This window comes from Cheilinus undulatus, linkage group 15 (assembly GCF_018320785.1).
Source record: "Cheilinus undulatus linkage group 15, ASM1832078v1, whole genome shotgun sequence".
NCBI classification, from domain to species: domain Eukaryota; kingdom Metazoa; phylum Chordata; class Actinopteri; order Labriformes; family Labridae; genus Cheilinus; species Cheilinus undulatus.
In genome coordinates, this window is record NC_054879.1 from 21,676,292 (window position 1) to 22,226,814 (window position 550,523).

Below are 550,523 nucleotides of genomic sequence, written 5' to 3' on the forward strand. Positions count from 1 at the left end.
AACCTATGGTGCTTCATTGCTTTGGTCACTCCATGTCCTGCTACAGTCATAAAAATTAAGTATTTCTCCCTCTTGAAAACTTTATGGAATTTTTGAGATACTATAGGACCTCAATGAGAAATGTATACAATACAGGCTTTTTAAATGACTGTAGATATATTTTAGTGCAAATTCTACTGCATCTTTTTAAATGCTTTAATCTATGATTTAAACCTGGAGGATGGAAAATCACTTCATAATAACATCTGATGACAATTACAGGCTATAACATCTGCATCATGACTGGATTTTAATTTCAACTGCACAAGTCCAGTCTCTCAGACTGCCTGTGTCTCACCAAGATCTAAAGAACAGAGGACTCGCCTTTTTGGAATGCTGCGTGGCTCAGTTGTTTCCTACTAAGCACTGGTGGTGTAGGGCAGGGTATACGCAGGTTTATTGAGTTTGTCCACTTATTTCTTTTCGTCTTCATAGAGTATACCAACTTCTAAATATAGCTTGTACCCAGTAAACAATAAATAAATGAAGACTAAACCCATTTCTGAGGGCACCACTACACCACTGCTGAGTACATGTGTGCTGTGTTGTCTGTGTCACCCTGCTGTCACAGTCCTGTCTTCATTCATCAGTTTTACCTCAGTAAATCTCCCTACAAGAGACCTTATTTGTAATAGAAGCAAGCAGGAAAAAATTCATAATAATATTATCCTGAGAAGAGTTTCTGCCCCTCATCTGTAAGACTTATGCATGAAACAGAAACCTGGAGTGGTGCGTCACTTTGCAGCTTGGACACGTTCACTGAGGCCGGACTGTCAAACAGTTGTCTCAAGATGGTGACAACGCCACAGTCGTCCCACAGCAAACAAACAAACACCCTGAGACAGGCTTAAGCACCCAAATATGTGAGTTGATGAAATTGTCCATCTATGAATATTGTCTGCATTTTCTCCAACTGTTTAACCCATGAAGATTCAGAAATTCAACACAACAGAAAATAAATGTTCATTTTACATTAAAACTAACTCTGTTACGGTGGAGACGTGCTGATGACCATGTGAGTTTCAATCATTTTAAATGTCTGACAGAATAATTTATGTTCTGCTGAGGGAAGTTCGCATGGAGCATATCAAACTTTAATTCAAGCTCCACAGAGACTCAGAAATTAGAAACTTTATCTCCATGATGTGGAAATATATCCTTTATTCTGGTGTGATTTCATGTTTACTAAAATACTTCATACTGGCTATAACTGAGATTAATGTCAATAATATTTACCACAAGTGGCTTAGTAATGCTGGCCACACAATACATGATCTTAAACCTGCTTTAATCCAGATTCACCTGGTCTGATAACACAAAGATAACCTGATAACAAGGAGAAAGAAACAGGCTCAACTACCACTGACTCCCCCACACTGCACCAGAGTATGTAGATCAATGATCGACTTCTACAGCCATCCAAAGACCAATAAGACAACAAGACATCATGGAGGATGGTCAAACCTGCCTTCAGTGACCCCTGATGATGGGGGAGGGCCCCTACTGGGTCTTTCAGGGGCCTGGTCATTTCTGTGGTCAGACTGTACCAAATCTAAGGTGAATATATTTGTTCATCATTCTTGTATGACTGATTAATTAGCTAACGCACGGTCATTATGACGCCTTCCAGTCAGATTGATGAATGAAATGTTGGATATGTTAAGGCTGATGGAGGCTCCTGTCAGTAATAAATCAGTCTGAGTTCATTTCAGGCTCTGACAGACGAACCTGCCCGTCTAAACAGCTAAATGACATCACAGACGGCTAATATACAGAGCCGACAAATCACTTTATATTTCAGAGCCCTGAAGGTACGGGAGCGTCAGTCTCACACATAGAGGAGAGATAGAAACAGATGTCGAATAAAAATCTGTTCATTTACATTCAGAGGAAAGAATCAGTGTGATAAAACATTTCAGCAGACCAGGAGAGACAGATTCAGCCTCGCAGGCAGACTGAAGATAGATTACAAATACATCAAATAATATTTCAGAATATATGTGTTCACCCGTGAAACTACTGGAGCCTTTATTGCAGAATATTCTAGCATGTCATGTAGATCCTATAAACCTGCAGCTCCAGGCGAACAGATGAAGGACTCTGGGAAGTCTGAGTGAGGGTGGATGTTAGACGTCCATCTACATTTGACATTTAGGCTGTCAACGTTTTTAACATTTTTGACACCACATGCTTTACAACCACACTGCCTCTGTCATTTAAATCATTAAAAAAGAATCAAACAGTAATGAAGTTTTCATAAAAATACAACTTCAATTATACTTTTATCCAAGAGCTGCAGTGACATGGATATGTAGAGCAGCCGTAGTCCATTCAAAGCTACAGATCAGCAAATACAGATAGTACTCAGTCCTGTTTGCTGTTCAGCTATCTTATGAACTCTGAAAGCTACATCACCCTCATCTTCATGCGCAGTTTAAAAAACTGTGCACACAAATGTAGATATCTGTACGTAGAGTTTGGAAAAGGGGTTAGGAGGCATATGGGTTGTGCATCAATCCACAGGTCCATCCATACCATTGTGAATGAAGGACTTTCCAGCTGTCAACTGACAGTGCACTATTGCAGATTAACAATGCATTTTGCATTACAATACAAAGTGATGCCAGTTAAGTCCATGCATTCATACTCTGCATTAATAATCTGTCTTCAGTGACAACTTGGTAACATAACTCACTGTCCCTTCACTGATTCATACAACAGCCTACAAATCATTTCTGTGGCTCTCTCACTGTGGCTTAGTATCCTTACAGGCTGATAAGAATGAACAGGGGACAATTAGCCACCTGCTAAGAGGCTAGGGCTGCCTCTAACCGCTTTTCTCTCTCATGTTGCGGTTAGCATGCTTTTAAAGGATTCGCTGATGTACTATTTAGACAGTAAATCTGGTAAGGTACTGGTTGGACTGAATTGAGAACAGGGGCCTAGACTGGCCTGCCTGCAAAAGGCTAGAATGTTTTATAATCTTCAAAGGTTGACATCTTAAAATGCAGAGGACAGAATGTTGGTGAAGCTGAGAATGTTGGGAGCTTTCTTCCTCCCTGTCATAGTGTAGTGCAGTGTTTCCCAACCATTTTTCCTTGGAGCCCCTCCTACACGCTCCTCAGAAAAGCAGAGCCCCCCTAGGACCCAGGAGAGAAGAAAAAGTGACACATTGCTGCCAAAAATCAACATAGATTTTAATTGTTCCACTGATAAAACCCTAAAAAGGTCCATGCATACTTTTATTAACAAAATACCTTTGTATGAACTACTTTATAACTGCTTTATCATGGTTTTAATCAATATTTGCAAACCTATTTTTGGCAGCCTCAGAGCAGACAAAGCCTCCCTGGGGGGTCCCGGACCCCAGGTTGGGAACCAAGGGTGTAGTGCATAGCATAAATGGGTGTCTGAATAAAGAAGCAACTGATAAGATTTTAGAGGCAGTAGGTAAAAGGTCAATCTCATTAGGTCTCATGCTCATCCTTTGCTTTTAAATATGATATCTCAAGAATGCTGTGAGGGATTTTCTTCAAACTTAGACCATTAGTCCACAAGACCATCCCGAAACTAAAAAGGTAAATCTTTAAAGATCCCAGCTGCATATTGACCTGGTCATTTGCAAAGACATTGTGAACTTAAACAATGACAAATTTTCATTTACACCTTAACAGCGGTGGAAGCAACACAAAGACACACTGTCTGTTTTGTTGGCTGTGTCAAAGAGTAGATTTCCTAGCTTTGATTTTTGAATCAATAATGTTGTATGTGGCCCAAAGTAAACCCTTTTTTTCACAGTCAGCTCTAAATCTGATAGAAACCCAGCCCAGGAGGCAAATGATAGCCAAGAGGCTAGCACTAACGCTGCTGATCTAACATGGATGTGTTATTAGGTGATCGGATAACACATTGTGGGAGGGCCAGTTTACTCAGCTTTTAAAGGATCTAGCTATTTCTCAAGGTTAAGGTGAAAAACTACCTCAGCCCAGTCTACCTTCTCAGCCCACCACTGCTTGTGTAATAATTGTAAGCCTATAATGGTTACTGTTGATAACTGGGAACATTAAAGTTCCCAGTACTGAGTGTTCAGGACTTCTGCCTGTGTTCTTTTAGTATCAAACCCTCTGAGACTGTCTGACTTTTATTACCAGAATGATACTGAGGTTTTAAACTCTGTTATTCTGACAGCCATAAGCTGAACGAGGCTGGCATCACCGTTATCTAACAGTACGTTCTAGTGCCGGTACAAACCTACTGCCTGTCTCCATAAGAACATGAAGCCAGCCGAGTTACTGAAGTCTGACTCAGCGCTGGGGTTTGTCAGCTCCAGCTGTTTCTCTAAAAGAAAAGCTGGAAGTCCCAAACAAAGAAAGGAACACAAACCTCCGAGAAACCACGGACAAAAGCACTGTTTCCTCAACTTCCTCTGAACACAGGAGCTTTATCTCCCTGCTCTTTAAAAGACAAGTTTAACATTCGTCCATCTTTGTTAAATTGTGACTAAACAGAAATCAAACAATGGTTCTGCAAATACAAACAAGCTGCTGTGTCATTGGTACATATTTACTCTGAGATTAACTCGCTGGTAAACATTGTGCTGATGGATGAGTGTGTTTGTGTTTGCACATTGTCACATCCTGCCTCAATATTAAGTGTTGCTAATTTTATATGGTCACCATGACAACCAACTGTACTCCAGTGAAGGGGGAGGGTCCAGCGACATGAAGAACCATAGTTTGTAGTGATGCATCATTCAAGAGCAAGCCAGTCATATGAGCATGAAAGACTGGATCAGGATCCTGAGTGAGAGCAGGTTTTTCTTGTTCTTGTTGTTGATTTTATTTGATTGACAGAGTAGTCATGATTTTACCTCCACACCACTCTATAACAGGAACACCAGCACTACAGACTGGTGCTTTAAGGTTTAACCTTAATGATTATTTCGGAGGTGACATATTGCCCAGCCAGAGAATATTTCAGATACCAATCATATGACATATTCATTACAGAAAAATGTGGAATATAGACCACAGTTTGTTTTTAAAATCTCCCAATGGGCAAAAAGGTTTAAACCATCCTCCTGCAATGATTTCCACTTCATATGGTAAAGTCCACAACAGTCAGTTTCTATGCAGCAGTGTCCCAGTTTTAATACCGTCTGGTTTCATTATATATGGAGTTTGCAAACCTACAAGCTATAAGAGCTGATCTACTAACAATGATATGGCAGTTGAGATCATTTACTAAGTACAGTATAGTAGTTGAGCTAATCTGCTAACTATGATACAGTAGTTGAGCTCCTCTACTGGCCATATGGTAATATATCTCATCCTCCAGGTTTTATACTGGATTTTAGCTCATCTACCAGCTAAAATACAATGGTTGAGCACATCTACCAGCTATGATCCAATAGTTGAGTTCATCTACCAGCTTTAATACAATAGTTGTGCTCATCTACTAACTAGAATATGGTAGCTGAGCTCATCTTCCATCTATCATACAGTAGTTGAGCACATCTGCTAACTATAAAACTGTAGTTAAGATCATCTACTATCTAGAATATGGCAGTTGAGCTCATCTACCAGCTAAAATACAGTAGACCTCATCTACAAACTATAATACCGTTGTGAACTAATCTGCTAACGGTAAGATGGTAGCTAGGCTCATCTTCTTGCTGCATTGTGGAAGTTGAGCTCATCTACTTAGTCTGATATAGTAGTTGAGCTAATCTGCTAACTATGTTACAGTAGTTGAGCTCATCTACAGGCTATAATGTGGTAGTTGAGTTAATCTGCTGTTACAGTAGTTGAGCTAACTATGACACAGTAGTTTAGCTAATCTGCTAGCTATGATAGGGTAGCTGAGTTAATCTGCTAACTAAAATACAGTAGTTGAGTTGCTCTGCTAATTATGATACAGTAGTTGAGATAGTTGCTAACTTCAATAAGGTAGTTGAGTTAATCTGCTATGATACAGTAGTTGAGTTTATCTAACAGCTATACAGTTGAGCCCATCTACTTACTAGGATATGGTAGTTGAGCTCATCTACTTACTATAATACCATAGCGAGCTCATTTACTAACTATAAGATGGTAGCTAGGGTCATCTTCATGCTATTATGTGGAAGTTGAGCTCATTAGCTATGATACTGTAGTTGAGTCACTGACAGTTTCAAAAACAACACATGCACTTTTAACCAGCATATCTTTGATTCTCTACTATGACTAGCATGAGGGGACTGTCCAGGCAGATGAATTGATGGATGGATTGGTGAATGGATGTGCAGACAGACAGAGATTATTTGAAGGTGTTCTCACTGAGTAATGAAAACCCATCAGCTTCAGTTTAGTCATTTGTGTTGTTATAAAGCAGACAGTGGCAGCTGCAGCACAGATGCAGTAAATTTCTGATCAAAGCTCTAATTCCTGGATGGAAAAACTCAGACTTTAATAACACCGTGGTTTGGAGGCACTGTGGTTGGGAGGCGGAGTAAAAACCTAAACTGACACATCAGTCCATCAGAGAGCAGCTGCAGAGTGCATGAAAGGAAATGTGCTGAAAACAAGTTTTAATATTTAACCATAAATCCCTCTGCAATCAGCAGCAGTGTGGTTGGAAAACAGAGAGTAAACACCCAGAGAGTCTCCGGATGGTTCTCTGCTCAAACAACATTAATACCCAGTCTCCAATCAGCCTGACAGTAATGACTGGGATTAGACTCATTATAGGATGGAAAATGAGTTGTAAATGCTGTAAAAGGAAGGACTGTTATCGTCAGACACAGGTGTACCATCCAGGTAATTATCATAGTGTGTTTGTCTTCCTTTAAATGTGAAATGCACCTGCAGGAAATGTTCATAATCATCTGTATTCTTAAATTTGGAATCACTCAGAAAGGCAGGACACACCTTTATTTAAATGAGTCATTAAAATTATCATCTCTCCATACAGGAGCATGAAGTCAGGCTGGCTGCATGATTTTCTGGTTTAAACAGTCTGATGAAGCACAATTAAGACCTTAAAAACATGCTGTTCATCCGTCTACTGGCTCTTTCACTTCCACTGAGGGAAAGGTTGACTCAGAGACCTGCTGCTTTCTCTCTGTCAGTGTTTTTAAATCCTCCACTCTGTCCTTATCTCTGACTCTCCCACCATTCAGCAGTGCATTCCTAATTGTTGTTTTTGATGTCACACTGAGCCCTGAAAGTGTTTTATTAAAGACACAGTCATCTTTAAAGACAGAGGACCTTCAGTTAATAAAAGCACCACATCTTGCTTTACATCAGAGAGACACACAGCCCGACCTTTAATAACACCTGATTATAATCTGTCATAATGTGAGGGTGTAATGTAACGCTTGCAGCCATGAACGACAGGTAACGTCTGATGTTAGCTGTGTGAAATCATGCAATAGCAACTCCAACATGAAAGTAGCATGTAAATAACAGGTCCCTTTTCCTTTCTGTTGACTTTTCCATGGGTGAGTGCACTGGGAAGTTGAGGGGTTATGCTAAAAGATGTGTGGTGTCAAATAAAATCTAAGACTAACTTCTCTTCATCCATTGCACTGTGTAACCTCTGTGCCCAAATGCTCTGTGTGTTCTTGTTTCTCTTCAGGATGATCTTCTCTACATGGATTCATGCATTTTACCAGAGGCCTCCACTGGAAATAGATGTGGCATGAACATTATATTGCCAAAAGTATTCACTCACCCATCCAAATAGTTGAAATCAGGTGTTCTAATCACTTCCATGGCCACAGGTGTATAAAATCAAGCACCTAGGCATGCAGACTGTTTCTACAAACATTTGTGAAAGAATGGGTCGCTCTCAGGAGCTCAGTGAATTCCAGCGTGGTACTGTGATAGGATGCCACCTGTGCAACAAGTCCAGTCGTGAAATTTCCTTGCTCCTTAATATTCCACAGTCAACTGTCAGTGGTATTATAACAAAGTGGAAGAGATTAGGAATGACTGCAACTCAGCCACGAAGTGGTAGGCCACGTAAAATGACTGAGCGGGGTGCTCTCAACTTTATGGGAACAGTTTGGGGATGGCCCCTTCCTGTTCCAACATGGCTGTGCACCAGTGCATAAAGCAAGGTCCATAATGACATGGATGAGAGAGCTTGGAGTGGATGAGCTTGACTGGCCTGCACAGAGTCCTGACCTCAACCCGATAGAACACCTTTGAGGTAACTTAGAGCGGAGACTGAGAGCCAGGCCTTCTCGTCCAACATCAGTGTGTGACATCACAAATGCGCTTCAAGAAGAATAGTCAAAAATTCCCATAAACACACTCCTTAACCTTGTGGAAAGCCTCCCCAGAATAGTTGAAGCTGTTATAGCTGCAAATGGTGGACCAATGTCATATTAAACCCTATAGATTAAGAATGGGATGTCACTTAAGTTCATATGCAATTCAAGGCAGGTGAGCGAATACTTTTGGCAATATAGTGTATCTTAAGCAGAGCATTTTGAATTTGATGGCAGCAATGCATCTCAAAAAACTAGAAAAGCACTCGGAGAGCGCAGACCTCCGCCATTAGCCCTATCTCCCAATAGTACAGAGTCCTTTAAAAAATTCCTGGATCCAGATGGTGATCCAGATCACTCCCAAAATCTAATCAGTTCTTCCTTATGCTGTTTCTGACATTTCCCGAAAATTTCATCAAAATCCATCCATAACTTTTTGAGTTATGTTGCTAACAAACTAACTAACTAACAAACCCTGCCGATCACATAACCTCCTTGGCGGAGGTAAGAGGTAGGGACAAGGCCATGTTTACCATTGTGCAGCATCCCCTCTTCTTTTAACAACAGTCTGTAAACAGCTGGGAAGTGAGGAGACCAACTGATAGAGTTTTGGGGGAGAAATGTTGTCCTATTCTTGTCTGATGTAGGATTCTAGCTGCTCAACACTCCTGGGTCTCCTTTGCTGGATTTTTTCTTTTCTGATGATCCAAATGTTTTCTACTAGTGAACTGTCTGGACTTCAGGCAGGCCAATTCCAGACTCTTCTACAGTAAAGCCATGCTGTTGTGATGGATGTGGTTTGGCATTTTCTTGCTGAAATAGTCAAGGCCTTCTCCAGAGGGACAGTGTCCGGATGGGAGAATATTGCTCTTAAACCTCTCTCTACTTTTCAGCAGTGATAGTTCCTTTCCAGATATGTAAGCTGCCATGCCATAGGCATTAATGCAACTCCATACCATCAGAGATGCAGGCTTTAGAACTGTGCTAGGATAACAAGCTGGATGGTCCCCATCTTTACATAATATTTCAACACTGGATTAATCTGACCACAGAACAGTTTTCCATGTAGCCTCAGTCCATTAGAAATGAGCTTTGGTCTAGAGAAGATGGCTGTAAGAGGCCTTTAATCCACATCTCAAAAGGACTCAAAAGTAGCTCAAGATCTTTTTATCCAAGTTGACCAGCTGGCACAGCAGTAAACAGAATGAAACTCTGGTGTTTTGACAGGCCCCTCAAAGCAGATGGGACATCATCTATCCAACCTTCTGCAGACTTTACAATCTCTGCCTGAGCTGCACATGATCTAAATCCAATCAGCCCTGATTGTTTCTCTCCACCTCTGCTGGGAGAGAATGATAATAAATATGTGATAAACCAGGAAATAATGAGAAAATCCATCCTGTTCTGGAATAAAACAGTTAGAGGTGTTTTAATGTCGTAATGATGAGCTGTCAGAGGGGACTGTAGTATAAAATCTCATCTGCTGTAGAATTAGGTGCTTTAACATTTTTTCTGTATCAGTCACAGCCCACCTCTCCATTCTCTACATCATGGTGAGTGATGATAAGACGCTCGTCTGGGAGTGTTTGAGGCTGTGAAACATTAAAATTCAGCTCACAGGTGAAGCTCAAGAACAGCGGAAAACCTCAGAGGAAGACTGACTTTCAGGGTTTTTATTAGGGATAGAGAAAGAATCTTTATTACACTCCAACAGACAGAAACATTCACTGACATGCACTCACACATTTGTCATTGTTAGTCTGCTCAGGAGCATGTAAAGTCTCCTAGAAACATAGTCACAGTTAGTACAAATTTTACTGTGTAACACACAGCCGACTGTTCATGAGCCTGACTAGTTTTACACCTGAAGGTGTCAGTTTTATGAGGAAGGGCTCGTTCAGGAAGATCCATCCTGCAGAGCTTCAAGCTGATTCACTTGTTCCTGTTCAGAGTATGACCGGGCCATTCAGCATTATTAGAGGAGAAAGGGGTAGCGGCTACAGGCGTGGTTTAGCTGTAGTGACTGTAATCCTGTAAACAATGGTGGTCAGTGAAGAGATCAGCATGAATGCAGCTATAGCAGCATTTTGATCAGAGCTGGATAACATTTCTTTAGGGCTGAAACCACTCTTCGTGTTATTTGAGAGATCCAATTGCAAAAATCACTTGTGTAGAAGGAGAAGAGAGAAGATGAAGCAGTGATGCTGAAAGGTACTTGCCCTGTGTCTTTCATGCATCCACAGAGAAAGACAAATAGGTCAGAGGTCATTCCCATTCAGGAGTCAACAGGTCACAGAAGCAGCATTACACTTTAAAGTGTCAGATCTGTGCATTAGAGTTAATGACGAATAAATGAAGATGTCTGTGATGACATGAGCTAATTTTGAAGCAGTTTACAAGCTTTTATTTTCTTCTCTCTCTGCTCTCCTTCACTGAAACAATCAGTCCCTTACAGTCATAAACCAACTGGTCCTACTTTAAAATTGGTCCTTCATTTCTATTCATTAAACCCTTCACGACCGAGCCTCTGTCTGTGGAGTTTTTTAAACAATGGAGTCTCATTGACGCCTGAGGGGAATTATAGTCTCCTCTAATGTAGTAAACATGCTCCTAAACATTATTAAAAATGAACTTTAATGATGCTCTGGTCTTCAGATCATTATCAGAGTCCCAGAAAAAATGGCTGCCTGCCACTGGTTGGTCTGTTCTGATATTTAAATGAAGTGTCTGTCTCATCGTGTCTGCTCTTTATTTGGGTCGACGGTGTGACAAATGCCATCACACCGAGCAGGAGGAAGAGGTCCCTGCACGCTGAGGATTAGAGTAATTGGATTGAGAAAATGTTTAGTTTGCTGCTGAATGGAAACGCAATGAACTGTTTGTGTCATCATTAAAAATAAATCTGCAGCTGAAAAGCAACCAGAATATTAAAATGATCCCCACAGCAGAGGGAGAGAGGAGGGAACAACGCTGGATATGATAGGTGGTAAGTTCATTAATATGAAAAATACTGCATTCAGAAGACAAAACACTTTGGCCTTGTCCATACTTAGGTAGGGGAAAACAGAGGCTTCTCTCCTCTCTTTTCAAAAACAACCCCATCCTCAAAACTACAATAAACTCTAACACAGCTCTCTCACAGACACCAGGGATGTACTTTATGTGAATATTTCCTTCCTCTGTAAAGACCATTTCATCCCACTGGCCTGAACCCAGTCTGCTCCCTAACTGCTGACATTGTGGTCGGGGTTTGTCTCTGTAATCATGTCACAGTGACCTCTGTAGTCCAATCTGGTGTCTCTGTTCTGATGATGTCACACATCAGTGACACCAAACATTAGAGAAACCAGCGCACTGTTACGAGCCAAAAACGCTCGTACACTTAAACACTGTCAACAGAGTCTCTATAAAGTTTTCAGCCTGGAAGGAGTTTAACAAAAGGAACATTTAAAGTGACCTAAAACACGATTTCTGTGTGTACAAACAGTGTGTCTCTCGGCCAAAATAGTCATGAAAATGACAGAGAGCTATTTTCAGAAGGGGGGGATATACAGTACGATTACACTTTTAGTTTGTGCTTTTAAAAGTAAAAGCCCAGTTTAGCATTTCTCACCTCCTTTGTCCAGAATGCTTTTATTCTGAATCGTTCCCTGCTCAGTTCTACAGTGTTTAAACTATCTTGTAGGGAGATCTACTGAGGTGAAACTGACCTTTAGAAACAGAGCTGTGACAGCAGAAGTCACAGACAACGTGGTATAAAAGCTGTGACAGTGTGAGGCAAACAGAGCGTGATCCACCCACAGCGGTTGAAGAATTGGTCTGATTATTTTAAAAGAACATGACAATTTCTCCAGAGTTTTAAACTGAGCTGCATGTGTGAATGCAAACAGCCTCTCTTCCAAATTTCATTTTTTTCAATCAAAGAGGCTTTTCAATGAAATCCTGCTGTGCGCCTCCAGTGTGGCGTTCCTGGAGTCTGAGCATGCAGATGAAAGTCAGTCTTTGGGTCTTTGATACTCCTGGGCTTATACTCTTATACTCTGTTGACTGATAGTTAGAGGCACCAGCTGGACTCCCTTGTGATGACTTCTCTTCATTCATCTTTGGGTATTGTTGTTAGACCGCGTGTCTAATGCTGACATGGTCAGGGGAGCAGGGATGGGAAGGGTCAGCTGTCTGATACAGGAATGGCAGCTGTGCTTTTACAGGCACCTGGCACACTTTCCCTGGCCTGATCCAGCTCACTGTGCACTGGCTGCCCAAATCATGGTCAATTGTAAAGTTCTGCTGTGCTAACCGTATTTTATTTTAAACCTGAATGATAACCACTCTGATCAAAACAATTAAAAATTAACTTTCTTTTTGTTGTAGTACAATATAGCCTATTTAGAAATGCAAACCCATTTTCCTAAATCAAAATGAACTTTTTTGTGAATGTTAGCTATGTGAATGGGCAAACTGACCAAAACATTAGGAAAGTAAAATCCGCCATCATAGCTAAGCCATGATGTGCACCAATGTCAGGTTTCCGGGGAATAAAGAAGAGGATACTAAGGTAATTTTAAAGGGGATATATTGTGCAAAGATCACTTTTTCAGGCTTTTCTAATCTTCCTCTCAGCTGCCAGCTGAGATGCTGGAAAGCTCAGTGGGTTACCCTGCTGACTTTAATCTATGAGATTGATGGATCAAATCCCAGCCTGGTCCTTAACTTTGGATAAAAGTGTCTGTAACATCAGGAGTGCCACATCTATTTCCTGAGAGGGGTGTGGTCAGGGGCGGAGTCAGGCAGCTCATTAACATTTAAAGCCACAGACACAGAAACAGCTCATTCTGAGCAGGGCTGAAACAGAGGGGTTTTTAGACATGCAAAAATCCAACACTGGAGTGTTTTTTCAGCAACAAACTTCACAGGCATGTTTTGGGGACCTCTGAGAATGATATTAACTTGTCTTAAAAGGGTAAAATAATGGAAAAATAATGGAATGGGTGGGGTTAAAGGGCAAAAATGGTTATAAAAGAGGCAAAATAGGTCAAGAAAGGCAAAAAGGGGCAAAATTGATGGGGAAAGGATGGGAAGTGGTTAAAAAGTGACAAATAGTAGAAAGAGGTAAAAATAGGTGAAGAATGGCAAATGATGGGAGGGAAAATGGTGAAAAGCAGGTAAAAAGTGGCAAATGGATTAAAAGTGGCTAAAATGAGTCAAGAAAGGCAAATAGGGCAAAAATGGGAGGTAAAATAGTGAAAAGTGGCAAAAATATTTGAATATGCAAAATGGGTCAACAAAGGCAAAAACGGGGCAAAAAGAGATGGGTAATAGTGGCAAAATGGGTTAAAAGAGGCAAAAATGGGTAAAGAGGTAAAGATGAATGGGAAAATGGGGAAAAATGTTAAAAAGTGGCAAAAATGGGTCAAGGAAGTGGGTGAAATGCTTCTCCTTCTGTGTGTTAAGTTAGTATTTGAAATGATAAGTGTTTTGTAAATAGACTTTATTGAGTGTAGTTTTCATTAAAAAGACTGATCAATTAAAAAAAAGACAGTATGTGATTCAGTAAAAAGTTAGCAGCAGAGATAGGTAGAGAGTGATGCTTCAGGAAAAGTGAGTCTGGCTCTGACAACAACATCTTGACTTATGGTGTAACATCAGTGGACGATCACAAGAGATGGACAGAAGAGAAATGTAGGTAATAAAAAGCTGATGAACTTCAACAGTACAGTGACTGACTGTTAGCCTGGGCTCAAATCTTGAATGCTTCCTCATGTCACTCCAGCTTTTTCTCTGATTCCCTTAGTGCCCTATCAAATAAAGGCCCTCAATACTTTCTTTTTTTTTTTCTTTAATTATGAGGCCCTGCCATTCCAAACTCCAGTATTTGACTTTTCTCCAGTGAGCAGAAAAGTCAAATAAATGTTCTCCAACATCTTCAAAGCTGGGCAGAATCACTCAAGTGCTGACCAGCTTTTGTCGCTTTTCCCTTCTCTGGGTGGGTAGATGAAATTGCAGATGCCAGACGTTGGTGGACACTCAAAGAAAAAGCATTTAAAAGAGCATAAAGCATATGCAAAGGTGGCCCTTCTCAGACTTTTATAACATTCAGTTCTGCAAAAACATTTCCCTTGAACACGACTCTGGCTGATATTTGGAGGAGATCACGTCCTCTCTCTTTGTGCTGCCGTGTCTTCACAGCTCTCATCTAAATTAAAGGATTCCCTGTTGACAAAAGGCTTTTCAAACCTGGCTCAGGCCTTTGGCTCTCAGAAGAGAGAGGGAGACTCTTTTCAGACCAGAGATGTTTGATCGCTGAGGCTGAACGAGGTGATACAGCCTCCAGTCGATACTCTGGACATTTCTCTCTGAATCTGACCCTCTGTCAGACCTTTCCTGATTTAATCTCAATGTGTTTAAACTTTAGGACTGCAGAGGTCTTTTATTTGGACCAGATTTCACTTCTCACAGCACTGGTTTTAAACACGATCAAATGGTGAAAACGACACGGACGACTTCATGGTCTTCACTGATGAAATACAACAGAGGAGAAAATGTTAAAGTGCTTCAGGGCTGGGACTCAAGGAATATCTGTTCACACAAGTTTTGGAGAGGCTGCTTTATCAACATTTATTTCACTTAAATGGAGTCAGTGCAGTCTTCTAAGGATAGGTAAACAAGTTCACACAGGTTCGTAATAACCACTGGCAGAGACGGTTTTAGTTTTAACAAGAGAAAGTCATTTTATTTAACAAAGCAAATTAATGACAGTTATATCAACAATAGCAATAATCCCAAAAAATCAACCCAAACCTTTAATCAAACTAAATAACTGTTCAAAATGGTAAACTGGTGCATCTTTCATACGATTTAAAAACCAGCACTTGGCACAGGGAGGTTTTAAAACAGGGCTGAGGCTTACTATGTGGCAGGAGGGAGTCTAATAGGGGAAGGGATCCTCAAACTAATCACCTATGACACTGCACACCTACAAAAAGGGGAATCTTGAAACACACCACCACCAGGGAACTGAACTGCCGCTATGGGTCCTCAGCACCCAGTTACTAACTAAACAAACCCAAAGAACAAAATTAAACAATAATAATTCCCACAAAATATCAAAACAGGAATTGACAATTATACTGTCTAAATCAATTTGCACATTTATATTATAATATTAATACACAGCATCCTCCAAAGCTAGATAATACACAGCTCGTTAACTCTCCTGCATGTTACAGGAGGCCAGTGTCCAAAACAAAGTACACCAGATGGGAGCCAAAGGTGAGCCACAACCGAATTAAGCAGAACCAAAACCCAAGTAAGGAAGAGCCAGAACAGAACCAAACAGATGAGGAAAAAGAGCCAAAAAGAAGATGTAGATGTAGAGGTAGAAGAAGATGATGGAGAATGTGTAGAGAAACCAAAACAGCAGTGGTTGTTTCTAGGCGATGGCTGACCCAATTACCAGTGGCTCTAAAAGAAAATGCATTTATATAAACCAATATTTAATGAATCAAACTATCATTAAATTGTGTTACCAGAGCTAAATCAATTACATTTAGGCACAGATGGTCTTTATCAGTCTAGGTATTCAACTAAACCTGACTGACAAAAGGCACTCCGGCACAAATTAAAACAATCTTGTATTTTTGTGATAATAAATTTGAAAAGAAAACACTCCCCGTCTCTGTAGTTTTTGTGATGAATCCTCCTCTTGTCATTGACCATTCAGGGCAGTCTGCAAATTTAAAAATGAAACAGAGTTGTATCAGAGTTGCTGAAGCAATATTTAATTTATTTCCCCAAAAACATTCCATCATAGTCCATTCAGAAATGCAGTTAAAAAGCAAAGTCAGAGAAGAGTATGAAGGCAGAGGGGGCCAAAGGGACATGGCATACAAGAGCAAGATAATGATGGTGAAAACTGCTGGCTAAAGAAAGCACTGGGCAGCCTAAAATCCCATATATGCCAAGGCTGCAAAATTGTTTGAATTTATTCAATAAAAATCAATCATTAAAAATGTTGACAATGTTGACACATAGTGGAAACTTGATGCTTCTCATTGGTCAATGAAAAGCACTGCACGTTCAAAGCAGAGAGACAGCAGCAGCTGAGACTATATCATTAGAATGAAACCTCTCAAGACATTGATTTCAGAAACAGGTAATAAATAAGGAAGAAAATGTGTTCCTTATCAATTCAGTAAGGAGCATGCATTTTTCAGCAATTCCTCTTTCCAAGAGGCTAAAATCAGCTGTCACTGATGACATTAAAAATAGTCCTACCAGTATGTCGATGTCATAAATTGTGCTGTCATTGCTGTTCATTTTGGAATTTCTTGATTTGGAAAATACACATATATCTTTCTGTCACTGATCTTGAAAAAGTGCTTCTTTCAGAAACAGTAGACTAGGTTTTCTTTATCCATGCTGCATGTATGTGTTCTTTCCCATGCCTTGTTCCTGCTGCGGTATGCTCATGACCACATAAATCAACTGGTCAGACGTGTGTTGTGTCCACCACTGGGTGGCATAGTTACTACAGAAACAGACTCTCCAGGGACAGGTCAATAAGAACAGATAGGGAGAGAGATTTACACTGAGACCTATGAAAGAGGAACTGCTAATGTTGATGTCTAACAATAAAGCCGGTGGAACTATATTACTGTGTCCGTACCTTCTTCTATTCAACTCCAAGAAATACAAAAATGTGCTTGTGCCAGAGAAAAGAGAAAATAAAATATATGTTTAAAGTGTTTGGAGTCTCAGCTTTCGATCACGGCCGTGTCACTTTGAAATAATTAAGTTGGCAGAGGTGAAGCGTTTCTTCTGCTGCTGACACAGTTCTGACTGCAGAAAAAACACTGTCAGTCAAATAAAACCCTTTATTATAATGAGACTGGCAGGAAGTCAGAATTCATCAGCGGCTATCACTAACAGACTCTGCTGAAATCTGCATCAGGATGGCCAGAACACTCAGATTTAATTCTAGAAAAATTAAATTATATTAATCTTCTAACTTATTCCAAACAACAGAAAAAAATGAAATAAATACAAATCAAAGGCACCGAAAACTGGTGATCAACCCCCCAACCCCCTGATTCCACCACCATCTCAAAATATTTAGGTAGTATGGTACTTTAAGTAAAAGTAGATAAAAAAACAGAAAAACACTCAGCTATGGAGAGTAATCATGATGTCATATTTATTGGATTATTAATAAATAAATAGAAACAACTTTTGACATTACCTGTTAAATATCAGGATTTTTCGAGATGGTATGATTTCTGTGATGTTTCTGCTTCTGTAACAGAATGAGGAACCAGGAAGTTATCCTCACTAGTTTGATCACACTGCCTCCTACAGGCACAGAAACAACACTGCATCAGATGTGTAGGTGGATTGGTACATGTGCATGTGTTCTTAAAATGTTCATCTGCCTGACTTTAAAAAAATAAAAAATAAAAATATTATTGTTCCAGAGAGAATGTTTGGCTCCATTTATTTATTTATTTATTTATTTTTCAAAATAAAAACTGAAATATCACACTGACTTAGTCAAAGTACCTTTGGCAGTAAGTACAGCCTTGAGTCTTTGATTGGGGGATTTTTTGCTGTTCGTCTCTCCGGCACAGTCAGCTTGGATGGGGACTTTTAGATCCCTCCAGAGATGTTGGATAGGGGTCAGGTCAGAGCTTTGGCTGAGCCCCTCATTCACAGAGTTGTCCGTAAGTCACTACTGTGTGGTCTTAGGGTCATTGCCATGTTGAAAGGTGAACCATTTGGGTCTGAGGTCCTTTTCATTGAGGATATCTGTACTTTGCTCCATTCAGCTTTCCCTCAACCCTGACCAGTATCCCAGTCCTTGCTGCTGAGAAACACCTCCACAGCATGATGCTGCCACCACCATGCTTCATTGTTGGGATGGTATTGGACAGGGGATAAGTGGTGCCTGGTTTTATCCAGATTTGGATTAAGGAGAAGAAGAGATGAACCCAGGTTTAAAAAGTCAGCGGACAAAATGATGAGCAGAGACTGCAGTCGTCAGTGTTTAATACAATAATACAGAAAACAGCTGTACAGTAAACAGAACTCTCTCTCTCTCTCTCTCTCTCTCTCTCTCTCTCTCTCTCCCTCACACACACACAGGGCCAAAGAGCACACAATGACTTTAGCACACGTTGCATTAACAAACACAGTCCTCGTAGGATCTAAAGAGTGTCCATTTTCTGCCATATTGGCGCCACTCCTTCTAAATCCCGAGTCTCTGTTGCCCTTGTTGCCATGGTGATGTAGAGCACTTCATATCAACAGTCAGAAGAACAGAAACAGAAGCTGTCTGATCCTTTATGAATGATAACTCTGCTATTTTATGACAAGCTCCTCATAGTAAACGTGTTTTCTTTTAATAGAGCATCTGGAGTTTCTACAAAGATGGTGGAGAGTAAATGTCACGCTAACCTATGATTACATCGGCCAACAGCACAATGAGACCAGCTGTGTCGTAGAAAAAGCTTCCATGTAAACTCACTAATCCACGGCTACTGCTCTGCTCTCTGTGGACCCAATAATTATCAGACATGTTTGACCTTATGCCACGCCCCTGATAGTGATGTCACAGCAGGAATACGTCACATTTAAAACATTACATTTAAACTTTAAACTTTGATTTAACCCTCCTTTATTAAATTCTCAGTTATTAGCCAGCTGCCAGTGTTAAACATCTAAGCTACTGCATAAGTGCAAAAAGCTGCAGTTCTTCTAGTGTCCACTTGAGGCTGGCTCTAAAAGTGAGTCAATCCCCATAGAGCCCCATGATAAAACGTCCAACTTCATTGCAGAGAATAACATGTTTGAATCTTGGTATGAAAAAAAAAAAGTTTGGTCTTAAATCTCTTTTAGTAACACTTCACAAAATGATAAATAAAAACCAGCACAGAAGCAGGTAGCAAACTGTTTTAGCTCTATTGTCCATTTGACACATTTTTAATGTTTGTCTGAGTGTTCATTTTTAATTTAAGAGGGTCATTCAAACACAAAATAAGGATTCTTTTGGCTTCTCCTGCATATTTTAACCATGGTTTCACGTCTGTCTTCAGGAAGATCCATCTGTCAAAGCTTCAAGCTGATTGGCTTGTTCCTGGTCAGAGAATGACTGGACCAATCAGCATCATCTTTGGAGAAAGAGTTGGCATCTACAGGTGTGGTTTAGTTAAAATTACTCCAATCCTGTGAACAATGGAGGCTGGTGAGGGGATTAGTGTAGATGCACCTATAGCAGTAGTTTGATCAGAACATTTTTGGATCACTTCTGCTGCTAGCGACTCATGCTCTCCGACATATTGCCCAATGGTATCCCACAATGCATTGTGACAGGCCGTTACATACAATGGCAGGCTGTTCTGTCATTGCATCATTCTTTGTCAAACTTTGCAGGTCATTACACTGAAGATTGTATGTTTAGCTCTTAATGGAGAGAAAGAGAGACAGAGAGTCTGTAATGTGGCCCTCTGTGTCTCTGCAGACAGCAACTGCTTTGAATAATGGCTCAAACAGAGCTAACACAGAGAAGCCTGAGTCCACACCCAGGGCTTTTAGTTATGGCAGTGCTAAACCAGTGTAGTCTAATGTTTCAGAAATAGAAAAGAACTGCTAGTAACCATGAGGTCACATGTTGTTGACACATTTTTTCTTGTTTTTACAATACAGAGGTTAGCAAGATAAGAGTATGCCAACCTACAGTCGCTCCCTGATAAGAAAAATAAATATGAGTCCCTTCAAGTATTTAACATCTTCTCTAGTTAAAATTGTCTAATGGAAAAAAAATCTCATTTTCATAATTCACAGAGGTCGTGGATTGGTTCCTATCCCACATTTGGGGTCATGGTTCTTTTGGTTGTCTTTAGTAGCCAATCAGGTGAGAGAGGGACAATAAATTTTTTTCCATCCAGCTTAACTGCTTTTATAAGACCATATCCAAACCAAGGACAGTCTTTATAATAGTGGTGTTAGAGAAATATAGACAGATATATGATTTGGGGTTATGACATCACATTTTGGGGGCGTGGCCAGATGAGCAACAGTTTTGATAATTTGAGCCCCAACCAAAGAAATGAGCAGAAATCCTCCTCACTCTGCTGACATGTTACAGAGTTTTGTTTTGTTCATAAATCTGTGATCAAAGCTTCTTAACAGCTTCACGCCTCAGTCCCAGAGAAAATAAAAATAAAACCGCTTCAAACATGAACAGTCCGGTTTTACACGCCTGTATTTATTTATATATTTAATATTTATTTTTTATTTTACATTCTTTTCTTCTAATTCTCTGTTTAATTCATAAAGATGCTCAGCGCTGTGGTTGGACCATGAAGCTGCTAAGTAGGTGATCTCTGACGATCAGCGTCTCTTTAAATGGTGTATTTTCATGGACGGTTGTAAACATAAGGTCTGAGGGCCCTTTGGGGTCCACCGAGGAGGCCGCTGGGTCCACATCTGAGTTCAAACAGGAGAGAGTGAACGCTCACTGTGGGCCATCCTCAGTCGTTTTCAGGCACTTCATCCTCCTGCTCTTGCTCCTTCTCCTCCACTGACCCCGCCCCTGAAACCGTTACCATAGCAACATGTGAGCGCATTCAGAGTCACACTGAAGGAAATGTAAAAATTCAATGCTGTGTTTAATAATACAAAGATACATTTTCTGCTGCATTCCGGCATCTGATAGGAAGCCGCCATGTTGGAGGGGGGTAGCTATGCTAAAATGACTGTATGTCTATGACAGAGAGAGGTCTATCCATGATTAAAATATTCACTGAAATGGAGTTTTAAAGCTGTTAATTTTGCCACAAACATCCGACATGTATTAATGACCCAGGATACATCCGTGGCTAACCCTCTCCAAGATGGCAGCCCCCTTCCTACGTGTTTATGATAGTACCATTCCAGGTGAGGTGATCTTCGGGCAAGTGGTCAGCTGAGTTTTCTTCTTCTTGTGTTTCTTCGGGAAGGGAATCGTCACAGTTCTGTGATTGGTTGGAGGCATGTCCATCAGGGATGCTGTGACTGGCTGAGACATGTGATTGGTTGTCAGAGTTGGCATTACAGGCCACACCTTCTTTTTCCTCTTTCTCCTTGGTGGCCAGCTCTAAGTGAAACAGACACATATGGGGACATTTAAGCAACACAAAGTAAATACAGATGTTTTTTTCATATTCACAAGAGAAAATGTGTGCAATTAGGAACTTTTATATGTGAATAAAACCTGTTTGATTCCACAGCAACAAAAATCCGATGTCCTGGGCAGAAAATACTGGGCCATTACTTTATTGTGATAATCAGAATTCACAAACTCTTGAACACTGTCTCCACTGTAGTAAAAAAAAAAGAAAAGTCTGCCATTTATGATTGATTAATTTCTCTCCTAGGCACTAGTTTCAGGTTGGCTACACGCTTGTTGATTTTAGACCTGGTCAAAGGTCAAAGTGAAATTCTTCTTCATTTTCAGCTTTCAGGGTTCTGAGCCTAAACTAACTGGTATGAGTAACTGCCCATAATTCGCCCCACCTTTACTACAAATCCAGTTCTAGAAAGTGTCAAAGACCCACAATGAAGCATGGTGCTGCCCCCACCAGGCTTCACACTGACACTGTTAAAATACAGGGATGTGGAGGCTTTGAGTTTGATTATTCCTCATATAAAAGATGATGAGTCAGTGCTGTTCTCTACATGTGAATATTCTCCAGCAGAGAACATAGAAGGGCCCCATATTGCTCTTTTCCTGGGGCCTCTAAATCACTAAAATAGCCCCTGAGTCTTGTGTGTTCACCATGCACAGAGAGCTCTTTCCATCGATCCTTGTTGCTGGTGATGACATCTGACAGGTGAGTCCTCAGAGCGGGCAGGTCAATGGCAGTGAGGGAGAAGTCCATGTGTCCATCATCACTGTTTCCATGGAGACCACAGCTGTGTCTCTGCACTGACTCCACGGTAACCGAGCCGCTGCCTGTTAGACTGCAGCAGAGCGTGAGAGAAACGGTGTAAAGCAAGGAACATTTGGTCATCAAGAGTAAAGACAGGATCTATGCTGATCGATACAGGGCGGAGTTGTGTTTGTGTTCATGCAGAGAGGAAAAATAAACCTGAAGAAGAAATGTGGTAAATTTAACCAAATTTTGATTAAAAAAATAAAGATTATACAGTAGGTCACATCACCATTCAGTTATGATTTTTTACTGGGTAGAGATATAAGCATCCGCTTTTCGGTTTCTGGCATGCAGGTGGCATCTTGGAGGGGGGACAGCATGTCAAAATGAGTTTAAGGAGGTTTATCCATTATCAATTTATCTATAAGCCACTTACATGGGAATCTATAAGTCAGATTCAATTTCAAAACATGAATTTTATTTTGCCTCTTTTCAGACAGATGGAAAAAATCATGATGTCAAATTTTTTAGAAATAAATCAGCAACCTGATGTTTACATTTCAGCATCCTTTCAGCCTGTTTATTGCTGTTAAATCAGAGTAAAATCAGCTTATTGTTGACTTCACATATCAGGTTTTTGTGGAAGTTCAGAATTACAGAATTTTTGACATGAAATTTTTACATAGAATGGAGAAACTAGGATTGTTTTTTAAACTGATTTGAACAGAGATAAATATCTAGTCGTAAAAGGAGATGTCAGACTTTGGTACACTGGGGAAAAAAGAAAAAAAGGCAACAGCCATCATGTCTTTATATGCAAAGAAAGTAAAAGAAACTTTTCTGCAACATTTTCAAATGCTGAAAATTTTGCAGTATAAAGCCTGACAATTCAGATTCTTCTTTAACCTTAGTCCTTAGCTAACAGAAAGAAAGAATGTGATATTTCTGTTCTGTTCTGCTAACACTTCCTGTAGAAGTACTAGTACCTGGACCTTCTGTTTCCTGTCTCTCTGGCCTTCCTGTCCTCCTCGATCAGAGGACCAATCACCTTCTCTGTCGTGTCGATCAGACCGCTGAATGTCGGCTCCACGATGAAGTCAATAAAACCTGAGAGCCAAGAGAGAAAGAAGATGTTGAGACTGAAGACAACAGACATATACTGTCCTTTCTTCCATTTTAATATTCAGAATGGGTGCAGTTCTTTGATCTACCAGGAGATGTCATTGTTTAACCAAACATGGACAGGAGGGTTCATTTAAGGCAGCCAATCTGAACCATATCTGTCCTCAGGACCACCACTGTATCCTATCTTCAAGACTACCACTGTACCTGTCCTCAGGACCATTACCGCATCTGTCCTCAGGACCATGACTGTATCTATCTTCAGGACCATCACCATCTTTATCCTCAGGACCTCCAGGGGTTAGACATCCAAATGTCTAAACATCTTTTCAACCAGTCATTTACAATGAAATTGTAATAGTATGGACCTTTGATGGAATAAAACTCACAGCTGAACTAAGATCTCCTTCTATTTGTTGGTATTCAAAACAAGACTTCCATTTGAAATTCCCATCTACCTGCTGTTTGTGATTTGCTGAACTAAATCCCAGACAACATCATGGGACGGCCTGATTCCAGCTGTGGAGGCTCAGTTCAGACAGCTGAGACTGTCACCACTGGGCCTTAGTCTCACATGTTAAACAAATCATCATTTCTTATCCCCCTTAGCTAATCCTGGCATTTAACTGGCTGGTGTCTGTTCTTACCAATTTGTGATTGGGCAATCATCGTGGCTTTACGGTCACAGAGAGGAGAGAAAGGAAGGCCGAGCTCTACCTCTTTATCTCCCTGGAAGAGAAACAAAGACCACAGAAACATTAGAATCCAACATTACATTAACTTCCTCAGAGGTTCCTTGCATGTACATAAGAGGACATTACATTTTGGCTTTCCTACAACATAATGTTTATTTTTGCCTGTAGAATTTTTGCTCTTAATTTTTTGGGAATCTGTTTGGATTTTGAGGAATTTTTTTAGGCATTTTCATGGAATTTTGTGTGACTTACAAGTTTATTTTGGCGAGCCTCATTGGATGTCTTAGGGGGAAGTTGCTTTGAAGTTTTTGGTGATTTTCATGGGAATCTGGAAAAATTTGGGGGGAATTTAAGGTATTTGTAATTTTTTGGAATTTGATCAGAAATTTGAAGAGGAATTTATTTTAAATTTTTGGAGAATTTGCTAAAATTTTTCTTGGGAGGAGTATTTGGAATTTCAGGGGGAGATTATTATTAAAGTGTTTTTATAGGATACTTTATAAATATTTTTTAAAGAAAATATGTTTAAGAATTTGGGGTAATTTCTTTTAAATTTTAGGAAAAGTGTGGATTTTGGAAAGGAAAATTGTGAAAACTTTGAACTTTTAGTGGATTTTCAAAATAAGACAAAAAATGATTCCACCATGCCTCTCTCAGTGACTGACAGCATTTCTCACTGAATAAATGTCCGGCACACAGCCAAAAAAAAGGTCAGGTCCAAATTATTCCAAATACTGTAAGTGAGAGAATCTAAAAGATGCATTCCAAACCAAAGGTTCCCGCTCTGAGGCTGTCAGAGTAAGTTGTTCACATATTTAGTATCATGATGATCAAACAGTTTATCCAGAAGTCTCCTAGGGGAAAATGTAGCCTTGTTCCTTTAGTGTTAATCAATGAAACAAAAAAAATCTATGTTGACTTTGACAGCACTGTATCACTTTTTCATTCATATGGGTCTGCATTAAGTTTTCATTCTGCAAAAAAAAAACCATCACATCCCAGACCATGGGATTCAAACAGGAGGAGGGGTTGGTTTGCAGCTACGCAGATGATGGCATGGTTTATTGAAATATTTGAATGAGCATCTTTGTGCACCAGGGTGGGAAATTTGAACCTGTTACCCACCAAATGCAGGTATTTTTGAGACCAGACTCATGCTGTCCAAATGCAGAGGTGTCAGGAATGAATGGGGACACAGGAGATGCAGATATAGAGAAAACAAAGTCATGCAGGAAAGGAGCCATAGACCTGGACCACCTGCCTCCAGGACTACATTTGTCACTTACCTGCCTGAAGAACTCCTCCATTAGACTGTGGGTCCAGCGATAATGCAGCGGCCAGGCTTTAGCAGGATGACTGATGTCTGCAGCGTGAAGCATCAGAGACAAAACCTTCACTTTGTCTATACTGGAGAGAGAAAAAGGAGAGAAATGGCTTAAAATGGCTAAAATAATTAAAACATCCATTGAAGCAGGATGGAAACAATTCTGAACAGAGAAACACATGTCTACCCCAGTGGTTCCCCTCTTCTTCTCTGTGATTTTTCAAACCAAATACATGCATACCTCCACCTATTGTATCAGACTGTGAAAACTGTTGCTAATCTAAAAGCAGACTAACAGGGGTGAGGAGGGGGATAACAAATGTGGCCGTGCATACTTCAAAATAATTGTGCCTAACATGTCTTAAGAAAGTTTGTTGGGGGGGGGCTCAAGACGCTAACGCTGTATGTAAAATTTTGGAACCCCTGAAATCACATATTGTGCCTTTTTTTTTAAACCTTCTGGTGGTGAATTCACAGAATGAATCCCAGGAAACCCCATCAGCACAATCTGATCTGTCCTGAAACAGTTTCGTTCACAGCTGCTACTGTCCCAGTAACAGTCTAAAACAGTCTAAGCGTGGTGCAATCTTTGGTCTGAACCAGGCTTTAGGGTAACAAGACTAGGTTAAAACCTAGTACTAGTATATGGCTGACCACGACTATCTGCCTGTTGAAATGCCTGGCTTAGTTGTGTGTTCTTGCAGAGTGATTATTTGGGGTATGTATTAAATGTGCTGTCCCTTATGTCTGTGGGTTAAGAAACGTGTTCCAGTCCTAGTAAAACAGGTGCAATGCTAAAGCTAAATCTGAGGTTGTTGCCGCAGTGGAGGCAGCCATTACCAACAGCTTTCAGTACAACTAAACCCAGTCCATAGAGCAACTGTATGTATGGCTCTGAAAGTATAGTCACTTCATCAGTCAGTCTGTTGAAAGAAATGTTTTTATTTAACCCTAATGAGTTTAACAGGATACACAGTTAATACTGTCATTTAGCCAAAAATCACTACCAAAAACGATTCAAACAGAGCAGATTAAAAGAGGCAGGATAACTGAGGGAATCCTCCGGTGTGTTTGATGGACAGTGTGGAGGTTTTTTCTTGTATTTTGGTCACAGTGAGCAGAGAACAGTCGTCCTCACAGCTGCTGCTGCACGAACGCGAGCAGAACGGCCTGTTGACAGGATGGTGACAGCAAACTCCCAAAAATCTCATCCAAGCATGACAGGACACACACAGACATGCACAGGCGCGTGCGTGACATCCAGACCTGGATGTCTGCTTCAGCAGGCTGCAGAAACATACGAACGCCTGCAGATCGACCAAACAGACTCCTACTGAGGATCTGCTCTTCTTCATCACATGGACACACAGGGCAGCCAGAATCACTCTTCACTTATCAGAGGATCACTCAAATATTTTAGCTTGTATTTGAACTTTTACTGATGTGAAATATTTTCACATGCCACTGGATTTTCTCAGCATCATTAAAACCAAAGGATTCCATCTGGGATCCCCTTTGTGAGAAATTTCATCCTCCATTTAAAGCCATATGTCTTCTTCTGTTTATATCTATGTCTGCAAGTATATAAATATATTCTTTTGATATATATATACAAATATATATATACCTAAAATATATTTTTTAAACCCTTCACACAGTCATTGTCCATAGTTTATGTCTTCACCCTGCAAGGTCTGATGGTCGGCCTTGACCAGAGTGCTCATATTGTACAGTGTGACAAATGTTAATGGAGTTTCATTTAAAAAGTCTCGCAGTCAGAGGTTTAAGTTTGAACTATTGTCCTGTTTTCATGCTTAAGTACCCACAAACAGCAACAAGACCGCTCTAACCATCTCTCTATCACACACATATAAACAGCATCATCAGCAAACACAACTAGCAAATAAGTAATAAATATTCAGTTTTAAGTCTGCAGGTAAGCTCATTACCTGTCCGTTTTTCCTTGATAACACTCAGGAAAGGCACTCTGTTGTATAGCTGGTCACACTCTGGGAGTGTGGCCAACCAAAATACCAAAAGTGTCAGAAATCCATCTGATCAATAAAGAGCAGCTGACGCTCTCATGTTCCCCCATATGCTGATGACAAAATACACACAATAATGCAACTCAAACTGTTGTCAGGATCAGCTGGAAATGACAGTGCACATTCAACTTTAGGGTCAGGATAAAGGTTAGGGTTGGGGCTTTTACTCTTCTTTACTAATGCATCATTAAAGCTGTGCCTATTAATGAAATGCACTACTTATCAAAACTCTAAATGACGATTAAACATTTACAACAGTGCTTTACTCATGACAAAAGTCCGTAGTTATTATGAAATATGACCAAAAAAAAAAAACAAAACAAAACATAAGTCTGAAAGTCAGCTGACTTCCAGGTCAGTCATGTAGCTCTAACTTCTGATTCTGCTGAAAATCCAGCATTGGCTTTAAGCTGACACTAAAATATTCAAGCCCACCATTTTGGAGGGCTCTCAAGTTGTGATGCATGTTGCAAATGTTTATTTTTCCAAATAATCCTCAAGTGTTTGGTATCTATGAATCTAAGTTGTAATGCCTCCGATAGAAAACCCAATGAGAGAAAGCAGAAAAGGAAGGATCACCACCTTCTGAATCTATTGAACTCTTTTCCAGCTTATAGAGATGAAAAAACTAAACCATCATCTCAGACGGGACTTCACCCTCTATCTTAAAATCAATTTTACCTGTGTGTTTGTGTCAGAGCGTTCCTCATCGTCTTTATCTGCTGGAAATGACACGACATGTCTGTTGACATCACCATCTCAATCACCAGAGACCGCAGCTCCCTGTGGAGAAACCAACAAACATGATCAATAACCAATCACCAGAGACCGCAGCTCCCTGTGGAGAAACCAAAAAACATGATCAATAACCAATCACCAGAGACTGCAGCTCCCTGTGGAGAAACCAACAAACATGATCAATAACCAATAACAAGAGACCACAGCTCTCTGTGGAGAAATCAACAAACATGATCAATAACAAATCACCAGAGACTGCAGCTCCCTGTGGAGAAATCAACATACATGATGAATACCCAATCACCAGAGACCACAGCTCCCTGTGGAGAAACCAAAAAACATGATCAATAACCAATCACCAGAGACTGCAGCTCCCTGTGGAGAAACCAACAAACATGATCAATAACCAATAACCAGAGACCACAGGTCTCTGTGGAGAAATCAACAAACATGATCAATAACCAATCACCAGAGACCGCAGCTCCCTGTGGAGAAATCAACAAACATGAACAATAACCAATCACCAGAGACAACAGCTCCCTGTGGAGAAATCAACCAACAAACATGATCAATAACCAATAACCAGAGACTGCAGCTCCCTGTGGAGAAATCAACAAACATGATCAATAACCAATAACCAGAGACCACAGGTCCCTGTGGAGAAATCAACAAACATGAACAATAACCAATCACCAGAGACCGCAGCTCCCTGTGGAGAAATCAACAAACATGAACAATAACCAATCACCAGAGACAACAGCTCCCTGTGGAGAAATCAACCAACAAACATGATCAATAACCAATAACCAGAGACTGCAGCTCCCTGTGGAGAAATCAACAAACATGATCAATAACCAATAACCAGAGACTGCAGCTCCCTGTGGAGAAATCAACAAACATGATCAATAACCAATCACCAGAGACCGCAGCTCCCTGTGGAGAAATCAAAAAACATGATCAATAACCAATCACCAGAGACCGCAGCTCCCTGTGGAGAAATCAACAAACATGATCAATAACCAATAACCAGAGACTGCAGCTCCCTGTGGAGAAATCAACAAACATGATCAATAACCAATCACCAGAGACAACAGGTCTCTGTGGAGAAATCAACAAACATGATCAATAACCAATCACCAGAGACCGCAGCTCCCTGTGGAGAAATCAACAAACATGAACAATAATCAATCACCAGAGACCACAGCTTCCTGTGGAGAAATCAACAAGCATGATCAATAATCAATCATCAGAGACCACAGCTCTCTGTGGAGAAACCAACAAACATGGTCAATAATTAATTCCTAGAGACCACAGCTCCCTGTGGAGAAATCAACAAACATGATCAATAATCAATCAAAAGAGACCACAGCTCCCTGTGGAGAAATCAACAAAAACATGATCAATAATCAATCACCAGAGACAGCAGCTCTCTGTTAAGAAATCAACAAACATGATCAATAATCAATCAAAAAGACCACAGCTCCCTGTGGAGAAATCAACAAACATGATCAATAATCAATCACCAGAGACCACAGCTCCCTGTGGAGAAATCAACAAGCATGATCAATAATCAATCACCAGAGACCACAGCTCCCTGTGGAGAAATCAACTAACACCAGTGACTACACTTCATCAGTCTTCAGTAAAGTAAACTATCTGTCAATAATCTGTGCATATAGATGATCAATAATCAGAGCTACAGCTTGCTGTTCCAGTTCGATGATAAACAATCACACAAAATCAATGTCCACATGATTTATCAACACAAAAACAGATACCGATAACCTCATCTGTCTTTGGACTATGATGTATAAAGATAATCAATACCAGGAGATAATCAGTGATTGATAACTCTCTAATAGCTCTTGTCCTTACACCTTTAACTGTTGTATTGATTAGGTGATTGATGATTCTTTTGATCACCTCCAGTCGTCTTTGTTGAGGTTGACCAGGATGTTCATGTCCTCTTCTGCCATCAGCCTGTAGGCGGCGCTCACGTGATGATTCTCCAGCACTGAGCGATCGTTGTAGAGGATGGCTACCTCTGACCTGACGAACAGAAACAACAGCCAGTCACAGGCTGACCTTTCATGGATTATTGAATCATATTGATATTAAACTCTGTCAAATCCTAGACCACTGGCCTGGTGTGGATGTGGAAGTTGTTGGTGGTTCCTGTGTGCTCAAAGTCGTGAATCGCTGCAGCGAACACCATGGCGAGAATCTCCAGCTCACTCAGCCAGTGCTAAAACAAAGAAAATACAACAGTTAGAGGTTTCTTTGTGTGTTTCTTCATGTGTGTATTAGTGAGCGTGTGTTACCATGAGTCCTGTGTGTAACATGAGGAAGTGGGCGGTCTGTGTGACATCAGCGGCATGGATCAGGTTGTGGTACGGGTTCTTGTGTTTGCTGTAGCCGCTCTCCAGAGCTTCAACGAACTGAACCAGAGCCTGGACCGGGATCTACATGAACAAACCAACAGATACAGAGAGGACAATCATGTGATCCTGATGACACGGAAAAGTCAGACATGGGACAGGAAGTGAAGAGGGGCAGTTCTGAATCCAGTTCAATAATGACTCAGTCCTGCAGACCTCCAAAGATAGATCTAGATAATAAACCTGGTGGAGTACCGCTTAGACTGGAATGACCTCTGGTGGCCTAGACTGGCCTGCATGAAAAGGGCAAGGATGGAACATTTTATGAACGTTGGCATTATCACAGGCAGAGGTTGTAATGTTGGTGAAGCTGGGGATGTTGGGTTTTTTCTCCCTCCATTTTTGCCAGATAGAGGGCTATATTTAGAAACTTCTGGAGAAATGGGTTGAACTGACACGTTGCCAACCTAACTCAGAAAGTTGTCAGGACTTTACCTGTGAATTTCTGTTAATTGAAAACAAGACATTTTTCTAGTTCTTAGCTGAAATATTGTGTCAAACTTTGAGAGTGTCTTATATTCAAAAAGAGTTAATGAATAATGCACCTCTGTTTTGTCTGACCAATAGGAAAAGGAGACAGCTGAGAGGTTATGGTTAAATGGCAGCAGTATTACTCTCTGGTGGTATCAGTAGCTACAGTAGCTTCAGTTAGCATCATGTTAACTGTTCCCCCATGGTTCTAGTCTTTGTGCTTTGATCTCTTATGAAGTATTAATTATGACCAATAAAGAGATTAAACAAACACCTGCCCCAATATTAAGCCCCGCCCCCTCCTCTCAGTGTGAATGATACAAAGCTGCATGTACCCTGAACCTGCTGATGAGGTCATAACGGGTCAGAAGGTCGTAAACAAGGAACTTGAGGGCATGGTCTCCAGTCGCCTCGTGGAAGGCAAAAACATCAAATGACCACTGATCCACTTCCTGGAAAACAACCAATCAGATTCAGTGTCAGACACCATCAGTAAGAAAACATTTTAACATTCAGCATTCTATTTTTATATATGCTTAATCTCCATTTCATATTTATTACAGGATATATTTTTCTATTTCTCATTGTGTCTATTTTCTTTTGAAAAATCTTCATTTTATTTTCTTCAGTTGGATGTCATCAAACAAAAACTTACAGCTGCTGTAAATCTCTTTCACATGCTTCTACTCTACTTTTATATCTTCCTGGCTTTACAACAAATAAATCAGTGTATGTGTGCAAATAATAAAAAAAATGTTGACACTTCTAAAGACTGAGCAAAAACAATTACACCAGAAACGACAATATGGGCATTTGAAATGGCCTATGACAATGCAAATCCTATGTAGCAGACATGAAATGTTATAAAGTTAAGAGAGTCTGAGTAGAGAGTATGATCAAAATTTAAAATAATAAAATTCTGAATCTAATGTTATCATTAATGGAGGTTACAATGATCTGGATGTTCTCCTTAAGTATCCCAATTTTTAAAGTTTGATATTAATACATAACCATATGATTTTATTGCCTAGGAATAACATGAACAGTTCCCTAAAGCAGCCTTTATATGAACCCTTCATGATCAGCACTACTACGATCAATACATTTAGGCACCAGATGGAGTCATTATGGACCATGAAGAACAACAGTGTGATTATTTACTGGGGTTAAATTAAAATATAATATGGTTTGGTTGTGACCATCCATCATTGGAAAACCACATTTTAAATCACTCAAATATGTGTTTTTAAACTCATAAACTAAGAAAAATATTATTAAATTAAGACATATTAAGAATTATATGAAATAAATGTGTAGAACTTCCATGAATGAGACATCAGTCTTTTGTGTGAATGAGAGAAGAAACTGGTGATACTCTTTTGCTTTGATGCTTCAAAAACAGGGTCAAATTTATTTATTTATTTATTTATTTATTTAAAGCGACAGAACATGTTAATGAACATAAGCCCAAAAGACAAATGTAAACTTACTGGAGTTAGCAAAACTATTGCTCTGCATCTGTCGTCTCTTGTAAACACATAAAGAGACAGAAGAATGGTGCTAACAGTGTGCAAACAAGCAATAACAAGATGAATGTAAACTGTGCTGAATGTCTCACTGACATCTGTTTTGTGTTTTAATGTTCTGATGTTTGCTACTCTAATCAGACATATGTCGCTTCTGTAAAGGTCTAGTCTGAATGCTTTATCAATGCTTTCCTAACGTTGCTTCCTGTATGCATTGCACATTTAAGGTATTTTTTATGTTGCTGTAATAGCATCAGATCTGTGTTGCATATTTCATGTAATTTTTTTTCTTTTTTACATTTTGCTCAATGCTGCTTCATGATGTGTCCTGCATGCTGCATGCATTTTTTTTTACATTTAATATGCTGCTCTTGTTATTCATGCACGATTTATGTAATTTTGTGACTGTGGCTCCCCCACTCCAATGATGACATGTTAAATCTATACTTAGTTTAGTCGTTTTCACTCCAGGAAATTTTTTGCACTCTGTCTACTCTATTCTGGTTCGTTTGTTTTTCTTCCCTTATCTTTTCTTGTAATATTTTGTCTTTTTTAGGGAGCCAGATTTAACATCTGACCAGGGACTGCAGACAGAAACCAGCTTTCTGGCCAACTCTGGCATATTTACAGAAATAGTCTATTGATTAATATGCAGTCTCTCTGTAACTAAAAATAAATGAACAAATAAATAGAGTCCATGATTTGCCTACAGGGATAGAAAATGTGTAGACCAGATAAAGAAAAAACAGGGGTTAATAAAGCTCAATATTTAAAACAAAGTATAAGAAAAAAATCATACACTGCCTGGCCAAAAAAAAAAAGTCGCCACCAAAAAAAGGTCACACACTCTAATATTTCGTTGGACTGCCTTTAGCTTTGATTACAGCACGCATTCGCTGTGGCATTGTTTCGATAAGCTTCTGCAAGAAGATTTATTTACAAGATTTATTTCCATCCAGTGTTGCATTAATTTTAATATTGATGATGGGAGAGTCTGACCACTGTGCACAGCCTTCTCCAGCACATCCCAAAGATTCTCAGTGGGGTTAAGGTCTGGACTCTGTGGTGGCCAATCCATGTGTGAAAATGATGTCTCATGCTCCCTGAACCACTCTTTCACAATTTGATCCCGATGAATCCTGGCATTGTCTTCTTGGAATATGCCCGTGCCATTAGGGAAGAAAAAATCCATTGTTTAAGAGATGAGAAGTTACTCATTGCATCAGCTGGGGTTAAATAACTTGTTGCCAGCTGAAAGATAATCACCCATGCAGTAATTATCCAATAGGAGGCTCATACGTATTTGCTTAGTTAAATCCAGGTGGTGACTTTTTTTTTGGCTAGGCAGCATATTTTATTTGAATCCTGTTATTTCAGTGTAATGAAGGATTTCTGCCACTAGAGGGCGATGTCATAATTATATTTTCCCACAACAGGAGGAAGTGAAACAGAACAGCCAATTAGATTAATGCTAATGATTTTTGATTACTGCATTAGGAGTTTAACATTTTGATTTATGTTGTTGTTCTTTAAAGTTCTATATTTAATCTTTGGTGTTTTTATCCTGAGAGGAGCAGGAGAGTAATCTTATTTATGAAACCATTATAAATAAAAATGAATTATCTTACTGTTAATGAGGAAGTCCTGATGTCCTAGAACATCCTATATCACCTACTAGAGATGCTTTTTAAAGGTCTCTGTTTTTTTCCTTCTCTCTTTGCTCTCATGTTTTACCATCCTCCTTTGTTTCTTTCTTTCCTTTCTTCTTGTCCTAGTCTTTTTCCTTTTCTGTCCCCACAGTGTCCTCCTTTCCTTTCCTTCCTCCTCTCCTCTAACAGTCTTTATAATAGTTCTTTTTCTTTACTCTGTTAAGTTCCTCTCAGGAATGATCAGACTTGTTTACAAAGTTTTCTTATTAAGATGAATTATTTTATAGTTTTTATGATAAAAAGTAAACAGCGTGATGTCACTTCCTGCAGATGGTGGCTGAGTCCTGGATCATTTTTACCTTCAGAGCTGTCAGCGCTGTGGGCGGGTAGGTCAGACCGGCCATGTTGGACGTCCGTCTGTACATCCTGCAGCCACACAGAGACAGATATAAATATCAGAGCTCACACTTGGAGATACAGACAGCTGCGTGCAGATAAACATGCCGTCCTCTACACTTCCACAGAGGGATGGACTCTTTGTCGCCATGGTAACCCTGCTCTAAACACACAGACCCTCAGTGAGCAGCGTTGTCGTGGCTGGTGTCACGGTGCAGCAGATATTTTCTGATTTCATGCGTCATTAGTCTGCGGCAGATGAACTGATACTCTCTCATTGACACTCTAATGACAGCGGGGCTTGTCGTTTCCCTCGTCATCTTCATCTCCATCCACAGCCAGCACGCTAACGTGGTTACACACTGCGCCTCCGCCAATAATCACATCTGAGGAGAAGTTCAGCCGGATGTTTTCTCATGTTTCGAAGAAAGTGATTAATCTCCTGTGTCCTCAGGTGAAGGAAGTTTCTAACCCCAATGACAGAAAATAACTCCTCAGGCAGTCAAACTGTCCTTCATTTTCACAACAACAAAGTTTGGGGTAGTTTCCCGAGAGCATACTAAGTTAAAATTTCAGATTTCAGAAATTCAGGAGTAAAACCATGGCCTGGGAATCTGTTTTTAATCAATAAATTGCATTTTTGGAAAAATGAAAAAACTTAATATTTTCTTGAAGTTCTTCCTCTCAGGTTTTCCATGAATGAGTTCAGGAAAATTGTTCAGAATTGCCTCATCAGGAGGAAAATATTTGGATTATCTGTGCTGTGCAGTGAATGTGTCTCAGTGATAGTAGTATAAAGACGCCTGTGTCTGGAAGGTCCATTACACCATGAAGACAAAAGAACACCCCAAAGAAAAGATTGTGAAGTCAGGGGATGGATACAAAAACATTTCCAAGGCACTGAACATCCCCCAGAGTTCAGTTTAACCCATCATCAAGAAATGGAAGGAATATTGCACATGTGTATATCTGCCTAGATCAGGCTGTCCTCACAATCTTAGTGTGCAAGGAGGAGATTAGTGAGAGAGACCACCAAGACACCTATGACTGCTCTGAAGGAGCTTCAGCAGCTGAGATGAGGGAGATTCTGCATTCAACAACTATTGGCCAGGTTCTTCACCAGTCAAAGCTTTATGGGAGGGTGGCAAAGAGAAAGCCACTGTTGAAGAAAACTCATTAAATCTGGACCAGAGTTCACCAAAGGCATGTGGGACACTCCATGGTTAAGTGGAAGAAAGGTCTTTGGTCTGATGAGACCAAAATTGAGCGTTTTGGCCATCAGACAAGATGCCAAACACTTCACAACACCACAAACACACCATTCCCACTGTGAAGTAGGGTGGTGGCAGCATCATGATGTGGGGATGCTTCTCAGCAGCTGGCCCTGGAAGGCTTGTAAAGGTAGAGGGTAAAATGAATGCAACCAAATACAGGAAAATCTTCAGCCTGACAGAGAACTACAAACTGGGAGAAGATTTATTTTCCAGTAAGACGATGAGCCAAAGCATACAGAGAAAGCTACACAGAAATGGTTTAAAGACAACAAGGTGAATGTTCTGGAGTGGCCGAGCTAAAGCCCGGACCTCAGTGCAATAGAGAATTTGTGGCAAACTTGAAAAGTGCTGTTCACGCCCTATCCCTGTGCAACCTGGCAGAGGTTGAGCAGTTTAGCAAAGAAGAATGGAGTAAAATTGCAACGTCCAGATGTGTGAGCCAAGCTGCAGGTAAAACTTTAAGAAAGAGGCAGAAAATGTCCAGGAGTAAAGTAAGTGTTTTTGCATTCAGATTTGCAGCTTCTCCTGAAAATCTTCTGAAATTCCCTGGATGGTTTTGTGTGAAAAGATGAAAATGGAAACAGTCATTTACCTCTCCACAAATATCCCTGCCTGCACTGCGTGGACGATGCTCCTGAATCTTGGCTTCTCCTCAGGACGACGCTTGGCCACACCCATCTTCCTGCTGAAGGTGCATGCCAGCCAATCACGCACCTCACTGGGCACAGACTCCGCCTGCAGGTCGCTGAGCTCATCCTCAGTGTCTAACAGACGCCTGCAGACAGGCACAAACACACAAATACGGTTAGGTCAGAGCGGAGGAGAGGAAACGGGTTCACCTCCTGCTGAGTCTCACCTGGTCTCATCCGTGTAAACTGAGTCCAACATGGCAGCCGCCAGCTCCAGGTTCCTGCGGAGCTCCGGCAGGTCGACCACGCCACGGTCCATCTGCTCCAGGACCATCTTGAGCCTGAAAAACACAAATACGCAAACATTACAGCAGGGATGAATGAACACAGCATGCAGCCATGCCAACAAGAGGAATGAGAACATAACGCTGGGCACACTGCAGCCTAAATATCTTCTCTGTGCAGCATACGGTTTAAATATAGCTTTAAAATCACTGTATTCTGGTTTCATCCACATTTCATGTGTCCGTAGTGGGTTTTGTTCTTAGAATAGAATATATAGAGGGTCATCATAGTGCTGAGTCTGACTGTATGTCCATATGTAAAGAGAAAGACATGAAAACTTAGCTAAAGCAGGAATATAAAACCCTGTTCTGTTCCCTGTTAATGCATGGACCATTTTGAATGTAGGTGCGCTATCTGCAGTGAAACAGCACGTCCACTCTCGGCTCAAAGAAAAGCTTTTATTCTGTTTTTCAGTGTGATCAGGGCTGCAGAGAGCCGTCCACTCCTCCGTCAAGGGATCAGCAGGAAACACTTTGTACCAGCTGTTATCGTGCTCTTATCGTGCTCTGCTGCCTCGGCTCACTGTTTCCTGATTTCAATCAGACAATCACAGCCCTGAACTCGCCCACCCAAAAACTATTTTTACCGCCCACTTGAATAAAGAGCTGCCTGAGCCGTCTGAGCTGCTGCAGGTACACAGGAAACAACTTTTTTTTAATCTAATTTAAGCTCCTTAAGTCTGCTCAGAGCTGACAGCAGACAAACTTCAGTTCAGCTTCATCTGACAAGTTTCTAAAACACTGCTGGGCCCTAGTCTTCTACTGGGACACATGAAGTTTGACAGGAAGTAATATTTTACAGTTTAAAAATCTTATTTTTACAGTTTGCGGGATCAATCTATGTTCTTCCACTTATCCACGTCAGGTTGTAGTGGCACCTAACTGAACAAGTCAACCCAGACTTCACCTCTCACAGTGATGGTTTCCTGCTCCTCCTGAAGTTCTGAGGTGATCCCAGGCCTGCATTTTATTGAACTTATACTGATTTCAGATAAAACAAAATGTTCAACCTTCTTTTAGCTAAAACTAGGGATGCACAATATTATCACAATTTCAGCACATATGAACTATGAATTTCTGCTCATATTCACAGTAAAGTAAATATCAACCATTCACTGCAGTGTTGGACTTTAAGGCATGTTTGGGCCAAAAACTGGGGCTGCTGTAAGACATAGATGTCATGAGTAAACCATCTAAGGGCGCCACTCAGACTAGAGGGAGGATTGACACAACCCTGTCATGCTCTGGAAGTCCCTGCTACCAAGGGTGTAAATAATCTGTTAAAAGATATTTACACCCTTGGTAGTAGACCTTAAGAGTGGGGTACAGGTCAGATGTGGTGAGTAAGCATAGCCTAAGGTAGGGTCTGGACTGGAAGAAGGGTTGCCACAAACCCCTGGTCATACTGTGTGTTTTTGCAGGGACCCATTCTCTGGGTTTGTCAGGGTCCCATTCTCTGGGCTTATCAGGGGCCCATTTACTGGGTTTTTAAGGGACCCAATTTTGGGTTTGTCAGGGGCCGATTCTCTGGGTTTGTCAGGGTCCCATTCTCTGGGTTTATCAAGGGCCCATTCACTGGGTTTGTCACGAGCCAATTCACTGAGCTTATCAGGGGCCAATTCTCTGGGATGGTAGAACTCTCTGTAGCACCCGCGGGGCATGGCTGGGTTGTCGCGTTTTGTCAGGGTCCCATTCTCTGGGTATATCAGGGGCCCATTCACTGGGTTTATAAGGGACCATATTTTGCATTTGTCAGGGGCCCATTCTCTGGGTTTTCTCAGGGGGCCAATTCTCTGGGTTTATCAGGGGCCCATTTTTGGTTTCGTCAGGGACCAATTTTCAGGCTTTATCAGGGGCCCATTCTATGGGTCTATCAGGGGCCAATTCTCTGGGTTTATCAGGGGCCCATTCTCTGTGTTTGTCAGGGGTCCATTCTCTGGGTTTGTCAGGGGTCCATTCTCTGGGTTTATAAAGGGACCATTAACTGGGTTTATCAGGGGCCCATTTTCTGGGCTTATCAGGGGCCCATTCACTGGGTTTTTTCAAGGGACCCATTCTCTGGGCTAATCAGGAACCCATTCTCTGGGTTTGTCAGGGGCCCATTCTCTGGGTATATCAAGGGCCCATTCACTGGGTTTATTAGAGGCCAACTCACTGAGCTTCTCAGGGGCCCATTCTCTGGGTTTATCAGGGACCCATTCTCTGGGTTTATCAGGGGCCCCATTTTGCGTTTGTCAGGGGCCCTTTCTCTGCGTTTGTCGGGGGTCCATTCTCAAGGTGTATCAAGGGCCCATTATCTAGGTTTATCAGGGGCCCATTCACTAGGCTTATCAGGAGCCCATTCTCTGGGTTTGTCGGGGGCCCATTTTCAGGGTTTGTCAGGGACCCATTCTCTGGGTTTTTCAGGGGTCCAATTTTGGGTTTGACAGGGGCTGATTCTCTGGGTTTATCAGGGGCCCATTTTCTGGATTTATCAGGGGCCCATTCTCTGGGTTTGTCGGGGGTCCATTCTCTGGGTTTATCAGGGGCCTATTATTTGGGTTTATCAGGGGCCCATTCACTGGGTTTATAAGGGACCCATTCTCTGGGCTTATCAGGGGCTCATTCTCTGGGTTTGTCAGGGGCCCATTCTCTGGGTTTGTCAGGGACCCATTCTCTGGGTTTATCAGGGGCCCAATTTTGGGTCTGTCAGGGGCCCATTCTCTGGGTTTGTCAGGGGCCCATTCTCTGGGTTTATCAAGGGTCCATTCTCTGGGTTTGTCAGGGACCCATTCTCTGGGTGTATCAGGGGCCCAGTTTTGTGTTTGTCAGGGGCCCATTCTCTGGGTTTGTAAGGGGCCCATTTTCTGGATTTATCAAGGGCCCATTCACTGGGTGTATCGGGGCCAATCCTCAGGGTTTATCAGGGGCCAATTTTCAGGGTTTATCAGGGGCTCATTCTCTGGGTCTATCAGGGGCCAATTCACTGGGTTTATCAGGGGCCAATTCTCTGGGTTTGTCAAAGGGCCCTTTCTCTGGGTTTATCAGGGGCCCAATTTTGGGAATGTCTGGGGCCCATTCTTACGGTTTGCCAGGGGCCAATCCTCAGGGTTTATCAGGGGCCAATTTTCAGGCTTTATCAGGGGCCCATTCCATGGGTCCATCAGGGGCCCATTCTCTGGTTTTATCAGGGGTCCATTCTCTGGGTTTGTCAGGGGTCCAATTTTGGGTTTGTCAGGGGCTAATTCTCTGGGTTTATCAGGGGCCCATTTTCTGGGTTTATCAGGGGCCCATTCACTGGGCTTATCGAAGGTCCATTCACTGGGTTTATTAGGGGCCCATTCTCTGGGTTTGTCAGGGGCCCATTTTCTGGGTTTATCAAGGGTCCATTCTCTGGGTTTGTCAGGGACCCATTCTCTGGGTTTATCAGGGGCCCAGTTTTGTGTTTGTCAGGGGCCCATTCTCTGGGTTTGTCAGGGGCCCATTTTCTGGATTTATCAAGGACCCATTCTCTGGGTGTATCAGGGGCCAATCCTCAGGGTTTATCAGGGGACAATTTTCAGGGTTTATCTGGGGCCCATTCTATGGGTCTATCAGGGGCCAATTCTCTGGGTTTATCAGGGGCCAATTCTCTGGGTTTGTCAAAGGGCACATTCTCTGGGTTTGTCAGGGACCAATTCTCTGGGTGTATCAGGGGCCCATTCTCTGGGTTTGTAAGGGACCCAATTTTGGGTTTGTCAGGGGCCGATTCTCTGGGTTTATCAGGGGCCAATTTTCAGGGTTTATCAGGGGCCCATTCTATGGGTCTTTCAGGGGCCAATTCTCTGGGTTTATCAGGGGCCCATTCTCTTAGTCTATCAGGGGCCAATTCTCTGGGTTTATCAGGGACCCATGGCCTGGGTTTTGTCTGGGGCCCATTCTCTTGGTTTGTTAAAGATTACATTTTATTTCTGTAAACTAGCTCTCTTTTTCTTTTGTAGTTCTTTTTTGTCAAAATTTGACTGATAAACTTTTGTTCTTTTGAACTGGATCGATTATATCAGTTAAAAATGTTAATAACCTAAATCAAGTGTCTGCAGCGGGTAAACAGACTGCAATTTCTGCATTATAGAGGTTGATGGATCAGATTAAAATTTTTTCTTTTGTCAACGACAGGCTCCTACTGTCATAATCACTTTGGCCTGGGAGGCTGGCCTCTACTGATAAATCTTTTTTAAAATAAGAAGCCTAGGCCCATCAATTAGACTTCAGTCTGTTAAAATGATTACTTTAAATTCAGAGTTTTGATGTTGCTTTAATACATCATAATTAAGACCAAACATCCAGCAACCAACAGGGATTAATCATTAGTTCATGTTCAAATATATCAGAGCTATCATAGTTTCTCTTCAGTGATCTGCAGACTTCACACACCTGCTCGTCAACAGAAGGACGTAATGTCTTCATGCTTTGCCCCCACACAGCTGCCGTCCTCTTTCTCACCACGCTACCACAACATGAAAATCTGTTTCCACCACATGGTCCTATGACACCCTGCCTCCTGTCAATCATCAACACCCACAGAGAGCAGCGGGAGTCTCCTATAGAACGTAACCACCATTATAGACCATATACCCTTATATTATCACTGCTGGTCTGTTATCAAGGACGGAGGTTCATTTCAGTTTACAACCAAATCTTCAGCATCTTTGAGCCAACAAAGGCCTTTAAATTCTCATTATTTAGATGTTATTAGCCTCAGATGACACATTAGAGACTCTGCTGTGAGTGAGGATGCAGCGTTGTAAAAACTAGAGGAGCTCTGACATCTGACTTTGATTGTTAGGGGGCGCTGAGTGGGCAGGAAGCTGCAGTATGAACCCCATAAACCTTATTTGGACCAATCCCAAGGTCCTGATTTACACAGAGGATGGGTGGATGGATGGATGGATGGATGGATGGATGGATGGATGGATAGTGGATGGATAGGCAGATGGATGGATGGACAGATGGCTGGCTGGCTGGCTGGCTGGCTGGCTGGCTGGCTGGATGGATGGATGGATGGATGGATGGGCAGATGGATGGACAGATGGATGGATGGATGGATGGACAGATGTGTGTTTTGTGCTGCAGGCTGCCATCTCTCTGTCTTTTAAGGACAGTGGACAGACAGAGTGCCTGTCAGTGTGTACAGCAGAGGAGACATAAAGACTCTGCTGCGGCAGGGCATCGTGCCGTTACCACGGTAACAAAAACACCTCCCTGTAAACTGGTTGGAATCTGTTTCAGTTGCTATGGTAACAGCTGGAGTCAGAAATGGATGGAGAAATACGGAGAGAGGACAAAAAAGTTCAACACTGAAGACATCTGAGTGTTTTGAATTTCCTGACAGTGATTCATTTTATCATCGGAGGCAGCAAGTTTAAATAAATCAATCAAAGTTACTGATCATAAACTAATGAGCTATTGATTATTTATTTACTAAATCAATCAAAGTAATTTATAACAACCTAATAAGCTACTTGTAATTAATCAGCTAAATCAATCAAAGTTTTTAATAATAAACAAATAAACTATTGTTTACTAATTTAATAAATGAATTAAAGTTCTAAATAAATTAATACACTATTGGTTATTAATTCTTGAAACATCCAGATTTCTGATCAGTGCATTCATAAAGATTTGCTCACATTTTCAGACTCAGAAGACTGTCTCTCTCTGCTTCACTTTGGTTTGTATCAGTGGAAAAAAGTTCTTAAATGTCTACCTCTGAGAAGCCCAAACTTCTTCACTGAGGGCCACATTATGAAAATATCAGGCTGGCAGGGCCACTTTGATATCCCTCACCTATAGCATATTAAAGTTAGTAACACTTGCTTTCAAGTTGTCTTTTTTAAATTCAAAGCATGTGCATCAAATCAGCCTGTCAGTGCAAATCTTTGGCCTAAAATTAGTTACTTATTAGATTTTTAAACTGTCAGGAAAATAGGTCTGTTACCAAGCTGTTGCTGTGATCAAACAAATGAGCCAGCTCCTCTTTTTTATTTTCTTTTTGGCATCCAGACTTTTTTAAAGGTCCTGGCACAGAAGAGCAAAGTCCAAAATCACTGGTGTAACTGTAAGTGTGAAGCTCAAGGCCACCAACCACGTGGGGAGGATTACACTACATTTTTACTGAGGAGACATATAAATTCCCCACTTTTGCCACCCTGGTAATTGGTGAGAATGTAGGTTAAAAATACAATTTGGTGGCTTTAAAGTAGGATGGACCTCATTTTTGCTGACCTCCATGGGCCACAGCTCCAGATTTTTACTGATTATGGGTGACCTTTCTCATGGCTCATCTCCACATTCAAACACTAGACAAGAGTAAACTTCCTCCAGGTCTCTTCATCATCTGAGGCCCTCAGAGCCAGGAGACAGCCTGTCTTCTCTTGGACCTCTGCTGCTTTGCTTTTACATCCATGTTTGTTTTGCACCATCATCATCCTGCTGTCTGCTTCAAAGCTCCGTTGTTTAAACATGGCACTCTTCTGCAGATGGCACCATGTCACAGAGATAACTCCAGCGAGGGGGCAAGAAAAGAGTGCTGCATTAAGAAGTTCTATCAAAATTCCAAAGTGTTGTGCAGTCTTTGTTGTGCTAACCAGTAAAATTTTGAAAAAAGAAAAAAAAGAAAAGTAAGGAAAGAAAAAAGAAGCAATGCTGGGGCACAGGTACACAGTCGGCTAAGGTTCCAAATCCAGCCTGTGGCCCTTTCCTGCATGTCTCTCCCCAGATCTCTCAGCCCCGTTTCTGATTCTATCCACTATCTGCTGTCAGTAAAGGCATGATTTCAGGCTTCTATGGGATACGGATCATTTGAATCAAAAATGTGTTGCAGAAAGAAAGAAAGTAAATGAAATATATAGATGCATAACTGTTGGGCCAAGTAGGGATATTCATCCATGTGACCGAAGTCAGAGATTTATAACTGTGAGTTTCTATCATTACCAGGGTATTAATGAGTGTCTCTTACCTCTGTGATGTACTCTTGTATTTCTGCCTGTGAACAAAAACAGCAACAGAACAATCATTAAAATGCATCAATCACATGCTTCCTTCAAACATCATCTAGAGCTCAATGTAAACACAAACTACTGAAAATTTCAAGAGAATTCCAGTAATGCTACTCCTGAAATCTTCATGACCTTCTCTTTCACACATGACCGTCACAGCAGGAGATTTTCCCTCTAAAGGGACAGTCAGGAGGCAGACATGAGGACATTGGGAAAGTCAGCATGTTAACAGCTGTTTCAAACCAGATTCATGTTGGCCAATGACAACTGTCTGCTCAGGCTTACTGTCACAGCGTTCATACCAGGCATGTGTGCTGTGTCTCCCTGCTGTCACTGTCCTGTCTGTCTTCAAAGTTTTACCTCAACAAATCTCAAGTGACCTGAATCATCATAGATTAGCCAGTAAAATTCAGGATAAAAACACAAACATGGGGATTTTGTCCACAGAAATGCTAAACCAGACTTTATTTTGAAATGCATGAATGGGCAGTGTGTTTATCTTCCCTGTGACCTTCTGTATTCTATGGGAACATAAATACCTGCTGAAACAAGATAAACCTGACTCTCTTTTTGTAATATTTCTGTCAGTTTGAGAGTCATGCATGGCTTGCAGTAAAATAAGGACAGCGCCCTCTTCTCCAGATTCTCAGCAGATATGATGCAGCGATCACATTGGCAGTCTCTGGCCTGTTAACATGCCTGAAACAGTCTGAAATAAAAACTGAGCTGTCATGCCTTTTTGTGGTGAACATGCATCCAGTCTGAACAGCTGTACCATAGAGTTAGAAAAAGTCTAATTACTGTGCAACAAAAATTAGATTTTTAAAATCCACTTAGCCCAAGTGAAATCATAAGGCCAGGATTGTTCACTATGAGTGGAGGCAGTTGGTAAATTAAACTCTGACTGAAGCTGGTCAGGAGAAGAACAAAAACATCTTTACCACCAAGAAAAGCTTACATTGTGGTTGTTTGTTCTTCTTTTTATAAAGAAATTTTGTCCAGTTTTGATCAAACTGCTGCTATAGCTGCATCCATGCTAATCTCAGAAAGGGCCCTGAAACAGCTCAGCCTTGGTACGGTTCCACTCAGCTCAACTCTGACATGGCTCGGTTCTGCAGTTCTGACATGGCCTGGCATTGCTTGGCTCTAAAACCCACAGCAGGAAGCGTTTATTTCACGCTCCAGCAGTAATTGTAGCTCGGCCTGCGTGGGCGGATCAGAATTACAGAGAGGGGACAGAGGGGCGAGCAGCTACAAGCTGCTGCAGGAAAAACAACTGAAAACATTCTGCAGAGATGAAGACGGGTGAGGATGAGGGATGCACTATCAAAGAAATCTACTCTTCAAAAATCACAGCAATTACTCAAAGAAAATCCACATATTCTAGCAGAGTACATAGAGTTTGTGAGCTTGATGCTAACACATGATGGAAATCATCATTAAGAGGCTGACACATTGCTTTGTGTTTATTTTAACATGAGAAAGGACCTTTTGCCCTGACAATCCTAGAGTAGTGCAGTGCACCCTGCACAACTGATAGAGGAGGCAGGAGTGTTTGCAAGCTGAAGTTTCTGTGCAAAAAGTTTATTTTCTAATAAGTGAATGTCATAATGATCTAGCATGGCTGCATAGTTTAATCTAGAGAAATATTCAGATTTGAACAAAATACTTATTGGCATTTATAGCCTTTACAACAAGATTTTTGTTACCCGTTTATCTGTCTGCAAAGTCCTGAAATCAGCCCTGTCCAGTTGTTGAGTTGACAAACAGAATTACAGGTAACACTGTTAGCTGGTCCGATTCAAGCTGGATTTCACTTTTGAGTTCTGAGTCAATAATATTAAATAGCTTCAGTAAGCAGAAGAAACACCCTTTGTTTCAACATTAAAGTTTCTTCTTATTCTATCAGTAACCCGGCAGGTTCAAAGTCTGGTGCAACGGTTGTGAAAAACACGTCTGCAAGACTTCAAGCCACTGTGACCTCTCTGTAGCGAGTTTGGAGGCAGGGTGGGCTTGAGCCCGTCTCCAGAGCAGGACATGGATGGATAATTCTGGTACCGCAGCAAGTGTTGCATTCTTCTTGTGCAGACAGGAGCATTAGAGCCACCTGGATTGGGGTGTAGTGACCATGTGAGTTTGCCTTTTTTAGACATATTCTTTGTGTGGCTTTTATGGGCTAAACCAGGATGGGTATAAATACAGATACAGCCCTAGTTTAAGGTCACTTTTGCTGCTGTTGTATGAACACGAAGAAAAGTAAGTGAGGACATAAACAGAGACAGGTGAGGACAGAGATATTTTATTGATAATGATACACCACTCTGTCATTTTTCCTGACGCCTGCTCCGACACATTTACATCTTATCCTTTTATTCTCCTGTCCTCTGGCTGTTTTTCATTCTCACCTTGCACATTTTTTCTCTTTATGTTCTCCATCATAATGAGCTCTAAAGTGTCTGTTTAGTGTAAACTGCATTATTTCTCCCTGTGAGCCTGTTTCATGGCGTGTTTTTAACAGTAAACTCCATCTACACCGCCCACATCCACACCAACCGCCCTGCAGCAGCGCTCATAATGAACCAACGCTGGAACAGAAGACATAAAAACATAAATAAATGAAGCTATTGTTCTGGGCTGATACTTGAGATTACAAATATTAATGCAAATGCAATGTAGAGGGAAAATAGCATCCTGATGAATGCATTTTCTGTCCCTTTAGCAGAGGAATTTAATGCTTTTGCAGCGATAACTGAACTGTTTTTGTTATATTTTTGTTCCACTCATCTTCATTTTAATATTTCAGGTGACTGGACATCAGAAAGTGATTTTCTCTTGCAATGACTGAACCTCTTCAGCTGGTTTCTGTCCTATTTTACGCCTCACAAACCCGCCTGATGAACTCTTCACACATGCACAGTTTATCTCTCCTCCCTCCGTGTTTGTGCCAGATTTTTCATCACTATTCTGAGGCAGCTTATACATTTGAATACATCAGTCATGAAAAACTAAATAAAAGAAATACTGAGAAGAAATAACTGAAAATGAAGAAGCTGTCCTGATCCCTCCATTCCCCGCTCCTCAGCAGAGTTTTACTGCATCGAAATGCTCTGCTGTTACCATGGTAACAGGAGGATGACAAAAAAAAAAAACAGAAATAAAAGAATGAAACCCAAACACGCTCTCGATTGTTTTCCTGTCAAACAGAAACAGCAGATTATTTTGTTTGATCTGAAAGAATTACTGTGTTCAGTTGAGACGAGAGAGGCTCAAAGAGGTTCAAGCACTGAGGAGCAAACACACAAAAACACAATAACACACACCTACACACTTAAACACACTCTATAACACACAATAACACACAGTCACACGAAGAAAAACAATAACAGAGATAAAGAAGCAGATTGTGTGATCTGAATGATGTTTGGCTTTGTGCCTTTGAGCTCTTTGGTTGTTCCAGGGTTGAAAAAGTTGAATTCCTCCTTTTCATAGATTAAAATGTGGAACTATCCAATAAGAGGCTAAAGCTTTGTATTCCAATAATCCTGACATAAAAGTGTTAGAGAAGAACCATCAAGATGTTTGAGGGGTCAAACGGTGATTGTAATTGTCACAAACTGATCTTATGGATAGGGGATCACAGATAAGTGAGTGCATTCACATGGAATGAATGAAGAAAAAAAGCCTAAACTCAGTACAGCTGTTTTGTCCGTTTGGGCACCCCTGTCTCAGTTTCCATGTAAACAGGGAAAATGACACTTTCTGAAAACACTTATGCGCATTACGGCTGCAGTCAGTTGTCAAGTGTCAGTGTCGCAGCAGCTGGCAGCTCGACCAAAGCCATCTGGTGTAGTTACCTGTGATTCAGCTTGTCACAGACAGCTGGATTTAGAAAAGGGGACATATTACCAGGGACCGAGGGTCATCAACTACATTTTTACAGGGGCAGGTTTTTCCTTGATGGAGGGGGCCGGACTTTCAAATAATTGATAGACATTTTGGTTTAACATACTTTAAAAATTATGTTATTTTATTTCACTTGTTTGGAATTTACAGCCTCTAAAATTAAGATCAGTCCCTATACCGTAGCCACCCACAAGGGGGCGATTAAGAAATTTTAGCTGAATATCTCCAGGACTGTTATATTCTCCATCACTGAGTTCGATGCAATACGGTGTGCTAAGAAACACTTTCAGAAATCATTGTCTGTCAACACAGTTCACCATGCCATCCACAAATGACAGTTAAAGCTGGATCATGGAAAGAAAAAGCCATATGTGAATGAGATCCAGAAACCCTGCTGTCTTCTCGGGACCAAAACTCATTTAACATGGACTGAAGCTACATGGAAAACTGTTCTGTGGTCAGAGGAATCTAAATTTGAAATTCTTTTTGGAAATCCAGGACTCCATGACCTGTGGTCAGAAGAGGAGCAGTACCATCCAGTTTGTTATCCTTGTACAGTTTTGAAGCCTGCATCTCTGATGGTATGGGGTTGCAGCTGACACATCTGGAAAGGAACTATCAATGCTGAAAAGTAGATAGAGGTTTATGAGCAACACATGCTCCCATCCAGACAACGTCTCTCTCAGGGGAGGTCTTGACTATTTCAGCAAGACAATGCTAAACCACATACCACATCCATCACTACAGCATGGCCACACAGTAGAAGAGTACACCAATATGGTAATGATAATTTGGTACCAGATTTAGGCAAGAGAGCAAATGCTAAAAGTTAAGACTAAAATGTGGGAAGTTTTTATGGACTAAAACTAGACTGAAATGTTTTTTGAGTTTTCGTCGATAAAAATTAGACTGAAACTATAAAGGGTAGAAATAACTAAAGTGTGACTAAAACTAAAACACATTTAACCTAACGACTGGACCGAACCAGTCACTGTGGAGCTTTTGTCTCTTCGGGCCTACTCCCAATAAACCAGGATGGTTGGATTTACTGCTTTAGTGGAGGGCATGAGGACTGATATTGGACAGCTGACTGTAAGACTCATTTTTCATTTGAAATGCAGAGTTGTAACCTGGTGTCTAGTTAACAGAGCATTGGTCAGTTATATTTGTACATTCATTGTTGTCAGTACTGCATGGTGTTTGGCTGTTGTAGGCTGCTAAGTTATGGTAGCAGCTAATGCTACCAGGCTAACGGTGCTAATGTGGATCTAACTGTTGTTGTTTACGTGGTTAACCAAGGCGTGTATTTTGTGACTATGGTCATTTTGAACGGAGACAAAAGAGTCTAGTGCAAACTCTAGTACACTGTAATGTTTGCTACAGGATTTGTAAAAATATAAGCATTTAAAATCATTGTTATCTGGCTCTGATTGACTAAAGCCTCCAGGTTAACATGGACTGATTTAATGTCTGAGGCTGAATAGAGATCCACCACATCCACAGAACACTACAACAGCGTTGTAAAAACTTGCTCAGCACTTACACTGATGGATTTCCCCCTGAAGTTCCGATCTGCCTTATATAAGCCTTCAGCCTGTTGGAGTCTGTGTTTTTATTTTTGCACCTTCTCTGTTTCTCTCTTTGAATCACTGCTGACACTTCACACATTCCCTTGCCAATGTTTATTAACGGATCTGCCAAAATCAGACTTTTCTCTCAGCTTTAACAAACATAAACTTCTGCCGGTCAGTTCTTTTTTTTTTTTTTTTTTTACTCCTGTGATATTTATTTACCGGTTACGGAGACAAGCTGCTGTTGAAACGGAGCGAGATTCACCGGGGGACATGAATCTGTGTTAGTTTAATAAAAATGATGCTGCACATTTTTCATTTCAGGGATGTTACTGATGCAAAAACTTCCATTAAATCAAATACAGCTTCACGGTTTCTCCTCTGTGATGTGATGAATGAGACCGCATCGAGGTGAAGAATGACAAATTATCTCATTATGAGATGTAAATGTAAAAACAGGCCTGGGGAAATGCAGTCTTAAAAGAGCATGCTCATTTCTATTCATCTGATGTTTCTGACAGCAGACTCCCCAGGTTTTAGGAGTCCGTCTGTCCGTCTTTGGACGATGACTCACACATGGACTCGTGTGGACAAAACAGCAGCAGACCTAAAAGAGCCAAAGTTAAAGGGACAATATGTCTAATTTTGGAACCAACATTATTTGTTTTAAATGATCATTCCTGCATGATATATTTGTACTTGGGTTATTACATTATCTTAAATATTTCCAAAAGGTTTCAAAGCCCGAGAAATCTGAAAGTTTTTAAGTTGTAACGGTCAGTGCCTTTTCCACTAAGGCAGACATGTTTATCATGTAAACACTGGATCTTATGGCAAAGAATGCTGTATAACTGGACAGGACAATCCTGCTTTTTGGCTATTCATTGCAGCTTGCAAGGCACCTCATCTTGTTTAACTGGAAGTATAACATGCCACCTTTGTACAGCTGCTGGGTCAGAACAAAACAGAATTGTTTTTTTTTAAGGTTTATTTTGGGCATTTTTGTGTCTTTATTTTGATAGAGGAGGATAGTGGATAGAGTTGGAAACAGGGATGAGAGCGGTGGAGAGACATGCAGTGAAGGGCCTCAGGCCAGATTTGAACCCTGGCCGTCCACGTACATGGGGCGCACGCCTTGACCACTCGGCCACCTGCGCCCCACAAAACAGAATTGTGACCATGTTTATGCACACATACTCATATACAAATATGTATGCATCTTGAATATGACAAAAATACACAAAAGTATGCTAAATATACTGTGTATATTTAGCATACTTATGTGTATAAATATAAAAAGCAATAATACATGCATAAACACGTCTGTATGATCAAATTCTGTGTAACAGGACAAATGTGCAATCATAGCAGCATTTTAAATAAAAAAGGGAAGGGCAAACGTGCAATTTCCTTAAGCATATATATAACCATTTGCAATACTCATGAGAGTTGTATCATTTAAAAAAAAAAAAATCTACTCCTAGCAGAAGCTGCAGCTGTTAACCTTGCAAAGAATATAGATCGTCATCAGGAGGATCCATCTTGCAGAGCTCCAGTCTGAACTGTGCCTGGTCTGAAAAAGGATCTGACCAAAGAAGATCCTTTAAGGAGAACATACTGGTTGACATGTGAGGGGTTTAGTTGTGCTGGAAGCCAGTAGTAATGCCTGCAACCTGTTACCAATGAGCGCAGAGCCACACTGAAAGATTTTCTTCGTTTTCTTGTCATTATGATTAGCCCATAATGAATGTGAAGGACAGATAAACTTTCGGAATTTTTTTCAGTCTTGCCCTTCCCAAAACTGGGAAATGGAAGCTTTCCCAGATGAATGCCAAATATACCCTTGACATGGATATATAAAAGTCTGTGTCAGGTTATGCAGCAGCTGCTGGAGTGCAAAGCCTCCACCTGCAGTTTTCTCCATCAGTGGGCATGAACTATGAGGCATTTGTCATTATACGTCATTGACCATGAGCTCTGATTGGACACCCACACAGGCCCAGAAAATGCTGCAGGGACATCAGTTAGCATGTTCAAATACATGAGATGGGTCTGCAGGTGTTCTTTTTCAGGCAGGAGCGAGAGAAGAGACAAAAAGACAGAAAATCACTGGCTGTTCCCTGTTAGGAATAATTACTGAACACACAGCACCTGAAAGCACTTGAGGAGAACACGCCGACACTTTCATCAAGCCCTCAGCGCTAGAGTTCAGCAGCCTGACAGAACAAAAGAAGTTTACTTGAGGGAAAATGATGGATTTAATCATGGTTTTTATTCACTGCTTTAGAATTCTACAACAAAATGTAGGACAAGTGCAGGGCTGGATTTATCTGAGTTGTTTTTGTTTGCTGATTGGATTCATCATCGGAACATCATTATCGACATTCCAGCAGACGTGGCTCTATGCAGAAAAAATCCTGATTGGAAAGCAATCATAACTTGCAGTTCCTCTCACGTCCACTAGAGGCAGCTAATAGAAGTAGTATTAGCCTCATCCACCCCCATGTTAAAATGTCCATTTTTACCACAGAAATAAACTTGTTTATAGCCTGGTTCAAACACACATTTTGGTCAGAATAGTTCATGTCTCTAAAAACTAACAGTGGGGGGAATTTTTTATAACTCATCTGTTTCAGTTTAAAGGATACGAGTTCTGCAGAAATAAGGGCATGGTTAATACAACCACAAACCAGCGTGTTGTAGCTGAAGACCCACCTCAGCTCTGCTTCTCTGTCTGTTTATAGGTTAAGATGGTGTTTTCAAAGTGGCTATGGATTAGACTCAGACACCCAGTCAGTAACCAACTGGAGTTTGTTGCTCTCAGCTCTGTGATCACACTGATATGCTCGTTATTGTTCCACTTTGAGGGTCAAATATGTTTCAAATGTACTTTTTTTCACATACCCTCACTAGCCATCTGTCCTGACACTACATGCGGGAAGACAGATGGCGCTGTCCAGTCAGAGACACTTATAAGGGCCATGAATAAATTTTATGTTAACAAGGACTCCACATGTCCCCTAAGTTGGTTTGAAATAGTGGCTGTGCATGCCTCAAAAATCAATGCAACATGGATGTAAGATGCTGCATCCTTGAGCAGGTCAGAAGAGACAGCTACAGCAGAATGTAGCCCATTTAAAACAGATTACCCAAGTCTGCATATTTACAATCTCTGTTTCTCAAAGTCCAGGATATTTCCTCTGTAGTAAGGACCTTTCTGAGTAAGGTCTTACAGAGGCAAGGCCAGAGTCCTCCCTGGCAAGTGTTGAAGACTGTCATTGGAAGTAGCCTCTGCAAAATCATTTTTTAATTTATCCAATAAATCAATATTTTCTTAATTTGAGAAAATATCCCAAAGAAGGTATGAAAAAATGGCATTGGCCGTAGCTGTAGATCTGTAGGCTTGCCAGTCAAATCGGTTTCTCCACCAGCATTGTTGTTGACAAAGCTGGTGGAGAAATTTCTTGATTTTGATTGGCCAATGAGGGAGATGTGACAGTGACAATAAGCGTGGTGCTGTTCCAGAACTTTTTCAACAAAAAAAGAAAAGAAGTTGACGCAAAGGGTGTGTTTTACTCAGAATGTTGGGCACAAAAAATGCTGGACTACGTTGGTTTGGTGTTGAAATGAGCACTGCCAGGGCCCAAAACAGCGGCTATAAGTCGTGTTGCCTTTTGATTATTTCTCCCAGATGTATTTCTGTCTGCCACTGTTGAGATCCAGATTTCACTGATAGGTTCTAGTCTTAGTTCATCTTTACATCAGCAGTAAGAATAAATCTGTCTTCTACCAGCATCAGAAAGCTGCCAGTTTAGACATCAGCAGACTGTCATATTCTATAGAATTCATGCAAAATGTTTGAGATTGAGCTCTGACTTTCTCCTGTTTTTATCATATGAGAAACAGATAAGTAAACCAGTAGAGCATGGTGGTTGATATCCCATCAGTGTAAAGCAGCATGTTCAGCTGTTTGTTCCTCTGAGTGTCTAAAACAGATCAGTGATCACACATTCAGCCTCCACTCACACCTCCTCTAAAGACCATCTTATATTTCTATAAACGGCCCAAAGTAACCCTCTGTCTCTGAGACACGTCGTCCTCATGCTGTCTGCAGTTTACTGATCTGAGACATGCTTTCATGGCGTTTACATCATTTTATATAAAAGGCTTTTTTGTTGATCCAGAGGTGTGTTAGTAAAGACTGAGGGTAGAGGAAATATGTACTCCAAAGTCTATTTTGTTCCATAACATGCTCAAGTTCACTTTCCTGGCCCTGACATGAATGGAGGAGGTGGGCTTTAGCTCGGTATGGATGCCTCTGCATGAACACATGCAGGCATGATCAGTGTGGGTGAGAAATCCAGAGTTGCAGTAGCTATGCAGAAGTTCAATCTCAAGTTATGGCATAAAGTCTGAACTTAGCCCTACATTTAAGGTATTTTTAGTTGTGTCATTGTTTAGTTACCACAGAGATGTAGCCTAAGGTTCATCTTAACTAAGAGAACATAATGTCTAAACTAACCAAAATACTGTTGCAGATAAATTTTCACTGCCTCGCCTGTCAGCGGTGTGAGGAAACATCCACAGGAGCTGATCTGGCGTGAACCAGATGAATGGACTCAGTTCTCTGACCCTGACCTCCTCTAACACCTCTGAGGTGATCTGGAACACAAACTGTGAGTCACAGTTTATGACAAATATGGCTGTTAGACCTTAGAAAAACTCAAAAAAACCTGCAGCTGAGTCAACATCCGCTGGAAATCAACTGAAACAGTGAAGCTGTCTGTGCAGGACTTCTGTGGCTATTTATGAGAAATTCAGAGCAGATTTTTCGACCAAAACAAACACTGTCTCTGGACACACCTCCTTCATCTGTTAGCCCCTCCCTCCCTTTCACTAGACGGAGAGCGGCAGACAAGTGTCGATAAACAGAGCTCTCCTTTTTCTCCTTCATGGACGGATATCAGATAAATCCTTGTGATAAATCAGATCTAGATCAGGCAGCACTGAAATTTGTCTGAAAATGAAGAGGACCCACTGCTTATTCAAGATAAAGCTACAGGTGTGGTATAGCTGGAGCAACTGCAAGCCTGTAAACCAGCAGTACTTACCTCAACCTTATTCTACCCAAGAGCCACATTGCCTTAAAAATACTTCTGCAAAAGCAACATTCCAAAACTGGGGATGTGATAATCAATCTATCACTAGTTGAAATGAAATTGTGAATTGGTGGATTATTGTGTCGTTAAATGGGATGATATAGGCTACATAAAAATGTCTGTATAATGTCAGAAGAAAGGATATTTCATTGATAATAAGCACTTTTTTAACTTATATAACTTCCACCTGGGCTAAAGTCTTTTTAAAATATCAGAATGTGCCAACTTAGAGCCATGAGAAGCTTTTCAAAGAGCTGATGTATTATGGGTGTCTGTTTGGGTATTCATATTTCATATTTGGACATTTACTGTAGTTCTGTGACTCTGTTAACTTATAGGGATACTTTTTTTTTTGTTGCTTTCGTTTTTCTGTTTCTGCTCTTTTGTCAGTATTTATTATTAGTACATTTAAGATCAAATAAAACACCCACATTTTGGCAAGTTTTACACAATTTTACATTATTTAAAAATGTGATCCGTGTGTGTTTGGCTCGTTGATGATGCACATCGCAAAAATTATCATCAAATACGAGTATGGGAAAGCATTGACAGGAAGTGACTGAAGAAATTTGTTAAAACCAGGGCATTAGAAGCTTCAATTTGAACACAAGAGAGCACACCTCTATGAATGAACTTACTGAAGAGACGCACCATCAGCCGACTACCGCTGTGCTTTTTTATCCACATTCCTCAGATCTGACGGTAATAATATACAAGTTTTCATTTGAATTTGGTAGTTAAAGTCTGTATTCTTTGTGTGGAATTAGATTTATTGACATGACTTATTGCAAAGAGTCTCTTCTCACTGAGAGTTTTTACCTTTATAAAAGATTTCGAAGGATTTTTTTTTTTAAGTAACCCTTAAAGGAGCCGCATCTGGTCAATAAAGAGCCACATGCGGGTTAAGTATCACTGCTGCAAACAATGGCAGCCGGTGAAGAAATTAGCATGGATACAGCTATAGCAGCAGTTTGATCAGAACTGCAAAACATTCCTTTATTGAAAGAAGAGCACTGAAAGATTTTCTTTACCAGCTGGCTTCACTGATAGTGAACAAACCTGGACTGATATGACAACAGCTGACTGTAGAGATCACCTGATCATACTGAGGTGGTGCACGCCTACTACATCATTCGTTTGTTTATCTGATTGGACAGTAATGATTCAAACAGACAGAACATTCACCCAGGTACCATCTGAGTTTTATTTTGAAAGTTTAGTTCCTTCCCCAGAACATGCCTGTGAAGACTTTAGTCAAAAAAAGAAAACTCCAGTATAGGATTTATGTATGTCTAAAAAACCCTCTGTTTCAGCCCTGCTCAGAACGAGCTGTGTCTGTGGCACAGGGGAAAATTTGAGAATGGCTTGTTTTTGGCACATATTTTCTGAAAGGTGGAGAAAGAGAGGGGGTGGGTGGTTTTTTCTGGTATTTGAGGAGATTGTGGACAGGCCAGGGGCACATGTTTTTGTTGGAAAAGCTGGAAAAAGTGATTTTTGCATAATATGTCCCCTTTAACATGATTGCATTAACGGCTGCTATAACAGCATTCAGTAGTTCTGTAAATGCCAACAGAAACAACTTTGAGTGTTATTATGACGCTAAAATTTTCATTAAAGGAGAAACTTTTATTTTTTGAAAAATATTAAGATTTTTGAAAGAAGTACAGTAAAATGTTTTGTATTCTTTTTCTTTTTTCCTACTTTATATTAGTTTAGAAGTGTGTTTCCTAACTCAAAACATAATATCATTTTTCTCTGCATTTTTACTGATAATCAAACAAGATGCCATGATACCATGTATGTATTATATTTTTAATGATGATAAATCGCGTGCTCTATTGTTTCTTTCACCACACTTTGGTTAGTGCATGTCAGCGTCTCCCTGCAGTCACAGTGATGTGAAATACAGTGGTGTGAAAAAGTATTTGTCCCCTTTCTGATTCCTGAGTTTTTTGCGTATTTATGCCCCCTGAACCTAATGACTTGTTGTGCCACCCTTGGCAGCAATAACTAAAATCAAGCGTTTGCGATAAATTGATGAGTGTTTCTCATCACTGTGGAGGACTTTTGACCCACTCTTCTTCACAGAATTGCTTTAACTCAGCCATATTGGAGGGTTTTCCAGCATGAACTGCTGTTTAAGGTCACACCACAGCATCTCAGTTGGATTTAAGTCTGGACCCTGACTGGTCCACTCCAAAACCTTAATTTAGTTTTTCTTGAGCCATTGAGAGGTGGACTTGGAGGTGTATTTTGGGTCGTTGTCCTGCTGCATAACCCAAGAGCGCTTGAGCTTGAGGGCACATCCTGATGGCCGGATGTCCACCTTCAGAATTTTCTGGTAGACAGCAGAATCCATTGTTCCATCAATCACAGCAAGTAGTCCTGAAGCAAGTGGTCCTGAAGCAAGTGGTCCTGAAGCAGCAAAGCAGCCCCAGACCATCACACTGACACCACCATGTTTGACTGTTGGCATGATGTTCTTTTTATCAAATGCTGTGTTGTTTTTACGCCCAATGTAACGGGACTCAAACCTTCCAAAAAGTTCAACTTTTGTCTCATCAGTCCACAGAATAGTTCTCCAAAAGTCTTGGGGATCATCAAGATGTTTCTTGGAAAATGTGAGACAAGCCTTTGTACTCTTTTTGGTCAGCAGTGGTTTTGGCCTTGGAACTCTCCCATGGATGCCATTTTTGCCCAGTGTCTTTCTTATGGTTGAGTCATGAACTCTGACCTTAACTGAGGCCAGTGAGGCCTACAGGTCTTCGGATGTCGTTCTAGTTCCTTTTGTGACTTACTGGATGAGTTGTGGTTGCACTCTCAGAGTGATTTGGGTTGGCTGACCACTCCTGGGAAGGTTCACCACCGTTCCTTGTTTTCTCCATTTGTGGATAATGGCTCTGAATGTGGTTTGCTGGAGTCCCAAAGCCTTGAAAATGGCTTTGTAACCTTTTCCAGACTGATAGATTCCAATCACTTTGTTTTTTCATTTTTTCTTGAATTTCTTTGGCTCGTGGCATGATGTGTTTCTCTTTGAGATCTTGTTGCCTACTTCATTTTGTCTAACAGTTTCTATTTAAGTGATTTTTTTGATTCAACAAATCCTGCGGTAAACAGGCCTGGGTGTGGCCAGTGAAATTGAACTCAGCTTTCCAAAAACTGTGGTTAATCACAGTTAACTCATGATTTAACAAGGGGGACAATTATTTTTTCACACAGGGCCAGACAGGTTTGGATTTTTTCCCCTCTTAAAAAATTAAATAATCTTTCAAACACTGCATTTCCCATTTACTTGGGTTTCCTTGGTGAAATATAAAAATTGGTTTGATGATCCGAAACATTTAAGTGTGATAAATACGCAAAAAACTCAGGAATCAGAAAGGGGGTAAATACTTTGTCATACCACTGTAAGTCCACCTCAATGACTCATTTCACCTAAGACAAACCCACAGACAATCCAGGGGACAATCAGAAGGCATCTGAATCTGCTTAATATTCTGTTGATTCATTTTCAAGCCATAACAAGGTCCTTTTTCGACAGTTAAGTTTATGTTATAATCTTTGATCTAAAGGTATGTCTGTATAGAAATAGGAAATCATCTAGCCTTAGTTTAAGACAGTAGAAAAATAAAAAATGACAAAAGCTGTTCAAAATTTGTAATAGTCTGAATTTAAAATGTGATATAAAGGTGCAATTGATCATTGTTAACTACAGAAATTCTGGCAGGTGAACTTGATCAGGAGCATTAAAAAAATCGCCCTGACAACACACATGTCAGGTTTATGAGGACAGTTATTCAGCTGCGGCAGACTTGTGCTGAGCTGCAACCCCCTGATCATTGTCAGATGAGGGCATGACCTAATTTGAGGCTTGTTGTAACTGATTTTTCAATCCCAATAATCCTCATGTGTGGTGTTAATAAGATCATTTTCTGCTCAAAATCAAGACAGAGCCTCCTTGAGCTGGAGCAGGGTTAAGGTGGAGGGAAAATTTGGCCCAAAACAGTCTAGTTTAAGCCAACCTTATATTTGATCGAAGCAGTCTTTAAATGAAGCTTCAGATTTCTGACTGTCAGAAAGAAGGTAAACAAACCAAAAATGTCTGACTGCTCCTTTAATCCCCTCCTAAGTCGTTCTCATTAGACTCCATTAAAGTCACATTTGTTCTCAGTGTGAGCAGTGATGAGGCTCCAGTTCAAAACATCTCCTCTCTCTCCTCATCGCTCTGCAGAGAGTTTGCTGCATCGCAACGCTCTGTCGTTACCATGGCAACTATGGAGAACAAAAAAAAAAAAAGAGAAGGAGACGAAGCTGTTCTACATCTGTGGCCTCAAAAAGACAGACACATGTGCTGCTGATGTTTCCCGCTGCGGCGTTGGCTTTTTAGCGCCCAAAATATCTGATAGACAGACAGACCCCATCAAATAAGCGCTCTCTCTCTCTCTCTCTCTCTCTCTCTCTCTCTGCCATGCTCAGTGATGTTGCGCACCCACAGCTCTCTCTCCCTTGCCAGTCTCCACTCTGTCCTCGCCTTGTGCCTCCATCACCACAGCAACCACGCGACCGTGTTGATACCGACCCCGGTGTGTCGCTCCGATTCTCACAACATGATAACAATTATTACATCATCACCACGAACATGACATCATCACCACCAGCATGACATCATCACTGCCATCAGCTGAGCGTGTTTACTCACATCCCTCGGAGGCGGATAAGGACTTGCTGGTTGTGGTTCTGCTCCAAAGCGTCCTCCAGGTCATGCACCTCCTCGATCTGCAACTCCTGCTGCTGCTGCTCTCCACAATGTGACATCTCAGCAATCTGCACCTCCTCCTCCTGCTGCAGCTCCTCCTCCTCCCCCTCGGTCTGCAGGATCTCCTCTTCACTCTGCTGCACCTCCTCTATCTGCTCCTGCTCTTCTTCTGTCTGTTGCACCTCTTCATCAAGTTGCTCCTCCTCTTCTTTCCGGTTCATTTCCTCCTCCTTTAGTCCCTCAGACTCAGCCTCCTCATGCTCAGACTGCTGCGTCTCCTCCTCCTAATGAATCGATCAGCCAAACTTTATATACACACCACTTTAAGACAAAAATACTGAAGCACAAATAGGGCTGGGCAATATGCACCAAAATCATATCCTGAATTGTGATGCATGATCAAAAATTGGACATTTTCTGGAAGGAAAGGATGAATGATCGTCACAACACTGGATTTACAAACCATAAGGAAACTTGTTTGATACTATGGCAACAAAAACAGAAATCTTTGACACCCAATATTGGGCAGTTTTTCATTTTGAACATTTAAAGATTACAGACAAACTCTTTGACACTGCCCAAATTGTGCAAAACCTTGACAGCATTTTTGTAAACTGAGGTTGTCAAAATGTTCTGTTGTTTTACCCCAGAAAGCTCAAATACTCCACCTGCGCCATGATCAGCAGTGATCAGATGAGAAGGTGCACTGCACATGCTCTAATTTGAACTTCTGAGGTGGAAAACCACAGAATTTTACATGAAATCACACATCCTTTGGGGAAAACATAAACCTTTACTCTTCCTAACAAACTACTAGAAAGAAAAAGTAACCTCTGATCTCAAGTCTCCAGCTGCTCAGGGCAGAACTTTAGGAATGCTTGCATGGGCTATGGCATGCACCATCCGTCAGAGAAAGCACCTGCACTCCAAGAAAGCAGGTGGAGTATGTGGAATTTTTGGGTCACAGTGGTTCGCACTGGGGACACGAGCACGATCCAAATACGTATCACCCTAAAATCCACTTAAATTTTGTCAGAGTGAGTGCCACTCTACTGTATTTGAGTACCTAGCCCTAGTCTGCCTGAAGACATGGTCTTGAGTATGATTTATGTGGACTCAGGCACTTTACACTGGAGCCCAAGGACTGGCCACTCATCAGAGAGTGGAGCTGTGGAATCAGCTCTAAACTTCTAATACTAACGTCAGCGCAGGCGGTTTCTATGGCTGTCTCTTCTTTTTCATCCCTGGGGGATTTTCAAACCAACTACGTTCATACCTCCACTGCAGTATTAGACTGAGAATCAGATAAGTTTGCTCAGGCATGGAGCAATGTGAAAAACATGAAAGTAGACCAGATTGAAAGAGGGGAGCAAAATAAAATAAAACAAGTACATTGTAGGGTTATAAAGATGCCAGATTCTAAAACCTCAATAAAAATCAAACACTATGGACACCATTTTCAGTACCATTGCAACAAATATGATCTGGACAGCTGATACTGGAAAATTTCATTTTGTAGGACTTGTACTTTGGGTGCCATGGCATCAAACAGATTTCAATATGGTTTGACTTTAATCAGAACCATTTAAAAAGTTTCTTTTCTGTTATTGTGACAACCTTTAGTTTTTTTTGTTTTTTTTTGTTTTTTTTTGCAGACTATCATGCATCACCATTCACATTTAAGATATTAAGCCATGGTTTTTGGTCCTTATCGCCCAGCCCTACCAATAACTACCAATAACTACCAATAACTGTTGGTTGTCCTTCTCCTGCTCCTCCTCTCTCTGCGGCACCTCCTCAGACTCCTCCTGCTCGTCCTCCTGTTGCTGCAGCACCTCCTCGTCCTCCTCCGGCTGCTCCCCCTCTTGTTCCTGCAGTGACTTCTCCTCCTCCTGCTCGTCCTCCTGTTGCTCCTCAGCCTCCAGCACCTCTTCAGACAGCTGCGACTCCTCCGCCTCCTCGTTCATCTCTGCAGGCTGGAGGAGGAGGAGAGGGACGGTGGTGTTAGGAGCGTTCACAGTGGTGAGTTTCTCCGTCTCTCAGACTGATGGAGTCTAGAAAACATGGACCCAGGTCCTTGGTGAGGGCACTCAGGTTCAACAAAACTTCATCCAACTTCCTGTGATGTCACACAGTGGCCTGACCAATCACAAATTATAGAAGCTGAGGGGTTAAAGATCTCAGGACTGAGTGTGGTTTGTCTTCAGAAAGTTAAAACCAAAAATAGATGGGTGCCATCCTGCAGCACCAGCAAAGAGTGGCTGAGCTCTGTGCTCTGACACTGCGGCTGCAGAACGATCCTGCTGAATGTCCCAGAGCAACGGCGTGCAGCAACGGTGTGCAGCAACACAGCAATGCAACAAGCAAGACGACCAGCAGCAGTAAAGACAGGAGGGAGGGAGAGAAAGGGAGGAAGAGCGAGAGGGAGAGAGAGGACAAAGAAGAAGCAGAGAACATCGCAGAGCGTTTCCGTGGTAACTCAATAACGGTTGCTAAGAGTGATGGAATCCTCTCCTCCTCCTCCCAAATTGAAAAACAAAACTTTACACTCTGCTCAGACTGAAACAGCAAACATGCCCCTAAAATAACTTCCAACAGAAACATGGCATCAGTGAGTGGTTAGTGCTGAGTCGTGTGTTTGATCTGCATCAGAATCATCCTGACTGTGTGATATGTGTGTGATGAGTGTGTGGTTTTAGACAGCGATGATGTAATGGTCCTTAAATCAGAGTCAACCTCTCCACTTCAGCAGTAACACCAGAGACAGTCTTCAGTCCACCTGCTGCCCTCTACAGGCTGCAGGCATCATCACACCCACAGAGAGCTGAAGATCAGAACAGCTCTGTGGCTGAATCTCAGTCTCCCCCCTAAACCCTGAGCCCTGAACCCTTATTGACTTAACAAACTGCACCTGGGAAGTGACTGAGTGCATGATGCTGCAAGGAGTCGAACAGGTAGAAACAAGAATGGGACAGCCCTTTGTATTTTGTTGACAGTCAGCATCTTGCAGAGTTTATAAACAAAGATAAAAACAAGCGTGCCTCACCTATAGACCTATTTTCTCAGTGGATGAAGGCTGTTTTATAGAATATACTTACAGGAAAAATGCTTCTTTTATTGCAATGTCAACCCCTTTTGCACCCTCCATGATTTTTGTTCACAATTTTGCTCTTTTCCCTTCACTTTTGGGTTTGCTAGCTGGTGTCCCCCGGGAATCCCTGTCATACGTCACAATGCTATGAACTATGGTAGTTCCCTCACGTCTGCAGATATTGCCCACTCAAGGGAAGGGTGCATGGAGGGCTCAAAAAGTCTGCAAGAAGAGAGACAGTGGGATAGCCCTAAGCCCTCATGGACTTAGTGGGAGCGCATCCCGAAGTCAGTGAGTGTGTGAGTTTGGACATTGAGACTGGGCTCAACTGGCACTCAGAGATGTTCCACCTTCAGACAAATACAGAGAAAAAACAGGAAGTTTGAAGGCAGCGGATCACAGACCCATGGCACTATCAGTGTACAGGCCTTGCCTGGCACTGAGAGAAGTGTAATACCCACATAGTTGTTACACTCTCAAAAATCACCCTTTCACTTCCAGAGAGGTTCTTTGCAATTATGTGATCCAGAATGTCCGCTGGGGGTCAGGAAGTGGGGGACACCCATTAGAATTAATGGGAACAGAGGAAAGCTGGTAAATGGACCTGTACACTGCAGTTATCACTACATACATTGTGTATTAACCCTTTTACAAAACAGTTATTTTTTACCACTTTTAACTGATTTACCTGGAGAGGAGGTGATCAACATCACAATAACAGTCCTGCAGACCTCCTGGTGTCCTCTGTCCAGATGAAGGCAGACCAGAGTCAAGAGAAGTCTACTGAGCTAAGAGGCTAGCTGAGCCTCTTTAACATGCAAAAAAAATCCTCATTTAGTCACAAACATGCTTTTAATGTAAACGGTGATGTACTATCAATGGAATAAACCTTTAGGGTGAGAGACCTGTAGGGTGTCTCTGTGACTTTTTAAAAACTAAAATCTTTTTGCAGAAATAGCTTCTTGCCCCCTAAGGTGAGTTCTCTGCTGCGTGATGTCATCTGCATCTAGCATCAGAACTTATTGGAACAACAGTGCCCCTCTTCCAGTCAGTAGGGATGATGCCTGTTTTCATACAGAGCAGATGCAACCAGAAGGAAGGTTTTCCCCACCTTAATCATCTCAGCCTGTGACTAATGGCAAGACTGCCTGTGCTGGACTTTGATCATTCAGACATCCTTACATAAAACCATCCAATAAACACATTCTTACTTTATAGGTCACATATTATGCAAAATACACTTTTTCTGGCTTTCTAGCAAAAATATGTGCCCCTGGCCTGTCCTCTATCCCCCCAAGGAATCAGAACCCCCACCCCCCACCCCCCACCCACTTTCTCCAGCTTTCAGAAAATGTGTGCTGAAACAAGCCATTCTCAGATTTTCCCCTCATGATGTCATGTGGGGAGTCAGCCCTGCGCCCAGGCTTGCCTGGTCCTCCTCGCTTGGAAGAAAGTTCTGCCCTGCTTTCCTGACCTTCCTTTCAGCTCAGGAGAGCCACACCCATTAAGCCGCATTCATTTCCTGAGAGGGGAAGAGCCAGGGGCGGAGTTAGACAGCTCGTTTACATTTAAAGCCACGGACACAAACAGCTGGTTCTGAGCAGGGCTGAAACAGAGGGGTTTTTTAGACATGCAAAAATCCTATACTGGAGTGTTTTTTCAGCAACAAACTTCACAGGCATGTTTTGGGGACTTTCTGAGACCAATATAAACTTGTCTTAAAAGGGTAAAATTTGTGGCCTTTAAATGAGAAATCTGCTGTCCCCCTCTATATTAACAAACATTTAATGTCTACTTTCATGGGTTGATAAAGCCTCTCCATTGTGCTCTGAATATTCTTCCAGAAAAGAAATGGTTTAAACTAAACATGATCCTCCCAGAATCATTAAACAGAATCCCTAGTCTTTGTGTTACGAGATGTGTCCATCTCCATCCTGTGGTTAATAAAGTGCATCCTTCTGTAAGCTGGCTTAAACATTAAACTCATTTCCTCCTGTTTTTGACGGTATTATTTTATTCAGCATTCATAAATGTTGCTGATGCAGAAACATCCAGTGAACACGAGCCAAGCTTCCTTTGAACTTCAACCATTTCTGACTGTTTCTACAGTCATTTTTCTCTGTAGTCATTTTAACTCTCAGTCAGAGAAGGTCACACTACATCAAACACAAGAGCTGCTGCCATGGTTACCCACATCCATAGGAGAGCTTTGTTTTGTTTTCTTCATCTTCACAGCTTCACACTGCTAAACTATTGATTTATGAGCAGCTTATGATCCTGACAACACACCCGCTGTTTTACTGGAAAATAATTCTCTATATGGGCAGGAAGAGAAAGAAATACACATGGAATAAAGGTATGAACAGAACAGTTCAGGTTTTAAAGAGTTTAACCCATGTTGACCTGAGGCTGTCTCTGTATAACCTGCTGTAAATATTGTTAAAGATTGGTGTTAAGTCCCTTTTTGAATTGGATTAGAATTTGTGTCAGATGGATTGACCAGATCCCACATCTGCCATCAGGCAATTCCATCTTGCAATCTAAAATGATTACGCCAAATCTGAAAATGAATCTAACCAATCAGAGTCATTTAAGGATAACAGGGCCATAGCTACAGCTGGGTTTAGTTGTTCTGGGTGAGAACAGTAATGGCTGCTCAGATGTAGCTATAGAATAGTGGCTTTTTAATCAGAACTGGTCCACATTTCTTTACTAAAACAAGAGCAAAGAGCCACACTGAAATTTTCTCTTAGCACAAGTTTTATCCACAATTAGGCTCCACCACATGACAACTTTCTGTTGAGCTCAGGTTACAAGTGCAGCTGCACATGTCTCATTTTGTCTTGTTCATTGTAAAAACTGGAGTGTTGATATCTCTGTAATTCTATCTACATTCTGAATTAAATGGCTTTTAGTGTACTCTAGCAAAGGCTCTGTAGAGTCAATTGACCTGTATCTTTTTATGAGTTTATTAGCAGAGCCATCCTGACTGGTGCCGGGGTGTACATGGAGTGGTGTTTTTATGGATACAGCTTTACAGCTCTACTCCTCCTCAGCACGAGAATTTTCCTTTAGCAATTAATCATATTCCATCTTATTCAAAAAGCAGTTTAAAATTCAAACAAAATATCAAAAATCAGTTATGTAACCCAGAGCTCTCTGCATGTGCATTATTAATAAAGCCACCCAGCAGCTGAATGATTGTGTTGACAGAAAGGGAACATTTGATGATTTATTTTAGGGATTTTATGCTTTTATCTTGAAGGAGGACAGTGGAGAAGCAGGGATGACAGAGTGGGAAATGGCATGTGGGAAAATGCTGGACATAAACCTGTGCTTCTGAGAGGACAACAGCTTCGATACCCAGGGAGCACCCTTACTGGTCCACCCTCAACACCTGAGAGAGGAGAACGTTTATAAGAACTTTTAAAGATAAGAAGAGGCAAAGATTGGAATTTTCCTCCAATTCAAGATTACAGGAGAAAATCCTAACAAACCTGAGGAGTCCAGTCTTATCTAACCTCACCCTTTCTTGGCTCTGAATCCTTCAGCTCTTATCAATGTTTGTTGGCAGCAGACCATCCTCATGTCATCTTATGAACTAAACAACTCAGATTCCTCTCATGAAAACTAAAACAGACAAAGAGAAAGAAAAAGTACTTGACTTTCATCCTGATTAATTACAGGTGTGTTACACATCTGCAGGGAAATGTTTCCTCTTTTGGTCTACCTCTGCAACATCTTTTTGCAACTTTTTACCTATTTTAGCCACCATTTGACAATTTTTTACATGCCTTTGTCATTTTTTTCCCAATTTGACCATTTTATGCTGCTATTCACCCATTTTTGACACTTTTTGCCCAATTTTACCCATTTATGAAACCTTTTTATCATTGGTTGCCCATTTGTAATCTATTTTTTTGTTATGTTTTATGCAAGTTTTCACCCATTCTTACCGACTTTTGTGGAACTTTTTGAAACTTTCACCCCATTTCGGCCGCTCTTCACTAGGGGTGCACGATATTATCGGCAGTATATCAGTATCAGCCAATAACAAAATTTACGCCAATCTGTACAGCCGATAACGTGACGTCATTATTAAGCACACATGATGACACCGACGTGTGCTACCAACAAACTCAACATGTCGGCTGTGTGGAGGAATTCTGAGGTGTGGGAACAAGACAGCAAAGTAGCTGTTTGCATTGCTTGTAAAGTAAATGTGATGCGAGGAGGACTCGACAATACGCCTTTAACACCACCACTTTAATTCTGCATCTTAAAAACCGTCACCCCGATGTCTACAAGGACTTTCTTAAAATTAAGAATGACAAAACTTTGTGCCAGGGAAAACTCGTCAACAGCCTCTACTTAAGTCAGTCGACAAAGCTAAAAAATACAGCAGTGACCACTCAAAGATAAGGAGCTCCACAGGAAAATCGTTGAATTTACAGCTCTTGATAATCAGCCTTTCAGTGTGATAGAATAAACGATGCGTTTAAAGCCCCGCTACATTATACCTAACAGGCGCTTATAGCCTTACCTGAACTGAAAAACTTTGTTTCCAGTCACGTAGAGAAGCTCCCAGTTAAAGCTGAACATATTAGCTTCACCACGGATATATGGACATCAAGTGTTTGTCCTTTTAGCATGTTGAGTCTCACTGACTCAGTGGATAGATGAAGATTTCACTCTTAAAAATTCTGTCCTACTCACAGTTGTGCTCACTCAGCAGCCACAATTGCAGCCGCTTTTGAAAACATGTTTCTGTTATGGAAAATAGAGATAAAGAAAGTGCATGTCACGCTATGTGACAGTGCGTGAAACATGGCAAAAGCAATGACAGACTTCTGTGTGCCAAGTCTCCCGTGCATGGCACACACTCTGCAGGTGTCCTGTCTCCAGCATTGGAGATGTGGGTGTCACTGGGTTGTTACAGAGTGTTTATGGTGAAATGCCCATTAAACTTGGTTGCTTAGTTAGTTTGTGCTGTTTAAAGCAGAATTAGGAGAACTACTTCAGTTAAGGTTTATTTCTTTTGTTTATCTTGAGTCTCAAAAATTTTAAATCATATATAAGCTCTGAACTATAGCTTTTTAGATTTTTTGCATTTAATAATCAGTCTTTTTGTTGTTGTTGTTGTTGTTATTTAAAACCCTTTGTCAGGAGTATCTCAGGGAGTCATCCTGCAAACTGGCTGAGTAACAAGGAGAATCAATCTAAATTAAAAAACTATTTCTTTTTTGCACTGTGGAGCTCAGTGTCAGCAGGTTATTTTGCTGCTGTTTATTGCCCTCAAAGATGCAGATAACTTTGGCTGTGCTGTTAAAAATACATGCAAGCATGTAATACACATGTAACCCAAAGACATTACTGGAAGTGTTTCATTAGTGTGTGGCTGTACTTGAAAAAAAAAAAAAACACACAAAAAAACATCCTTCATTTCTGATAAAAATCGAATGTTTTGTCAGTTTCTACAAAAAACAGACTACCAATATTTAAAAATATATATTTGTAGTACAGGATGGAATTGGTGTTTCTTTACAATGGAAAAAAATGTAATTAAATATCAGTATGGGCCAAAATGAGTTTTAAAACATAGGTTTTTTTTTTTTTTTTTTGCTGCTGCTTTTTGTCAACCTGCTCAATTTTTACCAATTCATAACAACTTCTACAACTTCTTTTTGTCACTTTTCAACAATTTTTGCCACTTTTAGCCCATTATGCCATTTTTGACTATTTCAACCACTTTTTCACACTAATCACCATTTTTTGTCTCTTTACAATTTTCTGATTATTTTTCAAAAAAGTTGTCGGTTTCTTCTGCTTTATGCATCCTGACATTTATGCACATTATGGCTTAACTATGAAGTCTGACATTACTTTTCTAATCTAGGTGTGCTCATTGACATTGTTTTCATCAGCAATAAAAGTTCATTCTGGGGTTACATTCTGAAATAGACTATTGTACTACAGTACAAATAAATTAAATTCATTTTTGTTGCTTTGATAAGAGTGGTTATTGTTGAGGTTAAAAAAATAAATATTGTAATCACAGAATAACTTTAAAATGGACCGTGATTTTGCTGACCTCCATAGACCCCAGTTTGGCTGGACCTCAGAAAGTCCTGAACAGCCAATGTTTGGTCGCACATTTAAATTAAAACCCATGGAGAAGAGAAGAGAGTTTCAACATCATAAAGACGTGACACATCCACGTTTCACACTCTCACTGTCTGACAGAAGGAGCTACAGCGAGGAGTGAGAAACAGTATGGCTGTTGAACGTTCCCTCCTCTCACACCTGGACTTCACCACACAGTTCCTTTCTAAGATTAACCCTCTCCATCCCTCTGAGAGTTAGCTGAGCTCTTCTTTCATCCCCACACACAGAACAAGCTGAATCTGCTGCACAAGCATCACAAAAACCAAGACTACAGAGAGTCTTGCATAAACGCTGCCTGCAGAGTTACAATAGAGGAGAAGTTGGGATCACAGAATGCCAATCAGTGGAGGTGGCAGCTCAGAAATACTTCTGATTAAAATGCTGCAGAAGGCTCTAGAAGAGCTGTCAATCAGGCTAACGTTGCAGGAATACACGAAGCTTTTATGAGTTAAATATGTCTTATAAACAAGGAAACAATGCTTCATGTTTGCTGACAAAAACAGACTTTAACAGTTCTCTGAGCCAGCAACGACAGAACCTGTTATTATGTTTTCAGTCTGTTTATGTAAGTCTTATGAACACCATATTAAAAGAACGCTTTTGTATTCATGCTGCAGAAAATATTTGTGACTCAAGGATGACCTGATCACGTTTTGGTGTAATTTCACATTAAAGCAGGAATTTGTGAAAAAGAGGCTCAGACCAAGTACTGAGTAACAAATGAATAGAATTTTCAGAAGGTGGACTTTTCTATGTTATAAATATTTTTATTGGTGTTTTATAATATTCTAATATTTTAAGATGGTGGTTTTAATTTAACTTTTTCGTGATATTCTAATGTATTTAGATGCACTAGTATATGATTTCTTTGCCAAAAGCACACCTATTTTTTCATTCATTTATTATTTTAAGTTTTTTAGTGAAAACTTTATGAATGTAGTATTACTGTTAAGTGGCTTTTAACATTATTTCCCCCAGCCATTGTTGGTGCACAGAAAACATCACTGTCATAAAAGTAGTAAAAATAGTTGAGAAACTGCTACTTTTTTTTCCCCTTGTTTCTCAATTTCAAAATAAAACTCCATTGGCCATAAAATAAATTAAGGGTGAAGGTACCAAATCAAACTTAACATTACAAATTTACCAACTCCTTCATGTATAGTTGAATATAAACAGAAACATGCAGGAAAACATCTGATTGGTACCATGATTTCAAGTTTTTCATGCTGCAGTGGTTGGTTGATCCCAGGACACGCCTCCTGATGCTGAACCGATTTTTGATTGGATGCTGCTGCCAGCTCACAGCTTCTATTGGCTTTAGCGGGTCTCCTGAGGAAGAGAGAGGAAAAAGTGATAAAACCGTCAACACTATAACTATGGAAGGATACTGTTTAAGAAGAAAGACAAAGTACAACTGATATGGCTGATGGTGGTTTATTTGCCCCTTCAAGAATCACCAACTTATCAGGGTCAGGGTGGAGGGGTTTTTATCAACCTGGAGGCTGTGTTGTCAGGGGCCCTAGCCCCTGGTAGGGTCTCCCAAGGCAAACTAGTCCAAGGGGAGGGACTACACCAAGAGCAACTCAAAAAACCCTTATTAAGTGGAACTTGGGGAGCCCAGTCCAGAAGAGGGTGTTGGGGCTCAACCACCCAGATAGGGTGAAGAGCTCAAAGGAGAGCTGCTGCTCCTTCACCTGTGAAGGGGACATTCAAGGTGGTCCAGGAAGCATCTGATAAGAATCCTCCAGGACCCCTCCCTGGGGGTCTTCCAGGTATGTCCAACTAGGAGGAGACCACAGGGTAGACCCAGGACATGCTGGAAAGATCTGGCCTAGAAATGCCTCAGAATTCTCCTGGAAGTGCTGGAAAATGTTGCTGGGGAGAGGGATGTCGGGGCTGACCCACTGGCTAGCTGACTGGATGGATGGATGGATGGATGGATGGATGACTGGATGGAGAGGGAAATTCAAGTTGAGAATGTGCAAGATTTGCCTGCAATTTCCAGTCAACAAAAGAAGAGACTACCAAACTTTAACATTGCTGTGATGGTGTTAAAATAGGTGTCAAATGTTTTAAAAATGTTCTATCTAAATGATGTTCCCTTACATTGATTCACAGGGGCCTTGAGCCACCTCCATATGTAAATGAAAGCCAGCAGACATGAGTGTCTATGTGATGGGTCAGTGGATAAAGTGTAGTGTCACTGTGGGATGATTTTGGCCTTTTCTCTTCTCATTGCTCTCCTCCTCGCTCTTCAGAGTAATTTTCCACTCAAAATTGACTCTCGTAATTTCCCGGAGACGTCAAACCTAAAAATAGGCAAGTCAAAAAAAAAAAGATTGTGGCTAAAATTATAAAAGGATCCAAGGCTGTAGCCAAGCTGCAAATACAAAACTTTGTGCTTTCATTTGATGTTTGAGTCACTTTGTGTTTTTAATGCAGTGATTTTTTGGCATTTCAAAGACAATGGGAACTTTAATTTTCTGCTCTGTAGATTTAAATCTAATTCATGTTTAGGAGGTACTATAATTAGATTGAATGACACAGGAGTGAGTAGAAGTGATTAAAGAGATAGCTGCAGAAACAAAGACATCTACTGAAGAAACCATGCTTAAAAATGAAAGGAAAAACTAATCAGAGGAATACACAGAAAGAGAAAGAAGTTTTTATGTGAACGTGTCCCCCTCTGCTGGTCACTCAGTGGAGTAAACCTCTTTTACAGGACGTGTTTAGGTGATTCCTTTCTTTAAGACTGAAAAATGTAAATTTATTTTAATGTTATAAGACTGAAGGGTACTTTGTTGACTCTTAAAATGTTATAAATGAATGAATAGATGAATAAACACACAAATGATTATATTAAGAATGAATGACTAAATAAATAAATTAATTAACAAACAAACAAACAAACAAACAAATAAACTTTCACCAAAATCACTTTTTTGCTGTTCATCAACGACTTTGTCAGACAAAAAAAAAAACTTTTTTACTTTTAAAATTTTACAAATGTATAAAGTATTAATTTTACAGAAGAAAAATACTGATTTATACAGATTTTATGTCAGTTTTAAATGAGAGCATTTCTATCACTTAACACAACATTTGTTAAACTGTAAAGGGAAAAAAAGTGCATTTATGATGTTAGGCTTTCATTCTGGAGTCACTGCTTCAAATATGTAGTGTTTCCTGTTTGCCACTAAATGTCAGCTATGGATCATATTTGGCATGAGCATAAATTGCATGCTTTTTTATTGCTATCCTGTAGGGGCAAAAAAGAAACCTTTCAAATCACAAATGCTGCTCATTATTGACATATTCGAGGCAATGATAATCCCCTTCAAGTGAATCTAAAGTTTAAGTTCCTAAAAAAATTAAATCAATAAAGTGTCAATTATTTTGATTGCTTGATTGCTTGCTTGCTTGATTAATTGATTGATTGATTGATTGATTGATTGATTGATTGATTGATTGATTGAATATAGGAGACAGTGCACATTCATGAACATGGACATGTAGGCTAAATGTGCCAGATTGTAGTCATAGGTTACTTTCTATCCGTAATACCTGGCAGGTTGATGTATACATGCAAGAGTGTACATCAAGCATGTACTTAATGAAAACAAAGATAATTATATATATATATATATATATATATATATATATGGGGGGTATAAAATCCATTTTTTGGGTTTTACAGAATAAACATCAGGATTTTGTGCTTAAACTGTCATTGAAAGGTTTAAATTCCTAAAAAAGAAAAAAAAAGATTAGAATAGAAGAATAGATTAGATGCCATTTGCACAGGTACAGGACAGTACAGGTACATTGGAATTTTGTGCATTGCTTCTTGAGTCAGCTCTACAAAAACTAAGTATAAAAATATAAAAGACTAACTTAAAACAATATAAACAACAAGTTCTACTAACATATAGATATGAAACACACTTATAGATATGAAAAAAAATAATTAAATATATAAGTAAAGTTAACATAAATTAAGTAACACTGCTGTAAACGTTTTCAAGACTTCTATGTCTATCATTGTACCTGAGATTTCTTGCATTGTTTGTTGCACATTTATTAATATTAATATTTCATTTTTATGATCAGGTATGAACTTGATAGAAATATAGTGCCCAAAAATGTGCATATATTGTTTGTTTATTTATATTATTATTTTGTTATTCATGTATGCTTCTCTTGATGTTGGTCATGAACACCCTGAGTCTAACAATCTATTTTACGCCATCCGAGGGTTAACAAGATCTAACACAGACTTCAAAATTGCCAAAAAAAAAAAAAACTGGAACTCAGGAAGAAAGACTCTCTTCTGACAAAACTTTCATCAAAGAAAAGACAAAATATCTACAAAAAAATGAATAAATGTCGCCTTTTGGGGCGTTCTTTTGTTTACGTAGTTAAAAAAAAATTGCAGTTCTAACGCTAGGTGTCCCCCGCCATTCATCAAGAGGAAGTACATAAGGAAAAAGAAGAAGAAGTCGAAAGCCCGCTCCACCAATCACATCCACGCATTGGAAAACGTTACCATAGCAATACCCCCGGTTTAACGGCTGCGTCTCGAATGATCCAATCACAGTCGAGGACACTGGAGCGACGTCATGCTCGAAACGAATTTTAAATTTGTAAAGTGAAGAGACAGAAACGCTAGTTAAGGTCGCTGCTGTTTTCACAGAGAGGTAAGAAGAATGTCCGCTCTGTTATCGAAACGAGATGTTGTCTTTTTTTTAAACAAAGGAATAAAGAATTAACCTATCAATATTAACTTTAGCTCATTTTTATCAGTATTAAAGCGTTTCTTTGGATATTTGATGGCCACTTTAAGTCGACTAACAACGTAGTCTACTAGCATTCATTTGATTATTTTCTGGCAAATATTAAGGAGCAGAAATATTTCAAAAGTAAGCTTTTACTTACGCGAGCTAATAAAGCGCCCATTTATTGCAGTGATGGTCAATTTAATACATAGGTGTGATCATATACATGTAGCCTAGCAAGTGTCCTGACTGAATCGGTGACCGTGTTAACTGGGGACTTTTAAGGTTAGCTTACAGTCAGCAGATGTTTCGAACGGTAAAAGTCCAGATATTTTCTTAACGGTGACAACTAAATGTGTCCAGAATAAATGATTTTGTATTTAACACGTAGAAACGGATAGAATTTAGCGTGGAAACCTCTGTTAGACCTGTGGTAACAAACAATTTCGACTTAGGTCATCGGTTGATAGGTCACTCTTCACATCGTAACACCTAGCCTCTTTATTGATACTCGTTCAGACGGTAGTTTTAGCCCGTTTAAACACCTATTGTCCTACGATTTTCCCTGATGTACAGGTGGAGAGTAGACGTGAACAAAATGGCGCAGTTTGGATTTGAGAACGACATCCACAGCATCCTGAAGCTCGACATGCCCATAACTAACGCTCCCATGGCGAGGTGGCAGAGGAAGGCCAGCTCCTCTAACAGCTCCGCTCTGGGCGGCTTATCTCCGGGGAAATCGAGCAATACGTCCCTGAGCTCTTCCAAAACACCCAGTAAAACACCAGGTAATGTCTGAAGGCAGTTTTAAATCTAATTAAGATCTTTAGCAGGGATGTAGTATGAAATCAACTAACAATATACATCACGATACCAGGAACATGATTGTTTTATCACAATTTTTCTGGTTTTTATACATGCATACGATTGAAATCAGTTTTAGTAAAGATGTGATTATTATTTCAATAATTTGACTGGGCTGCATGGTTCTGGGTTTTTGTTCACATCCCAAACACATTTAGCTGTTGTATGCATCTATTTTTAATCTTTTTTTTTTCCATTATATTACTTACTGTCATTACATTTGTGTACTGTAGTTTTGTGAATGTTAACCTTTGTTTCTATTTTTGTTCACGGAACAGGTAAAAATAAAAAAGCAACCCCATCCAAAATGGGAGGCGACCGCTTCATCCCCATCAGAAACAGCAAACAGATGGATGTGGCCAGTTTTCTGCTCACAAAGGAGAACGAGCCAATGGACACCAGTAACTCAGCAGGAACAGCGGTGAGTTATTCTGATTAACAAAAAAAGGCTGGAAAATTTTGTTAAACTTTGCAGAAAAATTGTCTGTGAGGGCCACTCAGAAGGCAAAGGCCATGCTTGGCAACCCCAAGCACCCTCTGCATGTAGAGTTTAGAGTTCTGCCATCAGGTAGGAGGTTTACTGAGGCCAGGTTTGCCAAATCTAACAGATACCTGAGGTTATTGTTTCATCAGCTGTTGGGCTGAATCCATGGGTGTCATGTATTAAATGTATTTTTATGATGTGTATAGCTTGTGTGGACTTCTGTTGCAAATATCATTGCCCCTTAGGGACAATAAAGACAACTTTGAAGGCTGCATGTTTTCAGTCATATTTTTAACCTTAAGCTCCACTTTAAGTTGCAAAAAAAATGTTATTTTAGTATGTCAGTGTTGCTCATGTGCAGAAGTTTGCTGATTTGAAAGTATTTGTGCAGCTATGACTCCACAAACTAACAATTTGTGTGATGAATGTTTATTTTTAAAGGAAAGCCAGAAGGCCTGGTCGATGTCGCTGAATGGATTCAGCATGGAGGATGTAAAAATCCTGCACCTTGGAGGGAAACCACTGAATGCTCCTGAGGGTGAGATTATTTCTGTTCTGGCTCGAGAGTTTTCCAAAACCGTGCTTGTGAATTGAGGAGTTTGAAGTTAATTGTGTATTATTGTGTGTATTTTCAGGTTATCAGAACAACTTAAAAGTCCTCTACAGTCAAGGTACGACCCCCGCTTCTGTCAAAAAGACGAGATACATCTCTTCAACGCCCGACAGAATCCTAGATGCTCCAGAGCTCCGAAACGATTTCTGTGAGTTTACATCATCAGGATTTATCCAAAGTTTGTGTGTTTATGCAAAACTATATCTGACTTAAAAACATGAAAGTTTGTTGTTGAAGAAATGGACTCTAATTCCTTTTCTGAAATAAGATTTATTTTTCCAGCGCTTAGTTTAATGTTGTTTATTTGCACATGATATAAAAAATAAAAGGTAATCAAAGTTAAAGAGGGAGTACGGGAGGTTAGAAACCCCCAAAAGGAGCATAAAGATGCCTCTAGAATGGGTCACCTGAGGCGATCTGGACGATGTCTTTAAGCCCCTTGTCGTCAACAATGTTGATGGTCTGCAGTCTCTGGAGACCCATTACCGATTGCATTAGTTAGCTTAGAGTTGACGTTTTGTGGACAAATGCAGGTCTGCTGGACTCTGCTGGTGTAGCTTGAAGACCATAGCTTGATCCTGTGTTGTTGTTAGCATCTTTGTTAACGTTAGCAAAGATGTGCTTTGCCTGAAGGTGGTACTTCAGACTCGTTGTGCTTCAGTGTAAAGACAGTTCATCACTGCAGCATGTACCCACAACTTTGGTTTCATCTTAACTTTAATTCGCCGGTGTTTTAAAAAGAAAATTGCCATTAAGCAGACCTGGCTCTGTCTCCTCACTCATCACTGCTGGCTATGTCTGGCCTGCCTGTCACCCTCTTCACCTCCAAGCACGTAAACATCCACGCTGGAGGACTATGGGAGCACGCTGTGGTCAAACTTGGTCATATGATTGAATTGCATCATTATTCTTTTAACACGTTGTGGTTTTTAGATTAATCACGAGCGTTAACATTAACATCCCTAGATTTTTTTTTTTACTAGAATTATTTTCAAATTTGAAATGCCACTTCCTTCTTTATTTCTTTGTACACACCCACCTAACATCTCTCTCATCCCTTTGTTTCCAGATCTGAATCTGTTTGACTGGAGCAGTAGAAATCTTCTGGCTGTGGCTCTCCATAACAGTGTGTATCTGTGGGACGCCACTCAGGGAGACATCACTCTGCTCATGAAGCTGGAGAGCGATGAAGACTACATCTGCTCGCTGTCCTGGACTAAAGAGGGGAGCTACCTTGCCATTGGAACCAGCGACTGCAAAGTTCAGGTCAGTGTGGGGATCCACACAGCCAGACAGCACATAAAGAGCTGATATTCTTCTCTATGAATCTGTCTTAGAAAAAAGAAATGCAACATATTTTTTTACTGTTTTCTAAAGTAAAGTGTGAACAGTGCTGTTAGTAACATAAAGAAGACCTTTATCATTTCGAGACTCTTGAAAAGAGAAACTTTAATTTTGAGCAATGAGTTTGGACAACTGCAGCTGCTCTCTTCTGATTAAAAGTGTAAGTGAAAGGTTCAACCTTTCAGAGAATCAAACTCTCAAATGGCCATGAGCGGTGACTTTTTGCTTCCTCAGCTGTGGGATGTCGACCATCAGAAGCGTTTACGCAGCATGGCAAGCCACACTGCTCGAGTAGGAAGTCTGAGCTGGAACGAACACGTTCTCTCCAGGTAACACCCTCGTTGGATTTCTGCCATGAAACCACCGCCAGTCTCTGTTTGACTCAAACTGTAGTTCCTCTCCTCACAGTGGCTCCAGATCCGGACACATCCACCACCACGACGTACGGGTGGCGGAGCATCATATCTGCACGCTCACCGGTCACTCTCAGGAGGTCTGCGGGCTGACGTGGTCACCTGATGGCCGATACCTTGCCAGCGGAGGAAACGACAACCAGGTGTGTGTGTGGCCACGTGTGCAGGAGGGCGGGAACCCCAACCAACCGGTGCGCTGCTGGAGCGAGCATCAGGGAGCCGTCAAGGTGAGTGATGTCTCATCACATGATCAGTCCACTCATGAAACACTTCTCAACTATGGATGGGATCGATCCAATCCAATATCGGTATCGGGTCCAATATGGGCATAATTAACAGATCAGATATCTGACTGACAGCACCGATCCAAATCCATCCTACAGTTCATGGTAGACCATGAACGCACCGCAGTCTAACATGAGACAGTCTGTGTGTAACTGAGCTAGTATTAGTTAGGATGTTCTTAGCGGTATAATTACCTAGTAGATTAAACGTAAATCTATATTTAGAAAAGTCAAAACTAGTCTAAAGATAAGAGAACACAAAGAAGAGTGGGTGTGATGTTAGCCTGATATACTCTGTACAGCGTGGCTAGCATTGAAAGCTAGCGTGGCCCGCCTTCATTCCTCTTTGCAGATTGATATCATGTTTTGATATTTGGCCTCTTTTCACTTTGGGTGAGTAGTCATACCTGAGCTTAACCCTCAACAGCCCACATACCACTTTTATTTCATTTACTACTTTGGAAAACTGTCGTACTGCGGTCTTCCTACTATAAGCTAACAGCTTAGCCACCACTGAGCTTCTCATTGTTTACATCCGATGAAGGATCAGAAAAGACAGCTGTGGCCATTAACTGAAGCTACAGCGGTCTCTAGTGGCGGGAGGTTCATTAAAAAGCATTATAGACAGGGATTACAAGCCCATGTTCATAAAAATGATAGGTAATTAGTTTACTAATAAATATTATTTATTTTTTAGTAGTAGTTCAAATAAATTTGTTTTGGAATACATTCAAATTCTTTTTTTTTTTTTTTTTTTTGTTGTTGTTGCTTTTAAATAAGAGGAGCTCAGTGGTTTGCTACAGCCTCATGTAACCTCACACATTATACCAAAAACAATAATAATTGTTTAAATAAATAAATATATATATATATATATAATTTTTTTTTTTTCTTGGAATTTTCTAGTATTATTTAGAAGAGGTTGTACGCTAATTTTTCTGCTTTTTTCAACATTTAGTTTTAATCACTGTAAGATTCTGATGAACTTCACCAAATCGGATGTTCATCTGCACACTTGTTTCTGTTCTGGCCTGTTGAGCTATCATTGTGTCCTTAAAGCTCAGCTGAGGCAGGTTAACTCTGTAATGTGTTGCTGTTAATGAGAGGTTGTTGGAGGAGGTGTTTGAGCGGAGTCTGGGGCCAATACTTGTTCATGAGTATCAGCCTTTCTTTGAAATGTGATACTGGCATCTCAGTTAAAGCAAGCTTCTACACCAGCATCGTAATTCCACTGAGCGAAACTGCGGCTGTTATTTATTCAAACTGAGGTCGAATTTTTTCAGTTTCCCTCAGAGGAGCACGTACCTCACCAGTTAAGTTTTGATTTTAACTTCTTCTGTCCCAATATATGCAAATTCAACAGGGAACAGAAAACATACCATAGCCTTTGTGGCACAAATGTTTTTTATAGGATCTGCATTATTTATTTGTAAAGGTGATTAAAATTCGCCTCTGAATTATTTGCACTTTTAAACAGTCTATTCACTTCGTCCTTGATGTGTGAAAATTTTCAGACTGATAAAGTTTCTAAATCATTTTGTGTTGTTTTTTCAAGGCTTTGGCCTGGTGTCAGTGGCAACCAAATATCCTGGCATCAGGAGGCGGGACCAGCGACCGCCACATCAGGATCTGGAACGTGAACAGCGGCTCCTGCATCAGCTCACTGGACACCCAGTCGCAGGTAACCATAGAGTCCAGCAGGAAATATACACACCTGGTTTCAGTAACTGGGACTAAAATGATCTTTAGGGATGAATTTGATCATTCATTTGTACATCTCACTGTATGCTGCAGGGCCTCCATCCTCAGCTGCAGGTTTTTGTGGTGGCATCGCTCATTTTCAGTTCAAACAAGTGTAGTTTTAGTGTACAGCATCCTCAGCACAACAACCACAACAGCCCAGTCTACAGCACTCTGTTTCCCATCACTGATAAATCAAACTGAAGTAGAAGCAGCTCTTCTGACTGGCAAGGAGCAAGGGTTTCCCTCTGTAGAGTCTGAGAGATGCTGCCTGTCCTCAACCCTGTACTTTTTTGCTGGGACTACCTAAATCATAAATGTACATCTTTTTTTTTTTTTCCCAGATCTCATCTCTGATTTTTGCTCCAAACTACAAAGAACTCGTCTCTGCCCACGGCTACGCTCACAACAATGTTGTCATCTGGAAATACCCTTCTCTCACCAAGGTCGCAGAGCTCAACGGTAAGACACTGAAGGATTTTGGTCTACAGTATTTCAGTGTTTACATCCAGTAAACTTTATACAGACTGGCATAAAATCTTTCTCCCTTCTGTTCCAGGCCATGAGGACAGAGTCCTGAGTCTGACTATGAGCCCTGACTGCTCTACGATCGCAACGGTTGCTGGAGACGAGACGATCCGCCTGTGGAAGAGCTTTGAGGTGGATCCTGTGAAGAAGGCCAAAGGGAAGATGATGAAACCTACCAGCAGCGTCATCCATCAGTCCATCAGATAACTTCTGCTTCACTTTTAGGAGGATTTTATGTATTTTGAATCAATGAGCAATGTGCAAATGTTTGAATGAAATATGTGCAAATTTTTTATTATGTTCAATAAAGTTTAATCTCTGCTTGCTGATCAGCAAACCTGTTTTATAATCCTCTCGATCAGCACCCTCTCCCTCAAATAACCAAACCAGAGGACCTGCTATATTGACTTCAGGTCTAGCTTGAGCCTGGTTTTTGTTATTTTCAGCTGCTAGGTGTGTTTGCTGGTGGTGCTGTTTATGTCTGGGGAGATGGTGAGAGTGTTTTGTGGCTATTTGAAGATGAAAACTAGATAAGAGATCTGACTTTATTCCATTATGACTTTTCGGCTTGAAATTTCACCTGACTTAACAGAAGTGATTTTCACCCGTTAGTCAGTTCACAGATGGTCTAAAATAAGGGAGAGCACTATAACAATGCTAGTCACTGATTGGTCAGATGAAGTGAAACCAGATCTACAACAATAGATTGGCCTGTTAACATGGAAGGGGTTGGTTGGTTGTATGTCTGTCCTGCAACTGATAAGTGACCAGTCCATGGTGTAACCCCGCCTCTCACCCAATGATAGCTGGGAGGGTTCTCACTTCGCCCAGCCCTGAATGGAGTTAACAGTGCATTGCAAACACTATTTACACAGTGAGCAGAAGTTTGCCTTCAATGTTTGATGGATTCATTCTTTTCCTCTACATCTGTCTGATTAAATAGATGAAGTATTTAAAACTTGGGTACTTTTAAACAGAAATAGTTTGGTATAAGAATGTAGTGTTGATACCTGAATTTGTCTCCAGAGGAACTTAAATCATCAGAACAAAATAAGAAGGGTTTGTGTCTCTGTGTACATGTCGTCCTGTAGAACAATCAACAACCCCTCATGGCAACAGCGGGCTGTCTGATTGGTCAGCTGGCTGATTAACTGTTAATTTGTTCTTGATAATCAGCAGCGACACTGAAGAGACTATTAAAGAGGAGGCGTGGGCGGCTCTATGAGTGTTTGTGTTTCACTAATGAATTCAGCTCTTTGTTTGTCTAAAGGCTGGAAGCAGTCATGAGGATCAGACTCACTGAGGCTCCAAAACAACACCTTTGACATCATTTTTTATAACTACAGCTGTTTCTCTGCTTTAATTAATAATTACTGACACACAACTGTAAAATATTCTGAAATAAAACCTCTAGACAGAAAACTAAGTCCAACCATAAGTGTCACCCTTTCCTGGTTAATTAAAAAGCTCTATTAAATTGCAGTGTACGGTGGCCTGAGAAGGTCAATTTATTAGCATTTTATGATTTTGAAAAAATATAAATGTATTCACAAGACTCCAGAAATATTTCTCTCAGTACAAAAATGTGTGAATTTTGAATTTTTTTCATGAAAAAAATATCCCTTTCTGCACAAAAACATTTAAACCTCCATGAAAATGATGTAGAAACAGTTCAAACTTCCACAAAAAATTGCAAATTTCTGCAACATGTTTCACCCAGTTCAACAAATATTTCTGACATATTCTGCGAAGTATGTAAGAAAAAAAAAACCTGCAAAAACTATCGTCCACTTTATCTGTGTTCTTCGTTATCTGATAAAACAGTTTTGCCTTCCGCAAATATTTTGCATCCTTTGGAAATTTCTCTGCAAAAACCCTCAACATAAGTGTTTACACCCACTGCCAAAAATAAGCAAAACTCGGTACACAGACGGCCTGGGTTCGAATCCGGCCTGTGGCCCTTTGCCGCATGTCTCTCCTTACTCTCATCCCATTTTCAACTCCATCCACTGTCCTCCTCTGTCAAATAAAGGCACCAAAAAGCGTGAAAATAAATCTAAACAAAAGCCTGCAAAATATAAAGTACCCTCCACAAAAGTCTACCCTTTTCAGCAAATTTCTTTCACCTTCCTTGAAATTGTTTTAAAATAAATCCACACAAAGAAATATTTCAACTTTGACAAAAAAAAAACCTTTTACTTTCAAGAGAAATTTCATCTTCAAAAGAGGATAAAAACAGTCCCCAAATAATGGTGCATTTTCTGCACAATTATTCAGAAAACTCCCTCTAAAATGTTTTTCGACGATAATTCTTGTTTTCAGAAGTTTAAGTATTTTTGTTAAGCAATACTTAAAATAGATTCTGTGTTGCATGAAATATTTTGACATTTTTATGTAAAAGTTTATACATTGCATTAAACGTTTCTGTATTTTATGTGATGTTTTTGTGGTCAGGTGAAAGTTTTGAAGTTGACTCTGAAGTTCTCTGTAACATATGAGGGATACTTTCACATTTCAAGTTCTAAATTTAAAAAGTATGGATAGTTGGAGAGATAACGAAACTGTACATGATGATGAAGCCATGAAACAACTGTAAGCTTTTAAAATATAAAGTGATGGAAATAAACTTTCTGACCTGGCACAGTCTTAACTGGAGACTCTCCATGTGGTGTGATGGTGATCACGGCCATCTTCGTGTCCAGAGCTGAGCAGAAGGAGCCCATCGTCAGCAGGAGGAGGAGGAGGGCTCCAAACCAATCAATAAATCTTTGTATTTCAGTTTCCTCACATATTGAAGGGACATCTTCATCGTGCTGACATCCACATGCTGCTTCAAATAGCCTGATGGTCTGAGCATGCTCTCTCTCTCTCTCTTGCTCTCTCTCTCTGCCAGTGTGCAGAGGTCTCTCGTCCTTCAGATCAGGACTCTTCAGTATGTGATCTTGTTGTTTACCTTAACCCTTTAAAATCTAACATTGTGCAAGTCCGCCAGGACATATTCTTACATTTTTACAAACTGTAGTGCCATTTTGGGAGCATGTTTATTTGCTTTACATCAATATAACCCTTATATCCCAAGTTTTAATAATATGTATCGACTTATGTCTTAACTACTACAATAAATTGCTTAAAAGTGCAATAAACCTAAACAACAAATGAAAATCGTTTTTGTTTTTTTCACATATTTTAAAATACAGAAATTGCACAGCTGTATCCCTTAAATTCGTAAATGTAAAAAAGTTGCACAATATCCTTTGGAACCACAGGAAATTTATTTGGAGTCTGTACATAACTTGCTTTTTGAGATATAGTCAATTCTGTAACCTGTAAAAAAAACTGAGCCAGATGAGTAGTTGGACTCTTCATCCCCCTTCATCTTCAAATCTACTGCCAATCAAAAATGGATATGCTTATTGTAGCACTGGTGCTTTGCTGGGTTCTATAGGGTTAAAGCAGCATAATCAACATCCTTTATTCTTTCAAACATGCATTTCTGACATCACTAATATTTTCTGCTGCATTCAGATGGGACTGAAAATAATTTCGACTTCTTATCTCATAATTTTGACTTCGTACCTCATAATTATGGTTTAGTTTTTGGGGTTTTTTTTCAAGAATTGCCTTACTTTGACATTTTTCCATACAGCAGTGACCTCCATTATTGAAAACAGAAGCCAATACTGGAGTGCAAAATGTTGCAATTCCTCTTATGTCCACCAGAGGCTGTGTTTGAAGCAGCAGAGGTACCATCCATCCACATGTTTAAATGCCCATGTTTACAGCAGAGATAAACATGTTAAGAGTGTATACTTGAGGCTGGCTGCAGGAAAACCGGAAGTTCCGTCTGCACACATGTTAAACAGCTGGTTTTGAAACGCAAAATAAACTGGTTTACAGCCTGGTTAAAAACACCAAACGTGTCTCATTAGCTGGTGTCTTATTGTGCTCCCACTGTACGGGGGGTGAATTTTTTTTTTCCACGATTGTTTGGATTATATTTAGGATAAACCTCACTTCACGGTGATTGGCGCGTCTCATTCGATTGACAGATAGCTCGGCAGGCAGAGGCTCCGTTTCTGTCATCCAGAATGCTAGCTTGCAGGTTGACAGGAAGTCGTGCTTAGTGGGCGGGCTGTCAGGTTGATCTAAAGTTCAGTTGAGACTGCGATTTCAATATGGAAGCATCCACGAATGGGCTTCAAAAGCTGTTTGAGTCCGCCTGTTGTAAGCAGTCGACTGACGTCACACGGGGTTTGTCCAATTCTTTCTACAGACTATGGTTAAGAGCCTGGTTCAAACTATTTTGCCAGAATAGATCAAGTTTTTATGGACTCACTTTGGACAGGGAGATTGGGGCGGGGGGATGTTTTTATGGGCTTTGAAAAATGACATCATGACAGAATGCTGATGAAGCTGGGGATGTTGGGGCTTTTCCCTCTGTTTTGTGTGAATGGTAGAGAACCAAAATCATCACTCCTCGCCTCTTCCACCCACTAGAGGCCAAAAGTCCTATGAAGGGACCTACTGAGGTCAGCAAAAAGAAAAGAAAAAAACATGGTCCTTCGCAAAGACAAGTTTTATTTAGTAAAATTGTAGCCCACAAGCCCCCAGTCCTTAAAATGAACAGGGTTTTTGTTTGTAAAGTTAAAACCATACTCTGAGACCAGTGATTTTGGAATTTCTACTACCATGCCAAGACCTTTAAAAAAGCTGGCAGCTATTTTAGCTATTTTGCTAAGGGTCTATAAGGGGCCTTTCAGGGTGGACTTTGAGCATCTCCAAGTTTTGTTTTTATCATGAACAGGGTCTGAGCCACCCCAAAATCCCCCACAATGATTGGCTGTTTGCCTTGTCCATTGTTGCTGTAAACCTGTGGTAAAAGTTGTTTTTTTCTGTAATCATTCAGCAGATTTGAATCCCCATTAGATTGTCGTCCTAACTTTAATACAATAAGGGTGAGGGACATTAAAGGGGCTCCATCAGTCTGATGTTTCTTTCTAAGTGGCCCTCTGTGAAAATGTTTGGACCCCTTGCTTTAAATAGTGCATTACCATCTAATGCATTTATCTGCTTATTGCGGGCAATAGTGGATGTTATTTTCTAACTGGCTTCAAACCAAATCTACGGGTACATCTCAAAAAATCAGAATATCATGAAAAAGTGCATTATTTTATGTCACTCATTACAGAAAGTGAAACCCATATATTATATAGACTCATTACACATAGAGTGAAATATTTCAAGCCTTTCTTACTTGAAATTTTGATGATACAGCTTACAGATAGTGAAAACCCAAAACTCTGTGTCTCAGAAAATTGGAATATTTTGAAAAGTTTAGTATCGGAAAGTCATGATGTCACACCCTGATCAGCAAATTAACTCAAAACACCTGCAAAGGTTTCCTGAGCCTTTAAATTCTCTCAGTTTGGGTCAGTTGGCTGCACAATCATGGGGAAGACTGCAGACTTGACAGATGTCCAGAAGACAGTCATTGACACCCTCCACAAGGAGGGTAAGCCACAAAAGGTCATTACTAAAAAAAAAAAAAAAAAAAAAATCCTGACTAAAGCCAATTTGCATAATAATTTGGAACGTAATGTAAAAGGAAGGCACAGCTCATTGTCCTTCTGTTGTACAAAAGTGAAGTTTAGTTCTGCTGATGTCTGTTAACAAAAGAGAAGAGTCAAATGAGGGTTCATTCTCCCAAAAAGGTTTAATTAGACTTAATTTAACAAAACAGAAAACGACTGGAAACAACCTCACCAAATCACAGAGAAGACATCGTTGTTAACAGCACACTAACGTGGTGATGAAAGTTTTATTTCTAAATGTAGACAAACAAACACAGATCCAGAAGATGAAAAACTTCATTTCTAAACTTGATTGAAGACTCACTCAGCATTCAGAGCTTATATTTATGATGTGATCATTTTAAAAAGAGAAGGAAATGTGCAATATGTAATATCATTTTTATAGAGTCTTATTGTATAATTATTTTAGTCTCTTACGAAAATATTTCTAAGTATTTCAACCCTAGAATATTCTCTGGTTCTGGGTTTGACTTTTACAACATCCTATCCCAAAACATCCCAGTAAAATAAGATGATCTGTTCTTTATTTTTAAAATCTCTCTGTACATTTCTTTTTTCAGTGTTTGGATCCGTTCATCATCGGCATTGTGTACTTCCTCAGCTGTTCCAGGAAGCCGGGGTTTGGCGAGGAGGTGGGACGAGCTGATTTTACTGTGGAGAGAGCGGATTCAAAGGACTGGCCATCACATGTCATCAGGTAGCCCATGACCACGGCGGGTGCCCGAGAGACGCCAGCGTTACAGTGGACCAACACCACGCCTTTCTACAGAGGAGACACAAAAGGAATAATAAAGTTGGGGTTACTGTAGGATAAGGCAGCAAAGCAATTAAGAGATAAAACCCAGAAAAAAATCTAATGATATATTTATTTCAGCCACAGAAGCTAAATTTCTTTTTATAAATCTTATATTTGAGTTATAAAAGCAGAAAACAATCATAAAAATTGTTGGGATACAAGAAGTTGATGTCATTGAATAAATGAATAATCAAAGAGATTAGAATATTTTTCTTTCTAAATCTCTGGCAAATTATATTTTAATCCAAGCTTCATCATCATCATCATGAGATTGGTTAGTCATTATTATGGGAAAAATCAGTTTTGTCATCCTAAAACCATGAACTAAGAAGTCAAGAGTTATTAGAAAAGGAAAAACTGGAGTTTCACAAAAACATTAACACAAATATATGTTTCCTTTCAAGCCGTTTTCTATCTGCCCTCCAAGAGGCCTCTGCAGATTTAACTTTCGTAAATCCATATAGTTCAAGGCTTTTACCTCTGGATAGTATGGAATGGTTGTCCTGAAACAGAGGGGCATTGGCCCGGTTATTTGGGACAAGTGAATTCTATTACAGAACAAATAGTGAGCCAAGATCGCTTAAAAGAGGTCATCTCTGCTTGCTTTCAACTGAACCCTGATGCGCTTTGTTTGCAGTGAGACTGCAATTGAGCCAGCAACCAGAACAGAAACTGGTTGACTCTAAACACAAGTTTGATTACAACTCCTTAAATAACTGGAATGAAAATCATTTGGTGTTCAGTAGGATCTTTGCATCGCTTTCAGAGCTTAGGTATTTATAATCATAAAAATATCATCAGGCTAACGTTCCTCAATATCTGGTCTCAAGACTCGCTTTTGTCCTGACTTTTTTGCCCCTGTTTGTACGCCCAGAGAAGGCTGATGATTTTCAGGCCCTTGGGACATCCACAACACAGCCAGGGGCCCATGGCTAGATTTTCCAGATGGATGTATGAAACAAATCCATCTGGTGTTTCAGATTAAGGCATGGCTGATGATGCTCTCAGGCAGCTTGTTGCCATCACATCTAAGATTTCCTTGAGTATCAGTTTTGGTCCAAACTTCTGCACAGTACTGTATCTTAAATAGAGCTGATTAAGTTATTTAAAAGAGAATAACTAAACTGTAAGGACTTTTTTATTGACTAAAAATTGAGTAAAATGTATTTTGTGTTTATGCTGCCTTAATATTTTGAAAGCAGTGTTGGGTAGCATTACTTTTGAAACAAACTAATTAGATTATTGTGTTACATACTGAGAAAAGTAACTTGTTACGTGACTGCGTTACCTACTTCTGAAAAACTAACACGTTAGAGTACTTTTGCATCACTAAATATTAAAACCATTTAGCCAATCGTTCCGCTCGGAGGTTGTAAAAGCAACAAATAACAACCACATGTCTGCATTTGAATATGCAGACTCTTATGCCAATGTACAGCATAATTTACAGCCCATAATCTGTGTCTCTGTGGCCTGATAACACCACTGACAGGAAAACCTTTACAGCTCTTTAACATGCTCACAATCTGACAACAAGCTGAGCAGAGGCAGACAGAATCACTGTACGTAATAACAGCACGTAATTGGAACAGCTGCACAGCTGATTCAATGAAAGCAAATGGAACTTTTAAAATTACTGTCCACCAGGATGCCGTTCTTGTCCCTTTTATCCAAAAATCCATCATAATGTGGATAATTCCACAGTGTCTTGCTGTCCTCTGTCATCTCGCTGGGTCAACAAGCTAACAATGCGTGTGTAATAGCACAGAATGTCTACCTTCCGCTGGCATGGCGATACATGCCAACGTGACAACAGGAAGAAAGAAGGACAAACACAGCAGATGCTTCAAGGAGCTTCCCTTTTTTCTTTCTCTCTTTTTGGAGCCAAGGGAGATAGAGGAAATTCAGGATTTTTCTTTCAGAAACGGATTACTTTTATGAAAATGTAACTAATATCAGGATTACTTGAATCGTAAATCTAACGCATTTTGTTATTCATTACAACAAAAAAGTAATCTGAGTACTCTAACAGATTACTTTGTAACGCGTTACCCCCAACACTGTTTGAGAGCAGCTATAACTAAAGGGCATTTCAATTTTGAGACTAAGATTCAGACTAAATTCAAAGTATCTGAAAGAATTACCACTGGACACAGCCGTTGTTTGGTACACTTTAGAATATTTCGGTATGAAAACAAAACAAGCCAACAAATAAATACCACAATATATGCTTTTAACATAGGAATATTAACGAAGTTAATTAGCTTAAGGAGTGGAGCAGACCATGAAATACTAGATCTAAAATAACACTGCATCATTCTGGCGTTTTCGTAAAAACTGCAGGGGGCCAGTTCCGCTACATTTTCAAAACATATTTATATTGGTATTCCATTTCCTGATCATGGATTAAGTGTTTTGATCCAAAAAAAAATCCTTTATGGGTGCTATGACGGGCTGAGGAAATAAATCACAAAGCTGTGGGGTTTAAACAAGCTGCACTGACCACCAGAGGGCTCTACACACCATCACACAGAGCATCTCATGACTTGACAATCAGAAGAAGAGCTTCACCACAGACTGCTCTTTAGTTAATAGATATGTGGTTCATTAGAGTCTCATTAGTGTCTCCATTACAGCCTCTATTTTCCTTCACGTGGAAGATTTACGCCCTGGCAATGTCCCAATTAACACAATGAGCTCATTAATGTCAATCTCATTATCCCAACGTTCAGAGGACAAGGACAGGAGAGACGTCTCAGGGCTTCTTTAAACCAGGACATAAATAAATAGGATTCAGTTAGGAAATGCAAAAATGCAGCAGCAGATCTTGAAAGTTTTTTTCTGATTGGGAGGGACCATCCAGGTTGTTATCCTGGCTTAGTTCTACAGCCTGCATCTCTGATAGGCAGCTGGCGCATCCTGGAAGGCAGAACAAGATTTAGAGCAGCACATACTCCCATCCAGGCGTCTCTTTCAGGGAAGGCCTTGACTATTTCAGGAAGACTATGCCAAACCCCACATACCACCATCAGACAAGAATGGAACAACATTCCTCTCCCAAAACTCCTTCAACTGGTCTCCTCACATCCCAAATGACTGTTGTTCAAGAAAAGGGGAAACTACACAAAACTTACAGTAGAAACACAGAACATTACATTCGTCGTGCCCTCCGCTTTATGTATTTGTGCTCCAGCCCTTAAACGGGTCACATGATGCTGTTGTCATGGCAGCGTTCATGCCCGAGGGTCACTTCCAACCAGATGGCCTGCTGGGTAATGTGACCCGACTTTTCAAAGTAAAAGTATCAGTTTGATTATCAGGGCTGGAATTACCCCATACAGCCCTCAGAAACATATCATAATGAAAGCGCCCACTTCCTGTAATCAAACACCGCTAACGGCGGTCTGTGAGTGGTGTCATGTTAAGGTGAAGCGAAGGCCTCACTCGCCGCTAAAAGCTTGTATGACACTGAGATCTGATCTGTGTGAGTGTTAATAAAACATGAACAAAACTCCACATCTATAATTCACAGGGAGGACGGGGGAGGACCGAGCCGGGGAGGACGAAGGATGATAGGGGAGAACAAGGGAAGAATGGGAGGACGAGGGAAGACAGGGGAGGACTGTGAGGACAGAGGAGGACTGGGAAGGACAGACAGGACAAGGATTGACAGGGGAGGATGATGCAGGGTGGGAGAGGGCAGGGGAGGTTTGGGGAGAACAAACATGTCTGGCCTTGGATATCACCAGTGCATTGGCATAAAAAGCACTGATTGATTACAAAAAAAAATCAAAAATCTGGACAAAAATCCTTTTTAATCCTCCTACAGAGTGACCCTTCAGACCTGGAGCAATTTTTTTTACAGGAGTTTGACAATTAATGAAGCTGTTTCAGCTTTTTGTATCATATGCAGCACGTTTCCATTGCTGCATTTCAGCTCAGGTATGGCAGCATATTCCAGTTAAGCAGTTTGCCTAATCAACCTTGGTCCTGTACTACTCTGGCCTCCTGATAACCATGGGCCTGCTCCAGGACCATGCCCCATCACTCCAGATATCTTACAAGCTGACTCCTTCTGGACCAGCCCACCAGGTCCTGGGCACCAAGTATGCGGTGAGCTGGATCAGGCCTGGAAAAGCATATTCGGTGCATTAAAAGCACAGCTTCCACTCCCGTATCAGGCAGCTGATCCTTCCCATTCCCACTTCCTGAGCACGTCAGCATTAGACACACGGTTTAACAACAGTACCCAAAGATGAACCGAAAAGATGTCACAAAGGAGTCCAGCCTGCACCTCTGACCATCTGTTATGTCCAGGCTTAAGAGTATAGTAAGACCAGGGGGAGCAAGGACCCAAAGACTCTGTCTTTAGATACCAGGAGTGCCACAGTGCCTTGACCTTGATGGCTGCATTTGCATGTTAGTAAATTTGCTGCGCTGATCTGAGCTGCTGCAGGCTGGCTTACGTGATCCTTTTAGATCACCCATATCAGCGCAAACATATGGGTGCAAATGATTTAATGTAAAGTTTTGAGAGACACAGAAAGGACAGAAAGCTGTTGATTACTGCAATGATAAACCAAAAATAAGTGGGTATTATAAGTAGTAATGATAATGATGGATCACCTCGTTGCGAGCCTGTTGGATGAAGTCACAGCAGTCCTTCATGTGAAGAAGAATATCAGCATCTGGATGATCCATGATGCTGACGGTTTTATAGATGAAGAGGTCAGGAAAGACGTTCTCCACCCCGAAAGCCACGTTCAGGATGTGTGACACCTGCAGAAGAAGCCGAGGAGGAGGCTTTATCTTTGGTAGGTCCCAATGATGGAGATCAATAGTCAGAAAATCAGACAAATGAACTCATCTGTGATAGAAAATGTAAATTGGAAACATTTGCAAAAAGTCAAAATTTTCAGAAAACAATCAAAATGTACTCATTGTAAGGCCAAAAAGAAGTAAAAATCAACTATATGGATGGATGTCTCCTTCGGGCCTCTGTACATCATAGAATTTGTATTTCAAAGTAACAACTCGCAACCCTCTTCTGAGTCCCAACCCACCAGTTGAGAACCACTAGTCTGTACATAGGTCTTCATTAAGGACAGTATGTGTCGACCTCTTTTCTTTGGGTTTTGTCAGTAAAACAGTTAAAATGGAGGTTAATTTCTGACTGAACTATATCGCTCTTTTGATATCTGTGTGTCCTAGAGTGGGCCTCAGCTTTTCTCAGAGACAAGTAGGGAGGGCTTTAAGGAGAAAATATCAGTGTCCAATGCTCTATGGTAGGAATTCATCCTCCATTACAGAGGTAAAGTCCACATCATGACCCTAGGCCCTTTGCTGTTCCTCTCAGTCCAGCTGACGTTAAGACCACCTTCTTTATGACAAATCCTGACCCAAAGATTGTGAATTTTTTCAGTCATAATCAGATGTCTTCAATAAATATGGATCAGTTTTGTAACAAAAAATGTGTTAAATAAAGGGATGGAGAAATACCCTTCAAAATAAAAGCACAACACAGACTTTAAGTCACATGTTTATTTCCAGGCACAGACTAGACTTTACAACCCAATTTTTGGTCCAAACTACCAGATACAAGTCTAAATTTCTTTTCAAATCCATGAAGATTATTTGGCACTTAACCATCACCCAGAATAGATAATTGAGTGTGAGATGAGGGTCTTAAGGAAAATTCTGGATTATTTTAAAAAATCTATAATGTGACAACGTTCATCTGCATGGTTACTTAAATGAGTAAATTAATAAATTAGAAATGTAACAGAGGGCTTTGTAAGAAGGTTAAAGCTGATCAGAGGTTAAAAAGACTCACCTTGTGTTTCCTCAGAGTGCCAAAGTCATGGGCCGCATCCTGGGAACCTGCACACAGACACATTTATAATACTTCAGTATAGTTTGTTGGACACTACTCTTCTTCACTGATTTTTGGCCTTTGCCTATTTAAACACTCTTGCTTTCAAACCACCCAGCATGCACCTGTAAGCTCAGACAGGGTTAGGACTCTGTCTCATCACTCCTCTATTTCTGCATGTAGAATAAATCTGTGAGGAAGAAGGTAGAGCATGTAAGAAAAGAAACTAACATGTCTGCACAAGACAAGGAAGAAGAGAGAATGTAGGACGGGATTTTACAAACAAGAAACACCAGCTCAACTGCTTTACATATCTATGGTATGGGATATATTCACATCAGTCTGAACAAGACCCCATAGATAGTGTTTGGGAAAGGTTTAAACCTTCAAAATAAAACTCAGAGGGTGATTGGACAAGCACTCTGTGTGTTCCACTCATTACTGACCAATCAGACAACAGAATAGATGACATAGTAGGAATTTGCCACCGTCATCATGTCAGTTCAGGATTGTTCACTATCAGTGGAGCCAGTTGGTGAATTAAACTCTGTCTGAATGTGCTTAGGAGAAGAGCGAAAACATCCTCTTCAGTTCTGACCAAAGTGCAGCTACAGCTGCATCCATGCTTATCTCTTCACCAGCTGCCATTGTTTACAGGGTCACAGTCTCTGCATCCATGCTTATCTCTTCACCAGCTGCCATTGTTTACAGGGTCACAGTCTCTTTGAATAAACCACACTTGCAGCTACCACCTCTTTGGATCCACCTGATGACAGGCATAAATCTGGACCATCCATCTGTATCAGTACCATGCAGAGCGCTTACGCTTCTGCCCAGTAAGTTGGTACTATGATTTGTCTCATGGTTAATGGGTTCAGGAATCTGACAGCAGAGTGTACATCCCTATGGATATTATTGTAAGCAGATCAGAAACCCTGATCCACAATCAGGTTTTCTGCAGATCATCTAGCACCACGTGTGAAAGATAGATAGGAGAGGGGCAACCATCACCCAGCCTCACCCCAAACCCTGACGTGAATCTTCCTCCCCACTGATGGAGGGTGGTTATCCTAGACCAATCTAAGGTCCACGACATTGTGGTGTTGTTACATGTGAGAGGATTCATGAAGGATCACAGAAAAGACATGTTAAGTGGTTAAAAAGATGAAAAAACTCACTACTTTTAATTAGGTAGCTAGGTATGTAGATAGATAGGTAGTTAGGTAGATAAGTAGATAGGTGGTTAGGTAGTTATAAGTTAGATAGGTATTTAGGTAGATAAATAGATAGATAGGTGTGCAGCTAGATAAGTAGGTAGGTAAGTAGATAGGTAGGTAGGTAAGTAGAAAGGTAGATGGATGGTTGGGTAGGTACTTAGATAGGTATTAAGGTAAGTAAGTAGCTAAATAGGAAGATATGTAGGTCACTGTGTAGGTATTTGGATAGGTATGTAGATAGATGGTTTGGTGGGTATGTACTAAGATATGTATTTAGGTAAGTAGATAGATAGGTAGATACGTGTTTGGGTAGTTATGTAATTAGATAGGAATTGAGGTAAGTAGATAGGTAGATACGTGTTTGGGTAGTTATGTAGTTAGATAGGTATTTAGGAAGGTCAACAGATCCTTAGGTATGTAGTTGATAGATATAGGTGAGTAGATCGGTAGGTAGTTACGTAGATTGGTGGTTGTTACGTCTGGTTTTGAAAGAGGTCACCGTCTGTGGTGTTAAACCACACAGATAACTCGAGTTTCTCCTGCAGAGCATCTGCTGCAGGTCACAGGGTCATTTATGCTCAACCTGTGAACAGGTAGGTCACCCACCCCACCTTCACGTCTGGACTCAGGTTACTCTGGGCTGGACGTGTTGATGGAGAGAAGGTGACTTCCAGGGCAGGAGGGAGGGGGGAGGATCAGATCAAATTAACAGAGGTGGGAGCTGGTGGTGGAAGACTTAATCATTCTTCATGAAGAAAAAGGTTTAGATTTAAGAAGTCCCCTCTGAGTCTGACCCTGATTAGTAAATTAGAGTATAAAGGTCTCTGAGTCTGTTTTGTCTTTGGTGCTGTAGTTTACGTCAGTAATCATCTCCTTCACTCACCCAGCAGCAGGAAGGGCTTCACGATGCCGACCTGAACGTCCCAGGAAGTGTCAGGGATGTATCCCAGCATTGTCTCTGGAGGGACGGGGTCTTCCACCACCGTGATCGTAGATCCCTTCCAAGTCTCAATGATACGACGCCCGCTCAGTGATGTCACACGGGTGCACTGCTTCCTGAGCCGTGTCCGAGAGAAACTCTGGATCTCCTCAGTCAGGGACTGCATGACTGCGAAGAACTGGACCAGAACTGGGACCTGAGGAGAGTTTAAGGGTTCTCAGATGGTTTTAAATAACATAAATACGTTAGATATCTAAATCAGGCGGTCCTCTGTGGTGTCCCCCAGGGTTCATTCCTGGGTCCTTTTGTGTATATATTTTCTCCTTTGGTTAGGTTTTAAAGGAATATTAAACTAATTTAATGTATTTATGTGTCATCAATATCTACTTATAAACTCAAAATGCCATACAGTTGACTTTTTAATATAATTGAACTTTTCTGATTGCAGACAGGAAGTTTTGGGTGCAGATTCTTGTTGACTCTAGTTTGAATTTAATCTTTGAAGCTTGCTTTGTTGGGGCATCTTCTGTATTTGTGCATCAGGGCTCCATTATTTTCCAAGAAAGCTAAAAGAGTAAGTAAAATTAAATCATGGTTGACAAATAACCTTTAACTATCCTGCATCATCCAAATGTCTCAAGAGCACCAAATGTGCGTCAGAAAATAGTCCCAAAGATGTTCTTAAGAAACTTCTCAAGCACAGTGGCTCTCAGCCGCTGGGTCAGGCCCAAAGTTCCAGATAAGACCACATACTCAAAATTCTGAGTGGAGAGGAATTTGAGCTGGTGAATTAATGTAACTACCTCAGTGTCACTCTCTCACATTAGGTGATGTGGCCCCAGGCTTCTGTAACGATGGGCTTTACAATCTTAGTCCTGTCTCATTGTCCTGTCAGGTGTTTTGTTCCATCTACAGTAAGATCCAAACATTCAAGCTGTTTGACATTTTTGTAAACCTGGGTCATGATTTCTCATTTCTGAAGTGGTGGGTCCTGTAGATAGACGGGCTGAGAACCACTGCACTAAAACAAGATCAGGCTCCTTCAGGAACTAACCTGTTGTCTGCCTCTCCTCTTCATAAACGTAATTTATTTTTTTCTTTAGGGAAGCATCACGTGAAGTGCTTCCTTTGCAGAGTAAAGTTAGAGAGTGTTGCTAAATATAGACTGTCTTTTCACCTTCCCTGGATCGATTACACGTTCTCCTGAATGCAGCGAAGCTTTTAATCAGATTCTCCCTAAGGTCTCATGTGACATCCATCTTTGTGTTTTCTGGCTCTTTATCAAACTCAGGATGGAGACGGAGGACCTGCTGATGATCACCTCTGCAGGTATGAACACCTACAACCATCAGGGGTGGAACAAGACTAATTACATTTACTCAAATTACAGTAATTGAGTTAGTTTTAAGGGGGTACTTTTACATTTCTGAGTGTACTTTTTCACTAGAGTACTACACTCTTGTACTTTTTCCACCTCTGTTGACTGCGCAGTAGCACAAAGAGAAAATGGTTCCACATCATTATCCAAAACTCCCTACTTTTTCACCAAAAATGAAGCTATCCACTGAGTTAGAGTTCACACCTGTGGCTGCAGGTGCTTCTAAAGAACACATAGTGTGCATTCTTCATCAGTACCAATGCTTTGCGTTGGGGTTGACCCTCTGCTTTGTTCTTGCAGAGTTTCTGCAGCTCTGACAGACTGTCAAAAAATTAAAACTTTCAAACGTGTACTTTAACTGTATGAAATGTGGACAAATATAGACATTTATATAGTGTTAATTTCTCTCTACATGGGTTCGAGTAGCACTGTCATTTTTGTTTGATTTAACTCTATTATATAGGTGTGACTTTACCTGAACAACTTGATTGGAGATCTATTCTCTTGTTGTTCTTGCCAATAAAGAAAGAAGAGATTTGACTGTACTACCCCTCAGTATCTACTCAGCTCTCAGTAGTTAGAGTAAACTTAAATTTATTACTTTTTACTTTGACTTAAGTAGATTTATACACCAATACTTTTACTTTAAAATAAGTTAACCAGAGTAACTGGACTTTTACTGGAGTACAAAACAACTCAGCTCTGTCTACCTCTGCTGTTTACTTCTGGTTTTGAATTAAAAACTGTTCAATACAAACTCTCCAGACAGTGTATAAACTAAACAGTATACCACTGTTTTGTTTCATGAATGAATTTCACATAATAAAGGAGAAAAACTGTTAAAAGTAGCTGGGGCTTGCTAGTTTTTAAGGGTTATAAATGTACACAGCGTCTTATAGACCCATTAAAAAAGGGAAATCGGAATTTGAAATTTTATCAAGGACCAAACCTTCATAAAGATCCTACTGTTTGCAGTGACAGAGCCAAAATGATTCATGTGGACAAAAACATCCAGAATAATACCAGAGGGTTAAAGACTCATTTAGATTAACTTGTTTTTACTTGTTTTACCCCCATCTTTTCAGTAGTTTGCTTATACATGTGTCCTTATATCATTACTAAAGGCTGTGCTAAGGGTGGGGAATGCATCTTTGGAGGAACCAGAGAGTATGACCAACATTTAGATGGTATACAACAGGAGAAAACATCTATATATTTACCTGTAAACATGTGAACATTTTCTGTAGCTCATCCTAATTTCATTTATGTGCATAAGAATGATAAATCAGACACTGAGAGACTTATTTCTCCTCAGTTGAGAAAAACTACTGTAGAAATAGGCTGCTAGAAGTGATTAATGCAGTGTTTCAAAGTAGAGGTCCTGGCCCCCCAGCAGGGTCGCCACAGAGCTCTAGAAGGGTCGCTGTAACTTGGAAGGAAACTAACAAAATAAAACTCACCACTCCAGCCAATCAGAATCGAGCTATGGTGAATGGCATTATTAGATTTAAAAGCTGCGTACCTAAACTTCCCCTGTCTTTAACTGGACATTTAAGAAGGAAATTTAACTTAATATAGAAGCGATTTCAGAGATTATGCGAGGGGGGTCCTTGTTGTCCCTGGTCTAACATCAGTACTTTTAGACTATGATGATGATGATGTGCAATAAAAACCTCTCTCTGCAGGCGTGCGTCTTCAGTCCAGCTTCTCGGGACTGCTCTGGTTCAGCTGAAGGCAGATAATCCGGTCTAAACTCCACAAACCGAGCAGATGATCCTGTTCAGACAGAAGAGAAGAAACAAATATCTCCTTTCATCATCTTCTGATCGAAAGAGGAAGACAAGAATCAAAATTATGATTCAGCTCTGCAGACCAAACCAGGCCCAGAGTTGACCAGGTTTAGCTCCCTGTCGTTTTCTGGTTCGACCGTCCTCGCTGAGTTAAACTGAAGAGGCGTGAGTCTGCAGGAGAGGAGACTGAAGAGCTGCTGCAACATGAAACCTGCAGGCAGTCTCTCTCTCTCTCTCTCTCTCTCTCTCTATGGAGCTCTTTAACAGGAGAAAATATATCTTTCAATAGAAAATAAAAAACTGCATTAAAATGAGCCCTCTTCAGCATGTAACCGGCTTTACAGCCTGCTAGACAATATCTTTAAAGGTGAGGGGTTCCTTTGTTTTATTTTATGTGAAAAAAGAGACTACAGAAAAACAAAGTCAATCTAATCAATTTAACTATTTCAACTTCATTTGATAATTATAGAAACAGGCTAACAGTTTCAAAAAGATACAAAATATGAATACAGAAATGACAGAGGGTGTGGTTTCCAATGTTGGCCACAAGAGGGAGACAAATCCTTGCCATAAAAGCAGTAGGCTCTGGTTAATGATTACGTCTCTGAATTTTGCTTCAATAAAGAGCTGAATTACATTAGTGAATACAAACTTGATTCATAATAACAGTAAAATAACTACAGGGCTGCTTTAAGAGGCAGAAATATGCTGAATAATTATCCAAATAAATGTGTGTATTTAATGTGTGAGAATGTGCAACCACAAGAAAAGATTTAGGTCTGTCCTTGTCTGTTTGTCAATGTTTATTTTGAATGAGAGAAATTGCAGAACTGTGTCCCCTCTTCAGACAAATAACAAAAACGTTAAAGAAACAAGGCCAAAAAGTACTGTGGTATTAGTGCACATTATTTTTAAAAATCAGAGCCTTTTGGCTTGTTTTGCCAGCATGATGTTGTTTCTTGCTCCACTTCTGCAAGTATTCCTCCTCCAGTACGATGATCAGCTGTGTGGGTCTGCAGACTTTGAAAGAGACAACAAATACATCCAGGGATTGGAGTACAAAAAAGTAGGACTTGTAGAGATGGGGACTGAACGATCTTTGGGGAATCTTTTGTGGAAACTGGAGGAATAGCGACAGCCCCTGTTACCTGGTGATGCAGGTTTGTAAAGTGGGAGCTCATATACACAAACCCAGTAAGGCATAATTACTTAAAGGTAGGCTACGTCCTGGTACCTGACTCTCCAAGGGGCCTAAAGATGTAGACTGAGGTCCACCAAACATATAAAAAATGTTGTTAACCCTCAGTCGGTGTAAAAAAAAAAAAAAAGGTGCACTGATCGTTTTTTTAAAGTCTTTTTTAAGTGATTTTTAAGTGGACTCATTGTCTCTCCCTGTGCTACTGACTGTGATGGGTAGTCAAAGCTGAACTATCAGTCTGGGTTTGTCAGGGGCCCATTCACTGGGTCTTTCAGGGGCCCATTCTCTGGGTCCATCAGGAGTCCATTCATTGGGTCAATCAGGGGACCATTCATTGGATCTATCAGGGGCTCATTCTCTGGGTCTATCCGGGGCTCATTCTCAGGGTCTATCAGGGGCCTATTCTCTGGGTTTATCAGGGGCCTATTCTCCGGGTCTATCAGGGGTCCATTCATTGGGTCCATCAGGGGCTCATTCTCTGAGTCTATCAGGAGTCCATTCATTGGGTCCATTAGGGGCTCATTCTTTGGGTCTATCAGGGGTCCATTCATTGGGTTTATCAGGGGTCCATTCATTGGGTCTATCAGGGGTTCATTCTCTGGGTCCATCAGGGGCTCATTCTCTGAGTCTATCAGGGGTGCATTCATTGGGTCCATCAGGGGCCCATTCTCTGGATCTATCAGGGGCCTATTCTCTGGGTCAATCAGGAGTCAACTCAGTGGGTCCATCAGGGGCTCATTCTCTGAGTCTATCAGGGGTCCATTCATTGGGTCCATTAGGGGCTCATTCTTTGGGTCTATCAGGGGTCCATTCATTGGGTCTATCAGGGGTCCATTCATTGGGTCTATCAGGGGTCCATTCATTGGGTCCATTAGGGGCTCATTCTTTGGGTCTATCAGGGGTCCATTCATTGGGTCTATCAGGGGCCAATTTTCTGGGTCTATCAGGGGTCCATTCATTGGGTCTATCAGGGGTTCATTCTCTGGGTCCATCAGGGGGCTCATTCTCTGAGTCTATCAGGGGTCCATTCAAGGGACCATTCTCCGGGGCCCATTCTCTTTGTCTATCAGGGGCCTATTCTCTGGGTCAATCAGGGGTCAACTCAGTGGGTCCATCAGGGGCCCATTCTCTGGTCAAGGGACCATTCTCGGGGTATTTCAGGGCCCATCCTCTGGGCCCAGACAATTCTGTGGGAAGGCCTGCCTCCTTCTTGTTACATTCTTAATCCACCATAAACTATAGTAACTCACCGATAGTAACCTAGTTATCTTTAATTTAGTTAGTTGTCTTTAATACTGTTAGTTAAACATCATAAATAAGAATTATAAATTTCTGACATTATGTTGCCTTTTCCTAATATACTGAACGTATACAATACTGTTAGACTATCCAAAAACAAAGGGACAAACCAAACCTTGACCTCTGTGAACTGATAGTCCTAAAGATCACCATCTTTTCTCAGCATGTTTTTCTGTATTTCCATTTTGGACCAACTAACATCATTATTTCTTATAAACGTTTAGTCTTAGATTTATTCAAACTAACTCAGACATATTTTGCATTTCAGTTTAAGTCCCTTCCATTTTATTTTAATTAATTCATCAGCATTTATTTTAATTAATTCATCAGCATTTAATGTTCATGTAAAATCATTCATTTGCACACTTAAAACTTTTTAAAGTTTCTCTCATGTTTCTGGGATTAAAAAAAGAAAAAGGTAGACGATTCTCACCAGAGGGATCCAGTGGGGAAAAGGCAATCTGTTATCTAATACTCTAATTAACTGAATGACCTTATGTATTTTCCACTTCTTCATACTGTTAGAGAGGGCTGTATCTCCCCCTCCCTTCCTCGCTCCTCACCCATGCTCTGTTTTGTGGGCACTCGGAGGTCAGCATTGACGCAGCACTGCTCCATAAACCACTGGAACCACTTACTGTGCGTGCGTTCTATTGTTTCATGATGTGAAATGGAGCAGCAAGTTGGACCAACACTGGCTGAGGTATTGTGGGAACCAACCTGGAGTGTTTGGATCATGACGTCAGATTAAATGGCTCTGTGTGTTGGCCTGTTGGAGCTTTGGCTGTGCGTGTTTGAGTTGGAGCGAGTGCTGATCACAATGATTAACACACAAAGGAAATTCCCACCACGTCTGTGAACATTTCAACCGTTTTATCCCTGCAGAAATAAATCAGAAACAAAATTCTCTGCCTAAGGTCCCCTACTCTTCAGTGGAGTTCTGAGGAGCTAAACACTTTCTGAAATGTATGTAATTTTGCACGTATGTTGAGCCTTCTGGCATATTTTTGGGTCTCCAACACATCCATCCTACACTACCTCAAAAGTGCCCCCTTACAGTTCTAAAGTTTCCTCCTTTAACTTTGTAATAGATTGATGGAATTTTATGAGCAGATGCAGCTTAGGAAGAGCTGTGAAAACATGGTGGGATCATGTTTGTAACTCTAACAGAAAATCAACTCTTGTCAATGAATTAGCCAAAACAGGGTCATTTGGGGCCATTTCCAGGGGTCATTATTTTTCAAACTCCTCCTTGAATGTTTATCTGATCATCTTGCATTGTGGTATACTGCTAGAGTAGAGGTTTATCATGAACCTTTATTCAGGACTTTATCATCATTCCAAGGGCATGGCTGTGATGAGCCCTCATATTTGCAGAATTTTGAAGAAACATAAAGTTGATTATAAGTCTACAGTGCATGGTCTAACCTCATTTGAAGTTCCTTTGTTTATGGAGGGTCTATGCCTGAACATGTTCATATGGTTATATGTATCATAGGTCATAGCGCCTCCTAGTGGTGAGAAGAAATGTCAAGGTGTAACAGTTTCAGCCGCTTTAAGAAGGTTTTTTCAGAATATCCATGTCAAATTTGTGACAAAAGAAGCTGATTCAGCTCTGTGAGTCTCTGAATCTTTCGTTATACAGCGTGGCCTCACTATTTTAAGCAATATTGTATCTGAGAGAAAACAATATCCTTGATCATGGTTTTTCTGTAACACTCACAGTTTAACAGTGCAATGCATTAAGAAATAAGCAGGATTGCATGTGCAAATTGACTCACTGACATCCAGTGATCCACGGTTTATGTCAATCTGACATTCCAGTTAAATCTTTCACATATCCGTGACATTGGATTTATTTCACATCCATGTGGGCAACAGCTGCGGTGTTTGGGGACGGCAGAACCCTACACAATAAAACCCAGAGGGTGATTGGACGAACATTCTGTCAGTCAGAGCCACAAAACATATGACATAGCAGGCTAGCTCTGTTGCTAAAGGAGTAAACTCCATAACATAAGCTCAGCAGTCAGCTGTTGTCATGTCAGTCCAGGATTGTTCACTATCAGTGGAGCCAGTTGGTAAATTAAAATTTGTCTTTAGCCGGTCAGAAGAAGAGCAAAAACTTCTTTTACACCAAGAAAATCTTTCAGTGGGTGGTTCTGTGTTCTCTAATAAAGTCCAGTTCTGATCACACTGCTTCTACAGCTGCATCCATGCCAGTCTCTTCACTAGCTACCATTGTTTACAGGGTTGGAGTCATTTCAACAAAACCTCACCTGTAGATGCTGCTTCTTTCTCCTCCAATGATGCCTGATGATAGACATGGACTTGGGGTAATCCATCAGCCTTGCAGGGTTAGAAGTGACCCAGTATAGATAAGCAAACAAACTAAGACTAGATTAATTTCCTGTCTGTTGGACTATTTCTGTTGTGAAGCTGTTTCTGCTTCCTGTTAATGCAAAGTGTTTTCATTATGATAAGTGTTAGACTTCCCAGGAAAAAACAGCAGCAGTGGACATAAAGAGACAAAAACAGAACATTTTTAATGTGTTCACTTTGGAGCTTAAACTCATTGTGAGTTAAGCCTCACAGCTCTTGTTAAAATGCTTGTGAAAAGGTTAAGGACACGTCTAAATATTGCTCAAAACCCCTCAGAGTTTTATCCAGCAAACATGAAAAACATGTAGAGAAGTTGGACCAAAAAAGAGCTGAACTGGACTGAAATGTTTAACTTTGAACAGGGAAGAAATGTCAACAGAATGTCCCTAACTCTTGTTTTTGGTGATTTTTCCTCATTGTTTAATCCTGTAGAGCTCACTGAGATAAATATAGTCCAACCAGGCCTCTGTGTTTTTTTCCACTTCCTCTCCCAAGTGCTGAAAAATGACTGAATGCATCTTTAACTTCTTTCAGCGAGGTCAGTCAGTATGAAAATATCCACCGTGGGACTGTTTGCTGTGTCAGCACTCAGAACATGAATAGAAGCAGTGAGCCTGAAGGAACAGACTACACCTTATACCAACACCAGGTGTGTTTTCAGCCCGCCGTCAACTGAACGTCAACGTGGAGCGAGGGTGGGGTGGGGGGCGGAGGGGGATAAGGAGGTGTAATAACAGTAAATCTATAAAAACATTTTCTCTTCCCTCTCATGGAAAGTGCAGCTGAGAAAACACGGCTGGAAATTAGCAGGCAGGAACTACTGGAAGCCTACGCACACACCCAACACGCGCTAACGCACACGCTAACACACATGCTAACGCACACGCAGGCCGCCTTGAATGCTGCTGCTGCTCTGAACAAACATTACTCCATCAGGGAGATCTGAGTCCTGAGGACTCATTTTTACCTTTTCTTCTTCTTTAGTTTTATAGAAGTATCCAAAATTTAGATCTAACCCTGCTGATTTTACATCAGTGACTTTAAAACTCAAACAGTGAGCTGAGTGAATGTGCTCAACATATTAAAAACAAAGTTTCAAAAAAGTTGGGATGCTGTGTAAAATGTAAATTAAAAACAGAAGTCAGTGACTGTCAAATCTTAAAAACCCATATTTTATTCACAATAGAACATAAACAGCATATCAGATGTTGAAACTGAGACATTTTACCATTTCATGAAATCTTATTTAGAATTTGATAGCAGCAACACATCCAAAAAAAAGTCAACGAATCTCAACAAAAGGCTGGAAAAGTAAGTGGTGCTAATGAAAAACAGATGAAGGAGCATTTTGACACTAATTGGGCTAATTTTTAACAGGTCAACAACATGACCAGGTATAAAAGGACGATTTTAGAGAGGCAGAGTCTCTCAGAAGTAAAGATGGGCAGAGGTTTACCAATCTGTGAAAAACTAAGTCTAAAAATTGTGGAACAATTAGAAAAAAATGGTCCTCAATGTAAAATTGCAAATATGTTAAATATCTACACCACCACCACTACAGTTCATGGTATCATCAAAAAATACTGAGAATCCAAAGAAATCTCTGTGAGTAAGGACAAAGCCAATGGATGCTTGTGAAATGCCAACTGCATTAAAAACAGGCATGATTCTGTCCTGGAAATCACTGCGTGGGCTCAGGAACACTTCCAGAAATCATTGTCTGTCAACACAGTTGGCCGTGCCATTACAATTACTTTGGTCAGAGGAATCAAAATATTATATTATGTTTGGAAGCCACAGATGCTGTGTCCTGTGGACTAAAGAGGAGAGGGACCGTCCAGCTTGTTATCCTGGCACACTAAAGCCTGCATCTCTGATGGTGTGAGGTTGCATTAGTGTCTATGGTGTGGGCAGCTGACACATCTGGAAAGGAGCTATCAATGCTGAAAAGTGGATGTCCCTACTTTTTCAAGATGTGTTACTGCCATCAAATTCAAAACAAGCTATAATTTTTCAGTAAATGGTAAAATGTCTCATTTTCAACATCTGATACGTTGTTTATATTGTGACTCAAATATGAGTTTATGAGATTTGGCAATCATTGACTTCTGTTTTTATTCACATTTTACATATTGGCCCAACTTTTTTTGGAACTGGGGTTGTAAATTCCTGGGCTATGCCAAGTAGAAAATCTGTCTTTTAATCAACATTTTGTCTGACATAGAATTTGAGGGTGATATTGGTTTATTTCTACTGAAACACTGTTTTCTTTGGAGACAAGAGAAAAATGTGCTCAAGTAACATTTTTGTCATTAATTGATTACTAATCTGTAGATCTGGGCTACGCCCTCCTCTCCGGTGCTGTTGGACTCACTGTGCCATGCTACATCCTGATTTTTTTCTGGGTTTTCTCACACATCATCTGCGTGAGGAGGTTGGTTGGCCTTCATTAACACAAGGATCTCATCTTTCTTTGTGAGGACAATCTACATTTATCCTCTTCTTCCGTTCTTTCCAGACTCCTTAAACTGTTTGTAGCTCTAACCTTCATTTTCATCAATTCATCATGTCCGAAATTCCTTTAATGTGCTCTGTCTTTGGTAAAAGATCTTTTATAGTTCTGCTCCATCATCTTGGTCTAAACTACTCCCTAATTTGGAGTGTTTTAGTTTGGAAGATTTGAAAAAACCAGAATCAGTAAATGATTTGCTCTGACACAAGGTAGGTTGAAGCAGTAGTACTCCACGGGTGAGTGAAGACTCAAACTTTCACTTAAACTGCATGAGGATGTACTGACCATGTTAATTTATCATAACTATTAATATTATGATGAACATTTTAAATGTTGCCCTCCATCCAGTTTGGGACTGCAGGAGGCTGATCCAAGCAGTTTTTGGTGATAGGTGGCTGTAGGTGTGAATGTGAGTGTTCCTGGTTGTCTGTCTCTATATGTCAGCCCTGCAATTGACTGCCGACCAGTCCAGGGTGTACCCCGCCTCTCGCCCAATGACAGCTGGGATAGGCTCCAGGCCTCCGTGAAAACCAACGGAATAAGCGGTATAGAAAATGGACAGATGGATGTATAAGGTGGGGTTACACCCTAAACTGGTCACCAGTCAATCACAGAGCATCTACGAAAAAACTTTTAATCCAATTCAATTCCAGTTTGTTCCTGTTTCTTTTACCACAAATGCAGTGGAAACCTTTGGTCAAAATAGGATCTGTGACAGTTAAAAGACATATTTTCCCACTATAACACTTATAGTGCCTGATGTATGAGTTAAAATCATTAATACATTGGACATATGTTGTCCTGAATGTCCTGCTGACCAAACATATATAAACTCTCTTATAGGTAATGCTGAATTATGTCAAATTAGGATGTTATAATAATAATAATAAAAAAGCCACACATCAAACTTCAACGTTGTTATCTTAATTCTTGTTTAATGGTTCAACTGCAGTGAAGAGTCCAGATATCAGATATGAGAGTTAGTTCAAGAATATTGATTGTTAGTGCGTTTACATGGACAGAGTTACAGTGATTATTAGAGAACAGTCGGTGATCAGAGGCTTTGTTCACAGAGAAATTCTACTTTCTGAGGCTGCAAAAATACAATAAAAAAGGATTATTGCTAGGACTATTTTACAAATCACATCCAGACATGGGGAATGGTTAGGAGCTAAGATTAGGATTATTAAAGGAGCGATGGCTGTTTCATTGGCTGCTTCAGTTTGTTTGTTTAAGACTGAAAAGTCTCTCAGGAAGAGGCGAGGATGTTTAATTCTTTACTCAAACTCACAGGATCAATCAGGAAAACAGGGAGGATGATCATTTTGTTGTTTGTCTTGTATGAAACTCAGCTCCACTGGAAAGCTTTCAAACCCCTCAACAACAGACTGCTCAGCTCTTCACACCTCAACTGCTGACTAGATTCTTTTAACTAACTCAGTCTTTTCAACTAAACAGCATTCTATAATGAGTATTTACTAAGAAGTAAATCACTGTTTCTGTTTCATGGGTGAATTTCACATACTGAGGGAGAAAAGATGATTAAAAGTGGCAATGCCTTCCTGCCTCATGTGAGCCGCATGCTTCCAAAATGCTTTTTGTGCAACTCGCAGCCACTTGTGCAGCAAATCTGGAATGTGTCGCCAATTTAAAATAGCTTTTCTCCTACCAAGCTTAGCGTTAGTTCATGCAGGACACAGAACTCATATGCCAAGCCATGATCAGCTGACAGCCAGCTGATCTCAGTTCTCACCTCCCAGCTCCACAGCCAATCACAGTTCTTTCTCTCAACATAGCGGTCAATTTAGATGTGAATTCCTTTTCACAATCCCTGCTTGCATTAATGCTGATGCACCATACTGCTGCAGCTGGTAAAGTTTCACCTCCTCCACTCCAGCCTCTTCCTTTATAGTATAAAGCTTGTTGCACCCTCATTTAGATTCATGCTACTATGGATTAATTGCTTTTTAACTAGTGATGTATTCAATATGAATTGTCATGAATGTATCTATCTATATGAGAGTTTCTAGTTAAGCACTCCCTACCTCTACTAAATGTCTAGCAAGAGTGTTCCTGACTGGAATGATCACAATAGTTTACTCATTAATAAATACAAATGATCGAATGCAGTTTCCTCTAAAGACTCCTGAATTTAAAAAAATAAGTAAGCGGCGAGCAGTCTGTTGGTTTGGATGATTTGTGTGGGGCCACACGGTCAAAGTACACAACACCTGGTTGGTGAAACTTCCTAATTGGTTTACATCCTTCTCTCCACTGGAGGCAGCCTGATCTGGAATCATAAATATCAAACATTTTCTTTTTTTGTATCCAGATCAGAAAGACTACGACCGGATTGGGAGCAGTAAAATATTCATATTGACACCAATCACTTGCAAATTATTTGGACATATAATCAGCTTTGGTGAGCCTTAAATTAGGCTACATCTCCTAGATCAATGAGTGATAAATCAGGTCCAAAATTGTGGGCCTCTTACACTCAAAGACATTGCTGTTATAAAAACGCATATATATGAAAATGACTAGAACAGATGATTTCATTTCCAAACACGTTTTTAAGGGCGCTGGTTCAGCTCAGTTGGTAGAACAAGCACCCATATACAGATGCTCCAATCCTTGATGCACTGGTTTTAGGATCAGTTCCCAGCCCTGAGCTGTGGTGCATGTCTCTCCACATTCCTGTCTCTTTTTAGCCGTCCATCACAACAAAAGTAAAAAGCCAAAAAATACAATGTCTAAAAACATTCTTCTTACCCCTTCTTACCCCATTTATGTATTGTATTATGCATTTATCATTGCTGCAGATTTAAAATAAACCAGTGCATCACAAAGCTGGGTTTATTCTATACAGTCCACACTACAGTCCTGTTTCTTTTCTTTTTGTAAGGATTCATATTCTGATCAGTTTTGCTCTAGGGTTGAACAGAACACAACTAATGTATGTACTTTAAGTATGAAAAATGAAAATATCTGCCGTTTAAAGGCATTTTAAATAGTTTCCTTGTAATAATTATGAAAGTGAAAAATGATCTTCTTTCACTAAATCTCTACCTGATGCAGTTTAGATGCTACCTTATCCTAAAGCTTGTTCAAAACAAAGAAGTGTGTTAATTGTTGGCGAAAATCTTGGGTTTTTAATTCTTTTAATGCTGTCTGTGACTTTTGCTTCACTTATAAATGTTGGCAAAAAGCATAAAAAGTTATCATCATAAAACTTTTTTATTGTAGCCCCTCTTATGAAGGGAAATGTGACTGTCCTCAACCTTTTTAAGTCATTGCATACATTAACCAAACATGCAGTGTGTCCTAAAATTCATTTTCAACATCAACCTTTGCTCTTGAACTTGCAGAAACATGACTGATTACAGCTGATGATAGTTAGAAGATATATGTAAAAAAACAAGCCTACTAGTGTTATATTGTACTAATAACTGCTGTTTTTAAGCTGAAGGTCTGAGATGTACTCACTTATAAAAATGCATAAACGTGTGCACACAACAGCTGCCCAGCATCCCGTGTCTGTTTGGAGCATCAGCTCCAAAAATGAACGCTGCATAGTCACGATGCAGATGATCATGACCAGTAGGGGGCAGCATAAATGCAGAGAGACTGGGGCATTCAGACACCAGAAGATAATCCTTTATGTTTTATGTGGATGCACCTCAAAGCAGTTACATATCTGATTGCTCCGATTGATACAGTGGTGGTCTGGGTTTTAACCTGGACAGGACTGGTTGTGTAGTGGAAACGTATACTGGCGCATATTACCCATCAGCTGATGTGATTTGCTGTATTCTGCCAGTGAACAAAAGCATGGCTTCGTTTTTGTGGAAGACTATACACCCTTTGAGAAGTAGCTGCAATATATAAGTTATACCTTAAATATTAATGGAACTTACAGTCTCCAAAAAGAACCACATTCCCATCACTCTGAGTGAGGCTGGATGGACATATATAAAGCCTTTCCTCCTGTTTACCAACAGAATATAGCTGACAACATCAGCTGACAGGGTGGTCTTTAATGCTTGCTAATACATGTGTCTGCACAAAAGAAACCTCAGACCTCTGTCAGTCTGCAGTCTGGACTGTTTCAGTACCCTTTGAGATGCATCCACACAAAGCATTGAGGTTTCCCACATGCATGCCCAAATCAGATTTCTATCTCATCCAATGCATATTCTATCAAACCTTGCAAAGCAGATGGATACGCCTGTCTCCTTGTTTCTCACTGGGGAATCCATCTTGCAAAGCTCCCGTCTGAACCGTTTGGGCCCAGTTAGAAAGTGACAGGAAAAGTCAGGGACGAGGAGTTTATTCCTCGGTAGCTGTGCACGCGCACTTCCGTCGCGGCGACGACGCCACATGTTTTGTTGCTCTGATTGGCCCGTAAAGATGTGACAGACAGAATGTTCATCCAATCATCCTCTGAGTTTTTTTCAAAGGCTCTGCCTTCTCTCAAACACTGTATATCGAAGGTTTACCAGATGGATGTGTTTCACACATCCATCTGGCGTGTCAGGTTAGATTCTATCAGGGTCAGTGTGATTGTAAAGTGTAAACACATACTGAAGCGCAGTCAACTCGGTATCCAGTTATCCAAGCTTATAAACCCAATCTGCTCTCATCCACATGTGAACAATGCCTCATAGTGACTGCAGAGCGACAAACATATCTATCAGAATACTTGGGGCAGATCAGATGTGTTCATGATGCAGCTGGTTGTGCAAAAGTAAGGTTACAAAGTGAGAATATCTCAGGCCTTAGCTAAGTCAACAAAGACGTCTGAAAGCTAATGTCAACATAAAGTCTAGATGTGCCACTGCAAAATAATAAAACCTGCAATAAAATACGTTTTAAAAAGTAAAATCTAGTCCAGTATTCCTCTGTCTTCAACAATAGCCCCGATGATAAATGGATCATGTAGTTAACATCAGAAACTGATCAAACTCATTGATTTGCGTTGCTCTTATTGCTCCAGTTGCAGTTTCTCTTATTGCTCTTCTTGCTGCTTTAACAGAGAATCACTTCCCTTTATAGCACAGCTCTGTGGGTGAAGGCCATGCTTACAGATCCTTCATTGTCCTTCATGATCAAGTCAAAATGTCCTTCATCATCCAGGATTATTGCAGGCTGGGACCGCCAACATGGCCGCAACGGAATGGTTTGTTCCGTGTGGAGTAGATACGGTACGGCTGTGTTTCTAACTGCAGCTCTGACGCTCCATCACCTCGAGTGCTTTAGGTGAACAAACACATATCACACACACATCACACACATACACACACTCTAAACGCACACTATATAATGTTTGTGCAAAGAATATAAAAGACAAAAATCAGACTCCAGTCGGTCTGAATGATGAAGAGATGAACTACATTCAGCTACAACATCCTGTCATAGTGCAATATCTACAAACACACACACAGCCATGCACACACACTTCAACACACACTAACGCACACACAGTCAGGTCTTAGTGGCGATTCCGGCGCTGAGCTCCTCGTCCTTTCCCCTGCAGGATCTGATCCCATCTCTGCAAAAAGAACACAGAGAAACACAGTTAGGCTGACAGGCAATGGCCCAATTTATACCTCACATTAAAAACCATGTTGAGCATTAGGAAGGAAGGTTGCCTTCTTACTTTTTCTGAGCCAAACAGGGGGACAATATTAAATCAGGAGTTCTGCCATGCAGGTATGATGTGTGGATGCAGTGTACAAGTGAGAAATATGTATTTGACCTGAAGTTTAACTAAAACAATGTCAGTTTTATGTAAATAAAACTATTTTTATTATCCCATTTAAGACCTCTACACTGATTCTTTTTTTTTTTTTTTTTTTGCTGTTTTTTGGTGTCACTGATGCCACAAAAGTACACTGATATCGCTCTTACATTTGTTACTGTTGCCTTTTTGTGCATTTATTATGCAGTATGCTGTGTTCAGTCATGCTAACCTCTGAAGTCTTTTATAATCCAAGAGAGCAGACAGTGCTGCTGTGTCTCTCCTGGACCTTTTGTCTCAAAAAGCTTGTAAAACATGAATCCTGTGGTGCTCAGTCAAGCTCTAAACATCCTTTTCTTGAGGACAACATGGGATTCAAGAATATGTCTATTTAAAAGAGTTATGGGACTATAAAGATAAAAGAAAAAACTAATCGGAAATTAAAACTCACAAATTTTTACATATTAAACACAGTAAATAATACTGACTTAGGGTTTCTTTGCACAAACGTATTCACCCATCTTTTTGGGAATAAAGAAATAAAAAATAGTCATCCTGTGACAAAAGTCTTCAAAAATATTTAGATTTTTACAAAAAAAAGTCCTTGCTTTCTGACATTTTAATAATTATTTAAAGCAGTCCCTGTCTGCAGTGACCGTGAGGGACACGTCACAGCCTCTCTGTGTGTATTTATCTCCATTATAAGCAATTCAGGCTCTGTCCTTCACGTTCTAAGTCCGTGCACATGTGCTGTTCGGCAAAGTATGACACAGTGATGGAGACTGCTGGCGTTGTTGGATATGACAACGCCTGTCTCAGAGGCTGAACCCATGTTTGCTTCCAATTCCTGCTTATGGCAGTATTAACCTTATTTCAATGGATTCAGTGCCTTTGATACAGTAGGTAGCCTCTAGCTGATGTGTGTGAGATAGCTGTGATTGGATGACAGGTGTCATTTAATGGAAGTGATTAATGCATGATTGGCTACAGACTGCATCAGATGATCTGATGTAGGAGCAGTTAAAACTAGTGACATCAAGCTCTACAAAGATCTGAATCGTGGACTCTGTGAACTCTGTAATGCTTATACATTTATTAGCTTGTCTAGCCTTTAAAAGCATTTTTATGAAAAATGAGGGAGAAAAGCGGTTAAAGAGGCATAGCTAGGCTTTTTGCTTGTGCCTCTTTAACAGTTTTTCTCCCTCATGTTTTTATAGTCATGCTTTAATTGAAGAATGTTATACTCCATTTGGTAAATCGACCTTAGTGGGTGCAGACTGGAAATGAAAATTTCAAGACAGGGGTTTCACAGAAGTCATGTGACGACATGGCCAGAGGAAAATGACTGAGATGATGTATGGGCTGTTTAGACTGGTACTGAATGATGCACTTAACTCCAGTCAAACTTGCACTGAATTCATACAAACAGCAGCAGAAAACATAGTTCAGTATGAATCAGAATCAACTTTTAGAGCATGCACCTGTGCTACTGCAGGTGTGTTTACTCAGAAAATAACAGGAAAGGCCACTCTGGAACCATCAACATGTTATTTTTTTGTTTCTGCCAAGAAATCTGCGGTCTGTCTGTGAGTGTGAGCGTCTGAATTCACCTTGACCTTCCTGCCCAATTTCTCCTTCCACCTCTGAGCAATAGAGCCATCAATCAGCAGCAACCTGCAACCACAAACACAGAGGAAGGTTTATACTCCATCAACCACAGAGGAGGAGAAATTAAGTCTGTAAAGAGTCAGGGAAATAGGTAATAGCACTTAATCACAAGGTAAAAACACTATTTATCATGGCAACTGGTGAAGCTTCTCGTAAACTTAAGGAGGAGGTAATGAGATACAGAAGACAGAAGTTAGGATGGTCAAAGAGAAATTAAGACAGGTAAAGAGATTTAAACCAGTTGAACACATGTTTCTAACTTTAAACACTACCCCTGGATTTCCAGTGCCCACTCCCTCTTCAAACAGAGGTACTTGTGTAGTGGTGAAATCTGCTGCTGTAAAATGTGATGACCCTTCAAGTTCGTGAGTACTGGACTTTTCTACTACGGGAAATTCTTGAAATGCTTGTATGAAATAACGGTAAACTTCTTGAGCCAACATCTTCCGTCAGGTTTGATGTGCTGTGTGATGTGATGTTTGATGAGCTGAATGTGTATACGTTTGAATGGGCAGGTTTCCTGCAAATGCACTTTTAATCTGTTTTTATACTTGAACCCCTGAGAGCCCTGCACAAGAATTCCAATGTGTATGTACTTTTGTGTGTGCACGAATGGCAAATAAATTTCTTGAATCTTGAATCTTAAATCATGCCGATGATTTGCATGGCATTTCCCATAGCACTCAGTTTGGAGTGAGTCTCTGGAAAATGTCCAATTAATGGTCCATCTACAGTGCTGTGAAAAAATATCGTCTCCCTTCTTTATTATTGCATATTTGTCACATATTTGTAAATATTTTATTTGTGATAACTGCCAGTGAGTCTATCACATCACTGTGGAGGAATTTTGGCCCACTCTTCTTTGCAGAATTGTTTAAATTCAGCCACACTGGAGGGTTTTCTAGCATGAATGGCCTGTTTAAGGTAATGCCACAGCATCTCAATCAGATATAAGTTCAGACTTTGACTAGGCTACTCCAAAAACTTCATTTAGTTTTAGTCCATTCAGAGGTGGACTTGCTGGTGTTTGGGATCATTGTCCTGCTCCATAACCCAAGTGTGCCTGCGCTTGTTGAGTGTTAAATGTCCTTTGTTGGCAAACTTTTGAAGAGTGGATGGAACTGGTGAGGAGTGCAAGTTTCTCTTGCTCCTTCCAAAAGTTGCCAACTATGGCCTACTATTAGTTAAATATGTAGGGAAAAAGGCCCCAACATCCTCAGCCTCACAAACATTCTGTACATTGCCTTTGATGGTGATGTCATCAAAGCTTTCAAAATGTCCCATCCATACCCTTGTGGATCTTTAGATGTTGTTCTGGGTTCTTTTGGGACCTCCTGGATGAGCCGTCAATGTGCTCTTGGAGTCACTTTGGTTGGTCGACCACTCCTGAGAAGGTTCACTACCCATCACAGTTTTCTCCATTTGTGGATAATGGCTCTCAGCGTGGTTGGCCGGAGTCCCAAAGCCTAAGAAATGTCTGTGTAACCCTTTCCAGACGTCAGTGACTTTGTTTCTCATCTGTTCTTGAAAATATTGAGATGTCAGCATGATGCGTTGCTTTTTGAGATGTTTTAACCTACGTCACTTTGTCAGACAGGTTCTATGTAAGGGATTTCTGGGTTCAATGACTTTTCACATAAGGCCAGGTAGGTTTGGATGGCTTTTTCCCCTTAATAAATGAAATATTCTTTTTAAAACTGACTTTTGTCTGTACTCAAGTTACCTTTGTCTAATATTAAAATTATTTGATGAACTGAAACATTTCAGACAAATATGCAAAAAATAAGAATTATAGAAAGGGAACAGTACTTGTTCACAGCCCTGTAGCCCTAGCACATCTCCCTACCCTCAATTCAACAAGAATATGGACTCCCTCAACCCGCACGTGAACATGCAGAAATGGTGGTGGGCACAGTGGGAGGGGTAGGACTGTGTTGGGAGTGGGCCTTTAAAAGTCTTTCAGCTGTTATAGCTGCTGTAGAACATATGCCTCTGACCATAGTAATATGTGGAACAGTGACAACAGATTCTTATGGGATGTGATTTGAAAGTTCTGGTTCCTCAGAGTGTTTCTTACCGGGATGTCTCCTCATTCTCGTAGCCCATGATGAGGTACTCCTCCCCGGGGGACAGAGGAGGACACAGACAGGAGGAAGAGTAGTAGAGCGTCTGAGCCTCTTTGGGAATGTTGACCAGTGATGATTTCAGCACCTCCTTCACCTCCACCACCGCCGTGGGCTCCAGACCGCGGTTCCTGACCTCCCTGACCCTTGCTCTGATCACTGGAGGAGAGATTCATCAACAGAGAGAGACACTGGGGTTAAACATCCACTTAAAGCAACAAGGATCAGACACACGACAGGCTTTGTAAAGACCTAAAAAGTCATAAATCTGCAGATCTGGTCAACTTTTCACTCATGTGCTGCTATTTATTCTTCAAGACTTGTTTTTCGGGCTTTGTGCCTTTCTTCATAGAGGACAGGACAGCAAATGGTATCAGAAATCAAGGAGAGACAGGAGACTTGATACTAGTGGCCTGACTAAACCTTTTTGCTATATGTTTCAGAGATCCCATAAAGGGTCGCAGGGGGCTGGAGCCTATCCCAGCTATCATTAGGCGAGAAGCGGGGTACATCCTGGACAGGTTGCCAGTCAATCAAAGGGTTGACATATAGAGACAGACAACTAGGCATGCTCACACTCACAATCATGGGCAATTTGGAGTCACCAGTTAACCTAATGAGCATGTCTTTGATGGTGGGAGGAAGCTGGAGTACCCAGAGAGAATCCATGCATGCACAGAGAGAACATGCATTTTGTTATCAATTCATTAGCAATATAGCAGATTATTTTCTTTTCAAGGTCTCAAAAATGTCATATATGCACATATGCACCTTGAGGTAAAATCAGTTTTGAATGCAGTGTTGTAGTGGGCCTGCAGCAGTCAATACACTATTTTCATTCAGAGACTCATAGATAAATGGGCCGTCTTATAGACAGCTCCTGCATATTTAGTTTACCTAAATATCAGCTGTTTGTATTTGCACATCAACCACCAACCTCTGCAGCTTGACTTCAGGTAGTGAGGATCACATGCAGCCCCCCACTTCACTCCCTATGGCCCGCAAGTCACTTTCAAATTTAAGAGACTAGAACCAATGTGGCCCTCTTGGAAACCAAGGTCCCATCCCTGATCTAGGTGGTGCAAAAGTTTTCCTTAATGTGATGGCTATATCCATCCAGGATGCCCAACAAAAACAGGAAACTCAGACTGATTGCAGTTTAAAAGCATATTTGGATGTTCTTGCCCCCTAAAGCTCCCTGAATGTGGTTTTTATAATGAGCCTGCAGACTGCAGAGACAGAGGAGAGAATAATAAAAGGCCTGCGGTTAAATCATACAGACCACCTTGTTGTTCTCTCCATCGTGCCACCGTGCCTCACTAAATTAAATGTGAATATTTTCTAAGTGAGCTCTTGTTTTTATGATGACTGGAAAGAATCTGAAATCTTCTCCAAATGGATTCTGTGGCCAGCGGCATCAGCGAGCTCAAGAAGTCCTCATGGAAATCTCTGCTGGATTGGCCAAATCATGCCTGTGTGCAGAAATCATCTGGAAAAGCCTTTTTAGCATTAGCGTGTCTGATTTAATCTAAGTAAGCTAAACGCCTCCGAACCAGAATCTTTCCACAGCAGAAAGAGCTCAGAGAGAAAGAATCTGCTGCTGAGTGGAGTGATATTAAAAAGATTCTCATTGAGCAGCACAGTAAAGCCTCCAAACAAGTCAAATAAGGAGCATTTAGATGTGTTCAGGAGATCTGCAGTGATGTTATCTCACGTGTACATGCAGACTGATGGTTCTTAACAGGATCAGAACTAAAAAAAAACACTTGATTCAGCTCTCCAAGGACTTTAGACCGAATTGCCAGGGGGGGATGGAGGGGATTTCCCCCCTTCTGGTTCTGAACCACCCCCCCATGATAAATTTTCATCCCCGGGGGGGATACGTTTCATCCCTGCCTGTGCTCCGACTGAATGCTGGGCCATGGGCACTGTTACGCACCGCTGGTGCACCAACATTTTCCCATTGCAGCGCAGTGGCATGGGCATAGTTTGCACGTAAAATTATACATAGTAACTTATTACAGCTGTCCCCGCTTGGTACAGCTTGCCTCTTGTAAGCCCAATGAGTAGCTGACAGACATGTCAATCAATCAGCACTTACAGCCTCATCCAATCCCCATTTCCCGACTCTACTCTCACGAGCCAGTGACAGCCCAGTTTACTGACTCAAACTTACAGGTAGTTTGTTTACAAAGTTAGCTAAAACAGCAGCATGTCCAAATGACCAAAATTTTCTACATGCGAGCACAAAAAGGACATTACTAAAGCAGGAAGGACTTCTGAAGCGAAGAGAGACGTTTCTCAGATTTATTTTTACAGTGAATGTTTGTGGGAATCCTGATGGCTCAAACCCTGCAGCTGCAGGTGCTAACTAGTGATCGGGCAGGTGCTGCTATCAAACACGTCATGATCACGGACTGATAGACCATCAATCTCTTCCAAAATTCAGCGAGAAGAAACATCACCAGATCAGTAGCAAGATCATGCCCTGTTCTAAAGAGCGCAAATTTTCACCTTTTAGGCTGATTCAGAAATCACCATCAGTTTAATTGGGCTGGAGAGACTAACGGACTTCCTACGAGCTGTACAGAGGACTAAGTGGCTCAAAATACTGAAAAGATGCTCCGTGAGGGCGTGTAAGCTGGCTGAGTAAACATCTAAATTAAACATATAAAATTAAGCTTCAAAATCATGAAAAATGAGGCAGTAAAGTCAGCTCCAGGATGGTGTGGGGGAGTATGTTGAATGAGCTGAAGCCTCGCCCACTCAGGAGAAATAAGATCCTCTCAGATTTAAAAAAAATGTTACAATCTGAATGGAGGAAAACACTCAGGCAATAAGCCTGCCTCTTGACTTTTTGTCGACCTTAGAAGAAGAGACAAAGTCATTTTTCTGGCTAAAATCTCTGTTATGACGTTTTAAATGATCCATAGGCCACTGTAGCTGATAGATTTGGCAATAAAGTCTCTGAATATTTTAGCAGTTTAAGAAAATGTCATAAATCTGATAGAAGGCTCTGTTGGCAACTTTCTTAAGAACAAATTTAAGAAACAAAGGAGGAAGACATTGGTGAATGAGGCCCAGTGTAGATTATGTGTAATCACGACATCCTAAAAGCAGGGTACAGCCATGAATGGAATGAATGAGAATGCAGCAAAGTTGGTACTTTAGTCCTGCAGACCTCCTAGTGTTCTCTATCCAGATAAAGGGAGACCAGAGTCTAGAGGAGTCTAGTTTAATGTGAGCCTCTGTACCTAGCTCCTGTTTGAGTACCAGTTTCCTTTCCTCCATTCTTCTTCCTTATTTAATCCACATTTAAAAAGCCAAACTGATACCAAACGAAGAGCAACTAGCTCTACTGAGCTGAGTCAAATGATCTGGATCTCTAAAAAGAGACACATTTCCCACCACAATGAGAGACTGGACGGACAAAAGCTGAGGAGACACCGGTAAGACCAGAGTTTAATGAGCTAAACCAGGACAGACATGGACTGGACCAAACAGGACCATTTAGTGGAAACAGACCATACAGGAGTGCTGGTGACATCGCTGGTCCAGGCTTTAAATGGAGGATTTTTATTTCTTGCCTGCTGCTGTTATTTATTTATTTTTTCTTTTATTTGAGTTTTTTTTTTTTAGTTTTTTAATGCTTGGTATAGTCATAAACAGCCTTAAACATGACCTTTTGGTAGAGCTTCTCTGTGCTGAAATCAGTTCTCTGCTGTGTGACATCATCTGCAAAGAACCATTCATCCATTTTCTCCTCAGTATATCAGGATACATGCCTATAATTAGGGATGCATGATATTCGATTTCTGCCGTTATATGCCGATATTTTAATACTCATTTTGGCCGATACGATATTTAATTACATTTTTTTTCCACTGTAAAAAAACACCAATTCCATTCTGTACTACAATTTCTTTTTTAATACTGGTAGTCTATTTTTTAAAGAAACAGACAAAACAGTAGATTTTTATCAGAAATGAAGTATGTATTGTTTTTTTCAAATACAGCCATACACTAATGAAAAACTTACAGTAATGTCTTTGGGTTACATGTGCATTACATGCTACACGTATTTTTAAAAGCACAGCCAAAATCATCTTTGAGGTCAATAAAAAGCAGCAAAATGAGCTGCTGACACTGAGCTCCACAGTGCAAAAAAGGAAGAGCCTATACATTTAGATTGATTCCCCTTGTTACTCAGACAGTTTGCAGGATGGCTCCCTGACGTACTCCTGACAAAGTGCTTTAAATAACAACAACAAAAAAGACAGATTCTTAAATGCAAAAAATCTAGCTATAGTTCATCCCTACCTATAATCACTGATCCTGAGGAGACTCACCGTAGTTGAAGTTGTTCCTCAGGTAGGTTCTCAGGGCCATTTTGACGTTCTTACATCTGCAGCGATCTACGGATAAAAAACAAACCAATGATAACGGTCTGAAGAAGGACAGGGAGAGACTTAGGTCAAGATACCATCATTTCATAGTCACACCATTTTATATCAGTATGAAAGAGAGAGAACAGTTTGATGTTTGCAAGCTGATATGAACCCTAATTTAGGGCAGCGGGACTGGCAGTGTCCATCTCCTTCACCAAGCTGACACTGTCATGTTTTTCTCACTGAGCATCTTTGGCATAAAAACAACCTTGGCTTCAGCTGTTTTTGCTGCTGCTGTCACAGCACTCTCTGAGGAAGAGGAAGAAAACCTCTGTTTTCAAAAACACCTGTCTTAGACAGCTGATGTCAACCGTCTACCTCTACTCCTGGCAAAGAGAGCAAGAGGAGTATTTCCCAGAAAATATTCCCCCTAACTCTCAGTCAGTTAAAGATCAAATGTCTGGTATAAAGAGCCTAAGGTGTAGCAGACAGGTGAGCAGACAGGTTACCTCCATTAGGTCCTCTGCAGTGAAGGTTGTTGGAGTCCATCGGAAAGTCTGGACTGGATTCTGTCAGAGGATCAGACCCAGAAGAAATCATCTCTTTAGAACTGCTTTATGGGTTGTTTGAATTCATTTAAACTAACACAAGCCACTTCAGGTTGAGAGAAGGTCAAAGGTCAGTCTCACCTGGGTTACACCTGGCTGGATCTTGGTAGTATGGATCTACAGAGAGTGAGAGGACAGTGTTGGTAAATGGACTTGAGCTTGTATAGTGCTCTTCTAGTCATCAGACTACTCAGAGCACTTGTACATCTCAAGTCCTACCTACCCATTCACAACCTTTCATGCCTTTTACTCGGCATTCACACTCTGATGACAGAGGTTGCCATGGAGAGTTGGCCATCAGTATTAGCTAATCCATTCAATCGCATCCATACCCATTTACACGCCACCAGTGAAGCAGTGGGAGCAAACTGGGGTCAAGTGGCTTGCCCAAGAACAAATCGACATGTGACTGCAGGAGTTTGGGATTGAACCCATGACCTTCCGATTGCAGGACAACCAACTTATCATGGTTACTCATGTTTAAGTTCGGTTCAGTAATAAAAAGCAAAGATGTGAATTCTCCTGTAAATTTATGTCTGAATACGGTCGTGGGAGGATGGATCCTTTTGACTTCCACTGTTCCTGCAGAGCTACACAAGGCTCATTCTTGTGGCTTTGGTCCAGTTTGTCCACGTTATCAGAAGGAGTTAAAGGAGGACGATTTGGAAATGCATTTTATCAAGATACTACACCTTCAACCTTCTGTGAATACATCTGTCGTAAGCTTGAAATATTGTTGATAAACAATGGAACATTGCATGATGCGCACAGTAAATCTGACTGGACTCAGGATACAAAATTAATTACATTAGATGAACTTCAGTGTTTTCCCATTTCATCCAATCAGCAACTCCTTTAAGGTTTTTGGCAAATTGATAATAACAGTGTCATTAAGAAGTACAAAGGTACACAAATTCAAACTGAACGGTGCAGACAAATATGCAGAAAATACCCAACATTTTTACAGAACTGCTTTCAAAATAACTCATTATTTTCCAAAAAAAATTGAAATTTTTCAGTTTTTGAAAATAAAAGGTACCTCTGCAAAGTGCAATACTGGCACTACTGTAAACTAAAAGGCTTTTGCAGGCCTGCAATAATGGCAGCCTTTGCTGCGGTTATGTAATTGCACAGTCAGACATCAGGATTGGGGTTAATTGTGCAGCATGACTTTGAGCCTGAAATTTTTAAAATTAACATGTATTAAGTTTTACATTTGTTTCTCTTACAGTACCAAAAATGCACCAAAGCGTGACCTTAAAACCAAGGTACATACCAAACTGGACAGTTTCTGTGCTGTTATATCCCAGGATCAATGTTTTTAACAAAGATGGTGTTTTTAGCAGTGTTAAATGATAAAAGAGATAACAGACTGCACCAGAAAGTCACTTCTTTTTTTTTAATTATAACTTGCAATGGTGATGTTTGACTTTGTTTTTTGAAAATCAACACTTTTTGCTCCCGAAGGTCAAAAACTTTGATTGGCCCTAAATGGATCAATCAGGCCAACTTTGGCTGCTTTAGGTCTTGGTTCTACCTAGAAGCCAGACTTTTGAGCAAAAACTTACAGCCTGTCGTCTAACTGAAAACCAGTGGAACAGGCCGAGCACTCCACCCTGACTGAACCTCAGCAAATCAACAAATCACAGTGAGGGAAAATCCCCAGACCCTGCTGGGCCAAGCCGGGCCGGGCTGCTTGTAGATCCGTGGGTGTACGGATATGGAGGTCAGGGGGATTGAGATGGTCCAGGGCCGGCCTAAAGAAGCAGAGGACAGTAAGGGTTTTATGGAGTGTAAAGTGAGTGGGCCGCCTGTATCAAGGAGCTCTTTGAGAAAGTCAGTGGGAGTGAAGTCGGAGGGGAAATGAGTCACGCTATCTGTCGGAGAGGGAGCAGAAACAAACTGCTGAGAGTCCAAACATGAGAAAAGACACCTTGAGAGCTCTGCCAATGGGGGAAACAGCTTCTTCATGGTTTATAAGAGAAGTGAGGAGCAGGAGCAGCCTTCATACTGACACTCAAAACAGTGGAAAATACAGGGAAGAAGTTGTTGATATCTGACATAAATACATCACAGCCTCAGTGCTTCCACCTGTTGGCTCTCTATGAGCTTATACTTTAATGTTCCTATCAATAGACATATCTGGAGTAGATGCCACAGCAGTTTTTCATGCAACATGGTGTTAGAAAAACAGCAGAAACAAGAGTCCAGCTGTCTTTAGCTTAAAAAAGCTGCATCATTACTATAAATAAAACAATAGCATTAATTCAAAGGATGAATGCAAAGATACCTGGTCCCTCTGCCTTGACGATGGCTTCAGGTGAGATGCAGACTCCACGGTCATACAGCGGCAGCTCGCTGCAGGCAAGGCTGTCAGGCCAGCTATGGTTATAACGTTTCATCACTGGCTCACAGCCGTGCTTGGCTCGCTCGCAAACTGCCTTACAGGGTTTGATTGGCTCGTGCTGGAAGTCGATGGTGCAAATAGGAGCGTACATTGCACAGAGGAAGAAGAGCAGGTCTGGACTGCAGCCGGTACCTGGAAGCACACAGACGATGGGTATCACTGTGACTGATCAGAGAATCCTCATTGCAAACATCATCATCATCACCATCACTTTCCTCATTATCACCATCATCACCATTTTCTTTTGAATCACTGTCATCATCATCATCACCATCATTTTCATCATCATTGCTTTCATCATAATCACCATCATCACCATTTTCACTATTATCACTGCCATCATCAACATCACCATCACTATCATCATCACCATCACTTTCATCATCATCATCATCATCACCATTTTCACTATTATCACTGCCATCATTATCATCACCATCATCACCACCATCATCATCATCACCATTTTCATCATCACATCACTTTCATCATTATCACCATCATTACAATTTTCACTATTATCACCGCCATCAACATCATCATTAACATCATAATCACCATCACTTTCATCATTATCATCATCATCACTATCACCATTTTCACTATTATCACTGCCATCAACATCATCATTAACATCATAATCACCATCACTTTCACCATTATCATCATCATCATCATTATCACCATTTTCACTATTATCACTGCCATCATCACCATCATTAACATTATCATCACCATCACTTTCAGCATTATCACCACCATCACCATTTTCACTATTATCACCGCCATCATCACCATCATTAACATCATTATCACCATCTCTTTCATCATTATCACCCATTATTACTTTCATCAACAACCATTATCATCACCATCTTCATCACCACCATCACCACCACCACCATCATCATCATCACCACATCAACATCATGACCAACATCATCACCACCACTATCACTTACATCAACACCATCAAAATCATCACTATCAACATCACTTATATTAACATCACCACCATTATCACTTACATCAACACCATGAACATCATCACAATGAACATCACTTATATTAACATCACCACCATTATCACTTACATCAACACCACGAACATCATCACTATCAACATCACTTATATTAACATCACCACCATCAACACTATCATTATTACACCATCATCACATTCATCACCATCATCATTATCACCACCACAATAACAATCATCATCATCATCATCACCACCACCACTATCACTTTCATCACCACCATCACTATTACCACCAATATCACTTTCATCAACACTATCATCATTATCACCATCTCCATCGCAGCCATTGCCATCACCACCATCATCATCATCACCACCATCAACATCACCGCATCATCATCTTCACGGCCATCCTAATCATCATCACCATTAACACTATCATCATCACCACTTTAACATCGCTTTCATCAACACCATCATCATCATCACTACCAATGACACGATTATCATCACCATTGTTATCATCATCAACACCCTCCTCTTCATCATCATCATAATTGACTTCATCATCACTGTCATCATAAACCATCATTATCATTAATATTTTCAGCACCATCATCATCGACACCATCATCATCTTCCCGACTATCTGCATCAGCATCCTATCATCAGCATCAACATAATCCTCACCACCAGCATCATCCCCTTCGTCTTCATCAAGACATCATCAGTTTCACCATAACCATTTCTGTCATCATGAAATAATCAAAAGTGATTAAAGAATCATCGCCACATCAACACTTTCATCATAATCCCTCACCACATCACCATCATCATCACCACTATCATCATCACCAGTATTGTCATGATCATTGACATCAATCAATCTTTGCATATAAACCACCAATTTTAAACCGAAGTTCATTCAACACACTTTACAAAAGGGGCAGTTCTGGACCACACCCTCTGTTAATATAAGAATAAAGTCTATACCCTATTATAATAGACCAGTGTAAATCATCAACATAGTAACAAAGTCTATACCCTATTATAATAAACTAGTGTAAATCATCCAAAAAATAAAAAAGACTATACCCTATTATAATTGACCAGTGTAAATTATCCAAAAAATAAAAAAGACTATACCCTATTATAATAGACCAGTGTTAATCATCCAAATAATAATAAAGACTATACCCTATTATAATAGACCAGTGTTAATCATCCTAATAATAATAAAGACTATACCCTATTATAATAGACCAGTGTTAATCATCAACATAATAACAAGACTAGGTTAAAACCTATATGGCTAACCGCAACTATCTGGGATTCCTGTTGAAATGCCTGACTGGCAGAGTGATTTTGTCATTATTGTTATTTTTTGTGAGCTAAATTTATTGTGGCTACTTAAATGTAAAGCTTCATGCTGTCCTCTCTCTCTGTCTCTCCTCTTAATAAAGCTCTTCTCTGTGTACATATGAAACTCTACAGAGAAATGTGTCATACTTCACTGATAGAGACAGACAGTGAGACAATGGAGATTAATTGTTTAATTATTATTTCATTAATAATAAAGACTATACCCTATTAGACCAGTGTTAGTTATTTGAATAATAATAAAGACTGCACCCTTTAAAAATAAAAACCAGCTTTAATCACCTTGAGGACAGCCTTAGTAGACTGGTGACAAAGACCTTGCTCACCATTATCAACAACTTATAGCTTCTAAGGTTGTCTATTATTTTTAAGGTAAATTCTTTTCTCTTCCTGTGTTTTTAAAACGATTCAATTTCAGTTATTTTAATGATCGATAGTGTCAAAAGTTTTTAAAAAAAGTATACAAAAGATCCCCAGAGGAAAAATAATGAGCGTGGGGAATGGTGATGAAGATACTAAGACAGGGAGCAAATGCCCTCATATTGATCAGTATCAGGATCAGGGACAGACAGAAGCGTTAAATATCTGGAGCTTAGGCTAAATTCATGGGCATGCTTCCAAAAAGATGTACTGATCAGGCAGGCAATTAAATGCACTACTTTCAAGCAGTTTTGTATACGAATTAGTTTAAACTGCCAACTAATGCATTAATCATTTGGGTGAAAAAAGTTAAAAAGTCATTTGAGGCCAACATAATTTTTTGGAATCTAACATCCTAATAATTTTAAAATCCTGATCTAACAAGTTGAAGGTCAATAATTTTTACCACTTCCTCCAAAAGAAGGGTTGCAACCATCTAATTTATTTTTCATTTTTAAGTTAAAACAGCAGTAACATACTTTTTCACCAACCTGAAAGATCAGCTTCTGGGAGAATATTTGAGGTTCATGTCCTGTAAACCACCCCCTCGCGCCGCCTATGGTCAGGACACATGTTATAGACATCAGGTCAGCATGTCAAAGATGGAAGATGCCAGAAGAAATCTGGCATGTCAGTCGTGTCGAATCGTGGCTAAGGAATGGATTCAGTGTTGATTATGTCACAGTTCAAGAGCCTTTGTTTCCGACTTTAACAACGGGCTGCCACAACGCAATCAGGCAAAAATCAGACTAAATTCATGTAGTGTTATGTGGCCTCAAGACTAATGTGGAGGAGAGGGATGAGTCCAACAAAAATGGAAGGAACATTCATGCGCATTGTCTAAAATGTATTAAGCTATTTACAAATTTCACGGCATTATAACAAAATTGCAGTTTAGACAGAGTGGAGGACTTTGTCCGCAAGTTTTGATGACTGCAAACAATACATTTCTAACTAATGAAGCTCAGCATAAGTTCAAGTAGGAAGACTGTTTCAATTCCATTCATCCTTTTATTCATTAGTAATCACTCACTAACCTGTCCCCCTTTTCCCACTCTAATCAGCTGGTATGGGCATCCACTCACTTAAGCTTCAAGACAATCCCTTTCAGCCACAACCTCTCTAAATCCAATCATCCTGTATCTTTAAGTCTGTTCTCTGATCTCGGTCCTCCACGGTCAGTCCGTTTCATTGCAACAGCTGCAACCCCCTCCACCCCAGCCACCTCAATTAATTCTCATCAGTGTCCAGGTAAAGCTCCTCTGTGCTTCTTGCATCCCTTTACTGCTACTTCCAAGCATCTCATCAGTGTCTGGGTCAAGTCTTTTCCTCATCTTATCCTAGTTCTTCTATTAACACCACCAGTGTCTAGACTCCAAAGGGGGGTCTCCTATCCTGCTGTGGGCCTCACTACCCCTCCAAGTTCAGAAAGACACGATGAAGTCCATTCGCCAAAGACATTTTACAATTTCAAACATTGGCAAACATTTCCAAACTTGTCTAGGACTTCTGTTTTTGTTGCTGTGGTGACAGAAAGGTATGGATGTGGTCTGGTTTTTACTAGAATCTTACTGAGGTTTAAAAATGTAGTATGACTAAGTATCATGGGTAATTACTTTGAAACAAGAGCCAACTATGTCTCAGTATAGTTGATTGTCTCTCTAATGGAATGTTGAGGGTTTGAACCCCCTCCCAGTCCTGCAGCCACATGTGGATGTGTCCCACTGCTGCATCACAAGCATGAGACGGCAATCAGATGTGTATGAACGGGATGAGTTAATACTGAAGGCAGCTGTAAGATGTGTGAATGTGGAGTGAAAGTGTAAGGCTCAGTCCCATTTTTAACCTTTAACCCTACGAGTGCCCCTGTATTTGATGGAACTACAGGATCATTATTGTGTCAGTCTTTATTTCATGGCGAGCACAACCCAGACAGACTCCACCCTCCAGGACTCACACAGGATAAAACCAGAGGTTTCAGCCACAGTTAAAAGTGAACAGATCAGAGTTTTTCCTTCAGAGACAGGCTGAGGTTTGGCTGTAAACTTTCATAATAAAGTCATAGAAATACTCTGAACTTGTGACCTGAAGCTGCTTCCTGGTTTCTGGCCTGCTGCTCTTTCATTAGGACATTTTTCTGGTTAAAGCTCTTTGCCGCTGCATTTTCTCTGCCCGCTACTCAGACCTCAGCAGAGCTGCGAGTTCAGCCCAAACCCAAATGTATTTATTAAATACAGACATGTTTGCATCATGAAATATCATGGAAGGTGATGGAGTTATACATGTCCTTTCAGTTTGATTATTTCTTTAAACAGTAGCACTAAAAAATACATGATCCTTTAAGTATTATTTTATGATTTCAAAATTCTATTAAAAAACGTATCCCAAAGCACTTAAGAGAAAACACAGTGAGCACTGAATATCACCTACATCATGTTTAATCTCTTACTTCAATGCTCATTTTTATTCTCCCTTTAAACCTCATTCACCAAACTATTCAGATTTTTCTTTATTTTTTTCCCAAAGTGTCTCATAATGACCTCTGTCTAAGTCATGGCCTGTTCTTAAATTGTCAATTGTTCTCTCTGTGTCTCTGTGTCATATTCCTGTAATTTTCCCTAATTATCATAGAGACATGCCCCTTTAATGCCCATATAAGGGCATGAGACTGCAGAGCAGTGTGCAAACACAGAAGGCACACAGGAGTGAGAAGTAAGGAACCATCAGTAATATCTAAACTAAAATAAAAAAAATTCACACTAGACTCAGTAGTATCAGATATACTTCTATAGATTACTCAGAGCTTCTCCTAATCAAACTTAAAAAAAGACAACTTAATTAGATATTTATTTATCACCAGTGGTGGATAACAAACATACATACTATATCAATCAGATAATACCACTGGGTTGTTTTCACACCTGATAGTCCGTAACAAGGTCCGTACCAAGGTCCGTGTTTTTGTTACATTGTATACATTTGGTTGGGTCTGTTTGGGTTTCACACTGTCATTATTGCAACCGGACTATCAGACTTTACATGACGAACCTACGTGATAATGTCATCAACAACAGGGTTTGCATGTCTCTGTAGTTTAAATTGATTGGTCATTTGGCCGGCAGGCGTCTGACGTCAACACATTGAATAACGTGAATCTTTTTTTTCTTTTTTTTTAAGATTTATTTTTGGGCTTTTTCATGCCTTTATTTGACAGAGGAAGGACAGTGGATAGATTCTGAAACAGGGAAGAGAGTGGGGAGAGACATGCGGTAAAGGGCCACGGCCGGATTTCCTTCCTTGGACAACCTCCATTCAACATAATAACGGACTCTTCTACTCCTCGCGTAACGTAAAGTAGCTACCGTTAGCCCAACCTGTCCAGGCTGCTGTTTAATTTCAGTAGCGTGAGATTGTTGTGGGCTCTTCCGCAGCTCATTTTGTTATGGTGATGGATTTCCTTTGCCGGTAGTCATGTCGTAACTTCCGGACTTTGGTACGAAGGTCCGAACCATTCAAAATAATGCTTTCACACTGGGCATGAACCGGACCGCGGTTCCATTTGGTCCGGACCGAGACCACCTCTTTTGTTTGGATCAAGGTCCAGCTGTTTGGTCCGGACCACAGTCCAGGGGAGGTTTCACACCTTACATTTTGTTTCGGACCAAACGGAAAAGTCTGAAAGTCCGGACCAAACGACATAGGTGTGAAAGCCCCCTCAGACAGCACTGTTATCAGAAATTATGTATATTGTACCAGGATAAGAAAAGAATTAATTCAGGCTGAATTAACCATCATGTGCTGTTTGAGTCAAATTGACCGGTTTTAGATATTTACGACAAGAAAAATGTATTTATACAGAAATATCCTTCCCATATCTCATCTTTATCTCAAGCAGACAATGCAGATCACATTTGTGATCAGTGTTTTCCAGAACACATTTACAAACTACACATTTACCTTTCCATGCTTTTGTGTGATAACGTTCTAGTTTGCATACTCTGTTATTCTTTTTTACCTTCCTCAGCTCCACCTTCTTTTAAACCTCAATAATCCAACCCCAGCTGCACACAAGAGTCCAAAAGTTATCAGACAAGGGTTGAAAAAACAGTTAAATGGGAGGATTTAAATACCCTCGTTTAATTTATGTGACATCCTAGAATGCCTTGCGAGTGGCTTGCAGCATTAACCAGGAGGGCCATTATTAACAGCTTTTCTCCCTCATCCTGTTAAATTTATCCATATATTCTCTACAAAGCTTAATCCATTTGGGGTCACAACGTGCTGCGAGCCATTCCCAGCCGTCATGGGCGAGAGGCGGGGTCACACTCTGGGCTGGCTACCAGCCAATCATAGGGCTGACAGACACACAACCAGCCACACTCACACTCAAGGTTCTTGCACACCAGACATGGTTTTTCTTGTGAAAATGTAAAAGTATTTTTTTTAACATGCAGCAGATTAATGCAAGCTTTCACACCAGCAATGTGATTTCGCTGTGTGAGATGGCAGCTATTATTTTTGCAGAAAATGGTTAATTTTTCAAGATTTTCACTCCCAATGAGCACACATCTGACCAACTTATTATTGTCTAAAAGAAGAGTTTCAAGACCAACAGAAGAGCAAAACCTTCCTCACTTCATAACACTGCATGGTGCTGAGTGATTTTATGTCCATGTGAACATAAATGTGCTACAGTCCATATCTGGAGCTGTTTCCAATGAATCAGGACTTTACTCCAGTAATCCATCAGACATACAGCTGATCACGTATCAATCAGCTCTGCAAATTACTCCTCTGGACAGTCCCAACCATGTGAGCCTCATTATAATCATAATTACTATTTTATTATTGAATGACTGAAAAGTCACTCCCTCCCCTCAGCCAACTCTGTCAGAAAGGAAGCAGCACTGACCATGACACAGAGAAGTAAAAAAGCTCTGAGCTGCTTGTCTGTGAGATAAAAACATCATTTATCTTCAGCTCTGAGGACTCTCAGTTTACCAGATGCTTTAAAACACACTGCAGACTTTCAAATACGTGTAACATAGGTTCAGTAATTCTGAATTAATTTAGATGTTTCAGCGCAAAAACTCAACACACATTTAACCCAGTGGATGTTTGTAATGTTGACTCTGAGAGCAAGACCTGGAGATAAAAGAGGAAGCAGACTTTACACTATAAAAAATGTTCCTGGTTAAGATACAGAAGGTGTACAGAACGTGCTCCGCTGCTTTATTAGCTCCACTTATCAAAAACACACAGCGGTAGTGATGTTAAATATCAGAGGCATTTAGGAGTCAAGACCACCAGTTTCGCTGAACTACAGCTCCTCGGGGTGATTTAACTACTGGATGATTTGGAGAAGTTGTCCTGAAACTAAGGAGCAGTTCTTCCCTGGCCTAGTTCGTTCGGACAGATGTGAACATGACAGTCAAACTCTGGAAATAAGATGACAGGGCTGAGACTGCCTAAAAGAGGTGATCTCTGCTGGAGTGGTTAGCTGTTTGTTGGAGCAACCAGAATAAATCACTGGTTGTCTCATAGTGTCGTCAGCAGCAGCAGGTGCAGTAGTGATGGTGTATAGCTACTGGGGGATTTTGATTACATCTGACAACAAAATAATAACCATCATCTGTTACACAGTAGGGTCTTATAGCAGTGAGCTACCAGTCCTCAGCGTCTGTTCTCAGGACATGTAAACATGGACTGGTCCAACAATTGGTTTAGTTCCCAGATTTTGATCCAGCTGGTTGAACCAGAACCTCCACCTGCTCTCTACTCTGACATCCTGTCAGATCTTCTGATAATAAGGTTTAGCATTAAGCTCTGTCAGGAAGACTATAAATTCCACACTGGTTTAATATTTAATCTCCACACTATTTCATGCACTCCCTCACTCCTGCTCTCTCATAGTCACGTCATAAACAGCTGTTCACATCACCTGGTCACACCTATCCAATAGCGCTGCATGGTCCTGTGGCTCCCTTAGCGTGGATGCTGATAAAGCACCAGTTTTATCAGAACTAGGCAACATTTCCTTCACTTTTCAAAGACAACAAAAGTCGTGTACCGACATGTCTATAGTCGCCATGGTTCGCGTTATTCCTCGGTAGCTGCGCACACATACCTCGGTCGCGGCTATGTCACATGTTTTGTTGCTCTGATTGGCCCGTAAAGATGTGACAGACAGAACATTCATCCAATCACACTCCGAGTGTTTTTCAAATCCTCTACCCTTTCCCAAACGCTTAGTATTGAAGGTTTTCCAGATGGATGTGTGAAACAAATACATCTGGCATGTTAGGTTAGGTCCTCACAGGATCAGCAATCATCAGCCAACACCTCCACCACCAGTGTCTGGACTCTGAGCAGGGATGGATCTGGCTATGATCAGGTTAGAGACCATTCAATCATGCTATGTCCTTGTGAAGTTCAGTATCACCTATGTAAAAAAATGAAAGATTGTTCTTCAAATTCAACACTAGTCTACTCTGACTGAAATAACAGTTGTTATGCTACAAAGAGTCAGTGCGTTATCTGGTGACTTTTAGACACTTGGCTGTAGGAACAACAGATGATGAAACCAGCATGAGTACTCACAATAATACTGTTTATTAATTATTACATCACAGTAAGCTGATCAGATACATCTCTGATTTAAACTAAAGGAGTTAACATTCACTAAGACCACTGAACACCAGTTAACATGGTCACACATTAATCTGTAACACCGGCAGAGACTTGTAAGCCCTTCTTTTCCATGCACTTCTATATTTCTGTGAGTTTCTTTGATAAATCTGCTTATCCAGACGCTGAGGAGACATCTGACTTCTCTGCTCCACAACTCATTTAGTCTGCAGGTTGACCAGCTAACTTGTGCAGTGGTAAGATCAGGGTGTGATGCAGTGATCTTAGGACAGCCTGCTGATGGTGTGAATTTTGGTTTTAATTATGATATTTCATTATGATATTTCCGTGTGAGCACAAAATGAAAGGAGGGACAATACAAGACATCTTTCAATGGTCTGATTCAGACCAAAGCAAATGAGCTGCAGGTGTGAAAGTGTTTTGTATCCCGTCAGTTTATACACAGATTTTAACACTGGATTTATATTTTTATCTGGCAGGACTTAGTCCAAACTTTGAGGATCTTACTACGACTGTTTGCGTGGAGGATGACCAACCGGCAGCAGCAGACAAGTCAACAGGTTTTAAGCTGACAGTGGAAGGAACTGCAGTCTGGTTTAATTTGCATACTGACGTCCTTATTGTCTGCTGCTTCAATGAGCCCAGCACTACGGCACACACAGTGATCCTCACTGACACAGACTAGACAGCCTGAAGCTGTTATTCAGACCTACCAATCACATAGTTTTAAAAAGAGTGGCTGCTGCTGATGAAGCTGTGATCAAACTGTTAAAACTGAACTTTACTCCACAGCACACTGAAGTGATCTCCCTGTTTTAGAAGAAGGAGGAGGAGGAGGAGTAGCAGAAGATTAGAGACGATCAGCTGTGGGGGTTTTGGACTTGATTTAGGGCTGTTTTACTCTCCATGTTCCCACTGATTTAAAGCTGGACAGATACAAATCTTCCTGTTCCAGCAGCAGTGCATTTCATTTTAAAAGCACTGTAACTCTGACCAATCTTTAAAAATAAGAGAGCTCTATCACTGCCTGCTGCTGCAGGAGCCAAGTTTTCCCTTCTTAAGTAAACTTAATCAGGATGAACGTTTCCACAAAAATGTTTCCATGCTCTCTGAGTGAACCGATGGTTGCAGTGTCAGACAGAACCTGCTCTACTCCAACAAGACGACAAGAGAGGAGGAGGAGGAAGAGAAGCTGCAGTCATAATCTATAAAAGGCTGCGGGGTCAAGCCATTTCAACGCAAGCTTTAGTTCATTTTTGCAGCTGTTTATTCACATTGTTAAAATAACTTTTTGCTCCCTCAGTAGGATTGTGTTTTGTGGGGTCGTTTTTAGGCACATATTCATTAATCTCTGTGTCATTGGTCTGGGCGAGCTGTACAGCATTGTAAAATTGTTTCTCTATATGCTGATAAAAGAGGAAAATGAGGACCAAAAAATAATTTCAATCTTGAGTTCATCCATATTACGACAGAAAATGCAAAACTCCAAGTTTTTCCTCTGGATTTCTTTGTTTCTTCAGTTCCTCTCTTTGGTTTCATTTTCAGCTCTGACTAAATTCGGCTAAATTCATTTTGTTTTTGAGCCATAAAGAAAGGGAGCATCAGCAGCTGGACGACAGCCAGGTACTGCTGTTTTCTGAGCAGATGGCCCGACCTATGGCTCCTTTCCTCCAGGTCAGTCTCACACATGCATAAGGAGAACATGCAAATTCTGCATAGAAGGACCCTGTCTGACCAGAAACCAGGAACCTTCCTGTCTAACCTGTGGTGCTCCAGCCTTCATACTCGTTCATTCTGTTATTATTCTGTCTGTTATTCCTGCACATTCTCTCAAAGCTTATGGAGACGGACAGCAATCATCAAACATATCTGTGACACAGAGACACACAGGTAAAACAGCTGGAGGAGGACAGATGGAAGAGCTTAACATTATAATAATGCATCAGCTGTTCTTACTATATACAAAGACTCGTCTCACATTTGACTAAAAACATCCTGATGATCCCCGAGACTTTTGGGAAAGTATCCTGTTGACTCACCAGAGGAAGTCCCGTTCCATCTGGAGTAACCATGAACCATGAATTCTGCTGTCTACCAGAAAATCCCGAAGGAGAATGTCCGGCCATCAGTTCATGACCTCAAGCTGAAGCACTCTTGGGTTATGCAGCAGGACAATGATCCCAAACACACCAGCAAGTCCACCTCTGAATGGACTAAAAAACTAAATGAAGGCTCATGCTGGAAAACTCCTAAGTGGCCTAATTTAAACAATTCTGCAAAGAAGAGTGGGGCAAAATTCCTCCATAGAAATGCTGAAGACTCATTGACAGAAAAACACCGAGGATGAAACAACCAGTTATTAGGTTTAGGGAGCAATGACTTTTTCACATTGGCCAGGTAGGTTTTAATGTCTTTTTCCCTTAATAAATGAAATCATCATTTAAAAACTTACAATCTCTGTCTAAAATTAATTTATATTAAAATTAATGAGTTAACATTTAAGTGTGACATGTATGCACAAAAACTAGAAATCAGGGTAAAAGACTTTTTCACAGACATGTATGTTCTGGATGCTCCAAATAACATGTCCCCAAGATCTCTGTGAGCACAGACGCCCAATAAAACCAAAACATGCCTAGATTTTCCCTTTTTTTGAAAAAAAAAAAAAAAAAAAAAAAATCCTTGCAAGGTCCTGTTTTTCCATTTTAGCTTTACCTCAGTGACATATCTTCAATATAATATCATTTTCTAATAACTGTTTGAATTAAAGCAAATATTTTAAAATATTTCAAATAAAAAACAAATGCTTACAGAAGCCTCGATAACTGATGATACGTTTCTGTCCCAAACAACCAAATGTTACCAGCAAGTTTAGAAGTTTTGGGCCACTTTTTCTACTAAAATGTCTGTCAATCCTTCTACTTACATGATCAAACTACTTTTCCTAAATTGGACAGCCAACATCCTCATGGTTACAGAAATGTGTTCTGTGTTAAACTTTTTCTTAAATTTATGGCAAAAAAAATAGAAAGGAATACACGATTTTAAAAAGTGTCCTTACATCCAAAATCAGCCCACAGGAAACTGAAATAATAAAACCTCACTTCAAAATAAAACAGGTAAAACGAACTACAAATAAAACCGAGTATATGAATGAGAGCTGAAGTTTTAAAGAGTTTAATTGAAAATCAAAATAACTGGCAGACTTTAATGCTGACTACCTCCTGCGGGAACTCTGTGGTTTTAGTTCAATAAAAGTTTAAAGAGCTCATCAGTCCGTTTATTAGTTAATTAAGTAATTCATTAACGCTTTGATTAAGTAGCTAATGAGCTTAACTCACCCAGCAGACCCTCGAACTGCTCGATGGCCAGCACCGCGTTGTCCTGCGTGCTGTGGTGGAGGTGGTTCGGCATCTTGGTCATGTTCCACGGCATGGAGCGGCACAGCGGGATCCGAACGGACTCACAGGACGCGGCATGGACCGCGAGGGGACCCAGAGCGAGGGACGAGGCCAGGAGAGACACGAGGAGGCCCGGGGAGAGCATGACGGAAGAGCGGGGGAGTCACCGAGGAGGCACAGAGGAGCTAGATCCGCACCGGGACGCGTCTGTGCGGCGGAATGGTACCTCCGTGCTGTTCGGTCAGCAGACAGCTGGAGGAGGAGGAAGGAGGAGCTGCTTTCTTATTCACACTCTCACCTCCTCCTCTCCCTCCTCCTCCTGCCCGGCTTGATCCTCCGTGTATAAAGTTAGATTCCTTTTAGATGAAAAATAAACAGCAGAGAAAGCCGTCAAAGCTCGATCATTACCACTGCAGAAATCAGAGGATTTTAGACCATTTAGCCTCCTGTCAGCTGATAAAACTCAGAAAAGAGTGGATATGTTCATTACCACTGCAGAAATCAGAGGATTTTAGACCATTTAGCCTCCTGTCAGCTGATAAAACTCAGAAAAGAGTGGCTATATTCATCGCCACTGCAGAAATCAGAGGATTTTAGACCCTTTAGCCTCCTGTCAGCTGATAAAACACAGTAAGGATGGAGGAGGTCCTGATGGCCACTTCATGTCAAAGTAGGATCAATCTAAATCACGTTTAGTGACACTACATCCTGTATCTGGCTCTGTCTGCCATTTTGAGACTATTTAACGGCACAGTAAGCCCCTGATTAGCTGAACCAGAGAGAAATCTTTAAACTAGGGACACACAGATGAATCAGCCCTTATGATAAACATCAGCCATCTAGCTATAAAAAGGGGGTCCAAACAGATATCTGCACCAGGTCTTGATCTGGTCTCAGTCATTTGATTTAATGCTAATATTAAGCACAACAGTCCAAAAGCTGGGGGGGGGGTCAGGAGAATTTCCCTGATCTAAATCTGTGTATCTTAAGCTTTTGACACTATTATGACTGTTATTAGGGCCTGAGCACCGAGAGTGCAAGAGCCCTATTGTTATGGTAGGCATGTTGTTTTTCGTTCCCACTCTCAGTGCCCAGTTAGGGGGCATTGTCATGCATCAATTTGCATGGAAATTGGCAAACACCAAGACCTCTGAAAATATGAGAGGTTGAAATAGGTTTCAAAAATGGACCCCAGGAATTGCCTCAATAGCACCACCTTTTGTGCTTTTAAGAAACACTGTCAAGAGGAGTTTTACTGAGATTCCTGGAATTTGGTGCAGATGCGCCTTGGGGAGATCTACTAAAAACCAAGTGGGGCCAGGTTTGTATCTCTAACAGGAAATCTGCCATTTTGAATGAATTAGCCAAAATTGGAGCATTTTGGGCCTTTTCCGGGTGGCATACTAGATCTAACTATTCTGAGTGATTTAATCTGATCAATTTGTACTTTGGCACAGGGCAAGATGAGACATGGATGACAAAAAGTTCCTTTGGACGTTTTCATGGGTCAAAAGGCTTGGCCATGCATGGTGAGCTCCTAAACTTTGCATATTTTTTTGACAAACAGGAACTTATTTATAACTTGGATGTACAAAGTCCAATCAGACTCAACACTTCCTGTGTTGATGAAACGTCTGTGCCCGCATACATTTATATGTTCAGTTTTAGCGTACATTATAGCGCCTCCTAGTGTTGTCAGGGAATGTCAAGGTTTACGGTACAAGCTGCTGTTTCAAGATCATCGTATGTGAGACAAATTTTATGTACACAATAGCTAGGCCAGAACACATTCAAATTTGAAATTTGGATTATTTGCTTAGCACCACCCTCTGGCAACAGGAAGTCACTGCTCATAAATTTCATGTTACATGTCCTACAAGGTTGGCCAAACTATGCAGTAATTTGCTCAGGTAGTTCCGCAGGAATTAACCTTACACATATTCAAAGGTCAAAAATTTACATAAAAAGGTGTGGCCATGGTGGCTTTTTGTTCACCATGAAACAGGAAGTCAAGTTTTCAGGGGCTTGTGATGTGTGTAAAGCAATGAAACTTGGCAGAAAATTCCAAATGTTTTAATGATATCTAAAATTTTTCCAAAATTTTCTTCTGTCATTTTTCCATGATTTTTTTCATCATTAGTTTCTGGTCACTGACATTAACAATACACAGTAGTTTAAGTTATCAAAAAATTCCCTCTAATGTGTAAACTTTAAATGTGGGTTTTAACCATAAGGTGGCAAAGTCTCTGCAATAATTCAAGCACTTATTGTGACATAGTGGACCACAAACTAGCAGAAAAATATGTCTAAAATAATAATGGTTTGACGTCTCGTTGCAGGGAAAAGGACAATAAGCCTATTGTGATATAAATGTTCTTTCAAACAGGACACAGTAATTTGAATTTCAAAGTGCTGTTATCGATGAAGTGACATTTACTGTTTATGATGGTTTAATGAGAAAAACACTATAATTTTTCACATGGAAATTCACATAAAATGTCCCTTGCCTCTTACTGGCATGAAACTATCATTAACACATTTAGAAATAAGCAGAAATTTAGGAAACCCAACCACATAACACCCCTTTTCATACAGATGTGTAAGGGCAATTCTAACAGCTTTTTGGTGGGATTTTTTTCAATAAAAATGCTACTAAGATTTCGGTATCAAGTTTTTTTTAAGCAAACAGTTTTGGCATAAATGACCGTATTGAATAAGTAACATTTCCAATACCTAATAAATAACTATTCAAAGGTTTTTCAAGTGGCTGGAGTACTAATTAGTGCCTATCACAAAGAAATTAATGCTAAGTGTTATACAGGCTTTAAAATGTAAAGGAGTACCTTGTTGAATGATTTTGCCGTTCAGCGTTGACGTTTGTTAGAAGCAGTATTCAAATTGTTTTGAGTTTGTTTCTAAAACTCCTGATCAACTCCAAATTTATTTTAGTTTCTAATTTTGAGTGCTCCTTGGTATTCCTGGAGGTGATCATTTGCCTTTATCAGACAGAGAGGAGGGCTTGAAAAGTTTCCTGTTTGTTATGATCCAGCCTGTTTAAGGGATAAAGAAAGCAACACAAACACCAGATGAAAATTATAACTTCAATTTATTTATTAATAAAAGTAACATTTCTCAAAAAATAACAAAAGAGGAAAAAATTAAAGGGCCATCTAGTGCTGTTTGGATGAAAAATAAATAAATAAGATTACTATTAAACACCCCTGATCTACTGTGTCTACACAGCATTGGCCCAATCTTACAAGTGCCTCAAAACAGTTGTTACAATCGAAAAATCTAAAGCCACAGAGCACAGGCTTCTTAACTTTTCATTGATAAGTGCTCACTTCACTCATTGGCTGGTCAGGTTTGGAGGCTGCTCACAGATCAGCTGCTGAAGAGCAGGTGGACGAGATAAGCACCAGCCTAAGACAACTAACAGACATGCACACTCAAGTGCTCACAAACACAGAGCTCTCCAATGAGGACAGAAGAGGAAAAGAGAAGAGGCAGCAGCATAACAGTTCATTTAATTTAATACTTGCCAGGATTATTGACAGTTCATGTCTGCAAACACTTGTTAGGTTATATTTCATGCAGATCAAAGTGACCCCTTGTGGTGAAAGGAAATGTCAAGGGTCATTGTGCAAGCTGCTGTTTCAAGAAGATCTAAGATATCCATGTCATATTTGTGTCAGAAAAGCTAAAAGAGGTTCATTTTGCTCTGAGCAAAAGTCTGTGACTGTGACTCATCTGAAAAATGAAAGAAAGAAAGAAGAAAGAAGGGAGAAAAACCGAGGCAACTTTCTTAGGAATATTAGGAGCCGGCATTAACATAAAATATGTTTTGTTTTCATCCAGGAGGCCATCATCAACATGGCTGATATCTGCATGCATGCACTGAGATCTAGAAATCACATCAGTGTAGGGCCTGTTCTCTGGTCTATTTCTCTGAGCAGACCTGCTGAAAACCAACAAGGTGGCAGTGAGATTCTGAGGCTTCATTTACATAGGAGAGTGACGTCACGAAGGTTTTGTCCACGCTGACCCCGGCAGCTCTGCTGCATCAACAGCTCCTGTTATTGGTCCATTAAAGCTGAATATGATGCCGTCACAGCTCTAATGGATTTCAGATGTTGGAGGAGCTTCCATGGTAGTCACGGCCAACACTCAAAGATCTCTCTCTGGGTTTCTGAGTCATGGATCAACACACGGCGATCTGACTCAGCACTTCGCTTCCACTCCTCCTTCTGTTTTCCTTTCCGTCTCTCCTTCCGTCATTCGTTTTTCTTCTCTCCTTTCTCATGATTTCGTCTCTGCTGTGTCTCAGTGATGTAAACTTCCACGCACATGTCTGCTGTAAATCTTATCACGGAACCCCTCTCATGTACACACATACATATTAAATACACACAGCATACCTGCACATGTGTACAGTATGACAGCCTCCCACCAGCAGGGTCTGCTCTTCAGCTTTAGCTCTTTATTCTGTGACTGTCACAAGGACCTGGTGAGGCTCTGAGGTGAACTTTAGGCTGGCGACACTATTTTTAAATCTTTACTGACAATTTAACCTTTGGAGGCTGCAGACATGAGGACATTATAATCCTCTGAGCGCTCACATTAGATGATTCAGCTGTGAGAACCGTTCCACAGTGAGATTCCTCAGACATCAGATCTTACAGAAACTCACAGAATCAAGCGAGGAAAAACAAACATGGAGGACAACTGACATCACCTGCTTGGCTCTGGTATGTCTTCACTGACATTATGAAGCACTGTGTTCAGGCGTTTGCACACTGAGTCTGTTGTATTTGTCTAAAATTGGTCAAGTTAAAAAGTGAATAGGTCCTCGTGTTGTTTTAATCATGGCATTGTTAGTCCGTCCTTATTTTTGTGGAACAGGTTCAACTTCTGTTTGTTTTTCTGCATCCGTCCACATTATTTAATAACCTTGCAAAGCAGCTGGATTGTACAGATTCATGCCTGTCATCAGGCTGATCCATTGTGCAGAGCTTCAGTCTGAAACAACTGTGTCAGGTCTGAAAACAGATCTGACCAATCAGCATCATTTTCAGGAGAATGAGGCAGTAGCTAAGCATGGAGTTTGGTTGTACATGAAGCTAGCAGTGGCTGCTGGTGTAGTGTTAGCGCAGATGCAGCTATGGCAGCAGTTTGATCAGAATGGTCAGGGCGAAGCCAGATATAAACTCCTCTTCTTTTTGTCCTGTCATCTTTCTTCTTCCAGGGTGTTTCCTTCTTTGACTCCTCTTTTCTTTCTTCACCTTCACTCTGCTTGTTCTTTTCCTTGTTCTCCTCCTTTCCTTGCCTCTTTCCTCCTCTGTTTCCTCTCTTTCAGAACGCAAAATAAACGTTGGTGGAAACCCGAGCTTCCTGTGTTTGTAGGGAAGATGAAGAGTGATTTCAGCCAGAACTCTCTCTCTCTCTCTCTCTCTCTCTCTCGCTTGCTCACTCTCAAAATCTTGGAAACTACCAGAATCTGGTCCAACATAAATAAGAGCCCAGCTGTCCACACACACTCACAGAGGATTGAAGATAATCTAGTACAATTACTGATGTTGCTGCAGAGGCTCACACTCAACTTAAACAGTCGACTTTGTCCTGGAGGCGGAGCTTAAAGAGCATTCTCTGATGAACTTGCTGTTCTCAGTTTCTGACCACACAGGCAGAGAGGATGCCATATTTCACAGTTATAACAGTAAAACATGTATGATCATGTGATCTATACTGTTTAATACAGGAGTGTCCAAACTACGGTCTGTGGGCCATTTTTAATCAGCCACAGTAAGTAAAACACAGCCCACATTAGTTTGTGTTTGACTGTTTATGCTTCATAGTTTGGCCACTAGGTGGTGCTGCTGTGTTAATTCTGTAAACAAACATTTTGACCAGCAGAATTTGTAACGTGTTTTCAAGTGAAGTGAATTCCTGTAGTGGAATTATTTTGATGGTTTAATATTTTTATTTCTATTTCTTTACAGCATCTGTTTTTGGCCACTTATAACCTGAGTGTAACAACTTATTTTCTTAAAATTAAAAAAAGCACAAAAACCAAAGTTGTTGCTCATTATTATCATAATCAAAGCTGTGATATTACCATTTAAGGAAATTATTTTAATGTATTTTTCACATTACAAAATAACAGGGATTTTTGCACTTGAACTGACATTAAAAGGGTTAAATTCCCACAAATGAATCATTACTGGATATTTAGGATCTGATCTGATTTTGATCAGAAAATCAATGCAAAAGAAAATAAATTAACATATTACTGTGTGTTATATTTTTATTGTTATTTATGTATGCTGCTGTTTTCGGTCATGAACATCCTGAATGTAAAGATTTATTTTCCACCAACTGAGGCTGCCCAGCTGATGGAGGAGACAGGAGTGTTTACAGGCTGAGGTTTCTCTGTGAGGAGAATCAAACAGAAAGATGTTAGGCATCATCATGGTGATAAAAATGCAGGGGAAAACAGTGAAGATCAGAATGTCCCTCTAGGGATAGATTATTTGCACAGTAACTATGAAGTAAATCTCTTTAGACTACGTGACTATGAGAGTCATTCCAAGGAAAGTCTGTGTACCATTGATTTACATTCCCCCCCAAAAGTATTGGAACAGTTGGTTCAATTCCTTTATTACCTCTGCCTAGGAGGTTATGTGATTGGCAGGTTTGTTAGTTTGTTTGTTAGCAATATAACTCAAAAAGTTAAGGATGGATTTTGATGAAATTTTCAGGAAATGTCAGAAATGGCATAAGGAAGAACTGATTAGATTTTGGGAGTGATCCGGATCACCGTCTGGATCCAAGAATTTTTAAAGGATTCTTCACTATTGGGAGATAGGGCTAATGGCGGAGGTGTGTGCTCTCTGAGTGCTTTTCTAGTTTTTGCTGAAGACTAAAAACATTTTGGTTTGATATCAAAAGATGAAAATGAGATTATAGATAAACATTTCAGCTTTTATTTCCAGGTATTTATATCTGGATTTGAATTTTGAAGATATCATTATTGTTTGAACCCACACATTTTTCATGTGAGCAAAAGTATTGGAACATACCATATGACTGACAGGTGTGTTTTCTTGCCAAGGTGTGTCCAATGACATTGATTATTCAGACAACAGATAGCGCTGAATGTCTATGCTCAGTTTCAGATTTGGGTTTTGTCTGTGCAGGCTGTGTTTATAGTTAGAGTTGTAAACAATATAAAAACCAGAGAGATGTCTATGGGTAAAAAACAAGCGATTGTGAAGCTGAGAGAAGATGTAAAATCAATCAGAGCCATTTCACAAACATTGGTCATTAACCACTACAACCATTATGAATGTCCTGAAGAAGAAAGAAACCACTGGTGTAAGTAACAGTTGTGAATGGTTAGACCAAGGAAGGACCAGGAGGAGTTGATGACAGAAACAATGTGAGAGCTGTAAAGAAAGACCCTAAAACAACTGTTATAGACGGCAGGAGTGAAGGTATCACCATCTACTGTTCACAGAAGACGTCATGAACAAAAGTACAGAGGCTACACCAGAAGATGCTAACCATTCATTAGGAAGAAGAACAGAAAGGCCAGGCTGGAATTTGCCAAAAAAGCACAGAAACGAGCCTCAAAAATTCTGGGACAAAGTTTTATAGACTGATGAAACAAAGATGAACCTTTACTAAAGTGATGGAAAGGCTAAAGTTTGGAGAAAGAAAGGATCTGCTCATGATCCCAAACATACAAGCTCATCGGTGAAACACAGTGGAGGTAATGTCATGGCTTGGGCTTGCATGGCTTCTTCTGGGATGGGCTCATTAATCGTCGTTGATGATGTAACACATGATGGTAGCAGAAATGAACTCAGAAATCTACAAAAACATTTTGTCTGCCAATTTAAAGAAAGATGAAACCAAACTGATTGGGAGATCCTTCATCATGCAGCAAGATAATGACCCAAAACACACTGCCAAAACAACACAGGAGTTCATTCGGTGCAAGACCAGGAGGGTTTTAGACTTGCCAAGTCCATCTCCAGACCTAAACCCTATAGAGCATGCATTTTACCTGCTAAAGAGGAGACTGAAGGGAGTAACCCCCCAAAACAAACTACTGAAAGGGGCAGCAGTGAGCCTGGAAAAGCATCACAGAGGAAGAATGATAAGATTTGGTGATGTCAGCGGGTCAGAGGCTTGATGCAGTTACTGCAAGATAAGGATTTGCAACTAAATTAAGTCTTGTTCGCTTTAATCTATTTTAAGTCTCCCTGTTCCAATACTTTTGGTCACCTAAAAATTTGGTGTTCCGTTACAAATAATGCTATCTCCTGAGTTGTTTATCAGATCAAGACATAAATATCTGGAAATAAAAGCTGAGATGTTGATCTATTGTCTCATATTCATCTCCTGATGTCAAACCCAAATGTTTACAGTACACAGTGAAAATAAAGGAATTGGGCCCCCAGTTCCAATACTTCTGTAGGGGACTGTAGGTATTATTAGCCTCCTTAGATGTGAGGTTTATTCTGCATGTACTTTAGTTTCTCCCTCTTCTCTGGGATCTGTAGAACCTGATCATTTTAAAAACTCAGCCTTGTCTCTGAACAGGAAGTAGTTTAGATGTCCACAATTCTCCTGAAGGACCTGTTTCTGCAACATTTACAATAAAAGGGCTGAATTTATTGGAAATGTTCCTTTAAAATCCACTCAAATTTCAAAGAAATTAAATCTTTGTGAAAATTCTTAAAAATATTTTTAAAGTGCCCATAAGACTTCCCCAACTGTCTTCAAATATCCCCTAAATGTTTCAGTGAAAATCTCTCATGAAGCAATAACATTCCAGTAAAAAATTCTTCAAACATTCCACCTAAATTCCTGAAAAATTACAAACACCCAAAATTTCAAATTTAATTCCCACTGAAATATAATGATTGAAAAAATAATACAAATGTATTCTCCCAAACATCCACAGTAACTTCCTGAATTTTTTAATGTGAACAAAATAAATTTCCCAAATTTCCATGAAAATACAGAAAAAAAAATCAAGCATGCTCCCCAAAATTATTTATCTCAAATTTCTAAATGGCAGAAATTTTTGAAAGCAAATTTCCCCCGACTCTCCAAAATAATAAAACATATCCCTCAAACATTTTCGAGCAAATACTTCAACTCTGATGGACGGTCTGGAATAGCACATACAGCTGAATATCAACCAGTATCAGCTGACAGCTGTCTTTCAAAGTACATCCATCAATTAACATCACCTTTCTGTCAATAATACACACTCCCTTCAGCAGTTACAAGTCTGGAGCTTGGATAGGCAGTACCATCAGCACTCCACCAGGGTTGTCAGGTAGGAACCCTCCATCACTGCTGTTTGATCATCCCATGACAGCTCCAGGGGGCTGAACAGAGATCTCACTGCAGCCATGAAAAAGAGACATTCTTTATCTTACCTATCCTACCATTAGAGCCCAAACAAGGCTGAGTCAAAATCTACAATTACAAAGAGATTTAGTCTTAAGCCCTGCCTTTTATGCTCTCTGTACATGAAGACCACTGTATCCGCTTGAAGAGGACTGTTTGAGGCATCTGTGATTTTTGTCTCTCATGCGCCCCCTGGAGGAGATTAATTTAAACATCTGTTTTTTACTTTGTCAGAAACCAAAGCACACCTTTATATGAGCTGCTTCTCCTTGAACTGTGAATTAAAGACTGAAAAGAAGATTTTTATCTGAAATAATTAACCTGTTAATTTCATCTCTACATGATATTAACAACTATATTAAGCTCTAAAAGGAGTCAAAGTATAAAGATGGGAGAATAAGCATTCAATAAATGTACTGATGCAGCTTCACTCATTTAAAATAAACACCATTTTATTTAAAGTCTGAAACATCAATAAAATACAACACTATATCCACATCCGGAGTTTGTGGGGGGGCTCATTCATACCTTGCATTAACGTCTGTTTAGGCCATCCAGACACCAAGTTTAGGAAGTTTTCACACTTGGCATTTATAATACGTCTTTTGATATCAAAGCTGCTGGAAATGCAAAATGAATAAAGACAAATTAGCCACAACATAAAAGGCTAGCATGGCGTGTTTAACAGGATTTCTTCATCATTATAAATGTGCCTTTAGAGGGCACGGTGAGGCAATACTTAGCTGATAAATCTTTTTGCTTCTGATTAGACTGAGATGTGAATTCAGTTTAAAATGGCACCAAATGAGGGAGGGTGATGTGTCGTTCACAGACGAGCCAGGTCTACCAGCGGTCTCTTTTATGAGAATGACAGGAGCTGACTCCAGTTAAAAAGAAAATTTTCTTTCTTCGTTTTTGTTGTTTTAAAGACATAAAGAAGTAACCTGACACACCAAGCTTCAATAGGAAACGTTTGGGAAAAGGCAGCGGCTTTGAAAAAAACTTGGAGTATGAGTGGGTGATTGTTCTGTCTGTCACATCTCTACGGGCCAACCAGAGCAACAAAACACGTGACGTAGCAGCTATCAAGCTGCATGTGCGCAGCTACTGAGGAATAACGCAAAACATGGCGACTATAGACATGTAAGTACTCGACTTTTGTCGTTTTTGAAAAGAAAACAACTCACTGCTGTTCTTTGTTCTTCTTTTAACAAAGACATGTCATCAAGTTCTGATAAAACTGGCGCTTTAGCTGCATCCACGCTAAGCTTGTCCTCCATAACTGCACCAGCCTCTTGTTGCTGCTTGTTTACGTCACGACTCTGCCGCGCCTGAAAGTACTGCCCCTCGTTGCTGATTGGTCCTGTCACTTTCTAACCAAGCCCAAATGGTTCAGATGGGAGCTTTGCAAGATGGATTCGCCAGTGAAAAACAAGGAAATGGGCGTATCCATCTGCTTTGCAAGGTTAATATAAAAACCAGTAAGGTACCAAATGAAGAGCCGTTTTTGAGGAGGAAGACCAGCTCTCATTACTGAGCAGAGATAAAAACCAGATCTCTAAAAAGAGCCGTATATCCCATCACACTGAATGAGGCTGGGCAGACATAAACAAAGCCATGCTTTTGATTTTGTCGCTGAATACAGCAGATCAGGTCAGCTGACATAGGCGACTCTTGATGCATGCGTCTCTGGACAACAAATTCAATCCAGATAAGGACATCCCAGACCACCTCTGTATGCAGTCTGAGCTATAAGAGAGTGGTGAAGAGACATGCAGGGAGAGGCCACAGGCCAGACCTGAACCCAGGCTGCATAAACGGGGCAGGACCAAACCACCAGGCCATCTCCGCCCCAGATATCAAACCATTTATATTGAGGTGCGTCCACATAAAGCATGAAGGACTACCACTTGGTATCTGAATGCCTAAAATGTCGTTAATGTGAGCTATAAACATGTTGTGAGAGTGTTTGTGTGCAGTGTCCCACAGTTTTACTTCATAGAGTAAATACAAACAATGGAGACAAACATAAAAACAGATAAAAATAAAGGCTGAAAGTTGGCGTACAATCATCACAGCACAGTAACAGTCAGTGTACAGTCTGTCCCCGTCACAGCTGTGCGTTCAGAAAAAGGAGTGTTGATTGATCATCAAGCCGGACCAATCCCTTTCACTTCTGGCCCTCTCTGACCAATCAGATTACAGTTATCGACCCCAACGTCATTAGAGCTCATCCTGCAGAGAGAGGATAAAGAACGGGTCAGATCCCGGTCGACTGATCGTCTTCTTCTGAATGAACATCATGTGATCAATCGGTTACCTTTGGTTTGTTTTGTAACCGTGGTGACAGCTGCTGTAGCCTCTCTCTGACAATGCTCGCTATCATGGTAGCGTCCCGACTGTTGATGTGATCACCGCTCTGTTTGTGCTGCAAAAACAAAAAAGATCATACATCAGTCAAACATGAAATAGTTTAATTGATGAACGATTTTAAAATCATTTCTAGGGTGAAGATGATCTGAATTCTGTTTTTATTCATATTTAAGGTAGTGTCCCAACTTTTAAAAGGAGCTTTGTTCATCTGTATGAGTGTCCTCACCCTGGTTGCTCCCATGTATGGGGAGAATCTGATGGTGGGGTAGGAGGTGATTCCTGCTGACTGACAGAGCTGATAGTGAGCCTGGCAGTCGATCTTCCCCGCTCGAGCCTCGCCTTTAAGGATCTGATGTTCACACAGAGAATCATCACTTTAGCAGTCTACTTTAGAACATTTTACTTCAGTTTTCAGGTGGAGTTTTGGTTTAATTCGACTCTCATTAAAAAAAGGCCTCTTACCCGAGCTAAGACCTCAAACTCTGGGGCAAAGTGTTGGCACGGTCCACACCACGGAGCATAAAAATCCAGGACCCAGTGATCTTTACTGGCCAGAAACAAAGTCCTGAAGGTGTCTGGAGTCAAATCTACTGACGCCCGTGGTAAAGCGCTGAAAAGACAAAATATCAATCATGCACCTGTTCAAGTCTGCATTAACACGGTCATTTATCCTTAGGTGAAGTAAAGACGGAGATACGGAATGAAAACTAGCTTGTACTCACCTCAGAGCCCATGATCGCAGCGTGTGGGCGTCTCTGTGCCAGCCGTTATAACTCCTGAAGAGAAGGACAGATGGAGCGATGAGTGAACTGATCAACAAATACGAAGAGCTATGCTCTGATTCAGACTTTTATGTTAATGCATCTGAACAGATGAGGAGAAGAGAGATCCATGAGGAACTCCACTCCTAAACTAAAGCTGCAGTATCAGGCTTATCTAGTTAAATGTTGTCTTTGTGGTGGCAGTAAGGGGCCATGTGATAGGGTAGGTAGTACTGGTGGGGTCACTACCTGGAGCTGATATGAACAGAGCCTGGGTCTGAAGAAGTTGGGGATGCTGTGGCAGTGAAAGGTCCTTGTTTGTTTGGTGTAACTTATCAGCAGCCCAAAGAGGCATAATTGACATAAGCAGTCTCTTACTGAGCACTAATCCTTTTAGTAGAGCCCAAATATCTCATAGTTATATAAAAACACATGAAGTAAATAAAAAAACTGTTCTTATTATTCTGACCCATTAACTGAACATGAGTGCTTCTGCTAAGAACACCATTAATGCTGCACTCTGTGTTCATGTAAAGGTGGTACATACATGTAGCGGTCTGGCTGCCGGTAGTTATCGGGATACACTCGGATTTCTGGGTACGCCCTCACGTTCTGACTCTGACAGAACGACTGAAACATCTGACAGTCGACAGAACCAACCTGGATCTGACCCGACAGCATCTGAGGGTGAAGAGACACAAAGCATCCACAGATAAAACACAGATCACATGGTAGAGAGGCTGTGTAGTTGGTTAGTTAGTGGACGTCTGTGCTGGTTTCTCCACTCACTCCAGTTAGTTTTATATAAACGTGTGTGATGTTTAGTGTGTGTTGTACCCGAGCCATGCGTCTCCACTCCGGCTTCAGAGCCTGACATGGACCGCACCACGGAGCAAAGAAATCCACCGCCCACACCTCCCCTTCAGATCGACCTGGGACCAACCAAAAGGACAACAACACTAACACCATTAAATATCTAACAACTGCATGAGTACTTAAAAAAGGGTTGTCACAACACTGATATTTTTAAACTTTAACATAATTCTGGAGTACTCAAACAATACTGACACCTGTTTGGTTCTGCATTAACAAAAGTAAAAGTCCTTGACTCACAATAAGCAGCAAATTATCAATTTCAAAAATGAAATACTGCACAGACACCCTCTTATTATCTGAGGTCTAGTCCAGGCATAGGTTGGAGATTTTGAAAATGGAGGTCCAAAAATAATCTCATTGACACACTACGTTCTCTTAAAAAAACACATTGTAGCGTGCTACAGAGAGCACGCCATGTCAGCAGCAGAGGAACAGCATGAGCGTGTTTTAATGTGAACATTTTAGTGGAAGAACAAACATGTCGAAGTCTAAGCATGTCAAAATGACCAGTTTAGCTACAGCCACAGCTGCCGTACCAAACAGAGGAGAATCCGCTCCACAGCATGACATTATAATCCCTAGATGGCATGTTCCCTGTCTACACATGTACACAAAGCCAAAACACAAGAGAAAAAAACACTGTTTTCAAAAGAACCTGCCTTTGAGTGGAATAAACCTAAACTGCATTAAGAAGGCATTTTGTACCTTCCAAAACAAGAATTAAAAAGTCAACAAGAAGCAGAACTGATGATTTAAACTAAATCAGTAAAGTCAAAATAACACCCAAACCATGTTATACACATAATTATGGTTTGAACTCGACTGTGAGGTTTAGTAAAGATGTTTTAAAGCAATGTATCATTATTACCACAACCTCCTCCTTCCAGGACTCTGAGGCATGCAGGTAAAATTGAGGCTGATCTCTCAACCCTGACATGGATTTTCGGAGTCCCTCCCCTCTGGCAGGAGACTGAGGTCCATTAGGACCAAAACCTCCCACCACAACACTTTTTTTCTCCTCTGCTGTCAGCCTCATGAGCAGTACTCTGGCTTTCTCCTCCCACAGACTTTCACTGAACCCCAGAACCAGCGGACAGAAAAATGCATGTTTATACAGACTTATGTGTTACATTAACGCTCACTGAGTTTAACTGCACACTGTGTTAACTACTCCTTAAGAAAATTACACTCAAATCTTATCACCAGTAAACCTGCACATCTGCTCGGTTTCTCCTTTAGCACCTTTGCACATACTATGTGTATGTTTATGATTAATGTTTATGATGCATTTTATTTTTTCATTTTGCTACTATATTTTTCTATAATAATTTATTTACGTTTCCAGCCTCTTAATATATTTCACTGGCATCTTAATATTCTTTATTCTTCCTTCATGTTAATTATTTCTGCATCAAACATTACATCAAATTAATATGAAATTCGCAAAAAAAATAAATTCTGACTATTGCTGTGATTACTCTTGATATGGACATAACAAATTTTTAAATGAAATATCATAAAACTGTGAAAATATGATATATCTTAACATCCTTGCTCTGGCTGAACCACTAACTTTACCTTTTACTTTCTCTGCAAAGCTGGAAGGATCCAGAACCACCACAGACGGATTCACCAGATCCTGCAGGGACACAAAGAAACATTTCTAATCAAACATGCCGCTCTGCAGTGATCACAGTCACAAACACTGTCAAAATCCTCTCAGAGACACTGGTAGCTGAGAAGGAATTTATCAACATTTTAAGAGTAAGGAAGTCTTCTATCTTAACTGAAGATTAGACTGATTCCCGTATGACATAATTTTGATTTGAAGAAAAAGAGAAAAAAGCTGAAGTGCTCTTGGAAGGGTTAGAGTAGTGGGCCTAGAGACTGTATGATCAGATTTAATCATAAGAAGCATCTCTATGTACTAGAAAACTTTAATACAACCTTTGGTGTTGATCTGACCACTGTAAGATAAAGCCGTAGAGATTCAGGTGACCTCACACTAGACTGTTTTAAGCCCAACTTTAGGATGGATTTACTCCCTCTGACAATAAGGGAACTGTGTCCCAAGTTGAAGGTCCTAGCAAACCATCCTCAAGCGTGTGGTGTGAAAATGATTATTTTATTTTTCACAATCGAGTCACAGCCTGATTCTAGGCCAGAATGAACCAATGAGAGTGTGCAGACCAACCAGAGGTCACAAACTCTTATAGCTCACAAACATAAACAATTAAATCTACATCTCAGACACGATTCAACCACATTATTTTACTGTTTTCTCTATGCTTGTTTTATTTATTTATTCATTTAATGTTTATTTGTATAGGGACATGTATAAAACAAGTAAACTGTTGCCACACATTACAGCATTTGTAACTTGAGCTAATTTGCAATGTCCGTCCCTAGCCCTTTTATTACCGAAACCCCATTTGATCCTGTGAGTTTCTGTGAGATCTTGTCTCTGCAGCAGCTGTGTGGTCACCCAGACTGAGACAATCATCTAATGAATGCATTCAGAGGATTGCACAGAGCATGTCTGAGATATGACTTATCTTACAGCACGTGCGAAAAAAAAAAAGTTGTCCAACTTTGATCTTGGATAATAATCCCATCCAAAAGAACCCCCAGGATTCTAGATTCTAGATCTAGTATCACAGATCTAGTATTAAACCTGGAGTCAGTCAGATGAATCCTCTCAATAGAGGCTGTTAAACCGTGAAGAATTGGCCACAAACGTGTATTTTTTTTAACCTTTATTTGTAAATAACTAACTTCCTGTACATTAAAGACCATATACATTAGAGACTTTTTGTCTGTGTGGTCATGATACACATGTGTGCAAATTTTCATGCATGTACCTGTAGTTGTTACCCAGTCCTGGGACTGATTTTAGGGAGCACTGTGGGACCATTTTACAGTGCAAATGCACAAAACAACTATTAAATGTGAATTTCACTGAGGATGAATTTAGTGCAGAGTTGGTGAGTTTTTAAAACACATTAAACTCTCAAAAAAAGCATTCAAAATGTAATGATAATGTAACACTTTGTGCTTCAGTAGGGCTCTTACTCCTGTCGGTGCTTGAGCTGTAAAGAGTTGAAACAGTCCTCGTGTCTCCTATGTTATTAAGATCAATGATCATTTAAAACCGTCTAGTCTTTATTAGATAATTATACACAGAAAACTGTGGTGTATTGTTAGTACGCTATTTTACCTGAATGAACTCCAGGATGCCGTCAGCCGAGTGTTGTCCTTCATACTCGTGAACAAAGGAACCATTAAAGATCACCGTGGTGGGATAACTCTGAATATTATACTGAAAAACAAACAGAGAGACTCAGCTATCAGCCTTTGTCCCAGTAATACTGGTTCAGTCCAGGTCTGTTTTATCTTACCATGGAGCAGAGGTTGTGATGGATAGTGCAGTCCAGGGTGCCAAACTTCATCTGTCCAGCAAGCTGGATGGAAGCTTTCCTCAGTTCAGGAAGTAAGGCCCGACATGGAGGACACCACTGAAAACAAGACACTCATTTTAACAAAGCTGCTTTTGGACAAAAACCTCATAACTACAATTTTTATGATTTTCTTTTTTCATAAATCAGGTCTAGTGGCCACCCTGAATGTCTGCTAGTGGGTTTAATAAAGTTAAATTAAAAAAAAAAAAGCCTGTGATCCTTCTGGACAGGAGCTACTTATACAATGATGACACTGCAGTGCCCTTTTCCACACCTTGTTACCTCTACATTTTAGCTGTATTAGAGGCTTTTGACCCTGTTGAACAAACTATTTTACTGAGTAGGATGTCTTCATATGGTCCTGATGTTTTTGCTTGTAACTAGTGCAAAAATTACTCGACTAACAGGACTCAGTCAGTTATCACTAATGACATAAAATCACCTTTATGGCTAAATTAACACAGGAGTTCCTCTGGGATCCCATCCAGGGCCACTGCTATTTTCATTGTAAATTAACAAAATTGCTCAAACAAATGTAAAATTCCTCTTTATGCTGATGATATGACATTATAATCTTCTGTGCCATCATACAGTGGAGCTCTCTCACCGTTACAGCACGATTTTAACTCAATGTAATAAGCTCTGGTTAATCTAAAACCCCATTAAAACCAAATGCATGGCTTCCTAGATTATTTCCAGAATATAAGTGATTTAAGGGATAGGAGGCTTGCACACTACCAGGGACAGCTACATCAAAAGATTGACTTTAGTACAGGTTCATGACATTGTTCACCGCATCTCTAACAGCTCATTATTTGTGTTGTAGGATAACACATGAACCTTCAGTCCTGAAGGCAAACAGAGAGTCCTAACATGAACTATTAAAACTACCTGAGGTGAAGCCAAGTTTTAGTAATGATGTAGATTTTTTCTGCTGTAGATATATGGTCACGAGGATCTAACAATCAAACATTACTGTCAGTTCCTGCTTCAACAGTCAAATCTTATTTACAAGACGATCACTGATGCAATAAATGTTCCAGGCTGCTCATGTGTGCCTCTGTGTTAATATATCAGGAGCTGTTTTAGAGAAATGAAGGTCCTGAAGATGTATTTTTACTCCACAACAGCCCATGCTGAGAGGTACATTTTCTCCAAAAGAAAGGGAACTTTGTGGGTTAAGTGTTCAGTCATGTACATTTTGAAAACCTGTAATCCTGACGTAGCATGGCAATGTTTTTGGACACCTGAATTTCGCTGAATTAGGGTGGCTTCACATAGAGACCCCGGCATGGATCCAAGTACACTTGCAAGCATCCTTTACACAGGTAGTGTGCCTGAGTCCGTTTGAAGAGGTGGACTAGGGTATGAGGTATGTACACAGGTTCAGTATGCAGGGATGTGAACACAGCAGGGCATGAGTGCTTGGTTTTTGTCATTGGGTGGAGCTGTAAGGGCAAATTTAAAAGTGATGTCTTCTCAAAAACCATCCTATCAGCACTGGGAGTAAGAAATAAGAGAGGGTTGTTGTTGGTGACCAAAAAATAATAAAAACATCCATAACAGCCTGGAGGTCGGACAAGGTGGAGGAATTGCACTGGGACATGGTGAGAAACAAACGTGTCTGCACCAAATCAGCCTTTAAATTGCCGTTTTATGATACTGCAGACTTATCTTTGGCTGTTTTTTGGCCCTTGAAATCTCTGTTGTGTGAAAAATGTGATAAATAGAAAGAACTACCCACCTATTACAGCATCTTTACTGATATTTAGCCATTTTTTAGCGTCTGACAGAAGTTTCTGACACTCAAACTTGGGTACCATTGATGGAAATGTCTCAAGGTTATTAGTAACAGTTTGGGGTACTAAGGATGAAGAGTTAAACAATCGTAGTTTAAATAACAATATGTTCTACTGCAATTTTCAAATTGGAGGTGCACAATATCTTTAACCTGAAATGTATCAAAATAACAGTTTAAAAACTGTTATTGTAGAAGATGTTATGCTCTATACTTCATGCAAAAATTTAAGTGTCAACTTTTTCTAAAGTAGTTTGTAGAAAATCCTACTTCCTTATTTTTGTGTATGCTTTTCCTAATAACATAAAGATTATCATTCCCTTCAATACAACAATTCACATCCAATGTGAAATAAATGTGAGTTAAAATTAACGTTACATTTTCAATCATTCCTGAGTGGGTATAACAAACTAAGACAGACGGATACGAACTGGAGCGAAGAAGTCAACGAGCCAAGGCTCCTTCCTGTCTGAGGGGAAGTTATCAGGTCTCAGAGTCGTCACATGAGCACGGACGCTGTCTCTCGCAAAACCAATGATGTTGTACAGCACATCTTTACCTGCAGACAGCAACAAACACAGCGGTTAGACAAAGGGAAGGTAAGGAAAGAGCAACAACCGAGAATCTTGAGGAGTTAATAATATTGTCTAATTTCACCAAAAGAATTCAAACTTTTGGATTTTCAAATAAGACTATTTGTAATTTTCAAGATGAGCATCTTGCTGATTCTATCCATCCATGGAGTCTGTTCATTAAAAAAAATGGCATCATGAAGTACCAATGTATTATAATTTTGACAGCCTTGTGTTCTTGGAATATTTCAAATTGGTTTAACCTCCTACATCCCAGCATCCTCATATGAGGACATGATATTTTGGGTTCTCTGCATCATTATTCTTAATTTCACAGAACTGAGACCCGTTAGCCTCGTTTGTGGACATTTTGTCAGCCATCTGGTGGTCAAAAGCCGCATTACAGTAATCAGTGTCCATCAAATATGGCCGCCATTCTCACCAAAATGCTCTACAGCAAGTCTCAACACAAAACTAGTTAAGGTACAAAAACCTTCTAATTCAGTTTTTGAAATTCATTCTTTATGCTTTGTAACATCTGTGGTTCAATAAGGAAAAGTTGTACAAAAATCTTATAGAAAATAGATTTTTGCCTTTTACAAGAAAAAGTGATCACAAATAGAGAAACATCCCAAAATTCTTACTTAAAAAATTTCAGTCAGGAACACTCTCGTCATAGGTTTAAACCATTTATTGCCAAATGGAATACAGTCAGAGTTGGCGTTATAGCTCTGCTTTTCAGAGTACTCCCTGGGTTAGCCGAGCAGCCTGCTTAGGCTTTCCAGGGAGTGCATGCAAAATCCCCCACATGGGTAAATGCATACATAGAGATTTGATAGGATACAACATTCAGACTTAATAGGAGGAGGTTGGGGTGGAGGAGGCAATATTTCAGACAGCAGCGACGGGGTAGCATAGGAGTAGCAGGGACAAATGAGAGTGGAGACATCATTTAAATACACCGCCTTATTGCTAAACACGCGCTGTGATTAGTTGAGTGGGGTTGGGAATAGTGATTTGAGCATCAGCCTGTCAGCTGATAACGGCTGGTCATATGACTTCCGTGTCCTGCATGAACTTACGTAAACTTTATTTAATAAAAATATGGCAATTAATGAATAGCTTTTTAGAAAAATATATTCTGCATGTTGATTTAAACAAAATCTAAAAAGTTTAAGCGACCATTTTTTTTTTCTCATAGAACTTTTTGTTTCAGTTGTGAGGACTTTGGAAGATAAAAAAATATTTGGAAACTGTAAAAATACAAAGCAAGATTCAAGTGTAAAACAGTAAAAAATGTGTATCTGAAGTGTTTATCTAAAATGCAAGAATAAAAATTTTAGGGAATAAATCCTTTTTAACTCTCAGGATATTTCCAGCTTTGTTTTCCACTGATTTGGTGGAACTGCCAATAAAGAACCTCACAATGGTTTCTTTACTGTGTTTTACAGCAAAATAGACCGGCTGTCCTCATATGAGGACATTGTTTTTTTAAACTACTTGTTGATGAGTTACTGACCATGGTGGATCTCAAAGTCGTTGATTCCCAGTCCTTTAAAGACGGCCACGCAGGGTTTATGGATGTACAGAGACTCACACAACTCAGAGTCAGAGATACAATCCACTCTGCCCACCTGGAGAGACACAGACCAACAGACAGGTAAAAACAGAGACATATAGGGCTGAGAAACATGGACCAAACAACAGATCTCCATACTGTATTTTTAGCTACATAGTTAAATACACAACCTATATTGTGTATGTGGAGTCACTGATTAGTAGATCCAGACCCAGCTGCTGTCTTGTTCAGACTCATGTGCTCCTGTTAATCATATCACAACTGACATCTGATTGGAGGACAGAAAATAACGACCCTAGACACTGATATGATCAATGACACAGTCATTCTATGACCACTAATGTTCCCTGAGACTTGTTTTGGTTTTTAGTCATCGTATAAATCCTTCATGACGCCGGGGTCGTCTGACTTCAGCTCAGATTTGAACTTTTACAGGATGATCATTCCTCTGACTAATCATGAGAAAAGTGTAAGAGGAAAGAGGGAAAGATAAAGAAAAACATGTTATAGCTGTTCAATTTTTAATTTGTTGAAATATTATATGTAAAAACTGGTTATAAAATCAATAAACAAGAGAAGGGGAAACCTTTTTTCATTATCTTAAAATTAAACCTTTTCAGTTGAATTCTGCCCTTTTAAAAGAGCTGACTGTAGGTAGACAGATTATATAACCTACAAAGCTTCTTTCACATGCATTAAGAAAACTATTGATCAGGATACACTACTGTTGTTTTATTATAATAATTCATTATTAGCTCTGGTTCATAAAAATCTTGTTTTCAGTGTCTATCATGAATTAAACTGAATCACACCACAGGTAAAAGGTTATGATTTTACACATTTTAGCTTAACAAAGTTTTGTGAAACTGAACCATGATTTTAATAGATGACCTCGGCTGTATATGGATTTTTTTCTATAAAAGAATAAGAATAACAAAACAATTAATGTCAGATCTACTTTTATTAAAAGTCAGCGGCACGGCAACGACGTACATAAAAATTTACCATAAAATAAATAACCTGCCTGTTGAAATAAAATCTTTAGGTTGAAAAAAGAATGTTTATCTGTTGTTTTTGTCCAATCTTTGGTAATTTATGTGCTAACATAGAAATAACAGATTTTGTATCAGTTAAAGTACAGGGTATCAAAAAATTATCAAAATATTTAACATTGGCATTCTTACTGGTCGGGGAATTCCCTTACCAATACTTTACTGCCTCTGGCATCTCATTAAGATGCACACGTTAATTCGTTGGGGGTTTTTTGGGGTTCCTCAACCTTTTTATTCACGTCCCAACCTATAAACTTCACACAGATTCACAACACAACACCAACACTGACAGCCAAAAATGTCTTCAATAAGAAAAAACAGAGAAAGAAGGAGCAGAATCTCAGCAGACACTTCTCCTGGATTATCATCAGTCATTTAGAGGAATATTTGATTTGGGCATACCTGTGTCTAATATGACTGTGTCTCTTTCTTAAGTCCAAATCACTAAAAAAAATGTTTTCATATTATTTTTGTTGTAGTACTGAAAACAGGTATCCCACCTGGTTTATATTAGGACTCTACTGAGCATGAAGCCTGGCACTGACTTTTATTTTTCAAATCAAAATGAAGACGTACTATGGCAGTAGAAACCTTATAATCGTACCTTAATCCCATTTGAAATTATATAGTTTAACACTAAAAACTTTTCTATTTCCCAGCTCTGCACACATACAGAGATGCAGGTACCTGTATGTGGTCGTTTCGGAGAGCAGCTTTCAGCTTCTTGTACTCGTTGGAGGCGTGGCTTGTGTCTCCAAAAGTAAAACTGACCAGCCAGCGATGACGGGCCAGTTTATTCTGGAGGAAGGAAGTGAATACAGCTTTAAGTTAAATGCTACAGTTAAAAGCAGCAGTTGTCAATGTGCTGATCCTCATGAACAACTACCAACTCCTTAAGGAGAAATCAGATTTCTACCACTCACATTATTAACTACAAATTTTGCAGTTTGAACAAAACATGATCAAAAAACACAGGACAGAAAAAGCAATAAGAAGTAAATGATAACAGAAGTCATAGGAGGAAAGGCATGCAGACATTAGTTAAAGATTATTTTTGAGCGGAGAGCTGAAGAGGAACAGAGGTGCTTGGACCAGGAATAGATCCTCCGACCAGTACGTCAAGGACTGTAGCCTCTGGACTGTATATGGGAACATGCTCCGTCAACCTAGCCAAACCAGCACCCCAGACACTTTATTTTGCTAGACTTGCAGTGATAAAATGCACATTTTGGTGGTTTGTAGGAGCTCAGAAATTCAGATGTTATAAAGGGAGAACCAGCTTTATTATTCCAAGATAATCACAGGAAATCAAAATATCTGGAGGTATGTCTGCTTAGGGTTTATTTACACCACACTTTTGTCTGTGATTGACCATGACCCAGTTTTGGGTCCCTACCCACCAGCTGAAGAACACATCTCTGAACCCCTACCTTAAAGCTGTCACTGGTCAGCAGCTCCAGATCAGGAAGATGACTGATGACTTGATTATAAATCTCTCTGCTGTCCAACGTTTTTAACCACTGAAACACAAACACACAGAGTCAGTGCTGCAGAGATGCCTTGAATAAAACTGCTGACACTTCTGTGCTGGATTTAGACAGATAGTTGTGTTTTTCTTACCAGTACGCTGCCTTGTTGGTCCAAAGAACTTCCAGGTGGGAACAAACCAGTCGCTCCAGTAGTCACCTTAAATACAGCAAATACACAGATTACCCAAACCACGTCCAAAATGCAAGCAAGCTCCAAATATCATGTAGGACCGCACTGCATCACAAGTTATTCTCACATCAGCGTTTGAAATGAGAACCAGAAAATCTCTGCTGCAAAATATAGTTTTCATAATGGATCTTTGACCCAAGTTTCACTTTGCAGAGATTTTGCACCTCCTGTGATTTAAAACTGCAGGACACATTGGAATTCTTATAACATTTTGATTGACTGTTCAGTCCTACTGTATTGGCTGTTTTTATCAGTAAACCTTACCTGGAAACTTTCACAGAGCTGCTCCTGTGTGCTGCAGTCCATCCATCCCACCTTCACTAAACCATCCTACAAAAAACAGCAACCATCATCATAACTCTACGGTACAAACATTACTCTTATTTCACAGAACCTGATGGAGATGAGACGTTTTAGATGTGGTTACAAGAAGTAAAAAGAAGCCTGTATTTTTTTCTGTGTGCAATTTTGGGGTTTAGTTGTTTTAATGTAGAATCCTACAACAGTAAACTGTAGTGCAGCTGGTTTTTATCTCATTTAACACTTGGTAATAATGCATATTTTAGTCATTTGTCATCAGCCTTTTCTGGTAAATAATGAGTGTTATCATGGAGCATTTCAGCAACAGCAGTAAAACAGAGCTCTGCCACCAAAGCGCCTAAAGGCTGTATTAACCCCATTATGGTGTAATAACGGACCATTAATCTAAGTGCGGATTTAATATATTTCTTTCTGAAATAGCACTCAAGCTAGTTTAACAGTATGAAACTCAAATCAATTTATCCTTAGAGTGATATCAGCTGAGACTTACATCCCTGTGACGTCTCATCCTTTAATTTATACATAAAGAGGCATCCTGTTTTGACAAGTTATCTCCCCTCTGTGCCAGCTTTGAAGGGATTAACACTGGAGGTGAGATCAGGATTGGTGGAGCCAGAAAGGGAGTGCATAAATATGTGTGCATGTCTGACTGTTTGTCTCTGTGGGGCTCCTGCTGTGCTTTTGCACCAAAACACTCACACTGTTGCATAATCACTACAATATCTTCAGGTATGGTGATGGCGGAGCTTTGTTATAGCACCGTCATGGAAATGCAGTGTGAAAATAAGATGTTGTTAAATTTACTAATGTGCTCTCACCAACATCCCCGCCAGTTTCCGCCGCGTTCTTGACTCCAGGCAATCTAAGGGAGAGAGCAAGAGAGAGAGAGAGAGAGAGAGAGAGAGAGAGAGAGAGAGAGAGAGAGAGAGAGAGAGAGAAAGAGAGAAAGAGAGAGTGGGGCATTATTTTTTCTTCTTAGACTCTGAAACAAATTTAACGATGCTCTGTAATTGTATTCCCTGGTCCCTTATTCTGAGCGTTTATTTTTCCTATTAATAGATAAATGTTTTTTATTCGTAGTTGTGTCTGCTGTCTTGTTACATCTCTATCTTGTTAACTCTTATGTGACTTCCTGGTGAAATAAAAGTTGAGTAAATAATAAAAAACCAGTGAGGCAGGCTGACTGTGTAGTCAGCTGCGAAATGATGTGCAAACACAAAACAAAGTGAAGTAACAGGATCACTTCTAGTCTCGATCATGTATGTCTGAGATGAATTACCGCCAGTGTCAGAGCAGAAGGTGATCAACCAGCCGATGCCAGATGCAAACGCTGACTCGATTTCGCTGAACACATTTCCTGAAAGAAGTGAAACCAGACCCCACAGAGTGATAAAAACAAGACTGATAATCAGATTCAGTCTAAAATAACTGAAGGTAAATATAGTGTTATAAGCAGGAAATGATGCATGATGTGGAATGTTTACCCTGCCAGAGCTCGGTGACGGTCGTCGGGATGAACTGCATGGAGAAGCTGACCAGGTTGTTTTTGGTTCGCTCCTCAGTAAACTTCTCCGGTCTCTGGAGGGAAAAAAAAACAGAAATAGACAGGACGGCTGTAATGCTGAGCATGTGTCACTATACCTGAATTATTAACTTCAGTGTGATACTGGTAAGAGTTAAAATTATAATACTGGTTACTCTACCATGGAAAAACGCAGGCCGACTGATCAATTTTAAATAAATTTGACTAAACTTGGTCAGCTCCTTAACTTCATTTGGAGGTTTTGAATTCTGCTGATTGTTGAATTTTATCAAAATAAACATGCAGGTTTGTTTTTAGTGTAAACACATGAAGCAGAAGATTTGACAGACAGAGGTGAAGAACTATGTAAGAAAAATTACCGCAGCCTGACAGAATCACGGCAGCATTTATTGTTTAATTTCAGTGAAATTTAGTGACTGACTATGAAATAATCAATAAATCCTGAACAGACCTGTCCTGCTCTGAATATGAACAGGCTAGGGTAACTGCTGATGCCTTTCCTCCTGCAGAGATGGTTGTTATCTCCACAGTTCACTGCTCCAATCCGGATCACGCCATCCATCTCTTTGGCGAACTCCCTCCACTAACAGGTAGACGAGGAAATAGATGGATGTTTTCATTCTTGGTTATCGTGTCAATGACATTAATTAGAAATGGCTTAAAAGCAACATTTAAAAGCTAAATATCTTTGTGCTTGATCAGTATGTGGGTGTTGTGTTACCGTTGGAGCGAGAGTGTGGCAGTGAGAGCATCGTGGGAAATAGAAGTTGATGAACCAGATTTCTCCAGAGTTCACTGCTGCCTCTGAAACACAAACACAGCAGGTATGACCGCACTGTCTCCTGTTCCACACAAATATTTTAACGTCATGTTTGAATGTTCTGCAGATATTTCCCAGTCATGAAAGTCCACCCGTTGGTCCTTAAGAATTAAAGACATCCCATGTCTTAGCCACAATCCAACACTGTTAACTTTAAGAATGTAAAAACATTGACAAAGCTGCTTTACGGTAAGTTTTAATACCGTTAAACATTCCTAAAATGTTCCTTTGGTGTATGGTCATGTACTCTATCATTAGGTAAGAGCATTGGTGGCAACCCAATCTTACATCCTTACGTAGGGCTGTTCGAATATGGCAAAAATCTAGAGAAGTCTAGTACTGAGCAAGAGGATAGCTAAGCCCCTTTAACATATAAAAATCCTCATTTAGTCTCAAACATGCTTTTAATGTAAACGGTGATGTACTATCAACAGAATAAACCTTGTGGGGTGAGAGACCAAGTAATGATGAACTATTCATGAATGAGCCTGTCCTACTAAAGAGCTCTTTAATGTGAGCCACTGTTCCTTTCCGCCATCCTTTGACGTCATTTAATCCACATTTAAAAAGCCAAACTGGTAAAAATGAAGAGCCGTTTCAGAGCTAAACAGCCAGCTCTCTTGAGTTCTTGAGATATCACGTTCATAAACAAGGAATGTGCACAAGCTCCATGACCTTGAGCTTTGACCTATGACCTCCAAAATCTGATGAGTTCCTCCTCATGTGAAAATGAAAACTTGTGCAAAGTTTGGTGAAAATCTGTCGAGGTGTTTTTGAGAAGTTTTGTTCAAAAGAAAGGTCCATACAGACATATGTATGGACGGACAACCCAGAGACATAATGCCTTCGGCCTATCACCAGCGTGGTGACATGAGATTTGTCTGTAGGTGTAAATAATAAAGATGGTAGCTCTTACCAAAGTCACCACTGTCTAATGTGATGATCTCCAAATCATCATCATAGATACCTTAAGAAAAAAGAAACAAAATATCAATCAACAGCAGCCAAAATTAGATAAACAATTCATGAGATGTCCTATCATGTAGCATTTCTACAGTTCTGTATGTAAACAAAGACAAACCAAAATCGTATCTGTAGTAGCTCCAGCTCTCGTAGCGTCCACCCTGCTGCTGCTCGTCCAATCCCTTCTCTCCGTATTTGTCATATTTCTTCCTGAGATCCTCGTCCTTCAGAACCTCATAGGCTCGATTCACCTGCAGGAAATTCTCATGTGCTGACGGATCGCCCTACAAGACAAAATCTTATCAGTGGTTTTATAAAAATAAGTTTAATAGAAATAACTTCATTTACATCGCACCTTTAAAAACAGATGTTCACGCTGCCTCAACAGACATAGCAAAGGCATGAACTCAGGGATTCATTTTATTTAAGATGAGAAGAGTCAGAGCAGGGTTTGGGGGTTGAGTAAGAAGGAGGGGGTTCAATGCTTAAATAAAAGTGTAGGCATGGCAAAAACTGCAAAAACGCCAGGCAAATTTCTGCAAATTTTACAAAAACATTGGCAGTAGAATAATTTAGGGACCCAGGCCCAGACCCAAGTACACTTGACCCCTAAGTCTGGTTCAATGTCAGTACAGGAGCACCTTACTCAGCACCTTACTTAAAGAGGAGGTATTGGAGCTGTGAATGCAGCCATGCTCGAGTACTGGGTACTTCTCAGCAGGTAGAGTTGTAAAGAAAGAAAATATTTTCTGTCTCTTTAAAAACTGTCATATGCATGGAGCACTGGGCCCACTTCTTCCTCTGGGCTGCACAGTAGATGTGTAAAAAAGAGGGTCATAGCTGATGTCTCAAAAATAAAAATAAATAAATAAATTAAAAAAAAACACCCATAGTAGCAGGATGGACTCTACTATCTGCATGGATCACAACCAAATATTGACTTTAGTGGTTGCCATGGTTTAGTGGTTTCCTCTTTCTTCTTATTGGTGAAAGCAAGCCAGTGGGGAAGCACTCACACTCAGGCATGGTGCAAAAAAATTGTACCCAACGTGAAAATGCCCTTAGATATCGTGCACAAATTTGCAGTTTTTGACGGATTCATTACTCTTGTCCATATCCATTTTGTGAAGTAAGAGTAGTTTTTTAGGACATGGTCCCTTTGGATGATACTGATCATTAAATTGCAGAGATTGCATCATTTTAAAACATGCAAGATTGGAAAGTCTTAAAGTATTAACAACCTTACTTTCGTAGAGGATGTTGCTTGTCTGAGTAACTCACAGGGTTTTTGTCGGGGTGCATGGTAAGCGCCAGCTTCTTGAAGGCCTGGCGAATCTCCCTTGTCGATGCCTCCCGACTCACTCCCAGCAGTTTGTAAAAATCCCGGCCCTCCGCCCAAACAGCCACCAGCAGGGCAATGAGCAGCAGCAGCCGCAGCATGAGACGGACAGGACAATGCCCCATCACCAGTCCTCCCAGTGATGACCAGTAACTACAACACAAAGATACAGACATTACTGTCACTGTTGAGTTGATGTGATGATCTGATCCACCCCACCCTGGAGCTCTGTCAGGCAGGCATGCTGGTTTACAGCTCTTGTTGTAATTGTTCTGTTTGCTCCCTCTCTCTGTCTGATGTGTCTTTGGTGGATTGGCTAAGAGCACAGGAGTGTCTGGAGGAGTGTCTGGATGACATTAGGCTCCATCAACCTCACAAACTTCATGCCCTGGGGTCCTTCAGACTGAGTTAAGCTAATAGCAAGAGCTAAGTAGTGTCGAAACCAGTTTTCTTTACCTGCTCTATGAGTACAAAGTACTGTTCATATGTTTGATACAAGCTTAAAAAGGGCTTAACAGTCTGACTTAGACCAGGGATTCCCCAATCTTTTCGGACTGTGGTCCCTAAGATAACAGTGCCCCTGGCCCTGGAGGTAGTTAAAGCATATAAAGTTGCCACAGCTAAGCATTAACAGACCTTAAATGATGTTCAAAGTTAGGTTTAATCAGCATAATCAGCGCTGTGAGTGTCACCTCTGTTGAACTGAAAGCTTACATGTTCCGCTGCCGTGACTCTTCCACACTGCAGTGCGAACCTGCAGCTGTAATGTAAACAATCATCCAACACATCCCTGCAATTAGCGGACCATATATTTGGCTACAGCATTACCAAGCATCCACGATAAAGACAACGATGACCTGAGTAAATACAAAAATCCTTTTTTAAATGAGTATTTCATTTATTAAGGAAAACTAAATCATAATGAAACTTATAGTCTTCTAGGTCACTTCAAGCACTGTCTAAACTGCACAAATGCATTGGCAACATTTCAGTTTGGCCATTTCTGGTTGTAATTTTGACCGTATATGTGTTTTTTCCTCGCCTTCATGGAATAAATTGAAGTATGGACAATTTTACCGACCTCAGTAAAAACCTACAGGTCAGTAAAGTAGCTGAACATTTTGTTCAGTTACGACTTGCGTGTGTCATATATGTATTTATGAAAATAATAAATTAGACTGAAATAGTAATTTCTTGTTAAAACATCTACTTCAGGACAGTCGGAGTACACATTAAGTATAGATAAACAGAAGGTAAGCAGCTATAAAACAGGCTCAGAAATAAGCTTTATAACCCCTCTACAACAGTGAGAAACTACCGAGTCACACAGATATAAACGAACTCTTAGGTGACGTTGAGACTTACTTAATTCTCCTTTATAAAAGAACAGAAAGATTAAAAGACGCTAAACAAGGCTAAGCTAGGCTACTGCAGCTGTGTTAACACACTCAGCAGAACTGTTACAACTTGCTAGCTAATTAGCGGGTTAGCTTCACTGTCGCGTTAATGTTTATAGATTACGTTAAAAAATGATGAGGCTAAAGCAATTTTAGCATTTACTAAAGTTTAAACTGCAATAAAAGAAGAGCTCCTTTACCTTAGACGTGTCTAAACTTCGCAAAGTCTGAGGATCCGCATCAGGATCCGGCTGAGACCGGCATCAAGTACAACACGACAGCGCATACTACTTCCGTTGAGTGCCTTCAGAATAAAAGCATCCCATCAACAAAGACGGCGGTGCACAGGTCGTTTTTTTATTCTTAAAGAAATGAATAACGTTAACCTAAAAGTGTCTTGTTCGTTTGGGTAACTTGACTAAATTTAGAGCCCATTAGACGCATTCCGATGACGCAGCGTGGTGCGTTCAAGAATTCACCGTCAAAGGAGCCATAACGTTACTTAAATTTTGTACCCTGTATTGCTATTATTAAATTTTCTGATTAAATCCGTTCATTTAGGATTTATATGCAACGCCGGCTACAGCCTAAGATTACTGAAATATTGCCTGTGACAGTAGAATAAATTAAGTTTGGTATTTTTGTTGTTGATAGAAACTTGGAGGTTGTTCTTAATGTCCCTGTACAGTGATTAAAACATGTCTGTATTTTTGGTTTGTTGTATGTCAGCCCACTGTGTTATGAATAACCAGGCCAACTTTCAGTCATGCAAAATATCTCTAAGTGTATGAAAATTAAGCTTCAAAATCACGAAAAATAAGGCAGTAACATCTGCTCTCGTGTGGTGTTGGCGTGTCGGTTGAGTGAGCTGAAGTCACACCCACTCAGGAGAAATAAAATCCTCTCAGATTAAAAAAATAAATAAATAAATAAATAAAGCTTCTGATCAGAGGTCAGCTTCCTGGCTCTGTGTCAGAGCAGAGACAGAAATTGGGGATGATTTTTTTTTTTTTTTTTTTTTTTTGACACACATCTCTCTGTTATGATACTTTAATTGACCCATAGATTTGGTAAATTTTCTTCATAATATACAAAAACAGCATGTAACTGGCTGTTAATTTTTAAAAAAAGGCAGTATGATTTTATATCATTATGGCATTCAGGGGCGGGGTAAGTCCCCATCAATACCAATGCATTCATGGGCTCAGATTTTTTGTACTGCTGAAATTAAAACAAGCCAGGAAAGAGGGGAGCAACTTTCTAATGATCTTAATCAAAAATTCAGTCACACATAGATCTCAGTGTTTTCACATGTTTACAGCAATCTTATTCCAACATATCTAGGGCGGAAAGCCACAAAGGTTAGATTTAACTTTACAGGGACATTAATAGTGTTGTTTTACTGGGACAATCTTTATTCACAAGAGTCAATATTTTAAAACTAAACCCAATCTGAGTCACTGTAAGAATGAGTTAGAACTTTTAAGTAAAACTCTACAAGTTGTTTAAGACAAGAGAACCCTGACGTTGTCATTTATTAAATAATTGTTTTAATTTGGCACGAAATAGCTATATTCTTCTGAATAGCTATATTCTTCTGAATTATGTTTATTATTGTTATTTTTTTAAATTATCATTATGAATACACCTTATCTATTTATTTTGTTTTATTGCCCATACTCATTTACTGTCTGAAATTCTCATCTTTTCAAGTCTGTAATCACTCAATTTAAGTTGTATCTGATATGTGTTTATGTTTGAAAGTGCTTTCTTTGTTTGTATTTGCATATTGTTCACACACACACACACACACACATATATATATATATATATATATATATATATATAACCAAACCTTTCATTTTTTGTTTAATGTCTATTTTTTGTGGGTTTTCTTGGCCATATTGGGCAGAGCTGGGCAATTAATCAAGTTTTAGATTCAGTTACAATCCTAAATTGTCATTATATAAACAATCACAAAATAATCCAGATTAAACAGTAATTGTGCAACTTGCAATGTTATCCTCATTTTGTAAATGTTCTAAAGTTTATTGTATTATTTTGGCATTATAAGTAATTTTCTTCATTTATATATTGTTATTGCATGCCATCATTTATTACACTCATGTTTTTCTTTTTAAAATAATTGTTTTTAATTTCTTGTTTTTATTGCTTGTTCCTCAAAGGTGTTTAGAGTTTTTTAGTTTGATAAATACTTGTAGTGCTGATGTTGTAGAGTCAGTGAGTAATAGTGTTTTGTGATCATGATCTCACTATCATTTATAATGATTGGGCCAGTGATTTTTGCCAGGAGTAGCTCTACTCTTTGGATCCCTTAGTGCCATTGTTGTTATTTATTTTGCACATTTTTGTGTAATAGTTGTCATCAAAGGTTGGTAGAGAGAAATTTCATGAAGATTCATTTTCCAAAAAAAATAACACTCCAAAGATCATACTTACATATATTGACTTGGAGGGAAATAGTAAAATAGTTGATATAATTATTCAACAAAAACGCTCTGAAACTTTTTCATGCGCAACAAAAATCTTTTTTCTTCCTGTGTCATACTGCAAGAAAGTAAGGGATATTTCTTCTAACTTTTATTATTTCAGTGCAGTTTCTGGAACTGAAAATATCAGAAATGTCTGTGGTTTGGTTTAGAGTTTGTCCACTTTGATGTGTTTATTAGAAATGCACCCAACATTAAAGCAGCTGAACAAAGACAACAGTGTTCCTGTCCTTTACATTTCTTTTCAAAATATTTAAACATAGATATAGACTGAAAATCAGTCAGCTGATTGATTGTGTCAAATGCCTTGTAACAAACAAAGTAAACTGTTACCATATATATAATCATTCTGAACAATCATATGCAATATTAAACTTATACTATTAACAATGTTTCTGCCCTGGGAGAAAAACGACACATTTGAAATTTCCTTCCAGTGACGCTATCTAAAAGCACCGGAAGTTAGTCTATCAGTTAGCTTAGCTGCAATGGTACTCCGTACAGTCGGCCCTATTCATCAGCTCCTTTTGACTTTTAAAGAAACAAACCGCGGTCAGAGACATCTCGTTTAAGGTAGATAACTGTATTTAAATATATGATTTATCAAATTGTTTATCTAAACGAAACCAACTTTAACCCAGGAGTGAGATACCGGGATATTTCGGTTAGCTCTGCTAGCCGTGTTAGCTAGCTTTACGTCTCTTCACCTGACGTCACGTCCTACTTTTGAAAATCGCGGCCAGGGAGGATCGAGGCAGACATGGAGCTACAAGGTAACTATTTTTTTATTATTGAAGGTAACGCAACTATTATAACAGTTAAAAGTTTGACAGACTGTTGGTCAGTTCCTCCCCAAGAGTCAAACAAAAGCGCTATTTCCTGCATGTGTTTTTCACAGCGGTAGAAAAGTGCACCACTGTTTTACTCAAGTAAAAGTACAGCTACTTTGGCTATAATATGCCTAAGTAAAAGTTCTAGTCTATTAATCTACTGAAGTAAAAAGTATTTAGTTTTAGTACTGAGTAGATTGTTCAGTAAAATATTATTTTTCCTTAGTGGCAAGAACAACAAGAGAATATTGGTCTCCAGCCAGGTTTTCCAGGTAAAGGCACAGCTCTATCATAAAGTAAAATACACAATACAAAATTTACAGTGTTTAAACATATGCAGAGTTAAATTGAATACTTTAACAGTGTCTATACTAGTCCACACTAGTTAAGCTACACAGTATGACAGAACTGCAGTACTTTAAAACCTGTGGGAAAAGGAGTCTCTTCTGTCAAGAATAAAGGAGAGTCCATCTCATGGCATGACAATTCACACTGATGAAGAGTATGCTCTGTGCCCTCTTTAGGATCACCTTAAGTCACCTTAAGTCACAGACGGGATCTCTGTCTCAGTGGATAACTTCTCTCATAGTGCATATGTGTCTCACAAAAGAAAGCAACAAAGGAGCACACTCCCAACAATAATAATCAAGGAAAAAAAGACTTACTTAAACAAAGAAGTCAGAACTAAAAATGTCCTTTTAAGCAGTTTAGTAAGCAAGGCACAACAGACGCGTTTTAACTCGTGGTGTGCCTTGCTTAAACAAAACTGCTTTAAAGGACATTTTGAGTGCTGACTTCTCAGTTTAAGAAAATATGTCTTACACCAAAAACAACAATCCACCAGAAACATGAGCTAAAGGACCGCAGGGGGTTCACTGTTCAACAGGCAACATCCAAACACAACTAAACACATTACACACATCTTAACAATGTGCACAAGGGCGTGATGGAGAACTCTGCCCTCACATCCCCTCTGATTTGGAATTGCCGTAGACCAAGTTTAGATCAGCTGACACTTAACAGAGCTGAACTAACACTGGTGGAAATTTACCAGAGGCTTGTGGCAACCCTAAAAGCTGCCTGGTCTGTGCTTACTTACCACATTCACCCCTTACTCCACCCTAAAGGTGTGGAATTTGATATTTTTAAACAGATTATTTTCCCATGCCCCTTGTTGTGTCCATCAACCATCATCAAGCAGTATTACTTACCTTATCTACGCCTTACTTATGCCTAAATTTTTGGCCCACACATGCCCAAAAGTTCTGCACAGTACTGTATATAGCAGCAATCTTTCCTCTGACTGGTGATTCTGATCATTTTTTCTAAAGTTACCATCTATGGCCTAATGTTTGGCAAAAATGGAGTGGGGAAAAGCCCCCAATATCCAGTCTTCACAAACTCTCTGCCTTTAAAGATGTCATCATTTAAAGCTTATAAAACCTTCCATCCCTTCATTTTTTATTACACTGGCTTGTATCAGCCACCGCCCTAATTACACATAACTGATATCCTTCTAAAAACCAAAACTGACTAGTTATCAATCGGGCTTTAGACAGTGACAGTGATCAATGATCTCTAGTTAATAACCAGTTCAAACAAATCTTTTCTCTTCCTGTCTCTCAGTGGGCTCTGAACCGATGACCCTTGGGTCTCCCACGTCTCCAAAACCGGCCTCTGGAGCTCAGTTTCTACCTGGTTTTCTCATGGGTGACCTACCTGCCCCAGTTACGCCCCAGCCACGCCCCTTCAGCCTGACCGCGCCCCTCGCTGAGAGCACAGGTAGGTGCTGAGCTTCACATTAAGATCCTGAGTTCAGATCAGCTGATCTCTGTGTTCTCTTTAGATTCAGTATTTCCTTTTCTCTGTTATAGTCGGAGGTGGAGGAGGCTCCGCCCCTCAGCCCGTTGTCCCCACTCCCAAAGACAAGAGTGGAGCCCCACCTGTTCGCAGTATTCATGATGACCTGGTATCTGTGTCATCACCACTCAACGCACACAGGCAGGTGAGAGCACAGAGAGGACAATTTGGTTGATGTTTGATCTTTATATTAGATCTGAAAAAATTCTGATCATGGTTTAACCCTTCGTCTTTCTTCAGTCTTTTCCAGTGATGCAGTCTCCTCTGTCTGCACGTGGAGCCTCCACCCCAGGCACAGGTACTCACTCACACTGACACAGGTGTGACCACTGTTCTACAGGTGTTTACAGACCCTTTTCACACCGACAAAACAGTGACGTCATTGTTGAAGCTGAAAGCAAAAGAAAGCGAGACTGGAGGCGAATAGCAAACACAGAGTGTTTGCCATGTTGGAGACTTAAGATGTTGTTGTGCTGTTGCTAATTTTATGTCAGGGTGTTTCTGATTTTTATCTGTTTAATGTGCATCTTGCTGACCAAATCATTTCTTTAATTTTTCTATTCTGTCAGCATGAACAGTGTCATATCATACATATGGCTCAGCACAAATCAGCGCCTTCCTGTCCTGGGCCACTAGATTTCAGAGTTCTGTGCATATAACAAGCACTGTGTTGTTACTGTCATCAGTAATGTGATCAGAATGAGATCCAACATTTCACATTAAGTTTCTTTCATCATAGTTAAGTTACACTAAGCATATGGCAGTACAAAAGACATAATATATCTAAGAAAAATGAAAGTATAGCAAAAAACTGTTATCTAAAAAACCTCTTAGTTTAATCATCGATATTAACTGAATCACTTCTAAGCTGTCATACTGAGATGAAATATTCAGTAATATTTGCTAAAATACATTCTTGGATAAGGATTTATACTACATACTTGATCTTAAGCCCAAAACAAGCCGGAGCCTCCCAGTACTCATCCAAACGATCACCCCCATTATTTTCTGTGTTCAAACCCACACCAGCAGTGGCTGGATACAAAGTACCACACTTATTTATGCCTTTCCCGATGCAGTCAGCCACAGTAGGTAAAGTGTTTGCCTGACAGAGCAGCTGTTTTGTCCATCTCAGCTGCCATGGTAGCATCTCTGGTTGAGAGCACAGGAAAAGAAATTTAACCGCATCTTCCGTTCTTGGTGTAGAATAAATGTGAGGTCTCTGCTGCTGGTGAAATGCCACTGCTTTTATTGTTTCCTCACTTGTTGAGGCAGGGAGGCGAGCCCTGAGCTGGCTCTTGGCTCTGATATCAAGCTCCTGGCCAAGCAGGCTACCCACTCCTGACAGCCCAGTGGCTACTAACAGGATATAAGCTTTTCAAAATCAAAAATAAGCAACAAAAGCTGTCCTTTAAATTAAAAACCAATATTGTCATAATATTGGTTTTTAATTTAAAGGACAGTTTTTGATAATTATGTTATGGTAATTATGTATCTTTATTGTCATCTGTGTAATTTTTGTTGCTTGGAAAATGAAAATAAAATACTTTAAATAAATAAAAAACCAATAGTGATAAATAACCTTAATCTCAATATTGATCAAATAAATCTGCATTATCAGTTTGGCCAAAACTGTTTAGTCTCAACTCTAAGTCTACTTACCACATCACCCTGTCCACTTTGGTGCTGGAGATAAGACAGACCTAAGGTACGACCAGCCGGTGCAAGCATATGCATATATATATATATATATATATATATATATATATGTGTGTGTGTGTGTGTGTATACATATGTAAATATATGCATATTTGCAAGTTTGATGCTTGAAACTGAGATAAATGCATATGAAATTAATAATTCTGAATCACAAATAAATCTTGAATAAATAAAACTGCATGAGGACAACAAGTTATGAGGGAGTTGTGATGTATGTGGCCGATCTGGTTTTAAGTGCCAGTTCTCCTTTTGTGAACATTGGAGACTTGCTATATTTGACGTTTTTTTTAGACATTATTAAACAAATGGTACAGAAGAAGAGCCATTTGGCAGCCAAAAGACTGGCCCTTATTACTGAGACAAACAATTCAGATCTCAGTCAATCCAGTCTTGATGAAGACGTCCCAGACCACCCTTATATACAGTCTGAGCTATCAGACATATATTGAGGTGTGTCTTCACACAGCATTGAGGATTACCACTTGGTATCTGAAACCCCAAAAGGGCAAAACTAGTAGGAGTACATCTGTCTGTGTGGAGCTCCTAATATGCCATGCTTCCTCAAACTCCCACAAAGCTGTAGTTCAGTGTGAATTAACAGATCAGGGAAATGTTTAATATGAATATCTGAAGGTGTCATTCTGATGTCAGCTGTTTTCACTGTCTGCCTCTTTCCTGGCCCCCCATCTTTGTCTCCAGGTGTGCAGCAGGTGTGTCTATCTCCGGCTCAGGTTGATCCTTTCTACAGTCAGGGAGAATCTTTGTCGTCAGACGATCAACTCGACCAGACCTGGGTCACTGTTTTCGGGTAACTACACTCCTTAATCTTACCCTTCATTCCAGGCCAGAAATGATCAGACTCCTGAGATCCAGCAAGAGCCCACATAACATCTGATTTATTTATATTCATGTGCCTAATCTGTGGAAATGCATCTGTGGCTATTCAGGATTAGGCCACTTCAAACAAGTCACCTGCTGGTGTTTTTTAGGGATGGGTATCAAAGTCTGGTACAGACATGATAGCAGTATCAACATATCCAGTATCTATCAGACGGAATTACAACACAGATACCAATACTTCATTTCGATACCCTGCCAACCCCGTTGAAAGGCACGCTCTCCACTTTTCTTATCCCATGTTCTGCTGGCATCTTTTAAAGATAGTCCTTCGGATCATTTACAATACCCAGACAGCTTTTATTCTCCCATCAACTTTTAACTCAGTTTTTCTCTCAAAAGTATCAACTTAGGCACCTTTGAGGCACCAGCACTGTATTAAAGGTAGAAAAGGCACAGACAATACCCAACTCTACTGCTTTTACTGTGTTTTTTTTTCCTCTTCATAGCCAGTCTAATAGATACAGCTGTTTCAGAATGGGTGTGTGGTGGCTGTATAAAGAGAAAGCTGTGACGGCGTGAGCCGGAGTGGACTAGTTGCAGCCATCACACTGCAAACACGCACCCAGTCTGAAATAGATGTAGAGATCATATGTGGTCATGTGCTGCAAACCCACAATGTAGTTCATACATTTTGTTATCCCATGCATACAAAAGAATAGAAAAGGCTTTATCCTTTCTTATTTTGAAGCTGGCTGTTTGTAACAGTAACTGTTAATAAAGGAAGGAAGGAAATTGGTTTCAAGTTTCAATGAATGTTTTAGTTTTTTTTTGGATTGCTAGGATTTAGGATATAAAGTTACTGCTATGATATAATCGTGATATCTCCTTCAGATTTTCTAGACCATAATGTCTGCTTTTATTACACTGTTATACAAATGCATCAACTGCTTTTGTGTATCTGTTTGTGTTAGTTTTCCTCCAGCCTCGGCCTCCTACATTCTGCTGCAGTTTGCTCAGTATGGAAACATCCTCAAACACACGGTGAGATGCTAACTCAGCACTCCTTATTTTGATACTAAAAGTCAAATTTAATAGATTTTAAAATATGATTATAAGGAACTCAGGCTGGATGTTTTAACTTTTATATCTCATAATAAGATGTTATCTGGAATTTTCAAGCAACTGTAACTCATAAGATATTTATGACTAAAAATATACAAAAACACAAGCTGAGATTTGCGTTTTTTGCTTTGGAGCTAAAAGAAAATCAGAGGTAAAGTGACGCCGTTACTGACATTAATACTTCTTGACAGATGGCGTCTCCTGGTAACTGGATGCACCTTCAGTATCAGTCCAGACTTCAGGCCAGGAAGGCTCTGTCTAAAGATGGGAAAGTGTTTGGAGACGCCATCATGGTGGGAGTCAAACCGTGTATAGACAAGGTCAGTGCCTCTTTTAGCATCCTGCTGTCTAATTGGTCCTCTGTGTGAGTTTGAAGCCTGGATATAGTTGTGAAATTTTGACATACAGTTGTGATCAAAATTATTTAACCCCCATTGCAAATCAGGTTTACTGTAAAAATGTACAGACTGTCAGCTGTTTGCAATGAACAAATCAAACAAAAGCAATTGAAATAGCTCAACACAACAAACACTTCAAGTGGTTTCCCCAAATTCAAAGTGCAATTTATACTGACCTCTCCAGTCTCAAACTTATTCAACCCCTTAACAGAATCCCTCACAACAGCTCAAATATGCAGTGTTGTTTCAAGAACACATAACGCAACTAATCAAGGGCTTCGATAGCTGCAATAGTTTTGCGTGAGCTGGAACACATGAAATACCTGAACTGTGAGGGGTTTGTTGAGTGTCTTGTTTGACTGCATGATAGAAATATGGACAAGTCATAAAAAATGGTCCAAAAAAATGAAGAGATCATTGCCCTTCACAAACAAGGAGCAGGATACAAAAAGATAGCAAAGGTACTGAATGTTCCTAGAGACACAGCTGGAAGCATAGTTCACAAGTTCAAAGTTGCAGGAACAGTGATGACACTGCCTTGATGGGGCAGAAAAAAAAAGAAGCTATCAATGGCTGTAACCAGATATCTGAGAAGGCCGGTTGTGAAAAACCCTTGAGTGACTGCAAAAGACCTCAAGCAAAACTTGGTGGCAACAGGGTCTGAGGTTTTAGTGAGTACAGTAAGATGTGTACTGAATGTAGACGGTTTTCATGCCAGAACTCCTAGACATACACCACTATTGACCCAAAAGACCAAGAAAAAGTCAGCTCCAATGTGCTCAAAAAAATAGAAATAAGCCACAAAGATTTTGGGATTCTGTTCTGTGGAGCGATGAAACAAAATTGGAACTTTTTGGCCCGATGGATCAGCGGTATGTCTGGAGGAAGAAGAATGAAGCATACACTGAAAAGAACACTGTACCCACTGTTAAGCATGGCGGAGGCTCGGTGATGCTTTGGGGCTGCTTTGCATCCTCTGCAAGATGGATTCATGAAGTATCTTGAAATCTAGGAGGAAATGTGTCGTCTGTGAGGAAATTGTAGCTTGAGTATCATTGGACCTTCCAACAGGACCATGATCCCAAGCATATCTCAGATTCCACCAAGGCTTGGCTGCAGAAGAAGTCCTGAAAGATTCTACAATGGCCATCACAGTCCCCTGACTTGAACACCATAGAAAATCTCTGGTGGGATTTGAAGAAGGTGGTTGCAGCATGCTGACCTACAAACATTACTGAACTGGAGGCCATTGCACAGGAGGAATGCGATAAGATTCCTCTGGAATGCCTGTGTCTGGATATTCATCTTGTTCGCAGCAGGTCATAGAAGTAAAAGAGTGCTCTACTAAGTACTAAAGATGCTCGTCATGAAGGGGTTGAATAATTTTGAGACTGGAGTAGTCATTATAAGCTCCATTTTCAGTTGAATTTGGGAAAACCAATTGAAGCATTCATTGTGTTGAGCTATTTCAATTACTTTTCATCGCAAAAAGCAGATAGTCTGTAAATTTTTGCTATAAGCCTGATTTGCAATGGGGGTTTAATAATTTTGATTTCAACTGTACTTGTTGATACCATATGATTTTTTTAGATTTATGTTTTTAGATTTATTTAACCTGGAAAACCTCACAGAGATCAAAAAGTCTCATGTACAACAGTGTCCTGGCCGAGACGGGCAGCAGCATTCAGAGTTAGTCATAAAACAGAACAACTATGACAGATAGATCAACCAAATCCTGACTCACAGAGCACAAAATCATTAGCCTGATCAATTTTCCTCCAACACCTTTAACCTACTTTATAAAGGTTTAAAGAGAGCAGAACACTTAGTCATAGGCTGTGTCTGAAACCACACACTCATTCCCTACTCCCTATCCACTATATAGTGAGCAGCATACAGTGGACTCAACTGCAAAACACAGAAATGATTTTGAACACTACTCTGGCCCTGGACAATGACATCATTGCCATCTCACAATTAAAATTTTCGCAACAACAGCTCATAGATTTCCATGACAATGGCTGAGGATCGGAATTAACGGTAGAATTTCACAAAAAACTGATACTAAATGTAACGTATTTTCATAAAATATCGAAATAGGAATAGACAGGTTTTGTGACTTCAGTGGCAAAATAGATGATGGTCTCATGTCTTGTAATAATCATGGGGGAAAATAAAGTTACTTCCTTTTTAAATCCTTAGCATCTTCTTACAAACCAACTTAACAAAAAAGCCTAAAAATGTTTTTAGTTGTGTTCCTGTGCTCCTCTCGTTCATCCGTCTCGTTTGAGTAAAGCAATCACAATGTATGATGGTAAATATTGCTGGGTTAGTGACCATCGGTTGTTCACTACTTTTCATAATGCATTGTGGGATAGAATGAGTGCTCTATATAGTGAATAACAATGGTCACTCAGAATTTGGACATCACTACATAATGGTGTATTCATTATATAGTGCACTATAGAGTGAAAAGGGAGTGATTTGGGGCAGAGCCATAGTCTCCTGGAGCAGACTCCTCCTGCAGGAGCAGCATACCTGAAACTCCTTTAACCCAGTCACAGTTAGCACTGATGGCAAGTCTCATGACCATGTCAAAGAGTGAAGACTGAAGCTTCCAGAACTTTTCAGATAAACAGAATCACACAAGTATGATGGAAGCTGAAGCTTCAATTGAGTGTTTTAGTGTAAACGCAGTCTTCTTTGTGAAATTATTGATCAATGAAAACAAGAGTATCTCTTATTTGTATTCCAGGACTTGCTGTGGTATCAAACAGGCATCAGTAATGATGTTTTTAGTAGAATCATATCAAGCTTTAAAAGTCTGGTCTCGGTAATGTCCTGATCCTGAACTTGTGCTCCTCTCCTCTCCAGAGTGTGATGGACAGCTGCACCACTGTGTCTTCACCCCTCTCCACCTCCAGCTCGGCTCTCCCCTCCACACCTCGCTCTGCCATCAGACCGCTCAGCGCTGCCTACAGGAGCTCCAGCAGCGACTACCATGTAACGTCACATTTCGCTTCCTTCCTCACCTGAAAATCAGCGCTCTGCTTCATTTGATTGTGAAGATTAACGTGTTTCTGGTCCTGTAGGTGGTAGCAGACAGACAGACGCCCAGGAAGGATGACAGTTTTGTCTCGAAGGCAATGGAGTACATGTTTGGCTGGTGACATTTCTTAAAGCATCATGGGGAACTGTTGCATTGGAGGAGAAAGGCGAATGATTGGACAGATGTATGAACTGATTCACTACAGTGTGTGGAAGTGAGAGAGAGCGTGTGCTGAGGTGGAGGATTTTTCTGTCTTCTCTTCTTTTATAATCGGTCTTTTTAATGTTTTTGTCTCAATAAAGTTTTTTTCCCGGATGTAAAAAAAAAACAGTTGGAGTGATATTTTAAACCACATTTGAAGGGAAGTAACAGAGCATTTCCTAATGACTGAAGGACCTCTGAACATCTTACTGACTGTGTCAGTGTCTTTAGACCAGCCAAATGTTGACACAGGTCTGTGAAAAAGTATATCTCCCCCAATTTCTTATTTATTTGCATATTTGTCACACTTAAATGTTTCAGATTATCAAAATACTTTCAATATTAGACAAAGATAAGCTGCGTGAATACAAAAGTCAGTTTTTAAATGAGGATTTTGTTTATTAAGCGGATAAAAGTCATCCAAATCTGTCTGAACCTATGTGAAAGTCATTGCCCCCACAAAAAATAAGTATCTTCTGGAAAATTTTAGCTATATTCATTTAATTCATTCAACTGAAATGGCTTTTAAAAAGAAAAACTGAATGGCACACATGTCCCTAGGATCTCTTAAGGGTTAAACAAATGTATAAATAAAATAATAGATTTATAATCTAAAAACTAAATTAATAAGAAAACAAGTTTCTTTTATTATTTCTCTAATTCATAGTTGTCAAAGAGAGACATGGCTCTTTCAGCTAACAGCTAACTTTATCCTGCTCTGCTTTATCCCACTGTCCTCAAACAGCTACCTTTACACTTACAGTATTTCTTAATCTTACATTTGACTGACAATACTTAATGCATTTATAACAACCACCAAATTCATAGAACATCAGATCAGCAAACACTATGATTTCACAAAGACATTTCAAAGTTGATAACACTTCAACGACAAAGGTCTAAATGACAGAAATGAACAGTGTTGCAGGCATGAGTGTACTTATGACTGTACATAAAGCTAGATAATGTATAAAAACTATAAGTGTGTAAAAAGATTCATTTTTATGCATTTATTTAAGTATTAGATATGAAAGAATGCTTATGTAAATTGGAGAGATGTGTTTAGTGGTCCAACAGAGCTCCTTAAGTGATGGCCTATCAATCATGTTTTATCACCTGTTATACCATGGATCAATAATTTTCAATTATAAGTTATCATCTCTCAACTGTAAATTAACATCTTTGTCTTAATCTTAAATCAGTCATCCTCAGAAGAACTAGAGATCATATCTGTCTCCACATTTCAGTCATCAACATGACTACAATGTCATTTGTCATCAAAATTTTAAAGTTGATTCCTTTGTTCAGTGATGAAATTAAGATTCTGATGGAAAACCAGCATTGTTCAAATGTCCACTTGATATAGATATGAGTTTTTTCTATCCTTTCTATGATTTTCTTGTTTTAAATGTTATATTTTTCATTCTGTAAAGCTCCGAGTTTCTCTGTGAATGAACTCACCTGTGCCTCTGTGTTCCTGCTGTGAAGAAGCCCCGCCCCCTCACCTTTTTCACCTCAAAGAAACCAGGAAACAGGTTCAGATTTTTAAAATTCCATACACACCTGGGACAAAGCCCGCCTCCTCTCCTGCTTCTCCAGGAAACAGGTTGTTATTTTATTCATAAGAGACACACAGAGCGAGCGCCAGATCAAAACCAGCAGGACGTATACTGAGAGGAGAGCAGAAGGGATTACTGGGAGTTCTGGTTCTTCTGTGATACTGGGAGTACTTCCACTTTACCCAGGTACTGAATCCACCAACTGAAGCAGACTAAAAAAGAACTCAGAACCAAAGTAAAAGGAACTTTCAGAGACAGGGAGTGGCTTCCTGTTTGCTGCGTCTCCAGCTTCACTCCAGACAAAATGGCGTCTAAGTTAGAGGAGGATCTGAGCTGTCCAATCTGCCTGGATATCTTTAAAGATCCTGTCATTCTGTCCTGCACACACAGCTTCTGTAGAATGTGTGTGGACAAGAGCTGGAAGGGGAAGGAGAGCAAGGAGTGTCCTCTCTGTAAGAGGAGACACTCAAAGGATTACAATGCTAACTTTACATTAAAACATCTGTGTGAGACTTTTCTATGGGAGCGAGATCAGAGATCTTCAGAGGATCTCTGCAGTCTGCATCAGGAAAAGCTCAGACTCTTCTGTCTGGACCATAAGGAGCCGGTATGTGTCGTCTGCAGAGATTCAAAAAAACACAGCGAGCACCGATTCAGACCCGTCAATGAAGCTGCAGAAGAACACAAGAAGAACCTTGAGGAAACTCTGCAGCCCTTAAAGAAGAAGTTAAAGGCTTTTAAAGAAGTTAAAGTGAAGTTTGGTCTAACAAAAGCTCACATCGAGGTCCAGGCCCAACACACAGAGAGACAGATTAAGGAGCAGTTTAAGAAGCTTCATCAGTTTCTAGCAGAGGAAGAGGATGCCAGGCTGCGTGCACTGAGGGAGGAAGAGGAGCAGAAGAGACAGACAATGAAGGAGCAGATGGAGGCTCTGATTGCACTGATAGCAGATCTTTCACAGACAGTCAGAGCCACAGAGGACCAGCTGACGGCCCTAGACATCTCCCTCCTGAAAAACTACAAGGCTGCAGTGGAAAGAGTCCAGCAGCACCCTCTGCTGGAGGAGCCACGGCTGCCCTCAGGAGCTCTGATAGACCAGGCCAAACACCTGGGCAACCTGGGCTTCAACATCTGGACCAAGATGAAGGACCTGATCTCCTACACGCCCGTCATTCTGGACCCAAACACCACTAGATCAGACCTCATCCTCTCTGATGATCTGACCACTGTGAGAGGAGAAGAGAGACGACAACTTCCTGATAATCCAGAGAGGATTGAACATTTCTATGCTGTCCTGAGCTCTGAGGGCTTTAACTCAGGGACTCACAGCTGGGACATTGAGGTTGGAGACAGAATATCTTGGTTCCTGGGTGTATTAGCAGAGTCAGTCCAGAGGAAGGGAGACATTTGGTCTGGATTATGGAGAGTAGCTTATAATCGTGGTAAATACACAGCACTCTCACCCTCACACGGTCACACTGTTCTCTCAGTGCAGACACAGTCAATGAGGATCAGAGTGAATCTAGACTGTAACAGAGGAGAGCTGTCATTCTCTGATCCTGATACTAACACACTCATACACTCCTTCAGACACACTTTTACTGAGAGGTTGTTTCCATATTTCAATCCTGGTTCTGAACTGCCACTGAGGGTTTTACCAGAGAAGGTCTCTGTTACTGTGGAACCAAACTAAAACTTTACAAGACAACGATCCATCCAGAACAGAATCGTTTCTTTTTTTCAAAAAAGTTCCACATTCAGACGGTGACTTTTTAATACCATCCACCATGAACACAGATCAGCAAAAACGTCTAAAAATGCTGTAGTTAACATACCAGGACAGTAGGTGGTGCTGTGACCTTGTAATGAAACAACACATGCATGTCAATAAAACAGTGACAAAAACTTTATGTTGTATTAAAATAGTGTTGTATTTTCTTCGGAATAGCCCCAGATTATGCTAACATCTCTTCTAGTTCTCGTTGCTAATGATAAGTTATTCTGATTTAAAAATAACAAAAATTTTAAAACATTAAAACCCATAAGGTCTTGTGTCCACAGCCAGTGCATTTTGAACTGACAGCTCATACTCTGTTTCAGAGCATTTCTCATATGCGTTGATTGTGGCGTTTTTTAAAGGAAGTGTTAAAAAGAAAACATCAAAACAAAGTAAGAAAAAATCTTGAACTGTAGACCTAGAAAAAATTAGCCTTGAAAACACTTGTTAGATCGGTTTCTCCGCTATGTTCAGAAGTCCCACCCTTCTTGGTTTTGATTGGCTCTCACTGGCGAATCAAAGAATGTTACATTGAATAGCACAGCAAAGAAAACAACTGACTCTGAGGCTTTTTCACTCAGGACAGTGAGCGGTGAAAACTCTGAACTACATTAGCGTTGTATTAAAAATGAGTGCAATCAGCACAAAAAGTACCGGCTGTGGACACAGGTACTAATTTGAAAATCAGAATGTGTGTATATTTAAAAAAAAAAAAGTTTTATTAATCAGTTTGAACATTACAAATACTGTTTTGTTGGTTTATTTATTTTTGCTATTTTCAGTTTAATTCAGCTTGAAAAAGAATATAAATCACTGGATTCTGTTTTTAGAAAAATGCTCTGCCAGATCAGTCTTGTTATAATGAAGATATCCGCTGTGAAAAATTAATTTTTCCACGTACAAATATTTATCCTTCAACCTTTAATTTCTCATATATTTTCTCACAAAACGCAGCGCTTCCTGCTTATGGGAGCAGCTGGAAAAGGAGAGCCTTTTCAGAACCATATTTCTATTTCCCATTTTTTAAATAAATTATATCTGCCCCTTTTAAGTGATTACAACTATCTTTTATAATCATAACTAGGAAGCTTCAGTCCTATGGAGGAGACAGGAGTCTACAAGCTGAAGTTTCCATGTTAAAACTTAATAACAAAGATGGAGGCTTGTCTTGTTTGTTTTTCAGAAGAGACTCACCTAACCGCAAACTTTTTTTTTCTGGTGACCCACTTTTTACAAAGTACACGACCCAACAACTTCACTTTTCCATATGTTATTGCTTATCAAGCCTTCCTTTTGCACTGTCCTCAGCTTTTTGGTTGAGCTGATGGCTGGTGGATAATGTTAAATCTGGACTCAATATGATGCTGACCTGGTGCTTTCTGTTTTACAAGCCTGAAAGAAACTACTTCACTCTGTCATGTAGGCTTTCTTCGCAGGCTTGACCCCTTGGACCTTCAGTGGTCATCTGGTCTGGAACAATGTGTTTCATTTTCATTAGCCACCCCACTGAATATAATATGTACTGCAGACATACATTTTACATAAAAACTGAGGCAAAGAAATTCTGAAAACTCATTTGGTGACCCTAAAAAATCTCCAGAGATTTTGGGGGGGTGGGGGGTGGGGGGTGGGGGGGGGTGTGGGGGGGGGGGGGGTCTTTCTGCTATCTAAGACTGGGATGAAACACATGGATGGTTCATGCAAAAGTCTTATGGTGATAACTCTTGTGCTTTTGGCTATTTTGTTTGGCTTTAAATGATGAAAACAATTCAAATTGATGTGTATTTTTGACAGCAATAAGTCACTTTTGTGTGTGTGTGTGTGTGTGCCATGGGGGGTGTTGAAGAATAACTAACATGAAGCGTTGTAACAACAGAGAAATAATCCACCAAGTGTGATTTACTCACTTTTTGGTCTAAGTTTATATATGAAGGAGTTTTACTTCATTTTACTTTGAAAGCAGGACAATAAAAGTTTAGGTTTTGTGTTTTTTTTTAATCTTAGTTCATATTTGTGTGTTTGAGTTGAGAGATACTTCAAAACAACAATTATTCCCTACATTTTCATTGATACTAAAAGCAAATAGACTCATGATGCCATTTATGCATTATGGTAATCACAATGGAAAATTATAATATTGTTTTGCATAACTGCAATTGTCTACAGCACAATTAAAAAACTATTTTCTGAAAATAATCTTGATTAGTGTAGGTATTTTTACAGTAAAGTAGTGTGTTTTTTTTTTTAAATGAAATGTTTAAAGAGACTGCGTAAATGTGGGGTCAAAGATGTTAGAATAACCCTTCAGCCATAATAGCTTTCATGGATCCTTTCTGTTTTTTATCTGGTAAAATTTAAAAACTAAAAATGATCAGTTTGAGCAAACAGGCTCTAATAAATTGCCTTATTACAGACTTGAAGTACCAAGAAAATATTTATCTTTGTTAGATTTATCTGTTGTCCAGATCTGTCAGGTTTTGTTAAATGTATGTCAGAAATATTTGTGTTTCAGTGATCAGGCTTTAATGTTTGCAGTGTTTTACACTGAAGGAGCATGATGCTAGCAGAAGTTATGGGAAAGTTGTGAAGACATCGGGGTGATGATCCCTGTTTTCTTTTAAATACACAATAAAAAAATGTAGCTTTTTTTTTTAAGTGTTTGCAGATGTGTCACTGCTATACAATGGCATTAAAAGTTTTACAGTTGTCTTATACTGAGTTTAACACTGATCAATAACCACCTTTATTCATGAGGAATACGAAACTATGACGACAAAGAAAAACCTTTGATGATAAAACTTTGAGTCTGTTTAGTTTTCCTCACAGAGACAGGATCAGACCAGAGCTGGACTGCTGGCATTTTAAACCCATGTGTTGAGGTTTCTGATCATGTTTGTCCAGCAGAGGGAGCCACAAGTTCAGCTGCACAAATCTAAGAGAATAAGACAGAAACCAGATACCACACATTAGAAACTCCTCTTTTAATTAGAAATTATTTTAATAAAGCCTGAGCTCAAGTGTTACCAAAAAAAAAACAAAAAACAAAAAAAAAAAAAAACTGGTGAGGGGCCACAGATGGCCCTGAAAAAGGGGGTCCAAACGTATTTCACTGAGGGCCACACACAAAAAAAGACCAGTGGCCCCTTTAATATCCTTCTCTTTTAGTGTGTAAAAGTTAGTCAAACCAAACCAGTGGAGGTTAAGATTAGTATCAAAGAAAAATAGCCTACATCACTGCTTTCACTGATGAAGAGGCAAGCAGCCAATCAGTGTTCAGGATTTTGGAGTGGACAGTCAGATTCACTGGCTCTGACTCTGATCAGGATGAGAACACCACGGCATGCAGCAGAGAGGAGCCATGAAGACTGATATCGTTTTGATTGTGAGAATGCTTACCATTTAGGCCCTAGCTGGCCCAGGGGCCATAGTTTGGACCATATTTCCGTGTTTTACAAAATGTTTTTGCGTACCAGAAAAAAAAAAGGATTTCGCTTCGCTTTCATATCATGAAAAAAATTTCATTTTTATGAAATGTTTTTAAACTTTAAACAAATATTACATTCTGCATAGCATGGAAAAATCTAAAATGTTTCATTTAATATTCTTGCATTTCATATAAGTTTTGTTTCATTTAATACTATTGTGATTAATGATTTTGTTTTTTGTTTTTTAGTTGTTTTTTTTTTTGCTGTTGACCCTCATGACCACCATATCATCTATTTAGTTCTGTAATAAATTACAATATCATCTTCAATCATAATTTTACACCTTTAAGTGACTTTAACCAAATTACACATGAAGACGAGTGCATAAAAACTCTGGAATTATCTTTTCTTTCTTAGATGAATTTAGGGCTTTTTATGCTTTTTTTTTTTTTAGAGGAGGACAGTGGATAGAGTCGACACAGGGAGACGGTGTGGAGGAGAGGGTGGACATGAACAGCCCTTTTCAGGTCAAGCCACAATTTCTCAATAGATTGAGGTCTGGGCTTTGACTCGGCCACTCCAGAACATGCACCATGTTGTCTTTAAACCATTTCTGTGTAGCTTTCTCTGTGTGCTTTGGCTCATTATCTTACTAGAAAGTAAGTCTTCTCCCAGCTGTAGTTCTCTGTCAGACTGAATAAGATTGTCCTCCAGGATTTTCCTACGTTTTACCACATTCATTTTACCCTCTACCTTTACAAACCTTCCAGGGCCAGCTGATGAGAAGCATCCCCACAGCATGATGCTGCCACCACTGTGCTTCACAGTGGAGATGGTGTTTGTAGTGATGTGCAGCGTTTGATGTCTTGTCTGATGAAATTTCTTCCACTTGACCATGGATTCTTCCACATGCCTTTGGTGAACTCTGGTTCAAATTTAATCTGAGTTTTCTACAACAGTGGCTTTCTCTTTGCCACCCTCCCCTAAAGCTCTGACTGGTGAAGAACCTGGGCATCAGCTGTGAAATGGAAGGAATGTGTGCCACATTCCTTTTATTTTTGATGATGGAATTAACGGAACTCTGGGGGATGTTCAGAGCCTTGGAGATGTTTTTGTATCCATCCACTGACGTCCATGTGGACATTTGTGGCTTTTTTCTGATATTATAACAGCATGCAGATGAAGTGATTAATCCCACGAACGATCAATAATCATAATATTTTACTGTTTCCTAGCAGATAGATTATGAAAGTCACAAACTGCAGCATGTGATCTGGTTGTGGTGTTTCAGGTGAAAGGACTGCTGCTGCTTTTTGTGATTTCAATCAATCAAAGTGAGCGATTACACAATAATAAAGCAGGGTCTGAATGTTATTTCACTGTTACATAATCAGCATTAATGTTGGAAAAAAGAGCTGTAGCCTCTTCTAGAGAATGGATTTTAAATCTCAAAGGGATCTTTGAATCGATGAGCGATTTTAGAGCCATGTCAGCATACACGTGTTGGAACAAAATCTGAGAGCAGATTGTGAATTAAGAGTATTGTCCTCCTGAAATATTTATTATTTTACTTTACTGCATAACATGTTTTATTTTGATGGATGCAAAACAGCCAGCCCGGAATTATGAGGTTTGGAGAACCATTAAACTAAATGTAGACTCCAAGAACATTCACACAAGGACAGTTTTGATTTAAAGTCACAAAAATCCTTGAACTGTGAATTTCAGTGAAAATGAAGGATCAATAATGTGAAAAAATAGCTAATGGAGATTCAATTTACAGTTGTCACCAGCTGATTGGATCCATATTCTGATAGACATCACACATTCAAACCTTGCACACCAAGTTTGATGCTTTAATTTTATATTCATTGTGAAAATTTTCAGTACAGGGCAATGTGAGCTCAAACCTTCCTCTGAAGGCCTCTGTTTTGTTTTCTAAGATTTTGAGATTTCTATTATTTAAAGTGTAAAATAAATCCCAGTGAGTCAGTTTCTATGCAGTAACACCTCCGATGTGTCGCCTTTAGCCCAGATAAATTAAATACATTCTGAATATCCTGTGGATAAAAACAGCAGCGAGGGATCGATGGGATGTGAGAGGGGGGATGAGATGTCTTAGTCACGGCCTAATCCCACATTAAAGGGCCATCAAGAGGACAGCGTGCAGATTAACTGGTGGTTAACTGGTCGCCTCCACGCTGCAGGCTGGAACAAGTCACTCAGAAGGCAGAGGAAGGGTCCTACAGCACCTTTTTAGTTATTGGGTGCAAAAAATCATGTGATAAAGAATTATATACTGCCGCCATGAAAGTCAAATGCACAAATAAATAATTAATTGAAAATTTAATGCAACATGAAAATAATGGACATTTAAGGAACATAAAAAGCGTGTCATGACATGCTAAAATAAAATCTTTGATGAATATTTAATGGAACAACTTTTTCATATGAAACCAAAAAGTTCTAATAATCCTTAAAAATATTAATGGAATTAAGAGATACTGTCAAATGAAAAAGACATTTAATGAAATGCTTAAATATTTCATAAGATTCAGAAATATTTTCTCTAAAATGCAAAAAAAAGTGAAACATAAAGAAGACTAATGGAGTGAAGAACATTTCATGGAACCAAAAAAAAAAGGAAAAAAGTGTCATGAATCCTAAACCATGCAATGAAATGTAACACAGGATAAGAAGCAAAATTATTTTATGAAACACGCTTTATGAGACACAAAAAATGTTTAAAGAAAAAAACTTTTTTATATGAAGCACAAAAAAGATTTCATGAAGTGCAGATATGTTTTCAAGATAGTTTTTCATTGAACCACCCAAAAAAAGTTTTACCAAAATGCAAATTAAAAATCTTTTGAAGCGCATGTTTCAGAAAACTCTAAAACTTTAAAAAAGTGAGTGAAACCCATACATGACATGCCAACATTTAACAAAAACACTATTATTTCTACTACTACTATTTTAAAAATCACAAAAACATTTAATGAAACACAGAAAGGTTTAACTGTTTTTTTTTAAGATTTATTTTCTGTATTTTTGTGCCTTTATTTGATAGAGGACGATAGTGGATAGAGTCGGAAACAGGGATGAGAGCAGGGGAGAGACATGCAGCAAAGGGCCTCAGGCTGGATTCAAACCCGGGCCGTCTGTGCCTTAACCACCCGGCCTCCTGTGCCCCAGAAAGGTTTAACTGTTTTACCAAACATAAATAAAATAAACCACAAATCATTATACGGGAGGTAAAAACACAAAAGGGTTTAATGGAATGGATGAAAAAAAAATTGTGAAACGATGACAATATTCAACATTAAACCAAAGCATTTTAAGAAATGCAGAACCATGAAAAACATTCAGTGAATAAAAGCATATCATGAAATACACAAATAAAATCCTAAAAATGCAAAAACTTCAAAAAACAAAATCAAATTCAAGTAAAACCCAAAACATTCAGTGAAATGCTGGAACATTTTGTAAAATCCCAAAATATTTTTAAACACATAAGCATTTTATCAAGACAAAAAAATTGACCTAAGCACAAACATTGATTAGAGAAAAATAATTTTATGGAAAGCAAATTTATTTCATCAAACTCAAAAAGATTTCGTAAAATACTAAATGCACAAAAATGATAAATGCAAAACGTTTGATTAAAGAAAAAAAATGAAACAGAAATGTCCAATAAAAATTGCAAAAGTTTCATTGAGCATGGAAATAATTTGTGAAACACAAAAACATAGAAATAAATGTAAAAGAAAAAAAAACTTTCTGAAAACAAAATATGTTGTTTCCCTAAATGGTTTTGTGTTTTGTTCAGTGTTTTTGCTATTGACTCTCATGGTCACCATAGATTTGTTTAAGACGCATGAATGAAATGAGATCAACAAAGGCAAAAGAAAGCAGATTTGGTCTTAGAGAGGAGTTTATTTTTAATTTTTCACATAAATACTTAAATATATCCATATGAACTGCAGAATTACTTACAAACACAAACACACCTGGAAGCATTTCTCATATCTCAGAAACACAATTTGACACATTTCCCTCCAGTGTGTTCAGCCTGACATATGGCAACGACACCCCCCATACACAGAGAGGTCACGTCCATACGAAGTGAAATGTCCATGCATAGGAGAAAATCCGTCCATTACGCTGCAGCATGAAAACGAGCTGCATGCAATAAGAAGATTAATGCATCATTTATGGAAAAGCTGCAGAAGCTACATTTAGAGCTGAATGGCAAGCAGAGAGGACATCTGTTTAAGAGAACGCCCATCTCTGTTCACTGTACACATCCATGTGAATGAAAATACAATAAAAAGAAATAATACAGACCACGTAATGCTACCAAGATTACATAATATTAATTAAAATTGAGTGTTATGCAATAAAAGGTGGAGGTTCACATATACACTTTATCACAGTAATCCACAGTTGGAAATCAACACCAATCTTATTTACTGCAGAGATGACTCCTGCCGCTGTGCAGTGTCAGCATAGCTGTTAAACGGCATAACATGACATGCTGCAGTGGTTCCTCTTATGCAAATAGTTCACCTAAAAATAACATTTGTGATTGTTTATAAGCAGCCATATGAACATCTGTGTTGAGACAAGATAAAAATTTCCCCCCGAAAAAAGGAAAAAATTAGAAAATCCTACATTTGGCAGAGCAGAAACCACACTGAAGACAAAGCATATTCCTTGAATATCCTCTTTTATCTCAGTGGCAATTCAAAAAAACTACTTCTAACAAACTTCTGAAGTTCTCATGTTCCGACTAGGCAGAAAGTACCCTCTGATTGGTCCGTCAAACCAAAGATCAGCCCCAGCATGGCGATAAGGAGGACTGATGGGCTGCCATGCCCTCTCCGACCTCCTGCAGAGAGCTGTCCGTCCTCAGGCTCCAGCAGCGTCCCGTTGCGGAGGCTCTCCGTGCTGTTCCCCATCTCCTCTTTGAGCTCTTGCTGCAGCAGTTTGGAGATGAGGCTGTTGAAGCGGTTCTCCGTGGTGGAGACGATCTCAGAGGACACTGTGGTCAGATTCAGCTCCACAGGGTCCACACACGTGCCGTTCACTTTGGTGAAAACTACCTCGCCGAGATCCAGCCCAGCCACGGAGGAGGGTGAGGCGCAGGGGATGTCCCGCACCAGCTTGTAGCTCTCCATCCAGTCCTTGAGCCACTCCAGCAAGCAGTCGCACACCCACGGGTTCCTGAACAGGTAAAGACGGCCCAGGAAGTAGATGGGCTGGAAGACAGGAAAGGGCAGCGTGGTGAGGTTGTTGCTGTTCAGGTGCAGCGTAATCAGACTTGTCAGGTTCTCAAAGGTTCCTTCCTCGATGTAGAGGACCTGGTTCCTATCTAGGTACAGGACCTCCAACTCCACCAGGTCGCTGAACCACGTCTTGGACACGTTGGTCAGCTGGTTCCCGCCGAGGTTCAGCATCTTCAGACGGCTCAGACCTCGGAAGGCGAGCCGGGGCAGATCTGACAGCAGATTGTCATTGAGGTAGAAGTTCTCGAGCCGAACCAAGTCCTGAAACGCCTGGTCGTGGATCACATTTATCCGGTTCTCCTGGAGGTTCAGGTACCTGAGATTAGAGGATGGAGAGGTTAGAAGAAGGAACTTCAAGGAGAGACAGAGGGTAGTTTCAATCCCAGAGATCATTTGATCTAGTCTAAATCATGGATCTGTTTGTTATAGTGCTGCATGATTATGTTCACTTTGGTCCAAAAAAGTTGGGACGTAGTTTAAAACGTGAACTGAAACAGACTTTTTCAACAGTGAATGCAGCATAATAAGATGTTCAGTGTTTAATCTGATTAACTTTGTAGTTTTGTTGGGGAAATTCACACATTTTGAACTTCATGCCTGCAACATGTTCCAAAATAATTGGGACAGTGGCAAGAAAGGACTGGAAAGGTTGTGGAAAGCTGAAAAACACCTGGAACATTCCACGAGTATGTAGGAGCTTTTCTGAATGGCTTAGTCAAAACTATCATCAAAGAATGTGTGGGCAAATATTTCAACAGTTTATCCGCAAAGATTATCAACATGCAACTGAGATCTGACTGTCCACAGTCCATAATATCATCAACAGATTTAGAGAATCTGGAAAAATTGATGAACACACAGGAGCAAGGCTGAAAACCAACACTCATGGTCTGATGAGTCCACAATTCAGACAGATTTTGGAAATAATGACTGGGGAGTGATCTGGGCTAAGGTGGAAAAGGACCATCCAGACTGTTTTCAAAGTTTAACAGCCAGTACTGTGATAATGGGGGTTACATGGATCACCAGCACATCTATGAGTCAGCATTATTACTGAGAGGTGTGTACAGGTTTTGGAACAACCATATATCTTGTCAGAAGCGTCCCTGCAAATTTCAGTGACACAATACCAAGACACATTTTGCATAAGTTACAACAGCATGGCTTCACGGTGAAAGAGGGCACCTGCCTACCTTTCAGACCTGCCTACCACTGAAAATGTATAGTGGGGCTCTGGTGTAGCTCAGCTGCTAGAGCAGGCGCCCATGTGCTGAGGCTGTAGCCTTCAAAACCAGTCACACGATCCATTCCTGCACTGTCCAGCAACTTAGGATGAACACTGAGGAAGAATAGGAAATAATTCCACTTTAAATCCTCAACAGTCAGTGTCTTTAGTCCACTCTTACAGAGTGTTGCTAGAAGAAAAGATGATGGACCACAGTGGTAAACATGCTGCTGTTCCAACTTTTTTGGAATGTGTTGCAGGTATTTGATTAAGAATATGTAAACATCCTTCAAAAAAGTTTGAGTTTGAACAGAGAGTGTGTTTATTAATTAATTTTGGATTACACCCTCTTACATAAATCAATAACTGGCCATTCATATCCTACCTGCCCAGGTAAAGTCTGTGAGAGTAAAACTCTGGATTCCTATTTCTTTAGTAATAAATCCTGAACTAACAGCAAGAATAAAAACCTGTAGTGTAAATGTCTGTGAGGCTCCCTCACACCTATCTGTGGTTTTTACCATGCCACATGTTCTTCTAGCTGGTAGCTGGTTTAGTCAAAAAAAGCTCAGTGCTGAGTTAGGTCAGATCAAGGATGGTTGATGTTCTCACTAGAGACTCATCCAGTCTGAATAAAAGCAGTCAGAGACCCGCCTTTACAAGTAGTCCAGGTGCTGTGGCTCCACCCATACCACTGTTTAACTAATGGCTCTCACACCTGACCTCTTTGTTTTCTGCTGAAATGAACTCGAGTAGTTCTGAGTGGTTCGTTAAAGAAACAAGAATCATTCCAACTGACCCTTTGCTAGGCCACTCCATAAAGCGTCCATGATTCAATCCTAGGGCTGCACGGTGGCGCAGGGGTTAGCGCTGTTGCCTCACAGCAAGAAGGTCCCTAGTTCGCTTCCCGGACAGGGTCTTTCTGTGCGGAGTTGCATGTTCTCCCTGTGCATGCGTGGGTTCCTCCCACATGCTCATTAGATTAATTGGTGACTCTAAAATTGGCTGTGAGTGTGAGCGTGCCTGGTTGTCCCTGCGATTGACTAGTGACCAATACAGGGTGTACCCTGCCTCTTGCCCAAAGACAGCTGGGATAAGTTCCAGCCCCCCTGCGACCCTGAATAGGATAAGCGGTATAGAAAATGGGTGGATGGATGTATTCAAGTCAGGATGTTGAAGCAGTGAGCTTAGAGCAATCAGACAGCTGATACTCCTCATATTCAGAGTGGGGTGTTGAATTTTTTACTTTCCATAAGGTGTAAATCAAAAGGAGAGATGTGGGGGATATTAATATTACAGTGTGGATGACTGCTGGATGACAGCTGTATTTATCTAGATGTACAACCCTTATAAAAAAAATACATTGCTGTGTAAAATGTTAAGTAGAAGTCAATGATGGTCAAATCTCATAAACCCATATTTGATTCACAACATACCAGATGTTGAAACTGAGACATCTGACCATTTATTGACGAATACTTGCTCATTTTGAATTTGATGGCAGCAACACATTGCAAAAAAGTAGTGTTGTAGTCAAGACCAAAGTACCTCAGACCAAGACAAGACCAAGTTTTGGGTGTCAAGACCAAGGCCATACAGTATAAATCCATTTTAATAAGTAATTACAAGGTTAAACAGTAAAAGGCACTATGTCTTAAATTTTAGTTTGCTTTAAAATAAATTTTACCGTAAAAAAAACAGGTGTCTGCAGCTCTGCTTTTAAAGCACCACAATGTAAAAATCTCACATTTTAGCAAATTTGTTCAACTAGCTTCTTATCAAAAATAAATTCTTGTATGTATTCAAAAGCCATGGACAAGTCTGGAAATGTTTTAAATACCTGAAAATTAGATGTTTATCCAGATTAGTCAGGTGAATGAGGCCTAAAATAAATGTCAAGAGGTATTTCTGAATAGAAATAAGATAAGAAGACTGGTTTGTTCAGATCTGAGTTTCTGCAGGTGTCTGACACATAAGGCACCTGAATAGATTTTCAAGGAGGAAGAACAATCAGTGACCTAACAGCAGCTGATTTGAGTCAAACTACAACATTCATTAATCAGGAACTGTTCAACTGAAAATCACATCATATACCCAGTCAGAACAAATTCAGTAACAAAATACTGGAAAATCTAATCTCACCTCCAGGAAAATCCTGAGTCCAGCCAGTCTGAGACCAAGACAAGACCAGTAAATATGCTCTACAACATTACAAGAAAGCAGGGACAAGGCAACAAAAGGCTGGAAAGGTAAGTGGTACTAATGAAAAACAGCTGAAGGAGCATTTTACAACTAATTAGGTTAATTATCAACAGGTTAGTAACATGAGTGGGTATAAAATGAGATTAGAGGAGCAGAGTCTCTCAAGAGTGAAGATGGGCAGAGGTTCATCGATCTGCGTCTAAAAATTGCGGAACAATTTAAGAAAAATGTTCCTCAACGTAAATTAGCTCAGACTTTGAATCTCCCACCATCTACAGTCTTCACTATCATTAAAGATTCAGAGAACCTGGAAACATATTGGAAAAGGAGAATAAACAGATTGATGGATCCACACTGATGATAGCTGTTTTTAGTTTTAGCATAACCATATGTTCGAGCAAGAACCACTTCACCCCTCAGAGGTTTATGGACGACTATAGAGAAGCATCAGTTTATGCTCTGTGCAGACGATGGAGTCCATCCTGCTAGTACGGACATCTATATTATTGTAGAGATGCAAGCATCGGCTCTCCTCCTGTTTTCATGTCTATCTACAGCTCAGAGGATGGAATGGGCCTGTGCTGCATGGATATGGCGGTTATTGAAGAGACAGGAGACATTTAGAGTCGACTTTACTACTTAACTCAATGCCAAATACCCAGTACATAAGAAGAGTTGTGTTCACACCTCTCATACTGTGCTCTAGTATGGTATGCTTCTGTTCACTGACTAAATGAACCAGACTCTGGGGTCTTAATGTGAAACCACTAAGGTATGAACCTTTTACTATCTTACAATTTGATTCCAGGCTTTGGTGTCACGATTTGATCCAGAATTGATTTATGATTAAAAAGTGATTCCTGATTCATAACACAGTCCCCATTACTTATAAAGAAAGGCTTATATGAGGATCTTTGCCTCTGGCTGTGAACTATGCCTGTGCTTAGAAAACTCCATATAGCTATATATCGTCACATACTCCTTCCTGATAAGGTTTGCAGATACAGATTCTAAATAATGGATTTGGCCTCAAATGCTGAGACAGTATTTTCATAAATCCCCCATGGTACTGTTAACAAAAAAGGCAGCAGATGGTGGCAGCAGTAAAACATGATGCAGCAATGCCTTACTCAACCAAAATAAGTTGGTCCTCAGACCGGTAACATGGATCATAGTGCCTATCAGCAGCTAAAAGTAAAGATCCTGGATTATTTCAGGTTTCTTCAAACACCAGAGTCAGGAGTTGGACACGCATTCTGTGCAAAGACAAGGTAAAACACTGCAGCAACACCACTACTTATCAACACATGACACCAGCCTGATAAGTAGTTAGCAACAACAGAGAGGCTTACCAGGCTAGTCTGTGCCATTCCAAACAGCACTGAATGATGCTGTTAAGCTAAAATTTACTAAACTTCTAAACAGGATCAGGAGATCATAAAAAATACTTTATATTCTATTTGTAAAGACATGAGCCAAACAGCAGCGCTGATAACCAAGTCTTCAAGCAGCTGCTTCAGACAGAGTGTTTATTCCTCACTCGTCTGTTCTGTACAGAAACAGTGCCTCTGTTTTATGTAGATGTAAAGCAAAAATTAATTCTAACAAATGCAACTGGGCTGAGAGTAAAGTGACACCAGAATATTGGTGATATGAAAAGTGTGAAAAACAACAGCAAGAGAGACAACAGAGGGGTGCATTATAAGTTTTCAATGTTAAATACTACTGTATTTGTATTTATTAATAGCTAAAAAATTATAGACTTTTATCATTTACTCTGAAGATCTGAATTTAAGTGTTTTTAAGTGTAAGAACCTTTAATCTGCACCTCTTCTGTTAACCTCTACAATAAAGAACAGCTTCTGTAGTCAATTCAGTGTAGGACATGTTTGTCATCCCAAATCAACTTACATTGCTGTAAATATCGTATTGTGAGACTGTAGAAAATACCCAGCCCTACTGTGAACTAAGAAGCTCTAAATTTTCACAGTAGAAGGTGGTCAAGATGATGCAGCTTTTATATTTTCTATGTTTTAACCCATAAAATCTGAGGGCCTCAAGCAGGCCGGCAGACACTTTTGCAACTATTCAGTTATTTAAAAAATATTAATATAACATGATAAACATCACCAGAAAGCTCTGAATCTTGGGATGCTGAACATGTTAACAATTCCAGGATAAAACCACCACAGCAGAAACAATGAATGCATTTATCAGGCAACAAACAATAATAAAAGTGACACCACTGTTAGAAGCTCTCCTGTTCCCTACTGATCAGAATATTCATCTAAAACAGAAAGAGTCCCTGCAATCTAAATCCAGTCAGATATTTAGTCCAACAGCAGGATCAAATCCAGAAATGGGCAGGTGTTGTATAATTTCATATTTGCAGTTGATATTCTCAATAGTCGTCTGTATTTGCAGTAATAATGTCTTTTCCCAGGTGATTATTGGCACCATTAAAGAAAAAATGTCCGTCAACCACAATCCTTTTTGGAGCCTCTAGATTGAAAATACTTGGGCTTTTCCTGATAAAAACAGGTGATAAATCTTCATTTTCTGTTCTTTTGTTCTCATCTTCAAACCTGAACCAGCCAAGCCTTCATGCTTTGGTCCAGTTGAATTTCCCAGCTAATACCTCACAGCTACAGCCTTCTACAGACCTCTGATTTACAATACAAGCTCAGACAGAAAAGGAAGAAACTCTGAGTGTTACCTTCCTAAAGAACATTTGTGCTTCCCAAAATGGTTCAAACACAGGATTCAGTTTAATTTGGGGATTCCTGGATAGGCGTTTTCGACTGATTTTACCCAGAATTCTAGGGGGTTAATTGGCTGTACAAGACAAAGATTAAAACCTAAGACAAAGATAACACTTATTTGTGCTTACGTTGCACAGAAATTTTATATCAATCAAGTGTGAGGTTAAGCCAGATGACTAAATATTGATAAGAAATGTGATCATAAAAGAATTTACAGTTTTTGTTTTGGTAGGAGTTTTTAAAATGAAGTATTGAGTATTTTTGAAGACAACCCTGACAATACCAGAAAGCACCCCAGGCCGGAGCGGCACCCTGGTTGAGAAAGGTCGATATAAGCCATGGTTCTTATTATGACCTGAGCACCAGCCTTAGTCAAAAAGTCATGAAAACTTGCAGATGCATCAGGGCTTGCAAAAATTGCTGTATTTTGTGGGTTTTGATTTTTGGACATTCCGGACTGCCTCGATAGCGGCCCCCAAACAGTTTTAAGATAATGTCCCCCTTAACTTTGTCCTAGAATTACAAAGTTTGAAGGGTAGATTCAACTTAACATGATCTACAAAAAAATCCTCTTGGAGCAAAACCTTAGCTCTAAAAGGGAATAAACCATTTTAAATGAATGATTCAAAATCCAGCTGTTTTTGCCCACTTCAAAGGCTCCTTTGAGGATAAACTCTTCCTAAAAAGTTCATCCAATGCAGTTTAATTTGGGTCAATCAAAGTAGAGACCTTAGTTATGACAAATTATTCAGCTTATGCAAAAAAAATCCACAGCAAGCCCTTAAGATTATCATAATTGTAAATAAACAGGAAGTGGCTTAAAACTCAGCTGTGCATGGTCCAATCTGACTAAAATGTTTCATGTATCATGGAGAACGCATTCGTATTGTCATATTTTGTGCAGGCCAAAATTACCAACTCATCAGGAAGTTAACCATTGTTTTTTTTTTTTTGTTTTGTTTTGTTTTGTTTTTGTTGTTGTTCTTTTTTTGTTGTTTTGTTTTGTTTGTTTGTTTTTTGTAAATAAATTATAAGAGCAGTTAATAGCAGTTGTTTTAATAAGACTAAACTTTGGAGTAAACTTCTTCAAAATGAGTCCAAATCTATGTAAAATGTTTTGCTGGTGTAGAAAAAGACCTTTTCGAAAAGAAAATAATTAAATTCATTCATAAAACTTAAGGGGCATGGCTTTAGAAGCTCATCAAAGACTAAAGTCTCGCCATGTAACAGGGAGTTGCTGTTATTCAAACATGCAGGGTGAAAATGCTTCAGACTTTTCTCGTGTAATAGCAGACCACTTTAGCACATTTCATCTTTACAAATAAAGAGATAACATTTCCTGCAGCATCGTCAGCCTGTAAATCATCATCCTGTGCTTGTTTTTCTCTTTCACTTACTTCAGGCTCCCAAGGCCTAGCAGGGAGTTGTATGCCACGGCCTCAATCTTGTTCCTCTCCAGGTAGATGTGGGTCAGGTTCTCCATGCCTCGAATGGCTCCGGGGATCCTCCTGAAGTTGTTCTGGAAGCAGAGCAGCTCTCTCAGCGCCGTCTGCTCGATGAAGATCCGATCAGGGATGTTGAAGAGGTTACAGTCCGATAAATCCAGACGAACCAGCTTCTTTAATCCCGTGAACGTCCGTGTGTGGAGGTAACTGATGTACTCATTGTGTGCCATTTTCAGATCCACCAGGTTGGACAGGCCCTGCAGGAGGGAGAATCGGCTGTTAGATATGAGTTTGTGATGTACGTTTCTGTGAGATCTCATGTCTGTGGAACTGCCACTGCTACTGTTGAAACTGACCTCATGTCTGTCTCCTATGTTTTAAAAATCATTTCAAATGTGATAGTAACCTGACACACCAGATGGATTTGTTTACGCATCCAGCTGGAAAACCTTCAATACTAAGCATTTGGGAAAGGGCAGAGCCTTCAAAAAAACTCAGAGGGTGATTGGATGAACGTTCTGTGACATCTTTATGGGCCAGTCAGAGCAACGAAACACATAACATAGCCATGACCCAAGGAGCGCTGCACAGCTACCGAGGAATAATATGAACCATGGTGGCTACAGACATGTCAGTACATGACTTTTGTCGTTTTTAAAAGAAAACAACTCACTGCTGTTCTTTGTTCTTCTTTTAATGAAGAAATGTAATCAAGTTCTGATAAAACTGGTGCTTTAGCGGCATCCACACTAAGCTTTTTCTCCATAATTGCACCGGCCTCTTGTTGCTGCTTGCTTACGTTATGACTCTTGAAAGTACTGCCCCTCTAGAAAAGCTTCCTGGTTAACACTCTCAGCTGCTTGCAAGTAACGTGGAAGTTCACTTTTAACAGCTTTTCTCCCTCATCCTCCATGAAACCAACACAGTGGTTTACTAAATCCACCTGATGACGAGACAGATTTACATACTGTGCATTAAAACATTAAAGGATCACACCTTAAAAGCTCCAGGGGTGATGAAGCTGATGTTGTTGTGATCCAGAGACAGAGATTTGAGGGACGGCAGCGTGCCGAATGCTCGCTCAGACAGAAATTTCAGCCTGTTTTTGTCCAGGTTGATGGCCGACGCCTCGCAGGGAAACTCTTTTGGCAGCTCAGCCAGGCCGGAGTGGTCGCACAGCACGCTGCAGCTCTTCTCCTGCGTGCAGGAGCAGGACGCTGGACAGGCCCGAACACATGCCCACCGGGCTAGCACCGCCTGAGGCAGCAAGCACAGCACAGAGACTGGAGGAGAGAGAAGGCAGGATGTCAGAAAATCAACATTAGAACAGGGGGGATAAGGTCAGGAGAGCCAGAGGACCAGACACTGACTTTGTTATGAAGATTATTATAAACCAGAGGGGAAACACCAAACAGAGCACTGTAGGGGGACGTTTGTTTGAAGACCAATCAGGATGGTAACGTCTCGCTGGAGAAAAAGCTTCTGTTTTTTCCATGTACTTTTTAGTTACTGCCGTTTATCTCTCTTCTCCACATAAACCACCATGGTTGGGTTTTATGGTTTTAAGTGGACAGCAGCTGCAGTTAATGGTAAGACTCCAGTTCTATTAAAATGCTGAGTTTTCTGATGAAAACTTACTGCTGGTTAGCTGTTCGTTGTAACAGTTTGTTGGTGTTTTCTCTGGAGGGTGTTATTTGGCTAATGGGCTAACGTGAAGCTAAGTGCTAGTGTTATGTAGTAGCTAATGAGCTAACATGAAGCTAAGTGCTGGTGTTATTGTAGTAGCTGATGGGCTAACATGAAGCTAAGTACAGGACCTCCAATCCTTTACACCCCACTGTAAAGGTTTGGAGGTCCCCTATAAGCTAATTGCTTCAGTACACTAGCGTCTGCTGAAAACTTGTCAGGCCTCCCCAGATGTCAACCTAGGATTGGACAGTGTCTGTTTTATGGCGGGGCTTAATGAAGGGTGAAATTCAACATTAAATCTTACTTGATGACTTTTTAAACGCGGAATTTTAACTTGAATCATATTTATGAGTTTGATATAACTTTTATTTCATGTTTATGACCCCTTTTCTTCTAGTTACGACTTTTTATCTCAAATTTTCTTTTGTTCTTTATCAAGACTTCTTCTTTAAAAATGTCAATTTTTTAACTCATAATAAGGATTTTGTTCTCACAATTACTACTGTTATCACGGAATTATGACTTCTTATTTTATAACTTTTTAACTTTGAATTTTGCATCTTAATTTGGTCTTTTTCTCCAATCTAATCTAAATTAATTTCTTTTTTTCTCATAATTTCCACTTTTGCAGTAAAATATAACCTTTTATTTAGTTAAGCCCATCTCTGTTTCTCCTCTAAAATCTAAACCACTCCTCACAGCAGGATTTCAGAGGTCCTGAGGTCATAGCGGCACAGGTGGATAGCTGATTTGATGTCAGAGTCACGTTGATGGCCAGGTTTACGGCTGAACTCTCTCTGCCAGCTGCTGCTGCTGAATGATGATGATGATGTGATGAAGAATGAGCAGCTTACAGCAGAGATTAGCTCACAACAATAGGTACTGTCTGAGCATCGGATTTCTCCACCATCGCCACCACAGAGGCTCCAGTTTGACTCATCAACCGGGCTGGTTTTTACCTGGGGCTCGAGGGCGCATCATATGAGGTACACATCAAAAACAATCAGAGTAATTATGAGTATTTAGAATGTAAATGAAGTTCTCCAAGAGCATAAAACAACATCAAATAGAGCTGGATTTAACAGATAAACCCCTGGGGGAGACCCCTGACCCTGACTCGGAGCCCCGGGCCCCTTGCAACAGGCTATCTTTACCTCTCTAGACACTAGAACCGTGGTTCTCAACTGGCCTAGTTTCAGGACCATCTCCTGATCCAGCAACACACAAATTTCTGAAAATTGTCAACAAGCCAAATTTAACAGTGAGTACTGAAATTTGTCTCTTATTTGGAACAAAATGTGACCAAACAAAAGCACGTCATTATAGAAACCCTAAACTGATATGTTTAATTCCATGTCCCATGGTAAGCTTGATGCACTTTTGGTGGTTTTACAGAGATTTTGAGAAACTACAACATTAAAGTAAGAGACCAGTTTTATTTTTCTGAGAAAATAAGGTTTTTTAATATTATTTATTTATCAAGGGACAGTGTGCAATGACATTGATCATTTAAACAAAGTAAAAAAAAAACTTGGTTGCACTAGATTTAGCCAATTGCTAATTTTCTGTTGTCCCACATAAAGCTGACACAAAGCATACATAAAAATCCCCAAAACAAGGGCATACACCTCCATAAAATACACTGCTGATCATTATAGAGGACAATAAATAAGTCCTCCTACATACAAACTGTATAAAAGTAAAAAAGAATAGTCTGAAATTTTCAAGGATTTATTTTAAAGGCTAAGGCCACACTAGATAAATAAAACTATAAATAAATCCTATCCTCTGAGATGTGACTAAAATACAATAGCAGCAATATAGAAATACAGGAAGGCAATAGGCATGGCCAATACACAATAGCAGCATTAAGTAGTGCCTAAAATGCAACAACTAAATAAAAAAGTAACCGAAATTCATCAGTTGCATTATGAGTTACCAAGATTTTAAGCTACATTATAAAACAACTAAGATACAATAGCAGCCTTCATTCATTAAGCTATAATAACTGCATGACTAAGTAAGCAGAAGATGACAACTACATTATAAAGTGACCAAGATACTAATACAGATCCCCTGCCCTGCAGAAGAACCTGCACATGCACACATCGGAGGCTAAAAGAAACTAACAGGATCAATGCTGACATGACTGATTACTCAGAATCCAGTTTTTAAATGACATGGGTGAAACTTTGAAAGCTTGCTATACTTTTCAAGTCATGTTAAAGTTTAATCCATTCTTTAGCAGCCTTATAAAAGAAGGCTGACTGAAAGAGGGCAGAACTACAGTTTGGGATGTTACAGTCACCTCTAGCAGCATTTTGGATAATTTTATGTACTAATCTAATATCTGAAAACATGATGAAGTTATCAAAGCTAAAATATTTGTGTTTCCAAAGTAGATTGCAGTGATGATACTGACTTGGTTTCTCATTCAATATTTTCAAAGCTTCATTGTAAAGCTATCTTAGTGGCTTTAGAGCAGTCCTGTTAGCCTGTGACCAGAAGGTTATACAATATGAAATACGGGGAAAAAATCATGGCAGATATGGATTTAGCTGCTTTAATTTCTAATATGATGAAAATTTGAAAAATTACATTTCAAAACAGTTACCTTTTTGGTATGTTTTTAAAGGTCAAAGGAGTCAAAGAGGACACCTAAATATTTAAACTCTTCAAACTCTTCTTTTCTTTGTCTTGATAGAGAAAAACATGGTTACTGTTTTCTCTGTGTTTAGAGTGAGGAAGGAAAGGCCAAGCCACTCAGATACCTTCTCCATTATTGCTGATAGCTTTGCTGCTACATCTGCATCTTTTTAATGCGTAAAAATGACAGTGTCATCATAACAGCTTAAACCCCAGACTGGGGGTTTAAGCTGTTATCTTATCACGCCTCAAATTCTGTATGTAAAAATCAATGAGGAGTGATTAAGTCGGAGCCTGACGCCAAACATGTTAAGTTGCCATGATAAATGCTTAAACAAACTACAATATGAGATTATTGGCCGAAATACCGTACTGCAGCTCTGATACAATGGATTCCTTCTCACAGGAACATTTAAAGAAGAGGAAAGTTGAGCACCTAATGACTGATTGTTTGAACCTCGAACACACTACAAAGTAGAATTATTCTGTAAAACACAAATATTTTGTGAATAAAAACATTCAAAAAATAATGTCAGGAATACAAAAGCATTTGGAGAAACACAAAAAACTTAAACCCTGTTTATGAAACTGTTCTGCTTTTCCTACAAACACATAACTGAGTATCAGTGGACACAGATTTAAGGAGACTAACAAAAAACTGCACAATAGAAACAAGACATGAATGGGTGGTGGATTTCTGAAAGGTTGCAGGGGATTATGGTTCTAATTCTATCAAAATGATAGATGAACATCAAATCTGACCCTAAATAAGAAGAAATGGGAGTCACTAGACTAGTGGTAGATAAAGTGGAAAAAAGAAAGGTCACTAAAATATTCTTTCAAACCCAAAACAAAGAGTTTGTTTCCACTGAGCGGTCTAGTTCAGTTTGGTCATTTTATTAGGTGAGCATTTATTTGTGTTTTGATTATCTAAAGTTTTTAAGGGCCCCAAACAGCCAACCTGTATCATCCTACTTATTTTGCGCCCTTCTGTAAGCTTACCTATCTGTTTTTAAACAGTGGAGCTACACACCAGACACTCTTCAGTTCACGGATTGGTTAAAAGAATTTTCACTTCCCCGTGTGACAGCAGTAATAAACACAAATGTAGAACCTTCCATGTTCAAATATCCTGAGGATTTCTAAAGAATATAAGCAATATCTTAATCAACGATGTCAGCACTTTAGCCCAAACCGCACCAGCACCATCCAACGGTCGCTGAACGATCACCCCCATTATTTTCAATGACCAAATCCACACCGAAATCCATGAACTCGCTGCACCCCAGCACTGTACACCACTGCTCTATTCCTGATGTGGCGGGCCACAGCTGGAGAGTTTTCCTGAGGAATCAGCTGTTTTGTAAGTCTTGGCTACTGTAGTAGTTCAGTTTGAGAGCACAGAAACAGAAATGTAGTGCCATCTTTTTGTTGGAGGTGTAGAAGAAGTGAGGGGCCTCGGCTGCTGGTGCAGCTGGACCACTGCTCCTATCTTTTTACTTATCTGGTGAGACTGGGAGGCAAGCTTCCACTTGGCTCTCAGCTCTGGTATCAAGCTCCTGGCCCAGCAGTAGCTGGTGGCGAGCAAGGCTGTTGATGCGCTGGTGTGTGCTAGCGGCAGCAATTGAGGCGCATTAGTGTAGTTCTGGTGGGTTTTGGGCTAACTACCCCCTATGGACCACCTTGGTGGTGCAGACCTTCCTGGCAATTGTCAGTGATGAGGAGGTGCAGAGGGACTTGGACAGTACTGAGGAAGGAAATAAGTGTTCCAGCTGATGGCATAGCTTTGCCAGTATCAGTGTCTGTGGAAATGCAAACCACCGAACTATACTAAACTGTTCTCAATCAAACCACCTCAATCAACCTCCTCCCTATAAACCCTCTCAGTTTGATTCATTACCAACAGACATCAGCTGTTAGAATCTGTCTCAGGTGGACCAGATCATCCTGATAGACTGACAAAGTCCATTTATCAAAAAAAAAACATTTTCTGAATATTGCAAAGCTGATGGGTTGTCAAGATTCATGTCTGTCATCAGACGGCTCCATCTCTCAAAGCTTGAGGTCGATTCACCTGTTCATGGTCAGAGAATAACCGTACCAGTCAGCATCATCTGAGGAGAGAGAGGTGGTAGCTACAGGTGTGGTTTAGTTGAAGTGACTGCAAGCCTGTAAACAACGGTGGCCGGTGAAGAGTTTGGTGTGGCTGCAGCGTAGAGGTGATCATATATATTACTCAGTCCTGCAGATACTTCCAGCATCTAGCACCGTCTATCCAGATGAAATGAGACAAGTTTGTATATTATTAAACTCTTTTTAAGAAAAATATGGTTCACTCAGGATCTCAGGGTGAAGAAATACACGACCCACAATCCTAGAGCATGTGAGCGACATCTATAATATAGAGCATGCTGTTAACATGGAAATGTTCATTGCTGCTGCAAACTTGGCCTGTCAGCTGTTTGCGACTATACACATCATACTGTAGGCTGTTTGCAATCATGTGAGTGTTTGTCTGTTGGGGTTCAGGTAGTAGGACAGTCTTTAGGAATGAATGGGAACAGAGGAAAATTAGAACTTTACAGCTATAAATGGACCTGTACACTGCAGTTATCATCACAATATTTCTACTTCTATTTCTCCACACTGAGTACGATTCCTCTCTCTCTTCTGTGGCAGTGAACCGGTTCTGCTCTTCCTAAATACCATCTATGAGGAGTTGCCCACATGGATGTGAAATATACCACACCATGGAGATGTGCAACAGGTTAGCTGACATGTCAGGGTTAATGAAATACTAGAAAGACAAACATTTTGTGAAACAGCCCTGTTGCCCTTCATGACTGCTGTAGTGTAGTGGAGGAGGGCCTCGTATTGCTCTTTTCCACGGGCCTCAAACTGACTAAAACTGGCCCTTAATCAGCGACATTTAGAACACAGTCCAGAGAGTTTCAGGATGTTTAACCGTAAGAAATTATCTGTGTTAAAGGAACAAACCAAATGAGCTGGAGCATCATTGATTATTAGAAATGAAGGATTTAAACATGAGAACATTTTAACAGCATAGGAGGGGAGGAGGGGTTGAGACTGACCAGTGAAAGTGATGACAGTCATTACTGTAGTCTCTCATCTGGGACAGGCCAGGATTAACGGAGCTCTGAAACGGCACAAAAAGAGCACAGCAGCATTTAATAATGAACCAATGAGGGGTAGAATAAAGTATAATGAAGCTTCAAATGTGTCAGTTATCCTCTTTAAACAGCTGGAGCTCTACACAGAAGCATAAAGGGCTTTTATCGTCAGCTTTAATGGAGGATGTTTCATTCTGAAGGAGACATAAAGCTGCAGAAATAAAGGCAGACGTACCTGTAGAAGTTTCCGGACGGTTACATCCATGTATGTTGAAAGTCCCACTCCAAACATGTGTGTCCATGTTCTCCATCAGAGAACTCCTCCAACCGAGTCAGCCAGCTGCCGGACCAGGATCTGCTGCTGGACCAGGATCTACTGCTGAAGTGATGTTTTCACTCCTCATCATCCCCCCATCACTGAGTGTGTGCTTAGAAAACACAGCAAAAAGCCATCTACTAATGGCACTCAAATCCCCCTGGATGGATGGATGGATGGAGGGAGGGAGGAATGATGGAGGGATGGATGGATGGAGTGGTGGAGATGGAGATGTGAGTTTTGCAGGATTACTGAAGTAAAGCGAAGCTCTCAGATCCGAGCAGAGCCACACAGACAGAGCATGAAGACAGACATGAAACTTGACAGAAATACAGCTGTTAAAATGGATTATGGGATCAGCATGCCATCAGTGCTGTGATCTGATAAGAGGAGATCAATACGATTGGTTAAATAAGAACTGGACGAGATACACAGACCATCAATTCACTTAAATGGTTTTATGTAGAAGTTTTATCATGGTGTTGACTTTAATGAAGCTTTATTCATGTTTATATAACAGTTAGCTTCCACCGACTCATCTGATTGGACAAGATATTCAGAATATCAACACACAAAGAACACTCTGATACGGGAATTATGAATTATGGAGGCCCTGAAGAGAAACTGCAAAAACATGTAATGAAACACAAAATAATTTCATCTATCCATTTTCTACAACTTTTATCCTGTTCAGGGGGAATGGGGGCTGGAGCCAACCCTCACTGTCATTGGTTAAAGGAAGGTTTACACCAGTCAAAACTGGTCAAAAATGTACATTTCATTTAATAAATGAATGCAAAAGTGTTTCATGCAGTACACAACATTTCATGGTGCAAAAAAAGTTTCATAACATGCCAGAACATTTGAGAGATACCCTGCTGCAGACATCCATAAATGCACACCTGGACATCTGTAAGAGCACGCATCAACTATAAGGCCTGTCCTAACTAGAAAATTAAATGTAGAAATATAGGATATATTAAGCAATGTACAGCCGTTAAATGCATGTTTGTTTGTTTGTGTTTAGCAACACATCTCAAAAGGCTGGCTAAAAACAGCTGAAGGAGCATTTTGCAACTAATTAGGTTAATTTTTAACAGGTCAGTAACATGACTGGGTATAAAAGAAACATTTTATAGAGGGCAGAGTCTCTCAGAAGTAAAAGATGGGCAGAGGTTCACCAATCTGTGAAAAACTGAGTCTAAAAATTGTGGAACATTTTTAGCAAAATGTTCCTCTAGTAAAATAAAGAAGACTTTGAATTTCCCACCATCTACAGTCTTTAATGTCATCAAAAGTTCCAGATATATTCTGGAGAAATCTCTGTGAGCATGGGACAAAGCTGAAGGGGCCCTCGGGGTCACTGCATTAAAACAGACATGATTCTGTACTGGAAATCACTGCATGGGCTCAGGAACACTTCCAGAAATCATTGTCTGTCAACACAGTAGGCTGTGCCATCCACAAATGACAGTTAAAGCTGGATCCTGAAAAGAAGAAGCCATATGTGAACTGTATCCAGATATGCTGCCATCTTCTCTGGACCAAAGCTGATTTAAAATGGACTGGGGCTAAATGGAAAACTGTTTGGTGGTCAAATGAATCTGAATTTGAAATTCTTTTTGGAAACCACCGACGCCGTGTCCTGTGGACTAAAGAGGAGAAAGACCATACATGCAGCTTGTTATCAGTTACAGTTCTAAAGCCTGCATCTCTGATGGTATGGGGTTACATTAGTGCTCATGGTGAGGGCAGCTGACGCATCTGGAAAGGAACTATCAATGCTGAAAAGTAGAGAGAGGTTTTAGAGCAACATATGCTCCCATCCAGACGACGACTCTTTCAGGGAAGGCCTTGACTATTTCAGCAAGACAATGCTAAACCACATACCACATCCATCACAACAGCATGGCTTAACAAAAGAAGAGTCCGGGTCCTGAATTGGCCTGCCTGAAGTCCAGACCTTTCAACAAAAGAAAACATTTGGAGCATCACAAAAGGAAAAATCCAACAAAGAAGACACAGGAGTGTTGAGGAGCTAGAATCCTACATCAGACAAGAATGGGACAACATTCCTCTCCCAAAACTCCATCAACTGTTCTCCTCTCTTCCTAGATGTTTATAGACTGTTGTTAAAAGAAGGGGATGCTATACAATGGTAAACAATGAGATTTGACAATCATTGACTTCTGTTTTTATTTACATTTTACACAACAAACTAACTTTTTTGGAACCGAGGTTGTTCATTTCATGAAATATTTTTCTGTGTTATTGATTGTCTCTGAAGCTCCTGATAACTGAGATTATTGAGTATCTCTGTAAAACCGGTTATTGATCCACTGATTCCTCTCTGTGTTCTTATCCTGTTTTCTGTAAAATCAGAGTTTAACTGATGGATCTCTCTCTCCTCAACCTTGATGTCCTTTAAATCTTCTTTTTGAAATAAATGAAGTTATAAAACCAGGCTTTAAAGGGCACCAGGCTACGCCTCCTGCTGTTATAAAACCACATCAGAGCTCCATGAAATAAAAATTTAGCTTCGCAAACATCTGATCCTGAGAGTGACGACACGTTTTCAGACGGAGGATGAAACCAGGTCAGCTGTTTTTGTTTCATCATTTTAACCTCCATTTGGTGGAATGACTCATTACACCACGGTGTCTGGTTACCATAGAGACAGACGATGTCAACATGTTGACTGACAGTCTGACGGGATTTGGGTCATCAGAGAGATTCAGCAGAGTGACGGTAACACCTCAAAAAAAAAAGCCGGGACGCTGCATCAGACACATCCAGAAAATTCAGACACCACCTGAAGAAACCCAACAGCCAATCACAACCCAGGGTTTGATAACCTCAGACATCAACGAATTGCCTTAAACTGTATTCTGTCTCTTGTCCAGCAGGGGGTGAAAGACAACTGGATTCAATAGAAGTCTGATGAAATGCTCCTATTTGTTTGTTTTCATCATTTAACTTTGTCCTGATGACTTCATGATCTCAGTCTTTAGTTTTGAACTATTTTTCAGTGCAGCAGCATGTTCATCTTGTAAACTGGGGTGCATTTAGAGTCAAACAGTGGTTTCCAATTAGGGACCCTGACATGGATTTGAGTACTCATGACCCCAAAGTCCAGTAAATTGATTCCATGAGAAGACAATCAACCTGAACCTAGCCCTAGTCCTCTTGAAGGAGTTCTCTCAGGTACAATTTACATCTACTCAGGCAGTCAACATGCAGTGATTTCCAGTACAGAGTCATGTCTGTTTTTGATGCAGTGGCCCCTGAGGGCCCCTTCAGCCTTGTCTCTTGCTCACAGAGATTTCCCCAGATTCTCTGAATCTTTTGATGAAATTATGAACTGTGGATGGTGGGATATTTGAAGTCTTTATTATGTTGTGGAACATTTATCTAAAAATGTTCGAAAATTTTTAGACTCAGTTTTTTCTCAGATTGGTGAACCTCTGCCCATCTTTACTTCTGAGAAACTCTGCCCTCTAAAATGTTCATTAATACCCAGTCATATTACTGACCTGTTAAAAATTAACCTAGTTGTAAAATGCTCCTCCAGCTGTTTTTGATTCGTAACACTTACTTTTCCAGCCTTTCGTTGCCCCATCCTTACTTTTTAGATATGTTGCTGCCATCAAATTCAAAATGAGCTTACATTTTTCATGAAATGGTAAAAATGTCTCAGTTTCAGCATCTAATATTTGTTTGTTTATGTTCTATTGTGAATGAAATATGGATTTATGAGATATGACAATCATTGACTTCTGTTTTTATTTATACTTTAAAGCCTTCATCAGGACAAAAATCCTGTGTAAACAGAATGAACCAGAGGTGGAGGAAAAGACAGATTCATATCAGAATCACAAATATTAATTTCCATGATTCAGTATCAATAATGCTAAACATAGCTTACTTCCTCGTGAGTTCATTTTCAAGAGCAGACAGGTGGAGCACAGAAACCCCACAACTGGTATTTCCTCGGCCATCCTTTCTTACTTCTCTGATACAGAAATAGCAGGAGATGTGAGGCTCTATGGCTACATTTCTACTCCTTAGACTATCAGGCTTTGAAACACTCATCCTGTCCTGTTTTCACTAAAGAAAAGAGGTAGGACCAGAGGTAGAAGTACAATCATGGACGAAAGTATTGGCACCCCTGGAATTTTTCCAGAAAATTCACCATTTCTCCCAGAAATTGTTGCAATTACAAATGTTTTTGGTATACATGTTCATTTCCTTTATGTGCATTGGAACAACACAAAAAATCTGAAGAAAAAAGACAAAATTGACTTAATTTTACACAAAACTCAAAAATTTGGCCTAGACAAAATTCTTGGCACCCTCAACTTAATATTTGGTTGCACACCCTTGGGAAAAAATAACTGAAACCAATCGCTTCCTATAACCATCAACAAGCTTCTTACACCTCTCAACTGGAATTTTGAACCACTCTCCTTTTGCAAACTGCGCCAGGTCTCTTAGATTTGAAGGGTGTTTCTTACCACAGCAATTTTGAGGTTTCTCAAAAGTGTTCAATGGGATTTAGATCCGGACTCATTGCTGGCCACTTTAGAATTCTCCAGCCCTTTGTCTCCAACCATTTCTTGGTGCTTTTTGAGGTATGTTTGGGGTCGTTGTCCTGCTGGAACACCCATGACCTCTGACACAGACCCAGCTTCTGACACTAGGCCCTACATTGCGGCCCAAAATGTGTTGATAATCTCCAGATTTCATGATTCCTTGCACATAGTCAAGGCACCCAGTGCCGGAGGCAACAACATAATCCCAAAACATCTTTGAACCTCCACCATGTTTGACTGTAGGTACTGTGTTCTTTTCTTTGTAGGCCTCATTCTGTTTTCTGTAAACAGTAGAATGACATGCTTTTCTATAAAAGCTCTACCTTAGTCTCATCTGTCCACAAAATGAGGGGGCAAAGGAATCCCAAGATCTCTGGAGATGGTCTTTAACCTTGAGATTGTTCATATTTTTCCACAATTTTGCTTCTTAAGTCCTCAGATGCTTCTGGGCTCTTCTTTCTCTTCTCCATGCTTGGTGTGACACACACAGGCACACAACACAAAGGTTGAGTCAACTTTTATACATTCTAACTGGCTTCAGGTGTGATTTCTAGATTGCCAGCACCTGTTACTGCCACAGGTGAGTTTAAATGAGCATCACATGCTTGAAATAAACCAGTTTACCCACAGTTTTAAAAGGGTGCCAATAATGGGCTCTATGCACGAACTGCTTCTGCATTTGGCATTAGACCGCTCTCACACCTCCAGTCGGGAGAAGAGAATGGGGTATGATGGCAAAATCGTTGCGGTTTACTCGCTGTTTGCATGAGTTACCTGAGCAAACTGCCAATGACGAGTTAAATTTAGCTGAAGATGTACATTGCAGCACGCAGCAACGATGTCCAGAAGTGCTTTTAACCTGTTTTTGAAGCATCATTTTAGCATGTTTGGATGCCAAGCGATGATGGTAGAGTATACACAAACAACAATCGAAACAAAATAAAAACAACGAAACGGACAAATTAAGGCAGTATAGGAGGGTTTAGATTCTGTTTTGGCCTAGCACATATCGTTAGGCGGAAGTTGAGAACCGGTCTTATTTTCCACCGGAAATACGCCACCCCCTGCCATACATAGAGCCCATTTTGTCCAGCCCATTTTTTGAGTTTTGTGTAAAATTATGTCAATTTTGTCTTTTTCCTTCATTTTTTTGTGTCGTTGCAATGCACTTAAAGGACATAAACATGTGTATACCAAAAACATTTGTAATTGCAACAATTTCTGGGAGAAATGGTGTATTATCTGGAAAAATTCCAGGGGTACCAATACTTTCATCCATGACTGTAGATTTGGTTGTACTCCAACAAAAGCACAGTTATTTTGGTTAAAATTTACTGAAGAAGAAATAAAAGCACTGGTCCATGAATCTACTCAACAGAAACACAGAGACAACATGGATCTCCAGTCAGCTTACTCAGGTAAAGTCAAACCTTTATAATAGGGGGAAATGGGATGTGATGGAACGGTTCTCTGGCTTTGTGCTACTGAACCTCATACAGTATGTAGTCAAACAACTGGACAGTTTTATGTAGTTGACAGACCGCTAGAACATTCTCATTTAGGATTTTATGTTTTTGACCCAGTATTTGATGCTTTTAAAAACTTAGTGAAGTACAATACTTCCTCCAAAATATACTCAAGTAAAATGATTTAAAAATATTACTTTCCACCCTGGTTAAGACTTTGTGTGGATTCTATAATACTCTGGGAAACAGGATGCAATTTTTAGGCATCACTGAACTTACAAATCTGTAAATACTTTACATGAAAACCTTCAGTTTCAATCTGTAATTTGTAAAGTTAAGCCTAGATTGTTATATTGCAGTTATAAAACTTTTATCTCTTTTTTGTGATTTATTTGTACATTTCTTTAGCAAAGCAAACATATTCTCCATGCCAATAAAGCACACTGATTTGAAAGCCTGACCTGGCATGTATGCTAGTCAAAGACTGGTGTTATGGTTTAATGTGTGACCACTGTAACTGGTGACTTTGTCAAATGTACTTATGGTTGTCAAAACAAATTATAAAAACTCAGAGAGCCCCCTTGAATATTTTTCATGTATTTATAACGGCTACGTTTATCTTAGATATTAAGTTTGTTTACATAATTAATGTTGAAACTACTACAGCTTTAGCAGTCATCAGTTAACATGGTGCTGAATTAAAAACCCTGCTCATCTGCAGCACTGTGAACAGTGATGACTTGAGATGGCATTTCTTTTTTCAGCCCACACATTAATTTAAATTATTCTGCAATGTCAAGCCAAATTACATCATTTTGGGGTTACTTCTGTGTTTAATAACTGTTATCAGAAGATAAAAATGCAGAAAATATGCTTTCAACACATATACTCTGCTCATAATGTATAGCAAAAAATAAAAATAGGAAATGAGCTGAGGGATCACTATGGATTAAAAAAAAGAGATCTGAATCAGACTAAATCTACTGTAAGATCCTGAAAGACTCAAATCTCTAGTACAAGCATTGGACATTGAAAGTGAACTGAAAACACTAGTGCCCTACAGAAAGGTTAAAGGCTCAGTGAAGAATCTCTAAACCCAGGTAAGTCTCAACATCAGCTCCCTGCTGGTCAACCATCCAGAGTCAGACTGACAGATCTTAACTGTGACGCCCATCGAAACTCAGGTTATTCAAAATATTTTTGAGGGAATAAATCCACAGACACAGTTGAATTTACAAATGAAATCTTTATATTTTTTTTTCAAAAGAAATGAAGCCCATCCAATCTACAATACCAAATTGAATTTTGCCGCCCGCCCGCCCGCCTCGGCGCCAGGCTGCTTGCTACAGGTCTTCTCTGCACAACTACAGTAAACAAGTCTTCATGAAACATGCTTGATTTTTCCAGATACTTTTGCATTCAAACATTTTATTTTGGTAAAATCATACAATTGCACAGCTGAGTATTTCCCATGCAGTGCAGAGCCTATAAGCTAATACAGAAAGCAAATTCTACGTCTAAAGAGCTCCGGCGTTCTCTGCAGAATGTGGAACGAGTCTCCAACTGTGCAGAACCTCGGGCCTTTCCTACAGCCGCCGCGGCGCAGACCGGCTGCACATTGACAGAGAACTCCGGAGACATCATATATGCAAATACAACAATGAGAATAAACCACATGTTTGTTTCTTTAAGGATTGCCATGTGCCAGACATTCACTGGAGAAAAGAATCATCAGGTCAAATTAGAGAAAGAATCAAAAATGCACACAATTGGAGAATCTGAACACTTCTGCACTGATATGCTTAGGAAATTTATTTGCTCTTTTGACAGCTATAATCCAAACCTTGGCATGTTTGTTCATTTTCATTTTCAAATTTTGTCGACCAATTATCATAATCGTAAAGATGACTGGCCCTGAGGAGGCCTGAAACAGCTGTGGATAGATTATTAGTATTGACTGGTTCCAATGTATCTTTAACATTAAAAAGCTCACACTACCCCGAAATATATAAATTTCACGCATACAGGTGACATTCAACATTCAAGTGCTAGTGTTTTTTGTACTGTCTTTTGGTCAAGTTTCTGAAACTTTCAAAGAATCACTTTGAGGCTTACAAAAATAAATATTTGTCAAAAATGCTTAATAAATTACACAAAACTAGCAGCAAAAGTAGAATCTAGAAATCTGTGCAAATGGCTAAATTCCCCCGACTGCTAAATCCCCTGGTCCCAAATAAATCCTGGTTTAAACGTTGAGAACCCTTCCCCTTTGTAAACAAGCTGCGTTTGTCAACAATCTCCTCACACACAATATTTGGAAGCTTAAGGACACATATCCAAGACATCTATATAAAACTCTAGATGTGCAATAAAACAACTTTAGTAAAACTTGATGGGCACGACGTACAAGGGCCTACACACCTAAATCAAGTAGCACCATTCAATCTCAAGTTCTCGACGCTGTCAGTGCATCCGCTTTTAGTTCAATTTCTTAAAAAACAAAAAAGGTTTCAAGGCACAACACACCCGATGAGAAAAGTGGGGTGAAACCGCCCCGTCTCTCGTGCTCTCGACGGCGTCTCCTCTTTGAGAGGAGGAGCCTGCTCTGATTTTTACAAAGCAGATTAACCTGACAGTACTTTAATAAAGAGGTGGACCCGCTCCCCCCGCCCCTTCCCTCCCTGATCTTTGGCCACCTCCACAGTTTTACCACACAGCGATGGAGAAGCAACGCTGCGGACGACGGCGGTGCACTGAAGTCTGCGCCCCATGCCTCGCTACCCCCCCTCCCGCCCGCCCTGCCCCCGAGTGTTGGGAGTGCTGCCGAGCGCCCGGCTCCCGGCTGTTTGAACCTCAGTGATCATCAGAAATGCCCGTCTCTCCTTTAAGATGAACCGTGCCTCCAACGCAGCTTGAAAAGAGAAAACGTTTGGTAATTAAGTTAAGCCTGCGACTCAGTTCTCGTGTCTTTCCTTCCTTGACCAAAAAACAAAACACTTGCAGCGTAGAATACCATCTGGGCCTCATGGTTAAACACTAACACCACGCTGTGCCCCCCCGATGCTGTGGTCCTTTATGCAGCCATTTTGAACTTCACATCAAGATGGCAGGCATTTTTTGTTTGATACATATTTGTAGATAAACTACTCGGAAAAAAAAAAAATCGAAAAACCAACCCGGTTTTTCAATTTTGCACATGCCGGCACCAAAAATGTCTCAAGTAAAAAGAAACAAAAAACACCGCCCGCTTAGTGTAGCTAGCACTCGGTCACATACTAGCTGCCGTAACACTGTCGAGTCAATTGAAAAATGTGGAGTAACAAGTTTCCAGCAGGTTTAAACATCAGCGCTTGCTGGCGCCGAACTTTAACGACTTCCGTGTTTAAGATTTGGATAGGAATGACTGTCACACCCGTTTAAAGGAGCCTGTCCAGGATAGAGTGAGCAAAACAAAAGAAAAAAGAAACACAAATGTAACTTTGTCCCTTTGGAGGGCTCAAATACAGTTGCTTCGCAGAGTGGCCCAGTTTGATTCGATGGAGAAATGCTCCATTAGCTGTTCCACTACAAAAGGCTACATGATGTTCCTGCGATAAATTTGAAGTTCAAATGGAATCATGGCTCAGAGCCACAATACCTCAGTGTTTGCCAAGGTTTGTTCAAGTCCAAGCTTAGTTTAACTTCCTAATAGTTTCACCAAACAAAAGAATTGTCAAATCAAATTTTTAGAGCTCTTGGCCATGTTCGTCTGGTGAAATGAAAACATAGATTTCCTGTTTTAATCCAAAGGCACAGTACATTAACATACAAATGATCCTCAGGTTATTCGATTGGGTTTTTTCCACAAAAAGAACAAAAATACTTTGAACAATGAAAGTCCGAAGTTGCTATCGGACAATGCATGTCAGCATCCATGCTCACTCTGAGGTGTGCGAGTCTCTGCGCTCTCGGCGTGTGCGTGTGCACGTGCTGCTGCTGCCGCTGCTGCTGGTGGTGACTTTCCTTCGCGTCGTGCTGCACTTCTTGGAGAGAGAAGCGAATGGCAGAGAACCAGGGTTGGTAATGTACTGTGTGTCAGTGAAGCTACACAGGGAGGGTTTGGTATGGTCTGGCTTAAGTTAACATGTGGTTTCCATTGGGCTTGGTTGGCTGGGCAACCTATTCCTATGGTGACTAGTTGCCCCACCAATCCACACTACCAGAGTGGCTGTAGTTTCCTCCGTAGCCATCGTTGCTGTAGAAGTTGCCGCCAAAGCCACCTGTGGATGCAGAGGTCAGTGGTTAGAACAGGGAACGTTTCTCTCAAGGGTTTTTTTCTCTTAGGAAAACAGTTGAGTCATTGTTGTGGCTTTATTCAGGCGCTTCCTTCAAGTTCTGACAGCATGACTCATCAATTTTTAACTCAGATTTTTAAAAACTTGTCATTGAAATGCTTGCATGTCACTTGGACATTTTGCATGCTGGCATCTTGTGGATCTTGTGGATTTTGGAGCACTGACCAATAGGAAACAGATCAGGTCCACCAAATCCTTGCCTGATGTTGGTGCATTAGCTTTACTAGTCAGAGCATTTCATATGGGTGGTTACTGTGCCTTTTAGCCATATTCAGACCAAAGATTATAAGTCAGTTTCCGAACATTGCTGATGACAGACACAGTAGTCTGACTGAAGCCACTGCAGCTTAAATCAAACTGACAGAACATGTTTCTGGTGATTCAGCTTGTCCAGTCATAGACAGCTGGCTGCAGGCAGAAAAATGTGAAAAGGGAAACATAAATCTTGTTTTAAAGTCTATAAGCACTCATTCCATTAGATTAAATCAAGCTGTGAATTTTTGAGACAATTAAATCCGTTTTTTAATGTTTAAAAATAGAAACTTTAGCCCACGAACACTCCTGCTTCTTCTGTTGATGTTCTTCATACTTAAATGTACACAAATGTGACAGAAGCATTAATGGGCTGAAATTCTGTGTAAAAAAACAAACAAACAAAAAAAACCAAAACAAAATATAAACATATCCAAGCAGATAAATGTGAAAAAGACAAAGAAATATCGTTTTGAAAGGCTGCACATGTAAGCTGGACAAACACCAGTAAATACATATGAAATTCAAGGCTGCAGAACTAAATTAGTTGGTGGAAAAATCAATATTGTGGAGAAAATACTGGGAGAAAATAGAGAGCATCACTTGGAGAAGTAGCCTGAACGAGAGAACGCTCTGAGCATGAGCAGAAAACTTGAACAAGCCAATCAAGATCTGAGAGCCAGCCAACATTTGACTAAAATACAGCTAATCAAATCAAGGGAGGCGATCAGAGCACAAAATCAGGTTTTAATAGAAAGATTTTAGAAAATTACACAATTAAAAATCAATGAGCCCTGCTCTTAAAAACCTCACTCTTGGATAAGGCCACAAAAATAACTCCATAGAAAAACTCATCAACAAATTCACCAATATCATTCAATATAAAAAAAAAAAATCTTTAGTGCCTGAAGACAGATTTGATGGATTCCTACACCTTTGGTTAAATACCTGTGTATCTATGAATTTTGTTTTGTAAACCTTTTAATGAATCAGCTACTCAGTAGATTTGACCTCTTAAATGTCTACACCCCCTTACGGTCTCTGAGGCCTGCTGATCAGCTTCAACTTGCTTTTCCTAAAAACCAAAGGTGATGGAGTCTTTTCTGTGGTGGCTCCTAAATTGTGGAAACAATTTAGGAGCCACCACAAACAAACTCTCGAAATCAGAACAGTCTCCAATCCCACCAACTTTTCTGTTGTGTCTTAACCTATTTTTATTCTTTCAGTTTTAACTCACCATGAGAGTTATGTGATCTGTCCTCTTATTTTTTTATTTTCTTAATCCTTGTTTTTTCTAATGGCATTTGTATTTTTGCACATTCACATCTTGGATTTTAATCAGCAGTTTTATCCAATATTGATTACTTGGACATCAGCAGGATACCTGCAGGTATTTCAACCTCTATCATGATGCGATTTTGATTTGATTCAGGAGCCTGTGATCAATATTACCAAGTTTTATGTCCAAATTCATGCAAACAGTTACATCTATCTAATGATAGTGAAGCAAATTTGATGTTTGAAATGTTTCTGACGTTTAAATTTTAAATATATATATATGTTTTTAGGATGAAAACAAGGACTTCGGTCTCATGGTGAAGTGCCACTTTGTTCTTGCTTTTAATATTTAATGCATTTAACATTAAGGCCCCCTCATAACCTCTAAATTATGAAGATGATTTTACATTATTTATGTTAAAACACTTCTTTAGCACCGTGCATTCCTTCTCTTGTGTTCTATTTAATGCACTAGTTTGTGCCATTCCTGCACCGGTTAAGAATATGGATCCATTTTGTGACCTCAGTTTCATTTTAAAGGACAGGATGGCTAACCTGGAAAAGCTTCAACAGGAAACGTTTGAGAAAAGGCAGAGGCTTTGAAAAAAAAAGAGGAAAGAACACTTCTGTCCTGCTCAGATCACCTGGAGGAGATTAAATTTATCAGATTTATATAAAGAGTTCACAAGGGTAGGCATGTCAGTCTGAATCAGATGGGTACAATGAGGATTAAATTAACTTTTTTGCCCTAAAGGATCTTTCATGCCAATAGTAAACTGATAAAAAATAAATTCAACTTTTCCAGGGTTGCATATCTGCCGTCATGTTTAAAGGCTGCTTCTGGGTGGAAATGTGCTTGCAGTATGGATTTCAAAACAAAAGCATCTCCTACAACAGATTGATGAATTATTGCACCTTTATCAAATATCTGTATGGAAAGTACAAACTGGCTCGTATTTCAGTGGGGAGTATCTCTTCTAATAAAGGCTTTTTATATGAAGTAATTAAAATACTGCCAAATTAAAAAACTGTTTCACAAAGAAAGTAGCTTTTTATACATTTACAGTAAAGTGAATTCTAAGTGGATGTAAAACTTGTTTACTTACCTCCACCAAAGCCGCGGTTTCCTCCATGGCCTCCAGTGTTTCGTCCTCCACGGTTGCTGCTGAAGCTTCCTCCACCCCCGGACGTCTGACGGTAATCTCTGGCTCCGAATCCGCCAGAGAACCTGAATGAGATAGTTTTTAAAGTTTTGTAACTTTTCCTTACACTTCAGCAGATAAGACCAGTAGGTTTAGACTTAAGTTTACTTCAGATTGAGATGTTTTACAGAACAATTACATTTTTCACAAGCTTGTATGTGCAAGTTAACAAGCATTTAACTTATGGTTTGGATTTTTAGAGCTTTATTGACTTTGATACTTGCATAATTTCACTTCTAGGGCAAGCTCAGTGTGGCAACAGGCTCCAGTACAAACCCATTCAAACAAACATTTCATATCTAGATGCTAGTTGAATTATTATTTAGTTTAGAGTTTGTATTGATCAAACTGATCACTGCAGCTCAATGACATGATCATTTCTGCCGACATCTCATCAATAGACAAGTCATATCCTATGGCTGTAAAAGTAAACTTAACCTTTCTGTAAGTCACAAAGATCTTCAGGTACTTGTGTACCATCTGACATACTATTATTAGTAATATATTGATTGTCATTTACCTCTTGGAGCGTCCGCGGTTGCTGCTCTTGTGCTGGTGCTCATAGGCCAGGCTCTCAAGCCAGGAGGGAACCTCCTGCTTGGCCTCCACCAGGATGTCCAGCAAATCTTTGGTTATGTTGCTGTTTTTGTCGTTAAAGAACGACGTGGCCAAACCTGTATGAAACAGAGCATCAGTGAGATTAAACTTTGTCCAAACTTATGTATCAGAGAACGTTTGAAATGGTGTAGAAGTTCCTACCAAGGTTGCCCACACGCCCCGTACGGCCGATACGGTGAACGTACTCCTCAATGTCACTGGGCAGATCAAAGTTAATGACGTGCTTCACGTTGGAGATGTCCAGACCTCGAGCAGCCACCTGGGAAAAACGGTAAATGTTAGCAAGACCTCATTCAGAAAAACACACAAGCCTTCGTCATGACCAGCTGTGCAGATGTATATATCATAGGGCTTCTTTGCTTAGAAACGGATTGTCTAGCGACTATCTTGGTGCCTTCTTGTCCACTGGTACACCATGCTGAGGTATTTCTTTCAAATGTAAATGAAAAGCTAAAAAAGTGTGCAACCTTATGTTGCACCATTTATGGAACAGGAAATTAAAGAAGAATTAAAGATTAAAGAAGGTTTTTTCTCTCTGTGTTTAACTTGTAGACTGAGAACTGGATCGTACTAGAACCCCTAGGGTTTAATGAGTCCAAAAAATTTGCTAAAGGTGAAAATAAGGTGGCTATCTCAGCTATCTCCTCAAATGTCTTTTCTTCTTTGCAAAAACTGCAGTATAATCAACTGATGATCACATTTATCAGCTCCAACTCATACAGAATATACTCTGTTTCAGTCGCTGTAGTTTTCTGCACACAGACAAGCGGGAAATGTTTCAATGAAGCTGGAGCTGGCATAGAATTAGCACTGTTAAATTTCATTAGAGGAGTATTGCAGAGCGATGTGGACGCACCTATGTAGAGCTCATAATAACGTAGGCTTATCTACAGCATAGACTCCATGCAGGAGAATAAACGTGGCTTTGTCAGGGGATACATTTGCGCAAAGGTTGAAAATCAGATGATTTGCCCAAAAGTCCATCTGTCCATCCAGAACGACCAAAAACATAAAGCCTCTAGCTGTGGTAAGCACTGAGGTATTGATCTCTTCTGGCTCATGTTCACTCAGGACACTGCAAGTGCAAACTATACCCACTCCACCACCCTGACATAAACAAAGAACCCTCGTGGAGTTAAAGCATGCGCTCTACAGAAACCTCTCAAAAAATGAAGGAACAAATAAGCAAACCCAAAGTACTTCTACATTAACACAAAGTACAAAATAATCTGTTGATACTGTCTGAGGTAAAGGGTAAAAATATAGATATTGTATATACATATGGCAGAGGGATTAAGAAAGACTGTTACTTACAGCTGTGGCCACCAGGATGGGGCAGCGTCCAGACCTGAACTGGTGCAGAGCCTCCTCTCGGTCTCTCTGGGATCGGTCTCCGTGGATGCTGGTGCAGGCATAACCCTCGTGGTACAGGAAGTCCTCCAGAGCATCAGCTCCCTTCTTGGTTTCCACAAACACGAGAGTCAGCGAGTCTTTGCCTGTGAAACGAAGAGGGGACAAGAGGGAGGACAGCAGGATGAAGAGCGTGAAAGGAGGAGAAGAGAAGAGATAAATCATTGATAAAGGGGATCGGGGATATGGAACGATTGCATTTAACTCAAAGATGGGAGCAGGAACTTAAAGCTGTCAAATTAAAAAAAGATCAGCAACTGCAAATCATGAAGTAAAATAAAAATCAAAAAACAAAATGACAACTTAAACATGGAGACGAGGGTTGCAGAAGAAGCTTTACATTCACTGACAACCATTAATTGAACTTTGCTTTAATATCTGATCAGAAAGGTCTTAGGATGTTCACCTCAAATCATTTTTAGGGAGTCGGGTTTTAAATAACGGATTTCCTTGTCAAGTTTTTTTTTTTGCTCTGGTCTCAATTCTTCAAGATTTACCTACAGCTATATTTCATTTAATCACTTTCCAATTACAGACAAAATTAATCATTTGAAAAGTGTGCTGCTTTGAGGAGAAAGTCTTCCCCTCTGGCTTCATTTTCACTCTCCAGTGTCATATGGCATCACTTCCTGTTTCCTGTGTGGCTCTGTACAGTTCATGTGTACAGGGATGAGAAACTGCTCATTTAACTTTATTTTCTCAGACATAAAATCTTACTTTTGTCACATTTTGCTCGTCATAATCAAAAAAAAACCTGCTCCAAATATTGATCATCAGTCTCATGCACAACTAATAATCACCAGTATCGGCCCTGCAAAACCAGTGGACCCCGAGTTAAAACAGTTTAATTTAGGTATTAATGGCTTCCAGAGTTAAAGCTTGAGGTATTTAATGAGTTGGAGCTGATGGAGTGGGACAGACCAGAGTTGCATCATTCAAAGCTAATAAACTTTTCTCCCATGAACTCAGACGCAAGCAAAGATAATTAAATCTGCAGCCACCAGAGTTCGACTACATCTTGGACCACCTCTGTCTCCTTACTTTGGTCAAAAAAGCCAAATGTGAAGGACTGTATCAGCTGCACCATGGAAACATTTAAGGGGTGGCTTTAAGCTGCACTTGAACCTTTAATCTGTGGCTTAATAATGTTTCATTGTTCTTCCTTGACAGGATTTTGAGCCTAGCCCATGTCTCCTGTTCACTACTCTAACAGATGGCTGTGACAGCTTTAACAGCACCAACCTGCACGGTGTTAACAGAGCTCTTTCTATCACAAGCAGCCAATTTTTCCCAGCAGGGTTTTCAGGATAGAAGAGCTCTATCTACTGGTATGATATTAGTAAAAATCAAACATTACTGACAACCTTTAATAACACAGTTGCAAGAGTAAAGCTCAACAGGGACTGCAGCCTTTTTCAGCAGCTGATTCCAGAAGTAAATTCTGATCTCGATCATCTTTTGATACTTTACTAAACTCTTAAATCAATATTTTAATCCTAGAATCAAGACAACAAGTGACATGAATACACCTCTGGTTAAAACTTTTTGATTTGGAGAAATACAGGATCAGAAAATGCAATGGTACAAGACTGCATAAGTAATTTCTTACAGGAGTGAAGGAACTACACATCCCACAATCCATTGTGGGATCTGACTGTCTTGATTCATTGTGATTGATAGCTTTACTTTCTACATTTTAGCTTTATTTCAGTGTTAACATTGTTGATAGTGTACATAACGGTTTATGTGCATAGAGCTTCTTATACTTCTGTATAGCCAGCTGTTGAGCTTAAGTCCTGAACATTCAAAATTGGGACATTTCTTGGTTTATTAATCAAATTCGAAAGAAAACCCTGGACTCAGTCTCAATTACACAACAAACTAGAGGCACTTGTTTGCTGCTTCATTCCTCTGATTGACACCTATCCTATAATAGTTTCTTTTTTAGCTTTAGTACTCATCGGTACATTCAATCATAACACCCGTTTTAAAATCTATAGCGTATTGATGTAGTGACTAGAGCACAGGTGTTGACTATGGACTCCCCCTTATAGTTCAAAGGTTTTTGTTGCTGGCAAATGTTACAAAAAAAATGTCCTACAAGCTCTGACTGAAATGAAAGAAACAAACAGAAGTGAGGCAGCATGTCAGCCGGGGAGCGGAGGGACAGGATGAGCTGTGGGATGTGATGTTTCTGGCTTGTGGGTCAGAGTGAAGTTATGGTATACGTTCATACTTACCCGGCTTCTCCGGGGCCTCTGTCACATTTTCCTGAACCTCACTGGGAATAACTAAGATAAAACCAAACCGGCCAGTAAATGTGAGGCTGCTCAGCACACAGAAATCACAGCTTTAGATCATCATGAGAAGCTTTCACACGGCTGTCAGCGCCTGCTTCACCCCTGCATGTTTTGATTTTTTTTTCTTTTATTGACGTCTGGCTACAGTGATCAACATTTGTTAGCAGAGATGTAGCAAAGTCAATATTAGCTTGATATGAGGCAGACTGACAAACACAGGATGATGGGTTAGAGTCCAAAGTGGTCTTCATGAGAGGGGGGAGGGGTCTTTAACCATGCTTGTGCCTTGTCTCACCTGTGGCGTTCAGCAGATCAAGGAGGAAGGACCTCTTATCAGTCTCCTCCACCCACACCACCTTCTGGGTGATGTTCTCTGAGGTGGAACCGACACGGCCCACCGCCAGGAAAATGTAGTCCTCCAGGAAGTCACGAGCCAGAATCTATGCAAAAAAAAGAAAAATAAAATCAAAAAGAGGCCAGGAATTTACCACTGAGGGCAGGAATAATGTTTTGGTCCCTGTTTGATTTCATCATGATTTTTATGTTTCAGTTCAATTTCCATAACTGTTCTGTAAGCCTGGCTGTGTTTAAATTTAGATCAACAATGCCTTTTGGGCATTCATGTTTCAGATACTCTGCATTAACACTGTCTGATAAGATGCCAATAAGAACGAATGGGGGATAATCAGCCACCAGCAAGGAGGCTAGCAGTGCCTCTTTAACGGCTTTTCTCCCTTATGTTGTCACAAACATGCTTTAAAAGGACAGACTGATGAAATATATAGTACATTAGTCTGGTGGGGTACTGGTTAGATTGTAATGAGAACTGGGGGGTCTAGACTGGCCTGCATATGGCAAGGATAGAATGTTTTATAAGCTTTTCTAGGATGATGTCATGAAATACAGAAGACAGAATGTTTGTGAAGTTGGGACCTTTTTCCTCTCTATTTTTGACAAACGGTAGACTATATTTGGCAACTTTTGGAAAAATTGTGGGGTACTGGCAAGGAACAAGAGAAAACCTTGGGTGTCCTTTTATTAGTTTTGCTGTTTAAAGACAAAAGAAAATCATACCAAATCAAGAGCCATTTGGGAGCAGAAAGTCCAAAAAAAGACCTCTTAAGTCCATTCCTATCTGTGCTGGCTAATGAAGGACCCTCAGACAACCTCTATATGCATTTTGAGCTATCAGATATCCAGTCGTCTTTGGTACACATTGAGATGCTTCCACACAGAGCATTAAGAATTACCACTTGGTTCTGAATGCCAAAAACAGATAGATTTAAGTCCTTGATGATGCATTGTCCAAAGAGGGTAACTGTGATATGATGGAGTTAATCAGATGATTTGTGGAAGGAATAGAGACCTGAAACATAATTTCTATTCACACTGCACAGCTGTCATTCTAAATCCTGCATTTTATGTAACCCACTGACTTTTCTGTTTGAACCATGTTAGTCTTGTTAGTTTGCGGTGGACTCACTTAAGGAAATGTAGAGAAGGCATTTAAATTAGGCTGTTGACTTTTCAGCTTACCTGGATCTCCTTGGGGAAGGTGGCACTGAACATCATAGTCTGACGGATGCCTTTAGGTGGCATGGTGTCCTGCTCCACAATGCGTCGGATCTGGGGCTCAAAACCCATGTCCAACATACGATCAGCCTCATCCAGGACCAGGTAGCTGTAGAGACCCATTTCATATTTTATTGCCACACAAATCAATCCAAGTCATGCTCTGATATGTTCATTGATGAGACTACAAAAGGAACCATGTGGGATACTGACTTGCAATAGTCCAGGCCAATCTTGCCTCTTTCCATCATATCAACCAGACGTCCAGGCGTGGCAACCAGCAGGTGGCAGCCTCTCTCCAAGTCCCTGATCTGCTGTCCAATGTCAGCTCCTCCGTACACCACACAGGGACGCACCCGGGAGCGATAGGCAAACTAGGACAAGATGCCAATAATTAAGCTTAACAATGTACATAATATTCCAGCAAAAATGTACACCTTGCATTTATTTTTCAGTTTCAGACTAGGGTTGTAATGCTACCACAATTTTTAAACTTCATGATTCTTGTAAAAACTGAATATTGATAATTGTGACATGCCATAGCAAAAACAAAGAAGTCCTGGAACCCAATGCTTGTTAATTATTTGTTTTGTTTCACCAAAAATTGCAGGCAAACCCCAAATAATTTAGTCTTTACAGCACAACAAACATCAGCAACAATTTTGGAATGAAATTGACATTTATTGTGCAGTTTAGACACTGTGCTAGAGTTTTCCAGCAGTTTTTGATTTTGGTTGATATTCTCTTATCTCTTGTGAAGGTGTGTAGAACTTCTTAATGCTTTGGTACTTCTTCACTTCATCAGACGAGGATTAACCCATTTTGGAATATGCGGCAAAGCACTGAACATTTTGATAACCTAATTTCATATAGCTAGAATCTCTAAACTCACCTTTCTGGCTTCATCATAGATCTGCAGAGCCAGTTCTCTGGTTGGAGCCAGGACCAGAGAGATGGGGTACTGCTTACGGCGGCCATACCTTCCATTCTCCTATGGACATGAGATTTAGTTTAGAAAAACGAGTCAAACAGTAATGCGGCATATGTCTGATCTATTTTGGTTCTGTGGTACCTGTGCAGCGTTCTTGGGGCCCTGCAGAGCATCTCCTGGTCCGTCAGTATAGATCTGACTCAGCACTGGCAGGAGAAAGGCAGCAGTCTTACCAGAGCCTGAAACATAGCAAAGAGCATACAGTCACTTTTAGTGCTTGGATTAAAAATAAACCACAGCGGCAGTAAAACAAACAAACAAAAAAAACAATTATCCTTTGCTTTCATTGAAATACACAGTAAAAATTGTTTTAACCAGGACAAGGTTGGATTCTTTAACAACAAAAAAGGTTACACTCACCTGTCTGGGCACAGGCCATCAGATCTCTCTTGGACTTGATGATGGGGATCGCATGCTTCTGCACTGGAGTGGGGCGAGTGTAACGACTCAAAGTAATGTTCCCCATGATGATCTCCCCCATGTCCACGTCATGGAACTACAACACAACAGCACACGTTGGTGTGAGACAAATGGGTGAATCTAAGCATGCACAATTAAATCTTTTCATTTTATTACCACTTGGATCCATTTTGACTTACGCTTTCAATGTGGGGAGGGCAATTGCTTCCAGTGGCCTCCACGGGAATATCATCGTATTTCTCAAAGTTTATCCCAGTGTTGCTTCCAGAGAAAAGCTCGCTACAGAGGAGGTGTACAGTGGTTAATGGTGGAAAACAGGGTAACTATAAGGCTTTTATTTGGAGAGCAAAATCTGTCTTACTGTTCCAGACGCTCGTTGGGAGCAGTTGGCTTGGACCAGTCCTCTTCTCTGACGTCCTCCACCCAGCGAGTGTTTCCTCCACTAGAAAAGCCCCCACGCTCATATCTGCAACACGTGCAAAAGGTGTGTGTTAAGAGTGTTGAGGAAGACCCACTTTTAGTTTTCCTTTCAAAGTAGAATTCATACTAATTCAGACATTTTTACATTTTGTTTCTTTAAGACAGATTTTTGGACTTTTATGCCTTACTTATATACAGGAGTACAGTGGGTAGTGTTGGAAACAGTGAGTGAGGAATGAAACACCTGCATTGTTCATGTCTACATTGTGTTTCATCCTTGTTACATGTCTTATCAAATAAACAAATAGATGCACTAACTTGAGTGTTATTAATCTTCCTAGTTTTAAGGAAAATTTCAATGTTACTGACATTACTTCTGTCACAATTGTGCTTACAGCAGCTTCAAAGGGTTTCAGTTAATGATTTTCTTGTTTTCCGTCAGAGATGATTTAAAAAAAACTGGTCTATGGCTCTGATTACGGTCAAAGAAGCATCTGTTGACACTGCAACTCCAAACACTTGTTGCTATATGAAATGATAATGGTGCTGCACGATTAATCTAACTGCAAAAGTGAACGTTAGGTGGCGCAATTACTTATCTTTTAAAAGGCCACAATTCTGTTTGTATAATGTAGTGTGTAATAGATTGCTTTACATGTAAATAAAGTGAAATTTAGAATGATTTAAAGTGGCATTATTATTGTAAAGGTATCTTTGAAAGAGTTTCCTTTAAAATAAAATCATAGTTATCAAGGGAAATTTATGTTTTAACATGATTAAGTACACATTTGTGCATGATGCTTTCTGACACATATGTTTTAACCTTCTCCTGGGACAGTGGGGGTCCCCAAATGTGTTTAAATAAGTGATCTTTTTTTAAATGTTTTAATACCGTGGGTAAAAAAACGTTACCACAAAGAGCATAATGCAAAATAAAATAAACCAAATTTAAGGTTATAAAAATAAGAACAGAATAATAATGTCTGAAAGCATGCCTTGTTATGATATATGAATATACACACCTTCCCCTTGACCCTGCCCCACGGTCATTGAAGAAGCCGGTCTTGGACCGATCATTACGTCCTCCAAAGCTGTTGTAGGTAGCATCCCTGGGAGGGCCTCCCCAGTTGCCATCTTTGTTTTCATAATTACCAAACCCTGTAAAGAGCATGAGTCAGTCAGGTACAACTCAGAGAAAGATCTTTAATGGAATCAAAAATCAGAGGAATCACTTTTTTGATTAAACTCAAAGTTGTTCTTTCCCTTTGATCAAGTAAAATCACCATAAATTAGAGACACATCTAGTATAAAATAATCTACTTGCAGAGAATTACATCACTGAAATATTAACAAGGGTGGGGGGAGGGCTGAGTTTATCCTCTGAACTACTCATGAGGCTACATCTATGCCTATATTTAAAGGAACGACAGGATTTCCCCACCTGCATTCTGTAATGGTTGATTAAACGAGCCTCCACCCCTGTTACCACGGTAGGCGCCTCGCCCACCTCTATCATTGCGAGGGGGTCCTCGGCCTCCAAAGCCCCCATTTGTGCGGTTGTCATGGTAACCATTCACAAATCCATTGCTGCGTCCGGCGTCCCATCCAGGTGAATCTTCATTGGAAGACAAAAGAAAAGCGACACAGGGTTAGACGTTTATAAAGAGGAGTGAAGAGCACATGTTAAACACCTGACTGTGCTCACATATCATATAAGTTATCAGTCTGTAAGTGCTGAATTATTCTAACACCTAATTATTTGACCGGTGGGATGCAACTAACTAGAAAATGAACTAAAAGTTCTGATTCCGAGTTTCTCAGCTCAACAACATTTGTGTATCACAAATAATTTTCTAATTTAAAATGGCAGGATATGCAAAGCAAGTTCTACACGTGTGAAGGGAATACCTGCAGAGAAATCAACGTTTTTGGGAGATTTTACATTTCCTTTCTAACTTTACGTTTGAATATTTTTGGAGGTAGGATGGGAATAGTCAATACATTGAGCTCTTAAGACATATTTCCAAATGAGACACTGTGAAAGAATGTTTATAACAATATGGTTTTTACTGATTTTGATCTAAAGACAAGGCTGTCAGTCCTACTGCTCAGTAGATAGTGCACAGAAAATTATGCTTGTAAACCACAAGATAAGCCATTTTAAATCAAATCTAAATCAGGAACCATTACTTTGTTTAATTTAACAGAGTTTCATCACACATCAAATCAAACAGCACACCCAACTTCGACGTCTCCGTTCTTACTTGTGATGACTGCCCTCTGGCAAGACCATGTTTTTCATGGCATGTGGAAGTAAGGCATTGATAATGGAATCATTCAGATTAAATGTAAATGATGCTGATGGACTGAACTAACTGGAACTGGTTCTCAATTCCCATCCCTACAAATATATTTAAATATTAGCACTGCTATCTAAAATCAGAAACAATCCAATATTTTGCATCCATGATTTATTATAAAGGTGTTGGTTGGAGATCCATATTCTGGTGCTGTTACTGCCAATAAGGACAGATCATATTTTACTGCTACACTCCTCAGAAGCTACTACAGAAGTTACCTAGAACTCTGTACTTTAAGTAAATTTTAAATGAAATACTTTACTTTTACTTAAGGAGATTTATTGGCCAGTAATTTTATTTCCACCCAAGTAAATTTCGACCAATCACTGTACTTTTAATTGATTACCGTACAGCTTAAATAATAAAGGAACAATTTTTGTCCTTATGGCCCAGCCCTAGCGTAGTGAAATCTACTATTTGTGACATTTACCACAATGGTCTGCCCAGCTGCGTACGCTGGCTGTGTCATCGTTCCCATTGGTGGCCACACAGTTATCAGTGCAGGCAGAGGACGCGGCTGGTGGGGGCGACAACACGTTAGGGCTGCCAAATAGAGGTGGGGGAGGGGTCTAGGCCCCACTTGCATGAAAGGGAGCACAACAACCACACAGATCCAGCCTCTGATCAGTCTCGCTGAATTAATTCAGCATAAGGGGCTGATTGTAGATCTGTTTCGGTCTTATTTTAACATAGGGGCCAACGGTCAACACTTCCATTAAGTACACACAAGCAAAAAAGCCTTCAACACATCAAAACAGGCACACACCAATGTACAAATCCAGACAAGAAAAGACAGCCTCAAGTCCAGGCACTGGTGAAGGTCTGGTTAATAAAATACAAAGTACCAGGTTGTAAAATACTTTGCAGTTAAAAAGTTAAAACAGTACCCAGATTAGCATCTTAGTAAGCTCCTGCTTGGAACAGACATTTTCACCTGTTCTGTTTCTCATAGCTTTAATGCTTTAATTTATTGCAAGAATATGCATCAGGATTTGTAACTGGGGTTTCTCACTTTGACTTATGTTATATAGGGATGGTGTTTATGCAAACACTACCAGAAGAATTAACGTTCATGTTCATTTTAAACAAACCAACAAAAACACCAACAGCTTCTTGACAAACCATAACGAAGCAATAACTGTAACTGCACTCATTCTGGATATCCAAAACTTGTAAACAGAGATGCAAGTGCTCTAAAGGATGGAGAAAGACGCCAGAGAAAACTAATACTAACAATACTAAAATAAGTCCCCTTTCTTCTATAAATAACTGAATCCTTTTAGCACATCACCATCAGTAATATTTAATGAAGAGCTGTAGCTTCGATCAGAGGCTGAATATTTAAAATCTACCTTAACATGCAGCCGAGGGTTCTCAAAGCAAACAATACGTAATCTAACACTTGGGAGGCTGTCGATCAAAACACAGCCTGAAGATGACATCGAGGGTAGCGAGGACTTATGGGAAGGGCTATGCTTGAGTATCACCCTAAAAGAGGTACACAGAGGTAAAAATCTGCTGTGTAATGAAGCACTGAGTTTGAATGCTGCCTTTTAATATGTCCTGGGCCATAAAGTACAATAACACCTCGGATATGCTTTTGAAGTAAAAGCCTGATCAGTGTTTTTCTCTAAATGACCAGACAATGTTTTTAGTCTGAATTTGCTTCATTGGCGGTTATTTACATAGCAAAGTAGCTTGAAAAGTTGTTTCTGGCTTTGTCTCTGGGTCCTTAGCTTTCTTTGTTTATTTTCAATCTTTATCTTTGCAGGAGCTCCCTGTCATTTGCTCCCTCTATCTCTAACTTTTCTCTGCATGCAGTTGTTTTTGCACATCTATGTCAGTTATAAGTTTGTTTGTTTTTTTAAATGCATTTACTTAAAGGCAAATTTTGCCTTTTTTAAATAGAAAGCTGAAGAGAGCTGTGAAATGTTGGGAGGGAAACACGCAGCAAGGAGCTTTGGTCAAATTTGAACCAAAAGCTGCTGCAACAGGACTGAGGCCTCTGTACAGACCTGGCTCTCGATATAAAAGCTGGGCTATCTAGTAAACACGTGTTCATTGTCAGAATGACCGGACCAGTCAGTAATATTTGAGGAGAAAGAGGCAGTAGCTATCAGTGTGGTCTTGCTAAAGTGACTGCAAGCCAGTAAACAATGGCAGCCAGTGAAGAGATTGGCGGAGATGGAGCTAGTGGCAGTTTGATAAGAATTGGATGACATTTGTTTATTAAAAGAAGAGCAAAGAATCACACTGAAAGCTTTCCTTGGTGGTAAAGATGTTTTGCTCTTCTCTTGAATAGATTCAGCAGAGGTGATTTACCAACTGACTCTACTGGCAGTGAACAGTCCTGGATAGACTTGACAACAGCTTCATGTCGAGCTTACATCACATAATTTACTCCTCAGTGGTGCATGCCAACTATGTTGCGTTTCCTTTCTCTGATTGGCCTGTAATGAAAGGAATGGAAAGAACACTTGTCCAATCCCCCTCTGGCTTGTTTTTTTAAGGTGTTGTCCTTCCCAAACACCTCCTATGGGGTTTTGACTTGATGGATGTGAAATATATCCGGTGCCATGGAGGTGTAAACAGGCTGGGCATGTCAGAGTTAATGAGTTGCAGAGATAGCCACAGAACTGAAGCCTCTGTACAGCCTCTTTTAGCTCACGTTAACAGAAAATGATCCGCCTTTGATGTTTTTTAAAAGGATCAGAGAAAACAGGTCTATCATTTGATAAAAGTGTTGCTGCTTCCCTTTGCCTTGACAACAAGACTGCAAGTCCAGTAAATTTACAGCATAGTTCAAAAATCTTTTCCAAGACTCCTCAACTTCAAAGAAACAAAAGCTGACTGTTGATCTATGATGAGCTACACTTAGGGTACAAATTAGCTCAGAAAGACTGTTGCCATTAAAGAGGAGATGTCTGGTGCATCATTACTACCATAAGCCTAAAAAACAGTTTCTAAACAGAAATGATGAAGCCATGAAGAAGAAGTTCAACTAGCTTCCCTGTTCAAACCATCAGGATCCTTGTATCATGTGCCAATAAAGTGTTAGTGTGCAACATGTGCGTTTCTGTTCCAACACGAGTGCACAGAGATTTCAGTGGTTATTCCAAATTCACACCAAAGAAAAGCAACCAATCAAAGAAATCTCCTGGAACAAAAGCCTGCATGCACTCAGTGTTCTGTAATCTTTCACTGCTGCTCAAGGCATGCCACTAAAAGCTATATGGCTATAAAGACCTCAAAGAAGGAGAGCTTGTGATTAATAATGAGCTGGATTTTTCATGTCAGAGCAGAAATGTAAAGCTGCGACACTGATTTGCAAAGTAAAATCCCTGCTTTGATTTTCAGACTGAAGGGTTAAAGGTTTGTGATTACTGACAAAGCATTTAAAAGGGTCCTTGGTAAGTCTTTCACTGCTGATCTTTAGTGGTTATTAGTGCGGCAGTCATACTAATGATGCAATGCATACGCACCATCACCATGCATCACTTCACTTCCAAGCTTTGGCAAACGTGAGTTAGGCCCAGATTTCTGCTGCTTTTTTCAAGTGACCATGACAAAGCAAGGGCACGTTGGTTTTGCCCCAATTTTCAGCTAATTACACTAAAACTCTGCCAAAACGTAGATGATATGGCATGCAGGTAGAGGTCAAGGTATACCACTTCTGTTTCGCCAACCCCCATTGTAGGCATGGTAAAAGGCAAGCTCTTGAGAGGCCAGTCTTGGGTAACCTGAGCAAAGGTAGGGAAGCAGGCTATAAAAAGACTCTCCCATAATTACTGGCTCATGCAGTATGAGTGTTGGGCTTGACTTGACACTAATAGTTACCGATCGCACAGTCATCCCATCCTGAAGTATAGTTATTGCTTTGTCTTGGCTGACACTCTGCCTGCCATGGTTGTGGGTACTGTTTAGAAGAAACTTTGGGACATTGCAGGTGAAATATGGGCTGACATTACAGTAGAAAAACAAATCATTTTATAATCTATCTGCTAGATTAACCATTAAATCAAATAGCATTGATTCAACAAGGTTTGGCTGAAATTTAAGAAATTAAACGTCTCATTTGACTGCAAGCATCCCAGCAGAGAATTAACTTTTGTATTATCAGCTAAATGTTTAGCTCTAACTCATCCCTCTCCCCCTTTGCACTGGCTTTGCTGTTGTGTAAAAAATGGCTATTTCATGCATCTGAGAATGCAGATTGCCCTCAGCGAAAGCAGACAGAAGGGACTTACAGAGATTTACTGGTGCCACTGTATAACCGCACTGTCTAGCAGCGGAATAAGCATTTCCTGCTGTGGAACAAGAAAACAGTAAAAAAGGGAAAAGCGTCAAGTGTGCAATGACACAGTATCATGGTTCCAAAATGAATATTTGCACAAAAATGTTAAATCATCTGACTGCATATGCCAGGCACGTGTCTTCAAATAAAGCCTTTAAGAGGCTAAATAAGCACAAAAAAAAAACTCAAAGGAAAAAAATATCACCCTAGCTAAAAAAAAAAAAAAAAAAAAAAAAAAAAAACATTGAAAGCTGAGAGATGTCAATATTTGTGCAACCCCACCTCCTGCTACATTCCCCTTTATCAGAGCAGCCAACAGCTAGCACTCCTCTTTCCAAATGTGGGACTTTTAGACATTTCTTCTTAAAGTTGGTCCAAATAAAGTTTTAAATTTAAGAGCAGTCTGGGTTTAAAGTTCCAGGCTACAGTCATTTAGCAGAAATTCTTGCCCTACATGCCGAAATAAGCTTTCATGCACAGACAGAAAATTATTAGGCTTTTCTCCTTGTTCTGTGCACTGTTTTGACTTTGTGTGGTCTGAACATGCGAAGCACTGCAAAAGCAGCCGTCTTTATGTGGTCTGGTGAGTATCAATGTTTACCAAATCATGGCTTACCATTTTTTTTCTCAATTGTGCTTGCTTTTACCATGCTCTGATGGGTTTGAACAGTAAGAACATCACACTTTAAACTTGTGTGGATGCTCTGACCGTGACTCAGTGGATGGTTGGTAGATCTAACTCACCATTTTTAGAAGCATCCTTGTTTCTCAGATGTGGTGGAATGTAACGCCCTGTGAGGAATAAACAAACATTTCATTGACAAGTTTGAGACCAGATACAGATATTTACCAAGATTGCTATTGTTTTAAGAATATAGTGCAGATATACAAAATGATCAAATAGAACAATTTAGTTGTTATTTCACATGTCTTCACACCATTAAACTGTTCAAACACAAGTTTCCTTTAAAAAAAAAAAAAAAAAACAGATTGAAATTAACTATGTCTAATTAAATCACCCTCTGGAAAATATTTTACATTCACTGGAAGAAAACCAAAAGGTAGTCATAACAAAATGATAAGTATAAAAATAATGCACGATTTTTTTCATATTTAAATCAGTTTATTTCCTACTTACTGCCAGTTCCTCCGCCTTGTCCGTCAGCAGAGTTCAAGTCTAGGGCAGCAAGCTACAAAGGAAAAAAAGGAATAGGTAAATAAAACCAATGAATCAGTTTGTTAAACTTGATATTGATGATGTCAGAAAAAATCTGACACCATGCATCACTACTGAAAATGATGTACTTTTTTTGGGTGCACAGGACTTTAATTTTTGTTGTCATGTTGTAGAAACAGGTTTCAGTATTGGTTTTTTGTCAAAAGTAAACCGTATGCAAGACTTCCCTTTCAATTTGTAACGATTAAAACAAGTGTTTACACCATTTAATGCTATGGGTGGATTAGAAACTGTATTCTTTTTTTTAACTAGAATCAAACTGCACTCCACACAGAGACAGTATCTTCCCCCAGGTTATCACTCTCACTCACATATCAGAAAAATAAACAATTTGCACCAGTTCAATGTTAAATTCATGTGCACCTTTGCACTTTTCTAATATAAAATCTTATCTGCCTCATGTAAATCTGCCCCAACATTTCATATCTTATCCTTCTTGATCATGTTTACTCAGCATCCTTGCACTCCTTGAGACTGTTCTGTTATTTCATGAGGACTTGTATATATTCAGTTGAAATGTTTAGGGGGCTTTTACAGATTAAAAACTTGAAGTTTAAATTCTTACTTGTTATATTTGATGTTTAACTCCTGCACAGCAAGAGCTACACTAAGCTAACTGGAGTTGAATTCCATGTCTGTGCAAGCATACCTTACCTTTAACACCAATTCTAATTCTAAGATATGGTACCAAAAACATTGGGATTGGTTCTGTGCAAATTGGACAATAAGCAAGAGTCTGCCTGAAGATTCTGATGGATTTATGGATTGTAAAAAAAGGAAGAAAAAAAAAACATGCAAACACTGTCTGAATTACACAAATATTTCAGTATAAAAAGCTTTTGTTGAATATCCAAACTTCACAAACCTGAACATGTCCACATAAGGTTTGCCCAATTTAACCTCCCTTCTATACTAAGATGCTTGTTGCAGCAAAAACTTTGAAAAGAGAAAAACTTTCAACTTGATGCTTGTTGATATCACCCTTTATTAACTGCTCTGGATACTTAACAATATTAGCAATGTTTCAAGTCCTTAACAATGCCTATGTTTTGTGCAATTTATACAAGTGTGCAGGAGTTTCTAAGCAACATGTAAATGATTTGTTCCACTTGGATACATAATAAAAGTATTTGTCAGCAAACTTAAGTAATGAATAATTCTACATTACCACCAACACAATATAAAAGATTAAACTACGCCTGAACAATTTTGAAAAAATATCTAATTGTGATTTTTCTGACAGATGCACATTTGATATGAAGTTTTGAAATACCATTAAAAAAAACAGAACATTACGTTTTTCACTGTTTTGATTTACAAAACAACTTCTTCAGAAAATAAGTTTTCATATTTTGCAAATATGGATACTTTTACAACATGCAATAGTATCACTATTATACTTCAAGGCCTTTCTGTATACATGTCTGTAAAACCTTCACAGTACGACTGAATACTAAAGTATTGCAGTGCAGCCTTTTATGCAATTATGTTGATACACCAGCTGACATTAGGCTTGTGATTAAATTAATTAGGCAGCACAAGAAAATGGCACATTCTGCAGGCCATATTATAATCTAAATTTTGAGTTAGACGTATTGATAATTATCACCAGTACTGAATGGTTGCTTTTTGGTACTTAAAAAAATGTTGACAACAATGGCAATGTTCCGGCAAAGCAAACATTGCCATTGTTTTTGTGTGCAGAAGTGTGTCTGCAATATTGATTGATTCCTCACAGACATACTGACAAAGATTCAGATAAATTTAGACTATCACCATGACGTTTAGTGCAGAACATATCTGCTGCAAATAACAAGAGTCAAAATGGTATTTCAAAACATTTTGGTAGAAACATCTGGTGCAGCAAGATTTGGTAGTGTACAATTACACTGGACAACATTGCAATTATGATATAATACATGAATGTTGTCATGAGTCTACCTGCTTGATTACCAGTGAAATGCAAAGAATACAAGTTTAGGAGTATGTCTTTCTCAACTTAAAACATGCAAATGTCAAGTAGAATTAAAAGAATACAAAACATGCAGTTTTACAGTACTGCTTTCAAAATAACTTCATATATATTCATTTGAAAATATGGGTACTTTTACAATGTGCAATAGTGGCACGGTTGTAAACAAACCTTTCCATTTCTGCTCAATACAAAAATTGAAGCTTTTAATAGAATTATAATAATGCAGCGCCTGACACTGCGCCTGATTAGACTAACTGAGCAGCACTGGAAAATTGCACATTCTGCAGAAAGCCATCTTACCATTTGATCTAAATTTCAAGCTAGCCTTATCTATGATATCGCCAAAATTGGAAGATTGTTTTCTTAGATGCTAAAAAACACGCTGACATCACTGGCAACGTCTTGATACCAACACATTCCCCGTGTTTTTGTCCGATTAAGACAAGTGCGCAGAGTTTGTCTGCAATATTTGATCAATGTATTCCGCTCGGATGCATACTGACCAAGATTACGTTGGCAAATAAAATAACATAGACTGCATCGTCTTTAAAAGCAAGATATCGGTGAAGAATCTACTTATTGATCAGTTTCGCAACATGTCACGGCACAACCACGTTGTTAATCTTTAATACATCACCGGAAAATGCTGACAAATTTGAAAATAATTGGGGGAAAATACTGAAATAATTCTCTCCGAAACTTTTGTAACACGTAAAAAGAAAAAAAATAATTGATCTAGTTGTCAACTAAAAAGAGTCGACTTTAAAAATCAAGCCGTGTATTAAACTGGTGCCAACATTTTTTCCTGCGCCACGTTTCAGGCTGAGAAGGCCGAGCTTTAGCCGAACTAGCTCACAATACCGGCATATTCGTTCATGTTAGCAAACAGATTAAATATCAACTAATTAAAACATGATCAACAAAGAGTGGTTTGCAGTCCATTCCCAGTTCGATTAAACGATATTCTTCGATGTTTCATATGGAAACGAGGCGTAAATACGTTAGTTCATTGGGTAACTGGCACATCGTAGAGACGAGCTCCGCCATCACAATCTCCTCCATCAAACCTCCATTTTACCAGCCGCAGCGTTAGCTTAGCTCAATGCTAACAGCTCAGCTCCTCCACCGAACCTCCATTTTAACAGGCGCAGCGTTAGCCTAGCTCGATGCTAACTGCTCAGAAAGCTAATCAACCTCTTTCTCCGTCGAAACTACATGTGCGAAATGGAAAATTTCCTAATTTCTTCGAGTAAAAATACAAAAAATAAACAAATGAAAGTACTCACCTGCTGATCTAGACCGTGTGGATTATCAACGACCACATGACTCATAACTAAAGAGAGAAGTGGGGGATTATTTCTGAAGAGAAAGGATTTTCTTTGTTAGCTCGGCCCTGCTTTGCTCTTACGTTAACTTCCTTTTCTGTACAAATAACGACTTTCAGTGACGTATACAGACTTATAAAGACGATGACGTTTACTTTAAATAAATAAAACGACGGTGTTAGTTATAAATATAAATTCCGTTCAAGTTTCCAGATGAAATGCTTGCTGTGGAGCCGCTGAACAGATACCCCCTCCCGGCAGGCTTGATCGTGGTGGAATGAGACATCGAGTGCTCAGGTAGCGCGAGATATCATCGCCTCTGTAACCCGAGGCCAGCGATCTGCTTGCCAAGTATCGCGAGATCTTTCGGATTGGCATGGCCAGAGGTAAAAAAAACGCAGTTACAGACACATGAAACCAATCATTACGGTTGGTTGGAGTTTCTGATTGGCAAGGCGTCATTAGATTTATGTGTCTGTAAAAACCTGTACGTAGAATATCAGTACACGCTTGTTCTCTCTCCAAACAAGGATTAAATTAATTAATTTAGCTACATTTACTGTTTTTCTATAGCTCAGCTACTAAGATCAGTGATGGACTGTGGGGGGGGGGTCAGTGCTGAGAAAGTGTCCTCTTGGATGTCTTTGTGGTAGGACATGTGAAATGGTTTCTGTAGTGCCCTTGAAATTGTCTACATTTGACAAAGTTCCATTTTTGGTGCTCAGTAGGTGGACAAAATATAACAAAGTGACATCTAAGTGGACTAAATTTGACATAATACAATCCTGGGTGCCCAGTTGATAGACAACTTTGTCAAAGTGCCCTAATCGGTATGTGGTAAGAAGTCAAATTTGACAGAATGCCATCTAAATGGACAGAATTTGACAAAGTGCCCCTTTGGTGTTTTCTAAGAGTGGACAACATTTGACAAAGTGCTCTCTTTGGTCCCTTCTAAGTGGGAAATATTTTTTCAAAATTCCCTGTTTGGTGTCCTCTAAGAAGACAAAATTTGACAAAGTGACCCTTTGGTGCCCTGTGGTGGACAAAATTTATACAACATTTCTTTGTTAAAAGAAAAAAAAAGAACAGCAATGGGTTGTTTTCAAATTCGACAAAAGTCCTGTACTGACATGTCTATAGTCACCATGGTTCGCGTTATTCCTCGGTAGCTGCGCACGCTCACCTCAGTTGCGGCTACGTCACATGTTTTGTTGCTCTGATTGGCCCATAAAGATGTGACAGACAGAGCGTTCATCCAATCACACTCCGAGTTTTTATCAAAGCCTCTGCCTTTTCCCAATTGCGTAGTATTGAAGGTTTCCAAGATGGATGGGATATGTTTCGCACATTCATCTGATGTATCAGGTTACCTCTTTGGTGCCCAGTGGGAAGACAGCATATGGAACAAAGTCGAAGTGACTGGGAACGACAGCAACTCATCCACCAAGTGGTAGGCCACGTAAAATGACGGAGGGGGGTCAGCAGATGCTGAGGTGCATAGGTTGCCAACTTTCTGCAGAATCAATCGCTGCAGACCTCCAAACTTCATGTGGCCTTCAGATCAGATGCGTAGAGAGCTTCGTGGAATGGGTTTCCATGGACGAGCAGCTGCATCCAAGCCATACATGGAGTGTAATGCAAAGCACCAGATGCAGTGGTGTAAAGCACACCGCCACTAGACTCTAGAGCAGTGAAGACGCGTTCTCTGGAGACAAATTGTGCTTCTCCATCTGGCAATCTGATGGATAGGTCTGGGTTTGGCGGTTGCCAGGAGAACAGTACTTGTCTGACTGCATTGTGCTAAGTGTAAAGTTTGGTGGAGGGGGGATTATGTTGTGGGATTGTTTTTCAGAAGCTGGGCTTCGCCCCTTGGTTCCAGTGAAAGGAACTCTGAATGCTTCAGCATACCAAGAGCTTTTGGACAATTCCATTCTCCCAACTTTGTGGGAACAGTTTGGGGATGGCCCTTCCTGTTCCAACATGACTGTGCACCAGTGCATAAAGCAAGGTCCATAAAAACATGGATGAGAGAGTTTGGTATGGATGAACTTGACTGGTCTGCACAGAGTCCTGATCTCAACTTGACAGAACACTTTTGGGATGAATTAGAGCAGAGACTGAGAGCCAGGCCTTCTCGTCCAACAGCAGTGTGTGACCTCACAAATGCGCTTCTGGAAGAATGGTCAAAAATTCCCAGAAACACACTCCTTAACCTTGTGGAAAGCCTTCCCAGAAGAGTTGAAGCTGCAAAGGGTGGGCCAATGTCATATTAAACCCTATGGATTAAGAATGGGATGTCACTTTAGGTCATAAGTGAGTCAAGGCAGGTAAGCAAATACTTTTGGCAATATAGTGTACGATAAAGTCCCCTCTTTGGTGCACAGTAGGTGGCCATTATATGATGAAGTGCTGTCTTTGGTGCCCAATGGGTAGGCAAAGTATTATAAGGTTCCATCTTTGGTGCCCAGTGGGTGGACAAAATATTAGAAAGTGTTGTCTTTGGTGCTCAGTAGGTAGACAACATATGACAGAATGCCTTCTAAATGGACATACTTTGACAGAGAGTCCTTTGGTGCCCAGTTGGACAAAATATGATAAGGTGCCCTCTTTGGTTCCCAGTGGGTAGACAAGATAGAATAAGGTGCTGTCTTTAGTGCCCAATGGGTGTACAAAATATACTGAATTGCCCTGTAAGGTGCCCAGTGGGTAGCCAAAATATGATAAAGTGCCCTCTTTGGTGCCGAGAGGGTAGACAAAATATGATAAAGTGCTCTTTTTGGTGCCCAATAGGCAGGCAAAATATGATAAAGTGCTCTTTTTGGTGCCCAATAGGCAGGCAAAATATAATAAAGTGCCTCTATTCTTGAACAAGGTTTCTAGTATTTTACCATAAATCTGTGACTCCTTTTGTGTCCCACTTTTTATCATTTAACCCTAGGCCTTCAAACATCCTGACTCCACCACTGACTAAGAGTATTTGGTAATATGTTTAGACCAAACTTTTTTTTTTTTTTTTTTTTTACCAACGGCACACCTGCTATCAAGCCAAAATCTTAAGGCAGACCACATTCATATCTATACAAAATAGCCATTGTAATACATGTTACAGTATCTTTAGTTTTTTTTTAATATAGTTTTAGCAATAATGTTTGGTTATAAAAATTCCCAAGACACACCTAGACCTGCCTCAAGGCACACCATTAGAGAACAACTGGTTCACACTGCTTTAGAAATAGAAGTCATAGGCAATCAATAACAAAAACGTCTTGTTTGAATTTGCAAAAGTGCAAGCAAGCGCCTGCACAAAGTCCAGATTTCCCATTTAAGTTCATTCTGAAAAGTTTATTGTGCAATCAAGGCGATATGAAGGAATTTTCTGCATTTTTTGATGGAATAATCATTTTCCTAAGTACCTATCTAATAAAATGTATGTAGTTTTTTTTTTCACTTTTTGCAACTTTAGTGTTCATTATATATCTGCGCTTGTGTCTTTTTTAAACACACAACATCAAAACTATGGAAACACGGAAAAATAGCCATCAAACTTGGAAATCAGAGCATTATAAAGAACAAAATGTACACCTGAATCTAAGCTACAAACAGCCAGAGAGAGGAGTATATACAATCTTTAACATGTTTCTAAAAGTTGTTGAAATGGACTGATCGTTCTATAAAACAGGTTTCAATATCCTAGGCCAGGTCAGAAGGGTCAAACATAAGCCTGACCAAATCCTCCCCCATCTCCTCCTCTCACATCCCCCCTCTCTGCTTCCTCTCAGCCGTCTGTTGTTGGTACAGTTGCTGCAGCGTGCAAGGCCTGATTCAGTTGATCCCCCGCTGCACGCTGCAGCAGCAGAGCGAGGGCGGAGGAGACCATATGTCGCTGGGATCAGGTACACAGGGAGTAATTGGCTACCAGGAGAAAGGTCAGCTGCTGGGAGATCTCTGACATGACGGAGGCATCCCCCTCCCCACCTACTGTGTCTCCAAGACGTCACTAATCTTTACGATAGAACTGCAGGGGGAACTCAGTGATTTTGACGGTTAATTCAGTTGTTTATAGCTAAGATGCCACATAGTGATAACAACTGCCAACTCTCTTCATCCCATGAGTATTGATGGCATTTATAAGATATATAAATAAATATAGAGGCTGCTGTCCTTGACCTCCGACCTGGGCTCCAATCTGGACTGTGGCCCCTTTCCCTCATGTCATTCTCCACTTACTCTCCAGTGTCTAACTCTGTCCATAGTGAGGGAGAAAAGGTGTTAAAAGGTGAGCCTGATCCAGCTCATACTGGGTGCCCTGCTGGACCAAGTTGGGTTGGACCAGATCTCAGGGGATGGTTGCATGCATGGTTCAGAGGTCACCTGGAGAGATGGGGCATGGTGCTGGAGCAGATGGACAGAAGAGGCCAGAGCAGTACAGGACCAAGGTTGACACAGTGAAGTGCTGAACCAGCATATGCTCCCATACCTGACCTGAGCTGGTTCATGCTGCAGACTGCTTTGTAAGTAGCTTGAAGCATTAACTCGGAAGGCCACTTAAAACAACTTTTCTCCTTCATTATGTGAAATTCATCCATGAAACTAAAATAGTGGTTTACCATTTAGTAAATACACCTTATGGAGAGACATTTTTATTGAACATAGTCCTCAGTTCTAAACAAGAAGTCAGAAGAGAATTGCCTCATTATCTCAGAGTTCACCCTGTATGGCAGAGATGAGTCACAGTGGTTATATTTCAGTGGAGAAAACCTCACTGCATGTCTGTAAACGTGATTCATTCCAAAACCTGATGCTCCACATGTGTCAGCTGTTTTGGCATGTGAAGCCAGGAGGATCAGACATTATATCAGTAACTTTGTGAGCCATGATTATCCATTAGTCATCAGTGACGTGGAGTGAAGTCCCTACAGGTAGGGTGCACCTGCCTACTCAAAAAATGTTGCTCAACGTGAATCAAACCTGAAGGAGAGGGCGTGAGCCGGTAACGGTCTCCACACTCTCGTTTTCAACTGAACTCTGATTCTGGTTTGAATTCTGGTTGGACATGTTGATTCTTTAATGACGTCTGCTCCATAGGCTGAGGAGTCCCTAAGCTGCTTTGTGATCTTGATTCTGCGGGGTCATTAATAGATTTGTAGTGTTAGTCATAATACAAAATTTTTACACTTAAATTGATCCTGGTAAAACTCAAGTTGTATTTTCTGGTACCAGAGTGACAAAAACAGGAGTATTTGACACCCAATACTGATAGATGTAAGTTTAAAATCCTCAATTATTGTAAACAAACTGAATAATGAATAATGTAGACGGGCCCTGATTAACCTCTTTAGACCCTACGTGCAAACATGAGGACATTACATTTTGGCTTTCTTACAAGACATCATTGCATTCTGCTATTAGAAAATTTTAAATAGTTGTCCAGAATTTTCATAGAAGTTTAAATACTTTGCTATGAATGTTGGGGGTAATTGCTTTTAATTGGGGGGACATGTTTGTATATTTTGGAGTGTTTTATTTGAGGCATTGCTGGGGTTTGCTCTTAAAGTTTTAGGTATTTTCATTAGAAATTGGGGGATTTATTTGTAGATATTTGGGAATTTTATGAAAATTTTGGGGGAGGACATATCTTGACATTGTCCAAAAACCTTTTTCAATGTAAGGAACTTTATTTGTAAATTGTTGGCAAAGTGCTTTGAAATTTTGGGGAATTTTTATTTTATATTTCAGTCATTAGACTGTGTAAAATCGAGATTTTTTTTAGTTTTTGTTGAGTTAAAAGAAGTGTTAAAGATTTTTGACAAAAATATTTAGAATGTCTTGGAAATTTGGGGGGATTTTTATGTTTTGGAGAGCTCTTACAACTTTAAAGGAAACTTCCCAAGACCACAGAACTTTTAGTGGAAATTGAGTTCTTAGGTGCCTAAATACGTTCTTGTGGTCCATCATGAGAAAAATGACAACACATTTTTTTTGCATTTTAAAACATATTCTTTGTGAAAATGACTTCTTACAGGTAAATAAATAATACTTTTGCTTTGTTATACCTATCAGGTCCCACTTCTCCCAAATGAGTAAAAATGCATTCCAAGCAAAAGCTTGGCTCTCAGGAGGTTTATTATGAATGGATCATTATCAGCTGGTTCTCAATAAAATAGATTATATGATGGATTATAAACAATACACAGTCACTTAAAAATGATCAGCTGTGATTGATCCACTGATGTCCGCAGCTGTGAGAAGCACTGTGCGTGCTGGAGCCAGAGGATCCAGCATCTGGAATCAAATTAAACTAAAATAAATCCCCTTCTGTCAGCTCATCATCAATATTCTGTCATTACATGTGTTCATTTATGGGAATTAATTATTTAAATGATTATTGACAGGCTGAAAACATCAGAGTATATTCAAAAATAAGAAAACAGTCTAATCAATAAGAGGCAGCAAGTGAAAAACAACTCAGCTGTATTATGACACTGATGATGTTAATTTAAAATGCTAAAAATAAATTTCACCTCCAAACAACTGTATTAATTGAATCTATCACCTAAATGTCCTTATCTCGAATGAACATTGTCATGATAACATTTTACTGACCTTTGCCTGATAGTTGTTTTACCAACCAGACATTAAACACATCATAATATACTGCTACAATCGAAATTATTCAACCCCCACTTCAAATCAGGTTTATTTTGCAAGTTTTAAGTCTTTCAGCTCTTTGCAATGAACACATCAAACAAAAGGAGTTGAAATAGCTCAACACAACAACTGCTTCAAGTGGTTTCCCCCAATCCATCTAAAAATGCAATTTATACTGACTTCTCCAGAGTCAGAATGATTCAGTCCCCTGAACAGAATCCCTCACAACAGCTCAAATATGTAAACCAGTGATGTTTCAATCACAACTGATGAACCAATCATGGGCTTTGTTAATGTCAGCAGGTTTGCTTGAGCTGGAACACATAAAATACCTGAACTGTGAGGGGTTTGTTGTTAGAAATATGGCAAAGTCAGAAAGAATGGTCCAAAAAGTGAAGAGATCATTGGCCTTCACAAACAAGGAACAGGAAACAAAAAGATAGCAAAGGCACTGAATGTTCCTAGAGACAACACTGGAAGCATAGTTCACAAGTTCAAAGTTACAGGAACAGTGGTTACACTGCCTGGACGGGGCAGAAAAAAGAAGCTATCAATGGCTGTAACCAGATATCTGAGAAAGCCAGTTGTGAAAAACACTTGAGTGACTGCAGAAGACCTCAAGCAAAACTTGGTGGCAACAGGGTCTGAGGTTTTAGTGAGTACAGTAAGACATGTACTAAATGTAGACGGTTTTCATGCCAGAACTCCTAGACATACACCACTACTGACCAAAAAGACCAAGAAAAGACAGCTCCAATCTGGTCAAAATCATAGAAATAAGCTACATAGGTTTGGGGATTCTGTTCGTAATAGGAACTATTTGGCCCAATGGATCAGCGGTATGTCTGGAGGAAGAAGAATGAAGCATACGCTGAAAAGAACACTGTACCCACAGTTAAGCATGGTGGAGGCTTGGTGATACTCTGGGGCTGCTTTGCATCCTCTGGCACTTGAAACCTGCAGCGTGTGGAAGGACAGATGGATTCAGTAAAGTATCAGGAAATCCTAGGAAGAAATGTCATGCCGTCTGTGAGGAAACTGAAGTTTGGGCATCACTGGACCTTCCAACAGGACAATGATCCCAAGCATGCCTCAAATTCCACCAAGGCTTGGCTGCAGAATAAGTCCTGGAAGATTCTATGATGGCCATCACAGCTGACTGACTTGAATCCCATGGAAAATCTCTGGTGGGATTTGAAGGTGGTTGCAGCATGCTGACCTAAAAATATTACTGACCTGGAGGCCATTGCAGAGGAGGAATGGGATAAGATTCCTTAGGAACACTGCCAGAATCTGGTGTCTGGATATGCATCTGGTTTGCAGCAGGTCATAGAAGCAAAACGGTGCTCTACTAAGGACTAAAGATGCTTGCCATGAAGGGGTTGAATAATTTTGATGGCAACTGTAATATCTCAGCATCATGATGTTCTGAATGCAAAATGTCATTTGGATGCTGATGTCATTTACTGCTCCACTCCTATCAGATTCTGTCACTTACAACAATCCTGTGACTCTATACATTACTCTCTGTGTGAGTTAAAACTGGTTCTGAATCCTGACAAAACCAAACTCATGATGCTCTCAAACCCAAAGACAAAAATCTCTGATCTTTCCTTCTATCACTTCATCTCAGAGTGATCTGACTGAGTCTGCCTTCTTTTAAATACCTTGGTTTTTCTGAGTGATTATTCTCTGACATTAAGCTTCATGTTGAGCAACGTTGGTGTGACATCTTCTTTTTCCAAGTGTGGGACAAATCAAAAAAGAGAAAAATCAAGAACTTTATTTGATTTCATTTTTACAAACACATCTCACTACATGATCAGCTGTATTTCTTTCTTTTTTCTTTTTTTTCTTTTTTTTTTTTAGTAAATCTGTGGTTTAGAAATGTCACCCGAAATGCAAAGGATGTGCATAGGTGTCATGTCACTGCCCACTCCGGTGCTGCCCCCTCGTGCTTCCTCTGGCTGAGTTCAGGCTCCAAACAGCTGGAATGTTTTTTTCTTTTTCATATTTATTCATATTTTTGTCTTCTTTTCTTTGTTGGAGGTTCACAGAGGGACACAGGGAACACTGACTGACTGACAGCATGAAGCTTGCAAATGTCCACATGCAAGATAACCTCATTCAGATCTCTAAAAATGAATTGATTTATTATTTAGAAGAGACAGTACCCAGTACCCAGTGGGGAAGGCCAGGATGTTAGCCAGAGGCAGAAAAGAAGAAGGATAAACCAGGGCGGGGCGATACTTCGACTCCTTCAGATATATCCTCATATTTTCAAACCAGAGAAAGGGTCAGACAATATCACACAGATCCATACAGGATATGATATGACTCCTTAATTGCACAAATAAAATCCAGCAACTTTTTCTTGCCTAATAACTTGTAAAATATGTTGGCAACATTTGTAAAGTGGACAGAACGTGAAAGTGCGAAGTGGGGCTCCTTGCTAGTTCCACCCATTTCTGTCTTCTTAATTGCATTATAAATTGTTTAAATACATTCCAACCAGTTTGAATTTCCTTTGAAATTGCTCAAATACATTGGCAACATTGAAAAGTGGTATGAACTGGTGAGAAATAGGGGCTCCATGTCAGTTCCAACTACTTTTCCTTTCCTTTAAAACTGCCATCTTACCTTGTTAGTTGCCTTGTAAATTGAACAAATATGTTCCACCCATATCTCTTTGCCTTGAAATTATTCAGATACATTAGCAACATTGAAAAAGGCTTGAGAGTGGTAAGATGTGAAGGCTCTAAAGCAGTTCCAAACACTTTTTCTTTTGTTGTTAATTGCTTTCTTGCCTTGTGAATTGCACAAATAAATTCCAACCTCTTTTCATGCATTGTCAACCCACCTTTTTTGCAATCTCAGTTCCCTTCTTGCCTTTTCTTTGCCTTCTTCAATGCCTTCTTGCCTTGTAAATTGGACCATCTAAATGGTCCAATTCATCCCACCCACTCTTACCTGCATTCTAAATAGCCAAAATACATTGGCAACATTGGTGGTTGGAACTGACATGAAAAGAAGGGCTCCTCACAAGTTTTAATCACTCCTCAATGTTGCTTACATATTTGTGCAATTTAGACAGTGCTCTTTTTGTTTTGTTGTAGTTAAATGTTTGACAGTCATTTTGCTTCTGTACTTTTCATACCAAAAATCATTAAGGTAATGGATGATCTTTTAGAAATGCCATATTTAAGGGTCTGTCTTGTCATGCTAGCAGGGCAATTTGGTACACAGAGCTCTCGAGGGCTGAAAACATTGGACTTCTTTGGGTTTGCTTTGATAATGAGTGCTGCCACTGAAAAAACAGTGGCTGTGGACTCTGGTCCTAATAATACAGGAAATTTTGACGTTAATAGACTGAAATCCTGCAACTATTATTGCACAATTTAGTCAGTGTGAGGATGACATATTGCCCAATAAATGGTGGCTCTGACTTCTATTTTTGTTGCGGTGGTCTTAATTTGGTTTAATTTTTATTTCTTCACAGAAAAAAATATATCCATAGACATATCATGTACCAGTTAAAGAATATGGAGGTATATGATTGGTCGGTATTGCCCAGCCCTAGGATGAATAAATAATGATCTACCGGTGAGGAGACACTGCGGTGTGTTTGTGTGCTTTTCATTCAGAATACACACCGCTGCTGTCTTTAAGAACTACAACACCCAACAGGACTACAATGTAGGAACAGAAGATTGTGGGAGGACAGGACACAGTACTGTCTCTTTAAAACAAACATCTACAAAAATGTCGCCTCCTAGCTAGAACAGACACGACAATATTCACGTTTTTACTCTGTTTTTATACAACACTATGAGCAGGTCGTCTGTCCAGTCTGAGTTTTCTCCGTTGCACGATGTTGGTGCAGCGTTCAGGAGGATTTTCCGGGGGTCGTTCTTTTTTTAATCTGTGGAGGAGAAGATGTCCAAGGAGATGACACTGAGGAGGGGAGAGCAGGTTGAAGAAGAGATCAGTACACCCAGGACACAGGGACCCACTGAGAGGTGGTGCACACCAAGTCGATGGCCTCCTCCAGGAACCTGATGGTCTCGTCGATCTCGTTGTTGATGATGGTCTGGTCAAAATAATGGGCATAGGTTTTCTGCAGGATCTCCGACTCCTTCTGCAGTCGCTGAAGAGACTCGTCCTGCAGAGGAGGAGAAGGGATGCTCTTAGATAATCTTGAACACAGAGAGAATGAGGGAAACATGGACTGGGAGGATCTAAAGCCTCTACACACTAGCTGCTTTTACATGGACACTTCTAATCGGGTTAAACCTTCAACCTGATTAGAAATACTGCATGTAAACACCTAAATCAACCTGATAAAGCCCCATCCAATTAAAAATCTAATCAGTTGCAGAGGGGTGGTCTACACCTTTTCACGACCCGATCAGAGGGAAAATTCACCCTCACCCGATTGATCTGACATGTTCTTTCTGCGCATGCTCTTCGTCTTGACGTAACTGCGTGGCGACGTATTTTCTGCTTCATTAACAACAAGCCAAGCACTACAGTGAACAAACGCATATAATCCATCTTGATGCCTTCAGGTATGTTGTTATGTCCACAAAGGAACAGGAAGAATGCGGAAGATGGAGATTCACCAGAGATTGACCGCTTGAGCCTGAAAGTGACCGTGAATGAGGCATCAGGAGCCGTTCTCGCCAGCAGAAACGGGGCACTAGACTCAAATGCCGGTAGTGGAGAAGCCACGGCTCAGGGGATGTCGGCCTCAATTAGGGACGGAGAAATAACGGAGCAGTGGGACTATATACCACTGGAAACCAATAGCAACCATAAATCATGAGATCCGTGTGTCACATGATTTATCGTCGCTAGTGGTGACTGTTGACACAGTGGCCGCTATTCCGATTAAAAACAGGCCGATGTAAACACCTGATCGGATAGATCACACACAATGTAAACGTTTGACCCAAAACATTTAATCGGGTTGATTTCAATCAGATTGGAATAAAAGTGTCCGTGTAAACGTAACCACTGTGTCAGATCCCAGATAGGTGAAACATGAAGAAATGAAAAAGTCTGTATGGATCCCTCTTTTAGTTTCCATCAAAGAAATGAATGATCCAATGAGCATGTTTTGATATAACAAAGAAGAATAAAAGGCATTCATGACCAAGGTAAATACAGACTCTGGCAGCTTTTGGTCACCAGTTAACACGGTGACTCTTAAAACTGTAACACCTGTTAGCCTGGTCAGCAGAGAAACTTCTAAAGAAGCACAGAAAAATACAAAACCAGCTGATGTTCCTAGTGATGAGAGGGACAAATCTGGAAAATATTCAGTCACCTTATGAGGCAAATTTAAACAATGCTATTTATTTACATCCCCAATTCCCAAAAAGTTGGGTCGCTGTTTAAAATGTAAATCAAAACAGAAGTCAAACTTTTTTGGAATTGGCAGTTGTAGCTGCCTGCATTTGAAGCACTAGCCCCTGGTTACAATCCAAGACGTTCCTATCTTTATATTTTGACATCACCCCCAAATTCCACACACACCATTTGCACAGCGATCCATCACAGAGCACACTCCAGAAAATATCTCTCCTTTTTTAGACAATCTTTATAATTCCCCAGCATGCACTCTGATCCGTCTCTGGCATACGCCAAAAGTGCCTCTTCACTCTGCACAAGATACATGCCAGGTCTGTTTTCACTGAAGCCTGTAGATAAAATGCTCCTGAGGAGATCACTTCTCTTATTTTTTCCATGTCTTTTTGACTGTAGCTGCTCAGACTGCACTTCAGAAACTAATCGAGTAGACGAGGTTACATGCTGTTGGTCTGAGCTAAACCGCTGCTACTGTGGCAATGCAATCTACCAAAAACAGCAAAAAAATTCCCAAATGAAATGAAAAAGATGGCACTGAAAAAGTCATTTAAAGGTAAGTTTTTTAGAATCTAAAAATCAAAGCCTCACCATCATCAGCTCCAGTTACATCAAGACTTGTGTTTGAATGGAAACATCCTCCAAGCCGTCCTTGCTCACATACAAGGAGCCATCAAAAAGCCGCCATGCCATAAATTTCTTGAGAAATTTTCTAGTCGCTATTTTCCATACACCTGTGCACCCCCTTTGTTAATGATTACATACTTTACTCACACTATGATCTAACCCACAGGTGTGTAGAGGCCTTTAGTCAGCAGATTAGGGAGTGAACAGGAAAAAGCTACAACTAGAACTACATAAAGAAGCATATGGGGAGGAACACAGGCAAATATAAATAAAAACAACACGTCACCATCTCTTTCCTGTCAGATTATACTTACTGGCAGCGTTCGACACCACCTGGGCATCTGAGAGGAGAGCCAACAAACAAATGCATGCAGCATGCAGGAATAAATGAGAGCATAGACAAATGAGAGGTACAGAAACAAACACATAGAGCATGCAGAAGTAAATGAGAGCAGAGCGCAATGACAGAAAGAAACAAAGCATGCTGGAATACACGAGAGCAGAGAGGAATGAGAGAGAGAGAGAAAAATGCGTGCATGCAGGAATAAATGAAAGCAGAGGGGAATGAGAAAGGTTGAGACTGCAGGTCTTAATGCAGGCGCTAGGATGGTAGCACTCATGAAGACCTTTTGGTGGATGAACCATCTGTGTACCATGAGCAAACAAAGTCAGCGTTTTAAAATTTAAATTTTTGTGTGTTTTGTGGCAGATGAATGTGATTTTTCCATTTTTGCGCAAGAATGTCCATGTTGGACTGATCAAGAATAAATCAGAGTTTCAGTTCATGGAGATGAAATTTAAGGTGACTTTATGACAGCAGCAGAGCTCCAGAGCAGGGAGGAAGAAGATGAACCAGACACAAACACAGCGGTTACCAACCATGACCACTGGTAGCTGTGCATTTTATCTTCCTACCTCACTGATGCCTGGCGTGATGGTTGGTGCGGCAATAAAGACAACGTATGGAGCAAACTCTGCCGTCCTCAGGACCTTCAGGGCCTAAAAGTGAACAGGTGTAAGGGTTAAAATATCCTCAGCTACACAAACTCACATCTAGGGTCATCACCATGCCAGATTTCAAAACTGATATGATTTTAGTAAAATTAGTATGGATAGCTCATTGACACCACAGTAGCAATAAAATAGCCCTCGTCTCCCAGCACTGGGTATTAAGTTATTATTAATGACAAAAAACTCTCAGGCAAACTCCTGCATTAGTCTAACAGCATGCCTTCATCAGATATCACATCGCATTGTGCAATGAATGCTTACTATTTACACCGTGATTGTTAAATATTCAATTCTCTGCTCTGTAAATGTAATCATCTGTCTTCAACAGTATGATATCTAATGCTTTTATTTTGAAGGTGGAAACATGGAAGGGTAACAATCTGCATTAATGAGCACTGATGACAGTTCTGCCATGATGTTAACACAAGGTGGAGTATAACATTTCAAATATAAGATGGTCTAGTATTTTGACAAGTGCTTACAGATGTAACAATATTTAACTTGCATATGATTATCATGATGTAAAATACAGTTATTAGTTTATCATGGTGTTGGTATGATTTGCTAAAGAATCTAAAAACGTACAAATTCATCATTTCAAATCATTTAAACATGTTTGATATCAAAAACTCTATAATTATCTATTCATCTCTACAAGTGGACTTGAAACACATCAAAATTAGACACACCTGAGGTTCCACGTCTAGTATGGCAACGAGTCCCTGCTGGTGGATCTTGCGGATGGTCTCCAGCCGCGTCCCATACATGGCGTCCTCGTGGCTGCCGTACTCCAGGTACTCGTTGTTGCTGATGTCCTGCATCATCTGGTCATGGGATACAAAGTAGTAGTTCTTCCCGTTCTCCTCGTCTTTCTTCGGAGGTCTGGTCGTGTCTGTGGACCAGAGAAGGTTCAACCTTACGTGTCATGGCGTTGTACTTTTTGTTTCTTAAATGGAGTGTGCATCTTACGTGGGATGGGGTAGGCGAATCTGTCGGGGTGTTTGGTGATGAGCGTGTTCTTGATGTGCCGTCTTCCTACTCCGTGAGCTCCTGATGGAACCACACAAACACAGTTAGCTGGTGTCGTTATAAACAGAGATTGTATTTTAAAGCAACTGAACTCACCTAACAACACCAGCGTTTTCCTCTTGAAGGCAGGAAGCTTCACCACCTCTTCATACGTGACCAGGTCTAGTTGGTCGAACACTGGGAGGAGAAAACAGCAACTTAGAGGATGTAGAGAGCGGGCTGTGGGGACAAACGGCAGCTAAAGGGTTCTAACAGGTGAAGTGACGAGGAGAGTTGTACTAAATAGTCTCTAAGTGGAGAAGAAGAGAGGAAGCTGGGTCGTCCATCAAAATAAAAAAGAGTTTAAAACACAGCTAAACTAGAGGGAAGTGATGAAGACGTGCTTTACAGAAACCTCAAGGGTCCAGACAGTTTATACCGAGTCAGATGACACCTGATGTGTAGGAATGAAAGATACCTTGATATTGATTCACACAGGGTTCTGCCTAAGACTCCACAAACTAAACACTCATCTCATAAGCTAAAGTAGGGGACGATTTCATGTGACTATAAATTTAAATTTCTGTTCTTTCCATTGTTTTTACCAGTGCCTGGTTTTAATGAGGTATTACCGGCAGACAGACTTGTAGCAGATCTTAGAGATGTCTGCTATACGCCATTAAGGAGGAAGAATGAAGTAGTGACTAAATACATGACTGAGGTGCTGAGAAACTAACCCCAGTTCTCCTAACGTGAGGGGAGTGGGATACTAGCCGGCCCTTTTCAAACAATGCTCACTTAAAGGGGATCCTTAGGGGCACTTTGTAAAATCTGGCCCACTTATGGGGAAGCCAAGAGGAACTCATAGGCCTACTTATAGGTAACCCTGGAGGGGAATTTTTCACGTTCAGCCCATTCATAGGGAACCAAAGAGGGAAATTTGTCAACAATGGCCAACTTAGTAGGGACTCTGATGGGATTATTGTCTAATCGTTTCCACTTGTAGGGGACCAAAGATGGAACTTTGTCAAATTTTACAAACTAAAGGGGGACCCTAAAGGAAACGTCAAATTCTGTCCACTTGTCGGCATCCCAAGAGGGAAATTTTCAAATGAGTCACTTAAAGGGGCACCTAAACGGGAACTCAAATTTCACTTAGTTACAGAAGACCAAAGAGGGGAATTTTTTAAATTCTAGCCCACTTATAGGGGATCCAAAAGGAAACTTTGTCACTTACAGGGTACCCAAGATGCGGCTTTGTCAATATTTGATCGCTTATAAAAGACCCTAGGGGGAACTACATTAAATTTTATCCAGTTGGGAACCTAAGAGGGAACTTTATCATATTTTTGCCACTTAAAGAGGACCTAAGAGGGAACTGGGAACCCCAAAAGGAACTTTATCAAATTTTGTCCAGTGGGAGGGGGCCAATAGAGAATAATAGGGTCAAATTTGGCCCACTTAAAGGAACCCCTAGAGGGAATAGGGAACCTTGAGGGATTTTTTTGTCAAATCTGGCATACTTACAGGGGAACCTTTAGGGACTGTTTCAAAATTTGCCCACTTTAGGGGACCCCAGAGGAAAACTGGGGACCCAAGAGGAAACTTAATCAAATTTGTCCTACTTATAGTGGACCCCTATGGAACCTTGGTAAAAAATTTTGTCCACTTATAGTTCAAGGACAAGGACTGCAAATTAGCCAGTGCTAGAAGTCTTGTATTCAATGCATCAGTTGTACTGTAATTAAATGCAACAATGCCCATGTATTGCCCCTGACAAATAAACTAATAAATAAACAAATAAATAGAAGACTGTAAAGTGAACTTTGTCAGATTTTGTTCACTTACAGGAAACCCTAAAGGGAACTTTGTCTGAGTCCTTTGTCCTCCGTCTATTACAGTAAGTACAGTTTATTCGTTACAGTTGCCTATCTGGGGGGTCATATAGCTTGTCCTTCTGTCCATTGTCTTCCATGGCAACCAGTCTGATACCACCATGCATATACAGTAGTCTGCCTTTATTTAGGCCACGTGGACTTTAGGGTCATGTGTACTCTGACAGGGACCCAGGTCCCTCATGTGAAACCATTTAACAGGAACATCACAGCACACAAACGTCTGAATATGAACCGATCTGCTGTTTCAGTTTTGATCAAACTTCTGTTGTTTGTGATCAACAGAAAGAAAACTGAAACTGTCACAGTGACAGTTGGTTTAACCTAGGAGGTTAAAATAAAAACACAGAAGAAGAAAACAGCAGAAGAAGAAGAAGAGAGGAGTTTGTAGCTGTCACTGGTTGTTACTTACATGCAGAGAGGCCGATCAGGAGGAGAAGCAGAGAGATGAAGAGGAGGGGTCATAACACCATCAGTTACAACAGCAGAAATACAACAAACAGACAGCAGCAGACAACACGCTGTTGTTGGTGCTGTTAGAGGGTTTATTCACATGAACGGAGATATGTCAAAGTCTGAGACCAGCGAGGTGAAAACATGCACTGAGGTCACATTTAGGTTCTGTAATATCACAATACCGAAGACCTCCATCTGCAGAATAACACAGGATTTAACCTCTGATTTCAGGAGCAAATCAGCTCCATACTAAAGTTTTACTTAAATTATCTAGTAATAAATAATAGCATGACATCCTAACAGCATGTCTAATCTAATGCTTTTATTTTGAAAATCAGAGAAACAGACATTAACAGCCACAGACAATAACAGACACAACCTTCAGCAGCTTTGAGACGACAGTTTTAGCTCTGTTCTGACATAAATCAGACCACAATTCATTTCAGACACGGGCATGGATGTTTTTTTTTATTAAGACTGAGGAACTACATATTCCATAATCCATTGTGATTCCTTTTATTCCTTTTGAAGTTTAAAACCCTATATGTACCTTTCTGTATTCACTTTTATTCAGGGTTCCTACATGCTTTTAAAAATCCAAGTAAAGACTTTTTCCACACCTGACCTGAGAAATATTAATATATTATTCATCATAGATCATTATAATATCATAAAGGCATGAGATTTCTTAATACACTGAACCAGGAATGCATTTTGTCAATTGAACTGTATGAAATATTAAATGGAATAGGGCGAAAGGCATTTTTTAGGTCATAAAAACCCACATTGAATGATTTCTGGCACATTTAATGCCTCTATTTTAGCAATATAAAGCCAATGGATATTGATCATAACTATTTTTGGTGCTGAGCTGATTCTAAACAGTGTAACTATTAAAAAGTGGAGTAATACTTTTTGTCAGGAAGACCTGTTAAAATAAGGTTTCTGTGGTGTTGAATCACATACTGGGTGTTGTCTCACTTTTACAATGGAATTTTAAAAATTTGGTATCCTGACAACCCAAACTATGCAAGAGTATTGGGGCCACTGAAAAAAAAAATTTTGAGACGAAAATTTTTTTTTCACTTGTGAGAAAAAAGTCAGAATTCTGAGATTAAAGTTAGAATTCTGAGAAAAAAGTCAGAATTCTGAGATTAAAGTCAGAATTCTGAGATTAAAGTCAGAATTCTGACTTTATTCTTCAAATGAAAAAAAAGTCTCAATTTTTTTTTTCAGAATTCTGACTTTAATCTCAGAATTCTGACATTTTTCTCAGAATTCTGACTTTAATCTCAGAATTCTGTCTTTAAACTCAGAATTCTGAAATTGGCTAAAAAACTTATTTCTGAATTTATTTGGAAAATGAATTTGCTTTTAGACTTTGTGTTGCACAGAAGTAAAACCACACTGAAACAGGATCTGTACAAGAAGAAAGGAGAACTTCCTGGGAACACCAATGAACTGTGAAAAAAGTGGGGTTTATAAGAAGATGAAACGTCTGAGCTAAGGAGTGATTCTGTTTGCATTAAAGTGTGTGATAAAGGGAGATAAAGTATTGATCATTACAGTTTAAACACTGATGATAAAATGAGCACACAGTAGATCTGATCTCATGCACTCATGCAGAACTAAATTCAATGATGCATGCTTTTAAATATCATGTCTGCTCTGTTTAGACAGACGGTGTTTGTGTTTAAAGTTTAGCAGACATGACTGAGAACATGTATGAGGATGCAACACACAACACAGCATTACAGACACACATGCAGAGAAGTGACACGTTTGATCTGTCGCTGTAATCTGTAGTATCTGTCACGTTCCCACGAGTAGAGTTGAGTTTATGACCCCCATGCTCTGCTGACATGTAAGGCGGTATAGTAACAGTTAGGTGTGATACTGATATAAACAGGATGTTTGCTGCAGCGTCCACATGCACCGACACGCCCACACGGCTGCTCCGAACATGAGCTGCAGACACCGAACACCACAGACTCTGGGACGACGACACGCTAAACGTGTTACCTCCAGCCTGAACTCTTAGTTCCTAACTGTGACACCTTCAACCAGGGGTTCTCAAGCTGAGGTCTGAGCCCCCAGAAGGGTCATAGGATACATTTTACATTTGGTTTATGAGATTTTATCAGCTGCAGAAAAAGAAATAACCTTCAAATTATCTGATTACTAAACATTATTTAATCATTTTTGACTATCAAAGTGGACAAACCAGAATGTTTACAATGCAGTAAGGACCTTTAGCTAATTAAAGTACATACATTAATGGAATAATTCACTTTATTCTGTTTATCTATATCAAGGCCTGTAGGCAGCCCCAACACTGTTCCCCAGTGGGAAGGAATGGTTTTATACAGTCTAAATATATTTTCAGATTATTTTATTTAGTCTGAGCCTCTTATTCACAATCAAAAAACATGTCTTAATTATTAACAGTAATTCTAGATACATACCTCACATACCTTTAGGCCCCTTGGAGCATGAGGCCCCAGGCAACTCCCTGCCTTTGCCTTATGGTAAAACCTTTCATGTGTAGAGCTACTCAATCTCCCCACATTCATGCATTGCTGTGAAAAAGTATCAAAACTAATTTTAATATGAGACAAAGACAACCTGAGTTTAAAAAAAAAAAAAAGTTTTTTAATAAAAAATTAATTTATTAAGGGAAAAGGCCATCCAAACCTACCTTGCCCAACATGGAAAAAATCATTGCCCACTTGTTAAACCATGAATTAACTGTTTTAACCACATTTTTGTAAAGCTGAGTTTAGTTTGACTATCCACACTCAGGCCTGATTACTGCTAGAACTGCTGAATCCAGAAATCCCTTAAACAGAACTGGTCTGACAAAATGAAGTAGGCTACAAGATCTCCAAAAGCAGCACATCATGACACCATCTAAAGAAATTCAAGAGCAGATGAGAAACAAAGTCATCAACATCTATCAGTCTGGAAAGGGTTACAAAGACATTTCTAAGGCTTTGCGACTCCAGCAAACCACAGTCAGAGCCATTGTCCACAAATAGGGAAAATTGTGAACAGTTTGACCTTCCCTGGAGTCGGCGGCCTACCAAAATGACTCCAAGAGTGCATGGACGGCTCATCCAGGGGGTCACAAAAGAAACCCAAAACAACATTTAAAGACCACTACAAACTAAGGAAAAAACCCTGAAGCAGGACCCCAAACACTCCAGCAAGTCCACCTCTCAATGGACTAAAAAAACCTAAATTAAGATTTTGTAGTGGACTATTCAAAGTCTGGACTTAAATCTGATTAAGATGCGTGGCATGACCTTGAACAGGCCGTTCATGCTGGAAAACCATCCAATGTGTCTCAATTAAAACAATTCTGCAAAGAAGAGTGAGCAAAAATTCCTCCACAGTGATGTGTCAGACTTATTGACAGTTATCACAAACACCAAAGATGGAATAACTAGTTATTAGGTTTAGGGGGGCAATGACTTTTTCAAATAGGGCCAGGTAGATTTGGATGGCTTTTTACCTGAACAAATGAAATCATCATCTAAACACTGACTTAAGTTCTAGGTTATCTTTATCTAATGTTTAAATTAGTTTGATGATCAGGAACATTTAAGTTTGACAAATATGCAGAAAAATAAGTAATCAGGAAGTGGATGAACACTTTTTCACAGCAGTATAGATGTAAAACAGGCAGAGCAACAAATGCAACACTTCATAAACGGCATTGAAAAAGTAATATTATTTAAATGAAGGGGATTGATTTGCTCTGAGAAAACTAACTGCAGATTAAAGAACAGAAAAATGAATCATTTGAGAAGAAAAATGCTTGAAAAGATGCTGTGATAAAATCTGCTGACTCTGCTCTCAGCGATCTGTTGCTAACCTCCTCTACCATCTTCCTGTCTCAGCACTCCCTTCCTCCTCCTTCCCCGTGTTAACTCGCTATCACAGCTCTGGTCACCAGCACACGTGCAGAAGCTTTCACCCCCTTGGCCTGCTCACACAGCCTGACACATGGTGGTGATATCTGAGACTCCTCATCTGATGGTGCTAAACATATCAGCTGCTCACGCTCGCTCTGCAGCTCTGTGTTTGATACAGAACCTTTAAAAACGAGACAATGATATTCAGACGCACATATGCTCCTCCTCCTCCTATAGCCCTGTTATTTCAGACTTTGTCTTAAAAAATGAAGATCTGCTGCTTCAGTGAGGTGTCAATGTCCACATTCCTCCACAGGACCGTGGCTAGGGTTTCTGCCTCTGCAGCAGATTTTTCTCTGACTGCCTGAGATGAACACTGAAGATCCTCTTACATACAACTATCACCACACTGATGCTGTCAGCCTCTCTCACACTCATATAAACATTATGTAAAAAGCCAGCATGAATGTAAAGGCAGAGCATGGATGCTGTTACATCGGCAGCGTGTTGTGTTACATGCATGTAAAAGGTGAATACATGTGTGTTTTAGCCAGGTTACCTGCGTTGTGCTTTGCCAGGTACTTGTCTTTGTACTGTTTCTTCTTCTTTCCAAACCAGGTGCAGCTCGCCTGCTGCTCCTGCTTCGTCTTCTCCATTGCTATACACGCCACCCGCCTGGAAAAAAAGGCACAAATGTCAAATTTAGGGTTGTCCAGATGTCAGGATTTTAAGCATCGATATGATTCTAGTAAAAACAAAAACTCCAACACCACAACTACAAAATGTCCCAGACACTAGTGCTGCACGAGCTGGTAATAATGTGTTGTTTGTAATTGTGATTCTGATACAATCCATAAATTGTCTGTCACAGGGCAACCAGAGCAGTTGGCAGCAAGAAAGATGCACTCTTGTGTTATATCTTGGACTTGTAGTGTTTTTCACTATTTGAAAACTTATGTTGAAACCTATGAAAACAAAGAAGATGGATGTTCCAGGACACCTTTGAGAGAAAGAACAGGAAATTTCCATCAAGAAAAACCCCCAAAAGGTGAAAAAGAAGACCTCAGTCTCAACTACAACTCCTGGCTAGCTTAAAAGCTAACAACCAGTAGCCAGTAACTGCCTGATCAACAGGAAACTACTGAATGCTACCTATTGAGATAGCATGGGGCGGTGCGTATGAACACAGCGGCACAGCGCTCCATCACTAACGGCAAAACAAAGCCCTACACTTACACCAGAACTGACAGCGTGCCCTCGGAGTTTACATCTTTCCTGACGGAGATTATCCAGAGAGCGGGGCGCTCGGAGACTGAAAGGAGGAGGATGTGGAGCAGCACGACACCTACAGCCGGTGGGGAGGAGACAGAGACGGCGTTGTGCGAGAAGGCAGAAGCTGAGCAAACAAGTCAGGCTGCAGGCTAGGCTAAGAGCGGCCCCACACAAACCTGTCGCACTGAGCATCTTTCTCCCGGTTGCCCGCTCCCTTCCAAACCGCTCCAGGACTGGACTGCAGCCTCTCTCAGCCAACGCAGAGCCCAGAGCATCATTAGAGACCACTCACACTCAGCTCCTCATCACTTTGACCCCCTGCCATCGCCAAACATTCAGGTCAATTAGGGCTCAGTCCTCCAGGATGAGGCAGTTTCTTCTACAGTTTGGGTCCTGAACACAACTCCCCATGCTGCTGTCTCAGCCTGTCCTTTATAGGACCTCAGTAAACATGGACCATTTACACACATAACTGGTGACCACTTTTCACTTTTTTAGATTGTATTTATATCTATGTATTGCCTCTTTTACTGTTTTCATTTCATAATTAGCTGCTGAAGGAGATGCTCTAAATATTTTATTGTTTTCATGTTATGAAAATAAACTATCCATCTAGCCTCTGTACTACCAAAGGTAAACTGGTGCCCCAGTGTTGCGACTTTTAACACTCGATGTAAAAGAAATTCTTCCACAAAATTAAAACAGTGGATTCCTGTTTGGTTAACACACCTTATGAGGTGCTGTTTGATTGAAAAGATCCTAAAATTCAAAAAATGGCAAGCAGAGAAGGTAGGTGACTCTACATGGCTTGGACGGATGCCCTCAAAAGGACAGCTCAGACCAAAAATTCATGAAGGGATGAGTTGAAATAATGGATGTTATCATAGCATCTACCCATACCCATTCACTTGGTTTAAAGTGATTTATTTCTTAAAGTTACTGTGCAATAAATCTGTCTCTACAACACTGATGGTACTGAACATTCACATTTTTTTTGTCTCTTAATCATTAGTCTTCAGTCTTGTTTTACCCCTATCTGCTGAAATGCTACTTTCTCTACAGACAGCTTTAGCTCCTACAGCCTTGACCTTCTCATGTGTTAGCTTGTACAGCACATAGCTTCCTGCTTAAGTTGGCCAAGCACTACATGGTTTTAGACCTGACTCTAGAACAGATTAACCTTCACCAACAATAGAGTCGCTGGTCGAGGCTCGCTGCAAACAAGTATTTGTCCAAATAATCCTTCAAGAGTGTGGTGTCAGAACCATTATTTTTAGCTACCTATTGAGTTCAAGCCTCCCTGACCTTGAATCATAAGTATAATCAAGCATGTTTTATATTTATGCCTCTGACAGAACAACCAATCAAAAAAAGATAGATTCATTCATTTCCAGAAACTGCAGAATGATTTTATCTGATCAAATATCCTGCTTCGGCAACATTTGTCAGCGTTTAGTCTTTCAAAACAAGATTTATATGTCACATTATCTGCTTATAATGTCTAGAAACAAGCTGATGGTGAGTTGGCAACCTGAACATCAGGAGACACCATCAGCTGCCCTGATTGGCCCTGCAACAATCTGAAACAGTCTCATAGCTTAGTGAATCTTTGGTCTGAATTTGACTTATGTGTTGCATGTTTAAATTTCTCACCACTCCTGCAGCTCCGGTGACGGGATGAGGCCCGCTGTGCCGTTCTTTGTGTTCTCCAGCTTCCCCTGCCACCAGTTGTGGTCGTCTTTGGAGATGATCTGGATGATGTCCCCGACTCTGAAGCGAATGCCGGCTTCTTTGCAGGGAATGAGTTCGTCTTTGGAGGGGTCGTATTCAAACTGAGCTCTGACGTAGATCTGTGGAGGAGAAATGGAGACTTGATGAGTTCAGGAGGGTTGGAGAAGAGGGGGTTCATGTTGGAGTTTTACAGAGATGCATCAAGAAATGACTAAGTGAGGTGCAGACGAAGACAGAAGAGTTTTACCAGGGAGGAGAGCACCAGGGATTTTAGGTTTCTAAGTCTGAGACTAGTTTTTAAGGGTGAATTTCCTCCAGAGAGATAAACTGTGGCCCAGCTGGGCTGTTAATGAGCCTCTGGACACCCAGTAATTATGGCACAGGCATTGTTTATGAGTCCGTCTGATAAAAACAGCTGTTATTCTCCTCGCAGCTGCGTGCTGGGGGCTGGTATTCATACATCTGGGACAGAAGTGTTGCAGTACTCATGTACGGGGTTTTAGGTGGAGCTGTCTCTTACCTTCACAGACATTTTGTCCTTGATTGGAGGTCTCGATACGATCTAGGATGTGAAAGCATCACACATGTCATGCAGTAATAATGTCTGCTAATGTCTGAACAGGAGGATGGAGGCTGTGAAGGGTGGACAGGGAGGGTTTCTGATTGATGGAGGAGGTTAGAAACTTTTTAAAACATGAGTCAGTTTGGAGTTACTGGGATGAAGCCGTGGAGCTCCTCAGACTTTACAAATTCCTTATACAGTATACATCTCTGTCTTATATTTCTAATGTTAAATAATGTGTATTTAATTTTCCTATACTATATTTTGGCATGAGAACATGCTGCTTTTGCAGCTTGTACGGTGGCTTTGAGTTCTCAGATGAATGCATAACCAAACAGAAAAAAACAGCACAGCAACATGAGGCAAAGAACTATAACATGAACACAAACAGCTACAACACAAGAACATCGGACTGTAGCTGTGCTTGTTTTTGTTAATGTTGCATCTATTCTTGTTGCAATAGTGTTAAGTCTTTTTCCATTTGTGTTGATCCTTCAGTAATTTGCTTTGCATTGTGTTATGGTCATTTGTATTCTTTCTGTGTGCTGTGCTTCTCACTTTTGTGTTGTGTATAATTGTGTTCTTATTTTGGCTTCTTGAGTTCAAGTTGCATCTATTTACACATGCATAGTGGCTCCTTGCATTTGCATTGCCTCTGATGTCGTCGTTATTGCTAGTTCATGCATTTGTGTTGCGACCTTTTCCATTTGATTTACGGCTTGCAAGTTTTGTGTTTACTTAGTGACTTCTTATGTTTGTGTCGTGTCTATTTCCCCTAAGGTTTTGGCTTCATCAATCTTTTTGGGTCCATGTTATGGCTTTTGCATCCTTGTTGTGTCCATTTTCCTTCATGTTGTAGCTTCCTGCACATGTGTTATGTTAATTTGCATTCATATATTTGTACTCCTCTTGTGACTTTTTGCATTTCAATTGTCTTCTTATGTGTCTTGCCCTTGTGTTGCACCTATTTACCCTTGGATTGTGGCTTCTGTTGTTTTGTTGCCTTCATGTTGTAGCTTATATTGTTATGTTGCATTTATTTGCTGCAAGTTGTCGCTATTGCTTCTGTTTCTTGCCTTTTTCGATCATGTTGAGACTTCTTGCTCTTGTATTATATCATTTTATTAATTGTTTTGCATGTATTGCATCTATTTGTATTCTTCTTGTGGCTTCTTTGTTCTTTTGCATGTATTTACTCTCCTGTTCTTGCTCCTGTATTATGTTTTTTGTGTTGCTGCTGCAGCTTATTTTGTTGTTGTGTCTAACTGAATTATTACTGTTGCTCCTTGCATTTGTATTGGTTCTTTTGAGGTTCTTGTTGAGGGTCCTGTCCATTTTTGACTTTTTGCATTTATATTGCCTCCATCTAGATGATTTTAAAGTGTTTTTCTGCTCAGTTTGATGAACTCATGTAATGAAAAAGATGTTTATAAACTTCTGAGTGATCTCAAAAATATATATATGATACTGACACATGTTTCGATACAACAATAACATAAATGGAAGTCTTTGGGACAAAATAATGACAATTTCTTGTTCTAGTGACCAGAAATTGCAGTTAAATTCTTGCTCACCATCTAAATAACACAAAATATTGTTAGCATTTCCATATTGAAATATTGTTTTTGATGGATTCATTAATGCTTTTAACAATAACTACTTTTTATAGTTGCATTTAAACATCACAATTCACATATTACATGAATTTAAAACTTTCATATGATGCTAGTAAATGCAAACAATGCTGATACCTATTTGATACCACAGCAATAAAACTTCAGTAGTGGGTATTCTTACTTTTAATCCCAATAAACTGCAGACAAATTCCTGCACTTTGCTTTCATTGCATAAAAACACTAGGACTGTATACACGTTCAACTATTGCTTGCATTTTTGTGTGATTTAGACAGGGTTTGAAAGAGTTTTCTGCAGTATCTGATGCATTCATCCCTCTCTTATGCACTACTCTTGTGGTTCTCAGCTGCTTCTCTGCCTTTTCAGCAACCAACCATGAAAACCCAAGACTGTAAATTTTAAAACATGCAGTATCCTAAATGATCAAACAGTTTGCCAGCCTTTGTCTCTATCTATCCATCTATGCTGGCTGTGAATGGTTTAAGCTGGTCTGTTGTGGACTCTACTGCCCTCTGCTGGTAGGATCCATGCTCCTGCAGCATTAAAAGAGAGGTATGATGTGATGTTTGGGTGACTCATGTTTGATTATGTAAGGAGGAATGTGCGAGGAAGATGCACAAACATCAAACTCAGTGATGGGATGAAGTGATGGTATTATTGGGGATTTCTGCTCTGTAAAAACCTCCATTTATTTCTAAAGCGAGGATGGTTTAATAACATCTACGGGAAAAGTGGTTGAAAAAAAACAATGCCTGTGACGTTATTACTGTAAATACGGTTAAAGTGGAAATGGAGAGGAGTTAACCCAGAGGTGGATCTTGTCATTTCGCTCAAAATGAAAGCAAGAAAACCAAATCTTAAAAGAATCCATCATAATCAGGACTTGACCCGGTCAAAGTGTCAGTCTGGATCCAAACGTCGTAAATGTGGGTCGGCGTCCGGTCCTATTTGGTTTAAGTGATTGCTCAAAGTGTGTTGGTTTGATCTGACAGCAGTCAGACAGGCTGAGGAGATTTGGTGCTGATTAAATTAGACTCTTGGCCTGACTATGACCTTAAAACCCCAGAGAATTTACTCAGTTGTTTTGTATTCTGACGTCTAAATTATTGCAGTCTGGTGCAGAAAACTGACGGAAGATTATTGGGGAAAATAGTTTAGGGCTGGAGAAAGATTACGATTATTTCTGGAGAAGAAATATTGTTTGGTTTATGAGTAAAATCAAGAAGAGAACAGGCAGGAAGTGACCTTTCTGCATGCTTTGGATTAAAGAATAATTAAATAAAATTTCCATCCTTTTGATTTTACCATGCTCTACCTCCGAACCTTCACCTATGGTCATGAACTCAGGGTAAAGACTGAAAGAATGAGATCGCAGAATAAAGCTCAGTTTTCTCAGGAGGGTGTCTGAGCTCAGCCTTAGAGATATGGGTGAGAAGTTCAGCTGTCCAGAGTGAACTAAAAATGGAGCTGCTGCTCCATCACATTGAAAGGAGCTAGCTGTGGTGGTTTAGATATCTGATCGAGAGGCCTCCTGGACACCTCCACGTACCGCTGGGAGGAGACCCCAGAGAAAGCAGACAATGTGCTGGAGGGGTTCTATCTCCTGTCTGCTCTGGGAACACCTCGGGATCCCCCAGAAGGGGTTGGAAAGTGTTGCTGGGTAGAAGGATGTCTGGCTTGACTTCTCAGCATGCTTCCAACACACCCTAGCCCCGTATAAGCAGAAGAAGATGAATGGGTGAAATTTCCACTCTATCATCAAGCTGTTCTCTATCCTGTATTTTTAACTGTAGTGGAGAGAAGATGGGCCAAATGAGGCCTTTGGTCCAAGGGTAGTTCCAAGTTAGGACAAGGGGCCTGGACCAGAGCACACTTGAATCAAAAGTCCAGTTTCTTTTGGTCAGCGTGTTTTCTGGACATGTTTCTATGTTAAAGAGGAAGGATTATAAAGACATGTGTAAGTCTAAAGCAAATCAGTCTGTTTTCTGCCCTCACTGAAGCTTTATGTTCTTTAAATCAATAAAATCTCATTTCTTAAAACACTCTGGTGAACGTGAACTATAACGCCCTTATATCCTCACCGCTCTGCTGACAGCTGCACAACTTTCTGGACTCAATCACATCATTTAAATTCAAAGCATTCTGAATCAGGCTGAGAAAAATCCAACAGTTCTGATTTAAAAGTTGAAAATGAGGTTGGACTTCAAATGCTGCTGTCATGAAGTTCAGCGAGCAGTCAGTGTGAAAGATCCAGGAAATAAACCCAAAAACAGACCAAGGAGGCAGGAAACGCCTTAAAGAGAGAAACAGGGAGCAGAGCGGGAGGAGAGCTAGGGTCATGTAGGTGTTTTTGCTTTATTTACCTGTCGACCTTTGGGCTGGATGGTGGACGGCAGGTCCTGGGGAGAGAAACCATCAATAACAGAGAGGGAGACAGTCAAATCAGACAAAATATACAGTTCAACAGAAATCCTTTAGAGCAGCGCTTCTCAAGTGTAGATCTAATAATGACTTTGGTTTTCTTCCTCCTAGTGTTTCAAAAGCAGATCTGTATTGTTTATGCTCTATGTTTGAAATGTGCAGATGTAGATGGAGCTTTCTGTCCATCCTCTGCCTTCATTTTGTTCATATTTCATCACATTCTCCTGAAGGTTACAGACATGGACCAAACACTGCAATGCCACCAGTATTACTAGTATGTACCTCGCACCAGGGCAGCAAAACACAACGAAGAATATTTAAAAAACTGTACTGACCTTTGTGAAGAAACTTTAACAGAATATTGTGTTGGCTGTTAGTGGGGTAGTGGGTATTTCATACAGCCTCATGATATGATATGAGTGATAACTGTCAATGAGTCCATCAAATCACTGTGGAGAGACTTTTCTTTGCAGAATAGTTTTAATTCAGCCAAACTGAAGGGTTTTGCCACAGCATCTCAATCAGATTTAAGTCCAGACTTTGACTAGACCACTCAAAAACTTTCATTTATTTTTTTTTCGTCCATTCATAGGTGGACTTGCTGGTGTGTTTGGGATCATTGTCCTGCTCCATAACCCGAGTGTGCTTAATTGGAGGTCATGAACCGATGGCTGGACATTCTCCTTCAGGATTTTCTAGTAGAGTATGGAATTCATGGTTCCAGCAACTACAGGAAGTAGTCCAGGTCCTGGTCCAGACCATCACACTAGCACCACCATGTTTGACTGTTGGTAGGATGTTGTTTTGAAGAAATGCTGTGTTAGTTTTACTCCAGATAAAATGGGACGCACACCTTACAAAACTTTTGTCTGGTCAGTCCACAGAAAAATTTCCCAAAAGTCTTGGGGATCATCAGGATGTTTTTAGTCAAATGTGAGACAAGCCTTTGTGTTCTCTTTGGTCAGCAGTGGTTTTGGCCTTGAAACTCTCCCACTGATGCCGTATTTGCCCAGTCTCTTTCTTATTGTTGAATCATGAACACTGACCTTAACTGAGTCAAGTGAGGCCAGCAGGTCTTTAGATGTTGTTCTAGGTGCTTTAGGGGGCTCCTGAATGAGTTGTCCATGTGCTCTTGGAGTTATTTTGGTAGCTCGCCCACTCCTGGGAAGGTTCACCACTGTTCACAGTTTTTCCCATTTGTGGATAATGGCACTCACTGAGTCCTAAAGCCTTAGAAATGTCTTGGTAACATTTTCCAGACTGATATATGTCAAGGTCTTTGTTTCTCATCTATCCTTGAATTTCTTTAGATGGCACCATGATGCGTTGCTTTTTGAGATCTTCAGCATACTTTGCTTTGTCAGACAGGTTTTACTATAGAATCTAGCTCTAATAAGGCCTTATGACCTTGACCTTTAAGCTCTAAAATCCAATAATTTTATCTTTAAGTCATTCTTAGGTGGTCATTACTGTAAGTCTTGAAAAATCCTTTCCAATCCAAGACAGAGGAGACAGATCCTAGCTGCACTGTCATTAAGAGGGAGTTACTGAAATTTTTGGTGCTTTTTTTGCACTACTGTTCATTACAGTAACAGATTAAATTATCAAAAATAACAGCATTGACAAAATTGAATCACTGAACGTTTGGATGACCTCCCTGTACACCTGACCCAAGTTTTCTGAGAAGCACTGCTTTAAAGAAACCAGAAATGAGCATGCACATTAATCTGAACTGTACCTTTATGTATTTACATTAACTAAAAACACTTCAGTGTTTTTACATACAAAGAATAAAAAGAGTTAGTCTGATTTTTCATCAGTTAGAGCAGATCTGTTGAGCCACACAGCGAGCAGCGAGCAAAGCAGCGTTAGTGTCTGAAGGTAACCCTCCTCGATCAAAGTGTTTGTGTCAGCAGTGAGCATAGCACGCAGCTCTAAGAGGCACACCAATTTTTAACTGAGATATCGGACACGTGGGGGGCGGGGCTTCAGCTCCAAAAAACAGGAAGATGGATCAGTAAACCATATTCTAACGGCGGGAATGTTTCTATCACATTACACTCAGGTGTGGAAGCTCAAATGTTGCCATGTTGTTCTGTCCTATTTTAGGTTTGTTTGTCATGTAAACATAGGGAATCTGAGAACTTTTAAAAAAATGTGTTGTTTTCTGATTGAAAAACACCACAATGACTGAAAATCCAGAGATCAGACCAACTTTCAAGATAAAGCACGTTTGATAACCTGCTAGCGAACATCAGATGAAGTGAAATTAACATTCAGTTAATATAAATTAACTTTTACATTTGATTACCCCAAATATCACAGAAAAGCCTCATATTTTATAGGATAATGATTATTTTGACATTTCGATTTACGCCTGAGTGTTAACGCTACAAAGCTGATATTTTTTATATCTGCACCCACATGCCCCTTCTCTTGCAGTTGGCCTCGCCTTTTGATTTACAACACAATTTTTTACTTCATGGCAAATAAACAACTCTTGATAAACCAGAAGAGTGGCTAGACAGAAGCCTCTTTTTAGCGCAAAACATAAAAATCCACTTTGAGTCTGCAAAATATTCCCTGAAGGACCAAGACTGTGATAATCAAGATTATCTGGTCTGATAAAACCAAGCTTGAACTGTTTGGTCTCTATTCTAAATCTGGAGGAAACCAGGCACCACTCATCACCTGCCCGACACCATCCCAACAGTTAAGAATTCTGGTGGCAGCATCATGCTGTGGGGGTGTTTTCCAGCAGCAGGGACTAGGAGACTGGTCAGGGTTGAGGGAAAGCTGAATAGAGCAAAGTACAGAGATATCCTCAATGAAAACCTGTTTCACAGTGCCTCGGACCTCAGACTGTGCCGAAGATTCACCTTCAGTATGACAACGACCCTAAGACCACAGCCAAGACAACACAGGATTGGATTAGGGACGACTCTGTGAATGCCCTGGAGTGGCCCAGCCAGAGCCCTGACCTGAATGCTATCCAACATCTCTGAAGAGACCTGAAAATGGCTGTCCACAGCCGTCCCCATCCAACCTGACTGAGTTTTAGAATGGCAGAAAATCCTCCAATCCAGGTGTGCAAAGCTTGTTGGGTCATAGTCTGCCAAAGGTGCTTTCACTGAATGCTGAGTAAAGGGTTTGATTACTTATGTCAATGTGATATTTCCTGGTAAATAAAAGTTACATTAAAAAAAACATAAGATAACTTGAAACTCGACACTGAAGGTGAATAAAAAGTTCACAAACTTTTTTAAAACATGAAATGTGGTCTTATCTCTCTGGATTGTCAGAATCTGCTGTCTTTGTTTTTCACTGAGGAAATAAAACAAAGAAAGTCATAAGAAAAGACATTTAGAAGACAAACAAGCTGTAATAAAACTGAACGACATGATAATGACTTTGGCATTTCACACTCTGAGTGTGATGTTACAAAAACACGGCGGCCGTAGGAATATGTTGTTTTTCGAGGCATCTAATTCTAAAACTTCAATAAATAGAGAGAAACAGCTGATAAATGAACACCTGCATGGACAAACGGACAGGTAGCACGACACATGACATACACCGATCGGAGGGGGGAGAGGGGGTGTTGGTCTGACTGTGAGGTGGGGGTGGGGCGTCCTTACCAAGATAGAACTGTTAATGCTGGAGTGACCGTTGGCAGGTGACTGCCTGGAGGTGGTGGGGGACTCTTTCTGAAATAAGACACACAGGTCAGCAGCAGCAGCACGCACACTCTCACAAAGACATGCACTCACAACAACACTCATCGGTGGGCAGAGACCGAGGCCATGAAGAGGACGGGGGGCAACAGAAACTGAGCACAGTGCTGACGTCATGAAAATCATCGATAACACAGAAACATCAGCAGCAGAGCTTTGGCCTGCAGGTCTCAACATCACCACAGGAGGGCGCCACACTGATAGCAGATGGCTACATGGTCCAACAATACAGGATATATGAGAGAGAGTATGAAGCAGACGTGACGTTGTGGTTGGGTCTTAAGGCCTGGGCCAATTCGCTTGTGCAGCTGACCCACCCTGAATGATTATCAGATGACAGGCTTACCTTCCTTTTACTTTTATTCACTCATGTTTAAGACTGAAGAAGGTTTTCATGCTTAAAGTTCAGGTTAAATGAGAAATAATCACGTGTGCAGTCTTAACCAATCAGATCAGGCCATTTTTCTACAGCACAGCACAGGCTGTACAACACTAAATGATATTAGGCTACATTTTAGAATTGGAGGCTCATTGAAACTGATCATGACATTTTACTTATCTATATTCATGCAATTTAAACTTCAATTTTTTTGTATAAAAAACATTTTGTAAATGGAGAGATGATACATTTAGAGGACATTTAAAATAAATTATTTTACCTTTACTTAAGTTTATATTATAGTGAAAGTATAGTGTTGTACTTCACTACATGTTTAAAGGCATTCATTACTGAGTAAAACAAACAAACAAAAAAACTAGAAGTAAAACGAGGAGGTTCGGGTTTTCTTTCAACATCATTAACTGGCCAGTAATATGGTTTTGACCACTGGTGTACTCATAGGGGGCAGAGGGGGCAAATAGCCCCTTGGTACCACAATGTTTAAAATATGTTGAGGCCTCTTTGGAAAATACATATGATAAAGTCCACTATAGGATGCCCTCCAAGGGCAACATTTGATGAACTGCCCCTTTAATGCCCTCTAATAGAGGACAAAATCTGACAAGATGCCCTCTTTGATGCCCTTTAAAAGGGCAGAATTTAAAAAAAAATGCAAATAATTTGACAAATTCCTCCTAGATACCACTTATATGGGTAAAATATGACAAAGTGCCTTCTTTGATGCAATCTTAATGAGCAAGAATAAAAAATCCCTCTTTTCTTATGGGGAAAAATGCAACAAATTACCCTCTTTGATGCCCATAAAAAAGCCCTTTTTGATGCTCTCCTATGGGGCATAACTTGACAAATTGGTAAAATATGACAATGTATGACAAATCTTGTTCGCTGGTCTCCCTGAGCACAATGAATGAGATTTATAGACCTCTACTTTACCTCTGCTTCAGTATATTTTAACCAAAGTAACTTTAGTTTTACTAAGTTTTACCAGTCTGGTAGTTTTCCACCTCTGCTCTTCTGCAGTGAAACATTGCCAACATATCTATTCAGTTTAGACTGGTGGTTCTAAACTGGTAGGTCTGACCCAAAGTGGGTCACTGAGCTGTTTTCAGGGGGGAGCAGCAGACGGATCACACAGAGAGGTGTGGATCATTCTGGGGGCAGCAGGAGGAGGAGGTTGGGGGTTCCGGTATCTTGGTTGTGAAATTGGTGTGCTGAATATCTGACCCAGCCCCAGCGAAACACACAAACACACCCTCAAAACACACACACACACACTGAGTAAGAGGCGAGCAGTTAGTAATCAGATCAGAGCTCACGATCAGTGAAGAGGAGGGAGGATGAAGAGGAGGAGGAGGAGGCGTTACCTCACACGATGAGCCCTGTGTTCGATAACTTGGCACTATTTTAAAAGTGATGCTGCCACGCATCTCCCTCTGTGGAAATAAACATGTGAATATAGGGATTATCGTTTTATCCTCAGACCAATATGTGACCAATATATGAATATACATGATATTTTACAGATTAACTCAGAAACATGCTGGTTGAATTCACTGACCAGCATCTTCTGCAGCTGCTCCACCGTCTGGTTGGCCACACTGATGCCGTTGATCTCTCTGATCTCATCACCCACATGTAGAGTTCCTAGGAGAGGAAACAGGAGAAATGGGGTTAGAGGGACAAATATTCAACCAAATTGTCACATGAGACGATTTTTACATTTTTTTACATTTTACATTTAAAAGCAGGGGGGCCATGGACATTAGGATGTTTTTCCCATATTTTGAATGATTCAGGTGGTTCATCCAGACTGTTTGATGACACACCTGCTGTTTGTTGTAATAATTTCACAGTGGTGATTCACAGACACCAGATATGTTGTTGCTATAATTCTACCAGCTGCTCTTTTATTCAGTGAAATTCTGTGAAACATTGCAAAGCTGATGTAAAGACCAGATTCATGTCTGTCATCAGAAGAATTGGCCTCTCAAAGCTTCAGGCCGATACACCTGTCCCTGTTCAGAGAAGGACGGGGCCAATCAGCATCATCTGAGGAGATAGAGGCAGTAGCTACAGCTGTGGTTCTGTTGAATCGACTGTAAAAGTCGCACACTGAGTCTGTTATTTTTGGCTACGTTTTAGGCTCTGTAATCTGCGAAAAACTCACTTAATCAAACCATGCACACTGAGTCTGGTGCATTCATTTTTGGATTCACTGTGAAAACACGTTGAATGTGGCAAATGCTTTCATGCTGCGAAGGGAAAACAGCAGTCAAGCTGTTTCTGTGGCTTTTTAACTCCTTGAAAAAGGAGTGTATCAGAGATTTTCACCCATTTAAATGAGTTGGACAGATGTAAAAGAAAAAAAAAAAGCATGAATTAAACTTGTTCAAAATAATTCTGACTAATGACGGTTTCAGTATCAGTGTACAAAGACCTCAACTATATAAACAATGGGGGCCAGTGAGGAGATTAGCATGGATGCAGCTGTAGCAGCAGTTTGACCTAGGGCTGTCAAATTTTTAATCCCAATTAATCTCAGAATTTCTGAAGTTAATCACAATTAATCGCACCCTTTTTAATGCATTTTAAAATTCCACTATTTTACATTTCAAACTGTTTTTGTGTCATTTGGGATTTTTTCTGCTGTCTTAAACTGAGGGTAATTGACTTCCTGTTTGGGTACAGGCTTATGTTTAGAAGTAGATCGATGATCTAAGCATAGACTTAATCATGGAAAAAGGAGCTTGCTATGAATTGAAAATGAAATGAGAGAACATTAAAAAGGTGCAGATGATTGCTGACTTGTCAACTGAACGGTCTGCGAGTATTTTAAAGTGAAATGAGACATTAAGGAGCAATGGTGGACTTATTTGACATCACTGTGGCTGCAGCTGTCACAGCCTTAACCAAAGTGTGTTGAAAAGGGACAATGGAGCATGCAATTAATTGCAATTAAAAAATATTAGTGCATAATGTGGACCTTAATTAATTGCAATTAACTTGATTAATCTTGACAGCTGGAGTTTGGAACAAGAAATGAACAGTTTTAGGTGAGAAGGTATGTAAATCAAATCAAATTAGAACTAAAACGTGGAGCTCAACTTTATTTTATAGACAGTCAAAAGCTTAAGATATTTCCTGCCACTTTAGATGAAAATATGATAAAAGATCATATTGGTGTAAAGTGTAGAGTGGCTGCAATTTAGTAACTCCTGTCTCAAAAAAGGAGTCAGTCATGTATAAGCCTGTCTCTTATCTGTAGACATGAATATCACTGCAGAGGAGGTTACCTTGTCTGTGGATCATTCCCCCATGCATTATCCTGGCAACGATGCAGTGGTTTAACTCGTTCATCTTCAGCGTAATACCCTGAGGATCAGACGAGGAAACAAACATCAGCTCTGAGCTTTTAACCTGTGTTTAACAGTAAATACGTCAGAGAGCATGCTAGAATGTAAATATGCTAAAGTCATCACCATGGGCTCGTCTGTGTTCTTCTGGAACTGGACCAGGCGGACTCTGGTGACGTTCTCCAGGTCCATGTCCCCGTTGGCGCTCTCAGGTGAGTCTCCGTTCAGGTAGGGCGAGGTGGGTGGGGGGGTGACCCTCAGAGCCTCGTCACTGTAAACCTCGTGCGCAACCACGTCGTGGGCCTGCAGCAGGGCCTGAGGAGAAACACAGAGACACTAACTAGACACTTACAGACCGTTTTATACTGTTTCAAATGATGAAATCTGGTCATTCAGATTCAGATCCATCATCACACAGCTCAAGGGATGAAATGGACCCATGCTGCACAGATACGGTGGGTTTTGTAGAGACAAAAGAGTTGACTTTAAAACTTTGCAGTGCAGGGGCATCGTTGCATTCACATCTCCCATGTACTACTCCTAAGTCAATACTAACCACGCCTAAGACCACCTTTTTAAGTGGGCCTGAGCACTGTGCCTGTGTATGATACGCTTTTGTTCTTATTGAGCAAATGAAGCAGACTTTTGGATCAAGTGTTCTCAGTCCCTGATGTAAACCAGCCTTTATCTTAGTCTGGCACGTGTGGTTTCGGCTTTGCATATCTTGTGAAGCTGCAGAGCTTCTGCTGCCTTACACATACACAGCGTTTGACACATCTCCTCTGACAGCTGCAGACGCTCTGACTGACACCTGAACAAACTGGTGTAAGCCTCAGAGACAGAAATCAAACATCCACAAAGAGGAAATGTGTCAGTGACTTTCCCTGTATGACAAAAACACACATAACTACACAGCGTAGAGAATGAGGAGAATGGGTCTGAGCACCAGACATGAAGGCGATGGCAGTGTCTCGAACTCCCCCTTCAAAGCCAATCAGACACCAAGTAACGCTGATGCTTGACGACGCACAGGAAGGGAAGGATGGGTATGTGAATGTTTCCTAATGAGGATGAGGTGAAGGGTTAACTAATCCCTCCAGGAACAACCTGTGTGAAAGTGAGTGAGAAAGATGTTCAAAAAAAGCAGCAAATGAAAAAAATAAGATCATTATGGAAAAGTGGGAGGAAAGATAGGAAGGAGATTGTGATATTAACTAAAAGTCAAAACAATCACCATCAGAGAAAAGTTGACGCTGCAGCTCTCTGCAAACTAAATCTGACATTAAATCAAACACGATCTGTTCTTAATGCAGCATGAGAGCGGAAAATGTTGCCATATTAAATGGTAGCCACTTAAAAAATAAAGTTTTAAAGCCTCACCACGAGCAAACTCTCTGATAAGTCATCCTACAAAGAAGAGGATAATTTAAAATCTGCTGTCAGTGATTTTATCAAACAGTGGAATTAATCCTGATGCCTCTTTATGAGCTACAAAAATTATACATAATTAAAGTGTGCCGTTGCTGTAAGCAGGTCAGGAACAGACAGTTTGAAATGTTCAAACATCCACAGATCAATGAAAAATATATCAACAAGATCTAAAATGCTCTGATGCTGATTCACTGTGCAGAATGAAGGCCAACAATCCAGCCTTTTAAAAAAAATCCAGTTTGACTTTGCAAACTCTGACATAGAAATAGGTCAAGAATGTTGTTGTTTTTTCATAGAATACACAACCCCTATTCCACCTCTAAATAAAAACAGAAGTCAATGACTGTCAAATCTCTGGATGTGGTATGGGGTTTAGCATCATCATTCTGAAATGTCTGGATGGGACCATATTTTGCTCTAAAACCTCTATCTACTTTTCAGCATTGATAGTTCCTTTCCAGATGTGCCAGCTGCCCACGCCATAGACACTAATGCAACCCCATACCACCAGAGATGCAGGCTTTAGAACTGTGCCAGGATAACAAGCTGGATTGTCCCTCTCCTCTTAAGTCCACAGGACACGCAGTCTGTGGTTTCCAAAAAGAATTTCAAACGTTGATTCATCTGACCACAGAACAGTTTTCCATTTAGCCCCAGTCCATTTTGAATGAGCTTTGACCCAAGAACAACAGCTGTGTTTCTGCATCCTGTTCACATGTGGCTTCTTCTTTGCATGATTCAGCTTTAACTGTCATTGTGGAAGGCATAGCCAACTGTGTTGACAGACAATGATTCCTGGAAGTGTTCCTGAGCCCACGCAGTGATTCCCAGTACAGAATCATGCCTGTTTTTAATGCAATTGACCCTGAGGACCCCTTCAGCCTTGTCCCATGCTCACATAAGCTGACAACCTCTAATACACAGCGTTTAGGAAAGGGCAGAGCCTTTGTAAAAAAAACTAGGAGTGTGGTTGGATGAATATTCTGTCTGTCCCATCTTTACAGGCCAATCAGAGCAACCAAACATGTGACGTGGCCGCTAGCAAGGTGTGCCCCTACCGAGGAGTAATTTCCATATAGAGTTGCATAACAACCATGGCGACTGTAGACATGTCAGTACAGGACTTCGTCGTTTTTGAAAAGAAAACAACTCACTGCTGTTCTTTGTTCTTCTTTTAACGAAGAAATGTCGTCAAGTTCTGATAAAACTGGTGCTTTAGCAGCATCCATGCTAATGTCTTCTGCCATAATTGCACCAGCCTCTTGTTGCTGCTTGCATACGTCACGACTCCGTCGTGCCCGAAAGTACTGCCCTTGTTGCTGATTGGTCCTGTCACTTTTTAACTGGGCCCAGACGGTTCAGATGGGAGCTTGGCAAGATGGATTCTCCAGTGAGAAACAAGGAAACGGGCAAATCCATCTGCTTCGCAAGGTTAATGCTCACGGAGATTTCTCCAGATTCTCTGAATCTTTTGATGATTGTTTGAACTGTATATGGTGGGAGATTCAAAGTCTTTACAATTTTACACTGAGGAACATTTTTCTGAAATTATTCAAAAATTTTTAGACTCAGTTTTTGACAGATTGGTGAACCTCTTCTTTTAAACCAACTCATGTTGCTGACCTGTTGACAATTAACCTAACTGGTTACAAAATTTTTCATTAGTACCACTTACCAGCATTTGTTGCTTGTCCCTACTTTTTTGAGATGTGTTGCTACCATAAAATGCAAAATAAACTTATATTTTTATTATATTATTTTAATGGTAATATGTCTGACCTTCAACATCTGATATGTTGTTTATGTTCTATTGTGAATAAAATATGAGTTTATGAGATTTGACAATCATTGACTCCTGTTCCTTATATAGGTTACATTTTACACTGTGGCCTAACTTTTTTTGGAATTGGCCTTTAATCCCTATTTTTCATCTAAACATTTGGCTTATGTACCAGGAAGATTTATACTCCGGGTATTACGGTAAATGATCTGGTAAAACCAGGTCCAAAACCAGATCTAGGATCATCTAGTGGTGGGCGGTCAGTCTTAGATTTACTTTGAGAAAGATGACTATTAAGACATGTGAACCAGTGAGGACTACAACAATAAAGATATGTTACTCATCTCTTTCTTAAAATAACTTGATGAAAATCATGCCCTTATAAACAAACGCCCCCCTCTCAGGTCTCACTTTGACTTGAACTCACTGGAATGTGGCCCACGCTGTTGTCCCCCCACCCATTCTTTGTTTAGTCCTCTGACCCGACACAACACGTCTCATCAGACACGCCTTACTGACCTCCGTCAGCACCTCCCCTCCTCCTCTGCTCGTCCCTTTGCATCCATCCATCTTCATCGATAACATTTCCTCTCCCCTCATTAGTTAACAGAGGTAAACTTTTCCTCCCTCTTCCTCCCTCTCCCTCCCCTTCCTCTCTGTCTGAGCGATGCAGGACCGCCCTCTGATCAGAGACGCTTTAATGTGACAGGATTAACATGGAGGCTGCTGACAGCCTGGGACTGACTTTCTCCAAACTAGGTTAACCCTTTCCTCTTCATCACACACGTCTGTCTGCTGCAGCTGAATGAATGATGCACATATGAATGAAGTTTAAGCATGAAGTTTGCAGACATTTGTGGGAGAAGTATTTATCTCAAACCGATGCTCTGCTGCAGAAATACTCCCTCTGACTCATGCATTTCTCTTAAGCTTTTTCTAACACCACAGTCAGAAAATTCATTCAAGCATCTAAAGACAAGACAAAAAACCAGACAGGATGCTCTCTATCATGGGAAAACAGCACAATTATTTATACAGCTAGGATGGGCATGATTTTCTGAGTTGTTGGGATGTGACAAGATAATGTCCCACAAGGCTAAGAGAGGTTGAAACGTCATGAGATTTTTTATAGAGATAAAAACAGTGTTAATAAGATAAATAGGCTCTATAGACATAGCAGCAGTTATTGTGACAAACCAGTACTGTGCTGGAAAATACTGAGAAAGATGACACTGAAACTTTTCAAACATTTATGTGCAGCAAGAGGAAAACAGAGCAAAGCTCAAACTTGACCTGTTAGGATAAATCCCTCCTGTCTCATTTCATGAACCCAAACCTGATGCCATCTTGTAAACTTAAATCTGGTCTCAGCTGGTCTTGTTTTTTGGACTCAAATCTCATATGTCTCCTTCTGTCTCTTGAACCAAAGCCTCATCTTCTCTCGCCTTGCAAACCCAAATCTCATCCTACCTCATCTCATCTCGTTTCATTCTATTGGACTCAAATCTCATCTCGTGAACCCAAATCTTACAGTTTTATCTGCCTTGATCTCCTGAACCCAAAAGTCTTACAACATGACATCTTTTCAGGTCTCATGAACCCAAATCTCATCCTGTCCTGTCTTGTTAACTCAAATTTCATCTCATCTTGGTAACCCAAACCTCATCTCATGAACCCAAGTCTTATTTTATTCTTGTGAACCCAAATCTGTAGTGGGTAAGTTGTATTTCTAACTTGTGAATGTTTGCCCAGAGGCCTCCTGCAGACATCTGACAGGATAACACGGCACAGTGATAAAGTTTAAAAAGACAATTTAAGTTTGGCTCTGACAGTCTGATTGTGGGTTTTGACTCACCATGAAATGTGGCTGGGTCAGTATCCGTCTGAGTTCCTTTGCTTCGTGGTTCTCTGGGTAGCACGAGATTTCTTCCAGAACCTAAAGGAGAGAAAAGAAATAAAAACACAGTCATTAGACTGATTTAAATAGACTTTTTCCACTTCTTCTTTATGTTCAGATATTTCCTCGCTGTACCTGCTGCTCCTCAGGATAGAGTATGATTGAGCGAATGCCCAAAACCCTCAAAGCCCCCCCCCCCCCCCCCACACACACCCCAACCCGCCTCATTCACCTCCACAGCCAATGTGAGAGCAACTTCAAGAAGCTGCTGCCCCCGCCTCGGTTTGATGTCAGCTCCAGTTATGTATCGCCTCAATGGTGAATGTGGCATTGTAGAGGTGAGGCCTCTGGCTCTGTGTGTGAGCTGAAACACTGCAGAGTGATGACGATAGAACCAGACGCTCTGAAGCTCATGTTAGAGCTAAAACACTGCAGAGTTATGACGAAAGAATAAGATGCTGTATAGTTCATGTTAGAGCTGAAACATAACGGGGTTATTACAATAGAATCAGACGCTCTGTAGCTCATGTTAGAGTTAAAACACTGCAGAGTTATGACGATAGAATCAGATGCTCTAAAGCTCATATTAGAAATGAAACACTGCAGAGTTATGATGGTAGAATCAGATGCTCTGAAGCTCATGTTACAGCTGAAACACTGCAGAGTTATAACAATAGACTCAGATGCTCTGTAGCTCTATTAGACCTGAAACACTGCAGTGTTATGATGGAAGAATCAGATGCTGTGTAGTTCATTTTAGAGCTAAAACACTGCAGAGTTATGACGATAGAATAAGACGCTCTAAAGCTCATGTTAGAAATGAAACACTGCAGTGTTATGATGATAGAATCAGATTTTGTGTGGTTTAAATTAGAGCTGGAAGACTACAAAGATATGATGATAGAATCAGACGTTGTGTAGTTCATGTTAGAGCTGAAACACTGTTGAGTTATGACGATAAAATCAGATGCTCTGTAGCTCATGTTGAAGCTGTTTGAAGCTGTGTTTGTGTATGTGTTCGGCTGTATCACGAACACTCATGTAAATATACTTGCCTATACATTAAATTATTGCCTATACATTACCAATAAATTACTGGAGGAAGCCATTAGAAGCGTGCCTCCAAAAGTGCATATGACTTGTAATACAGCTGGGCTGTGAGAGGTTATTTGTGATTAAAAAGAAAAAAAAAAAAGAAAAGAAAAGAAAAGAAAAAAATGTTGTTGTTCTGACCTCCATGGGCCCCTAGTTTAGCAGGGCCCCAGAAAGCTCTCCCCTTTATCCCCAGTTATGGTTGGCCTTGCATCTGTATCAGGGTTTTATCAATTAGAAATGTAAAATTGCTGTTGATCTTTGACAGAAATATGTCCCTTTTTGATAGGTCATTGTAGGGCTCAGCTTTAATTAGATCCAAGTGCGCCATGTCTTCCTGATTACAGCATGAATAACTCTCATTTTCTCCTCTCTCTGCTCCATCTCAAGCTCTGATTTATAAATCTTATCACTCTTATCGTCTTGAGCACTCCAACAAAGGTTTGTCAGCTTCCTGCAGTTTGCTCTTGTTTTGTGTCTGAATGTGGAGATGAGCCTCTCTGCTGTACGGGGCAGAGTTTATCACAATTGTTTGGACACCCTTGTTCTATATAAATAAGTATATTCACTGTGATCTTATTCCTGAATCTGTCTTTATTTTGTTGACTGATCTGACTCCATACAGGAGCTGTAGGTTGTCACATATCCCTTAAGAATGCACGATATTATTGGAAGTATATCGGTATTGGCAGATAATAGCTTAAAAAATTAATTATCCGTATCGGCCGATAATAAAATTTACACTGATCTGTACGGCCAATAATGTGACATCATAATTAAGCACACACGATGACACCGGACGTGCCCCAACAACAACAAACTCAACATGTCAGCTGTGTGGGAGAAGTTTGAGGTGTGGGAACAAGACAGCAAAGTAGCTGTTTGCATTGCTTGTGAAGTACATGTGATGCGAGGAGGACTCGACAACACGCCAAAACTTGTCAGCAGCCTTTACTTAAGTCATTCGACAAAGCCAAAAAATACAGCAGTGACCATCCAAAGGTAAGGAGCTGAACAGGAAAATCATTGAATTTATAGCTCTTGATAATCAGCCTTTCAGCATGGTGGAATATACGGCTTCCGCGGGCTAATGATGCATTTAAAGCCCCGCTACATTATACCTAGCAGGCGCTTGTAGCCTTACCTGAACTGCAAAACTTCATTTCCAGTCACATAGAGAAGATCCTTGTTAAAGCTAAACATATTAGCTTCACCACGGATATATGGACATCAAGTGTTTGTCCTTTTAGCATGTTGAGCCTCTCTGCCTCAGTGGATAGATGAGGATTTTACTCTTAAAAATTCTGTCCAACACTCACAGTTGTGCTCACTAAGCAGCCGCAATTGCAGCCGCTTTTGATAACATGTTTCAGATATGGAAAATAGAGATAAAGAATGTGCATGTCGTGCCATGTGCGTGAAACATGGCAAAAGCAATGATGAACTTCTGTGTGCCAAGTCTCCTGTGCATGGCACACACTCTGCAGGTGTCCTGTCTCCAGCATTGGAGATGTGGGTGTAACTGGGTTGTTACAGAGTGTTTATGGTGAAATGCCCATTAAACTTGGTTGCTTGGTTAGTTTGTGCTGTTTAAAGCAGAATCAGGAGAACTACTTCAGTTGAGGTTTATTTCTTTTGTTCATCTTGAGTCTCAAAAATTTAAAATCATATTTAAGCTCTGAACTATAGCTAGTTTGTTTTGCATTTAGGACTCTGACTTGTTGTTGTTGTTTAAAGCCCTTTGTCAGGAGTATGTCAGGGAGCCATCCTGCAAACTGGCTGAGTATTAAGGAGAATCAATCTAAATGTATAATCTATTTCTTTTTTGCACTGTGGAGCTAAGTGTCAGCAGGTTAATTTGCTGCTGTTTATTGCCCTTAAAGATGCAGATAACTTTGGCTGTGCTTTTAAAAATAAATGTAGCATGTAATGCACATGTAACCCGAAGGCATTACTGTAAGTTTTTCATTAGTGTATGGCTGTATTTGAAAAAAACAACACAACCTTCATTTCTTATAAAAATCAAATGTTTTGTCAGTTTCTAAAAACATAGACTACCAATATTTCAAAAGAAATATTTGTAGTACAGGGTGGAATTGGTGTTTTTTACAGTGGAAAAAATGTAATTAAATATCGGTATTGTTATTGGCCAACATGAGTTTTAAAATATTGGCATATCGGATATCGTCAAAAATCCAGTATCATGCATCCCTAATAACCCTCAGTTGTATTTCCTTCTCTCCTACATCTCTGCTTTATCATTTGTCAGTCTGTGGACATGGTGTGTGTTGGACTCTTACATAATCCAGAAGTTTCAAAGCTCCGCCTGCTGCATCTCTGGATGATCTCTTTATTGGAGGAAGAGAGGAAGAAGGTTACACACTGACAGGTGTTTAAAGAGTCAGGGGAGTCAGGATCCATCCACACTGATAGGTTTTTAGTTTTAACCATAACAGTGAACATCCACATCCACTGAACCTCAACTTATGAGATTTTTGGACCTGCTGCTGACTTTATTCCAGTCTGAAGACAAGTCTACATGTAGGTGTTTGAAAACTGAAGTTTTTCGGTGTTTTTTACCTTTTGAACTCACACAAATGGTTTTATAGGTCACTGAAAACACCATGATGAAGATTTTAAAGTAAGTGTTTACAGCATTGGTGTGGACAAATATGGATGACTACTGATTTCTTTGCTGTTTGATCTCACTGGTTATCACTTGAATTTCCATTGCGACAGTGGATGTAGATGAGTGCTAGTGCTAATCGCTACCTGCAGTTTCTCCAATTTTAATATGGATGATCCAGCGAAAAACTGACTGGTAGATTCATGATATCCAGCTTTTTTTCCTGCAGGTTAATTATTGGAGCTAAATATGCATTTTATATGTGTTTCCCCAGATTTCAGCACAGTATGTCTTATAAGGCATCACAAGTGAACAGCACGGTATAAGAAGGCCATTGTTATTCAGTAAATCTCTCATTTAGGATGTTTGCAGTGACTTATAACACCGTTAGTATGAGTATGAAAGGTAAAAACACAGAAAAACTTTCAAATGGCTACATGCGGACTTGTCTTCAGACTAGAATAAAGTCAGCAGCAGGTTCAAAAATGTCCATTCTTCTGTTCAGAATAAAAGCATGGAATGGTTATGTCTAATGGGAAAATGCCTTTAGAAGGTTTGATACCATCTCCACCCTCAGACTGCTCAACAGGGGCAGCTGGTCTCTCCAAGTTTTTAGGATCTTAGCAATCCCTGGTAAAAGGTCTTTCTGTCATAAGTCCAAGACTTCCCCATGCATGTTGTTGGGATCCAAGACAAGCCCTCAAGGCATTTTAACATCTATAAATGTCTGCTCGTCATTCAGACCGTTTCAATCCCTTCACATTCTGAGATCTCTGATGTTCATTGAGCTGGATTATTTCTAAAACAATGCTGCATCCCTCATCAAGTGCTTTTGTTGTTTGTAATAAGAACATATCAGTGTGGATGGCTCCAGTGACTCCGCCCCTTTTTGTGATCAGTTATTGGGCTATGAATGAGTTCAGTTTGTTTGATTAGTATTTATAGCCACAGCAGATTCATACAGTCCAATCAGAGGAATAAACCAGGCGGTAAGTTTGGAGGTTAGAGAGAAGTGTTAGTGAAGCTTTGAAGCATCTGATCATTGATTAGTCAGACTAAAGCAACGAGAAGCTGCTCTGTGATTGGTTCAGAGCTTTACAGCATCATTCAGAGAGAGTCAGCAGAGACAGACATAAAGCAGAAGAGGAGGAGGTAGAAGAGGGTTTCTACAGTTCAGACATGATGTTTAATAAACAAGGCTTCACTTTCTAAATCATTGAATTTCTACACTTGAAGAGGTGTTTCTGAAATACCCACAATCTCATCAGCTTGGATAAATAAGAAACAGGTTTCTAGAGGCTGTATTCTCAGTAACGTCCAGCAGAGGGTGACAACATTTGTTTTCAAAGAGGTCCGATGGCATAATGGTACCAGCTCATCTGGTCTTGACTCTACTGTTTCAGCAGAATTTCCTCTAAGGATCAGACCTAGTCCTGTTTTTGATATCACCTCTGGGAAGGCTCAAAGTACACCAATTCTAAAAAAATAACATATCACTGATTGGTCAGGTTGATCCATAGTTGGAGGTTTGACAAAGGATTCAAACCCCCTTATTCATACTGATGTATGACCTCCCAAACTCCCTTGTACTTTCAACAGAATTTTGTAGAGATCCTACTGGATTTTTCTTGTACCTGACAGGGGAATATTTACATATTCATTTTCAAATATTGATTTCAATACCAATATGTACGTGTTCCTTCTTGAAACTCAGCAAACTTAATGCTAGCCTTACAAAGTGAAAGAAGGGATGACAATGACTTCTGAATATTCTTTGCTCTGTAAATAAATGGTTGGATCACTGTTATTTAAACCAATGGTTCCTCACCATTTTTCCTTAGAGCCCCCAAGAGAATCTAAGCCCCCCTCCAAGACCAACATGAAAAAAATAGCTACTATATTGTTGCCAAAAATCCACATCCATTTCACTGTTTAATTGATAGAACCCTAAGAAAACTCTACATCATTAACCAGAAGACCATTGTATAATCTGTCTACTAAGTGTCTTATCGTGATCTGAATTGATATGTGGACATCTAATTTTGACAACCTCAGAGCAGACTAAGCCTTGTGCCTACCCTAAGATCTTTGGCGCTACCCCAAGGGTTCTTGGCCCCAAGTTGGGAACCACTGATTTAAACCAACAGCCAAAACACTACAAAAATTACCATTTTCAGCTGTGATCAGCATGCTAGCCAACAGCAAAAATACAGCAAAGGTTACTAATGTTGGCTGGAACTCCTGTGTAAAAGAATGGTCAAAATACTACAAAAGGTACCATAGTCTGCTGAAATCCAAAAAATGCAACAAAAGGTTACAGTATCTGGCTAAAATTGCTGTCTTTTAACCCAACATGCAGAAACGCAACTACAGGTTACCTAAGAGGATGTATGATTTTGAATCTTTGCTGACATCAAATATGTATTGAGCATACAGCATTAGTTTAGGCAGGCCTAGTTAGTTCAGTTCAACCTTAAAATTGAAATCCGCTGATCTCACCCAAGCCCTCATCAGCTGATGGCTGACTCATTCGCTTCAAAGCACCCTACTGGCTAATCACACTCTGCTACTGGCTAATCATACACTGCTGCCTACTCTTTGCTGCTCCCTCTGCAAGCTGTTTTTTCAACCCTCCTCCACCCCAGCTCCTCCATTATCATGTATCTGGCTTAGTCAAAAGCTACTTTCACACTGCCTCTCTTCTCCGTGTCTGTTACGCCTTCGTTCCGCAACGCCATTCCGTATGAAAGCGACTGTTCCGCAATGGGGGGGTCGATCTCGCCCCACCTCTGATCCGGATTGAGAGGTAGTATCAGAGCCATAACAGACTTTTCTGCAACGAGTCTGAAAGGACGTCACGGCATTCCGCAAAGGTGAGTGTGCGCTACTGTGTCCATAAACAGGAGATTTAAAAACCAGCACAGTTTAATCGAGCGGCATTTCATCTGAGAAACAACAGGGGGATAAAACAAAGAATAATGTTGATTAACTGGAGAGACTGCGAGGTTAGAGAGCTGATCACACTCTGTACAGGAGAGGAGAGAGCAGACACATCTCTGCTCACAGCACTGTCTGAAAAGTTGCATCATGTGTTCAGGTGAGCTCGGTACTCTGAATCTTCTGACCTCTGACATAAATAGTGCGCTGTGACAATGCTTAAAGTCGGATCTCCAACTCAGAAACATGGAGGAAAAAAAGTCAACTGGATCTAATCGATCAAAATGAATGTTCATGTTATTTTCCCCCTATTCTATTTAGAAAATACAAAGTTTTGAACCGAGAAATCCAGAGTTTCGAGTTTCATTGAAAGCAGCAGCTCGGGCAGTGGCTGCCATCTGATTACGGGCCGTCAGTGTGTGTGTGTGTAATCTCGTGCGTGCACAGCTCTGTTACACCTTTGTGTGAATTGCTCGTTGCGGAACAGACACGGGCATTCCTTTTCACCTTTTTTTGCGGACTCTCTGTGTAAAAACGGCTAGAGTCATTTTGTTGTTGTTGATGCCTGCTCTGCTCTGCTGCTTCTCTCCCTGCCTCAGTAGACACAGGAAGGGCAGGAATGTGTGCTGTTCCTGCTTAAATGCTTTACACATAGGCTCTTGAAAGGGCAGGGGGCTCCCAGAACAGCCACACAGCCAATTATAAATAATGGCAATAAGTGCACATTAATAACTGCTAATAAAGAAAAGTATTATAACTGCTAATCATGTGTGTTTCAAGTGGTGATTCCTTTACTGATATTCAGATAGTTCAGATCTGACACTTAAATCCTTAAAATACACAAATGAAAATTTAAAGATGGACTAATTAACAAAATTCAGAGCTTAAAACACACTTTAGAGTTTAACAAAGTAAAAGACTGCAGCTAACTAAAACTCCACTAACTTATTTGTTTGTACTGTTACGATTCAAAACTGACATAGGCCGATAATAATAGCCAATATGTTGGTTGTTAAGGTGAACATTTTTGGCTGTAATCTTCATGTAAGCAAACAGCCAAAGCACAACTAAAGGTTAGCGTACTTTGCTGTCACTGTCCTGTTACTGTGGCCAAAAAAATCCTACCCAGGCCCTCTATGGTAATCTAGTGTTTTGATTCAGAGCAGTGTTTACAACTCTGCAGAAAATTCCAGAAACCACGAGATCTAAAAGTCTGCATGTATGACACTAAATGTTTTTACTCCCTCACACCCACACAGACCACGTCCATGACTTTAAATCATCAGTGGGTAAAAGATGGAAAATATGACCCCTAGTTTTCAGTCTTCTTCTGTTCTTTATTAAAACACATAAAACAGCTCAAAGCCTTCTCTGTCTGCAGGAACAACATAACAGTCTCTGTGTTGGCTTTAATGAGCCTCTAAGCAAAGAACTCAAACACATCCACAGAAACATTCACAGCACAAGCTCCGCCCCCTCACGCATAAAAACACACACACAGACACTGAGAGCTCCAGATCCAGTCTGCATCTGCTCCAACTCTCTGAGACGTCAACACATAAACTGAGACTGTGTTAGTTCATCTGTGGTCCGGACCTGACCCAGACCCAGACCCAGAATAAAGGTCTGTGGAGGACCGACTACACATCAGATGGTTTTAGAACAGAGTCTAGGACAGATGTGACCTCTACTCAAACAATTTAGGGAGAGGGGTCCTGATTTGACTTTTTATTTGTCCGAATATGTTTATTTAGAGGTCAGGCAACATTCAACACAATACCAACAACTATTAACATTGTCACTGAGGGGTTGGTATGCACTTTTAGAGCCCCCAACATCACCCATACCTTCTTAGGGGTGTTACAGTATTTGTATTTGTCCCAAAGATCAGGGCTTTTGTGCACGTACTCGACAAAACAAAGCATTTTAAAAAAGTAAACAAATATGAGAGTATCCACCCTCCAATCTAAGTGGCAGTAAAGCTCTTAATTGTTTGCTAACCACTATAACTAGGAAAAGGAAGATGCTGTCACACAAAAAACACAAAGAAGAAAAATTGCCTCTCAGTGAGCTACGCTGGCTTTGTTGTCCTCTCCTAATCTCTGACTGTGTTTAAAAAGACTCAAAAAGTGAAAGCTGAGGGTGCTAAAGACATTAATGATGCTTGTACATTTTTAAGACTGTGCATGGGCATGTAGAAGTAGAGAACAGCAGCTCCAAGTGTCTGTCTAAGTGCTCTGCTGCAATGGCCTGTCTTGTAACCACTGCACCGGCTGTTAAAGAACAACTTTGTAATGGTGTCACTGCACATTTAATGAAAAATACCTACAATACAGTTCCTTAAAGTGCACGTAATTTATGCTCATTTTATGCCCTATTTATTTTAGGATTTTAGACAAGCAGATATAAGGCTATTCATGTCTGTGTTGTTGGGGTTTTATGCATTTTTTCTCCTCTTTTCATTTCTTGTTTAATCCATCACAGTCTGTACCAGCTATTAAAGGTTCTTCTACATAACACTGGATGGAACTAACTGGGGAGCTGCACTACTGTCAGTTACAGGAAATAAATGGGAGGTGACTTATCAGATACTTTAAGTTTATTTTTGCCTGATGAACTAAACTCATACTTAACCATGACCCCAAACCTAGATATGAACTGAACCGTGACCTCTATGAACCTTTACTCCTCCATCTCAGCCAGGATTTACCCCGATTCTTTCCTTTGTATAATGCACAAAAAGATCACCAGCTGACGACGTTGACTGTCCTAAATATTTGTTTTTCTTCTAAAGAATGAACATATAACAGTCTGCCTATTTTTGATGAAAACTTGTATTTTCCTCCATCTTCTATTCATGATCATAGCATCTCTGCTGCCACTGACTGGCTCTGTTTTTACCACTGTAAACGTTCCTGTCTGCAGACTCCTCCTTAACTCAGTCTGGTCTGAGTAATCTGATTTGATTGGTTGAGTGGCATCACATGTGCGTTTTCTTCTGTAAAGTCAAAAAAAGTTGAGCTATGGAATGGAATCTGCATATTAACCCTTGATAATACCCTGGCTTGTAAAAGGTATCGGCCCTTTATGTTTTTGCTAACCACAATGCTGGCTGTAATACAGGGCTGGCCAACGACTGACTGTGGCTGGTGGATTAAAAAATCTACCAGCCACAAACATCTTTTACCAGCGACTCTGTTTTAACAGGAAGGACTATCCAATGAGGTATAATATAAAAATCAAGGCTTATATTATTCAAGTTACAGGCTATTTAATAAGAGGGAGTTATTGCACTGCATATTGCTGTAAATTCATAGGCTTTTTCCTGCATCATAAGTTTTAGATTTGCTAGAATTTAATATTTTCTGCACCTTTTCTGCAGTCTCATACAAAATTCAGGCTTTAACTTTTTGGCCTGAAGACTTTGCAAGACACTGGTTCAAACATTTCTTAAGCAGACATACTAGTTGCATAGAGGAACTACTCTTAAATCATTCTGAGTCAAACCATCCCAGCACACAGCAGCCTGTAAACACTGGACAGCACCTCTGACACAGGGAGGAGGAGGAGGGTTTTTGGTCGGTGAGCATGTAGGTCCACTCAGCTTCGCCCACAAAATCAGTAGGAACCAGGAGAAAAGAAGGTTTAATTTATGCAGTTTAACAAAATCTCTGTTTAAGGTTAGGCTACTTTTATTAACCCGTCCAATTGGCTGGTTATCGGAGCAAATTCACCTGACACTGCTCAAAAATACCTGCATTTGGCTGGTGCTAATTTCCAACTGTGTTGACTACTGGTCTTTCTTTGAGTATTTACTGTCTTCAGCATTAAGAACTTCTATTATTTATTTATTTATTTATTTGGTGCTACACGGCGGTGCAGTGGTTAGTGCTGTTGCCTCACAGCAAGAAGGTTCCTGATTCCTGGTCAAGGCCTTTCTGTGTGGTGTTTGCATGTTCTGCTCATGCATGCATTGGTTCTCTCTGGGTACTCCTGCTTCCTCCGAACACCAAAAACATGCTCGTTAGGCTAATTGGTGAATCTAAATTGGCCGTAGGTGTGAGCGTGAGCGTGCCTGGTTGGCCGACTGACTGGCAACCAGTCCAGGCTGAACCCCAACTCTTGTCTAATGACAGCTAGGATAGGCTCTAGCCCCCTGATACCCCAAACGAGGTAAGAGGTTTAGAAAATGGATGGATGGACTTATAGTTTTACTGCCATGGCATCAAACAGTTGATTGATATTATCAAAATATTGTTGATTTTATTAAAAACTAAAATTCTTGCATCTTTCCTATCCTAGAGTTTATGTAATTTTCAGTGGAGATGAAGGTCAGAGATGTGCATTAATCCTCTTTCTCTCTGTGTGAGAGGAGCACAGAGTCAAACACAGCTTCATCATCAGCAAACAATCATCAGTGAAGGTCAGTGAAGTCTGAAGTGAAGAGAAAACATGACTCCATAACTGTGAGCATCAATGATTAATAACTCAATCTCTCTCCCTGTGTTTGTTTGGAGTCAACATGATTTCATCTGAGCTCAAACACAAACAGAGGAGAAGAAATAATCAGGACTGAAGTCTCTGCAGCGTGTAGACAATGGAGTCCATCCTGCTACTGTGGATGTTTAATTTTTAAAATAAGCCTTTTTCCTACTTCCACATCTACCCCCAGCTCAGAGGATGAAATGGGCCTGTGCTGTACAGATACCATGGTTTTAAAGACACATGACATGTTAAGATCAGCTCTTCTCCCACTATGTGGAACAATTTCCAGTTGACAGCTAAGCTGCCCTCTCTTGTTTCTTATGATGGTTTTAAAGCGCTAGTGTCTGAACTTCTCAAGGAAAATGACTGTAACTGTTTTAAAATGTTTTTAACAGCAAAACTGGCAGTTTTTTTTATAAGTGCAAATGTGTCTTTATATGAGCTTGTTTGTAATTGATATTGTTGTTGCTGTGTTATTGCTTTCATTTGTTCTGTTTCTGTGTAACTGCAGGGCACCCCTGGAAAAGAGACATCGGTCTCAGTGGGTCCTCCCTGTTAAAATAAAGGATAAATAAAAATAAATAAATAAAATAAAATGAGTACCCTGTACTTGGGCCAGGTTGCATTCACACCATGCTTAATGTGCTGGAGTACCTATGAATCATGCCTGAGACCACATCTTAAAGTGTCTCAGTGGTCACATTGATGAAACGCTCCAGACAATGTGATCAGGAGTACTCAGACCTTAGCCTGAGTCTCTAATGTGAAACCAGCTTTAATCATTGCTTTACCCCTCTAAACAACATTTATCAAAAAGTGAAATTCTGCTTAAAGATAAATCCATACTTTGATAAAACTCCCTTTGCATACAGTTTAATCTGTCTTCATCCCTGCAGGGTTGTGTGCATGCTGTAACACTCCTCTGGTTCATCAATATTTCACAAACTGACAAAAAGAGCCAACTTCTCATTCTTATCACAATTGAAAGAAGCACATAAAACTCCTCTCTTGCTCCCTCTGGTTGTAAAACTTGCCCAAAAATCATGAATGACATTTCAGATCTCCTCCTTAGATAGATCAGGTTTTCTGTTGATGACTTGGGATCACAGTGATGGGAGAAAAACAGTCATATTAGATAAAAGACTCATTCAAATGTTTATTGTGCTTCTGCAGAAATACAACACAATACAGGAGATTTACAGCTCAAATATCTCAGAAAACTGACACATTTATACCCCATTTAGACGATGATTTAACACAGACTTCCTCCTCAGGGGAACAGATGGCCTAGTAATTAAGTCGCACCCCTTCTACACAGGCACCCTGGGTTCAAGTCCGGCCTATGGCTCCTTTGCTGCATGTCTCTTCCATAATATCTCATTCTTGTTTCTGACTCTATCAACGGCCCTCAGCTTATAAATGAAGGCATAAAAGCTCTAAAATCTTTTCATTTGTATGAGCTACTCTGTGTATGTGCTTCCATTTGGATTTAAATTTCCGTTAGCTGGTATTTACTGGTCTTTGGCCGGTTTGGGGCGGGGGGCTGAAAAATCTGCCAATTTACCAAATAAGTAAACAGTGAATTATTAAATAGTATATAATGTGTTACCTAGAAGATACCTCGTCAAAAATCCTCTGACATAAACTCAGGCCATTTTGCTACAACCTCCTTCCCATGTGGTGCTGTGGTTGTTTATTTATCTCAGACAGCACATGGCTAATTTAGCCCTTGAATATTCGCGTGATCAACTTGGCCAAGCCTATCTTTTTCGGGGATGGCAGACCTCCTGAGAACCATGCAGGGAACTCAACAGTATGGAAGGATTTTGAATTAGTCATCAATGCAGGTAATAAAGAAGCTGGAACAAAGGGAACTGTAGATAGCTGAGCAGTATAAACACCGATGCAGCAGCCGGGGCGAGGATGAGTCTGGGCTGAGCAGAGATGTAGTGTACTTTGATGAGTGGATAAATCTACGTAAGATCAGTTCTCAGATGAAGTGGATCTGCATTCAACACAGAAACATGCAGAACGGCATAGACCACTTGAGGCCGGTGGCGAGAGCTCCGTCTCACTTCCCCATAGAGGGGTGTACATGCTAAACTAGCCAATAGCAGCAGCAGTGTGGAAAGAGACATCGGTGGGAGGAGGACTGGACTGAACTATCCACAGTGGACACTTTTGTCTTTCTTCAGGACTACTTCAAATAAACCACGATGGTTGGAGTTACTGTTTTACCAGAAGGTTACAGCTGAGATCATCAGTATGAGGAGTAATATGGGACAACTGGTGGTAAGAGTCAGTTTTCATTTGTAATGCACAGTTTTAAGGTGACATCTAGTTCACGGAGCTCTGGTTAGTTGTTTGATGATTTGTTGGTGTTTTCAGTGTAGGATGATATTTAGCATTTCTTATCTGCTAAATTATGGTAGCAGCTAATGTGCTAACAGGCTAACTTGGATCTAATGTCACTAATGTGAAGCCAAGTGCTGTTGTCTCTCTCAGGTGAGATTACTGATGCTCATTGTTCTGATCTATCCCTGTGGTGGAAACTCTTAAATAAGAACTTTTCTCTAAAATTAAGAAGAGTGTCAGTATTTCCTATTTTTCCAGAGCACCCTAAACACACCTTTAGGTGTGTGTTTGAGCAGAAAAGGTGAGCAGAGTCAGAGCTTTAGAGGGATTAATGCAGGCAGAGGAGTTAGAGAGTCTAAGACAGAAATAAGGCAGCAGAGAGAGAGTCTGTTCATTTGAAGTGATTAGGTTTGTCATTATCACACAAAAAACAGAAAACACAGATGTGTTAATATACGTTTAATTGTTTCTGCAGAGTTAGAGGGGACAGGTGTGCTCACCTCTTTGGCTCTCTGAACGGCATCACTCGGAGGGTTCCTGATGCTTGGAGACGACTTGGTGTTGATCTTATCGTAGAGCTGAAACAAGAAATCAGACATGGCATCAGTTTAAGAGCGCAGGAGAGAGTAATTGAGTAGTTTAAGAGCACATCATGAATCTAAAGAATAAATGTAAGATAAACTTTAAAGAGATGTTGAATGAGGCCCAATGATCGTAATTTGGATGTTTGTTTCTCTATTCATAGACATGACTGTTGTGCAGCAGCTTAAAGGCTCACTCTTCTCCTTCTCTTCAAGAGTTTAGATTAACTTTATGGTCCTACAAATGGACTAATTTGACTCAGGCTCTCCACCCATGCAGCAGCTTTGATAAAGACAACATTTAACATTGGAAACGTAAAAAAAAAAACCACTTAAAATGAAGCAGCCAGGGTCACAGCAGAGCAGCGCCGCCGTGACGTTAAGTCAAACTCTGGTCTGTGATGTGGGTTTCAGGGTGTCTGCTGAAGGTTTTTGACATGAAGGGGTTTTAGATCAGTTATTTTTAGAAGACCTTTTAAGGGGGTATCTACTGAGGTTTTCATGACTGTTTTAATGTGGAAAAACTCCTTAGCTTTTGCAGTGACTGTGCAATAAAACAGGAGTGGTTTGTTTCTATAAACAGAGAGATTCTCTAAGAGTTAGTCTAGACAATGATTCTGGTTCAACCTGCAGACACACAGACGGAGAATGAACAACATCGTGGGTGCATGTATGAGAGGAACTGTAAGTTTCCTCGAGGAGGAGGATGATGCATCCACCCCCCCTGCCCGATGTGAAACCAGCAGAATAAAAACAGAGGAGTCCTGGGAACGATGTCATAGAAAACCCACGTCTGTGGTGTGCAGGATGAGCACAAAAACAAAGCCCTCAGAAAATCCTAAGAAGAATACAGAAATAAAGCAGAGAGTTAAGGGAGGAATCGGTACGTTTCCTCCCACATGCTGTCTGCAGAAACACACAGAGTGATTATCTGAATGCTGCTACTTTAAAGACAGCGCTGTCAACATCGATTAGTCCTTTAGAGGAGGAAAACCAACCTCTGAGAGATTTTATTTAAAACACAGTTGAACAAAGAATCAGAAGGAAACCAAGACAGAGGAGGAGCTTAACCTCATGCATAAAAGTAGCAACGATACTAAGAACCCAACAGGTTTTAGCTGAGCTGTTACTAGAATATCATGGGTGGGACTGGGAGGGACACACCTGCTCCTCTGAGCTGTCACCATCAGACACAACATCCAAATAAAGATCCAAATAAAGACCAGCTTACCAGGATTAGTTATCTGACACAGTCCTGCACAGGTCCAATTCTACAAACCTGCCCACATCCTTAGAGCTCAGGACTGAGACTCGACCCATTACCCGCCATTTTCTCCACTAAATACCCGGATCCACTCTAACTAATGAAAAATAAATAGATCCTGACCTGACCCGATCCCTGATGAACGAAGACCCTGGATGCACATATGAAGATGTTACATTCTGGCTGTCCTACAACCAGTGTCGCAGGTGAGTCACCAAACCTTGAGTCCGAGTTGAGTCCAAGTCCCCAAAAAAAAATTTGAGTTGAGTCTGAGTCGAGTCCCCTTTACCTGAGTCCGAGTCCAAGTCGAGTCCCCATTACCCATGTTTAAGTCCTAGTCGAGTCCTCAGTACCTAAAACCTCGAGCCAAATTAAATCAAATTATTAATCATTTTTAAGACAATCCAGCTTTACAGGGTTACGCCGATGTGTTTTTTTAATGTATGAATTTCTTCAACTTTTTATTTTAAGGAGCTTTTTACAGCAGTTGCGCATGAACAAAACCAGACATCTACGACCCTGTGGTAGACTAAGAGACAGGGTTAATTTTTGCAGCCATTTTTAGTTTTAGTCTTTAGACAAAAATACTTTTAGTTTTAGACACATTTTATTCCTGATCACCCTTCATAATTTCACTCCAGTTTTAGTCAATAAAAACCCAAAAAGATTCATCCAGGATGAGGGTCATTGATTTTTATTGAAATTGGCACTCTTATTAATACTCCTTAGTTATATTAGCAGGATTATTTCTGTATTTAGAGTGGAAAAATGTTTTAACTGAAGTCATACTTTACATCTTATACTAAATATTCCTCTTTTAAAATGACTGAATTTATTCAGATTTCGCACTACAAACTAAAATTAAATTATTTTCTGTGTGACATTTGAACACATCATTAAAGGTCTTAACTTCATCCCCCCTTACACTCGGAAGTCTGAGCTCTATTTAAACACATCATAATTTTACCATATGCCACCTTGTGTAGCTCACTAATCAGCGTTATCTTGTCGATGTTAAAGCAGATTTCAACATTGGATTTTTAACTAAAAAGAGTCATTACAAGGTTTAAGAGTTTTTATCACTCTGTCCAAGACTGAGGAGGATTACTGCACAGCAGCAACAGCTAATACGACAAGTATGAGCAGCTGATGGAGATTTTCAGTGGTTCAAAGGTAGGCTGGCTGCATTTTAGTTTAATGTCTTGTACAGATTACCACGGGACTACAGAGCCATAGGTTTAAACTACCTATCAACCTATCAGCTCCTCTCTGTGTCACCCTGGCTCCCCCGCTCCTCCTCCTCTCTCCTCTGGTTGTTTCACAGACAGCAGGTTAGACTCTCTCACACAAAAACAACAAACATTAAAGAATAAAATAGTCTTCAGCAAAAAAGGTTCAAGTCCAAAGCTCAAGTCCAAGTCCAAGTCATCAACGCTCAAGTCCAAATCAAGTCACGAGTCCTCCAAATCAGGGCGTGAGTCGAAGTCAGACTCAAGTACTACAAGACTGCCTACGACAATAATAATTTCTACTGACAGAATTTTTGAGGTAATAGTCTTGAATGTTCTTTGAAATTATAAGTAATTCACTGCAATGTCAGTGTCAAATTTTAAACTATACAGATCAATTTTATGAAAAATATGCACTTTTTTATTCATAGACTCCCTTTTAAATTGGCAACATGACAAAAGCACATCAAAAAATGCATAAAAACACAACAACAGAGCTGTATTTGAACATAACCTGAGGTTGTACAAATGTTTTTTCACTTGAATGAAAATAAAATCAATAGAATGAAAAAATAAAACGAAATTTTGTAAATTATAATTTTGGTCACATCTTACCAAGGCATATCTTAAAGTGCATAAAAACTAAATTTGCACAATTGTAAATACAGTTGAAAAGGACTTGTTTTATAATCTGTATCTTGGGGCTACTTCTGTCAGCATTGCTAGCCACGCTTCAAAACAATGCAGTGCATTGCAGGTAGACTGTTGCTAGGCTGGACTGTTGCATTCATGGTCTGAAATACTGTGGGAATTTATGAAAACTTCAGGTTATCCTCTGCATCTCTGGCATGACCACAGGATGGGCCACCTAGGGGTTGGTTCTGGGCCGCATGTGGCCCTTGGGCCGCTACTTGAATAGGCCTGGCCAAAGGTTTTCTGTTTTTTTTATTGATGTCATCCGACATCTGCCTGTGTTTTGTATATTTTTACCCATGTCCATACCTGCAAATAACAGAAATATATTTTCTACCTGTAGCTGAATGTTTTCAACATGCATGACTCTAATCTGACATGCTTGGACCCTTGTCATGATTTTACTTAAAGAGGTTTAGATAAAGATCTTCAAGTGATGCTGATTGGTCTGGTTGTTCTCTGACCAGGAACAAACAAATCAGACTGAAGCTTTGCAAGATGCATCCACCTGATGACAGACATGAATCTGGACAATCCATCAGCATCAAGTTTAAACTAGGCCTGTTAATATGAACGTGTTAACGCTTGTGATTAATATGGAAAGCTTAATGCGTTAAAAAAAATAATAACACAATTTAATCATATGACTAAATTTGACCACAACTTCCTACCGTAGTCCTCCTGCCCGGATGTTTACGTCCCTGGAGTGAAAAGGTTCAAGGCAGGTCAAACGCTGCAGTGATAAGTGAGGAGACAGACCCAGGTCTGCTTCACAGCAAATTTCAATTTTAAAAAGTTGCCTAATGGAAGTCTGGATGAAACAGAAGTTGTGTGTACATACTGCGGTGATGAACTGTCTTTACTCCGAGGTACGAGTCTGAAGTACCACCTCCAGGCAAAACGCATCTTTGCTAATGTTAGCAAAGACGCTAACAACACGGGATCGAGCCATGATAGCTAATGTTGCTAATGTTAGCAAAGAGGCTAACAACAACATGGGACCGAGCCATAACACCAAGCAACACCAGCGCAGTCCAGCAGACCCAGATTTGTCCCCAAAACGACAACATCTAAGCTAACTAAAGCGATCGCTCGTCGCCAGAGACTGAAGACCATTGACATCATTGATGACAAAGGGCTTCAAAAAAAAATCATCCAGGTCACCTCTGATGACCCATACCACAGGACACCTACGAGAAAGACTGTCACAAGAATCCGTGAACTGTATGACTGCTAAAAAGGCAACTAAAGTGGAGCAGCTGGCCCGAGCTACATTTATTACACTGACGAGAGACCACTGAACATCAGTCAGCAACTTCAGCTTTCTCGGGGTAACAACACACCTGATCATTCACTTTACAGCACAAGTTATTTTGTACCTGATGTGTTTGTCTGCTGGGCTCGTTTGTAGTTTATAAATATTATTACTCAGTGAATTAAGACACAATGATTTTTAAACCACGAATAAGTTTAAAAACTCTAGTTTGTTTAATATTTTTCCATTCAAACACCATACTTGTACTAATTTATCTCAGACAAAAATGCAAGTAGGTGGTAGTATTTTAAATCTTAATTTATAGATAATAATAATAATAACAACAATACATTTTTTAGTAATGAGCGCTCATAAAGTGCTGTACATAAAGTTAAAATAATGAAAATAAACACTTGATAATAAGAATGTTTAAAAATCTAAAAATTGCTAAAACTAAAGAAATGCTGTGATTAATCATGATTAATCACAGCATTAATTTTTTAAATAAGTTGACAGCACTAGTTTAAACGTATCAAAAACAGTATTAAATACCCACAGGTTTACTACAGCTCTACCCAACAGATGTATACACTGGTTATCAGCTAAAAAAGAGCCCCTAACAAATCTGACAGACACAAGCACGTTTGTATCACATCTTTGCAGCCATCAGCTACAACAAGCATGCTCTGTTTCCAAGCTGAGAAACAGTTTGATAACTTAATTCTCCGTCTAAGTGACGAGTAAATTCAGACGTCTTCTCCTTCAGGGTATCATATTAGTCTGCCTCCATCAGCCTGAGGAGCTCAGAGGGGAAACAGAAATACAAAGGCAGCTCATTATACACGTCAAACGCCAAAAACAACCACCGGGGGAAGACTTCACATTAGCTGGAGGCGTCTTTTGACGAAACGCTCTTCCTGCAAACACATCAGACAGAAAACTCTCAGACGCACTCACCCAGGAGACAGGAAGTGGTTTGTCAGAGAGAAGAAGGAGACGAAATGAGACGGGAGTTATCAGAGAGAGGAGGATCCATCCGCTTGCTGTCGACGGGATCTCTGCAGCCAGGACAGTGATGGAGGAGCATGCTGTTTGTGAACAGCACCGGGGCCCACAACAGCAGCCATTGTTGCTTAATGACCCCCCCCAACCCGTCAAGGCTGGCCGGGTGTGAAAGTGAGGCTGAGAAAGAGACATCTGCAGCCCCCAGCTCCTACTGACACTGATGCACACAAACAAACAAACAGATGACAGTCCTCTCCTGAAACAACCTCAGCGGCTCACAAATACTGGATCACACTGACATAAAGACTTTTCTACCCTTAAACCGAATTAAACGTCCTGTTAGCAGCTATGATGGTTTTATATCGGCCTCTGAAGACTTTTTAGCTTCATCTGTAGGCTAAACATTTCTGATTTTATCATCACTGCAGTGACTTTTTAATGATATGACCTTATGTTCGTGCTACAAATCAAAAGTCCACTATCTCAAAATATTACAATATTTAAAATTTCCCTACAGAGACATTAAAGTCTATCTTCTCTTATCTTAATGTCACAAACATCAGTCCAAAAAAAAGGATTCAAAATACAGAAATGTCTGCCATCTGTTAATTCTGCTCATTCAACCCTCAGTACTTGGTCAGAGCTCCTTTTTCATGAAATCCTGCATCTCTGTGATGTGTCTTGGAGCCAATCAGTCTTTTGTCCTTTGGACCACTGACACCACAACACTCCAGTTCTTTTTCTCATTAGCCCAGGTGAGACTCTGATGACGTCTGTGGTTCAGGATTGGATCCACACTAGGAACATCACACTTGTAGTCCATTTCCTGGACCTGACTGACACTGACTCCAGTCTCAGTCCACTCCTCTGAAGCGCCCTTAAATTCTTGAGTCTGCTTTGTTTGAAAATCCTCTGAAGGCTTAGCTCATCCCTGTTGGCTGGTCACCTTTTCCTTCTCCTCTGGTATCAAGTGTTTGGCCTAGCAGTGGCTGGAGGAGAGTTTGATTTGTGCTGCCAGTGTGTTAAGGCCAGCCTCAGACTGTGAAGTAGCCTGAGCCTGGCTCTGATCAGCTTTGGAGCTGACTGAAAAGTTGGTTGCAGGTTCTAGCATGGCTATAAACAAAAACAACAATACAGTGATGATAAAAACTGAATCAGGATGCAGATCTGTCCCTATTTGAACTCTGCAGGGACAATGTTTGGACAAAGCTTTAATGACAGAAACACTGCTAACCACATCATGCTCTTTAAGTACTCGACTTCACTGAAGAGCTGTGATCCTGAAATTTAAACACAGCAGGAGTCTACAGAGTATTACAGTACACCCTCATTGATGTGATCTCATCTCCAAAGTTCAAACAAGAGACTCTGCAGACACTTCAAACTGACATTAAAGAAGGAACAGCTACAAACGCTGGCTGATACATGGGCTAAAGAGTGTCTGGGACCAAAAAGGAAAAACAGCAGAAGGAAACACCCCAAGACCACAGCTGAGGATGTCCTGGTAGATCTCTAGGGAAAGACATAGGCTGTAAAAACCACAGCACTCTACTGCATTTAAACTTCTTCAGTTTTCTGCTTATACCATCAAAATCTTTTACCAAATTTGAGCAAAAAGTACAAAACCAGATAAATGGCTCATACCTGACTACACCCTGCATCTGCAAGAGAAAAAAATTACTCCATTCCAGATGGGGGCAATGTTCTCTGTTTACGCAAAAGAAAACACTGAATGGTGATGGGAAGGGAAATAAGAAACCAAGGATGCCTGGCTCTTCGTTTCTTTTGCTGTTAATACCAAAAACTGACCAATTATAAGTGTGTTTAGATGATACAGATCATATTTATGTCCTTTGTAAACCAAGGGTAACAGAAATAACTGGCTGCTTCTGCTTGTTAATGCTCTTGTCCTCTAAACATCTCATTTGTTGGATTATGTTCCTTTAATTTTCCACGTCCTGTAGTTAAACATTCAGGGACAGAGCAAAGAGAGGATTAAATAGAAAACAGAGACGCTGAAGAGCAACATGAAGACTAAATGGTCTTTAAGAGTTTAAACAAACTCATCAGAAACTCTCTCCTGCCTCTGTATGCTGATCAGACCCAATATGGAGCTACAGATATGAGAGACATAGAGGGTTTATTTAGACCTCGAGTTAATACAGAAATACAGAATCACATCTGATCATGGCATTCAGACACCAAGTGGTAATCTTTATTGCTTTGTGTGGAAAAGGATTTGATATCAGAGGAGGTCTGGGATGTCCTCATCTGGACTGGATTGGTTGTGTAGACGTATTACAGCAAGTCTCATATATGCTCTACATTTGAGACGTTTATACAGATACAGAGAGAGCGTTCTCACCTGTATGACTCACTTTTCCAAAGGTGTCCCACTATGGCCTACTATTGGACAAGAAAGGAGGGGAAAAAGCCCCCAACATCCCCAGCTTCACAGACATTCTGTCCTCTGCATTGGATGATGTCATCCTTTAGAGCACTTACTAGACTTTAGAGTCTGTAAAACATTCCATAACTGCTTTTAGAGATGACACCATCCTTTAATGTTTATAAAACATTCCATCCCTTCCTTTAAAGATGATGCCATCCTTCAATGATTATAAAAGATTCCAGCAATGCCTTAAACGAAAATGCCATCCTTTTATGTCTATGAAACATTGCATTCCGGCCTTCAACATTGATGCTCTCCTTTAATGTTTATAAAACATTCCATCCCTGTCTTAAATGATGATGCCATCCTTTAACGTTCATAAAACATTCCATCCCTGCCTTTTAAGATGACATCATTTCTGAAGCTTATGAACATCCCATTCTAGCCTTTCAAGTTGATGCCATTCTTTAACATTATGAAAACATTCCATCCTTGCCTTTAAAAACGACATCATTTTTAAAAGCTTATAAAACATTCCATCCCTGCCTGCAAAGATATCACCCTTTAAATTTTCATTCCATCATTATATTAGACATACAAGCGAGTGAAGGTCCCCAGCATTCATTCCAGTCTAACCAGTACCTCACAAGATTCACTGTCTACACAGTATTTCAGTGTGTCCTTTAAAAGCATTATTTTGAAGTCATGAGGGAGAAAAGCTGTTAAAGAGGCCCCACTAGCATCTTAGCTGGTGGCTAATTGGCCCCCATTAATTCTGAAGTCGGTTACACACTGCCGCAAGGTAACTACCTTGAAAACCGCCTCCCTGCTAGAGGAGTCCCCTGAAATGCTGAGCGTTTTTTAAAGCGGCTGCTGCTGCTGTGGTACGAGGCGGCAATGACATAGAGGTGCTTCAGTGAACGTCACAGCAGAGCCCGCCCACAAGTCCATCACAACCACCCCTCCCCAAAAACACGTAGAGTACCTCACAATTTCTGTATATTAACATATATAATGTACTATGAAATGGAGGGAAAAATACGGTGCCGTCATCAAAATAATTCCCCCTAGAAAATATGTTTCAGTGGTCGGTTCCACAATTTTTCTTCTGGTTGTCTTTGTACGACAGTAGGGCCATGTTGTAGAGCTCAGGATATTACGACACCAACATTACAAGCTCCTCCATTGTTTGCTTTGACCCACAAAGCCTGCTATTACGTTTCTCTCCCTCCTGTGATTGGCTGCTGCCAGGTGGCTGCCGCCAGAAAGTTCAACATGCTGAACTCCGAGCGGCAGGGCAAAATCTGTGTGCGTTCACATGGGCTGCAACCACTTCTGGGTCCTATCATCACGGTTAAAACCACTTCCCATCCCTTCCCTCGTTAAAATGACTGGAGGCGGTGAGTTACCGCACAGGGGTGTGAAAAGGACTTCATCAGCATATAGAGATACAAAGCCACAGTAAAAGTGCCACAGAGGATAGATGGGCCGTTGTTAGAAGACAGACTGATGCAGAGTATGGACACAAAAGAGCAATCACTTGGTATCTACAGTGCTATACAAATTTATTAGACCACCCTAACCCTAACCAAAGTAAGGTTTATGCCACAGCTGCCCTAAATTAACAGCATTGGTAATTACTAAAATCATTTTTTATGTTTCTGCAATGGTTAATACACCAATATGTAGAAGCTCTTTCACGGAAATGATATTTTTAATGCTAAAATTTAATTATTATTGTTATTCATGAATTTTCAAATTTACTGATTTAAAAAAAAACTGAAAAAAAAAATAGTAAAGCACATTACTATTTCTTGTTTAATATGCAAATTATAGTTATTTACTTGCATTCCTGAGCAGAAAAATTAGTTTTAGTGGTTGTATGTTACGCTTGATTGATTTCTGACTTCTCATAGAAGCCCAGTGAGACGGCTCAAATTTGGGTGAATTCAGTTTGAAATCCTTCATTTTTGTTCAAAATGGTAAAATATGGAGAGCTCACTGAAAATGAAAGAGTCTGCATTAAAGCACTTCATGATGCTGGATGGTCTTTGAGACAAATATGACAGGTGGTCTAATAAATGTGTTAAGCACTGTACAAAACAAATCACTAAAATGCAAGATGTAAACCCAGTGAGAGACCAGAGACAGTTCTATGCTCTCTGACATCTGAGTAAATGAAACCAGAAAAACAGCGCGGACACAGATGAATTCTTGGAGCGATTTAATACTACGTCTGAAAACAACCTGACCTTTCTCCATGGCCTGCGGAGGGACGAGCATCATCACCATCGTGTGAGATATTTATGACTTCACTGCATGAAATGCAAAATCTAGTTCAGGCTCGGGTTTAATCATGCAAACACATGGAAGCATAGACCGCATATCAATACCCAGACACATTCTAAATATGCTGCTGTTTATTAATAAGTAGGGCTGAAACTGTTCACCTAGGTCAGGAGTTGAAAAATATAAAAGGCTTTAAACTCACAAAGATAGAAACATTAAAAATACACCAGCATCTAAAGCCTTCCTGTGGGTGTAAAGGGGGCTGTAGAGGGATATACCAGAAGTTTTGTGCATGTGTAGGCACCTTAAGGTATTTTAAAACAAACTGTTTTGGATTTGTTCTAAATATCTATCACCTTTATGTTTCAGCTACAATAATATCTGATGAGTTCTGCTGACCTGACTCACCAGATAGACTGTTTCATATAGCCATTGCATGAAACTTTAAACAGTAAAATTATCGTGGTGTTCTTTTAATAATCAACTTAATGTACAAAGAAAACCAGAATTAAGTCAAAATAACTGGACTTTTATAAATGTAAACGTGTTTTAGTGTTGACACTCACATCCAGTAGCGTGTGTAGATGTTGATCCTGGAAAACGCTGTGGAGGAAATCCAGGTCTTTCTCGCTGCAGTCTGTGAGAGCGTGGATCTCCTCTAAACTGTCCAACACCTGAGACACAGCACCTGGAAAACACCAAATTACACGCAGACCCATCAGGAAACGTTGTTTTCTGTGGTTTGCAGTGAGCATGCTCAGAAACGTCTCTACATCATTCATTCTCTCTGTTCCTCTTCATGCTGCTGTAAACATGAAAAACGAGCTACTTTAACTCCTCTAATTCAGTCAATAACTGAACACTCGATCAGCCATCAGACTCAGATAGAGAAGGAGAGGATACGTACGTTCTGCTGCTAGAAGTCCTAACAGGATGGAAGCATTAACACAGACAGACAGTTTGTAAATGAATGCAGCTGTTATTAAAATGCATGGTAGAAAATTCACAACAGTACCCAAACACAGAATAAACAGGCTTAAACTCATCTGTGACCCCTCAATCTAAATTCAGATTAATTCAAAGGCTGTATGGGTTGGTCAGTACCATTGTTATATTCTTATCTTATTTAGTCTTGTATGTTTGTTGTATTTGATGTGGATTTGAACATTATGGGTAAAGGGAATATATGTTTCTGTATTTTTATGGTTTGTATTGGTTCTTGCTTTTCTGAAACATGTGCACATTCACCAACAGGATGCTAAAGACGTGCACTGACTGACCAATTTCCAGACTTGGAACAACCGGGACCAGAAGCCCTCCAGCTCCCAACCTAAGAGTTTTATAACTGTCAGAGGCAGCTGTGTGTTTTCATTTCTGCTTTTCAGATCGTCAGCATAAGTGCTGCGTCTTACACAGGTGATAAACCCATCTAACACACCAGAATCCTGAGAATAGAGGGCTCGCCTGTTTTTACCAAGATCTGTGTGTCTCTCTCCCAAAACAACCAATGATAAAGACAGACAAAGACATTTACAGTCATGGATGAAAATATTGGCACCCCTGGAATTTTTCCAGAAAATACACCATTTCTCCCAGAAATTGTTGCATTTACAAATGTTTTTGGTAGACACATGTTTATTTCCTTCATGTGCATTGGAACAACACAAAAAATCTGAAGAAAAAAGACAAATTGACATAATTTTACACAAAACTCAAAAAATGGGCCGTACAAAAATATTGGCACCCTTTCAAAACTGTGGGTAAATTATTTTATTTCAAGCATGTGATGCTCATTTAAACTCACCTGTGCCAAGTAACAGGTGCTGGCAATATAAAAATCACACCTGAAGCCAGTTAGAATGTATAAAAGTTGACTCAACCTTTGTGTTGTGTGCCTGTGTGTGTCACACCAAGCATGGAGAGGAGAAAGAGGAGCTGAGAGTTGTCTGAGGACTTAAGAAGCAAAATTGTGGAAAAATATAAACAATCTCAAGGTTTCAAGACCATCTCCAGAGATCTAGAAATTCCTTTGTCCACTGTGTGTAATATAATCAAGAAGTTTATAACCCATGGAACTGTGGCTAATCTCCCTGGATGTGGATGGAAGAGAAGAATTGACAAATAAATGCAACACAGGATAGTTGGAATGGTGGATAAACGTCCTCAGTCAACTTCAACACAAATTCAGGCTGTTCTGCAGACTCAGGGTGCAAAAGTGTCAGCTCAGACCATACGTCGTAATCTGAATGAGATGAAGCGCTATGGCAGGAGACCGAGGAGAACCCCACGGCTGACAAAGAGACATAAAGAAGCCAGACTGGTGTTTGCAAAAATGTACCTGAGTAAGCCTCAATCCTTCTGGAAGAACATTTTGTGGACAGATGAGACTAAGGTAGAGCTTTATGTAAAAGCATGTCATTCTACTGTTTACAGAAAATGGAATGTGGCCTACAAAGAAAAGAACACAGTACCTACAGTCAAACATGGTGGAGGCTCAAGAATGTTTTGGGGTTGTTTTGCTGCCTCTGGCACTGGGTGCCTTGACTGTGTGCAAGGAATCATGAAATCTGAGACGATCAAAAAATTTTGGGCCACAATGTAAGGCCTAGTGTCAGAAAGCTGGGTCTGCATCAGAGGTCATGGGTGTTCCAGCAGGACAATGACCCCAAACATACCTCAAAAAGCACCAAAAAATGGTTGGAGACAAGCGCTGGAGAGTTCTGAAGTGGCCAGCAATAAGTCTGGATCTAAATCCCATTGAACACCTATGAAGAGATCTCAAAACTGCTGTTGCAAGAAGCACCCTTCAAATCTGAGAGACCTGGAGCAGTTTGCAAAAGAAGAGTGGTCCAAAATTCCAGTTGAGAGGTGTAAGAAGCTTGTCGATGGTTATAGAAAGCGATTGGTTTTAATTATTTTTTTCCGAGGTTGTGCAACCAAATATTAAGTTGAGGGTGCCAATAATTTTGTCCGGCCCATATTTGGAATTTTGTGTAAAATTATGTCAATTTTGTCTTTTTTATTCAGATTTTTTGTGTTGTTCCAATGTACATAAAGGAAATAAACACATGTATACCAAAACATTTGTGGATTGCAACAATTTCTGGGAGAAATGATGTATTTTCTTGGAAAATTCCAGGGGTGCCAATATTTTCGTTCATTACTGTACCTTATTTTAGCAGATATGCATGTCTACATTGGTAAAATACATCACAGGGTTTTGTGCTTTTCAGAGTGAAGGCTGGTCCAGCATTTCTGTGGAGAGACTCACCTTATTTGTGCAGCATCATTTTGTTCTGGATTATTCCAAACTCAGTTCTATCAAGTCACTTACTGGGAGATTTACTGAGGTAAAACTGATGAAGACAGACAGGGCTGAGACAGCAGAGACACAGTCAACATGGAGCACACACCTGGTGTAAAGCTGTGATGGTGCAAGCTGGAGAAGACACGTGCTGCAGCTGTCATGCAACAAACACGTCCAGTCTGACACGTTTTTTACAGACACAGCTGCTGCAGATTAAGAAAGGTTTTTCTCAATATTTGATACATACTCCAAAGAGTTTCAAGGTTTTGTGTTAAGTACTTCAATATCTCACCTGCAGAAAGTTGAAGAAATGTTTGGTCAATCTTTATTTTAGAAGATATCCACTTCATTTTATTTTTCTAACCCATCAACAGCATGCCACTCACTTCTTTACAGAACTGCAAAGTTTCTGACTCGTGGTTAAAGGGAAACTGAGAAAGCAGAACTTCAAAAGAACAACCCGAGAGGAGGCCGGAAACGAGAGGAAGGAAGTGTGAGGATGATGAAAGTGTGCTAGATGTGAGCGAGTTTGTACCTGAGGAGGTGGGGTCTTCAGAGAAGTCGTGGATCTCTTCAGGGGGGTCACCATAAAACGAGTTAAATTTGTGACTGGACACTGCAGCAAGAACGGCGCCCTGAAACATAACACATTTATCTGTCAGTAAAACTGAGTGTTTTAAAATCTTAACACACAAACATGCCAGTGACGCATGTATTTGTGCAGGTTTTTATGTTGTTTTATGTATTTCTATGTTTATGTGCATGTAGCGGCAGACCTTGAGCTTCCTCCTGGAATTAAACTTCCTCAGTTGTTCCACAGTCTCTGGCAGGTGGATCTTGTAGGCGTACCGGTCTCTCTCCTGATAGATAATAAAAAACAGAGAATGTTTAACTGTTTACTCTAGACAAAGATTAAAGTGTACCATACGCAGATTTTCACAGGTAAAGATCAGTTAGTGAGCTAGTGATAGGATCAGGTGTCTCTCATCTATCTCTGATTTGATTTCAAAAGATCCTTATGTTTTAACTTCTTACTATAAAAATAGTCAAACTGTCCAGGAATACACAAAATAAACTGATATTTCAATGATCTGTAATACAAGGATAATACTGAGAGATTTTTTTAATCCGTATTTGGAACCAGAAAGACCATAATGCACTAAAACAACATTCAATCAAAATATTAGATTGTTGTCTTCATTTTCAAATCCTGCAAGGCATTCTTGGAGATTTCCCAAACCCTCAGTTTGGAGTTTACCTCTGTTAAACCTCTATTTGAAGGTCCATGTTGTTTATCAGCCCTTCACCCAGCCCCCTAAGGCTGGGTATCATCTGGGTTTTTCTGATACTGGTGATAAAACTGTACTTTTTTTTTTTTTAAGATGCCAGTACCTTAACAGTGCCTGAATCAATATTTCTAGAAAAAAAATGTGTTAAGGTGGGTGGCTTGATAAAAACTGTCTCAGTACCATAAATGATTCTGAAATAAAATGTCAGTAGAAAATATAAGTAAAGGACAAAGGGGTACTTTCTTCTATTTCATGCCTTTCCTTTGCAGTTGAGGGAGATCCTGTTGGGGTGAGGGGTTACTGAAATGAAGCACTGAAATCTGTCTTGTAATTTGGTATTGGAGGTATCAGATGTGTTAGAACTGGACTGTGATACTCATCTCTAAGTTGGGCAACACAGAAAAAACTGGAGTGCTGATATCTCAGGGTTAAACTTTTCAGCTGATTTTAACTCCCAAAGTGTCATTTTAACTCTATTTGGAGTGAAATGGTCTTTAGTGTTGGAGTTATTTGACAGTGTTGATCCAATCAGTGATAATCCAACTCTGCAGACAGTCAACTGATCTTAGCTCTGTCCACTGCCATTTCAAACCTAGTTTTTTTCCAATCGTGCCCTTGGGCAGAGTATAGCTGTGTTTTTGATGTGTTTGGATGCTGGTACAGTGATCCCTGCTGGGAATCCAGTGTTCATGTTTCTGGTGAATTATTGTAGTTGTTGAAGTCAACACTTCTGCACCATGACTGAAGTTATCCACTGAGGTGGCAATTTCCTGCCTGCAATAGGGGATAGAGGATAGCAACATATGACCTGCGGCAGATCATAATGTAGGTCTGTTTATGTCTCTGCTCCATTTTTGCCATGGTTGTTCAATTAGAGGTAGAAATCTTTCTTAAGTATGAGAAATGCTTTGCACTGTGTAAATCATTAACATTATAAAAATCTTGTTTTTTGCAATTGCATGAACTCAGAAAAAAGGTAAAATTGAACATCATGGTAGTTAAATCAACACTAATGATTTTGCTGCATACAGTGTTAAGTTAACTCTGGTTCAGTGTTAAAAAAAATCAACACTTTAAAAAGTGTTAAATTAACACTCAAAACAATGGACACACAAAATTTTGACACTTGTAGATTTGCTATCTAAATGGAAGGGGCAAAGAGGAATTGGGAGCCTAAGTCATGGTTTCAGACCACGCTGGTGTAGCAGTGCAGCACTCATCAAATACTTCTATTTCTTTTATTTCACTTCCCCTCTAGAGAGGAATTATTTGATATTAAAAAGAAATAAACATTTTGTGTGAAATGCACAACAATTACATTTTAATCATAAAATCAAAAATGTGATTAGAGAACTCATGAAAGTCAGGGATGATTTCTGTTTATAAAGTCATAAAAAAAATCTTGACATCCTCCAATGTGCATTAGGAAAAATCAGTGAATGCAAATAAATCTTTCCATAAACTTTAACACATTACTGCAGAATTCTCTATGCCTGATGGAGAATCGCTTCTGTCTTTAACATGTTTTTGCACGTTTAAAAGTTTAGAGTTGAAGCAATCATGCTGTGTCTCTTTGTGACCACTTCACTCTTCTTACTCTCACGATTCTTGAGCGGCTGCAGAGTGTCAGGAAACTGTTGAGGAAGTTTGGTTGCATGTGGCAACAAAAGCAAATATATATAAGTGTTTCATATTGCGTTGTGGTATGTATCAACAGATCAAAAACAAGATGCTGGGTCATAAGCAAAGAGGAAATGAGCTTCATGTGCTAGGTGCTTGTGTGCTTTTCAGTTTTGCTGCATGAAGGCGTTAATAAAGAAACACAACAAACACTCTAACGCGGAAAAAAAATCTAATTATGCAGATTCTCCTGGACAGTGCAAATAAAAACGTATTTCACTGTGAGTTCTCTTTCTAAAACGACACCAAACCACGTCAACAGTGTTGAATGATGTGTCACTCAGCCCCCAGACGAATCGCTCCTCTCTCTGTTGAATCGTCAAATATTTGTGTTTAAATGTCGCTCCATCACTGTCCACTGGAGACGGCACAATAAAAGCCTCTTCTGACAACATGACATGATCACACCTCAGAGTTGCCGTTCACTGTCACTGTTTCCTCTGTGGGTGTGTGGTTTAAATGTGCTGTGTCTCTAAAAGGCTTCAAACTCTGCACCCAAAACTTACAGTTGACCTACAATCCTGAGATTGATTTTATGAAATTCTCAGCTTTACCTTTAGCCAGGGATGGTTCAGAGCCTCATACACGGTGATCCTCTCTGCAGGGTCTAACATCAGCATACGTCTCACCAGGTCTTTGGCACTTTCTGAGATTTGGACCCACTGACGGGGATTCATCTGCACAGAGACATTGTATTATGATATATCAAGGCTATTTTGATACCCATCATTCTCATTGTATAACCTTTACATAAAAATAAATTAAAACTGCTTGGTGTGTAACAGAGGAGAGAGAGGAATGATCAGAGTAAATTTGGCCAAACATTCTTTTGATTCCCTTATGAAATTTTGAGTTTGATTTAATGTAAGTCTAATGGAACTGAATATCCCTATGAGGATTTTATGCCACTGTGATACAGAGCATTCAGAAAGTATTCAGACCCCCTTCATTATTCCAACTTTGACATATTGTAGGCCCTGACCGGTCTCCCAGTCCCTGCTGCTGAGAAACACCCCCACAACATGATGCTGCTACCACCATGCTTCACTGTTGGGTTGGTGTCGGGCAGGTGATGAGAGTCTTCATCTATCCACTCTGCCATAAAGCCCAGACCAGTGGAGGGCAGCAGTGATGGCTGTCCTAGAACTTTGTCCCATCTCCACACAGGACCTGTGGAGCTCAATCACGGTGACCATCAGGTTCTTGGTCTCCTCTCTTACTGAGGCCCTTCTTCCCCAAATGCTCAGTTTGGTTGGGCAACCAGCTCTTGGAAGAGTCCTGGTTGATCCATACTTCTTCTATGTGAGAATTCTGGAGGCAACTGTCCTCTTGGGAACCTTCAGTGCAGCAGAAATGTTTTTGTAGTCTTCCCCAGATCTGTGCCTGTCAACAATCTTGTCTCTGAGCTCTGCAGCTCTGCAGTTCCTTTGACCTCATGGCTTGGTTTTTGCTCTGATATCATTGTCAGCAGTGAGGCTTTCTATAGAGAGGTGTGTCTTTCCAGATCATGTCCAATCTGGTGAATTTACCACAGGTAGACTCCAATCACAGTGTAGAAACATCTCATGAATTTCACTGTTTTATTAGAATGTTTTCTCTGAAACATTTGGGAACAGTTGGAAGACATTTTGGGGTACTTTCTGGAGTAAATTTTTAAAATAATTTATATATTCAAGAATTTTTAAGTAAACTGTAGGGTTTTTTTTTCTAAATCAGGGAAAATAAACTTATTTTACATGCATATTTTCCCATACTGATCTGAACAGTAATTTGATCTGTAAACCTCATAAAAACCCATCTGAAGTATGCTTTGTTCTTCTAAAAAGGACATTGTGGTGCTGAATGTTTGTTACAACCTTCTACTGAGGAATGCAGGTCATCGGACGGCATCCTCACCTTGTACTTTCCTTTGCAGATGGCTTCAAACAGACGCTCCTTGGTGCCATAGAAGGGCAGACAGCCTGAGAGGAGGATGAAGAGGATGACCCCGCAGCCCCACACATCCACCGGTTTACCGTACGGCTCCCTCTTCACCACCTCAGGGGCCATGAAGTGAGGGGTTCCTACCCGGCCTGCAGGAACAGACAGACACTTAGACAACCTTATTCTTTACTTCACTCTGTTAATACACTTAAAACCTGTCACATATCTCTCACGTTTCCTTATTCCTTTGAAAGTTCAAATAAAATACAATGAATACACTTTTACACCATCAGTGAATATTTCCGTAGGGTTTGGTGTAATGAACTTTAAAGTCTAACGTCTGTATGTTGGCGTTGTTTTACCTCCTGCCACCAGTCCCGACTCCCCGAGCTGGATGGCGACCCCGAACCCGCCCAGCTTCACAGGAGCCGAGTTTTCTTTGGACGCCAGCAGCACACAGTGAGGCTGAGAAGCAGAGCAGACAGAGTCGCCATTTTAATGTTGGTTTTCTGTTAATTAAAGAGCGACACCCTCCTCGAAATAACGAGGATCACATGAGTTAGACACACCCAAACCCTGGAACCAACACCCACCACGACCACACACACAAAAACACATCAGTGTGGGAGGATCACAGCAGAGCGTGTGATATATGCCTGAGAACACATTAACATGCATGTAGAAGAGGAAGAACGGCAGCTTCTCAGGAGGAATATCTGATAATTACCTTCATTTCTGCTTTTCCCTATAATCAACATGTTTCAAACTCTAGCAAAAAACATTCTGATCTTGACTGAATTTATCAGCCTGAAAATCAGATTTTGTTAAAAAACACTCAGGATGGTACATGATATCAAAAACCTCCAAACATTCCTGATCAATTAACCAATATACTCTATTAACCCAACCTTACTGGTGGAAAAATATCTTTTATCCTCAAAAATAAATCAGTAAATAAAATAGACTATGTGCTGTGCTTATGGTTTTAAATATTTATTGAAGGAGGAGTTTTCTGATTATTGCAGGAATGTAAATGTTCAAACTTTATGTGTCTCATTGATGACAATTATGAGAAAACCTGACCCAAATCTACCGAACAATCTCAATTTCAAGACTGTTTTTAATGAGCAAGAGACAATCTCATACTTTTATTCAGCCTTCTCTAAACTTCAGAACCTCACAGCTAATTTTGAAAGCTGAAACTCTCCTGAGGCCACAGTACCTCTAAAACCATCACAACATGAGACTTAAGAGCATTTACCTCCATGTTTTTAATTCATCAACAGGAAATTTTGATATCAAAGCTTAGGTTCAAACATTAACATTATAGGGAAAGAACAGTTAACAAGCCACTGAGGTTTGTTTAGATAAGACATCTGCAAATGTATCATTCTTATAATGCCTAATAATTCATCCAATAAACTCCTACATGACCTTTGGCCTCCAAAATCTGGTCAGTTCATCCTTCAGCTGGAGTGAACATTTCTGCTAAACTTGGCCATTATACCTAAAATTGTTTCCGTTTTTTTCTGTTTTTTTTCTTTCCTTCTGTTTCATTTTTTTCTTTCTCTTTTTCCTTTCTTTTTTAAAGTTATTATTATTACTATTTTTTAAATTGCCTGTGTTATATTGGCTGCTTGCAAATTGTCAATGGAAAAACCAATAAAAACACACACACACACACATTAAAAAAAGTGTTTTTGACCTGTCACATTCGGATGTTAAGACAACCCAAAAACATAACACCTCCAGTCTTGGAGATCACAGAGCAGAGAGATTAAAAGTGCAGCCACATCAACTAAATCAGTGGTTCTCAACGAGGGAGTCTAGTCCCCCTTGATGGTCACGAGACTCTGAGAGGGGTTGGCCAGAGGCCTTAAAAAAACAATGAATATTTTAAAGTGATTCCGAATCATATTTACCAATTATTATGAAAGTATATGCATAAAATTAGTTAAATTATTTAAATCGCTTGATTGGATCAATGCAAGTGTGTTTTAACACGAGCATTGTTGCTAGCATCCTGGTTAACAGTTCTCATTTCCTGCCAAACTTTGCTACTATTATTTGCCACTTTTCTTTAATTTTCCGCAATTCGCACAAATTTTTGCATCTTTTTTTTCCAATTTTGCCAAATTTTAACCCATTTTCATCTCTTTTCTCACCATTTGTCACTTTTAACACATTTCTGCCATTTTTTAATCCCATTTCACCCCTTCACTCCCTTTCAGCACATTTCTTCCGCTGAAAAGCCGCTGTTGTCACCTTTAAACCCTTTCCACCACTTTTCAGCTCGTTTTTACCACCCACATAGCGTTGCCTCTGTCAACCCAATATTGTGACAATTAACCCCTTTTTCTTTTTATACCCAGTTTTGACCATTTCTACTGCCCTTCACTATTTCTAATGCCCCTTTAATGCCAGTTCAACCCATTTCTTCCACTTTCCCTCTATTTTTATGCCTCTATTAACCCGCTTTTTAATCCCATTTCAACACCTTTTCCACCCATTTTGCCATTTTTAATCCAATGTCAATGTCTTTTCTGCCTTTTTCTGCCACTTATAAGCCATTATTGCCACTGTAAACCCTTTTCACCACTTTTTATGCCAGCTTTTGCCACTTTAACTCAATTTAGCCATTTTAACCCATTTAAATGCTGTTTTTAAGAAAAGGGATTTACATTTTTCAGAAGGCTACACACTGCAGCACAGTAAATTAAACTTTTTATTTTTGCTTTGATCAGACTGGTTATTATTCTGGTTAAAAATAAAATATGGTTACTACAATGGATCATGGTTGTGCTGACCTCCATGGCCCCCAGTCTGTCTGGGCACCTGAAAGCTCTCCCCTTTCTCCCCCCTTATGGATAGCCTTATCTGCACATGACTCTTCTTGAATGTTCGTGGCTGTGTTTAACCACTTTCAGGTACAGTGGGGGTCCCGGGTCTTTGGCACCTCTATTTTGAGGATGCTGGCTGAAAGGTTTGAGAACCCCTGGACTAATTTGCAAATTTGTTGGCAACGTTTAGGTAGCAGAGAACGTTTTAGACCATGTCGAGGTTTGTCTGACAGTTTTGATGGAGTTACTGCACTCATGCACACCTTTCTTATAAAATAGAAGTGGTTTAATGATTGTCAGTAGTATTGCTCAGTAGAATAACAGAGATTATACCATTTTAAACCTCATAGCGTTAGAAAAGTATATAAGTTTTGAAAATGTGACTCCTAGAATCTAAAGCAGCTCATTTCTTATAGTAGGAAGTTATTCTGAGAGCATGGGGTTTTATTTTGGGATCCTTTTTCTTTCCCTGTTAGCCCCCCTCTGCAGATAGCTCCACATTATAATGAGCCTGCTATTGTGTACATACAAGCGCTGCCTGCTCAGTTATCCTGCCACTTCCCCTTCTGTGTATAATCAGAAGCTTTAGCACCAAGCCCTGCTTTTCCTCTCAAACTTCTGCAGAGACGAAAGAGGAGGGTTTGACCACAGCCTCAAGTTTTCTCTCTGCTGCATCACCACTTTCAGCACTTCAGTGTCACAACAGAGGAGGGCTTGCTGCTCCCGGAGAGGAAACAGAAGACAGAAGAAGACATTGGAACAGCGTTATATTTATATCCGGTCACTGAAAGATACAGCTGCACAAAGTCAGATATTTACATAAGACGATGCAGAAAACTTTGGAAAGTTTTCTTCACATATTAAACCTGAGGGAGTTCACTGAAGGAGGGGAATAAAAGCACCAGTAAAACCACCACTGAGACTCTTTGGCTGTCTAGTGTTTCAATGAATAGGTGAGTACGTTATTGTGTTTTTAGAATATTATGCCTGTTTTTGAGCCCTTTAAGTGCTTCTTTTGCAATGATGACTTCTGCATGTTTTGAGCAAAAGAAGCACCTGATCTGATCTTTGATACCAAAATTTAACTTACTGATACAAGTGTTGTATCAGTGTAAATCCATGCAGTAGAGCGTAGATAGTAAATAAACCAAAACCTTGTAATGTAGAATCAAAAACTTCCTAATCAAAGCGCCTTTGATACCAAACTTTTCACCCTTTCATCAACCTGCAGGTTCGAGGATCCCAGATGACACACTATGACCAAAAACTCCTTGACTACACCACTGACCATGAACGTCTCCCTCCTTCCCACCGAGGTGAACTTAACTGTGACCCAGCAGACGTGTGTGGATTACGATGCTCTCCAAATCCCACTGGCGGTACTCTACTCTATAATTTTCATTCTTGGACTCGTCGGGAACCTTGTAGCTCTGTGGGTTTTCTTCTGCGTTTACTCCAAGAAGAACTCGGTGAGGGTGTTCCTCATTAACGTGGCTTTCGCGGACTTGCTCCTGGTGGTCTGTCTGCCCTTCAGGATCCTCTACCACAGCCAGGGGAACATGTGGAACCTGGGCCCCACCCTGTGTAAAGTGGTGGGGAACCTTTTCTACATGAACATGTACATCAGCGTCACTCTACTCGGTCTAATAAGCGTGGATCGGTACCTGAAGATCCATCGCAGCGTGGGGATGCAGCACAGGTTCAGATCCACTAAGTGGAGCTCTATCATCTGTGCCGTCATCTGGATCGTGGCCTCAGCTTTGACTCTGACGCTCCTCATGTCAAAGAATCACCCACAGATGGACAGGTCAGTGTGAGAGTTTAACTCTTGAGTAGAAGGTTTCAGATATTGTAGGTGGGAATCCTCAGGGAAGTCTTCCAGGACCACTTTAGTTTTCATGTTAAACTGTAGATCCTCGTCCAGCAGGTACTGGTTGTTGAAGAAGTTGGGCTCATGTTCTAGAAAGATTTTATCTTTCATTATGTCAGAATCATCTATTGAAAACAATAATAAATGATGTAGTAGGGATGCCACTGTCATGTTTTAGTAGCCAATCAACTATGAGTGAGATCAGCAGATCTGAGCTGGCCATTGATCAGTCGTCTTGGGAGCTTACAGATCTGTTCATCATAAAGCTATTTAAAAACAAAATGGCCTCAGCTAATGTAGGAGTTAAGATTGACCTCATTTATGCCCGACAAGTGCACTGAGCTCCTGATGTCGGCAGGGAAACACCTGGGCATGCTTTACTCTAAAAATAACAGGAAACAGCGACGACTAATTTTATACCATTTCATGCAGCATTTTTACTGATTTCTAATGCCTTATATTTGAATTAAAAGGAAAAAAACAGCTTTAAAACACATTTTATAAGTTTATATTAGGCAGCTATATAGTTGCATTTAAAACATTTCCTTTATAACGGTGAAACCTCTCATTCTGCAGCAGTAGTTTCCTGATAAAGACTGATACTGTTTAACATACAGAGGATCATGATAAGACTTTTATTGCTGTATCAGCCATCCTTCTTTGATCCATCTTTATCATCTATTGATTATTTATCACTGCTATCAGACTGATTTTGGTCTAATTGTAAATCTTTGTTGTTTCCAGGTGTTTCCACTATAAGACACTCCTTAAAGCCAAGTGGAAAGCGTACATCAACATCGTCCTGCTGGTCATCTTCTGGCTCGTCTTCGTCTCTCTTGTCATCTCTTATGGAAAAATTGCGCTCAAGCTCCTGAGAGCGTCGCAGGAGAAACCGGACCTGCCCAACGCTCAGCACTACACCCGGTCAGCACGGAAATCATTCTTCATCCTCTTCCTCTTCACCATCTGCTTTGTCCCCTATCACATGGTCCGAGTGTTCTACATCAAAACTCAGATCACAGACACTTCCTGTTTCTGGAGGGGCGTGGCCGATAAAGCCAACGAGGTGGCGCTCTTGTTCTCTGCTCTGAACAGCTGCCTTGACCCTGTCATGTACTTCCTGTTGTCGTCCTCAGTGAGAAAGGAGGTGCTGCGTCTGATGGGCAGCTTGTTGAGGGTTCGAGATGTTTCTGCAGCCAGCGGGAGCAGCTTGATGGTCGAGATGGATAGAAAGAGGATCGACAGAGGAAACACAAAGTGCTACAATAATCCCAAGGAGAGGGAGGTGACTGAATCCAGCCTCACAGAGATGTGAGTGAGATGATATAATGCCCTTGTTCTGTATGTAAATATGACACCAAAGAGGAACTGGCCTCCAGAAAGAGATCAAGCCACGGCTATGACGACCGCCATTACTCTTAACGATACATATCTGCAGGTACCAAAAGATATCAGCTGGCATGCTTTTCAATATGCATCAATGCAAAAACTGCTTTGCAGAACTTATAAAGCAGGACAAACTGCACAGATTGTCCTTGAAAATGTTAAATATTTCACATTAAAGTTATTAATTTAAGCAGGTGGCCCCTCAGTACCTTTGCACATTACCAGACAGGTGAAGAATCCACAAAAAGAACTATATTTCGGGCACGCCGGTAGTCGAGTGGTCAAGGCGCGCACCATGTACACAGGCGGCCCGGGTTTGAATCCGGCCTGTGGCACCATTTCCCACATGTCTCTCCCCGCTCTCTTCCCTGTTTCCGAGTCTATCCACTGTCCTTCTCTATCTAATAAAGGCACGAAAAGGCCCAAAAATAAATCTAAAAAAAAAAAAAGAGCTATATTTTGATACTTTTGAAGACCACATTTTCATACAGCTCTACACTCTTAATTTCTACACAGAATCTGCTGCACGAGAGAGAAAGAAAGATTGTTTTAAAAGGATAATTTAATAATCGATAACATTTAAAAGCCATGTCAAAGCATGATTACCCCCAATGTGCTGCACTTCTATCTCTCTTGGCCCAGCTAGGCCTGAGCGTGGATACCTCTTGTACATACACCATAATACAGGGAAGTCCAAAATTTGTTCACTGAGGGCCACAGAAAATACCAGGCTGAAGGGGCCCCCTTGGTATCTCTCCTCTTTAGTGTCTACATTTAGTCAAACCAATCCAACACAGGTTAAGATATAATAGACAACAGAAAGCTGAATAAATTTATAGGAGAGCTGGTGATGATGTTGATTAGAGGGATATGATGTGGAAATCAGAGCTTGAAAATGAGTGCCATTCAGGCTGCCGTAATCCTTCAGTCTTTACTCATCACAGATATGTTATGAATCCATCCATCCAAACATTTTTCACACCCCTTCTTCCATTCTGGGTTGTGGGGGGCTGGAGCCTATCTTAGCTGTCTTTGGGTGAGAGACGGGGTCAACCCTGGACTGGTCACTAGTCAATCACAGGGCTGACATACAAAGACAAACAACCAGGCACTCTCTCACTCACACCTACAGGCAATTTAGAGTCACCAATTAATCTAATGAGCATGTCTTTAGTTTGTGGGAGGAAGCAGAAGAGGGCAACAGTGCTGACCCCTGTTATGAATCCATACATTGATATTACTTTGATCGTTGATATGTTGAACATTTCAGTGTTCCAGTGCAGACAAACTGACTCTCCTTACTGTAAAATTCAGTTTAAAAATTTTCACACTGCTGACTGCTTCCTGTTTCAAGGCAGGAACCCCCTACTTTAAACTAGATGTTAGATGTGACAACAGCATCCTGCTCTTAAAAAGTTGTTGTGTAACACCACTGCATTATTGCTTCATGTTAAACACGGGTGTAATTAGCTCTGGGTCTGGGTTAATTGACTTTATGCCTCTTGGCTAAATTAGAACTTATGTTCCCAAAAGCAAGCATATAAATCTGCTCACTTTATTTCTAAAATCAGCACAGAGTCTTTAAAGATTACAACATTACAACCAGACATCAGTGGTCATGAGTTTTTAAAAAGAGCCAACTGTGTTCAAGGTCTTAAGATTTACAGTGGCTTGCAAAAGTATTCATACCCCTTGAACTTTTCCACATTTCTTCACGTTACAACCAAAAATATAAATATATTTTATTGGGATTTCATGTGATGGATCAACATAAAGGGGTGAATAATTGTGAAGTGAAAGGGAAATTATTCATGGCTTTCAAAAGTTTTTACAAATAAAAATATGAAAAGTGTGGTGTGCAAAAGTATTCAGCCCCCAGAATTCAATACGTTGTAGAGCCTCCTTTTGCTGCAATTACAGCTGCAAGTCTTTTGGGGTATGTCTCTACCAACTTTGCACATCTAATGTAGGGCTGGGTGATTATGGCAAAAATCAAAATCATGATTCATCCAACTTTTTATCTCGATTATGATCAATGAACGATTATTCCAACCCCAACCTCCGACTTTGTTTGTTCTGTTAATATTTTTAGAATTTTAAAACAAACACCTGAAAGGAACGGGCACAGATTTACAATTTATGGTTATTTATTGAAACTTTTGAAATCAAAACACATATCAGCTGAAAGGAAAATGTTTTTCATAAAAAATCAAAATTTTCCAAGAATAGAGGAAAAAATTGGAATAATTGCCACGGCAGGTTTATGTCGGTTAGAGGCTCTAAACGGCTGTCTGCAGTTGCTCTGCGGACAGGTTTTCTCACCTGAGCTGTGGATCTCTGCAGCGCCCCCAGAGTTACCATGGGCCTCTTTGTTGCTTCTCTGACCAACGCTGTCCTTGTCCGCCTATTTAGGTGGACGGCCATTTCTTGGTAGGTTTGTAGTTGTGCCATCCTCTTTCCATTTTCAGATGATGGACTGAACATTGCTCTGTGAGGTGTTCAAAGCTTGGGATATTTTTTTAAAAACCTAACTCTGCTTTAAACTGCTCCACAACTTTATCTCTGACCTTTCTGGTGTGTTCCTTGGTCTTCATGGTGCTGTTAGTTCACTGATGTTCTCTGACATACGTCTGAGGCAGCTACATTTATACTGAGATTAGTTTACACACAGGTGGACTCTATTTACTATTTAGGGGACTTGCACTGGATTTTATTCATGGGTATCAGACTCCAGGGAGCTGAATACTTTTGCACACCACACTTTTCAGATTTTGTTTGAAATTTGAAAGCGACGTATAATTTTCCTTCCACTTCACAGTTATGTGCCACTTTATGTTTCTTTATCAGTCAAAATCCCAATAAAATATATTTAGATTCATGGTTGTAACATGAAGAAATGTGGAAAAGTTCAAGGGGTATGAATACTTTTGCAAGCCACTGTACATGAGACTGAAAGTAGAAGTTAAAGTGGACTCAGACAGAGCCTGAATGTGTCACCTCTACTCACAAACAGCAAATACAACACTCTGTCCTTTAATGGACAGAAAATCCTCTGACTTATAAACACCTGCTTACATGTGGACTAGAACTTAAACAACATGCAGGAGTCCACCTGCAGTTTTTGGACATTAAAAGAAAAATGTCCCCCAGCGACAGATGTCTAGGACTCCTGTTTCTATCGCAGTGATGCATTTTGATTTGATAGCAGTAATATCAGAGATTACATTCCTGGTATCATGCCAACCCTTGTGCAAAACTGGAGCAGAAACATTCAGATAGCTGTAGAGGAGAGAAGATGGAAAGTCTGTAGCTGACATCAAAAGGATGATGTTTTATAATACACTGTGATCAGACGGACTGACTGAGATGGAAAAAACAATAAAATAACATCAAAATGTGTGAGACTCCAGACTACAGGATCTCCTACAATAGGACTGAGACTGGACTTATATTTACTTAATATGTATTTATATGGACTTATATTTACTTTATATGGACTTATATCTACTTTATATAGATTTATATGGACTTATATTTACTTTATATAGATTTATATGGACTTATATTTACTTACTTAATATATGCACAATACCATATTTATTCAACTAAAACATTGTTAATGATTCCAGATCCTAACCTTAAAAATCCTGTCACAAAAAAAATATGATCTTATCTATTACTTCTAAAATGTCTGAAATAAATCAGACAAAACCTTTGGACAGAACACAAAAATGGCACACGGTATAATAACGGTTTAATCTGGATGACCATGTTTCATAATTATGGGATGCCAAAAACCTGACTGAAACTGGATTTTCATTCATTTCTCAGTGCTATGTCAAATCAATAATAAATGATATAGAAAGGCCTGTAAATTCGATTCCTCTAGGAAATTGTGACCATATTACTCACTATCTACTCAGTTTTAACCGAGAAATAAAAGATTAATAAGGCAGCAGATTTGTCCTGGATTAAAATAATTATTAGACACAGAAAAAAGTTTAAAAAGAGCTCTATTCATAAAAATCTCCAAAACTAAAATCCTGCTTCTAGATGAGAAGAAAGATCTATTTAGAGGATTTTTTTAAAGTCTCACTGGGACTCTCATTTTACTCTCAGACTACATATACAGGATTATTTTAATAGTACTTATTTTAAAAGGCCTGAAGTTAAATGACTGTAGACTTTCTCCAGGACTAACACACTCTCCCTCTCTGCTCCTCAATTAAAAGTGAAACAACAGCGCCCCCCTCGGGCAGAATAAATGCGCACAATAGTGATCAACACATCTCTGTCACTCTCATCTTTCTTGTCCCCCTTCAGGGCTTCACAGTGAGCAGTGCCACACAAACCAATCATAAAAATCAGAACAGAAGAAATAAAACACAGGATACATCAGAAAGAAAAAATGGCATCAAAAATATCTCAGTGAACTGTTCAAGAGGCTAATGCTGAAACAGCTGAAACAGCTCTTAAAACCGTTGCCTCAGCTTTGAGAAGGTAAACAGCCAGTTATTGAGTTGGATTATGGGTTGTGCTGCATGATTAAGTACTAATGGGAAACTACAATTATACTGGACAAAATTGTAATAATAATGAGGATATAATACATAAAAGGTATTATAAGTCTACTTGCTTGAAGGCTTGAGTGATACAGCCTAAATATCATTTTCTTTACCCTTTGCTGTAACAGTGTTTTATTGCAGTATTTCAAAATTAAAAAGAGAAAATGAATTTAAATGCATATTCAGGTGTTACAACCCCCTTCTCCCCCTAAAATAAACCTGTTTTGGCAGACTGAACTCATGTCTGAACAGAAGATCCCAGAAAAAGGATTTTAAAAGTCTGTGTTCACTTCTTTATAAGCAAACTTGCAGTTTTAAGTTTCTCGTTCCTTGATTGCTAAGGTTTATTAAGACATCCCTGAAAACGTAATTTTCTGATGTGGACCTTCACCTTCAAATATTAATGTTTGTACTCTTTTTGTAAATAAAGCTTCTTCTGCAAAGGCCCATAGTGGCTCTACTGCAAACTTAAAGAGGACATATTTCACCCTTTTAAGACAAGTTTATATTGGTCTCATAGGTCCCAAAAACATGCCTGTGAAGTTTATTGCTGAAAAAAAACATTCCAGTATTGGATTTGCATGTCTAAAAGCCCTCTGTTTCAGCCCTTCTCAGAACGAGCCGTTTCTGTGTCTGTGGCTTTAAATGTTAATGAGCTGCCTGACTCTGCCCCTGACCACACCCCTCTCAGGAAATGGATGTGGCACTCAAGATGTTACAGACACACTCCCTATCCACTATATAGTGAGCAGCATATAGTGGACTATATAGTGGACTCAACTGCAAAACACAAAAATGATTTCGGACACTACTCTGGCTGCGGGCGATGACATCATCGCCGTCTCACAATTTAAACGTTAGCAGCAACGGCTCGTAAATTTCCTTGACAACGGCTGAGGATCGAAATTAACAGTAGAATTTCAAAGAAAACTGCTACAAAATGTAAAGTATTTTCACAAAAAATAGATATACTAATAGATCAAAAAGTTGTCTCTATAGTGACAACATAATATACATTTTTGTGTGTATTATCACTTATTTTTGCATAAAGCTGATGGTCTCATGTCTTTTAATCATCATAGGGGGAAAAAGTTACTCTGTTTTGAATCCTTAATATTATCTTACAGATGTGGCAAAACCAATAAACAAAAAAGCATTTTAAAAAGTTTTCAAATATGTTCCTGTGCTCCTCTCGTTCGTCCGTCATGCTTGAGAGCAGTGACCGCGATGCATTATGGTATATATCGCTGAGCTAGTGACCATCGGTTGCTCACTACTTTTCACAATGCATAGTGGGATAGAATGAGTGCACTATATAGTGAATAACAATGCTCACTCAGAATTCGGACACCACTACAAAATGGTGTATTCACTATATAGTGCACTATATAGTGAATAGGGAGTGATTTCGGACACAGCCACTGTTACCCAAAGTTTAGGACCTGACTGGGATTTGGACCATCATTCTCCCAGGCTGTAGTCAGCAGGGTAACACACTGGGCTATCCAGCATCTCAGCTGGTGGCTGAGAGGATCAGTAGAGGAGGGCAGAACTTTCCTCCAAGTGGGGGAGGGCCAACCAAACCTGGGGGCAGGAGCTTACGCCCCATGTAGGGTCACTAGGTGTCAAATCTGAGAACGGCTTATTTCAGCACACATTTTCTGAAAGGTTGAAGAAGAGAGGGGGAGAGGGAATTGATTTTTCTGGTACTTGAGGTGATTGTGGACAGGCCAGGGACACATATTTGTGTTAGAAAGCCTGAAAAAGTGATTTTTGGATAATATGTCCCCTAATAAGGCTTTTTTGCAGACATTTTAGTAAACCTTTACAGTACTACTGATTACTAAAATAACTGCTGCCTTATGTGATCATGGAATTGCTCCGCCTGACATTGCTATTGCAGTTAGATTAATTGTGCAGCACTAATTATAAGGGGGCAAAACCAAATTAAAATACTCAGCATCCCCAGTAATAAAACATAAAGAGGAGAGAGTTTACAAGTAAAAGACGAAACTCTAGAGTTTCGTTTTACTGGCTTGCTAAATGCATGCATGTTTAAATGTGTGTCTTAGCAAACCTTTACCCTCACTCTCTATTTGGAAACCACTCATGAGTCATGACAAGGTAAGAAAGAGGAAACAAACACCGCCTGTGTTTAGATTCACATATACACCCAGACAAACAACCACAGAAGAAGAACAACTTCTCCCTGAGTCTGCCGTCAGCATCAGTCAATAAACATTTGATCTGAGTTTTTCTGATTTGACTGATTTTGGATTATCATCAGAGCTCTTCATAGCGGTACGTACAACATACATTTAACATTGATGGATGCATCTTTTAATATCAAACTTCATTTACCAAATTCTTCATGTAATCAATATTTTGATGTAGAAATGAACCTGGATCAGTGTTCAAACATGCTTATGTTTAAAGGTGCAATACTAATAAAGTTATAGTTGAAAACTTTCTTTTATAAAAGATGGCTTTTGTATTTTTTACAGACAAAAACATCTTTTTCATAACCTAAGTGTTATGGTGATTGTTTTCATCCCTTACCGTCATCTTTAAATGTCACAGTTCAGGTTAAGGTTAATTACAGTGAATACTTCAGAACGGATTAAAAAAGGCAAACATGTTGTTGGTTTGTTGATTAGTTGCTAATCAGGTTGACTGTTTGGATATCTTATTGGTTAGTAGTTGTTTTAATTTCTCTGGCTGGTTAGTGTTTTATTTGATGAATACTTAGTTGGCTTGTTGGTTGTTTGATTTGTTTTCCTGTCTGGTTCTTTAATTAGCCAAACAGTTGTTTGGTTTGCTCTCTGGTTGCTTAGCTGATATTTGATTGGTCGGTAGTTAACACTATGGTTGGTTTATGGTAGCTAAAAACCTGTTTTGTTTTTTTTTTGGTTAGCTGGCTCGTTGTTGTTGCCCGTTTTTCCTCTTCTTTGATTGGTTGTTTAGTTAGTTGAAGGGTTGTGGTTGTTTAGTCACTCATTTGATTGATTGTTTGGTAAGTTTTTTGGTTGGTTGCCTGTTTAGGCGTTTGGTTTGCTAGTTTTTGGTTATGAGTTGGATAGTATTTCACACCCATAAGGCTCATTTATGCCCAATGTTTTAACTGTATACAGATACAGATGGATCTTTCTGTCTGTACTCTGCATTCTTTTTGTCTATTTTTCAGCCGTTCTCTCAAAGCTTACGGATACGGACCAATGTTGCAATACCACGGCCAATTATGGGGCAGTGTTGAGCAATACAGCCAACAGTACATCCCAGAGTAGCAAACAAAGCAAATAAGACACCTTTAAAAGCACTAAATGAGTTTTCTGATGGAATATAAATGAATAATGAGTAGGTTATAAAAAAATACAAACATATCAATAATGCTAACTCAACCTGAGCACAAAGACAGGCAGCTACAAGAGCACATCTGAGCAGAGAAAGGCCCATTCCTTATTCACTTTATGGGACGATGGAGCAACATCAGAGTAGCTCAGTGAGAGACAGCGGCCTCTGGTGTATTACTTTTTCACTGTCCACTCCAACATAATTATGAGGGTACTGGTGGTTGTAAAGTTCAAAATGTACGGATCCATTTCCATGTGTGTGTAGAGCATGAATGAGCCTTTAGCTACCAGGTTAGCTGGCTTGTTGTTCCACTGTTTTTAGTTAAATGAATGGTTGGTTTTTGGGTGTTTGTTTGCCTGTTTGGTTGTTTAGTTGGTTGGACAGCTTTTTGGCCTGCTGGCTGGACAGTTATTTGATTTGTGTTCTGGTTGGTCCGTTGGTTGATAGGTCCTCATTTAGTTAACTATTTAGTTTTTTTGTTAGTTTGATGATTGGTTGGTTAGATGGACTCCAGGTTGGTTAGTTTGTTGGTTGGTTGGTTATTTTGTTTGCTGTTTCGTTGGTTGGTTGTTTTGATATCTGGTTGTTTGCTTGTTTGTTTGTTTGTCAGGAGGCACATTACCGTCTTAGTTGCCAGGTTACCTGGTCTGTTGTTTGGTAGATATTAAATAGCGCAGAAGTGAAGATGAAGTGGATGTAAAACAGACTCAATTTTTGTGTTGTTTTGGTGACTTTTCTAACTGCAGTTTCCTTCAATCAGTCTCCCTCCTCATATAAGGATACTGTTTATTTAACTGTTAATGATAATATTTCTATTCTTCTTGTTTTTCTTCTTATTAAAAGAAACATACGTCTATTAGTCTCTCTCCTTATATAATGATAAAATTTATTTAAATGTTGATAATATTTCTATTCTTATTGTAAACGTTATCTTTGTTGTTCTGCGTTCCTACAGGTCAGATGGAGCTCACATTAAACCTGTCTCTACCTGGTAACGCCTCCAACTCCTCCTCTGTCACTTCTCTTTGCCAAACTGCCACCACCCTCTACATCCTTCCGTCTGCCTACATCCTCCTCTTCCTCGCTGCTCTCCCAGGAAACACTCTCTCTCTATGGGTGTTCTGTCGCTGTATCTCCTCCGCCTCCCCCACTCACATTTATCTGTCCCATCTGAGTGCCTCCAACCTCATGTTGTCTCTCACCACGCCCTTCCTCGCAGCGTATTATGCCTGGGGCTCAGCCTGGCCTCTGAGCAGGCCTCTGTGTCAGCTTGTCCTGCACGGCATCACGCCACAGCTCTACATCAACATCTACATCAGCCTCATCATCCTTACTTTAGTTGCCTTGAGCCGCTTCGCCGCCCTCATCCAGCACACTCACGCCTCCAGACCAAGCACCTGTACCACCCTGCTGCCACACAGATTCTTCACCTGCCTGACCAGGACCGCCTTTGCCAGACGGGTGTGTGCGGCCCTGTGGGTGGTGGCAGTCGGGGCTATCGTTCCTGTGACAGTTTATTACTCTGTGAAGGAAGCTTCAGCTGGCGGGGATGGAGACAAGGTTGGAGGACAGGATGGGAGCTGTTACAGTTCAGCGGTTGAGATCGGGGGCAGACTCTCCGCTGCGTTTATGGTTCCTCTGATTTTCCTGTTCTTCCTCTTCTACCTGCTGGTGTTGCTGAGCTACGTGACGGTGCTGAGACACATCAGACGCTCCAGACGCAGCACCAACGTCTCCACCTCCCACAGCCTGCTAGGACGGGTGTTCCGAAACATCGTGGTCATCCAGGTGGGTATGAGTCCTACTGATTAATGACCATCTTCTGTCTACTTTAAAGAATTTTTACAGCCTCAGTTATGGGCTCATAAACTCATATATTCATATATGATTTTCTATACTAACAATTTAAACCTGCTACTCTCAGGTTGTTCTGTCAGTGTGTCTCCTGCCCTATCACATCTTCAGACCTATCTTCATCTACCTGGCTCATCATCAGGATCTGCTTGCATTCTCACCTGAGCATGACGGCTGCCATCCGCTCTACGCCACCATCGAGGTGACTGAATTTAAATGGAATCCAGGAGTTTAAAAACAGGGCCCTGTCTTTGGATGTTTTGGTGCTTTTATTACCTCACATATTGATTTGCATAATTTGCATTATTGCGGTGCTAGCCATACCTCTCTTAATCATTTACAGAAGTGGTTTTAATGGTGTGAGTCATGCCCCCTCTGGGGGTGCCAGAGGACTTCAGGGGAGTCAGGAATCGGTGTGATGAGATCTCATGCAACAAGATAAAAACTGAAACAAAATTTCTCACTGAGGTGTAAAATGTCTAGCAAGATCAACAGGCTGCATAGAGGCAGTTGTCCAATTGAACATGAGATTATCCATGAAATTGCTTCTGTCACTTCTAAACGGTTTGTGTGGCAGCTAATAAAGAAATGGTGCTCAGCTGATTTTCAGTGACCCATTCGAATCACTGCTGACTTTTGTCAATAAGATATGACATAATGAGGACATGACATGCTATTACTAGCATTGAAGTTTGATACAAAAATACTGTTAAAACATATGTTTGAGCCACTGCAAGACAGGAAACTAAACGGACCTGCAATCTCTGCATTTAGTTTTTTCACTTGAATAAAAGAACAAAAAAAAAAATGCCCATCCATATATGATGCGAGCAAAGTGAAAAAATAAAAGTAAAATCTTTCTCATCTCATGAGCTGTCTCATTAGGCCCTTAGCCACACATATTTCAAATTCAGATTTTTCCACATCAGTCCTGATGTTGCCCCACAGCCACAGCAGGTACTTTGTAAAGAGGTGCTTCCTAATGACAGCATGAAGAGGTGTATACCAGTGTCATATTGAGACAAAGCACCAAATTTTAGTGATCAAACCACAGGAGGTTTTCACAGAAGGCTGAATGAACTGCAGTCTCAGGAAAAAGGAACTGAGAACTGAGACTACCAAAGCATCATATGAAGTGGTGTTATGCAGAGCAAACACAAGACAATCCCATAATGAAGGGGAAAGCTTCCCTGCTGCTAAAGACGTGGGTTCCATAATGATGCTGCCAAGCTGGATGTGATCCTGATCCAGCAGATAGTAGACATAAAATGAGACCTGTGATGGAAGCAACAGGTACTGGACAGTGTTTGAAATAGTCTTTTCATCTCCATTCAGCCATGGCCCTGCAGCTACCACATATAAAAGATACAGACTCAATATTCACACTAAAACAGAGGATAGCAGTCAAAAGAGTTTGCAGGTTAAATCCCATCACAGCGGGGAACTCCAGATGGGGGGCAAGAAGTGAGTTCTGCACAGAGAGACACTCCCAGCTATGCCAACTATTCAAAGTGTGAAAAAGAACATTGACAGCAGCTGTCCATGACTGTCAGTATAACTACATGCCACCTGTAGCTGCCACTTTATTCTCCTGAAAGGATGCTGACTGGTTTTCAGACCTGCCAATTAGGCTGGTGCTTTGCAAAATGGACTTACCTGATGACAGGCATGCATCTAGGGCCTAAAGGATTCACATGTCACACCTTAAAAACTATTTATAGATGAGGCAAAAGATCTTTGATTTTAATCTAAATACATGTTGAAAAAGACAGATGTGTTGAAACTAGATGCAGAACATAAATCTAATAAAAAAGCGGAGTCAAATCTGTGGCTGGTATTTGAACTGCTACAGGTATTTTTGAGCACATTTCCTCTTTTTTAGCCTCCCTTCACTGCCCCACTATTTATTCCAGGACTGATTTTAAGAACACTTCTACATTTTCTATCTCCTTTCTCTCAAGCTAAAGAATGTCTTGTTATTTCTGGCCATCCTGAGAGCAGCCACGGACCCTGTGATGTACTTCCTGTTGGACAAAACCTTCAGAGTTCAAACTCTGCGACTTCTATGGTGCAACAAATCAGACTCTGGAAGCAGCCAGACTGCTGGACAGCATGGACATGGACACACTCTGAAAGGGACTGTGGATTAGTCCACTCATGACAGTGTTTTGTAGTCTGTATATTAAAAAAAAAAAAAAGACGCTCCTAACTTTCTGTTGGTCAAAGACTGATGTTCTCTTTATTGAGAACTACTGAAGCCCCACCCTCCTCTTCCTTCAAACCAGAGCTTTAAAACACTCTGATCTGAGGCACAAACAAAATGCTGTTTTGTCATTTTAAAGTGAACATGGATGTTTCTGGAACAGCAGCAGCCCATAAATATTTTATCTGTGTGTCATAAAGCTTGTTCAGTAATTGTGTGTGAATTATAGATGGAGAAAACACTGTGCTAGTGTGTGTTTGTGCAGAAGGTGTGTGAAATGTTCAGGGACTTTCAGGAGACGACCATGTTCTGTGAAGTGTGGCCCCTACAGGTGTGTGTCCCTCCTGAGGGGCCCGAGCTTCTCAGACTGAAGCAGACAGCTCAGAGAATCAAACACCATGTAGTGTACAGAAAAACACACAGAAAGAGACGGAAAGAGGAGCCAGAGGAAGGGTGGTGTAGGTGGAGGATGAGAGCTGAGGTTTTCTGTGAGGCTGAAACAAACCACAGCTGGAAGAAGAATAGAGCTAAAAATAATCTCATCTTCATCATAGAACAAAGGTTCGATGTCAGAGGAGGAGGGGCGAAAACTACTGATAAAAACAGAGAAAACATGAGAAAGTTTGGAATTTATAGAAAAGGTGATTTAACATTATATGATCATTCATAATTTTTGTGTTGTGCCACTAAATTTGGTGTATAAAACCCACTTTAAATGCCATTTTTTATTTCTGTTCTTTCATTTAATCATCATTTTTCCTGTGCTGAGTTAATATCTCAAGAGTGACTGGAAATATGAGGAAAGAGTGGATGAAAACCAGAATTTGATCCTGTGACCAGTACGTCAATGACTTTATCCTCTGTATTTGAGCACCTGTCACTGAGCTAAAAGAGCCCACAAGGGATATTCAGTACTTAACCAACTATTTGGCAACACCCCACAGATCAGGGGTCACCATCTATATTTGGGGGCCAGACTTTCAGAGGTACTGACCCAATTATTTTGGTCTAATTGGCAAATTATTGGTAAAATATTTTGATTTCAATCTTTAGCATCGAGATCAACTATACTGCAGCTAGCCACAAGGGGGTGATTGAGATATTTAAACCACATATTTCTAGGGGTGCTGTGCTGCCCACTGCCAGGTTTGCTGCTAACATGCTGTGTTTTGATGTGTGAAAATCTGTTCAGGTTACAGGTCTTTGGTGTTGGTTCTTATGCAGGGATATTGCACTCTTTAAGACCCTGATATGGAAAGTTGATGCAATAAACAGCAGCTTTATTCAAGAAAAGCTGACTAGTAAATGTTAATCATGCATTGAATTTTCCGACATTCTAAATTGGACCAACAGATAAACTCTGTTGTTAAAGCCAGTTTCTATCATCTGAGGTTTTTATGCAAGGCTAAATCAGTTTCATCTTATAATAATTTCAGGCAAGATATTCTTGATTTTATTTCTAAATGTTTTAACTATTGTAACTATACCTCTAAACAATGCTCACGAGCAGAAACGGTTGCAGTGGGCCCAGAAATACATGAAGACTCATTTTCAAACAGTCTTGTTTACTGATGAGTGCTGTGCAACCCTGGATAGTCCAGATGGATGGAGTCATGGATGGTTGGTGGATGGTCACTGTGTCCCAACGAGGTTGCGATGTCAGCAAGGAGGGGGCAGAGTCATGTTTTGGGCCGGAATCATGGAGAGAGAGCTGGTAGGCCCCTTTAGGTTCCCCAAAGGTGTGAAAATGACCTCGGCAAAGCATATAGAGATTCTGACAGACCACTTTCTTCCATGGTACAAAAAGAAGAACTGGCCTTTCATAGAAAAATTATCTTCATGCATGACAATGCACCATCTCATGCTGCAAAGAATATCTCTGTGTCATTGGCTGCTATGGGCATAAAGAAACATCCTCCCCTGACCTCAACCCTGTTGAGAGACTTTGAAGCATCCTCAAGCTAAAGATCAATGAGGGTGGGAGGCACATGACACCAATCTTGGCTTCCCTCCACTGGCTTGCTGTTCATTTTAGAATTGGTTTTAAAATTGTATTGTTTTTTTAAAGGTTTAACTCCCAGTACATCTTTAGGTTCTTCACCAGCCAAAGCTTTATGGGAGAGTGGCAAAGAGAAAAAAAAACTATCAAATCTGGACTAGAGTTCACCAAAAGGCATGTGGGAGACTCCATGATCAAGTGGAAGAAAGTTCTTTGGTCTGATGATGCCAAAATGGAGCTTTTGGCCATCAGACAAGATACCAAACACTGCACATCACCACAAACACCCTACTGTGAAGCACGTTGGTGGCAGCATCATGCTGTGGGATGCTTCTCAGCAGCAGGCTTGTAAAGGTGGAGGTTAAAAGGAATGCGGAAAAATATAGGAAAATCCTGGAGGACAATCTTATTCAGTCTGACAGAGAACTACGGCTTTGGAGATTTAATTTCCAGTAAGACAATGAGCCAAAGCATACAGAGAAAGGTACACAGAAATTGTTTAAAACATCAAGGGGAATGTTCTGGAGTGGCTGAGTCAAAGCCCAGAGCTCAATCCAATAGAGATATTGTGGCTGGACTTGAAAAAGGCTGTTTACACCTTATCCCTGTACAACCTGACAGATCTGGAGCAGTTAAGCAAAGAAGAATGGAGTAAAATTTCAGAGTCCAGATGTGCAAGCCTGATCGAGACTTATCCACACAGACTCAGTGCTGTGATTGCGGCCAAAGGTGACTCTACTAAATACTGACTAGAAGGGGGTGACTATTTATGCAGTCACTTATTTTATATTACATATTTTATTTCATTTACATTACTTTGTAAAAATCTGTTTTCACTCTGACATTAAAAAGGTTTATTTCATCAAAAAAGCCTAATTATGTTGACTACGATTTATAAAATCAATAAAAGGGAAGAACATCTGGGGGACTGTAAATGTATCCGAGTGTGGACAAAGAGCAAATTCGAGGTAGCAGAGGAAATGTCCACCTCTATATCTGAATAGGAACATGTGAGACAGAAACAGAGAAGAGTCCCTGCTGAACACCTGAATGTTTGCGGTCTTTAAGAGGACAAACGTCCCTCATCCATTCAGACGTCTAACAGCAGCATTAGCCTTGTTGCTTGTTTTATGACTCGTGGCTGTGCTGCAGAGCTACTGGCTCCTTAAATGATGCCAAACGAGCCTGGAGGTAATGACCATGAAATTCTGTCACTGCGTCACAGCTGAACATAACAGCCCACATTCAGGCACTTAAAAGCTGCATATTTGTCCATATCTGATGGAAAAATTACCCGTCTGTACAGCAGCGTCTGTCTCATTCTTGCCAGGTTTTCTTGTCATGTCTTTGTCTATGATGATGATTCTGTTCCCGGATGGCTGCCTTTTTTTTTTTTTCAACACTTTTGATGAAACTTTCCTCCTCTGTTTGTGTGACATCTCCTGAGAGCCAATGATCCTTCACGTCTGACAGCGTTTAGCTCTGACAAACATCCATCAGTGGTTGTGTTTGCTTTTCATCATCAGAAGGAGAGGAGTGGAACTAATGCGTCTCAGAGGACGATCCTGCCTGAATCAGACACTAATGACACTCAAAGGTGTAGATTTACAGTAAAGTAACTGTGGAAGAAGAAGACGTCAACTGCCTCCAGATCTTCCATCTATTATCTACATTACTGCGACTGTTGCAGGTAAGAGGGGAGCTGGAGCAAGTCACAGCTCTAGTGTATAAACAGAAGCACATGCACAAGTTTAACCAGTCTAAAATGAGCTCTTCTCTAAATAGAAATAAAGGAAATGTTAGCGGAAAGAGTGTGCGTTGATGTTTGTGCTAACTTTTCTGCAGACTTCTTATTTTATTCCAGGAGACCGTTCTCTAAAATTCACTGAGGTACATCCACCTGTCCTTAGTTCACCTGCAGAGAGAAAAATACACCTGTAGGAAGGTAAGATCCATGTCTGTGCCTCATCATCCTCGTCTACATCACAGTCTCCCTGTGTTTACGATTCCTCTGGCTGCTCGATGTGCCGTCAGTCAGGATGTGTGTTTTTCAGATCAAACGCTCCAGCTCAAACAAAGTTCACCTTGAGAATGTAAACCTGTTCCAATCTGAGCATCCAAACCTGGACTACATCAAATCATTTCATCGTTCTGCAGGAACGAGAGGCCCCAACAGACAAACAGAGTCAGAGACAGACGGTGGTAGGGGTCCTGAGATGAAGATGTCATGGTGATTTATGGACACGAGTATTTAAATGAATTCACTGACTTTCATGCAGCAGACACGACGCTGATCCATATTCAACAAGGACGGCACTGCTGTTTACTGGGAGCATGTGTTACCTTGTAAAGGGCATAAATCTGAGACGGTACATCTGATAAAGCTGCTGCAGAGCTCAGAGTCACCATTAAACAGCGATTATAGACGTGAACATCGTCCTGAGTCAAAGTCACAGCTGCTTTAAAGCCTCAATAATCACAGACATCATGATTATAGACACTCATGTGTCTGTATATATTCAGAAACTTGCAGTACAATTCTAACGCTTTAAATTGCAGCAGTAATGTTCCATAAAAGCAGGGACATCCATACTTTCTCTCTGAGGGCCACACATAGAAAAATAAAGACAACTGGGGCACTTTGACATCCCTGACCGTTGGTGGATTAAAGTTAGCAAAAACAACCCAAGGAGGTTCAGACACCCTGAGTGATAACATCACAGCTTTACATTAATGACTAATGAGACAAACAGCCAATCATGACGAAGGATTTTAGAGCAGTCAGCCAGTGATGGCCTGGTTGGCCCTGGTCAGGATGAAAATAGCGCTCCGTGCAGCAGAGAGTGGAGACACTGATGGCTCATCTCCACATTCAGACACAAAACAAGAACAAACAACAGGAAACTGACTTTATAGGAGTGTTGAGGGTGAAAATTATTATGGAGATATGATTTAGAAATCAGAGACGGAGCAGATAGAGAGGACAATGAGCGCCATGTATGCTGATATTTGATATCATAATCATTTTGTCTTTATCTAGCTGTTATGAACCAATATGTTATTATTATTACTCCATTTGTCAATATGTTTTACATTTACAATCCCAATTCCAAAAATTTAGGGCTCTGTGTAAGATAAAAAAGAAGTTAAAGTCTGTCAAATCTTACAAACCCATATTTTATTCACAATCGAACAGCGGTTTGTTGCTGAGTGCGAAACAGTCAGGATGAGAGTCAGCCTCTCAAAGTTTGAGGCCATGGTATTCTGGCGGTGGATTGCTCCCTCTGAGCGTGGAGTGAGTCTGTGCCTCAGGTGAAGGAGTTCAAGTATCTTGGGGTCTTCTTCACAGTGAGGGTAAAAGGGAGCATGAGACAGGCAGATTGGTGCAGTGTCAGCAGTGTTGTAGGCATTGTGCCGGACTGCTGTGGTGAAGAGGGAGCTAAGTGAAAAGGCAAAGCTTTCAATTTACCAGCCAATCTTCCTCCCAACACTCACCTATGGTCTAGAACTCTGGGTAACAACCAAAGAATGACATCGCAGATAGAAGCGGCTGAAATGATATTCCTCAGGAGGGTTTCTGAGCTCAGCCAAACCCACAATTTCCACATACGACAAAGGCACCGCGGGTTTTGCCCTGATGGAAGGTAAGTGACCCCCCCATTTGGAAGTGTGCCTAGAGCGCTGTGCCGTGGCGTGGAGCCCTGATCAGAGGGCAGAGATCATGGGATAACTGCAAGTTCACACAGGAATGGTATGTCAACAGCAGACTATTTTACCTTTTTGGGTTAATTTATCATCCATTCAGGCATGAGTCCATGATATTTTTGCTTTCACCCATTGGGCTGGGGGCTTGGCAGGCTGGGAGTGACCTCAGAGAAGACTCAGAATGCGCTAAAGAAATTATATATCCTTTCTGCCTAAACTGTTTAATTTCTTTATTGCTTTTATGTTCGTTGTTATCTTTTGTAAAGCACATTGAGTTTACATTTGTATGAATTAGCACGGTTCTAAAGCCTGCATCACTGATGGTATGAGGTTGCATAAGTGCCTATGGTGCTGGCAGCTCACACATCTGGAAAGTCAATATCAATGCTGAAAAGAAGAGGTTTGAGAGCAACATATGCTCCCATCCTGAAAACATCTCTTTCAGGGAAGGCCTTACACCACTGTCACCATTAAAGTGACAGTGGTGTAAGGCCAGACATGGGGCAAAGGGCCACAGGCCAGATTCGAACCCAAGCCGCCCGCGTACATGGGTGGTGCCTTAAACCACTCGACCATCTGCGCTCCCCAACAGTGACTTTCTTTCATTAAAAAACAAAATATAACACATAGGTACTTTCAACTGAGACCGTCATCTTCTCCACAACCTCCTGCAGGTTGAGTCTCACGCTGAGGAGTTTCCAGCTTTAATCTCTCCACTCGTTCAGAGATCAGAGAATAAACATCCACCAGAGTGGTTTTACTACCAGCCATGTCCTCTGAGTGCTCACAGTAAAATCACAACAGTCAGCGTCTGATAGAAAAATCCGTGGCAAAGAGATTCAGCTTCAGTCACTTCATTAATCGACAATCTGTCACTGAGCGTGCTCCATCAAACTCGCTGCCCTCGGGGAGAGAACGGGCTGACATGTTCTGATTTCTGCTGAGACTCTTTAAAAAGTCACACTGTCACCGTTTTGTTATCTCAGAGGAAATTCTCTGACATTTCTCCATCGATGATCACAATAAGAGAAATCAGAGTGATAGTAGAGAGGCTGCTACAGGCTTCAACATCAAGATGAACGCCTCCAGTAACGTCAGCAGGGATGTCATGGTAGCAGACTTAAACTACAGTATGATTCTGGTACAATCTGATGGAATGGACAGCAGAGCACCCAACTCTGTGGATTTTTACATGTAGCAGAACAACAGCCAATCAGCAGGAAGATAGATGGATGTCAGAAATGAGGAGCTACTTGCTGGTGAGTGTTTAAAGAAGGAGAGGTCACGATCAGAATCAGAAGGGAGTAAGCAGGAAACTCTGTTATTTCAGCTGCTGACTTTAATAATTCCCATTAAAACAGTAGTTAAAGCAATAGTTTAAATGTTGGCTCTTAAAATTGAATGACAGCATGAGTGATGAGCTGGGTTAACAATGCCTCACTCTTTTCTGTGAAAGTACTGATGTAAATCTGTCTGGTGTCAGTCAAATCCCTGTAAATTAAGCAGCTTCTCCTGAGCTTACTGTGAAAAAACAGATGCTTCTTCTCAACAAGCACCTCTCAGATAATGACAGTATGGCACTGACCAATATGGAGAAATTACTGAATATTTTCTAAGATCCCTCAGATCTTGGCTACTATCCCTAACTAACAGGTTGTTTGCAATCACATGACGCGCAAATGTCCGTTGGGAGTCAGGCAGTGGGAGAAAGCCATTAGAATGAGTGGGAACAGAGGAAAGTAAGTACTTCACAGCTTTCAAAAGACCTGCATGCTGCAGTTATCATCAGACATTTTCTACATACATTTAGTACCATCCCTACACTTTTCAAAACAGTGAGTTTTACCACAGTTTAAAGTCTAAAGCTCATTTTTTGCACTTAAGAGCTTGAGTGTGGCCAATATTAAAACAATTCCCAAGGGTCTAGGTAAACAGTGATTTACTATCAACAGAATTAACCTTGTGAGGTGAGCAATTGAGTACAAATGTGCTGCTCATGAACGAGCCTGTTCTACTGAATGTCTCTCTAATATAGGGATGAGTATCAAAATCGATGCTTAATTCCAATATCCCATCACCCCAGTGCGGCCCTCTGCCACTCCAAATAAAAGACAAGCAATAGGTTAAGGAAGTTGTGTGATTCATGTGCAATCACTTTATTTTAGCAGAGCATAAATGTCTTTAAATAGTTTTGCCGTCTGGAGTAAACAGCTTTGATTCTCTTTAATATTGCTGCAGGCACTGTTTAGGCACCAACACCATTTAAAAAGTACTGATTTAGCATCATTATCAATAAAAACCTAAACAGTACCCAACTCTATGAGCCACTATAGCTAGTTCCTCTTTGAGTGCCAGTTTCCTTCCTTCCCTCCTTTGTTTTAATCCTCATTTAAAAAGTCAAACTGGTACCAAATGAAGAACAACCAGCTCTACGTAGTTGAGCCAAATGATCTGGTTCTTTAAAAGAGACATATTTCCCTTCACAATGTGAGAGACTGGAGAGAGACTTTTAACATTATTTTTCATTGGCTTAATATTTCACTACTTTAGGGACACAAAAGCTTAAGGATGAAGAATGTTTTTACTCTTGCACTTTGAACCCTTGGTTCAGTCATAAACAGCTCTAAACAGCTCTCATGGCCTTCTGGTAGAGTTTCTCTGCTGAAATCACAACTAACCGCCAAACAGAAGTTCCCCGCTGCTGTGTTACATTATCTGCAAAGAACCTATACCCCTAATTTACGTGGATATCAGTCTAATTTTTTCATGTGTTTCCCATTGTGTTTTGGAATGTTTTGCCATTCAGCCCAGCTGGGTAGCTGAACTCTCCAAACTGACAAGAACATGGAAGTAACAGGTAGCTAGGAGCTAGCCTTATTAGACTCTTTACTCTAAGCAGTGATACTCAACGTGCGGCTCTTGAACAACATGTGGCTCTTTTGTGATGATTTGTGGTAGGGATGCATGATATTGGATTTTTGCAGATATCCGATATGCCGATATTTTAAAACTCATTTTAGCCTATACCGATATTTAATTACATTTTTTCCACTGTAAAAAACACCAATTCCATCCTACTACAAATATGTGGTACAGGATACTAAGAACAGAAGACCAGAGTGGGAGGGATTCAGTTTGAACAGAGGCAGGGATAAAACGTATACCCCCCAGAGATTAAAATGTATCATCAGAGGGGGAATCACAACCGGAAGGAGGGAAATATTCACACCATGATGCAAAAACATACTGGTAACGAGTATTATTAGAGCTTAATGACTTTTAAACCACAATCATAAGTCCGTCCTGGGCTCGTTCTCTCTTCCATCTGTCCGTCTCTCCCTTTCGCTCTTCCTGCTAGAGCGCCCCCTGGAGGCCAGGTGCAGCACGTTTGTCGTTCATGAGTTTGTATTTGATTCTTGGAGAGCGTTTTGTCAGTTGCATCGCGTTTCCCTTTTGAAGTTCGTTTTGACTTTTGATTGCGTCCCTAAAGTTGAAGCATTTCTCTTACTGAAGCCATTTTGTTTCATTTAGAGTCCGGCTTTTTCAGACGTTTGCCCTTACCGGCCACCATAGATTCTGCTTTAAACAGCGCAAACTAACTAAGCAACCAAGTTTAATGGGCACTGCACTATAAACAGCTCCATAACAACACTGTGACACCCACATCTCCAATGCTGGAGACAGAGCACCTTCGTGCACCATGCACGGGAGACTTGGCACACAGAAGTCTGTCATTGTTTTTGCCACGTTTCGCACACTATCACCTAACATGACATGCATTGTCTTTTTCTCTATTTTCCATACCCAAAACATGTTATTAAAAGCGGCTGCAATTACAGCTGCTGAGTGAGCACTCCTGTGAGTGTAGGACAGGCTCTTTAAGAGTGAAATCTTCATCTATCCACGAAGGCAGTGAGGCTCAACATGCTAAAAGTAGTCATCAGGGTGACGGTTTTTAAGATGCAGGATTAAATTGGTGGTGTTAAAGGCGTATTGTCGAGTCCTCCTCGCATCACATGTACTTTACTAGCGATGCAAACAGCTACTTTGCTGTCTTGTTCCCACACCTCAAACTTCACACACACAGCCGACATGTTGAGTTTGTTGTTGCTGCACATCCAGCGTCATTGCGTGCACTTAATTATGAGGTCACATTATCGGCCGTACAGATGAGCATAAATTTTATTATCGGCCAGTACCGATATACTGCCGACAAAATCGTGCATTCCCTAATTTGTGGCTCTTTAATGTTTTAATTTGAAATATTATTCCCCCAGAAAACCTTAAATAAAGGGAAACATTGACCTCAGAAATTATCCATTGCAAGTCACATTAATCAGTTTGTTTCCCACACTCATACATTTGGCTTTAATTGTCAACCTTTAAATTTGTCTGTATATTTCCATTGCCTTTAATTGCAATTTTTTGCCACTTAAATCCATTTTTACTGCTTTAAGCCCACTTTTTCCCTATTTTTGGACACTTTCATCCTTCTTTTTACTATTTGCAATTTTTTCCCAATTTTTGCCAATTTTCATCCATTTAAGCTGCCCTTTGCCATTAAACGGCACTTTTTCCCCCCAAATTCCTGCCACTCTTTTCTGCTTTTTGCCCATTCTCCAATCTTTTGCTGCCTTTTGCCCATTTTAGTCACTTTTCACTCATTTTTACCTCCACCAAGGAGGTTATGTGATCAGCAGGGTTTGTTAGTTTGCTAATTAGTTAACAACATAACTCAAAAAGTTATGGACAGATTTTGATGAAATTTCCAGGAAATGTCAGCAATGGCATAAGGACTGAAATAAGAACTGATTAGATTTTGGGAGTGATCCGGATCATCATCTGGATCCAGGAATTTTTTTAAAGGATTCTTCACTATCGGGAGATAGGGCTAATGGCTGAAGTCTGCACTTTCCAAGTGCTTTTCTAGTTTGCCATGTTTTTGCAACTTTTTGACCATTTTTTGTCACTTGTAACTCATTTTTGCGTCACTTCTCACCCAAATTTCTGCCCTTTCTTGCCCCTTTTTATCCCGATTTCACTTTTGACCCAGTTTTGGCATTTTATGCCTTCTTTGCCCCTTTTCACCCTTTTTTGCTGCTTCTGACTACCCCCTTTTTTCCAGAGGCACTGATTAATTGCATTGTCAAATGCAACCAAAAATATATATTATATTTGAGGGCATGTCTGTCACATTTGCTAACCTGTCGCTTTCTTGAATTCTTTAAACAACTGTGGATGGCAGACATATTAGATGTGTTTCCTCCCTTGGTCTGCATGGGCTGGTAGCAGGCTTTACACATGGGCTTTGAGGTGTCTTTTGGCCTGCCCTTACTGTTGGCTGTATAAGCGAAATAGCTCCATATTTCGCTCTGTGCCCCCTCTTTTTCGACAAGCTGCGGCTGGTCCACGGGAGCACTTCTCTCAGTCATGTCTGTCCGTCTCACTTCACACACACACTGGGAGTGAGAGAAGGCTCTGCCCGCTATAGAGAGAGAGGAGCCAGGGCACGCTGTGACTGCAGACACACAGAGTGCAGCCTGCAGCCGCTCTGATTAAAACAGTCAGTCAGAAAGTGTCGATACTGAAAACACATGGTATCGTTTTTTTTTTTTTTAAATGGCGTGGTACTGCGCTACTTTTCTAGTATCGGTATACCGTGCAACCCTAATCCATAGTAGCATGAACCTTAAGGTGGGGGTGCAACAAGCTTAAAGCTATAAAGGAGGTGGCTTGGGTGGGGGAGGTGAGGCTGGCTACCAGCCTTTCACAGCTGGGGTATGACTTTTGTGAAGTAACACTAGGCTTCATCAGTTTCAGATAGACTGAGCCTAATATTTTTTCTAATATTGCAAATGTGATGTCATTTGCTTTGTTTAAGGGCATTATCATTTTTATGTTACTAATTTTGATTAAGAAAAACATACGTAAAACACAAAAAGGAGGATTTTCTTAAACCATTAAAAAAAACACTTGAATGTTTGCATAATGTGCATAAAATCTCTGCCATTGCAAAAATAGATTTATTAAATTGGTATTTTGACACATTTTAAGTTAAAGAAATATTGCAACTTCTACGATTTGAAAACTGCAGCAGCATATTGCATTTTAATCTAATTTGCAATTAATTGCCCAACCCTAACCTGGAGTCCCTCACATTTTGAAAACTACTTAAATTTTTGATATCTTTCAGTTTGTGCCAGGTTAAAGTCAGCATCTTTATTCTAGAAAAGAGACAGGAATGACAGAAATCAGTACAGCAACACCAATAAAGAGAAATCCCTTTGATGCAGAGGATCTGCAGTGAAACTCAGAGTGATCCTCAGTATCAGAGAGGAGAGTGAATCTGGCTGTCTGAACTCATCCGTTGGATGTCTCCCACATTCAGACAAAGAGGCCAAGCTGAGATTCAGCAGATAGGAGCGTAAACATGGAGATGACTAATACCTGAAAACAATGTGAGGATGGAGAAATGGTAATCCACATGCTGGGAGCTGACCGAGGCTCTATAATCTGCTTCACAATGCTTTGAAGAGGAAATTATAAAGAAATAAAGGAGGCAGTGGAGATCTGGGAGCATCATATCAAAACATTAATGAGCAAAACTGGACCAAACCAAACCAGACAGTGCTTGTCCAGGCTTTGTACAGAGGCTTTAAAGTCCTGCTTGCTGCTGTTTTTCCTTGTGTTTTTGTTATTTATAGCCTGAATATTTCACTACTTTAGGGAAATATAAGTAACTTAAGAATTAAGAATGTTTGTATTTTTATTTTTATGATATTCTACCCTGATTTACCAGCCACCATGGCTGGTAGGTTGAGCTATTGTTTACACCTCATGTCAGCCAACTGCAGGTGTTTACCTATGACAACTGTATTGTAAAGTCTATTTCATGGCAGAAGTAACATCAGTGACTACTTAGATGCTGTTTTACCAACCACCACTGTAAACATGATATAAATTCTCTCCCTCAGGTTGGATAAACCTCAATAAAGCATGCTTCCTTCTGATCCAGGGGTCCTTGATCTTGTTGAAAGATCTTCGCTGCTGATTTTCATTGATTCACATTATTTAAGATCATAAGATGCATTGGCCTAAAGGCTGTCTCCAAACATTGAAACTGTTGCTGTAATCACTGAGCTGGATCCTCAACAGAAGGATGGAGGAATTAAAGAGATCTCAAACAGCCCGCGCTGAGAGTTGGGTTTTAATTGGAAATTGGACAAAAGTCAAACGATTAAGCTAGAAATTAACTCGATGAAGATTTTGTTTTTGCTGAGCCAGTTCTGCAGACTTTGTGCATGAGCCAGCATGCTTGTTAGCAGATTTCATATGTGTTCAGAAGATCCAGAGTTCTTACTGTGCATTTGAGGTGACTACTTCACTTTATAAAGCTGATGTGCTGCAGAAGGAAATATGAAAAAGCTTCATGTGGATTTAATGATGCATTCAGATCTTGATTCAGCCACAAAGATGAACAAGTTTGTGACTAATGTAGCATTATATCTCCAGCGTTCCTAATATGCAGACATTTAATGTGCCAATTTAGTGATTATGTAACTGCTGAAGTGAGAAATATTCACTGTAAGGCTGTCACAAGAAACAGAATTTCAAACTTTGATTTGATTATAGTAAAAATAAAAAGCTTTCCATGTGTATTTAATACCACAGCAACATAAGCAGAAGTATAAGAAGTCCAATATTAGGACATTTATTAGATTTAATCTACAGTTATTGCAGGTAAACTCCTGCATGACGTCTTAAATGCACAATTCTGATGACAACATTCCCGTGTGCAGTTCCATGTTCAACGTAGACAGTGAACGCAGCATTCTTCAGGTATAAAATAAAGAACCCTTTCCAACATTTTCCTCCAGTAGCTCCCTCTTTCCCTCACTGCAGCTTTTGGTTAAACATATAAATAACAGTTTTGGTACTTTTGATTATTACTGCTCATTAAAGAGCACAGGCTGCATGGTTTTAAAATATGGTGTCAGAAATAATCAAAGTTTAGCTGTCTTTTGAGGTTTTCTCAACAACTTTTAAGCTCAAATATGTGGAGGGTTTTTTTTGTGAATATTTTTTTAACACAACTATTTGGAAGTTTTGTTTTTCTTAAATGTACAGCTTTATAACTAGAAAATTTGACGCATTTTCTTGTTAATTTCCATTTTTATCTTGAAAATTTGGGCTGTTTTTTCTTGCAAATTTATATCTTTTTAACATACAAATGTGGAGTTTTTTTCCCATATATTATGACGTTTAAAAATGTCAAGCTTTATCTCATGGGCTTACAACTTTTTGACACAAAAACTTTGAGTTTTTTGTCATATATCAGCAACTTTAGCACAGAACTATGCTAAAAAAAGTGAGTTTTTTTTAATTTACACTTCTTAATTAAAATTGTTGAGGTTTGTTCTCTTAAATCTACAACTTTTAAGCTTGAAAATTTAATTTTTTTTCTCAGAACTTTACAGCATTTTAATATTGAACATTTAAATTTGTCCAAGTAAACTGAAAACTTTTTAGCATAAAAAATTAAGACATTTTCTTTTACTTTTAACTTGAACATTTTTTTTGTTTTTATCATAAATCATCACCTTTTTAGCAAAAAAATTCATTTCTTTTCAGTAAATTAACCATTTTTTACAACATTTATTTTTTAAATTGTGATTGCATTTACAACTTTGAAACCCTAAAATGTGGAGTTTCCATGTATGCATGTTGTTACTTGTTTGACCCTGTTTATACCTGCATTTAAATCCCTCTCATGCTTTCACATACTAAGTGGTAATCCTGAGTGAAAATGAAGATTGAGAACACAGTTGTCTGTCTTTTTCTCAACAGTCCTCTTTAAAGCAGACAGAAACACCTTCTCAAACCGTCTCAGTTCTTTGGTCGTCAAGTCGAGTCAACTCTCTAGTAGAACATACCAAAGTTTGAAATGTAAAGCAGTAAATGAGCACTGATTCAGACATACCTTGACGTCTCTGTGGATGACGTTGTTGTCGTGGCAGTAGCGTAGAGCCTCAAGGATCTGTCTCATGTAGTGACTAAAGGAAAGGGATTGAACAGGTAGATTTAGGTTACAGTGATATATCAGCACAGTTTAAGTCTGGATAAAGAGGCGTCTCACCTGGCCACTGCCTCACTGTAGACAAAACCGGCATCTGCTCGCTTCACAATCTCAAAACACAAGTCAGCTCCATCCATACTAAAAGAGAGAGAGAGAGACAGAGGTTTTTCTACATTGTAACAATAGTAAATGTTTTTATAGCTGGGCTCATGTGGTCCATGTTGGAGAGGATGGTCTAGACCTGCCCTCTTTAGAAAGTGTCTGCAGAAAACTTCAGTTCTGATTGGTGTTAAACAAAAACTAATTGATTGATTGGAAACATGCTTGTTTTAAATATGCAAAAAAAAACAGAACTAATCATGTTCTGCATTAATTCAGAACCGGATGCAGGATATCTTACTATCAAATGCATTTTCTCTTTTGAGTTAAAGAGCAACACCATCCTGGCATGAGTCCTGATTTGCAGCAAGAAAAAGAAGAATATTGTGGTAGAGTATGTTTTGCAGGAAACATTACACAAGAGCTTGTGTTGTCGCCATAATTCCACATGACCGTCTCCTTTTTAGTCTTCCTCTTAGCTCAGGCACAGCTTTGTTTACAGCTCATTCTGAAAGTATTCAGAACCCCTTCCCTTTTCCAGTTTTGTTCTGTTTCATCTTGATCCTACAGTCTTTTAAATATTCATTTCCACTAGTCCATACTCAGTACCCCATCATGACAAAGAGAAAAAAATGAATTTGATAATTTTTTTCCAAATTTACCACAAAATAAAAAACTTAAATATCACACTGACATCAGTATTCAGAGCCTTTCAAACAACACTGTTAATGTAGCTCAGGTTCCACCCATTTCTCTAAACTTTACTGAGATGTTTCTACACCTTGATCGGAGCCCACCTGTGCCAAACTTAACTGGTTGGACATGATTTTTAAGGATTATTTAGACAAATGCTCATTGCAAAAAGTCTTAACAAGCCACATCCTAATAATGGTGAGACAAGGGCAAAATCAGGTTCAAAATGTGGGCAGAAATCATCTACTGTATATCTGGCTCTAAACACTGCTATGCTCTTAAACATCCACTCTTTTACTAGCCTTTACTTTAAGGTTAATGCAAACAATTGCAGAGTAATTTTGTTGCCTTTTCTGCCTTTCGATACGCTGCATGATCCATGAATATCAAGTAAAATTTGCAAAGCATATCACCACAGTCTGGAAATATTTAATAAAACACTACACAAAGGCTGCAGGTGGATTTATCTGCAGCCTCTAAAGCACAAACTCGGTAAACATGTTGGATAAATGCTTGCAGCTGCACTGCTGTCCATCTCTGTTAATAACAGGAGACGAGATGAGAAAATGCGGCCAAATCGGACATCACAGGCCAGTTTAATTGGTGCAGAGGCTTAGTGACAATAAAGAGCAGGTTTCTGTAATTGGCTGAAGAATGAGAGCAGAGCAATGATGTGAGAAACAGAGAGAGAGAATGTGCTGCAGCTTAAAGACCTCCTCACCATTAACTGTGAGTTTAAAGAGCTGTCATTCAATGCAGCAGCAGTAAACAGGATGTTTTCACCACTGATTCACAGCTGGGTTTAAATATGAAGAGGAGCTGCCACTGCCTTTCCTTGTATGTACCCTTAAGGGATTTAATACATGAAAAAAAGCTTCTTCTTCTTAATAATGTGGAGCTGTTGGACTGTCTGCATGTGTGCTAGTCTCACAGTAGACATGTCTGCCTGTGCTTTAAAACCTGAAGATCACGCTGACATTCACCAGCTTCATTAAAGGAGCTCTTCATTTTATCAGGTTACTCATACTAGACAAATAGAAAAAGATTCCATGATTTATTCGGTCTGAAAACCAATCAGAGAGCCAGGGTAATTATTCAAATTACCCTGTCACACATGCATAAACAAACAATTCATGTATTTTTCAGCAATGGTACCAAAACTCTGGCATTAACCAGTGCAGTGTAGGTATGTGAAGGCATTTTCCTGCAGTTTTTGATTAATAAATAATAGAAAGTCTACAAGTAGTTTGCAGTCACGTGTTCCTGATGAATCGCAATAGTGAGACAGGGGAAGACAATGGTGGACATCAATTAGGAATCAGTGGTAATGTAATAAAGTTAGTCTGTTGAAGCTCTAGGTGGCCCTGCACGCTGCAGTTATCAGAACATCTACATATGTACATTTCTAGAAAAAAAGTTATTTTTACCACAGGTTAATGATTTACCTGGGGAGGAGGTGATCAAGATCACTAAAGACTTAGTCCTGCAGACCTCCTACTACAGGTCTAGACAGATGAGGGGAGACCAGAGCCTAGAGGAGTCTAGGACTGAGACCAGAGTCTGAGCTAAGAGGATAGGTGAGCCTCTTTAACAGCTTTTCTCCCTTGTTTGATTATAAGAATGCTTTTAATGGAAACACTGATATACTATTGAGAAAGTAAACCTTATTGGATACTGGTTGTACTGGAATGATAACTGGACACCTAGACTGGCCTGTATGCAAAAGGCAAGGATGGAATGTTTAACAGACTTTAAAGGACATAATCTTCAAAGGCAAGGATGGAAAGTAGGATGAAATCATCTTTAAAGGCAAGGATAGAATGTTTTACAGACTTTAAAGGATATAATCTTCTTGGGAAATGAGCCCAAGGCCAGACTTGGCTACCCACATACATGGGGCGCGCCTTAACCACTGGGCCATCTGCCCCCCCTGGCTTTTAATCCATGTCTGCTGCTTTTTCTCAGTGGGCTTTTTAAACATTTTGCCTTAATGTGTAACTACTTTCAGGGCTCAAAAGTAGCTCTTACTTTTTGCTGATTTTGAGAGTTGTCACAGCCATAAACAGGAGAAAACTTTGGCTTTTAGGTAGCACCTCTCTATGCAGAGATCACTTCCTGCCCTCCATCTTTATGGTGACATGACTGCATCTGAAAACAACCTGTAACGTATATTAGGTGTCTAGGATTTCTTTTGCAGTTGCCTGGTATCAAACACATATTGATGTTGCTGGATTATCACAGGAGGGGGGCTGAAAACAAACAAACAGTAGACTTGTCTTACCTTCAAAGGTTTTTAATGAATGAACTACTCTAGTTTCTTTACACTCCAGTCAGGATTCTCCTCAAACTACCATCATTCATATTCAGATGTTGTCATGAACAATGATGATAAGCAGATTAAAATGATCCTGGTTTTCCTCTAATGTGAGTGTTGGTGCAAACGTGGAACAGATCCTCATGCATGTGAGCTCTTAAACTAAAATCCCTCTAAATGGAGGTTCTTGTACGTTTCCTTGAAAGTTTCCTCTCTCTCTCCTGCACAGAGCCGTATGATATCAGTGTGCGAGCTCTCGCCTGCTCAGCGATAACAGAATTAAGCGATAAAGGAATTAGTTCCGGGAGAGAGAGGCGACGGAGATACAGAGCATGCTGGGAGGAAGACGACGGCTTTGAAGAAAGATGGAGGTAACAGCGAGTGTGAAATCTTAATCTCATCTCCATCCCCCCATATACAGAGCTCTGCCCGCTCTCTTCCCATCCCTTACACCCCCCCGCTAACAAGCTTCCTCCTATCAGAGCTGATTTCATAAAACCACTGCAGGATTGTCTCTCTGTGACCCCACACCACTCTTTCTCCTCAGGTGAGCTCAGGTGTCTGCATGTTTCCACGTGTTCAGACTTACAATTCAAAGACCATGTAAAGCATCCCATCAGAGCTGTAAGTCTCCAGCAGCTCCACGATGTGAGGGTGTTTCAGCATGTGACAGATACTGGCCTCCCTCTTCAGGTCTGAAAACACAGAAAAGGAGGGAGAACAGGAGAATTAATCTAAGTGATAAAAAACATATCAATAGATCTGTCTTTTCTAAGTCTGACCCAGTTTACGCCTCACATTAACACTGACTAACAACTGTTTTAGTCATTCAGCTACCAAGAGGTAATCTTTAATGTGATGTGTACTGAAAACAGTTTGATATCTGAGAGCTCAGACCGATACAGACGTGGTCTGGGATGTCTTCATCCAAACTGTTCTGGTAGAGTGGACACCAGACCTACTGGCATGCAAGACCATCCATAATAATAACCATATTTGATTTTTAACTTGAATAAACCACTCTGATAAGAGCAGCAAAAAATGAATCTAATCAATGCTGTAGTACAATAGTAGTAACACTGAACTAAACCTGTCTGAAAGTTATGCCAGACTGTATAGCTAGGTTACAATGAGCTCAAAAGTCAGGATACCAGGAAACAAAGGGGAAGACACAGAGACAACATTAATAAAACACAATTTAATATTTGTGACAACAGACAACAAACGGTGTAAAGTGGCAAAAGTGGCAGAATAAGTTTAAAGCAGCCATACAGGGCAAAAAGCAGCAAGAATTGGCAAAAATGGGTGAAAAATGTCAAAAATCTGTGAAATGCGGCAAATATGGGCAAAAAGCTGCAAAAATGGGTTTTAAGTGGAAATATAGGGCAGAAAGCAGCATAGATTATTGAACAGAGCCAAAATGTGGCTTAAATGGGCACAAATTGGCAAAAATGGGTCAAAAGTGGCAAAAAGAAGCGACCAAAATGGGTTTAAAATGACAACAATGCCAAAAATCTATAAATGTAACAGAATAGAATTAAATGATTGTGACAGAGACGAAACATGGCTGAAAAGTGGCAAAAACATGGTAAAAATGGATTGAAGTGGCAATAAAGAGCAAAAAGTAGTAAAAATAAGTGAAACATGGCAAAAAGAAATGACAAAAACAGGCAAAAAGTGGCACAAAAGCACTAGACCAGTGGCAAAATTACACAAAAGGGGCAAAAAGTGGCAAAAATTAGTTTGAATTGGCAATATTTTTCAAAAAGGCCAAAAATTGTTTAATAGTTGCAGAAACTGGCCAAAACTGGCGAAAAGCAGCAAACGTGGGTGAAATGTAGAAAAAAAGAACGTCAAAACCAGACTTAAAAGGTAGATATTGATTAAAAGTGGCAAAAAAAAGGGTGGAAAAGTGGTGAGCAGGATAAAAAAGTGAAACGAATAACAATTTCTTTAGAAATACATAACGGCTTGACAGCTCCAAAACGAGGGAACCGTTAGCCCGACCGCTAAAATCGATGCTACTGATCCAATACAAATATACTGAGATAAATAAATCACAACTCGGGAGAACCCATTCTCTGGGTTCATCAGGGGCCCATACTCTGGGTTTGTCAGGGGCCCATCCTCTGGGTTTGTCAGGGGCCCATTCTCTGGGTTTATCAGGGGCCCATCCTCTGGGTTTGTCAGGGGCCCAGCCAAATCAATGGGCAGGCCTGCTGACACTCTTGGTGCAAGACAAATTCCCTGATGGGTAACAGAGGTTTCATTCATTTATTCCCTCAGTGTTTGTCTATCAGAAACATCATACTTGCAGAGACAGAAAAATCCAAGACCTCTCCAGTCTGATCAAGTCTCCTTCCCACACAAACGGCATTCAAACCTAGCAGAACTATGTCCAAACAGCTGTCTGTACTGATTCAATGATTAGATTTGACCCTCAGAAGGCACTATAGGGTGACATAATAAAGACATGTAACACTTTTCATTTCCTAACTAGCTTTAGTGTTGCTCATTTGCCTTACCCTAACCCTAACTAACCCTTGAAATGTTACCCCTTCTCCTCCTCCCTCTGGTGTCTGACCAGCTCCTCTCTCACCATTACTGTGATAAAAATGTGAAAATGCAAAACACAGCAAACGGCTCTCTCTTTAGAAAAAGCGTGCTGATGACTCATCAGACCATCTCATATGCAGATTAAAAACACATCTGTACTCTCTTTAGCTCCAGTGCTGTTTGTTTGACTGTTATTGCCTCACACATCTGCCTAAATCAGCTCTCTGTAGCACCTGGAGAAGAGAAGGGTTCCCGTAGGAGGGTAGTGAAGCTGAAAGGAACAACACCTGGGAGAGATGATAGACAGCCAGCTACAGAAAAACTCCTCCTCATGAGACACACACCTGTTAGAAAGTTTGCATTTAGTTTGATTTTAAAGGATCAAAACAGACAGAGACAGAGAGGAGGAGGATTTCATAAAACCAGAGAAGATAGATGTTCACCAAAAACTACTTTGTGTCTGTGATCAAAATTGAAAAGGATCAATGCACAGAGAAATTAGGTTTATCAAGATCAGAGTTTCCACATATTTTAAAAAAGATACAGGGTAAGACTACTCTAAAGACCACTCTAAGAGTAGGGATCTGATGTAGGAATCTCTGCCATTCAGATGGGTGAGAGCTGCAGCCATTCATTCAGACTTCATATTATCTCTCTTGTTAACTCCTCCATCTACCTCTTCTTCATTCCTTCATCCATCTCTCTTTTTTACTCCTCCATCCTCTGATCCCTCTCTCAGACTTTCCGTAAAGCAGACATTCCTCCTCCTGACTGCAGCTGCTTCCATCCAGAGAAATAAACATCCTAAAGAGATCCTCTCCATCTCCTGGTCTGTAGCTGCATCACCAGGCTCTCTTAACTGCATTAACTTTTAATATCTCCCTCTCCTCTCCATGAAAGTAAACATGCTCAGCATACAGGAGCTGAATATTCACGTCAAGCTCCTGCTGGTGGAGGAGATTTATGTAGGAGATGAGAAAAGGAGCGCGGACACTCTCACAGACTTATTAAAGTTGGTGGATTGTTCCTTTATGGATGCACTGACATTTAATTAAGCTCCAGCTGAAGCCATGGGCCCCTCATGCTGCTGCCAGCCTGGGCGCTAACATTAAGCTAATCCTCTGAGGAGAGGCACAAGGCGAGGGGCTAGCGCTAACATGATGCTAATGCTGCTAAAGCCGGATAAGTGGCCACCTTCGGGGCATCGTGGGCTGCTGCGTTTAATGTCATGTGGTGAGTTTGCTGCGTGGTAAAGGCCGTCACCGTTAACGGCTGCAGGAGATTAAATATGACGCTTCAAAGCATAAAAAGCAGCAGAGGTTTCTACAGGAGGATGCTGCTTTAGGTTAGCTAATATTAGAGGATGTATATTCCTCCTGTAACCAAAGTACGAGCAGCTAATTAGGAGAGGAAATGCAAAGAAGAAGTGGAGAGAGAGTTAGGACTGTAGGAGGAGCTGCAACACTAAAATACTCCACGTGCACTTTTAGAAGAAGGTAAAGGGGAGTCATCAGACATCGTTTTGGAAGAGGTGCAAATATACAAACGCAACAAACCTTTATGCATTGGGATCCATTTCCTGTGTCTTCAGCTTTTTTTTTTTTATCAAAATAAGGACAAAAGAACCCCAAATAAATCTACAAAAAGGGGGTAATTTTAAGAAAATGAGTTGGGGTTTTTTTAGGATTCTTGCACATGCATTTGTATAGACAGGTATATATTTTATTCAATTTAACTGGTTTCATAGAAAAGTTCAAAATTCTAGCCATGGCTTCTTCCACATCAATCAATAGAAGAAACACAGATGTATGGCTTTTGTCAGTCAGAGTAGAGGGATGGAGGAGGTAAAAGAAAGACAAGAGGGCAAAGCGTTAAGAAAGGAAAGGAAACAAGGGAGTGGGGGAGATATGGAGGATGAAGGAGGAATGGAGGATGAAGGAGGGATTGAGGATGAGGAGAGATGGAGGATGAAGGAGGTATGGAGAAAAAAGGAGAGATGGAGGTGGAAGGAAGGATGGAGGACAAAGGAGGAATAGTGGATGAGGTAAGGATGGAGGTGAAGGAGAGATGGAGAATGAAGGAAGGATAGACAAGGAAGGAAGGATGGAGGACGAAGGAGGGATGAAGAAAAAAGGAGGGATGGAGGTGGAAGGAAGGATGGAGGATGAAGGAGGAATGGAGGATGAGGGAGGGATGGAGGTGAAGGAGGGATGGAGAATGAAGGAAGGATAGAGGAGGAAGGAAGGATGGAGGACGAAGGAAGCATGGAGGATGAGGGAGGGATGGAGGATGAAGGAGGCGAAGAAGCTAAAGGAGTCAATGGCATAAGATGAATTGTGCTCATTTTCTGGAGAGCTGTTCTCTCTCCTCCCCTCAGAGGTCTGACCTATTCGTCAGACGGACTCCCAGACTCGCTGCAGAGGAGCACGCTGGTAAACGCATGAGGCCTGGCTGACCAATCCACCTCCAAAACAGGAACCATCTGACCCACTTCCTCTGCTCTGAGCTCCTTCTTTGTGTGATTACTGCCCACTCAAGTGAAACTGCTGGGCTTTCTACGGCAACATGGAGGAGGGACAATAAAAACAAATCACAACTGGACGGCAGTTTAAGAGCCCGTTTGATGGATTTCTGCACAGGATGGGGGGAGGTGATTGGAAATAAATGACAGCTAGAAGGTGACCACAAATATAAAACCACTGTACACACGAGGACAGGTGATGAAGAGGAATGAAACCTCAGTGACGATGAAAAAAAAACCTTTGATTTAAGGGTCTTGGGGGGAGGGAGGCAGCTTAAAGACACTAAGATTTAAATCATGATTTCCTACAGAAGGTGGTTTCTACAAAAATCAGCTGGACGTATAGATGTTAAAGTAAAGTGTCTGCAGATCTACCTCACTCTCTTTCCCATAAAGTCAGACCTCTCCTCCTCTGTCTCCTCCTCCCTCATTATCATCCACATATCTTGCATTCAATCTCTCCTCCTCTCTTGTTCTCTCCATCCCTCGCTCCTCTCCTCCCTCAGACAAAGAGAGAGAAACGATAAGATCTCAGCCACTTGTCTGGACCCAACTCGGCACACTTTCTCTGAATAAAAATGTCCCAGCAGCTGTTTGATTAAAATCTGAGAGAGACGACAAATACGGGAGGTTCAGGAGGAGTGGGCTACTTTATAAATCAGTCTAAAACACCAGGAGAGCAACGTCACATGGTCTGAATCTGAATATGTTTTTAAATACCAGATAAAATAGTCAGTCGAATGTTCAGAAAATTCACCTGAAAATGCACAGAAACACCTAAACCTGGCCATGGGAGGGCACTAATGTCCCCCTCTGTGTTTGAGCGTTCAACACAGAGAACAGGAGTTTGATGGGTCGAGAGTTTGACCTCTGCATCTCTTCAACACTTTTTAGTGTTTGACAGCAAGAAAACCAATCATCTTTATTGCACACAGCAGGATGATAACACCGCCTAACTCACCTTCTGTGCTGAGTCCTGGACTGGATGTGAACTGAGCCACATCCACGATCTTGACGGCGAACTGCTGCCCCGTCTCTCTGTTGATGCATCTCCGCACCACGCTGAACGGACCCCTGGAAAACACAGAAGAAGAAAAAGAACATTTAACAAGCTGTTAGTTTGACATGGTTTGATGCTCTATTGTGAATATTTACCAGAGAAAAACTTGGACCGTAGTAAATATAGGGAATCAAACATCGCCTCCTCTAAACAGCCCCTTCTCTCTGACTAACAAAGCATCAAAGAACATTTTAAACCAGAAAACAGAGCACATAAACACAAATTCAGGATGTTCTAGTCCTGTTTGGTCTCCTGCTGGCAGCCAGCCTTCACTCAGAGCCTCATGTCTGAGAGTTCATAAATTAAATCAGACCCCCTGCAGAGCCAGAGTATCGTCTGGTTCAGTAATCAGGGTAAACGGAGGTCTGACGGTTTGAGTTAATGAGGGAGTTAACCAGAGAGGTCAGAGCTACAGAGAAAGATATCCTTAAACACATCGCTCACTGATCACTTACAGCACATTTTACCTGGCCTGAACACACTTGTAGAGTCAGCTGTAAGGGTGATGGATCACACGGCAACCTAAAAACAAGTCCTGGCACTACAGATGAGCTTGTTTCTTGTTTTTAATGAAAAACTTCTATCATAGCATGCCAGATCGACTGTTCTTCTGTATCTCAGTGGATTTATTTCAGATCCATCTGGACAACCGCCAACAGATGGTGATCAGAAAGAGTAGACCATTCATCACGGGCCAATCAGAGCAGCAGAACACAACACAGTAGAAATAAACTACATCAGATGATATCTAGTCAGCTGTTATCATGTCAGTCCAGAATTTTCACTACCAGTGGAGCCAGTTCATAAATTAGACTGTCTGAAACCATCAGGAGAAAAACAGAAACAATGTTAACACCTAGAAAATCTTCCAGGGTGGTTCTTTGTTTTTCTTTAATAAAGAAATGTTGTCCAGTTCTGATCAAACCACTGCTACAGCTGCATCTATGCTAATCTCTTCTCTGGCCACCATAGAATTTTTAACATGTTTCCTGTCATTTTAAATGAAACATACTTTTCTGATTATTACCATTATTATTGTTGTTGTTGTTATTATTACTATTAATATGTACACTGCTTTGGCATTGCAGCTGATATTTTTACTGCCAATAAAGCTAATTGAATTGAATGAAATTGAAGTAAACCAAATTTTATCAACAATATTTACAACTTCAAAGTTGCTCTTCAATTTGAGCAAAGCCTATATATTTTTGCATAACTTTTTCCATTTTCCAGAGACCTGTAATATTAGCCTGTGCTCAAAAATCTGACAGGGTAATGTATGGTCGCATGCTCTTCGCTGATATCTGTATCATTACCAATGTTTTAGAATGGATATGGCCATAAACGCTGTGATGGCAGCTTTAAAATACACATCCTCTATGCCGCAGTTAACAAAAACAAGCACTAAGTAAAAAGTTATTTCTGTGAATGTTTCAAAAAGTGAACATATCTGACAATTGAACCATTTATACAACATAATATAAAACCTGAGAGCTGTAATGTGATCATTGTCACATTATAAAAATAAAATGAAGGTTTAACTGGTGTTAAAATCAAACTAGATTAAGTTATACAGACGGGGTACGTTAATCTTGTTTGAAAATACACCTCGAATTTTTGCAAACAAACAGCTGATCTTAAGCTTCGTATTTAAATAAGGCTTTAAAATACACATCCCTTACGGTACAGTTCACAAGAATGCCAAAATAAGTCAGAGGTGGTGCAATGATACTAGATGATTTTAGGTTTCTTCAAATACCAGAAAGTCAGGAGTTGGACATAAGAAGCTGGAAGCTGTGCAATAAACAAGGCAAAACACTGCATCAACACCAGTCTTCATCCACATGAGACCAGGTAACTACAGCTAGGCTTATAGGGCTAGTCCATGTCATCCTGACTGATACACTGGCTACGTTCACACTGCAGGCCTTAATGCTCAATTCTGATCTTTTCTCAGATCTGATTTTTTGTTTGCCTGTTCACACTGCAGTCAACTTCCAATAGATCAGATACGTATCTGATTTAGAACCACATACGAAAGTGGCCTGAATCTGATTCGAAACGGTCAGATTCAATGTGACTTGCGCTGTTCACACTGTCAGAAAAAAATCAGACACGAGTCAAATGTGAGCAAAAAAAACTGCAGTGTGAACGTAGCCACTGTTAAGTCAAAGTTTACCTCAACTTCTAAACTGCATCTGGATATTATAAGCAGCACTTTATGCTTCATTTGTAAAGATGTGAGCCTAATAGCAGGGTTCGTAATCAAGGATCCAGGCAGCTATTAACTGAGAGTGGGTTACACTGTTTAATCTTCACTCATCACTTCATCACAGAAACAGCAGTGCTTCCAGTCCGTGCAAAACAAAACAAAACAAACAAAAAAAAATCTTATAAATAATAATATGCTTACAAGAAAATGAAACCAGGATGTCATGATGTGAAAGTTATGTAAAACAGTAGCAAGAGTAACAACAGAGAGGGTGATTTCAAATTAAAGAAGTTAAATAATTCTTTATTTGCATTTCTAAATAGCTTTGTGATTCTTAATATACTTTTTAACTGTATTTGGATCTTAAGTGTATTTACAACATTAGCATTCATTAATTTTCTCTGTTAACACTTACAGCTCAGTTGGTAGTAATGGTCCCTCTATCTCCTTGATAATCATATTTAGTTACAATAAAAAGTTTGAAGTGGAATTACAAGGCTTGACTTGTTGCATAAAAAGCTGGTTAGACAGGCTTTATCCTTTCTTTGCCATGAAAAGTGTGATGAAATTCAGTAAAGAGCACAAGAAAACTATTAGAAATGTGTTGAATTAGCATACTATCCTGTCTTAAAGGCAGTGTAGTGAAAGTGCAGTATCCTGCGGTGATTCCCAGCCTGAGTTAAGAATAGACTCACAAACACCGTGACAGCAGCACTAACATAATCCTGTCTATTTCCTCTACCTGATTATTCCTGGAACATTTCCCAGCATGCACTGAGTGAAATCAGGGAAACACGGTGAACAGGTCAGCGGGCAAACACTCTGTGATGTGACGGATTAACACGAGAAGAGAACGCACTGTAACTATAAGGATGACGTGAGGCATTTATGGTTGCTGGATTTTTCAAACACGAGATGATTATGAGAGTCAAATCTTACAGAGCGGATTAAACAACCAAATATGAGCAGACTCACTCAAAAACAAAACAAAGAATTTTCCTCCATTATAGGGTGCTTTAAGCCTTAGAAACCAGCTCTTTAGCTTTATTTCATAGAAGTATGAAGAGGAAAAAGAGGGAAATTTGACGGCCTAACAGCTGAAAACAGTTTGGTTATATCCTTGGTAGATCACCAAGAAGTCCTGACTGCATATGTCTAGGTTTGGTCTGTAGTCCACATAACATTAAACAAAAAAGGAGCCAAATAAAACTTCTCTCTCTCCTGATCTGAAATTAAAAAATAAATACAAGAAGAATAATCCAGTTAAAACAGGTTTATCTTGGTTCAAATGATCATAGTAATGATTTAGCCTATATAGTGTGTGATGACTTTAAATCAGGGTAAAATATCTGAACAAACTCAACAGAAAGTATTTCGTCCTTCTTTTTAACATCGTCTCACATTTGACTAAAAACATCCTGATGATCCCCAAGACTTTTGGATAAATAATCTGTGGACTGACGAGACAAAAGTTTTGGAAGGTGTGTGTCTTGCTTTAACTGGGGTAAAACTAACACTGCATTTCACCAAAAGAACATATCAACAGTCAAACATGGTGGTGCTTGTGTGATGGTATGGACCAGGACCTGGACCACTTGCCGTAATTGATGGAACCATGAATTCTGCTCTCTACCAGAATAATAAAGGAGAATGTCTGGCCATCAGTCCATGACACCAAGCTCCAGAGTTTGGGTTATGGAGCAGGACAATGATCCCAAACACACCAGCAAGTTTAGCCTTACTGACATGATCTTCACAGGCAGAGGACAGAATGTTCATGAAGCTGGGGATGTTTGCAACTACGGGAAAAGTTGGTACAACTGCAGAGGAGTGAGAGAGCCCTCGCTCCTCTGCAGTTCCACCAACTTTTTCAAAAGTTGCCAACAAAGGACAGTCATCATATCAACAGTCCCAAACACACCAACAAGTCCTGAATGGACTAAAAAAACTAAATGAAGGTTTTGGACTGGGCTAGTCAAACTCTGGACTTAAATCTGATTAACATGCTGTGGTATGACCTTAAATAGGCCGTTCATGCTGGAAAACCCTCCAATGTGGCTGAATTTAAACAACTCTGCAAAGAAGAGTGGGCCAAAATTCCTCCACAGTGATGGGAAAGACTCACTGACAGTTACCACAAATGCTTGCTTGCAGTTGTTGCTGCCAAGGATGGAACAACCAGTTACTAGGTTACGGGGCAATGACTTTCACACAGGGCCAGGATGAGTTTGGATGCTTTAGTATTATAGGCTTTAGGACTGTAGGTAGTGTAGCACCTTTCCCCCAGATGATCAATATTGAAAGAAGTTTTTATTAAATTGAGGTTGATATCTCAGATATTTGTGCCTTCTACAGGAGCATATACCATTGTTTCCAACTCAGGTAGATCCTGGTATGCCCATCTGTGACGGTGAAATCCTCTATGAAGGAAACAAATATGATTTTGACTCCTGTAGTCTCACTGCTGAGCTCTGTTATACTCTCATATGAGAGCAACAATTTCACAGCTACACAGAACACCACTACACCAAGCAGCCACCAGTGAGTGTGGTTGTCGCTTCACACTAACAGACTGGTGGAGCAGATGGTGATCAGGATAAAGCTGCTTAACGTCAGAGGGGTGAGGAGGGAAGGCACGGCGCCCACACACGCACTAACGCATGCACGCACAAACAGACGTGCAAACAAACACGGTCCAAACATGATCAAACAGTGACTGAAATAAAAACCAACGGGAGAGCTGTGCAGTCTTTACACACACTCTCTCTCTCTCTCTCCCTCTCTCTCCCTCTCCCTCTCCCTCTCTTTCTTAGGGCCACTGGGTCAGCGGTTTAGTGAGTAGAAACATTCCTGTGTGTCCTCAGATCACCGTCACATGAGAGATATTTATTTAACCGCCTGCTACTGGCTCTAATTAGCTCAAACACACACAGGCTAACACTTTACACATGCATAAGCACACGCACAGAAGCGCACACGCACAGTCGGTGTCACCGTACACCAACGATAGACAATATACTAGGGCCTCAAGATATAGGTGTGCATTAGATATGACATAAATCTACAGACAGACCGGAACAATGAATTGGTGGATTACTGTGAGGTAAAAAAGGATCAATAATCCAAATGTCTGATTAGAGTCAGAAGAACAGATATGTCACCAATAGCAAGCATTTTTTTATTTTTTTAAGTTCCTGGTGTAGACACATGTTCAAATGGTAGGAAGGGATGGATTTTGACTGATGACACTCTGCTAGACTGAGCTAAATGCAAAACACAAAGATGGAATGTTATTTAAATTGTGATGACATCACCCTTAAAGGATAGGATGAGATGTTTTACAAGCTTTGATGACATCATCTTACAGGCAAGGATGGAATGTTTTCTAACCTTTGTTGACATCTTCTTTAAGGGCAAGAAGTTCCTTTATCCGCAGTTAAGTTCATGTTCTTTGACAAATTTAGGTCTGTATCTTGACCGGAAGTCAATTACCCTTAGTTTAAGACAGAAGACAAATAAAAATGACACAAAAGCAGTTTGGGTTTCGAAAGAGGGGAATTTTAAACGCGATAAAAAGGGTACAATAAATCAAGATTAACTACAGAAATTCTGAGAATAATTGTGATTAAAAGTTTAAACCTCTAGACACACCTAATTAAGAGCTTTGATGACATCATCTTCAAAGGCAAAGGACTTCATTAATGAGCTTTGATGAAATCACCTTTAAAGGAATTGATTCAGTTTCTTTTTAACTTCAAAGAATGACATCATCTTCAGAGGCAAGGATAGAATGTTTTTAGAAAAGTTGATGTCATCTTCAAAAGTAAAGGATGACATCATCTTCAAAGGAATTAATCAAAATTCTTGTTAAATTCAAAGAATGACATCATCTTCAGAGGCAAGGATAGAATGTTTTTAGAAAAGTTGATGTCATCTTCAAAAGTAAAGGATGACATCATTTTCAAAGGAATAAATTAAATTAAATGTTTTTACAAACTTTAATGACTAACTTCAAAGGCAGAGGTCATAATGTTAATGAAACTGGGGATGTTGGCGGCATATATCTTCCATTCATGCCAAATCTCAGGCCATTGCTGGCAACTTCTGTAAAAGTTGGTGGAAATGGAAAGCTATGAGGGTCTCCTTCACTCCTCCACCCACTTTTCCAAAAAGTTGCCTGCAAAGAACAGTCAACATAGGTGAAAGATTGTTAATTTATCTGTGGTCTTATAAAATGGTGATTATGCTGAATCTTTTTTAATACTTGGTCCGTTTTGGTTTGATGAAGGATAGGAGTTCTGCATAATTGGAGGCGTTTGAGTTGTGATGCTGTTGTAAGAGGCTTTGGTATAGAGATGCAATATTTTGTCCACTCACTGTGACTGGTTTTAAATACATGGTGAAGGGCCTCATTGGCCTCTGCCTGTGGCCTTCACATTACTGACATCAGCCCTGCAAACATGCACTCACCATTAGATGGTAAATGCCACACTAAAGTGCCAAATCAAATTGTTTGTCAGTGCTATGTCAGATTTAATGCTCCTCATTTAACCCTGAATGGCTCACGTTGATGTTTTAGTGCTGACTGCACAAAAAGAGACAAAAATCTGCTGTGCTGTAGTTTTTTTCTGCAGCCTGTTGGAGTGAAGAGATCGTCTCTGTGAGGAAGTCTTTGTCTCAGCTCAGAGATAACGCCAGCTCTAAAACAAGGAATCCTTCAAATTCATGAAGTCAGCCCTAAGAGCTGAAAGAGAAGTCTAGAAGAAGAGAGTAAACCTGCAGGAATGAACTCAGATTTTGGCACAGATTTGCTTGTCCCCACAAAAATCAGGGGTGGGGTCGCCTGATTGGAGGCTTGTCACTGGAGGGTGATTTTTGGGAAAGTTTTTAGCGTTAGTGTACATGTGAAAACAGCCTTAAGTAAAGAAGAAACGAGTGGTGTAATCCTACGCCGTGGACTAAAATGAACTGAAGAAACATTCTCAGGAGATAAAAGTCTAAAACTAGGCAGAAAAATCAGCAGAGGTAAAGAGGGAGAGATGAAACCAGAGATGAAGAGTAGACAAAGAGACAGCTTATTAAGGAAGACGAGACAGATGAAGATGCTGCTGCTGGAGGGAGATCATCTCTAAACATTTCTCTCTGTGAGAGATTATTCTTCTGACTGAAAAAGGAAATCTCTTAAAAATACATCAAACTGGTGACACTTCGGCTGTTGAACTTCTCCATGTTTTATTGAATTATCGCCACTGACAGTCATCTCAAACGGAGTCAATGATCTAAATTAATGAATATACATGGGCTGCATTAGGGCTGTCAAATAAAAAACTCCTAAAACTTCCAGTTATGTCCTGTTTTAATAATGTTTTACTGGTAAATACTATCAAAAGTAACAGAACTTATAAAAATGTCAGCTCTTCAGTTTTATTTTTTAACAAAAGCTACAGAGACACAAAGATGAAGAGAGAGCAGCAGAGAAAGGATGCTTCATCATATCACTTCTTAATTTAGGCATCTAAAAGCCAATCAAGCTACAACTGCAGAGCAATAAACAGAACATTTACACATTTTAAAGTAGGTTTTACAAAAGTTGCCTTTTTTTCTTATGGATTCAGTAATGCTTCATCAAATAGAATACTTCAGACTTCATGTGATCAGAGGTATTCCTATACTGTCATTTCTGATTTTGGATTTTTATCCCCAGGAGACTGGCCATCTCAGGTGATAAGATGTGCTTGTCAGGTGCATTGGACACAGCGCTCATGTAGGACGTCCGACAGTCCTTAATAACAGCCAACACGCACCCAGTCTGAGATTGCCTTCAGTCGACAGACATTTGTGCAAACTTTGAAGAAAATCCCTAAAAATGTTCCAGAGATGTTGCATTTACAAGAATGGAATGAAAAATCGGGGGCATACAAGAGGCCTGAGTTCATGTAATCAGTTCAGTGACTCCCTGAAAGTTTTCTTCACCTTCAGAAGAATGGACTAAAGCTGTGCATCTTGGCAGGTCTCATGATTCAATTTCAGTACCACAATACATCACCATACATGATTCACCCACATCATCCCCCGTTTACTAACTGCACACAACTACTTTTTATCAAGGAGGCAAGCAGTCACATGAATATTAACCTCTGGTATCAATGTTAATTTCTTTACAAGAAGTTATTCTTTTTACATCATTCAGCCCTCTGAGCTCTCAACTATTTTTAACCCTTTAGTCTCTCCTGGACTTTTTGTCACAAAAACATATAAAATATCAGCCCTGTGGTTCACAGTCAAGCTCTAAAGATCCTTATCTTCAGGACGCCTGTGCTTTAAGAATATGTGTGCTGCAATTAACTGGAATTTTTAAAAAGTATGGAACTATAAAGACACATTTAAATCATTTTCTGTCCATTATTGCTGCTTTGTTTTCCTGTATGTTTTACACTCTTTGCTCCATTCTGCCACATTCAACCCATTTTTGCCACTTTTCCCCCTTTTAACCCATTTTTCCACTTATCAACACTTCGTTTTGCCACTTTTAAAGGTCACTTATTATGCAAAAATCACCTTTTCAGGCTTTTCTAACAAAAACATGTGCCCCTGGCCTGTTTACAATCCCCTCAAGTACCAGAAAACTCCTTCCAGCTGCCAGCTGAGAGGATGATCAGGAAAGCCACATTCATTTCCTGAGAGGGGCGGAGTCAGACAGCTCATTAACATTTAAAGCCACAGACACAGAAACAGTACATTCTGAGCAGGGCTGAAACAGAAGGGTTTTTAGTGTAGGCAAAAATCCAATACTGGGGTGTTTTTTCCATAACAAATGTCACAGGCATGTTTGGGGGTCTCTCTGAGACCAATCTAAACTTGTCTTAAAAGGGTAAAATATGTGACTTTTAACCAGTGTCTTTCTGCTTTTTGCCCTTTTCTTCTAAGTTTAATCTATTCTGCCACTTTAAACAATTTTTGCCATATTCCACCAATTTTTGCTGCTCTTTGCTACTTTTAACCCATTTTTGCCACGTTTTGATCATTTGCTACTTGTGATCTATTTTTGGCACTTCTTTTTGCCCTATTCTGCCACTTTCAACCCATTTTTTGCTGCCTTTTTTCCACTTTTAACCTTCCACTTATTTAACCCATTTTGGTTTTGTTTAGCTTGATTTTTGTCATTTTGAACTAATGTTTTATCTCTTTTCAAAATTAGTCAATTCTTTTCCATTCAACTTGTCTCAGGCTCTTCTACTTTATTTCCTGACGTTGGTAGATATTATCGCCTAGCAATGAAGTCTTTCAAATCGTTTTGCTAACATCACCAATAAGAAGGTAATTCTGTTTTTAGAAAATGGGTTTACACTAAGAAATCAAATTCATTGAGATAAGAGTGGTAATACAGGCTAAAAGAAAGCTCTCTCCCCTTTGTCCCCCCCTTATGGGTGGACATGGTTACAAACAAGAGCTGACCATCTAGATTAACATTAATTGTGAGGCAGGATGAATGTTTGTGTAAAGTTAAAAAAAATATTGCGTTCACAAAAACAGACAATCTGAAAAGGAAACTCCTTCACCTTGGCTGTCACCATATGGAGGCATAAAAAGGCAGCCTGAAGCTTTAAAATAGACTTTGAGACACATTTTTCTGCCTGTCTCTCTCCTGAAACATGATCTCCTGTATGTCTGTAGACAGCTGTATGGATTTAAATAGACGTGTTTGTTTCAGCTCTCACTCTTCTTCAGTATCAGACAGAGGGCTGAAGTGTTTGAATCTGAGGATTATCCAGACTCTGGGCCGGTTTTGTAGCATGATTTCATCGATCTCCTCGCACACATTGGGCTCAGAAAAGTCGAGGTAAGAAATATTAACTTTAAAGGTGTGAGCAGAGGAGGTGAAGAAGCAGACGGAGGAATGAGCGCGTGCAGACGGCTGGAGAGGCGGATGTGAGCAGAAACATGAAGGAGCTGTTCAGTCTGTCAATGAAGCTCAGCTGCACTCACTTATTAAAAATGTGAATAGATTCAGCTGTACACAAGCTGTCCTGATGATTCCTGCACTTTACATGCCCTCCAATAACAGGAAGACGGGGCGAGGTGGGGGGAGAGAGAGAGGAGAGGAGGACGGGGACAGGATGTGGCAGGAGAGAGTGGTGGGTGGCTGGGGGGGGGGGGGGGTCCCAATGGTGCAAACCCGCCTCTTCTATTTTTATAAAGATTCTTCTCCAAGGTTGCAGAGATTTTCCATCTTAAGGGAGAGAAAACATCCTCAACAGTACCTTCACATTATTATTACAGTGTTTACAGCTGCGTGAGATACTGTTTGAGCCTCAAAGTTTGCAGGAATTTGAGAAACTTCCAGGGTGAAAACAGGATCAAATGAATGAATAAATGAGTATGTGCAGAATGCGGCTTCAGCTTGTTCAGTTTAGTAACAGCAGCAGGAATTAAACAATCTTTTTACCCCTTTGTTCCACCACTTGGGACTGAAAATCTCGGTCCAGGACAAAGAGGCTGAAAAAACATGGTGCAAAGGCTGGGAGTCATCATTTGAGATAAAGTTAGCCATCAGCTGTAAGTGTGATGTAAACAGCGAGAGCTGCGGCTCAGCAATCAGCTGGCATGACCCGGTGAAGTAAAGACATAGAATTCACCTAAATCCCTCCGTTTGTCTCTCTGTGTCTGCATCAGCATGTTAAAGGTGTTAAAGGCTAACTGGATGTTTGTGTGACACTGAAGTCATCTCCAGGTTAAAAGTAAACAGGCGTGACCTTTACTCCCACAGTTCACCACAATAAGCAGCTCTGACCTCCAACCTCTACCCAACAGGTGACCTCACAGGTGGGCGGAGCCTCTGTGACTTTAAAGTGTCAGTGATCCCTCAGCTCAGAGCTAACTCCGCCCAATTCAAGATTTCAAAAAATGCATGGAAAGTGGGCAGTTTCGTACTGAGAGGAGGGAGGGGAAAAGTACATTTTTGTTTTTGTTTTTTTTTTTTTAGAGGACGGGGTTTTCAAGATGAAGCGGGAGTGACAGTGACTTCCCCTTGCCAGAAAGCGACACAGAGTCCCGCAGCACTGCTGCCTCAGAGTGACACTTTGAGTTTGAGGATTTTTCCCCTCCAGAGTCCCCTGAAGCAGGCTGTGGAGTGATGGTGGACCGTGGTGGTCCTTAGCACCTATTTGCGCCGTTTGCTCCAGCACAGGCGTTACTAAAGCCGGAGCTCTCAGAACCGAAGCAGTGCAGGTGGTAGGTTTCTACATCACATAAGCCCCGCCTTTCCAGAAAAGATTTTTCAAGGCAGATGTCCGTTTTAGCTAATAAAAGGATGTAAATGCAGATTTTTTTAATCAGTTTGGGTCAAATGTCAGAAATAATACCAGCATTGATGTGTTTTATCATAGTTCTGTCAGATATTTCAGTGTACAAAAAATGTTGAAGTTTTCACTACTTCTTTAATCTGCTCAAACTATAACTCACCTGTGAGAGAGGGAGGGGATAGAGATGGGCTGAGCTGCATTAAAGGTCCGGGAAACTGAGTGGGAATTTATGAGAGCATCAAAAAGATAGGCTGCTCCACTCTGCTTGCCGAGTCTCTGGGTATGTGCGCTTGTGTGTTAGTGTGTGATGTAGTGTTATTGTGCGTGTGAGCATGCATTGCAGCAGTAAAGGCTGATTTGCAGGCTGGACTCCTCTCTGACTTCATAGTGCATCAATCACGGCTCGTCTCATTCCCTAAATGTCAGCAGCTTTACGACAAAACAAGAACGCCACATCACTCACATCAGACGAGGCCGCTGCTACGACCCGAGGAGAGGAGCGCTCTACTTTCACACGTGTTTCAGTCTCTAAAGTCTTTAAAAGCAAAAATACAGATGGCTGTTCTAGAATATTTGGACTATTTAAAGAGAAGCGGCAAAATAAATGAAATGTTATCACTGCAGATCAAATCTAAAGGGCAAGCAAACGTGGGAAAGAGCTGCTGATTATCCTGTTTCCAAATCTAACTCTATCTGGTTGTTTCCTGACTTTAAAAACTGCAGATGCATCAGGCCAAAATTCACCAGGTAAATTGCTCACCTATTTTACCACAACATCGAACACTGAGGACTATCTTGCTAAATACAAAATCAGTACAAGTTGTAAAGTACCAATGTCTGGATTTAGAGCAATTTAGCAACGCCATTTTACAACTGGGGATGGGATTTTACTCTCAAGTATTTGTACGAACTTAGCGAATGACTTCACACTGATTATAAGTACCATAAAAAAACAAGTATACAAGCTTCACAAATGCCATCAAAACTTAATGTAGGCACATCTCTAGTCTCAGTTCAGTTAAAAGCAGGCTGATCTTTTCCACTTTGGCATCTTCACAAACTTGTGTGCAAGGTGTCCCAGGTTCAGATCCCGGATGAGCCCCCAGTTTGTCATGACCTGGTTCAAAAGACCTGACAACTAAGGGAGAAATACAGTTTGACTGTAAAGAGAAGACATTTTATTACATAAATATGAAAAAAAAGGATTGGCAACATGTGTAAAATGGGACAGGAACAGGGTGCAAGGAGGGCTCTGCCTGGATGTTTCAGGGTAGAGTCCTACCAACATCGAAGTGGCAATCTGACGGACCAGCATGCACCTCTGTTGCCTAATAACTTTATGAGCTGAAGTTTCTTTTTGCTCTAAACTGAACTACACATGGTGTGGGTACTACACTGGAGCTGCTCTATAACGTATAGAATTGCATCAAACAGAAGGGTATCGCATCATTTCAAATTATATTGCACCACATTGCAGTGTTGTATCATACACTTTCACCCGTTCATTCCGTAGAGCAATCATGAGGTCAGGCACTGATGTTGGACCAGAAGGTCTGGCTCACAATCTCTGTTCCACTTCATCCCAAAGGTCCTGGATGGGGTTGAGGTCAGGGCTCCATGTGGACCAGACAAGTTCTTCCACACTGAACTCATCAAACCATGTCTTTATAGTCCTTTTTTGTGCACTGGGGCACAGTCATGTTGGAATAGAAAAGGACGTTCCCCGAACTGTTGCCACACAGTTGGAAGCAAAGCGTTGTCCAAAATATCTTGATATGCTAAAGCATTAAGATTGGCCTTCACTGGAGATAAGGGGTCTAGCCCAAACCCTGAAAAACAGCAACATACCATTATCCCTCCTCCACCAGAGAAGCGTGATTGGTCACTCTACAGAACACATTTCCACTGCTCCACACTCCAGTGTCGGTGTGCTTTACTCCACTCCTTAAATGTTTTTGGTTTCAGTGCTGTTGGATATCAGGATAAACATTTACATGCACAGTGTCACTGGCTTCCCTCCTCATTATTTCACTTCTTTGAAATAAAAAGCAGCCAATCAGCAGCCAGGGAAGTTCCACACAACTCAGAAGACATTAAAGTAAAAGATTTTTTATAAACAGGGTTATCAGAGTCAGTCTGACATAAAGAGCTTACACTGCTGCACCAAAGTTCATTTAACTTTAATTTTATGTCTGGCTCTTTTCTCTTTTTAAAAGGAGAAATCAATGAGTGATACAGGTTTATTATGTTAGTTTCCTTAGAGATGTGACCTTATAACCTCCGGAGACCTTGCATGTACACATGAGGACATCACCTTTATGGCTTACACATACATTCACAACATAGTCATTATTTCTGCTATCAAAGGTTTTGAGATAATTGTCCAGAATGTCCAGTGAAATCAAAGTTATTTGAAATGTTGGGAAACTTGTCATGACACTTCAGGAGTTCTCATGAGATATTTAGGGAATCAGTGGATATTGGGAGAGTTTGGAAATTTGGATTTCTTAGTATATGCTTTGAAATTATTTTGGAAATTTCATGGAAATATGGAAATCTTTGTTTGGATGTTTGGGGGAATTTGTTTGGAAATTTTCTGGTATTTTCATGAAATTTCAGAATTATTTGTAAAAGTTTTGCAATTAAGGAGAAGGGGTGTCATTAGAAATGTTCAAGAATCTCATGGAAATTTCAGGCAATTTGTTTGGATGTTTGGGGAAATTTTCTCACATTTTCATTGAATTTTGATGAAAGCATTTGTAAATTCTGGGAAATTAATAAGGAAATTTGAGGGGAAATGGGTTGCACAGGGGTGCAGCGGTTAGCGCTGTTGCCTTACAGCAGAGGTTCCTGGTTTGCTTCACTGTCAGGTTCTTTCTGTGCGGAGTTTGCATGTTCTCCCCGTGCATGTGGAGAACCACCAAAAACATGCTCGTCAGGTTAACTGGTAACTCTATAAGTTGGCCGTAGGTGTGAGTGAGAGCATGCATGGTTGTTTGTGTCAGCCCTGTGATTGGCTGGTGGCCAGTCCAGGGTGTACCCCGCCCCTCACTAATGACAGCTGGGATCAGCTCCAGCCCCCCACGATCCCCAACAGGATAAGCAGTGTAGTAAATGGAAGGATGGATTTAAGGGGGAAACTGATTTGAAATATTTGGGAATTTGCTATAATTTTTTTCTGGAATTTACAAGTAATTTTGGGAAAATTTTCTACTAGAATGTTTAGGCTTTATGCTCAAGTTTCACTGAAGCATTTTGGGACTATATAAGAAAATTTCAAAGACACGTTAGGTTATTTTTATTTTAGGGAACTTGTGTGGAATTTAGAAAGGAAAATGTCTTAGAAATTCAGAACTTTAAGCAGCTATTCTATTCCTGCTTGGCCTTGACCAGTCCTTATGGTCCATCATCAAAATATGAAAAATGACTCCCCCACCCCTCTCTCAGTGACTGGCACCATTTCTGACAGACTGAAGACCCCCAACAACTGACCAACTGGCCGACAAACCCCAAGCGTATGCTCAAAAACCGATCCAGGTCTGGATTTTCTGCAGAAACAAGACTCTTGAGAGATTAGTGGACATCATTTTGGTAAAATCTACCTCCTGTTCAAAGACAAGGCAAAGCCTTTAAACTGATCATGTCCTGCTGATCCCAAAGAAGAGGGAGAAACCAAGAATGTATTCTAAAGAAAAGCTTAGGTCTCTGGAGTAAAGCAGAGTTTTAACCCTTCCATAACAGCACAGGAGGAGTCTGACACAGAGACAGACATGTAGTGGAGTATTTAGGACAGCGTGGCTCCAATCATGAATCATCCCCACTGCTCCGTTGCTCTAAATTAAAAACACCATCTTTAGTGTCCGCCTGCAGGCCTTCGCTCCTCTCTGTTTGTTTTCTCCAACTTTTACTTCCTTTTCCTGTCCTCTGGTTGGTGTCTCATTGTTTGTTTTAATTAGCTGACTTTTTTTGCACTAACTGCAGAGTCAGGGATCTTCAAAGTTTCTGCAGCCTGGTTTTTCATCTTTATAATCTGTCTCATTAATATGCAAAAGTTTAAACGTCTGCCACAAACAGACAGAGAGCAATAAAGGGAGGACACCACCATAATCATACTAACATGCTGGCAAAGCTTCAGCTCTGAAACTCTGCCAATCTATTTGGACCACTGAGACTGTTATTATGAGTTTCCTGCAATTTTTGTTAATTAAAAACAAGAAACTGTCCACTATTGGGCCTCTAGGACTTCATTTAGATGACCAGGATGATGCAGACAGTCGACCTGTTGTTTCTTCCCTAGTTGGGTTTTGAGATGCAATTAAATGGAGCAACAGAAAAGACCAACACTGGTGTTAAACCGCTGCATGTGTGCATCTCTAATCCTGAAACCCTTAAACATTCATTCCTGGTTCAGAACTAGATCTCCATCTGTGACAGTTGAAATGCAGCTCTTCAGAGACATGCTGTCTGTTTGAGCTGTCTAGTACGCTGCACACTCACTCTACAGGAGTCAGCAGAGACAAAAATTCAATTAAATATCTGACATTTAACAACCAAACAACCTGAGGCATCAATGAATGGAGGACAAAACCTCTGAGACGAGAGGAGGAAGAACAATGGAGGAAACCGAAGCAGATATTTCACCTGCTCACCCACCTTTCCTACCATCCCTGTGTCCCTGTTTCTGCTTCTATTTCTCCCTCTTCCTTCCCCCCTTTTTCATGTCCCCCCTCTCTCTTCCAGAGCAGTTATGTAAGGAAACACAGCGTGCAGCTTATTTACACTCTCATGGGGATTAGACAAACGCTCGGACATGCTAACACCTGCAGCGCTCACTGAGAGTCTGCAGAGACACATGGGGAGAGCTCTGCAGAGAGGGAGCCTACAACACTGAAGCACAGAGAGAGACGGGGGGAGACGCTCTCTGATGTATGAGTGCAGCAGGAGCAGCTAACAGGCAAACAAAGATAAAGACATCTCTACATCAGTTTGGAGTGTTTCTATAAATATTTAACCTACTGTTGTTCTCCTGAATAATGACGATGAACGATGATAAAGATCCTGACCGTTCAGCTAAAGGACGGACCAAGAAAATAAAACATGATGACCATAATCCCCCCTCCACCAAACTTTACACTTGGCACAATGCAGTCAGACAAGTACCGTTCTCCTGGCAACCACCAAACCTAGACTCATCCATCAGATTGCCAGATGTAGAAGCGCGAAACGTCACTACAGAGAACGCGTCTCCACAGCTCTAGAGTCCAGTGGCGGCGTGCTTTACACAACTGCATCTGACACGTTGCATTGCACTTGGTGATGTATGGCTTGGATGCAGCTGCTCGGCCATGGAAACCCATTCCATGAAGCTCTCTACGCACTGTTCTTGAGCTAATCTGAAGGCCACATGAAGTTTGGAGGTCTGTAGCGATTGACTCTGCAGAAAGTTGGTGACCTCTGTGCACTATGCACCTCAGCATCCACTAACCACGCTCCATCATTTTACGTGGCCTACCACTTCGTGGCTGAGTTGCTGTCGTTCCCAATCGCTTCCACTTTGTTTTAATACCACTGACAGTTGACTGTGGAATATTTAGGAGCGAGGAAATTTCACAACTGGACTTGTTGCACAGGTGGCATCCTATCATGCTGGAATTCACTGAGCTCCTGAGAGCGACCCATTCTTTCACAAATGTCTGTAGAAACAGTCTGCATGCCTAGGTGCTTGATTTTATACACCTGTGGCCATGGAAGTGATTGGAACAACTGATTTCAATTATTTGGGTGGATGAGTAAATAATTTTGGCAATATAGCGTATGTCAGCAGAGCCACTCATAAAGGGGGATAAAGGGGAGGGCTTTCTGGGGCCCAGCCAAATGGCGGCCATGGAGGGATTTTATAGAGTTAATGAGTGATGAGCATATTTTACATTTGACCTGAATAATAACCACTGTAATCAAAGCAAGAAAAAATAATTATTTGTTTATTTATCTATTTATTTGAGCTGTACTACTGTACTACATTATAGCCCTATTTTCAAAATGTAAACCCTTTTTCTTAAAACAGAATTGCCTTTTTATTGATAATGTTAGAAATGTGGATTATTACAAACTAAAGCATTTGGAAAGTAACTTCAGACTTCATAGATAAGATGATATGCAAAGTAAAAGGAACTGAAATAACTTAAATGGCAAAAATTAATTTAATTTCAGAAAGATGTGAAAAAAAAGAAACCGAAAATTGGCCAAAAGTGGCTAAATTTGGCAGGAAAAAAGTGGTAAAGGTAGAAAAAGAGTAGCAAAAGGGACAAAAATGGGCAGAAAAAAATAGTTAAAGGGGGTTAGAAAGAAGTAATAATGGGTTCCAGGAGCAAATTATGCAAAAAAGTTGAAAAAACAGGGTGTCAAAAGTAGCGGTCTCATGGTGGTGATTAAAAACACACTGTGTTTTTTTAAAATACCCCAGAATACATGAAACTCACTCTACTCTACTACATGAAACCCTCTGCATACAAACATAAAGATCATGGGTATCAGACCCCTTAAAGCAACAATAATGACTGTATGAAAACCTGAATCAGCACCAAGACTGGTCAGATATAAAGGTCTAAGTATTCTGAGATAAAGAGGATCTTAAATACACAGGATAAAGGGTTAAATATGAGACAAAGTAAAGAAAAGGAGCGAGGTCCTGCAGGTTAGAAGTGCCTGAGCTCTCCTGCTAATGCAGCGTTTCTTTTCCTCCTCAAAAAGATAATTCATCAAACTCCTTTAACTCTTAGCTCCACGCCAACAGAGCCATTTCATTAAGCTTTATCCACTCCTGATAATTACTCTAATTTATTTCTCTTCACTAACATCTCACAGAGCAGGAGAAGTAAGACGATGATGAAGCGTTTTATGAATAAATGCTCTTTTTGGAAGTAACGGCACTAAAATAAATCAGCTTTAAGAGCTGCAGAGTCCACAGAAAGGAGAGCAGGCTGTTTCTTCACTGCTAAAAGTGGGAGAGCAGCACGCTGTTAGAGCAGATTACAAACCAACAATGTCACCACCATCATCATCATCATCATCATCATCAGCTGTCAATCAGATTATCCTCTACCTCTGCTCCATCAGACCCTTGTGTTCCTGTTAAGGTGGCGTGTTTGAGAGGATTTAAAGGGAGGACCGTGTGACACCTCAGATGTGTTAAAGCCGATCAGAAAAAAAAAGATAAAAACATTTATGAGGATTTAAAGAGTAAACGCTCCATTTCTCTGCTCCATGTCTCTGTCAGATTCTGCTTCAGTTCCTGTACATTTAAAGAGTTGAAACATTATCTTTGGAGCACAGATTTCAGCGAACAGTCTCTCAGCGGCTTTCCCCTCACCTTTATGCCCACACATTCACAAAGGAGGATTTAAGCTCAGACTTTGCCTTAACTGCTAATAACTTGACTTACAATCACCCAGAGAGACACAAAGGAGATGGAGAGGGAGAGAAAAGGCAGCTGATGTAAGAAAAGATGGAGTCTGTGCTTAAATTCCATCTCGGCACCCCTGTGAAAGCCATTCACGGCCTCGCTGAGCTCCACGCTGCAGGACAGAGTCAGAGAAATGTCCACAGTTCAGGCCGCTGTGATTATGAAGACCAGTCTTTGTGTGCAGCGTGGATTAATGTGGTCCGCTCTGGTTTGGTCTGGTCTGACGCCCACCAGGGTCTGGGCCTGAGCTGGCCTGTGGATCAGGGCCAAGGCAGCAACAAATGAACAGGATCAGGAGGAAATGGGTTGGAAACACAAAAGCATGGTTTAGAACTGCCTCTTTACATGTGATATGATAGCTGATATCCTGATGCTATACGCCATAAGGGAAGGGCAGTTTTACAAACATTTGACTTAAGCCTGATTTAAACTTGCATCGACTAAATGATGTAGGTCTGTGGAGCAAAGATCTGCAGACAGTAATACAACTACTCAAATGTACTCAGTGACAAGTGAAAATATCAGGCACACATTTCCTCATTCATGGAAAAAAATGTTTCTGCAATGGTTAATACACCAATATGTAGAAGCTCTTTAACCCAAATGATATTTTTAATGCTAAATACAATTATTATTGTTATCCATGAATTTTTAAATTTACTAATTTTCCCCCCAAAAAAATGAAAAAATAGTAAAGCACATTAATATTTCTTGATTAATATGTCAAATTATAGTTGTTTACTTGCATTCCTGAAAGGAAAAATTAGTTTTAGTGGTTGAATGTTATGCTTGATTGATTTCTGACTTCACAGAGAAGCCCAGTGAGCCAGCTCAAATTTGGGTGAATTCAGTTTGAAATCCCTCATTCCTGTTCAAAATGGTAAAACGTCAGAGCTCACTGAAAATGAAAGAGTCCGCATTAAAGCACTTCATGATGCTCGATGGTCTTTGAGACAAATATGACAGTTAGACAGACAGACAATATAAAGTTAGATTTGAGTTAAATATTAATAGAATACAAGTTTGCTCCAGTGTTTACTGGAAGAGGAGAAGAAGATAAAGATGAAAAGGAGAGAAAAGATGAGAGGGTTGAAAATGTAAATGTGTGAAAATCTCTGAGTGGCTTTAACTTTAAACGGGTAAAATGAGGCAAAAGAAAAACTATTTTTAGAAGAGAGACGTCTATCACTTTAAAAAATCCAATTTAAGACTTTTTAAGACCTGAACTGAGAAAAATCATCACCATCTTTTGGGCAGTAAAAGGTCAAAGATGAAAAATGTATGAGATTTATCAATACACCAAACTAGGGCAGAATTTTCTGATTTAATGATTTAGTATCATTAAAGCTCAAATTTGATGATTTAATTTAATTCCTCTATTTATCAACACGCTGTATACAGATGTTTATCACACATTTTAGCAAGTTTAACTACTAAAGCAGAATGTAGAATAATGCTTTTGTCAGGACAACCATTACATAAGGGTGGGTTGCATCAGCTTTTACGTGGGTAACCTGTTATCCCAGATGTTAGAGAACTGGATGAGTGTTTTATAACAGGACAGAGTGTATTTAATTACAGTGAGTGAGATCAAATCAAAGGTCTGAGGTCCTCCTCCAGGAAATTTAGAATATCCTTCACTTACTTCCCTGAATTCTTGAGAATATTTCTTCAACAATTTTTTGGAGACTTTTCAAGAAATTTCATGCTCTGCAGGAACACTGCACAATGAAGTTCACTTTACAAATATCACAGAGAGCCAACGAGGAGCCAGTGTGTCACACACATACAAAATTACAAACTATCACGCGTGTGAGAGGAAAGAGAGAAGGGAAAGGAGGGGAGAGGCAGCTGATATCTGAAAGGATGAACAGAGTAAATGCTCCTGTGTCTGCTCGTTGCAGGGTTAGGTTTTCACACACCAGAAGATTTCAAATCTTATATGATTCTAGACATGGGAGATCACAGACAAAACGACAAATTTAACCGATTTTTCATCTTATAATCCTCTGAGCACAAACTCACTCAGCCAGACTGCAAGACCACTGGAGAGCGCACACCTGCCAATGACCTCATGTGAGTTAGCTTCAGTGCTGCAGACAGACAGGCAAGTCTCCCCTGTGCTTTCTGACTTTCATCAAGACTCTGCAGAATAAGTTAACCACTTTTATTTGCAGCATTGAGAGTAAATGCTAATGCATTTATACATTTTGGGACACGGCGGTATTGCATCGGCCCTTGCCATTATACGGTTTGTTGGCATCACTGTCACTGAATTGATTGCAACTCTGAGCAAAGACTGTAAGGAGGTCAGATCACTCACTCCTCATCATCCTCCACGCTGGAAAACAATGCACTGTACATGTTCAGAATAGAAACTTGCATCCAATGAACAGTCGGAAATTAAATCTGTCACTGACAAATGATGTCAGCGAAATATGTTGACAATCTGCTGCATCCCTACTCCTCTGCTTCAGTTGATTCAGCTGGTTTAATGATTTATAAGTTAACAATACAAGCCTAGAATCAATGCAAAACAAAATATGATTCAGTATTTTACAGTGCAGCCCTGGTGGTTGCTAGGGGAGTATTTTGATATTTCTTTGGCTTTTTGAGCCTCCTGTAGCTCCATACTCCATGCCCATCCTCGTCTTCATAAATAGACTTTAGCTTTAACATTTAATTACTTAAATTTCCGTCCTTTTCTAATGACTGTAGTTTTATTTTTAGGTTTTTTAAATGACTAATTTCTATCTATTAGGTTTAAGCATCAAGGACATGTGCAGCCAGAAGCAGCCACAGAAATCCAATCTCTGATAGTGCGACAGCAAACATACTCAGTGTTTCAATGAAAGCTAATGCAGCCTGAGGAAATCACTATAGCAGGAGGGACGGCAAGTTTAACAGCGAGGTCAAAAAGCGAGCTGATGACGGGGAGAGGAAGTGATTGGAGCGGAGCTGGCGTGAACGTGGGAGGAAGAAAAATGGAGAGGAAAGAAAATCCTCCGTCTGATCCCCCGAGTGTTTCAGGTCGGAGCCAAGAGGTGAAATCTGCTGCTGAGGCAGTTTCAGACAGAGAGAGGGAGAGGAGGCTAGCAGTGGATTAACCGGCTGATTTGGTGCCTAACTTTGACTAAAGACCCAATCAGAGCGGAGACGAATGATCGTTATTTACCCAGGAATGGAAGTAATTAAAGATAGATTCACTCAAATCGAAGCAACGAGACCGAAAACAGAGAAACAGGAAGTGCAGCTGAACTCTTCAGTCCGTTTTTATCCATGAGATATCTGAGATTTTATCTGCTCATTTTGATATTTTTAGTTATACTGTAAAATCCTCGTACAAGCTAAGAGATAGAGGTTTACATGAGACAAACTCATCTACTGTCTACATCAGCGACAAAACCATGATCCCAAAGTCCAGAGCACTGTGTGGTCCTGGTTGAGTTTGTACATGACCTACTGAATCATTGATGACTCTGATGGACCATTAGCTCCATGTCATCATCGTCTGCTGAATCATTGATCAGCCCAGGGGCCGCTACCATGAACAAAGGGGCCCGTTAGGAAGCATTTAAGGACCTTCCACCCCCCCCACAAGCCCCCACCCCCACCCCCAGTGATACGACATGTTTAACGCCAGCTGACCCCAGCAGAAGCTTCCAGAGGTTCAGAAACATTCTGATGAGTTCAGGTGTGATGGATTACAGAGAGGATGCAGGTATTTACAGTCCAGATTCACCTGGGGTCACCTTACTCACACAGAGCTGCCTCTGCAGCATGTTTAGACTGCCATCCTGCAGGTCAGCCCAGGTCAGAAGCTTTGACTACGGAGGACAGAACCAATATGAGATAAAGATGAACGACCACAGAGATGATCAGAAATCACAGAAACAGCTCCAACACACTAACACTTCCTTTGGTTCCTCCTCCATCACTGAAGGAGAAAAATATTTGATTTTAGATAATATTCAAAATGACCACCATTACACAGTCATTTTAACCAATACTAATTTAACATGTAAATGTAATTAAGATTTATGCATAAGGCCAGTATTTACTGCAGATGCAGACTGATGTTTACAACAAATTCTAACAGTCAATATAGGGCATTACCAACATAGGCTAAATTTACAGTGGATTATAGCTGATAATAACAGCAAAAATAGGCACATTGACAGATAACAAAAATCAGTAATTACATAATTACAGCCAAAGTAGGGCAGTATTCACAGCCAATATCAGCCAATATTTAGAAATGCACAATATTGGATTTTTACCAGTATCCGATATGCCGATATTTAAAACTCATTTTGGCCGATACAATATTTAATTACATTTTTTCCACTGTAAAAAACACCAATTCCATCCTGTACTACAAATATCTATTTTTTAATATTGGTTGTCATTTTTTTAGAAACTGACTAAACATTTGTTTTTTATCAGAAATGAAGGATTTATTGTTTTTTTCAAATACAGCCATACACTATTGAATAACTTACAGTAATGTCTTTGGGTTACACCTATCCATTACATGCTACATGTATTTTTAACAGCACAGCCAAAGTCATCTGCATCTCTGAGGACAATAAACAGCAGCAAAATAACCTGCTGACACTGAGCTCCACAGCGCAAAAAAGAAATAGCTTCTAAATTTAGATTGATTCTCCTTAATACTCAGACGGTTTGCAGGATGGCTCCCTGAGATACCCCTGATAAAGGGCTTTAAATAACAACAAGAAGACAGATTCTTAAATGCAAAAAGCTCTAGCTATAGTTCAGAGCTCAAATATGATTTTAAGAGGAACAAAAGAAATAAAACTTCAACTGAAGTAGTTCTCCTGATTCTGCTTTAAACAGCGCAAACTAAGCAACCAACTTTAACGGGCATTTCACTGTAAATGGTTCTGTAACAACCCAGTGACACCCACATCTCCAATGCTGGAGACAGGACACCTGCAGAGTGTGTGCCATGCACAGGAGACTTGGCACAAAGAAGTCCGTCATTGCTTTTGCCATGTTTCACACACTGTCACCTTGCATGACATGCTTGTTGCTTGTTTCGATTTTCCATACCTGAAACATGTTGTCAAAAGCAGCTGCAATTGCGGCTGCTAAGAGAGCACTCCTGTGAGTGTAGGACAGGCTCTTTAAGAGTGAAATCCTCATCTATCCACTGAGTCAGTGAGGCTAAACATGCTAAAAGGACAAACACTTGATGTCCATATATCTGTGGTGAAGCTAATATGTTCAGCTTTAACGAGGAGCTTCTCTACGTGACTGGAAACAAAGTTTTTCAGTTCAGGTAAGGCTGTAAGTGCCTGCTAGGTATAACGTAGCGGGGCTTTAAATGCATCATTAGCCCGCGGGAGCCCATTTATTCCACCACGCTGAAAGGCTGATTATCAAGAGCTACAAATTCAATGATTTTCCTGTTCAGCTCTTTACCTTTGGGTGGTCGCTGCTGTATTTTTTAGTTTTATTGAATGACTTAAGTAAAGGCTGTTGACGAGTTTTCCCTGGCATGAAATTTGGTCATTCTTTATCTTAAGAAAGTCCTTGTAGTCATCAGGATGACGCAAAGATGCAAAATTGAACAGGTGGTGTTAAAGGCATATTGTCGAGTCCTCCTCGCATCACATGAACTTCACAAGCAATGCAAACAGCTACTTTGCTGTCTTGTTCCCACACCTCAAACCTCCCATACAGCCGACATGTTGAGTTTGTTGTTGTCGGAGCACGTCCAGCGTCATTGCATGCGTATATTTATGACGTCACATTATCGGCTGTACAGAACGGCGTAAGTTAATTATCGGCTGATACCGATAATTAACTTTTTAAGCTATTAACGGCCAATGCCGATATACTGTTGATAATATCGTGCATCCATACCAATATTCACAGCCAACATGGGCTTATATTTACATCCAATATAGGCCACCATTTTCAGCCAATATAAGCAGATATTTGTAGCCAATAAAGGCCAATATTTAGATCTAATAAAGGCCGGCATTTACAACTAATATAGGTCAATCTGTGCTGCAAGTACAGGCTGATATTCACAGCCAATGCAGACAGATATTTATATCCACTTTAGGCAGTAATGACAGAATTTAAGGCCAATATTTAAATCTAATAATGGCCTTTATTTACAATTGATATAGGCTGTTGTTGACAGTCAAAATAGGTCAAAATACATTAAAAATAAGCCAATATTTACAGCTGATATAGGCAGGTATTTACAGTAAACATGGGCCGATTTTTACATCCAATATAGGCTGACATTTAGAGCCATTGTTGGCAAATATTTACAGCCAGGAAATACTGGTCTATACTTTCTGTACAGCAATGGAAATTTCTCCTCAGAAAGGCTTCTATTTTGAAAAGCATAAACCTGAAATGTAACTGTGCTGTGTGTATCTTCTCTGAGTCATGATGTCTACTGATGTGGACATAAACTTTTGCTAAAACCTGGTAAACACGGCGCTTAGTTATATTTTTCTGTCTATTTTGTCTGAGAGGTGAACCTTATGGAAAAAATAGGCGAACCTTTAGTTCTCTAGATTCACGGCATGTAAGACATGCTGGGGCAAACACAGAAACCTGAAAGCTCCGACTTGTTGACATGCACACTGAAATGAAAACCAAGCCATGAAGCAGCTGAGACACAGCCAGTCCAAATGCTCTACAACCCACCGCCAAGCTGTCTGAGTGACATAAAAAGCTCCACACCACAGTATTTGATACATTAATCACGCCACGTATCAGATCAGTAATCAAATTTGCTGCCAACACTTGAACTTTTCATCAGTTTTATCGATGTGTTGTTGCAGTCCTGGTTGTTCTGTTTCTTATTCATGTGGAGTGGGAATATTTACAGGTTGTGTTTCACCACAAGGCTGAACATAAAATACCCCACTAACAACCTTTACTGAACAAGGATGGAGAAAAAAAGGCTTTATTTAGGTCCAAACATGTTAATTCTTCTCTTAATGCTCTTAGTTTTCTTAGAACTGTTGCAGCTTTCAGCCTTTTACCATAATTTTACAGCACTGACTGTCAGCTCACTGTCATCAGTCTCAATTTTATAAAAATCTTCTAAAATGAAACTAAACATAGAAACCAAGTGTTCCCTTAGTGCAAACATATCTGAAATGTTCAGAAAGATTTCATTTAGCAGATGGAGCCATCTAAATGTTGATGAGGATATCACATTTTTTTAATATTTACCCTCTTTAGATGAGCCAACATCAGGATTTTAATCTTCATAACAGCTGAACTAACAGGATTTAATATAGGATTGTTAATCACACTAATTAATCATTTAGATATAATTGTTACACGTCTCTAAATGATGGTTTTAATCAGCTGTTCTGTAGCGTCGGCCTCTCATTAAAAACAAACAGAAGCCTGATGATGTTTTATATTCATTCATTCAGCCCATCCGTTCCCTCAGCTCAGAGTTTTACATGAAAAAAGGAGGAAATAATAAATGATGCCAATAATGAGAAGCTCATGAGGACGATGAAGCTGTCATCAGGGTTCACATCCAGGATGCAGAATAATTTAACAGCCGCCATGTCTGAGAAGAAAAACAGATTAAACATGAGCTGTATTTTTCCCTGCAGCAGAAATCAATACTTAGAAATACTAATCAATAACTTTGATCAGATAGGATCTGATCATGTGGAGTCATGTTTCCTCTGCCTCAAATCAGGTTAGGTACACCCTGAGATACCCGAACAACACCTAACCCTTACATGGGACCATAATTTTAACAACAAAACAGCAAAGTTTGCTGCTAAGGGTCTTAGCCTTCAGCTACAAAAAAGAAAAAAGTCCTAGCTGAATACTGCATCGAGTAAATCAGGACCATACTATATGAAAACCATCAGTGTGGGGTGTTTTTATGGAGTTTAAGGTTAAAATGAGGACAAATCTGAGCTCTGTGTCCTGGGTTAAACTTAAACAGCAGCCAGCACCACAATAAAAACAGCAACTACACCAAAACCAAAGATATTCTACTCTAAATCAAACCTCCATGATCCTTGGCTGCTACAACACCAGAAATCTAAACTCTGACAGCAAACCCTCAACATCCTTCTCTTAAAAACACATACTCTAAAAAAAACAGAGCACAGAGCTTCAGAACGGACAGATCGATGAAATCAATCAAAGTTTGATTAACTCTGTGCTGCATTTAAATAATGAATGCAAAGAGACGAGCCTCTGCTGGACCCTCACCAACAAAACAAGCAGGAATTTGTCTTTCACTGATGAAGAGTCCGACCTCGTCTTTCACGGCCATTAATCACCATCAGAGAGCGGGAGCTCTGCAGAGGGAATCTGCACACTGGTCAGCATATTGGCTCGCCGTTTGCTTGCCGCTCGCTCCGGCTGCAGTCTATAAAAGTTAATGAGCCCACTGAGTGGACACGTTTGGCACACACGGATCTGCACACTCACTGACACACATTTACACACATATAGATGGGCAATGTGGACAAAAACCATATCTTGATATGTTTAAGCTGAATGACCATACACGTTATATACAGTTAACTTTCTCTGCAAATAAAGGACAAATGGTCGTCACAATACCACAAGTATATGATTGTAGTAAAATCAAACTGACATCTGTTCAATACCACAATGACAAAAGTAGAAGTCTACGACAACCTGTATTGGAAAAATTTTAATTTTACTGTACAAGTAAGAACTCGATGAGTCTTTCTTAAGCAAAAATCGCGTGTACTGGAGCACGAAAGCAATCCTGGTCAAGTACAGGGTGCTTCAAAGATTTTTTTTTACAAATGATTTAAAAAAAAAAAAAAGCTCCTTAAATTAGGAAAAAATAGTAAAACCAGTTTTCAACTGTTGCAAATACATTTGTGCAATTTAGGAACTTAGTGATATTTAGTCATATGTCTAACCAAAACAGAGTCAAAAACACACACATTTACTGGCGAGTAGGAAGTGAAACCCCCATTCTTTGAAGTTCCAACCACTTTTCCAAAGACTGCCAATGTATTTGTGCAATTTAGACCATTTACAGGAGTTAGCCTACAATTTTTGAACTCTAACGGCAACAAATTGCCCAATACTCAGTGTCTAGGATTTTTATTTTGTTGCCATGGTATCAAAAGGATATTGATATAATTTGAATTTCCATCAGGACCACTATATCCATCCATCTTTATTTCCATCCATCCATCTACTGTATACAACCATCCATCCATCTATCTGTACAATCATCCATCTTTATTTCCATCCATCCATCAATGCATCTATCTATACCATCCATCCATCTTTTTTTTACACCATCATCCATATTTGTATCTATCCATGCATCCATTTATATCATCCATCCATCCTTCCAATTTCTACTTGATTATTTTACAAAAAAGCTATAAGAATTTTCTGTAGTCGTCAATATAGGTATCCATCAAACTCGTTATTCAGTTAAAACTGCTGAAATTTCATGAAATAGTTGATTACAATATTCTGCAATTATATAAAAAGCTTATAAGAAATGATTTCCTGCTAACATCCAGCAAAGATTTGAAACAAGAGAAGGCGGCTTAACTTTAAAGGAACAGAGATCTTTCAAAAAAAAAAAAAAAAAGGTTTAGAACCAAATGTTTTGTTTCTATGAAAGGAATCAGTTTATGGAACAATCTTGACAAAGAAACCAGAAAGTGTACATCAATTATTCTGTTTGAAAGAAATATTAAAGCTAGCATGACGAGAGAGTAAGATGAAATAAGATAATTTTTTTGTGTCATGGTGACATAATCTTGATTTTGTGATTGTAATTCTAACTTATGAACTGGTATCAGGATCTGAGCAGCTTTTTTAGCCTGCAGCTTCTTTGTTCTGTTTCATATTTTTTATCATGCATGTATGTGATTTGTTGATTAATGTTTTGTGAAAACTGGGCAGATATTATAAGATCATTCTTCTTCCTGCTCTTTTTCATTCAAAGTGGAAGATTTTACCTTGGATATTGTTTTGTTTCACTGAATGAAATAAACATATAGATAAACCAATACAAAATTAGGTTGTGATCATCTTAGTATTAGTGATACTTAATGTTAACTAATCACCAGTATCCTTTTTTTTAATTCACATCAGAATATTAATTTAAATGATATTATTTTACCCATTAAAATATAGTGTTATTTTTTTAAACAGGACATACTGCCCAGCCCTACTTACAGCAGTGTGTTAATTTAAAGACAGAGAGATGTAAAGCACATATCTACCATAAATCCTCCTACAACCACACACAGAGACTTAAACAAACACTGGCCGATGCCTGGCAGTCGTGTCTTTTCGGCTCCAATGAGTCGAGGCCGAGGTTTCCTCCCCGTCTCCTCAGATTTCACACAGACACTTCAGTTCTGAGCCTCCTTACATAACAGTGCTCCAAAACCCGGCTCTGAGAGTGATTCATGGGGCCGTGAGGATCGTTCACTGGTCAGTAATCAGCGATCACCGCTGTCCTGATTGTCTAATTCTCCAAAGAGCTGAGAGACAAAACGAAGAGACACAGAGGACGGTCGGGAAAGCACAAAAAGGGTCTAAAGGATGCAGAAATATGCAGACATCTCTGTCTTTAATCGTCTCAGAGGAGAGAGAAATGCTGCTCTGCATTTAACAACAGTTTCATAATGTGTAATGTTCTTATGAGCTTTTTCACTGAGGGCCACAATCAGAAAATATCAGGCTGATAGGGCCACTCTGATGTCCCTCAACTATAGTGTATTAAAGTCAGCCAACTGCAGGAAGCAGCCAAACTTTGCAGGAGTGTTGGTGATGAAGATGATTAGAGCAATTATGAGCACATTAAAATTCATTATTAAAGAAAAAAATCGTGTAGACTAGCATGTTAAACCTATATAGTGACATCAGAGTCTGATGGTGATTACTGAGGCTGTCAGTAGAGTTGGAGGTTTGTTGTGAAGCTGAACTGGAAGAAATGGAACAAAAAGTCAAAGTGTTGTGTGGGTGAAACCTGAAGGACTACAGTCAGACTGCTGTTCAGCCCTCAGGTGAGTGAATAAATACCTGGAGGCTCAGTGACTGGAAGAACACTGGGGTTAACCTGGAGGAGACGAGAGACGACGCCAAGGATAAACATCCTGATATCTCTGCATGTCAGACTGACGGAGGGCAGACCGGGTCAGATCCTAGTCTGCTGCTCACCACTGCACAGAAAAATACCCACTGCTCTTCTCCACACTGACAGGCCTTCTTCTCACTGCTGAAAACAAGCATTGTATTCTGATTCAAGTTCAGAGATTGAAGATCCAGAGAGCATTTTGTTTTAACTGAGATATTTCCAACAAAAAAGTGAATTTTTGCATATTTTAGCATGCTCTTCTGTGTTAAACACTTTAAGTTTTTTAAACTGTTTATTATAACCAGTAACTGAAGTGTACGTGTCACTGACTCTCACTGAAGGTGGCATACATCTTGTTCAGTGTTCAGAGAGAAAAAGACTTAATAAAACTTGAGTTGTTAATAGTGAAAACCTTTATAGTAGCCTATATAGTTTGTCATCGTTGCAGGCAAAAAGAAGCTGAAGCATAAACACCGGCGCAGCAGCCGGGACGAAAACAAGTTTGGCCCAAGCAGAAAGTCGAAGAGGATTTCAATGAGTAGATCTAACTGTGACCAGTTCTCAGATGAATTCAGCACAGAATCATGCCATGTAGAACACAAAGGACCGCTTGGGCCAATGGAGTGAGTGTCATCTCACTTCCTTTTAGCTGGATGTTCATGCTCGGGACGTCCCAGCTAATCAGCAGCAGTGTGGAAAGAGCCATCAATAAGAGGACTGGACTGAACTATCCACAGTGGACTCTTGTCTTTCCTCAGAAGTACTCCAAATAAACCATGATGGTTGGGTGTTATAGTTTTAGCAGAGGTTACAGTTGAGATCATCAGTATGACGACTAATATGGGACAACTGATGTTAAGAGTCAGATTTAGGGTTCACAGGTACCAGAAATCAGCATTGTACTGGTTCAAATGTGAAAGGTACTGGCACACAACAGTATCCATTTTCGGTACCTTTGTGTTTGAATATGCAATAATAAATGTGCTTTTATTTATAAAACAACCTCAAAACTTCTGAATTTTAGATATGCATTTCTCAGTATCAAAACACTATCAAATATCATATATATTAAAACAACATCAAGCACCATTTGTAATGCAACATCACAAGTGTTTTTACAAATTACTCGAACATGGAAAACCTAAACTACAATACTAGTCCATTTGTATTTGTAATGTGGAGTTTCAAGGTGGTTTCTTGTTGACTAAATTCTGGTTAGTTATTTATTTGGATGATTCAATGGCGTTTTCATTGGAGGATGGTATTTGGCTGCTGTTAGCTGCTAAGTTATGATAGCTGCTAATGTGCTAACAGGCTAACTTGGAGCTAACAGTGTTAATGTGAAGCTAAGTGCTGTTGTGCTAAACCTAGGTGTTTATTGTGCTGCTGAATTCATGTGTCACAGCTCACAATTTTCATAATGTTTGAAAAAAAAAAAACGTACAAATTAAAGTCAGGTTTTCTCAGTCATTTTCACAGTCTGGTCATGTGATACATGTGTCTAAGAGGCTCTTACAACAGGGTAACAACTAGGGTTCAGTTTCTACTGTGTTGGTCTTGGGTCAGGTTCAGAAATAAAAATGTGCCCTCAGTCCTGTTTTAGCGCAGACACGAAGCTGCATCACAGATATTTTATTGCTGATTAATCCAGGTTATTGGTCGCATGACTATCTGAAGCAAAATTTCCAGTAGTTGTCCTTAATGACCAGTATTCTGGAGGACCGCAGGGCAGCTCGGCCAGGGCAGAAAAGTCTAAAAAAAACTGGTATGAAATAATGATTTATAATAACATGAAGGATAAAAAAAAAACATCACAGTAAACACTGAAACACTACTACATGACCAAATCACGGACAAAACGAGCATGTAGCACTATAAAAATCACGATCATCTTGTGTCCATGATCGTGGGAAGCATATATTGTGACTGAAATTGAAACTCAATTAACTGACCAGCACTACAGGAAAGCTGTAGCGTGCAAAATTTTTTCACTTTAAGATATTCTGGTAATATTGATCCCTTCTGTTAGTGATTGATTTCCCCAAATTATCATAAAAATATTCGTACTTATCAGTTCCTTCAGTTTCAGTAGCGTCCCAAGTTTGAGATCAGTGCTCTGGCCCCTAGTAACCTAATAAAGCACTGAACCTCAAGGCCACAAAATAAATTTATTTCATCTGTTAAAATTCATGCACAGACTGCTGAATGAGTAACTGGGCCTCATGTTTAATAACTCTGATCTCAGTATTTATATAAATAAACGCAGTCTTGATTTTTACCATCATCCAGCCCCCCCTCCTTACTCACAGAGACAGCGGTCTAACCCCTCCATGTTCACTTCCACAGTCAGGGCGGTATCTGATTCCTGCATTGATCGACACACCGCTCTGAGGCCTGAGCTGCACACAGAAACACTAAATCCATCCTGCAGTCGATGCTCTGAGAGCTCAGAGACTCGATACTGAGCAGAAAGCCTGAGCAGAGCCTTTCTGTGGCCCTCAATAAGCTGCTGTGTGCTCGTAAAGAACATCAGCCAGCGGTCACGGCCTCCGTGCTCTTAAACATCTCTCTCTGTAACGAACAGCAAAGAGCCACAGCCTGTGACCGCCTCAGCATGGGGAAAGCTTTGCCCTTTTCCTCGTCAGATGCCTTTTTCCCGTTGGGCTGCGTGGGCATGTGGAGGTTCGGGTCGACCCTCTCAGGCTGCAACAGGTCAGAGGTGGGGGTAGTAATGACGGGATGATACGCTCAGTGTTTAACAGGAGGACAGGATGAAGGTTAGAGTCTCAATGATTGCTCTGAGCTCTGCTGTCACTGGAGAAAAACCTCACACAGTAATCTACAGGAGGATTATACAAGCTGCAGCCTGGCCTGTAAAACTAAAGCTGCGGAGAGGCCTGCAATGGGAAATAATGGTGCTAAATAGTTCTGATACAAGCAAAAATTTATCTGTGCAACTATGAACATTATAGGATAAATGTAGATGGATTAGGCCTGCATTAATGCCGTCCAATATTCCATCATCATCTTCTGCTTATTATAGCCTTGTGGGAGCAGCAGCATAAGCAAATCAACACAGACGCCCCTTCTTACTACCAGTGTTTTCAACCTTTATTCACCTGTCAGCGTTTAACTTTAAAATCCAAACATCTGTACATAAAAACATGAATATCTAAAGGAATACAAAAATAGTAGAAAAGATTTTAAGTTATGAAAAAACCACAAATAACCACAGAGATGACTCCACAGTAAACACCAGTGTTAACACCAGCTGATAGTTTCTATTGCCAAGGTCAAAGGTTAAATGTGTCCCTTTAAAGCTCTCCTCATGGTGCTGTCTACTTCCTGGTGTTTCCTCTGTGGTTACTCTGAGCTCAGTCATGTGTCTCCTAATCCTCATCTCTAGCTGTGGGTAGCCCTAAAGCTAAGATTAGCCCACATACACACTTAGACACACACCACAGGGTCACACATACACAAATATAGATCAACCTGAGGTCAACTACGCTACGATAAACCACACCACGGGGTCAAGCAGGCTACGATAGAGCACACCATGGGGTCAACCACGCTACGATAAGCTGCACCATGAGATCAACCACGCTATAATTAACCATACCATTAGGTCAAATACGCTGCTATAAAGCATACCATGAGGTCACCCATGCTAAAATAAAGCACACCATGAGGTCACCCATGCTAAAATAAAGCACAGCATGAGGTCAACCATGCTATGATAAACCACACCATCAGGTCAGCCATTCAAACATCCATCCATTTTCTACACCACTTATCCTGTTCGGGTCGCAGGGGGCTGGAGCCTATCCCAGCTGTCATCACCAGTTTAAATGCCATTGTTGTGCTGTGACGCACTTGCGAGGCATATCTGCTTCCACAGCTGGTGGAGCAAGTGATTTGTGACAGGACAGCTCAGGGTGAGTCCAGTCTTTGTTTCTGTCAGCCTGCCTCGGGCTTTAACACAACCTGTGTGCTGCTTCAGCTGGTCGCGATTTGTCTTGAGCCCAGTGCTGCGGCTATTCATCTTACAACGGCTTAAACAACCATTTAAAAGTGTGTTTTAACTTATGACTCTCTTTTTTTTTTAAGTCCACAAAGAGTCAAAGATCCAGGCTGTAGTGTAAGACAAGGTCAGAGAAGCAGCTGTAAACAAGCTGCATAAACTCATCAGTACGGCAGCCAAAGCTAAGCTAAATCAATGCTAAACATACTACTTCCATCAAATTCTTCTCAAAAAAGTCAGTTGTTGTTTTTCTAAAACGCTTATATTATGAACGCCCTCATCAAGAAATGTGCTCAAGTCATTAGCAGCTTAACACACCTCAGCAGAAGAGAGATGAAATGCGAAACTTGGAGCTCAGTTAGAAAGAAGTAAACCAACCCATGCATGGGGAGAACATGCAAACTTCACATAGAAAAGCCCTGACCAGGAAGTGAACCGGGAACCTTCTTCTGCTGTGGGACAACAGCACTAACCTCTGCATCATCGGGCAGACCAGTTTCACACAGTTAAACAAAAAAGCAGTTGTGGAAATCTAATTGCTGAAAGCTAAAGCTAAAACAATATTTTAATAAAAAAAAGAACACAGTCCTGTGTTTCATTGTAAAGCACCATTTTTTAGTCTTGCAAGTTTTAAACACATTTTTGACGTGATACCTCTACAGATCTGGCCTTGGCTGAGTAGCTTTAGACATCTTTACTCCTTGATTTCCATCATTTTAATCTTGTGTCATCTTTGTTAATGGTGCTGCTTTATCTGCCGTATGTTCCTCATTTCATCATTTACAACACTATTTATCCTCATGTAGAGAGAGACAGATGATTGTGCTCCCTGCAGGTTAGTGTATCATTTACACTGATCTGCTGTTCCTGCACGCCTTCATGTCTCTGTTATCATCGCTATTTAAATGAGCTGAGTTAAAGAAGGTCACATTCAGCAGACGACTGTCGGCCTCACATTCTCAGCCCTGTGGCGCTGACAGGTTTAAACATGTAGAGAGGATAAATGTGGATGATATTCAGATACTGTCTCCTCTGCTGGCTCACGCTCAGGTGTTTAAACTCTGCTGTAGTCTGTGCTCCAGTATCAAACTACACAAACATCAACTCCTATCTAATGGAGAGCTTCAGCAAACAGAGCAGAGAGAGCTGAAGGCAGACATATGGAGCGAGAGTTTGTTTACCAACCAGAGGAGAGAGTGTGTGAACGACGTGTGCAGTTTAAACATCCGGCACCGCATGTTTATCTGACCTCAGCTCAGAGGACGCCGCTCACACACCTCTACACGGCTGAGGGAAAGCACGCCGACAGGAAATACATGACCATCATTTCTCTGTTTAAGATTGTTTGAGTCATTTGATTTTCTTCTAAAAGGTTGACATCTGTTCTGTCAAATAAGACTCCTGCAGTTCTGAGTGCAACATTTTTTTCAAAGCAGAGTAGAAACAGTGAGAGGAAACAGAATGACGGGATCACTCAAATTACGACCAGGAGTTTCTAAATAGAGAGGATTTCCCATTAATGTGAACCCATGGATGAATCTGTCATGAAAAAATTTCTGTTGACAGCTCATCTCCACATTCAGACTCAAAACAAGAGCAAACTGCAGGAAGCTGTGTAACTTTACAGAAGGTGGGTAAGTTACAGATGGTACGTAAAGATGATTAGCGCCGTCTGCTCTCTAAACCGGACCAAAAGACAGAGCAGGAAAAGGAACTGCTTTTGTTCAAAGTCATCAAGGAAAATGTTTGCTCACATGTTGAGCCGAACAGACACATTATTCTCTAAGTGTGGCGCGTCATCAGAGGAAACTTTTTCTATTCCAAGCTTCGGTAGAAGTCGGGTAGGGAAAGAAGCTGGTGTTTATCCTTCAGTGAAGCTGCTGACACAGCTTCAGAAAAAGTCCTTACCCATTGTTGTGCCTTTTAAACTCATCAGGTCTAACAGCTCCTTCGTAATGCAAAAGTTGTCGTCAACTCCTCGTAAAAGATTCAGAGCTGTGTGGTGTCTGGGGCATCGGTGCTCTCGTCACACGCGATGGAGTAAAAATCAAAAGCACAGGCTTTGTCGGAAACTTGTTTTAAGTTAGCTGACAACTCTTCGATTCACTGGGCAACTGTGTTCCTGGACATACTAACATTTTTGAAGTCTTACATTTTCTCTGGACATATTATTTCTGCAACTTTAGTGAGGCACTGTTTTATGAAGTCTCCCTCAGAGAAAGGCTTTCCATGACGGACAATAAGATGAGCTATCTCATAGCTGGCAGTTGTGGAGTTTTGTTGGTTCGTAAAAAATGCTTTTGCTGAGCTAGCAAGTTGGTGGTCATCTGCTTAACTTTCTGCTCTCGCTCGGCACCGATATATAAGGTGTAAGACTGATGCTAGGTTTCATAGTGTCGTCAAACGTTATAATTTTTCATCACTGCAACGGTTTCATTACAGATTAAACAGACACACTTCCCCTTGACTTCAGTGAAGAAATATTTGTTTTCCCACCACACCTGAAACTTTCTTCACTCACTTTCTATCTTGCATTTTTCTGCTTCTGTTTCATCACCCATCAACTCCTCTTTGAGTGATGGCACCTGTCTTTTGACATGGATAAGCTGCCTCTTCGACAAAGCTGCACCACCTAGTGTCGAAACTAAGTCGTACAATACAGTCAAGTACAAGCTTCATGTAATCATGCGGGCCATATTTTGTTTTATTTTTAGAATGTGCCCCAGGCCAAAAAAAAAAAAAAAAACAGTCTGCGGACCGTAGTTTGGACACTCCTGCTTTAGAGTCTTCAGAGAGTCTCTGAAAACAACATCCATCCCATAATCCATCCATCCAGCTATCCATTCATCTGTTCGTAAATCCATCCATCCATCAGTTTATCCATCCATGCATCCATCCATCATCCATCCATCCAGTCGTCCATCCATTCATCATCCATGCATCCTTACATCCATGAAACTATGCATCCATCAATGCATCCATCTATCTATTCTTCCATCCCTCCGTCCTCTGTCTCAGGTTAAATTTCCAGTAGAGTGACTGAATACTGGATGTCTTTTTGTGTAGTTCTGTTAGTTTTTGGACAGTGAGGAGGATTTATGTGGTGGAGGTGAGGTGAGGTGAGCTGAATGTGCTGAAGTTATGTTAGCTTCACACTCAGATATTAACAGCACACACACTGAGCAATAACTGCTGAGCTCAGCAGTTTCTCCACACTGTTATAAAAGCTGAATCAGACTCTTCCAAAGAATCAGAGACAGACTCGCACATGAGTAAACGGTCACAGGTCAGACTGGAGAAAATACCTAGGTCATGTTGGCTGTTTGGTCACTAAAGGGGGGGTTGAGTCTGATGTGTTACAACCTTCATATTGAAAACGCTCTCAGATTAACTTTAGATCAATCTAGAAACAGACGGGAGCTGTTGGGTCTTAATCCTCCTGACAAACAGGAACACGCTGGCTTGTTGATCAGCCATACAACTTATTATGCATTGGGATGTATTAAAATTAATGTTTTAGAAAAAAACTAACCTAGGGGTGCGCAGTATATGAGGTAGACAGTATAAATGATGTAAATTTGGCCTACAATAGAGATTTGGACTCTACTGACCAATCGCGATAATGCTTGTTGATGGCGTCATCATATCTGCCTCAGTGTGACAATGGTTAAGAACATAGACCACGGAGCAGGAGGAGCTGGTTAAAAAAAACGGTGCTACGTAGAGGTGGGCGGTAAACCGGTACTAATACTGTCCCACAGCTGGTGGAGCGAGTGAGTTGTGACACACAGCTCAGGCTGAGTCTAGCCAATAGTACGTTTAGCTCTAGCATTACGTGTAGCCAGGTAACTAACCAAATGTCAAGGACTCTTGCTGCTCTAACTAGGCACAGTTAGCAGGCAACAACAGGGGTTCTTTCCTCTCAAAGTCTGACGGCCGTGCTGCAACAAAGTCAGTGTGCTGTCTCTGTCAGCCTGCCTAAGGCTTTAACACAAGCTAAGTGCTGCTTTGGCTGGTCTCAGAGCCCAGTGCTGCAGCTCTTCCTCTTACAATGGCATAAACATCCGTTTTAAAGACTATTTTAACTTACGACTTTCTTTTCTAAGTCCACAGTGAGTCAAAGATCCACGCTGCGATGTTAAATGAGGTCAGAAAAGCTGCTGTAAACTAGCCGTATTCTCCAGTACGGCAGCCAAAGCTAAGCTAACTCAATGCTAAACACAATACTTCCGTCATACTCTTCAAAATAAAAGTCCGCGGCTGTTATTTTTCTGAAACGTTTTTATTGTGAACGCCTTCACTAGGAAACATGTTCAAGTCATTAGCAGCTTAACACACCTCATCAGGTTAGAGATGAAATGCGAAACTTGAAGTGCAGTTAGAAGTAAACCTAGAGACTTAAAAAAAATAAAACATGTTCTCTGTGTTCCTATACTTAGAGATACATTGAGTATGGCATCGAAGGCTTGTTTTAAGGAGAGAAGGGGGTTAATAACACTTGAATTTGGGTTAAATAGCATTATCTTTTTTAAATTTTGTAATACTGTGATATAATACAGTTACCATCAAAGGCAAGCCAATAAAAGTAGACATGTGCAGTTATACAAGATGCCAAATTCTTGAACTAGAGAAGTAGGAGAGGGTCAGCTCAGGTATGACCAGTCCACTGGGTCCTGGGCACCCAGGATGCAGTGAACTGGATCAGGCCCCAGAAAGCTCACCAGGTGCCTTTAAAAGCACAGCTACCTTTCCCTTTTCAAGAAATTTTTGGACATCTACAGTGCATGGAGGAAAAAGCTGCAGTGGGGTTTTCTGGGCCAAACCTAGCTGCTGTTGAATATGTATTTTAAAAAATATTCATTTTTGAACATTTTATACAATTTAGAATTTAACTGAAGTTACTGTTTGACTTCAGCACCTTTACTAATTAAATTCAAAGGATATGAACACCTGATACTGTGGTGACAAACATAAACATCAATGACAGCCAAAATTGGTTTAAATTACAGGAAGCAGAAGCAAATTCCCGACTGTTTTGTGCAGAGGTATTGAAAAAGAATGAAAGAATCCAACATTTTTACAGCCTTTTTCCACACAGCATAGAGGTGTCAGAGAAAAAAAATTAGCTCTCCTCAAACTCCATCACTCCACACCTTCTTCATCTAGAGTATTGTCTCCTGTATGCTCACATCGCCTTCATCCTCCTCTTTCCAATGAGTCATTCTTTAAAATCTCCTCCTCCATCTCGTCTTCTCCTCCAGCACACAGAGAGGAGGAGGTTCCACGCAGAGAGAAGAGGAGGGTAAATATTTGAGTGTGAAAGCAGCGAGTCAGTCACACTCTCCATCATATCACTGCAGAGGATTGGCTGTGTAAGCACAAACACTCAGCGAGCAGACTAACAAGAGGAGATTTAACACTCCTGGATGTGCAGCAGCTGCTCACTGGGCTGGGACAAGGTGAGGAGGACGTTCTGGAGCTGGTTTTAGTCATCCTGCTCCTCATGCTGCTGCAGACTCCATCCGTTCAGATCAGACGGTGACTTTAACGCTCTGCAGAAACGCAGAGTATCGACAGCTTCGTTCAACCGCTGATGGAGAGAGCAGAACAAATGTGAGCAGAGACAGAGCACAAGGACACGAGTGGGAGAGACACAAAGACGAGTCAGAGCCAGGAGTGTGGGCACGCGTGGGTCAAAGCACGCTCAGAAACATCACATGGTTCAGTATGACGTTTTAGGATTCTTCATTTACTGTCGAGTCAAAGAGATGACTCAAACCAAAACTGCTGTAATGTAAAGAATTATTTTGTCTTATGGGGAAAACTATGAATAACTTTTCCTTAAGATCTGGTACCTTTTGATACCATTACTCATCAAAAAAAACAGATTATTATTATTATTAATCAGCTGGAATCAAACCATATCAAAATATCACACATACCACAACTTAAAGGCATTTATAAAAGCCAAACTTAACATTAACTTTATAAATCATAAAAGACTTACTTTGCCAGTTAAATTCCAGATTCTTTCCTCCTTGGCTTCAATAATCTAGCCTTGATTTTTGCAGCTGCAGAAGTTATAAACCATAAATCAGCTAATTATTTCTGACAAAGCCAGTCCCTTGTTGAATTATAATAAAAGCATCACTCCTAACAGAGCAGATGTCCCGGGTCGCTCTGCAGGGATTGGGGAAAGAGCTGATACAGGCGATTTAGGATTGATCTTTGTTGGCTAAACACGGCTAGATCCATTTTTTATCCTGTGCTTTATCTTCTCATGGTTTAATGTCAGCTTTAAAGGAACAAAGCACATCCAAATCTGATGAAATGATTCAGAATCAGGCTGGGATTCTGCAGTTTTCACCTTTTACTTTGACAGAGAAATTAAATATGACCCTGGAAACTATGAATTAATGTTATAACCTCACCTTTACCTAGGTTTATAGGATCATTATATATAAAAGCATTTATTCAGACAATAAGCCTCAGATGTGTCAAATTAAAGGTAACAGTAGTTGTCAGATTATGCAGTCCTTGATTCTGTCTCTTAGGTATTTATTTACCTATAAAAGCATCTGTTCGCTAACGAGGAGGCAGCCCATTAAAACTTACTGCCTGTTAATTGGAAGGTAAAACAATCCACTTCATTTTGTTGTGGATGAATAAGGAGAGCGCTGCCTTAAAACTCACCAAATTTCCATTAGCATGAGACGATATGGCAAAAACCAAAGCCAGAGATGTCTGAGTCAGCATACATTACATGCGTGCATGCACAGGGACGGTTTCTGAATGTACAATAAAGTCTAATTCCTTCAGCAACAGCGTATGCAAATACAATTAAAGATATTTTAATTTAACCAATAAATCTGGACTTTTATCCAGACAAATCAAACCAAGCGAGAAGCAGCAGAGTGTGAGAAGCACATGATTTAATGATTCAGAAGATGCCAAAGCTGAAAAACTTTGAATCAGCTGAAATTTTAAAAGCGGTGAGAGCTGAATCAATGAGAAAGAGAGCAGACTGTGCACAAAAACACTGCCAATGCTTCTGGACCGAATGGAGTCAATGTTTTGGTAAAATAAGACACAATGTGGGAGTTTGGATCGGCAATTTTAGACAACAGAAAACAAACACCCAGTATTAGCTGCCCATGGACATATTTTAGCTGTGGTATCAAAGAGATATCAGTATGGTTTGACAGAATCATACTGAAGTTAACTATGGTCTCTCTTTTTTTTCCTTCAATAACCTTTTTTCTGAGTTGCCTGGAGTGTTCTTTTGTCTTCATGGTGTAATGGCAGCCAGGACTACTGATTAACAAGTGAGTGGACCTTCCAGACACAGATTTCTTATACTACAATCATTGAGACACATTCACTCAGGTGATCCCCATTTCTCTAACTGTGAGACTACTAGCAGAGGCTGGACCTCTGTTGAATTAGGCCAGTCACTTTAAAGGGGGTGAATATTTATGCAATCACGTATTTTACATCACAGATTTTTATGTAGTCTACAGTACTTTGTGGAAATCTGTTTCCACTTTGGCATTAAAGATTTTTTTTTGCCAAGAACACCAAATTATATTGACCATGATTGATAAATAAAATAAATAAAAGGGTAAACCATCCAAGAGGGAGAATACTTTTTATAGGTGTTGTATATCTGTTAGAAAGACAGCAGGTATATTTCATATAAAGACGGTTGTATCTGTTGAGTGAAATATCTGCAGACACAGGGAGCAGTGTCCAGGTTTGGAGGTGTTAAATATCAGTCAGAGCATCGATGCAGAGGCTGCAGCCACATGGAGCGTGCTGTAATGTCTGTGTTGACATATTGTCTGACAGATGGGTGACACATGCTACGTGTCGCTCTTCCATTGTAAGAGCTGCCGAGGCTCACGGCGACAAGAGGCAGCGAGCAGCGTCCGTGCGGAAATACACAGCGTCTCTGTTCAAGCTGTTTCAGTTACACTCTAGCTCCTGCTCATCCTCCTCCTCCTCCCTAGAAATACAGTTCTTATTTACGAGGTGGTAGAGTGCGGTGTAAATTCTCCTCCACTACAGCTCTTTATTATTATTTCAGTAAATCTCTAATGTGGAGGGAGGTCACAGAACAACAGGAGTCTAATCACACTGATTTGGTTTTTACGTGTTCTCTGCTCTCCTCTCAGCCATGATAATGTGCTGTGGAGCCTGTTAAAGTCTCTCTTTTATTTACACCACCATGCACTCTACTCTCTTATTTTATTTCTTATTTGACCTTTATTTAACAAAAAATCCTTTGAGACTGAAATCTCTCCTCATAGGGAGACCGTGCCGAGAAAACTCAGCAGTTAGAGCAGAAATGAAAAATGTCAACAGGATTCAGACATGAGAGGATCAGAATCCTGATCAGATATTCTTAAAAGTAATTGCAGGACACCGTAGCTTTTATAAGCATCATAAATAATCCTCCTCCAAACTAATTATCATAGTTTAAATCTATTTAAAACTTCAGCACATGGCACCAAGTTTTCCACTTCATCGTGCAAGTTCAGAGGATAAAGCGTGCTGTTATTGCAACAATGCAAGATATAAAATAAATAAATGCCTTTATTAACCATCCTTGTTGAAAAGAGGTTAATGAATGTGAACAAAGACCACGTTTCTCAAACGACCATCAGTGAGAGAGAGGAGGGAAACATCCAGCAGCAGCGTGTTGATCCTTTACTGACTCACATGGATGCAGCTCTGTAGAAGCGGCTTTAGAAAGCAGCTGAATGCAGTGATAAAAATATGGTGACAGCAGTGTACCAATAGGCCTTCATTCCCTCTTACAATGGGCCTGCTTATGTGAGAAAGAGGCCTTGAGGCAAGGAACAGTTCCACTTCTTTTCATCTTAAAGGACTCAATGTGGAAACGTGTTCTCAGTTATTTACTGCAGTTAAGCCTGGTGGGCCTCAAGGAAGCGTCCTAGATCCCTTTGTTTTCCTCCGCACATTTAGGTTACCGCCTGCTGCTAGCTTTCACTTTAATGTTGTAGGTGCTGATTCCATCAGGCTCTATGAGCTTTCCACAGGATTTTAAAACAATCAGGCATCTGTCTGTTCTTTAGGAGAACAACACTGTCTGACCAGCCAATCACAGCAGTTAATACAAACACCAACATGAATCTACTTTTCTCAGGCTAAAGGAGTTACAATATGAACTCATAGAGATCTTACACAATAGTGTTTTCAAGGCATTTTGGTTCGGCTTTCTTTAGCTGTCAAAAGATTAAAATGTAAAATCCTGATTAATTGCAGGATTTCTGCAGTTAATCACAATTAATAACCCATTCTACCAACTTTTTAATTTCCCTTATTTTGCAATTAAATCTGTTATTGTGTGATTTTGTCAAAATTTAGCATGAGATTAATCACGGCTAAAAGATAATAATGCATTTATTGTGGATTAGGGCAGAATGATTATGGAAATTAATCTAATCACTGAGATGGTCCTGAGATGGACATGACACGAGGTTCGAAAGAAGTACTACATGAAAATAAAATACTGCAGAAATACGACAAACATGAGGGCAAGACTAATGCTGAATCAGCTAAACAGTTGGAAGAAATGGTATAGATCCAATATATGGTATCACAATACTCACTGTATTGCAAAATGTTTAAAATCGCAATAAAATCAAATCGTGTACAAGTATCATGGTAATATTGTATCTTGGGGCCACTAGTGATTCCCACCCCTAGTAAATACGGGATTGTTTCAGGAAATGTCCGCATAAGCACAGAACCACTGAAAACGACTGAAAACGCTGTAGTATATATGCCAAGCCCGTAAGTGGCGCTGTATTGCTTCTGCAGAAATGCACCAAAAGAGAAAAGATCATTACAGAAAACTGCCACACACTTTCTCCTAGTTGCCCTCCTGGTTGTTTTCCACGGAGGATATAAGAACATCTGGTGTGTGCTGTTTTCGGTGGTGGTAAAGGAGCATCAGATTTTGCTGTAAAAGCCATAACAAGCTCCGTAGCTTCTGCAGCACAAACACAACCCTGTAATCCGCCATTGTTGTTTTGGTTCGACTGTGCATGCAGCGTAAGTGGGCTACGCTATGTATGACGTAATCATTTCAAGAAAGATGCAGTTGGCTGTCCACACGAAGATGACACTGTAAGCATTTACAGATTTGTTCACTCTGGGACCTGGTTTGAAAAAGTAGCGCCTAAAAAAAAAACGCCGTTTCCGTGTGGATGAAACACAGATACAACAAAAAACTTTTGTGTATACTCCTGAATTCACCTCCGTGTGGATGGGGCCTGATATCATGCAGCAGCATGTAGGCTAAAGAAATACAAGGAAATCAGTGATTATACTGTTAAAAAATATTTTCAAATGATAGGTGGATGGGTGGACACGCTGCCTCCCTCTGTTTAAAAAAAAGAAGAAAAAAAAAGCGGTGACATTATGAAGTTTCACTCTTCATTCTGTTATTCTGACAGGAAATCCATATGTAGAGAGGTGAAAAGGCCTGAAAATAACTCAGATTTTGCACGTTTCTTGCACATGGCTTAGAAAACCTAGACACGGCTCTGTATAGGTCTGTTTGAAATCCTCTAAAGGACCAAACATTAAGTTTTACTTTCATTTGCAGCCATGAATCCTCGCTGTATCAGAAAGCAGAAGAGGAAAGGGTGAGGGAGCATAGAGCTAGAGGACCTAGAGATGATTCTCTGTCACTCACCTACAGGGCAGTAATTCCTCTCCAAACAGCAGCATTTGTGGTTTCTACATTTTTTTAGTAGCATTGTTCTTTTCTGAATCAAGTTTCAGGAGAGTAACTTTTTATGGTTCAGGAAGTGTGGCAGCATCCAGACAAGCTGCATTTGCCCCAGAATGGAGATCGACGGACCCTAACTCCTAAGGATGACTACTCCAGTTCATTCATTGGGCATGTATTTGTAAAGCCAAGTTTTCTCACTGAAAGCAGCATCAGACCGTCTCTCAGATCTCATAGATCACAGAAATAATCACTCAGTTCTCATTATTTCGGTCACAGCTTCACCAAGTCAGAACAGACCTTTCTGACTTCTCTCTGCTCTGCTACTGTGTGATTTATCTGGAACATCTTTTTCTGATAACACTCTTTAAACTAACTTCAATCTGAACTGGATTATGCTTCACAAACTGGAGCAGGATCAGTTTTCATTCAAGGTTTTAGTGCAAAGAGCCTCTCCACATCTGCAAACCATCCTCAGACACAGGAGGGATCAGACTTTAAAACAGCTCTCTATCTTCATTCTCTCTAAAAAATGAGGTCTGATTGTTGTTTGGAGCACATGAGGAACATTAGACTGGATCAGGATAAACTCGCCCTCTCACTACATGAATGCAAACAGCTCCACTGAGTTCCTTCTCATGTTTAGAGCCTGCTGACCGTATGAATGACCCCGTCTTAAATTCTCCCTCCATAACACTTAAACAGAACTTTCAGGGTTTTAGGAGGAGATGTCTTTTCGCTCTGTGCAGCGCGGTGGGTGTTGTTTTTCCACGAGGCCCCGGCTGTAACCCAGGTGACAGTGTTTGCTTTGGCACGTAGCATGGAAATTGGTTTAGATTAAAAAAAAGGCTCCAAGTGAAAGACAGAAGGACAAAGAAAACAGACTGGAAACGAGAGAAAGGAGCGACAAAACAGCTCTGAAAATTTATTGGCTGCTGCAATGACTTCATGCAACTTAATCCTCATCTCCAACAAACCAAAAACCACAAGAAGCTTTAAAAATACAGCAGCTCTGGTCAACACTGATGTCATCTTTATCCATAAAAGCCGAGGCGACTAGCTGTGACTCCAGAGATCTCCTGAGTGTTAGTGTGAGTGATGAAGCTCTAGTTAAATCTCATTAAACACGGCCGACACCTCTGTGGGAGCGCACTCGCACACATGCAGGGTCAGGAGGGAAATACAACATAAATAATGCATTAATGAAGATACTGTACAGCCTTGTTAGCTAGCAGAAACCTGCTGTGACCGCAAACTCTCAGATGCATGCTCGCACATTTCAAACAGTGCCAGGAGAAGAAGCCAAGGGAGGACTGAGATATCTACAGAGGAGAGGAGTATCTCCTCTGCATCACTACTCCTGACACTCTAACCATTCCTGTCATTATAGACTAAACGGACTCATCCAGACAACAGCAGGCTTTTTACTGAATAATGCAAATGACAGTTGGTTACACCCAGGTTTATGAGACTGTTTTATTCCTCTGTATGTGATCAAAGATCATGAAGATTGCATTGTTGCTTCTTTGAGGCCTTGTGATTTCTTTTATAGTCACTGACCAAGTCTTTCTAAGATATCAGGTGACAGGTGAGAAGCAAACATTGTGCAAACATTCAAGAGTCAAATTTTTTTTCGTTTGGTTTACAAAAATCCTCCTTCTCATGTTTTAAGTATGTTTTTCTTATGTCACCTGCTGGTTTGATTCATTCACTAACGATTAAAAACCTCATAAAGAGCACTTTAACATGCCTTCATAAAACCAGAGACTTGTTTTTAGTAAGCCTCCCAGAGTCCCTGTTACAGTCAGAGGCAGTTTCAGATGAGAAACCTCAGAGATTCTAAACTCGGACAGACACTTTCTCCAGTATCGCTCCCCTTCCTTCCTCTGCAGACGGGTAAATTAAGATCGTGCAGACAGAAAGTTCAGTTTCCTGAGAGAGAACATTTCAGACAATCCCAAAAGAGAGCTGTCACAACTAATGTGGTCCAACAGCCCAGTTCTGGAAGAAACTTTAGAGAATGCCAAACTCCGGCCACAGCAGAGGGACGAGCCCACGGAGAAGTTACAGAGAGGAGGAAGAGGAGACAACTCATTCTCGTCTGTGTGCAAGAATCTGCGTGTATTATGCACAGTAAATCATTATTCTCTTTATGCATAGATATTTATTTCACAGCAGAGTTATTTCACAGGTGATTTACAGGATTTTCCTTAGTCTGCAGGTAATGTGGCTCAAAGGAGCGCACAGAGGGGGTGTGTAATCTGATTTATCTGTGGGCTCTGGTGTTCACATTATCCATTTGTACCACTTTTAGCTACTTTTCATCAATTTCCACCCATTTTGCCAAATTTGTAGCAACATTAAACCCATTTTTGCCAATTGTAGCCAATTTTTGCTACTTTAAACCCTTTTCCCTACTTAAGCAGCCCATTTTGCCCTTTATTGCCACTTTAAACTGATTTTTGCTATTTTAACTTCCACCCTTTTTGCCCCCAATTTATGAGACTTAAAGCCACTTTTTACCAAGTTTGATTATTTTTTTCCCCACTTTCAACCCATTTTTAATTGCTTTTAACAATTTCTACACACCATTTTTGTCAACTGTAGCAAAATTTTGCCACTTTCACCCATTTCTGCAACTTTTTAACCACTTTTCACCATTTCCACCACCCATTTTTGCCACTTTTTTCCTTTCTTAACCCAAATATGTTGCATTACCCCTTTTGTTGCCCCTTTTAACCTATTTTTGCCACTTTTGAACAGGTTTTCACCATTTTTACTGCCACTCTTGGCCAATTTTTACCACTTTTAACACTTTTTTTTGCCAGTTTGATACTCTTTTGCCCAGTTGTCATCTTTTAGATGCCCGTGTTTGACACTCTTAGTTCACTGTTTTTCCACTTTCAACCTATTTTGCCCTATTTTTACTGCCAATTTATGCTACCTTTAGCCAATTTGCCACTTTTAATTAATTTTGCCACTTTCAACCAATTTTTACCACTTTTTCACTGCTTTTCACAATTTTAGCACCTATTTTTACCACTCTTTTCCTTTCATAACCCATATTTACTGCTTTATTTCTTTGTTTGCCTTGTTTAATTTATTTTTGCTGCTTTTAACCAATTTTTTCCTCTCTTTAACCATTTTCACCACTTATTGCTAATTTTTCTCTAATTTTTCTCCTTTTTGAAAAACATTTTGCCATTTTAACTGCCCATTTAAAAAAAAAATTCCCCTTAAAGCTGTCTCAACTTCTTATACATTATTCTCTGGTATCCTGACGTTTGTGCACATCATGGCTTAGCTATGAAGTCTGGCATTACTTTCTAAATGGCTTAGTTTAGCATGCCCATCCACATTGTTAACATTACAAAAAAAAAGTAAATCTGCTTTAAGAAAATGGGTTAACATTTTGAAAAAATGCTATATTGTACCGCAGCATAAATAAATAAATCTAATTTTTTGTTGATTTAATAAGAGTGGTTATTATTCAGGTTAAATGTAAAATATGGATATCATAGATTAACTTTTCAATGAACCATGATTTCCCTGACCTCAATGGCCCTCCATTTGGATGGGCCCCAGAAAGCTTTTCCCTTATCCCCCCTTATGGGCGGCCTTGCTTGTAGCATGAGATTGTATCACACCCTTATTATATACCAGTGTTTTTAGTCCTAACTTGTTCTCCCTGCATGCACTTTTTATGTAAAGATTTGTTGGCATTTCCATCTATATTTTAAAAATGCTCAATAATAGTTTGTATAACTGCCTGACAAACAAACAAACAAAGCTTTGGGCTTAACCACAGATATTTAACTCTTCCAGCTTTGGCCCCGGTCCATGTCGCCCAGTCCTAGCACTGTCTCACTGCAGCTAATGTGAACTGTAGCCTCTGCTGAGTGTGTTTTGTGCTGTGAGTGTGTGTTTTGTGTTGTGAGTGTGTGTTTTGTGTTGTGTGCATTTTGTGCTGTGAATGTGTGTTTTGTGTTGTGTGTCTGGCAGAGACATGGATGCTGCAGACTCGCGGACGTTCCTTCTTCCTCTAACGAGCTCTGTTTAGCTGCAGTCTAATAAATCTGTTTTAATTGGGAGTCAACTGCACAGCACCAATTAGGAAATGTCTATTCCGTCAGACCGCTGCATCGACGTGGAGCTGCTGATGACTGAATGAGGTCCAGGCCTCAGGGGGATGAACACACATGTGGTCATCTCCAGAGACTGTGTGCTGTATGGTCTTAACCTTCTCTGCGGGGGTCTGAGGAGAAAATCTGCTGAAAGGCCGGCTCAAGCATGCACAATTACACAAAGATGATACAGCAGAGATCTCACACTCCAGCAACTAAAATATTTATCCATCCTCATCAAAGCAGAGGAAAAACAGGGAGCTCCATCCGAGGCTGTAGAGCCACTTAAAGGAGCAGTTAGTGTCACTATAGCTGCTGTCTGATTGTTTATGGTCCTTAATTTTAGCCTTATATCCAAAATGCTCCCCTGCCTGTTTCTGTGAGGGTGGTTTACATTGGAAAACAGGCCCAAATATGAAGTACACTTGACCCCAAAGTTTGGTTCAGCGTGAACACAAACATACCAGACTTAGAACTACTGAGCTTTGATCACTCTGAAGCACCAATATGAACCTTTTCTGCAGTGTTTCGTAACTATGATCCAGTCTTCTCTCCTTTTTTTTTCCAATTTGAAAATTCCTCTTGAACTCATTTTCACACGTGGATTTGAAGCATTATTTCTGTTCCATATCAGCTCTTCATATACTTTACATATTAATGTGGAATTTGTTTTTTGTGTTTTGTAGGACATTGTAAGAATTTACAGATCTCTTTTACATGCTGATAAGGTGAAGAATGACGTTATTTTTTATTTACTAGATTTTGGTAAATGGTGCGGTTAGGACAAAGTTTGGTTTTAATGGTCAATCTTTCTTATCAGAGAGGAAATAGAAAGAGAGTAGCTGTCCTGCTTAGATCCCAGCATGTTAAGCAGCTAATCTATTTTTATACAAAATTTAAGATGAGACATCAGACTTCAATCAGTGTATTAAAGAAGACAGCAGACTTTTCGTCTGTCTAGCTGCAGAGCCTGGATCAGACACCACTCCTACTTCTGCAGCCTCGGGAGATAACAAGGACAGAGATTTTATCTGTAAATGATGTAAAACAGTGATCATATATGGATAAAAATGCAAACACAGCCATCACAAAAAAGGTGAGAAGCCCATTCTGGAGTAGTTTATATTGAAAATACCTCCACAAAGCAGAGAGAGGAGAAGATATAGGTTGTTTACAGATGTCATGCAGCATTTGAGAACTCCAGATCAACAATAAGTGATTCTATATACAGAAACTCTACCAAAACTGCATGTTTTGAACCGTTTATGACTATACTTAGTGTTCAAAGTGTGGAAAAAACAAATGTTCTTAATTCTTAAGCTACTGTTGTGTCCTTAAAGTAGTAAAAAGTAGCAGCAGGCAGGAATTTAAAAGCCTTCATCTAAAGCCTGGATGAGTGTATGGTCCGTTTCCACCAAACAGTCTGGTTTGGTTCAGTCCAGTTCTGTCATGGTTTAGCTTATTTAACTCTGATCTTATCCATGTTTCCTCAGCTGATGTCGTTCCAGTCTCGCTTGTTGTGATGGGAAATCCATCTCTTTTTAGAGATCCAGATCATTTGGCTCAGCTCAGTAGAGCTGGTTGCTCTTCATCTGGTACCAGTTCGGCTTTTTTAAACGTGGATTAGATAAGGAAAAAGGATGGAGGAAAGGAAACTGGCACTCAAAGCTAGCTACAGTGGCTCCCATTAAAAGAGTCGTTTATGACCAGCTCATCATTACTTGGTCTCTCACCTCACAAGGTTTATTCTGTTGATAGTACATCATCATTTACACTAAAAGCACACTCATCATTTACACTAAATGTCTGAGACTAAACGAGGATTTTTTTTTATATGTTAAAGGGGTTTAGCTAGCCTTTAAGCTCAGTATTAGCCTCTCTAGACCCTGGTCTCCCTTCATCTGGATAGACGATGCCAGAAGGTCTGCAGGACCACTGAGCTTGGATGGCCTCCATACAAGGTAAATCTGTTAAACTGTGGAAAAAGATTTCGTTTTTTTTTTCAAGTGTAGGGATCATACTCAACGTAGAAATCTTCTGATGATAACTGCAGTGTAAAGATCCATTTAGAGCTTTAAAGTACCATCTTTCCTTCACTCCCATTCATTATGGCTGTCTCCCACTTCCTGACCCCCTGTCGACATTTGTGCATCATCAAAATCACATGACTGCAAAGAACCTATTCTCTTCCTCCTCTTTATTCTGGCTAATAGAGGTGAGAAACTGCTGGTACAACCAGCTTATTTGAAAGTTCAGATAGACACCCAGCTGGGGAAACTGTCAAACAGGTTATACAGGAGGAATTTCAAAATAAAAGCATAGCTTAAAAATGACGATGGATTGTGTACATGCACAGATGTGCTCTTGTGCAGAGTGATGTTTCTGATGTGAGAGCAGACCAGTGAGGAAGACAGGAAGCAAAAAAGCTCAGACATGGTATGAAACAATGGTATCTGGTGTGAAAACTCTCTTAACTCTGGTTCTAAAAAAAGAAAGAGGTCAGGAGAAGAAATGTTTGATGTTATCTGAACAATGTTAAATCAAACCGGTGGTTTATCTCACATCTAACTTTACAATACATTGCTGTATCTTAACATCCTGAAATATATCCTAGCTCTACATGATGCTTTCTACCAGACAAGTCTCCTCTTTTGTATGAGACACATTTCACTCAGAACACAAAGCAGTTTAACCCACTGACCCACAGCCGGGGGGTCTGCACGGCCTCGAGGGCCAGACTAAGAAGCCAGATTAATGGGTTAGAGAGGTATGCTGAGAATTTTTGTCACAAAGCTCACTCTCTTTAATCCCAGCAGATCTCACTGGTTTCCTAAGCTGCATGTGTAGTTTTGTTCAAAACTGTAAGTAAATTAGTGATTAAAATCCAAGCAGAATGACTGGCTTACTGGCTTCATACTGGAGTAATTTAAAGATGAATATGGCTGGTCTTCACACAGCATTAGCCAGTCTTGCACATCATCATTCATCACTAAAGCTGCAGATATTCTTCAAACATGTCTGGCTGCTTCATGAACTAAACTGTAAATGTATTTGACATTGCATGCTGCATGTGACAGCAGCAAACACCTGGAGGCACCAGAATCAGCCATTTACAATTACCTGATGTGAAGGATGGGAACTAAAGACGAGGCGGCACTAAAGGATGAATGATGTTATTTGAGAGGTCAGATATCACATGAAAGGCACCAATAAACAATCAGTAATAATCAGCACTGTCTGCACTCTGTTTCTTCAACATGCATGGATGCAAATGCCCCGGTGTTAAGGTTTAACAAGTGGCCGTGCTAACTGGTGACTTTCACCCAAACATGTCAGTAGATACTGCTGATACAGCAGCTGCTGAAGATGGGACACATTCCTGCAAATACCTCACTATATTGTTATTATGCAGTGATATAACAAAAGAGGAATTCAACGGCTTAGGCATCAGCTGCAGGAAGAATAAGAGCTGTGGCTGTCACCGTTTTTATTTTAGATAAGTTTGAGAGAGAGCTGTGTTAAAATGATCTCCTCCAGCACTCTTCCAAAGCGTTTAAGCCAAATCTGCTCTCCTTCTCGCTTTCCTGAATTGCAGCCGTCTCCATCCTATTTGTCTGAGATTGTCTGTGATTTGCGGTTGTGCAGAAGGAGCGAGAGCGGCCTTTTATCAGCCATCCTGCTGTTCTCTGTGAGGAGTTGCTGCTGCGTCTTTTCTGAGACTGCACTGAAGCGCAAAGTGTGGTTTTTGATCCTGACAGGGACTGGATTAAAAGAAGGGAATCCCAACCGAACGACAACACTGCAGTCTATTTCAAATACCCCACGCCCTGAATGTTACCACGGCATGGGAGTCCTGCAGGGTTAGACCCATGCAGGCCTGTTATAATCCCTGGAAAGCACACAGCTCTCTCTGCTTTTAGCTATTTTTATGAAGGTGTATAACACCAGGATCCACCCTATAATTGTGCTCATATTTTTGCACCATTGCACCATGTGCGAGCAAGATTTGGCCTTGTGCTTTTATTTTTAGAGCAACAAGCTCGTACAAAAGCCTGTCTGTCACCCACGTGTGCCTGTACATCTGTCCTGCTGTCAGATTGATCCTTGTGTTGTTCTTCTGTGTCCCCAGGCTCAAAAACAAGAGAACAAGGACAGAAAGTAAACAGAGAAGCTTTGGCTAAGAGGAGCAGAGTAAATATCTGGGCTGGAGGAGGGGGAAGAGCAGGGGGAGGAGGGTGTTTTGGGTCTGGATGAGTGAAGGAGCAGGGGAGGTCATGGGCACAGTAGAAGGAAGCAGTCCATTAGTTTGACTCACACATTAAGAGACATCCAGCGCCCTCAGGCCTCGCTCTTTTCTGGTTCATCCTCAATAAAAAAAAAAATGTGCATGTGTGTGTTTCTAACAGCGGGGATGTTACACTGCTCTCCACATAAAGACTGCAGGAAAGATGCAGCTTGCCTTTTGTTTTTGGGTCCTTGCAGCTCTAAAGCGTGCAGCAGATGATGCATGGTGACAACAGCCCATGCTAATTTCACTGCATCACAGCAAACTGCAGCATCACATGTTTGAGTTTAGAGCCAACACAACGCTGACAACAATGGCGGTGTTTACATGCACAGAAATGTTCTGGTCGCGACAAGTCGACAGTTGAAATGATCAGTGGAGAAGAACCCCGGGGAGATTTAGGTTTTTAAGCCAAAACTGCAGAGAAATACAAAAGCAGAAGCAAAAAGCATCACAACAGATCTCAAAATGACCCTCTGGTTCATCATTCTGATGTTTTCTGTGGATGACTAAATGATCAGCACGCTATCATCAGTGAAACCGTTAAAGGTCATTCAGAGACAATGAGCTTCTAACATCTGTCATTGTTTTTAGATTAAACCAGAAATGAGAGTTCATAATGGATTCCAAATGTGGTACCAACTTTGATAATAGGCTTTTATTTTATTTTGAAAGTACCTCAGTGATGGAGGGATTGTCATGGCACAGCTTTACAAAGCTGTCCTGACATCCAACAATGGAAGATGTAGAGGCTATAGTTGCCAGGATCTTTTTGTCACAGCAGGGAGTTCTTTCAGACGGTTAAAGCAGCAAGACAGAATACTACTAAATGGTAGGGATGCACCGAAAATTCAGCCACCGAAAATGGCCCAAAAGTGCATCTTCGGTTTCGGCCGAAAGACTTTTATCACTGAAACAACAAGGCCGTAACGCGACATGATGATGCAAGCAAAAATCGTGGCCAGCACGCGCTTGGATCAGTGGTTCTCAAATAGGGGTATGCATACGTGAAGCCTCCAGGGGGTACGTGAGATTTTAAAATACATGCATTTTTAACATTTAAAATGTTTGAAAAAAAATTCTAATATTTGTAATTTGAAAGTGTTTATCAGTTACAAAGTTTGATAAATCAGACGGCTGTCACAGCACTCTTTAATGTCTTTTTTTTTTTTTCTTTTTTTTTTTGCCAAAAAGCTTTGCGCTGTTTAGGGGGTACTTGGCTGAAAAAATACTTCACAGGGGGGTACATGACTGAAAAAAGGTTGAGAACCACTGATTTAATGTATAAATGAGTGGGGTCAAGTTAAACATTTTATTTTGTATTTTATTTTACATTGTGCATTGTTAGGATGTCAGTGCTTAATAAATATTTACACAATTTTGTAATTGTTTTATTCTTTGAAGCATTAACCCTTTACCTACAGAGCCAGCACTGGTGATGTGTTTTATATGTCAGGAGTTTTATTACCATAACTCTGTCAAAGTTTGTCCGATTTGAAAGATTCCAATGGTGTTGAAAAAGCTGAGAATTGTGGGCATGCTCACATATTTGGTTTATGACAGTACTCGCAACCATATAACGTGGGCATTCATAACAGTACACCAGAAGTTTGGAGAGACAGCTACACAGATTCTCAACACCATAACTCCTCTAAAGTTTGCTCAATTTAAAAAATTCCAATGCTGACAGAGAGCTGAGAATCTGTGCTTTCTGACATTATATAATGTGTGGTATATATATTATGGTAATGTCGAACAGCACCGCAAAAAAGGCAGCTTTGGCAGAAGACAAGTGAGAAAGGAGAGTGAAGAAAGAGAGTAAAAGGAAAGCGAGCGAGAGTGGTGTTTTGTATTCAAAAAATAGCGTTAGATAGTGGCATTGTGTGTCCGTGTTTTATTACACACATTTATAATGTCAGGAAGACCATCAAGAACGGTAAGACAGCCACTACGGTTCATAGAGGAGGACAGGGATTTGGAGGGTGCATCTTCTGACCTGAGGTTTAGTATAGTTCTCTTTTGCACACCCAGAGTCCTAGACTCAAAAAATGACTGGTGATTGTTCTAAACATGTACAGGTTCACATTTCAAATATCAAATCAAAACTTCATGAGCAATAACAACATTTCTTCTCATAAAAGCCATGAAAAACAAATGTTTTTCTTGTTTTTCTTCTTTTAAACTGCTGACAATTCCATATAATGTGCAATAACCATTAACCAGATGTTGAAAAGTCAAGTTCAAGTACTCCAGGGAAAAGGGACTTAGGGCATTTCCTGACTATTTTACAGCCATAATAACAAAATATGTCCAAATCACCATTTTAAGCCACAGTAGGTCAAGGGTTAATATTAATTTATGCAATTGCAATTGATTTTAGTGAGGTTAGTACACAGTCATAGGCATAAATGCAATGGTACTAATAATTGGCATAATAATTTCTTTCGGTGTTTCGGTTTTCGGCCTTGGTTTCCTCATTTTTGGTTTTTGGTTATCGGCCTTGGTTTCCTCATTTTTGGTTTTTGGTTTTCGGCCTTGGTTTCCTCATTTTCGGTTTTTGGTTTTCGGCCTTGGTTTCCTCATTTTTGGTTTTCGGTTTTCGGCCTTGGTTTCCTCATTTTCGGTTTTCGGTTTTGGCCAAGAATTTTCATTTTGGTGCATCCCTACTAAATGGCACAGGAGAGTTTGGGATGTCCCACAGCTGAACAAAGTAGGGATGCATACAGTAGTAAAGTCTGAATATGGCCGTCCTTTTTGGGTAATGTATCAGTACTTAAGCACTGAGAACATGCTGTTTTAGGCGGCTATATTTCAACTGATTTAGGTTCCCTTTACATCAGAGCTGTTTGGTCCCTTTTAAACAAACCCTTGTCCACTTCCCCGGATAGTCCGATTTGTTTGGAGCAGTGTGAAAGCTCATTCGAACTCAAACAAGTGAACTCTAGTCCGCTTGTCAACGGAGGCCTTGATTTGCAAGCAAAAGCAGAGCAAAGCAACATGTGAACCAAAGACAGGAAGTATGATAAAGCATAATGATTTACAGTAGGTATACATGATATGCATGCCCACTATGCTGATATTGACTGATTCATTTTAGCCAATACCAAATTCTACCAAATTCCAAATTCCATAGGTCTGTTAATCCAGCCTAAGACTGCAGTATGCCAAACACAAGGAATCTCAGCATCTGGTTTGACAGCAATTTGAATTTGTAGCAGCATACCACCAAACTTGTACAGTCGTGTTTTTATCACCTCAGAAATATTTCAAAAATGTGATCATTTTTAACTTTTAAAGACACAGAGACAATTTTACATGCTTTTATTTCTGGATCACTGAAGCAGCCGTTTTACTGTTCTTAACCAAAAATCCCTGGACAGACAACAGATGGTGCAGAACTCTGATGCCAGGATTATGCCAAGAATTACACCTGTTTAAGCATGTTTACATTGGCTGCCAGTCATTTTAGGATCAATTTCAAGATTTTATTGTTTTTTTTTAAGCACTCAAAGGTCTCTGTCCCAGTTATATCACCAACCTTTTAACTCCCTATTCTGCTGCAGACACAGCTCTGAAACAACCTACCTGAGAAAATCAGGTCGGCTCTGTGCTTTCCTTTAAGTCACTTTTAAAAACAGATTTTTACAGGAGGGCTTTTCCTGACTTGAATATGGGTTGAATACATTGTGTTTTAAAGTATCTGCTTTGGCATTCTCTTTGTATCTCATTAGATTGTGATGCTCCTGACTGGTGCATAAAGGAATTTGCCAGTTTTAATTTGATTAATTTGCTATTCATGTTTTACTGTATGGTTTGTAAAGCACTTTGTAACGTCTCTTATTAAAAGTATTTTATAAATAAAGGTATATTATTTTTATTATTATTATTACTATTATTACTAGTACTGATGAGCAGCACACCACATAAACATAGCTGGATACCGGCAGTTCCATGTGTGAATGGATTTGTTTTTATGGTATATGTCATAATCATTCTCTCTGACCAATCAGAATATGCAGGGACTTGATGTTAAATTTTAGTACGACTCAGAGGTGAGATCAAAAAGGGACAAGTTACCCGGAATGTCTCTGATGGAAAATTTAACAAAAACAGACTCCAGTCGGGACGAGTCAAGTTGGTACCACATGGTGTAAAAGCATCATGAGTCAGCTGAACAGATCAACGGTCTCTCTGTCCTCTGTGTTTGGCCTCAGTGTGGTTTTAACAAAAGGACATGGTCCTTACACCAAAACAGATGTCTCTGCAGAGCTGCACGCTGCATGAAATGAATTAGCCTCCATCTGCATACCTCACTGCTCTGTCTGCACAAAGACTGACATCACTGTAACTCTCACCCTGAGGAGCTGTGTCTGTGTCTGAGCTCTGACTCTGTTCAGCTCCTGGAGTGAAATGACGTCACCTGTAATCCATGGGAAGTGAATACCTGCTCGTTCGTGCTGCTTGTCTGCAGCGTTCTGAGGAGAAATTTTGCATAAATGAGAACAGTTCATTTCTGCCTCTCCCTCAGGAGGATGAGTGTGTTTTATTTCGGTAGGGTGCAGCTGAGTTAACCATGAAATCCACTGAGGTTTTGTGTATTTGTAAGAGAAGATAATACCAATGCCATGTTAATTTTCACACTTAAATGTCTAAATAAATTCTAAAAATCACTACCCATATGTAATTTTTAGCCAAGTTCTTACATTACCTTAAATAATTCCAATACGTTTCAATGCCAGACAAATCCTTTATTTCTGTAATCATAATAGGAAATATCCTGATACAGTGGCTGTTGTTACAGAGCAAAAATCATTGTCATTTATCACGATTGGGATCAATACATCAACCCTATGGCCCAAAGTCAAGATCCAATCGAGCCTTTTTCAGAACAACCTGGGCTTTAAGAATATGTGTGCTGCAGCAATTTCACTAGAATTTTTTATAAAGCTATGAAACTTTTTGGACACAAGAAAAAACTAAACAGAAATTAAAACTCACAGATTTTTATGCTTTTCACACAGTGAACAATAATGACTGAGTATTTTTAACAGTTATTCTCCCATCTCCTAGGGCCAAAAAAAGTGAAAAAAAAATATTTTTGTGACAGAAAAAAATCTTCAAAATATGCATATTTAAAAAAAAACATCCTTGCACTTGTTTGTATTGACTCTTTCTGTGCCATTATTCAAAGCAGTTCCTGTCTGCAGAGACACAGAGGACCACATCGCAGGCTCTGAGGACCACATCACAGTCTCTAAAGGCCTCATCACAGACTCTAAGGATCTCATTACAGACTCTGAGGGCCTCATCACAGACTGTGAGGACTACATCACAGACTGTGAGGACTACATCATAGACTCTGAGGACTACATCACAGACTCTGAGGACTACATCACAGACTCTGAGGACTACATCACAGACTCTGAGGACCCCATCACAGACTCTGAAAGCCACATCAAAGACTCTGAGGACCACATCACAGACTCTGAAGGCCACATCAAAGACTCTGAGGACCTCATCACAGACTCTGAGGACTACATCACAGACTCTGAGGACCACATCACAGACTCTGAAGGCCACATCACAGACTCTGAGGACCACATCACAGACTCTGAGAACCACATCACAGACTCTGAAGGCCACATCACAGTCTCTGAGAACCACATCACAGACTCTGAAGGCCACATCAAAGACTCTGAGGACCACATCATAGACTCTGAAGGCCACATCAAAGACTCTGAGGACCACATCACAGACTCTGAAGGCCACATCAAAGACTCTGAGGACCTCATCACAGACTCTGAGGACTACATCACAGACTCTGAGGACCACATCACAGACTCTGAAGGCCACATCACAGACTCTGAGGACCACATCACAGACTCTGAAGGCCACATCACAGACTCTGAGAACCACATCACAGACTCTGAAGGCCACATCACAGTCTCTGAGAACCACATCACAGACTCTGAGAACCACATCACAGTCTCTGAGAACCACATCACAGACTCTGAAGGCCACATCACATCTCTCTATCTATCTATCTGTATTTTCTGACAAGCATTAGAGCAGATGGATGTCATCTTTACTGAAATTATGCCGATTTAAGCATTTTAGCATAATAACAGTTTTTTTAAGGCACTAAACTAGTATGATCCAACACCTTTATCAAGAGAAACCATTCAAAAAAAGCACAAACTGTACAAAAATAAGAATATTTTATATTGATTTTTCTAGATTTGGTTTTGAAGCATGTGGAATCAAAATATCAAACATATAGATAGCATCACTTGTCATTCAGGTTGTACAGATTCCAGGGAAGCATTTCAAGATGTTCCTAGAAATCTAACCCCAATTTCTGTAAAGGGCAGATGCATGCAAATGATTAATTTCTTCTCTCTCTTTAGCTGCAGAGAATGCACGCTATAACAACTAAACAATCTGATTTTACTCATAGAGGAACAGCAGCGATGGAGGACTTGTTACTCATGCAAGTTTGAGTGAAAGAGAAGGACGCTGTGTGGGTTAAAAAGAGTTCCCAAACCGTTTTCAGGCTTGCCTAAACACGCAGCAAGTGGCGGCAGGTCTTATCAGCCCGTCAAACAGTCAACCATCTCTGTGACATGGCTCTAGTCCTGAAACCAGTCAGCCTGCTCCTGCTGACTGACAGGCTGCTGATTCACATGGAGCTTCTGTTTGTACGCCCGATGGAGTGCTTCATTCAAGGCCGACAGTTTGGATGACACAGTGTCTTATTCATGCATGCTTCAAAGCAGAAACAGATCCTCTCTCCCTCGCGTTCATTCAGAGGCCGGGTGAAAACAAAACGACTCCCTCCCTCGGCGTTTATCGTCGCTCTTGTCGTAAAGCGCTCTGATTTCAGCGGGGAAAGCCCCAGGTGTGTATGCTACAGGTAAGACGCAACAAAGCAGAGCGCTGACAGCAAATAATCGCAGAGGGTGGGTCATTAGATTTGAATACTGTGCCACTTTTAACCGGTTTGAGAGATTAGTCATCCCAGCAGCAGCATGGGAACATTTCCACACACACTGATACTGTCACCATATCCTACACGCCTGCTTTACACCGAAATTACATGGAAAAGGAGGACTGTAGAAAGAGAGGAACAGCAGCATCCTAATGTGCTATTCACCCCTTTTATTCTGCAGCAACTACTATCATCCAGATTAGGAAGAACAGAGGTAAACTGCCAAAAACACGCAGAGACAGACCACAGGGGCGCTAAAACTTCTTTATTTATTTCAGTTAAAACTCCATGGCTTTGTCTCTGGTTTTTAAGCAGATCTGCATGTCTTGCAAATTGCCTCATAACTGTTGTTTGTCCCTGCCAACAACCCCCTTTAATAGATACTCAGGATGCACTGATGCATTAGTCCACATCAATATCATCAGCCCTGTTGACAGACATTGGCACATTGGCAAAAAACACAGCATGGATAGATGTCAGAAGCAGATTATTGTCTGTTGTATAGTATGTATATAGTATTATTTACTGCTTACTGCTCCACACCAAACTGCTGATTTCGAGAGCTTTTTATCAGGCAGAAAAACGCCTGTCTGCCGAAAACACCAATTCCACTGACAACGCCAATCTTGCCGACAAGGTCATTTCCGCCATCAATGCTAATCCTGTTGACAACGCCAATACCTGCCGACAACGCCAATCCTGCCGACAACGCCAATCCTGCCAACAATGCCAATCCTGCCGACAATGCCAATTATACACGAAACAAACTTTGATCTATATTTGTAGTCAAACATGAGAAAAGATGTTGGCATTTTAGGAGCCTTACACCACAAGAGGTTATGAAAACATCAGCCTCTGTATTAGCTATTCCCATTCATTTTCTCCAGAGCAGGTTTGATTAGAAGCCACAAGCTATTTTCACTGCAAAGAACAGAGTTTTTACTGATCACTTCATGTGCATTTCTATTTTCTTACAAATGCATTAGTTGATAAATAAAAATTGTTTTACAGAAACAATCATGGACAGCTACATTTAGGATTTCTTGCAAATAACTAAACTTAAACTGGTAAATTAAAAAATATTTTGGAAATATTTCTATATTTAAGTTTTCATGGCAGCTTTTGTCGTGTTTTCTTAATGTTTACTGATATTTGAAATTGACCTGATTGATTTAGGAGGGAGTTGCAAGTGGAACAGGCATGTACTGATCTCACTGAATACTTTTAAGAGGAAGATACATGACTTGGACGTAGACACATCTGGTTGCAGATGATTTAATAACAAATTTTGTGGTCAGTTTCAATAAACATTTGCTTTTCAATTTGTTGGGGAAAAATGTGTTCTTTACTGCATTTACTGAATTGTATTATGTTTGCCGTGTTCAGCACTATTCACACAGAACTAGCCTTGCCTGTGGATCCCTGATCATTCATGAATTACCTCTGACGTCAGAGTTTGGTGCCATGCATTCACACAGGATGAGTGAAGTCTGTAATAAATTTACTGACATTGATAACCACTGAGAAACACATTTCTTAACTTAAACTGCTATGCATAAAATGTTGATATATTGTTGTAACACCAGGTACAGGTATAGAGAAGGGAGAGGTATATAAAGAGACCAGTGGTGTGCAAACATAGTAGGTAGAGGGGTTTAAAGAAGAAATCAAATGAAATAGATTTATATGTGAACATGAGCTCAAATAAACTAAAAAAGGAACCACAAATAGCCGATATTTCTCAGAACTTCGACGATGTCCTACACGTCTCGATTTTTTAAATCAGAAAAGGGGGCAGTAAAAGCTGCATGAACCGTAAAAAAAAAAAAAAAAAAAAAGATAATTACCAGCCTAGATTACCATCCCTGCAGTAGTCCTGTAGTTCTCCACTTGTCTAGAGTCAGGACTGGGGCTGGGCAATCAATCTAAATATGGATTAAATCGCAATATGTTCGATGGCAGAGATGTTATACTCTACACATCATACAAACATTCAAAGGTGGTAATAATTTGCAAAAAAAAAAAAAAAATCCTGTTTCCTTGTTTGTCTTATTGAAAATGAGACAGACATAAAATGATCATTCCCCTTGTTACAACAATTCATACCAAATTTGTGTCAAAATAAGCACAATTCAATATTTTTCAGAATTTTTCAGCCTTAGTTTAATCTACCATATGTGTTCTTATAATCTAGGAGGATTTATTGCTTGTTTGTTGACAAATACATAAGATAAAGAACTGAAACAAATAATCAAATATTAAATCACAATTGAAATATTGAGGGGGAAAAAACGCAATTAGATCATTTTCCCAAATCCTTCAGTCCTCGTCAGAACCCACAAGCACCTTGCAGTAGACTAGTTATGACCCAAAGTTTCTGAACAGTTTCAATCATATCATCATAGCTTTTCAATGAAAAAAGGGACAGTTTGTGCAGAGCAATGGAGACATGCCTTTCAAAATAAAAGCACATCATAGACTTATTGCCACATTTTTTTTTCAAGCATAAATCCAGATCAACTGAAAACCCCTTTGCAACCAAGTTTAAGGTCTACGGCAAAAGACAGCTAAATTTGATTTATTGTGACGTATCTCAGTCAAATGGCGCGAAAATGCAAAATGACTTTTAAGTTATTTTCTGACCTTATATCCTTTATTTTACATTCCAAAATCTAACTGAAGACTTTTGAACAGCCTACCTCTTTTCCTTCCTAACCCTGACACCTTCTCAGCAGCTAGCTGACATGAGTCTGGATCAGTTTGAGGTTTCTGCCTCTTCCACATCAGTATGGATCTACTTGAACTGAATGGCATAAATGCAAAAAATAGCATAATTCCCACTGTCACCAGTCTGTGAGACTGTCCTACCAAAAGTAGATCATAGAGTATGTTGGGAATAAATAATGAAGTAAAAAGCCTTCTTTATTCAAAAAACAGCTGGTTAGCTGTTAAATGAATGAGATTTAATGTTGATGAGATGATGAATTAAACATTAAAGGAGACATATTGGGGACATATTTTACACTTTAAGACAGGTTTATATTGGTCTCAGAGGTCCCCAAAACATGCCTGTGAAGTTCGTTGCTGAAAAAACACTCCAGTATTGGATTTTTTCATGTCTAAAAAGCCCTCTGTTTCAGCCCTGCTCAGAACGAGCTGTTTCTGTCTCTGTGGCTTTAAATACTAAATAACTGTCTGACTCCGCCCCTGACCCCACCCCTCTCAGGAAATGGATATGGCTCTCCTGATGTTACAATGTTACTGACACTTTTATCCAAAGTTAAGGACCTGACTGGGATTCGAACCCTCAATCTTCCAGACAAAAATCAACTGAGTAACCCACTGAGCTATCCAGCATCTCAGCTGAGAAGATCAGGAGAGGAGTTTGGAACTTTCTTCCAAGCAGTGACGGCCAACCAAACCTGGGGGCGGGTGCTTACTCCCCATGTGACATCATGAGGGTAAAATCTGAGAACGGCTTGTTTTAGCACACATTTTCTGAAAGGTGGAGAAAGAGAGGGGAGAAGGGAATAGATTTTTTTGGTACTTGAGGGGATTGTGGACAGGCCAGGAGCACATATTTTTGTTAGAAAAGACTGAAAAAGTGATTTTTGCAAAATATGTCCCCTTTAACGTTCATAGAGAAGGTATTTCATGAAGAGGCTGTCATTAGGAATGACCATGTTACAACTGTAAGGTGGAATCAGAGAATCTGTGGAAGCCCTTTACCCTGAAAAACCTCTTAATGATCATTTTTATGTACATTCATCATGCAGACATCAGACAAGTCCATGTAAGGTGCAGCGCATGCTTCAAATTCACACTTCTCCCAGCCTGAGATGAAACGCTGGGACTTTCCCCACACAAACACATTCCCCACACAGTGAATATTCCTCCAACCAGCCCGGATGAGACCTCCAGTGCTCTAACTACCACCAGATGTGTGCTGAGCATGACTCACGACGCTTTACTGCCCTGCCCTTTAATCTCTGCAGCAAGTTGCCAACTGCCACCAGGTCAAAGGACACGGCTGCATGCCAGCAACGCCACGTCTCTGCAACAACTACACATAAGGCAAACGTTCCTATGGCAACGACGGGTCTTATCTTTATGTTGTAATTCAGCAATAAAAGAGGGAGTGCAACTACTGCTGTCTCATCAATATGCATTCATAAAAAGGCTGTAGGGGAGACCGGGGTTGGTTATCACATTGTTCCTTGTGGCCACATGATCAGGCGCCGTTTCATCATGTTCATATAAGATATTTGGCCTGATTCCATGCCCGTTATTACATTATTTTTTATGCAGACAATGCTTTTGTGTTGACAGATTATAAACACTTTTTTAAAAGTGTGTGTTATAAAAACTGAAAGTTTATAGCTTTGATTTGAGCCTAGCTTCAGCTAGCCAGCTACAGTATATCCATGTGGTAGGCAGCAACTCACTTTTCCTTACTAGTGTTCAATCAGTTTAGCTCAACTCTGCTTGGTCTTGTTTTCAAAATGTGACGAAACCAATACATATACATTTCTTTTTATATTATGTTTGGGGCTTTTTGCCTTTATTTTGATAGGACAGCTGAAGAGAGAAAGGAAACATGGGGCGTGACATGCACCAACCAGCGCTGGAACCAGGAATCAATCCTGCAACCAGTTCATCTAAGACTCTAGCCTCTGTATGTGGGTGCCTGCTCTACCAACTGAGCTGAACCAGCACCTGTTACTGAACTTTTTTAACTAATATTTTTGTTGATATAAATATCAGTATGATATCAACATCATGCTCCTTACATTAAATACTTAAGTAGCACTATATTACTTCATTTTACCTGTTTGGAAGTACTCATTTTAACAAACAGAACAATAAAAACTGTATTATAGGTTATAAGAATATGCTGAATATGCAATGGCGAACATGAATATTCCTCCTATGTTAATAGCTGATACATCAGCTGTCAGTGTAGCCAGTGAAAATACATAAGCTTTAGTTATTTTTGCTGGATTCTCCTTGTTCCTTTAACTTTTAAGTCATTTCTCAGGACTGAAGTTTTAGATCTAAACTGAAGCTAATTTAATTTCTTACACTTGTTGTACTTGTATCACTCTGTCATGAACCTGCTGTTTGATTATGAGGTTTATTTCAATAACAGTTTGATTCGAGTACAAATGAGACTTGGTGTACTTTAAAAAAAAAAGCGTGTAAATCACTTTCCTCTAAATTTAACATGAAGAAGAAGGTCAGCATGAAATTAGTAGAATACACAGTATATTAGCTAAAATATTAAACCACTATCAACCAATATATCAGCTGTAAACACTGGCTCGTATTCACTGTAAATAATAGTAAATAACAGCTGCAAACACTGGCATATCAGGGTAAATAAGGATATCAGCAGTTAGTAACAGCTGTCTAGGGCTGACAGCTTCCAATCGGTTGGTTGATTGTTTAGTCAAAAAGCTTTTGTTGATCAGGGTCACCCTGGTCAGCCTTCTCTTAGCTGCCAAGTGAGAAGAGAATCAGGAGAGCCACATACACTAAACCAAATCTATTTCCTGAGAGTTGGGGGCGGAGCGAGACACCTCATTTATATTTAAAGCCACAGACACAGAAACAGCTCATTCAGAGCAGGGCTGAAACAGAGGGCTTTTTAGACATGCAAAAATCCAATACTGAAGAGTTTTTCAGCAACAAACTTCACAGGCATGTTTTGGGGACCTCTGAGATAAAAAAAAAAAACTTGTCTTAAAGGGGTAAAATATGTGACCTTTAAGTCCCTCCTAGCAAAGTTTTTCCTCCTCACCTAGGTAAATTATTGCTGCATGCTGTCTGCTTATGCTCGTAAATGACACGTCGCAGGCTGAATCAAGTGATCTGTTAATTGTTCCAAATTTAAAGCAATAATCTGAGGTTATTATGTAGGCTATATGAGTTTAAATAGTTACCGCGCCAGGATCATGGAGATCATATGATCAAGGGCAGGTGCATACTGATCGTCTCTCAAATAATGTTTGGTTTTTTTTAAGTACAATGCAATGAGCCAGAAAAATATATTACAGCTTCAAACGGCTTGTTATGTTCATTTTTAGATCATTTAGACTACCATTCATGGTTTAAGCTGGTCCCCAACTAGGTGATTTATTTTTTTAAACCTAGCGACCAGTCAGTTGGTTGGTGTCTGGGTGTGATTTCAGGCAACTAAGTTTTTCTTTGGTTGACTACAGGCCTACTTATGTCAGCTGTAAATAAAAACCATTATTAACTGTAAAGTTCAGCACTGCATCAGCTGTTAATAGCATTCAATATTAGCTGTAATTAAAGGCCTAAGTGGGGTGTACAGATAGGCCTATATTAGCTGTAAATACCATGCCATTTAAGTGGTAAATATCGGCCCACATCAGCTATAAATATAAGCCAGTATCAGCTGTAAATATAAGCCTACATCGCATGTAAATAATAGACTGTAAATATCAGCTTTGTGTATTAATAAGTTCAGGGTTTTAGGCAGGACCAACAGATCTACCTCTGTAAAAGTTGTTTTTTTTTTTTTTATCCATCCTCATTTCTTAAAATTTAAAGTGTGTTTAAGAAACTTTACGTTTTAGATCTAAAATAAATTTATAACCAGCTATGGCTTACAATAAGTATGTAAATATTGGCATAACAGATATCAGCATAAAATAAAGTGAATCCATAGATAAATGATTTTGGAATGCAGCATTGTCAGTACTAGATAACACTGTACATAATGAATCCTTAGCTGTTATTTCAAACATATTTGGCATCTCTAGCTTTTAAAATGATAAAGTTTAAAACCAAATTTACTCTCTATAACCCCACTGATAAATGAGGGGCCACCAGTTCCATAATAGGATTTGTTCTCACAGTGGTTTAGGGTGTCTTTGCCTGGAATGAGATTTGTGTCAAAAAGTTTCAAACAAAACTTTTTCAGTATCAAACAAAAATAAGCATTTGAGAACAAAAAAATGTGATCCAAGCAAAAAAAATGTTCACATCAAGAGAACAAATTAAGAAAAGCAACCAAATTATTAGTCTTTGAATTTTGAACATCTATCTTTTTGTTTACAGTTCCTGTCTTTCTCTCTCTGTGATCAGACTTTTGCTCTCGCTTCTCAGTTTTGCGTTTGCGCTGCCTGATCCTTGGTTTGTGTTTCTTGAGTTTTTGGTCTCAGTTCTGACACAAATGTCACGTGTGGGCGGGCTTTTCTGGGACGTATCCCTATTGGCCAGCAAGTTTTTGAGTGATTGCTCAGTCACTCCAGATGCTCCGGAAGTTGTTGTTCAGCTCACATTTGGGAAATTTAAGGACACCAGCGGACTATCATTTTTGAATCAGTTTTACTGAATCATTGATGCTTTATTAAATCTAACTACTGATTAAACAGGTGTATTTGTCAGTGCAGTAGTAGATGTTGTGTTGTTTCGTAGACAAACGTGTTTTATCGATTTTTCCTACCACTTAAGGTGTCGTCTTAGCTTTGTACATAAACTACACCAACATCGTCAGCTTATCAGGTAGCTCAGCAGTAATGTACATGTCTGTCGCTCAGGGGACCGGGGTTCGAGGCTTCGCTATTTTATAATTATTGATGTCTGTATGGTTTGGGGTTTTTTTTTCATGGTTTTCTGGAATAAAAAAACTGCTCAATAACTAGTGAATTCTGAACAGTTTGTACTTTAGTTAACGGTCTGAGCCCCGTCACTGGGCAGATGACCAGGTGTGTGTACTGGGCATATGAGCAACAGATTAGACCACACTCAGGCCTTGTCCACATGGAGACGAAAACAATATATTGCCGTTTCGTTTTGGAAAAGTTTTCTGTAAAGACGGAGTCCTTTCAGGAACCACTGAAACGACTGAAAACGCTGTAGTGCATATGCCACGCCTGTAAGCGGTGCTGTAACGCTGCCACGGAAATGCACCAAAGTAGAAGAAGAATATCACAGAAAACTGACAAACTTTCTTCTAGTTGCCCTTCTGGTTGTTCTCCATGTTGGATTTAAGAACATATGGTTTATGCATTTCGCGGTGGTGATAAAGGAGCATCGGATTTTGTTGTAAAAGCCATAACAAGCTCAGTAGCTTCTGCAGCATTAACACAACCCCGGAGTCCGCCATTGATGTTTTGGTCTGATCCTGCAGGCGCTCTGAGGTAGATACGCTATGTGTGACATAATCGTTTCAAGAAAGATGCAGATAGCCATCTATACGGGAACGAAATGGTAGCCGTTTACGAATTATGCACTCTAGGACCGAAAAGCCTAATAATACACTAAATATTGTTGTTTAGGCTGTGAAATAGCAGACGATTAATACGATAACTGATCTGGCATTGGCATTATTTCATCTGACCTTGGATCATGGTGGTTTTTATTACAGAAAATCATTTTAAAAAAAAAACAACACAGACATCAATAATTATAAAATAGCGAGGCCTCGAACCCCAGTACCCTGAGCGACAGACATCTACATTACCACTGAGCTACCTGATAAGCTGATGTATGTGTAGTTTACGTACAAAGCGAAGACGACACCTGAAGTGGCTGGAAAAATCAATAAAACACGAATGACTACAAAACAACACAACATCTACTACTGCACTGACTAATACACCTGTTAAATCAATAGTTAGATTTAATAAAGCATCAATGATTCAGTAAAACTGATTCAAAAATGATAGTCCGCTGGTTTCCTTAAATTTCCCAAACGTGAGCTGAACAACAACTTCCGGAGCATCTGGAGTGACTGAGCAATCACTCAAAACTCGCTGGCCAATAGGGATACGTCCCAGAAAAGCCCGCCCACACGTGACATTTGTGTCAGAACTGAGACCAAAAACTCAAGAAACACAAACCAAGGATCAGGCAGCGCAAACGCAAAACTGAGAAGCGAGAGCAAAAGTCTGATCACAGAGAGAGAAAAAACAGGAACTGTAAACAAAAAGATAGATGTTCAAAATTCAAAGACTAATAATTTGATTGCTATTTTAAATTTGTTCTCTTGATGTGAACATTTTTTTTGCTTGGATCACATTTTTTTGTTCTCAAATGCTTATTTTTGTTTGATACTGAAAAAGTTTTGTTTGAAACTTTTTGACACAAATCTCATTCCATATCTTTGATGACATACAACTTCCTGTTTAAATAATGCATGAGAATAATATGGGTATACATATCACTGTAGGACCACAAGCTTCCCTCTTATTCAGGAGTGATGCTGTCAGATATTCTAATCATGAGTGATACCCAGGAGAGTGTGACAACCAGCCCCGGTCTCCCCTCATTCACGCATGTTTAATTGCTGTGGGACAGACCTGCAATGATTTAAACTACATACTATTATGAGACAGCTCAAACTAACATTAAGGTCACAGCACCTTTAGATTGAGCGTGTGCGTGGGTCTGTGCGTGTCATACCCATGGGATGTTATGAGGAGATAATTGGAGAGCCCATCGTTAACCGTTAAAGCAGTCACAGTAATCAGAAACCAGCACTTACTTGCCGATGACCTCGCAGAGCTCGTAGACATCTTCAAACAGAATGTCGTCGTCCGCCATAGTCCGACCGAGCCGGGCTGGGAGGATTTATCCCCCAGATCTGCGTCCCAAACCCAGAAAGAACCGACCAACAGCGGCTGTACCGTGGGTCGGTAAGGACTACCACAGATAGGTTGTTATATTCCAGTTGTTGGATCCTCTGGTAACCCCCCCGCCACCCCCCAAACAAACACGCTGCGACGCGGGGAGCTTGGTAATCCAGTTGGGGTGTCCTCCGGTTCGGCCCAAAGCTTCCCGGTAACCCACCTCACAAACGGCCGTGGTTGTCAAACATTGTAGTAACTCCTCAAAAGGTGTGTGTGTAATAGTATGTGCGTGTAGGTGCGTGTATGTGTGTAAATGTGCGCGCTTGCTCCCGGTAACGACTCCACCGACGCCGGTTCTACTGCCGTGCAGACCCAGCGAACGGTGTTCCGGTAACAGCAGCACCGATCCAGGCAGGTAGTGGTCCTCACTCCCAGAGCTGTTACACTTTCCCGGGGGTGCTCACTCACTCCTCTCGCCGTGGTGTGAAGTCCTCCCCGCCCCGTCCAGAAGCTCAACTCCCCGGCTCAGTGACACTTCGCGAGCCAGCTCACGGTCTTCTCCCCCCGGACTCTGCCGCCCGTCTGCCCGACTGGACGTTCAGCTCCACGGAGCTTCCAGAACACTGAAAAGCTCCGCCTACACGGGAGTTATGAAACTGCCCCACTCTCCTCCATTTGGGGTCAAGATGTTACCCAAGATTTCCCGTAGAGGCCTACAGGCTTTGAGCCAACATGGCGGCGGGATGGCGCCATAAAGGCTCCTCAGTAACCGCAGTTTCCCTCCGACTGTTTCAATGGACAGAGACGAAGACGAGTTCAACCCGGAAGAGACGGCGGTATGAATGAAGAATGACGGTAAATATTGACAGTTTTAACTTAGAAAGTTTACTTCAAAACCAAAACAAATACATTTGTTAAAGAAAATAGGAAATTCTCATAAATGCTAAAAGAGAAATATTAAAAAAGATAATTATATACAAAATATTAGAAGTATTAAGGAATATAAGAAATGATAATCAATTGCAATGTAATCAATGTTGTTTGAAATATATGCTTAAAAATAAATCAATTAAATATGATATTTTGTAATGTGAAAATATGTTTTAAAAAAAGTTTTATTTTATTTTATTTTATTATGAATTGAGTTTTGGGACCGTTATCTGTTGTCATTCTTGGGACTGAGAGTTAACCTACTGCATTCAGAACTGTTTTTTGTTTCGTTTTGGATATTTCTTCTGATTGAAACTAAGCATAAGTGACGTCCTGTTTGGACACAGACCTGCTTTTATATGTAGATTGAAGATTTTATCATGAACTTTACCACTGAAAAAGGACTTGATCTTAATCTTGAAGGAAATAAGGGAACAGTATAGATAAATGTTTGCTAACTGAGCTGTCTGTGAGTTTCTAAAGTGAAATGAGACATTAAAGACCCTGTAAAGTGAAAATAAATCTGTATTTAGGTTTGTTGTATGACATGTCACTGTGTTATGAACCCCCAGGTCAAATTTCAGTCAATAAAAGACATCCCCAAGTTTATAATAATAAGCTTTAAAATCATGAAAAATGGGGCAGTAAAATCTCCTCCAGGATAGTCCGGGCGTGTCTGTTAAATGAGCTGAAGCTAGCCCACTCAGGAAAAATAGGATCCTCTAAGATTAAAAAAATCTGAATGGAGGAAATCACTCACACCATTATCCTGACCCTTGACCTTATGATCAGGGCACAGCTGCTTGGCTCTGGTCCAGAGAAGAGACAAAGTCTGTTTTCTGGCTCAAATCTCTGTTATCATGCCTTAAATTATTCATAGTCCACTGCGGCTGATAGATTTGGCAAATTTACCTCACATTGAACGAAAAACAGCATTTAACTGACTGTAACATTTAATAAAGGCAGTGACATCAGCTACAACAGACTGTACTAAGATGAACTGCTCTGTGATTTTATACTGTAGTGTTAAACCAGGTGCACACTGTGCGATTTTCCTCTGATTCAGCCACGAATTTTGAGTCGCACAACTCACTCTGAGAAACTCTGCAGGTTTCTGTCACAGTCCGTCTCAGTTTCAGTTACACAGTGTGAGCACTCAGGTCGTGCACGACCGTCCGATCGTACAGTGTGGGCACACAACTTGTGAGTGATGGTTGTGCGTCGTAAACGATGTAGGCGCACAGTATGAGATGACATTCTGCCACGACTGTCGTATGGTCAGCTTGAAATTGCACAGTGTATGCACGGCTTTAGGGGGGCGGGGTCATTCCACACTGTGGGCTTGTGACATCATCAGCCCCCATATTGGCCCCGCCCAAATTAAACCCAGCCAGGAAAGAAATGAAAAACTTTATGACAGTCTAAATCCAAAATTCAGTCACATGTAGAGCTCAGTGTTTTCACATGTTTACAGTAACCATATTCCAGCATAACTAGTGTGTTGAGACAAAAAATTGGACTTCACTTTACAGGGTCTTTAAGGAGCAGTGGTGGACTTGATTCACATCACTGTGGACGCAGGGAGATGCTGACATAGATTAACCACAGTGTGCTGAAAGGGACAATAAAGGAAGGGCATCCTAGATGGCACTGTACTGCATAATGCCAGCTGTAGAGGCCCTTTGTCACTTTGTGTCGCTGTAGGGGTTCCTAGGATTTCCTCATATTTATGTACCATTGGGCCCTTAAGATGTCACTTTTATGGTGTTTAATGAACTATCAGGGGCATGATTACCCCTCTCTGAGTCCACTAGTTCCTCTGTTTTTACATGACTTTTATGAGCTTTCCATGTTGGTTTATCATTTACAGTCACACCTCAGGAAACAACATTCAGAAAGTCCTTTGGTATTAATCTTAGGCCAGAGAGTGTCTTTTTCATCCTTTTTTGAACAGAAAAAAAAACACAGTTTAGTTCTGATGAAACTGAAGGATAACTGATTTTAATTAACACGTTTCTTCAGTTTGACCATTTTATTTTCTGCACTTACAAAATTTGTAAGTCCTCTTTTCAACTAAAAACGTCAGGTCATCTGCAACTGCATTTTCTTAATATGTTAATTTGTATACAAAAATTGAAAAGTTAAGTTCCCAAAACTGAGCCTTGTGGCACTTTAGATTGATTTTTAATAAGGTATAGTACTATAGTCATAAATGACCAGTACTCAGCATAGACATTATTGTTCACATCTTTAATTATTTATTTACTTCTATGTCAATATTTTCTTAAAAGTTGGAAATGCTCAAAACTATAGAATAAAACAACTACAGGCAAGGCAGGATTATTTATGGATCCAAATCCATAGAAACAGAAACTCAAAGTACTAAAGAACCAAAAACATCAAGAATATCAAAAACAGGACATTAAAATACAAAACATGTGAAAACAAAGGATCAAAATCGTTAAAATACCTTCTTATTAGTAGTTAAAATAATTATTGAAATTCAATAAATCCTTAAAAGGCATCAGCAAAGCAAAAGTGGTGGTTTGAAAAGTCATTGCTAGTATTAGATCAATTGAAAAATAAACTTAATACTCAGGGGAATTCAAACTTAGAGACAAGTGGGTGTATGCAGAGTCATGATTTACTCCTTTGGTCTGATTTTTGGTGTTTTACCAGCATGAAATCAACTTTATCTCATTGCATTGAGTCTTCTTCTTCTGCAACAATCTACTACCCTAAAAAACAGGTCTAACACAAACTCTGTAGAACCTCTGAGCACAGCAGGCAAGTGCCAATACTCCTGTTTTACAGCCTCTTGTGGGCTTAAGACATTGTATGCTGATTGTCTTATTAACAGCAAGTGAATAATAAAGCAGAGTTAGTTAACCAATAACGATGTGCTTGTTCTTTTATTTATGATTTTACATTCAATGTATTTAAAAGCCCCAGAGCAGCAGCTGTTGGTAAGGTTTTCTCCAGTACCTGCTTGTGAAGCATGGAAATCTTCTATTAGATGTAAAATCTGAGCCCCGTCTGAAGATGTGGGGGTAGTGCGTGCAGGAGGTGTGTGTTGTGAGGTGACGAGCGAGGGGCAATTTGGCTCAGGAATGAGAGAAATGAGGACATCAGAGAAAATCTTATCTCAGAGCAACACTCCTTCGACTCTCGGCTGGTGGTGCCAGCCTGGTGTGAGTCTGTGTTAGTGTTTACCAGATGTTTGAGCCTCAGTCCTCAGTCAGGAATTAGATCTGATATGAAACGCCACACTTGTACTCACAAACACTTACTCAGTTTCATAACCTGATAGTTTTATAACTTTACTGCATACAGAGGCTATGTCTAAAACAAATCACTACATATTTCTGTGTATTGATGTCTGGCTGTCGTACATTGTAGAGAGGGTTTTCTGTGATGGATGGCCGATTCATGTATCCTTCTCTGCAGCGTTCTGTGGATGTAGCTTTGGGTAGCAGAAACATGACTGATTGATAGTTTGTGCATGAGAAGGGGATCAAAAGTCTAAAAAAGGAGCAAAGAAAAGTGCCATTTTCTCCGTGACAGCCTTACAGCACATGAATCATGAGCAGCCATTTTTTGGGTATTAACTGGAGGTTAGGTTGTCCAACTACCACACATTTAAAAAAAAACACCTTCTCTGTTATTTTTCTGTCACTGTTTACAGGCTTGCAGTGGCATGGATGAAACCATGCCTGCAGCTGCCTCTTTCTCCACAGATGATGCCACCTGGTGATTGACCAGGAACAACCTTAACAGCTTGAAGCTTTGCAAGGTTGCTCTGCCTGAGGTCAGACATGGAAGCTTTTATTCACAACATTCTACAAAGTCTCTGCAACATCATTACATCAGATGAGATGGTAAGCTTAAAGGCTTGGCTGTTTTCAAGACAAAAACATTTTAAAACTGCACATTAAAGTATAGTTAAAGTAGCCTTAAATAGTAATCAGTCTGTCACAGGGCTCTATGTGATGATTTGTGGCTCTTTTATATCTTAATTTCAAATCTTAATCACCCTGAAACCCATGAAAAAAGAGAAACTTTGACTTCAGAAATTATCCATTGCAAATCACATTAATCCATTTGTTTCCCAGGATTATACAGTTGCTTTTATTGTCAACCAATTTTTCCCCTCTTTTGCCTCTTGCCATTTCTACTGCTTAAAGCACACTTAGACATTTTTTGCCACTTTCATCCTGTGTTTGCCATGTTTTTGCCCCTTTTCACCCATTTTGTCACTTTCTGAACATTTTTGCCACCTTTAACTTATTTTTAATGTCACTTTTACCTATTTTTGCCACCTTTTATCACTTAGATTGTGGGTCTTGCAAATTTACTATTCAACATTTTGGCTTTGGTTGAGCAGGGTTGAGTAACACTGATCTATCATATTCCTCATCTTCTACAAAATGTTTCAAATTTTTTGTCCAAATAAAGCATCATATGTCAGAGTGCATCTCGATGCAAGAAATCACGTCTGCTTTGTTTGACATTCCCCAGGCTTCAATTAGATGTTCCACCTACTTTTTCTGTGTTTCTGATGCCCATGCATTGTACAGCCTCATTTAAAGCTCATGTTCTTTAAATCTGCAGCCTGATAACAACACAAACAGACATACAGCTCTTTAATATGCTCACAGTCTGACAGCAAACTAAGCAGAGGCGTACAGACTTTCACAAGCACTAGGCTTGATAATTGTGTGATTGGAACAGCTGCACAGCTGATTTAATGAAAAAAATACAAGATGAGCTTTTAAACTGGTATTACTCTATGAAAAACTCCATTATAATGGAGATAACTCAACAGTTTAATGCTGTCCTCTCTGCCATCGCACTTACTCACTAAACAAGAGAGACATATACTGACACAGTTGTGTTTACCTTCCTGCTGGCATGCTGCTATATGCCAGCAGGAAGGAGGAAAACAGAAACAGCGCTGATACTTTAAGGAGCTTCATTTTTTTTCTTTCTCTTTTGTGGCCACAGAAGGAAAGAAAATTGGGGATTTTCTTTCAGTATTGCATGACTTTTATGCAGACCAAGAGTGACTAATATGGAGAGCTGAGAGATTTTCCAGCAGGCTGGGCTGGTTTTGGGTTGGGAGGGCCGGTGTACAGTGACAGTAAATAAGGATCACACAGGCTACACCTCACAAGGAATAGAAACAAGCAGGAGCACACATAGTGTGAAATACACTTTGCCTCCCAACCCCTATTTTACTCTCTCTCTGTGCTTGGTCAGGAAGGCCATCAGTGTCTGTCTGACTGGAAACACAACCAAAATGTTGGTTCTGCATGTACCTTATCAGTGGTCTATCCCTCCAGCCCAACACAGGCAAGGTGGTAATCAAGAGAGATAGATGGGTAATACTGGAAAAAGTTAGATCAAAAAGTGAGAGCCTTGGAAGCTTGAGTGGCAAAATGTGCAGATTTATTTGTTATTACAAACTCACAGCTTAAATTGAAATGCACCAGGTGGAGACGACACAGGTTAACAGAGCTATGTGCAACAGAAAACACAAGATAAAGCATGCAAACCACCATCCAAGTTTATAAATCAAATCAATTAATTGTATCGCTTATAGCCTATGTAATGGCACCCCCCCACACACACACACACACACACCCCCACACACACACACGTATGCATTCCAAACAAGCTCTTTGCAAATAGATATGTCACAACAAGAACTAAGGGTAAAACATCACAACTTAGCCCTGGTCTACTGCAGCTGCAGCCCCTGAGACAGTTTGCTCCTGACTGACTGAGGAGGAGCCTCCACAACAATTAAAGCTGTATGAGAGGGCAGGGAGGATTCAGTCAATGTTAATATAGTAGTAGATGACAAGTGCACAGAAAAAACTTAATGATTCAAGGATCTATGCAATGTATGCAAATAAAAATAAACTCAGAGGTGAATGGAAAAAGTTTTAAGCGGAAATTTTTAAAACCATGAAAGGCATGTACATTGATTGATTGATTGATTGACTGATTAATTTACGTATCAGCGCCCTACGTATTAGGGGTTTATAAGACAACAGAAATACAATTGCAATGTTTTACAAAGAGATAAATTCAATAAAACTACAAAGTTGCATGAACTTGCATGAATCAAAAATTCCTTTTCTGAGACAGAAGTCATTTTTTTTCACCATCATCATTCAACCAAAAAAGTCAGCATTAATCAAAGACATTTTCATAAAAAGCAAATCTCTTGGATCATCATAAATTGGACAGTACAATAGAAAATGAATCTTGTTTTCACTTTTCCCAAAGTAACACAACAAACACTCTGTCCTCCTCGGGAGTGTCATTAAATCTGCCAGTCTCTATGACTAAAGGTAGAGAACATTTGTGCGTGTAATGATCTTTGTCTTCCAGTGAGATTATACTTAACATATGACTCTAGTTTATAATTATTTTTTGTAAGACAGTACGTTTGTAGTTTTGGTTTACACTATAGTGTATCAACAGTCCATTTTTGTTAGTACATACAGTCATGGGCAAAAGTATTGGCTCCCCTGGAATTTTTCCAAGAAATACACCATTTCTCACAGAAATTGTTGCAATTACAAATGTTTTTGGTATACACATGTTTATTTCCTTTATGTGCATTGGAACAACACAACAAAAACTGAAGAAAAAAGCCAAAATTGACATAATTTTACATAAAAGTCAAAAATGGGCCAGACAAAATTATCGGCACCCTTTTAAAACTGCGGGTAAATCATTTTATTTCAAGCATGTGCATCATTTAAACTCACCTGTGGCAGTAACAGGTGCTGGCAAGATAGAAATCACACCTGAAGCCAGTTAGAATGTATAAAAGTTTACTCAACCTTTGTGTTGTGTGTCTGTGTGTGTCACACCAAGCATGGAGAAAAGAAAGAAGAGCCCAGAATTGTCTGAGGACTTAAGAAGCAAAATTATGGAAGATCTTGAAATTCCTTTGTCCACTGTGCGTAATATAATCAATAAGTTTATAACCCATGGAACCATGGCTAATCTCCCTGGACATGGCTAATCTCCCTGGACGTGAGAAGAAGGCAACGCAGGATAGTTGGAATGGTGGATAAACATCCTCAGTCAATTCCACACAAATTCAGGCTGTCCTGCAGACTCAGGGTGCAGAAGTGTCAGCACGGACCATACATTGTCATCTGAATGAGATGAAGCGCTATGGCAGGAGACCAAGGAGAACCCCACTGCAGACAAAGAGACATAAAAAAGCCAGACTGGAGTTTGCAAAAATGTACCTGAGTAAGCCTCAATGCTCCTGGGAGAACATGACACTGCTGCTGCTGGCAAAGCCTCATCTCCTCCACCCCAGCTTCCTCCTTTATAGCATAAAGCTTGTTGCACCCTCATATTCAGATTTATGCTACTATGCATTAATTGCCTTTGAATTAATTTTATTGTATTGTTACGGCAACACTTCATGAACTGTCATCCATCACCACTCTGAGGAGGAAGGTGTGGGGTCTGAAACGGAGCAAGGTGGTCGAGGCGGGGTCGCATTGTGGCGGAGGTTAAGCTGCAACAGGTAAGGTCCGTCTCCTTTTCATTGAGCTTGGCAGCCACATGCTAGTATGGCACGGGCAGCAGACGCCTGGAAGCCCTAGATTAACATTACATTGCCCAAAGTCGTGTTTGCCGTGACAGTATTCAATATGCATTGTCATAAATATATCTATCCATATGGGGGTTTCTAGCCATGCTCTCCCCTGAAAGTTGAAGAGTGCTGCTGACTAACCCAGTGCCTCCTTCGGCAAATTAACTGTAGATCCATTTTGCAATAAAATGGTTAAATGAATGACGAGAGTGCTTCTGAATGAACTGGATTAATCTCCCAGCACTAATTGGACTATTAACCGTATTCCTGTAACGTACAGAGATCCACAGGTGTATAGCAATGCAGCAGAAACTGAGTGATCGCCAAGCGTGCTGTTATCGACTCGTGTTGTGTAACCAGAAGTCATTTAAGAGACGCTCTGATGGTGTTTGACTTCTGAAGCGACAGCTGAACAAAGTAGAGAGAGTCTGAGTGACAGAGAAGAAAGAGAGCAGTGAGTTTGTGTTTCTTCTGATGATGAGGAGGAAGATCAGAGCGTGCCTTCATCGTCTCTCTGATCCGGTGGAGTCGTCAGCTTCCCTGCAGCGTCTGCTGAAGGGTGACACGATCTCATTCAACTCTGCTGACACTCTCTGTTCTCTCTCTCTTCACATCTCCTCCTCCTCAGCTGTTTTAAAGCTCATCCTCGGCTTGTTTTTAACAGTTTTTAATCTGCAAAGAAAGACAATCAAATATATGGTTAGATGATACCAGAAAAGGATCAACACTGCACTTTTTATTTGGTTAGATTTTTATTTTTGTGGTGCTTCTTCCTTTTTCTGTTTGACTTAAACAGCTTGATGTGACATTAATGAGGACATTTACGGAAAAAATACCCTTTACCAGTATTTTTGCACATATATTTGGATATGTGGAGTAAGAAGAGTATTTCAACATGCTGTCAGTGTCGAGTCTTACACAACCTCATGTACGACTCCCTAATTATAACAACCATTGAAACAAATACATCCACACAGAGCTGCTGCTGTCCCACTATGTTTTCTGTGGTGTCAGCACCAAATGATTATCAGGAAAACAGCAATATGGAACTCTGTAGTATGAAGGAGACAGTCCAGACTTTATTCGGTCGTCACTATCATCTCCTCAGAGCACAGCTGAGACAAACTAGCTTTTACCTGACTACATGAGGAGATCTGTCCTCAGGTGCGCTAACAATGAGTGCTTACTAGTGTTTAGGAGGATTTTTTATGCCTTGTCCCTTTAGAGTTACCGTAGCTGTCATAAAGCTGTCATTGCTGCTGATATCCATGGAGCCATGGATAGAGAAGTTCTACCTGTACCGGTACCTGTTCTTGTACCTTTGATTATTTCTTAGAGTTTAATCAGTTAGATGAACTCAGCAGTTTCAGTCACACATATTACCAACAATATAACTCAAACTGATGATCTGTTCATCTGCTCTCCTTGTGATGTCACAGTGAGAGTCATTATGAAAACACTCATCCCCCCTTGTGGCTCCACCCACATCTTTCCACCTAAATTTTACAAGGACTACCATTACTTGTCTGATTTTGTTTAGCTTAGTTTCTTTGGTGTTTCCTGTGGCCCTTGTGTTTCTGCGTATTTTGTGCTTTGTGTTGTATCATGTTTAGTGTTTAGGTTGACTACCCTTTGTGATTCTTCATTTCTTGTTTCTTGTTCTACTGTGTGTTTTGTAAATCCTTTTACCTCCCTGTGTTTGAGTTTCCCTCCTTGTGTTCTTTGTATTCCCTTTGGTTGTAGTTTGTTGACTTTGTATCCTCCACTGTAAGCAGTGTTTCCTTAGTTTCTAGTGTACTATTTGTTGTCTTTCAGTCCTTGTGTGTTTCTTGCTGCTGTCTTGTAAAATGTTCCATGTATCCTGTTTTATTTTGCAGTTGCCTTCCCTTGTGTGTGTTTCCAGTTTTTCTTCCTGCCTCAGTTTCCCTCCACTGTGATTACCCTCACTAGTTTCACCTGGGTCTCATTTACCACACCTGTCTCTCCTTGTGTATTTAGGTTCTGTGTTTCTCCCTGTTTTTTGTCAGATCATCATATGTCTGCAGTGTGGTTTTGCTGCTTTGCATTTTGGACTTAGTTTTTGTTTCCTGTGGATTTAGTTTGAAGTAAGTTCTTTTGTTTGTTTAATTAAATCAATTTTTGAGTTTTTACCTGCATTTGGGTCCTTCCTCCTTTTGTTTTTGCCTTTTTGGCCAACTTGACACTTGTCTGGGAGCGGCTACAGAGTTCAGCATAGTAGCCGGTCCTTTGTTGATGGCAAAGACTAACGTATGTTTTAACATTGTACTCCAGCTTTAGACAACCTGAGGGAGGAATCTTGGTAGGCCAGTTTCTCATACTGGGGCTGAATCATGATTGTCCTCCCTCAATCCTCCGCTGGTTTGCCTGAGCATGGTTACACCTTTACATCTTAATACCACACATGCAGTTTAAAGCCCAGAACACACTAGGCCTTAGCTGGGTGTAAAAGAGCACTGCAACTATCGTGTTTTAACCTAATCTGTGAGGCAAGGAGGCAAGCCCTGAGCAGGCTTTCTGGTATCAAGCACCTGGCCATGCAATGGCTGATGTGGAGGCTGCTGTCAGTGTGTTAGTGGCACCCCAAAAACACTACGCCCTGGTCCATCTACGATGCTTTTTTAGCTTTAGGGTTCTTTCACATTAGGGGCCCAGGCCCCAGATCAGAGTACAGTTGAGCCCAAAGTCTGGCTTGGTAAATGTGCTGATTTGGTCATTATACAGCCTGATTTATTGTCCATAATCTGAAACTTCACAACCTGGTGCACCCTCAGCACAATGGAGAAATACACAGACAACATGACAATAACTCTACCCACTCAGTGGCTTTTTGAGAGACGTTTTGGTCTGACAAAGCTCTATAACACTTCACCATTGGTTAAAAGAATTAGTGTACTGCATACAAACTTGTTTCATTCACATGGTCTAGTTACCTGCATTTAGAGTATTCTAATATTAAAATGAATGAAAATGCCGATCCCTGAAATGTAGCACCTTCTTCTATTATTACATCACAGAGTAAAGAGGTGCATGATTTTGGTGATGCAGCTGTTTGTTGCATTAATCTGATAACATGTAGAATACACTTTTGTACATGAAATAGCATTTTAAGCATTTTTTATCTGCAGCATTTGCAGCAGAGCTCTAGATGTTGAGAAAACGTGTGCACATCTTTGCATGTTTGTTGTCCTTTCATCAGATACAGCTGTATTTGCTTTGTGTCTTAACATCTCTGCATCTCATGTTTCTGATGCGTGACTCACCATGAAGCTCACTTGTTTTCATCCCAGACACTGACACTGACGCTGTAGCTTCCCAGTCTCTGCTGGTTTTTAGTTTTGGAGTATTAAGTCTCGCCCCCGGCTGCGTCTAAAGCGGAGCTTGTTCCATTTTTCAGGAGCAGAGTAAACGAAGCTTCCTGCGAGGAGGTTCAGGGGAAAGTGTTGCCTGCAGAAAGCATCATCCTCCTGCTGCAGGAATCATTTAGGACATTTTGATTTCTTTCTGCTAATACCAGCCTGCAGACTGAAGGAGGAAAGCAGCTTTTATTTTTACTGTCGGCTGCAGATTGTTTGTTTTCCCTCTTTTTTTGACTTTGCTCTGGTTTTGTCTCAGCTCAGACTGATATCAATAACTCTGTCCTCAGACCTGCTGTGTGAGTGGATATCAGCAGGTCAGTTTCCCACTGTAGTCCAGTCCATTTAGTCCCCTGGGTAAACAAAAACCCAGACAATGTTCATTATAATCCTCCCAGCCGAGCAGAGAACAGATGCCTCCTCGCACTGACGATCGGCTCCTCTGATGTTATTAACAGACTAATCAATACTGGTTAACACAAGCTGATCGATGCATGTCACAGACCACATGAGGGGCCGATAATCTGGTTACCGATGGCGCTGACAGAATGAATAAACGTTTTTCTTTAAGTCCTTCTACTTAGCATTTATAAGGAGGATTTAAACATTCTACTGGGATTGTGCATCATCAAGACAGCAAAATGTAGACCAGCACACCCAAAATCACAGTGTGTCACCTGCTTTACAAAGATGCTGTCAAAATTGAGCCTGTTGTGTTTTTAACTTCAAATGTTTCAAATGAACAAAATCCAATGTTTTCACCCTGTATGTTTACATGTGGGACAGAAGAAGAGTAAGCTCTTCCCTCTTGGTGTCTGCAGCATGGTTCTGTCTGAAGAGTGCTTATCAGGACACGGCGAGCAGCACCGAGGAGGAGGTATGAGATGAATGTCAAACGGTGTGTCTGACTTGTTTAAAGCAGCTTGTTTAGGCTGCAGATACATGAAATTCACAAGAAACATTTAGGCCCTGTTTACACGGCGTTTTCAGGTGAAAACACAAAACTTTTGTAGTGTTTTGGCTGTCCGTTTACACGAGAACGGAGTTTTGGCACCTGAAAATTGAACAATTTGGAAATGGGCTCCAGAGTGGAAGTTTTTCAAAACGCCCCATCTCTGTCTCCGTGTAAACAGGGAAAACGACACTTTCTAAAACGTACATGCGCACTTCACAGTCAGCTGTCAAGCGTGAGTGTCGCAGCACTCTGAACCGAGCCGTGGCAGCTCAAGGCTGATGTAGTTCACTGTGATTCAGCTTGTCAAGTCACAGACAGCTGGATTTAGAAAAGAGGACACATTATTCTCATTTGAAGGGCTCTCATGCTAGTTTAGTGATGAATTACTCTCATGCACATGTTTATGATAAAAATGTTACATATTCTCAAAAACACATGAAAAATACTGTCCTTGTTGTAGAGGCAGTTTTATTGTGCAGTAAATCACCTTACTACAGCATTTTTCTGTTTCCTGCGTTCTCGTGTAGATGGAGATTGCTTTCCAAATGTTGCCGTGTAAATGTGAAACTTTTTGGAAACGAAAAATGGAAAACGAAGCAAAACGTTGTTGTGTAAACAAGGCCTTAGTCTCCACTGCTCCATAAATACAGGGCATGGCTAAGGATTCAGAGAACATCAAGGCTGTAGGACACTTAGCCATGTAGTCTCCCTGTTTAAACATTTGTGATCCTAAATGGGTCCTGATCGGAACCCCACCAAGCACCTTTGGGATGAACTGGAAGAGGTTGTGAACCTTCTGGTCCAACATCAGTGCCTGACCTCAATTGCTCAACAGAGTGAATGTGCACAAATTCCCACAGAAACACTCCAAAATCTTGTGGAAAGAGTGGAACACCCTTTACCCTTACGAATGTGGGAGAAAGCAAATAAAGGTTACAATTTAAACACCATATAAACACCATATAATGAAAAGACAGGGACTGAATAGACTTGGAAAGGGGGGGGGGGGTAGTCCAGCAATGGTTGTTATAAAAGTGGGCTCTGATTTGTGGGAGTTGAGTGGTCGAGTAACCTGACATGCCAGATGGATTTGTTTCACAGATGCATCTGGAAAACCTTCAATACTAAGTGTTTGGGAAAGGGCAGAGGCTTTGAAAAAAAACTTGGAGTGTATTTGGATGAATGTTCTGTCTGTCACATCTTTACGGGCCAATCAGAGCAACAAAACATGACATAGCCATGACTGAGGTGCGCATGCGCAGCTACCAAGGAATAACGCGAACCACGGCAACTATAGAGTACAGGACTTTTGTCGTTTTTTAAAGGAAACAACTCACTGCCATTCTTTGTTCTTCTTTTAACGAAGAAATGTCGTCAAGTTCTGATAAAACTGGTGCTTCTGCAGCATGGATGCTAAGCTCTTCAGCCATAATTGCACCGGCCTCTTGTTGCTGCCTGCTTACCTCATGACTCTGCTGTGCCTGAAAGTACTACCCCTTGTCACTGATTGGTCCTGTCACTGTCTAACCGAGCCCAAATGGTTCAGACGAGAGCTTTGCAAGATGGATTCGCCAGTGAAAAACAAGGAAACAGGCGTATCCATCTGCTTTGCAAGGTTAGTGGTCGAGTGGCCATCATAGTAACTCAGTGACTGTTGGGTGGTCATCAGAGTAACTCTGTGACTGTTAAGCGGTCATCAGAGTAACTCAGTGACTGTTGGGTGGTCATCAGAGTAACTCAGTGACTGTTGGGTGGTCATCAGAGTGACTCAGTGACTGTTGGGTGGTCATCAGAGTGACTCAGTGACTGTTGGGTGGTCATCAGAGTAACTCAGTGACTGTTGGGTGGTCATCAGAGTGACTCAGTGACTGTTGGGTGGTCATCAGAGTAACTCAGTGACTGTTGGGTGGTCATCAGAGTGACTCAGCGACTGTAGGGTGGTCATCAGAGTAACTCAGTGACTGTTGTGTGGTCATCAGAGTGACTCAGCGACTGTAGGGTGGTCATCAGAGTTACTCAGTGACTGTTGGGTGGTCATTAGAGTAACTCAGTGACTGTTGGGTGGTCATCAGAGTAACTCAGTGACTGTTGGGTGGTCATCAGAGTAACTCAGTGACTGTTGGGTGGTCATCAGAGTAAGTAAGAGGATGAAGTGATTTTAACACAAGATCTGCTTCACTAACAAATTCTGCAGTAGAAAAAAGGAAGGACTTCAGTGGAGAGATGCGTAAATGCTGTGGAGAAAGTTGCCTATTTATAAATGGGGTCTCTTTAACATGAGTGTTTAAATATCATTTACACTTGCCCTGCATATTAATCCTCTGAAGAGCCGTCACTTATCTCCATGATGAAAGTGTTGGTGATAAAAAGAGAAACGGCTCAGATCATGACACAGAGAAACTTTGATGTTACAGCCAGGCTTACAGCATCATCACACCCACAGTGATTAAGAAACACTCCCAATAAAGACTTAAAACCCTTTATTCTCTTTAGTATCTTTAGCTTTCAAACCCTTCAAAGACGATGATAGAAACAGGTGTAAAGATGAGGTCAATTATGAACACTTAGAGCCAAAGATGTACTTTAATATGGAGTGCTGAACATATGGAGAAGGCGATGGTTAGAGTAGATTAAATCTTGTTTTCATCCATGTTCTCTTGACAGCAGGAGAACAGCTGTTTTACAGCCTCTAGCTTGTTTATTCCGTTTCTTATAAATTCACACTTTCGCATGTATACTTGATGGAGATATAGGCATAAATCCAAACCACTACAACAATAAAAACAACAGAGGAAACAAACAAGGATGGCCCTTCTTCTAGATCCACTGCTGTTTTGTCAGTGCCCAGCACTTGGATGCCTCACAGAGGGATTTAACCACCAGGAGATAGTTCTAGTTTTAGTCCACATTATCTAAAACAAAAAGAGGATCTCTGTCCTCTGTTTTCTCTCCCTCCTGTCTCTCTTTTCTTTATCTTTCCTCCTTCCTTTCCTCTCAGTGCTCACACTATTTGTTTTCATGCCGCAGGCAGACGGACTGGTGGACGCAGAGTTGTTGAGAGGGAGCAACATGGAGAGGAAGAGGAGGGTTTCTGTAAGGAGGCACTGCAGAGAAGAGAGGTGATGACGAGGGTGGCAGGTGTTAATGAGGAGATAACGAAGTGCACGATGGATGGAGGTGAAGAGACCAGGATGCAGACCAGGAGAGAGAAAGTGGGATGAAGGCACGAAGGGGGGAAGTGGTTTCTATAGTAACATGTAGTTGTGTGAGTCTGGGAGGCGAGGGGAAAAGGTGCAGAAAGAGACAGAGATGAAGACTAATGTTGTGGTTTAATTGCTACTCTACAGCCTAATCTCCTGCAGGCCCCTTACAGCCTCCGCCATGCATGAGGACGAGACTCTTTCCTAAAAAAGGGTTCACTGTTTCTGAGGAAGAGTTCATGAATCCTAGGGGCTCGACATTCAGACCACTGATCAATTTACTGATAAAGAATAATGAACAGAGGAAATCTCTCAAGTTCTGCATGCATTAAAGCTACTTTTTATTTACTGCACCTCTTCAGGAGCAATACTTCACATTCAAAAAAAGCCGAAGTGGATGAAGTGAATTTACCACAGAAATTCCTCAGGAAATGATGTCAAATGATGATGCAAAGGTTTTTGGCAACTACTACTTATAATTATGGAATCGCTCAGAAGGGTCAGAATGGTACACAGTTCATTCAACACATGATTACAGCATCACAGGTAAATAATGTGATGATGGTTTGTCATGTGTCTCATTAAAGATTTGATTTTACAACCCCTACCCCAAAATAGTTACTTTGTAAAATGTGAATAAAAACAGAAGTCAATGACTGTCAGATCTCATAAACTCATATTTTTTCACGATAGAACACAAACGACATATCAGATGTTGAAACTGTCTTGAAAACTTCCCATCTGGACCTTTAATTTCATATTGTGTGCCATATCCATACATCTTAATGGTATTCCTTCAACAGTATTGTCATAATAGCACTATCCTCTGATCTACCAAGCAGCCTAGATTTCTTAAAAACTGCGTTAGTAGGTTTTATGGACAGAACTGTTGTTGAATGAGACCAGCATCCTTTAGCTCTTGATGTACTGGGAACTCATGCCACCAAACCTTCTCTCCTCGGCCTAATTGATCAGATTTATTCTGATCCTGCACCAACATCTCACACGCTCTCCTCTATGAATAAACCCTCCTGTCACACTGAGTATGAAGCCGTTTCCCTCTTCTGCTGTAATCAGCTGCATTGTGAGAATAATGACAGAGTGGAGGAGATCTGACTTCCTGCCTCAGCACGCCGCGAGGCTCCGTTTGTGTTGGATGGACGTTAATGGTGAGGGGCCCTCGTGGATTCTCGCCCTGAGGGCGAGTTAGAACCAGTGAGAGAGCGCTCTGCTGGGTCTGAAGAGGTTTGTGTTTTTTGGGCTGAGTGAGGTTTTTAATAGTCCAGAGGGGGAGGCAGAGGGGGAGGTAAACCTCTCAGAGAGGCTTTCTTCATGCAGCTCCAGAGTCTGATTGTCTCTCTCTGCAGAGGGAACATTCTGGAGCTGAATCTAGAGCTGCTCTGAGCTCTCTGCTGAGATGAATCTCTGGTTGTTTACAACCTCAGCTCTGTGACTGTCAGGTATGAACAATGACAGCTGAGTTCATGTATGTGCACACTTAAAAGAATAGTTCACATATTTTAAAATGGGGCTCTCCAAGGTTATCATCAACAGTAAATAGATCACAGGCACTACAATGGCTACATACAAGACCATTTTAAAATCTAATCACATTTAAAAAAGATGGGAGACCGCAGACATAGTGAGGGTTTCAAAATGCCAAAGTTTTGTGGCACGCACAGCTGTGCCACCTTGTCCATTTGAAAAAAAAGTCTAGAGCTATAAACGACAAATCATTACTCAGTCTCATACACGTATATACAGCAATGTTTTTTTGACTGTTTGAATTTTTGCAAAAGATGTGTGGAATTGCAGAGGAAAATTGCTAACTATGGCCTACTTCTTGGCAAAAATAGAATAGAAAAGAACGATATATCCCCAGATCCACCGACATTCCATCTTCTGCTCTTTGAAGATGATGTCATCCTTTAATGTCTATAAAACATCCCATCTCTACTAGGGGTGACCCAGAATAGTAGACGATTCAACGATTCGATTCGGAGGAGTCTTATTCGACTATGAACCTCATAGTTGAATGTTGTTATGTAGCCAAGATCGTACCATTCTGACAACATGGGGCTGCTAAGCCTGAGTTTCGTCTATAAAACATCCCATCTCTACCTTTGAAGATGATGTCATCCTTTAATGTCTTTAATTGGCTTTAGAAAGATGACATCAAGGTTTCTGATAAATCTGTTATGATTTATTGTTATAAGAAGATGTTTGTTTTAGGATTCAGTTGTTTGATTTTGTCATGTGGGTTTAGCATCAAACTACAGTCAAATGTAAGAGGTTTTGTTTGTGTTCTTGAGATTTGAAGTGTGGTCTAAGTCCTAAATGCTGACTTACGGCTGCTATTTTCCACCTGCAGTTACTTCCTTTCCTCTGCTATTTTTGGTTTAAGGTTTACATGTGTGATTATTTTCACATCTGTCACCAGTATGTTTACAGAAATGTGCATTAGGTGGTGTTCTCGTTGCTGGTTTAGGTTAGCAATGTGGTCTATGAGAACACTACTAAACCATTAGGAGCCATGCAAACATTTAAAACAGCCTAAGATAAACATTCACATGTTGAAGCAGTCTTGCTATCACTCTGAGACCTTCATGACTTTGTGTGTGAGGATCCTTGGGACTCAAACACTTCAGACTGACAACAAAGATGAATCAGAGACACATCTCAGTCCTCCTCCTCACTGCATCTTCATCTGCAAGGAAAGGCACCTTTCTGTTTGTTTACTGAGAGACAAAAACAGGTTCAAAAGTCCAACTCTTTTCTGTTTTTCTCTCCTGGTTTTTTCTCTCCTGGTTTTTCCTGATTCTGTTGATCCTTTAATGGATGTTTCCATTAAGTTTCCTGCATGAATCATTACACATCCATGTCCCTAAAAACATCAGTATTAATCTGCTAATGAAACCCACATTAGCTCTGACTTACTGCTTTATGGTTCAGATAAATGAAGAGTTATTACTCCATTTGTTTTTCTGCTGCTGTTTCTGTAAAGGGACCTTCAAGCTTTGAAAGGCGAATTTTTCTCTGACCCTAAAACTTTTCAAATAAAGCAAAAGTTATGCCCTTATTCAGGCCTATTTTAGGTTGAAAATCATGTTTTCAGTAATCCAAGAGAGAAGGCTTAGATGTTAAATAAACTCAAGAGACTAAAACTAACTTTGTTAAACTTTTGCCTCTTTAATGAGTGTTTCTAAGTTGTTCGCTATCAATTGCTCCAGGCTTACCACAGGGGGTAATTTAACTGTGCTAGACATAAACGCCATGCAGGACATGTTAGGTCATCAAATGTCAGGTTGAATTCTCCAAACACCATAGGCATGATGATGGCCAAGTAGGACGAGCACGCTACAAATGACTAAAGAGATTTCATTGGGAGAATAGCCTCAAACTCAGGAATGATGCATGTTCAAAAACACAAAGATTCAAAGACATGCAACATGCTTTAAGTACTTACTGCTTTAAGTTTTGAGAGAGGGGAAACTGTAAATGCATGAATGATGAAACTCAAAAACACACAAAGAATAAAAAAAGACTACAACAGAAAAATGCTGCAAATCCAGTCATTGTTCTTAACTTTTCTCGTTTCTTAAATATGCAACATCAGCTGCCTTGTGATCACAGTAACCAGTAAAAACTGGAGTGTTTGCATATCAGGGTTAAACTATTCAGCGTTGATTTAACTCCAAAAGTTTGGGCAGTGTTTATATATATGGGTTTTATTTGTGTTTATCGTGTTTGGATGTTTCCTGTTGTACAGTGTTCTCTGCTGGGTTTCTTTACCTCATGTTTCTGGTGGATTGTTGTTTTTGATGTGAGACACATTTGCACCATGAGTGAAGTTATACACTGAGTTAGAGTTCTCACCTGTGACTTAAGGTGCTTGTTAATGTTGCATAGTGCATATTCTTCATCAGTATGCATTGCAAGACTTCCTGCAGCTCTGTTATACTGTAAAATATTAACACATTTAAAGTGTAGTTTACTTTTATGTAGTGTGGACTAATACAGACATTCTGAAAGCGTCAAATTTAACTATGTACTCAGTAATGAAGCAAACTTTAAATGAGATACTTCTACTTCCACTTAAGTAAATTTTAAACAGAGCAACTGGACTTTTACTGGAGCACAATAGTTTGGTACTTTTTCCACTTCTGGTCAAACTGTTTTGAATTGTATCATTTCTTATGGTTTATTTATATTTCCTATCATATTGTATCCCTCTCTATCATTTTGTATCACATCTATTTTGTTGTAGTATAATTTCAAATTGTTTAATTTTTTTGATGGTTGTATAGTTATGTTTTGTTTCATTTGTATAATTTTGTTTTGTATAGCATCTTGTCTTATCGTATTATATCATTCCATTTTGTTTCATATCATGTTGTATAGTATTGAATCTTGTCATATTGTTTTGTATTGTATATATCTTTTCATGTTGTTTTGAATCATATTAATTTGTATCAGTATAACTTTTGGCAGCTATGTTTAATTTCATTCTTAGTGTTTTGATCACGTCTTTTAATTATAGTCACATTTTAGTCATTTCTACCTTTTTAGTTAGAGTCTAGTTTTAGTCCATGAAAACACAAAAACATTTTAGTCTAGTTTTAGTCCATAAAACTCCTCACATTTTAGTCTTTACTTTAAGCACAAGCATTTGTTCTCTTGCCTAAATCTGGTACCAAATCATGGTAGTGTGTTCTTTGCACCCTGCTAAACCTGGGGTCCCTGCTTTCTACAGCTGAGAGACAGAATAGATACAGATGCATTGTTTTTGACAGATTAACCCACAAGGGAGAAATATGGATTTTGAATGTCTGACAAAAATTACTTTACATTTTAGTCAAGGTTTAGTCATCTTGACAAAACCTAAACTTACTTTTTCTCGGTTTTAGTCATCAAAGATCTATTTTTTGTTTGTCTTAGATTAGTTTCCATCATGAAAAAAAGGCTGTCAACAAACTTTTAAGCATGTGTTTCATTTTGCATTGCATCAAAATACACCAATTTCGTATCCAATCACATTGTTTTGTATCATTTTGTATCATATCGTAGTGTAGCATAGCGTTTGATTTCATATTGTATTGTTTTTCTTTACATTGCTTAGCATAGTATTGTTTCATTTAGTATTGTATTGTCTTGTAAAGTTTGATTTCATTTTGTTCTGTTTGATTTTTTTTGTATCATACTGGACCAACTATGTGTAGTCACCTCCTGCACCAACTCAGGCTCCGTCCCTGCCAGAGAGGTGACAATCCACTTCCACCATCCACCATCAGGGGTCAGTAGGACCAGGTCTCGACCCTCGCCTGCTGCACTGTACACACCTGACCCTCATGCCCATTCATGCAGGTGGGTGGTTTTAAGAGCTCTCTGACATATTTAAGGTAACAAAGGGTTGCTGAAATATGCTTAATCTTCAACCTACACCTTTCGGATCAGCATTCATTATTTCATCATGAACTCAAGTCTTGAGTTGACATAAAAACACCCCTTAACCAGACCCTGATCCCAGCAGTGAATCATGCTGAGTCCCTTCAAAGGTCCCTGGAGAATACTGTATTCCTCCACCAAAAACATGTTTCTAATGTCAGCTACATGTTGAATCAGTATCTCTGAGACAGCCCTACATGTGTGAACATCCCCTTTATTGTGTCGGCTTTTTGTTGCCTGGAAACACCATAATTGGCCTTTTCAGCGAAACCTTTCTCCACAAAAAGCACCTTAATAACAGAACAGGATGGAGCCATTGGCCAGGATTCTCAGAAAAATCCAAGAATGAGCGAGGAAATGCCGAAGATGAGAAAAAAAATTCTGACAGAGGAGAGATTATATAAGAACCCAGCAGGTAGAGTAGGCTATGAAGTAGTAGGATGGAAGTGTCAGTGTCCCAGAATTTCTGTACTTTTGTTATGACTTCTTAGTGACCTTCCTTAAATGCCATATCATCGTAAACCACTTTTCCTAAGCTGGTTAACATGCAGATTTGACATTAAGAAGATTCATTAGGAACAAGTTCAGTAAACACGCTGGTTAAATTTCAACTGAGAAACTTAAAAAGTTCCTGTGAACTCTCACAGCCATGTTTGAGGACGAGACCATGGGATCTATTTCATGGTTCTTCCAGGACTAAAGTCCATATTTCGTGTTCTCTAATTCAGGCTTTTCTTGTGAACGTGCTTCTCCAGATTTCTCCATTTATATATGTGCAAGAAATCAGCATCAGTAACAAATTTATGGCTTTGTGCTGGTGATAGCAGAGGCCAAAGGTGCTATGTTTTGAGTCATCCATCATTCACCCATCTGTTAGTCCATCCTTGCCATATTTATGAGCCACATACTCAAAAAAAATACTAGACATCAGCTTTGGTCCCTGTCCTGCTCTGGTTTCTTGATGGCCATCCTCCAGGCCTGCTCCAGGCCCATGCCCTATTTCTCCAGGTATCCTCCCAGCTGACCTCTCCATGATGCATGTGACCTGGTCCAACCTGCCAAATCCCAGGTACCCAGTACACAGTGAGCTGGATCAGGGCCGGGAAGGCGCTGTAGGTGTCTGTAAATGCGTAATTGCCAAGCAGCTGACCCTTCCCATATCCGTTCTCTTGGATCAAACACGCGGTCTGACAACAACACCCAAGGATTCACCAAAGTCATCACAAAGGAGTACAGCCGGCACCTCTGGCCATCAGTCAACATCCAGGCCTCACAAGAGTATAGTTAGACCAGGAGGACCAAGGACTGAAAGACTCTGACTTTTGTGTGCATGATCAGATACTACCAGTGAACCCACATGAGCCATAGCCCTTATCATACCTAAAGATTCTTTAAAGACCCTGGAAAGTGAAAATAAATTTGTATTTAGGTTTGTTGTATGACAGGTCACTGTGTTATGAACCCCTAGTTCAAATTTCAGTCAAGTAAAACATCTCCAAGTTTATAAAATTAAGCTTCAAAATCATGAACAAGTATAGGTTATGGCTGACAGCAGCTATCTGGGATGCCTGTTGAAATGCCAGACTGACCATTCTATCTATTCTATCTTCATGATCTAGGAAAGCTAACAAAGCCATGAGCCATGTGCGACGTCATCCCCCTTCCCTCCTGCTTGTCTTTAATTGCATCTTATTGGCTACACAGAAACACATGCCCCCACACAGACACATCGAGTCAACAACAGCACTGATGTTGGCCAAACGGTGAGGAGAAAATATCCTCTATTATTCTTTTGTGCGAGGAGAGGACACATCACTACAGGAGATGTGCAAAACATCCTCTCTGCCAAGACAAGCTTTTGGGGTGGCTCTCTGCTCTGGTTTCAAAAAGAAAAGTGGTCCAGTTCAGCATTAACTGCAGCAGTCCTAAAGCAACATCTGAGCTAACAGCTAATGTGGCAGCAGGCCTTGAATATACCGGACAAGCCCACTGTCATGATTGGAAAGCCATACCGAAACAGACCAGGAGTAGAGCGAAAACATCTTTTCTGTCACAGAAAGCTTTCAGTATTGATCTCTGTGCGTGTTTTAATAAAGACACGTCCAACTCAGACCAAACCGCTGCTGTAGCTAAGTCGGCAGGTCGGCAGAAGAGTGGAAACATCTTTTCTGTCATGGAAAGCTTTTAGTTTTGCTCTCTGCACTTGTTTTTATAAGTATATGTCCTGTTTTGACAAAAGTGGCTAATTCTGAGCTAATCACTCTACTAGCAGGCCTGGTATACAAGCATTCACACAAGTAACCCTTTTCCCCTATTACATACTCATGCTGAAGCAGGTCAGCAGAAGAGTGAAAACACCTTTCCCAACATGAAAAGCTTTTAGTGTTGTTCTAATTCTTTATTTCGTACAGAGATGTGGTCCAGTTCTGGTAAAAAGGATGCAATGCTAAAGCTATATCTAAGGGATTTAAAGCAGTGGAGGCAGCCATTGAAGGGCTTTCAGTACAACTAAACCCCGACCATAATGCAACTCTGTATCTATGGCTCTAGTTAACACAGTGGAGGCAGCCATTACAGACAGCTTTCAATACAAGCAAACCCAACTGTGTATGGTACGACTCTGAAAGTGAAAGTAGGATCACTCACTCAGTCAGTCAGACACAGACAGAGCAATCTGACAGTTTGTTAACTCTTGATATCTGTCCAATTAGACCAGAATATTTCCATTACTGAAGCACGGTCCAGCCTCAAACTGTACTTATTTGATAACAGACCTTTTCTAAATATCTCTCATTGCCAACCTTTTTGTTTTTCATTTCAAAAGCACACCTATTTTCAAGTCATAGTGGTATCTGCTTTTTTTTTTTTAATTTCACGTTGGGTCTAACATACATGAGATGTCAGTGAATGTTGATATTTATGTATCTGACAGGCATCTCTGAAGCAGTACATGTAGCAGCTGTGTTACACATACAACATGCAGCAAACCATGACGTGAGAGAGTGTGAGGGCTCACTCAGCGCTGCTTGCAGCCCTAGTTATCTTTAATTCTGTTTGGAAAAATTACCTTAATTTTTCAGTTACACAAGGCTGCATCAATCTGTGATGACCAGTTTGAATCCCAACACACTCCACTGTAATTTATGTGTCCTAAAAGCAGCATTAATACAAACCAAATAATACAACTCCTCCTTTTAATGATAGTGGGACAAAACAAGACAAAAACAGCAGCAGAGCGTCTGATGGTCTGGATGTTTCCTCCCACAGACGCCTGTCTGCACAGACCAACAAACAGAGTGAGTAATTGTGTTTTCTCCTCCCTCTTCTCCTCAGCTGAGCAACAATCCATTAAAAGTGTGTCTATTATCCTCCTCCATCGAGTCTCTGGGCTCACCTATCGAGGGACCAACACTGTAGGACAGAGGAAATTGAGCAAACGCCAGAGGGGAGGTTTTTCAGAGCAGCATATTCATTCAAAATCTGCAACACTGTTTGGTAAAACTTCAAATGCACATAAAACATAAACACTCAAAATACACATACAAACACTTAAAAACACTAAACAACAACAGAGCAGGAGTGTGCATGGTAAACATCAAAGAATCTGGACAAACTTTAGTCTAATCATTGGTTTTATGCTTTACCCACCAGGGTTGGCTTTATTAGCATCCATCAGGGCTTATGAATTTAGCCAAAGCTGAAGTATTAGAAAGCTGCAGTTCCTCTTATGTCCCCTAGGGACTGTCTCCTGTGGTGAGTCAATCCCCATAGAGCCCCATGTTACAACATCCAACTTTACAGCTGAATTAAACATGTTTACAGTCTGCTATTATGTGGTCGTCTGCTTCATGGCTGAGTTGCTGTTGTTCCTAAACTCTTCCACTTTCTGATAATATCACTTACAGTTGACTGGAATATCCAGCTTGGATGAATTTCACCAACTGTCTTATTGCAAAGGTGGCATCACTAAGTTTTGATTTGCAGTGCATTAGTGATGTTTTATATTGATTTGGTAGTATCAGCATTGCGACATCACTCATATATCAAGACTAATGCAGACAAAGCAGTACAGCATGGGGCTGGTCTTTAATTGGCTCAGATCAGGACAGACTGGTGTTTAAAACCAGGGCATTTTAGTGCAAGAGAACCAGAGCATTAGAATGAGACAATTCAAATCACAGCAAGATGTATGGTCACCTTAGCAAAGCTAAAACAGCATTTCTTGTTCAAATTAAGGCCAAATGTTTGATGGGAGGTCAAAATCTGGCTTATTTTCTGCAGTCTTGCTCCCAGAATCTGCTCCGACTGAAGGTTTAACTCTCAAAGCGTCCAGCTCTAACATGACATCCTCTGATTCCTCCTCTGTATCTCCTCTCCCAGCCCACCTGTGTGTCAGTGATAGAGTAAAAGGTTAGCCCTCCACCTGCTCTCCTATCAGCCATGCTGCCCACTCTGCAGGCGGCCGGTGGAGCGTGTGAACAGGGTCACGGCTGGGAGCTGAGAGACGGAGTGAGGAGCTGCCATCCGTGAATGTGGAGGAGAGGGAGAGCGACTCCTGAGGCCGTGTGCTCTGCATTAAGGTTATCTGAGCTCAGTAATGTAGTCTGCCTTTCTGTTTGTTTCTTCTCCTGACGCTTTAAGGGCTAAACGGAGGGAGACGATTGATGCTCTGCTGAAGGCTGCAGTGTTTCTCAGTGCAGCTGCGTGTGCTCTGAATAAAGAAAAGCAAATTTCCTTCTCTCTCCTTTTTCTGACTCTTTTAAACACCGTCAGGAGGAGATCGATATATTTTTGTTTGCTGTAATGATCTTTCCTTTTCCTGCTGCGGGACTCACTGAAGTGTAAATTCATCATCAGTGCAGCTCCGCGTCTGTTTGGATGTAAATATTCCTCTCTTATCAGAGTCTCAGGTTGAAGAGCTCCATAAACTCGATAAAACAAATTCATACTCGCTCAAATGCATTTCCTCCTCTTGAATTCAATTAGCAGGGTAATGGATGCTTCACCCTCCGCTCACAGAGCTGAATTAAAATTTAAATTGTGTTTATAACTGAGTACAAATGAAGCCGTCAGCCTCACAGTGGAACGGACAGAGCGGGGTATTCAGTGTGTGCCTGTGCAACATGTGAATAAAATATATAACAGCTGTTCAAGCAAAAAATTCTGAAACTTGTCATGCATCAGTTTTTGAGGCTTTATGGCAGAGTGGCAAGTCAGAAGCGTCTCCTCAGTGCAAAAACAGGAAAGCTAGCTTTGGGTTTACAAAAAAGCATATGATGGATTCTCAGACTGAGAGAGACAAGATTCTCTGGTCTGATGAAACCAAGACTGAACCGTTCAGCCTCAATTCTAAATGTGGAGGAAACCAGGCACTGCTCATCACCTGCACATTCCTGTGATCACATCACCTCCACTCTTCAAAATCGTCACTGGCTCCCTATCCCCTATCCCCGAATTCAATTTCAAATCCTGCTCCTTACTTTCAAAGTCCTAAACACCCTGCCTACCTCCTTCACTGTCACCCTCCCACTGCCGTTCTTCCGCTGCCAACCTCTTTTCTCCCCCTTTAAAAACCAAGCACCAAACCTGGGGGGACAGGGCCTTCTACATAGCTGCCCCTTCCCTTTGGAATTATCTCCCAATTCATAAAACTGCACAGACCCACCCTAATTCAAATCTCTTCTCAAAGCTCACCTCTATAGACAAGCTTTTAATTTGTGATTCTGATCTTGTTTTGTCATTTTTGTTTTTTGTTTGTTTTTGTTTGAGTTGACTTTGCCTGCTTTTAATGGTGCTCTTCATGTAATTTAATCATTTTCTGCATTGTACAATGTCTTTGAGTTTTTAGGAAAAGCACTTTATAAATGAAATTTATTATTATTATTATTATTATTATTATTATTATTATTATTATTATATTACAGCTTAACCTCCTCCTCCTCCACCCCAGCCACCTCCTTTATAGCTTAAAGCTTGGATTAATTGCTTTGAACTAATTTTATTGGATTCAATTTGCATTTTAGTAAATATGGGGGTTTCTAGCCATGCACCCCCTGGAAAGTCAAAGCATGCAGAGCATCTTATGAGCAGAGCCTTCTCCGCCAAGTAAAACTGGAGATCCATTTTGCTATCAGATTGTTAAATGTATAACAAAAGTGTTCCCAAATTAACTGCTGTTGTAGTTTGATTTTCTCAGAAAATTTATACCTGTAATAAAATTTGCACGTAGTACAAAAAGGAAAAGGTCTGGCGGTGCCATTAATGTAGCTTTTCATCTATCATCACCTTTGCAATCTTGTTTCTCTGCATTGTGTGTAAACTAAAGAAATAATGACATGATGGTGTTTCCTTAAAGACAGCCAGGAGGAGAGCATGATTTTATGGCATCTATGTTCCCACATGTTTGAATGCTGAGCCCCTAGTGTACGGTTTCATGACCCTATGTGTCCATTCTGCAGACGTTAACTGAACTGTGTAGAAAACAGTGATTGTCTCATTTGGTTTGTTGGTAATTTGAGAGTAAGTGAAAGCAGCACCTGGGGGATATTTAGAGGGACATGAAATAGCAATAAATGAAGCGTCTGCATATGAAGCACAGAAAGAGAATCATTTCACTGCCAAATAACACTAATGGATGAAAATAACACGCACAGCTGCACACGTCAGACCTCGGAGAGACACTTCAGTGCTGATGGTGATGTTTTTGTGGATGGGATGTTTGTGGTTAAAAATGGAGGATGGGGGAGAACGGGGGGAGGTGGAGGATGACGAGGTGAGAAGTTTGTAAAAGTGTGATAACAGCTGAACCACATGGTAGCTGGTCAGGGTTTGAAACTGTTATTTAGCTGCAGCATTTAGCTAAATGATTGAGATTAATGAGCAGTAAGGAGCACATGTGCAATAAACTCATGGATTTAAGAAGAACCATAGGGCAGATATCAGCCTTATAATTCAGCCTTTTCAAGATTTAAAACACCGTCCTTTATTTGATCTTTTCTTTGACCATTCCTATGTTATATATATATATTTTAAAACTGCACTTAAACTGGCAATAAAGGGGTTAAATGCCTAAAAAATAATGAAAATGTGATATTTATGATCAGGTCTGATCCTGATTAAGATAATGTTATTTATGTATGATTAAAAATTAATGCGAAAATGTTAGAAAACAATATTAATGTATAGGCCTATTATATTCATTGTTTTATGAACATTGCCATTTTTGGTCTAGAACAGCCTGAGTGTCACATTTTTCTTTTTCACCATCTGAGGCTTATATTTGGTAAAACTCCTCTCCCAAACCTTCCTTCTTTTTTCTTAAAGTTTTATCAAAAAATCATTGAGAGGTTTTATGTACCTTCACTGAATCATCATTTTACTGATCTGACATTGAACACATCATAAGTTTAACATGATGCCTTCACTGGTAGCCCAGTAAGTTTTAGACCTGCTCAGTCTCCTTAATGGAAACTTTTTAAAAATATATATTTATTGACTTTTTGTCACTATTGCAAGGCATAAAACATTTATTGAACATTTTGAAGCACACAAAATAACTTGCATAGATGTATACACTCACATACAGTAAACTCACTCACACTAAACTTGCATGTTTCATTTAATTAAATGAGTCAATTTAAGTGAAAAAATACAATAATTAGAATAAAAGGATAACACATAACAAAATACCCCACATTTTAGTAATCTCCTTTCAGGTAAGACCATGTCTCTAGCTTCTATAATATTCATGTGTGGTTCCCAGAGTTCAACAAAGTTTGTCTGTTTGCCTTCAGCAGTATAAGTCATTCTTTTTAATCTAATACACTCTGAAAGTTCCTTTATCCACAGCTTCAAAGAAGGTGCCTCTCCTTGCTTGAAGAAGTCCAAAATCCAGTCAGCTTCTGCGTTTGTGTAAAGCAGAGTTTCTGCTAGACTTTTTTTGTCTCCAGTCAAAATGACCTGCAGTCCTTAAGAATTCCTGCCATTTAGAACAACTATCGGACATTTGCTTTAACATTGTTTTGCTGCATTTAACAAACTCTGTGATATAGCTTCAAGTCTGCACTAAAACAGGACTGGGAGCACATTTTCATTTCCAACCCTGACCCAAAACCCAGAGAGTAGAAACTGAGCTAAGGTAAACCAGAGTACCTGTTAGCTGTTATAAAAGCCTGGTAGGTGTGAATTCTAGAATGCCAGTGTCTGTTACTGCCACAGGTGAGTTTAAAAGCACATCATATGCTTGAAATAAAATGATTTACCCACAGTTTTAAAAGGGTGCCAATAATTTTGTCTGACCCAGTTTTTGAGTTTTGTGTAAAATTATGTCAATTTTGTCTTTTTTCTTCGGATTTTTTGTGTTGTTCCAATGCACATAAAGGCAATAAACACATGTATACCAAAAACATTTGTAATTGCAACAATTTCTGTGAGAAATGTTGTATTTTCTGGAAAAATTCCAGGGGTGCCAATACTTTCGTCCATGACTGTACATGACCAGACTTTGGAAATGACCACACGAAGACTTTTACTTGTTTGACTTTGTGTAAGTGGTTTGAACAAACAAAATGAAAGCTATGAGTTTTTCCTTACACACACGCAGTCAGTCACACAATATACGCCCAAGTTAAACATGTAAACAACAGCACTTAGCTTCACATTAGCGCTGTTGGCATGTTAGCATTAGCCGCATGCATAACTTAGAAGTTTACAACAGCCAAATAGCATTCTCTACTGACAATGAATCGTCCAAACATAACTCACCAGTGCTTCTTTAACTAGAAACCACGTTAAAACTCTGCATTTCAAATGAAAAATGAGTCTTACCATCAGTTGTCCAATATCAGTCCTCATGATGATATAACTGTAACCTCCAATAAAGCAGCAAATCCAACCTTCATGGTTTATTGGGAGTAGACCCACAAAGACAAAAGCTCCACAGCGGACAGTTCAGTTCAGTACTCCCCTCATCAATGGCTTATCCTACATTGCAGCTGCTAATTAGCTAGGACACCCCTAGTATTAACAACCAACTATGAGGAAGAGAGATGGAGCCCTCACTATCAGCCCCAAGCGGCCCATGCAGTTCTGCACAACATGATTCTGTGTTTAATAAAGCTCCACTTTATCTGAGATCTGGTCACTGATAGATTTACCCACTCATTGCGGTCCACTACAACTCTGCTCAGCATAGGTCTTTCTCTATTACAGCTATCTGGAGTGTTAGTGAGCGTGATGAAGTTTAACAGGGGCCATGTTCATCTGCATCAGTCATTCATGGTTCAGTGATGTGAATCGTGTATACCAGTGGTTTTTAACTGGTCAGGCAAGAGGACCCATCCTTACCCCCTTATGAGAAATCATGATCCAAATTAAAAAAAAATTCCAACCACTTTAATTAATCTAGTGAAAGTTTGTTCCCAAAATGGAACAAAACAGGAACGTCATTACAGAGGGGCATGCATGAACATGTCATTTTACTCAATTTTTACTGAAAGCACGGAATCATTTCTCATTGGTTTTCCTTATTAACTTGGGAGAACCAGCGTTGTTGCTGGGGGGACATACTGTTAAAATCTTATGGATAAAGACTAAATATACCTGCTATCACAGGAAACCTAAAAAAAAAAAATCATGGATGTACTGTATGTCTATGTAGCACTTCCATATATTGTAGACTTTTTGCTATTTTTTTGTTTTTTTGTTCCAGCAGACATTTGCCCACTGGAAACAGGATCGTGACCCACTTTTGGGTCCCGACCCACCAGTTGACAACCACTGGTGTATACTTGACTCACTTTAAGTCAGAGTTTTTATCATCAGAGATCTATCTTATATATCCGTTATTGTCCTTTCTTCTTCATGGAAAGATGGCAGACAAACAATTTTAGTCATATTTACAGTCAACAAAATTAACCCTTTTTTAACCATCTGAGTTGTTAACCCTTAAAGACCTAGACCAGTTTGGGGCACGTCTGACTCATCTGCATTCATGTTGTTGTTTCTTTTTAATCTGCTAGTAGTCAACATCAAGTGCCATACATCATTTTAACCAGGACAACTTTGACTTTCAGTGAAACAGATTTTTTGTTCCAATTTTACATGTACTTGGTCTCAGAATGGATGAATTTTTCAGAAATTCATATCCCAAGGAAGTTTGCTTTTTTTGATTTAGAAAGTTGTAATTTGATGCTTTGGACTTCCATATAAATTTTAATTATCTGATCTTTCCTTAGAAAATTAGAGCCGTTTCTAATCACATAATTTTAGGCGTTTTTCTCTAAAAAGTAGGTGTTTTCCTATATTTAATTTGCTGACCATGATAAGTCTAAACGTGTAAAAATATAATCTAATTACAAAAGACACTAAGGCAACCATGACGCTTATTTAGAGAAATTTATTATCAACCAACAGCAAAGTATAGAATGCAACAAAAATCTGAAATTATCTCAGATTATTTATGAATAGATTTGTGTGTCTTGAGCACATTTACTCAAGACAGAAGTCATAAAAATTATTCCACAAACAATACCAAAAATAAGAAGGAAATATTTTTATACAGAATGAGCAAAGAGTGCCAATGTTCCTGAAAACTATGAGATAATTTCATATGAAGAAAAGGCCAAATGGTTTTCACTAACTACACAGGGAGAGGAGAGAAATTTTCACTGAGTAAAACAAAAGACAAGATAGTTCTCACAAACTACACAAAACTCTTATCTGGCTAATCATGGCTATTTCATCTTACTCCTCCTCATCATCTCCTGGTAGGGGATGCTATGGGTGAGGGATGAGGTGCGGCCCTTCGTCTTGTTAGTTTTCAGCGCTCCTAGACACATTATCCAGGCATGCGGATGGGGACAGTGTCCATTCCCCGTCTCATCCTCGGTATTGAAATATAAAACGTGGTTAGTATACACAAATATATGTATAAATGTATAGATATATGTATAAATTATACATAAATGGATATCCATAATGAACAAAAAACTGTACGTGTGCAATAAACATATATAAGTGACTACACAGAAAAGGATAGAAAACTATACTCAGGTCTAACAATTATAAATATAGATATGTAAAAGATATGCAGAAAGATGTGTGACGTAAACAGATATAAATGTTATGACATATAGATACAGATGTATCCACGTTTCTTTTCATTATTTCCTTTATTGTCACCTTGCCACCTTTATTTGTCATTCTATCTCATATTTACAGACACACAGGCACAAACTTTTATAATAAAACTGAACAGCCAGTTAAATTTGTGCTGTGTTTTACAGAAATAAGTAATCATCTTATAATATCCAAACTGCATAAAAACAAACAGGGACTTACTGGTCTCGAAAAATGATCAGCCCAGCTGTACACCTGTTCACTGCATCATGTTTCTGATGCTGTTTTCTGATGTCTTATCCTCAGCTTGTCCATCAACACGTTTGAAGACAGTAACTAAGCTTCCCATGTGTTGTAGCCCTGTTTGTTAGCTTTGTCTGGGTTTGTGGCGAGTTTGTAATGTGTTGTGTGGGTGCTGCAGTGAGATGTACTCTATCCTGGCTCTATCATGCAATGCCATGTCTTCAACTACGTCGTCATTTCCTGCCAGCTTTTACATTTTGACCAATCATGACACAGGGAAGGGACAGAGACTCTAGAAACACTGCTTGTTGGGTGGGAGGAGGAAACCACATGGATCTTTTAGCCAATCAGTGCAGCAAATTCTGATCGTGTTTTGGCGCCCCATTGGGGGTCTGTGTGCATTCAAATGAGACGTGATACCACCAGAAAGCTGGGAATCTCAGCTTTCATTCAGTTTTTAAAGCATTTTGATAGGATAAACCGTTCAAAAGTTACTAAACATTTTGGAGTAGGAGCTATTTTTTGGCGGCACTGTGGCTGATAGTTAAATGAAGTTGTCTGGAAAAGTATGAAAAAGTCATGTGGAGTGTCTGGGCTGTGAAATAAAGTAAACACAAGTTAAATTGTTATGCATATTTAAGAGCAACCTCACAATGACAGTGCTTCAATAAATGTAGTTTTATATTCTGCAGAGAGAAAAGAGGCTTTTCTTTAACCTATTAGATTTTCTGTAAATGCTGCTTCCTGTAGGTAAATCCTGCGTGGATGTTTGAGTCGTATAACATCTCTGCAGCTCCATTTTAATCTGCATGTGGCCCTAAATGACCGTGCTGGATGGACGTGCTCTGCAGTGAACTTTCTCTCTCTAACGCTTTAGTGAGTCTGAATTAGGAGCAACTTCCTGCCAAGCCAAGTGTGACCAGAATTGATTCCTTTAGATGCTGCTCTGGTGGGGAAATTTGATCAAACATGGGGCCTTCTGCTCATTTAGAGAGCTTAAAAATGCTCACATCAGTCACTTCACCTATAGCCTACATGGGATGTTTAAATTCAGTGATTTAAAGTTGTATAGAGAACTTTATAAATGTCCTAAAAAAGCAGAGTACCCCCCAGAAATAGCCATAGATCATGCCTCCACAGGTGAGCAGATGGAATTCGATAACTTCCTTGCATCTTTGCACCATGATATATTCCTGTGCATTCCAACGTCTTCTCCTGCTCACTAAGCTCTCATGCCGGGTCTTCACTGAGGCGGAATAATCAAATAACACTCGACGCAGTTAGCTTTCCAATATAATTAAACCAGGTTGCCGTTTGCAGAGACTAATTTAGAATGAGTTGTGATTAGCTGTTTCCACCCTCTGAGGCATTGTGCATTTAAATGGAACACATTTAAACCAGCTGGGAATATGACAGTGTCGGCTGATTCCCTTAAGTGCTGCACTCGAGTGTTTATTCCTCTGCTTTGGCTGTAATGGACCATTTACCTCAGCAGCAGAAGACAGGCCGAGCAGAGGAAATGAGACAGAGGAAAAGACTATTTTTGGGTGCAGGGTGCTCGACTTGTACTGCAGTCATTTCACTGGAGGGATTAAGACTCCCTGGGCTCTCCCTCCCTCCTCTCTGCCTCCCCTCTGCAGCCGCGGGTGGATTTACTGTTTACCCTGGTTATTTATCACTTTGGAGCTCTGACAGAGAGGCCTGCAGGGTGACACCAAGCTGGAATTAAAACTCACAGCTTTGTCTAATTTGATTTGATTTCCTCTGATCCTCCATCAGAGAAAGTATCTCCATCTCGGGATCATTCTTGCCTGTTTTAAGGATGTCCTACAGGAAGACAAATGACCGAAAAAATATCAAAGTTTGAGCTGTAAATATTGGCCTATATCAGCTGTAAATATTGGCCTATATCAGCTGTGAATATTGGCCTATATGAGCAGTAGATATTGGCTTATATCAGGTGTAAATATTGGCCTATATCAGCAGTAAATATTGGCCTATATCAGCAGTAAATATTGGCCTATATGAGCAGTAGATATTGGCTTATATCAGCTGTAAATATTGGCCTATATCAGCTGTAGATATTGGCCTATATCAGCTGTAAATATTGGCCTATATCAGCTGTAAATATTTGCCTATATCAGCTGTAAATATTGGCCTATATCAGCAGTAAATATTGGCCTATATGAGCAGTAGATATTGGCTTATATCAGCTGTAAATATTGGCCTTTATCAGCTGTAAATATTGGCCTGTATCAGCAGTAGATATTGGCTTATATCAGTTGTAAATATTGGCCTATATCAGTTGTAAATATTGGCCTATATCAGCTGTAAATATTGGCCTGTATCAGCAGTAAATATTGGTCTATATCAGGTGTAAATATTGGCCTTTATGAGCTGTAGATATTGGCTTATATCAGCTGTAAATATTGGCCTTTATCAGCTGTAAATATTGGCCTGTATCAGCAGTAGATATTGGTTTATATCAGTTGGAAATATTGGCCTATATCAGTTGTAAATATTGGCCTATATCAGCAGTAAATATTGGCCTGTATCAGCAGTAAATATTGGTCTATATCAGCTGTAAATATTGGCCTATATCAGCTGTAGATATTGGCCTATATCAGCTGTAAATATTGGCCTATATCAGCTGTAAATATTGGCCTATATCAGCAGTAAATATTGGCCTATATCAGCAGTAAATATTGGCCTATATGAGCAGTAGATATTGGCTTATATCAGCTGTAAATATTGGCCTTTATCAGCTGTAAATATTGGCCTGTATCAGCAGTAGATATTGGCTTATATCAGTTGTAAATATTGGCCTATATCAGTTGTAAATATTGGCCTATATCAGCTGTAAATATTGGCCTGTATCAGCAGTAAATATTGGTCTATATCAGCTGTAAATATTGGCCTGTATCAGCAGTAGATATTGGCTTATATCAGTTGTAAATATTGGCCTATATCATCTGTAAATATTGGCCTATATCAGCAGTAAATATTGGCCTGTATCAGCAGTAAATATTGGTCTATATCAGCTGTAAATATTGGCCTATATCAGCTGTAGATATTGGCCTATATCAGCTGTAAATATTGGCCTATATCAGCTGTAAATATTGGCCTATATCAGCAGTAAATATTGGCCTATATCAGCAGTAAATATTGGCCTATATGAGCAGTAGATATTGGCTTATATCAGCTGTAAATATTGGCCTTTATCAGCTGTAAATATTGGCCTGTATCAGCAGTAGATATTGGCTTATATCAGTTGTAAATATTGGCCTATATCAGTTGTAAATATTGGCCTATATCAGCTGTAAATATTGGCCTGTATCAGCAGTAAATATTGGTCTATATCAGGTGTAAATATTGGCCTTAATCAGCTGTAGATATTGGCTTATATCAGCTGTAAATATTGGCCTTTATCAGCTGTAAATATTGGCCTGTATCAGCAGTAGATATTGGTTTATATCAGTTGTAAATATTGGCCTATATCAGCTGTAAATATTGGCCTATATCAGCTGTAAATATTGGCCTATATCAGCAGCAGATATTGGCTTATATAAGTTGTAAATATTGGCCTATATCAGCAGTAAATATTGGCCTATATCAGCAGTAAATATTGGCCTATATCAGCAGTAATTATTGGCCTATATCAGTAGTAGATATTGGCTTATATCAGCTGTAAATATTGGCCTTTATCAGCTGTAAATATTGGCCTATATGAGCAGTAGATATTGGCTTATATCAGCTGTACATATTGGCCTTTATCAGCTGTAAATATTGGCCTATATCAGCTGTTAATATTGGCTTATATCAGGTGTAAATATTGGCCTATATCAGCTGTAAATATTGGCCTATATCAGCAGTAAATATTGGCCTATATCAGCAGTAAATATTGGCCTATATCAGCAGTAGATATTGGCTTATATCAGTTGTAAATATTGGCCTATATCAGCTGTAAATATTGGCCTACAGCAGCAGTAAATATTGGCCTATATCAGCTGTAAATATTTGCCTATATCAGCTGTAAATATTGGCTTATATCAGTTGTAAATATCGGCCTAAATCAGGTGTAAATATTGGCTTATATCAGTTGTAAATATTGGCCTATATCAGCTGTGAATATTGGCCTATATCAGGTGTAAATATTGGCCTTTATCAGCAGTTAATATTGGCCTATATCAGCAGTAAATATTGACCTATATAAGCTGTAAATATTGGCCTATATCAGCAGTAAATATTGGCCTATATCAGCTGTGAATATTGGCATATATCAGCTGTAAATATTGGCTTAGTTTTAAATATTGGCCTATATCATCTGTAAATATTGGCCTATATCAGCTGTAAATATTGGCCTATATCAGCTGTAAATATCAGCCTGTATCATCTGTAAATAAAGCTTGTATGGATTAATGGTCTTCATCTGTGCTTTAATGTGTTTTAATTTATAAGTTCCCAAAGTTATTTGGTTCAAACAGTTATTCTTTGTATAAACTACCCAGTCACTGGTTTATTCTGATTTTATCAACATCAAACTTAGACTTTCCCCTGAAGAAAGTCTTGGTGTGCAACTCTGCATTTGCTGAAGGCACTATTACACATGTTAAAGAGGCTGTCTTACACGGATATGCGTATGGTAGTCTTGGGTATGTCTTGGGTTTTAAAAGTTTTTAAATCCCTGCTGTAGAGGATCATAAAGGTTGTTAACTTTACTCCTGTTTCAGATCTCCTCTCCTCTCTTCTCCAGGAGTAAATCTACAGGATCGGGTCAGACAGAAGACCCTTTGTTAAAGACCACCTGAACAAATGATCCTTTCCCATCCTCTACACTTCCCCTGGTTGTCTCTGCTCCATCACCTCCTCTGCCCTCCCCTCTCCACTGATCTTACCTCCTCCTACCCTTCTCCCTCTCTGTCTCCCAGCTCTGACAGAGTGAGTGATGTGGATCATTACCGAGCTCTGATGGCTCGCTCTCAGATGAAATCCTCCTCAGTGCTTTGTCAGTGTCACAAAAGAAGACATTGTGAGGCTAATGGCCCAGCTCCAGCACCTCTTTGGACAACCTCAGAGGAAATAGAACCAATAGACCGCATTCATGGGTGGTTTTACTGTTGGCAAAGGAGGGCAACGTCCTGGGGCTCTGCACACCAAGGGGCCAAGGGGCCTCAAGGTTTAGCAGCTCTGAATCTACCTGTTTGGCCCACCTGAGTGTCATCTCTGTGTATCAGCTCCCACACAAACAGACCCATGTGCATGTGTTTTTCCACCATTGGTATTTCAGTAACCGTTCTTCTTAGATCTATAAATCCGCTGTCAGGATATTGGAGCTAATGCAGACATCACTTCCTCTCATCCCAGCTGAGTCTAACAGCCGGTCCTTGATGAATCAGCAGCCGGCGATGGAGCTATCTGAGCCCGAGGTGTTCACAGCTCCCCCGTCTCTTGCTGCTATTGGCCCTCTAACTTATTGTTCTGAGCTGGTGGGACTTCTGCAAGATTTACTGCCAGATCCTCCACAGATTACAAAAGCTGCTCTTGTTAGACATCTCACTTTGGTTAGACGAGATAAAATAAGCTCTGCAGCCATGCAGCTTCATGATTTATGGGATGTGTCTGCTCATATGCTGTCAATGCAGAGATGAAGACTTATAAAAACAAGAAACTATCCAGGATAATATTTACCATATGCCCTGGTTTGACCATGCACTATTCAGCTTTATGTAGCATAACAAATCATATTCCTATGTCTTAAAGTGTCCTATATATTTTGCAATATATCATATTGCATATTGTCTTTGAATTTATCATCTACTGTCATCAAATCATGCTGCATACAGTCCAAATGATATTTAGCAACATGCCACCAATACTTGTAATGATAGCAATTAAGTCTGTTTATTGTACAACCTATGAACCTTATGTAAAGTTCTTCTTTCCCACACAGCAGAAGAGAGGGAGTTCAGGAAGCAAAACATGACATAAGAAAGAATGCAGACATTAAAATACAACCCTATAGGGGTGTGCTATAAGATGATTTTAGATCGTTAAAAAATAGAATGTATCAACTATGTGCCAAAGCTGAGAACTGCATTCTAGGTAATGCATATCAATGCATAGCTAAACTTAAGATTCAGTCCTTGAGAAGGCCTCTAACTGGCCTATGTGGTCTTGTATTACCAAATTATTCTACAGGTGGAGCCCTTGCTGTTCAAGCTGTATGAAAGCTAGTGCATCTCTCTCTGCCACTTAAATGTATGCATGACTGTGAAGAGGACTCCAAAGCTATGTGATGAGTTGTTGCTGGCTATGTCTTTATTTCCCAGTTCACAGTGAATAAAGCAAGGCATGAAAACATTAGATATTTCAGAAACTTAAGCGTGATCATCGTACTGTGAAGAAATTTGTGGCTGATTCAGAGCATAGACAGGTTCATGCAGATAAAGGCATAATGAGGAAGGTTTCTGATGGATAAAATTATCAGATTAAGTGAGCAGCTGCTAAAATGACATTACAAAGCAGCAAACAGGTATTTGAAGCTGCTTGTGCCTCTGGAGTCCCACCAACCTCAAGGTGTAGGATCCTCCAGAGGCTTGCAGTCGAGCGTAAACCTACTATTCGGCCACCCCTAGCAAATGCTCAAGCAGAAACGATTGCAGTGGGCCCAGAAATACATGAAGACTAATTTTCAAACAGTCTTGTTTACTGATGAGTGCCGTGCAACCCTGGATGGTCCAGATGGAGGAGTAGTGGATGGTGGTGGAAAGAATACCTGCTGCAAAGAATATCTCTGTGTCATCAGCTGCTATGGGCATAAAGGGAGAGAACCTCATGGTGTGGCCCCCATCCTCCCCTGACCTCAACTCTGTTGAGAACCTTGAGCATCCTCAAGCTAAAGATCTATGAGGGTGGGAGGCAGTTTACAGCAAAACAGCAGCTCTGGGAGGCTATTCTGACATCTTTCAAAGAAATTCCAGCAGAAACTCTCCAAAAACTCACAAGTTCAATGGATGCAAGAATTGTGAAGGTGATATCAAAGAAGGACTCCTATGTTGGCCTGTTAAGATGTTTTTGATTGAAATAGCTTTTGATTTCCGTAAATATGACCTCATACAGCTGCAAATTCAACAAATGACCATACTCAGTTCTTTACAACCTATAAAATCTTTTAAAACTCTGTTGTGCATAATAATTTGGAACAGTGCATTTTGATTTTTTTTTTTTTTTAATTATTTTTGGAAAAAAGTTATGATTGGGAGGTTTGTTTAATAAAATCTGAATTTTGCTCTAACAGTTGATGACTTAAAAATTGTACTGACGGTCATTTTCATCGACTATTTAGGAAAATCAGAGAAAAACATTATTTGCACAATAATTTGGAACGCAATGTAAAAGGTTAGTAAACACGCTGGAGCCAAAGTATAAAAAAGGTAGCAGCACTGAGAATGTTTGAAAAACTAGATTTCATGCAATAGGTATGCCTTTTTATTAACAAGGTCCAGCTGGTGCAGATTTTTATTTTATTAAAAGAGCTTCTAGGTCTCCCATATCCCATACTCCATTCTCTTTCCTTTACTCTCTATTTGTTAATAGAGCTTTCAAAATGGTCAATCATTTTTAAGTCTATGGACACATACAACACAGATTGGTGTATATATAAAGTGCAATTGTTGTTTAATAAATGCTTGAATAAATACTGTACCGTGGACTTGTCACCGAGGTAAAGTACCGTACCGAGAGATTTTGATACCGTTGCATCCATACAATCTCAGGAGACAGTGCCCGGTGTGCCTTGAGGCATGTCTTGGTGTGCCTTGGGAATTTGTATAACCATGCTCTATTACTACAATAATACAAAAACTAGAGATGCTTTTGTGTGTGTTTTCACTTAATTAAATAATATCATTTAAAAACTTGCAATATCATCTAGCAGAGATTTCAGGTATTTTTAGACTGTGCTTTTCTTTCATAGGTACATTGTTTAAATAATTTAGTGTAAAATTACAAATAGCAGGTCCAAAAAGTTTTGAATTTGTTACAGCAGATTACTTTAATCAACAGCTGTGAATAAGGCTGACACGGCTGAAATGTACGCTGAAAAGCTGGGAATTTTTCCATAAATTTGTTTGAATCGGTTGTTCCCAAATGGTGTAGCAATGTGTGTCCAGGTATAAAAAACAAAACAAAAAAAAAGAATAAATCTGCAGAAAGACTACTTTACAACAAGGAGTGGGAAGAGACAGAGATGTAGCTGAACCCAGTTACTGACGACTTGGTGAAAGCTTCCTGCACTTTGTGCTTGCAGGAGTTTCCAAGCCACGGGCGTAAGATCACCAAACACAGCATGATGCTACTGTGATGCACAAGAAGGCCATGGTAACAAAAGCTGGCAACAATACTGGTGCAGCTTTTGTGACACTGACAACAACCAGAAGATTAAAAAATGCAAAAAAAATAATAATAAATTGGCCAATATATCTACTTAACCCTTAGATGCATAAGTGGGGTCAAAAATGACCCCAGCAGTTGTTTTTTTTTTTTTTGTTTTGTTTTGTTTTTTTTGTTTGTTTTGTTTTTTTTGTTTGTTTTTTTGCAATATCTTTGTAATTTTAATTTTTTATCGTTTAATCTTCTGTGTATTCCTCAAATAGGTTGTCTTTGACATGAGGCCATTTTGATTTGTATCTAATTGTTGTATTTTTTAGGTAATTACATTTTTGTATCAGTGCCAAACTTTTCCATACGTGGGGTCAAAAATGACCCCAAGCATTTTCTATGGAATTTCAAAGGTTAACTCTAGGAACCTTTGATTTTTATCAACTGTGACTGTCAGGTATACATTTACTGTCAATCCACACATCTAATTCCATAAAACCATGATTTTCAAAGGTAAAAAAAAATTCAAAATCAAGGTTTATAATGGTCAAAATATTTGATTAAATTTGAAATCATACGTTTAAAAATGTAAGATAATTTTAAATCATGAGTCTAATACGTAAAATATAGGATTAAAAATGAAAGTAAGGTTTTAAAGGTCAAAACATGACTTAGCATTTAAAATTGAGACCCTATAAGCTGAAAATATGACATAAAAACTTAAAATTATGAGTTAAAAAAGTCCAAATTTGAGATAAAATTCAAAATCATGAATTGAAAAGGTCAAAATATGACTTAATATTTAAATTTGTGAAATTTAAAGGTCAATATATGAAATAAAAAGCAAAAATCATGAATTTACGCCCTGAACACAATTAATTTTTTTTCCCCCACATTCTCGACTTTATCTAATTATTTTTTCTTTTTCTACATTTTATGACAAGGATACTTTAAATAATCAAGGCTAAGTTTACATTTTTATACTGGAGGAAATCTGCAGACCTTACACTGGGCCAGGTATAACTGGACCAGGCCTTGAGTTTGACAACTCTGTTCTAGAGTGTCAGCCTCTAGTTAATGACATTTATGGACCAATGAAAAAGATTTAGTTATCAATAACATGCATCATTGGTGGTTAAACAGTTTGAAATACCTCGTAACATCTCAAGTGCTTTCATCACATCTCATCATTTCCTGTAGTTTATGAAAATTATTAACTAATGTAATATCAAACCAAATCTTTGTCAAAGGCAGACATATTATCATTACTAATCATTCTCGTGTTGGGATCATTTTTGGATGTCTACCTTTTTCTTTTTTTTTCTTTTTTTTTTTTTTACCTTTCTCAAAGCTGTTTTGTGATAAAATGTTACTAAAAGGGATAAATGAACATGTCAAACATGAAATAATTCTTGCATGCATCTAAGGGTTAAGTTATAACAATTAGCTTAATTTTTTCATGCTGAGTTATGTTCATAAGTTCAGAGCTACTGTAAATTATCATTCAATTTTGGTTAGGGACTTACTTCAGGAAAAAGGCTAAATAACCAGAAAACTCCATCAAACAGCAAATTAAACTACAAAACTCACCACAGAGAAACTCAGATGCCTGCTTTAACATCAATTTAATGATCAGAAATCAACCAGTGAAAATGTCTTTGAACTGCTATAGTCACCTTTAACTCTGCAGGTCAGGCCCTGGAATCCTAATCCAGAATAGGAGGTACATTTTGCACCGATGTCTGGTAAACTGAGATACATTGGAGCAGAAAATAAAACTTTTTGTTTGTTTTTGTCTCTCTTTCCTCCTGGTCTGTGCATAACGGTGCACAACATCATGTGACATTACGGAGAGGACGTTTTTGCTCCTCTGTTAATGCCTGCTGCTAAAAACAATCACCTGCAAAATTATTAGTTCAAACAAGGCGTTAGGAATGACATATCTGACTGACATCTTGGTGTTTGGGAGTTCTGAGATCAGGCAGAACACTGTTATTCTCTTGGCCGGTGCATGCCTACTATTTCACCTGCTTTGTCGCTCTGATTTACCTGTAATGAATGTGACTGATGGATCACTCATCCAGTCATCCTTTGAGTTGTTGGTATAGTTGATAGGTTTTGTCCCTTCCAATCACTGTCAGTGGGGTGTTGCCCAGATGTGAAATATTGTTGCTCTGGCCTGGCCTAATGCTCATTTTGAGATCTTTCAAGGACCCTGGCCATCCTTCATCTTTCTCCGATCTCATGTCCTGTCATGTTAAAGAATTAAACTCCATCATAAACGCATAAAAACAGAGCTTTTAAGATGTCTGTGCATGTTGAAAGTTATTTTTGGCCAACTTGATTGCTGCGATTTGCCTCAGCATCCAAGGGAGCGATTCTCGTCCCCCCAACGCCTGTGAAGGAGAGCCGGAGTGGAACATTTAATGGTAGATTGTAGATGATTTCACTGTTGAGAGAACTTGTGAGTGAGGGGGGTTGGGGGTGCAGTTGTGGGTGGATGGCAGTAAGCAGTTGCCTCGCCACAGCTCCAAGTCCCTGGGCCTCCACAACAACCGTGCCATCTGAATCCAATCCACCATCTGACGGATTGGGAGGCAAATTGGCAGTGTCAGATTTCATATCACAGCAGGCTGTAGCAGAGCCAGGAGCAGGGCCGGGAGCGGCTGCACACTAATAAAGAGAGGACGGCGTACGTGCAGGGAGCGTGCTCGTATACGTGCATGCAGATGTGTCAACGCCCCCGTAAAATGAATAAAAACAGCAACCCCAGCACCGTCGGGACCACTGTCCATCCAGCTGCTCTGCTGCTGCAGTTACACAATCTCAGTGCATGCTGGGAAGCAGTCAGAGCCCCGTGGCGTGGGATTGGAAAGTGGTCGCAGTGACTAAGCCTGGTGTGTCAATCTGGGATTGTACAAGCCCCCGGCTATCACAGCTCAGGAGGGAGTGATGAGAGCAGCAGAAGTGCCATATGTCAACCAGCAGAAGGAGACGGCGTCAGTAACACCCAGCAGGATTAATGAGAGAGAGAGAAACAATTCTCACACCAATTAAAGTAACAAAGATTAAGAATCAGGAGGAAATCAGGATTTATTATTGGGACAGGAGACTGATGGTGGACATCTGCCCTCTAGTGGAGCATACAGGAACATCAGGCAGAGATCCCTGATGGAGCCGGGACTCTTCAGTGGCCAGAAAGATTGGATCCATTTCACCAAAAGGGTCAGCTATTGAGCTTCTAAACTACTCCAGTATAGGCCAATATTTACTGCTGATATAAGCTGATATTTACAGCCAATCTAGGCCAATATTTACAGGTGATATAGGCTGATATTTAAAGATGATATAACGGATATTACAGGAAATATAGGCCCATATTTACAGCTGATATAGGCCAAAATGTACACCTTATGAAGGCCAATATTTCTAGGAGATACAATTCTATATTTACAGGTGATATAGGCTGATATTTACAGAATATACAAAACAATTGCATCCCTACTTGACAGATCTACCCATTATCTTCTTTCCAACAACTACATAAACATCCACTATATATCATTAGCAGAAGAATTAAAAACATAAATCAATAAGTTTTCACACTACTTCCTTTTTTCTGTTCCTATTAGATGATATTTTTGGTTGGATGGTGTAGAAGAACTACATGATTGGAGAGATGTAAACATGCTTCAACAGGCTATAATTTTCAAACATCTGAAAAAGGAGTTCAGTGAGATTGGACGACCATATTAGAGAGTGAATGGACTTCTGTTTACCCACACTAAGGTTTGAGTGTGTTTGCTTTTGTCATCACTGCAAGCAAAGCAGATAATTATTAGTTTGAAATAGGATCATTTTGTCTTGAACCCCTGATGTTATAGGAATATGCAGCAGTGTTGGTTACTGCTTACTGATAATATCGAGGGTTTCTCTTTGATTGTGCAGTGCAATGATTTTTGCAAATCTTCATCTGAACAGGCTTTGCAGCTCTTAGGTCCAAATCATTTCTCACAGTACATCACTTACTTCAATTGGATTTCAGTCTCTTGTTGGAAAGAAATAAAGAGTCAGCAGGAGCACATTATCTCAATAAGAACATCTTTATATCGGCTTCCTATCATGATTCATATCGATTTTACAATCACTGAATTTATGTGAGCAGCCCAGCGGTGAGGACGAGCTCTGAGGGGAGATTAAATTAAATACAGACAAGATGAAAGAAGACGGCGGCTTATCCCTGCAGAGCTGAGCACGCCAGAGTGAGACCGGACCGGTCTGACAGATAAATACTGCAGAGTACAGTTTGAGTCAGAGCAGACCATTTGGTTTTATGTGAGTTTGACATCTGAGACATGAAGTGATTTCATCCCAGTTAATGCATTTTATAAATGAGTTCTAAGACACTTCATGAATCCAACAGAATGTGGAACAGCGCGTGGATGGATTCTGCAAGAGGTCAAACAATCATATTAAGTTTTATAGGAAAAAGAAGGGGTCCACACTGGAGCAGGACAAGCCCAAATAAGCACATACACCTGAGAAACAAGCCAGAAAACACACAACTAGTGACCAAGACTGCCCACAAGGGGGGATAAAGGGGAGATCTTCCCGGGGCCCAGCCAAACTGGGAACCCATGGTGGTCAGCAAAGCATGGCTGATTCTAAACTTAACCTGTGACAATTAAAAGAAAAGATTCTATTTGTTTTTGCTGTAGTACAATATGGCCTCTTTTCAAATGTAAACCCCTTCTCTTAACACAGAACAACCTTTTTATTGGCAATGTTAATGATGTGTGTGGGTACAGTGATCTAAAAGAGTAAAGCTATGTCAGACTTTAGAGCTAAGCCATGATGTGCAAAAATTTCAAGATGCCTTAAAATAAAGTAGAACACATCTGAGACAATTTTAATGGTAAAGAGTTGGATAATTATGAAAAGAGGCCAAAAAAAGGGGGGTAAAACATGACAAAAATGGGTTAAGGTGTCAAAAGACATGACAAAAATGTGAGGAAAGTGGCAAGGAAAGGCAGAAATTGGTGGGAAAAAAAGTGATTTAAAAACTGTGTTAAAAGTGACAGAAAGTGTCAATCAAGGGCAAAAGCAGCAAAAAATGGGTGAGAAAGGCAAACTTTAGATAAAGAAGCGGCCAAAATTGGCAAAAAAAAAAAAAGAATTAAAGAATGGGTGAAAAATGGATAAAAAGGGGTTTAAATGGCAAGAAATAAAAGATGGGCAAAACAGTGGATTAAAAGTGGTACACAAAAGTGACAAAAATTGGTTTAGTGTGGCATAAAACATCAGCCAAAAATTGGCTTAAAGCGGCAAAAATGGGCAAAAAGTGGCATGGGTTAACATTGATAAAAGAAATGGCAAAAAGTGGCAAAAGTGGTAAAAAGATTTAATGAGCAAACAATAGAAAAATGGGTTTAAAGTTGAAAAATAAATTGCAAAAATGAGTAAAAGTGACAAAAATGTGGTTAAAATGTGCAAAGATGTGATAAAAACGAGCTGAATGTTGCATGAAAGTTCCAAAAAAAGCAGTAAAAATGGGTTAAAAGTGGCAAAAAGAAGCTTTTAAAACAGGTAGAAAAGGTGGTGAAACGGGCTAAAAGTTGTTAGCATGTTAGCATCTATATCGAGCCATCAGATATCCAGCCTAGATTTTAATGTAGTGTATAAACAGCTCCTCCCTCTAACTCTGTAAAGACTTAAACATCCCCCCACCATAGTTCATCTGCCTCTGATATCCTCTGGTCTTTAGCCAGAGATCTTTATGTGCTTCACTTCCAGCACATATGCACACACTGAGAGTGAGCTGCAGGGCTGCTCTGAGAATTATCCTAAATGTGAGTTTAATGTAAATCACTTAACCATCTGTATTCATAACCTTTGGCTGCCTCTCTCTATTACGACCCACTTAAGACAGATTACGCCTTTAGCTTTTTGTTCCTGTGCTATAAATAGGATAAGCATGCTTGTTTAAGCTATGTGTGAACCCACTTATTGTATATTCAGATTCATGAGCTGCTCCACTCTAGGCAGTACTATTTCAGTCTTTACTTTAAAAATTAGATATCTTTAGATTGATGCACAAGTTCATGAAAATATTTCCTATCATCTGAGTGCAGGATTTTTCCATTTTTTCATGTGGTAAACCTGCACCTAAGTTTGGATAAGAATCACTGAGTGAAGAGGACAGACAGGACCAGACAATGTCTTATTTCTAAAAAGGTTGTTATGTGAGGTTTATATTGTCATCTACATTTTTGGAAGCATAAATGGAGAATATTCTGTAGTTGAAGGACCAAGTCTCCTCTCTATAGGAGGATCAAAGTTAGTCAAAGTTACATCACTTTTGAACTATAAATTAATGCCACTTATTGTTTTCCTCTGAAGCCCCCCACTGTGCTGTTCTACTGAAGCTTTCCATGCCTTCTTAGCTCTTCAAAAACATTTGAGCCTGGAACTTGGGGTGATGGGTGATTTTCCAGGGTCTTTACAGATTAAATCCACACCAGTAACTCCAATGTTAGACTTCTTTTTGTCCATTTTTTAAGTGTTCCTGCAGGTAGCTGGTTGCCTGCCGCCATATTGTCCGTTTGTATCACAGAATTGTGACTGGGCTATGACATCCAGTGGCATGCTGTTCCATCATCACATCACGCTTTGCTGAACAGCGCATGTGCACGGACTAACAAACTGTGGAAGAGAGCCTGAATGACTCATAAAAGAGAGAAAGAGACACAGAGAGGCTGTGATGTGTCCCTCAGAGTCACTGCAGTTTAAATAATGACTCAAATTCCCAAAGGTGCAAGTACTTTTTTGTAAAATTGTGAAAATTTTGAAGACTTTGGTCCCAAGGAGATGGGAGATAAATTCTGGGTTTGTAACCCCATCTTTTTTAAAAGTGCAATACAAATGAAGTTATTTTTATTATGATTATTATTTTGTGCAAAAAAATCTTTAGTCATTAAGGTTTACAGTTTATTTCCAAAATATCTCAAGTTTTAATTTCTGATTAGTTTTTTTTTTTTTTTTTTGTCTTTATAGTCCTATAGCTGTTTTTTCCAAATTCCAGTGACATTACTGTAGCACACATAAACTTAAAGCCCAGGTTGTCCTCAACAAAAGGATGTTCAGAGTTTGACTGTGCACTGCAGGGTCGATGTTTCCCAAGCTTTTTAAGGCAAGAAGCCCAGGAGAGACACAATGTTTAAAAAAAATAGCTGAGGGCTTAGAGGGTTAATGATGACATAAATCTAGCATTAAAAATCCAACAACAATACAGTGCTGTCATGTTTACCAAAGGTAAAGCTTGTTGGGAGAATAAAAGTCATGCCAAGGTTGGTCGCGAGGCATGCTAAAACATTTTTCATGCTAATAAAAGCTTTCAGTGTGGTCCTTTGCTCTTTTATTGAAGTAATGTGATGCAGCTCTGATCAAACTGACACTATACTACAGCTACATCTGAGCTAAATTCTACACCAGAAGTAGCCACTGCTATTGGCTATCAGTACAACTAAACCCAGCCTGTAGCTACCACCTCTTTCTCTTCAAATCATGCTGATTGGGCCAGTCCGTTTTCAGACTGGCACAGTTGGCACAGTTGTTTCAGAATGAAGCTTATTGGATAAGCCTGATGACAGACAGTGGATCTGGACAATTCATCTGCTGTCAAGGTTATACGTTTTCCTGGTCCTTAAGGATCCCATTTCTAACAACTGAAGAAACTAAAACTTACAGTAAAACTAACATAAATGAAACTAAAATGAAGCATTTTTGCAAAATAAAAACTAAACGGAACAATCAAACCAGCAGTAAAATCAAATTAAAACCAAACCAAAATGGAAAATGAGAAGTAAGAGCAAATAAATATAAAAACTCATGAAAACCTGAGCTATTGTAACCTTGAATTTGACATTTCTTGAAACAGAACCACATCGTCAGCATAAGAGCCTAGCAGAAATTCTAGGATACCCAAAACAGACAATCCCCCTCCCAAAAATTGAAACCCAGCTTCTGATCTTTACAAAGATGACACATGTGAACAGTTTAAGACGAATAAAAGATTTATTTCACATTTTTCTTTATATATATCACCAGCTTTGTTTGAGGAATCAAAGACATCGAAGAATCAATCACACAGAGTTACGCAGTTTCAAATACACAAAAAGACAAGTGGAACAGTCTCAAGTCTGCAGGAACCTAAAGACTGGATGAACAATGATTCATTTTTCCTGCTAAAGATGATAAACTGATGTTATGAAGTGTGTGCTGGCTTAGTTTGTTCATTGGAGTTAGAAAAACGGTTGTAATGTGAGTGACATCTTTATCCAAAAATGAGTTAGTGCATGTGCTGACTGAATTAATTCAAGGATCGGAGCACACAAGGTGAAATTTAGCAGCAAGAATGGAAACCACAAAACCAGAGAAGACGGAGAATCACTACGATCACAACACAAAACACACAAACAAATACTGGAGATAAGCAGGTTGATCTAACAGTCTGAGCTCGATTATTCACAGCTGATACCAAGTTTGAGTTTTGTGCCCAAGTCAAGCGAATACTGAGGACTTAACTTGGGTTACATACGTGGTTTTACTCATGGATGTACGGAGAGGAAGGACGGGTCAGAGCTACAACAGTGGGTCAAATTGTACTGAGGACATAGCCGACTTTCTGAATCTAATCTTAATCAGCTGATCAGTCAGACCCCCATGTAGCCAGGGGAGGAGAAAAGGAGGGGTGTTGAGTATCAGAGAGTCACACAGGCACTTGAGAGAAATGACAAAAACACGTTGACTTCCATTAAGGCACCACAGATCACTACACACCTGCAGACACTCGGACATACGCACAAATCTTTGGACGTGAACAATGTGATTCCCTCAGTGAGCCGCATGCGCACAAAAAACATGCAAAGGAAGTGACTGAATTTAACAAACGCAAACAGATGATTGGATATCATCAGCTCGTTAAAGATGCTGCTTAAGGCCTTGTCTGCATGGAGACAAAAACGATATATTTCTGTTCCGTTTTGAAAAAGTTTTCCGTACATACAGAACTGTTTCAGGAAATATACGTGTAACCACGGAACCTCTGAAAATGACTGGAAATGCTTTAGTAAATATGCCAAGCCTGTACATGGCGCTGTATTGCTTACACGGAAATGCACCAAAAGAGAGAAGAAGATCACAGGAAACCACCCCAAATATTCTTCTAGTTGCCCTCCTGGTTGTTCTCCACGGTGGATTTAAGAACATCTGGTGTGTGCTGTTTGCGGTGGTGGTAAAGAAGCACCAGATTTTGCTGTAAAAGCCATAATAAGCTCAATAGCTTCTGCAGCACAAACACACCCACGCAATCTGCCATTGTTGTGTTGGTTTGATATGCGCATGTGGGGTAAGTAGCCTACGCTATGTGTGACGTAATCGTTTTAAGAAAGGCTGTCCACACGGAGACGAAACTGTAAGCGTTCAAAAATTTGTACTCTGGGACCCAGTTTCAAAAAGTAGTGTTTACGGCCTCTCAAAACACAGTTTCCGTGTGGATGAAACACAGATACGACAAAAAACTTTAGTGTTTGCTCCTGAATTTGTCTCCGTGTGGATGGGGCCTAAATGTTCGCTACAATTAACCTTTAATGAGGTAATCAGATTTAATAAGGTGGTCAAAACCTTAAAAATCTATTTCCATTGTAGTTGCTGACAGTCATGATGAACGGGAAGCTAAGCTACAAGGATTTCCTGTCCATCTATGTCCCAACCCTCCTGGGAAACATGCCTGGGCTCAGCCTTATAGGGATATTTCATTATTTTTGAAGTTAGGTCAGATATGGCACTTGGCAACAGTTGCACCACACAACTTAATGAGTTTTAGGTTAAAATGGCCCACAAAATGGGTTACATCGAGCATCTTTGAAGTGCTTCCCTTTTTCAACCAGAAACCACTGGGTTTGGCACTATTTTGCAATGCAAGCTTCGGCTACTAGCTATGTGCTCTTCTTTCTCTGCATATCTGATCAGCTGTTTGGGTCTGTGGTATTTGGCAGAGAACAGAAGAAGAGCTGAAACCAAACTAAAATGAGTGATTCTGACTTGAGTGACAATCATTTACTGTAGATACAAGTGAATACTCTCATGACTTTAAGAACTCAGATGAACAACCTCTTCAGATGAAGGGAGAGAAACTTTAGTGGAGACTGGTTAGCAGGAGAGATACAGGCAGTGTAGATGTGTAAACTGTGAGCCCATGAGAGAGAGCTCCTGCTATCAAAGTGGGACTTATCAACACTTCTTCAGGACATTTCTGATGGAGGATAGCGGCTCACAGACGCCCACAGCCTGCATCACTCCCAATCATGAGTTCCCTGCCTTACTGAACACTGGTGTTTACCAAACTTTTTCAACAGAGCAGCTCCGTTACAGTCATTCAAGTAAGTTTATGGCTGTGGCTTTATTCTTCTAACAAGTTTTAAAAAGAATGGTTGTGCATGACTTCTGACGTAGATGTAACGCAGCAGACGTCCCTGAATGATGACTTGGCGCAACATTTTGGGATTTTATAGAAAATCTGTCATATGAATATATTTTTTTTCATGGTTCCCATTTCAAACCAGTACACCCAAGAAGTCTTCTGAGAGGGATCAAGGACAAATGGAGCAACGGTGTGGTATGGAATTCAATGCAGACACACAGCCATTTATAGTTGTAAGATGTCTGAATATTAGACACGCTACTGTTGGTACTGAAAAATTTGTTCACTGTTGCAGTGGAAAACTGAGTTGAAATAACTACTTAGAGCTTGATTTGATGTTTTGTATTTTGTGATGAAGCAAAAACAGCTGGTCAGATACGCTAAGGTGGAAGAGCATGTAGCCAAAGTACGCATTGCAAAATAGTGCCAAACACAGAGGCTTTCTGGGTAAAAAATAAAACCCTTAAAAAATACTTAAAGTAGCCTACAATTGAGCCAGCATTGTTTTTGGCCCATTTCTAAATTACACAGTGCAACTATACACATCTGTGGTGCTGTATAACCTAGCTTTGTCCTGTTTGAGGAGGCAACAAACACTGAAATCACTGATTGCACTACTATCACCAAGAACCTCAGACAACCCAACTTCAAAAATACTAACACCCCTTTAAGCCCTTCTCAGACCATAGATCCACAACGCAACATGACCATTTTGCTTTATATTTGTTATCCGGATGTCAACTGTGATACTGAAGCAGATAATTTCAAAGATATAAAATTATTTATCTGCAAATTGAGATTATGGAATAAAATGAAGGCATTGCATGCACTTTGCCATTCTCTGCTACAAAAAAATGGTATCTAATAACACATGAAATAAAATAATTGTCATAAATCTGATCAAAATAAAGCAACAAATCATTTCTGTAGTGAGAAGAAAATACATTCAAATGCTTCTTTTACATTAAAAACAAATACAGAGCAGCTCAGTCACACTTTAAAAAATACAGTTTGAATTAAAGTATAAAAGCTTCCTACATCCATTTACTCACTGTCAACAAATCCCACAGAAACCAACAATGAATCCTTCTGTTTTTAAAGAAGGTGACATATAGAAAGCTTCTGACATGTTTCTAAAATCTTAAATAGCTGTGCACTGTTTTATTATTTGAAGAGAGTTTTCTATGGACTATTTTCAGCCAAGGCTTCAGTGACTAATCTCTGGCACGAGGGCAGCGTGGAGGGCTTTATTTAAATAAGCCATGATTCGTGTATGTTGCCCCCTGGAGGCCAATGTATGATTCATGGACTTATAAATAAAATGGAGCTGACTCGATGCGTCCACACAAGTCGGAAATGTTTCCACTTGAGCGAAAGATTTGAGAATTACCCAAGGCGGTATGACTCCAGATTCATAATTATACAGAGAGAAGGGAAAATCAGAGCAAGAGCTTGATGTGATGGTGGGAATTTAGAGGCAAAGATGCATAAAGTTATCTAAGACAACCACACAAGCACTGTGAACACGTCTATCAGGATGCTCACTCAAGTTAGCAGCATTAGGGAGATTTCTAAGGTTGTTATTAATTAAAAACTGAAAACTTCTTTACCACATTTTTTGTTAAGTATTTGCAAAATATTTCCTAACATTTTTAAACAATATTGACATTTTTAGGGTTGAAACAAGAAGTGTCTTCTAGTGGCTGTCATGATGGAGCGGTCTTTGCACAAGTGTTTTTTTTAATCCAAAATTGCTGCAGAAATGCAATGAGTGTTGTATTTATCATGTTTGCACACTGACTTTTCAAACTTTCATCATTTTTTTTGAGAACTGGTTTAATTATTTGGTACTTTTTTGCATTATTCCAACTCATTTAAATGGGTGCAAGGTTTATTTGTGCAACATTTTATCAGATGTCCAATCTGAAAAACAACCAAAAACAATGGACTCAGTGCGTGAAGGCCTCAACAGCAACAAGACCTATCACTGCTGTGGAAAAATAACTGCTGCATGCTACATGAAGCAGCAATCTGGGGTCTGGGTACTGCTAGGGAGGACCAAAGGTCTCATGAAGGCTGGTGGCAGCTCTGTTGCTGTCAATATTAGATGCACCCTTAAAGATTAAAAAACAAAGTTATTTTTGTGCAAAAAGACCACATTTTGGAGGGGAAAAATAAAATTTGGGGGATTATAAAATTGGATGTTTACAATTAAGAAAAATGTAAACTTCAGAGTTTGAAAAGTCATACATTTTCTCAACAATTTTAAGTTTTAAGCATCATAAATTTACAACAGTGAAAAGTTTAAAAAAATACAGGAAACGAAAGCAAAAACTGTTTTTGTATTTTTATCTTTATAATAAAAAATTCTAAGTTTTGGTTCATGTACATGTATGACTTTCAAAGTCAAAAGCTTATCTCTTAAATTAACAGTTTTCTAAACTTGAAATTTCAAGCTCTTTTTTGAAAATCAACTGATCTTTATCATCAAAAGCTGCTCTAAAGTGATCACTGCTTTGATTCCTTTGCTCAAGTTTCTGGTGAATGACTGTTGTTTTCGACGTTGAACACTCCTGCACCATGAGTGAAGTTATCCACTGAGTCTTTTGCTTCCTTCCTGTGGTAGGGGACGGTCTAAAATAGAGGCGGGAGTGCAGACTTTCAACTCAAGGAGTGTTGTAGCTCTGCATCTGTCTCTCTGTTCTATTTTTGCCAAGAGACACCTGACTTTTCCACAGGTGTTCAATATGAGGTGGTAAACTATTACTATTACTATTACTATTACAAATACCTCAAATGTTTTCATCAAGAATAGTATAAACTTGGAAAAATTGTTCAATTTAAAAGTATTTGAGTTGAATGAACACCGCTGTGAGGAAACACAACACCAGTCCAACATTTGACCTCTAAAATCCTCCCCCGTGTTGGCAAAAAACCACAGGGCTCTTCTTTCACTCTCCTATATTAACTGAGGACAAAATCATGTGGTAAATTATGTTTTTAATGCACAGAACTCAATGCAATAGCCTTTGATGGCATTGCAACCATTTTTTTTCCTAATCTACCACCGTTCACTCTCAGGACTGGCTTGCACCTAAACTGTGGCGTTGCTTTTAAGACCAGTGCTTGGTTGATGAACTTGCCTTACCCTAGCCATAAAGAAGATGAACACTCCTTTAATCAGCTAATAAAACTTTAAAATATTACACTCATTGTTGGTTTTGTTCTTTGGTTGAGATTTGTTGACACTAAGAGAAAAAGAAACCTTAAATCTGCTGTGATTTAGTGACAGGCAATGGCACAGCTGGGTTTTTATTCTGATGATTCATCAAACAGCTGCAGCCAGAACGACTCAGCACCTAAAATTAGAGGTAATTAGACTCACAGAGAAACACACAGACTCACTGAAGCACGTGCACATGCACGCCAACATAGCTCACACGCACAGAAAGCATGGTGAGTTAGTAAACTCACATGGAATCAAGAACATGAATGTCATTGGCAATATTAACAGTTATAGATTTATAGATTGTTATATAGATTTTCTCCTTTTAAGGTTTTATTTCTGCTCTTTTTCTTTCACTGCTTTAAAAATCTGATCCTTTTCCTACATGGATCTCCTCTCAGACTTTAAACCTTTAGGACATCCTGTCTCTCGCCCTCTCTCTCTCTCTCTCTGGTTAAAACAGAGTGATGGCATGTGCGTTAGTGTAGTATATCAGCTGATCAGTCTTTCTTCTCATTAAACATGCCGTACCCATCATCGTTAGTATGCACACTTAAAGTACACATGAAGGTACGTTGTCTGTGGAGATGTTCCTCCTGGAGGAGCAGAGGAGCGAGCAGGCAGGTGAAAGGGGGTGTGGTTTAACTCCTGGGGAGGAGCCCCTTCTTGTAGGCGAGCAGGCCTGCCGCGGTGGCGGCAGACAGGACGGCAGAGACTCCCAGGAACTTGAGGAGACCTCCAATGGATGGCAGGTTCCTCTCCCAGAAGGTGGTGTGGAAGGGGAGTTCGGGGACGTCCTATTAGGGGCAGACATGACAGGATGAAGATATAGGGACAGAGCACAACAGAGGTACTGCTACATCTACCCATTCAAACCCTCCATGTACACTTCAGAAATCCTAAAATAACTGTTTTTAGCATTTGAACCACACCTACCAGCTACCTGAATACTGGACTGAGTGTAATATTTCATTTGACAGGGATTGTAAAGAGGAGAAAAAGGCAGAGGTACACAACTATGTGCTTGTCTATTTTTAAGGAGTAAAGGGACTACACATCCCACAATCCACTGTGAATTCTTTCTTCATTGCTAATGACATCTCTTCAAACTTTCCAACCATACAGACCTGTTTCTACCTTTACCTTTATTTAGTTTATTGATGTCATACCCACCGTATTCCTCACCTCCATGATGCTTTGCATAAATTCTGACCTCGACTTCCAGTGCCTGACATCAAACTGGTGTTTTTTATAGTAATGAGACTCTAATCCTGATTTTTACGATGTGTAAAAATCATCTGATCCACCTCAAACAAGATGAGTTCTTCTATCTAAGACTGTAAAAACATTTTTTCTTCCTTTAAACCAGGTTGGTATCATACATATACACCTCATTTCTCTTAGCTAGCTGGCTTTATGGCTTATATTTAAATCCACTATGGTGGAAATGAACAGCATTTTGACTTCATGAACCAGACCATTAAGCTCTATATGAGTATGATCCTAGGTAATTTAGAATGAAATGAAGAAAGATTCCTCTCACCAAACTCTCAGGCTCCGTCTGCCAGATCTGATTCCGAGGTATTTTATTCATCGCACACAGGATCTGAAACAGAGCAGCTTTGTTGGTCACTCTGGAAGATGAAATCAGGATTTAAATTCTTTATTTAGCTGTGGAGTTTGGCTCTGTTTCTTATTCTATAAAGAAAACAAAACAAATAAATAGTTAAATAAATCAGCTGGCATTCCTGTATCCAAGAAACTTAAAAAAAAATCCCCGGAATCCATTTAAAACTTTCTTTTTTCAGAACCAAAGTTATCTCAGGATACTTTACAAAGAGGGCAGCTCTGGACTGTACCCTCTGATTTGTTTTGATTTTAAGATTTTTACACATTTTCCAATCAAGCTGTAAGTATAATAATATAACAGATTAAAAAAATCCACTCTTGAATGGATTTTTCAATCAACATCAAACCAGATCATAAATAAATAAAATACTGATTTGTTGTTGGAGATTTAAACCTTTCAATTAAAGTTTAAGTGCAAAAACCCTTGCGTGTACAATGTAAAAAAAACAAACACAAAAAACAATTTTATTTTCATAAAGTTTATGCAGATTTGATTTCCTTTAAAGGGAATATCACAACCTTTAATATCTTATTAATGAGAAACAACTTTGACTTCTCTACATGATTATTTTTAAATATTAGGATTTCATAAATTGTTAGTCTCAGGGTGTAAGTGGCTAAAGATGTCATTATAATTAAACTCAAATGAAAGTAATGTTCACTGATATTATTTCCAACTTCTTTTGTATCATTTTTTAAAAATCAAAGTCAGACCAGATCATAAATATCAAACACTGATTATTTTGAGGGAAATGAACCCTTTAAATGCCAGTTTCAGTGAATTGTTGTGTTGTGACCAACACAATAATTTAGATACTACATGAAAACTGTATATTCTTTCCAGCTTTTTTTAATTCTGTTTTTTTTTTTTTTTAAGATCAGACCTGATCATAAACTATTGAATATTTAGAATTCAATAACTCTTTTAATGTGCGTTAAAGTAAAAAACACAAAAATGAAATATTTTTTATATACTACATAAAACTTGGATATCCCTCAAGGGGATTATCACAGCTTGGAGTATTTTATTAATGAGCAACAACCCTGATTTTTAGGCTTTTTTTCACTTTAATAGTGCCCAACAGGAATCCAGAAAAAAGCATGCTATTTGCCCTCATGAAAATATGGTAAAATGTCTGAAATTTGATGATAAACAGGAAAAACTCAAAATTTGACTCCAGAATCAAAGCATAGTTTCTTTTTTTTTTTTTTTTTACTGTGATGGCTGGAGCATCAACAATGGTGGTTTTAATGGGTTTCAATTGGGCATTTTTTGGTCACCAACAGTCTAAGTGGGTACAAAAAGACTCAAGAGATTATTACTGACCCCCTACAGGTTCTGATAGTAAAATATAAATATCTATTGGAAAAAAATTAACCCTCCATAATGTGTGTTGTTTGCATTAACACAGTCAAAAAACAAACAAACAAACAAACAAACAAAGCTCAAAATGGCCTCAACAAGCTCTGTGGTCTAGAGCAGGAGAAATAGTAGGTGTTCAAACCTGACTACAGGAGCCACAATTTTGTGTGAATCTAAAAATATTATTGGAAATATTCTTCTAGTGTATTTCCAAACAAGCTGATTCAGCAGAGTTGTTAACCTGCAAGCTGCTCTTTTACTCTCAACACATTTTATCTGCATGACATTTACAGGGCATACATCATTGTTTTAATCTAATTTATCTGTCAACTGTCTTTTTAAACTACATTATACAAACAAAGAGAACAGCATTAGTCAGATTCTCCACTTTCTGACAGATCAGTATTTGGATTTATTTTGACCTCTGACCTCTCTGGCTGCTCTCTCTCCAGCCTGCACGGCGCCCTCCATGTACCCGCTCCACTCTGTGGCTGTCTCTGTTCCTGCAAAGTAAAGCCGGCCTATCGGCTCCCTCAGCACCCTGCAGGAACGTGAAAGAAAAAGTGTCTATCAGCTTAAATGAAGTCTTTTCAAAAAAGTTGGGTCATCAGATGAAATGTAAATAGAAACAGAAGTCAGTGATTGTCAAATCTCATAAACTCATATAGAACATAAACATATCAAATGCTGAAACTCAGACATTTTATCAATTCATGAAAAATATTAGCTCTTTTTGAATTTGATGGCATACGAGTACTTGACCTACCTGCCGTACTGGGTGAGGATTCCTGGAGGGAAGTAAGCCGTGTAGCAGCCCCCCGAGTACTCCTCCTCACACCAGTTCTTCTCCTCATAATGCACCGGCTGATAAAGGCAAAAGGACTGAGTTTAATAAAGCTTTAAAACAGCTGTGTTTCAGCTGTAGAACTATTTGTCTGGATATAAACTCACATGCAGAGCTTCGTCTGTGCCCAGAACTCTGGAGTAGATCTCACAGATCCTCTTCTTCCTAAAAGAGAAAACAGAGCAAGTTAAACCCGTGAAACAGCCAGTGTTAAAGCTTTAATCTACTGTGTTTGTGCAGAGATGATACCTCTCCTCTTTGGTCAGGTCTGACAGCTTCCTGCATTTACGAGCAAGGATGAATCTGCAGGAGAGAGAGGAGAGGAATGTTATTCACAGACATAAAATCAGGATGTTTTGTGCACTTTTTTAAGCGTTTTTTTCCTCTTTTTATAGGAAATACACGATTGTGTCCCAGGAAATAGACTTGATCTTCCAACTTATACAAAGTTTCCTTGTTATTTTTGTGGATTCTCCATAGTTTTTGTTGATATTTACCCCATGATGGCGGGAATGCTCCCATCAGGCTTTGTGTCATCAAGCGTCAAGCCAATCGGAGCCCCTTCCTCCTCGATCACCATGCTGCCGCAGTAACCTAAAGACAAACAGACTGTTAATAAAATCCTCTAACAGGTGTGATATTCAGCAGCTCTCCTCGCTACCTTTTTTCCTCCAGAAGTTCTCTCTGTAGTAAATCATGCACTTGATGACTGAGCCCATCGGGACGCGGCTGATCAGCTGATTTCTGAGGGGGGGCAGCTCGGGGTTAAAGTGCATCTTCATGTTCATGAGAGGGGGCGTGGCCAAGATCACATATTTCCCCTATAACATAAAAAAAATAGAGGCACAAACACAGAGCAGATGGAGCTGTATTACATAAAGAAACCAGCAGAGGGCAGCAGAGATCAATAGTACAGGCTGCAGGAGCTGCATGGTTTCTTTCAGGTTGGTTTGCTGTATGAGCCCAAAGCCTGTCTTAAACTTGGTGCCCCATCTCCATTTTCTTTTCCACTGCTCTCATTGACATGGAGGAGGAAGAAAAAGAGGAGTGGATGCCCTAGTGGGAAATGTTCTAGATTTTCTTTCCCCCTTCTCTCTCAAAGCGCTTGTTAGTTTAACAAAGAAAAGACAGAGATGCATTAATGATATCTAAGTCTGTGTTAACTAGCAGTTAGTTATTAACCCATTCATCCCCAGATTAATAAGCAGTTATTTACCCATTCATTCTCTGGTTAACAAGCGGTTATTTACCCATTTATTCCCTGTTCTACAAGCAGTTATATAACCATTCATACCCTAGTAAAAGAGAAGTTATCTACCCATCTATCCCCTGGTTAACAAGCAGTTATTTACCAATTCATTCCCTAGTAAATGAGACGTTTATACCCGTTAATTTTCTAATTAACAAGCAGTTATTTATCCATTCCTTTTCTGATTAATCAGCAGTAATTTCCTTAATTTTTGCCCCATTAACAAACAGTTATTTACTCCATGATAATCTATTATAATGCTGATTCTGCGTAGGTAAACTAGTACTTACTTTCTCATTCGTTTCTTGGTTAAGTACTAATTATTTACTCACTTGTCACCTTGTAACTCTGCCAATGTTTTCATAGGTTAACTAGCATTTAGTTCCTCTCTAATTCCCTTGTTAACTTGCAGTTAGTCCTACCTAGTATCTATGCCTTTTTATTAGAGATTATTGGCAGTTTCCTATACTTTTGTTCCTTAATAAACCAGCAGTCACTGACTCATTCATTACCCAGCTACTGTGTCATTTTGTGTGTATCTTGTTGTAAAATTTTAAATGAAAATAATGTTTTTTCCAGTGGTGTGTTCTAAAACTGCTCTCTCTCCATATATGGATTCCTTGTTGTTATTCTTACTATGTAGGTCTGTTTGTCCAGCGTCTCCACCACCACCGTGTCTCCACTGTGGTCGATCCTGTAGACCGGAGACTCCAGCTTCACCCGATCTCCTAGCTCTTGTGCCATGCACTCGCTGATCTGGCTGGAGCCGCCCTCAAACTTCCTCTCCTGCAGGAAGACAGAGAGATTAGTCTCAATAAAAGTTCAAGGAAAAGGTCCAGCTGGATATAACTCCAGATTTCATGCTCTTTTAGTGAGTTGTTTCTGATTTATTCTGGCGAAATCTCTTGCTCAAAGTTTCAGCCAATTAAAAACCACATTAATCTGATGATTCATTCCAGTTTTACTAGTTATCCGCCCTCTGGTTTTTGTTTGCTTTTTCATCATGTGAACCAGCAGAAAGAATGTGTTTATGAAGCTGCAGTGATGAACCGCTGCCAGCGCTCTGAAAGACTAAATTAAATAGAGGGTGACCTTTTCCATACGGTTAGTGTCAGCGTCTCTCCTCCATCACAAACACGCTGTGAGTGTTCCTCCGCGGCATTTACACAAATTTGGCTGCCAGTCCACATCACAAGTTCAATCTAAATCAGCGCCGGCAGTGAAACAGGGTGAGTCGGTGTTTTTGGATTAGACATGAGTTTGTTTTTCTGTGTAGAGAATACCAAACAGCATCTGTGATTTAGTCTTCTTCTAACCCTCAAACGGAAACTATCTGCAGGAGCATGCATCGTACAAAACTTTAATAATGTCTGTTCATAAGGACAAAGTCTGGAATACAGCAGATGCAGTTCATATAAATATTATTCAAAGGGGGTGAAAACTTTTTAAAGACACTGTAAGTGTCCAATTCCATGAAACAAGAGGACTGTTTGCTTTTATGTATGTTTCAACTCATATAGTTTTAATTTGATATTCATTTAAACAGGACCATGTCAACCATTCCTTGTAGATTTACAGTATACAGTAAAGGGTTAAATATAAAACAGTAAACAGATCAGCACATGCAAAGAGCATATTTTAAACAGGAAGGTCCCAACTAACAGGACGGAGCGTCTGTTTACCTAAACACGACCCCTTTCCCTCGTCTCCATGGTAACAGGAACACTCAGCTTTGGAGAGCAGTCCAAGACAGAAAACAGCTTTTGTCCGGCTCATAATGATGCTGGGTCGACCAGCAGCAGACTAAAGGTAAACGTGTTAGAGCTGATAGGACGCTCTGGGATCTGACGGATGCTGCTTGGCGAGCCTCGTCTGCTCTGCAGGGCTTGTTTTTCAGACACTTTCTAGAGAAGCTGAAAGAGGATACTGGGGTTTTCTGTTTGTGCTGTGAGCTCAGTTAGGGCCAGTTAGAGACCATCAATGTGTCATCTGATGCTTAAGAGCTCAAAGTTTTATTGATCCTCCACAGAGATGGAGGCTTGAAATAAACCTCCATGTCTGAAAACAGGAAAGCTTTGTAAGTTGAATTCTCTCTGAGCTCCAGAAGGATAAAAGTCTTCACTCTGGCTGCAAAAACAAGTCTGAGGGCCAGATTCACTGAGGGACTGTCTATTTAATGTATGCAGATGAATCAGAGACACCAGACACAAAGGGTTAAATGTTCCCCTGACTGTGCTGCAGAGCTAACATCATCTCTGGGCTCTGCTGCCGTTACTGTGGATTTAAACCATCACTATTCATGCTGCAGACCTACCTGTCCCCCGTTAGTGGTGGAGAAGATCCTCATGGTTCCTCCACACTGTTTGATGTACCAGAGGAACCACAGAGCCGACACCTCATGGGGTTCAGACGTCACATTCACATTGACGAACAGGGTGGCGAAGCGCTGAACAGTACTTTAAAAAACAGATGATGACTAGTTAGAAACAATGCTGTGTCTTTAATTAACACTGGTACAAGTTTATTTCTTTACCATTTACTACTAAGACCCTGAGTGTACATAGGAAGACGTTACATTCTGGCTTTCCGACAACATAGTAATAATTTCTGCTGTGAGAATTTTCGAGAAAATTGTCAAAAAATGTCCGTTTATGTTTTAGTAATTTTTAAGTAATATTTTAAGGCTTTTAAAATATTTTTTGGAATTTGCTTGGAAATCTTAAGTTTTTCCATGGAAATTTTGGGAAATTTTTCCATATTCTGGAGATTTTTATTGTCAGTTTTGGGGAAATTTTGCTTGAAATTTTCAGTTTTTTTCAGAAAAAAATTTGAAATTTATGTGTAAATTTTATGGGCATTGATTAGCAATTGGGGGTGTCCTCTAAAACTTTTTAAGAATTTACTGGAAATGTTAATAAATATTTTTGGGAATTTTGGGGAAAATATTGATCATTTTGATGTAATTTATTTAAAGTTTTTTATTTCAAAAACATTTTCAGGGTTATTTGCCTTAAAATTTAATGAATTTGTATGAAAATATTCAAGAATCCATGCGGAAATTTTTAAGGATTTTTTTTAAATCAAAGGTTCAGGTTTTAAAGTTCAGATAAAGTTCAGATAGAGTTCAAAGTAACTACTTGGGGAACATTTAAAGAAATTTTGGCTTTTTTCTCATGTTGTAATTTTTCTGAAATTTCAATGAAAAATATTTGAATTGTTAAGGGATTGTGTGGATTTTGGGGAGGAAAATTTCCAAGAAATTTGGAAACAGCCGAAAGGTCTGCTCTAAAACTGATCCAGGGCCGGATTTTTCGCAGAGACAGAACCTTCAAGAGATTTGTTGACAACCTTTTCGGTTTAAACTACTTCCTGTTCTAAGTCAAGCCTGAGTGTTTAAAGTGATCACATCCTACTGATGCTGAGGAAATGGGGAAAACTAAAAATTCATTTCAGACAAAAGATGACAGATTTATAGAAAAACAAAAAATATGTAATGGACACATTGAAAAAAACAGGTGAAAAGTTTGAAAAAGAGTCACGTCTGCAACTTGAGTGCCATCAAACCTGAGGCTCCCTGTGCAATTTAAACTAAATAATCTTTTGTTCTCTACCCTACCTGGTCCAGCAGATTTTCTCTAAGAGCTCCAGCATGGTCATCTTGTCCCACTCCTCTGCGTGAGGCGCTCTCCACGGAGCTTCTCTGGGAATCTGACACACAGAAACACAATTAAACATTAGCATTAGGAGGAGCAAAGGAAAATGGCATGTGGAGCGTAGATCCTCTGTTTACCTCCTCCCCCATCTTGTCTATCGTCCTGAACAGGTTGTTGAAGTCCAGCATGACGATGGGGTTCCAGATCGGAGGGAAGGAGCCTTTGAATGGGTACGACTTTCCCTGTAGGATAAAAACAGCATCATCATCATCATCATCCTCCTCTAACTCTCATCTAAGGCCAAAGACATCAAAGAAATAGAAAATTTAAACTCTCATGATCTTTATTACAGGGGCCAAATTTGCTGGAAAATGGTAAAAAGAGGTGTAAAAGTGGCAAAAACGGGATGAGGAGTGGCATAAATGGGATAAAATCAATTTAAAAAAATGGGTGAGAAGAGGCTTCTTTTATACTATAAATAGACTCAAACACCAGCAGCCCCCTGCATTCACACCAGCAATTACAATTAAAGGATGCAAAAAACCTTAATACAATGTCAGACCCCTCAGTGCAGCACAGGTGGTTTTAGACCCTGTCTAGGTGTGCTGAAGCACCCCTAAAATTCAACTCAGCATGCATGGAATATTAGAAATAAGAGCATGTAGGTCTATCTCACTGGATTTCAAAAATCTAACAGAAACTTTGAAAATATTCTATTCATACCTCATTTTAAACATTGAGTACAAGTATTATTTTGCAGGGAAACAGGTGTGAAAGTGTTGTGGGGAACACATTGTAGAAGTATCTAAGAGAGCTAATACCAACAAATTTAAAAAAATCAAAGGTGGAAATGCTCAGTTGCCAGAAGGGGGCGCTGTAACAAAGAAATTACATTGATGTGTGAATGTATTCAATGTGTGATCATCCCTGTGAAGTTTGGTGATGACTGCCATAAGCATTAGAAAGTCATAAGGCATTTTGGTGAATTTTTACGGCAAAAAATGTATTAAAAGTAGTTTAAGTTTGGGCCCCTGTCACGGCCACACCCTATGTTGAAAACTCACAGTTTGCACCACTTTAGATCTGCAGGTCGTCTAGTATGAGTAAAGAAATTCTGCAGTCAATCAGATCAAATCCCTTGGACTATTTTGTTAACATATTAAAGTTGTGAATCCCCCAAAAATGCCCAAATTTGATTGTTTGTAATGAGCTTCCTGTACATTTTTGAGGATGGATCAAAGACTTTTTTCTCTTTCCTTATCATAATTCATATGTGTACCAATTCTAATGCATGTAGCTCTTACCTAGTCCCCCTGTGGGGCCCTGCTAAAGGAACTTCACAATTCCACCAAAAGACTTAAATTTCCACTGGAGGACAATTTTCTGTAAAGTTTGGTGAGTTTTTCAGAATGTGAAAGCCCCAAATGAGTGATTCTTCTAACACAAAAATGACTCCTACAGATACAGTAGAAATCCTCACTGAACAAGGTCGGTCCTCAGGCCCTAATTAAAGAGATCAGCCTTACCCCCTCAGGTATTTTATCCTCTGGCTTGCTAGGTGACTAAAATATTATTTATATCAAAATATTAATACACACACAAATATTATACTTTTTTTGTAGCTGAGTACCTCTAAAGGTCCAAGCGACCACATACTGATATGCACGTTAAAAGTAGAGGTTTCTAGTTTTGCATATAATTACCCTTCATGTTTAACATATTTCCTTGAATTGGCTCTGACTGTGTGCCTGTGAGTCTGTGCACTGGGATAGAAAACTCATCACCACTTATTAAAACATATATAGAGTTATCTTAATGAGTAAATTCTCAAAATGTTCAAAATTCAATTACAGTGCAAACTTAACAGAGAATGAGTACTCTAAAATTTCCCAAATTCCAACAAAAGAAAAGAAATGCATCAACCAACTTCCAATAATTTTGCTATTTCATTCTTTAAAAATGTATTGTCTCAGTATAAAGCCTGAGAGAGCTAACTTTGACCCTAGTCTCACATCCTTTTTTTAGTCCAAATGCCTTCAGATGGTTTCAAAAATGTCTGAAAGTTGAGTGTTTGTCCTCAAAAATCGACCTCAGTTCAACTTCCTCTTTGTTTACTCACACAGGGAACTTTATTCTGAGAGTTCATGGGAAATTGAGCTCAAAGGCACTTTTATAGCTGCCATGAAAGCTTTTACTGATGATTTAAAGATTCAGAGTTGTGCAGCAATAAGAGCGTCTACAATCAAGGTCGATTATGAAATCTGTCTGACACAGACGAGCAGTCTGATTCTCTCTAACGTCTCAACTCAAAGAGTCAGCACTGTTTGTTTGTTGGTGCAGAAATCCTCGACGTTTTGTTTGACAGCTAAATTAGTCTAAAGACAATCTGAACATGCTGACTGGGAAAAACAAAGGCACTTTCATATTCAGCCTTTCTTTCAGCTGCAGCATTTTTAAGGTCAGTGTCCTGATGGTAAAGAAGAGTCTGACCTCCTGGTGACCTGTTGCAGTCAGAACAACCTGAAGCTCAGTCCTCTCGAGACAGTGGAGATGGTTGTTGCCTTTAGGAATGATGCTGCTGCCTAAAATCCTGCCCCCATAACCCTCTGTGACTCATGACTGCAGCCACACGGAGGAATAGAAAAGGCTGCAGCCACAGAGAGGGACAGGAACAGGCTGCAGCTACGGAGAGAGACAGGAACAGGCTGCAGCCACAGAGAGGGACAGGAACAGGCTGCAGCTACGGAGAGAGACAGGAACAGGCTGCAGCCACAGAGAGGGACAGGAACAGGCTGCAGCTACGGAGAGAGACAGGAACAGGCTGCAGCCACAGAGAGGGACAAGAACAGGCTGCAGCAACAGAGAGGGACAGGAACAGTCTGCAGCAAGAGAGAGGGGCAGTAACAGGCTGCAGCCACAGAGAGGGACCAGGACAAGCTAAATTTACGGAGAGGGACAAGAACAAGCTGCAGCTACGGAGAGGGACAGGAACAGGCTACAGCCACAGAGAGGGACAAGAACAGGCTGCAGCCACAGAGAGCAACAAGAACAGGCTGCAGCTATGGAGACAGACAGGAACAGGCTGCAGCCACAGAGAAGGACAAGGACAAGCTGCATTTACAGAGAGGGACAAGAACAAGCAGCAGCCACAGAGAGGGACAGGAACAGTCTGCAGCAACAGAGAGGGGCAGTAACAGGCTGCAGCCACAAGAGGGAGAGGAACAGGCTGCAGCCACAGAGAGGGACAGGGACAGGCTGCAGCTACTAAAAGGGCCAGGGACAGGCTGCAGCCACAGAGAGGGACAGGAACAGGCTGCAGCCACAGAGAGGGACAAGAACAAGCTGCAGCCACAGAGAGGGACAAGAACAAGCTGCAGCCACAGAGAGGGACAGGAACAGGCTGCAGCTACTAAAAGGGCCAGGGACAGGCAGCAGCTACAGAGCGGGACAGGAACAGGCTGCAGCCACAGAGAGGGACAGAACAGGCTGCAGCCACAGAGAGGGACAGGAACAGCCTGCAGGTATGGAAAGGGACAGGATCAAGCTGCAGCTATGGAGAGGGACAAGAACAGGCTGCAGCTACAGAGAGGGACAAAAACAAGCTGCAGCTATGGAGAGGGACAAGAACAAGCTGCAGCTACGGAGAGAAATGGGAACAGGCTGCAGCCACAGAGAGGGACAGGAACAGGCTGCAGATACTGAAAGGGACAAGAACAAGCTGCAGCTACGGAGAGAAATGGGAACAGGCTGCAGCCACAGTGAGGGACAGGAACAGACTCCAGCCACAGAGAGGGACAGGAACAGGCTGCAGCCACAGATAGGGACAAGAACAGGCAGCAGCCACAGAGAGGGACAAGAACAAGCTGCAGCTACAGAGAGGGACAGGAACAGGCTGCAGCCACAGAGAGGGACAAGAACAAGCTGAATTTACGGAGAGGGACAAGAACAAGCTGCAGCTATGGAGAGAGACAGCAACAGGCTGCAGATACTGAGAGGAATAAGAACAGCCTGCAGCTATGGAGAGGGACAGGATCAAGCTGCAGCTATGGAGAGGGATAAGAACAGGCTGCAGCTATGGAGAGAGGCAGGAACAAGCTGCAGCTATGGAGAGGGACAAGAACAGGCTGCAGCCACAGAGAGGGACAAGGACAAGCCGCAGCTTTGGAGAGGGACAGGATCAAGCTGCAGCTATGGAGAGGAACAAGAACAGGCTGCAGCCACAGAGAGGGACAAGGACAAGCCGCAGCTTTGGAGAGGGACAGGAACAGGCTGCAGCCACAGAGAGGGACAAGAACAAGCCGCAGCTACGGAGAGGGACAGAAACAAGCAGTGGCCACAGAGAGGGACAAGAACAAGCTGCGGCTACAGAGAGGGACAAGAACAGGCTGCAGCCACAGAGAGGGACAAGAACAAGCTGCAGCCACGGAGAGAGACAGGAACAAGCTGCAGATATTGAGAGGGACAGGAACAGGCTGCAGCCACGGAGAGAGACAGGAACAAGCTGCAGATATTGAGAGGGACAGGAACAGACTGCAGCCACAGAGAGGGACAGGAACAGCCTGCAGGTATGGAGAGGGACAGGATCAAGCTGCAGCTATGGAGAGGGATAAGAACAGGCTGCAGCTATGGAGAAGGACAAGAACAGGCTGCAGCTATGGAGAGGGACAGGAACAGGCTGTTTCCCCTTTAAAGAATGTCACAATTACCAGTCACCAGTAAACCTGCACACCTGCACAGTCTCTCCTTTTGTTCACTTTTGTACTTTTTTTGTGATGTCAATTTTCTTAATTTTATTTTCCTACTTCAGTTTTTCTATAACAACCTTTTTAAGTTTCTAACAGTTTTTAAAACTCTTGAAATTATTACGGTCAAGGGGATAAAAACCTGATCCCAGCCGCACCTGAAAAATAAACTATTGTCACAGAGACACCTGTTGCCAAAGCCACCAGTAGACATCAGTAGTGGTTAGGTACTGTTTTCATTTAGAGCTGAGCAGCAGAAATGTGATATCTTTATTTCTGATTTATTACAACCAGAAGTCCTGCATAGAACTCAACATTAAATAAAACTTAGAGTCATCTGTATAACATTGCAGATACAATGGCACCAACTGTGGATTTAAAAAACAAAAAGAAGCTCTATAAAAGAACTAAAATATCCTTTAGTTCAGGAATCATCCAGAAACATCTGGGATCATTAAGGCTCCATAAAACCCAAAACTTTGTCTCCCAAACACAGACGGATGACGATGCATCTCTAACCTACAGCATCAGGACCAATGTTGTTGTGAGACAACAGGTCTGTCACCATGGTGATGCTGCCTGAGTGAATACAGAGAAAGAGGAGGGAGGAAGAGCAGGATCTATTTCCGCATCAGTAAGTGAGGATTCAGCCTTGATCAGAGGAGACACCTCTCACTGTGTTTGTCAGAGGACATCATCATTCATGTGATCTTCTAACATCCCTGTGTCTGAAACTAGTAGATCTTAAAGACTCTGGATTTTGGTCTATGCTCTCTCTAAATTCAAGTCTTCTCTTCACAGTCCAAGGCGGAAAAGGGGGGATAAAGAGGAGAGCAGTCTTGGGCCCGACCAGATGGGGGGGCCCATATAGGTCTGTAAAACCATGGTCCATCATAAAGGTAATCTGTAAAAACAATATTTAATTTTTAATCTGAAAACCTGCTGTAATTCAAACATACCTTTTTTTAGCCTTAAACCCTTAAAACAGAATCATCTTTTTATTGGTAATGTTAACAATGTGGATGGGTACATGGACAAAACCACCTAGAAAGTAATTAGACTTCAAAGCTAAGTCATGGTACGCATAAACTTAAGGATGCCAGAAAAAATAGTAGAAGGACCTGAGACAACAAGTGCAAAAATTGCCAAACATGGGATAAAAAGTGGCATGAAGATGATATAAGAATGCAAAAGGGGACACACAGGTAGAAAGGTGAAATGTGGTGAAAAGTAGTGATAAACTAGCAAAATGTGATAAAATTGTTGAAAAAGTGGTGAAAATGGATTAAATGAGGCAAAATGGGTTACAAAGTGGCATAAATAGGCTATAGAAAATGTAACATGTGGCAAACATGGTTAGAGTGCTGAAAAGTGGTTAAAAAGTGGCAAAAATTGGATAAAAGTGGGAAAAGTACTTAAAATAGGTTAAATTGGGCAAAAATGGTGTAAAAGTAGCATAAAGAGGTTATGAAAAATGCAAAAAGGGGTCAAAATTGGTGGAAATTTTTGAAAAGAGGTATACAAGTGGCAAAAATGGGTTAAGAAGTGGCATAAATGGGATGCAGGTATGGCTGGCTCAATCCCACCTTGCAGATCTGGGCCAGAAGGCTCCTTGCACTCTCCCTACAGTGCCAGGAGAGTTGTTTGGGCCTGCAGCACAGCAAGCCTTGGAGCGGGGGAACCAGGCTAATCCAGGCTCCAAGAGAGTCACAGACTCCAGGCAGTGTCTCCTTGCGCTGAGGCCTTGGAGGAAAAGACGCGTTCTGTCCAGAGACAATTTGTTGGGGTTGCTCCCCTCGCATCCTGAGGTGGTAGCTACAGACGCCTCCCAACTGGGATGGGGGGCAGTGTGGCGGCACAGAGCAGTTAGAGGGCTTTGGACTGTGCAGGTGGCTGTGGAGCACAGAAATGTGCTCAAGCTTCGTGCAATGTGTTTGGCACTCAACGAGTTCCTGTCATATCTAAGGGGCATACATGTCCTTGTGCATTCCAACAACAGGTCTGCAGTCTATCACATCAATCATCGAGGGGGCAGATTGCTGCAGATAACACGTCGTCTCCTGGTATGGGCTTTCCCACACTTTTCCAGCCTCAGGGCCATGTACCTGCCGGGGCCACAGAATGTGGTGGCAGACTTTCTCTCTTGCAAGAAACCTCCCCTTGGGTAATGGAGGCTACAGCCAGAGGTAGCAGAGGAGATATGGGACAAATATGGCAAAGCAGATGTGGACCTGTTTGCCACAAGGGCCTTGACCCAGTGCACTCTTTGGGTCCCATGACGCCTTCTGAATAGGAAAGACCTGCTCTTGCAGCTAGGGGGCAGTATTTGGCATCCGAACCCAGATCACCTGGAGCTCTGCGTGTGGCCTTTGAGGGGCCTGAACTGCTCCCAGGGGCTTGAGACCAAGCAGTTGTCCAAACCATCAGTGACTCCAGAGCGCACTCCACACGAGCACTCTATGCAAACAGGTGGAAGATTTTTTTCAGATTGGTGTCATACCCATAAAGACTCTCCTGAGAGTGCCTCTTTGCCGATGGTGTTATGTTTGGTGATATTGTTTGAAATAACTATCTTCTAAATTGCTAATTCATATGAATTCCTTGTTTGTAATTCTTTATATCTTTCTTCCTACATGTTCTCCAGTGATCTTCTGATCTCCTGTCCCCAGCAGCTCAGGGCTGCTCTCCACTGGCATCACTCTGGTAATAAACCAGTAGGTGAGGGTGCATGCCATGCCATGAGACAGTCCACTGCACATCCAGAGCGTGGCACAGATGGAGAATGTGGTTTGCAGGTTTTGCATGTCTTTGTTGATGTTATTTAAAGATAATTTAAACAGATGTGAAACAATCAGAAAATCACATGGTATTTAATGCTTCACTGTTTAGTTTGAAACAAGAGCTCTTCTCTGCAGGACTTTGCCTGCAACTGAAAAAAGAAACTTACCCAACATTAGGTGTGAGGGACCTTTCATTTTTTGTTGCTATGGTTTTGAAAAAGAGTCAACATTGTTTGATTTTTACTTCAATCTATCAGAGTGTCAAAATCTGTACAATGACAGCCCTCTTTTATACCAGATCACACTTTTCTAACAAACAGCAACTCCATGGTGGAGATTTTTTGGATTCAGAATAAACTTTTTTTTCTTCACTATTCAATAAAATTCTGAAGAACCAAACATCTTTAAACTATGACCCTTATAAATCTGAATTCCTTTGTTCTAGTAAATGATTAAAACTGATAAAAGCTTTGAGTATTTCACACCAACACTGTTCTAGTTTTATAAGGACCGATCAATTAAAGCATAAACATTTACCGAAGTTAAGATGCTCACACAGTTGTGTTTTGACAATGTTGTATAAGAGTGTAAAGAGTCAGGACATCCACGCTGCTGCAGCGCTGTGGGTCGATCCCACGCTCCCCGTCTCTGATAAGAGCTCAGTATTTAATCTGAATCTCTGATAGCTCATTAATAAATCGTGTGCTGAGAGCTGCAGCGTTCTGGTAGGCAGCAGGTTGCTGATAAAGGAAACCATCGCCGGCCTTTTGGATTACAATCAGACAAACAAAAGCTGATTAGCCACGCGGCTTGCTTTTAAGCTAGCTCTAAGAACACAACGGCTCCACTCACATGCTGGGTTAGTATTAGCTGCTGTCCTGTGAAGTAATGTGGATGCTCTCATGTTGTTAGATCAGTGCAGATTTTCTCCTTTATTGAAGGCTGTGTGCAGAGAAATCAAAGCTGCTGTGGCTGCTCAGATCATAACATCTGATTAGCTTCTTAGCTTAGCCAAAGCTTAGTTCTTACAGAAAAAAATGTAAAGTGATATCCTTGACTGTAGACAAGTAAAGTTGATTTATCCTGCAGCCTGAAAGATGGGAAGATTTAGGAGTAAGACTGAAATTATGGACTAAAAAAACCCTGCGGCAGAAAGAAATATTCAGTGAGGAAAATATTAAATTTAAATCTTATTTTTTCATCCTGGTTCTCCAAAAGAACAAAGATTTACACAAATAACTGCTCCCCATCTACCGCTAGTAGAAAATACTTCTGTCTTTTTCCTAAAAGCAGGCATTCACAACGGTGGTGTAGAGCAGGACAGATGCAGGTTTTTTTTAATTGTTATTTATGTATGGCCACTCACACCCTCAATGTTTATTTTGCACCATCTAAGGGTTAATATGAATTAAATTATAATCTGATTCATTTTTATGGTTTAAGGGTTGCGTAATACTTCATCCTGTCTGCCCTAGCGCTCTGTATTTGTCTTTCTGCACAGTAGCCTGTTGGTTTCATAAATTTAGATTTTGGATCTCCATCAGCTGATGAGGACTGTCGGTTTATCATCCATGACAGGTCTATAAAGAAGAATGTGGACCCTTAAAGGACCAGGAAGTCTGCCATAGTCAGCCTCACAAAAACCCAAAAAGGCTTTAATTACAGACAAAATCAGCCACATCAGTGACAGCACAAACAGATCCCACACAAACACACAATCAGAGACAAAAAAAACGCCGTCTGACACCAACGGGGCCGAGCAGCTTTTGATGAGGCCCGCTACCATAGAAACAGCCAGGAAGCTACGGTGAGGGCTGTGTGTGGATCTGACAGAGATAGTAGCTAGGGAGACACACCGTCCACTTATTCCTTCACTAAACCACAAATCACGCTTTCTTTCTTCCAGCAGCGGTCGGAGCCAAACGGCGTAGGGTGACATTTCACAGCGCTGCAGAAGTAGGTCATGTCAATAGTGCAGCAGTGCCAAGGACGGCGGGCTGAGAAGATGGCAGAGGAAAAGGATGCTTCAGAATAAGAGACAGGGGAATTATCTTAACCACTAAAACCTTCAGAAAGCAGCACCAAGAGACTCAGAGCAGAGGAAAAAGATGCTTCAGAGGAAGAGATGAGGAAAACAGAGGAATAATTCTAAGCATTAAAACCTTCAGAAAGCAGCACAAAGATTGAGCTAATAACATGCTTGTTCTGTCCTGCCTCTTTAATTTGTCCTGTTTTGAACTGTATGAGGCCTTACTTGTTTTTAAAATAAATCTGGTAAGTTGAATAATATCAGAACTTTGAGTCATTATTCTTCTCTGAAGAGTTCATGGTAAATCCTGAAGCTCCACCAGGCAAGAACCACTGTCTACACGCAACACGCTTCAACAAGGTCTAAGAAAGTTGGGGCAGGAGTGTGTTTCTCACTGTGTTCTACCACCTTTGGTACTAACAACACTTTGTAAGTGTCTGACTGAAAGTTAAGTTGCTTTGGGTTTACATTTTCGATGGGGGACACGTCTGGACTGCATGCAGGCCAGTCGAGGTCCCGCCACCTTTTACTATGAAGCCATGCTGTTCTAACTTGTTCAGAATGTGTCTTGACACTGTCTCGCTGAAATAAGCAAGGATGTCCATATAAAAGACATATGAATGCTCAAAACCTGTATGTACCCCTCAGTATTAATGTTGCATTCACAGATCCATGCTATGGGCACTAATACACCCCCACACCATCACAGATGCTGGTTTTTGGACATCAGTCTGATGGTCTTTTCCTACTAGGCCCAGAGAACTGGATGGAGAACTAATGCAGACTTATGCACAGGATTGGCTGGACCCAGAGAATGGGCCCTCTCTAGTTGAGATTTACTGATGATATCAATGCATGTGTGTTGGATTAGTAGCATTGGTGGTAGCATTCTGGCTAACAGTTCCAACATTTTAGATGATGTGTGAAGCTAATATTGGGTTCTGATGTTGAAATATGTATTTGTGCAACTTTTAATTCTATTTTAAACCCCCCCCCCCCCCCCCCCCCATTTTTGCCACTTTGTACAATCTTGAAGCTTTTGCCTTTATTTGCCACTTTTAACCCTTTTGTTACCACTTTAGGCCTATTTTGCCACTTTGTTTTGTAACTTCAGACCATTTTTGCTGCTTTTGACCTTTATGCCACTCTTATCCAGTTATTTCTGATTTTAAACTCTTTTTTTTGCCAGTTGTAACCCCTTTCTGTCCCTATGAACACATTGTTTGCCACTTTTAACCACTTTTGTGCTATTTCTTGCCCATTTTTGCCACTTTTTACCATTTACTGCCTTTTTTTTACCATTCTTTTTGCAACTTTAAAACATTCTTGCAGCTTTTAACCCTTTACACCACTGTCAAACATTTTTTTGACAGTGGTAGGGTGTCTGCTGATATGTCTTGGTTTTGCAGAATCTTGATTTTGGTCCCCAAGAGGGCCACGTTTATTCTATTCTCACTGCCAGAGGGCCGCATTGATACAAATTTTAGGCAATTCTCCATCTAAAAATCCTAATTACATTTGGTTCAATAAAAGGAGCAAGAATGTTTTATTTTTAACAGCAATTGAACTGTTTTGGAGCTGGAGTTTGATTTTGCCACCTCAGATGCTGCTGTGAAAAGTCAGCTAAGGGTAAGCCCATACTACATATGTCTGTTTATATGCTGACAAACTGATTAAAACAATTTTGAATTTAGAATCAGGCATTTTTTTGCATTGTGACTCTCCATCTCAGTCATTGCTTATGATGTTTATTTGCACAGTACTTAACATTTCCACCTATTAGGCAGCACTAACAAACAAACAACCAAAAAGAAAACTACACACACACAAAAAAACAAAAAACATAATTTTATCCAATTTTATCGGTGCAAAAGAAAAAGCTGTATGTGTGAAGCATCCACACGTTATGTAGGAGCATTTAAGGACAGATCAGAACACAGCAGGGATCAATAAATCAATAACTCTGCACCTGCAGAGGAAATCTCCAATCTAGGTATCAGCTGCTGAGATTTACAGTACAACTTTGATTTTTTATTTTAACAAGACTCATATACCCATAAAATGTAAGTGCATATTCCAATAATGCCATTTTGCATTAATATAAAAGCCTAGCTTGGTGCACAGGCTACTTTACGTAGATGTGTAAGGCTCTTTTCAAGTCAAGACACAAATTCTCAATAGATTGAGGTCTGGGCTTTGACTCAGCCACTCCAGAACATTCCCCTTGTTGTCCTTAAACCATTTCTGTGTAGCTTTCTCTGTACGCTTCGGCTCATTGTCTTACTGGGAAATAAATCTCCTTCTAAGCTGTAATTCTGTCAGACTGAATAAGACTGTCCTCCAGGATTTTCCTATATCATGCCGCATTCATTTTACCCTCTACCTTTACGAGCCTTCCAGGGCCGGCTGCTGAGAAGCATCCCCACATCATGATGCTGCCATCACTGTGCTTCACAGTGGAGATGGTGTGTTTGTAGTTATGTGCAGTGTCTGGCGTCTCATTAGACCAAAGAACTTTCTTCCACTTAACCATGGAGTCTCCCACATGCCTTTTGGTGAACTCTAGTCCAGATTTAATCTAAGTTTTCTTCAACAGTTGCTTTCTCTTTGCCACTCTCCCATAAAGCTTTTCCTGGTTAAGAACCCAGCCAACAGTTTTTGTAACTTATATTACATTACATATTTTTATTTAATCTACATTACTATGTAGAAATCTCTTTCCATTTTGGCATTAAAGATGGGTTTTGGTTATTTTCTTTTTGTCCAAAAAGCCAAATTGTATTGACCGTGATTGATTTATAAAATCAATAAAAGGGTCAAACATCCAAAAACAGATGCAGCATTTCTACTATGAGCAATCCTTTAAAATGCTTGTTTGAAATAAAAATGATATGTAGGCATTGAAGCAACATTAAATTGTGAAATTGGAACTGTTGCTGTAAATTTCAAGTTCTATTTATGCAGAAACTACTGACATATGTAAGGATCTTGAGCAGCAATCTGATGATTCACATGATATTCTCAGTAACTTCCTTCCCATATGGACCATCCATGTCACCCTAAAACTTCACCCCACCCCTCCAACCAACAAGAATCAGAATGACCTAACACTACAGGATCAAGCAGGCTGAATGGGAGGGGAATGAGCGTGTATGTGCAGATGGAGCTGTAAAGGTTTCTATATGAAGCAGAAGTCTGTTTGTCTTTGCTTCCTCAAGTTTAAAGTCCATTTGTGAGGGTATAAGATTCACTGCCTAGAACAGAGACTATGTTAAGATAACAGGAAGCTGCAGCCTGATCAGAGCACCCGTTGATTTACGGCGAGGTTAGAGCGAGCAGGTACACGGCAGAGAGGCCAAATCAAATCATACAGAGGAACACATCAGAGTTAAGGAGAGCTGTGCTCCAATAATAACAAGATATGCAGGAAAGTCTGAGAACAAAGATCAGCAATGTTCCTCTTTGTTTGCTCCTGCTGTCCTTTCAACCACTCACAGAGAAGACAAACTGCATTAGAGGAAACCCTCAGGCCCAGATTAACATCTCCAGTCACTAACGCTGCAGAGAAGGAAGAGGCCTGCTGCTCGGCAGACGTGTAGGAGGACAGAGATGACATGATCAGGGACATACTGAGAGAAAAACTCACTCCAGGATAGAGGGATGGAGAGTGGCACTAAAATTACACTGCATGGTTTCAGCATGACAGTTATTATTTGTTATTCCTATGCAGAGGTGGATCAAGGATGTTGGAGGGGCAAGGGTGAGAACAATAGCAAGGGCACCTGCTGTGAACCTGCTGTTAATATCAGGAAACTTACGGCACTATTAGACATGTGTTGCAGAGGAAAATCATCTTTTCAAACATTTCTGCATCAGGAGAGGTGATTGCCCTCCTCTGAATCCACCAGTGTTCTCATAGAAAATAGCACTTCATAAAATGTTCCATATGTGATGTCATGCATTTTTAAAGACTTTTTAATTATTATTGTTTTTGCCTTTATTAGGATAGACAAGAAACCTGAGAGAGAGAGCAGGGGAAGAAATGCATCGAACAGAACCAAGAACAGAAATTGATCCCACAACCACACTGAGGACTACAGCCTCTGCATACGGGTGCCTGCCCCATCAACCGAGCCCAATCAGCACCCGACCTCAGATTTTCAGCACTATCCTTTTGTTTTTTTTTTCTCCATTTTCAATGGTTTAATTTTGACATCTTTAGATACCTGCAGAGGCTTCTGGTTCATGTCATGATGAACCTACAGAAGTAATCAGATTTCAACCAAAAGAAGGAGCAGGTGCATAAACCCAATCAGATAAATGCTCTGTCCCCTTTTAGTTTTCAGCTGGCACAAATAAAAGACCTTTACCCGAGGATCTCAGTGTGCGTGCAGGGGAATAGGGAGTTAAAAGGTTTGTGATGTAACTGAGACAGAAATCAGTGAGTGCTTTAAAGGTGATCAATAATGTGTTAAAATTGATCCTAAAATGCACTGGCAGCCAATGTAAAGATGCTAAAACAAGCTGAATGTGCCCGTGCTTCTTAGTTCTGGTTAAAATACTGGCAGCAGAGTTCTGCACCATCTGTAGCCTGTTCAAGGATTTTTGGATAAGAACAGTAAAAAGGCTGTTGCAGTAATCCATAGGAGATGAAATAAAAGCACGTAAAACTGTCTCTGCGTATTTAAGTTAAAGATGGTCAAATCTTGTGATAAAGAACGACTGTTTGAGTTTGGTGGTATGATGCTCCAAATTTAAACCGTTGTCAAGCCAGATGCCAAGGTTCCTTGCAGTTGGCGTAATGTAGTCCAGTAATGACCCAGCAGATGGCAGAATTTCTTTTTCTGGAACCCAATTACTGGGAACTCAGTTTAAGGTGTTTAACTGCCAGAAATTCTCTGCCATCCACTTTTTAACATTAGCAAAGCAGTGATTTAAAACACTCAACTTTCCAGGTTCAGTGGCTTTGACAGGCAGGTACAGCTGAGTGTCATCAACATAAAAATTAAATTAAACACCATGTGTCTGTATTATGTGCCCCAGGGGAAGGATGTGCAGAGAAAATGAAATCAGTCCCAAAACTGACCCCTGGGGCACACCGTACCTAAGGGGTAGAAATGACAACGTGGTTGTTAGCTGCGACACTAAACCATCTGTTAGTTAGGAAAGATAAACACCAGTCTAAAGCCTCAATATATGCAAAAGAATTTGATGATGGATTGTGTCAAATGTAGCACTGAGATCCAAAAGTACCAAGACTGGGCACATTCCACTGTCAGCTGCCATTAAAAGGTTGTTGGTCACCTTGAGCAGTGCCGTTTCAGAGCTATGGTACTTCCAGAAACCTGACTGAAATGTTTCAAAGACAGACTTATTCTCCAGCGCTGCGAAAAAGTGTGTGGACACTATTTAATCTCAAATATTTGATAAAAAACGTAAGCCCTAACTGGCTTAAAATGGCTTTTGGGGAGTAAAAAACATTATTAAGAGAAGCACTGGGGGTAATCCAAACTCTGATATACTCCACCTTTTCATTAAAATATGATAAAGACATTTCACAATCAGTAACTGACTTGACAGGGACACTTGGAGGGGCTGGAGGTTGTGTTGATTGTTTATAATTAGTTCTGATAAATATTTCCTCCTTGCCTCCTTTACCATACAGTTAAAAAAAACTCAATAAGTCCATCAGAAGGGTAAATGCACAAGCAGACACGATTTTTTCCATCTATGCTCTGCTCCTGCATTCTCTTCTATGGCTGTGAATGCTGTTGTTGATCCACGGTTGCCTCTCATCGGAGGACTTAGTTCTAAGCTTCTGTGCAGCAATGGTATCAACAATGATATGACCATTGCCTGGAATAGTTTGGCAGTTTAGGGGTTGTTCAGGTTTCTGACGACTAATCCGCCCCTGGACATGATCTGTTTATAGTGGAGTACTTCACATTTCTCTAAAAGAGCCTCAGCAAGACACCTAGACCACCACCTCTGAATGTCACCAATCTGTCAGACGAACAGCTTTAACTGCTCAGCAGTGGTAAAAACTCATCAACATACAGGCTACAAGCACTGAGGATGACACCTGATGCTTCAGACAAGACAATAGTAAGGAACAGTACAAACAGCCACTCCAAAACAGAATATCTAAGGCTAATTTTCCAAAACAGTCATTTTTACATGAAACAATCTCTGCAGTTAGGATGATTGACCAAAACGGATCATTTTTGGACCATAATCTTCTCCAAGAGAGCACGGCTACATTGCACAACTTAGTCTATTCCTACTTTTTTTCACAATTAAACAGTTTGCAGTAGATTTTCCTGTTACTTCAGCCATTAACACCAAACAATTTTCCAAAATTGGGTATCCAGGACCTCTTTATGTTGTTACTGTGGTATAAAAATAAGTTTCAGCAGTGTTTCATATTGACTTGAACTGTATCAAAGTTCAAAATTCTGGTACCATTCAGATCATAATTCAGAAATTATACCCATTTGATTTCTCTCTGTACAGTGATTAGATAAAAAAAAACTTTTATCTAAAGTGCTCAATAAAACTGGAGCCTTAGACAGCAGCAGATTAGATAAATTTGGTACAAAAGGAAGAAACAAAAACAAGCCCGTTCAGTTAGAATTAAACTTCCTACAGGCATCTCACTGGCTCAGTATTCATATGTTCCCACTTGTTTCTTTAAGTCCTGAAAAACCCAAACATGACATGAAAGTCCAGTTGAGGGAGAATGTGCAGGATTATTTTTGAAAGCTACACACTCAAATTACTAAGGTTGATCTGTTCTAGCTTTAACTGAACCACAAGGTGTTTATTTAGTTAACAAATTAAAGCTTTGGCAGCTTTTAACAGTCAATAAATGCAGCAATAGCAACAAAGGATGCTGGGAAACTCACGTTGACATAATGCAGCAGGTTCTCCTCCTCGTTGACCTTGTAGGTTTTGATGCCGTACTCTTTGGCCAATCGAAGGATCCGGTTCTGAGTTGGACCAATGTAAGCGCCACCCAGGTCGACCCACTTTGTCTCCTTATTCTGAAAAACACACAGAAATTAGATAAAAGGATGCTGATTTCCAGATTATGCTGAAAGGACTATACTATCTGTGCTTGGTTGAGTGCAGCGAGAGAGAGTGGACACAGCAGAGAGGAATCCCTGTACGACAAAAAATACAAGATCCAAGAAGTCTGAACTCAAGTGTAACCCTGAAATGCATCCAGAAGACTCCCTCCTTGTCCTCTCAGAGGTCAAGAGTCAGGAAAATGTTACTAAAAGCTGATGGAGTAGAGGATGCAGATGAACAAAGACATCATGGAGGTGATAACAGACAGTAGTTGTTTACAGTATCAGAAAACTTCCCACCCAATGGGATGAAAACGATTCTGAAATGTTTACCCAGTGACTAAATGAACTGTGGGCCTCATTCACCAACAATTTCTTAAACTTTTTTTTTTAAGTTGTTCTTAAAGTTTCTCAGAGAAACGCCTGTCTGATTCATGAAATGTTCTTAAACTGCTGAATTGTTCTATGCCTGGTTCTCGTAAGCTGGAAGATTGTACATGATTTCCTAACCATCATAGACACGCCCCTTTGATGTCCATATAAAGGCAGGGGACTGCAGGGCTGTGTGCAAACACAGAAGGCACACAGGCATAAGAAGGGAGGTAAGAAGATGTCTGTAATGTCCGAATTAAAAAAAACACATTCCGGACTCCAAGTCTCAGAAGTACTAGTAGTTCTAAATCTTGACAACCCTAGTTCTCTACAAAGAGCAGATCACATAAGAAAGCTTTGGTGAAAGTCAGAATCTTCAGTGTAAGAGGGTTTAGGAACGAAGTTCCTCTGGAGAATATGTGCGTCTAGCTTTCTCCAAAACTTCCAGAGTGCACACTTTTATTAAGAGTTAGGCTGAGTGTTTTAGTGTCCTTGAACAGATTACAAAAGTATTTATTGTTTTTACCATCAATCTTTTGCTTTCCTACCCTGCAAGCAGATTTTTTTTACATTCTGGTTTCATATTGAGCTGGAGTTGTTCAACATGTTTAAAGTGTTGGATATACTGTATGTTATTTTTAACATTACTTTGAGGATAAAATCAAACTGCAGTATCATGAGCTCTCTTCTTACCCTGAAGGTGAAAGTTCGACCTCCGACTCGATCCCTCGCCTCCAACACCACAGGGTTCAGCCCGCTGGCCCTCAGTAGCTTAGCTGCACTCAAGCCTGCAGACAGACAAACAGATGTTAGTTCAATGCAATGCACTTCCTGTACCTAACACAGACAGGTTAGACTCATAAACAGCTGGGGCATGATCATCATGTGTGATGTCTGTTTATAATATGGCTGTGGGTGAAAGGGTAGTTTATTCAGTAGACATCTTCCCTTAGATCTGAAGAGAACAAACATTTAAGCTTTCATTGAGCCTGAGCAGCCCTGAAGACGAACAAATTCAATTTATACACATCAGAATTTAATTGAAATTTATGTCAGAATAACTTGAAGCTGACTGCACTAGACTAGTGCAGTTTTGAATGTGTGCACAGGGGAAAAGATGAGGGGAAAAGCGAGAACCCCTAAGTGGAGATTTATCTGTTTTTAATTCTGAGATAAGCAGAAATCCTTGTGTTTTTTTCAAGATAACAAATTTTCAGAAAACAAAATTGTTTTTACCCTGATAGTGTTATTTTCTCCAGAAAACGACCAAGGTTTAAGTGTTTTCAAGAGAAACAGAGTTAAATAAAATGTCTTGATCTTCTGCTTTGAAAAAGACAAACTGACAAACTCTCCGATTCAGATTGATTCTTGTTTTTCAATTAGGATATCGATTCATAAAATCCAGAGATCCATTTTTATCTAAAGGCCTGCTCCATATGCTGACGGCACTTTGCACGACCAGTCTTGAACTTGCATCACTCATGCAGCTTGAAACTTGACCTTCACTAGTCTCTAAAAGCCAGAAGACTCAGGGTTTAAATCTTTGCCTATTATATATATATTTTTTTATATCTGGTGTGAATTATCAATACTAGCTGGATATGCATAGGCAATATGTGCCACATGAAATAAATCTAAAATGTAATGTCAGTACTGCTAGTGTGGGGTCATTTTTTAAGCAAACATTGATTTTTTATAATGTGTCTAGTTGGAACATTCTTTGAACTATTTCCAACTTTTGTTCTCTGAAAATCTCTCTAATGTTGAAGGAAAATAGATTTGTTACCAAAATATCCGTGCATGAATAGGGATCAAACCAATTCTAACAATCAATGCCGATCCCCATCCCTACTGACTATATCTCATCACTACAGGTGCACTGATCGTAAAAATTAGGGCTGATACCGATGTTTTTTTTATGTCAACATTTATTTAACATTTGACCCTGAAATCAGATCAGAGTTGGTTCAACAGGTCACTTTCTCAAACCCACTTTCTCTGCTCAGTTTTGACTTTGACTGAGTCGGGAATACTGTGAAACATGAGAGGAAAGAAGAGCATCATAACTGGATTTATTTGGACAGACACCAATCTTGGTTTCTCCTCTCAGTGATTGTCCCATTCAGCCTGTTAGTGTCGGCTCTGTTACTCCTCATGTTTTCATTCTGTTTTTCTTACTCTTGAAGAAGGATTACATGAGGGATTATCCACCTACCATTTGCCTTTTGACTGACTTGTGTGCATACAGAGAGACTCATGGGAAAACAGGGCGGCGGGGGGAGGGCTGACCTGCTGATCATGTGAGGAAACGTGGAGGTCAGAGCACAGCGTGGAGCCTCCGCTGACTGACCGACCGCAGAGCTTTTCACACACTGACCTCGGGCAATCCTTCTCATAACCGTGATTCAATAAGACATAACATAAATGCACTTAGGCATGACGAATCAAATGCACAGGATTAGTGAGCAGCATACTGCTCTGTGTCAGAGCTACAGACCTTTAAAAGCAAGGAGATCACAAACATGATCGGTATCAGGGCCAGTCTCAGTAATGTGGGAGCCCCAGGCAGAAACCAATATTGAGCCCTTCTCCATTTAGCTTAAAGCAAACATTAGAAGCATCTCTGTTTGGGTCCCAAAGCCAACAGCCAAAGGTCCTTCATCAGCTCCAAGAGGAGCAGCAGAAGTAAAACTCTGAAATCCTGATAGTGGAACTTGTCTCTAGACCAGGTGAACCACCATGTCATTGTTTCAGTCTGTCTTTAGGGATCTACTGTACGATCATTAGACTGATGTGAAGATATTTGGGGTGTTCAGAGAGGCTTGGACCCTGATGTTGGGACCAGAGGTCCTCCATAGGGACTTAATAGAATAATTAAAATCTATTTTGATGCTTTTTGTTCACTCTGGGCCTCTTATTTACATTCAAAGTACAAGTCGTCATCATTGAAAGTGATGCACACGTATTAGAAGCACATGATGATATCTTTAGGCCCCTAGGAGCATGAGGCCAAAGGCAATTGCCTACCTTTCCCTAATGGTAGCACCAGATGTACCTATTAAAAGATAGGGATGATATGTTCCTCTAAAGATTCCTCTCTCTGCTTAATTCTAAAGCCAAAAACACACAGGTGCTGTCCTACTTGGTCCAAATGATTGCCCCTGTTATTTTCTGTGAACAAACCCACATTGGTACCAGCCCTGGATGCAACTGATTGCAGCAAAATACAGCATAATGTTAATTCAATGATGAGAATTACAATCAGCAGTCTGTGCATTGTGTCCTGTTCTAAAACCTACTAGATGCTTTGCACCCTCTTCAACCTTTTTGGGTCAATCTCCTCTTTGTGGATGGACACAGTTTGGAGTCTGTAGATGCAGAAATAGACCCGAGGGGAGTGGCACTTTTTGGATGCAGAGTGGATGGGACATGTGCAGTCCAACAGCACAGATTGACTGGAGACAGAGCAATTTGCTCTGCAGACAAGTACACAGATCACTGCACAGATGGAGTATGTGTAACTAGAGGGTTATACACTTCTTGTCTTGGCCGCCACCATGGCTGACTCATCTCTGGGGGGGACAAGTCCACCTACAGGTAGGAGGCAGACCATCTGGTGGCCTGGTGTGGCCAGAACAACTTGGAGCACAACACTCTAAAGCCAGTGAAGAGACACCCCTGCCCCCATAACCCTCTGTGCCTCCCCAGTTCCACTGTGGACTGTGGACCTGCCAAAGACGATGATGATGTACCTGCACTGCCATCATCGAGTCCAGCCTCACATCATCCATCACCAGCTGGCAATGACAGGAACATGCTCCAGTGTGTTAATTGCTCTGCAGAGAGGGTGACTGGCTGTGATCTACCAACTCTTCATGACCTGTACTCCTCCAGGACTCTGAGGTGTGCAAAAAAAATTGAAGCAGACCCCTCTCACCTAGAGCACAGATTTTTGAGGCTCTCCCCCCTGGCAGGAGGCTGAGGTCCGTCAGGACAAGAAGAGTTTCTTCCTCTGCTGTCAGTCTAATGAGCAGTACTCTGGCCCTCTCCCCCTACAGACTCTTACTGAGCCCCAGAACCAGCAAATAGAATGATGCATGTTTTTACAGTCTCTATACATTACATTTTTTCTCACTGCTCCCTATTTCTTCTGTTCAGCACAGAGCCTTAGTCACAATTTAAGACAGTTAGAGAAATTCACTTTTGTCTAAAATAAGATTATTGTACTGTAGAACCCAAACCATGAGGCCGAGTCATGAGAGGGATGTTTTCCTGGATGTTTGTGAGCCTCGATGAAGGCAGAATAAACTCACTTTCTCTCTGCAGCTTCTCACATCTGTGGAAACGTTTTCTTGGCTTTCACCCCAGATTCCCCTCTTCATCCTAACCTCTCTCTCCGTCCAAATCCTGGCGAGCTCTGCTGAAGCTGCTGAGCTTTATGTAAGTTTACACATAGTTTGTCCTGAATTACCCAACTCCCTGAACAAACACATGCACACCCAGAGAAAGCATTAACTGGGACCAGGGGAGGCTCACAAATCTTGGTCTGTTAAATTGATGTTATTACCTGCACTCAGCTGGGAAAGGTCAGCGTCTGTCTCTAAAACAAAGAGCTTCTGTCTGCATCGCCAGTTTGTGCCTTCAGCAATCACAGCCGGAACTACAGAGCTGATGGGATGTAGCTTTGATCACACTGCTTGTTTTCTTTATAAAGACAGTATTCTTTCATAAAAAGCCCCATGTAAATATGAAGAATAGATCAGAATAAAGGTATCATCACTTCAGTCAGACAGAGGTTTCTGCTGTTATTTATCTGCATGAAATGAAAAGAAGAGTGAGCTTCACTGCTGGAAAATCAACATGCAAAGACTGTTTCATTGATAGAGACAGAGAGGGAAGGTTCAGCACTCTTTTACATACCAACAATCTTTCCCTTATGTTAAATGTCCTCTGTTGCTTACTACAGCCTACTGTTTGGCCAAAAAATAGAGTGAAAAAGGCCCCAACATCCCCAGCTTTACTAACATTTGGTGTCATAAAAGCTTTCAAACTATTCCATCCTTGCCTTTAAAGATGATGTCATAAAATCTTTCAAAATATCCCATCTTTCCCTTTAAAGACGGCACCATAAAAGCTTTCAAAATATTCCATCCTTGCCTTTAAAGTTGACATCATTAAAACTTTCAAAATATTCCATCCTTCGCTTCAAAGATGCCATCAAAGCTTAAAAACATTTCCTCCCTGCAATTAAAGATGATGTCATCAAAGCTTATAAACATGTCTTCCTTGCCTTTAAAGATGATTTCATCGATCTTTTAAACATTCCATCCTTGCAATTCAAGATGATTTCATCAAGTCTTATAAACATTCCTTCCTTGCCTTTAAATATGATGTCATCAAAGCTTAAATACATTCTATCTTTGCCTTTAAAGATGATATCATTAAATATTAAACATTCCATCCTTGCCTTTAAAGATGGTGTCATTAAGTCTTATAAACATTCCATCCTTGCCCTTGAGAATCTCCAGATGTTCAAGTTCTTTGGTTAAACCATGAACACCGACCTTAACTCAGTCAAGTGTGGCCTGCAGGTCGTTAGGTGTTGTTCTGTCTTCTGGGATCTCCTGGGAGAACCATCCATCATTTTGGTAGGACATCCTCTCCTGGGAACATTCCCCATTGTTCCAAGTTTTCTCCCTTTGTGGATAATGGCTCTCAGAATGGTTGGCTGGAGTCCTGAGGCCTTAGTATGTCTGTCTATGTAAATGTCTTTGTAACCCTTTCCAGACTGATAGATGTCAGGGACTTTGTTTCTCAACTGTTCTTGAATTTCTTTAGATGGAAGAAAGAAGATCTCTGCATTTTAACCTACTGCCTTTGTCTGAGAGATTTTGGGGTTGAAATGGGTGCAAAAAGGGCTTTCACTGGTGCTACACAACGGATGGTGTTTTTTATTTCAGTTAAAATGTTGGCATATTAAATAATGAGTTCAAGATAATGGAGGTCAATTGATTACTGCTGCATGAAGCTCGTTTTGCCCTAGGTTTTGTCACAGTTCAAAAGGAATAGAAACATTCTAGCACCCCACACATTTTGGGAAGCATTGGTCTAATCCAAAACCTTGCCGCTGTTTTCCACCACAAAAACATGACATGAGCATAAACTGGAAGTCCAGCAACTTCAAGTATAAGTTCAAAGGCTATCCAAAGTTTGTTTATTGCTGTCGGTTTACGCCCCTGACCCTCATACCACAAACCCCCCCCCTACACACACTAACACTGGCCAGATCCAGCCTGTAATGTTTCAAACATCATCAGGGTGACATGCTGCTCTAGAAAATGAAGGTAACAGAGAAATAGGTTTACACATTTCCTCCCCATGAAAACGTGCCTTAAGGGATTACACATGAACAGGAGGAGGTAAAAGGTCAGAGCAGCAGAATCAAAGAGAGAAAACAACAGATTCCTGCTCCTCTCCTCCTCTGAGCTCTATGTTAGTTCACCTAAAGACACGTCTGATATTTATCAAACAAACACCACCGCCTTTAAACGCTGTCTTTGTGTCAGCTGAAGCAGCTGTAGAGCGTTCAGCGTTTATATTTCGGCTCTGTGTGGGAGGGTTTACAGAGAGATCAGACATGAGGATGGAGACGTGATCACGGTCAAATTTTAGATTTAAAGGAGCGGATGGATGTTTCTGCAGCATGTAATGTAAATAGATGAGAGGCCGTCCATACTAGGGGATAAAGGGGAGAGCTACTGTTTTTAGTAATGATAATAATGTGGATGGGCACACTAAATAAACCACTTGGAAGAGAATAAAGTAAGAACTGAGACAACTGTTAGGGAAAAATTGCAAAAAGGGGCATGAATGGGTTAAAAGAGGAATAAATGGGTTAAACAAAAAAAGGTGGTAAAAAAAGCAAAAAGAGGTTAAAAGAGGCAAAAATTGGTCACATAAAAAAACGGTAAAATGGTGAAAAGCAGTTAAAAGTAGCAAAAATGATGAAACAGAAGTAGAAGAGGGAAAAATTGGATAGAAAAGGCAAAAATGTGTTATATACATTTAAAAATGGGTGGAATATGGGAGAAAAGCTGTTAAAAAGTGAAAAAAATAGATTAAAAAAGGGCAAACATGGGCAAAAAATTAACACATGGGTCAAAGAGGACAACATGGGCAAACAATGGCAAAGACTGGTCAAAAAAGGAGTTAAAAATGGTTATAAATTTAATATTTGTAAAAATTATTGGACACAGTGGTGAAAATGGGTTAAAACGGGCTTTAAAAATGGTATGAATAAATAATTCCAACATCAAAATCCAATACTAGCTTGATACGCTCTTCTGCTCTCAAATAAAGTAACTGTTAGGATGATAGCACTAATGCTATTGACTCAGTACAGATGCACTGACATCATCAATAAATCACAACTGTGGAGGGCCCATTTTCTGGGTTTGTCAGGGGCTCAGCCAACTCTGTGGCCAGGTTTGCATTAATGAAATATTCAATCAAAAGTTGCATTTATTTTATTTATTTATTTATTTATTTTGACATTTTTTATTTCAGTTACCACACACAGGAGGAGGAGGAGAGGTGAGATAAAGGTGGAGCAGCACATATCTCCATAAACTTTACTCATAAATTTGTTACTCGACACGATTGTACTTAAACTTCATTAACCACTAGTAAAGATGTCAAAGTTGAGTCTACATCATTAGCCCAGTGAGTGAACCTCCTGATTATTGAGAGTTCACCGTGTTGACCTGCTGTGACTCTGACAATCTGCAGCACTCATCTGTAGCTGAGGTGATCACAGGATGCTGTTATATTTACCACCAGCACCACGCCAGGCTGCTGCTGAAAACTCAAATAAGATCCTCATTTTATCGTTTGCATTGAGCGTCAGACTAAAGTAGCATCACTTGTCCTGACTTAACAAGGCGTGAACTGGTTATCGCTCTATTGAACCTGATGTTTGGCATTTGGACGATTAGCTGCATGCAAAAGTAAGCTAGTTTAGTTTAGTTTAGTTTAGTTTAGCAATAAAATTGCTAAAATCTATATTTTTTAATTTTTTGTTTGTTATCAATGTACATTTCAATCATAAAGTCAAACTGTGTACGCTCAAACATTTTTCCCTGCACAAATCAGGGCCTGAGCCCCCAAAACAAAACCACTAGATCCACCCCTGCTCTTAAACTCATGATCACAGGTTACTGTGCATTAGGTCAACAGGCAGCTACAGGACTGGTGCATCTGAGCATCCCTAGTCTTCTGTCTACTCTTCCTAGTGTCCCTGCAGCTCCTCCAGGCTCTGTGTGACCTAAATGTCTGATTTGCGACATTAGAGAGGAAAATATAAAACCATCTGTGTTTCATTTATCTATTGTCAGCTGTTTAGTTTTAAGAACATTGATATGTATGATTTTGTCCTGCAGGTTTTTGATAGCAGTGGGTTTTTTTTTGAGCAGATTCACAGAGCAAACTCACATACACAGCAAAAACAGATGGGGATGGACATGGTTTCCCCTGACAACAGTAATTGTTAGGATGGAGCCACTTGGCAGGAACAAACTGTATTTATCTTAGTGTTTCTGGACTGAATCTCTGCCATTGTTTACTGTAATTTAACATGAAAACACAGTCACAGAGACATCTGAGGCTCTTAATCACAACAATCCAACAGTATACAGCTACTGAACCTTCTTCATACCACATACACAAGACTGGACTACAACAGCAGTGACAACTGTTGCATATTTACTTTATTCATGTGTGCTTATGTGAGCACGGTTGCATTCATATCTCCTGCATAACATGGCAAAACACAAATGAATCCTGCCCAAGACCAACTTAGAAAGCAGTCTCTAGTATGGTGCCTGAAAACAGTACGCCTGGATTCACAATGACCAAATGACCTGGGACTGGGGTCAAGTGTAGTCAGATTCAGGCCCAGATCCCTATAGTGTAAAACACCATGCCCAAGCAGGATTTTTATTACCCTCCTTTCTCCATCTGGTCTTTTTAAATTCCATCATTCTGTGCTCAAGCATGCTTGTTAGCAAGGTTTGACACAGTGGGGAGTGTTAGCTTGTAGTTGCATGAAGAAGAACCTTGGAAACTGCCCACATTAAAATAAGTTTGTGCTCCATGCAAAAGAAGAAAGCCATCCAGCTACTATAAATGTTTTATTTTCTAATTGTTGAGATGGCAACAACAGCCCTCTTCCTACTTCTACCATACAGCTTAGGGGATTAAATGAGCCTGTGCTGCGTGAAAATAACAGTTCTTACTCTCTACTCCACTCACTGAAGAGTACTCCATACTTGAATATGGTTGTATTGACATCACGCCTACCATGCCCAGATACGGATGAATCCTGCCCAAGACCACATCTATCACTAGACTCAAGTCCCTTGTGTCAAACCACTATTAGGGTGTTTTCACATTCAGCACAGTTCCTTAGTGTCATGCCCAAGCACGATCACTCATTTCCCCAGCTGGCCTGCTTCACATTAGTAAGATCATTCTGTGCCTAAGCATGCTTGCACATGTAAACGGCTTGATACAGTGGGCATGCAGAAGAAGAAAAGACAGCCAATAAAACCACTAGTGTCAATATTTGTTATTTTCCATGCAGTCCCTAATGTGATGAGCTCAGAGGATGAATGGGTCCATGCTGCAGGGCTGTGAAGGTTTTTGATGGGGCAGGAAAAATTTAGAGTTGATTTACAGCTTTACTGAATGAAGAGCACCCAAAACCCTGCAGCAGTTTCCTCCAATAATTCTATAAAACCGTTACACAGCTGTCACTGACTTCTGTGAGCTGCATGTCAATAAAACACGAGTTTTCCTTATAAAGTATTTGGAGCTCTCAGTGACAGAAAATCTTTGATGAATCAGAGGTTTGTTCCTTCTTCTGTTGTCATACTCCTCTTGATTCCGTTTAGCTATATCCTGTGTGACTTTTTCTTATTCTGATGTTTTCTGTAGCTTTTCAAATCCTTGCAGGGTGTTGTTTTCACAGGAAAACAGACAACAAATCCAATAGGAGCTTATTGGCAGCTGAGGCTCTTGATCGGGCTCGTATTGATCCAGAGAGCAGGGACATTTACAGACACACAATCACATTTTCAGAGTGATGTTCCCAGCTCGGAGGCACTGATTGGATATTTACGAGGAGAAAACGGAAAATATAAACAAATCTTTACAAAGAGGCGGACAGAGGCGTGATGGAGAGCAGACAGCAGTGATGAGAGTAATGATGATACTCTATGAGTTTACACAAACGGGGAAGAACCGATTATATCTGACTAGGAGTTATCTATGAGGATTTACTCTGAACTTTAGAGATTAAAGCGTTATCATTTACTGGATCTAGGTGTGACATATGAAGGGCAAAAGGTTTCTTTCACAAGAATGAAAGGACATTTGGTTAACATTATGACCTACATCAGCTTATCTGCTGCAGATTCAGATACCAATCAGCTATGAGTGAGATCAATCGATACCAATTATATTTTCTGTTTTGATGTCGGCCGTTCAAGTCATGTGATCTTGGAAATGCACAAAAGTCAAATGTGGGGGGCAAGAATCATCCATTGGCTATGATCCTTACATTCAACAAAAACAGTGGTTTTTATCACAGGTTAACAGATTTACAGTACCTGGAGAGGGGGTGATCCAGATCACTAATGACTTAGTCCTGCAGACCTCCTACAACATGTCTAGACAGATGAAGGGGGACCAGAGTCTAGAGAAGTCTAGGACTAAGCTAAGAGGCTAGCTGAGCCTTTTTTACAGCTTTTCTTGACCAGTTCTGTCATGAACATCCTCTTAATGGAACCGCTGATCTACTATTAAAACAACAAACCTGGAACAAGGTGCAGCAAGGAGTGAGGGTTTCAAAGCACAGTCAACATAAGGTTAAGATTGTTGGTATATATGTTTATGAGACTGAATAATAATGTGTTGTTCATGAACGGGTCTATGAGCTGACTCTTGTATGAATGACAGGTGCTGGCTCCTGTTTGAGAGCCAGCTTTCTATCTTCCTTTTGTTATTTAATCCACATTTAAAAAGTCAAACTGGTACTAAATGAAGAGCTGTTTGGGAACCAGAAGATCAGCTCTTATTACTGAGCCAAATGATCCGAAGAGATGGATTTCCCCACACAACGAGTGACACTTGACAGACATCAGCTCAAGAAAGATCTGGTTTTGGGGCGCAGGTTAAGGCGCGCGCCCCATGTACGCAGACGGCCCGGGTTCGAATCCGGCCCGAGGCCCTTTACTGCATGTCTTTCCCCCGCTCTCATCCCTGTTTCCGACTCTATCCACTGTCCTCCTCTGTCAAATAAAGGCACAATGTGTCATAACTTTTGTGACTCAAATGTTGATTGTTTATTGCGGGTTGGCCTGTTTGCTGAGCCATAAACAGCTCAAAACTTTGGCATTTCGACAGCTCTTCTCCACGCAGAAATTCTTGCACCCATCTGGAGCTCTTCACTGCACTGGCACTGTTTCAGGCTTACATCTATCTGCCAAATGTGTTTTTTTTTTTTTACATAATTAATGTCAGTATTAATAAGATCTAACCCAACTAAGCCTATTGCTGCACATATTTATGACTTCAATTTCCAACCTGTAGAGAAACTGTTGACACAGCTGGCAAAGAGGGAGAGTTTTCTCTGATTGCTTCTTTGCTGACGATCATTTATCAACCTGTTGTAGAGAGGAAGAGGTCATACCGGGCCCTTCAGATAAGAAGAGTGTGCAGCTTACCTGGAAGACTGACAATGACTTATGCAACAGGGGAACCTGAGTGTAACTGTGCAGCAGTGTGATACCACACTGATTCTAGAGCTTTAAAAAACCAGCAGTGGTTTTATCTTTTAAAGAGTGAGAATCAGATTAATGTTTAACAGAGGTGTGACTCTGAGACAGGCATGCTTTTATTATTACAGGTGAAGGTGTGCAGGTACGAGGAGAGCTGCTGACCTTTAACCATTTCCTAGATACATCCGGTGTGGTGATTCCTCTGAGACTTGAACTGACAGCCAGTCAGCATTAGACACATCAGCTTTGTCAATCAGATTAAACAAAAGTGCAGCACCTTTGACTGCTAGCATGAAAAAAACAACTGTGTAACTGTAACTGCTGCTGCAGGTACGTTGTCCTCCTTTTGTCAAAGCAGCTGTGGTAAGATCTCCAAACTTTGTCATGAGTCCTGTTAGTTAAAAATAATCATCCAGTGTTGAAATCTATTAAACCAGCAGGATTAAAGCTAGTTCACTAACTACACAAGGTGACCTAACATTGTTTTATGAAAATGACAATAAGGCAAAGGTATATTAAATGTTGTCATGATGCGATGAAAGCATTTTCAAGAAAAGGAAATGAAGTTATGAAAAGGGAAATTTTGTTTGTTGTCTAAGCAATATGAAATAATTGCACCAGTTACAGAACACAGCTGATACATTAACTGCTGTAGCACACCATCTACCATGTTTGCACACCGTCTACACAAGAAGTTACAGAACTGATACAGTAGTAAATGCAGTGACGGCAGTTTTAACATATAAACTCCCAATGGTGCAGTTAACAAAAAAGCCAGCAGATGGCAGCAGTCCTAAAAACTGCATGATGCAGGACACGTCTCACACCAACAAGTTAGACAATTATTTTGCATTTCTTCAAACACCAGAAAGTCTGTAGTTGGACATGCAAGCTGTGCAATAAACAAGGTAAAATACTGCAGCAACATCGATCCTTATTGACACAGGACACTATGCTAATTAGCAGTTGGCGACTGCAGCTAGGCTCTCTGGGCTAAACTGTGTTGTCCCAAACAGCACTGACTGACACTGTAAAGTTAGAATTTCCCTAAACTCTTAAACGTATTAATGAGATCATAGGCAGAACTTTGTTATATCTTTGTAAAGAGCCGAACAGCACTGATTACAAAGGCTTTCACAGCTGCTTTGGACAGTGTGAGCAACGTTGTAATCCTGACTTGGTGGTTCAATAAAGCTATAGTGTCATTTCAACTAGAGGTAAAGCAAAAATGTGTGCTTACAAATGCAATTAGGCTTACAGTGAAGAGACATCAGAATATTATGAATGACTGCGTTTACATGGACTGCATTTACATGGACTTGAGTACCCTGGTTTTGATATCGGATAATAGACTGAGAGGACTGCAAGGAGTGAAAGAGAGATCTCAGATGAATAAGTTTAACATAACTTGATATTTCAAATTATTATCACTATTAGGCTATTAGAATTATTATTATTAAACAATACGAAAGTTTGGCAGAGATGCCAAGAAAGAGCGAAGCAACTCGCAGTTGACTTACTTCACTAAATACTGTCCCGGAAACGAGTTCAAAATAAAAGTCTGTGAAAACATGGACAGCTCAAATTGGGCCTTAAAAAGGGTTAAGCTTTTACTTTGAAAAGTACACCGGTAGAGTTACTGTTTCTCAATTACAGGACCAGGAAGTGTTGACAAACTGTGCAGGATGATTAGCGAGTGCCGTCTTCCCGTCTTCTGCTCACAGAGCTCTAATTCCTGGTTACTCATGGCGTGAGCAGTCATTCTCTGTCTCCAGAGCAAACTACGCTCACTTTTCACTCATTGCTGAAAAATTAGACTGGTTAGTTCACGTTTTATCTAAATATGACCGGGTTTTGACACAAAACTGCTGTCAGTTCACAGACTGGTCTGCTGCAGACAGAGCTGCTTCACTGTCACTCTCTCTGGGCAGCATGGATCAGCTGTTCCTCCACCAAACAGACGCAGTATTTATAAGTATGTGAAGTTAAACTAAGTTAAATCAAAGTCGCACCAGCGCAGGTAGTCTACAGCAGCCAGAAAACGGGATACTGCATAGACATGGCACAGCATCCCAGTTTCTTTTGGAATTCTCCAGGTAGCAAAACCGTGTTTTTCAAAACCGGGATACTGTAATATCCCGGTTTCTGAAGATGTATACATGCACAAACAGAAACCAGGATACTCAAAAAACCTGATAGAAACCGGAATACTCAAGACCATGTAAACGCAGTCAATGACAGAATGTTCATACAACTCAAACAGTATGGACTAAAGGGGGCAAACTTGTTTTCCATTGCTTTGAAAGAGTGCACTCTTGTACATTGATTCTGTACTTGCAAAAATCAACCAGTATCGATACTTGATTGATACCAAGCATTAAAACTGGAGTTTGTCTGCAATTTCAAAAAGTTAAAGACAAGAAAGTGTCACAGCTCTGGCTGCTTCCTGTCTGTCTCTGATTGTTCGTGTGCCACACCCTCCAACTGCTTGCAATCAAGCACCTTGCTGGATCACCTGGATGACTCAGCTGGATCCCATCAACTCATCTGCCTCAGTATAAGAAGCCTGGTTTCAGCTCCACTCGTCGCCAGATTATTACATCCACTCTGTGGTATTTATTATCGGCCCCTCTGTGCAAATTTAGTTCAGAGTTTCTACTGCTTGACTACTCCTTACCCGTGTTTCTAACAGCCTTTTTCTCTGTGCCCAGATTCTACAAATCCAGCCATCTAAACGACTCCTCCTGCAACACAGCTACGGAAAGCCAACAGGACCAGAATTCACCTGTCTCCTCTGATACCCAAACCAACCAGCCAGCCTACAACTGCAAACATTAAAACTCCTTCTAAGTGCTCACCTCGTCTGTCTGCTTCTGGGTCCTACAACAAACTTCCTCACTTAACAGAATAATCTGGCCACATGGATCCAGCAGACTCAAACGCACTCCACCAAGCCCTCGCCTCTCAAGGAGCTTTAGTTGGACGCCATGAACAAGCCCTACAAGGAATCATGCAAACTCTCAGCAACCTGTCTACACATGTCACCCAACTCAGCACCCAGATGTCACAGGTAGCTACCTTGCTCTCTGCTTCGACTCCATCTGCTGCTACCTCTACTTCCCCCAGTGTCCCTCCAGAACCCTCAGCTCCCTCTCACTCTGCACGAGAACCATATATTCCCATCCCACAGCATTATTCAGGAGATTTGGGGGAGTGTGGGGCTTTTTTGTTAAAATGTTCCCTAGTGTTTGATCTGCAGCCCTTAACTTATGCCACTGATAAGTCCCGTATAGCCTTTGTAATGGGTTTACTCTCTGGTAAAGCTTCTAAGTGGGCTTCAGCTATATGGAACAGCAACTCACCCATTTGTAATTCATATTCCCTCTTTGTTTCTGAAATGAAAAGAATCTTTGATCACCCTGTGCAGGGAAAGGAAGCAGGACAGCGTTTGCTAACCATTAAACAGGGAGCATCCTCTGTAGCCCAGTATGCTCTGGAGTTTAGAATATTAGCTGCTGAGAGTGGGTGGGATGAGGTTTCTTTGCAGGGAGCCTTTTTTCATGGTTTGGGTGACTATGTTAAGGATGAGTTGGCTGCTAGGGATGAAACTGATAATTTGGAATCTCTTATTTCCCTCTCCATTCGCCTTGATAATAGGTTACGTGAGCGTGGCCGAGCCAAAGCCGCACGCTTCCCCACTTCCAGGTCCTCTCCCCAGTTTTGGCCCCCGGCCCCATGCTCCCTGATTCCCTACATGCTGCTAAAGCTCCTGCAGTGCCCCCAATGCCCCCTGACGGAAGAACCCATGCAGCTGGCCGGACTCGCCTCACCCCATCAGAGCGACAGCGCGTTTCTCCTCAGGTCTCTGCATTTACTGTGGAAATCCTGGTCATTATCTCACCTCCTGTCCCCAGCGCCCAAAGAGCAGGCTCATCAGTAATCAAGGGGTCTCTGATGAGCCACACCACCTCCTCTGCTACGACCCCACCAAACCAAGGCCAGCTTCAAGCCACCCTCCTATGGAACAGTGAGTCCATCCCTCTCATTTGTTTTGTTGATTCTGGAGCAGATGATAATTTCATTGATTCATCCCTTGTTAATCAGACTGGCATCCCTATTGAACCCATATCCTCTCCTAAGGCTGTTAATAGCCTAGATGGTAAAACCATGGCCCAAGTCACCCATTGTACCACCCCAGTTACTCTAATCCTATCTGGTAATCATCGAGAAACCATCAAGTTCTTTGTTCTCCCCTCTCCTCATGTCCCTGTAGTCCTTGGTTTACCTTGGCTAAAACTTCACAACCCCCATATTGATTGGTCTAAAGGCACCATTGTCAGCTGGAGTGTTTTTTGTCATTCCCACTGTCTCAAATCAGCCCTAGCTCCTAGCCCATGCCCTGTGACTACACCCCCTGAGCCTCCAGATTTATCCTCTGTCCCCCCTGAGTACCATGATTTAGGTGAAGTGTTCAGTAAGTCACAAGCCCTTTCTCTACCACCTCACCGGCCATATGACTGCTCTATTGACCTGCTCCCCGGCGCCCCCTTGCCCTCTAGTCGGCTATACAACCTCTCTCGCCCTGAACGAAGCCATGGAGAAATACATTCATGACTCATTGGCTGCTGGTTTGATACGCCCCTCCTCTTCTCCTGTTGGTGCTGGATTTTTCTTCGTGGAGAAAAAGGACAAAACACTGAGGCCATGCATTGACTACAGAGGGTTAAATGACATAACAGTAAAGAACAAGTACCCACTTCCTCTCATGGACTCTGCTTTTGAACCCCTACACCAGGCTACTGTCTTCTCTAAACTGGACCTACGCAACGCTTACCACCTGGTTCGAATCAAGGAAGGTGATGAGTGGAAAACAGCCTTCAACACTCCCCTTGGCCATTTTGAATATTTGGTTATGCCCTTTGGCCTCACTAATGCCCCTGCTGTTTTTCAGGCGTTGGTCAATGACATCCTCCGACATGCTCAACAAATTCATCTTTGTTTATTTGGATGATATCCTGATCTTCTCCCCTGACATGAAGGAGCATGTCCAACACATCCGACTGGTCCTTCAACGACTCTTGGAAAACAAATTGTTTGTCAAAGCTGAAAAGAGTGAATTTCACGTTTCCTCAGTGAGCTTCCTTGGCTTCATCATTGAGCATGGACAGTTGAAGGCAGACCCAGCTAAGACCCAGGCAGTGACAGACTGGCCCATTCCCACCTCCCGCAAACAGCTTCAGCGTTTCCTTGGCTTCGCTAACTTCTACCGACGCTTTATAAGGGACTACAGTCGTGTGGCAGCCCCCCTAACCCAGCTCACCTCCACCTCTCGTCCCTTTATTTGGTCACCAGAAGCTGAAGCAGCCTTTCATCATCTAAAGAAGTTGTTCACTTCAGCTCCGGTCCTCAGCCATCCTGACCCATCTCTCCAGTTTATTGTGGAAGTGGATGCTTCAGACTCTGGAGTTGGAGCAGTACTATCCCAGAGATCTCCCTCTGACCAAAAGCTGCATCCCTGTGCCTACTTCTCCCGCCGACTTTCCCCAGCAGAGCACAATTATGATGTGGGGAATAGAGAGCTGTTGGCAGTTGTACTGGCATTACAAGAATGGAGACACTGGCTAGAGGGGGCAAAACAGCCATTCATCGTTTGGACAGACCACAAAAACCTGTCTTATTTGCGTTCAGCCAGGAGGCTGAACTCCCGTCAGGCTCGTTGGTCACTCTTCCTTGGAAGATTCAAGTTTTCCCTGACATATCGCCCTGGTTCTAGGAACATCAAGCCAGATGCCCTCTCTCGTTTAACAGATCCAGAGATTGAGGAGATCCAACCTGAGACCATTCTCCCCCCAGCCTGTGTGGTGGCAGCTGCTCATTGGGAGATTGAATATGTTGTAAGGGAAGCACAGCTAACTCAACCTGCTCCTGGTAATGGACCCGAAAATCGATTATTTGTACCAGACTCTCTCCGTTCTGATGTGCTTCAGTGGGGGCACTCCTCCAAGTTGTCCTGTCACCCTGGTATCAATAGAACCTTAGCCTTCCTAAAGGAGAGATTTTGGTGGCCGACCATGTCCCAAGATACCCGTTCATTTGTGTCCTCCTGTTCTGTCTGTGCCCGCAGCAAGTCTTCCCACCAGGCTCCGGCTGGGTATCTGCGCCCCCTACCTATCCCCAGTCGCCCATGGTCACACATTGCTGTTGACTTTGTTACTGGTCTGCCTCCATCTCAAGGAAACACAACTATACTCACCATAGTCGACCGTTTTTCCAAAGCTGTGCATTTTGTCCCTCTCCCGAAACTTCCCTCTGCCACCGAGACAGCTGACCTCCTCGTGCACCATGTGTTTAGGCTTCATGGCATCCCACAGGATATTGTTTCTGATAGAGGTCCTCAGTTCTCAAGCCAAGTATGGAGAGCATTCTGCCGTGCCCTTGGGGCCACAGTTAGTCTATCCTCCGGTTACCACCCTCAAACTAACGGCCAAACTGAGAGAGCCAACCAAGATCTGGAATCAGCACTCCGCTGCGTCACTGCCCATCATCCAGCATCTTGGAGTTCACACCTCCCTTGGATCGAGTATGCCCACAACTCCATGATCAGTTCAGCCACTGGTATGTCTCCATTTATGGTCTCCCTGGGTTTCCAGCCTCCCCTTTTCCCAGCCCAGGAGGGCGAAGTGGCTGTTCCCTCAGTCCAGGCCAATTCTGACGCTGCCATCAAGTTTGGAAAGCTGCCCGAGCCGCTCTCCTACGCTCTGCTGCTAGAAACCAGCACTTAGCAGACAGACGTCGTACTCCTGCCCCGCTATACCAACCTGGTCAAAAGGTCTGGCTATCCTCTCGAGACCTCCCCCTGCAAGTCGATTCCCGCAAGTTGGCACCCAGATTCATCGGGCCTTATGAAATCGAAAGAGTTATCAATCCTACTGCAGTTCGCCTCAAACTCCCTGCAGCCTTAAAGGTCCACCCTACCTTCCACGTCTCTCTTCTCAAGCCTGTGTCTTCTAGCCCTCTGTGCCCTCCGGCCGACCCCCCACCACCCCCCCGGGTCATTAATAACCACCCTGCCTTTACTGTCTCACGGATTCTGGATGTACGCCGTCGCGGTCGTGGATTCCAGTATCTAGTGGATTGGGAAGGCTACGGACCTGAGGAGCGTTCCTGGATTTCCAGAAGACTCATCCTGGACCCTGGACTCTTACATGACTTCTATCGCAAGTTTCCCAACAAACCTGGAAGGGCACCTGGAGGTGCCCATTGAGAGGGGGGTCCTGTCACAGCTCTGGCTGCTTCCTGTCTGTCTCTGATTGTTCGTGTGCCACACCCTCCAACTGCTTGCAATCAAGCACCTTGCTGGATCACCTGGATGACTCAGCTGGATCCCATCAACTCATCTGCCTCAGTATAAGAAGCCTGGTTTCAGCTCCACTCGTCGCCAGATTATTACATCCACTCTGTGGTATTTATTATCGGCCCCTCTGTGCAAATTTAGTTCAGAGTTTCTACTGCTTGACTACTCCTTACCCGTGTTTCTAACAGCCTTTTTCTCTGTGCCCAGATTCTACAAATCCAGCCATCTAAACGACTCCTCCTGCAACACAGCTACGGAAAGCCAACAGGACCAGAATTCACCTGTCTCCTCTGATACCCAAACCAACCAGCCAGCCTACAACTGCAAACATTAAAACTCCTTCTAACTGCTCACCTCGTCTGTCTGCTTCTGGGTCCTACAACAAACTTCCTCACTTAACAGAAAGTGCCCAATATTGCATGTCTAGGACTTCTATTTTGGTTGCAACTGCATCAAAATGGGTATCAGTATTGTTGGATTTGTGCTAGAATCATGTTAAACCTGGTATCCTAGAAACCCTAGAGAAAGCCAGAGGACTAAAAACTGAAGGCCAGAAAGCTGATCATTAGTCTAAACTCTCCATGAGTGTTGACCAGAGTTGGGGAGATTCAGATTTTATTCATACGTTGCTTTGTTTTGTTTCTGTGTTTGTATAAAATCTAATCACAGCTGTTGTTGAGAAACATGCTGTCAAAGAATTTTTAGCGTGTCCTGGGGAGACCTTGGAGCTCAAACAAGCACAGCCATTCCCAACAGACACAAACTCTTGGACCAGAACGATAACATCCACCACAGTGCTGTGGTTTAACTGTGAGGCTCCTAACCTCAGCCTGATAATTACTGAACAAACAGTTAAAGGGCCTGACATCAGCAGGGAGGGGTCAGATCTCCTCATTATTGCTCAACATGAGAATACGTTCATTTTTGTCAGGACTAGATGAGGACCACGCTGCTCCTTAAAGAAAGTGAGGCTTACCAGGAAACAAGAGACAGTTTCAGACTTTAACAGGGAAGAGGTAACATTCACTAAACTGACTGATGATATTGTTCATTTTTATTTAATTAATACCTTCCTGGAAAAGCACTTCAGTCAGGAACACTCGTCGTACATTTAACCATTTAAATGCAAAATAAATCTACATTTTAACTTGTCGAAGAAGGCTCTGCTCTGAAGATGTTCCCTGTGTTAGTCAAGTAGCATACTTGACTTTCCAGGGAGTACACACTAGGGAGTACATGGCTAGAAGCCCCTATATACACAGATACATTTGTGACAATGTGTATTGAATACAATAAAACTAGTTCAAGAGCAATTACTCCATAGCAGCATGAATCTGAATGAGGGTACAACAGCTTTATGCTATAGAGGAGGCTGGGGTGGAGGAAGTGAAACTTTGCCAGCAGCAGTGTAGTGCATCAGCATTAACGCAAGCAGGGATAAGTGAGAAGTACGTCATAATTAAATACACTGCTGTGTGTGCTACAACAGATTATACAGAAGAATAAACAAGGAATGATTGATGAAAATATAAAAAATCTAGATCAAAGGTCAAATAAACCGTTTTTAACAATGGATCATTGATTAAACACAATTCACAAGAAGGCTTTCCAGTAAATATTGGTTTTTAAAGTGATTTAGAAGAACTTCCTGATTAACAGGTCATTGAAAAAAGTATTCAGAGCCCCTTCATGTTTTCAATTTTCTTATGTTTTAGTCTGCTTCTACAGTCAAAAATCATTTAATTCTCAATCATCTACACTCAATACCCCAGCATGAAGTGAACACAGACATTTTTGTTGCAGATGTATGAAAATAAAAAACTGAATTATCACACTGACATCAGTATTCAGAGCCGTATGCTGAGATGTTTCTACACCTTGACTGGAGGTCTTCTATAGAGAGGTGTGTGCCTTTCCAAACCATGTCCAATCAATTTAATTTAGCCCTGGTGGACTCCAATCAAAGTGTAGAAACATCTCAGCAAAGATCAGAGAAATGGGAGAAGCCTGAGCTACATTTAAAGAGTTGGAGGAACAGCTCTGAATACTGATGTAAGTGTGATAATTCAGTTTTTTATTTTCATACATTTGCCAAAATGTCTAAAACTCTGTTCTCACCTTGTCATGATGTGGTACTGGGTGTAGATGAATGAGAATAAAAATGAACTTTTTTTTGCTAGCATCTGGCTGAAACATAAGAAAAACTGAAAAAGTGAAGGGGCTCTGAATACTCTCTGTGTAGCTGGTGTGGTGTTTTACTTCGTACATTTTGCTTTATTATGGTAACTTCCGGTTTCCGGAGTCACTAACTTTACTTTGTGTTCCCTGAGGCAATCCCCCCCCCCCCCCCCCCCCCCCAGTGCTGTGGAGAGATCACACCTGCAGCAAGTTCTCATCAGGAGGGACTACTTAAGATCGGCTGCAGCTCTCCACCAGCACCTGAGTTTTGACTACCTTCCCTAGCGGTAAACTTCTGCTCCAGGCTCACACGTTCTCTCGAGAAATCTTCAGAGAAGTCTTTAGAGTTTTTGATAGACATTTTTGAGTTATCTCCGGTGCTTGTGTCTTGTGGACCTGCTCTAACATGTCTCCTCCTTTTTCTTCCAGTGCCTCACTCCCCGCTCACTGCAGCCAGCTCCAGCACTCTCTTCCCGCCCGGACTCTTGGACTCATATTCCCTGATTGCTTACCTGTGCAAATAAAACTGTTAAAACTGCTCCTCCGCCTCCGCATCCTGGGTTCTACATCACTACTCACACAACAGCTGGTTTCAGATCCTCGGGCAGGTCATTCACGGCCAAGGTGCCTGAACAGCAAACACTTGATCACTCTTTGATTTAAAGTTTGAGGTGGGAACAGAGAGAGGTTTCCTGTCTGAGGATCTCAGGCTGTGCACTTGATGGATATTCAAGGGGCCAGACCTTAAAAACAATCCTAAAAAGAAATGGGCAGTCCATGTAAGGTCATTAAAACAGGAGTTATACGCTCTCTTGTCTTGGCTTTAGAGAAAAGTCTTAGATAAAAATTGATCCCTGTGGGACTCTACGGTTCAGTCCAGAGTGAGGGGAAACGATCACCAAGACACAAAACATTTCTGTTTGATAAATGCTGCAGCCTTTGAACCATAATTCTGGGGTCAGCTGTTACATCTAGTAAAACAAGGGCAGAGCTCACACCAGCATCAGCCATATTTATTACCTTAAATATTCAACTGTTTTCAAAACCAGAGAAATACTTCATTTTCAAAGGGGCACGTCCTGTCATGGCGGCTGCCACAAAAAGAGTCTTCATCGTCTTGAGCTGTTTACTTGTAATGAAGCACAATTATTCTTTGACATCAGTTGTGAGTTCAGAAACCCTGCCATGATGCAGTACTCCTTTACCAGCTGTACTGTTGCGGTCCCACTAGACATTTCCAGGCTGAGTAGAGACTAGACGCTGCTCAGCTTTACCCACCTCTGTGGTTTACTTCTCATTTGAGTTGAGGTTTCTGTTCTTTAAAAATAGCACTCCATAAGGTGTGTCAATTTAAAAGTAAACCTATGTTTTGGTTTCATGGACGAATTTCACACAGTGAGGGAGAAAAGCAGTTAAAAGTGGCCTTCCAATACTTGACAAGTAGCTCTCAGTATTACACCTTGCTCTAACTGCATGAGATGCAAACAATGAGTGACAAAATTACTACTGAAGTATCCTGACAGTTTGGGAACGATGCATCGGGGTGTCATTTTTCCCTCATTGCCCTGGTTCTATTTTCCTCTCTGCTGCTCATGTTGAGTGGCTGCATTCTCTGGATTATCCACTAAACTGTTTATCAAAGATAACTGCATCAGTCTGCTCGGAAAAATTCAGTTTTCATTTTATATTTACTCCCTTCAGAGCTTCAATCATCATCCCAGTTTCACAGCCTCCACCTATTCCTTATTCACATTCCCTGGAAGCCTGTTACCCTTTTCCCTTCCTGATTTCTCAGACAGCAGTTTTCTTCTGCTTGCTCCTTTCTCCTCTCTCTCTCTCTCTCTCTCTCTCTCTCTCTCTCTCATTTCCCACATTCACAGCTGCTCTACTAAACAGGAAGAAGTATTTTCCTCCCCCTCCTTCCCCTCATCCTTTGTGCTGCTGGTTTGATAACAGGCTGTCACAAGTATTTAATGTTTTCTCAGAAAGTGCTCAGCTGAGGGCCACCGTGCTGCCGGTGGGCGGCAGGGAAATGACAATCACATAAGCAGAGAAACACAGGTCTGAGCTAGGGCCGTGATTTATGTTTGATTTTAAAGATTTTTAGTGAAGATTATAGGTTAGACACAACAGTATATCAGTAGATTTATTTTGATGTTGATGGGGTAAATAATAGGGGTGTAAATCACCAGTTTCGTCCCGATACAATATGATTTTGATATTTTGGACGATACGATATTATCCGATATCACAAAATCTGGCATGATACGATTTCGATTCGATATGGGGCCCAGGCGATTTTGTGCAAAAATTTCACACGGTTACAGAAAAAAAAGTGTCTGCAATGTAATTATTGACAGGTCTCTGTATTTCATAAAAACATGTCTTTAACAAAAACAACAAAGACCTGATTACCCCTGATTACCTTTAAATTAGGAACACAACTATGCACATTTGTGTTAAAACATGTTGATTTAAAAACAGCAAACATTTTCAGTACCAAACATTTTATTTCTTCACATCCCCAGATCACTCTAAAGCACCAGTATGGACTTTTCTGCAACCCTTTTTAATAATGATCAAAATGTTTGGCCTGTGTTCCCATTTTAGATTTTTTTCTTCAACTTATTTACACACATGTGGACTTCAACAGACATTTCTGCTCTATATCAGCCTTTCATACTTTACACAGGGGCCTGTTAATGTGGTAGATAGTTCTTTTTTGTAGTTTATTAATCTTATGCGATTTAAATAAGGTTAAATATGTGGCATATGATGTTATATCATGATTCTTTATCATTTTTTGTTTATTGCAATCTTGATTTTAATAAATGGAAAGGTTAGACAGAATAAATAAATATATATTTCTAAAATAAATGACGGCCTATATTGGCTGTAAATATTGGCATATATCAGCTGTAAATATTGGCATATATCAGCTGTAAATAATGGCCTATATTGGTTGTAAACATCAGCTTATATTGGTTCTAAATATCAGCCCTTATTGGCTGTGAATATCAGCCTATACTCGCAGTAAATATCAGCTTATATTGGCTGTAAATATCAGCTTATACTGGTTCTTAATATCAAGCCTATATTGGCTGGAAAGATCAGCCTATAAATACTTCTACTGATTTGTACACATATTTCATACAGACTTCATCGTCACCATGCATGAAGCACAAACAAATAAGAGGAAACAAAGTTTACCCGCAGTCATTAAGGACTAAAAATCATGAAATTAGGGTTGATGTAATTTTCTACTTTCTCAAAATCCATGGTTAAAAAATAAAATCCCTCGCCTCTCCCAAGTTACACCAACTCTCCACGTGTTGCCAATGTATTGTTGATATTGTAATTTGGACACTGTTGCTCTCTCTCTCAGAGAAATATGGCTGAAGATCATGAAGTCTCTGTCCCACTGATGATTAAAAAAATGGAGATTTGATCCGTTTAAAACGCATGGTGTTTAGGATAAGAGAACATTTCAACAACCTTGATACAGGGCAATGTTTCCATTTTTCTTGTGCAGTTTAGACAGTATATACGAGTTTGTCTGCAAACTCTGATAACCAAAAATGAAAAATCATCCAATAGTAGGGGTCGTTTTTATTGCAGATGTATCAGTCAAGTTTCAGTGATGTCTGATTTTTGTCATTCAGCTCTACCATGTCGTGTTTGGTCTGTATCACCCAGTCCTCGCCTGAGGAGGAGGAGGAGGAGGAGGGAGGGTGTTTATCTGTCCTTTGATTGGACACTGATTGTTATAAGTGGAGCTCATCTCAGGCCACTAAAGGGCAGTGGCGAAAACAAATGGAGGAATTAAAGGAGCCTAATATGACAGGAGAGAGAGAGGCAGCAGGGGGAGGAGTGGCTGATTTATTAGATTTACGTGTTTCTGAAGTGTTTGTGTGTCCAGTTTGACTCGTATCTGAACTGACAACATCTGACCTACATTCTTCACACAGACAGACGGACAGAGAGACCGACCACAAACAGAGCTGTCAGAAGGAGGAGGAAGTAAGGGGACGGAGACAGAAGCACAGAGTTCAAACATCAGTCAAAGATATCTTTTTTTTTTTTAAACCAGCTCTTTTAACATGATAATAGCTCTACTACTTAATGATCCATGGCATCCAAAAGAACTTAAGATAAAAGGTCACTCTTTTGCCTGATTTGCCCCCTATTCAACTGGCAGCATGGCCCGTTTCAAAGCATGCTGCAACTGATCATTTGTCCAAATGTAACTTGTGCTTCAAATGCAATCATTTTACTGCTCCTGATCAAGTTAGAGCTGAACTGGATTCATAAATATCAAACATGTTTGATTATAAATATCATCCCAGGCTGAGCAATTAATTGTTATCTAGATTACAGTGCAACATGGCACATGGCAATTTTCAGATCACGGTGGAAGGTGGAGTATTTCTGCATCACACCATCATTCACACACATATATCAAAACAAAAATGCATACATGCAATGAATAACTAAACATGGGTTTCATCATAACAGTAAGTTTCAGGAAACAATTCTGATGGGTTGTTTGCAATCATGTGATCCCAAACGCCCACTGGGGGTGGTACAGCCATTAGGAACAGAGGAACGTTAGACCTTTACAGCTCTAAATGGACCTAAACTCTGCTGTTGTCATCAGAACATTTCTACATGAGTGTGATCCCTTCACTTTACAAAAGAGGGATTTGTACCCCAGTTTATCAAATTCACCTTGAGAGGAGGTGATCCATATCACAAACCTGCAGACCTCCTAGTTTAGTCTATGCAGGAGTCCAGTATGAGTTAAGAGGCTACCTGAGCACCTTTTACATATTAAACATCCTTATTTTGTCATAAACATGCTTTTCATGTAAATGGTGATGTACTATCAACAGAATAAACCTTGTGGGGTGAGAGGTCGAGTAATGATGAGCCGTTCAAGAACGAGTCTGTTCAACTGAACAGCCCTTTCATGTGAGCCAGTTTGAGTTGAATTTAAAAAGCCAAATTGGAAGGTGCTAACCTGACACACCAGCTGGATGTGTTACACACATCCATCTGGAAAACCTTCCATACACAGCATCTGAGAAAGGGCAGAGCCTTTGAAAAAAAAACCTGGAGGGTTAGTTCTAATAATGTAAAAATTATCATGATAATCGTAAAATCACAATTATTTCTCTGACAATAATCGCACCAAGAAAATCTGTAATCATGACATCCCTACATGTCAGTACCTGACTTTTGTCGTTTTTGAAAAGGAAACAACACACTGCTGTTCTTTGTTCTTCTTTTAATGAAGAAATGTCGTTAAGTTCTGATAAAACTGGTGCTTTAGCAGCATCCACGCTAATGTCTTCCACCAAAAGTAGTGCCCCTTGACGCTGATTGGTCCCGTCACTTTCTAACCGGGCTGAAACATTTCAGATGGAGCTTTGCAAGATGGATTTGCCAGTTAGAAACACGGAGACGGGCATATCCATCTGCTTTGCAAGGTTAGGAAGGTGCCAGTTTGACTCAGTTAGTTAGGTAAAGCAGACGCCACATGCTGGGCCAATAGTTATCAATGCACTGATCACAGTGCAGGTGTAGGTGTATGTTTGATGCATTTCTTCCCCCATTGTCTTTCCTCATGATTCCTGTCACTCTTTGGTTGTCAGATAAAGGTATAAAGCCCAAAACATAATCCTAACAAAAACCAAACTGGTACTAAAAGAAGAGCCTTTTGGGAGCCAAACAACCGGCTCTACTAAGCTGAGCCAAATGCTCTGGGTCTCAAAAGAGACGGATTTCCTGTCACAACGAGAGAGACTGGATGGACATCAGCTGAGGAAACACAGGTAAGATTGGAGTTTTTGAGTGGCACTTTGCCATGAGACGCAGTGCCACACTCTTCTTTGTTCCTATGTATGACAACAAAAGCACATATAAAACAAAGTTCCACATGTGCAGCTACTGAGAACCAGAATCAGGACCGATAAAATCAGTAAAACTAAACAAATCTAAACACAGCCCAGCCCTACTTCTAAGTGTGTTGTTTTAGCAGATAATCCATCACTACTTCCTGAACCTATCTAACTTGAGAGCTTTGAATCAGCAGAAATAAACATAGATGCTGACTTTGAAGTTGTGATTTGTCTCTCTTGCATGCATGCCTTCCTTTCTTTCTGAAAAAAAGAAAAAAAAGAAAAAAAATCATCCCTAATGAGAGAACTCATATCCCAGAGATGTTTTGCAACATTGAAAATGCAGGAATGCACACTCCTGCAGCCTTTAATGAAGTGTTGCTTAACAAGGCAGTGCTCCCATGAGCCTCTTTGGTGAGCACTTCCTTTTCTCTCTCATATTGTTGTTGCAGCCCCTCATAATGAGCCTGTGACAACCATCCAAACATGCAGCCTTTCCACCCTGCAGACAGCTGCTGATGTAGCAAACAGCAGATGGAGATTTCAGCATCAGATCTCCCTCAGACCCCATGGAGAATTAATGACAAACATGTTAAAGAGCCCAGAAATCCTCCTGGGATAACGGTGACACTTCCTCCTGCCATTATGTAAGGCAAACTGCTCTCTCCGGATGATTAGCTGTTATTTAACCGAGCTGTGCGTAGAGACAGACAGGAGACTAACGAAGAGAGGAAGGAGGACGCGGGCAGAAGCGTAGAAGAAGAAGGAAACGAATTCAGAGGGATAAAAGTGAGCTTTAACCCCAGCTGGTCTGCAGAAACAAGCCGAGCAGCTTCCGTGCAACAGTTGTCAGTCATAAAGCGCATCAGGGCGCCATCACCACCACACTTTATTCATCCTCACACAAACCCGCAGATAGGCTCAAAGTTACTGATTTTACCTGATATCCCTCCGCCGACCACGATCACATCGTAGCTGTTGTTTGGGGCTGTCATGGTGCGGTCTGTTGTCCGTGCTCTCTTCTGAACGCAGAGCGCACCGAGAGCGCATCTGTATTAAAGCTCCGAGCAGCTCCGAGGCTCCGCCCACCGAGAGAGAAGCAGCATGGGGAGGGTTAAAAATGCACACATAGGCGCCTTTATCATCGGGCAAAGGTGGCCAGAAGCCAGGGACGTCTGTCCCAGGAGCCTCAAGATACAGTCGACATATGCCTGTATCAAACCTCAAACATAAAAACAAGTCTCCATTACTTTAATTGATAAACACGTTTATTTTAGATGTAAATAATGGGCCAGAGGGGGATGAACAGCATCAAAGAAGTGTTTCATTATTTAAAAAACATTGGAAGGAATAAGAATGAGATTTATTTTCTGTTTTGCTGTGTCAAATAATCAACAAGATCTTTAGGGGTGTACTTTTTCTAGAGGTCTTTTATTAACATAGATTTTTTAGTGAGGACGATGTTAAAAACCTAAATTGTTTCATGGAAATGGAGGCACGAGATCAATATTTACAGTGAATATTGTCTGATATTTACAGCTGGTATAGTCTGAAATTTATAGAGAAAATAGGAAGATACTGACAGCCAATATAAGTGGATATTCACAGCGAGTATGGACTGATATTTAGAGCCAATATAGGCCAATATATATGGCTAATATTTGCTGATATTTTGTGCCAATTACATCAATATTTACAGCAAGTATAAACTGACATTTAGAGGCAATATAGGCTGATATGTACAGTGAATATAGGCCAATAAATATACACCAATATGTATATGGAAAAATTTGGCTGATGTTCGCAGCCAATTAGATCAATATTTACAGCGAGTATAGACTGATATTTACAGCCAATATAGGCCAATATTCACAACCAATATTGTCTGATATATGTAGAGAATATATCATCCAATATAAGCATTTACAGCCAATTAAGGCAAAAAGTTACAGCCATTACAGATTAATATTACAGCCAGCATAGGCTGATATATACAGTGGAGTTTGGATGGTTTTCACAGACGATACAAACCAACATAATAACTGGCAGTATATGCAGTAATATACAGCGTGTGTATTGGTGATAAATAACAGCAGAAATGTTTATTTTATACACATACTGATATCATGATTGTAATACTCTCCCTCTACTGCTGTAGGATCCTGCAGGTTTGTAATTGTTTTAAATGAAGTGATATTGTTGGACGACTGCACCAGGGTCTCTCATGTCTTTTGTACATGACACATGCATTCATTCAATCCAGTCACTAAAAAAATGTTAAATTGAGCTGTGCCTCTGTTAGAAATCACAGTTTTCCTCAAATGATAACCAGTGACATTAAAAGAGGATTTTTTCCCAGACTTTCAGCCCCCCAAATGAAGGTCCCAGGGACCAGACTGAGGGGGGTTGAAGCATAGTTCAACAACAGTCACATGCAGACTTATATCTAAAGATTTTTCTGATTTCAGCAGGAATCCCACCAAATGACCAGGCTTTGATTTTAAATTTAACTCATTTAATGCATTTATTTAGGTAAAAAAAATGCTGATTGAAATCATTTTAAAACGTTCTTTGTGTTGTGTGCATGCGTGGTGGATGAACCCAGATGCGGAGTCGGGAGCAGTTTTAAGAGATTTATTTTGCGCAGGAAAAGGGGAGGGGAATCCAAGTGTCTGGAGCGTGAGGGGAAATCTTCGTGGGTGAGAGTGCTGGAGTCGAGCTGCTGGTGAGCGGAGAGTGAGGCACTGGAAAAGAGGAGAGACACGTTAGTAGGAGAATCCACAGGTAAGCACAGAAATAAATCAAAGAATCACGAGAGATACTGAGCCGAGCGCTGGAGCTTTACCACGGGGAGTAAAGAGCGAAACTCTGGCACTGCAGAGAGTTTCCAGGCGTCTCTTGTAGGTGAGTGGTGATGAGTGATTAATCGCAAGTGTGAGAACTCTCCGCAGCGCCGTGGGGGGAAGGTGAACCTCAGGGGAAGCAGTGACAAGTTACCAGCAACAGGGCCGGTTCCCGGAAACCGGAAACCGGAAGTCCATAACAATAAAATGACCTTTCAAAGTAACCATGACAGTACCCCTCTCCTAACGGACGCCTCGTGGCGTCCTACCAGGCTTGGCCGCGTAGAAATCGCGGAGAAGGCTGTCATCCAGAATCAGACCCCGCGAAATCCAGGAGCGCTCCTCCGGTCCATAACCCTCCCAATCTACCAGGTATTGGAAGCCGCGTCCGCGCGGTCGAACGTCCAAAATCTTGGAGACTGTGTATACTGGGTGATCATCGATGATCCGGGGGGGTGGAGGGGCGACGGCAGGTAGGCTGAGGTCACTGGAAGTCACCGGTTTCAATAGGGACACATGGAAAGTGGGGTGTATCTTCATAGACTCTGGAAGCCTGAGGGTGACTGCAGACGGATTAATCACTTTAACCACTTCGAAAGGGCCCACAAAACGAGGAGAGAGCTTACGTGACTCCACATCCAGAGGTAGGTCCCGGGATGACAGCCAGACTCTTTGCCCCACCTGATACGCCGGAGCGGGGGAGCGATGCATATCGGCCATCCTCTTGTTCCTCTCTGCTGTGCGTGTCAGCGCAGCCCTGGCGGTCTTCCATACCTCCCTCATCCTCCGGAGATGTTGCTGCACCGAAGGGACGGCCACAGATTGCTCCTGCTCAGGAAACAGGGGAGGTTGAAAGCCGAAGCAACACATGAAGGGGGACATACCTGTGGCCGAGGAGGTGAGGGAGTTATGCGCATATTCCACCCAGGGGAGGTGTGTGCTCCAGGAGACGGGGTAGTGCGCAGCGACACAGCGCAGAGCGGTCTCCAAACCCTGGTTCGCCCGCTCCGTCTGGCCGTTGGTCTGGGGGTGATATCCGGAGGACAGACTGGCTGTTGCGCCCAACTCTCTGCAAAACTCCTTCCAAACTTGAGAAGTAAACTGGGGTCCACGGTCTGACACAATGTCACAAAGGAGTCCATGTAATCTGAAGACATGTAACACTAGAAGCTGAGCGGTCTCGAGGGCTGAGGGGAGTTTGAGTAAGGGTACATAATGCACACACTTGGAAAATCTGTCCACGATGGTAAGAATGACAGTGTTACCTTCTGATGGAGGAAGGCCGGTGACAAAATCCAGAGCTATATGTGACCAGGGGCGTTGGGGAGTAGGGAGAGGGCGCAACAAACCACCAGGGGGACGATGGGAGGATTTACCCCTGGCGCAGACAGAGCAGGCTGCCACGAACTGACGGGTGTCACGTGTCATACCAGGCCACCAAAAACTCCACTGGAGAAACTGGAGGGTCCTGTGGAAGCCAGGATGGCAAGTAAGCCTGGAGGAGTGGGCCCACTGAAGCACTGGAGATCTAGCAGAATCTGGAACAAACAGGCGATCTGGAGGTCCAGTTCCAGGGTCAGGTTGTTGTTCCTGGGCCTGACGGACGATGGATTGGATCTCCCAGATGGCTGCTCCAACAACACAGGTAGGTGGAAGGATGAGGTCAGGTTCCTCAGTGTCTCCAGAACCGGAATCCCTCCGGGAGAGCGCATCTGGCTTGAGATTTCTGGAACCAGGTCTGTAGGACAATGTGAAATTAAATTGGCTCAGGAAAAGGGCCCAGCGAGCCTGGCGTGGGTTCAACCGCCGGGCTGATCTCAGGTAAGCCAAATTCTTGTGATCAGTCCAAATCAAAAAGGGGTGGCTGGTGCCCTCCAACCAGTGCCTCCACTCTTGCAGGGCCCACACAACAGCCAGCAACTCTCGGTTACCCACATCATAGTTTCTCTCCGCTGGTGACAGACGACGGGAGAAAAAGGCACAGGGATGCAGTCTCTGAGTCTCTGGGTTCCTCTGGGAGAGAACGGCCCCCACCCCCTTGTCGGAGGCGTCCACCTCCACAACAAACTGGAGAGACGGGTTGGGATGCTTGAGCACCAGAGCAGAAGTGAAGAGAGTCTTCAGTTTGGAGAAGGCCTCCTCAGCCTCCTGACTCCACCTAAAGGGGGCGCTAACTGAGGTAAGACGGGTGAGGGGAGCTGACACCTTACTGTAGTCCCTAATAAACCTGCGATAGAAGTTGGCGAACCCTAAAAACCTCTGTAACTCCTTACGGGAGGAGGGAGTGGGCCACTCACTCACCGCTTGGATCTTGGCAGGGTCTGGCTGAAGTTGGCCTTGAGCAATAACATAACCTAAGAAGTTGACCGAGGGGGCGTGGAACTCGCACTTCTCAGGTTTCACATATAGTTTGTTCTCCAAAAGCCTCTGCAAAACTAACCGGACGTGCTGTTGATGCTCAGGCAGGGTACGGGAGAAGATAAGAATGTCGTCAAGATAAACAAACACGAATCTATTGAGCATGTCACGAAGCACATCATTAATAAGCGCCTGGAAGACGGCTGGGGCGTTGGTTAAACCGAAAGGCATTACCAAATACTCGAAGTGTCCAAGAGGCGTGTTAAAAGCCGTCTTCCATTCATCTCCCTCTTTAATACGGATGAGATGGTAAGCATTGCGAAGGTCAAGCTTAGTGAAAATCTGCGCGGAGCACAGGGGCTCGAACGAGGGGTCAATGAGAGGAAGAGAGTACTTGTTCTTAACAGTAATATCATTAAGACCCCGAAAATCAATACAGGGCCTAAGAGAGGCATCCTTCTTTTTAACAAAGAAGAAACCTGCTCCTAAAGGCGAGGACGAGGGCCGAATCAACCCGGAAGCCAAGGAGTCTTGAATATATGTCTCCATGGCTTCCTTCTCGGGGCGTGAGAGATTGTAGAGCCGACTACTGGGCAAGGGGGCGCCAGGGAGCAAGTCTATAGCGCAATCATAAGGTCGATGCGGGGGGAGAGATATGGCCAGCTCCTTGCTGAAAACGGGCGCTAAATCATGGTATTCAGCAGGGACACCAGACAGATCAGGCTGACAGGGGGCGACTCTAGGGCGAGAAGAGAACGGATTAGCTGAACGGAGACAATGTGAATGACAATGGACGCTCCAATTAGTGATGGAAGCCGTCTTCCAGTTAATTTGAGGATTGTGCATCTGTAACCAGGGGAGACCGAGCACTATGGGAGAGTGGGGAGACGGGATAACAAAAAAGGAAATATCCTCGCGGTGATTACCCGAAATTATGAGAGTGAGGGGGGCGGTCCGATGAGTCACTCTCGCGAGAACTCTACCATCTAGGGCGGTAACAGTCTTAGGGGAATCTAGAGGTTCGAGAGGAATTTGAAGCTGTTTGGTCAATTCATCTTGTATAAAATTGTCATCAGCGCCGGAGTCAATGAGAACCTGAAGAGGGAGCGAGTTCCTGCCCCAGAGAAGGCATGAGGGAACGGTGATACGGGGGGGAGAGCTAGGTGTGGAAGAGGTGTGGCTCACTAGTGCGCCCTCTGTCACTAGTGAGCCTGGTCTTTTGGCGTAGAAGGGCAGGAGGCTAGAAAATGACCTGATTGACCACAGTAAATGCACAGTCTAAGATTTAATCTTCTCTGGCGCTCTCTGGGACTGAGTCTGGTTCTACCTAACTGCATGGGTTCAGATAGAGGGGAGCTGGGTGGAGAAACATTAGTCTTGGGAGTGATAGTAATGGGTGAAGGGGTTTGGACAACAGAGGGAGCCACTGGACGGGGTTTAGACTGTCGCTTCTCTCGCTGTCTCTCCCTCAACCTGTTGTCTATCTTAATGGTTAGGGAAATCAAGGACTCTAGTGAATCTGGCTCATCCCGAGAGGCTAATTCATCCTTAAGCTCCTCGGATAAACTCCTCAGGAATATGCCCTTGAGCTCTGTCTCCCCCCATCCACTCTCAGAGGCTAAAATACGAAAATCTACAGAGAATTCTGTGGCTGACTGGGAACCCTGAGAAAGGGAAAATAATCTTTTGGCTGCTTCCTGTCCCTGCAGGGGGTGGTCAAAAACACGAATTAACTCAGCAGAAAAAACAGAAAACGAGGCTAACAAAGGGGACTTCTTTTCCCATAGACTAGTGGCCCAACGTGAGGCCTTACCACGCAGGAGATTAATGACATAAGCTATCTTGGCTCTATCTGAGGGATAGCTGCTAGGCTGCTGGTCAAATACTAAGGTGCATCTTAACAAAAAACTACTGGCTGAACCAATCTCACCAGCGAAAAATTCAGGCTGAGGTACATAAGGCTCTTTCAAGGAAGGAGGGGAAGGAGATGCAGGGGCTGAGGGATTAACGGTGGCATTACTCACAGAGGTGGGAACAGGAGGAACGCAGGAAGGCTGAGAAAGTGACTGCAGGTGGTCGGAAAGGGTGGAGACTTGGGTGCTGAGGCCTTGCAGGGATTTCATGATTCCGGTGAGCATGCCTTCGTGTTGTCCTAGGCGTTGTCCTTGTTGTGTGATGGCTGTCTTGATGGGGTCCAGATCCGCTGGGTCCATGGTGTGGCCAGAGTTTACTGTTGTGTGCATGCGTGGTGGATGAACCCAGATGCGGAGTCTGGAGCAGTTTTAAAAGATTTATTGTGCGCAGGAAAAGGGGGGGGGGATCCAAGTGTCCGGAGCGTGAGGGGAAATCTTCGTGGGTGAGGGTGCTGGAGTCGAGCTGCTGGTGAGCGGAGAGTGAGGCACTGGAAAAGAGGAGAGACACGTTAGTAGGAGAATCCACAGGTAAGTACAGAAATAAATCAAAGAATCACGAGAGATACTGAGCCGAGCGCTGGAGCTTTACCACGGGGAGTAAAGAGCGAAACTCTGGCACTGCAGAGAGTTTCCAGGCGTCTCTTGTAGGTGAGTGGTGATGAGTGATTAATCGCAGGTGTGAGAACTCTCCGCAGCACCGTGGGGGGAAGGTGAACCTCAGGGGAAGCAGTGACAAGTTACCAGCAACAGGGCCGGTTCCCGGAAACCGGAAACCGGAAGTCCATAACAATAAAATGACCTTTCAAAGTAACCATGACACTTTGTGTTTTTGGAAGGCGTCTAGTGATCTCCTCTCAGAATCTCATGACCCCCTGTGGGCTGGGACCCTCATGTCGTGCCATATTTTTTCTTTTTAACCCAACAAACATACTTTCAATAATTTCTCCACTTGATTTTGTTACGTTAACATGGACAGAGATAGGCAGCATAATGTTCTCTACCTGGGGCCTTAATCACTAAATCCACCCATGCCTGGCCACACATCACTTTTAACCTCCTTTATTTAACAGACCAGAGGGCAGACTTTGATTTTCTGTGCAAAGGTCTCATCTTATCAGACACGTTCTTTTTATTGGCTCTAATATCAAAGTGACTGCTGAAGTGAATCATTAATTCAGATTTAATTTGTGGTTAAATAACTCAGTCCTCTCAACATCAGATTGTGATATTGTAAAACTTTTAAAGATTAACAAAACAAGAGTTTTTCTGCAGCAAGATAAACATTACATTTTTTTTTTTACCATAATCTCATCATATAATCTAATCTTTTACCAAGAGAATGACTTAAAACTGTGAAAATATTCATGTATGTTGTTGTGTATCACTGAAGTTCACTTCAGACATCTATCATCCTGCAGATATTTGGTAGCACTTGGCCTGATTTTGTGCTGTTTTATATGTCCGATCCTGCACAGATGTTCAACATTTATTTGTGTTCTTTGTTTTCTGGCACCCTCTTGTGGTCGTTCACTGAAAATTTAAACATGATAGATTTGTTGGTCCAGGTGGATCAAAGAAAAAGGAGAGCAACAAATACAACTCTAAATTAAATGTGATTAATAATAATAATGGTAATGATGATAATAGTAGTACTACTTGTTATAATGATAATAATAATAATAATAACATCTAATAACATATGGAAACAGATCACAGCATGTTTATGAGACTTCCCATCTTTCCTCCATCTTTTATTATTTATCTATAATGTGCAGTTCTGATTCAAACAAGTCAAATATTTGCTTCGCAAGACAGTTTTTCAAACCGATACTGTGCAGTTGCAGCACTACCTTTGCCATAATTTGACATGGAATGCATTATTTGCTACCCTGTGTGTCTGCAGCAGCAGACAGCAGAGCTTCAGGACTCAGTGGCTCAGGCTCTGGTCTCAGGATGTTCAGCAGGTTGTGGAGATGGAGTATCTGCAACATTATATTTTACATTGAGATGGGGCCTGTCTGAATGAGCTGTATATTTACAGGTGTGCTAGTGAAGACTCTCCAACAGGTTGATCTGACCACCACTGATCTTAATCCTAATCCTTGTTTGATCTAAATTATGGGATAATCCAACTAGACCCCAACTAGAACATCTACATCCCCAAGGTGAGAGACTGGAGGAGATAAGAGAAGGAGACAACAGAGGGAGGAGACAAGGGAGAGGAGAAGGACAGAGAGGGAGGAGACAACGGAGACAAGGACACGAAAGAAGGAGACAACAGGAGAGGAGGTCAGGGAAGAAGGAGACAAGGGAGATGAGGACAGGGAAGAAGGAGACAAGGGAGAGGAGGACACGAAAGAAGGAAACAAGGGAGAGGAGGACAGGGAAGAAGGAGACAAGGGAGAAGGTGACATGCTAGAGGGGGACAGGGAAGGAGACATGAGGAGAGGAGGACTGGGAAGAAGGAGACAAGGGAGACGAGGACAGGGAAGAAGGTGACATGCTAGAGGAGGACAGGGAAGAAGGAGACAAGGGGAGAGGAGGACAGGGAAGAAGGAGACAAGGGAGAGGAGGACAGGGAAGAAGGAGACAAGGGAGACAAGGACAGGGAAGAAGGAGACAAGGAAGATGAGGACAGGAAAGAAGGAGACAAGGGGAGAGGAGGACTGGGAAGAAGGAGACAAGGTAAGAGGAGGACAGGAAAGAAGGAGACAAGGCAGAGGAGGACAGGAAAGAAGGAGACATGCTAGAGGACAGGGGAGAAGGAGACCAGGGAGATGAGGACAGGGAAGAAGGAGACAAGGTGAGAGGAGGACAGGGAAGAAGGAGACAAGGCAGATGAGGACAGGGAAGAAGGAGACAAGGTGAGAGGAGTACAGGGAAGAAGGAGACAAGAGAGACAAGGACAGGGAAGGAGACATGGGGAGAGGAGGACAGGGAAGAAGGAGACAAGGGAGAGGAAGACAGGGAAGAAGGAGACAAAGGAGATGAGGACAGGGAAGAAGGAGACATGCTAGAGGAGGACAGGGAAGAAGGAGACAAGGTAAAGAAGGACAGGGAAGAAGGAGACAAGGGAGAGGAGGACAGGAAAGAAGGAGACAAGGGAGAGGAGGACAGGGAAGAAGGTGACATGCTAGAGGAGGACAGGGAAGAAGGAGACAAGGGAGATGAGGACAGGGAAGAAGGAGACAAGGGGAGAGGAGGACTGGGAAGAAGGAGACAAGGTAAGAGGAGGACAGGAAAGAAGGAGACAAGGCAGAGGAGGACAGGGAAGAAGGAGACATGCTTGAGGACAGGGAAGAAGGAGACCAGGGAGATGAGGACAGGGAAGAAGGAGACAAGGGAGAGGAGGACAGGGAAGAAGGAGACAAAGGAAATGAGGACAGGGAAGAAGGAGACAAGGTGAGAGGAGGACAGGGAAGAAGGAGACAAGATAGACAAGGACAGGGAAGAAGACATGGGGAGAGGAGGACAGGGAAGAAGGAGACAAGGGAGAGGAAGACAGGGAAGAAGGAGACAAAGGAGATGAGGACAGGGAAGAAGGAGACATGCTAGAGGAGGACAGGGAAGAAGGAGACAAGGGGAGAGGAGGACTGGGAAGAAGGAGACAAGGTAAGAGGAGGACAGGAAAGAAGGAGACAAGGCAGAGGAGGACAGGGAAGAAGGAGACATGCTTGAGGACAGGGAAGAAGGAGACCAGGGAGATGAGGACAGGGAAGAAGGAGACAAGGTGAGAGGAGGACAGGAAAGAAGGAGACAAGGCAGATGAGGACAGGGAAGAAGGAGACAAAGTGAGAGGAGGACAGGGAAGAAGGAGACAAGAGAGACAAGGACAGGGAAGGAGACATGGGGAGAGGAGGACAGGGAAGAAGGAGACAAGGGAGAGGAAGACAGGGAAGAAGGAGACAAAGGAAATGAGGACAGGGAAGAAGGAGACAAGGGAGAGGAGGACAGGGAAGAAGGAGACAAGAGAGACAAGGACAGGGAAGAAGGAGACAAGGGAGAGGAGGACAGGAAAGAAGGAGACAAGGGAGAGGAGGACAGGGAAGAAGGTGACATGCTAGAGGAGGACAGGGAAGAAGGAGACAAGGTAGAGGAGGACAGGGAAGAAGGAGACAAGGGAGATGAGGACAGGGAAGAAGGAGACAAGGGAGATGAGGACAGGGAAGAAGGAGACAAGGTAGAGGAGGACAGGGAAGATCAAGGCAAAAACTTTTTGGTTTTCTTCAATCCTTCTTGTTATCCTTTAGAGACATTAAATCAATGTTGGTGTCTTTTTATGGCTCATTTTGGTTTTATTTATTCATCTTATTCCTTTAAGGGCTGTCATGCAATCAGAATCAAAACTCTAATATAGTTCTCTAATACTCTAAAATAGAAATAAATAAATAAATATCAAAGAGAGAGATAGATATAGATAATGATTTTAATTTAATGGGGAATTAAGGGTAGGTGTCTTTGAAATTAGGGAATGTATTTTGATGTTTGAGGGAATTCTCATTAGCTTTTAGGGGAAATTTGTTTTGATTATTTTTAACATTTTCCTGGTAATTTTAGAAATTTGTGTGGAACCTTGGGGGAATATGTTTGGAAATTTTTGGGCTTTTTCATGGAAATTTGAGAAATGCATTTGTAATTTTATGATTTAAACACAGGTAAGGGCTACCTGCAGAGCCTTTCCGCCTTACGCACCTCCAACGGTGCCATTAGGGTAGCTGCAGGGTCATCAGCCAGGAGCCACCCTTCAGTGATGTTTCGCTCCATTATTCCTGTACCACCGATTCAGGTTGCTGGGACTGGGGAGGGTGTCGTAGGTGGCCTGAATGAGGAAGCTTAACCTTGCTTGAGGCATCTTCCACATGCCAGGCCACTTGGTTCCGTCGACTACTCCTTCCCAGGTTGTCCAACTTCCTTGCTGCTGCTGGCTGAGGGCTCTGATGTTATATTGCTCCACCTCCACCCCGGGCACCTCTGCAACCACCAGGTCTTTCCTCTTCTTTTGTGTGGCTTTCGACCAAAACTTGGGCACTGTTCCCCACCCCAGGCCAGTTCTCCCTACCTGTGTTCTGCCCACAATCTCATTGTGCATCAGCCTGCTGATGGCCTGGTCAACTGCCTCTTCATCCTTCCGCTTACATCCTGTTCGTACTGGGACCTTAGTGTTTTTTACAAATGGAGAGTTGAGTCTCTCAGATCTAACATGAGCCTCGCCTTCTCCTGTCTGTAGCCCAGGTTGATTGACTTCAGTGGCAGCTGGAGTGTGTTTTTCCAAAAAGGCCTGTGGTGGAAAGGCTCCGCAGAAGGCCCAGCCACTTTCGGATGAAGTTGTTTGCCTTGACATCCGTCTTCAATACTGTGGATGTTGTAATCTCACACAGTTTCAGGGGCCACATCAGGCGCTGGAAGAGGGTGAATTGGTGGAACCAGACCTTGAGCTTCCCTGGAAGATGGCTTTTGTCAATCCTCTCCAGACCTTCAGAGAGCTGTTTAATGACAGTGGCAGGCATGTGGTTGTCTGACAGATCGGCCGTGTACAGCCTTCCCAAACTTCGGACCGGTTGCTCCGCCAGGAGTGGAATCCTTTCTCCATCCACTGTGAAGGAGATGAGGTCATTCCTGGCTCCCTTCCGGATGGAGAGACTGCGAGACTTAGCTGGTTTTATTCTCATTCTGGCCCATCCGAGGAGTTCTTCACACCTTTCAGGAGCCAGGTAGTACAAGCCACTGCATGGAGAAGACTTGTTACATCGTCCATATAACTCTGTGAGGCTGGCAGTCGTTGGCCTGACTGTGATCTCACTCCTCGGACCATCTGTCTGCTGCCAATCAGGATGACTTCGAAGGCTGCTGTGAAGAGGATGGGAGAGATTGAGCAACCCATTGCAATGCCCTTCTCAAGCTGATGCCAACTAGTGGTAGCTTCCTGTGTTGTGTAGCAGACTTGGAAGTTGCTGAAGTAGTTGGACACCAAGCTCTGAATGCAGGTTGGGATGTGAAAAACTCTAAGGCAAAGGTGATGAGCTGGTGGGGGACAGAACCATAAGCATTTTCCAGGTCCAGCCAGACCACGTGGAGATCTCACTTCTCATGCTTAGCTGTTTGAATCTGGTCCCAGATCATGGTTGAGTGTTCCACACAGCCAGGGAATCCTGGGATGCCATCTCCTGGCAGCTGGTATCGATGTAATTGTTTCACAGGAGATGGTGGTGGTGATGCTGGTTATTCGTTTCGCCACCACCGAGAAGAAAATTTTCCCTTCCACATTCAGTAGGGCAATTCCTCTGAACTGGTTGATGTTACAGAAGTCCTGTTCTTTTGGGATGAAGGTAGTCACTGCTTTGGTCCACTCTGATGGGATGGTTTGAGTCTTCCAGGCGACCCTCATCAGGTTCCACAGGAGCTTCAGCACCAACAGGTAGCTCTAATATACCCTGTAGGGCACACCATTCAGACCTGGTGCCAAGGCGGATTTTGCCTTGTCTACCACCTGCCTGATCTCGGCCCACCTGGGTGGTGTGATGTCAAACTGAGATTCAGGCTCAGCAGGGCGAGGCACATGTCCTGGCGAACCAAGTGGGATGTTCCTCTCACGGTCGCTTAGCTGTTTTTTTTTTTACACTCCTTGACTTCCTGTACAGTGACTTCCAACTTCCCATTTTTCTTCTCCTCAAGTAGGCTCTTAGCAAACTTGAAAGGGCCCCAGAGGAACTTCGCCCTCTCCTTCTCTTTCTTGCCTCTCCGTCTCCGGATCCGCTCAGCCCTCCTTAAGGTTGCAATTCTGTCTCTGGTCTGTACCCAGAGTACCTTCAGGCCTTCCTTCTCATTCTCAGCTGCTTTCCTCCAGGCCTTCCTGATTGACTGCCTCTCCTTCAACCAGCTTGAGTATCTCCCTCTCTCACCTCCCTGGTTCCCTGGGGATGTTCGTCCTTTGCATCATTTCCCCAAATCTCTCCTTGCCTTTGTATATGATGTTACCGAAGAGGTTCAGCTTGGTGGTTGCGCTGCCTCGTAGGGATTTTCCAAGGATAGTGTGCAGATCTTGGTCAAGATTTCTCCATGCCTCTTTGTCATTGGCTTTGGGCCACTTGACTTTGGGTCGTCGGATTGGTCTTTCTCCTCTTGCTTGTGTCGTGGGTTCGCTGCTAGGGGTCTCTTCATGCCACTCATTCTGTGGGATGGGCACCAGCTGTTGTCTGTGCGCCTCCTGCTGGGAAAGGTGCCCGTCTTCCCCCTGGCCATCTGCAATATTGGAATCAGCAGCACTGTGGTGCTCAACCAGACTCTGTTTCCTGCTTGTCTGACCTGCTGACGCAGTGCAAGATTGCATCTGGATCGTTCCTCTGCACTTTGCCTTCCCTTGGTGGATACGCAGGCCCCGATGAGTCGTCATGGAATTTGATTTGAATTTGTATTAAACATTTTTTTAAAGTATTTTCGTGAAAGAAAATTCATTTGTACATTTTTGATTATTTGATTTGTAATTTAGGGTATTTTCCATGGAAATTAAAGGGAATTTGTTTGGATGTTTTAGGGAAGGTTCTTTCATTTTCATGAAATTTTGGAGAATGTGTCATGGCTTTAAGGGGGAAATTCATCTGAAAATTTTGACTTTACATGGAATTTCAAGGAACATTTACCTAGGTTTTTATAAATTTCACCAAAACATTTGAGGAATATTTGAAGAAGTTTTGTGTATATCAATTTTCAGGGAAATTTAGGAAATGTTTTTGGAAAATCGATTAGGAATTTAGGGTGAATTTGCTTTGAAAATTGGAGCTTCCTTGACATTTTCAAGAATTTATAAGAAACTTTTGGGTACCTTTTTTCAGAATATTCAGACTTTATGATAGTTGATGAAGTTTTACTCAAACATTTGGGGTTTGCAATATTTGAGGAAATCTTGCAGAATTTCATTGGGATTTCATGGTCCATGGTTTTCATGGAACGTTTTGGCAATTTCTCATTAAGTGGATTTGTGTGAATTTAAAAAAAATTAAAATTCAAACCTTATGTTGTTGATGCTTGTCCTTAACCAGTCCTTGTGGTCCATCATCTAAATGAGTTCCCCATCCCTCTCTCAAGAGTCAAGACCCCTAGACAACACTTAGCCTTAATATCTGCTGTTAAACTGACACAGGTCTGGATTTTCTGCAGAAACAGGACCTTTGGAGATTTGTGGACATCATTTTTGGTCTAAACTACTCCCTGCTCAGAGACAAGGCTGAGCTTTTAAACTGATCATGTCCTATGGATCTTTGATAAGAGGGAGAAACTAAAAATACATCCAGACAAAAGTTCAGGTCTCAGAGCTGTTCTGATACCACCTGATTTAAAAGTAATAAAGCATACAGAATATTATCATAAAATTAAACACAATAAAAGCTTTTGTCATGTGCAAATGGCAGGTGTGTTTAAGGAGACTCACCAACAGGGGGAAGCAGCGCCCTGGCTGAAAACACACCCAGACTTCAGTGTGTAGCCTCCAGAGTTTAAGAAAGAACCTTTCAGTATCATCACTTTGTCCTCTCAGTAATCTAATAATCACATTTCACTTCAAAGTTCACTCTCACAGGAAGCAGTTTGTGAATGTTGATTAAAGACATCCTACCTTTTCAGTGTTCACTGTTTTCTTTGGGGTTTGCAATGCAAAAGGAATAAAATAATTCAGTTTAAAATGCACTTTAAAGTAAAGAAATCTGTTCAGTTACTGTGGAGATTTTAATGTTAGAAGTGAGGAAACCCTGCAGGGATCTGAAGCTCCTGTAGGGAGATTCTGACTGATAAAGGAAAAACCTTTCTATGTTTTCTACTGACTCCTTGAAGTGTTAGAGGGTCTAACCTTCATTCTCATGGATTCATCATGGATGAAATTCCTTGAACGTACTCTGTCTTTGGTAGAAGTGCTTTTCATGTTTTTGCTCTGTCATCTTGGTCTGAGCTACAGGGTCATCTTAAACATGAGAGTTGTATTAATTTGGGATATTTCAAAGCTAGAAGTTAGATGTTAGATGAACATTTGACCAATTAACTCGTGTTTTCTCCTGAAAGCTGATGATTTGTAGATGAATATAACCTTTGTGTTTTATGCCCTGTTTTCTGTTATTATCATGCTGCTGTCTTGGTCCAGACTTGCTTGATTTTTGTACCTGGCAGGAATACTCTTGGAGGAATAAAGGTTATATAAAACAAATATACAAACAACAAAACATTAAATAATATTAAATATATATGAATCAAAGATGGAAATATATAATGACAGTTCCAGTAGAACTGAAATGTATGGATTTTATATTAAATGTATGTAATTTTCATACATTTATAACTGACTGTTGCCTTGTTAAAACATTTCAAAGACAAGGGGCTGAAAAACGTGAGGAGACCAGTTGCTGGAGTATTGGAGGAGGAATGTTGCCCCAACTTTTTTGGAATGTACACAACTATCATACGTTTTGTTCTTTACTTCCATGATAAATGTCTGCTGTGTCTAAAGTAACATATGAGGCAGTGTCTGGAGGGTTAATTCCTGAGGAAGAATCCATCACACTTTTCTAGAATCTTCCTAAATTTTCCTTTTTCTCTGCCAATCTCAGATAAAGTTCCTCCATAAACACGGCTCGTTTAAACATTTTTCTATTTCTGTTCTAAAAATATGAAAATGTCTGTTCCTGTTTAGCTCTCCCATCATCGATTCATTCATTATGCTGGACAATTTAAAGCTTTCCAGAACATTCCTCATTTCTGTGTTCATAATTCTGAGTAAAGTATGCACTGACAGCTCCATCACTAACCTGAAAAGATGGCCGCCGTCCACGTCTGGCACTTCAGAGGAATGTTAAACACACAGATGTGTCTGGATGTCTGCTGTTTTCTGATTCTGATCAAATGCTCTGATGGAGATGAATTAATGAGAGGAGTCTGCTGCTGTGATGGGGCTGGGAAATACATCCATTCATAACATATGTAGAAATATAATAAAACAAGATGATGGTTAGGACTATAAGGATCATTTAAATAATGGCCATATATTTCTCAGAGCCATGATATTGCTCATTTTTCAGTATGTATGGAGGCAAGAAGATGCCAAATCAATTTAATCAACTTTATCAAAGCACATTGTTCCAAATGAGCAGACATTTACTAGAAGCTAAAGTTGCCAAGAAGAAAAGCACAATGCCTTGGATCTTTTTATAGAGCTCTGATTCTTCTTGCATAGCAAATGCTTGTGAAAGTTTCTTGACACTGTACATCAGCCCTGTGATTGGCTAGTGATCTGTTCAGGGTGGAACCCCGCATCTCACCAGGGGACAGTTGTGATTGGCTCCAGCCCAACCTGTACACGACGGGATAAGTGATAAAGATGATGGACAGATGGATGGATGTTTGGATAGATGGCCCTACAGTGTTAGGATTATTATAAACTCACACATGTGGCTCTCTCGCATTAATGATAATGATGAAAACTGGGTCTGATGGAAAGTCTGCCACTGTTGCTCTATGTTGGAAAGGAGCTGGTCTTATCTTCCATTTTTGTCGTTGTGTTTCTTAAAATAATCTCCAGTGTGCTCTGCTCTGTGTCAGTGTGATGATGAAGGAGGCTCAGAGTGAGAGAAGACAGCAGAGAGCGGCAGATTAATCTCCAGAGTCGGAGGAAAAATGTTTTTATTGAGTTCACGTGTGAGGCGGCGGCTGAGCTGTCAGATGTTGTCGGATTGAAACGTCCACAGAGCTGCAGATTTTACAGCCTCACAGACACCATGAAGACATCTGTACACCCAGCATTTATAGTCAATGTGTTCACAAAATAAAAGTTTAATGAGATATTTCATCAACCCACACGGGCCAATCCAGATTTTATTCTTTATGAGGATGTGGATCTGCAGCGTGGGCTCTGTCACTAAAGGATCCACAGGAGAGGATTTAACCCAGAGGAAGGACTAAAAGCCACAAGGGACCTTCTGATAATCAAGAGACTCTACAGCTTGCTTTTACACATCTTTACCTCCTTTCACAGTAGACCAAAACTACAACCCCAATATCAAAAAAGTTGGAGCAAATGTAAATAAAAAGTAGTAAATGATTGCCAAATCTCATAAATCCATATTTTATTCACAACATAAACAACATATCAGATGTTAAACTGAGACATTTTACCATTTCATGGAAAACATCACATCATTTTGAATTTGGTGGCAGCAGGACATATAAAAAATGGGAACAGGGCAACAAAAGGCTGGAAAAGTAAGGGGTACTAATTAAAAACAGCTGGTGGAGAATCTCGATACTGATTAGGTTGTCTACAGGTTAGTAACATGACTGGGTATTAAAGGAGCATTTTAGGGGTAGAGTCTCTCAGAAGTAAAGATGGGTAGAGGTTAGCCAATCTGAGAAAAACTGAGTCATATTGTTGAACAATTTCAGAAAATGTTCCTCAAAGTAAAATTGCTCAGACTTTGAATATCCCGCCAGCTACAGTTCATTATATCATCAAAAGATTTAGAGAATCTGGAGAAATCTCTGTGAGCAGAGAGGCTGAAGGGGCCCTCAGGGGCCACTGCATTAAAAATAGACATGATTCTGTACTGGAGGACTTCCGGTTATGGCGACTTTGTGATCAGATGTGCGTATTTTGCTCCCTGATACTTTATCCCTTTTTGCCACTTACACAGATATTTTTATTAACGTTCAAAGTTGTTAAGTTAGTAGTAGCTCTACCGACTTTTATTAAAGCCAGAATGAGTAAAACCTAAAGCATTCGCAGTAAAAATCAACTGCAAGTCACTCAGCACTTTAGCCCGCATGATGCTAGCAGGGCGTCCCCCAAGGCAGCAGCTACAAGTGTGGCGCTGCTAACACACGGCATGTTGGTTGGAGAGCTTGCAAAGCTGCATAAAAACGTTATGACTGAACTTACCTCCTCCTTGAACGCAGCCCTGGCTCCAATCCAGACCTCGCTCCAGAAGAGGGCCGAAACTGGCCTCACACACCGTCACTATCTCCGCAATGGAAACCGCTCTCACTGCTCATTCAGACGGGATTACTTTGTTGGAGGATGGTGTTGCTACACTGAAGTCCAAACTAGAGACCACTGTGCTGGCGAACGAGAAACCATTGTGGAGGATCTGATCTCACGCTCCAAACGGAATAATCTCTGGATGATTGGTATCCCAGAGGGAGCAGAGGGGAATGATGCCTGACTTTTCATGACTACGCTGTTTAAGGAGGTGGCGAGGCATGAGCTACAGGACCTCAACTTGGAACTGGAATGTGCGCCTCACAGCTTGGCCCCGAAACCACCAAACACATCCTGGCCTTTCATCATACGCTTCCACAGATACATCCACAAGGAGCGTGTGCTTTTGTGGGCTAAGAAAAATTGGGACATCACATACCACGGGCAGACCATCAGGATCTTAGAAGATTTCAGCACCACAATCGCCAAGAAACAGGCCAGTTTCAACAAGGTGAAATTCCTACTTTACAAAGATGGAATACGCTTCGGTGTCATCTATCCAGCTCGTCTATGCGTCACCAGAAACGGACAAACGAGCATATTTGACTCAGGGGAGGAAGCAGAGCGTTTCTACTGAGAACATAGCAGTAAGTGAATTATGTGTACTGTTTGAGGGGCACCTCTGATAGTTTGTTTTGTGAACTAATAACTGACTGGACTTTATGAACAGAATTGTTTGCTCAGCGGCGTTTATTTCTGCTTATGCTTTATACGGTGCTCAGCTGACTTTTGGTTATTGGTGTATGAGTACTGTATCAAAGGGATGCAAATACACCTCAGATGGTAAGTAATATCTCCTGCTTGCTCATCCTTGTTTAGGTGAGTTTAGGAAAAAAGTGTGTATATTTGTTTAGTTTGATGATGTCAATTTTACATCAGTTCTAGATCAAACATGTTTGGGGTTCTTCATCTTTTACCTTTTTTCTGTATTTGTTTTTGCTTGTGTTTTTTTTGCTCCCGCCAATAAAAAATGTACATTATTATTACTTTGCTCCAAGTGACATATGTAATTTGCACAAAATCTTTTCTCATTTTATCATTCCAAATACTTAAGTGTCTGCATATCACTAATGGCTGTTAAGGATTGGATGGATGGGCTGGGATCCATTAGGTTTGTCAGTTGGAATGTGAGGGGCATTGGAGGACCTATTAAGAGAGCTAAGAGAGTATTCTCACACCTTAAGAATTTAAAATCTCAAATTAATTTTCATCAGGAAACTCAACTCCGTGTCGGTGACCAAACTAGGCTTCGAAGGCCCTGGGTTGGTCAGTCTAGAGGCACAGCAATATTAATACATAAACGACAACAGTTTTCACCTGAAAAAAATCCGATCTGATTCTGTACAGGAAATTACTGCATGGGCTCAGGAACATTTCTAGAAATCATTGTCTGTCAACACAGTTCACCGTGCAATCCACAAACAACAGTTAAAGCTGGATCATGGAGAGAAGAAGCCGTATGTGAACCAGATCCAGACACACTGCTGTCTTCTCTGGGCTGAGAAGACATTTAACATGGACTGTGGCTACATGGAAAACTGTTCTGTGGTCAGATGATTC

General features: G+C 40.4%; 12 protein-coding genes across 43 annotated transcripts; 4 read left to right on the plus strand and 8 right to left on the minus strand.

Moving 5' to 3' along the window:
- Window positions 1–18,394: 18,394 nt before the first annotated feature.
- Window positions 18,395–61,516, minus strand: pde1a (phosphodiesterase 1A, calmodulin-dependent). Of its 2 annotated transcripts, none has more exons than XM_041806550.1 (17): window positions 61,002–61,516; window positions 59,200–59,540; window positions 43,828–43,854; window positions 36,735–36,848; window positions 36,471–36,653; window positions 34,568–34,634; window positions 31,369–31,485; window positions 30,446–30,586; window positions 30,269–30,369; window positions 30,048–30,173; window positions 28,068–28,169; window positions 25,304–25,424; window positions 23,970–24,051; window positions 23,193–23,307; window positions 22,104–22,288; window positions 21,216–21,422; window positions 18,395–20,879 (listed from the first exon to the last, which is right to left on the minus strand). In XM_041806550.1, exons 1-17 carry the CDS (start codon window positions 61,221–61,223, stop codon window positions 20,818–20,820), a joined length of 2,313 nt encoding a protein of 770 aa, XP_041662484.1. In that variant the 5' UTR covers window positions 61,224–61,516; the 3' UTR covers window positions 18,395–20,817. The 2 variants fall into 2 exon arrangements, with proteins under 2 accessions (XP_041662484.1, XP_041662483.1); XM_041806549.1 differs by having other exon boundaries at window positions 23,187–23,307.
- Window positions 61,517–73,108: 11,592 nt separating this feature from the next.
- Window positions 73,109–79,886, plus strand: LOC121522269 (cell division cycle protein 20 homolog). The gene is made up of 11 exons (XM_041806439.1): window positions 73,109–73,209; window positions 73,864–74,075; window positions 74,430–74,572; window positions 75,077–75,173; window positions 75,271–75,396; window positions 76,318–76,514; window positions 76,827–76,921; window positions 77,001–77,232; window positions 78,845–78,970; window positions 79,374–79,491; window positions 79,589–79,886. The coding sequence occupies exons 2-11, from the start codon at window positions 73,886–73,888 to the stop codon at window positions 79,762–79,764; spliced, it is 1,500 nt and encodes a 499-aa protein (XP_041662373.1). The 5' UTR covers window positions 73,109–73,209; window positions 73,864–73,885; the 3' UTR covers window positions 79,765–79,886.
- Window positions 79,887–85,269: 5,383 nt separating this feature from the next.
- Window positions 85,270–102,016, minus strand: LOC121522896 (dual specificity protein phosphatase 19-like). The gene is made up of 6 exons (XM_041807572.1): window positions 101,918–102,016; window positions 97,025–97,127; window positions 93,917–94,169; window positions 91,778–91,824; window positions 90,571–90,723; window positions 85,270–85,911 (listed from the first exon to the last, which is right to left on the minus strand). Exons 3-6 carry the CDS (start codon window positions 94,137–94,139, stop codon window positions 85,705–85,707), a joined length of 630 nt encoding a protein of 209 aa, XP_041663506.1. The 5' UTR covers window positions 94,140–94,169; window positions 97,025–97,127; window positions 101,918–102,016; the 3' UTR covers window positions 85,270–85,704.
- A 5,734-nt stretch (window positions 102,017–107,750) lies between these two features.
- On the minus strand, window positions 107,751–134,593 carry frzb (frizzled related protein). The gene is made up of 8 exons (XM_041806796.1): window positions 134,241–134,593; window positions 121,350–121,598; window positions 119,141–119,176; window positions 118,961–119,020; window positions 118,413–118,478; window positions 114,018–114,222; window positions 111,883–111,946; window positions 107,751–110,083 (listed from the first exon to the last, which is right to left on the minus strand). The coding sequence occupies exons 1-8, from the start codon at window positions 134,443–134,445 to the stop codon at window positions 110,024–110,026; spliced, it is 945 nt and encodes a 314-aa protein (XP_041662730.1). The 5' UTR covers window positions 134,446–134,593; the 3' UTR covers window positions 107,751–110,023.
- A 10,520-nt stretch (window positions 134,594–145,113) lies between these two features.
- Window positions 145,114–164,571, minus strand: dnajc10 (DnaJ (Hsp40) homolog, subfamily C, member 10). Its single transcript, XM_041806282.1, has 25 exons — window positions 164,498–164,571; window positions 162,843–163,053; window positions 161,680–161,845; window positions 161,515–161,565; window positions 160,500–160,582; window positions 160,230–160,361; window positions 159,720–159,813; window positions 159,515–159,592; window positions 159,054–159,097; window positions 158,179–158,244; window positions 157,816–157,881; window positions 157,626–157,715; window positions 156,883–156,993; window positions 155,084–155,198; window positions 153,424–153,551; window positions 151,135–151,251; window positions 150,954–151,055; window positions 149,315–149,375; window positions 147,698–147,792; window positions 147,408–147,541; window positions 146,822–146,875; window positions 146,562–146,709; window positions 146,326–146,448; window positions 146,047–146,154; window positions 145,114–145,961 (listed from the first exon to the last, which is right to left on the minus strand). The coding sequence occupies exons 2-25, from the start codon at window positions 163,023–163,025 to the stop codon at window positions 145,950–145,952; spliced, it is 2,361 nt and encodes a 786-aa protein (XP_041662216.1). The 5' UTR covers window positions 163,026–163,053; window positions 164,498–164,571; the 3' UTR covers window positions 145,114–145,949.
- Window positions 164,572–167,270: 2,699 nt separating this feature from the next.
- nup35 (nucleoporin 35) lies at window positions 167,271–176,934 on the plus strand. 2 transcript variants are annotated; one of them, XM_041807303.1, is made up of 10 exons: window positions 167,271–167,580; window positions 167,864–167,909; window positions 169,264–169,419; window positions 169,512–169,642; window positions 169,738–169,795; window positions 171,916–172,024; window positions 173,028–173,097; window positions 173,370–173,498; window positions 176,451–176,579; window positions 176,669–176,934. In XM_041807303.1, exons 3-10 carry the CDS (start codon window positions 169,278–169,280, stop codon window positions 176,744–176,746), a joined length of 846 nt encoding a protein of 281 aa, XP_041663237.1. In that variant the 5' UTR covers window positions 167,271–167,580; window positions 167,864–167,909; window positions 169,264–169,277; the 3' UTR covers window positions 176,747–176,934. The 2 variants fall into 2 exon arrangements, with proteins under 2 accessions (XP_041663237.1, XP_041663236.1); XM_041807302.1 differs by lacking the exon at window positions 167,864–167,909 and having other exon boundaries at window positions 167,271–167,380; window positions 167,449–167,580.
- Window positions 176,935–178,689: 1,755 nt separating this feature from the next.
- On the plus strand, window positions 178,690–180,078 carry LOC121522635 (nuclear factor 7, brain-like). Its single transcript, XM_041807186.1, has one exon. It carries the CDS (start codon window positions 178,690–178,692, stop codon window positions 180,076–180,078), a length of 1,389 nt encoding a protein of 462 aa, XP_041663120.1.
- An 8,290-nt stretch (window positions 180,079–188,368) lies between these two features.
- Window positions 188,369–203,958, minus strand: nyx (nyctalopin). The gene is made up of 4 exons (XM_041807187.1): window positions 203,937–203,958; window positions 197,506–197,792; window positions 196,462–196,766; window positions 188,369–189,191 (listed from the first exon to the last, which is right to left on the minus strand). Exons 1-4 carry the CDS (start codon window positions 203,956–203,958, stop codon window positions 188,369–188,371), a joined length of 1,437 nt encoding a protein of 478 aa, XP_041663121.1.
- A 9,190-nt stretch (window positions 203,959–213,148) lies between these two features.
- ddx3xa (DEAD-box helicase 3 X-linked a) lies at window positions 213,149–236,629 on the minus strand. 13 transcript variants are annotated; one of them, XM_041806776.1, is made up of 23 exons: window positions 236,299–236,629; window positions 232,939–232,990; window positions 232,545–232,592; window positions 231,754–231,810; window positions 231,344–231,436; window positions 231,175–231,246; window positions 227,937–228,023; window positions 226,588–226,761; window positions 226,169–226,304; window positions 225,088–225,192; window positions 224,906–225,005; window positions 224,667–224,802; window positions 224,388–224,485; window positions 224,208–224,306; window positions 223,529–223,689; window positions 223,280–223,424; window positions 222,039–222,183; window positions 221,684–221,734; window positions 219,348–219,529; window positions 218,175–218,292; window positions 217,936–218,089; window positions 217,320–217,441; window positions 213,149–214,608 (listed from the first exon to the last, which is right to left on the minus strand). In XM_041806776.1, exons 1-23 carry the CDS (start codon window positions 236,341–236,343, stop codon window positions 214,523–214,525), a joined length of 2,466 nt encoding a protein of 821 aa, XP_041662710.1. In that variant the 5' UTR covers window positions 236,344–236,629; the 3' UTR covers window positions 213,149–214,522. The 13 variants fall into 13 exon arrangements, with proteins under 13 accessions (XP_041662710.1, XP_041662712.1, XP_041662709.1 ...); XM_041806778.1 differs by having other exon boundaries at window positions 226,654–226,761; window positions 231,754–231,813; XM_041806775.1 differs by having other exon boundaries at window positions 231,754–231,813.
- An 8,124-nt stretch (window positions 236,630–244,753) lies between these two features.
- On the minus strand, window positions 244,754–422,430 carry caska (calcium/calmodulin-dependent serine protein kinase a). 18 transcript variants are annotated; one of them, XM_041806633.1, is made up of 29 exons: window positions 421,775–422,430; window positions 351,878–351,990; window positions 346,429–346,534; window positions 342,794–342,871; window positions 342,638–342,710; window positions 310,247–310,349; window positions 309,858–310,033; window positions 308,516–308,638; window positions 305,769–305,852; window positions 305,528–305,627; window positions 302,593–302,610; window positions 302,252–302,373; window positions 291,478–291,555; window positions 280,875–280,922; window positions 277,441–277,521; window positions 272,501–272,689; window positions 272,315–272,393; window positions 270,580–270,665; window positions 270,386–270,454; window positions 268,526–268,594; window positions 264,830–264,865; window positions 260,790–260,831; window positions 260,192–260,388; window positions 257,826–257,941; window positions 251,116–251,196; window positions 250,960–251,040; window positions 250,680–250,882; window positions 249,895–249,978; window positions 244,754–247,147 (listed from the first exon to the last, which is right to left on the minus strand). In XM_041806633.1, the coding sequence occupies exons 1-29, from the start codon at window positions 421,831–421,833 to the stop codon at window positions 246,971–246,973; spliced, it is 2,871 nt and encodes a 956-aa protein (XP_041662567.1). In that variant the 5' UTR covers window positions 421,834–422,430; the 3' UTR covers window positions 244,754–246,970. The 18 variants fall into 18 exon arrangements, with proteins under 18 accessions (XP_041662567.1, XP_041662563.1, XP_041662569.1 ...); XM_041806629.1 differs by having other exon boundaries at window positions 270,338–270,454; XM_041806635.1 differs by lacking the exon at window positions 302,593–302,610.
- gpr34b (G protein-coupled receptor 34b) lies at window positions 313,603–315,949 on the plus strand. The gene is made up of 3 exons (XM_041806649.1): window positions 313,603–313,677; window positions 313,956–314,531; window positions 315,339–315,949. Exons 2-3 carry the CDS (start codon window positions 313,981–313,983, stop codon window positions 315,907–315,909), a joined length of 1,122 nt encoding a protein of 373 aa, XP_041662583.1. The 5' UTR covers window positions 313,603–313,677; window positions 313,956–313,980; the 3' UTR covers window positions 315,910–315,949.
- A 52,071-nt stretch (window positions 422,431–474,501) lies between the features above and the next one.
- mao (monoamine oxidase) lies at window positions 474,502–530,905 on the minus strand. The gene is made up of 15 exons (XM_041806724.1): window positions 530,780–530,905; window positions 503,264–503,358; window positions 502,034–502,171; window positions 485,715–485,819; window positions 485,541–485,632; window positions 484,239–484,380; window positions 482,561–482,710; window positions 481,337–481,496; window positions 481,173–481,269; window positions 480,925–480,978; window positions 480,783–480,840; window positions 480,598–480,695; window positions 480,261–480,372; window positions 478,383–478,445; window positions 474,502–477,636 (listed from the first exon to the last, which is right to left on the minus strand). Exons 1-15 carry the CDS (start codon window positions 530,832–530,834, stop codon window positions 477,481–477,483), a joined length of 1,575 nt encoding a protein of 524 aa, XP_041662658.1. The 5' UTR covers window positions 530,835–530,905; the 3' UTR covers window positions 474,502–477,480.
- Between the last annotated feature and the right edge of the window lie 19,618 nt (window positions 530,906–550,523).

What these genes read in the sequence shown, in the direction of transcription:
- pde1a (XM_041806549.1), bottom strand. Translation starts at nt 61,223, where the DNA reads ATGAACGAGGAGGCGGAGGAGTCGCAGCTGTCTGAAGAGGTGCTGGAG. An exon ending in GTTTACACGGATGAGACCAG is followed by an intron (nt 36,654 to 36,734) that starts GTGAGACTCAGC and finishes GCCTGTCTGCAG; the next exon opens with GCGTCTGTTAGACACTGAGG. An exon ending in TGGAGGAGTTCTTCAGGCAG is followed by an intron (nt 24,052 to 25,303) that starts GTAAGTGACAAA and finishes TTTCTCTTCCAG; the next exon opens with GGAGATAAAGAGGTAGAGCT.
- LOC121522269 (XM_041806439.1), top strand. Translation starts at nt 73,886, where the DNA reads ATGGCGCAGTTTGGATTTGAGAACGACATCCACAGCATCCTGAAGCTC. An exon ending in AGCATCAGGGAGCCGTCAAG is followed by an intron (nt 77,233 to 78,844) that starts GTGAGTGATGTC and finishes TGTTTTTTCAAG; the next exon opens with GCTTTGGCCTGGTGTCAGTG. An exon ending in CAAGGTCGCAGAGCTCAACG is followed by an intron (nt 79,492 to 79,588) that starts GTAAGACACTGA and finishes CTTCTGTTCCAG; the next exon opens with GCCATGAGGACAGAGTCCTG.
- LOC121522896 (XM_041807572.1), bottom strand. Translation starts at nt 94,139, where the DNA reads ATGCAGTCCCTGACTGAGGAGATCCAGAGTTTCTCTCGGACACGGCTC. An exon ending in GAAGCCCTTCCTGCTGCTGG is followed by an intron (nt 91,825 to 93,916) that starts GTGAGTGAAGGA and finishes GTCTGTGTGCAG; the next exon opens with GTTCCCAGGATGCGGCCCAT. An exon ending in TCCAACAGGCTCGCAACGAG is followed by an intron (nt 85,912 to 90,570) that starts GTGATCCATCAT and finishes TCTCCTCTGTAG; the next exon opens with AAAGGCGTGGTGTTGGTCCA.
- frzb (XM_041806796.1), bottom strand. Translation starts at nt 134,445, where the DNA reads ATGCTCTCCCCGGGCCTCCTCGTGTCTCTCCTGGCCTCGTCCCTCGCT. An exon ending in TCCAGCCAGGTGTAACCCAG is followed by an intron (nt 119,021 to 119,140) that starts GTGAGACTGACC and finishes ATCCTCTGACAG; the next exon opens with AATCCAGTCCAGACTTTCCG. An exon ending in CTGCAGAGGACCTAATGGAG is followed by an intron (nt 118,479 to 118,960) that starts GTAACCTGTCTG and finishes TTTTATCCGTAG; the next exon opens with ATCGCTGCAGATGTAAGAAC.
- dnajc10 (XM_041806282.1), bottom strand. Translation starts at nt 163,025, where the DNA reads ATGGGGCATTGTCCTGTCCGTCTCATGCTGCGGCTGCTGCTGCTCATT. An exon ending in ATTAGACAGTGGTGACTTTG is followed by an intron (nt 160,583 to 161,514) that starts GTAAGAGCTACC and finishes TTTGTGTTTCAG; the next exon opens with AGGCAGCAGTGAACTCTGGA. An exon ending in AGCTCTGTGAAAGTTTCCAG is followed by an intron (nt 157,882 to 158,178) that starts GTAAGGTTTACT and finishes GCTGTATTTAAG; the next exon opens with GTGACTACTGGAGCGACTGG.
- nup35 (XM_041807302.1), top strand. An exon ending in GCCCCTCGCTGAGAGCACAG is followed by an intron (nt 169,420 to 169,511) that starts GTAGGTGCTGAG and finishes TCTCTGTTATAG; the next exon opens with TCGGAGGTGGAGGAGGCTCC. An exon ending in TCAAACCGTGTATAGACAAG is followed by an intron (nt 173,499 to 176,450) that starts GTCAGTGCCTCT and finishes TCTCCTCTCCAG; the next exon opens with AGTGTGATGGACAGCTGCAC.
- LOC121522635 (XM_041807186.1), top strand. Translation starts at nt 178,690, where the DNA reads ATGGCGTCTAAGTTAGAGGAGGATCTGAGCTGTCCAATCTGCCTGGAT.
- nyx (XM_041807187.1), bottom strand. Translation starts at nt 203,958, where the DNA reads ATGACTGTCATCACTTTCACTG. An exon ending in GACTGTCATCACTTTCACTG is followed by an intron (nt 197,793 to 203,936) that starts GTCAGTCTCAAC and finishes TCTCTCCTCCAG; the next exon opens with TCTCTGTGCTGTGCTTGCTG. An exon ending in TCACCCCTGGAGCTTTTAAG is followed by an intron (nt 196,767 to 197,505) that starts GTGTGATCCTTT and finishes TCCCTCCTGCAG; the next exon opens with GGCCTGTCCAACCTGGTGGA.
- ddx3xa (XM_041806775.1), bottom strand. Translation starts at nt 236,343, where the DNA reads ATGAGTCATGTGGTCGTTGATAATCCACACGGTCTAGATCAGCAG. An exon ending in AGTGGCACCAGTAAATCTCT is followed by an intron (nt 231,437 to 231,753) that starts GTAAGTCCCTTC and finishes AATGTCCCAAAG; the next exon opens with TTTCTTCTAAACAGTACCCA. An exon ending in CCCAACGAGCGTCTGGAACA is followed by an intron (nt 225,006 to 225,087) that starts GTAAGACAGATT and finishes CCTCCTCTGTAG; the next exon opens with CGAGCTTTTCTCTGGAAGCA.
- gpr34b (XM_041806649.1), top strand. Translation starts at nt 313,981, where the DNA reads ATGACCAAAAACTCCTTGACTACACCACTGACCATGAACGTCTCCCTC. An exon ending in AATCACCCACAGATGGACAG is followed by an intron (nt 314,532 to 315,338) that starts GTCAGTGTGAGA and finishes TGTTGTTTCCAG; the next exon opens with GTGTTTCCACTATAAGACAC.
- caska (XM_041806629.1), bottom strand. Translation starts at nt 421,833, where the DNA reads ATGGCGGACGACGACATTCTGTTTGAAGATGTCTACGAGCTCTGCGAG. An exon ending in GAAAACGCTGGTGTTGTTAG is followed by an intron (nt 251,041 to 251,115) that starts GTGAGTTCAGTT and finishes TGGTTCCATCAG; the next exon opens with GAGCTCACGGAGTAGGAAGA. An exon ending in TACTAGACGTGGAACCTCAG is followed by an intron (nt 249,979 to 250,679) that starts GTGTGTCTAATT and finishes GTTCACTTTTAG; the next exon opens with GCCCTGAAGGTCCTGAGGAC.
- mao (XM_041806724.1), bottom strand. Translation starts at nt 530,834, where the DNA reads ATGACAGCCCCAAACAACAGCTACGATGTGATCGTGGTCGGCGGAGGG. An exon ending in GGTCGGCGGAGGGATATCAG is followed by an intron (nt 503,359 to 530,779) that starts GTAAAATCAGTA and finishes GTCTGTCTGCAG; the next exon opens with GCTTGAGTGCAGCTAAGCTA. An exon ending in GAGAAAATCTGCTGGACCAG is followed by an intron (nt 484,381 to 485,540) that starts GTAGGGTAGAGA and finishes TGTTTTTTAAAG; the next exon opens with TACTGTTCAGCGCTTCGCCA.